Consider the following 487,587-nt stretch of genomic DNA (forward strand, 5'->3'; position numbering starts at 1 on the left):
GTTGGCAAGTTGGCAGTTCAGCAAGTCGGTGAGTCAGGATTTCGGAGAGTCAGGAGTTCGGCGAGTCAAGAGGTCGGCGAGTCTGTGAGTCAGGAGGTCGGCGAGTCGGGTGTTCGGCAAGTCTGTGAGTTGGGAGTTCGGCGAGTCGGGAGTTCGGCAATGCTGTGAGTCAGGAGGTCGGTGAGTCGGGAGATCGGCGAGCCGGTGAGTCCAGAGGTTGGCGAGTCGGGACTTCAGCGATTCGGCGAGTCGGTGAGTCCAGAGGTTGGCGAGTCGGGACTTCAGTGAGTTGGTGATTCGGGAGGTCGGCGAGTCAGGAGTTCGGTGAGTCGGCGAGTCGGGAGTTCGGCGAGTTGGGAGTTCAGCGAGTCAGGAGTTCAGCAATGCTGTGAGTCAGGAGGGTGGTGAATCGGGAGTTCGGCGAGTCTGTGAGTCGGGAGATCAGCGAGTCGGGAGTTCGGCAAGTCTGTGAGTTGGGAGGTTGACGAGTCAGGAGTTCGGCGAATCTGTGAGTCGGGAGGTCGGCGAGTCGGGAGTTTGGCGAGTCGGCGAGTCGGGAGTTTGGCGAGTTGCGAGGTTGGCGAGTCAGCAAGTCGGGAGGTTGGCGAGTCGGGAGTTCGGCGAGTCGGTGAGTCAGGAAGTTGGCGAGTTGGGAGTTCGGCGACTCGGTGAGTCGGGAGGTCGGTGAGTCGGTAGGTCGGCGAGTCGGGAGGTTGGCGAGTCGCCGAGTCGGGAGGTTGGCAAGTCGGTGAGTCGGGAGGTTGGCAAGTCGGCGAGTTGGGAGTTCAGCAATGCTGTGAGTCGGGAGGGCGGTGAGTCAAGAGTTCGGCGAGTCTGTGAGTCGGGAGATCGGCGAGTCGGGAGTTCAGCGAGTCGGGAGTTCAGCAATGCTGTGAGTCAGGAGTTCGGCGAGTCTGTGAGTCGGGAGATCGGCGAGTCGGGAGTTCGGCGAGTCTGTGAGTCGGGAGATCGGCGAGTCGGGAGTTCAGCGAGTCGGGAGTTCAGCAATGCTGTGAGTCAGGAGGTCGGTGAGTCAGGAGTTCGGCGAGTCTGTGAGCCGGGAGGGCGGTGAGTCGGGAGATCGGCGAGTCGGTGAGTCGGGTGTTTGGCGAGTTGTGAGGTTGGCGAGTCAGCAAGTCGGGAGGTTGGCGAGTCGGGAGTTTGGCGAGTCGGTGAGTCGGGAGGTCGGTGAGTCGGGAGTTCGGCGAGTCGGTGAGTCGGGAGATCGGCGAGCCGGGAGTTCGGCAAGTCTGTGAGTTGGGAGGTTGGCGAGTCGGGAGTTCGGCGAATCTGTGAGTTGGGAGGTCGGCGAGTCGGGAGTTCGGCGAGTCGGTGAGTCGGGGTGTTGGCGAGTCGGGAGTTCGGCGAGTCGGTGAGTTGGGAGGTAGGCGAGTCGGGAGTTCGGCGAGTCGGTGAGTCGGTGAGTCATGAGTTTGGCAAGTTGTGAGGTTGGCGAGTCAGCAAGTCGGGAGATTGGCGAGTCGGGAGTTTGTCGAGTCGGTGAGTCGGGAAGTTGGCGAGTTGGGAGTTCGGCAAGTCGGTGAGTCAGGAGGTAGGCGAGTCGGGAGTTCGGCGAGTTGGTGAGTCGGGAGTTCAGCGATTCGGCGAGTCGGTAATTCGCCAATTCGGCAAGTCGAGAGTTAGGTGAGTCGGTGACTCAGGAGGTCGGCAAGTCAGGAGTTCGGTGAGTCGGCGAGTCGGGAGTTCAGCGAGTCGGAGAGTCGGGAGTTCGGCGAGTTGGGAGTTCAGCGAGTCGGCAAGTTGGGAGTTCAGCGAGTCTGGAGGTCGGTAAGTTGGCAAGTTGGCAGTTCAGCAAGTCGGTGAGTCAGGATTTCGGAGAGTCAGGAGTTCGGCGAGTCAAGAGGTCGGCGAGTCTGTGAGTCGGGAGGTCGGCGAGTCGGGTGTTCGGCAAGTCTGTGAGTTGGGAGTTCGGCGAGTCGGGAGTTCGGCAATGCTGTGAGTCAGGAGGTCGGTGAGTCGGGAGATCGGCGAGTCGGTGAGTCCAGAGGTTGGCGAGTCGGGACTTCAGCAATTCGGCGAGTCGGTAGTTCAGCGATTCGGCAAGACGAGAGTTCAGTGAGTTGGTGACTCGGGAGGTCGGCGAGTCAGGAGTTCGGTGAGTCGGCGAGTCGGGAGTTCGGCGAGTTTGGAGTTCAGCGAGTCAGGAGTTCAGCAATGCTGTGAGTCAGGTGGTCGGTGAGTTGGAAGTTCGGCGAGTCTGTGAGTCTGGAGGGCGGTGAGTCGGGAGTTCGGCAAGTCTGTGAGTCGGGAGATCAGCGAGTCGGGAGTTCGGCAAGTCTGTGAGTCAGGAGGGCGGTGAGTCGGGAGTTCGGCGAGTCTGTGAGTCAGGAGGGCGGTGAGTCGGGAGTTCGGCGAATCTGTGAGTTGGGAGATCAGCGAGTCGGGAGTTCGGCAAGTCTGTGAGTTGGGAGGTCGGCAAGTCGGGAGTTTGGCGTGTCGGTGAGTCGGGAGTTTGGCGAGTCGGGAGTTCGGCGAGTCGGTGAGTCGGGAAGTTGGCGAATTGGGAGTTCGGCGAGTCGGTGAGTCGGGAGGTAGGCGAGTCGGTAGTTCGGCGAGTCGGTGAGTCGGTGCGACGTGAGTTTGGCAAGTTGGGAGTTCGGTGAGTCGGTGAGTTGGTGACTTGGGAGGTCGGCGAGTCGGGAGTTCGTAGAGTCGGGAGGTTGGTGAGTTGCGACATCAGCGTGTCGGGAGGTTGGCGAATCGGTGAGTCTGCAGGTCGGTGAGTCAGGATGTCGGTGAGTCGGGAGGTCGGCAAGTCGGGAGGTTGGTGAGTCGCCGAGTCGGGAGGTTGGCAAGTCAGTGAGTCGGGAGGTTGGCGAGTCGGCGAGTTGGGAGTTCAGCGAGTCGGCAAGTCAGTAGTTCGGCAAGTGGTGAATTCAGCAAGTCTGGAGTTCGGCAAGTCGGTGAGTCGGGAGGTTGGCGAGTCGGGAGGTTGGCAAGTCAGTAGTTCGGCGATTCGGCGAGTCAGGAGGTTGGCGAGTCAGGAGTTCGGCGAGTCGCGAGTTCGGCGAGTCAGTGAGTCAGGATGTTGGCGAGTCGGTGGTTCAGCGAGTCGGTGAGTCGAGAAGTTGGCGAGTCCGGAGTTCAGCGAATCTGTGAGTCGGGAGGTCGGCAAATCAGGAGTTCTGCGAGTCGGTGAGTCGGGAGATCGGCGAGTCGGTGAGTCGGGAGGTTGGCAAGACGGGAGTTCGGCGAGTCAGTGAGTCGGGAGATCGGTGAGTCGGTGAGTCAGGATGTCAGCGAGTTGGGAGTTCAGCGAGTCGGTGAGACGGGAGTTCATCGAGTCAGTGAGTCGGGAGGTCGGCGAGTCGGGATGTCAGGGAGTTAGGAGTTCGGCTACTTGGTGAGTCGGGAGTTCGGTGAGTCAGGAGGTCGGCGAGCCGGTGAGTCGGGAGTTCAGTGAGTCGGGAGTTCGGTAAGTCGGGATGTCGGTGAGTCAGGAGGTCAGCGAGTCAGGGGTTCAGCGAGTTGGTGAGTCGGGAGGTCGGCGAGTCGGGAAGTTGGCGAGTCGGGAGTTCGGCAAGTCGGGAGTTCGGCGAGTCGGTGAGTCCGGAGGTTGGCGGGACGGGAGTTCGGCGAGTCGGTAGTTCGGCGATTTGGCCAGTCGGGACTTCAGCGATTCGGCGAGTCGTTAATTCGCCAATTCGGCAAGTCGAGAGTTAGGTGAGTCGGTGACTCGGGAGGCCGGCAAGTCAGGAGTTCGGTGGCTCGGCGAGTCGGGAGTTCGGCGAGTCGGAGAGTCGGGAGGTCGGCGAGACAGGAGTTCGGTGAGTCGGCGAGTCGGGAGTTCGGCGAGTTGGGAGTTCAGTGAATCGGCAAGTTGGGAGTTCAGCGAGTCTGGAGGTCGGTAAGTTGGCAAGTTGGCAGTTCAGCAAGTCGGTGAGTCAGGAGTTCGGAGAGTCGGGAGTTCGGCGAGTCAAGAGGTCGGCGAGTCTGTGAGTCGGGAGGTCGGCGAGTCGGGAGTTCGGCATGTTTGTGAGTTGGGAGGTCGGCGAGTCGGGAGTTCGGCAATGCTGTGAGTCAGGAGGTCGGTGAGTCGGGAGTTCGGCGAGTCGGTGAGTCCAGAGGTTGGCGAGTCGGGACTTCAGCGATTCGGCGAGTCGGTAGTTCCGCGATTCGGCAATTCGAGAGTTCGGTGAGTTGGTGACTCGGGAGGTCGGCGAGTCAGGAGTTCGGTGAGTCGGCGAGTCGGGAGTTCGTAGAGTCGGGATGTCGGTGAGTCGCGACGTCGGCGTGTCGGGAGGTTGGCGAATCGGTGAGTCTGGAGGTTGGTGAGTCAGGAGGTCGGTGAGTCGGGAGGTCGGCGAGTCGGCGAGTTGGGAGTTCAACGAGTCGGCGAGTCAGTAGTTCGACAAGTGGGGAATTCAGCGAGTCTGGAGTTCGGCAAGTCGGTGAGTCGGGAGGTTGGCGAGTCGGGAGTTCGGCAAGTCAGGAGTTCGGCGATTCGGCGAGTCAGGAGGTTGGCAAGTCAGGAGTTCGGCGAGTCGCGAGTTCAGCGAGTCGGTGAGTCAGGATGTTGGCGAGTCGGTGGTTCAGCGAGTCGGTGAGTCGAGATGTTGGCGAGTCAGGAGTTCAGCGAATCTGTGAGTCGGGAGGTCGGCAAATCAGGAGTTCGGCAAGTCGGTGAGTCGGGAGATCGGCGAGTCAGTGAGTCGGGAGGTTGGCAAGACGGGAGTGCGGCGAGTCAGTGAGTCTGGAGATCGTCGAGTCGGTGAGTCAGGATGTCAGCGAGTTGGGAGTTCAGCAAGTCGGTGAGACGGGAGTTCATCGAGTCAGTGAGTCGGGAAGTCGGCGAGTCGGGATGTCCGGGAGTTAGGAGTTCAGCGACTTGGTGAGTCGGGAGTTCGGTGAGTCAGGAGGTCGGCGAGCCGGTGAGTCGGGAGTTCAGTGAGTCGGGAGTTCGGTAAGTCGGGATGTCGGTGAGTCAGGAGGTCAGCGAGTCAGGGGTTCAGCGAGTTGGTGAGTCGGGAGGTCGGTGAGTCGGGAGGTCACCGCGTCGGGGGTTCGGCGAATCGGTGAGTCGAGAGGTCAGTGAGTCGGGAGGTCGGCGAGTCGAGAGTTCAGCAAGTCAAGAGTTCGGCGAGTCGGGAGTTCGGCGAGTCTGTGAGTCGGGAACTCAGCGAGTCGGGATATCGGCGAGTCAGCGAGTTGGGAAGTCGTCGAGTTGGTGAGTCAGGAGTCCGGCGAGTTGGCGACTCAGGGTTTCGGCAATTCGGCGAGTCGGGAGTCCGTCGAGTCAGGAGTCGGGAGATCGGCAAGTCGGGAGTTCGGCGAGTTCGGAGTTTGGCGAGTCGGGAGTTCGGCGAGTCGGGAGGTTGGCGAGTCGGGAGTTCGGCAATTCGGGAGTTTGGCGAGTCGGCGAGTCGGGAAGTTGGCGAGTCGAGTCGGTGAGTCGGGAAGTCGGCGGGTTGGGAGGTTGACGAGTCGGGAGTTCGTCGAGTCAGTGAGTTGGGAGGTCGGTGAGTCGGGAGGTTGGCAAGTCGGGAGTTTGGCGAGTCGGTGAGTCGGGAGGTCGATAAGTCGGGAGTTCGGCGAGTCGGGAGTTCGGCGAGTTGGCAGTTCAGCGAGGCGGGAGGTTGGCGAGTCGGGAGTTCGGCAAGTCAGTGAGTCGGGAGGTTGGCTAGTCAGGAGCTCGGTGAGTTGGTAGTTCGGCAAGTCTGTGAGTCGGGACTTCAGCAATTCTGTGAGTCGGGAGGTTGGCGAGTGTGAGTCGGGAGGTCGGCGAGTTGGTGAGTGGGGAGTCTGGCGAGTCGGCGAGTCGGCAGTTCGGCAATTCAGCGAGTCAGGAGGTCGGTGAGTCAGGAGTTCGGCGAGTCGGTGAGTGGGGAGGTCAGTGAGTCGGGAGTTCGGCGAGTCGGTAGTTCGGCGATTTGGCGAGTCGGGACTTCAGCGATTCGGCGAGTCGGTAATTCGCCAATTCGGCAAGTCGAGAGTTAGGTGAGTCGGTGACTCGGGAGGTCGGCAAGTCAGGAGTTCGGTGACTCGGCGAGTCGGGAGTTCGGCGAGTCGGAGAGTCGGGAGGTCGGCGAGTCGGGAGTTCGGTGAGTCGGCGACTCGGGAGTTCGGCGAGTTGGGAGTTCAGCGAATCGGCAAGTTGGGAGTTCAGTGAGTCTGGAGGTCGGTAAGTTGGCAAGTTGGCAGTTCAGCAAGTCGGTGAGTCGGGAGGTCGGCGAGTCGGGAGTTGGGCAAGTCTGTGAGCTGGGAGGTCGGCGAGTCGGGAGTTCGGAAATGCTGTGAGTCAGGAGGTCGGTGAGTTGGGAGTTCGGCTAGTCGGTGAGTCCAGAGGTTGGCAAGTCGGGACTTCAGCGATTCGGCGAGTCGGTAGTTCCGCGATTCGGCAAGTCGAGAGTTCGTTGAGTTGGTGACTCGGGAGGTCGGCGAGTCAGGAGTTCGGTGAGTCAACGAGTCGGGAGTTCGGCGAGTCGGGAGTTCGGCGAGTCAGAGAGTCGGGAGTTCGGTGAGTTGGGAGTTCAGCGAGTCGGGAGTTCAGCAATGCTGTGAGTCAGGAGGTCGGTGAGTCGGGAGTTCGGCGAGTCTGTGAGTCGGGAGGGCGGTGAGTCGGGAGTTCGGCGAGTCTGTGAGTTGGGAGGGCAGTGAGTCGGGAGCTCAGGGAGTTAGGAGTTTGACGACTTGGTGAGTCGGGATTTCGGTGAGTCAGGAGGTCGGCGAGCCAGTGAGTCGGGAGTTCAGTGAGTCGGGAGTTCGGTAAGTCGGGATGTCGGTGAGTCAGGAGGTCAGCGAGTCGGGGGTTCAGTGAGTTGGTGAGTCGGGAGGTCGGCGAGTCGGGAAGTTGGCGAGTCGGGAGTTTGGCAAGTCAGGAGTTCGGCGAGTCGGTGAGTCCGGAGGTTGGGGAGTCGGGAGTTCAGCGAGTCGGTAGTTCGGCGATTTGGCGAGTCGGGACTTCAGCGATTCGGCGAGTCGGTAATTCGCCAATTCGGCAAGTCGAGAGTTAGGTGAGTCGGTGACTCAGGAGGTTGGCAAGTCAGGAGTTCGGTGAGTCGGCGAGTCGGGAGTTCGGCGATTCGGAGAGTCGGGAGGTCGGCGAGTCGGGAGTTCGGTGAGTTGGCGAGTCGGGAGTTCGGCGAGTTGGGAGTTCAGCAAATCGGCAAGTTGGGAGTTCAGCGAGTCTGGAGGTCGGTAAGTTGGCAAATTGGCAATTCAGCAAGTCGGTGAGTCAGGAGTTCGGAGAGTCGGGAGTTCGGCGAGTCAAGAGGTCGGCGAGTCTGTGAGTCGGGAGTTCGGCAAGTCTGTGAGTTGGGAGGTCGGCGAGTCGGGAGTTTAGCAATGCTGTGAGTCAGGAGGTTGGTGAGTCGGGACTTCAGCAATTTGGCGAGTCGGTAGTTCCGCGATTCGGCAAGTCGAGAGTTCGGTGAGTCGCCGAGTCGGGAGTTCGGCGAGTCAGGAGTTCGGCGAGTCCGAGAGTCGTTAGGTCAGTGAGTCAAAAGTTCAGTGTATCGGTGAGTCGCGAGTTCGGTGAGTTGGGAGTTCAGCGAGTCGGGAGTTCAGCAATGCTGTGAGTCAGGAGGTTGGTGAGTCAGGAGTTCGGCGAGTCTGTGAGTCGGGAGGGCGGTGAGTCAGGAGTTCGGCGAGTCTGTGAGTTGGGAGATCGGCGAGTCGGGAGTTCGGCAAGTCTGTGAGTTGTGAGGTTGGTGAGTCAGGGGTTTGGCGAGTCGGTGAGTCGGGAGTTTGGCGATTTGTGAGGTTGGCGAGTCAGCACGTCGGGAGGTTGGCGAGTTGGGAGTTCGGCGAGTCAGGAGTTCGGCGAGTCGGTGTGTCAGGAGGTCGGTGAGTCAGGAGATCAGTGAGTCAGGAGGTCGGTGAGTCGTGATGTGGGTGAGTCGGGAGTTCGGTGCGTCGGGAGGTCGGCGAGTCGCGATGTCAGCTTGTCGGCAGGTTGGCGAATCGGTGAATCGGGAGGTCGGTGAGTCGGGAGGTCGGCGAGTCGGGAGGTTAGCGAGTCGGGATTTCGGCGAATCGGGAGTTCGGTGAGACGGGAGGTCGGTGAGTCGGGAGTTCGGTGAGTTGGGAGTTCAGTGAGTCATGAGTTCAGCAATGCTGTGAGTCGGGAGGGCGGTGAGTCAGGAGTTCGGCGAGTCTGTGAGTCGGGAGATCGGCGAGTCGGGAGTTCGGCAAGTCTGTGAGTTGGGAGGTTAGCGAGTCGGTAGTTCGGCGAATCTGTGAGTAGGGAGGTCGGCGAGTCGGGAGTTTGGCGAGTCGGTGAGTCGGGAGTTTGGCGAGTTGCGAGGTTGGCGAGTCAGCACGTCGGGAGGTTGGCGAGTCGGGAGTTTGGCGAGTCGGCGAGTCGGGAGTTCGCGAGTTCGGTGAGTCGGCGAGTCGGGAGTTCAGTAAGTCGGGAGGTTGGTGAGTCGGGAGGTCACCGCGTCGGGGGTTCAGCGAATTGGTGAGTCGAGAGGTTGTCGAGTCGGGAATTCAGCGAGTCGGTGAGTCGGGAGTTTGGCGAGTCGGTGAGTCGGGAGTTTGGCGAGTCGGTGAGTCGGGAAGTTGGCGAGTCCGGAGTTCAGCGAGTCGGCGAGTTGGGAGTTTGGCGAGTCGGTGAGTCGGGAGGTCGGCGAGTCAGGAATTCGGCGAGTCGGGATTTCGGCAAGTCGGCGAGTCGGGCGTTCGGGATTTCGGTGAGTCGGCGAGTCGGGAGTTCGGTAAGTCGGGAGGTCGGTGAGTCGGGAAGTTGGCGAGTCGGGAGTTCAGCGAGTCGGCGAGTTGGGAGTTTGGCGAGTCGGTGAGTCGGGAGGTCGATAAGTCGGGAGTTCGGTGAGTCGGGAGTTCAGCGAGTTGGGAGTTCGGCGAGGCGGGAGGTTGGCTAGTCGGGAGTTCGGCGAGTCGGTGAGTCGGGAGCTCGGTAAGTCGGGAGGTCGGTGAGTCGGGAGGTCACCGCGTCGGGGGTTCGGCGAATCGGTGAGTCGAGAGGTCAGTGAGTCGGGAGGTCGGCGAGTCGAGAGTTCAGCAAGTCAAGTGTTCGGCAAGTTGGGAGTTCGGCGAGTCTGTGAGTCGGGAGCTCAGCGAGTCGGGATATCGGCGAGTCAGCGAGTCGGGAAGTCGTCGAGTTGGTGAGTCAGGAGTCCGGCGAGTTGGCGACTCAGGGTTTCGGCAATTCGGCGAGTCGGGAGAACGTCGAGTCAGGAGTCGGGAGATCGGCAAGTCGGGAGTTCGGCGAGTTCGGAGTTTGGCGAGTCTGGAGTTCGGCGAGTCGGTAGGTTGGCGAGTCGGGAGTTCGGCAATTCGGGAGTTTGGCGAGTCGGCGAGTCGGGAAGTTGGCGAGTCGAGTCGGTGAGTCGGGAAGTCGGCGGGTTGGGAGGTTGACGAGTCGGGAGTTCGTCGAGTCAGTGAGTTGGGAGGTCGGTGAGTCGGGAGGTTGGCAAGTCGGGAGTTTGGCGAGTCGGTGAGTCGGGAGGTCGATAAGTCGGGAGTTCGGCGAGTCGGGAGTTCGGCGAGTTGGCAGTTCAGCGAGGCGGGAGGTTGGCGAGTCGGGAGTTCGGCAAGTCGGTGAGTCGGGAGGTTGGCGAGTCAGGAGCTCGGTGAGTTGGTAGTTCGGCAAGTCTGTGAGTCGGGACTTCAGCAATTCTGTGAGTCGGGAGGTTGGCGAGTGTGTGAGTCGGGAGGTCGGCGAGTTGGTGAGTGGGGAGTCTGTCGAGTCGGCGAGTCGGCAGTTCGGCAATTCAGCGAGTCAGGAGGTCGGTGAGTCAGGAGTTCGGCGAGTCGGTGAGTGGGGAGGTCAGTGAGTCGGGAGTTCGGCGAGTTGGGAGTTCGGCGAGTCAGGAGTTCGGCGAGTCAGTGTGTCAGGAGGTCGGTGAGTCAGGAGATCAGTGAGTCAGGAGGTCGGTGAGTCGTGATGTGGGTGAGTCGGGAGTTCGGTGCGTCGGGAGGTCGGCGAGTCGCGATGTCAGCATGTCGGCAGGTTGGCGAATCGGTGAATCGGGAGGTCGGTGAGTCGGCAGGTCGGCGAGTCGAGAGGTTAGCGAGTCGGGAGTTCGGCGAGTCGGGAGTTCGGTGAGACGGGAGGTCGGTGAGTCGGGAGTTCGGCGAGTCCGGAGGTTAGCGAGTTGGCGAGTCGGGAGGTCAGTGAGTCGGGAGGTCGGCGAGTCGGGAGGTTGGCAAGTCGGTGAGTAGGGAGGTCGGCGAGCTGGTGAGTAGGGAGGTCGGCGAGTTGGGAGTTCGGTAAGTCGGGAGGTCATTGAGTCAGGAGGTCAGCGTGTCAGGGGTTCGACAAGTCGGTGAGTCGGGAGTTTGGCGTGTCGGGAGTTCGGCGAGTTGGTGAGTCGGGAAGTTGGCGAGTCAGTAGTTCAACGAGTCGGTGAGTCGGGAGTTTGGCGAGTCGGTGAGTCAGGAGTTTGGCGAGTCGGGAATTCGGCGAGTCGGGATTTCAGCGAGTCGGGATTTCGGCAAGTCGGCGAGTCGGGAGTTCGGCGAGTCTGTGAGTCGGGAGGGCGGTGAGTCAAGAGTTCGGCGAGTCTGTGAGTCGGGAGATCGGCGAATCGGAAGTTCGGCGAATCTGTGAGGCGGGAGGTCGGTGAGTCAGGTGTTTGGCGAGGCGGTGAGTCAGGAGTTTGGCGAGTTGGGAGATTGGCGAGTCAGCAAGTCGGGAGGTTGGCGAGTCGGTGAGTCGGGAAGTTGGCGAGTCGCGAGTTCAGCGAGTCGGTGAGTCGGGAATTTGGCGAGTCGGTGAGTCGGGAGTTTGGCGAGTCGGGAGTTCGGCGAGTCGGGATTTCAGCGAGTCGGGATTTCGGCAAGTCGGCGAGTCGGGAGTTCGGCGAGTCTGTGAGTCGGGAGGGCGGTGAGTCAGGAGTTCGGCGAATCTGTGAGTCGGGAGATCGGCGAGTTGGGAGTTCGGCGAATCTGTGAGGCGGGAGGTCGGTGAGTCAGGTGTTTGGCGAGGCGGTGAGTCAGGAGTTTGGCGAGTTGGGAGATTGGCGAGTCAGCAAGTCGGGAGGTTGGCGAGTCGGTGAGTCGGGAAGTTGGCGAGTCGCGAGTTCAGCGAGTCGGTGAGTCGGGAGTTTGGCGAGTCGGTGAGTCGGGAGTTTGACGAGTCGGGAGTTCGGCGAGTCGGTGAGTCGGGAGGTCGGCGAGTCGGGAGTTCAGCGAGTCGGGATTTAGGCGAATCGGCGAGTCGGGAGTTCGGGAGGTCGTTGAGTCGGCGAGTCGGGAGTTCGGTAAGTCGGGAGGTCGGTGAGTCGGGAGGTCAGCGCGTCGGGGGTTCGGCGAATTGGTGAGTCGAGAGGTCGGTGAGTCGGGAGGTCACCGAGTCGGGAGTTCAGCGAGTCAGGAGTTCGGCGAGTCGGGAGTACGGCGAGTCTGTGAGTCAGGAGGTCAGCGAGTCGGGATATCGGCGAGTCAGTGAGTCAGGAAGTCGGCGACTTGGTGAGTCAGGAGTCTGGCGAGTCGGTGACTCAGGGTTTCGGCAATTCAGAGAGTCGGGAGTCCGTCGAGTCAGGAGTTCGGCGAGTCGACGAGTCGGGAGATCGGCAAGTCGGGAGTTCGGCGAGTTCGGAGTTTGGCGAGTCGGGAGTTTGGTGAGTCGGGAGGTTGGTGACTCGGGAGTTCAGCGAGTCGGGAGGTTGGTGAGTCGGGAGTTCGGCAATTCGGGATTTTGGCGAGTCAGCGAGTCGGGAGGTTGGCGAGTCGGTGAGTAGGGAAGTCGGCGAGTTGGGAGGTTGACGAGTCAGGAGTTTGGCGAGTCGGCGAGTCGGGAGTTTGGCGAGTGGGGAGTTCATCGAGTCTGTGAGTTGGGAGGTCGGTGAGTCGGGAGGTTGGCAAGTCGGGAGTTCGGCGAGTCGGTGAGTCAGGTGGTCGATAAGTTGGGAGTTCGGCGAGTTGGGAGTTCGGCGTGACGGGAGGTTGGCGAGTCGGGAGTTCGGCGAGTCGGTGAGTCGGGAGGTTGGTGAGTCAGGAGGTCGGTGAGTTGGTAGTTCGGCAAGTCTGTGAGTCGGGTCTTCAGCGAGTCTGTGAGTCGGGAGGTTGGCGAGTTAGTGAGTGGAGAGTCTGGCGAGTCGGCGAGTCGGCAGTTCGGCAATTCAGCGAGTCAGGAGATCGGTGAGTCAGGAGTTCGGCGAGTCGGTGAGTCAGGAGGCCAGTGAGTCGGGAGTTCGGCGAGTCGGGAGTTCGGCGAGTCGGGAGTTCGGTGAGTCGGTGCGATAGGAGGTCGGTGAGTCAGGAGGTCGGTGAGTCGGGATGTCGGTGAGTCGGGAGTTCGGCGAGTCGGTGCGTCAGGAGGTCGGTGAGTCAGGAGGTCGGTGAGTCAGGAGGTCGGTGAGTCGGGATGTCGGCGAGTCGGGAGTTCGGCGAGTCGGTGTGTCAGGAGGTCGGTGAGTCATGATGTCGGCGAGTCGGGAGTTCGTCCGAGTCGGTGCGTCAGCAGGTCGGTGCGTCAGGAGGTCGGTGAGTCAGGAGGTCGGTGAGTCGGGATGTCGTCGAGTCGGGAGTTCGGCGAGTCGGTGTGTCAGGAGGTCGGTGCGTCAGGAGGTCGGTGAGTCGGGATGTCGGTGAGTCGGGAGTTCGGTGCGTCGTGAGGTCAGTGAGTCACGATGTCAGCGCGTCGGCAGGTTGGCGAATTGGTGAATCGGGAGGTTGGTGAGTCGGGAGGTTGGTGAGTCGAGAGTTCAGCAAGTCAAGAGTTCGGCGAGTCGGGAGTTCGGCGAGTCTGTGAGTCGGGAGCTCAGCGAGTCGGGATATCGGCGAGTCAGTGTCAGGAAGTCGGCGACTTGGTGAGTCAGGAGTCCGGCGAGTTGGCGACTCAGGGTTTCGGCAATTCGGCGAGTCGGGAGTCCGTCGAGAGAGGAGTTCGGCGAGTCGACGAGTCGGGAGATCGGCAAGTCGGGAGTTCGGCGAGTTCGGAGTTTGGCGAGTCGGGAGTTCGGCGAGTCGGGAGGTTGGCGAGTCGGGAGTTCGGCAATTCGGGAGTTTGGCGAGTCGGGAGGTTGGCGAGTCGAGTCGGTGAGTCGGGAAGTCGGCGGGTCGGGAGGTTGACGAGTCGGGAGTTTGGCGAGTCGGTGAGTCGGGAGGTCGATAAGTCGGGAGTTCGGCGAGTCGGGAGTTCGGCGAGTTGGCAGTTCAGCGAGGGGGGAGGTTGGCGAGTCGGGAGTTCGGCAAGTCGGTGAGTCGGGAGGTTGGCGAGTCAGGAGCTCGGTGAGTTGGTAGTTCGGCAAGTCTGTGAGTCGGGACTTCAGCAATTCTGTGAGTCGGGAGGTTGGCGAGTGTGTGAGTCGGGAGGTCGGAGAGTTGGTGAGTGGGGAGTCTGGCGAGTCGGCGAGTCGGCAGTTCGGCAATTCAGCGAGTCAGGAGGTCGGTGAGTCAGGAGTTCGGCGAGTCGGTGAGTGGGGAGGTCAGTGAGTCTGGAGTTCGGCGAGTTGGGAGTTCGGCGAGTCAGGAGTTCGGCGAGTCGGTGTGTCAGGAGGTCGGTGAGTCAGGAGATCAGTGAGTCAGGAGGTCGGTGAGTCGTGATGTGGGTGAGTCGGGAGTTCGGTGCGTCGGGAGGTCGGCAAGTCGCGATGTCAGCATGTCGGCAGGTTGGCGAATCAGTGAATCGGGAGGTCGGTGAGTAGGGAGGTCGGCGAGTCGAGAGGTTAGCGAGTCGGGAGTTCGGCGAGTCGGGAGTTCGGTGAGACGGGAGGTCGGTGAGTCGGGAGTTCGGCGAGTCCGGAGGTTAGCGAGTTGGCGAGTCGGGAGGTCAGTGAGTCGGGAGGTCGGCGAGTCGGGAGGTTGGCAAGTCGGTGAGTAGGGAGGTCGGCGAGCTGGTGAGTCGGGAGGTCGGCGAGTTGGGAGTTCGGTAAGTCGGGAGGTCAGTGAGTCAGGAAGTCAGCGTGTCAGGGGTTCGACAAGTCAGTGAGTCGGGAGTTTGACGTGTCGGGAGTTCGGCGAGTTGGTGAGTCGGGAGTTTGGCGAGTCGGTGAGTCAGGAGTTTGGCGAGTCGGGAGTTCGGTGAGTCGGGATTTCAGCGAGTCGGGATTTTGGCAAGTCGGCGAGTCGGGAGTTCGGCGAGTCAGGTGTTTGGCGAGTCTGTGAGTCGGGAGATCGGCAAGTCGGGAGTTCGGCGAATCTGTGAGTCGGGAGGTCGGCGAGTCTGGTGTTTGGCGAGTCGGTGAGTCAGGAGTTTGGCGAGTTGGGAGATTGGTGAGTCAGCAAGTCGGGAGGTTGGCGAGTCGGGAGTTCGGCGAGTCGGTGAGTCGGGAAGTTGGCGAGACGAGAGTTCAGCGAGTCGGGATTTCGGCGAATCGGCGAGTCGGGAGTTTGGCGAGTCGGTGAGTCGGGAGTTTGACGAGTCGGGAGTTCGGCGAGTCGGTGAGTCGGGAGGTCGGCGAGTCAGGAGTTCAGCGAGTCGGGATTTAGGCGAATCGGCGAGTCGGGAGTTCGGGAGGTCGTTGAGTCGGCGAGTCGGGAGTTCGGTAAGTCGGGAGGTCGGTGAGTCGGGAGGTCAGCGCGTCGGGGGTTCGGCGAATTGGTGAGTCGAGAGGTCGGTGAGTCGGGAGGTCACCGAGTCGGGAGTTCAGCGAGTCAGGAGTTCGGCGAGTCGGGAGTACGGCGAGTCTGTGAGTCAGGAGGTCAGCGAGTCGGGATATCGGCGAGTCAGTGAGTCAGGAAGTCGGCGACTTGGTGAGTCAGGAGTCCGGCGAGTCGGTGACTCAGGGTTTCGGCAATTCAGAGAGTCGGGAGTCCGTCGAGTCAGGAGTTCGGCGAGTCGACGAGTCGGGAGATCGGCAAGTCGGGAGTTCGGCGAGTTCGGAGTTTGGCGAGTCGGGAGTTTGGTGAGTCGGGAGGTTGGTGACTCGGGAGTTTGGCGAGTCGGTGAGTAGGGAAGTCGGCGAGTTGGGAGGTTGACGAGTCAGGAGTTTGGCGAGTCGGCGAGTCGGGAGTTTGGCGAGTGGGGAGTTCATCGAGTCTGTGAGTTGGGAGGTCGGTGAGTCGGGAGGTTGGCAAGTCGGGAGTTCGGCGAGTCGGTGAGTCAGGTGGTCGATAAGTTGGGAGTTCGGCGAGTTGGGAGTTCGGCGTGACGGGAGGTTGGCGAGTCGGGAGTTCGGCGAGTTGGGAGTTCGGCGTGACGGGAGGTTGGCGAGTCGGGAGTTCGGCGAGTTGGTGAGTCGGGAGGTTGGTGAGTCAGGAGGTCGGTGAGTTGGTAGTTCGGCAAGTCTGTGAGTCGGGACTTCAGCGAGTCTGTGAGTCGGGAGGTTGGCGAGTTAGTGAGTGGGGAGTCTGGCGAGTCGGCGAGTCGGCAGTTCGGCAATTCAGCGAGTCAGGAGATCGGTGAGTCAGGAGTTCGGCGAGTCGGTGAGTCAGGTGGTCAGTGAGTCGGGAGTTCGGCGAGTCGGGAGTTCGGCGATTCGGGAGTTCGGCGAGTCGGTGCGTCAGGAGGTCGGTGAGTCAGGAGGTCGGTGAGTCAGGAGGTCGGTGAGTCGGGATGTCGGCGAGTCAGGAGTTCGGCGAGTCGGTGTGTCAGGAGGTCGGTGAGTCAGGAGGTCGGTGAGTCGGGATGTCGGTGAGTCGGGATGTCGGCGAGTCGGGAGTTCGGCGAGTCGGTGTGTCAGCAGGTCGGTGCGTCAGGAGGTCGGTGAGTCAGGAGGTCGGTGAGTCGGGATGTCGGTGAGTCGGGAGTTCAGTGCGTCGGGAGGTCGGTGAGTCACGATGTCAGCGCGTCGGCAGGTTGGCGAATTGGTGAATCGGGAGGTTGGTGAGTCGGGAGGTTGGTGAGTCGGGAGGTCGGCGAGTCAGGAGTTCGGTGAGACGGGAGGTCGGTGAGTCGGGAGTTCGGTGAGTCCGGAGGTTAGCGAGTCGACGAGTCAGGAGGTCAGTGAGTCGGGAGGTCGGTGAGTCGGGAGGTCGGCGAGCCGGTGAGTCGGGAGGCCGGCGAGTCGGGAGTTCGGTAAATCGGGATGTCGGTGAGTCGGGAGGTCAGCGTGTCAGGGGTTCGGCGAGTCGGTGAGTCGGGAGGTTGGCAATTCGGGAGTTTGGCGAGTCAGTGAGTCAGGAAGTCGGTGAGTCGGGAGGTCGACGAGTCGGGAGGTCAGCGAGTCGGCGAGTCAGGAGTTCGGCGAGACGGTGAGTCGGCAGTTCAGCAATTCTGCGAGTCAGCAAGTCTGTGAGTTGGGAAGTCGGCAAGTTGGTGAGTGGGGAGTCTGGCGAGTCGACGAGTTGGCAGTTCGGCAATTCAGCGAGTCAGGAGGTCGGTGAGTCAGGAGTTCGGCGAGTCAGTAAGTCGGGTGGTCAGTGAGTCGGGAGTTCGGCGAGTTGGGACTTCGGCAAGTCGGGAGTTCGGCGAGTCGGTGAGTCAGGAGGTCGATAAGTCGGGAGTTCGGCGAGTCGGGAGTTCGGCGAGTCGGTGAGTCAGGAGGTCGATAAGTCGGGAGTTCGGCGAGTCGGGAGTTCGGCGAGTCGGGGGGTCGGTGAGTCGGGAGGTCGGTGAGTTGGGAGTTCGGTGAGTCGGGAGGTCGGTGAGTTGGGAGTTCGGTGAGCCGTGAGATTGGTGAGTCGCGACGACATCGTGTCAGGAGGTTGGCTAATCGGTGACTCTGGAGGTCGGTGAGTCGGGAGGGCGGTGAGTCGGGAGGTTGGCAAGTCGGCAGTTGGACGAGTCAGTGAGTCGGGAGGTCGATAAGTCGGGAGAATGGCGAGTCGGGAGTTCGGCGAGTCGGGAGTTCGGCAAGACGGGAGGTTGGTGAGTCGGGAGTTCGGCGAGTCGGTGAGTCGGGAGTTCAGCGAGTCGGGATTTCGGCGAATCGGCGAGTCGGGAGTTCGGGAGGTCGGTGAGTCAGCGAGTCGGTAGTTCGGTAAGTCGGGAGGTCGGTGAGTCGGGAGGTCAGCGCGTCGGGGGTTCGGCGAGTCATTGAGTCGGGAAGTCGCCGACTTGGTGAGTCAGGAGTCCGGCGAGTCGGTGACTCAGGGTTTCGGTAATTCAGAGAGTCGGGAGTCCGTGGAGTCAGGAGTTCGGCGAGTCGACGAGTCGGGAGATCGGCAAGTCGGGAGTTCGGCGAGTTCGGAGTTTGGCGAGTCGGGAGGTTGGTGACTCGGGAGTTCGGCGAGTCGGGAGGTTGGTGAGTCGGGAGTTCGGCAATTCGGGAGTTTGGCGAGTCGGTGAGTCGGGAAGTCGGCGAGTCGAGAGGTTGACGAGTCAGGAGTTCGGCGAGTCAGCGAGTTGGGAGGTTGGCGAGTGGGGAGTTCATCGAGTCGGTGAGTTGGGAGGTCGGTGAGTCGGCAGGTTGGCAAGTCGGGAGTTCGGCGAGTCAGTGAGTCAGGTGGTCGATAAGTTGGGAGTTCGGCGAGTCGGGAGGTCAGCGAGTTGGTGAGTCGGGAGTTCGGCGACTTGGTGAGTCGGGAGTTCGGCGACTCGGTGAGTCGGGAGTTCGGCGAGTCGGGAGTTCGGCGAGTCGGGAGTTCAGCGAGTCGGCAAATCGGGAGTTCGGCGGGTCGCTGAATCGGGAGGTCAGCGAGTTGAGAGTTCAGCGAGTCTGGAGGTCGGCGAGTCGGCGAGTTGGCAGTTCGGCGAGGCGAGAGGTCGGCGAGTCTGTGAGACAGGAGGTCGGCGAGTCGGGAGTTCAGCAAGTCTGTGAGTCAGGAGGTTTGGCGAGTCAGGAGTTCAGCGAATCTGTGAGTCGGGAGTTCGGCGAGTCGGGAGTTCAGCGAGTCAGTGAGTCGTGAGATCGGCGATTCGGGAGTTCGGCGAGTTGGTGAGTCGGGAGGTCGGCGAGCCGGGAGTCGGCAAGTCGGGAGTTCAGCGAGTCGGCAAGTCGGGAGTTCAGCGAGTCGGTGAGTCAGGAGGTTGGCGAGGTGGAAGTTCAGCGAGTCTTGAGGACGGCGATTCGGCGAGTTGGCAGTTCGGCGTGTCGGTGAGTCGGGAGGTTGGCAAATCTGGAGTTCGGCCAGTCTGTGAGTCGGGAGGTCGGTGAGTCATGAGTTTGGCGAGTTGGGAGTTCGGCAAGTCAGGAGTTCGGCGAGTCGCTGAGTCCGGAGGTCGGTGTGTCACGAGGTTGGCAAGTCTGGAGTTCGGCAAGTCTGTGAGTCGGGAGGTCGGTGAGTCATGAGTTTGGCGAGTTGGGAGTTCGGCAAGTCAGGAGCTCAGCGAGTCGCTGAGTCCGGAGGTCAGTGAGTCACGAGGTTGGCAAGTCTGGAGTTCGGCAAGTCTGTGAGTCGGGAGGTCGGTGAGTCATGAGTTTTGCGAGTTGGGAGTTCGGCAAGTCAGTGAGTCGGGAGGTCGGCGAGTCGGGAGTTCGGCGAGTCGGTGAGTCGGGCGTTCGGCGAGTCGGTGAGTCGGGAGGTCGGCCAGTTGGGAGTTTGGCGAGTCGGTGAGTCGGCAGTTCATCGAGTCTGTGAGTCGGGAGGTCGGCGAGTCGATAGGTCAGCGAGTTGGGAGTTCTGCGACTCGGTGAGTCAGGAGTTTGGCGACTCGATGAGTCGGGAGTTCGGCGACTCGGTGAGTCGGGAGTTCAGTGAGTCGGAGAGTTACGAGATCGGCGAGTCGGGAGTTCGGCAAGTCAGGAGTTTGGCGAGTCGCTGAGTCCGGAGGTCGGTGAGTCGGGAGGTCGGCGAGTTGGGAGTTCGGCAAGTCGGTGAGTCGGGAGGTCGTCGAGTCTGGAGTTCGGCGAGTCGGTGAGTCGGGAGTTCTGCGAATTGGGAGTTCGCCGAGTCGGCAAGTCGGGAGGTCGGTGAGTCTGGAGGTCGGCAAGTCGGGAGTTCGGCGAGTCGGTGAGTCGGGATTTCGGCGAGTCGGTGAGTCGGAAGGTCGGCCAGTTGGGAGTTCGGCGAGTCGGTGAGACGGGAGTTCATCGAGTCTGTGAGTCTGGAGGTCGGCGAGTCGAGAGGTCAGCGAGTTGGGAGTTCTGCGATTCGGTGAGTCGGGAGTTCGGCGACTTGGTGAGTCGGGAGTTCGGCGACTTGGTGAGTCGGGAGTTCGGCGAGTTGGAGAGTTACGAGATCGGCGAGTCGGGAGTTTGGCGAATCGGGAGTTCGGCGAGTCAGGAGTTCAGCGAGTCGGCAAGTCGGAAGTTCGGCGGGTCGCTGAGTCGGGAGGTCGGTGAGTTGGGAGTTCAGCGAGTCTGGAAGTCGGCGAGTCGGCGAGTTGGCAGTTCGGCAAGGCGAGAGGTCGGCGAGTCTGTGAGACAGGAGGTCAGCGAGTCGGGAGTTCGGCAAGTCTGTGAGTCAGGAGGTTTGGCGAGTCAGGAGTTCAGCGAATCTGTGAGTCGGGAGGTCGGTGAGTCGGGAGGTCAGTGAGTCAGGAAGTCGGTGAGTCGGGAGTTCGGCAAGACTGTGAGTTGGGAGGTTGGCGAGTCGGGAGTTCAGCGAATCTGTGAATTGGGAGGTCGGTGAGTCGGGAGTTCGGCGAGTCGGTGAGTCGGGAGTTTGGCGAGTCGGGAGGTCAGTGAGTCAGGACGTCAACGAGTTGGGAGTTCGGCGAGTCGGTGAGTCGGGAGATTAGTGAGTCGGGAGGTCGGCGAGTCGGAAGTTCGGTGAGTCAGTGGCTCGGTGATTCAGCGAGTCGGGACTTCGGCGATTCGGTAGTTCGGCGAGTCGGCAAGTCGGGAGTTCGGCGAGTTGGGAGGTTGGCGAGTCTGTGAGTCGGGACATCGGTGTGTCAGTGAGTCGGGAGGTCGGCGAGCTGGTGAGTCGGGCGTCCAGCAAGTCGGCGAGTCAGGAGTTCGGCAATACGGTGAGTCGGGAGGTTGGTGAGTCGGGAGTTTGGCGAGTCGGTGAGTCAGGAGGTCAGTGAGTCGGGAGTTCGGCGAGTCGGTGAGTCGGGAGGCCGGTGCGTCGGGAGGTCGGCGAGTCGGTGAGTCGGCAGGTCGGCGAGTCAGTGAATCGGGAAGTCGGCGACTCGGGAGTTCGGCGACTCAGTGAATCAGGAGGTCTGTGAGTCGGGAGGTCGGCGAGTCGGTGAATAGAGAGGTCGGTGAGTCGGTGAGTCGGGAGTTCGGCGAGTCGGCGAGTCAAGAGTTCGGCAATTCGGCGAGGGGAGTTCAGCGAGTCGTGAGTTCGGCAAGTCGGCGAGTCGGGAGATGGGCGAGTCGGCAGTTCAGCGAGTCGGTGAGTTGGGAGTTTAGTGAGTCGGGAGTTCGGCGTGTCAGTAGGCCCTGTGAGGTCGGCAAGTCGAGAGTTCAGAGGCCACAGAGATCGGGAGTTCGGAGGTCGGGAGTTTGGAGGCCTCAAAGATCGAAAGTTCGGAGGCCACAAGTTCAGAGGCCACAAAGGTTGGGAGTTTGGAGGTTGGGAGTTCGGAGGCCACAGAGATCGGGAGTTCGGAGATCGGGAGTTCGGAGTCCGAGCGGTCAGGAGGCCACAGAGGTCGGTGAGTTCGGGAGGCCACAGAGGTCGGTGAGGTGAGTTGGTAAATATCTCTCTTTTTTTCTATTTCTTTTTAATTATATTTTGAACTAGATAAGTCTAACTAGAGGGATGGCAGTGCAGCTCAGTCATATGGAGTGCACATCCTGCGGCATGTGGGAAGTCCTGGATGCTTCGCAGAGGGCAGAGCAGTGGCAAAGCAGAGAAGTGTGAGGTGATGCACTTTGGGAGGGCTAATAAGGAAAGGGTGTACACATTAAGCGGTGGACCACTTAATAGTGTAGATGAACAAAGGGACCTTGGAGTGCTTGTAACCTTTAGGGCTGCTGACCAAGGGCCTTTCGGCTCTTTGTCAGCCGGCGCGGACACAATGAGCCGAAATGGCCTCCTTTTGTGCTTTAAATTTCTATGTTTCTATGTTTCTATAATAGGGCGGGCCTTAGACTCAAAGCCAGGCTGACTGGCTAAAAATGGGTCGGTGGAGCCGTCCGCCGCTGTCAATCAATGTGGTGACATCACAGCGTGTGTGCGTCACCACGCTCTCTCCCCTCTGTTAAAGGGGAGCGACTCGATCATTTTTTAACATTGGCCACTGGGTGACCAGCGAGGGTTTCGGCCAGGCCATGGCCTGGCATCCAAGAGGGCGTACCAGGCTGTTCATTGGCGGCCTGGCCAAACCCGGGAGCAGTATTTTGCCGGCCAATCGGCAAGTCCGCTGGCAAAACTTTTTGCTTTGCGGTCGCTGCAGTGGGTTCTCCCCTTTAAGGGTGGCCGCACTGCCGGTCGCACACAGTCTTCAGAGGATGCAACGGCAGAAAAACCTGCCGGGGGCACCACGCGGTGGGGGATCGATGGATGGAGCTGAAAAAGGATAGGTAAGTATTTATTTCATTTTAATTTGGCGATGGATCTACTTGGGCGGGCTGATGTCCAGGCCAAAAAATCTCCAACTTGAATTTAGATCGGGTCGGCCTGTTGACCCCAGAGCAGCGGCCATTCGATTTTTAAGAATGGCCGCAGCTAACGGGCATTAACGGGTCTCTTTGAATTTCGGCCCTGACATGTGGTAAATGGAGCGTGCTTGGGAGGAAAAAGGAAACTTTGGACCTATGTTTCCCAAAGCCCGCCACCATTAGGGTTGTATCATCTCTGGGTCTGTTGTAGACTAATTGATAGAGATTGTTTGCAATGATTAGTCAACAATTCCATTATCATTGTATCATACTTCTACCAGGCTGGTAGAAGGCAAACTAGATGGGCCTTGGTCGTTCTTCATCTAGCAATTCCTATGTTCCTATCTACACATAAATAGATTTGTATTTGCAACAAGGTTCTCTAATATATAAACAGTTTTTGATCAAATCGCTGGTGTAGCAGTTTCTGAAGGGAACTGAATTCTGATCATCAGATTTATTGATCTATTTGAGGTCATAGACCTGTATAGTGTTTAAGGATTTATAAATACTTAAAGCTTAGCAAATTCAAGTTCCTGTTGTGTTGTGTAGGTCAATAACCTTTAGATAACATATGTGTGCTTTCTGTAAGAATTTTGCCTGAGAACAAATAATATTGCTGTGTTATATTGCTCAGATTCTCAACAGGACAAATTCTAGGCCCAGATGAGTGTGATGGCTACTTATTGCTTTTATATCTGTTCGCTTAGTTTTCACACTGCTTGGCTTGATATAAATCACACTGTAAAACTTTGCGTTTTCAAGATATCTGAGCCCATGGAGAAAGATAAAGGGTTGTATGGCATTAAGATTCCCAAGAAGGACCAATGGGGTTTCAGTTTCAAAATGAGGTGAGATGAGATATCAGTATCAAACAGAGAAGTACAATGTGATTTAACTTGCAATCAGGAAGACATGATGGGCCTCCAGGAGAAGCACTGCTTTCCATCGGTTTTAAGTGAGAATAGAAATTGAGCATAGATGACAACTACTGGTGATAACGTCATTTTGCAGGATAATTGTAAACTACTTGCGCTTTGCTGATGTGGTTTGTGATGTTATTAAAATCCTCAATAAGATTAATGGCCAGTATTTTTTCCCAAATATCGATTATTCTCTACTTACACAAAAAATGTTAAATTACTTTCCTGCCAATAAAACTGCTCATTCCATTGACAATTACCATCAGTTGAAAACTGTCAGTCTTTCACTATTTAAAATATAATTATAACATTGGCAAATATTGTATCCCCGGTTTAATATATTTATGCAATGTCTATACTGTGCCTTGTTATAAGAAAGTATGAAATGAGAAAAGTTGATTGCACTCAATCAGCTTGCTACTGCTAACATACACTTTGCAATTTATGTTGTTTTGGGTGCTCCGCAATTTATATAATATGAGAGAGATGAATATGTGTTTCATGAATCTAATAACACACAAGGCAGGTGGCTTTATTATTCATCAAGTTTTGATTACCTTTCTATAACTATTTACTGTTTGGGGAAAAATATAGTGATATCACAAAAAGCAATAAATAACACAGGTTAAGCCGAGCAAAGAGATCCGATCGGTTGTTGCCCAATCATCCTCCAATGGCACTAAACACTGAAGTATTGTGTATCCTAGTAAAGGCTACTTTGTTCAGTAATTAGGCAATAAAACCTCAAATATTGTGCTAATCCAAGCCTCTGGCACATCACGGACTGTTTTGGCATGACATGAAGTCATACTAAAATGGATCCTATTGTTCTAAAGTGTACCCAAATAGAGTACACACCTGCAAGTTTATCATTCCTACAACATTACCACTAAATTATGGGCATTTATCGTGTTGCCATTAGGATTCTCTTGCTTCTAATGCAGAACAATGAAAAGTTTCTAAAGTGGAAACTATGTTTATTATGGGTGCTACAATGCCTCTTACCCAATTCAAAGCCTTCTTTAGCCCTACCCCAAATCTGCTGTCCACATGCCTTCTGTATCAACATAAATACACTAAGTTAAGAGTCAAGCAATTTATAGAAACTGTGACCTTGACTTGGAATAAGGGAATCACAAACAATAGCTCTTGTCCATTTAACTTCAATCGTGTAACTTGTTCTGGTTTCAACAGAATCTGTTTTGATCAAACATGGACAATGACAAAAGTTTATTGACTAAATAGCAGGTAAATGGTCTGACTTTTCCATCGTGATGAACAATGTTTAGGTAAGCCAAGGTTAGTTGGCTCTGCATTAGGTTGACTAAAAATATTTTCATGCAACAGACTTCAGCATGTAATAATGAATAAAAAGTAACATTTACTGACCAATGTGATGTAAGAAAATGTTTTAGCTCAGGTGTACAAATGAAAGCTGTGTTGATTAAGAAACAGCATGTAGGCTGTAAAAACAGAAATATGAAACAGTTAGTAAGATAATCACTATTTGAGAAGTACTTTAGCAAGAGATGAGTTTAGAACATAAGAAATAGGAGCAGGAGTAGGCCATACAGCCCCTCGAGCCATCTCTGCTATTTAATACGATCATGCCTGATCTGATCATGGATTCAGCTCCACTTCCCCGCCCGCTCCCCATAACTCCTTATTCCCTTATAGGTTAAGAAACTGTCTATCTCAGTCTTAAATTATTCAATGACCCAGCTTCCACAGCTCTCTGAGGCAACGAATTCCACAGATTTACAACCCTCTGAGAGAAGAAATTCCTCCTCATCTCAGTTTTAAATGGGCGGCCCCTTATTCTAAGATTATGCCCCCTAGTTCTAGTCTCCCCTATCAATGGAAACATCCTCTGTGCATCCATCTTGTCAAGCCCCCTCATAATCTTATACGTTTCAATAAGATCACCTCTCATTCTTCTGAATTTCAATGAGTAGAGGCCCAACCTACTCAACCTTTCCTCATAAGTCAACCCCCTCATCACTGGAATCAACCGAGTGAACCTTCTCTGAACTGCCTCCAAAGCAAGTATATCCTTTCTTAAATATGGAAACCAAAACTGTACGCAGTATTCCAGGTGTGACTTCACCAATACCCTGTATAACTGTAGCAGGACTTCCCTGCTTTTATACTCCATCCCCTTTGCAATAAAGGTCAAGGTTCCATTGGCCTTCCTGATCACTTGCTGTACTTGCATACTAACCGTTTGTGTTTCATGCACCAAGACCTCCAGGTCCCGTTGTACTGCAGCACTTTGCAATTTTTCTCCATTTAAATAAGTTTAATTAAACTTGCCTATTTGTAAAAGTCCAACAAAAGACACAGACACCTGTATTCGGTACCTGTGTGCCAGCCATTACAGATGGGATGCTGCAAATAAATGGTGGCCACCTCGTTTCCGCCCGCCTCCAGCACAGGATACAGTGGCCACCATTTTGGTATGGCCCAGTGTGCTGCCGTTGATAGTGCTGGCCCCTAAAATATAAATGAACAGAGTGTGACGTCAATCAGCATGCATCGTCGACTTGATGCCACGTCTGCAAACTTCGACCTTTTACTCTGTTTAATGCCAGGTCCAAAGCACCATTAGAAAAGCGGGCATGAAGCAGCCCTGCAGAGATGTTGTCAATGCTTCTTAAAGAGACACACATCTTTCAAGTAAGTTAGAATTTAAGCTTTTGGACTGTTTTTTAAATATTTTATTGAAGTAGTGACTTGGTGCAATAGATGTTAACAGTTTTAAAATTGTTTAGGGAATACTGCTGGATGATTGCAAGGCTTCGGATGGTAAAGGAAGGGCACTGAGAAGACAAAAAATGCTGCAAATGCTCAGAAGGTCAGGCAGCATCCATGGAGAGAGAAACAAGTTCACATCTCAATCAAGATGCTGCCTGACCTGCCAAATATTTCCAGCTTTTATTTCAGATTTCCAGCTTCTGCTCGCCAAAGGAAGAGGAAGACGCAGAAGAGGAGGAAGCAATCCAAAAAGCCCCTTTTTGGCTGAGATAACTGGGATGGAATCATCTGCCTGCAGTGCCCATGACTACAACCCCAATTCCACTTACAACATTTTTTAAATGTATTTGTTCATGGGATGTGGGCATCGCCGGCAAGGCCAGCATTTATTGCACATCCCTAATTGCGCTTGAGAAGAATCGTTGTTAATTTTATAGTGGTTTGGTACAACTGAGTGGCTTGTGTTAGCGTTAGTGTTTTCTTAAAAGAATCACTCAACACTCAGAGTCGGTTCCAATGCCTGGCGGCATTTAATAACGCTCAGCGGGGAGGAAACACACAGGACCGTATCCAGGTTTCTCTCCACAGAACAAAGAGTTACATGTACCTTTATATGTTTCACAACAGTTACAAAACAGTTTACTACAGTTACACAGCCCATCACGGCTGGACACAAGCCAATCACAACGATTATAGATTACATATAGGTTCTTTTAACCCAATAGAATTCTCCTAGTATCCAGGGAACCATATGTTCGGTTATTGTCAGCTTGGGCTGATCGATGGCTTTATAGGTTCTCTCCCTAGTTCTTTCATCTGGGAGAAATAATTGGTATATAGCCTTGTTTACAGCAAATGGTTTCCCTCTTATCTTTCTTCCTGGGGAATTAATTGGTTTATGGCCTTGTTCACAGGAGATGGTTTCCTTCTTATCTCTGTCTTCCCAGGCATTCCTACAGTGGGCCTCACAGGGTTATTGCTCGGTCAGTGAACGTTCAACAGTTCACAGTTTGACTACCTGATTTCCCATAATGCCTGGGCAGCCATTTTATGTGTGTGTCCATTTAAGCTTATGTGAGTTTTAAATATCCAGCAGGTGCCTAATGCCTAAGTCTATATATATATTTCTACTCTCTACAACAGCTTGCTAGGCCATTTCAGAGGGCAGTTAAGAGTCAACCACATTGCTGTCGGTATGGAATCACATATAGGCTACACCATGTAAGGACAGCAGATTTCCTTCCCTAAAGGACATTAGTGAACCAGATGGGTTTTTGTGACAATCCTGTTGTTTCATGGTCCCCATTACTGATATTAGCTTTTTATTCCAGATTTATTTAATTAACTGAATTTAAATTCCCCAGCTGCCATGGTGGGATTTGGACTCATGTCTCTGGATCATTAGTACAGACCTCAGGATTACTAGGCCACTAACATAACCACTATGCGACCATTCCCTGCACCCACACCTTACCTTCCCTCTGTTACTGACCATCACAGCATCTTCTTGGCCACATTGCTGAAATAAAAGCCACTAGAAAGCAAACTTTCCAATCCAACTTCATACATCTATCCATCCAATATGACATCAAGAAATCAACTAATCACCCTTGTGCATTCCCTTGGTGACTCTCTTGTGTGTGCCTTTCCTTATCTTAATGATGTAACACAGTGCTATCCCAGTGGCTGCTGCATAGCTTGTGGAAGGCTGCTGACTTTCAATGGGGGACATTGAAGATGGCCTTGCAGGATGACCTCGAGGAGCTGGTGGCTGGGAGTGCCAAATCGAGTGATGGTGTTTCTTCTTCTTCTTCACCCTTCTCTCCCTGTTCTTGGTCAGCTACCAGCCGAGCAGGCTGGATTTCCTGAATGTGTGAAATGAGGAAGGCACAAGGGTAGAGTTGTGGTGAGGGGTGGGTGGAAAAGCAAGAGCTGCATGCTTACACCTTGTAAATCAGAAGATATTGTGGGATGAGGGGGAAGTGGCATGTCAGAAGCAGGATAACATATGAGGATACCAGAATCTTGTATCCTTTAAGCCCCACCACTGGCCAGGGGCTCAGCTATGCCCCTACCAAGAATGGAGAATGGTCAGCACCACCCTCCAAGGGGGTAAGGTGAAGCTAGGAATGGAAGTGTGTCTCGTGTTTGGTACAGATTGTTTGTAGGTGACTGCTCCGGGGGTGGACTATGGTCATGCATTGAGAAGTGTGTGAGGCTAATGGTACAGTTGGTAGGAGATGGTTTTTGAGATGCATTCACTGACCTTTACCACTGGTCTGAGGTCATGAGGCTTCTTTGGGCAGATGGTGGGGTTAACACTGCTGTCAGTGATGGCTTACATGATGTGGTCCCACATCTTTCTTTCTGGAGTGTCTCCTGGTCCCTGTGGGTAGAGGAACTTCCTTGCAGTGTTGACCCCATGCACAAAGATAGAGTGCTACGTGCGTTCTTGATAGCTACCGTCGATATATCCCTCCTTAACTAGAGAGACCAAAACTGTACGCAATACTCTAGGTGTGGCCTCACTAATACCCTGTACAGTTCTAGCAGGACTTCCCTGCTTTTATACTCCATCCCCCTTGCAATAAATGCCAACATTCCATTTGCCATCCTAATTACAAGCAGCTTTGAAAGTAGATAAGTCCCCAGGCTCGTGAACGAAATAAAAGAGGAAATAGCAGAGGCCTTGACCATGATTTTCCAGTCCTCTTTGGATTTGGGCATGGTGCCGGAGGACTGGAGGATTGCTAATGTGGTACCCTTATTTAAGAAGGGAGAAAGCGATAGGCCGAGTAATTACAGGCCTGTCAGCCTAACCTCAGAGGTGGGAAAATTATTGGAAAAATCCTGAAAGACAGGTTAAATCTATATTTGGAAAGGCAAGGCTTAATTAGGGACAGTCAACATGGATTTGTTAAGGGAAGATCGTGTTTGACTAAACGTATTGAATTTTTTCAGGAGGTAACCAGGCGGCTCGATGAGGGTAATGCATACAATGTAGTGTATATCGACTTCAGCAAAGCTTTTCATAAGGTCCCACATGGTAGACTGTCATGAAGGTTAAAGCCCATGGGATACAGGGCAAGGTAGATAGTTGGATCCAAAATTGGCTTGGAGGTAGGAAACAAAGTGTAATGGTTGATCGATGTTTTTGTGACTGGAATGATGTTTCCAGTGGGGTTCGCAGGGCTCAGTACTGGGTCCCTTGCTTTTCATGGTATATATCAATGATCTAAATTTGAATATAGGGAGTATGATTAAGAAGTTTGCAGATGACACTAAAATTGGCTGTGTGGTTGATAATGAAGAGGAAAGTCATGGATTACAGGAGGATATCAATCTACTAGTCAGGTGGGCAGGGCAGTGGCAAATGGTATTTAATTTGGAGAAGAGTGAGGTAATGCACTTTCAAAGAAACATAGAAACATAGAAAATAGGTGCAGGAGTAGGCCATTCGGCTCTTCGATCTTCCACCACCATTCAATAAGATCATGGCTGATCATTCATCTCAGTACCCCTTTCCTGCTTTCTCTCCATACCCCTTGATCCCTTTAGCCATAAGGGCCATATCTAACTCCCTCTTGAATATATCCAATGAACTGGCCTCAACAACTCTCTGCGGCAGGGAATTCCACAGGTTAACAACTCTCTGAGTGAAGAAGTTTCTCCTCAGCTCAGTCCTAAATGGCTTATCCCGTATCCTTAGACTGTGCCCTCTGGTTCTGGACTTCCCCAACATCGGGAACATTCTTCCTGCATCTAACCTGTCCAGTCCCGTCAGAATTTTATATGTTTCTATGAGAACACCTCTCATTCTTCTAAACTCCAGTGAATACAGGCACAGTCGATCCAATCTCTCCTCATATGTCAGTCCAGCCATCCGGGAATCAGTCTGGTGAACCTTCACTGCACTCCTTCAATAGCAAGAACGTCCTTCCTCAGATTAGGAGACCAAAACTGAACACAATATTCCAGATGAGGCCTCACCAAGGCCCTGTACAACTGCAGTAAGATCTCCCTGCTACTATACTCAAATCCCCTAGCAATGAAGGCCAATATACCATTTGCCTTCTTCACCGCCTGCTATACCTGGATGCCAACTTTCAATGACTGATGAACCATGACACCCAGGTCTCGTTGCACCTCCCCTTTTCCTAATCTGCCACCATTCAGATAATATTCTGCCTTGGTGTTTTGGCCACCAAAGTGGATAACCTCACATTTATCCACATTATACTATATCTGCCATGCATTTGCCCACTCACCTAACCTGTCCAAGTCACCCTGCAGCCTCTTAGCATCATCCTCACTGCTCACACCGCCACCCAGTTTAGTGTCATCTGCAAATTTGGAGATATTACACTCAATTCCTTCATCTGAATCATTAATGTATATTGTGAATAGCTGGGATCCCAGCATTGAGCCCTGCGGCACTCCACTAGTTACTGCCTGACATTCTGAAAAGGACCCGTTTATCACGACTCTCTGCTTCCTGTCTGCCAACCAGTTCTCTATCCACGTCAGTACATTACCCCCAATACCATGTGCTTTAATTTTGCACACCAATCTCTTGTGTGGGATCTTGTCAAAAGCCTTTTGAAAGTCCAAATACACCACATCCACTGGTTCTCCCTTGTCCACTCTACTAGTTACATCCTCAAAAAATTATGGAAGATTTGTCAAGCATAATTTCCCTTTCATAAATCCATGCTGAATTGGACCGATCCTGTCACTGCTTTTCAAATGCGCTGCTATTTCATCTTTAATAATTGATTCCAACATTTTCCCCACTACTGATGTCAGGCTTACTGGTCTATAATTACCCGTTTTCTCTCTCTCTCCCTTTTTTAAAAGTGGGGTTACATTAGCTACCCTCCAGTCCATAGGAACTGATCCAGAGTCGATAGACTGTTGGAAAATGATTACCAATGCATCCACTATTTCTAGGGCCACTTCCTTAAGTACTCTGGGATGCAGACTATCAGGCCCTGGGGATTTATTGGCTTTCAATCCCATCAATTTTCCTAACACAATTTCCCGCCTAAAAAGGATATCCTTCAGTTCCTCCTTCTCACTAGACCCTCGGTCCCCTAGTACTTCCGGAAGGTTATTTGTGTCTTCCTTCTTGAAGACAGAACCAAAGTATTTGTTCAACTGGTCTGCCATTTCTTTATTCCCCATTATAAATTCACCTGAATCTGACTGCAAGGGACCTATGTTTGTCTTCACTAATCTTTTTCTCTTCACATATCTATAGAAGCTTTTGCAGTCGTTTTTTATGTTTCTGGCAAGCTTCCTCTCATGCTCTATTTTCCCCCTCCTAATTAAACACTTTGTCCTCCTCTACTGAATTCTAAATTTCTCCCAGTCCTCAGGTTTGCTGCTTTTTCTGGCCAATTTATATGCCTCTTTCTTGGATTTAACACTATCCTTAATTTCCCTTGTTAGCCACGGTTGAGCCACCTTCCCCATTTTATTTTTACTCCAGAAAGGGATGTACAATTGTTGAAGTTCATCCATGTGATCTTTAAATGTTTGCCATTGCCTATCCACCATCAACCCTTTAAGTATCATTTGCCAGTCTATTCTAGCCAATTCACGTCTCATACCATTGAAGTTACCTTTCCTTAAGTTCAGGACCCTAGTCTCTGCATTAACTGTGTTGCTCTCCATCTTACTAAGAATTCTACCATATTATGGTCACTTTTCCCCAAGGGGCCTCACACAACAAGATTGCTAATTAGTCCTTTCTCATCACACATCACCCAGTCTAGGATGGCCAGCCCTCTCGTTGGTTCCTCGACATATTGGTCGAGAAAACCATCCCTAATACACTCCAGGAAATTCTCCTCCACCGTATTGCTACCAGTTTGGTTCGCCCAATCTATATGTAGGTTAAAGTCGCCCATGATAACTGCTGTACCTTTATTGCATGCATCCCTAATTTCATGTTTGTTGCTGTCCCCAACCTCACTACTACTGTTTGGTGGTCTGTACACAACTCCCACTCACATTTTCTGCCCTTTTGTATTCCGCAGCTCCACCCGTACAGATTCCACATCATCCAAGCTAACGTCCTTCCTTACTATTGCATTAATTTCCTCTTTCCCCACCTCCTTTTCCTTTCTGTCTATCCTTTCTGAATGTTGAATACCCATGGATGTTGAGTTCCCAGCCTTGGTCACCCTGGAGCCATGTCTCCGTGATGCCAATTATATCATATTCATTAATTGCTGCCTGTGCAGTTAATTTGTCCACCTTATTACGAATACTCCTCGCATTGACGCACAGAGTCGTCAGGCTTGTCTTTGGAACACACTTTGCCCTGTTAGGATTTTGCTGTAATATTGCCCTTTTTGATTTTTGCCTTGGGTTTCTCTGCCCTCCACTTTTACTTTTCTTCGTTCTATCTTTTGCTTCTGACCCCATTTCACTTGCCTCTGTCTCCCTGCATAGGTTCCCACCCCCCTGCCATATTAGTTTAACCCCTCCCCAACAGTACCAGCAAATACTCCCCCTAGGACATTAGTTCCAGTCCTGCCCAGCTCCAGTTTGTACTGGTCCCACCTCCCCCAGAACCGATTCCAATGTCTCAGGAATTTGAATCCCTCCCTATTGCACCACTCCTCAAGCCACGTATTCATCTGAGCTATCCTGCGATTCCTACTCTGACTAGCACATGGCACTGGTAGCAATCCTGAGATTATTACCTTTGAGGTCCTACTTTTTAATTTAGCTTCTAGCTCCCTAAATTCAGCTTGTAAGACCTCATCTGTTTTTTACCGATATCGTTGGTACCAATATGCACGACAACTAGCTGTTCACCCTCCCCCTCCACAATGTCCTGCAACCGCTCCGAGACACCCTTGACCCTTGCACCAGGGAGGCAACATACCATCCTGGAGTCTCGATTGTGGCTGCAGAAATGTCTATCTATTCCCCTTACAATAGAATCCCCTACCACTATAGCTCTTCCACTCTTTTTCCTGTCCTCCTGTGCAGCAGAGCCACCCACGGTGCCATGGACTTGGCTGCTGCTGCCCTCCCCTGATGAGTCATTCCCCCCAACGGTGTATCTGTTTTGGAGGGGGATGATCGCAGGGGGCCTCTGCACTACCCCAAAGGGCTAATAAGGAAAGGGTATACACATTAGGTGGTAGGCCACTTAAAAGTGTAGATGAACAAAGGGACCTTTGAGTGCTTGTCCACAGATCCCTGAAAGTAGCAGGCCACGTAGATAAGGTGGTTAAGAAGGCATACGGAATGCTGCCTTTATTGGCCGAGGCATAGAATATAAGAGCATAAGAGCAGGGAGGTTATGCTTAAATTATATAATACTTTGGCTCGGCCACAGCTGGAGTACTGCGTATTGGTCACCATATTATAGGAAGGACATGATTGCACTAGAGAGGGTGCAGAGGAGATTTACTCGGGTGTTGCCTGGAATGGAGAATTTTAACTATGAGGACAGATTGGATAGGCTGCGTTTGTTCTCATTGGAACAGAGGAGGTTGAGAGGAGACCTCATTGAGGTGTAGAAAATTTTGAGGGGCCTGGATATAGTGGATAGCAAGGGCCTATTTCCCTTTGTGGAGGGGTCAATTACAAGGGGGCATAGTTTTAAGGTGGTTGGTGGAAGGTTCAGAGGGGATTTGAGGAGAGGCGTCTTGAAGCAGAGGGTTGTGGGTGTCTGGAACTCATTGCCTGGAAGGGTGATGGATGCAGAAACCCTCAACACATTTAAAAGGTGCTTGGATAGTTACCTGCAGGGTTACGGCCCAAGAGCTGGTAAGTGGGATTAGACTGGATAACCTCTTGTTGGCTGGCACAGATATAATGGTAAATATTGTAGGGAATCGAATATGGCCAAGGTGATCTCCTGGACTAGTTTCAAATGCCTGGATGAATTGGAGAGGAATTTTCCCAGATTTTCTTTTCCCCAATTGGCCTGCGTTTTTGTCTGATTTTTGCCTCTCCCAGGAGATCACATGGGGTGGAGTGTAGGATGTTTCGGTGAAAGGGGTGTCGCAGTTGTGTGAGGCAGACTGGTTGGGCTGGGTGCTCTTTACCTTTCTGCCATTGCTCATTGTTCATAGGTTTATATTTAACCTTCAGGGCTGCTGACCGAGGGCCATGTGACTCTTTGTCAGCTGGCGCGGACACAATGGGCCGAAATGGCCTCCTTCTGCACTGTAGGTTTCTGTGTTTCTGTGTTTCTATGACAGATGTTAGGCTAACTGGTCTATAGTTTCTTGCTTTTTGTCTGCCTCCTTTTTTAAATAGGGGAGTTACATTTGCGGTCAAGATGAACTGAAGACACAGCTGCAAAACCTGCCCTTTAAGAAGGCCAGGGAGCAGCTGCATTGTAAGCATGATGGTTTTGCATCAAATGGATAAGAGGAGAATTTCTCAGTGCAAACATCACACCACTGAAAACAGCCAGTACAACCAGGAATTAAGACTCCATTTATGACAAAAAAAAGGGCAATTTCGATCTTATTACCACTGCAATCATATCGGTGGTAACGGACGGCTAACAGTGGTGCAACCACACCGTTGCGGCAGAGGGCAACTTCGGCCCCGTTATCTTTAAGAAAATTCTACTCTTGCTCCAGGGACACTACGGCCACACTACATTGGGCCACCTGTTGAGACTACTGCCGGAAAACCAGTCTTGCACTCCAGGTTTTGCGCTGCGCAAATGTCAATCAGCAGGCTGTACCAAAATACTGATGCTGCCTGTGCTGGTATTTCAGGCAGCCATTAACTTCGGCCCGTCATGACACCGATAGGTTTCCGGCCTACTCCAATTTCTAGGCCACAGTCTTTCCATTATTTATGTTTTGTTTAGAATGGCTAGATTATTATCGGAAAGCTAGATAATCTGTAAAGCCGGCAGAAATTAATCGTGTTGCATAATTGGTGTGTTTACCATAAAAAGCTATACATTTTCAGGTGAGCTCATATTTGCTCTTTTCAAATAAAAGATGAATTTCTGTCCACAACAATATATAAGCTGAAATTCATGTCTTTGTGCTGCAGCACATTAATCCTTTGCCACTCAGAGCATACAGAACATGAATACAGGGGGTTGGGGCGGGTGTGGATGGCGGGGAGAGTATCACTGTCTGCGTCAGGTGGAAATGGGTGGTAGCGCCTTAAAAACTGCGGGGGAAAAATTACTGCCCCATTCCTGCTCCCAATCCAACCAGCAACACCCTGAGAGGGGCCTATCGTTGGGTGGATAGGGGCCTGCCTGGTTCAGGTAGGAGGCCTTTTTAATGTGCAAATAGGGGTACTATGATGTACATAGGACCTTCATCACCATTTGGGGAGAAACCTGGACCACCCATGCGCCGTGCACCCTCTGATCAGTTTTACCCAGCAGGACAGTTGAAGAGGCCAAAAATGATAAGTTAAAATGATTCTTTGTGGGGCCAGGAGGAACAGGAGTGCTCCTCTGGGCTCCACGAGAATAATGCGAATCCCCCCCACTTCAGACGACTGAAGCCGGTGAAAATCTCCCCCACTGTTTGTTCAACACATTAATTTCTCTTTTTTTCTAGACTGATTCACAGCAGCTTCAGTTAGGTACAATAACAATTTAGAAGCATTTGTTTACCTGATATGGAAAATGATTTGAGATTGCACTGAGGTAAGACACTTGCTAGGTTAAGGGAAACCATGCTGGAAATTCTATTAGTGAATGCGATTTAGGAGCTAAGCAAGTGGCAAGTTGAATCCAAAATTGGCTTACAGGTAGGAAGCAAAGGGTAATGGTTGTTAGGTGTTTTTGTGACTAGAAGGAGATTTTCAGTGGGGTTACGCAGGGCTCAGTACTGGGTCCCTTGCTTTTTGTGGTATACATCAATGATCGAGATTTGAATATAGGCGGTGTGATTAAGAAGTTTGCAGATGATACTAAAATTGGCTATGTGGTTAATAATGAATAAGAAAGTCATGGACTGCAGGAGGATATCAATCTGTTGGATAGGTGGGCAGAACAGTGGCAAATGGAATTTAATTCAGAGATGTGTGAGGGCTAATAAGGAAAGGGTATACACATTAAGCAGTAGGCCACTTAGAAGTGTAGATGAACAAAGGGACCTTAGAGTGCTTGCACACAGATCCCTGAAAGTACAGGCCAGGTGGATAAGGTGGTTAAGAAGGCATACAGAATGTTTGCCTTTATTGGCCGAGGCATAGAATACAAGAGCAGGGAGGTTATGTTTAAATTGTATAATACACAGGTTAGGCCACAGCTGGAATACTGCGTGCAGTTCTGATCGCCATATTATAGGAAGGACGTAATTGCACTAGAGAGGGTGTAGAGGAGATTTACGAGGATGCTGCGTGGAATGGAGAAACTTAGCTATTAGGACAGATTGGATAGGCTGGGTTTGTTCTCATTGGAACAGAGGGGAGACCTCATTGAGGTGTATAAAACTTTGTGGGGCCTGGATATAGTGGATAGCAAGGATCTATTTCCCTTAGTGGGGAGGTCAATTATGAGGGGGCATAGGTTGAATGTGGTTGGTGGAAGGTTTCGAGAGAATTTGAGGGGAAGCTTCTTCACACAGAGGGCTGTGGGGGTCTGGAACTTGCTGCCTGGAAGGGTGGTGGATGCAGAAACCCTCACCCCATTTAAAAGGTGTTTGGATGGGCAATTGAAATGCCGTAACCTGCAGGGTTACGGACCTTGAGCTGGTAAGTGGGATTAGACTGGATAGCCTCTTGTTGGCTGGCGGAGACACGATGGTAAGTAAATCATGGAATCTAATATGGCCAGAGTGATCTCCTGGACTAGTTTCGATTGCCTGGATGAGTCAGAGAGGAATTTTCCCAGATTTCTATCCTCAATTGGCCTGGGTTTCTACCTGTTTTTTTGCCTCTGCTAGGAGATCGCATATCTCTGGGCGGGGTGGAGTGTAAAATGTTACGATACATGGGGTATCGCAATTGTGTGGGGCGGCCTGTTTGGGCCGGATGCTCTTTACTTGTCCACCATTGTTCATTGTTCATAAGTTTATATATAACCTACAGGACCAAGGACCATGTGGCTCTTTGTCGGCCTTTGCGGACACGATGGGCCAAAATGGCTTCCTTCTGCACTGTAAATTTCTATGTTTCTATGTTTCCATAGGTACTAATTTACTTTAATCTAACTATTTTATTATGAGGATTAATTTTTCTCCTATTTGGTGTGAATATCACATTTGTATTGATTTTCGCAAGATTGAGTAAACGACAGAACAATATGATGATAGAAAAGACTCAAACATTTCCAACACTCACACTGCGTCAACAGCTAAGACCTAGGCATATCAGTTTCTTACAAAAAACCCTCCATCTAATCACTTTGCCCTATGCTTACAAGCTGATTCTTTAGGGTCTGGGCTGTGGGGGTTAGGTGTATTGTGATGTCCACTTTACTGGAATTTCATGCAACTCACTGAGTATACAATGGCACCCCAGAGAAAACCGAGTGTGTTCCTCTGTTTGATTCCTCTGTAGGCCAGATGTTCTAGTAAATAGATATCTATCATATGAAGCCATTACCTGGATAAGACTTATGTATTTCCAACACAAATGTTGCATCAGCAATATAATTGGCTGAGACCAAGAAGCGTTAAATCAGTTTCTTACAAAAAACAGAAACAGTCAGTAGTTTATCAACCAAAAACATAAAGGCTTGAGTACTGGAGTGGCAGGAAAATGTACTTCGGAATGATTTTGATTCATGGTTATGTGATGTCAAAATATAATACGTGGAATGATTGTGTGACATTTAGTTATATGGCCTCTGATTCCATTCACTGCAAAATGGTTTCCACTTTCCAATGGCACAAAACTAACAACATAACTCTTCATTGAAGTCTTGCTCTGACTCTGAAATGGAGCATGATGAAACCTGTGGATTTATCAGTCTCACACCACTTTGGTTTGACACCACCTGGAGTACACTTTAGAAAGTGCTCAAAAGACTCCCAGAGTTGTGCTAAGTGTCTTTAGGAATGTGTAACCTGCTACCCGCGATCTAAAAACATTATTGGCCAGGAGCAAAGCTCTGTGCATGCATTTAAAGATGCAGGGCCCTTTGCTGGCTGTGAGAATTCAATTTGAAGCCAAGCAATATCAACAAGATTTTGCCTGCCTGGAATCTCATTCTGTAGTTACCGGTCTCTAACTCTAATGTGATTACATCACCACATAATATGAAGCAATTTGTGTCTATTTTGGAACCAAGCTAAAGTTTCCAATTTCAAGATGAGAATGTCGTACTATTCTTCTGCAAATGTGAATATAACGGACAATAAGTTCCCATTTTATTTTTGGTTAAAGTCTATTAAAATAAAATGTCAGTATTGCCAAAATCAACCAATTGGAAACAGCAAAATTGTTTGAGAAAAACAATCAAATTGCAAACCCATTTTTTTCCAACAAAAGAAAAAATAACATTTCTCAATAATAATGAAAGAAAATTAGAGGGCAAGCCAGCACAGGTCACTTTTACCCATCTCCCAGTGGCCAGCTATAGCGAGACATTGGCAGAGGTTGGGAATAGATGAGGCAAGGGAATAGTGCATGCCACAAAAAAACAAACTAGGGATAAAGAAGCTATGATACTAATAGCTTTACGTTCGGGTTGTAATCTATGGAAATCCAGACTAAAGAGAGAAATGGAAAGATTTCCTACAGTTTTCAAGCTAACATCCACTCACAGTAGATGTTCTGGTCATGGGTATCAGTGGTAATCAATGCAAAAATATTCTGAAATGACTACACTCACAAATGTGCACTTAAAGAATGTCTTGATTGAATTACCTTGATAATAAAGTGAAAACTCAGCATAACAGAAAAGGTGCATCTGCTCACTATTCAACTCTCCCAGGTCAGTTAAGTGACATAGGTGGTCCAGGTCTCTACATTGAAATGTAGGTTGGCTCTGGAACTGGAAAGCCAGTTGATCATGCTTGAATGTGCTGTGTCATTTTGAATGCTGTGCATGTCTTAAATATTAACACTGTTTTGTCCATAAAGTCTTTCATTATCTTTGGGTGGAGGCAGAAGATGTTGGTAGGTTTCTTAACGAATACTTTGCATCTGTTTTCACAAAGCAAAGGGGCAATGTAGATACTGCTATCGAGGAGGAGTGTGATATTCTGGATGAAATAAATATAGTGAGAGAGGAAGTATTAAGGGGTTTAGCAGCTTTGAAAGTAGATAAGTCCCCAAGCCTGGATGAAATGCATCCCAGGCTGTTGAGCGAAGTAAAAGAGGAAATAGCAGAGGCCTTGACCATCATTTTCCAGTGCCTTTTGGATCTGCCGGAGGAGTGGAGGACTGCTAATGTAGTGCCCTTTTTTAAGAAGGGAGAAAGGGATAGGCCGAGTAATTACAGGCCTGTCAGCCTAACTTCAGTAGTGGGAAAATCATTGGAAAAAATCCTGAAAGACAGGATAAATCTACATTTGGAAAGGCAAGGATTAATTAAGGACAGTCAGCACATTTGTTAAGGGAAGATTGTGTTTGACTAACCTGATTGAATTTTTTGAGGAGGTAACCAAGAGGGTCGATGAGGGTAGTGCATACGATGTAGTTTATATAGACTTTAGCAAGGCTTTTGATAAGGTCCCACATGATAGATTGGTCATGAAGGTTAAAGCCCATGGGATCCAGGGCAAAGTGGCAAGTTGGATCTAAAATTGGCTTGGAGGTAGGAAGCAAAGGGTAATGATTGATGGATGTTTTTGTGACTGGAAGGATGTTTCCAGTAGGGTTCTGCAGGGCTCAGTACTGGGTCCCTTGCTTTTTGTGGTATATATCAACGATTTAGATTTAGATAGGGAGTATGATTAAGGAGTTTGCAGACGACCCTAAAATTGGCTGTGTGGTTGATAATGAAGAGGAAAGTCATGGGCTGCAGGAGGATATCAATCTACTGATCAGGTGGGCAGAGCAGTGGCAAATGGGATTTAATTCAAAGAAGTGTGAGGTGATGCACTTTAGGAGGGCTAATATGGAAAGAGTAAACACATTAGGTGGTAGGCCACTTAATAGTGTAGATGAACAAAAGGCACCTTGGAGTGCTTATCCACAGATCCCTGAAAGTAGCAGGCCAGGTAGATAAGGTGGTTAAGAAGGCATACGGAATGCTTGCCTTTATTGGCCGAGGCATAGAATATAAGAGCAGGGACGGTATGCTTAAATTGCATAATACTTTGGTTAGGCCACAGCTGGAGTACTGGAGTGCAGTTATGGTCGCCGTATTATAGGAAGGACGTGATTGCACTAGAGAGGATGCAGAGGAGATTTAGTAGGATGCTGCCTGGAATGGAGAATCTTAGTTATGAGGACAGGTTGGATAGGCTGGGTTTGTTCTCATTGGAACAGAGGAGGTTGAGAGGAGACCTCATTTAGGTGTACAAAATATTGAGGGGCCTGGGCATAGTGGATAGTTTCCATTAGTGGATGGGGTCTATAACAAGGGGGTATAGTTTTAAGGTGGTTGGTAGAGGGATTTGAGGGGGGGCTTCTTTACGCAGAGGGTTGTGGGGATCTGGAACTCATTGCCTGGAAGACTGGTGGATGCAGAAACCCTCACCACTTTTAACAGATGGTTGGTGGGCATTTAAAGTGCAGTAACCTGCAGTTGGTAATTGGGATTAGACTGGATGACCTTTTGTTGGACGGCGTAGATAGAATGGTAAGTACTGCAGGGAATGAAATACGGCCAGCGTAATCTCCTGGACTAGTTTCGATCACCTGGATGGGTCGGAGAGGAATTTTCCCATTTTTTTTCTCCCTAAATTGGCCAGGGTTTTTATCTGGTTTTTGCCTCTCCAAGGAGATCACATGGCTCCGGTTGGGGTGGAGTGTAGAATGTTTCAGTATAAGGGGTGTTGCAGTTATGTGAGGCGGACTGGTTGGGCTCGGTGCTCTTTGCCTTTCCGTAATTGTTCATAGGTTTATATGTAACCTTTAGGGTTGCTGACCAAGGGTCGTGCGGCACTTTGTCAGCCGGCGCGGACACGGTGGGCCAAAATGGCCTTCTTCTGCACTGTAAATTTCTATGTTTCTATGTTTCTATTATGATATCAGCCTGGAGACATTTTAAATTCAACTTGACATGTTTACAGGTCAGGTTCCACCAAAGTTCTATCAAGAAACACAACAAAACCTGTCTTTCTGCTGTCATTGGATCTTCAGACATTTTCTTCAAAAGAACCAAGTGAAAAGAAACAATGCTACCAACTTAATGTGACCAATGTCTTGAGAATTAGCAGTACTTCCACAGTGTAAGAGTGCCTGCCAATCTCTCAAGGCATATTTACACAGTTGTGATACATGGGCACTATGAGACTAATACAGTGTGTCAGTTTTTGGGTGACCCTTTCCATAGGGTGATGCTACGCTTATAGATGCTTTGCCAGTTTGGGGAAATACAGTGTGTCATTCAAGAACCTGCACCAGAATTAAGGAGGGAAGGCACTCGAGGGGGGGAGGGGCGCACGGGTTGTTGTGTGGGGACCAGGCCCACAAAAACCTTGGGCTGTTTAGGACTGCTGTTTAGGCCCATCAACACCTAGCACCAATGGACAGAGTATGCTGTATGATTGCTTTGCTCATTGGTACATGAAATTGGCATTGGAGTCCTGCAACTACCATAGGACCTTGACTTATAATTTGTTGTCAAAATAATGGTGAGACTAATTGTAAAGTCCTAATTCTACAGCATGAAACCACACGAGGCACATTCTGGGGACAAGGTCACTCTGTGACCTTAAATCTTTATTCACAGGACTCCAAAAACGATGACCCTGCGTGGGACCTCCCTTTCTATATCTGTGTGATCAGGTAAGGAGTGTCTCCCACAAGTTCACTCCTTGTGGTCAAGGTGTGCATCTAGTTTGAGAGTATACAGTAATACAGTGGTGTTACATTGTGGTTACATACATGACATCACCTCCCCCCTCCCAAAGTCTTATTGGGATCATTGGTTTAGTCTTTCAGGTGGTCTATGCTCCCTCATGGAGCGCCGCAGTTGGGGCTCTGTTTGTTGGAGACTGACGTGAGTGTCTGTCACCTGTGGTGATTCCGGCCTGTCCGGGCTGACCGCAGGGACTGTGCATTCTTCTGATTGCTCTTGTTGCTCGTTCACTGGTGGTGTTGTGAGCTCCATCTGATGGTCTTCTTCAGGTTCCTCCGTGTCGATGCTGAACCTTTTTTTTACTTGGTCCAGATGCTTATGGCATATCTGACCATTGTTGAGTTTTACCACGATGACCCTATTCCCCTCTTTGTCAATTACAGTGCCCTCAAGCCATTTGGGCCCCATGGCGTGATTGAGGATGAATGCAGGATCATTTATTTTTATACATCTCCCCCTCGACTTACGGTCATGGTACTCATTTTGTGACTTGCGCTTGCCCTCAACTATGTTGGTCAGGACTGGGTGAATGAGAGACAACCGAGTTTTGAGTGTCCATTTCATTGGTAGCTCTGCGGGCGGGACCCTCGTGAGCGAGTGCGGTTGGGATCTTTCGGCCAGAAGGAGACACAATACGTGGCATTTTAGGGAGGGTCCTTGAATCCTGAGCATACCTTGCTTAATGATTTGGACCGCACGTTCCGCCTGGCCATTGGAGGCCGGCTTGAACGGTGCAGTCCTGACGTGGTTAACGCCATTGCCCGACATAAACTCTCGGAATTCGTAGCTTGTGAAACATGGGCCATTATCAATAACCAGGATGTCCGGCAAGCCATGGATTGCAAAGATTGCACGTAGGCTTTCCACGGTGGTGGATGACGTGCATGAATTCAGAATGATGCACTCGATCCATTTCGAGTACGCATCTACCACAATAAGGAACATCTTACCCATGAACGGGCCCGTGTAGTCAACATGAATGCATGACCATGGCCTGGTGGGCCAGGGCCACGAGCTGAGCGAGGCCTCCCTAGGGGCATGCTCCGTGTGCGGGTGCCCAATCCCCAGTCAGGACACATTTCTTAATCAGGGATAGGAGGGATCTCTGTTTGTCCAGATCTGGCGGGCAGTGATGGGGGAACCTGCGCTGTCAAAGGCATCAACAGCCATGACCATCTCGGCGCTTTGCTCCGCTATCCCCTCAGTGGTGGCCAGTGGAAGCCTGCTGAGCATGTCAGTGCAATTTTCAGTGCCGGGCCGGTGCCGGATGGAGTAGTCATAAGCAGCCAGCGTGAGAGCCCATCGCTGTATGCGAGCTGATGCGTTGGCATTGATAGCCTTGCTGTCTGACAACAGGGATGTTAATGGCTTGTGGTCCGTCTCTAATTCAAACTTCCTACCAAAGAGGTACTGATGCATTTTATTTACACCATAGACACATGCGAGCGCTTCTTTCTCGACATTCCCATATCCCCGTTCTGCTTGAGAGAATGACTTGAGAGAAGCATAAGCCACAGGTTGTAGTTGACCCTCAGCATTGCCCTGCTGCAACACGCACCCAACCCCATAGGACGATGCATCACATGTCAGAACCAACTTTTTACAGAAGTCATACAGGGTCAACAACTTGTTTGAACAAAGTAGGCTTTGCGCCAGATCAAAAGCCCGTTCCTGACAGTCCCCCCAAAACCAATCGCAACCCTTACGCAGGAGCATGTGTAGCGGCTCCAACAACGTGCTCAAGTTTGGCAGAAAGTTCCCGAAATAGTTCAACAGTCCCAGGAATGAACGCAGCTCCGATGTGTTGCAGGGCCTGGGTGCTCGTCGAATCGCCTCTGTTTTGGATTCGGTGGGCCGAATCTCATCTGCAGCAACCCTCCTGTCCAGAAATTCAACCTCAGGAGCTACGAACACACATTTAGACTTCTTGAATCGCAGGCCTACCTGTTCCAGTCAGCGTAGCACCTCCTCCAGGTTGTGGAGGTGTTCCTCGGTGTCTCGACCCATGATGAGGATGTCGTCCTGGAATACAATCGTTCCAGGAATGGATTTAAGCAGGCTTTCCATGTTGCGTTGAAAAATCGTGGCCGCTGATCGAATGCCAAACGGGCACCTGTTATAAACGAACAGTCCCTTGTGCGTGGTGATGGTGGTCAGTAGTTTAGATTCGTCGGCCAGTTCCTGGGTCATATAGGTTGACATGAGGTCCAATTTGGTGGACAGCTTGCTGACTGCCAGCGTGGCGAAGAGGTCCTCCGCTCTCGGGAGCGGGTATTGATCTTGTACGGACACCCGATTGATGGTGGCCTTGTAGTCACCACAGATCCTGACAGAGCCATCCGCTTTTAGGACAGGAACGATGGGGCTTGCCCAGTCGCTGAATTCAACAGGCGATAGGATGCCCTCTCACAACAGCCGGTCCAATTCGCTCTCGAGCTTTTCCCGCATCACATACGGCACCGCTCTGGCTTTGTGGTGTACTGGCCTGGCGTCCGGGGTGATGTGTATCACTACTTTAGTGTCTTTGAAAGTCCCGACGCCAGGTTGGAATAGTGAATCGAATTGTTGTAGGACTTGTGAGCATGAACTTCGCTCCACAGATGACATTGCGTGAACATCCCCCCATTTCCAGTTCATCTCGGCTAACCAGCTCCTCCCCAACAGTGCTGGACCATTGCCCGGGACAATCCAGAGCGGCAGCCAATTCACTAACCCATTGTGTGTGACAGCCAACATTACACTGCCTAGCACCGGAATGATTTCTTTAGTGTCAGTCCGTAATTGTGTCTCAATACATGCTAATTTGGGTCTACTGGCTGTAAATGGCCATAGCTTCTCAAATTGCTGAACGCCCATGAGTGACTGGCTGGCCCCAGTGTCCAGCTCCATGCGTACAGGGATACCGTTTAATAAAACCCTCATCATTGGTGGTGTTCTGGTGTATGAACTGTGAATATTCACCACATGGACCCGCTGAACCTCGGCGTCCATCAATTTGCCCCAAAAGCCATCCTGCCTCAAAGAACCCTCTTCTGGTCCATCTGCCTCATATATTAGTCTGGTAGCAGACTTCCTGCACATTCGAGCTAAGTGGCCACTGAGATTGCAGACAAACTGTTGAAATCTGCAAGATCGAGCTGAGTGTTTTCCCCCACACCTCCAGCATGAGTTAAAGTTTCCATTGTTGGGAACAAAGGGACTATGGCCAGGCATTGCGTGCTGACTGTCCCTTTGACTGCTCTTAAGTACCCTATTAGTGGGTGTCAATGGCCCCATCCCGGGCCGCATTGTCCACTGTGATGGCGTGAATGTCCGTTCAGCCTGCCATTGCCTCTATTGAAGTCCTACTCTGGGGTCTATTGCTGCCTGGGGAATGTCGGACTGCCCCTGCCTGCCTGTGGGGCTCTGAGTCGCAGTGATGATGTTGACTCCCTGATCCATCGCCGCGTTAGAGGCAGAATTGCGCACGTATATTATTTTTGTCTCTTCCTCCCCCGCCAAGAAAGTTTGAGCCATCAATGCCGCCGCTTCCAAGGTCAAATCCTTGGTCTCAATTAATTTGCAGAAAATTCCTGCATGACCGATGCCTTCGATAAAGAAGTCCCTTAGCATCTCCCCCCTGCAGGCGTCTGTGAACTTACAGAGGCTGGCCAAATGCCAGAGGTCCGCTACGAAGTCCGGGATGCTCTGTCCTTCACGACGTCAGTGGGTGTTGTATCTGTATCTGGCCATATGTATGCTACTTGCCGGTTTGAGGTGCTCCCCGATCAATTTGCTAAGTTCTTCAAAGGTTTTGTCCGCCGGCTTTTCGGGTGCTAGTAAGTCCTTCATGAACGCGTAAGTTTCAGGTCCACATCTGGTGAAAAGATGAGCCCTTCGCTTGTCGTCTGCTGCATCCCCCAGCTATTCTTTCATAACGAAGCTTTGCTGAAGCCTCTCGACAAAATGGTCCCAGTCTTCCCCAACACAGTACTGTTCCTCTGTGTTACCGGTGGCCATTCTCATGGGCCGTGAATTCCCATTTCTCGTCGCCAATGTAAAGTCCTTACTCTACAGCATGAAACCACATGAGGCACATTCTGGGGACAAGGTCATTCTTTATTCGCAGGACTCCAAAAACGATGACCCTGCGTGGGACCTCCCTTTTTATACCTGTGTGATCAGGTAAGGAGTGTCTCCCACAGGTTCACCCCTTGTGGTCAAGGTGTGCATCTAGCTTGAGAGTATACAGTAATACAGTGGTGTTACATTGTGGTTACATACATGACACTAATGATGCCACGATTATTTACGGGTACGGTACCATAGTGGTTATGTTACATAAGAACATAAGAAACAGGAACAGGAGAAGGCCATACTACCCCTCAAGCCTGCTCCTCCTTTTAATACAATCATGGCTGATCCAATCATGGACTCAGGTCCACTTCCCTGCCCGCTCTCCATAACCCCTTATGCCTTATCATTTAAGAAACTGTCTATTTCTGTCTTATATTTATTTCATGTCCCATCTTCCACAGCTCTCTGAGGCAGCGAATTCCACAGATCCACAACACTCTGAGTGAAGAAATTTCTCCTCATCTCAGTTTTAAATGGGCGGCCCCTTATTCTAAGAATATGCCCTCTAGTTCTAGTCTTCCCTATCAGTGGAAACATCCTCTCTGCATCCACCTTGTCAAGCCCCCTCATAATCTTATACGTTTCGATAAAATCACCTCTCATTCTTTTGAATTCCAATGTGTAGAGGCCCAACCTACTCAACCTTTCCTCATAAGTCAACCCCCTCATCTCTGGAATCAACCTTGTGAACCTTCTCTGAACTGCCTCCAAAGCAAGTATATCCTTTCGTAAATATGGAAACCAAAACTTCACGCAGTATTCCAGGTGTGACCTCACCAATACTCTGTACAACTATCGCAAGACTTCCCTGCTTTTATGCTCCATCCCCTTTACAATAAAGGCCAAGATTCCATTGGCCTTCCTGATCACTTGCTGTACCTGCATACTAACCTTTTGTGTTTCATGCACAAGTATCCCCCAGGTCCCGTTGTACTGCAGCACTTTGCAATCTTTCTCCATTTAAATAATAACTTGCTCTTTGATTTTTTCTGCCAAAGTGCATGACCTCACACTTTCCAACATTATACTCCATCTGCCAAATTTTTGCCCATTCACTTAGCCTGTCTATGTCCTTTTGCAAATTTTGTGCATCCTCCTCACATTTCTTTTCCTCCCATCTTTGTATCGTTGTCAAACTTGGCTACGTTACACTGAGTTCCTTCCTCCAAGTCATTAATATAGATTGTAAATAGTTGGGGTCCCAGCACTGATCCCTGCGACACCCCACTGGTTACTGATTGCCAACCCAAAAATGAACCATTTATCCCTACTCTCTGTTTTCTGTTCGTTAGCCAATCCTCTATCCATGCTAATATATCACCCCGAATCCCGTGAACTTTTATCTTGTGCAGTAACCTTTTATGTGGCACCTTGTCAAATGCCTTCTGGAAGTCCAAATACACCACATCCACTGATTCCCCTTTATCCACCCTGTTCATTACATCCTCAAAGAATTCTTGCAAATTTGTCAAACATGACTTCCCCTTCATAAATCCATGCTGACTCTGTCTGACCGAATTTTGCTTTTCCAAATGTCCTGCTACTGCTTCTTTAATAATGGACTCCAACATCTTCCCAACCACAGATGTTAGGCTAACTAGTTTCCTGCTTTTTGTCTGCCTCCTTTTTTAAATAGGGGCGTTACATTTGCAGTTTTCCAATCTGCTGGGACCTCCCCAGAATTTGGGGAACTTTGGTAAATTACAACCAATGCATCCATCCACTATCCCTGCCGCTACTTTTCTTAAGATGCTAGGATGCAAGCCATCAGGTCCAGGGGATTTATCCGCCTTTAGTCCCATTATCTTACTGAATACCTCCTTTAGTGATTGTGATTGTGTTAAGTTCCTCCCCCTCTCTAGCCCCTTGACTATCCACTGTTGGAATATTATTAGTTTCCTCTACCGTAAAGACTGATACAAAATATTTGTTCAGAGTTTCTGCCATCTCCATGTTCCCCATTACTAATTCCCTGGTCTCGTCCTCTAAAGGACCAGCATTTACTCTAGCCACTCTTTTCCTTTTTATATACCGATAGAAACTCTTGCTATCTGTTTTGATATTTTGTGCTAGTTTACTTTCATAGTCTATTTTCCCTTTCTTAATCATTTTTTTTAGTCATTCTTTGTTGGCTTTTAAACACTTCCCAATCTTCTGTCCTCCCATTAGTCTTGGCCACATTGTATGCCCTTGTTTTTAATTGGATACCGTCCTTTATTTCTTTAGTTAGTCACGGATGGCTATATTTTCTCTTATGCTCTTTCCTCCTCACTGGAATATATTTTTCTTGAGAGTTCTGAAATATCTCCTTAAACGTACATCACTGTTCATCAACCGTTCTACACTTTAATCTATTTTCCCAGTTCACTTTAGCCAACTCAGCCCTCATACCTTCAAAGTCTCCTTTATTTAAGCTTAGTACGCTGATTAGAGATCCAACTTTCTCACCCTCCATCTGAATTTGAAATTCGATCATGCTATGATCACTCATTCCGAGGGGATCCTTTATTTGGAGAATGTTTATTAATCCTGTCTGATTACACAGACTAGATCTGATAGCCTGCCCCCTGGTTGGTTCCGTAACATACTGTTCAAGGAACCCATCCCTTATGCACTCTATGAACTGGGCTATTAATCCAGAGGCCTGGAATAATGATCCGGAGGCATGAGTTCAAACCTCAGCACAGTAACTAGGGAACTTTAATTCAGTTAATTAAATAAATCGGGAATTAAAAGCTATTGTCAGTAATGTTGACCGTGAAACTATCGGATTGTCGTTAAAACCCATCTGGTTCACTAATGTCCTTTAGGGAAGGAAATCTGCCGTCCTTACCTGGTCTGGCCTATATGTGACTCCAGACCCACAGCAATGTGGTTGACTCTTAACTGCCCTCTGAAATAGCTAGCAAGCCACTAAGTTGTACCAAATCGCTACAAAAAAGTATACACGGCCTGCAACGGCTCAGGAAGGCGGCTCACCAGCACCTTCTCATGGGCAATTAGGGATGGACAATAAACTGTGCAAATAGATGTTAATAGATATGATGTGATTGGGATTACAGAGACGTGGCTCGAGAATGATCAGGGCTGGGAACTCAACATCCATGGGTATTCAACATTCAGGAAGGATAGAATAAAAGGAAAAGGAGGTGGGGTAGTATTGCTGGTTAAAGAGGAGATTAATGCAATAGTTAGGAAGGACATTAGCTTGGATGATGTGGAATCTATATGGGTCGAGCTGCAGAACACCAAAGGGCAAAAAATGTTAGTAGGAGTTGTGTACAGACCTCCAAACAGTAGTCGTGATGTTGGGGAGGGCATCAAACAGGAACTTAGGGGTGCATGCAATAAAGGTGCAGCAGTTATCATGGGTGACTTTAATATGCATATAGATTGGGCTAACCAAACTGGAAGCAATACATTGGAGGAGGATTTCCTGGAGTGCATAAGGGATGGTTTTCTAGACCAATATGTCGACGAACCAACTAGGGGGGAGGCCATCTTAGACTGGGTGTTGTGTAATGAGAGAGGATTAATTAGCAATCTGGTTGTGCGAGGTCCCTTGGGGAAGAGTGACCATAATATGGTGGAATTCTACATTAGGATGAAGAATGAAACAGTTAATTCAGAGACCATGGTCCAGAACTTAAAGAAGGGTAACTTTGAACGTATGAGGTGTGAATTGGCTAGGATAGATTGGTGAATGATACTGTGGATGGGCAATGGCAGACATTTAGAGACCGCATGGATTAGGAAAAGGGGAGGTGCAACAAGACCTGGGTGTCATGGTACATCAGTCATTGAAGGTTGGCATGCAGGTACAGCAGTCGGTTAAGAAAGCAAATGGCAATTTGGCCTTCATAGCGAGGGGATTTGAGTACAGGGGCAGGGAGGTGTTCCTACAGTTTTACAGGTGAGACCACACCTGGAGTATTGTGTACAGTTTTGGTCTCCTAACTTGAGGAAGGACATTCTTGCTATTGAGGGAGTGCAGCAAAGGTTCACCAGACTGATTCCCGGGATGGCGGGACTGACATATCAAGAAAGACTGGATCAACTGGGCTTGTATTCACTGGAGTTCAGAAGAATGAGAGGGGATCTCATAGAAACATTTAAAATTCTGACGGGTTTAGACAGGTTAGATGCAGGAAGAATGTTCCCAATGTTAGTGAAGTCCAGAACCAGGGGTCACAGTCTAAGGATAAGGGGTAAGCCATTTAGGACCGAGATGAGAAGAAACTTCTTCACCCAGAGAGTGGTGAACCTGTGGAATTCTCTACCACAGAAAGTTGTTGAGGCCAATTCACTAAATATATTCAAAAAGGAGTTAGATGTAGTCCTTACTACTAGGGGGATCAAGGGGTATGGCGAGAAAGCAGGAATAGGGTACTGAAGTTGCATGTTCAGCCATGAACTCATTGAATGGTGGTGCAGGCTCGAAGGGCCGAATGACCTACTTCTGCATCTATTTTCTATGTTTCTATATGCTGGTCATGCCAGCAATGCCCACATCCCATGAACAAATAAATATATATATACTACAGCAACTTTAGATAAGGAGCAAATGCACAGTTAAATGCAAAAAAGTTGTTGTCCCAGTTGCACTGCTCTGTTGTTAGCTTCACAGAAACAGCATCTCGCTGTCTGCCTCACCATTAACATGCATTGAAAGCCATGAAGTTGCTGCATATGCACGGTAGTTAAAAACTAAGCTGCAGATACTAAGGACTAGTAATTAGTAGTGCAGGTACACTTTTAACGACCTGATAATTGTTAGTGACTAACAATCTCTGGCACTGACAATTAACTTTTATTTTTCAGGGAGATTTTAAAAATGTCAAATTTAACATTTTAAAATGCCGAAATTGCCCCCCCCCCCCCCGACCAGAAAGTAAGCTCATTTACCGATGTTGAAGTTCTTTCTCCGCCCCAATCCATGGGGCGGATCTTGTGCTGATATTCAGCTCTTTGTTGTGCATTTCCGGTCGGGGCGGTGTTGAGGGGCAGAAGTGCCCTTTGGTCGGGTCGGCCGCCCCAAAGAGTCATCAGTGCCGTGCTGCCACGTCGCAATGTCCCTCCCCTTCAGTTAAAGGGGAGAGACGCTGCAAGCTCTACATTAAGTTTAGTTAGGCCCACTGGGCCACCAGTGAGGGTTTCGGCCGGGCCAGTGGTCTGGCACTAAAGAGGGGGTGCCGGGCTGCCTGTTGGCGGCCCGGCCGAACCCGTGGCCACCATTGTCAGGCCAACCTCCGAGTCGGCCCGACAATTAAAATAAAATGGAGATGCCGGCAGTGCGCCCCACACCCCCCGTTAAGAGCGGACGCGTCACCCAGACACACACAGCTTCCTGCAGGGAAAAAGTTGTCAGTAACACTGACCGGCAGCGGTGCCGCTCCCGCAGGGTAATTTCCCACTGGGGTCGATAAGGGGGTCGCCGTTGGTCAGTGTGGGGTTGGCGCGTGCCCAACGGGGCGGCAGCACATGGTAACCCGTTCCCACCGCTCCTGACCCGGGGGCAATTCCGGATGGGTCGGCCCATCTGCCTGCCTCCGGTCGATGAGGCCTCTCCGCTCCATTGCCGTAATGGAGCTTAAGGATGGGGACAATTTCAGCCTCAAAATCTTTATTTCTTACTTTTCCTTTCTGTCTCTTTTTTCGCTCTCTCTGGCTTAATCCAATCTTTCTTTCCCTCACTTTATTTATTTTTCTGTACCTGATTTGACATTGAATTCACTCACTCTAACTGACACTTCTTCCTCGGCCCTTCTGCTGTTTATTTCCTAATCCTTATATCTCATTGGTTAAGGAGATACCCTGTTGGTTGCCCTGTTTTCCTCGCTGCGCCATTATCAGCTTTGCAGACAAAATCATTTTGAGCTGAAGGATGCAGGGGCAAGTCTGACTAACAGCAGATGCCATTAAATGTCCTGCTTTGGCAAATTCTGGCCCAATGAAATAAGGCTCCTGCCTGTTTTGGTGGAAGCACAGGCTGCCCGTTTTGATGCGCACTCAACAATCAAGCCGAGTGGGCCTCAGACAGTGAATGAACACGGGATTTTTTAAAAGAAACTTCATCTGCCCAATGCCCCGATTTTCAGCATGATCAGGGAGGTAGGTAGAGCAAAATCTCCGCCATGTACCAACACGCTGTGCCTTAAGGCACTGCTTGTTACATTTTATTCTTCATGCCCCTGTAAATAAACTTGCTCATGGGTGCCGCTTCCTCTGTTTCAGCGCCAACAGAGCACCAAATAAATATTGCTCATCAACTTTGATTTTCAGTGTGTTTTCACATCAGGGGGCATTGAAATACCAGAGAAGTGTGTAAGATGAATTGACCTTGCCTGGTAAAACACAAATGCTGAAGTTACATTCTCTCCCAAGTCACATATTAAAAGCAAAGAAGGAGATTAGAGAAGAAAAGAAAAAGCAATTTACTAGCAGAATGGCCCTGTGCACTGCAGCAACAATATAACATGCGATGGAGTGGTGGGACTCAGCGCTGAATCCACAGTCGGCTGTGCTCCCAATCACAGCCAACAAGCACAGGCCAAGCATCTCACCACAGGGGCACAGGACACTCATCGCCGGTCTTCTCTCGGGTATTCCTCGTAGCCAGATAAAAGCAACTCTGTGCAGTTTGGGAGCAGAAAACCACCAGCCCTCTTGGCCCAATTGGTGCATGACTTGGCAAGACCAGAACAAGGGGAACATTTTTAATAAATAAGTAGATACATGCATTCTCTTACCAAAATAAGATGGGAAGAATGATGGTTCAGGTTTGAATATCTGACTCAATGGGGATATTGTCACATACTTTTATAATATGTTATGTAAATACATTATGTAGATACATTAGAAAGTACAGAGCATAAAAGGTCCATTCACTGTCCCCCAAGTGTTCTACTTTGAGGTTGCCTACTTGTCCCAGTTCATGACTAAGAACCAAGTCTAGGGCTGCATCTTTCTTGAGTCAGCTGTGGCTCAGTGGGTAGCACTTTCATCTCTGAGTCAGAAGGTTGTGGGTTCAAGTCCCACTCCAGGGATTTGAGCACAAAAAGATTAGGCTGACACTCCAGTGCAGTGCTGAGGGAGTGCTGCACAGTTGGAGGTGCCGCCTTTCAGATGAGACGTTAAATCGAGGCCCCGTCTGCTTTCTCAAGTGTACGTAAAAGATCCCATGGCACCATTTCAAAGAAGAGCAGGGGAGTTATCCCCAGTGTCCTGACCAATATTTATTTTGTAATTAACATAACATAAACAGATTATCTGTTCATTATCACATTGCTATTTGTGGGATCCTCATGGACATCCCCAACATCCATAGTTGCCCGGGAACTTAGACGCGTTGATATCGATATCGTCGCCCTAAGTGAGACCCAGTGGGCAGAGGACGGCCAGCTCAGGGAACAAGGCGGAGGAGATGAATAGGTAGGGGGTCAAAGCCAAGAAAATGCCTTTGAGAAAGCTAGGAAACTGTTATGTTCAAACAAATTGCTTGTGTTGTACGATCCATGTAAACGTTTGGTACTAGCATGTGATGCATCGTCATACGGGGTCGGATGTGTATTGCAACAAGCTAATGAATTTGGGAAATGGCAACCGGTTGCTTATGCATCCAGAAGTCTGTCTAAGGCTGAGAGACCTTACAGTATGATTGAAAAAGAAGCGTTAGCGTGTGTTTACTGGGTAAAGAAAATGCATCAATATCTGTTCGGGCTCAAATTTGAATTGGAAACCGACCATAAGCCACTTATATCCCTCTTTTCTGAAAATAAGGGGATAAATACGAATGCATCAGCCCACATCCAGAGATGGGCACTCACATTGTCCGCATACAACTACGCCATCCGCCAAAGGTCAGGCACAGAAAACTGTGCCGAAGCTCTCAGTAGGCTACCATTGCCCACCACCAGGGATGAGATGAAACAGTCTGCAGATTTAGTTATGGTAACGGAAGCATTCAAGAGTGAGCAATCACCTGTTCCCGCCCGACAAATTAGAACCTGGACGAGCCAGTACCCTTTACTGTCCGTAGCAAAAAATTGTGTGCTCCATGGTAGTTGGTCTAGTGACCCATTAGAGAAGCAGGTAGAAATAAAGCCGTACCAGCGGCGCAAAGATGAAATATCTATACAGGCAGACTGCCTCCTATGAGATAATTGGGTAGTTGTGCCAAAAAAGGTTAGAGACATTTTCATTAGTGATCTCCACAGTACCCACCCAGGCATTGTAATGGTGAAAGCAATAGCCAGATCCCACGTGTGGTGGCCCGGTATCGATGCAGACTTAGAGTCCTGTGTGCACAAATGTAATACATGTTCCCAGTTAAGCAATGCACCCAGGGAGGCATCACTAAGTTTATGGTCTTGGCCCTCCAAACTGTAGTCTATGGTTCATGTCGACTATGCAGGTCCATTCTTGGGAAAAATGTTTTTAGTGGTTGTAGATGCGTACTCCAAGTGGATTGAATGTGTGATAATGTCGACCAGCATGTTCGCTGCAACCATTGAAAGCCTATGGGCCATGTTTGCCACGCACGGCCTGCCTGATGTCCTTGTAAGTGACAATGGGCCATGCTTTACCAGTGCCGAATTCAAAGAATTCATGACCCGCCATGGGGTCAAACATGTCACGTCTGCCCCGTTAAGCCAACGTCCAACGGTCAGGCAGAACGAGCAGTTCAAACAATCAAGCAGAGCTTGAAAAGGGTAACTGAAGGCTCATTGCAGACTCGCTTATCCTGAGTCTTGCTTAGTTACCGCACAAGACCCCACTCGCTCACCGGGGTCCCTCCCGCTGAACTGCTCATGTAAAGGGCACTTGAGACAACGCTCTCATTAGTCCACCCTGATTACACAAACAGGTAGAGACCAGGTGGCTTCAGCAGAATACGTATCATGATCATGCAAATGTGTCACGTGAAATTGAAGTAAATGATCCTGTATTTGTGTTAAACTGTGGACAAGATCCCAAGTGGATTGCTGGCACTGTTTTGGCCAAAGAGGGGAGTAGGGTGTTCATGGTCAAACTTGCAAATGGACTCATCTGCAGAAAACACTTGGACCAAACCAAACTCAGATTTACGGACTATCCAGAACAACCCACAATAGACGCTACCTTTTTCGACCCTCCAACACACACACAAGTGGCAACTGACCCAGTGGTTGAGCACGTAGCAGAACCCATCACCCGCAGCAGCCCAGCAAGATTGACCACCTCCAGCAGTCCAGCAAGGCCAGCTGCGCAGCGAAGGCCCAACAATCGACTCACCAACACCAGCATTTGCACCGAGAGATCAGCCAGGGAAAGGAAGGCCCCAGATCAACTCACATTGTAAATAGTTACACTATTGTCTTTGGTGGGGAGTGTTGTTATGTATGTAAACCTGTAATTACCATGTCTAACCACCAGAGGGCTTATCCCCTGGAGTCCCAAGGGATCCCACAATCCCTTGGGAGCACCTGTATATAAGGAGGCCTCACATGCTGGAGAGGCACTCTGAGATCTGTAATAAAGAACTACGGTCACACTTACTTTGAGCTTGCAGTATCTAGTCTGACTCTTTATCCAAGACATAACAGCCTCCACCCCCACTCTGCTGGAAAATCAGTGGGAGTAGATGTAAAATCCAGCTTGCATTATCTGTAAACTTGATGGAAGAAAGTAAAAATCAGTGACACACATTGCATGCAAGAGCCTCATTAAAGGCACTGAATTTATTTAAAAGATTGAAATCAGTAATTGTTGTTATTTCCCAACTTTTTCAGCAGGAGTATTATGTTTGCCTTCTAAACCAATTCAGAATGGCCTTAAGGGAGTTCCATGTGTGATGGAGCTCTCAAGGCTGCACAGGATTTATGATTTTCCTCAATGTTTACATTACCATTTTAGTACAGTGATTTTTTTAAAGTTTTTTTCAATTATTTGGACTTATTTTAAATAAGTATTTGAGGAATATTTGATTTCTGAGAATTTTGATTTATTCATAATAGCAATTTTCAGGCAATTATTGTCCCCTAAGTCACTGCAAAGTAATAGAAGCAGTTACAGGAACAAGAACAGGTGAAAAACGAGGACACATGAAAAAGGAGCTCTTCCAATACCAACTTTTATATGAGCTAAGCAAGCCACAAAGCATTTCAGAGCAAGGTACAGATTGGTTGGTAAGTTATGATAACCATTGGTTTTGATGTGCCCTACTGTATTTCATCGTTGAAGTGATGCCAGGATGATCAATAGGAACTGCCTGCATTTGTCAGCCTAGCTATCAATGGCTGAGGACAAATGCATCCAGTAAACTATAATTTTGGTTTAATTCAATCTGTTGCCAGTTGTCAATAATGAAGCAAAATTGGTCTCCAGCTTTCTTTTTGTTTTTATTGGGATACAAGCACAAGTTACAGTTAAGAACTCCACCTTCCCCTATTTTAATATTTCAGTACAATTGTACTTGAAATTATAGATCTTGCTCATATTTGCAGAATATACCCTCTGCTTCTATCCAAATTTTCTGATTTAGGTATTTAACATGAGGATTTTAAAAATGCAATTTCTACTCCTTACAACATATCATGTGCTACATAACATCATCATCATCATCATCATAAGTAGTCCCTCGGAATCGAGGAAGACTTGCTTCCACTCTTAAAATGGAAAACTTCACTTTCCACTAGTCTGGTCGTGCAGGAAAGCCGCAGGGGCTACCACACTCAGACCACTGGTTAAATAGCAGTTGGGCCCCGATGACGTTATTGGAGCCCAATCTTCAAATTGAAAGAAGGACCCCACCAGTTTCCGCCGAGTGACCTTCTCGCCTGCTCAGGAGAGTAGGTTAAAATCGGAACCTGCGGGTAGAGAGCGGGACCTTGGCAGGTATGACCCACGATATTTTTAACTGCCCGCCTACATGGTTTTTGCCAGGTGGACAGAGTTAAAATCACCCCCATAGTGAGTCAATGCTTACAGCTTGAAAACAATTATAATGACACAGATGTAAAGCAGCCTTTCTAGAAAATCAGACACTTTGCAGGAGATTCTCAAACACAAAATGTTGTTAAAGCAAAGGATGTTTTAAAGATAAGATTGGTATGTGGTTTCTTTGTTAGATAAGTAACTAAATGCAATAAATCTCACATCCATGTTTATGATACAAAAGATATAAGTGATGAGTGGTGACTGTTTATGTTCATAAAGTGACATGGAATTTCAAAGTAGCCCGATGTAGTCCACTAGGAAAGTGTTGACTCATTAAATGAAAACATCTTTGCCGTTTACATTCTCTTGCAAAATGGCATTCACACATGAGGCTTTTTCTCTTGTTTTCTTTTCCATTATCATTAGTGACATGTAATCTCCTCTCCTCCTTTCACCACCACCTGATCTGTCATCGGCATGCTGTTTTCTCTCTCTCCAATGAGAAAGAAATGGTCTCTCCAGATCCTTCAGAGCTGAAAAAGGGAAAAAAAGATCAAAAGGCACACGTGCAGCAGATGTCAAGAGACCCCTGTAGAGCCTTTTTTACCCCTTGCTGAGACTGTGCTGGACTCCAATAAGCAGCCAATTGGTGAGGGAAGAATGTATATATTGCCTATTGTGTTTCAACACAACCCAGCAGAGGCAGTCAATTAGGTCATAATGATACTGAGCAAAACCCAAATAAACATGTCGATGAATGTAAGAAAATATCCATTAGTCTGGAGTGTTCAGAGTTTGTATGCGATATTCACCAAGCTTCACATTTCCTTCAGGAGCTAATGACTTATCATCAGGGGCGACATTAGGACCGTACAGTTGCATGGGGCCCTGAGCTAGTGAAGGACCCCAAGCTGATCCACTATGCAATTTCATTTTCTCAACTATTTTGATATCACTTATTGCAAACATGCCTTTTCACCATTGTACCGGTGCAGATTTGACATCAGATTAAGTAGGCAGTATTATGTATGGTTGTCAAGTAAAATGTAGGCGCCCCAAACAAAGCCTTTACTTTGACCTGCATCAGACAGGAGTAAGATGGGCTGAATGGAAACGAGGTTTGAGAAGGCTTATCTGCACTCATTGCCGCAAGCTTTAATAGAGACAGAAACTCAATTGTGACAATTCCAAAATCTAATGAGGGCAGATTGGCAAAATTCATCATCCTGGATGCCACAACCCGAGTAGTTCAGCCAGTTTTGACTTAATAAAAATGGAACTTCAAATTTTATAATTTTTTCATGCAGAAATTAACACATTTATTTTGTTAAATTACCATCTGAGTTTATCCCACAATACTTGTGCAAGAGGTCATTGGTACACTGGGATTTCTGGCATTGTTAAACAGTAAATTGTCCTGAAATAATGAATGTGGAACTTTTGTCTTGGTCAATAATCCATTGCCTTGGACTGTGTTTTACGTTTTACTTGGCAACATAGGTACTGGCGGTGAAAATATTATGCTTATAGATCAAAAATGTTGGTTCCTAAAAAAATACATTTAAGCAACTTAGAATTGTGGCTCCTGGAATTATTGAACAATTGATGTTGAGCAAATTGAATTTAGAAATGAATCTGAGCAACATTATCAAAATAAACAGATTAATGCTTCCGTTAAAATAGTGGAAAGGGGAAATTGATATGAACCCATTAAACATTGGTACAGTAATATCACACAGCGTACCATCCAGGCTTCAATTACTAATGGCAACAGGCTGAGCTACTCCAAGTCATTTCACTATTGTAAACCCAATCCCATGTCTCGGAGCAGCCATTATTTTCTTTATAACAGTTCACTGCTGTTACACTAAACAACGCTTCACATTTTGTGAACTCTGATTATAACACCCGAAAAGCAATAATCATAGATCTAAGTTAATAAAATCTTTAAAAAAAATGTGGGTTATTTTTTCTTTGGGTGTCAATTCTTGTGGAGAAAGCAGATAAGAATAAATATGTGAGCAAGACCAGTAGAAAGTGAGAATCAACTTTTCAACTGTTGTTTCTACTGCTCTGAGTTTTGCACATAGCCAAAAATATGTGTAACAAAATTAGTAGAGGGGGAAAAAAACACAACTAATTCTTGTGAAAGCCTTGACAGGGAAATCGAAACACAAATTGAATTATGAACTTCCACTCAGAACAGAGATTAATCATGCAAAGGAAGATTAAGATTTGTAAGTACACTATCAGCACATCTAGCACTTAATGTTTAAAAATAATCAATAGTGAATTTGAGGAAATGGAAACCTATCAGTCTTCCTAACACAAATCCAGGCAGCCAGAACGAACTCCTTTTTGTCTGACATTTTTTAACAGTTATTTTCCTGATATTCATCTCCATTTGAAGACAGGAGAATATTTTGCCATTCCGGGAAATACATTTATTTTAAATTCTCACTGTGAGTATTTTTCAAGAATATAACAGTTAACCCTTAAATGCTATCCATATATGTCCTTTGTTTCCACATATGTTCTTCAGTAGTAAATGTTAAAACACTAGAGCATCCAGTACTCATATATGATACATTTAGGTAAGTGCCTGCACTGCTCATTATAGGAAGTCTTCTGTCCAAATGTGCACAATAATATGGCCCAAAACATCTTAGCAACACTGTCATCTGGACTTTTATAGCTACCAGTAATGCATGTCCTTTTCAGTGCTGATACTTTATTGTATTGCACCGGTCACCACACGTTAAAAAAAATCCATACACAGTCATCTTCCACCCCCTCAATTGGAGTTCAGGACTGGAATATCGAGTCCTTCATTGAAACATCTGTGAACCCATGTGGAAGCAAGTCATCCTGGTTCCAGGGACCACCTATGATGATGATGATGATGATGATGATGATGACCTTATTGTACAGATTCATTCAAAAAAATCTATTGGCCTAGTTCAAATGCAGTGCAACCAACTTGCTACACTATTTTGTATGATGGGTGAGTGATGATGTTATTTTTTCACATGGTTCTTTCCCTTAGTGTTAGTGTATTGTGAGCTCTGTTTAATTCTTAAACTATGACTTTTTTTACAGAGTTTCCTTGGCTACTGATTGGGATTCAAATGATTCTGTATCTCCTTGTGCAGGTTCCTTCGAATACACTGCAGCTGATAGTCATGTCTGCTATTGCTGATAACTGGTTGGTCTGAACAATTTTATGGCACATCTACAGTCACTTTTACAGGGATGATGGATGGGACCAATGTGGCATCATCCTGACATACAGCAACCTCACTCGTACCTATTCCAGCCATGCCCCAGTCGAGGGTAATTAGGAATGGGCAATAAATGCTGGCCTTGCCAGTGACACCCACATCGCAGGAACAATTTGTTTTTAAAGTGCACCCAATCAGCTTAACTGGTGATGTGTGGGAGCAGACCTGTGGGTGGAAGAGAAGCCTTGTGTCGTGGCTGTGGATATCTGATCTGCCAGCATGTTAAAGTAGGACAAGAAAATGTATTGCAGGTTGGACTCCAAGGCCTTACAGCATCAGTCTGAACAGCCATGAGACATGCTCCTATTATGCGTAGGGCCTCTACATACAGTGACTCCTGTAATTGATCCTATTCAGAAAGCAAACCCTTTCTATATGCAGGCGCTATGTGATCTGAATCCCTAGACACTGCAGCAGAGACACAAATTGTATTGGTCCTGTGGGCAGCAGGTATCTGCTTTTTATCTACCATCGTCATTTGATCCTCCTCACTTATCAACTGTGATTCAAATGATGCAACCTCCTCAAGCTCACTGCCTCAATTCTTCAAGGTATGTGAAGCTATGCTGCTACTTGCGAAGATGGTGAGAGTGACACAAGATGTGTGATGTTGGTTTGTGTGAGGACACTGACCTACATTTTGCAAGACCTTGCTGCACACAGAATGGCTGCAGCATTTACCTATGTACAGTGACTCCACTTCAAAATAATTGATTATGTGAAGCACTTTGCAACACTGCAGAGAGATGATAAGGCACTATATAAATGCAAAATCTTTCTTTACAAAGAAGCACATTCAAGCAGCCCTTGCATTGCAGTACAAGGCATGTAATTATATTTGAGATTCTGTTTATGCCTATATGTCAGTACTTAAGTAGGAGTACAAGGCCTCAGGCACACCACAATAGTATGAGTCCTGATTTGGGGAAGGCCTCTGGCTTTACGCTCCTCTGACTCCCTCAATTGTATCATGATCGATGATGTCCAAGGTGACCTCCTCAATTGATGTCAAGGACTTGTAATGCTTGGACCATCCATTCCCTTTTGTTATGTCATCTTCTTGTGCAAATGGATAAGTAGTCTTGAGTGGTCACTAGTTTAGGTAGCGCTGAGTATGACACATAGTGACCATCTTAAAGTTCAGCTGCTCTGATACCAAATGAACAAGCTCCACGCAGCTTGGTTGTCTTTCAAGGATTTCCTGTTCTGAGCCTCTTTACAATTTTGCTTAACTACAGCTGCTGAATGTATTTGTCCCAGGTAGCTCAGCCATTGAGCAGGTTGTTCGCTGATGACATCCAGCTCTAGCTCTCCACTACCTATCTCGGCCCTTCCACTACTTCTGTGTTGTCAGACTGCGTGTCTGAGATTCAGTCTTAAATGAGTCTCAATTTTTTCCAGCTAAACATTGGGAAGACCTAAGCCATCACCTTTAGCCCCTACCACAAACTTCATACCCTCACCACCAATTGCAATCTCCTCCCCAACCTTTGTCTCAGGTTGCTCAGACTGTTTGCAACCTTAGTATCCTATTCAACCCCAAGTAAAGCTTCTGATCCCATATCCTCTCCATCGCAAAACCCATCTGTTGCTGAAATCCTCATCCATGCCAGACTCAACTATTCCAATTGTTTCCTGGCCAACTTCCCATTCCCCCATGCTCTGTACCATCCAAAACTCTACTGGGCATATCCTATTCCACACTAAGTCCCGTTCACCCATCACCATGTTCTCTTTAAGCTGCATGGCCGTGCAGCTGTCCCACGCAGCCTGTGAGCCGGCTTCACAACACAAAAAAACGCATGCATGGAAGTTTGAATGGGGATTAAAGGGGCTGCATGGCCCCCCCAAAAAATTAGGCAGAACATTGCCCATCACTTCTTTGCTCCCAGCCTCCCAATCCTTTCAATTTAAAATTCTCATCCTTGTGTTTAAACCACTTAATAGCTTTATTCTTCCCTATTTCTGTTACCTCCTGCAGTCCTACAATTCCACAACCTCCCCCTACAACTGTCCATTCCTCCAACTTTGGCTTTCTGTGTATCACCCTTCACTCCAGCATTGTCGACCATGCATTCAGCTGTTTAGGCCTTATACTCTGCAATTCCCTCCTTAAACTGCTTCACTTCTCCTGCTTCAAGATCTTCTTTAAAACCTCTCTCTTTGAACAAGCTTTTGGTCACGCCTCCTAATATCTTCTTTGGCTTGGTGTCTGATTTTGTGTGAAGTATCTTTTGATTTTTTTACATTAAAGGTGTTATATAAATACTGTTGTTGTTTCCCTCCTAGCAGGATAAACTGTTATAATGCTGCAAAACGAGTTACAGGTTATTAGGGTGCATTTTATGGCAAGCATATTTGGGGCAGGTACTTGGCATAGAAAGTTGTATTGGAACCTTACCGTAACCGGCCATCAATCATTTTAGTGAACCTGCACCAAAGAGCATTGAGTCCGACACGTATCATTGATCATCAGCAATCTGCTCACGCTTACTGAACCAGCCTCTTTTAAGAGGATTACCCTCCCTCCCCACATTTCATAGATGAGGACCTCTAGTCCTCCTGTCGAATCTAGCTTCTCTCCATTTTATACAAATGTAGAAGTGCTAACATCTGCTCTCCCCTACACAAATACAGGCATCTGCATGCCTGTTTAATCCATTTCTCTTCTGCACAAGAGCAAAACTGATTCTATTGTTCCATTGGTCAGCCCACTAGGTGGGAGATCACACAATTTGTGCATGGTGCTAAAAATAGCATTAGTCAGGATTAAGGTGATAATTCACCCAAAAACTCTCAGTTACCCACAGTTAATCCCTGAATAGCAAACAAATAGCAATTTCCAGTCTTATCTATCTTTCTTTGGCTTCCGCGGTTTCCATATTTATATTGAGTTGCTTAGCATTCAGTACAGCATGAAAATTACACCTTATTATGGGATGCCAAGAATTGGATCTCACGATTGCAAAATGTTTTGAGGGGCAGTACTCTACAACTTCTTCATTGCTTATGCTGTAACAGTGCATTGGAATGCAGTAGCTGATTTTTTTAGTGGCTAAAATATGTAGAACTAGTAGGTTTTGTTGATAGAAAGATGAAGTTTGCTGAATGTGTAACAGTATTTCTATGCCCCATGTCGAGCCTGGTTTAAGAAAGCAAAATAATTTGCATTTATATCTAACAAAAGTCAATGCTGCACAGCTGTGTATTTTGGCTTAGAAAAACTATACTACATTTTAAACCAATTTAGTCTGAAGAAAGTAACAGCTGTTACAGGGTGTAACTGCTATTTGTATTTTTATGTCTGTTAAAATTACTTTGTTACAATCAAACTGTGCTTCTGTCTACAAATGCAGGGAGATGACTAGTGTAGCTGCCCAGTTGCTAAAGCACAAAGGTGTTGAATTCCTTACACCTGCTATTCTGTGATGTCCATGCACAAATGTCTGTATTATTCCATTGAGCAGACAAATCCTGCTCTGATTAAGCTACTCTACATGCATCAATACATACCAAAAAGTTAGCTGAGTGATGCAGTGAATGTGCACAGTAGGAACTGGCAATACCCCAGAGTACAATTCAGGTCATAAATGTCACATTTTGCGTAATCTGCTGTATGTAATTATCGGTCTGGGTCTCTCGCATTCACCCCTCCCCCCACCCACCTCCACCCCACATGCCAGTGTATTTAACTTAAGTGAAACAGGGCACACACACTGGGCATCTGGTTTCCACTCACTGGAACACACCTGGTACATTGGTATAATATATGATCGCACACATTTCATGTAAAGCTTCAGAGAAAACTAGAACAGTGCTTTATACATTGATTGTAATTTGACAGGTCGGAGTAACAGCTTTAAGACATCTCACTTATGTTAGCCAAACAGTAGCTTTGCCAATTGAGTCAGATGACCTGGTAGAGCAGAATGTTCAAGCATATTCCTTCAAACATCTCAAACACTGGAATTAATGATATCTATGTAGTTACCCCGGACTGGATCATCCCTACAGCCCAAATTGTATGGATATCAGCATCAATTTACAAGGAAAAAAATAGTCCAGCAGTACATTTAAAAAAAATATTATATATCAAATTTGGTATGTGGGGTGTGTATTTCTTTGAAAATTAATTACAAGTACCTGCAGTTCCTCGTAGTTCTTTTAAATGTTAGTGTCACACTGTGTGACACACAATAGCTGCTATTTTATGATGATAGTATATCACCATGTGATTGCACAACCTGGTTTCCACAAATCACTCAAAATTCTTTCAGAATTTATTTTCATTTTTTTTTTCTCATTCAGTGAAATTTTTTAGTGTCCAAAATAAGGGTCTAAACAAAATGAAATGTGAAGAATATATATTCCATGACACATGAGTAAATTTATCAATGGAATTGCCTTTGGTGTCTTTTCATGCCTTCGGTAAAGTTTTCCCAGAATGCATCAGTACCATTCAGTCAACACTGATGATGGTATATTTTTCTTCAGTTTCTAGCATTTTCTACTCAGTAGCGTTCTTTCAAATAGTTATGAAAAAAGGACAAAAGCTTATATTGGACTTGTGTGTGTGCGTGTGTGTGCGTGAGAGAGAGAGAGAGAGAATGATAAAAACATTCTAATTATACACCTGTTGTAGCTTTTGTTTTGCTATGTTTCCCAACTTTATAACAGTAGCTACACTTCAAAAGAGCTTCATTGGTTGTGAAGCGCCTTGGGACATTCTGAAGTGAAAGGCACAATATAAATGCAAGTTCTACTGCATCCAGTTCTGGTCACCAAGACACAAGGAAGACATTCAGCACTGATCAATACATGGAATAGACTCCTGGATAGAATAGTGGAGGTGAAAACCCTGGAATAATTTAACAAACAATTGGGTACTGCAGTAGAGGAACTTCCGATTTCTCTGGATGGATGAACCAAGATGGTTTGATTCCCCCTCATCCAGAATTATCTTGTGAAGTTTTGGAAGCCATAAGCCAAGGTTGCTGTTACCATTTCAGTGCTAATAATATATTTCTAGGGAAGAGCACATATGCCAATTTACAGATCTCATATTCTTGTTTAGGTTTAGGAGATGCTGACTTGATATTGTTGGGAAAATAGACAATGCAATCATTTTCAGTTGAGTGTTTTATAAACAAAACACAAACGATGACAAAACATGAGTTTATATTGTATACACAATTACACGTGTGGATGATTCTAGTGCAATTCTGATAATACCAGAGTCGACCTATTTTTGCTCCTGCCTCTAATATATTTTTTTCTAACATCTGGTATGCAGTCACTCAATCTATGACTGTTTCTGTCAACTGCATTGAAGTCCTTTTCAACTAGGGAACAAAGCTGCTCACAAAGAGCTGATTGAAATCATAGTGAAGGTAAACAACAAACAGACAACTCAAAATGGTGGGCATAACCCTGTGCATCTCCAACTTACAAGTGTTTTTAACTTGTTACATCACCGACATTTCAGTGAACTGTTTATGCTTCATCAGTAAGGTGCAGCAAAAGATTACCAGAAAAAGTTACCATACGGTTTGTGCATGAGCATATCATTGTAGTAATAGTGGAGAATGAAGAGAAACTGAAATAATCCCAATGTTATCAAAAATGTCAGGAGAGAATTTAGCACAGACTGATCATTTGTTTATTATGGATACTTCTTATCTATTTAGGTCTTATATTTAAACAGTTAGTATAATTGTTTGATTATTTTTTCCAGTAGAAAAGATTGTTATGTGACACGCTCAAATTACAACTTCCAGACTGATATCTCAAAAAGATAAAGGGAGGAAAATTCTGTTGCACCCCGTTTGGTGTCGGTAACATCCGCGAGGTGGGACATTTTGCACCAGGTACAGAAGTCCTGCCCGTTCTCAAAATTTGGGTTACCGCCCCGAGAGGAAGTGGAGCACAAAATAACATGCTCCACTTCCTCTCTGAGGCACTAACGAGGGGGAAGCAGAGGGAACAGGGCACAAGGCTATGCACTGGGCCAAGTAGCGCTGACCCGTAGATGGGGCACTCCCCTTCATTAAAGGGGAGGAACAAACCTGCCAAATCTGCAGGTTCTTACCTGGACCACCGGGGAATGGGGTGCCGTGCCAATGGCTTGGACATTGTAAGGATGTTTTATGGTGTTGGTGTGGGGTGGTGCCAACCTGGCGAATCATGTGGCAGCCAGGGGGGTACAGCGTCAAGTGAAATAAATCTGGCCCCTGGCCTCCCGGGCAGCAATGTGCTTGGGTGCTGATGCACTCTGTCCTGAGCAGCATCAGGTGATTGCGGAGAAGGTTGGTGTTGTTGTTGGTGCTGCTGGTGTGCCTGGTGCTGCTGGTGTTGGGGTTGATCGTGGTCAGATTGTGAGGACCAAGTTGAAACAGTATAAATGGTACCTATGCTGATGGAACAGATAACAGGTGAAGTTGAGATGACAGAAGCAATCTGACAATGGTGAGGAAGTTTGTTCCAATGGGGAGACTGGATGGAGAGTTTGCTTCAAATACTTGCAGCTTGCATAAAGCTCAATCTGTTTTCCAAATGCAATAAGCAACTGCTTCTGCACTTGGAAAATGAACAGCTATAGGTGATCGCTTTTATAGTATATTTTAAGCTGTCAACTAATCAGCTGATTCAATGGCCATTCAACTCCCGCCTCAGGTTAACAGACCTGGTCCCCAAGCAATGAGGACCCTGTGGGAAAGCAGTTAAGTCTAAAATGTAAGGTTAAAACCATTATTAAAGGTCTGTCAATAAGCCAATAAATGCTTTAAATGGGTCGCCCGCCTTTCCGGGTTGCGTCCAATCCCAGATCACAGATATGTTATTGGGAAAGGCGAGTTGCAGCAGGATGACAACGGGTTCCTGACAACGGGTTCCCGACTCGCTATCAAAAAAATCAAATTTCCCACCTAACCCGCAACTGATCCCACCCGCTGACACCCCGAAAAATTATTTCCGAATGACGAAGGTAAAGTGTATTTTAGCTCTGTGACACTACTCCTTTTAAATAGTGTACTTTTAAAAGGAAAGGAAAGGACTTGCATTTATATAGTGCCATTCATGACATCCCAAAGCATTTTACAGCAAATGATGTACTTTTGTACTGCTGTAACGTAGGTAACACAGCAGACAAATTGCATACAGCAAGGTCCCACAAACAGCAGTGAGGTAATGACCAGAAAATCTGCTTTAGTGATGTTGTTTGAGGGATAAATATTGGCTAGGGCACCAGGGAGAACTCTCCTGCTTGTCATTGAAATAGTGCTATGGGATCTATTACATTCACCTGAGAGGGCAGACAGGGCCTCAATTTAACTCCCTCAGTACTGCACTGGAGTGTCAGCCTAGATTTTGTGGTCAAGTCTCTGGGGTGGGGCTTGAACTCACAACCTCCTGCCTCAGAGGCAAGAGAGCTACCAACTGAGCCACAGCTGACACCTAAAAATAAACATTATTCACAGCTAGAGTTGATACCATAAAATGGAAAGTATATGCTACTAAATTATAGTCTCTACATTTTATGAAGGAATATACATATTATAGACTTGGTCCAAACATGGACAAAAGAGCTGAATTCCAGAGGTGAGATGAGAGTGACTGCCCTTGACATCAAGGCAGCATTTAACCGAGTGTGGCATCAAGGGGCCCCAGTAAAATTGAAGTCAATGGAAATCAGGATGAAAACAGGATGAAAACTGGCTGGAATCATACCTAACACAAAGGAAGATGGTTCTGGTGGTTGGATCATCACAATCATCCCAGCCTCAGGACATCGCTGCAGGAGTTCCTTATGGTACTATCCTAGGCCCAGCCACCTTCAGCTGCTTCATCAATGTCCTTCCCTCCATCATAAGGTCAGAAATGGGGATGTTCATTGATGATTGAATAGTGTTCAGCTCTAGTCGCAACTCCTCAGAAAATGGGGCAGTCCATGCCCGCATGCAGTAAGACCTGGACGACATTCAGGCTTGGGCTGATAAGTGGCAAGTAACATTCACACCACACAAGTGCCAGGCAATGACTATCTCCAACAAGCGAGAAGTACTGATTCATCAGCTGAGGGAGGGCGGTAGGTGGTAATCAGCAAGAGGTTTCCTTTTCCATGCTTGACCTGAAGCTATGAGACTTCATGGGGTCCAGAGTCAAAGTTGAGGACTCCCAGGGCCACTCTCTCCCGACTGTATACCACTGTGTCGCCACCTCTTGTGGGTCTGGCCTGCCGGTGGGACATTGGCTGAAAGATATGATTCTGTGAGTATGACTATGTCAGGCTGTTGCTTGACTAGTCTGTGGGACAGCTCTCCCAATTTTGACACAAGTCCCCAAATGTTAGGGAGGAGGACTTTGCTAGGTATGCCATTGTTGTTTCTGTTGTAGCTGGTGCCGAGGTCGATGTCAGGTGGTCCATTGTTTTTTTACAACTGAGTGGCTTACTCGGCCATTTAAGACTCAACCACATTGCTGTGAGTCTGGAGTCACATATAGGCCGGACCAGGTAATGACAGTAGAATTTCCTTCCCTAAAAGACATTAGTGAGCCAGAGGGGTTTTTACAACAATTTGATCATTTCATGGTCACCAGTACTGATATTAACTTTTTATTCCAGATTTATTTAATTAACTGAATTTAAATTCCCCAGCTGCCATGGCAGGATTTGAACTCACGTCTCCTAGATCATTATTCAAGGCCTCTGGATTACTAGTCCAGTAACATAACCAATATGCTACCGTTCCTAATGCTTCAGGCATTACAGTGGCAAATGACAAACCAATAAATTATTGCTTTGATTTAATGCTAAAATGAGAAGAGAAGATTGGGTAAAAATAGTTGTTTTTATTTGTCTGAGTCTTAGAAATGAAAAGTTTAAAAAGCAATTTTAATATATTGGCTCAGTTTCAAGTTTCACTTGGTCTGTTTTTTTTTAACAAAATAGAAATATCTTTACAATGTGTTATTAAACTTGAGGCATTAAGTGAATAATCATGTGGATCATTAGTAGAAAATTTGCTATTTTCAAAGTAGGCATATAACAATGAAACATTTAGCTATTTGAATATATTGAAACTCCCTAAACAGCTAACAGCACTCGCATATTGCATAATACTCAACCTGCTGGTGGCATTTGTATTGTGTGGGGAAAGGGGTGGGGGCTGTTTTCCTGTTATTAACAATTGTAGTCACTGCACACTAATTGTATAATTTGTCAATTATTAGACTTTAAGTTGCCAAATTAACAGGCTTCTGGCCTGCATGAACTGCTCTGAATAGACAATTTAATTTGTGGCTGGCTTTTTTCAGTCTCTTGTGGGTATTCAAGTCAGCAGCTATTGCTCGATTCCTTTGGCTCTATTTGTCTTGTTTCCTGAGTTTCCTTGACAGGAGCAACAGAAGAGAAATTTGCTGGGCTACAGGAAGGGGGAATCAAGATCATGATATACAAAATGGCAATTTTCCTGTTACAAGAATATAAGAACATAAGAATGAGGAGCAGGAGTAGGCCATACGGCCCCTCGAGCCTGCTCCACCATTCACTATCATGGCTGATCATCGTCCTCAGATCCACTTTCCCACCCAAACTCCATGTCACTTGATTCCCCTAGAGTCCAAAATTCTATCGTTCTCAGCCTTGAATATACTCAAGGACTCAGCATCCACAGCCCTCTCAGGCAGAGAATTCCAAAGATTCACAACCCTCTGGGTGAAGAAATTCCTCTTCATCTCAGTCTCAAATGACCTACCCCTTATCCTGAGACTGTGCCCTTGAGTTCTAAACTCACCATCCAGGGGAAACAGCATCCCAACATCTACCCTGTCAATCCTAGTCAGAATCTGATATGTTTCAATGAGATCATCTCTCATTCGTCTAAACTCCAGAGAGTATAGGCCCATTTTACACAATCTATCATAGGACAGCCCTCTCATCCCAGGAATCAATCTAGTGAACCTTTGTTGCGCCGCCTCCAAGGCAAGTATATCCTTCCTTAGATAAGGAAACCAAAACTGTGCACAGTACTCCAGATGTGGTCTCACCAAGGCCCTGTACAATTGTAGTAGGACTTTTTTACACTTATACTCCAGCCTCCTTGCAATGAAGGCCAACATGCCATTTGCCTTCCTCATTATTTGCTGTACCTGCATGCTAGCTTTCTGTGGTTCTTGCACAACGACACCCAAATCTCTCTGAACACCAACATTTAAATGTTTCTCACCGTTTAAAAAATATTCTGATTTTCTATTCTTCCTACCAAAGGTTATAGGTTGACAGGTTGATGTTTATCTGCTGTTTAAATGTCTATATGCTATGTTTAATAAATCTCAAACTTAATTGATCTACTAATGACATTTGTACCATAAAGGAAGGTGCAGTTTTCAGATCATACTTAAACAGTCTGATGTTTTAAATTAAAATAATTTGGTACATTTTTTTTAAAATGCTGTTACTAATCTAATCTTTTCATAAAATTACCAGTTTTTAATTAATTTACTTAAATAAGATGCAAATCAGATAATGGACGCCATTGACTTAGCAGTCAACTTTGGAAAAGAAGTTCCCTTTTTCTCCCCTCAAAGAGTATGAGGCCAAAATTCGATCCCCGTTTAGTGTATTCCCACCATAACTCTGGTAAAAATGCCCCAAAGATTAGGCTGGGACTCAGGTACACCAGATCCTGGCTTAATTTCAAAATTCCTGCTGCCCTTATAAAGGTCAGAGATGCCGACCAACCTTTGCAAGACCAGGAGGGTTAGAGGGATTTGAGACAATTATCTCTGGCCCTTTGAAGGACTTGGTGTTGAATTGACATTGGTGAGGCCAGGCTGCCAAATGGCAGAAATTGTCCCTAGTTTAAAGAGCAGGCCACGGTCATGGCATGAGACTAAAGAAAAAGCAGGAGACTTTTTTAATTATCATTTAAATTTGGCCTCCTTGCAAAGAGGGCCACTCGGGTTGGATTCGTCAGAGATCTTTCCAGGGAACAATCACATGCCCATTCCCCAACCAAGCACAAGACATCACATACGGTGACCTCCAGGAGCAGTGGGGTGCCCAAGATGTGCCCATAGAGATGGGGGCACTCGCCACTGATTATGTATATGAGGGAACCTCACCGCTATAAAGTCCACCAGAGCCAGCTATGGATGTACCCGTTTAATGTGATTCTGGCATAAGTCTATTTTATCTCCAGACAGAAGGGATCAATTACCTTCATTTGGATAAACTTTAAGGTTGTTGAGAGTTCAGCAGGACTCATTCCAGCTTTCAACTGACAGGAATCCAATTAGGACCTTCTTAGGATGGAATGGGTGGAACTCCCAGGATAGTTTAGAACAAGCTGATGTAGGATTTATATTCAAAAAAGGGATAAATATAATCTGCACAACTACTGACCCATTAGTCTAACAATATTATTGGGTAAAATAGTGGTATCAAATGCAAACTTGATGAGTATCTGTATGAGAATAATTTAGTAACTAGCAACCAACATGACTTTAGAACTACTGATGGTCTCAGACAATTATTGAGGAAGTGAACAGTGGGAAACCATTAGACTTAGTGTACTTAGATTTATAAATAGCCTTCTAAAGTCCCATATCAAGCACTACTGCTGAAACTGGAAGCAATGATGAAGTGGGTGTGGATAAAATATTGGCCCGTAATTTGAGACATAATAAGCGCATGCTCGAAAATCCAAAACTTGCAATCGGTCAAGAATCTTCTTGACAGATTTAACGCATCCCGGCGGAGAGTTGGGCTATTTGCACATACGGAATCATAAGAACATAAGAACATAAGAATTAGGAACCGGAGTAGGCCATCTAGACCTTCAAGCCTGCTCCGCCATTCAACAAGATCATGGCTGATCTGGCCGTGGACTCAGCTCCACTTATCCGCCCGCTCCCCGTAACCCTTAATTCCCTGATTGGTTAAAAATCTATCTATCTGTGACTTGAATACATTCAATGAGCTCGCCTCAACTGCTTCCTTGGGCAGAGAATTCCACAGATTCACAACCCTCTGGGAGAAGAAATTCCTTCTCAACTCGGTTTTAAATTGGCTCCCCCGTATTTTGAGGCTGTGCCCCCTAGTTCTAGTCTCCCCGACCAATAGAAACAACCTCTCTGCCTCTATCTTGTCGATCCCTTTCATTATTTTAACTGTTTCTATAAGATCACCCCTCATCCTTCTGAACTCCAACGAATAAAGACCCAGTCTACTCAATCTAGCATCATAAGGTAACCCCCTCATCTCCAGAATCAGCCTAGTGAATCGTCTCTGTACCCTCTCCAAAGCTAGTATATCCTTCCTTAAGTAAGGTGACCAAAACTGCACGCAGTACTCCAGGTGCGGCCTCACCAATACCCTATACAGTTGCAGAAGGACCTCCCTGCTTTTGTACTCCATCCCTCTCGCAATGAAGGCCAACATTCCATTCACCTTCCTGATTACCTGCTGCACCTGCAAACTAACTTTTTGGGATTCATGCACAAGGACCACCAGGTCCCTCTGCACCGCAGCATGTTGTAATTTCTCCCCATTCAAATAATATTCGCTTTTACTGTTTTTTTTCCCAAGGTGGATGACCTCACACTTTCCAACATTGTATTCCATCTGCCAAACCTTAGCACATTCGCTTAACCTATCTAAAAATCTTTGCAGCCTCTCTGTGTCCTCTACACAACCTGCTTTCCCACTAATCTTTGTGTCATCTGCAAATTTTGTTACACTACACTCTGTCCCCTCTTCCAGGTCATCTATGTATATTGTAAACAGTTGTGGTCCCAGCACCGATCCCTGTGGCACACCACTAACCATCGATTTCCAACCCGAAAAAGACCCATTTATCCCGACTCTCTGCTTTCTGTTAGCCAGCCAATTCTCTATCCATGCTAATACATTTCCTCTGACTCCGCGTACCTTTATCTTCTGCAGTAACCTTTTGTGTGGCACCTTATCGAATGCCTTTTGAAAATCTAAATACACCACATCCATCGGTACACCTCTATCCACCATGCTCATTATATCCTCAAAGAATTCCAGTAAATTAGTTAAACATGATTTCCCCTTCATGAATCCATGCTGCATCTGCTTGATTACACTATTCCTATCTAGATGTCCCACTATTTCTTCCTTAATGATAGCTTCAAGCATTTTCCCCACTACAGATGTTAAACTAACCGGCCTATAGTTAACTGCCTTTTGTCTGCCCCCTTTTTTAAACAGAGGCGTTACATTAGCTGCTTTCCAATCCGCTGGTACCTCCCCAGAGTCCAGAGAATTTTGGTAGATTATAACGAATGCATCTGCTATAACTTCCGCCATTTCTTTTAATATCCTGGGATGCATTTCATCAGGACCAGGGGACTTGTCTACCTTGAGTCCCATTAGCCTGTCCAGCACTACCCCCCTAGTGATAGTGATTGTCTTAAGGTCCTCCCTTCCCACATTCCTGTGACCAGCAATTTTTGGCATGGTTTTTGTGTCTTCCACTGTGAAGACCGAAGCAAAATAATTGTTTAAGGTCTCAGCCATTTCAACATTTCCCATTATTAAATCCCTCTTCTCGTTTTCTAAGGGACCAACATTTACTTTAGTCACTCTTTTCCGTTTTATATATCTGTAAAAGCTTTTACTATCCGTTTTTATGTTTTGCGCAAGTTTACCTTCGTAATCTATCTTTCCTTTTTTTATTGCTTTTTTAGTCATTCTTTGCTGTTGTTTAAAATTTTCCCAATCTTCTAGTTTCCCACTAACCTTGGCCACCTTATACGCATTGGTTTTTAATTTGATACTCTCCTTTATTTCCTTGGTTATCCACGGCTGGTTATCCCTTCTCTTACCGCCCTTCTTTTTCACTGCCATAAGCATGAATGGGGATTCCTTTCTTTCATTCATTGGACCAGTCCATGTGATCCCAGGAGTGCTTCCAAACCGCCTGCGCCCCTGGTATACGTGGGCCTCTACCCGCAGGCACCCGGAGAAGCCCAGGACCACGAGTATCCATACATCCTGGACCCCCAGGTACGAGGGCATTTTATTTGCGAATCAGTTGCATTTGCCCGTGGGAAGCCTCCAACCGCAAATTCAGGTTCATTATCTGAAGAAAAGAAAGTATTTGTTTGAGGTTTGATGACGAACTAGTGATGCTAGTTGTGAACTGCAAGAAGTCAGAAAACTGGTTACGCTAATGAAAGAAAAAACTTTTTCGAAAGAATCTTGAAAGAAAAATGAATGAACTCTGCCAAAACTATCAGTTCAATTGAAAAGGAATCTTGAGAAAGACTAACAAGGAAGAGGGAATTGATCACCTGTGAATGTCAGAGTTGAGTTGAGTCCCTTTGTTGAAACCGTGACAATTAGGCTGCCAAAACTTTGTAGTAAAGAAATAGGACATAAATAGAGCTGACTGTAAGGAAATGATTCATATCCATTCCCTAACACTAACTACCCAAGTGCCGAGCAGCTAAGCTCCAGACACTCTGAAGGAAGAAACATCCAAGGAGCGTGCCCTAACTTTAGGGAAGACACCACCACAAAAAGAAGACTTCACTTCTAATTTAAAGTGCCGAAGGACCGAATGGCCTACTCCTGCACCTATCATGAGATTCGCTGTTTATTAACTTGTGTAACAAATGTACCTAACAAATAGTTTGTAATCAAGTAAGCATACATATTTTAAGGAAAAGTAAAAGTAAATGCCTCTATGTTTCTGCCTCCTGTTCTCAGCATCCTTTCTGCTAAATTTTTATGGATAGCTGGTGTAAACCGGGTTAATATTTATTATTGGGAAGACCAAAGCCATTGTTTAGGGCCCCCGCCACGAACTCCATTCCCTAGCCACTGACTCCACCCCCCTCCCCAACATCTTCCTGAGGCTGAACCACACTGTTCGCAACATTGGTTTCATTTTTAACCCTGAAATGAGCTTTCAACCACATATCCACGGCATAACTAAGGCCACCTATTTCCACCTCCATAACATCGCCCATTTCTGTCCTTGCCACAGCTCATACTGAAACCATCATCCATGCCTTTGTTACCTCTAGACTTGACTATTCCAACACACTCCTGGCTGGCCTCCCACGTTCTACCTTACATAAACTTGAGCTCATCCAAGACTTGGCTGCCTGTGAACTAACTTGCACCAAGTCCCGCTCACCCATTACCTCTGTGCTCGTTGACCTACATTGGCTCTCGGTTAAGAAATGCCTCGATTTCAAAATTCTCATCCTTCTTTTCAAATCCCTCCATGGCCTCGCCTCTTCCTATCATATGTAATCTCCTCCAGCCCCACAATGGCCATCCTGAGATATCTGCACTCCTCCAATTCTGCCGTCGAGCATCTCTGACTATAATCGCTCAACCATTGGTGGCCGTGGCTTCTAAGCTCTGGAATTCCCTCTCTGAACCTCTCCACCTCTTTTCTCCTTTAAGACATTCCTTAAAACCTACCTCTTTGACCAATCATCTGCCTTAATTTCTCCTTATGTGGCTCGGTCTCAATTTTTTTGTCTTATAATACTCCTGTGAAGCACCTTGAGACATTTTACTATGTTAAAAGCGCTATATAAGTACAAGTTGTTGTTGTTATTAAGTAACCTCCTACTATCATAACAGATCAAAATAGATTTAGAGATAGTACATGGTCCCACTATTGACAAATTTAGAGATAGTATGCAATACAAGAGCGTGCCCAAGAATGCTTCTGGTATTCATCTCTTCATTATAATGAGCCCCGATAAGAAGATCAGGCACTGCAGCTGTCAATATAGTGGAGCACACTTCCACTGCACTCTGCACTAGTGCTCGACGAGCACCAGGGCCATATTTCTACAAAGCCTAAATTCACCCAGTGATGGAATATTGTCAGCTTGTTTGGTATGTCACTGATAAAGCATACCTCTTACTTTTGGATTAAGTACTGTTCAAAATAATGCAAACCATTGGACTTAACAAAAATTGTACAATCTATTAGAATCTAGTCCCCTGCAATAGTGAAAAGAGATGGCCTGACTGTGTCAGTTTTCTACAAGATTATAATTGGAGCAGCACCGCAGCAGTTGCCAGAACTCCACTGATGCCAAGTACACAAAAGCTGCTACAGCTGCACCTCTACATTCTCTTTCAATCCCAAAAGTCCCCACATAATTCTAGAAGCAAGAGCTCACACACCACTTCCCCCCCCAAATCTCTCCCCGCCGGTGTCATTGCCTGTAACACAGGCTTCTGTACACAGAGTGAACCAGAACTTGCCGAACTGGTGTTACTAAATATGTGTTAGGATATGAGAAAACTGTGACTTCCTGGTTGGTACCCCAGGCCAATTTCTCGAAGTCTTTCTCTGTTCTCAGCAATCACAGGGATCAATTTTGTGTAACATATATCATGATTGCAGTTGTCTCTGGCTGTACTTTTTTATTTATTGAGAAAGTCTCCAGAGAACTAAGCAATACCATTATGTTTATGGTATAGAACTGCAATAATATATTTTTAATTATTTAAAAAGTTATATTATTGCTAGGAAAATGTCAAAGAAAACATTTCAATGTTTCCATTTGTTGGCCTAGATTTTCTAACGATTTGAAATTTCAGTGAGCAGAATAAGGCCTTAGTCCACGTTTATGGAATTTAGGCCCTGATATTAATTTGAAGATGGCTTCTGTGGGGGTGGAATTGTGTGGGCAAAACCTGGAATTCAGCTGAGCGGGTCAGTATCTGCGATAGAACAAGGGCAGCACCCAGATATAATGATGCCTTGCTGGAATTACTGCTGGGTGCAGTCAGGAGGAGGAGGGACATATTTTTCTCCATCAATGGGAGGAAGAAACATGCTTCTCTCACCAAGAAGGAGTGGTTGAAGGTAGCATGGGCACTGAGCCCAGATCATGGACACAATGTAGAAAGCAGTTTAATGATCTAATCAGGCCAGAAAAAGTGAGTACATTTGCTGATTCAACTACATCCTGTGTTTTAAGCCCACCCACCCCCTTTTCACTCTCTCGTGCTATGTGTTCTCCATCACATTACTCCTCACCCCTATTCAACTTTCAGCAGCATCCAGCATTCACTGTCTATGCACTTTATCACCTCCGCATTTATCCATCGACCATTGACGTTCATCCCATCCCTTATGCAATGTGATGGAAGTGTCTCATAGTCAACATCACTGAATGCATTGCATTCAGCAGGTAAATATCTGATCTTCACTCACTCACAGGTCTGATTTTTTGGTCCTTGTAGGAAACGAGAGCGCAAAACGCAAGGGAGAGAGAGACGACTCGAGGAGGGCCACCACATTTGTTATGTTTTACACTAGATGAACCTTTGCGATATTAGGGCTTCCCTAGCAGCAATGTAAGTAGCTGGTCTGACAACAGGTGCTCCAACTTCCTCCTCCACCTCCTCCTCCTCCTCCTCCTTCGCTATGTTCACCAGATCCAAAGGTGTGTGGTGAGCCCTTCCTCCACCTGCAAACCTCCTGTGCAGCTCTCTCCTGTGCACGTGCTGATCCCAACACAACAAGATATTGCTGGTGTGGATGGTAATGGTCTTCCTCTTCCGATGTGCTGTCAAATACATCCAAGGAGCCGCCAACCCTGAACTTGTCAATTTGAAATCCTCCAAGGATGAAAAAAGCTGCATCCACATAAGTACCCTCTGCCTGACATTTGCCAGAGGGAACTGAGACAGCAGTGGCAATAAGTGAGCTTTTATTCAGATGAGACAATGACAAGTTTAAATATCAGTTATTTACGTAAACCTGTAAATACCATGTCTAACCACCAGAGGGCTTATCCCCTGGAGTCCCAAGGAATCCCACAGTCCCTTGGGAGCACCTGTATATAAGGAGGCCTCACAGGAGAGGCACTCTGAGATTTGTGATAAAGGACTACAGTCACACCTTACTTTGAGCTTGCAGTATCTAGTCTGACTCTTTATTCAAGACATAACAACTGGCAACGAGATACAGATGACGAACCCCACCGCAACAATGCAAAGAACAGTGGGCACCCTGGGAAAATTTTTGGAGGGAGATGATTGGGAAACCTTCGTGGACTGATTCGACCCATACTTCGTGGCCAACGAGCTGGAAGGAGAAGCGAACGCTGCCAAACGAAGGGCGATCCTCTGCAGCGTTTGTGGGGCACCAACATATGGCCTCATGAAAAATCTGCTCGCTCCAGCGAAACCCACAGACAAGTCATATGATGAGTTGTGCAGATTGGTCCGGGAGCATCGAAACCCGAAGGAAAGCATTCTGATGGCGGGGTATTGGTTCTACACGTACAAGAGGTCTAAAGGCTAGGAAGTGGCGAGCTACGTCGCCAAGCTAAGGCGCCTTGCAGGATATTGCGAATTTGAAGGACACTTGGAGCACATGCTCAGGGACTCCTTTATTCTTGGCATTGGCCATGAAGTAATACTTCGCAAACTTTTGACTGTAGAGACCCTTGAGTAAAGCCATAGCGATAGCCCAGGTGTTTATCTCCATCAGTGACAATACCAAAAGAAATTTCTCAGCACACAAATGCTGCTTCAAGTACTGTGAAAAAAGTACCGTTGTTTTCGAATCAAAATGTACAGAGCAGGACTTACACGTCTGCAGCTGCACGACTGCAGATGACTCAGAGTCCACCGTCAAGGGTGGTGAATACAAGGCCATTAACACATTGTTGACGCTGCGGGTGTGATCAGTGTTTCCATTTATACCGCTTCAAAGGATACATTTGCAAGGGCTGTGGAACAATGGGACAGCTCCAATGCATGTGCAGGCGAGCTGCAAGCCCTGCTAATCCTGCAAACCACCATATTGCAGAGGAGGACGTGGAAACATAGACATAGAAATTAGGTGCAGGAGTAGGCCATTCGGCCCTTTGAGCCTGCACCGCCATTCAATAAGATCATGGTTGATCATGCAACCTTAGTACCCCTTTCCTGCTTTCTCTCCATACCCCTTGATCCCTTTGGTCATAAGGGCCATATCTAACTCCCTTTTGAATCTAATGATCTGGCCTCAACAACTCTCTGCGGTAGAGAATTCCACAGGTTAACTACTCTCTGAGTGAAGAAGTTTCTCCTCATCTCGGTCCTAAATGGCTTACCCCTTATTCTTAGACTGTGAGCCCTGGTTCTGGAATACCTCAGCAACTGGAACATTCTTCCTGCCTCTAACCTGTCCAATCCCGTCAGAATTTTATATGTTTCTATGAGATCTCCTCTCATTCTTCTAAACTCCAATGGATACAGGACCAGTCTCTCCTCATATGTCAGTCCTGCCATCCCGGGTATCAATCTGGTGAACCTTCGCTGTACTCCCTCAATAGCAAAAACACCCTTCCTCAGATTAGGAGACCAAAACTGAACACAATATTCCAGGTGTGGCCTCACCAAGCCGCTGTACAACTGCTGTAAGACCTCCCTGCTCCTATACTCAAATCCTCTAGCTATGAAGGCCAACATGCCATTTGCCTTCTTCACCATCTGCTGTAGCTGCATGCCAAACTTCAAATACAGATGTACCATAACACCCAGGTCTCGTTGCAACTGCTCTTTTCTTAATCTGTCACCATTCAGATAATATTCTGCCTTCCTGTTTTTGCCACCAAAGTGGATAAACTCACATTTATCCACATTATACTGCATCTGCCATGCGTTTGCCCACTCACCTAACCTGTCCAAGTCACCCTGCAGCCTTTTAGCGTCCTCCTCACAGCTCACACCGCCACCCAGCTTAGTGTCATCTGCAAACTTGGAGATATTACACTCAATTCCCTCATCCAAATCATTAATGTATATTGTAAAGAGCTGGGGTCCCAGCACTGAGCCCTGCAGCACTCCACTAGTCACTACCTGCCATTCTGAAAAGGACCCGTTTATCCCGACTCTCTGCTTCCTGTCTGCCAACCAGTTCTCTATCCACGTCAGTACATTACCCCCAATACCATGTGCTTTAATTTTGCACACCAATCTCTTGTGTGAGACCTTGTCAAAAGCCTTTTGAAAGCCCAATACACCAGTCGGGATAAACGGGTCCTTTTCAGAATAGCAGGCAGTGACTAGTGGGGTGCCGCAGGGCTCAGTGGTGGGTCCCCAGCTAGTGGACTGGTTCTCCCTTGTCCATTCTACCAGTTACATCCTCAAAAAATTCCAGAAGATTTGTCAAGCAGGATATCCCTTTCATAAATCCATACTGACTTGGACCAATCCCGTCACTGCTTTCCAAATGTGCTGCTATTTCATCTTTAATAATTGATTCCAACATTTTCCCCACTACTGATGTCAGACTAACTGGTCTATAATTACCCATTTTCTCTCTCCCTTCTTTCTTAAAAAGTGGTGTTACATTAGCTACCCTCTAGTCCATAGGAACCGATCCAGAGTCGATAGACTGTTGGAAAATTATCACCAATGCATCTACTACTTCTAAGGCCACTTCCTTAAGTACTCTGGGATGCAGACGATCAGGCCCCGGGGATTTATCGGTCTTCAATCCCATCAATTTCCTGAGCACAATTTCCCACCTAATAAGGATTTCCTTCAGTTCCTCCTTCTCACTAGAGCCTTGGTCCCCTAGTATTTCCGGAAGGTTATTTGTGTCTTCCTTCGTGAAGACAGAACCAAATTATTTGTTTAACTGGTCCGCCATTTCTTTGTTCCCCATTATAAATTCACCTGAAACTGACTGCAAGGGACCTACGTTTGTTTTCACTAATCTTTTTCTCCTCACATATCTATATAAGCTTTTACAGTCAGTTTTTATGTTCCCAGCAAGCTTCCTCTCATACTCTATTTTGCCCCTCCTAATTAAACCCTTTGTCCTCTTCTGCTATATTATAAAATTCTCCCATTCCTCAGGTTTGCTGCTTTTTCTGGCCAATTTATATGCCTCTTCCTTGGATTTAATACTATCCTTAATTTACCTTGTTAGCCACGGTTGAGCCACCTTCTCTGTTTCATTTTTACTCCAGACAGGGATGTACAATTGTTGAAGTGTTTAAATGTTTGCCATTGCCTATCTACCGTCAACCCTTTAAGTATCACTTGCCAGTCTATTCTAGCCAATTCACGTCTCATACCATCGAAGTACAGATTCATTTGATTCCGGTGGCATGACCCATCCATCATAAGGCGAGAGCGGTACCTTATATGATGAGAGAGGGTGGAGATCGAGCTGGACAGGCTGCAACGAGAGGGCATAATTTCGTCGATCGAATACAATGAGTGGGCCAGTCCAATTGTTCCAGTCCTCAAGGAAGATGGCACCATCAGAATCTGTGGTGATTACAAAGTAACTATAAATTGTGTAGAATTTACCAATATCTCGCAAAGATTCCAGGTACCTTTCCCCTACAGAGGAGAAGAATCTCTTTCTGGACTTTTAAAATGAGTTTAAAGGGGCAGACGAAGCCTACGGGGGATAAAAGGGGATGCATTCATGGAGACCCCTCCCAGTGTTTGGACTCATAGGAAAGGGAATTCAAAATGGACCTAAATTACAGAAGCTTGAGATCCCCTAAACATCTATGGGAAGGAGCATATCAATTTTAAGATTCTACAACATTTTGGCTGCAAAAAAAAAGAGTTACCAAATACAGGAGGTGGGGCCAAATTCGTGTATTAGAGATCCCAGACTGTCTGGGGGAACTATTCACCCTCTAAGAGAAAATCGAATTACCCAATCAAGCACAATGGAAATCATGGTCAAGAAACTGGACAATTCGAAAACAATGCAAAGCCACTGATAGCACATTATCACACCCTAATCGAGTTACTGCTGACAAAGGAGACATTTGAAAATCAGTGGACAGAACAGTTCAAACAGAGCCCAAGAGATTTGGTGGGAGATAATGGAGCCTTTTTTTTGGAATATATCTATCCCCCAGTTTTTTACAAGGAAAAACCAGCAAGGAGCAGCACGCAGACTAGCAGAACACAGAAACTAGCAGAAGACAGGAGAGAAGCAGAGCACAGACTGGAACACAGACACAGACACAAGCAGCCAGAGCTGGGGAGTGAAGAAATGGAGCAGTGAAGGAAACTACTAGAACTCATCAAGAACTGACCGAGCACGAGGCCTACGAAACGGAAGGTTGTCAGCAACCAAATTGACAACCCGGGCCACCACAACCAGCGAAACGACCAACCAAAACCAACTCAGCAAAAACCGAAGAATCGACATTTATTTCCACTCTACAATCTACTTCGGAACGACCAACGGGTGAGAAATTACCAAAAGAGACTAACTAAACTATTCCTAACCAAAGAAAGTGGGTACTTACCCCATACATCCAAAACGCAACTTAGCGCATCAACGGACGCACCCCAACCGAAGACTACGCAGTCCGAAGTCCTCTCCTCCGACCGGGGTACGGCTCGCCTAGAAGGCCAAGTGCAGCGAACCCCGAAACCATGATTCACCGGCAACTGTCAAAAGGGATTGGTGAGCATAGCCCCTGAACCCCCCAGAGCTATAACTTCGTTAGTTAGGGGAATTGGGGGTGGGGGGGAGGCTGGGATAACTTGTGTAAATGTATCTGTATTCGCCTTTTTACCCCATTTAGAGTTTAAGCTGTATTCTTTTCCCCACAGACTGTAATTGGACAATTTATTCAATGTGTTGTACCCCTCAGTGTGTATTGGTCTGTGTGTGTTATTAAAGGTGTGCCTTTTACTTCTTTTTAAACACAATAAAGCCATACCTGCTTCTTACCTTGAAACCGATTGTCTGTCCAAGTCTGTCACAGTCCCTTCATAATTCCAGTGTCTAGAACCAAGGGTGTGGGAGCGATTCGGAACTGCTCATATAAGGTCAGAAGGGAAAGCTGACCCCCTGCAAACCACCCCTTACATAATGGCACCCCAGATGGGACACTGGTACAAGGGACGTGATAAGAGAGAGACTGGTTTCAGGAAACGAAGCAAAATGGAAGAGGGGATTTCCTCGATGTGTTTAAGAAGGTAAATGTGGCTAAGGAGTGGGTACTCGATCTATTGTATGCTGAGCGTCCAGAAGATGCTGCAGCTCAATGGACCGAGAGCAAGGACCATAAAAAGTCGATAGAGAAGGCCATTTGGCTAATTTTCCTTCAGCAACAGATCCGGCTTCTAGATGAGGAGAATGAGAAATTAAAGGGAGTATTGAGACAGGCAGAAGAGAGGTCCAGCGCAAGGGCCACAGTCGGGGAAAGGCTGTGGACAGAGGTGGGACAGTTAAAGGAAAGTAGAGAGCTCACTAAAGAAAGGTACAAAACCCAACTGGACCTTTTACAGTGTCAGATTATTGAAGCCAAGAATAGCGAACGGGCATTGCGGGAAGAGAATTTCTGCCTCGCCAAGCAAGTTAAAGAGTATGGGGAGAGGGTGAGAGACATTCAGGTAGCTTATAAGGTAGCCAGTGCCAGGGAATTTGAGGCAGGAGACCACGGCCCCTGCCAGCAGCAGATCCAAAGCTTGAACCTTGCTCTATCCCGGGCTAAAGGCATGGTGTGCCTGATAAACCTGAGTTTAACCCAGGAACACCTGGTTGGGCAAGGAGAAACCCCTCAGTCACCGCCTGCAGCTCCCGAGAACAGCCCAGAGCAGCAGGGGTGTCAGCCAGAGTGCGGGGCAGGCAAGGATTGCAATCTACCAACACCTGCAGCCCCGAGTTTTAACTCGGCTTGGCAGCAGGGGGAAGAGGGCGAGCCAATACAAGAAGGGCCAGAACCAGGGCCAATGCACCCGTTCCGGCAGCAGAAGTTTGGCCCGCCTGATGCCAATGGGGCAGCAGGACCCCTAGAAAGCAACTTCGTAGTCCCCCACGACACCCAAAAACTGAGGGCTATGATAGGCCACCTAAGTAAGCTCACCCAACAGGGGGATCCCTCGGTACACTTCCTGGAAGTGGAACACACAGGGGATATTAACGGGTGCGATGATTCAGAGCAGGCTAAGCTGTTGCTCTTCTCACTAGACACCAAGCTGTGCCATTCCCTCTCTGCAGACAGCAGAAAGGGGCGAAACATGTATGCTACGGTTAAGGAGGAGGTTCTAGAGGCCATGGGTATGAACGACGGGAGTCCTTTCTGCCGAGTGGAGAAGACAGTGCAGCTCTATGGGGAGACTCCACAGGCTTTCGCTGACAGGCTGTGGCCGGTCTACGAAAGGGCCTGTAGTGGGGTTCTTGACCGGGCCCACCTGAACCCTAACGAGCTGGCTCACTGGCTTTGCAGCCTGGTGGCAAACAGCTTACCTGGAGTAAAGGCAAAAGCCGAGGTCTGGTTCGATCCAAGAGATCCCAGAACCACCGAGGAGACAGTGGTCAGGCAGTTGATACTGGCTTACCGGAACAGTAGAGGGACAGCCCTCCTCTAAAGGGAGGGTCCATGAGATTAAACCCAGCCAAGACAAGAGAGAGTGGCATCAGGAAGGTGGGAACCCTCCCCACAAAGGCAGCGAGTGTTTTGGGTGTGGGAAAAGTGGGCACTGGAGGAAGGATTGTAGGAACCTCTGGAAAGAGACTAAGGGAAAGGCCACTCCAGCTCCAGCCCGTAAGGCCGGGGCAGGAACACCCGACTCATATGAGACACTCGTAGCCGCCCTACAGACACTCATAAACGGACAGGGAGCAGTAGCTATCGCAACTGGTGCAGTAGCCGGTACGGTAAAACCCTCTGTTCCAACCCACCCAGATGCATGACTAGAGCCAGCGCAGCCTGTGTACCTGTGTTCCCTAGAGTACGATGCCTGGAAGAGACCGTTCGTTACGATGGAGGTGGAGAAAGTGAAAGGGACCTACCTGCTAGATACCGGTGCTTCCAGCACCCTTGTATATGCAGATAACCCAGCTACCTCACCTCTATCGAACGGGGTCCCATACAGTCTAGTGGGGTTCACAGGCAATGAGCAAACTGGTTCATTTTCCATCCCGCTCACTATTCAGTTAGGGACACTCAAAACCAAATGGAAGTGTGTCCTGATGAAATGGGAGCAGAAGGGAAAAGGGATCCTGGGAGGTGATTTTATCATTGGCCACCAGATCCTAATGGATCTCAGGAACCACTGTCTATGGGGAGCCATAGTGACTGACAGGGAAGGTGAGGTGGCGGTGATCCCAGAAAAAGGGGCCAAGGGAACATTGTGTACCGTGAAGACAAAGGAGGGTTATGACTTGGAATTACTGGTCAGTAACACCCCAGTGGAGTACCAGGCATATGTACGGACACACCTTGCAGCATTTGCCACCCACAAACATGACTGTGGTAGGGTAACGGGGTTGGAAGTTAGTATAGTAGGGGATCCCATGACCCGACCACAAAAGCAATATAACTTCCCCAGGGAGGCAGAGGCAGACCTGACAACGGCGCTGGGATCACTGGTAGAGCAAGGGGTGTTAAGACCAATAGCAACCCATGTGAACTCTCCACTGTGGCCGGTTAAGAAACCGGACAACTCATAGAGGGCCACCGTGGACTATCGAGTACTAAATAAGAATATCCCTGCCTGTGCACCAACTGTAGCAGCCGTAGCGGATCTCACAGGGAGTATTCCAGCATCTGCGACCACTTTCACGGTGCTGGATATTTCAAATGGGTTCTGGTCCATTCCTTTAAAACGGGAGGACCAGTACAAGTTCGCCTTTACCTTTAAGGACCAACAATACACGTGGAACTGTCTTCCCCAAGGCTTCCACAATAGTCCCAGCATTTTTCACCAATGCATGGCGAATTGTTTAAAGGGCTTTAGCAGACCCCAGCAGTTGGTGCAGTATGTGAATGACCTGCTTCTGTTCACCGATCAGGGGGAGGAGCATGGCCCACTCCTGGCCGAGCTGCTGGAGCTGCTAAAAGAAGAAGGGTTTAAAGTAAACCCCAAGAAGGCACAGATCGGCCAGAAGGAAGTCAAATTCCTGGGGCTGACTATGCGCGCTGGGGAAAGGGCCATAGACAAGGCCAGAAGGGAGGCAGTACAGGAGTTACCAGCCCCCAACACAGTGACAGGGGTAAGGTCCTTGCTAGGACTCACCGGGTACTGTGGAGACTTCATTGAGGATTATGCAGCCACCGCAGCCCCTCTGCTCAGGCTCCTACACAAGGGGGTAAAGTGGGACTGGGATGAGGGTTGCGAGGCAGCATTTAATCAGCTCAAGAAGGACTTGCAGACCGCGCCAGCCTTAGGAGCAATAGATGTAGGAAAAGAGTTTTTCCTGGAGGTGGCAGCCAGCGGGGACAGTTTGAGCTCAGTGCTGCTTCAAGAGGTTTACTCCTCCAGGATCCTCACAGATGTGGAGAAAGGGTACTCCAACTGTGAGAGACACCTCCTAGCCACACATTGGGCAGTGAAAAGATCCTTGATCTTCACGGGAGGGTCTCCTCTAACACTGCTAACCCACCACACACCTACTCAGATGCTCCTAGATGGGAGGATTAAGGACAGGACGGTGAGCAGTGCCCGCATTGCTCGCTGGACCCTGCTCCTCTCCCAGATGGACCTCAGAGTAGAAGGCCCCCGCGAGCCAAGGCTCGCAGCCAACCTAATCTATCCAGGGAAAGCCCACAGGTGCTCCATAGAAGGGGTATGGGAGGTAAACATTGGCCTTCGGGCGGGGTTACACCCTACAGGCCGGGACATCTACGTGGACGGGTCCAGCACGGTATCTGCTGGCGAGCGACTCACTGGGTGCGGAGTCTACGACCCAAGGGCAGGTATTGCCCTGGCAATCATGCTCCCCAGCACCATGAGTGCCCAGCATGCTGAACTGTCCGCCGTAATGTACGTGGTGACCCACCCCGAGGAATTCCCTACCCCGTACACGATTTGCTCGGACAATATGTTCACCTGTAATTCATGTACGGAGTACCTGGCTATCTGGTCCCGTCGCGGATACACGTCCGCTGACGGGAGACCCCTGGCAATCAAGCCCCTGCTGGAGAAAATCATCACAGTGGTGGGGGAAGAAGGAAAGGTCTACATACATAAGGTGAAGGCCCATTCAAAAACTGAACCCCATGCAGAGGGAAACCAACAGGCTGACAAACTGGCCAAAGAAGGTGCCCGCATGGGAAAGTTCTGGGACCCCTATGACACCGGCCGCATAACAGCGGTCAAGAATAAGAACAGGGCAGCAGAGAGTACAGGGACAGCTTTGGCCCCGGACTTAAACACAGTTCAGCTACAGGACCCAGTCCTGAAAGCTGTCCTGAACGCGCTAGCTAGAGGAGAGAGAGTAGAAGGTCCGTACGGCACAGCAGCTATTACCGTTAAGGAAGGCCTGCTGTTTAAAGAGGGACAATGGGTCGTGCCACAGCAGCACCAGAGGGAATTCCTAAAACTGGCCCATGAGGGTCAGGAGCAGGACACCCCAGGCCTGAGACCACCTGGCAACGGGTGGAACAGGCAGGATGGTGGCCGGGACTCAGGGAGGACGTCCGCGAGTTCTGTGCGAACTGCCTGGTGTGTGCTGCGAACAACCCTGACCCCCAGAAAAGGAAGGTGTCCCTAGGACACGTCAGGAGGGTAGAGGGACCATGGCAGTCAATCCAAATTGACTACATCGGGCCCCTATCCACCGCCCAGGGAGGCTACAAATACTGCCTAGTCCTGGTGGACGTGTTCTCAAAATGGGTTGAAGCCTTCCCCTGCCGAACAGCCACCGCACTAGGGACAGCTAAGATTCTAGTGAGGGAAGTGTTCTCCCGGTGGGGACTCCCACAGTATGTGGAGTCGGACCAGGGGAGCCATTTCACCGGGCAGGTAATGCAGGCAACCCTTAAGGTGCTCGGCATTGAGGGAAATGGCACGTTGCCCACAATCCACAGTCATCGGGTATTGTGGAGCGTTTAAACTGCACCATTAAAGAAAGGCTGCGGAAGGAAACGGGAGACTCACCCCAAAAGTGGGTGGAGGTCTTACCATTGGTCCTAATGGGGATCCGAGCTAGCCAGTCAAAAAGCACCGGGTATTCCCCATATGAGCTCATGACTGGCCGGATCATGCGGACCCCCACCCATGTCCTAGCCCCGGTGCTCACAGAAGGTCAGCTCAGAGAGGTGAACCGGGACCGGTTTGCCAGGAACCTGTTTGAACACCTCAAACAGATTCACTGGCAGGCTGCTAGTAACATGGGCAGACAGCATCAGAGTAACCGATTGCTGCTAGAACCCAGCAAACACCACGAATGGGAGATAGGGGACCAGGTCATGGTGAGGAACTATGCTCGGGTCGGGGTTTTTGAAGCATTATATATGGGGCCATACAGCATTGTGGACAAGGCAAGCGCGATGGTCTATGCCATAAAGCTGCCCCGCCGTACTAAGTGGTTCCACATCAACCAGTGCAAGCTGTACAACCCAGGGTCAGCCAACCACAGAGGGCAGCCGGGAGGGGTGAACCGTCCTCAGGACAGGGACCCTCCGTTGGCCGCCCCCGACGGTGGGGGGCCCACAGGGAATGTGGCAGGCTCAGAAACCGTGCCTATAGGGGCGGTGAATTGCAGTACTGGAGGGGCTATCTCACCCATCGTTTGGGATTCGGACGCACCCCCAGTAACCCAAGCCCTGAGAAGGACCCTCCGTACACCACGGCCAAAGATACCGTGGTCACCGGCATCTGAACCTCAGCGATTCTACCCTAGGAGAAGGGCAGCCCGACAGGAAAGGCCGAAGGTCAGAAGTACAGAGGCCGCTCAGAGTAGGGACCACCAGCCAGCCGCCTCCAGCGGTGAGGGACTCACAGGAGCAGTAGCCACGAGCTGTCCCAGAGACAAGGGTCTCCAGCTCACCAGCTGCGGGGAAACCCTAGCATCCAGGCGGCTATCAGGCCGCACAAGGCATGGGCCTGACAGGGACTAACCAGGCCACCCGGAGACGGGTGGCGGTTGTACATAGCTCTCATTTTAGTTTAAGGCAGCTGATTGCACCATTTTACATTTTAAGGTTTAGTTTAGAATTGAGGGTAATGTTGCAGTAATGTTTAGGTGATTAGTTTGAGGTTGTCTTGTGTGTCAGCCAGCCTGAGAGCAGTTCTCAAGGGCATTACCGTTTGATGGACAAACCTCAGGAGACCAATTGATGTTGTTTAATTTTAATCTCGGTTTTTTTTCCTTCTGTAATGTGGTTGTACGTTGCCTATATGCTGGTGAATATAATGTAACTGAAATGAAATGTAACTGTGCTGAAATGCAATTGTAGTGATTGAACCCCCTCCAAGCTGGGAGGGTATAAATGTAAAAAGTTTGTACCTGTAAAGGGAAAAGTGTGCATCTATGGTGATGTTGCATAAGTGTAATGCATTTTGGGTATTAGTTTAGCTAATTTATGGGGAAGGTTATCTCTTGGGAGTCAGGAACTTTGCTCACCTCGAAGAATGATACCATAAGTGATATGGTATCACAGGGGGGAATGTAGAATTTACCAATATCTCGCAAAGATTCCAGGTACCTTTCCCCTACAGAGGAGAAGAATCCCTTTCTGGGCTTTTAAAATGAGTTTAAAGGGGCAGACGAAGCCTACGGGGGATAAAAGGGGATATATTCATGGAGACCCCCCCCAGTGTTTGGACTCATAGGAAAGGGAATTCAAAATGGACCTAAATTACAAAGCTTGAGATCCCCTAAACATCTATGGGAAGGAGCATATCAATTTTAAGATTCTACAACATTTTGGCTGCAAAAAAAAAGAGTTACCAAATACAGGAGGTGGGGCCAAATTCGTGTATTAAAGACCCCAGACTGTCTGGGGGAACTATTCACCCTCTAAGAGATAATCGAATTATCCAATCAAGCACAATGGAAATCATGGTCAAGAAACTGGACAATTCTAAAACAATGCAAAACCACTGATAGCACATTCTCACACCCTAATCGAGTTACTGCTGACAAAGGAGACATTTGAAAATCAGTGGACAGCACAGCTCAAACAGAGCCCAAGAGATTTGGTGGGAGATAACGGAGCCTTTTTTTTGGAATATATCTATCCCCCAGTTTTTTACAAGGAAAGACCAGCAAGGAGCAGCACGCAGACTAGCAGAACACAGAAACTAGCAGAAGACAGGAGAGAAGCAGAGCACAGACTGGAACACAAACACAGAAACAAGCAGCCGGAGCTGGGGAGTGAAGAAATGGAGCAGTGAAGGAAACTACTAGAACTCATCAAGAACTGACCGAGCACGAGGCCTACGAAACGGAAGGTTGTCAGCAACCAAATTGACAACCCGGGCCACCACAACCAGCGAAACGACCAACCAAAACCAACTCAGCAAAAACCGAAGAATCGACATTTATTTCCACTCTACAATCTACTTCGGAACGACCAACGGGTGAGAAATTACCAAAAGAGACTAACTAAACTATTCCTAACCAAAGAAAGTGGGTACTTACCCCATACATCCAAAACGCAACTTAGCGCATCAACGGACGCACCCCAACCGAAGACTACGCAGTCCGAAGTCCTCTCCTCCAACCGGGGTACGGCTCGCCTAGAAGACCAAGTGCAGCGAACCCCGAAAACACGATTCACTGGCAACTGTCAAAAGGGATTGGTGAGCATAGCCCCTGAACCCCCCAGAGCTATAACTTCGTTAGTTAGGGGAATTGGGGGGGGTGGGGGGGGGAGGCTGGGATAACTTGTGTAAATGTATCTGCATTCGCCTTTTTACCTCATTTAGAGTTTAAGCTGTATTCTTTTCCCCACAGACTGTAATTGGACAATTTATTCAATGTGTTGTACCCCTCAGTGTTTATTAGTCTGTGTGTGTTATTAAAGGTGTGCCTTTTACTTCTTTTTAAACACAATAAAGCCATACCTGCTTCCTACCTTGAAACCGATTGTCTGTCCAAGTCTGTCACAGTCCCTTCATAATTCTAGTGTCTAAAACCAAGGGTGTGGGAGCGATTCGGAACTGCTCATATAAGGTCAGAAGGGAAAGCTGACCCCCTGCAAACCACCCCTTACAATTGTTTCTCACTGCAGGATCAATACCCGCTACCAAAGGCAGACGATCTATTTGCGACGCTGGCGAGAGGGAAAACGTTCACAAAGTTGAACTTGACCTCGGCCAACTTGACGCAGGAGCTGGAGGAATCATCAAAAGGCCTCACCTGCATCAAAACGCACAAAGGTCTTTTCATTTACAACAGATGCCCATTTGGGATTCGATTGGCCGCGGTGATATTCCAGAGGAACATGGAAAGCTTGTTGATGTCGGTCCCGCGCACTGTGGTCTTCCAGGACGACATCTCGGTTACAGGTCGGGACAACGTCGAGCACCTGCAGAGCCTGGAGGAGGTTCTTAGTCGGCTTAATCGTGTGGGGCTCAGGCTAAAACGCTCGAAGTGCATTTTCCTGGTGCCTGAAGTGGAGTACCTGGGGAGAAGAATCACGGCAGATGGCATCAGGCTCAACGATTCGAAGACAGAGGCAATCAAGAACGCACCGAGACCACAGAACATGACGGAGCTGCGGTCGTTTCTAGGACTCCTGAACTATTTTGGTAACATCTTACCGGGTCTTAGCACATTGTTCGAACCCCTGCACTCTTTATTGCATAAAGGAGATGAATGGGTAGGGGGTAAAAGCCAAGAAAATGCCTTTGAGAAAGCTAGGAAGCTGTTATGTTCAAACAAATTGCTTGTGTTGTATGATCCACGTAAGCGTTGGTACTAGCATGTGCTGCGTCGTTGTACGGGGTCGGGTGTGTATTGCAACAAGCTAATGAATTTGGGAAATTGCAACCGGTTGCTTATGCATCCAGAAGTCTAAGGCTGAGAGGGCCTACAGCATGATCGAAAAAGAAGCGTTAGCGTGTGTTTACCGGGCAAAGAAAATGCATCAATATCTGTTCGGGCTCAAATTTGAATTGGAAACCGACCATAAGCCGCTTATATACATCTTTTCTGAAAGCAAGAGGATAAATACGAATGTATCGGCCCGCATCCAGAGATGGGCGCTCACATTGTCCGCATACAACTACGCCATCCGCCACAGGCCAGGCACAGAAAACTGTGTCGATGCTCTCAGTAGGCTGCTATTGCCCACCACAGGGGTGGAGATGGCACAGCCTGCAAATTTAGTTATGGTAATGGAAGCATTCGAGAGTGAGCAATCACCTGTTACCGCCCGACAGATTAGAACCTGGACGAGTCAGGACCCCTTACTGTCCTTTGTAAAAAAAACTATGTGCTCTACGGGAGTTGGTCTAGTGTCCTGTTAGAGATGCAGGAAGAAATAAAGCCATATCAGCGGCGCAATGATAAAATGTCTATACATGCAGACTGTCTCCTATGGGGTAATCGGGTCGTGGTGCCAAAGAAAGGCAGGGACACTTCATTAGTGATCTCCACAGCACCCACCTAGGCCTCGTAATAATGAAAGCGATAGGCAGACACGACGTGTGGTGGCCCGGTATCGATGCAGACTTAGAGTCCTGCATACACAAATGTAATACATGCTCCCAGTTAAGCAATGCACCCAGGGAGGCGCCACTAAGTTTGTGGTCCTGGGACTCCAAACCATGGTCCAGGATCCATGTCGACTATGCAGGCCCATTCTTGGGAAAAATGTTCTTAGTGGTTTTAGATGCGTACTCCAAATGGATTGAATATGTGATAATGTCGGCAAGCACGTCCGCTGCCACCATTGAAAGCCTGCAGGCCATGTTTGCCATGCACGGCCTGCTTGTAAGTGACAATGGGCCGTGCTTTACCCGTGCCGAGTTCAAGGAGTTCATGACCCGCAATGGAATCAAACATGTCATATCTGCCCCGTTTAAACCAGCGTCCAACGGTCAGGCAGAACAAGCTGTTCAAACAATCAAGCAGAGCTTGAAAATGGTAACTGAAGGCTCACTGCAGACTCGCTTATCCCGAGTCTGCGCAAGACCCCACTCGCTCACTGGGGTCCCTCCCGCTGAACTGCTCATGAAAAGGGCACTTAAGACAAGGCTCTCATTAGTCCACCCTGATCTACATGAATAGGTAGAGAGCAGGCGGCTTCAACAGAATACATATCATGATCGCGCAAATGTGTCACGCGAAATTGAAGTAAATGATCCTGTATTTGTGTTGAACTGTGGACAAGGTCCCAAGTGGCTTCCTGGCACTGTTTTGGTCAATGAGGGGAATAGGGTGTTTGTGGTCAAACTCGCAAATGGACTCACCTGCAGAAAACACTTGGACCAAACCAAACTCAGATTTACGGACTATCCAGAACAACCCACAATAGACTCTACCTTTTCCAACCCTCCATCACACACACAAGTGGCAACTAACCCAACAGTTGACCACGAAGCAGAACCCATCACCCGCAGCCCAGCAAGACTCACCACCCCCAGCATTCCAGCAAGGCCAGCTGTGCAGCAGCCCAGCGAAGGCCCAACAAACGACTCACCAAAACCAGCATTTGGGGGTGAGGGCTGTTGTTATGTATGTAAACCTGTAAATACTATGTCTAACCACCAGAGGGCTAATCCCCTGGAGTCCCACGGGATCCCACAATCCCTTGGGGGCACCTGTATATTAGGAGGCCTCACAGGCTGGAGAGGCAATCTGAGATCTGTAATAAAGGACTACAGTCACACCTTATTTTGAGCTTGCAGTATCTAATCTGACTCTTTATTCAAGACATTATAATACCCACCTGAACTGCTGCTCAAAATCGCCTCTGTTTCCCTGGTCAGTTTGCCGAGCCTTGGGAAACCCATACTTCTCAAGTGAAATTTGCAGCCATGCTAAAAACAATTTAAAAATACCTCATTAATGCCTCTTAAGAAGACCAATTCTTTTAAAACAATTTAGTTTAAGTTTATTAAACACATACACATGCACGTAGCCTATCGAACACAACATCCTATTAGTATCCTACGGACTCTACTTAATTACAACAGGTAAGGTAAAGAGTTACAGATTTACACAGACGTATACTTCCCTCTGAGTCAAGCAAAGCATGCGGCTTTCTTCCTTGCTTCTTGGTCTGGTCTTGTGGAGAGGGAGTTTTCCTGCTTTGCCGCATGGTCATCCGAAAAGAGAGAAAAGGGAATGAACAGGCTACGGGCTTGCCTTTTTACGGGCTAGAGTTTCCATTATTTTTGCATGCTTAATGCCGACAATGTCCATTTTACCACTGAAATTACATATAACACCCATATAAAAACATAAGAACATAGGAAATAGGAGCAGGTGTAGGCCATACGGCCTCTCGAGCCTGCTCCGCCATTTAATAAGATCATGGATGATCTGATCATGAACTCAGCTCCACTTCCCCGCCCGCTCCCCATAACCTCTTATCCCCTTATTGTTTAAGAAACTGTCTATTTCTGTCTTAAATTTATTCAATGTCCCAGCTTCCACAGCTCTCTGAGGCAGTGAATTCCATAGATTAACAACCCTCTCAGAGAAGAAATTTCTCCTCATCTGTGTTTTAAATGGGCAGCCCCTTATTCTAAGATCATGCCCTCTAGTTCTAGTCTCCCCCATCAGTGGAAACATCCTCTCTGCATCCACTTTGTCAAGCCCCCTCATAATCTTATACATTTTGATAAGATAACCTCTCATTCTTCTGAATTCCAATGAGTCGAGGCCCAACCTATTCAATCTTTCCTCATAAGTCAACCTCCTCATCCCCGGAATCAACCTAGTGACCCTTCTCTGAACTGCCTCAAAAGCAAGTATATCCTTTCGTAAATATGGAAACCAAAACTGCACGCAGTATTCCAGGTGTGGTCTCACCAATACCTTATATAGTTGTAGCAAGACTTCCCTGCTTTTATACTCCATCCCCTTTGCAATAAAGGCCAAGATACTATTAGCCTTCCTGATCACTTGCTGTACCTGCATACTATGCTTTTGTGTTTCATGCACAAGTACCCCCAGGTCCCGCTGTACTGCGGCACTTTGCAATCTTTCTCCATTTAAATAATAACTTGCTCTTTGATTTTTTTCTGCCAAAGTGCATGACCTCACACTTTCCAACATTATACTCCATCTGCCAAATTGTTGCCCACTCACTTAGCCTGTCTATGTCCTTTTGCAGATTTTTTGTGTCCTCCTCACACATTGCTTTTCTTCCCATCTTTGTGTCATCAGCAAACTTGCTATGTTACACTCAGTCCCTTCTTCCAAGTCCTTTATATAGATTGTAAATAATTGGGGTCCCAGCACTGATCCCTGCGGCACCCCACGCAGGGGGATGGGAACCAATGCAGGGAGACAAAGGGAAACAAAATGGAGACAGAAGCAAAAGACAGAAAAGAGATGAGTAAATGTGTAGGGCAGAGAAACCCAAGGCAAAAATCAAAAAGGGCCACTGTACAGCAAAATACTAAAGGGTCAAAGTGTAATAAAAAGGCAAGCCTGAAAGCTCTGTGCCTCAATGCGAGGAGTATTCGGAATCCAGGAGAGGGCTCTGAGCTAGTTAGAATGGGTGAGAGCTCAGATGAACAGGACCCCAAGAAAGAATGCAAAAAGCAGGAGGCAACAGAGCAGAGTAGCACTGGGGTAAGTGTAAACCACAAGGTGATAGGAAGGGACAATATGTATGAATATAAAGGGGCTGCAGGAGGGGTCAAAACTAAAAATCATGGTTTAAAAACTAGTATTAAAACGCTCTACCTAAACGCACGCAGCATTCGAAATAAAGTCAATGAATTGACGACACAAATCATTACAAATGGGTATGATTTGGTGGCCATTACAGAAACGTGGTTGCAGGGTGGCCAAGACTGGGAATTAAGCATACAGGGGTATCTGACAATTAGGAAAGATGGACAAGAAGGGAAAGGAGATGCGGTAGCCCTGTTAATAAAGGATGATATCAGGTCAGTTGTGAGAGACGATATTGGCTCTAATGAACAAAATGTTGAATCATTGTGGGTGGAGATTAGAGATAGTAAGGGGAAAAAGTCACTGGTGGGTGTAGTTTATAGGGATCGGTGCTGGGACCACAACTGTTTACAATATACATAGATGACCTGGAAGAGGGGACAGAGTGTAGTGTAACAAAATTTGCAGATGACACAAAGATTAGTGGGAAAGCGGGTTGTGTAGAGGACACAGAAAGGCTGCAAAGAGATTTAGATAGGTTAAGCAAATGGGCTAAGGTTTGGCAGATGGAATACAATGTCGGAAAGTGTGAGGTCATCCACCTTGGGAAAAAAAACAGTAAAAGGGAATATTATTTGAATGGGGAGAAATTACAACATGCTGCGGTGCAGAGGGACATGGGGGTCCTTGTGCATGAATCCCAAAAGTTAGTTTGCAGGTGCAGCAGGTAATCAGGAAGGCGAATGGAATGTTGGCCTTCATTGCGAGAGAGATGGAGTACAAAAGCAGGGAGGTCCTTCTGCAACTGTACAGGGTATTGGTGAGGCCGCACCTGGAGTACTGCGTGCAGTTTTGGTCACCTTACTTAAGGAAGGATATACTAGGTTTGGAGGGGGCACAGAGATCATTCACAAGGCTGTTTCTGGAGATGAGGGGGTTACCTTATGATGTTAGATTGAGTAGACTGGGTTTTTACTTGTTGGAGTTCAGAAGGATGAGGGGTGATCTTATAGAAACATTTAAAATAATGAAAGGGATAGACAAGATAGAGGCAGAGAGGTTGTTTCCACTGGTCGGGGAGACTAGAACTAGGGGGCACAAACTCAAAATACGGGGGAGCCAATTTAAAACCGAGTTGAGAAGGAATTTCTTCTCCCAGAGGGTTGTGAATCTGTGGAATTCTCTGCCCAAGGAAGTAGTTGAGGCTAGCTCATTGAATGTATTCAAGTCACAGATAGCTAGATTTTTAACCAATAAGGGAATTAAGGGTTACGGGGAGAGGGCGGGTAAGTGGAGCTGAGTCCATGGCCAGATCAGCCATGATCTTGTTGAATGGCGGAGCAGGCTCGAGGGGCTAGATGGCCTACTCCTGTTCCTAATTCTTATGTACTTATGTTATGTACTTATTATTAAGCGGTAGGCCACTTCATCGTGTAGATGAACAAAGGGACCTTGGAGTGCTTGTCCACAGATCTCTAAAAGTAGCAGACCAAGTGGATAAGGTGGTTAAGAAGACATACGGAATGCTTGCCTTTATTGGCCGAGGCATAGAATATAAGAGCAGTGAGGTTATGCTTAAATTGTATAATACTTTGGTTAGGCCACAGCTGGAGTACTGCGTGCAGTTCTGGTCGCCATATTATAGGAAGGATGTGACTGCACTAGAGAGGGTGCAGACGAGATTTACTAGGTTGCTGCCTGGAATGGTGAATCTTAGTTATAAGGACAGATTGGATAGGCTGAGTTTGTTCTCATTGGAACAGAGGAGGTTGAGAGGAGACCTCATTGAGGTGTACAAAATATTGAGGGGCCTGGACATAGTGGATAGTAAGGGTCTATTTCCATTGGTGGAGGGGTCTATTATGAGGGGGCATAGTTTTAAGGTGGTTGGTGGAAGGTTTAGAGGTGATTTGAGGGGGGGGCTTCTTTATGCAGAGGGTTGTAGGGATCTGGAACTCGCTGCCTGGAAGAGTGGTGGATGCAGAAACCCTCACCATGTTTAAGCGATGGTTGGGTGGGCACTTAAAGTGCAGTAACCTGCAGGGTTACGGACCTAGAGCTGGTAATTGGGATTAGACTGAATGACCTTTTGTTGGACAGCGCAGATATAATGGTAAGTACTGCAGGGAATAGAATACGGTCAGGGTGATCTCCTGGACTAGTTTCGATCGCCTGGATGGGTCGAAGAGAAATGTTCCCAGATTTTTTCGCCCTAAATTGGCCTGGGTTTTTATCTGATTTTTGCCTCTTCCAGAAGATCACATGGCTCCGGTTGGGGTGGAGTGTAGAATGTTACAGTATAAGGGGTGTTGCAGTTGTGTGAGGCGGACTGGTTGGTCTGGGTGCTCTTTGTTTTTCCGTCATTGTTCATAGGTTTATATGTAACCTTTAGGGCTGCTGACCAAGGGCCATGCAGCTCTTTGTCGGCTGGCGCGAACTCGATGGGCCAGAATGGCCTCCTTCTGCGCTGTAAATTTCTATATTTCTATGTTTCTATGTAAGCTTGAGGAACAGCACCTCATTTTTCGATTCGCCACTTTACAGCCTTCTTGGCTCAACATTGAGTTCAACAATTTCAGACCATATTTTTTTCTCTCACATGTCATTTGGTAATTATTCTGTCATTCCCATATATACCTATCATTGAATCATAGAAGCATAGAATGGTTTTCGCATAGAAGGAGGCCATTCGGCCTGTTGATCCTGTGACGGCTCTCTGCAAGCGCACCTCAGCTAGTACCACTTCCTCGCCCTTTCACCGTAGCCCTGCAATTTTTTTTCTTTCAGGTACCTATCCAACTTCCTTTTGAAAGCCACAATTGATTTTAATCACCTCTGTCAAATCTCTCAATCTTCTCTGCTCCCAAGGAGAACAACCCCAGCTTCTCCAGTCTATCCACGTAACTGAAGTCCCTCATCCCTGGAATCATTCTTGTAAATCTTTTCTGCACCCTCTCGAAGGCCTTCACAACCTTCCTAAAGTGTGGTGCCCAGAATTGGAGACAATGCTCCAGTTGAGGCCGAATCAGTGTTTTATACATGTTCATCATAATTTGCACGCTTTGTAACTCTATACATGTATTCATGAAGCCCAGGATCCCGTTGGCTTTTTTAACTGCTTTTTCAACCTGCCCTGCCACCTTCAATGATTTGTGCACATGTACCCCTAGGTCTTTCTGTTCATGCACCCCCTTTAGGATTGTACCCCTTAGTTTATATTTCCTCTCCTCACTCTTTCTACCAAAATGTATCACTTCACATTTTCTGCGTTAAATCTCATCTGCCACGTGCGCGCATTCCACCCGCGTTTCTATGTCCTCTTGAAGTTTTGTGTCATCTGCAAATGTTTTAATTGTGCCCTGTACGCCCACATCCAAGTCATTAATAATATCAAGAAAAGCAGTGATCCTAGAACCGACTCCTGGGGAACACCACTGTATACTTTCTTCCAGTCCAAAGACAACTACTGCTTTATTAGGGCCCAAAGTGATTACATTACAAGATGGCTGGTCTTTTATACCTGGGCCGCACACATGTGCACAGCCCAATGAGCTCCAACAGTGGCGCCACCTGGTGGCTAGTAAACCCTAGCATACATACATGACTATATACCCCTTTAAGATATTAATAATGGTCTTTTTACAAATTGAGACGGTCCGCGGGTTTCTGCTCCCAAGTTGAACGTCTCAGTTCAACTCCAGCCTTGGACAAGCATTCTGAGTCAGTTAAGACTGGGGGCTGGGTAGCCGATCTGATGGGAGTGGCAATGACCACATCAGGGATTGAAAGTCCAGATTCATTGATGACAGCAGAGTCCTCTGATGACTGAGGGTAGGTTGATTGGTGACTGATTGTGTCTTCCTCAGACTGTTCTGGTTCATCCGTGTGCCACAGCTTTATCTGATCGACATGTTTCCTGCATGTCTGCCCATTCTTGAGCTTAACGATAAACATTCTGTTAACCTCCTTGGCCGTAACAGTACCAGCGATCCATTTGGGATCTTGACGATAATTCAGTACATACACAAGATCATTGATAGAAATGTCGCATGACACAGCAGCGCGATCATGATACCCTTGCCAACTTTGATATCTGTATTCGACACGATTACTCAAGTCAGGGTGGACAAGAGAGAGCCTGGTCTTGAGACCTCTCTTCATCAATAATTCAGCAGGAGAGACCCCGGTAAACGTATGGGGTCTTGTCCTGTAACTAAGCAATATGCATGACAAGCGAGTTTGCAGTGAACCTTGAGTTACATGTTTCATACTCTGCTTGATGGTTTGGACCGCACGCTCTGCTTGTCCATTGGATGCGGGTTTGAATGGTGCTGACCTCACTTGTTTGATACCATTGAGTTTCATGAACTCTTGAAATTTCATACTGGTGAAGCAAGATCCGTTGTCGCTTACAACAATGTGGGGCAGACCATGCGTAGCAAACATGACACGAGGGCTCGCAATGGTAATTGTGTATGTGCTAGATGACATGATTGTACACTCTATCCACTTGGAATAAGCATCCACCACAACTAAGAACATCTTTCCCAGGAAGGGACCTGCAAAGTCGATGTGGATCCTGGACCATGATTTAGATGGCCACGACCACAGACTCAGCGGCAATTCCGCTGGTGCTTTACTAAGCTGCATGAAAGTGTTGCACTGATGCACACATGATTCCAGATCAGAATCAATTCCAGGCCACCATACATGAGACCTGGCAATGGCTTTCATTATGACAATACTGGGATGCGTGCTATGTAGTTCATGCACAAATTTTTCTTTGCCTTTCTTGGGCATAACAACACGATTACCCACAGTATACAATCTGATTGAATGGATAGTTCGTCTTTGCGACGGATATAAGGTTTGGTCTCCTCACATATTTGCTTGGGTATAGCAGACCAATCACCACTAAGGTTACAATGTTTCACAACCGATAATATCGGGTCCTGGCTGATCCAGGTCTTAACTTGTTGGGCCGTGACAGGGGCTCCTTCACTTTCAAAAGTATCCATGACCAACAGTAGGTCTGCCGGTTGTGGCGTTTCCACCTCCGGTGTGGGCAACGGCAGATGGCTCAATGCATCGGCACAATTCTCAGTGCCAGGTCTATGGCGAATGACATAACCGTTGGCAGATAATGTCAGATAATGTCAGCACCCACCTCTGGATGCAGGACGATGCATTGGTATTGATACCTTTGTTTTCCGAAAGCAATGAAATGAGTGGCTTGTGATCTGTTTCCAGTTCAAACCGAAGACCACACAGGTACTGATGCATCTTTTTAACACCATACATACAGGTTAGTGCTTCTTTCTCTACCATGCTGTAAGCTCTTTCTGCCTTTGACAAACCTTTTGAAGCATATGCAACAGGTTGTAATTTGCCCGACTAATTAGCTTGTTGGAGCACGCAACCAACACCATATGACGAAGCATCACAGACCATTACTAGACGTTTACGCGGATCATATAATGTACCAGCAGCTTTTTAGAGCAAAGCAGATTAGTAGCTTTCTCAAAAGCTCTATCTTGAGACGCACCCCAAACCCAGTTGTAGCCTTTTCTTAGCAGCATATGCAGTGGCTCTAATAAGGTGCTCAATCTAGGTAAGGAATTACCGAAGTAGTTGAGTAGACCAAGGAACGAATGCAGCTCCATCACATTCTGAGGCTTGGGTGCATTTTTGATGGCCTTGGTTTTTGAGTCCGTAGGCCTGATACCATCAGCAGCAATTTTCCTTCCCAGGAATTCGACTTCCAGTGCCATGAAGACGCACTTTGAGCGATTCAGTCTGAGTCCCACTTTGTCCAGATGATGTAAAACCTCTTCCAGGTCGTTCAGATGTTTGGCGATGTCATGACCTGTGACAGTATGTCATCTTGGAACACGACTGTTCTGGGAACGCCTTCAGTAGACTCTCCATGTTCCTCTGAAATATGGCTGCAGCCGAGCGAATTCCAAAAGGGCACCTGTTGTAGATAAACAGTCCTTTATGAGTGTTGATGCACGTAAGTTTCTTTGCCGTGTCGACCAGCTCTTGTGTCATGTAGGCCGACGTCAGATCCAGTTTTTTGAACGACTTCCCCCCGGCTAGCATTGCAAACAGGTCATCAGCCTTCGGTAATGGGTATGAAACTCGGTTGATCGTAACCTTGTATTCCCCAAAAATCCTGACAGTGCCATCACTTTTCAACATGGGAACAATGCGGCTGGCCCATTCGTTAAATTCGACCAGTGATTTGATCCCCTCATGCTGGAATCTGTCCAGTTCGATTTCAACCTTCTCCCTCATCATGTACGGAACTGCCCAAGCTTTATAATGGACAGGCCTTGCATCCGAATCCACGTGGATCTGTACCTCAGCTCCCATAAAATTGCCGATGCCTGGTTCAAACAGCGAAGGGAACTTGCTCAGCACTTGAGCACGTGGAGTATCCTCCTCCGACGACAATGCTTTGATCTCGTTCCAGTTCCATTTGATTTTTTCTAACCAGTTCCTGCCAAACAGCATTAGACCATTGCCTGGAACAATCCATAATGGTAAATCGTGAACCACACCATCATACGACACCTTGATTACTGCACTGCCAATCACCGTTATGAGTTCTTTAGTGTACAAACGCAACTTGGTATTGACTGGGCTCAGGTTAGGCCTCACAGCCTTAGTATCCCACAGTCTGTCGAATGTCCTCTGGCTCATTATTGATTGACTCGCACCCGTGTCCAATTCCATCGATACCGGCACACCATTAAGTTTTACATTATCAGTTGGCTCTTTGTTAGGAATGAATACAGTCCAAACACTTCCTCCTCTGGTATCTTGGATTGCTTATCCGTGGTGTGTCGCAGCACACTTGCTCAGTTGCGGACAAATGCGCTGGAAATGTCCCACTCTCGAACAGCCGATGATTTCCCCCACAATGTCAACACGGTGATATCGGATTCATTCCCATTGGCGGACTTTGAGCAGCCACAGGTTTCGCGTACGCAGTCGGGTAGGCCCTGCCATATGCAGCTCTGCCAAACGATGATACTATTTTGTTTACAGTACTTGCCAAGTTCCGATTTTTCAATGATATCCGCTTTAAGCTTTTGTCCGTCGTCATGCACAATTGGGCAATCGTGATGACCTTGCTCAAATCCAGCATCTCCGCCGCCAGTAGCTTACGCAGGATCACCTCGTGGTTGATGCCGATTATAAAGAAGTCCCGCAGCGTGTCTGCCAACGCAATTTCGAACTTACATGGCCCAGCTAGACGTCTTAGGTCGGCAATGAATTCCGATACATCCTGGCCCTCAGAACGAACGTGCGTATAGAATCGATATCTTGAGATGACGATGCCTTCATCTGGTTTGAGATGGTCATGTACCAGTGCACACAATGTTTCATAGTCCTTGTCCAATGGACTTAAGGGCGAGAGGAGATTCTTTATGAGTCCACAGACTTTCGGACCACAAACCGTGAGGAGGACCGCCCAGTGCCGAACTGAGTCTGCCTCTTTCTCCATTTTGTTGGCCACGAAGTACTGGTTCAAGTGGGCTACAAAGTCTGCCCAATCTTCTCCCTCCACGAATCGCTCCAGAATTCCAATTGTGCTCATTTTTGCATGCGAAGGTTCTTGTTACCTCATGGCCAAATGTTGTGTATGAAATGACTCAATAGACTGAATACTGTAAACTACTTTATTAGGTCCTAAAGTGATTACATTACAAGATGGCTGGCCTTTTATACCTAGGCCGCATACACGTGCACACAGCCCAATGACCTCCGACAGTGGCACCACCTGGTGGCTAGTAAACCCAAGCATACATACATGACAATATGAATGATTTAGACCTGAATATAGGGGGTATGATTATGAAGTTTGCAGAGAACACAAAAATAGGCTGCGTGATTAATAATGAAGGAGAAAGCTGCGACTGCAGGAAGATATCAATCAACTGGTCAGAACAGTGGGAAATGAAATAAATCCAGCGAAGTGTGAAGTAATGCATTTGTGGAGGGCTAACAAGGAAAGGGAATACACATTAAATGGCAGGACATTGAGAAGTGTAGAGGAACAAAGGGACCTTGAAGTGCATGTCCACAGAACCCTGAAGGTAGCAAGTCAGGTGGATAAGGTAGTTAAGAAGGCATACGGAATGTTGTGTATGCAATAACTCAATAGACTGAATACTGTAAACTCTGAACAGGTACAAACCCGGCTCTACTTTATGAGGGCCCAAAGTGATTACATTACAAGATGGCTGGCCTTTTCTACCTGGGCCGCATACACGTGCGCACAGCCCAATGACCTCCGACAGTGGCGTCACCTAGTGGCTAGTAAACCCAAGCATACATATATGACTATATCCCCCTTTAAGATGTTAGTAACGGTCTTTTTACAAATTAAGAAAACTTAGCCGAGGCATAGACTATAAGAGCAGGTGGGCTATGCTTGAACTGTATAAAACACTAGTTAGGCCGCAGCTAGAGTACTGCGTGCAGTTCTGGTCACCACATTACAGGAAGGATGTGATTGCACTAGAGAGGGGTACAGAGGATATTGTGTTCCTAACACAGATGAGACTGCACACAGGGAGGTTAAGTAACAGTGACCTCAGTCTTTATTAAGACACTCCAGAGTGAAGAACATGCCTTAGGGACCGGCTTATATACAGTGCTCCAAAGGGATGCTGGGATCCCTTGGGACTTCAGGAGATGCGCTCCCTGGTGGTGGAACATGGGAGTACATGCTTTACAGATACACAACAGAGGAGATTTATGAGGATGTTGCCAGGAGTGGAGAATCTTAGCTATGAGGACAGATTGGATAGGCTGGGTTTGTTTTCCTTGGCACAGAGGAAGCTGAGGGGAGACTTCATTGAGGTGTATAAAATTATGAGGGGCCTAGATATAGTGGCTAGAAATGGCCTAGTTCCCTTAGCAGAGGGGTCAACAACCAGGGGGCATAAATTTAAAGTAATAGATAGAAGGTTTAGAGGGGATTTGAGGGGAAATTTCTTCATGCAGAGGGTAGTGGGGATCTGGAACGCACTGCCTGAAAGGGTGGTAGAGGCAGAAACCTTCACCACATTTAAAAAGTACTTGGATGTGCACTTGAAGTGCCGTAACCTGCAGGGTTACGGACCTAAAGCTGGAAAGTGGGATTAGGCTGGGTAACCTCTTGTTGGCTGGCACGGACACAAAGGGCCGAAATGGCCTCCTTCCGTGCTGTAAATTTCTATGATTCCATATAAGTCCTCCTCATCTCAGTTCTAAATGGGCGACCCCTTATTCTTGAACTATGTCCCCTAGTTCTAGATTCCCTCACGAGTGGAAACATCCTCTCTGCATCTACTGTGTCGAGCCCCCTCAGTACCTTATATGTTTCAACAAGGTTACCTCTCATTCTTCTAAACTCCAATGAGTATAGGCCCAACCTGCTCAACCTTTCTTCATAAATCAACCCCTTCATCTCAGGAATCAACTGAGTGAATCTTCTCTGAACTGCCTCCAATCAAGTATATCCCTCCTTAAATAAGGAGACCAAAACTATACGCAGTACTCTAGGGATGGTCTCACCAATATGCTGTACGATTGTAGCAGGACTTCCCTACTTTTATACTCTATCCCCCTTGCAATAGAGGCCAACATTCTATTTGCCTTCCTGATCACTTGCTGTACCTGCATACTAACGTTTTGTGTTTCATGCACGAGGCCCCCTCAGGTCCCTCTGGAATGCAGCATTTTGTAATCTCTCTCCATTTAATTAATTGTTTTCTTTTTTATTTTTACTGCCAAAGTGGATAACCTCACACCTTCCCACATTATACTCCATGTGCTAAATGTTTGCCCACTCACTTAGCCTGTCTATATCCCTTTGCAGATTCTTTGTGTTCTCCTCACAATTTGCTTTCCCACCCATCTTTGTATCATCAGTAAATTTGGCCAAATTACACTCGGCCTCTTCATCCAAGTTATTAATATAGATTGTATATAGTTGAGGCCCCAGCACCCATCCCTGTGGCACTCCACTAGTTACCGTTTGCCAACCAGAAAATGACCCATTTATCCCGACTCTCTGTTTTCTATTCATTAGCCAATCCTCTGTCTTCTTTAATTAGCACTTCCCAAGCAGCCAGCCGACTTAACAACGCCTCCTCATCCTGCCGTTGTTGACGCCCAGTGATACAGCAAGGGGCGGGAGACAATTTCACATCCGGGACAGTACGGGGTGCTGCGCACTTTATGACATCATAATCTGCACTCGAGGCCCGGGTGGTAAGTGTTAGCGCCAGCGCTAAACCAGCACTGAAATTTGCAGTCATCGCTGAATTTGCCGCCCGGTCACTAACCCCTTAGCACCCTGTTCGCACCACCCCTGACACTAACGGGAGGCGCTAAGCAACCAAATTTCTCCCCCAATATCTCTCCTGCCTTCCACAGACCTTTACTTTTGTTCTTTCCTCACCTCACTGCTTTCCCTGCCCCTACACTTGCTTAAAAATCTGTTACATCTCTCACTTTTTCCAGTTCTGACGAGCTGAAACGTTAACTCTGTTTCTCTCTCCACAGATGCTGCCTGACCAGGTGAGTATTTCCAGAACTTTCTGTTTTTATTTTAGTACATAGATGCAGGTTTATTCATTCTTTCTTAATTGTGTTCTTACTGTGTTTAATGCACAGTAAGCTGACAAAATTTCAATCCTGGCAAGTGTCCTTCATTAAAAATCGCAGCTATTCCTTTGATTTTTTTAAAAATGTGATCTATTTTGAAACACTTTTTAACATAAACACAGCTGTAGATTTAATTGGGTTTCCAACTGTGTTATTTTCACTGATCATGAATGTTATTCCCAATGGTCCGTGCCTGTTGGTCGCTCTGCATTTACATGACACAGTTATTATAACACAGAATGTATAGTGACTGTCACTCATAACGTCTGTTCTGGGGGTGAAATGGGCGGATTGACTTTCCTATGAGGACCTGTCACTTTCTCTCATGGACAGGTAGATTGTGTGCCAAGCAGCAAAACATCCTGCTTTGGTGGTGTCTTCCTCACAGCATGTTGGCTCGATTTATAATTGCTGGGATATCGGTTCTGTTGTATATTTGAACTCATTGCTTTACTTCTTCACAGAGTGCTAATCAGAAACTATGAAGGCTTCTTTAGATAAATCTGCAAAGAAATGAATAAAATAAATTTAGAATTTCGACATTTTTTTTTAATAAAGGCTATTACATTAGACATTGGACTCTCTGTTCTTTGCAAATTTATGGGCTGCAAATATAAGAAAGAAATAATCCTTCCAAGACCAATTTCCCCCCCTTATGTGCTCAGAGAGCTTTCAGCTTCCAGGTGCAAGGCAGAGGAAGAAAGTGTGGAGACTTGTGACAGAAAATGTCCCCCTCTAGGTTGCCCAAGGATTTGCTAAGGTGCCCTGAAGGGAGGGAGCTCAGTGATGATGCTAGAAGGTGCAGGCATGCTGATGAGAAGGAACGGGCGTAACCAGTCCTCCCACTTCATGCTCCTCCTCCACTGCTAGAGGGGTGCCCCCAAAGAAGTGGGCCTTAGTTGTGCCAGCACATCTCAGAAGGGAGGAGACCAGGGACAGGTAATAAGAAAATGGAAAAGCAAAATACTATGGATGCTGGAATCTGGAATAGCAACAGAAAATGCTGGAAATCTCAGCAGGTCAGGCAGCATCTCTGGAGAGGAAGCAGAGTTAATGTTTCGGGTCGATGACCCTTCATCAGGATAAGAAAATGGAGCCTGGAAAAAGATAAATACCACTAGGAACTGGACATCATCATCAGGTCTGGCTGTATTTGGACCTCAGTCAGAAGACCCCTGCAACCAGCAGCTGTATTTACCAAGAGACCTGCAACAGCAGTTGGATGTTTGTCTCTATTTCTTGGTGCAAGGCCATACACCGAGAGAGCTATTCACCTGTACCTAGAAATCCAGACAGGCCCACATCATAACAAGTGGAGTACACTTATGGTGAGCGCTGCCTGGATAGCACCCAAGAGAAGGGGAGAGAGCAAAATCAGCCCTTACAAGTATTAACAGAAATGCTGTAAAAAGTATTGTGTCCATAGTATCACCATATCTGGTTAACTCACATATGTTTAATATCTATACAGCAAAATACTTCATATGTTTATTGTAAATAAACTTACCAGAAACAAAGGATTCAGTTGCTTGGATCTCTTCCTCCCTTTTAGCAAGTTGTTTGGGGCTTTTGGGACCCACTGCTCCACCCTTTCCAGCTGTTCTTTCCACTGTTGATTGTGTGCCAGCGTCAACTGATCCACCTTTTTGAAGTTAATAAACCATTTCTTACATTCTTTCACGCCAAATGAGACATAGGATATTTTGTTGACTTTCTCTTGTCACTGTTACTCAAGCTTTGTAATATTCTACAGGGGTGAATGCTTTTGTAGGAGACCAATAATGGTCTACCGGAGTTTTAAATAGTCTTTGACTAAAACGTTCCATTTAGTTTCTGGAAAATGTGGCTTCCTTGCCTGTTTTATTATGTATGTTATTTTTTCTCCTTTAATTCCAACAGAGTCTAAGTCAGACTTTTAAACAATTGTTAACTAGATCATTTATAGTGAACAAGGTGGTAAATTACAGTACTATAAATTTATCTAATTTACCACAGAATGTTTACTTTAGCAACACCTACAAATTACTATGCAAAATCATCAACAATATCATACTTGCATAGTAATTTGTAGGTGTTGCTAAAGTAAACATTCTGTGGTAAATTAGATAAATTTATAGTACTGTAATTTACCACCTTGTTCACTATAAATGATCTAGTTAACAATTGTTTAAAAATTGCATATCATAAGTATATATCAACTATTCCTATAAAGTTACAAGCAGAAGTGCCTTCTTACGGATTCACCTTCTCTTCACTTCATTTTAAATTCCACAGTATTGTACGATTCACATTGGATCCATGTTATAATTACAATTTTCTTTAATTACCACTTAGTTCCCCTATTTCCTGCAAGCTAACAACTAACTATCTTTGTCATGTATGTATTGGCAGACAAAGTCATCTGATATAAGCTCCATATTTTCAGGGCAAAATAATGCTAGGCATGAACCGGCTCATTAAACTGGGCTATCTGTAGTGAACTTTATTCTCAGTGCACTACAGTTGCTGGAATTATTAAGGCTAGTAACTAGCGCAAACTCAGACATACATAAGAACATAAGAACATAAGAAATAGGAGCAGAAGTAGGCCATTTGGCCCCTCAAGCCTGCTCCGCCATTCAATAAGATCATGACTGATCTGATCATGGACTCAGTTTCACTTCCCTGCCCATTCCCCATAACCCTTTACTCCCTTATCGCTCAAAAAGCTGTCTATCTCTGCCTTAAATATATTCAATGACCCAGCTCTCTGGGGCAGAGAATTCCATAGATTTACAAGCCTCTGAGAGAAGAAATTTCTCCTCATCTCAGTTTTAAATGGGCGGCCCCTTATTCTGAGACAATGGGCTCAATTTTCCCCAAAGCTTTTTTTGGCGTACTTGAAGAGTTACACCCATTTTTTAGGGGACCAAGTACACGAAAAAAAAAGTTCTAAATTTCCCCGTTCAATATCTTAATTTTGGCATGGCCTAACCTGCCTTTTAGTTTTGGGAGTGGGGCCTTGATCTGCACCAAAAAGATCGGGTTGCCACGGTAACCAGGGACCAGGGACACAATGCGAGCTGAGGCTGCAAAGTGAAACATACAGCCAGCTCGCAACACATTAAAATATATTGCATCCATTTAAAAACACATTAAAACTCATTGCATCAACTGAAAAAAACACATTAAAATATATTGCAGCAACTTACCTGCAATTATTAAAGCCGGGCCCGCTCCCCGCTCCTAGCTCTGGCAGAAGGACTTGCCGGTCTGCTTGCCTACCCGCTCCGAGCTCCTTGCCTGTGCCGGTCCAGCTCCAGCTCCTCCACCCCCCACCCTCTCCCAGGGCCCCAAGTGCCTTGCCGGTCCCACTCCCTGCTCCTAGCCCTGGCCAAAGGGCTTGCCGGTCCTGGTCCTCCAGGTCCCCCCCCACCGCCCCGAGTGCCTTACCAGTCCGATTCTCCCCCGCAGCCCCGAGTGCCTTACCAATCCCGCTCCCCGTCTTAGCCCTGGCCGAGTGCTTTGCCGGTCCGGCTCCCCGCTCCTAGCCCAGGCTGAATGGCCTCGTCCCTCGCAGTCCCCGCACCTAACTACACCCGAAAGGCTTCCCCCCCAACCCCTCACCCCTTTCCCCCCCCCCCGCCCCCCCCCCCCACACCCCCTTCAATCCTCCACCTCTCTCTCTCCCCCTCTCTCTTACCTTTCCTGCTGCTGCTGTCTGGGTATCTGCTGCACTTACCTGCGCCGATTTCCTTATCTGCGTCGATTTCTTTAACTCTACGGAAGGTTTTTCTGCAGAGGCCACATACGCTGACCTAAGCAGAACTGGAGTAACTAACTCTCAGCTGGCCAAACTTGCCTAAATGACCAGAATTGCCGCAGGTGGCAGGTTACGCCCCTTCGGCTGAAAAAAAACTTTCCTAAAAAAATTGTAACTAACTGAGTTACGCTGGTGCATATTGATTGGGGAAACTGTGGATTTTTAACTTAGGCCAAAAAAAGCAGCCTGCTCAAAAGAAATGGCGCAAATCACTGGGGAAAATTGAGCCCTATGACCCTAGAGTGGAAATATCCACTCTGCATCCACCTTGTCGAGCCGCCTCATTATCTTGTATATTTCGATAAGATCACCTCTCATTCTTCTGAACTCCAATGAATATAGGCCCAAACTACTCAACCTATCTTCAAAAGTCAACCCCCTCATCTCCGAAATAAACCTAGTGAACCTTCCCTGAACTGCCTCCAATGCAAGTATATCCTTCCTTAAATACGGAGACCAAAACTGTACGCAGAACTCCAGGTGTGGCCTCACCAATATCCTGTATAGTTGTAGCAGGACTTCTCTGCTTTTATACTCTATCCCCCTTGCAATAAAGGCCAACATCCCAGTTGCCTTCCTGATTACTTGCTCCACCTGCATACTAACTTTTTGCGTTTCATGCACAAGGGCCCCCAGGTCCCTCTGTACTGCAGCACTTTGCAATTTTTCTCCATTTAAATTATAAATTGCTTTTCTATTATTTCTGCCAAAGTGGATAACCTCACATTTTCCCACATTATATTCCATCCGCCAAATTTTTGTCCACTCACTTAGCCTGTCTATATCCCTTTGTAGATTTGTTGTGTCCGCCTCACAATTTGCTTTCCCACCCTTCTTTGTATCATCAGCAAACTTGGCTACATTACATTCGATCCCTTCATCCAAGTCATTAATATAGATTGTAAAGAGTTGAGGACCCAGCCCCGATCCCTGCAGCACCCCACTAGTCACAGTTTGCCAACTGGAAAATGAATCATTTATTCCAACTCTCTGTTTTCTGTTAGTTAGCCAATCCTCTATCCATGCTAATATATTACCCCCAATCCCGTGAACTTTTATCTTGTGCAGTAACCTTTTATGTGGCACCTTATCGAATGCCTTATGGAAATCCAAATACATCACATCCACTGGTTCCCCTTTATCCATCCTGCTCATTACATCCTCAAAGAACCCCAGCAAATTTGTCAAACATGATTTCCCTTTCATAAAACCATGCTGACTCTGCTTGATTGAATCATGCTTTTCCAAATGTCCTGCTACTGCTTCCTTAATAATGGACTCCAGCATTTTCCCAACGACAGGCTAACTGGCCTATAGTTCCCTGCTTTTTGACTGCTTCCTTTTTTAAATAGGGGCGTTACATTTGCGGCTTTCCAATCCGCTGGGACTGCCCCAGAATCCAGGGAATTTTGGTAGATTACAACCCATGCATCCACTATCTCTGCAGCCACTTCCTTTAAATGTAATCTAAATGAATCACAAACTATGGGCTCAATTTTCCCCAGTTATCTGCGCCGTTTTTTTGCCGTGCGACGTTTTTTTTGGCATAAATGTAAAAATCCAAGTCTCCCCAAAGTTTCTGCACCAGCTTAACTCAGTTAGTTACGATTTTTTTCGGTTAGTATTTTTTTGCATCATGGGGGAGTAACCTGATGTCTGCGCCAGTTTTTCACATTTAAGCAAGTTTGGCAACTTACATTTTTCCTAGGACAGCGTATGTGACCATTCCCAAAAAACCTTCTGGGCACTTAAGAAAATCCAGCGCACATTAAAAAATCGGCGCAGAAAGACGCCGTTGTTTTTAGGCGAAATTTTGGAGGGAGTCAAGAAGGCAGAGAATATGCGGCATGAAGCTTCATTTTTTTCAAAGTAAAAAGGGAGAAAATGGAAATCTAATGCAATTCTTTAATTTTTGATTTTTTTTAAGGTACCACGTCACCACCGAATGTCTCTTCACTGGGCTCAAGGGTTGGAGTGTCGACCGGCAGAATTGCTCCATCGCCCAGACACAGGGGTGGTGGGGTAGGGTGGAAGCTGAACTGAAGGGATAGGAACCCTTAGGCTAAACAGCAGCTTCAAAAGAAGCCCGGTGGGAGGGTTGGGTGGGGTGGATGGGGAGCCCCTGTGTCGGGGCGAGGGAGTGATTGTGCTGGCCGACCTTCGAGCTCGGTGAGGAGACGTTCGGTGGTGGGATGGTACTTTGAAAAAAATCAAAAATTAACGAATTGCATTAGACTTTGTTTCTTTATTGAATGCCTAGCTTTCCATTCTAAGCAAGCCTATTGTGCATGTACAGACCAGGGTGTGGTCCATACTAGGGCGTCAACCTTGGGGAGAGAGAGAGGAAAGAAGGTGTGCTGTTTTGAGCTTCTTGTAAAGTTACAATTAAATTATGGGGGCATATTGACAATGCCATATCTCGTGCAATGCTTCTGCATGATTGTGCTGCGGAGGAGAAGATTGATTCGACATCATCACATGAGGAACCTCAGAGCACGTAGGATGATGGGCAAGAGGGCTTACCCACATCGGGTATATCGAGACAGCCATTCATACCTGCACCTGAATGATGCAAACTGTGAGAGAAGGATGTGTTTCCGCAAATAAGTTGTAACCGAGATCTGTGAGTTAATAAAAGCAGACCTGCACCCTAGAAGCATCAGGAGGACTGCTTTGTCAGTTGAAGTAAACATTACAGCTACACTTTCATTTTATGCATCTGGATCATTCCAGGCCACAAATGGGGATTTGTGCACCATTTCCCAACATGCAACACATATCTGCATTCGGCAGGTGACTGCTGCACTATATGCCCGCAGGAATGACTACATAAAGCTCCCCATGACCACCCAGGCAATGCGTGACAGGGCTGTGGGCTTCTCCAGGATTGCTGGCTTACCAAAGGTTCAGGGCTGCATTGATTGTACCCACATCGCCTTGCAAGCACCTTTGGAGGATTCTGAGATGTACAGGAACAGAAAAGGCTTCCACTCTGTGAATGTGTAGCTTGTCTGTGATGACATGCATCGTATCATGGCAGTTGATGCAAGATACCCTGGGAACACCCATGATGCATTCATCCTACGCGAGAGCGCTATATCTGCCATGCTTCAGCAGCAGCCAGAAGGGCAGAGCTGGCTACTGGGAGACAAAGGGTATGGTCTCGCCACCTGGCTCATGACACCCCTATGCGTAACCCGGATGGAAGCTGAGAGAGAATACAACATGTCACAGATTGCGACGCACAGCATAATAGAGAGAACCATTGGCATCTTGAAGCAGCATTTCCGATGCCTGGACCATTCCGGAGGCTACTTACAATACTCCCCTGAGATTATCGGTCAGTTCACTGATGTCTGCTGCATGCTGCACAACTTAGCCATCATGAGGCAGCAGCAGCTAGTAGCAGAAGACCCACCTGAAGTGAGAGTGGCTGATGATGAGGCGGAAGATGCAGATGATGGGGAGGTGGAGGAGAACGAGGAAACCATGCAACTACCTCAATCCTGAGCACGATGGCAGAGGAGGGCAGGCAGTCGTGCCTCTTTAACTATTCCCCGAGTCTTGCACCAGCAGCTCATCCGTGAATGCTTTGCTGCCTGAAGACTCAGTGGCAACTATTCCAAATAGACCATATTTACTGTTTGGACTTGTTCCGTAATGTTGTGTTGTGTTAATGGAACAAATAATGGAAATTATTCTTCTTTAGTTCAAAAGGTTGTGTTAATAATGGAACAAATAATATCAATGATTCAGTTATAATTTAATATATATTTTATTCAAAAGTTTAACACTTGTTTGTACTTAACTGAACTTTAATAAAAATATTCTTGTATCAAACTTTAAAGTTAAGATTACTTACAAACTTTAAGATCACTTACAAACATTCGATCACTTACCGACTTTTAAACTTGTAAATTTACATCACTTACAAAAAACTTTTAATTTGAGAACAGTTACAACAGTAACAACAACAATAATAATAATAACAATAACAGCAGCAAAGAACGGCTGCACCCATCTCTCCTCCACCTTATTCTAAGACCGCCCACTGCATTTAATCTTGGTGACTCCACCCTTGCAAGCAGCAGTAGTGCAGTGTTTCCCAGTGTACCAAGCTTATTCTTTGGAGCATCTCGGGTAATGCGTGCTTCTTGATGGGGGGCGTGGGCAAGCAGTAATGTGGAAGGTCTGGCTTGGGCCTCTTCAGAGACTGGTCTAGGGATTGGAGTGGGAGTGGCAGTTGATTCCGTCAATGGCCGCGGGGTCTGGGCCTATTCCATTATTGCAGCAGCTAACTCCGACATTCCCTCCCTCATGTGCCCCCTCATGTGCCCCGACAGTGCCTCAAATACCTGCAACATTCCCTCCCTCATGTTCACCAACAGTATATCAGCTACCTGTGACATTCCCTCCCTCATGTGCCCGGACAGTGTTCCCATTTCTCGTGAGAGCGCTGTTACTTCTCCCGATAGTCCCGATATCTCATCACCGACTCCACTGATGGTGTCCAGGAGTGATAGCATAAGGTTAATGTTCTCCGCACTCATTGCCATCATCTGAACCACATCTGTTACATCCTGCACCTCAGGAGAGCGCTGTCGAGCTCTCCTTCCCCTCCGCATCCCACAGGGACCCACAGCCTCGGACGGTGGGGCCCTGCATGTGCCTTGCTACACCCCACTGGGGCCTGCAGCCTCGGACTGTGTGAAACCATGCAATGTTCCAACATTCGTACCCCTCAGGAAAGGGGCTGGCACCTTAATGGGCAGCATCAGCACCTCCTCCAGAGTGAGTACAACATTGGGGGTGTCAATCCTCCCTCTTCCCTTCACCTTGTCCTTCCTCCTCCCCATCATCCCCTTGTTCTTGGTCTGGAAGGTGGGTTTGGAAGATGTTCTCCTCTTCAGGTTCGTCCACGTCTGAATCTTCTTCTGCATCAGCTTGAGCCTCGTCAGGGTTGGCCTCAAATTCTGCAAAATATAGCAGAACTGACCAATGGTGAACAGCAGAGGAGGGGGCAGGATGGCATGAGTAGGCTCACACAGCGCAGGCCAGGCAGCAGGCTCATTTGAAGGAGCACAATGAATGATAGCACATTGCATCAACCGAAGCGTAGCTGATGGAAACATTCCTATGAACCGAAGCATGGCTAGCCCGCACAGTACTTAACTTTTATTAAAACCAGAATGTGGAATTTTCAAGACTTACCCTCTCCCTTGAGTGTGGGCCCAGCTTGTGCAGTAGTGGTAGCTTTTCTCCAGGCAGGGCCCATCAAAGCAGCGACCCTGTCTTACAAGATGTCAGTGGATGCAGATTTGCCAGGCCTCCTCCTGTTCGAGTTCTCTCTCTTTTGTTGTGTGCCATCTTCCTCTGCAAAGATTAAAATATAACTTTTTAGAGCAGGTGGCATTTTGCTGGGTGGGAAATACAGATGGTCACATTTACAATTGCAATTCCAGTGAATAAATGAAAATATTACTTACACTAACTACTTGACCAAGGTCCTGCCACTTCTTTTTGCACTAGCCTCCAGACCTTGGGGTGGTCACCATTGCACAGTAATCTTTTGCAAGTTGGTTCCAGCGTTTCTTCATTTCTTTTCGTGAAACTTTTATGTGACCTCTGCTGGTGTCCAGCTCGTGCCATCTGGCCTCAATTACAGTAACTAGTGCCTCTACTTCATCCTGTGAGAAATTCTTGGTCCTTGAGCCACGTTGCAAATTGCAGCTCCGATTTTTCCTCTGAGAATTGAAGTTCTCACACAGTTCTCACACACAACTGGCTCTTTAAAAATGGTCGAAAGCAGACCGGGAGCTGTACTGGGCATGCGCGCCCATCGCAGGCACGTAAAAAACTTCTTTTTGGGGGCGCATGCGCAGAAAGGGGGGCATCCTTTTTTTGGCGCAGACATTAGGCTCCACCCCCCGAAGCTAAAGGACGGGCTGCGTGGTGCCAATTTAAAAAATTAGAATGGGAAAACTTTCAAGTTATTTTTTTTGGAGTAGTCAGGGCCAAAATAAACGGGTGCAACTCTTGAAATATGCCAAAAAACGGCATTGGGGAAAATTGAGCCCAATGTGTTTAGTCTTTCTTGCTTAAAAAGTGAAAATCCCATTTAATTTTGGGTTGAAAAGTTAGATTTTTTTGCTTATTATATAGTGGTTAATGCATCCACTTCACAAAAAGGAGGCTACCACACAGGTATGTCAACTCCAGGGGGCCAGATGCCAACTTGCAGACACCTTGTACCATGTGAACGGCTCTTCCTGTGAGCATGAAGATCCATACAGAATTAAATCTTTATGTTACTGGATCTTTCCAAGCCACCACTGGTGACATATGCCAAATCAGTTAGTCAGATATCCATAGATGCATCAGTCAAGTGACAGAGGCCATGTTTGTAAGGTCAAGACACTTATCACTTTCTTTCTGGAAAGAAGATATGGGTTCAACACAATTTTTCTTGTATGACTCCTGCATGAGTACCAGGATTCATAGATGGCACCCATGTATTATAAAGACCATTAAGCTGGCCACCACCTCCTGACTGTTGTTATATGTCAAGGGCGGCCTGGAGTGTCATATGAACAATCGTTCTCATGCTCACCATGCTGCATCACTTCCACTTTGCCAGCCTCCAAGTTGAGTGATCCAATGCCATTCTGTGCCATCACTTTCCCACAGAATCTGTTTTATGCCGCTGTATTGATTTTTCTTTCACTTCACTTTTGCCTGGCACTCCTTCTCCACTATCCCTGCCCCCCCCCCCACACTACAATCTTGGAAAGGGCAGAAAAATACTGAAAATCCTTTGTAATATGTGCAGGCCCTTGCCTTTAAGTAGGAACATGCCTTTAAATTCAATCATCAACCAAATTTACCACATGCCCCATGTAAGTTAGCTGCTAAGAACCTATGCTCGTTACTCAAATTACCTGACATTACAAAAGTGCACTCCACCAGTTCAACGTGCAGTGGGACGTTACATGGACTTTGAAGCTGGAGTCCACATACCAGATAAAATCCAAGATTTAGGTGCTTACGGCCCTCGCAAAGATGTTGGAAGTTACAGGAGCATGAGGGATTCAGTCAAAAGCATTTTGTAAATGAATTGAAACAATATAAGTGAGCTTTTCTGAAGCTTTATGATACGAAGCATGATACTATGATAATAAAGCCACAAACTCTTCTATGCATTCTTCCCATGGATGAAATCCAGCCTTCTCCTTTCTAATGACCCCATAGGCCACCAGAGCATCTGATACACCTATATCATACCTACAATCCATGATATGAGTGGCACTTAAAAGCTCTCTCCAGCTCGTGAGAGTTTCATTCAATGCCAGACAGCATAAATCAGGTACTGATCAGATCGTCATTCAGTATTATTGGTCTCAGAGCAGTAGCTAAAGTTTGAACACTTCGGGCCTGAAATTGCTCAGCGTCCCCGGCATGCAATAGGGCTTTGCGCCCATCAAACAAAGCAAAGCGCTATTTCAGGTGTTCCACCATGTTGGAGGGACGCTCCCGGTGCATCTCAGTGCCACGCTGAGGAGGTCTGCACTATGCAGAAACTCAGCGTAGCACTAATGCACTATCGAATCATAGAATCATCAAAGTTTACAGCATGGAAGGAGGTCATTTCGGCCCATCGTGTCCATGCCGGCCAACAAGAGGCTATCCAGCCTAATCCCACTTTCCAGCTCTAGTGTGGTGACCAGAACTGCACGGAGTACTCCAGCTGTAGCCGAACAAGTGTTTTATACAGTTCAAGCATAACCCCCCTGCTCTTGTACTCTATGCCTCGGCTAATAAAGGCAAGCATTCCGTATGCCTTCTTAACCACCTTATCTACCTGGCCTGCTACTTTCAGGGACCTGTGGACCTGCACTCCCAGGTCCCTTTGTTCCTCTACACTTCTCAGTGTCCTACCATTTAATGTGTATTCCCTTTCCTTGTTAGCCCTCCCCAAATGCATTACCTCACACTTCTCTGGATTAAATTCCATTTGCCACTGTTCTGCCCACCTGACCAGTTGATTGATATCTTCCAGCTTTCTTCTTCATTATCAACCACACAGCCGATTTTAGTATCATTTGCAAACTTCTTAATCATACACCCTATATTCAAGTCTAGATCATTGATATATACCACAAAAACCAAGGGACCCAGCACTGAGCCCTCCTGAACCCCACTGGAAACATCCTTCTGGTCGCAAAAACATCTACCAACCATTACCCTTTGCTTCCTGCCTCTGAGCCAATTTTGGATCCAACTTGTCACTTTGCCCTGGATCCCATGGGCTTTTACTTTTGTGACCAGTCTGCTATGTGGGACCTTATCAAAAGCTTTGCTAAAATCCATATACATAACATCATATGCTTTCCCTTCATTGACCCTCCTGGTTACCTCCTTGAAAAATTCAATCAAGTTAGTCAGACACGACCTTCCCTTAAAATTGCTGACTGACATTGATTAATCCATGTCTTTCTAAGTGAAGATTTATCTTGTCCTTCAGGATTTTTTCCAATAATTTTCCCACCACTGAGTTAGGCTGACTGGCCTGTAATTACTCGGTCTATACCTTTCTCCCTTCTTAAACAAACTTTCTACAATGCCCATCTCCTTAATTTTAAGGGGAGGGCCACTGCACACCCTGCAAGCCCTTTGGTGACTGCCACTGGGCCACCAGGGACGCGCTCGACCGGGCCAGTGACCCGGCACCCAAAAGGGAGTGCAGGGCTGCATGATGGCGGCCTGGTCGCAGCCAGGGCCGCCATTGTCGGGCCAACTGAAGAGTCGGCCGACAAAATAAAATAGCGGCCCAGGGCACACACGGCCTCCCCTTTATTGGGCGTCCCGGACGGATGTCAGTGCCCTGCGAAGCTGCCACTGACATCAGCCCATGCCAGCCTCGTGGCACGCAGGGCAATTTCCCCCATGGGGCACAAAGGGGTTGACGTGCATGGCAATGACCTCATTGTTTGGCATGCGCCGGCCCGGGGCGCAAATCGTGGGGCACGGCACTACCAGCAAATCGCCCCCAAAATCTCAGGGGCAATTTCGCCAAAGGGTTCACTGCCGCCTGCGCCTGAGTGAGAAGGCCATTGCGCCTGTTAGCGCTTTCCGGAGGAGCTAACGGCGTGCAAAAAAGGGATAACTTCGGCCCCTCATTCTCTATATAGGTCATTATTTTTTTTAATACAAATTAATTCTAAGCGCTGCTTTCTAGATATGTGAAATCAGTATGAAAAGTGAAATAACTTTTGTCTCTCTGTCATTCTATACTTATATAGTTCCTCACCCTTTATCTGCAAATGTGCATTGTCATTATCCTGCTATGCACTGAATGGGAATTGCAAGTCTTAAGTACAATCGAATCACCAGCACAGACACCTACACAATTAAGTCAATCACTGGCAGATCTTGAAGACTGACTTCAATGGCTCAGTAAGTTTATCCTGTGCCTAGTTGAGACACACAAACAAGGAAAGTTCTATGTTTAATTCCTGTTGACTCTTTTAAATGTTGGCAATTGCCAATTAACAGTCAAGCATGTGCCCCCTTTTTAAAGGGGCACAACCAATAAAACCTGTAAATTAACAAGAACAATGTAAAGGGACCATAACAAATTAAATTAAAATGTTGTTCCCAGTTGTGAAAATGCCCTCCAGTCCCATCGGTGCGCACCGGTCGCGGAAGGCCTCGAGCGTGCTGGTGGACATAGTATGTTCTACCTTCAGGGACACCGGACATGATTTATTCCTGTTGTGTGCTGGACTAACTCCTTTTAACTAGGGTAACACTAGGAGTTTGACAACTAGCTGCAGCAGCCCTGTGTTAAGCAGGATAAATTCAGCCTGAATTCCCACTCCTGGTTGCTAACTAGTAGCTCGTGCGAATAAAGGATGCTGAAAGGGAGTGTGAAGCTCACGTGTAAGTTTGGAAATTGCTGTTTCGAAGTTACTAAACATTTGTTGGAGAATTCTTTCCTGCTGGTTCACAAACATCCTGCTGTTTTCAGTCTGTGGACTAAAATGTGGGAACTCCCTCCCACACATCATTGAGAAGGGAACAACATTAAAACTTTAAATCAGTTGTGCACTGCAATTAGAAAGAAAGACTTGCATTTATATAGCACCTTTCATGACCACCAGACGTCTCAAAGCACTTTACAGCCAATGGAGTACTTTTGGAGTGTAGTCACATAGAAGGTAGTTAAGCATTGGAAGTAGCATTAGGGACGCAAAGCTAGTGCACCAAACTAATGCAGATCAGGTGGTAGTGAGTGAGAAATGCCTGTTTGAGCTGAAAAGTCCTCTACAAGGACTCGGGGAGAGAAGGCACATACCCTGAAGGCTTGATTTATCAACAATTCAGCCCAGGGTACCAAATCTAATTATAGCACCTTTTCTGTTGTCCTGGCTTAGATCATGCAGCAGTTCTCTAATAGAGTGGAAGCTGCTCCTTGTACTTTATTAAAATTTGGTCAGGTCAGACTTCAGCATCTGGTTGGTTTGGCTTTGAAAAGGGTTGTTGTCATAATTAGGGATAGATTTTTAAGCTGTCAAGCAAATGTGTAACCACCACAATCTTTTTCTCCTCTCTTCAATCTCTCACTTAAAACTTTAAAAATACACCTGAGACCTGATTTATATTCGGAAAATTGAAATAATAGTATTTTAACAGACTTGCAGTTTGTGTGATGTTAAAATAGTGTTATAAAGTTGTATTATTTCAATTAAAATGGGAATGGAGTTTGATGGAATTTGGTTGCAACAAAACTACTATAGCTTTGTTTATATATTCAACACCATACAAGACAAAGCAATCCGCTTGATCAGAAAACCCCATCCAACTTAAACATCCACTCCCTTTACCGCTGGTGTACCCCACCATGGATGCAGTGCGTACTATCTACAGGATGCACTGCAGCAAGTGACCAAGGTAGAATATTATCTGAATGGCGGCAGATTAGGAAAAGGGGAGGTGCAGCGAGACCTGGGTGTCATGGTACATCAGTCATTGAAAGTTTGCATGCAGGTACGGCAGACGATGAAGAAGGCAAATGGCATGTTGGCCTTCATAGCTAGGGGATTTGAGTATAGGAGCAGGGAGATCTTAATGCAATTGTACAGGGCCTTAGTGAGGCCTCACCTGGAATATTGTGTTCAGTTTTGGTCTCCTAATCTGAGGAAGGACATACTTACTATTGAGGGAGTGCAGCGAAGGTTCACCAGACTGATTCCCGGGATGGCTGGACTGACATATGAGGAGAGACTGGATCAACTGGGCCTTTATACATTGGAGTTTAGAAGGATGAGAGGGGATCTCATAGAAACATATAAAATTCTGACGGGACTGGACAGGTTAGATGCAGGAAGAATGTTCCCGATGTTGGAGAAGTCCAGAACCAGGGATCACAGTCTAAGGATAAGGGGTAAGCCATTTCGGACTGAGATGAGGAAAAACTTCTTCACTCAGAGAGTTGTTAACCTGTGGAATTCTCTACCACAGAGAATTGTTGATTCCAGTTCATTAGATATATTCAAGGGGGAGTTAGATATGGCCCTGATGGCTAAAGGGATCAAGGGGTATGGAGAGAAAGCAGGAAAAGGGTATTGAGGTGAATGATCAGCCATGATCATATTGAATGGTGGTGCAGGCTCGAAGGGCCGAATGGCCTACTCCTGCACCTATTTTCTATGTTTCTATGTTTCAATGGCAGCGCCTCCCAAACCAATGATCACCACCTCTTAGTTAGAACTCCATCAACTCCAAGTTCTGCTCCAAGTCACACAACATCCCGACTTGGACATATATCGCCATTCTTTTCATCGTTGTTGGGTCAAACTCCTGGAATTCCTGGGAGTACCTTCACCATATGTACTGCAGAGATTAAAGCCTTTGGTCACCTGTCCTAATATCTCTTTATGTGACCCAGTGTCAAATTTTGTTTGATAACGCTTCTGTGAAGTGCCTTGGGACATTTTACTACATTAAAGGCGCTATATAAATGCAAGGTGTTATTGTTGTTGTTGAAGGCTCACCACCACCTTCTCAAGGGTAATTAGGGATGGGCAATAAAATACCAGTTTTGCAAGCGACCCCCATGTCCCAGGAATAAAAAAACATATGTGACATTGTCATAAAGTGCAACCCTTCCTGACATTTCAGAAATCTCCCTTTAAATAAAGAAGCTTCCAAAGTCAGTTCATTGACTTATTTCAGAAAACAATGACGTGGATCACAAATCCATTTAAATGAATTGTGGCACGTATGGAAAGAGGTTATATTTCTTCACATAAAAACAGCACTGATTGTCATTGGAAATGTGAGAATTGACAAGTATGAAGTTGGCAGTGTCAGAGAAACAAATTCTGCCTTTTAAGAGCATCTATCAGAAATTTCTGCTTGACTGCAGTATTAAGCTGGAACCCTGATTAAGTTACAAGCACAGTGATGGACATTACAATTAATCCCTATGGCATATTTTTCAGTTATTTCCATTTAGTAAATCTGTTTGCAGAAAAGCCAAGGCTCTCATGCAGATTAAAAGAGAAATAGAAGTGTATTCTTGTTGCCTACCAATGGGAATCATTAAAGACCTCTCACTTAGACAGACATAGCAGCTAAACTGTGCTTGTGCCCATTCATAGTGAGGTCTTTTGATAAGATGACGATCTCATCATAGAGAAGCTAACGATGCCACAAAAGCTGTTTTTTTTTAAAGCGCTCAACCATTATAGGAAAACCGAGTAAATTGAAGATAAAATATTTTCACTGTTCCGTGCAAAAAAAATGTAAACAATTTTTCAGCTTTTGCCCTTTTTCTCCTGAAAGCATTGACTCTTGCTGGATAAGGTTCCATGAGCACTGGCAGCTCCCCAGCACCTCATCAAAGTGGCTACACTTCATGTAAGCATAAGGCTTGAATTTTCCTCCAGGGTGGGTTTGATGCCAGTGGGAGATCAGGCCAGGACTTCCACCCATTGCTCCGTCCTTTTCCCTAGGTCAGGGCTCATTTTGTGTGCAGCGTGGGCTCCTGGCAAGATCTCCATCACCAAGTGCGAAGCTGCTGCTGCAAGATAGCAAAAGGTTGGGAGTGCTACATTGGCGCACCCACTGGAGCCAGAAAATGAGGAGGAGATGCCATTAAAGGGGTAGAAGAACGCACAAAGTTTCTTTAAACTTTAGCAGAGTTTTCCATGAGACATGATACTTGTAAAAGTGGGTAAATAGGACCTTAAGAAAAGGAGAAGAGCCCTATACTAGGCCCTCTCCTGCAATTATTCTTCAGAGCAGCTGCTGCCCCAGGACCTAGAGATCCCTGGGGTCAGCACCAATAAAGACAGGGAAATCAGCTGGTTTCCCAGCCGCCCCATCGCAGTCATTTACAGGTAACAAAGTAGTGAAGGGATGGCTGGCCAACTTCCCTGTGGCAGGGATGGGAGGGAAATTTACAGCAGTTTTAGAAGTGGGGATGCATGATAGGCCTCCCACCCGATTTCCCTTCATGTTCCACTAAATGATATAGCTGAGAAAAATCCAGCTCTGTGTTGGCAGGAGCTTTCAACCATAAGAGACGTTAGAGCTGACCCTGATCTCACCATTATCCAACATCCACACATTGCACTTTCCAACAGGGATCAATAGAAATCAATCAGGATTCAGACTCTGGTTCATCCTTACTTTCTGTCACTCCAAAGTATGCTTAACTCAACATTTAGTCTCTGATTATCTGGATTTCACTGAATTTTATGCAATTGAGATAGTACAGGTACTGCCTCTCCTACTGAACAGGCCTGAACAGGAGCATTGTAGTGATGAATAATTTTACATCCCATACAAAAATCCACTGGAAAGTCTAACAAAACTTTTAGCATCTCTAATACTTGGCAGAAGGTTTCCCATTAAAAAAAAACATGAAGCCAATAATATAGACTATTCTAATCATCTGCAGTGAGATCCATTCAGATTTCAGTGGGGTCAAAGTTTGGTGGTTGTACAAGACTTGAGAAGTACTGCAGTCTAACTTCTGCTAAACAATGCAAATTTCATGCACTTCCCAATCTGTGCTTCTAATTTCATTTCTAGACCAGGCTTCGGAACTTTGAAGCTACCAAAAGTTAAAGACATGTTTTGCTAGGGTGTACACCAATGCTGTGGTGCAAAATGATTGGAAATAGTTTTTGACTCTTTATTCCCTCCCAATCTCAGCTGGGTCATGGGAAGGATGCTGAAAGGCCTTCCATGCAGAAAAGTTGGGGTTGGTGAAATAAAAATGAGAAAATTAGGCACAATATGATCACTTTCACATCTCTCTAGATTACAGAACAACTAAGAACAAGTGGCCCGTGAGTATGCTGCTTGCATGCCCTCTCAATCAAGGAATAGTACATAGTGCAGGAGTCCTACAGGCAATGGGGGTGAATTTTTCTTTTTTTAAAAAAGAACAGCTGTTAAGAACAGAAACATTTGTAACAGCTGTTCTCCATGGATATTTAGGCTGTACTGCCCTGACTGAGAGAGATGGTGTTTTTCTTATTACATCTCATTTGTCATTGTGAAGTGTAACTGTATTTGAACTCTAACACTACACTACTTCCAAATCATTTTTTTAGATGACATTCAAAAATACTATATATTTCAATGGTTTCTGTGCTAAATACATGTTTGAATAATTTTTTGCAAAAGCGGTGGCATGTCAGCACAGGAACAATATCGTTCCTGGAATTATTTCCTGCATTTCTAATGGCTTTGCACTCACCAAGTTCCTTTAGCTTCCATTTTACATTCAAATATAATATGAATGTTTTGAATGGTGAGGACAAATAAGGCAAACTGAAAGGAAAGAGGGATTCTGAAATGAAATTCTATGTTAGATACATTTGATAAAACATGTGGGGTTTGCAGCTATGATTTACACTTTATTATTGGAGGAGCTACCATTTGCCCTAAGCACCGCTAGGCTTAAATCAGCTTGAGGTCGTGCTTTTGTGCACTATGCGATGAACCCAGCTGGAAAGTGCAGTGGCATGATACCTCAGCAGTCAAATAGCCTACTGACACTCAATGGGAGAAATTTGGGTTCTTTGCACCTCCTGTTAGTACCTCCGGGGGTGCTAATAGGGCGCAAACAACTTCTCGCCCAGGGAGCGGGGCTGCTACCGACTCCCATGAAATTCCGTGGAGTTAGCGGCAGCGCTAACTGGTAGTGTCCTGCTCCTGCCAGAATGCTCCAGGCCACTGCGCCAGCATTGACAAAGTCATCACCGTGCGTAGTGGCCTGTTTTCGTCCCGGAGCAAAGATTCTGTAGCATCCCATGAGGCTGCCGCGGGAAATGTCCGCACCAGCTTCACAGGTCACAAACCAGGCTTCAGTCAGCTCGTGGGGTGAAATTAAAGGGGAGGTGTGGCGTGACATTTTTTTAAATGGCCGGCTTACCAGTCACAGCCTTGCCCTCTTGAAATCGCAGAGTCCGTGCCACTCTGCTTCCGTGTCGGGCTGCTGCCACGGCACCCCGCTCCCCAGTGATGTAATGGTGGCCCCTTCATCTCTGATGCAGAGTCCGCAGTTTGCCTTCCCTTTTAACGGAAAGGGAGAGCCCTGTGCCCCCGCCAACGCTACATGTCTCTCCGCATAGCGCTGGAAAATTCCCGCTGTTAGTACCCCAGACCAGCCCCCGAGGGGTAGTGGCATGCGCGACATTGGGCTCCATTTCCTCTCGGGGGCGGTAACCCCAATGTAACTGCCAGAGTGGGACTTCTGCGCTTGCTGGAAGAAGTCCTGCCTCGCAGCGTTTACCGCCCCCAAACTTGCGGTGCCAAATTTCACAGCCAATGAATTACTTCTGAATTATAGTCACTTGTTATGTAGGCAAATATGACAGCCAATTTGCATGAGAATTTATTAAAATATATTTAAAAACAAATCTGGACCAAGGCCCCCTCGCTGTCTAAACTCAATCATGAAAAATGGCTATTTGGGTAAGGTACCAAAAAACTACTGGTGCCTGATGGCTAAGGGTTAGGTTAGACTTTCATTTTTTAAGTTTAAAGGCATGTCCTCTATAATGAACTCCTTTGTGTCATTTACATTTGCACATTTTCATCTACTATTAACAAAACTTCTGACATACATTCTTGCACCCTGTTGACTCAATTACTGAAATAATTTGCAACTCAGTGTTTTTATGCAATAGTTTGAGATTTTTGTCAATGAACTGAACCATACATTAGTTAATGGCCACAAATTCCTGCTTATGTGTCACCGTCAATAGCTTGGGCCTGGTAAATGATGCTTTTAAATTGAACTCATTGTTCAGCCCATGAAATAACAGCATTCAGAAAATATTTTTACTTTCCTCACCTGAGCACCTGGGCACTTTTTAAGGTGAAAACAGTCGTTGCTTCTTTTCAATGCCACTGAAAATCACACTAAACAAAAGGCATTCCTTTGGCAATTGCACCGCTGTTGATGAATCCATGCAATACAGCACATCTAATTAATCAACAGATACATTTCTTTCAATCACAGGCAGGACATCAACCACAAAACGAATAAAAATGTTGAAACCAGTCTTCGTCCAGATTTGTTTTTAAACATATTTTAATAAATTCTCATGCAAATTGGCTGTCACATTTGCCTACATAACAACAGTGACTATAATTCAGAAGTAATTCATTGGCTGTGAAGCATTTTTAGATTGTCCCAAGATTGTGGAAGTTCCTATATTAATGCACGTTCTTTCTTTCTTCTGACATTATGCTACTGTGATGTCACAAAGCATAACATTACCTGAATCTTTGGTAAAACGGCCTTCAATTTTATTAATGTTATAAAACCTCTTATTTTAATTATCATAAAGTTAATAATTTCTGTTGATACCCATGGCTATAAGTTAACTGCATCTTCTATAAATATAATGGATCACGAGGCATTCAAATCTGACTTCTCACAATACATTTTCCCGCTATTCAATATACTTCTCCTTCATTCAATACACTCTGGGAAGGATGGCATTCTTATGGGCAGCTTGTGATCTCTTGTGTACCCATGGATATAAAAATGTCCAAAGATCTGTGACTTGTAAAAAAAAACACTCTTATTTATGGTCTAAATCAGGGTTGTCCAATCAGTTGTCTTCATGGGCAAATTCTTCAATATTGTCAACAAGGGCTATGGGTTGTGCATGGGATTCAAATCCAGTTAATACTGATGTCATTAAAATCTCCATTCTCTTTTGACTATAAAGGCCTTTTGAATTTAGGTATTCTCAATCAGGTTCTTAAGGGGAATGGACACACAGCAAAAAACTGACATTAATTTGACAATCTCACTGAATGAGATCAAAAGAGATGGCTGGTATGGAAAGTGGAAAATTTTATATATTCTCTTGTTCTAGCGGGTAGTCTACTAGCGTTGGTATTAAGGCACAATTTTGAGTGCAGTACTCTGCATCCACCTGTACTTTGACTGACCTGACTGGATAAGCTTAGTGTTAGCACTAAGTGCCAATACTGAAAAGAACATTCTACAGCATTGGTATCCTTCATTTTGACGACGACAAAACATAATCTACACGGCACCTTTATCATTGCTTTTAAATAAATTCTATAATTGTGCCCAAAAACATGCACAATACTTCAACTGTAGCCTAAATAAGGTCTTGCACAAGTTCCATATTACCTCATTGGTTTTTGTTTTCTATGTACAAAATATTGAGGGGCCTGGACATAATAAGGGTCTATTTCCATTGGTGGAGAAGTCTACTACAAGGGGGCATAGTTTTAAGGTGGTTGGTGGAAGGTTTAGAAGGGATTTGGAGGGGAGGGCTTCTTTACGCAGAAGGTTGTGGGGATCTGGAACTCGCTGCCTGGAAGAGTGGTGGATGCAGAAACCCTCACCACTTTTAAGAGATGGTTGGTTGGGCACTTAAAGTGCAGTCCCAAATGATAGACTGGTCATGAAGATTAAAGCCCATGGGATACAGGGCCAGGTGGCAAGTTGGATCCAAAATTGGCTTGGAGGTAGGAAGCAAAGGGTAATGATTGATGGATGTTTTTGTGACTAGAAGGATATTTCCAGTAGGGTTCTGCAGGGCTCAGTACTGGGACCCTTGCTTTTTGCGGTATATAAAAACGATTTAGATTTGAATATAGGGAGTATGATTAAGAAGTTTGCAGACGACACTAAAATTGGCTGTGTGGTTGATAATGAAGAGGAAAGTCATGAGCTTCAGGAGGATATCAATCTACTGGTCAGGTGGGCAGAGCAGTGGCAAATGGAATTTAATTCAGAGAAGTGTGTGGTGATGCACTTTGGAAGGGCTAATAAGGAAAGGGTATACACATTAAGTGGTAGGCCACTTAATCGTGTAGATGAACTGTGGAGTGCTTGTCCACAGATCCCTGAAATTAGCAGGCCAGGTGGATAAGGTGGTTAAGAAGGCATACGGAATGCTTGCCTTTATTGGCCAAGGCATAGAATATAAGAGCAGGGAGGTTATGCTTAAATTGTATAATACATTGGTTAGGCCACAGCTGGAGTACTGCGTGCAGTTCTGGTCGTTGTATTATAGGAAGGACGTGATTTCACTCGAGAGGGTGCAGAGGAGATTTACTAGGATGCTGCCTGGAATGGAGAATCTTAGTTATGTGGACAGATTGGACAGGCTGGGAAGACCAAAGTGCGTCTTTCACCGAGTTGATGGCTCTCCAGCAGCAGATGATGTCTGTCTCAGTGTGCGTCCCTGGGAACAGTCCGCAGAGCACAGAGTCCTGTGTTACAGAACTGCTTGGGATGAACCTCAACAGCAACCACTGCATCTCCTTCCAGACCTGCCTTGGAAAGGGGCAATCCCGAAGGAGATGAATGAAAATCTCGTCCGCACCACAGCCAACTCGGGGGCAGAGTGCTGTGTCTCTGAAACCCCGGCTGTGCATGAAGAATCTGACGGGTAGGGCCCTTCTCACCGCCAACCAAGCTATGTCTTGGTGCTTGTGTGAAAGCTCTGGTGATGAGACATTCTGCCAAACGAGTTCGATAGTCTGCTCCGGGAATCGCCCGACAGGATCCATCATCTCCTTCTTCTGTAGGGTGTCCAGGACCTTGCATGCTGACCACTGCTTTATGGCCTTGTGGTCAAAGGTGTTTTTCTTGAAAAACTTTTCCATGAAGGACAGGTGGTCAGGCATGGTCCAACTGGTTGGAGCGTTCCACGGCAGCCTGGCCAGACCCATCCTTCGCAACACCGGGGCAGATAGAATCTTAGCATGTACTGACACTTGGTGTTTGCATTCGAAGGATTTATGCGCAGCCTGGTGCAACCGCACACAAAAGTGGCCATCAGGATGAGGACCACGTTCAGAACGTCCTTTCCTCCCTTGTCCAGAGATTTGTACATCATGTCTCTGCAGACACGGTCCATTTTCGACCTCCAGACGAAATGGAAGACGGCTTGGGTGACTGCCATGGCACAGGAGTGGGGTATGGGCCAGACTTCGCCACGTACAATACCACTGAGAGCACCTCACTCCTGATGACCAGGTTCTTTCCTGCAATGGAGAGGGAGCGCAGCTTCCACCATCCCAGTTTATGTTTGGCTTTAGCGATACGCTCCTTCCAGTTTTTAGTGCACGCCCCATCCACTCCAAACCATATTCCCAACACCTTCAGGTAATCTGACATCACGATGAAGGGAATAAAGGATCAGTCGGCCCAGCTTCCAAAGAACATGGCCTTGCTTTTGCTGCAATTAACCTTCGCCCCCGAGGCCAGTTCAAATTGGTCGCAGATTGAGAGCCACCCACGGACTGACTGCGGATCTGAGCAAAAGACGGCAACGTCGTCCATGTATAGGGAGGTCTTGACCTGAGCGCCTCCGCTACCTGGGATTGTCACCCCCCGCAATGCCCACATCCTTCCTGATGGACTTGGCAAAGGGCTCGATACAGCACACAAACAAGACAGAGGAGAGAGGACAGCCCTGCCTGACTCCAGACCTGATCGGAAAGCTTTCAGTTTCCCATCTGTTGATTAGAACTGTGCTACTGTGTAGAGCAGTTGGATCCAATTGCAGATACCCTCCCCAAACCCCTTCATGGGCAGCATGTCCATCAGGTACTTGTGCGATATCCTGTCTAAGGCCTTCTCCTGATCCAAGTTTCCCGAAACTTGTTGGTCTTCCAGAACAAGAAGATGTCCACGGCCGAGTGTCGCAGACTGGCGCAATCCAAGGTCCAGGAGTACATGCTGAGGGAAGCACTAAAAGTTGGTGCAGTCACCGCAAAGGCACGATGGGGAAGAGTCACAGTTTAAGGCCTTTCCGCATTGGTAAACTCAGGGGATGGAATCAGACCCCCATCGGGTTGTACTTGTTAATCTGCTTGTATGCATAGAGCACCATGTACTGAAAAACACCTGTGTTGTGCCATGTATAATGAAAGCCTCTGCACTGTTTAGTAACTTGTAAAGAAATGTAAATGTATTCCCATCCGTTCCGTGTACTGCTTTCATCTGCATAGTGCTACATGTAACGTGATTCGTTATCGGTATTGAAATGTATCCTGGAATGCAATGTAAACCTGTTCTCATCTGCTCTATGTAATTATGGAGCAGATGAGAACAGGGAGGTTGAGAGGAGAACTCATTGAGGTATACAACATATTGAGGGGCCTGAACATAGAGGATAGTAAGGGTCTATTTCCATTGGTGGAGAGGTCTATTAATTTTGATCACCTGGATGGGTCGGAGAGGAATTTTCCCAGATTTTTTTCTCCCTAAATTGGCCTGGGTTTTTAATCTGGTTTTCCCTCTCTCAGGAGATCACATGGCTCTGGTTGGGGTGCAGTGTAGAAAGTTTCAGTATAAGGGGTGTCGCAGTTGTGGTGAGGCGGATTGGTTGGGCTGGGTGCTCTTTGCCTTTCTGTCATTGTTCATAGGTTTATATGTAACTTTTAGGGCTGCTGACCAAGGGCCATGTGGCACTTTGTCGGCCAGCGTGGACACAATGGGCCAGAATGGCCTCCTGCTGCGCTGTAAATTTCTATGTTTCTATGTTTCTATACCCCAAGATATAAATACAAGTAACCTATTTGCCTTTTTATGGTCCGTACTATTTGCACTACCACCTGAAATGGCTTGCATACCTGCACACCAAGTTCTCTCTGCTCATTTAACATCTTACCATTTAAGGTATTACACATTATCATTCTGCCCCCATTAAAAGTTTTTGTATTTAACCCACTTTACATATCTTTATCCATGTTACTGTCCTTTTGTGCCACATATCTCAGTTCAAAAATGAGGGTTGATATTTTCCCATATGTCTGTCTGTACTGCACAGTGTTAGAACAAGGAAGTGTGCAATTGATTGTATTACTTACAATTGATTTGCCCTCTCTCCCTACATAGGCCTCTTTACTCAATGCCTCACTATTAAAGAATGGTAAACATGAATGCTGTATGTCTTCTGATGAAAGGTCACAGACATTAACTGTTTTCCCTCCACAGATGCTGCCTGACCTGCTGAGTATTTCTGGGATTTTCTGTTTATATTTCAGATTTCCAGCATCTACGATATTACTTTATGTCTAATGCTGCCCTAGGGGTGTGATTCTATGGACTGGGATCAGTCCTGACAATTCCCCTACCCACTTCCGCCTGCCTAAAATGAACCACTCCCCTGCAGTGCAGTACTCTATTTAACAGCCGAGCTCAGTGCAACCACCTTTATTAACTCAGCTACTGCTCCTGTGACAAGCGGCTGCTCAAAGCTACCTAGAATTATTCATGGGCCTGGAATTTGCGGTCGCCGCTGGCCCCAAAGAAAGCTGCCACAGATATCTTGCAATCTCTGTGCCAAGAAGTGTGCTTTTTTTCAGTGCTCTATAGCAGGAATTCCCTCGTGCGAGCTGCTGTGATGGCAACAAGCTGTCTAAGCAGCCAATCACATTGCAGTATTCTCACAGACCAGGAAATGAGAAGCTGTTTTTATCTGGACTTTTTAAGAATGTTACACAGAACAAAACAAAAATTAGGTTTTCACGTGGAGATAAGGTAGAACCTGAAATATCATGAACAAACGTTTTTAAAGTATATATATATTTTTAAGTTTCTTAAAAATTGTAATTTATCAAAATGGAGAAATGTGACACTCCCCAAAGTTTTTCAGGGCTGTAACTTTGTTTAGCAGTCAATACACTGTTAAAACTCCAGTTACCCCTAATCCAACATGGCCTAACATTTAATGGGGTATTTAACAACAATATTACTGCCGAAAAGCCCACGTTTTCACCAGTTTTACTGATTTCTCTGATTACACTGATTACACATATTGTCGGCTATGCGGGGCGAGCACAGTGTCAGTGTCGGAGCAGTGAATGACTGACCGCAACTTCAGGATTTCCGTGTTTAGATGTGTATGCGCTTCAAACTAAAGTTGTGGCTAGTTTCAAAAGCATGTTGTTAGTTTGCCATTATTATCCACTGTAAATTCTGGTCCATAAATTATCAGGCACAATTTTGGGTATGCTTCAATATGTGTCAAAATCAGCAAACATCAAACTGATGCAAAGAGTTTCTCCGCACAATTGTACTCTTGAAGCTCTGAGTTAACCTCAGCATCTCCATCGCCTTGTCATGCTCCCATTTTTCATGGAAAATCACAAGACCTCCCTGGGACTTGTGAAGCTCCACTCCCAGTAACAGTTAAGTCTGTGATGCACTTCAGCGCACCGCACCTCTGACTTTTGCAGTCAGTGTACTGCTTTGAAAAATTGTTCCAATTCGTTCAAAAAAGTATTGTATAGATTATATCGCAAATTCTTGTGAGAGAGCTTGCCGAAACCAGCAAACGGGGCATAAAATCTGAAAAAAGTCTTTCCTCTGACAGAAAGAATTATTGCTGGTATTTAGCAAAGTTCTGGCGTAATGCAATCAGACTTCTTATGACAAAAAAACAATTTTCACTCTTCCCCCTCTTGAATAGGGTTACTTTAATGGCGCTCAGCCACCAACTTTCACCCTATTCTCTGTAGAAATGGAGTGAATAGATATGCAGTGTTGAAGTCACAGTCTCTCTGAGCTGACGAGCTGTTTTTTCCAAGCTCGCCAATCTCACAGCTCTATTGCCCGTGACAAAGGACTTCTGGGTAAACAGTTGGCTTTGTATCGAAAGATTTTTAAGAATTAAGTGATTATTGTTCCATCTACTGAAATGACCTCTTTGCACATTCTTCTATCAAGCTGTTTTTTTGAAAATCAGCTATCCTAGACATTTGAAAGTCAACCTTACGTGTGTGTACATAAGGATTTGCTCGATGTTTTATAAGAGAAACATTTTCTTTTGTATTTCGCCTTTCTCAAACATCGCAACGTGATTTCGGCTGCAGCCTCATTCCTACTCTCCCCTCACAACATGAATAAGAGAAATGTCTACAATTAATTGCTTTTATAAAGTGATTCCTGAAGTGGGAAAGTGCGGTATTGGTTTTATCTAGCATATTGGGTGATTTAACCTAATTGTGAGTTCTCGCATCATTTTCACGCGTTAGAAAAAGTGCCATCTCCTTCCCTGTGCAGAACACCTTATTTATCATAATATTTCACTCCCATTTATACTGCGGCACGCACAGAGCTTAAATAGAACAAACTTTAGAATGATCTGAACTGAATGCCATCTTCCACACACTGTATGAGGACGTCCTGACTCAATTCACATAAGGAAGAGGTGGTGGGATAAAAATGTTAAATTACTTAACGATAATGATTAAAGAAACTATTACAGCTGTGAGGAGGGATGATATTTTAGAGGGATCATCAAACGAGGCTGCATGGGTCGAACTGAAAAACAAAAAAGGGCGATCACACTGATGGGCATGTACTATAGACCCCCCAAAAGTGAGAGGGTGATAGAAGAGCAAATATTTAAACAAATTTCTGAGAAGTGCAAAAACTATGGGGCAGTTAGGGGATTTCAACTACCCTAATATTAACTGGGACAAAATTAGTGTGACGGGTATAGAGAGTGCGGAATTCCTAAAATGCATTCAAGAGAACTTTTTTAGCCAGTAGGTAGCAAGCCCAACACGGGAGGGGACGGTTCTGGACTTAGTTTTAGGGAATGAAGCTGAGCAGGTGGAAGGGGTATCAGTGGGAGAGCATTTAGGTGCTAGTGACCATAATTCAGTTAGATTTCAGGTAGTTATGGAAAGTTCTAAATTGGGGAAAAGCCAACTTAGCTAAGTCGAGATGTGATTTAGCCATAGTGGATGGGAAACAGCTATTTGAAGGTAAATCAGTGTCAGAGCAGTGGGAGGTATTCAAGGAGGATATCCGTAAGGTTCAAAGAAAAAGAGTGGGAGTAACACATCTAGAGCCCTCTGGATGTCTAGGGACATACAGGATATCACAAAGAAAAAAAGGGAAGGTTATGACAGATACCGAGAGCGAAATACTGCAGAATCTCTAGAGGAGTATAGAAAGTCCAGGGGTGAAATTAAAAGGGATATTAGGAAAGCAAAGAGAGAGCTTGAAAAATTATTGGCAAATAAAATCAAGGAAAATTCAAAGATGTTTTATAAATATATTAAGCGCAAGAGGATAACTAAAGAAAGTGTAGGGCCTATTAGAGACCATGAGGGTAATGTCTGTGTGGAGGCGGAAGATGTGGGTATTGTTTTTAATGAATACTTTGCGTCTGTTTTCACAAAAGAGAGGGGCGATGTAGACACTGCTATCGAGGAGCAGGAGTGTGAAATATTAGATGAAATAAACATAGTGAGAAAGGAGGTATTAAGGGGTTTGCAGCTTTGAAAGTGGTTAAGTCCCTGGGCCCAGATGAAATGTATCCCAGGCTGTTAAGTGAAGCAAAAGAGGAAATAGCGGAGGCTTTATCCATCGTTTTCCAGTCCTCTCTGGCTTCAGGTGTAGTGCCAGAGGACTGGAGGACTGCTAACGTGGTACCTTTGTTTAAGATAGACCAAGTAATTACAGGCCAGTCAGCCTAACCTCAGTGGTGGGAAAATTATTGGAAAAAATCCTGAAGGACAGGAAAATTTACATTAAGAAAGACACGGATTAATCAGGGAGAGTCAGCATGGATTTGTTAAGGGAAGGTCATGTCTGACTAACGGAAGTAACCAGGAGGGTTGATGAGGGCAGTGCATATGATGTAGTGTATATGGATTTTAGCAAAGCTTTTGATAAGATCCCACATGGCAGACTGGTCACAAAAGTAAAAGCCCATGGAATCAAGGGCAAAGTGGCAAGTTGGATTCAAAATTGGCTCAGAGGCAGGAAGCAAGGTTGATGGGTGTTTTGTGACCAGAAGGATGTTTCCAGTGGGGTTCCGCAGGACTCAGTAATAGGTCCCTTGCTTTTTGTGGTATATATCAATGATCTAGACTTGAATATAGGGGATGTGATTAAGAAGTTTGCAGATGATACTAAAATCGGCTGTGTGGTTGATAATGAAGAAGAAAGCTGTGGACTGCAGGAAGATATCAATCAACTGGTCAGGTGGGCAGAACAGTAGCAAATAGAATTTAATCCAGAGAAGTGTGAGGTAATGCATTTCAGGAGGGCTAGCAAGGAAAGGGAATACACACTAAATGGTAGGACACTGAGAAGTGTAGAGGGACAAAGGAACCTTGCAGTGCATATTTACAGATCCCTGAAGATAGGAGGCCAGGTAGATAAGTGGTTAAGAAGGCAAACGGAAATATTGCCTTTATTAGCCAAGGCATAGAATATAAGAGCAGTGGGGTTATGCTTAAACTGTATAAAACACTGGTTAGGCCACAGCTGGAGTATTGCATTCAGTTCTGGTCACCACATTACAGGACAGATGTGATTGCACTGGACAGGGTTCAGAGGAGATTTACGAGGATGTTGCCGGGATTGCAGAATCTTAGCTATGAGGACAGATTGGATAGGCTGGGTTTGTTTTCCTTGGAACAGAGGAGGCTGAGGGGAACCTCACTGAGGAGTATAAAATTATAAGGGGCCTAGATATAGTGGATAGAAAGGGCTTATTTCCCTTAGCAGAGGGGTCAAGAACCAGGGGGCATAAATTTAAAGTAATTGGCAGACGGTTTAGATGGGATTTGAGGGGAAATTTCTTCACGCAGATGGTTGTAGGGGTCTGGAATTCACTGCCTGAAAGTGTGGTAGAGGCAGAAATCCTCACCACATTTAAAACGTACTTAGCTGTGCACTTGAAGTGTCGTAGCCTGCAGGGTTACGGACTTAGAGCTGGAACGTGGCATTAAACTAGATAGCCTCTTGTTGGCCGGCATGGACACGATGGGCCAAAATGGCTTCCTTCCGTGCTGTAAACTTCTATGATTCTATGATTGACCATTGCAAGTACCAAGTGGCCATTTCAAGCACAAAAATACCACCAGCCTTAATTCAACTTTCAGAATTCACAGTACAGATCCACTCTAAAGTCAAGAATTTGGTTTTTAAATTGCTTTTTAAGTCTGGTAGTAAAGACTCAGCAGAATTTATGCATGATCACAGCAACAAGTGGAAATGTGGTGTTCAGGTACAGGCTGTGATGTGGTTGGTTGTATGCTGCTCTTAAAAAAGGTGGTACACACTGAAAATAAATATAATTTTGGAAAAGTCAACCCAGAGTCTTGAGGAAGAAGGTTATTGTTTTCTTTGAACTGAACTGCCATTTTCAAAATTATAATCTCAAGAAACATTTCAATGGCGAATAAACAATTATATTTGATATTAAAATGTTGTTTCGTTGAATTTTCTTTGATGCAGATTTACAATGTATTCTGATGGTTCCCTGCATGCTGTAACGGTATTGATACTACATTTTCCCATTCTAGAGGATGGGCAGTAGTGTCAAGGAAAGGCATGCTGTCGGTACAGGTAGGGGTCCATAAGGAGCTGCCAGCCCGAGATTGTATTGACTGGGCAGGTGTCACGCCCTGCCCAAGGACATTAAAACGTTGCTTATCGGCATCCAAGTGTTAAATGTTAGTGTCAAAAGAACTGATATGACAGTTGGCTCTCAGTTAACATTAGAAGTCTTTGTCAGAGCACTTTTTAAATATAGCTTTGCACCACAGAAGCAGAGGGAGACAATTCTTAAGTGGCCTCGTACCTCTTAAATCATCGCATCAAAATTGTTTAACACCCAAATTGACGTCGTTGCTTTGATTTGAAGCCAATCCCGTTTCGCATCTTCACAGACCGTAAGGATCACTAAATACACATCTCCCAAAGTAATTCCATTTATTTGATGTTGAAAGTTCTAGGGTTGTGAAATGACACCGCCGGACATTAGTTCCTATCTCATCTCTTTTAACAGAGACTTTAACCCATTTAAAATCATCTTCGAAAGAAGTTGCTGATCACCAAGACACAATTTGAAGGCCTTGGTATTTTTACCTCATACTTTCATGTTCATGTTCCCTGAAGTGATAAGGTCAAAGTTGATATCGGCTTCCCTGTATCAATTCTGAAAGCAGATCATTAAACTCTTCCATTTACAGTTCACCGGGAAACACTTATTATTTAAAACGTATTATTAGTCATGGTGTCAGATTTGGAATTGTGTAAAAACATTTGATTAAAGATCTCATTTAATTTTAAATTGTCAAAAATGTACCATAGTGTAAAAATTGCAACGAAATCCTGTTTATAGCTATTTTAAAAATCGCAAATATTGGAAATTTAAAATTACAACAGAAAATACTGGACACTCACAGCGGGTGAATCAATGTCTTAAAAATAAAGGTTAACGTTTCAGGTGGGAATTCTCCTTACGTTTTCCAATGAAGGGTCGCGCCCCAAATATTAACCGTTCTCTTTCAGATTCTGGTTGACCTCCCAACATTTTTTGCTTTATTCCCATTTTCTGATGACTGCTTTCATACCACTGGCTGCTTTTTCAGCGGCACCATCAATGATCGGATGATGCCAGAAACAGCTCAAAATTTCAAGGTACACATTCACCTACTGTGAAATTCCCCCAGTTACTGGGTAAATGAGCATCAAATCATTAGTGAGCGCAGATGGCATTTTTCTATTGTCAAATTCTAGGTTCCAGGACAATTTCAGATCGCTAAAAGACTTCTCGCAAGAAAATGGAAATGTGTTTTTTAAATGGTTTGCAGGGTGGAGTCGGACCGCGATATTCCAGCCTGATGTGCTGTGATGTGGAAGGTTTGGAATTACAACACCACGATTCATCTGAGCAATGGAGGGGAAATAGAAAGCGGAATCCAATTGCACACTCAAGGTGAAGGGACAGGAAGAGAAATACTGTTAAAAATAATCATTTACAAGTCGCCCTTGAACCATCTGTGCCTCTTCGTGATTCGCTGAAGATCACTGCTGGCAAGGTCCTGACAGTGAGAATGAATCAGCTACCTTGCTGTTTGTTCTGTGATAGATGCAGACATGCATCGGTTACTTGTATTCGGCAAGAAGAAAAGGCGACTGTTTCATTCTGAAATGTCTCTTTATTTTAGCTATACATCTGCTTTTCAGTGCAGAAAACACTTGCTATTTCGCAGTTGTCCAAATAACCTCAAGATGTCTTTAAATATACTCTCGCAAGAAACAAAATACACGAACCATGCTAATGTCTGTACAAAACAATGCCCAAAACATATACATCACAAACACATTTATACAAAAGGCAGCTTTGGTCTCATGATTTTGAACTGAAAGCAACATTACTTCTAAGGGGTACAAATTGGAATAAGATATTACATGTTTACTGATAAGTACGACTTAGAGAAGGTGAAGGCCTTTTAAGGATTGATTCAACAGAAAATGAGAGTGATTCGGGAGCCGAGATTTTTGGCCCAGCTTGCTTAGAAACAATCAAATGGTTCATGTATCTATCGGTAGAATTTTTGTAGACCTGGTTTTCTTTGATAGCGTAGTCTCTGTATTTCCTGGCCGCCTCTTCGATGATGTCTTTGCTGATGAAAGTTTTTTGCTCAGTGGCAGACTTCTCATATGGTGCTGGCTGGCCGTTGCCCTGCGGGAGGAACATGTCGTTAAATGGTTGGGCAGTGTTGAATGTCACTGCAAGTGGCGGCTGTGAGTTCTCTTTGCTGAACTGATTGTTCGGCGGCCGCACTGAAGGCGATGAATCGCCCTCGGAAAGCTGGGAGGAGCCTTTCTTTGGTGGAGAAAATGCCGACCGTTCACAGGGCATCTCCAGCGCTTGTTGGTGGGCGGTTGTCAGCTCTCGCACTTCGGTTGGCACATGCTGCATTTCCCGCGCTTGCTTTTTGGGAGACTCCTGGCTGTCATTGGGCAAATGACTTTCCGGCACCGAAGTCCCTTTCGGGTCCCAAACAGCCCCTGGTTTGAGACTTTGAATGGCACTACTGGCATTCAGCAGGTACTGTTGGTACAGAAGAGCATCGCTGATGGCACCACACTTTGGCCAGACCATCAACCTGGGGTTCAGCGGGTACTGCCGATAGGTGGTGGCCACGCTGACATTAGAAGAGATAAGTTCCACTGCTCTGTCCGACCCAGAGTACTGCATGGTGAGATCGAGGCAGGAGGGGAGAAAGTTGCAGCGCTGGGGAATTTCTTTGGTCGGCCTGTCAATCTGTGGCTGGGTGTAGTTGGATTTGCAGGAATTGTATTCGGCTGCGTGCACCATGCCGTTGGGGAGGAAAAAGGCGGCAGCAGCTTGAGCAGCCTCGATCATCTCCCTCTCCTTACACTCTCTCTCCATCATGATGCTCTCCAACTCCTTGTCCGCAAAAGCACGCCTCTTTCTCATCCGGTCACTAACAGGAGGGGGCAAGGGTGGGCTTCCTCTCAAGTATGGCTCAGTCTGGGCTGGTCGATAGCCTACAACACAGGAGTAGTCAGAAAAGGTGAGTATTGTAGGGATAGCTGATATAGGAACAAAAATCAATCTACACAAAATAGAGCAATAATTGTGTGTAGTGCAACTGATAGGAGCTAGACCAGTTGAAAGTTCCAGACTGTATTTCGTTAACATATACATCAATTAAAAATTATAAAATAGTATTAACCCAAAACCAATAGCTGTTGTGATGCGCGCCCCAACTTTAAAGCATCTGCATTTTAGTGGTGTGCTTATTGAACTAAGGGATGTTAGTGCTGGGAATAATGCATTTACTTCGGCAAGCACTGCAGTATATACACCCAAATGAGGTCATCTGCATGAATAGCAACCGAACTAATGAGACAATTTTCCCATTTCCCACATCAGCTAGACTTTAAGTGTTTTGAGTGAAACCGTCAATGTTGTACTACACTATGGAACAGTATCCGCTAAAAAAAAGTATGTTCCTTTGACACAAGGCTAAGACGTAAAATACACTTCCAGACACTAGTCTGTGCTGAATGCAACTCGGGTGTCAGAAGTGAGGGAACATTGTGCCAAGCCACCTCACCACCCACAGGCAGTCTGAAGTCAGAATGCACGTTGAATCAAGCACCTATGAATCTTTTAGAGATTCAGAAACATACTGATGAAGGAAGTCAGGTGCATTTGACAGCTGGACCAATACATTCAAAACAAGTGCTGTCGAACTAGGTTTTGCGTTGTATACATCTGTAGTATTTGCCACCGTACTCAAACTATTAACACAAGACCGAAACATTCACAGGTACTAACTCGTCTGTGAAGCATGGAACTATGTCCGTGCAAGGTGTATGATAGCATGTTACTTTTAAGTTAGTTATACATCTCAGAAGAACAGTTGTACTGCTCTAGTTTTATTAGACCAGAAACAATCAGTGATAAAATAGAGCTCATGAATTTGAAAGTGTGTTGTTACTATTCCCCACCTTATTCAACTCAACCATCCTTGGTGCCTTCCTTATATCTTATATCCACGCTCATTAAAAGACTTTCAGTGTGTACAGTATCTCCACTGTACCCATTTGGATACCATGTCCCAGATTTTTATTTAATGTTGAATTTGATGTTCTGCTCTGTACTGTTTGCCAGCAATTCGTGTTATTTCGTGCAGCTGATTGCTCAGGTTAGATTAGGGCAGACTGCGTCTGTAATATTGGAGTTTCTCCCTGCTCTAGGATGTGTTCACGTTTTTGAAAAGAGTTACAATAATAGTGAGTAAGACGTGTACATAGTCATGACCATGTGTAAATATGCTCATGTACTACAACGCATAGAACATCTATGACTTACTGCTCAAATCCTGTGATTCAGATAAGTGAGGCACTTCATGGGTCGGCTACTGGAAAACGCCTTTTAAAAATGCTCTCTAAAAAATTGCAGCTATTCCACACTGATGCTCTCCATTCTGTTGCCGAATCCTGTTTCTATTTTTTTTAACAATCAAGGTTATTTTTTTCAATTTAACAAGCTATGCACCAACTACAAAATGAAATGTCGCTTTTAGGATTAAAATTATTAAAATAGCTTTCTGAATGGGTGCAACACAAATGGTCCTCCTGAAAGACCCCAACAAATTATTCTGAGTTTCTAAGTGTTAACCAGGTGACATGGGAATGGTTGGAACTTTAAGTATTCGAAAGTGTCATTTGTGCATATTCGTTATTATATTCTTTTATTGGCCCGCTATTCAATATGGTCTCCAGTTGCACAACTAAAAAGGTTTCATCGTTGTTTTACAGTGTACTAACAGCCCTGCTTCTCCTGTTCATTGACAACCACAGAGCAATGTATCCGTCCTTGTTGCACGCCTATTTGTTTATGTCAGGTCTGAGCTACTACCCTGGTGTTTCAAGCTCCAGTTCTGTTAATTGTAACTCATTCGGTGTGAAGACATCGTAGATACAAATGAAAATTCGGCCGATCATTGAGATAAACTGCGCGCTTTATGAAACTGTCCAATTTTAAACAGGAATTTGAGATTAGATTGCAAAGGAATCCAAACTGCTTTCTCTTTTAATAATGACATTGCATATTTATACATGCAATAATTGTAGATTTGTACGAGATTACACTTTAAATGGAGATCAGAATTAAATCCGTCCGCTCTTTGATCATTTCCCACCCATCTCCGTTTGATCAAATTGATGTTACTGATCGGCTCTCTCAGTGTTTACCTGTTTATTTTTCCGCAACTTGTCCGACAGGACTGCTAGCCCTGTCCTCCCTTCTGATTTTGACTAAGTAACAAGCTGTGACTCACTATTTCCAATTGTTACCCCGTGAAAGGGTGGCAAGTTACGAATGTACCACCGTTTCTGCTGGGTTTTTTTTTGGGGGGGGGGGCGGCGAGGGGATGTAATTACATAATTACTGAATTACAGGCATGGGCTGGTAGGCTGTCGGTGCTACCCTTCAGTGTTGTGCATTGTCAACCCAGATTCCGTTTGCATTAACGGGACATCATGCTGCAGATAGAGTGCTTCATTAGAATATATTCAGGGTGAGAAATAGGGCTGTTCCTGGATTGAAACAATATTGTAAATACATTCAATTTCGACCCGATTGAAATAGTTGCGTCAGGGCATGCTTAAGATTTGATATTTTTTCCCGGTTCGAATTTTAGTTTAGAATACCTTATCCGACGGAAGTTGCAATTACCAGAGTTGCCAGAGACAGAAATAAGTCAATTTTAAAAAGATCCCGTTAGCTCCTTTAATTATTCTTCCAGTCTCCATTTAGACATTTTAAAACAGTATCCAAGCAACATACAGAAATGTTGCTGCGCATTATACTGGCTTGCTTTACAACAAATATAAAGCTCAAAGTGAAAATCCAGCCCAAAGTTCTTTTGCTAACAGCCGCTCTTCTCGCAACATCTGTTTAACCCAATTCATTCTATCTGCCCATCTCTTTCGCTTGCCACGCCCGCCATTCTATGAATGTAACTATCACCCTGTCCTGCTGGATTTGAACCCCCGTCAAACACAAGCAACACTTTGGCTGCAAATTCTTACATTTTAAAGGGTTTGGTCGAAATATTCTGCTCACCTTCTAAAATGCTCTTAGCCAGCAGACTCGGTGTCCTCAGGTGCCTCTGGTACACCGCCCTGCGTTCGGCCAGATTGTGCTTGCTCGATAAACCTTTCTTATCCTACGAAATAAACATGGCGATAAAATAATAAGCAAAACTTTCAAACTTGATCATAATCGCATCTTCCAGATATGTCTGCGTGTGTTTTAAGTGGCGTGCCGACTGTTTCTGAAAAATTACATAACTATAAACAAATATAAATGTGAACAAAACAGCTAACACCTCTCCTCTCCCTCCCCCAACCCCGCACACATCCCTGTTAAGCGGAAACCTTACAGGGGAAATGGACTGAGAAGGGAGGATGGTTTCTGGTTAATGAGACCGCTGGAGGGAGGAATTGGAATCGGTGATACTGGTACTGAAGCGTTCCACAGGATCAAGCAGTAACCAGGGAGTGAATTGAAGTTATTTGAAATGTTTTTGGAGCCGCCAGTTTAATTCGGCTACGAAGTAAGATTCTGTTACATAGAAGAAACGCCGATGCTGTGACAACGGAACACACTAAAGTGTAAACGCCAATGTTTACACAAACCAACTATATAGTTCAACATGAAGAGAATTTTAACTGCAATTATTAGTCAATTAAAATCTTCCAACAAAATTAGTTGAACCAGTGGAGAGGTGTGATGAGTGCATTCCATGGCTGAACATATCCGAAGATACTTTTTAAATCTACTATGCAATTTTTAAACCCGTCTCCACACAACCATCTTCAGTCTGGCGCAATCCGTCTTATATCGCCGATTGCTTTCAACCGCATTATACACACACATACATGCATACACACGGCACTATATATACACATACATACAGGCACCCAGAAATTATAGTCCAAAGGAAATCTTCCACGAAAGATATACAGGGACAAGATAGATCGTGTATATTATGCAAACATAATCTGAATGCAGAATGAAAATGAAAATATCGGAGTGGAAATACACGCTCTATGTGTTCCGGGGAAGTATGATCTTCCGTCCATGTAACACAACGATTTGGCGGGTCACCTGCTCACCTCAGTTGCCTGCTGCCTCCTGAGCGCCACCTGAGCTGCCATCACCCTCTGCCTCTCCACCACCAGCAGGCAGTTGGCACACTGACAGTCCCTCCACCGACAGAACCGCTTGTGGCCCTTCAGGCACGACACCACGCCATGATTTCTGCACCGGGCACATTTCGGGGTTCGGCTCAATTTCCTCTGATCTCCGTTGGAGTCCTGAGGTTTCTTGCCGGCCTCGGCCGCTCCATCTTCCCCCTGGCCTGACACAGCCTCGGGAGATTCGGTCAGTTCTTCGTCTTCCGCTTCCAAACTCTCCACGTCTATTTCCAGCTCTATCCCGCACTGATCACTACTTTGCATCCCGATCTCTGGCTAAACTGGACTTTTAAAGCACACTGACACCGCTGCCGATTGTTACCCCTCTCTCTCCTTTGCAGGGGAACACGCAGTTACATGGATCAGTATAGAACTCCTGCAATTCACAATCTGAGATCGCTGCGCTGCTGTAAAACATAAGCAAGGTACAGTATCAATAGAAAAGAGATCGACTGGGCAGATTCCATTCCGGCATCATTAGTACAAAGATTGTCCAATTGTCAGTGCTTGATGTCGTTATCTGAGCTGCCATCAAAACAATCTACACGGATATCGAAGCAATTTTTAAATACTTTTGCATTTGAATTTAACATAAAAAAGAGCTGAAATCCACCTCTTCCGATTTTTTTACCTGATTACTAAGGTAATTTTACCGGCAAGGAAGAAGTGCGAATGCTGGATGCACATTTGGGGTGAATTTACACTGTAAGACTGATTCAAGTGCAGAATAATTACAGCGCGTCAGATCGTATTACTGATGTACAGTATCCATTGTCAAAATTCAAATATATTATTTTACAGATTACATCGATTCATGAAATCATTTTCCAACTATTCTAAACTTACTTCAGCGGAGTTACACTGTTTAAGTCCAGTCTTTTTAAATAAAGTTTTAGCAATTATTGCAGATCATTTGCATATCCGTATTGCACATATCGTATCAACAGATTTATTTTATTTATATTGTCTTGTTAAAATCAAAGAACACATTCACCTGCAAGTTGTTTCTACTGACCTTGTGTCGGAAGTTTAGCGCAGGGGCAAGTTTGCCTGACTGCTGTGTCTAGGAGAGATTTGTTCCGATCTTGTCAATGAGCTCTGGTGCTTTAAGGGGAACCCGGGCGGATCGTCAATTACCTGCTTGTTAATATCAGCACGGGGTCAAAGGCGACGCGCTTGCCGATTGGACGGCTCGAAGGTTCAGTCGGTGCTGATTGGCTGGAGGCCGTTTCCGGGAGCTGGGGGGAAAGTCAATCACATGGTTCTGGTTTCCACTGAAGGTCCATTCAAATATGCAGAAAAAAACACGCAGTACAGGTCATCAAATGAAATGAGGCGATTATTTGGCTATGAGGTTTTAACCAGTGATAAAAAAACGAGGTGCGTTAGGAAGAGTCCAAATGAAATAGAAGCCGTTTTGTAAAAAGTAAAAACATGTAGTTCAGTAAAAAAATACGATACACAAAGATGGAGGTGTCCAAATAATTTTCATAAATTATATATTCAGCGTTTTAAAAATATATATAAATACTTGCAATTTTTTTGATTTTTTAAATAAATGATAGTTCAGCAATGATTAACTCGGTCATAACTGATGAAGTTCCATTTACAAGGGCTTCTACTACCCAATCAATCACAAGGGAAGCTTTTGATTACCGATAGTGATACATTTAAGGCTGGAGTTCATTGTTTAAGATTGAGTAAGGATTAGGCTGAGTGTTTAATTCCAAGAGTAGCGAATTAGGATAATGGAAAATTTGAGGATAACATACTGTTCGAGATTAAGCCAGGATTGCTTTTTTTCTGTGACCTATCTAAAAATAAAATGTCAGTCTCAAAATAACACAGAGAAGACTGCCAGGTTATCTAACGCTAAACATGAATTTATTTTGAAGTTTCTCACCTATCGCGTGACGGAAAGTACAGTATATATATAAAGTACAGTTTATGTTCAAGTAGTCACTTGGTAATTGCAATCGTCTAGGATTGGACATGTTACCATTGGGAACTATATCCTGAAGGGCTGTCTTGTGTGTGAAACGCGTGTTTGGAGCCCAGATTTTAGGTCCCCTTAAATATATGATATAGCTGGAGGTGGATTTTGGAAGCAATCAACTCATATACTCACATATCCCATTATATGACACCGTTTATTAATAAATTAATGAAGTTGTTAAAACAAGCAGTGAAGTAAAAGTGATAATACGATTAAGGTTGAATTATGTAAAAGTTCAGGGCTTCATATTTTATGATCGTGATAATCTCTTTAAATGTGCATCACAACAGAAAGGGGACGTTTGTTTTTTTTTTAAAGCAGGAACATATATGAGTGTCCATTGTATTGCAGTATTCGCAAAAGAGTATGGGGAGAGATTGGATTTTATTTTACTTAGCTTTCAAAACCAAATCCCAGATTCCAAAAGCCAGGCTCATCGAGTCATAGGACAGTAAGGAGAAGTGGTCAAATCCGAACACATTGAGTGTATTCAAATACAAAGGAAAAAAGACGAGCCAGATGCAAATTAAGAATGGGCTGGCAGTAAATGCATTGGATTTTTTAAAGGTACAGATCAATTGTTAAAATCACAAGTACGCTAAAAGATCTTCAGATCTGGGAACAAGTAGGTTAGTTGATGACATGCTGTTTAATTATTTTCAAAATCATTTTTTTTAAAGACGTAGCATCAGGAAATAATGGCTGACTTATTTTGTTAGTTGACCAGACTGAATGGGGTTGTGGACAGCCCTTTCACGAAAAAGAAATGCAGGATTTTCATCTTGAGGAAACGATTAAGGAACTTATTATAAAGGCTCATCAAAAACCAACACATGAATCGGTTTGACCCGTTCTTTTATCAGCAGACACAAAGTTTGCAACTCACAATTTGATTGGCTTTATAATTGATTTTTTTTACAATGGCCTGGATTAAAACTGTAACCAGGATTTTTTTCTAGAGAGCCAGTCATAAATTATAAATAAATCGCACGAACATCCGCCTTAGTATGCAGCATTCTAATAAAAAATCGCGAGGATTAATTTCGACGTTGAATAAGCTTTTAATATATAGGCACACAGGTGCATGTGCGCGGACAAATTCCAAAAGAAAAGCTAATACTCATTTTGAACATATTATGGAGATATTGACAAAGTAAAGAGAAGTCTATCACACCGCACAATACGCCGTTAAACAATTACGTGATTTTAGTTACATTTACTTTTCTTCCATATGCTCCAGAGGACTTCCAAGACAATAAAAGAAACTCCGCTGCTTTATTTGATTTAAACCCGCCCTGTCTCGGGTACCTGCCCAGAGCTGCCCAGTTCTAGGATGAACCACCTTGAGACTATTAAGCAGGAATTTACCAAACAACGACTCCCTCTGGCTTATCCTACATTTTAAAAAAACTAGATAGTAAAATTACTGTTTGCGTGTATTGATTGGAGAGTGGAAATCGTCAACTAATTTAATGATAAATTCTATTAAGCACTTTCTCAAATATAATAGAAAATACGAAGCTATAACGTTAGGCTACCAAAATAGTGTATGCTTTAGAGAATCGCTAAGAACTTTATACTGTTAGACTATGAGAAATTGATGATAACTAATAATATGACTCGTTTTTATTGGCGCATTGGGAAAAGATAGAGGTGCACCACATTAAAATTGCTCTCGATAATTTTAAATTTCTCACAATTTAACAGTACGATTGCGGGAACAAGCTCCAAAGCAGCAAAAGTCACCCAAAAAACAACACGACCTGGCAAATATTTAATATATTTAATATTTAACCAGCGATGGCCCGATTCAAATGTGGCCCGTCTTCAGGTGAACCCCTACAAAGATACTTAGGTGCATTTCGAGAGAAACAACGAGGAAAAATCACTAAGGGGATTGAAATTTACATTGCTGGATATTTGAGTTTTCTAGTTTTTTCAATAAGGATACTGGCTGACGGATCCCACCGTGTGTCAGAAAATTCTATTAAATGCAAGTTGGCTTTACTTCACTTTTATAAAGAATATAAAAGGGTCTCCATGATGAATTCTACCAATAATACACTCGTGTTCAGAGTTATAATGTTAACAGGCAGAAGGGCACCGCCTAATATTAAAGCAGTTGCGGTCCTGGGTGATAGAGCGGTATGTGTTAACCCATTTTGCGTGCACTTCATAATCCTCCGAATTTGATGCAGCGTAAATAACAAGCAGCATTGTAAAAATATAGAATGAAGACAACATAAAGCAGACCTTCAGAATTTCTACAGCTCACGGAAAACATTCCCCTGCTAAAAACATATCTGTTCTGAATGGTTTTAGTCCAACAACGATCTAACGACGCATAACGTTCAGCATCTTGAAAGACTTTCCCCCCTTCTTTTTGCTACTGTTTGACTCACAAGCATGACGAAAATGTAAATACCGAAGGAATTCGCCTTTTTACCCCCGGGATTCGACTTAAAAGCCAGAAGCATGACTGACGACTTGTTACGTTGAGAAACAGAAGTCCTTTCTTGTAAACCGATCCCAAATAACGAAGCTGAACGTTTTGTGCCACAATGTGATCATACAAAGCACACATCGTTTACAGTATCCAGGTGAAAGAGTGCCCAAGATAAAGATCAGCACACTTGCCTTTGAATAATAAAATACCTCCAGAAATAACAAATCACGGATTAAAACTATACTTTTGAAATTTAAGGTCAAATTTGTTTCAAATTGATGTATTAATTAACAGAATGAACATAAAATTGGTTTCGAAACTCTTTCATGGTTTTATGCCACCTGCAATATATTTCGTTTTCCTATAATCTTTCACTTTTTGAATGCTGATGTTTCCTTCACACTATTATTTCCAGTTCACTTTATCACTTTTCAGCTTTTGTCGTTCTTTTATATACTTCTTTATTGTCTATCATCTTTATATTTTCCTTTTGCATTATTGTGTGCTTTCTGCATTTCTGGTATATTTGGGAGTTCATTCCACCCATGAGCCCTAATTTCTGACCGGTTGTATTACGACATTTGCATTTGCAGCCAAGGAAGGTTGTTGCCTTTAGACTTCTCTTAGGCCTGACTATGACTGGGATGGGTTGTGAAGTTACCACAATGGCTAGAATGGGTTGTAAAGTGGTGACAATGGCTGGAATGGGTTGTGACATTGCAACAGTGGGTTGTAAAGTTGCGGCAATGGCTGGGATGAGTTGTGAAGTTACTACAATGGGTGGTGAAGTTGCGATAATGGTCGGTGAAGTTACTACAATGGGTGGTGAAGTTACTACAATGTGCGGTGAAGTTACTACAATGGATGGTGAAGTTACTACAATGGGCGGTGAAGTTACTACAATGGGTGGTGAAGTTACTACAATGGACGGTGAAGTTACAGCAATGGACTGTGAAGTTATACAATGGGTGGTGAAGTTACTACAATGGGTGGTGAAGTTACAACAATGAATGGTGAAGTTACAACAATGGACGGTGAAGTTACTACAATGGGTGTTGAAGTTACTACAATGGGTGGTGAAGTTGCGATAATGGTCGGTGAAGTTACTACAATGGGTGGTGAAGTTACTACAATGTGCGGTGAAGTTACTACAATGGATGGTGAAGTTACTACAATGGGCGGTGAAGTTACTACAATGGGTGGTGAAGTTACTACAATGGACGGTGAAGTTACAGCAATGGACGGTGAAGTTATACAATGGGTGGTGAAGTTACTACAATGGGTGGTGAAGTTACAACAATGAACGGTGAAGTTACAACAATGGACGGTGAAGTTACTACAATGGGTGTTGAAGTTACTACAATGGGTGGTGAAGTTACTACACTGTTACTACAATGGGTGGTGAAGTTACTACAATGGGTGGTGAAGTTACTACACTGTTACTACAATGGGCGGTGAAGTTACTACAATGGGTGATGAAGTTACTACAATGGGTGGTGAAGTTACAACAATGGACGGTGAAGTTACTACAATGGATGGTGAAGTTATACAATGGGTGGTGAAGTTACTACAATGGGTGGTGAAGTTATACAATGGGTGGTGAAGTTACTACAATGGGTGGTGAAGTTACTACACTGTTACTACAATGGGTGGTGAAGTTACTACAATGGGTGGTGAAGTTACTACACTATTACTACAATGGGTGGTGAAGTTACTACAATGGGTGGTGAAGTTACTACACTATTACTACAATGGGTGGTGAAGTTACTACAATGGGTGGTGAAGTTACTTCACTCTTACTACAATGGGTGGTGAAGTTACTACAATGGGTGGTGAAGTTACTACACTGTTACTACAATGGGCGGTGAAGTTACTACAATGGATGGTGAAGTTACTACAATGGGTGGTGAAGTTACAACACTGTTACTACAGTGGGCGGTGAAGTTACTACAATGGGTGGTGAAGTTACTACAATGGGCGGTGAAGTTACTGCAATGGGTGAAGTTGCGACAATGGATGGTGAAATTGCGAAAATGGATGGTGAAGTTACTACAATGGGTGATGAAGTTGTGACAATGGGCGGAATGAACGAGTGCTGTTGATCTGCAGGTGCAAGGCTGAGCCTCTCAATCTAGCTCCAATGTATTAGTGCGGTTACGCCGAGCTCACAAAACTGCTACCCTGGGTGCAATTTGCAAATCAAGAATGCCTTGATCCTTCTCTGCTCCGCACTTTTCGGTGCAGATTACATTGCCTGCAGCATTTTTGTGCTAGAGTTTACGAGCTAATCTGAAACAAATTGTTCAACAACAGTCTTGCAGGTAAACGGGCAGATCCAGGAACGTTACCATTTGCACTTACTCGGAACAATAGATATATTTGAAGCAAACTCTTCAAATCTTAGAGTTAGACACGCATACGATATTTAGTGGAGTTTACCTTTAAATTTATTAAAATAAATAATTGAATTACGTTTCTAGAAAGAGATTTTTTGTAACGTTATTTCCGATATTTTGAATATAATGTTATGGTTCAGTAATGGACGGCATGAATTACATTGATACGGTTTTGTTGGAATAGAATTACAATCTATATTTAAATGAATTGTTATTGCTAATTCTACGACAGTTTAAATTGCAATGTATTTTGCTATGCCTAATTGACCACAATATTGTGACATGCCGTATACAATGAAACCGTATGAATCGCAGTACTGGGATTGCGTTTGCCAATATCTTTGATGACATTTAAACAAAGTCCATGTAGTTACGAAGTAAAAATCAAACGTAATTTGAATATTTTCTACGAGATAGAATGATTAAAATAATTTGAATTTAAGTCATCTTGTTTAAAAAATACACGACTTTCACCAAGCATAATTACTACACTGTTCCAAATTTGTAAACGCATTTTCCCTTTTAATTTGCAACCCTGATAACCGCTGTCATGCCTGTGAAAAACCTTTACTTCATTGCTGTTGGACAGCTGGATCAAGCGAAAATGTAAAGCCTGGGACCAAATTATATAATACAGAACTGCAAAGTTTACTTTTAATAAAATCGCAGTAACACTTCAAATATAATTTCCTTGTGGTACGAATTTTTTTATTCCATGTTATGGAAGGAATTGTTTTATTCCCTGTAAACTCGTTGAGTCTCGACTTTTTGATGAGCTTAAATGTACTTCACCTTAGAATTAAACACTGTTCTCAGTTACCGTTTCCCCTGTTTGTTTTTACTTTTAAAATAAAGCTCACAAAGAGTATAAACTTCTGATAACAAAATTCACAGAAAATAGAATAGGAGGTTAACAAATAAATAAAGCACAGGCCTTTGCATTCCAATCTGTTTTTATTCCAGATTCCAGCATCCGCAGTATTTTGCTATTGTAGCTATATCTTTTTTATAGATGGTAATTTTTTCATTTAAGTATTCTTGTCTGTATCAAGTATACAGGGTGAAGTCATCAGTTTCCACCTTAACTCTTTCGGGCCGGATCTACAGCTCCCAACGGTTCCCTTGATGTTGCAGATGTTTTCTCGTTCTCGGAATTAAAGCCCACGACCAATAGCGACCCAGAAGAGTTGATGTTCAGTTGCAGGGGTGCTCCGTCAGGGGGCGCTCTACTCAAAGCAATGGTGAGACAAAGCAGATGTGATTGACAGTTTAAGCAGCACTAAAACACACAGACTATGAAGAGACTGTAACTGCATATATACAGTGTAGGTGTTACAGTAAGTGTTATCTAGAATTATTTAATATTCATTTACATGTTTTTACAGATGTGAATTGAATTTGGGGAAATAATATCGGTTAATGAATGATTATCAGTACCATAAAATATTTGTTTTAATTATTCACAATAAACTTCTATTATTCGGCACTATATATTATATTATTGTAAAGTATGCTTATATGTTTATGGTTGTGTTTCTGTTCTTTCCGGAAATGACTCAGATATGTGAATTTAGAAACATAGAAACATAGAAAATAGGTGCAGGAGTAGGCCATTCGGCCCTTCGAGCCTGCACCGTCATTCAATAAGATCATGGCTGATCATTCCCTCAGTACCCCTTTTCTGCTATAGAAACATTTGCTGCGAAGAACGAAAATACAGTTAAACAGAACAGTAAAACGCATTGACACAGCAAAACCCATGTATCAACAATAGGGAACTTCGAATAGGACTAAATGAAAATAAAGTCAGCTGCCTTTAAAATCTTTTCATCATAGAATCATAGAATCATAGAAATTTACAGCACGGAAGGAGGCCATTTTGGCCCATCGTGTCTGTGCCAGCCAACAAGTGGCTATCCAGCCTAATCCCACTTTCCAGCTCTAGGTCCGTAACCCTGCAGGTATGGCATTTCAAGTGCACATCCAAGTATTTTTTAAATGTGGTGAGGGGTTCTGCCTCTACCACCCTTTCAAGCAGTGAGTTCCAGATCCCCACAACCCTCTGCATCAGGAAATTTCCTCTCAAATCCCCTCTAAACCTTCTACCAATTACTTTAACTTTATGCCCCCTGGTTGTTGACCCCTCTGCTAAGGGTAATAAGCCCCTTCTATCCACTATATCTAGGCCCCTCATAATTTTATTCACCTCAATGAGGTCTCCCCTCAGCCTCCTCTGTTCCAAGGAAAACAAACCCAGCCTATCTAATCTGTCCTCATAGCTAAGATTCTCCACTCCTGGCAACATCCTCGTAAATCTCCTCTGTACCCTCTCCAGTGCAATCACGTCTTTCCTGTAATGCGGTGACCAGAACTGCATGCAGTACTCCAGCTGTGGCCTAACCAATGTTTTATACAGTTCAAGCATAATCCACCTGCTCTTATATTCTCATCATCATCATAGGCAGTCCCTCGGAATCAAGGAAGACTTGCTTCCACTCTTAAAAATTAGTCCTTAGGTGGCTGAACAGTCCAATACGAGAATCACAGTCCCTGTCACAGGTGGGACAGATAGTTGTTAAGGGTAAATTCTATGCCTCGGCTAATAAAGGCAAGTTTTCTTAACCACCTTAGCCACCTGGCCTGCTACCTTCAAGGATTTGTGAACATCCACTCCCAGGTCCTTTTGTTCCTCTACACTTTTCAATGTCCTACCATTTAATGTTTATTCCCATTCCTTGTTAGTCCTCCCAAAATGCATTACCTCACACTTCTCTGGATTAAATTCCATTTGTCACTGTTCTTCCCACCTGACCAGTTGATTGACATCTTCCTGCAGTCCGCAGCTTTCTTCCTTATTATCAACCACACAGCCGATTTTTGTATTATCTGCAAACTTCTTAATCGTACCCCCTATATTCAAGTCTAGAACATTGATGTATCCCACAAAAAGTAAGGGACCTAGCACTGAGCCCTGCGGAAACCTACTGGAAACATCCTCCCAGTCACAAAAACAGCCATCAACCATTATAGGTATATAAAAAGGAAAAGAGTGGCTAAAATAAATGTTGGTCCCTTTGCTTCCTGCCTCTGAGCCAATTTTGGATCCAACTTGCCACTTTGCCCTGGATCCCATGGGCTTTTACTTTCATGACCAGTCTACCACGTGGGACCTTATCGAAAGCTTTGCTAAAACAATATACACTACCTTTTGTCGATTTCCACTGATAAATCGGTTAAAAAAAGATTTGCTCCTGAATTTGATTTAAAAAATCTCCATATTTTCCATTGTTTTCTTACCAAAACATCAAGCTGGGAGCTGCTGCCCATTCTATCCCTAATGTCACGATAAATGTTGAAAAGCTATGCTAATGTCGACATCTATGTCAGGAACGATAATTGGTGCACTGCATACAATGGTTCGGTATATTCTTTTCAGCGCATACTTAAAAGTTGCTTTTTAGCATCAAGTATTTAATATTTCAGTCAGACTTAAAATATTTATGCTTCACGATAGTGGTGGTGTGTTATTTCAAATATTGATTGTAACAGTCAACACTTGGCATTTCACAGTCAGCTCACGAATACTGTAAATGTCTTATGTAGATTAAATAGATTTGACAGTATTTTGTGATGACAGAAACGTGCAAGGCGTTTTGAATTGCAATTGATGCCAATTAAAGTGGCGACTGAACTGCCATGATGTAAATGTGCCCGGTTCGTCTCTTGCTTATTTTCTTGAAATTTAGCGATGTTCAAAATTGTAAAAATGATTTTTACTGGATTTCCTCAATTTACCCTTTTGGGAGGGCTCTAATCCACTCCTGCATTTTTTCGTGTTTTTTTGTTGCTCAAAATGCAACTGAAAAATATCCCAAAATGGATTTTTAAATTGGCATTAAAATTATTGTAATAGCCTTCAAAAAAGTGAAAGACAACTTTATGTGCCAAAATAGAGTAACTTGAGTCCTGTTTCTTAACCAGCTTCACTTTCGGGTTGCAAGTTAGGGAAATAAATACAGCCAGGTCGCGAGGGCCTAGATCCAGAGCAGAGAATAATGAGCGCAGCAGCAGTCCAAAATCTGATCGCCCAACTTCATCACGAAAATTGTTAGGTTTTCAATCGACGCATTAACTAACAGCCCATTAGCCTTTCATTGTCGGCGGCGGATCGCCACTGGGTGCAGTGCAAGGTAACTCGAGCTGGGGAATCTGCAGCGATCTCCGGCTCGCTGTTATCTTGATTAACATTAGATACATGATGGATTGAGAACACGTGCAATGCTGAGTGTTAAACCAGTGTCAGGGCTGTCAGACCATTAGTTACACAGCCCATGTTGTTAAACGATGTTTATTCTAAGTAACTGATCAATAGGCCAACGCTTTGGGTTGTTCAAATTGAATCGAGATGATTAATTCATATGAAGTACCACTTTGGCGAGGAACTCTTGTATAAATGCTGGGAAACTAGGATGAAATGTGAATTTAATTTGGGAAAATCAAATCGGTTAATGGACGATTATCAGTATTATAAAAGATTTTCTGCAAAATAATTCACGAGAACATTCCAACATTCGTTTTTCAATGAGCTGGTGGTGGAGAGGAATCACCATAAAGTGAGGGTTGTTTGTATAGCTTTACCCTTGCAGTATCCGGATTCCTAGGGCGACTGCTGCTGGTTTAAAGCGTCTCCGATTCGATGCACGGATTCCAGCCCTACTTTAAACACATCCCCCACCCACCCCCGCACTTGGTAACTGTTGCGGTAATGGTCTATATGTGTGTTTGTTATCGGAGCGAGGAAGCCTTGCTCTACTCTGTATACCTACATACCTGCACTTTATCATACCTAATGTTCTGAAGCAACGTGTGCATACGTGCGAATGCGGACGAAACTCGAATACAGGGAGTCGAACCGAATTATGAACAGCAGAAACTGAAATGCCAATGCCTGGATATGTTGACATTATCATCGCGTCTTTATTCACTGATGCTGACAGACCTGTGTATTTCATAGAAAGAGGCCATTCAGCCCATCGTGCCCACGCCGGCTCTTTAAGATAATTATCCAATCACCCCGCCTTTTGCCCAAATCTTGACCCTTCAAGTATTTATCCAATTTCCTTTTGAATATTATTGAATCTGTTTCCAGCACCCTTCCAGATCAGAATTCGCTGTGCAAAACAAATTCTCCTCGTCTCCCCTATGGTGCTTTGGCCATCATTTATTTTAAATCGTTTGTTACTGTTCAGATAGTTCGGTTTCATCGATATATGTGAGTACATGATTGGTCCAGAGGCGAATGAACCATGTTCAGTTGTACATAGAAACATACACGGCCGTTACCTGTTTATGATAACACCTCAGTTATTACACTGTGCTTTTTGTTTTGTTGCCTGCAAACATTGCACGGGATTTATTTTACCTTAGACATTTGGGTGGAAAGTATAGATTTGAGCGATCGTTTATCAGCGGCATTTATGAAAAGGTGCAACAACTAATTCGAGTTTAGTGATTAATGGTGGGTTTAGTGCATCCAGCCCACACTATGATGTATGCCGACCACGCAGTGGTTCACGAGCCGTATAACACACACAACTGAACGTGTGTAATGGTGCAATAGCATAAATGTTGAGTTTTCACAAGCGCTGGAAGCCCAGGGAGAAAGTGTGGTTTGATCCTGTGCTCTCTAACTTGTGTAACCACCCCTTTACAAGATCGAGGATTTACCAGAAATATTAACAGCTGTAAGCCAAAGACTTATCTCCTCAAGCTGATCTCACATCATTTTCTAAAATAGAAAGCACCGTCAGTTTGATGATTTTTACATTGAGTTATATTACATATTCTGCATCAACACAAGTTGCCGGTCATCTAAGTCTGCCATTTTCTGGTAAATTTGAAATGGTTTTGGCGGCGGCCCAGCATCATATTCCTGTCAGATCTGGACCTGTCTCCGCAGTACACTAAAGCCAAGTAATATTAGGCTCGCTCAGGGAATTTATTCATGTCAGGTTGGCACAGTACCATGTGGAGTATAATTCCAATTCATGGTGTAGCAGGATTTAAAGAGTGTTGTTCAAAGAAACAAAGAACTTCCATTTATATAGCACCTTTCAGGACCTCAGGATGTATCGTAGTGCTTCACAGCCAATGAAGTACTTTTTGAAGTGTCATCACTGTTGTAATGTAGGAAATGTGGCAGCTTAATTGCGCACAGCGAGTCCCACAAATAGCAATGAGGTAAAGAAAGACTTGAATTTATATAGCGCCTTTCACGACCTTAGGACATCCCAAAGTGCTTTACAGCCAATGAAGTACTTTTGAAGTGAAATCACTGTTATAATGTAGGAAATGCGGCAGTCAATTTGCACACAGCAAGCTCCCACAAACAGCAATGTGATAATGAGCAGATAATCTATTTTAGAGATATTGGTTGAGAACACTGTGGAGAACTCCCCTATTCATCTTCAAAATAGTACCATGGGATCTTTTATATCCACTTGAGAAGGCAGACAGGGCCTCGCTTTAACATTTCATCCAAAATACAGCACCTCTGACTGCAGCACTCACTCAGTAATGCACTAACCTGTCAGCCAATGTTCCCATTATTTTCTTTTGAATGCACGGTCACTTTAAGGTGCTATGCAGTCCATTCAAAATACTGTGCATGCGCAGTTTTTCCCATTTAAAAGCCAGTGAGCCGACTGTGCGGGAGCTCCAGAGAAGGGAACATTGGTGTCAGCCTAGATTTTATGCTCAGGTCTCTGCAGTGGGACTTGAATCCACAAGCTTCTGACTCACATATGAGAATGCTACCACTGAGCCATGGCTGACATCTCACTGGGGGAGCAGATGGAGTATTTCAGTGGGCTTCTCTCAATCTCCTGCCATAACTTCAGCAGAAACCCTGGTGAAACAATGCAAATGGCCAAGGTTTAGCCGATCTTTAGGCAAAGTTCTGGCAGTAGATCGTGAAAACGCCTGCGGAAATTCCTGGCGCCATCTCAGGGGTATTTTATAAACACATTACAGAATCTTTTTAATATTAAGGAACTCCGCTCTCATTGTTTAAACATCCAAAAGTTATGAACAGACCTTTGCACAGGTCTAGCTCTTTTTGCACAAATGTCCATTTATGCCCTTTTCTAAAAAAGAAAAGATTTACAGATATATGTTCCTGAAATTTCAGGGCATGGGAGATCAGCAGAACAACCAGAGAGAGAGAGAGTGAATAAATAAAAGCTGCCATTTATGCCATTTCTTCAGAAGAGGATGAGGACCAGGCTATCCAAAAATTCCAGGTGCTTTATCCTTATATTTCTGGGCCATAAATATAAGATAGTCACCAATAAATCCAATGGGGAATTCAGGAGGAATGTCTTTCCCCAGAGAGTGATTAGAATGTGGAACTCACTACCACAGGGCATTGAGGCGAATAGCACAGAGACGTTAAAGGGGAGGCCAGATAAACACATGAGGGAATAAAAACAGAAAATGCCAGAAATCTCAGCGGGTCAGGCAGCATCTGTGGAGAGGAAACAGAATTAACGGTTTCGGGTTGATGACCCTTCATCAGAACATGAGGGAGAAAGGAATAGAAAATTATGCTGACAGATTAGATGAAGAGGGGTGAGAGCAGGTTTGTGTTAAGCATAAACACCGACATGGAGCAGATGGGCCGAATCATCTGTTTCTATGCTGTAAATTCTATGTAATCGTTGTCTGTGTTCCTCTGCCCAAATCTACTGCAATCACCATCTGCAGCATTTACTCACTCACTGCCAGGCACCAGCTCAGAGATTTTCAGGGGAGGGGAGGAATTATATAGCATTAGTGAGATGTGATACCAGCTGATTCACAGAGAGCAAGAGACCTGTAAAAGTGGGGAGTGGGTGAGAAATGGCAGCTTGCCAGGGGAGGCTGAGGAGAATGATATGTCCTTACTATACAGTATAAATGCACACGAGGCCCATGCTTGAGAGAAGTCAGTCTGTGACCTGTCCTTTATTCCTTAGCACTCAAGTGATGAAGGTGGGTGGAGCTTCCCCTTTTATACCTGAAGGTCCAGGTTAGGAGTGTCTCCCACCTAGTGGTCATTGTTCTCACAGTGTACAACTTAGGTCAGATTATACATGGGTTACAATGCTGGTTGAATACATGACATCACCTCCCCCTCAAAGTCTTATTGGGATCACAGGTTGAGTCTCTCTGGTGGTTTACGCTCTCTTGTAGAGCGCCTGAGTTGGGGCTCCGGTTGTTGGGCGCTGGCCTGAATGTCTGCTGTTTGCAGTGCCTCAGGCCTATCCAGACTGCCCACAGTGATTGGGCTTTCCTCCCTTTGCTTCCAGTGTTTGGTCACCTGTGGTGGAGTGAACTCTACATTGTGTTCTTCCTCTGCTTCTTCTATGGGGTTGCTGAACCTCCTTTTTGTTTGATCCACGTGTTTGCGGCAGATTTGTCCATTGGTATGTTTTAACTACCAGAATCCTATTTCCCTCTTTGGCAATCACAGTGCCTGCGAGCCATTTGGGTTCTGCAGCGTAGTTGAGGACAAAAACAGGATCATTTACATCAATTCACCGCGCCCTCATATTCCTGTCATGGTAGTCATATTGTGGCTGGCACCTGCTCTCGACAATTTCTTTCATGGTGGGGTGTATAAGAGATAGCCGGGTTTTGAGCGTCCTTTTCATTAGCAGCTCTGCGGGTGGAACCCCTGTGAGCGAGTGTGGTCGGGATCTATTGGCTAACAGGAGGCATGATAAGCGGCTTTGTAGGGAACCCCCTTGGATTCTGAGCATCCCCTGTTTGATTATCTGCACTGCTCGTTCTACCTGGCCGTTTGAGGTCGACTTGAACGGTGCTGTTCTGACATGGTTAATTCCATTGCCTGCCATGAAGTTCTGGAATTCAGTGCTTGTGAAGCACGGGCCATTGTCGCTGACCAAGACGTCCGGTAGACCGTGGGCTGCGAACATTGCCAATAGACTTTCTACCATGGCAAAGGCTGTGCTTGAATTTAAAATGACACACTCGATCCATTTGGAGTAAGCATCTACTACAACCAAAAACATTTTTCCCATGAAAGGACCTGCGTAGTCCACATGGATGCATGACCAAGGCTTGGCGGGCCATGTCCAGGGGCTAAGGGGGGCTTCCCTGGGCGCATTGCCCAGCTGGGCACACGTGTTGCACCTGCGAACACAAAGTTCCAGATCTGCGTCTATCCCTGGCCACCAAGCGTGTGACCTGGCAATTGCCTTCATCATGACAATGACGGGTGCTCATTGTGGAGTTCTCTGAATAACACCTCTCTGCCCATCTGGGGCATGACTATGCGGTTTCCTCCCAGTAGGCAATCAGCCTGAATCGAGAGTTCATCCCTGCGCCTGTGAAATGGTTTAAATTCCTCAGGGCATGCCCTGTAAGTGGCTGCCCAGTCCCCATTCAGAACACATTTCTTGACTAGAGACAATAGCGGGTCTCTATTTGTCCAGACTTTAATCTCACGGGCTGTCACGGGTGAGTCTTCGCCTCCGAAAACTTCAACAGCCATGACCATCTTAGCAGCATGCTCGGTAGCCCCCTCAGTGGTGGCTAGTGGGAGCCTGCTGAGTGCATCGGCGCAGTTTTCGGTGCCCAGTCTGTGCCGAATTGTATAGTCATAGGCGGCTAACGTGAGTGCCCACCTCTGTATGCGGGCTGATGCGTTTGCATTTATGGCCTTGTTGTCGGCCAAAAGGGACGTTAGGGGTTTGTGATCTGTCTCCAGCTCAAATTTCCTGCCAAACAGGTACTGGTGCATTTTTTTTACAGCATAGACACATGCGAGCACCTCCTTTTCTACCATCCCGTAACCCCTTTCTGCCTGGGACAGACTCCTGGAGCTATTGGCTGTAACTGACCCTTGACATTGACATGCTGCAACACATACCCGACACCATAGGACGACGCATCGCACGTTAACACAAGTTTCTTACATGGGTCGTATAGTGTTAACAGAGTGTTGGAACATAACAAATTGCATGCTCTATCAAAAGCCCTTTCCTAGCTGTCCCCCCAGACCCATTCGCGACCTTTGCGTAGGAGCACGTGTAGCGGCTCTAGCAGCGTGCTCAATTTGGGAAGAAAGTTACCAAAATAGTTCAGGAGCCCCAGGAACGAACGCAGCTCCATCATGTTACAGGGTCTGGGTGCTCTCTGGATCGCTTCCGTCTTGGACGCAGCAGGGCTGTTCCCCTCTGCTGCTACCCTCATCCCCAGGAATTCTACCTCTGGAGCTAGGAAGACGCACTTCGCCTTTTTCAGTCGCAGCCCTACCCGGTCCAGTCTGCGTAGCACCTCCTCCAGGTTGTGGAGGTGTTCCTCGGTATCGTAACCCGTGATGAGGATGTCGTCCTGAAAAACCACCGTCCCTGGAATCGACTTGAGGAGACTTTCCATATTTCGTTGGAAGATCGCGGCGGCCAAGCGAATCCCGAACGGACATCTGTTGTACTCAAACAACCCTTGTGTGTCGTGACGGTGGTCAGCTTCTTCGACTCACTCGCCAGCTCCTGGGTCATGTAAGCTGAGGTCAGGTCCAATTTTGACCCCCGTGTCTAGCTCCATTGATACTGGGATGCCATTGAGGAGCACTTTCATCATTATCGGTGGCGTCCTGGTATATGAACTGTATACGTGCTCCACATGAACTCGCTGAACTTCAGCTTCCAGCGATTTCCCCCAGCGTTCACTTCTGAAATTTCTGCAGGTATTTTGCTCATCTCTGCAAACTCCGGTTGAGTGTGTGCCTCCACGCCTCCAACATGAGCTGTTGTTTGAAACAAAAGGTCCCTTACCAGTCGATCATCCCTGACTGCCCCTGTGACTGTCCTTGAATGTGCCATTAACAGGTGTTGATGGCCCCATTACTGGCCACATTGTCCGTTGCAATGGCATGAATCGCCGTTCAGTTTGCCATTGTCTCTGTCGAACTCCCCCTCTGGGTTTGACTACATGTTGGGGCATGCCCGATTGCCCTTGTCTGCCTGGAGAACTGTGTGCTGCTTTAACAATGTTGAATCTCTGTCCCAACCATTCCTTAACATAGTACCTCTCGTCTGTTCTGCTAGTGGCCATGCTCGCGTGGTTTAAATCCCAGTTTTTCGTCGCCATTGATACGTCCTTACTGTACAGTATAAATGCACACGAGGCCCATGCTTGAGAGAAGGTCAGTCTGTGACTTGTCCTTTATTCCTTAGCACTCAAGTGATGAAGGTGGGTGAAGCTTCCCCTTTTATACCTGAAGGTCTAGGTTAGGAGTGTCTCCCACCTACTGGTCATTGTTCTCACAGTGTACAACTTAGGTCAGATTATACATGGGTTACAATGCTGGTTGAATACATGACAGAGAAGGCCACCAAGAAGGCCACCAAAAACTTAGGACCCAGAACCCATGGGTACCCACCTGAAAAGAAAGATGTTTGAGGAACATCGTACCTATGTGCAGGCTCTGAGGTCAATCCCTGAGAACATGCAGCAACTGACAGGTGTGACTCTTGGGTCCATGGCCATCCTTTGCTACTGCAATCCGGAGGCTTTCTCTTTCTTGTAGGTACCAATGCAATGAGTGGCAGCTTCACTGAAACCTGCAGCAGATCCCGAAATAAGAAATGGTCGGTGCTTCTATTGCTACAGAAACACAGACTGAAGCTCTGGAGGCAATAAGGGGCAGAATAGAGCACAGCATAAATTGCAATTCCCGGACCATCCCTTTAGAATGTAAGGCTATATCCTTCTTAAATGGTGCCTGACTCGTCTTTGCCCTCTTCCTCCCCCATTTCCTACATTACAACAATGACTATCCTTCATTGGCTGTAAAGCACTTTGAGACGTCCGGCGGTCATGAAAGGCGCTATATAAATATAAGACTTTCTTTATTTATTTTCCTGATAATGGCATAGGGTGGTATGCCCATAAGGAAAGCCATACCTACTCCTGAGATAACCTGACTGTAGGTGGGAAGGGGTTCCAAAAATCCTCCAATGGCCTGACCCTGTGAGACACCGTCACAAGGACAGGTATTTGTACAGATAAATCCAAAAAGAAAAGATTTAGAAGGTGTCTTCAAGCTGCTGAAATCAGCATTTCAGCTCTCCAGTTGAGCATTGTAATTTCAGGAGGGTTCATCAGTTCAAACTATTATGTTCTTTGCAATATTCCACAAGCCAGCTTGTAAGCAGTGCATGTAGCTAAATACTGCTGAACTGAATGACCTCACCTGTCGTACTGGAAGAATTGGGGAAGTCTCATGCGTTATGGAATGCTGCACAGGTTTGATGCTCTTCATTGTTTTTTCTCGCAGTCTTAGCTGCACTCCCGAGGAGATGCTGAATAGAGACCTGGGCCTCTCCACAAAGAAAGATAAAATATATGGAGAGTTGGCACTGCTCTGTTCTACTACAATTCATGGTGACAATTCATGTCTAATAAGTGTATTGGTGAAGGCAAAAGAGAAGTTTACTTACTTTCTCAGTTATTGCAGGTAAATAATATGTGAGGACAAGAGAGAAAGGAGAACTCAGGGAATTAGAGGGTGATGCCCCAACATTTCTGGGGTGGGGAAGGGCATAAATTGGAACTTGCGCCTCTGTTGGGACAGGAATTTCTGACAGGGACAGTTAATGCCAGGGGCCCAATGGCGAAGCATCTCATCAGAATTCTCGTACAGTTTCAGGCAGACTGAAGAAGCATCCACCCTCACAGTGGCAGCTGCGTGAAAATGATACAGTTTGGACGGGATGATGTCACCTGTCCTAAATTCTGGCATGTCCACCTGCCATCCGCCATTGAGAATGTGTGTCACTGTTTAAAAGGTGCTGCTTACCAGGACCCATTCATCAAGGCAGAAGTATTTTGTTAAGGGTACTTTACTCACTGAGATTGCTTGTGGAGACTTTTGGCCATATCTTGAGAGCCACTGCAGGTATTACAAAAAAATCAATCTTGTACTCGGGGAGCATTCCCTTTCATTCTGCATTATGCTTGTAAAGTATTCTAATTCAACAGAATTACTGAGCTAGGATCTGAGGGCTGCACTATGGGCTTCCCAATGGGAATCCCCTTTACAGGTTCCGTATGCTGGAAGAAGAGAAGGCTCTTAAGGGAAGCTAGATTAATTAGCTAGCATCAAAGGTAATCCAGATCATCCCAGCATTAAAAAAGTAAGATTTGAATTTATATAGCACCTCATGACATCCCAAAGTGCTTTTACAGCCAATTAAGTACTTTTAAATTGTAGTCACTGTTGTGATATGGGAAACATGGCAGCCAATGTGCACACAGCAAACTCCAAACAACAGCAATGTGATAATGACCAGATCTTCTGTTTTAGTGATGGTGATTGAGGGATAAATATTGGCCAGAACACCAGGGATACCTCCCATGCTCTTCTTCAAAATAGTGCCACGGGATCTTTTACGTCCACCTGAGAGGACAAAGGTTCCTTGGTTTAACATCTCATCAGAAAGACGGCACCTCCGACAGTGTTGCACTCCCTCAGTACTGCACTGGGGTGCAGCCTGGATTTTTGAGCTCAAGTCTCTGGACTGGGACTGAAACCCATGATCTTCTAACTTAGAGGCAAGAGTGCTACCTATTGAACCAGGGATGACATCAATCGAGTAGGATCTATAGATCCAGCTGCCCATTCTGAGACCATTCCCAGGTGCCCTGTCTCAGGAGCCGGCACTTTAAACATGAAGATTTGAAGAAGCTCAGTTTGTTGCTATAGTCAGAGGTCTAGAGCAGGGATAGCCCTCACTGTAACACAGAAAATGACTACAGCTCTCAATTTTATGCTACAAGCTTATTTCAGAGAGCCACAGGGAGCTCTCAGCAAGTCAGCCAATTTGTTGTGCACCTCTATAAGGCAATCGCTAATGCCACCATTGCCAGGGCAGCTCAACTTATACAATTCGACAGTGCTTCTGGACAGATGACTAAAAGGGCCATTACATTTTCCAGAATTTCCCTGATTCCCCAGGTTTGTTGGGACTATTGATTGCATCCATATGGCATTGTATGTCCCAAGTGTAAACCTTCATGTTTATAATGAAATGCAAAGGCTTCCATTCCCTAAATGTGCAGCTTATTTCCAATGACATGCATAGCTTTTCACTTGTGAATTCACTATATGCTGGGAGCCATCACAATGCTTTTATGCTTTGTCAGTTCAATGTCTCAGCTGCATTTCTTCTTCTTCTTAGGTGGTTCCTCGAATCGAGGATGATTTGCTTCCACGCCAAAAAGGGATGAGTTAAGAACATAAGAACATAAGAACATAAGAATTAGGAACAGGAGTAGGCCATCTAGCCCCTCGAGCCTGCTCCGCCATTCAACAAGATCATGGCTGATCTGGCCGTGGACTCAGCTCCAGTTACCCGCCCGCTCCCCATAACCCTTAATTCCCTTATTAGTTAAAAATCTTTCTATCTGTGAGTTCAATGAGTTCACACGTGTTTCAATGAAGGACCTAATATTCCAGGTCCCGAATTGTATATTGAAGGGTGGAAGATGCCTGTACATGGATTTTTTTTAACGTGTGATGGCCGTTGCACATCAGCCACCACATGGGCTTGACAGAGCTTGGTCTTGGTCCAGTGGCAAGGGTTAACCAAGACGACTGGAGACCAGCTCTGGGGCACGGACCTGGTGCGCATACATATTGCAGTGTGGGCTGGCTCGGCTGCCCCTGGGCCCCGAACTCATGCCTCTCCTGGGCTCCGATCACACCGCTCTGCAATCTCTTGCCGCTCCTTTGCCCTGACCTCGCCGCTCCTGCTGTACCTGCCCATGCTCCAATCACCGACCTAGGTTATGGTGATGTCCAATCCAGTCGCCCTCTTCGCTCTCCTGCACCAGCTCATGCTGCGCCCTGAAGTGGTATGCCGCCACACTGGTTGCAAGGCCCGCAACTCTGCTCCTTTTAAGGCCCCGACCTGCTGCAGATGTTCGCTCACAGGTCGAGGACACCACACTGCTCCAGGGCCTGCAGCTCTGCTCCTTTTGAGGCCTTGACCTGCCACAGATGCCAGAGTAGTACAGCATGGTGGCCCCGACCTGCGAGGGAACATCTGTGGCAGGTCGGGGCCTTAAAAGGAACGGAGCTGCGGGCCCTGGAACCAACGTGGCGGTCCCAACCTACGAGGCTGTATTTCTACAGCAAACACATTGACCAGGATGGCTGGTGGGTGACAAGGGATGCCTGCTATTCCAATAGTTCATGATACCTTTTTGTAGGACCATCAGTACTGCATGGAGCATGAAAAGAAGATCACAAAAAGAAGAAGTGAGCATACCACTGGGATATTCAAAGAAACGTTCTGGTGTCTGGATAGGTCCAGGGATGTCTTGTAGAATCCGCCTAGTGCCATCTTGAGAATTGTGGAAGCATGTTGTGGGCTTCACAATTGTTGCATCAGGAAGAAACTGATGGTTCTCGAAGATGCCAGAGATGGGGACACTGCTGGTACTGTAGACCCAGCATATGAAGAACTGGAAATGGCCATGGCTGCCAGTTAGCCGAGAGTCAAACTTATTCATCACACCTTCACATCCTAGTATTGGAAAGTCTCAACCCATCAAAAATCTACCTCCTCTCACCAATCTCTCTGTGATTAATGTCAAATCCTTGCTCTTCATAGCTGGCCGTCACATACGAATCCTGAGCCTCAACATCAGCACATTATTTGTTCCTTCGTGTCATACAAGAAAAATAAATTCTAAGCAGTGCTCATATCAAATATTCTAATGATTTAGCACAACTATTTACAAAAGCATCATTTTGTTCTGAAAACTATGCACATTTCTTGTGAGCACCTGATCTTTTCTCCACCTTATTCTAACACTTCTATGTGCCACCTGAGGGTCTGGGGTCTGAGATATAGTTGGCTGCTGAAAAATATTATAAGCCTCTTGGGATGGAAGTGGCCCTTCTCTCAGGGCCCCCAAATCCTGGGATGGACATGGTGCAGGCTGATTCTGGAAATAAAACATGAGGAGAGATGCAACACGGGCTGCCAATTCGCTAGCAGCCATTCTGCATTATCGTAACAAAGTCAAAATCTACCCCAATGTCATTTCACCCAAAAGGCGTAGATATCCTGAAACCATCATGGAGGTTGGTAAAATACAACAACTTTTGTTTCCTATTCTTTTTATCTTTTGAAATAAAATTAGAAGTTACATCAAAATGCACTGTTTTTTATTTAACCCTAATCAAAATGTACAATACATTCACACAGATGTATGAAGAAGGCATTGGGAATTCAACTCACAGTAACAGCTGAAAAGGCGGCAGCAATGAAATTCAGAAATCCTTAAAAATGTTACAAGAGGAAGAAATTTGAGAAGCATTTAAAAAAAATGAATTTACCATATTTCCTTGAATCAAATGAGGTATTATTTTCAGCACTTTTTTGAACTTTATACTTTCATTTTGGTTTCAGTTTTTATAACATACCAGCCACCTGTTGCCCTTGATCTTTGGGTATGTATCTAAATATCTGGTTTATAAGAACAAATAAAAAACTCTCTGTTTAAGGTTTCCTTTAATTCTGGCTAATGGGATTGTACGAGAAAGATTTCAATGCTATACCACCAAGAACTGGAGACTGGTTCAATATAGATCTGAATACTGCATTTTCAATGGATACTATATGCAGGTCAGGATTACTAATAAACATTCATTGGTTCTATTTCCTATTTAGGAGTGTCAGCGTAACACATTTGGTAACACTCTCACCTCAGAATCAGAAGCTTGTGGATTCAACCCCCACTCCAGTACTTCAGTATGTGGACTGACACGCCAGTGGGAATGCTGCATTGTTGGAGGCACTATCCTTCAAGTGAAACATTAAAAATCTGCCTGTTCAGAAGGACATTTAGATCCAATCGCATTACTTGAAAGACAGCAAGATGTTTTCCTGCAAAATATTCTTCCCACAACCAACGCAAAAAATGAATTTTGTTACTGTTTACATAAGAACAAAAGAACATAAGAACATAAGAATTAGGAACAGGAGTAGGCCATTTAGCCCCTCAAGCCTGCTCCGCCATTCAACAAGATCATGGCTGATCTGGCCCTGGACTCAGCTCCACTTACCCGCCCGCTCCCCGTAACCCTTAATTCCCTTATTGGTTAAAAATCTATCTATCTGTGACTTGAATACATTCAATGAGCTAGCCTCAACTGCTTCCTTGGGCAGAAAATTCCACAGATTCACAACCCTCTGGGAGAAGAAATTCCTTCTCAACTCGGTTTTAAATTGGCTCCCCCTTATTTTGAGGCTGTGCCCCCTAGTTCTAGTCTCCTCGACCAGTGGAAACAACCTCTCTGCCTCTATCTTGTCTATCCCTTTCATTATTTTAAATGTTTCTATAAGATCACCCCTCATCCTTCTGAATTCCAACAAGTAAAGACCCAGTCTACTCAATCTATCATCATAAGGTAACCCCCTCATCTCAGGAATCAGCCTAGTGAGTCATCTCTGTACCCCCTCCAAAGCTAGTATATCCTTCCTTAAGTAAGGTGACCAAAACTGCACGCAGTACTCCAGGTGCGGCCTCACCAATGCCCTATACAGAAGGACCTCCCTGCTTTTGTACTCCATCCCTCTCGCAATGAAGGCCAACATTCCATTCGCCTTCCTGATTACCTGCTGCACCTGCAAACTAACTTTTTGGGATTCATGCACAAGGACCCCCAGGTCCCTCTGCACTGCAGCATGTTGTAATTTCTCCCCATTCAAATAATATTCCCTTTTACTGTTTTTTTTCCCCAAGGTGGATGACCTCACATTTTCCGACATTGTATTCCATTGTGTGACCTCGTTGTGCCTGCACTGCAACAGTGACAGCACTTCAGAATAATTTGTCATGCGTGAAGTGCTTTAAGGAATTTCTGAGCCATCATAGGTGCTATATAAATGCAAGAATTTCCATTACAATTTAATGGACTCAGCTCCACTTCCCTGCCCACTCCCCATATCACCTTATCGTTTAAGAAACTGTCTATTTCTGTCTTAAATTTATTCACTGTCCCGGCTTCCACAGTTCTCTGAGGCAGCGAATTTCACAGATTTACAACCCTCTGAAAGAAGAAATTTCTCCTCATCTCAGTTTTAAATGGGCGGCCCCTTAGTCTAAGATCATGGCCTCTAGTTCTAGTCTCCCCCATCAGTGGAAAGATCCTCTCTGCATCCACCTTGTCAAGCCCTCTCATAATCTTATACATTTCGATAAGATCACCTCTCATTCTTCTGAATTCCAATGTGTAGAGGCCCAACCTACTCAACCTTTCCTCATGTCAACCCCCTCATCTCCGGAATCAACCTAGTGAACCTTCTCTGAACTGCCTCCAAAGCAAGTATATACTTTTGTAAATATGGAAACCAAAACTGCATGCAGTATTCCAGGTGTGCATCAGTTCAGACTTCAAATGGTAATAATATTGCATTGGCCTGTTTTCTGCAGGTTAAGTGCCTGCTAACCCTGTGTACACATAATATTGGATAATTTCAGAATTGGATATTAACTCCCTATTTAATTAACTTGTTTCAGGCATAGAGCTTATTTTCTTACTATAATTCTGTTACCTAGCTGCTTGGTATATAAATGAGAAAACCAATTGCAAATTGCTCTTTTGATTACCAGGCCATTCTAGGTTAAAAAAATCTTTAATGCTTTTAGATATAGAATCCCTTTAATAGATCTGACAAAGAGCACATTAAGAACAGAACCTCAGACTTGTCTGTTTTGTCTTTGAGTTTTGTGTTTTTAAGCAGGTAAATTCCTACCAATAAAATAGATTAATTTGGTTCGTGGGATGGCCTACTATCTGTAATGATAGAGTTCCAGGCTCCTGTAAAAATAGATTGAATTTGAATTCTGGTGTTAAATTGCACTTGGACTGAATTTATTAACCTCAGTGTTTGAGTGCAGAAAGCTCATGATTGAGCCACTAGATGGAGCACTTTGTAGTACTGTTGCAGAATATTTATCAGAGAAAGGCCTGCAGTATATTTTTGAAAACAACTCTACACATTACTCTATCAGTTCTTACAAGTTTTCCCATTTAGTTTCCAATCTCAATGACTTGTCCATATGAAAACTCATCATGAACTCGCTATTCGAATGTTTGTAGATGTGCTTTGCAAGCTCTTACACTATGGTTCAATACGTCAGCGACAAAGAAAAGGTCTTGCTAAAAATTAGAGTGACCTTTTCTTTACTCATTGGCATAGTAAACCACAGACTAAGACAAACAACCTAACAACTACATATTTTTAATTGTTTTATCCACAGAGCATGGTGGGGGTTAGAGGGGAGCACACACAGTCAGGAGACAGGTTTATAGTTAACTGACCAGTTCACTAGGCCCAAAATCAGTGAGCTGAGCAACCTGTCACTCTTCAATTTCTGTTGCTTTTTCAAATTCAAATAATAATACAATTTTTTTATAGGATAACAGAGTCTCCATCACATCAAAATAAAATAAATAGGTGCTTACTACTGATTTATATTTTATAGTTGTTTTGAACTTCTAGCAACTCACCAAAGAAAAACGAAAATAAATGAGTCTAGAAATTCGGCCATACAGCGACTGTTTTTCGGGCACTAAATGGCCTCCTAACCTTCCAATATGGCGGGCAGGAAGTGGACGCTCATTACAAGCCGAATGTGTGCTGCTCACAAAACCGAATATCTGCTGCTCACCGTATCGATGTCCGTAGATGCATTGGTGTCAGGAGCGCACGTCCAAGTTATGCTAACAGCAGAATATTTTATTTAAATCAGACTCCTGTGCTTCTTGCATGGCCCATTTTTGATATTGGTATGTCCCAGTGCATTACTTGCCACTTTCTGACCTCATGTGGCACAATGTGGCACTAACCTGCAGGAAGACCCATGAACTTCCATGAATGTGGAGCCCCACATTAAAATAATATGGGTTGCTACCCCCCATGCCCCAGTCATCTCTCTGGCAACCATTACCTTGTCTCCAGCCACCGTTAACTCACCCCAGGCCATCGCTACTGCCCTCCTGGTTGCTGATGCCCTATCTCTCATTCCTACACCAAGGCCTGATCGCCCACTTACTTACTTCCTCACTTACTTGAGGGCCACTGTAATGTGTGGTTACAATTTGCCAAGAGCTCTTTGCAGCTCTGTTGAGGCCTGAGGCTCAATATCCGAGGCACCACAGGCTTCATCATTTAGGAGCAGGGATCATAGCCTCTGCCCCTTACGTACCCAAAAATAGGTGCATCCAAACCTCTAGGCCATGGGCTTGAATTGTTCATAGGTAGTCATGTTACAGCTCTGTTTCTGTTTATTATAAAATTCCTTTTGGTACAGTGAATGTAGGTTTATTGTTATTACTAAGAAAAAGCATAATGGAGTAAGAACACTGGGATCAACATCCTGACAAGAATATTCATCAAGGCCATCAGATGAATCCGTAGCCCCTTCAATTTAACTCCCTGTCAAGGAACCGACTGGGAGTTAATGATCTCTAAATTTGGCGCGCATCGCTGTCTTACATCAATCAGTTCGGATTACATTAGGATTTACACTATCTGTTTCCCATCAGGATCTGCACAAGCTTCTGAATGAATTAATTAACCCATTCTGACCAATTATCAAAGAAGAAGTCGGACAACAAAGTCATGAACTAACAATTGTTTTTTTAACCTTAGAATCATACATAGCAGCACTTAAACATTGAGTGTGCAAATAATTAGTAGATCGGGTTAGCTGACAAACTAAATAACAAATATTACAAAGGCAGTTTAGTTATGTCATAGTAATTCGGTATTATCTGCTTACTGATTATAAATTTACAATTGAGATTAGTGTCTGAGATTAATAATTAGGATTAGACTCTTTAGATAACTGACAAATTAACAGCATTAGATAACTTTTCAATAAATTCAAGTCTAAGGGGGTGAAATTGAATTAAGCTGAAAAACAGGCGGGGGGTGCATGATGCACGATGTGCCTGTTCAAAATGGTGCAGGCAGCACGCAAAATTTGTGCTGCCTGCTCATTATGGGCCCAAGTTTGCCCAGGAGTTGCTCCATTTTTTTTGGAGCAACTAGATTTTTTTGAAGTATCATAAAAATTGCAATTCTGCCCATTTAATTTGCTCCAGTGTATGTGAGTTAGTTAGTTTTTTTTTTAAGTTTAGTTTTTTTTTCAAAAGGGGGCGTTACCAGCCACTTACCCTGTTTTGGCCATTTAAGCCAGTTTAGACAGCTAAAAGTTACTCCAAACTAACTTAGGCCAGCGTATGTGGCCACTTGTGGCCGCACAGAAAACCTGGCGGTGAGTTAAGAAATCAGCGCAGGTAGCCAGAGATGGGGGTGGGGGGGGGAAAGGGAAGTGAGAGGATCTTGCAACAACATTAAAGAAGCATAAAAGCCATCATCAATAATAAATGAAAAATAAATAAATTACTAAAAAATAAAAAGTCCTACCTCACCGACTGTAGCATGCACAAGAAGCAGCGGGAGAGCCCTTTCGGGGCATGACACGCCGCACCGGCAAACCCTTTGGCCAGGGCTAGGGGCGGGAGGCACGCAAGAAGCAGCAGGCTGGGCTGCAGGAAGGAATTTAAAGGGGGACTGGGAACACACAGGCTGCAGGAGGGAAGCAGGCTGCAACAGGCTGGGGGTAGGGGGGAGGCGGCGGCTGGTGATGAGGAGGGAGAGAGAAGTCACATGACTGAAGGTGGGAGGGGGAGAGAACAAAAGAATTTTGGGTTTGGTCCATATACAGACCTTGTGGAGAGGGAGAATTGCTGTGCTGCCAACTGTTCCACATGGACATGTTTATTTTTGCAGTGTTCCTAAATGTTGTGTTAATGGAACATGAGTCAGTTTTAATGTAAAATATATTTTATTGAAAAGTTTACAATGTACTTCACTTTAAGTGTAATAAAATAATTCTTGAATCAAACTTTACTTTAATATAACTCTTTAAGATCACTTATAAACTTGTAAAGTTACAAAACTTACAAAACAATTTCAATTTGAAAAAAGTTTCACTCTAAGATCACTTAAAAACTTTAAGATCACTTTTTAGTTGTAAATTTAAATAACGTACAAAATGTGAGAACATTTATATTCTAAGATCACTTAAAAACTCTAAGATCACTTCTAAAGTTGTAAAGTTACTGTCATATATTCTACATGGATATTGTTGGTATTATCTCAAGGTGTGCCACCAGAGGGCACAGCAGTAGGAGACTCGTAGGTTACCTGTCCAGGTGTGCCTGGCTTAGTATAAAAGGCAGGCCAACAGATGTGATCCTCACTCTGGAGTTGATCCTCACTCTGGAGTTAACTAATAAAGGACTAAGGTCACTACAGTCCAAGTACAACACACTGTCTCGTGGAGTCATTGTTAGAGCATCAAAGGACACAACAGTTACAAAACAATTTCAATTTGAAAACAGTTACAACAGTAACATCATCAACAACAACAACAACAGCAGTAAAGAAAGGCTGCACCCACCTCTCATCCACATCTCGGTGAATGTGCACTTCTTCATGAGGTGGTGGGATGGGGTGGGGGGTGACCGCCTTGGGTCTCTACAGAGTCTGCTGTGGGGATTGCAGTGGGAGTGGCATTTGTTTGGCTGGGCTGTGTCCCCTTATTGCAGCAGCTACCTCAGACATGCCCTTCCTGATGGCCTGTGCCGTCTCACACATGCCCCTACTGACGGCTTGTGCCGTCGTTTGCGCTGCCTCTGACATTCCCTCCCTGATGGCCTGTGCCATCGTTCCCACTGCCTTTGAAATTACCTCCTTCAGTTCCCGTGTCATTACTATTTCTCCGGACAGTCCCGTTATCTCACCACCCATCCCACTGACGATGTCCACGAGTGATCGGGTAAGGTCATTGGTCTACACACCCAATGCCATAACCTGAACCACATCTGTTGCACCCTGCATCTCAGGAGAGCGTGGTCGGATTCTCCTTCCCCTCACCCTGGGTCTGCCTTGTGGCACCTCTCCAGTGGGAGGCGCAGGCTGGGATGGTGGGGCCCTGGGTGATCCAAACTGCATCCCACCAGCACTGGGACCCGCAACATCTGAACTTGGGAAACCATGGAATGTCGCACCAGAACTTAAAGCATTATACAAGGACGGGAATGTGCTGAAACCATGGAATGTCGCACCAGAACTCATGGAAGTGCTTGGCAAGGTGAAGTCCTGTACCATGGCCTCAACTATATTAAGTTCAACATTCTCCCCTTCACACATTTCCATGCTCCCACCCCCAAAGTTGGTCTGGCTTGTTCACGTCTGAATCTTCTTCAGGATCTTCAGGATTGGCATCATGTTCTGCAAAATATAACAGAACAGTCAAATGGTTAGCAGCACAGGAGAGGGCAGGATGGGTGGCATGAGTAGTCTCACACATAGCAGGCTAGGCAGCAGGTTGATTTGAAGGGCCACAATGAATTTTCAGGACTTACCCTCTCCCTCGCGTGTGGGCCCGGCTTGTGCAGTGGTGGTTGCTTTTCTCCAGGTAGGAACCATCAAAGCAGCGACCCTCTCTTCCAAGGGTGTCAGTTGGTGCAGATTTGACAAATCTCCTCCTGTTCGAGTTCTTTCCCCTTTGTTGTGGGCCAATTTCTTCTGCAAAGATGAAAATCTAACTTTTTAGAGAGGGTGTCTTTCTGCTGGGTGGGACATATACAAATGGTCACATTCACAATTGCAATTCCATTGAAAAATGAAAATATCACACACTAACTACTTGACCAAGGTCCTGCCATTTCTTTTTACACTGGCTTCCAGATCTCATGGTATTCACCACTGCGCAGTAATCTTCTGCAACTTGGTTCCAGCGTTTCTTCATTTCTTTGGGTGTCACTTTTGTGCGACCTCTGTTGCTGGTATCCAGCTCTTGTTATCTGTTCTCAATGACATTAACTAGTATGTCTACTTCGTCATGCAAGAAATTCTTCATTCTTGGTGCACGTTGTTCCACTGCTGTATTGAATTGACACTCAGTGATTTTTCAAAACACACAGTCCTTACTTTGCATGCACCTATGCAGCATTTGTTCTGGAAGTTTAAAAGCAACATAGAGCACTCACTGATTCCAGCAGCTGATTTCTTCCACAGTACTGCTCACAGCACTCCTTCAGGCACCCAAAAATCATTGAGAAGGCTTTATCTTTAAAAATGGCCGATTGCCAATGTTATTCACCCATTGCGCATGTGCGCACGCTCCAACGTGCATACGCAATGCTGCCCGGCATTCACACACATGCAGGGCCCTAGCCCCGCACCCCTGCCAGCTCTGTTTATCCAGCACAGCCCTAACTCCACCCCCCACTGCTTGTGCTGTGCCATGCCAAGGCCTGTGACGTTCCAAGGAGCGGGGAGAATACCGAGGTAAGTTTTCAGCGCCGTTTTTCGTCTACAAAGTCGGCGCACCTCACAGAGGTGTGCATTTTAACCGGAGCGGCAAACTTGGACCCCATAATTGGAGCACTGATCTCAGTGCTAAATGCTCTGCTGGTTGGCTTAGTGCTCAACAGGAGGTCCAATATGAGGTGCAGTCTATTGGCCAATTATGTTTTGCCTAGGTTGTCTGCACTACTTAAAGGGGAGGTACTTTGTTGCAGAAGCACCGCATTGTCACTCTGAAGCCTTGGGTCAACAGGAAAGCGAGAGGGCAAGGAGGTTCTCAGATGCAGCACTGGAGACCTTGGTCCCGTGAGTGCACAGAAGACATCAGGTCCTCTATCTTCAGGGGGGCAGAAAGCCTTCCAGGCAGCGCATCAGAAGGCAGTGGGAGGAGATAGTACAAGTCGTCAATGTCACGTGTGTTGCCCCCAGGAACTGGATCCAGTGCTACAAGAAGTTTAATGACCTCACACGAGCGGTCAAGGTGAGTGAATGCATCGTCAAATGACATATCCCACTAACTGCATCACTAGTCTCACACACGGCTCAATGCACCATACCACCATCAGTCACCTACCAACAATCTCTAGTGATCACCACTCATACCTCTGCAGCTCACCCTCACACACTTATCACTGCTGCAAGACTCACACCCACATCTCACACCTTGTGCACACTGCCAGCTATTCAACCATGGCTGGCACATCACCCAAACATATTGCACCATACTCACTGAAAAACTTCCTTTTCTCTTACAGGCAAAGGTGGCACATAACAGATGTGAACAGCAGCAGATGGGCGGAGGGCAAGTCCAATGTCAGAACCTTACTGAGCTGGAGGAGGCAGTACTGGAGTTCATTGGAGAGGCCATCGCTGAGGTCGTGGTGAGCAGTGAGGTTCAAAGCATTGTTGATGACAGAATGCTCATACCTAATCCTTCTTCTCACATCCCACTTACCCCTCAACCCACAATTTCTTCTCACTTTCAAGCTGCTGATGGTCTATGCATGCACATCTTGTTTCCCCCTGCCCCCTCCCCCCGCATCCACTTCTCTTCACCACATAAATCTTGTGTCTTTCTCCTTTCAGATACCTGAGAACTGCCACCAGCCCATCCTGTCCCCAATGATGTGGAGGTGGAGAGTAAAGGAAAAAAGAGGCACCGTCACTCGATCTGACACTCCCAGGCACGAGCTCAGAAAATGGCACTGCATGAACTTTAGAGGGTAGTATCGAGGCAGGATCTGCTATTGGTAAGTCACCGGGCATGGGTGGCCTGCAGACAGGCCAGGGGGAAAGGGTAGCTCAGGTGCCAGCTCCCTGGAGGGCGAGTTCACGTGCGGTTTCTGCTGCACAGGACTCAGATCATGACTTCAATGGGGTGGCCTGTAGAAGAAGGGTGAAGGGCATGCACATAGAAATGCTTGGTGCAATGGCAAGCCTGCCAGAGAGCCTCTCATCAGTGTCAAGGGGTATGGAGGAGTCTGACTCCAACATTGCACGGGGCTTTGTGCAGAGCTTGGAGCCCATGATTTCCCTGATGGAATTGATGGGCAACTCCATTAGCGCACTTGCGGACTCAACCATGATGCAGGGTCTGATGTCTGATGTCTCAGTTTCCATTGCAGCACAAGCAGAAACGACCCAACGTCTGAGTGCTGCAGTGGAAGCTCAGACTTCTGCCATGCAAGTTCAGACTGCTGCCATCGTGGCTGCATTTATCAGTGTTGAAAGGACCTTGCTGGGTGTCACAGCAGTGCAGCAATCTGTCCTCCAGCAGATTACTAGGATTGCTGAGGCACCGCCCCGTCGTAATGGCAGTGGCTCCGTGGAACAAGAACCTGTTGTCCTCTCTCAGGATGTTAGCATTCGCCCTCCCACCGCTGCCACTCTGCCAGTGCCCTTGCCTGTCAGCCAGCTAGCCCAGACTGCTGCTGCCAATGCCGAGGAAGGTCCGCTGCTGGTCTTCTCGGCTCAGAACTGTTCAAGGTTGTCCTGCAAGGCTAACTGCAGTCTCATCCACTAAAAATCAGCATCATTCCACCAGCCATCAAAATCCACGGCGCAGCCTTGGACAATGTGGACCATTTTCCATACCTCGAGAGCCTACTATCAGCAAGGGCAAACATTGACAACGAGATCCAAAACCGCCTCCAGTGCACCAGCGCAGCCTTCGGTCGCCTGAGGAAGAGAGTGTTCGAAGACCAGGACCTCAAATCTGGCACCAAGCTTATGGTCTACAGGGCTGTAGTGATACCCGGCCTCCTATATGGCTGAGACGTGGACCATATACAACAGGCACCTCAAAGCGCTGGAAAAATACTGCCAATGTTGCCGCCGCAAGATCCAGAAAATCCACTGGGAGGATAGACACACCAACGTCAGTGTTCTCGATCAAGCCAGCATGTTCCCAGCATCGAAACACTGACCACACTCAACCAGCTCCGTTGGGCAGGCCACATCGTCCGCATGCCCGACACGAGACTCCCAAAGCAAGCGCTCTAATCGGAACTCCTACACGGCAAGCGAGCCCCAGGTGAGCAGAGGAAACATTTCAAGGACACCCTCAAAGCCTCCTTGATAAAGTCCAACATCCCCACCAGCATCTGGGAATCCCTGGCCCAAGACTGCCCTAAGTGGAGGAAGAACATCCGGGAGGGCGCTGAGCACCTCGAGTCTCGTTGTCAAGATCATGCAGAAAACAAGCGCAGACAGCGGAAGGAGCATTCGGCAAACCACCCATCCTTTCCTTCAACGACTGTCTGTCCCACCTGTGACAGAGACTGTAATTCCTATATTGGACTATACAGTCACCTGAGAATTTATTTTTAGAGTGGAAGCAAGTCTTCCTCGATTTCAAGGGACTGCCTATCATGATGATGATGAAGACTTCATAGGTGTACTAGGACAGACATGGCTCATCACCCGTGCCATGACAGGAGCTGATGACTGCTGGACAGACCGTTGCCGAATCCGATCCATCATCGACATCAACATAGCCCCAAAGCGGAGGGGACAGCAGAAGCAGTGCCGCAAAAATGTCAATGCCGGGGCACTTAAAGACCCTGCTAAGAAAGCCCTATACAGCCAGCGCCTCACAGTTAACCTGGCGTGCCTTGATGACGCTGAGACGCAGAATGCCCACAGCGTAGATGTCTGCCATCTAGGCCTCCATAACCAGTGCCTGCGAAGAGACGCTTGGTCACTCAATCAGAAAACACCAGGACTGGTTTGATGAGAATGATCAGGAGATCCAAGGATTAATAGATCCCAAGCGCACAGCATTTCTAAGCCTTAAGCAACAACCCAACTCGGGAGCAGCAAAGCAACATTACAGACGGCTCAAGGCTGAGGTCGAACAAAAAACTCGAGACCTAAAGAACAGGTGGTGGATGGAGAAAGCACAGGAGATACAACAACTGGCCGACAGCCATGATGTGCGAGGATTCTTCATCGCAGTCAAGGCCACCTACGGACCAAACTCCCAAGGCCCCACCCCACTGCTGGCCAAGAACGGGGAAACACACATAAAGAACAACGAGGCAGTCAGGGCCCGCTGGAAGGAGCACTTCGAAGATCTCCTCAATCGAGACTCTGCCTTTGACCCGAGTGTTCTCGACTCCATCCCGCAGCATGCGACCCACCACCACCTCAGTGAAATCCCAACACTGCACGAGGTAGGCAAAGCCATAATACAGCTCAAGAATAACAAGGCTACGGGAGCGGATGGAATCCCTGCTGAGGCACTAAAGTATGGCTGAGAGGCGCTGTTGACGCAGATACATGACCTCATCTCTCTCATGTGGAGGGAGGAGAGCATGCTGGTGGATCTCAGAGATGCAGTGAATGTGACCATCTTTAAAAAAGGGGACAAGTCCGACTGCGGCAACCACAGAGGAATCTCCCTGCTATCAGCCACTTGGAAAATTGTCGCGCGAGTCCTCCTCAACTGTCTTCTCCCTGTGGCCGAGGAGCTCCCACGGAGTCACAGTGCGGATTTCGTCCCCTACGGGGCACAACGCACATGATCTTTGCAGCGCAACAGCTGCAGGAAAAATGCAGGCAGCAGCACCAGCCCTTATACATGGCCTTCTTCGATCTTAAAAAGGCCTTTGACACTGTCAACTGCGAGGGTCTATGCAGCGTCCTCCTCCGTTTCGGATGCCCCCAAAAGTTTGTCAACATCCTTCGCCTGCTCCACGACGATATGCAGGTCGTGACCCTTAACAACGGATCCATTACAGGCCCAATCCACGTCCAAACCGGGGTCAAACAGGACTGCGTCATCGCCCCAACCCTCTTCTCAATCTTCCTCGCTCCCATGCTCCACCTCACAGTTGATAAATTCCTCGCTGGAGTGGAACTAAACTACAGAACCAGTGGGAAGCTGTTCAACCTTCGCCGTCTCCAGGCCAGGTCCAAGACCACCCCAAACCCTGTCATCGAGCTACAGTACGCAGACGATGCCTTCGTCTGCGCACATTCAGAGACTGAACTCCAGGACATAGTCGACATATTTACTGAGACATATGAAAGCATGGGTCTTACGCTAAACATCCATAAGACAAAGGTCTTCCACCAGCCTGTCCTCGCCGCACAGCACTGCCCCCCAAACATCAAGATCCACGGCGCGGTCCTGGACAACGTGGACCATTTCCCATACCTCGGGAGCCTTTTATCAACAAAAGCAGACATTGATGAGGAGATTTAACACTGCCTCCAGTGCGCCATCGCAGCCTTCGGCCGCCTGAGGAAAAGAGTGTTCGAAGACCAGGCCCTCAAATCTACCACCAAGCTCATGGTCTACAGGGCTGTAGTAATACCCGCCCTCCTGTATGGCTCAGAGGCATGGACCATGTACAGTAGACACCTCAAGTCGCTGCAGAAATACCACCAACGATGTCTCCGCAAGATCCTACAAATCCCCATGGAGGACAGACGCACCAAAATTAGCGTCCTCGTCCAGGCCAACATCCCCGGCATTGAAGTACTGACCACAGTTGATCAGCTCCGCTGGGCAGGCCACATCGTCCTCATGCCAGACACAAGATTCCCAAAGCAAGCGCTCTACTCGGAACCCCTTCATGGCCAACAAGCCAAAGATGGACAGAGGAAACGTTACAACCTCCCTGATAAAGTGCAACATCCCCACCGACACCTGGGAGTCCCTGGCCAAAGACCGCCCTAAGTGGAGGAAGTGCATCCGGGAGGGTGCTGAGTGCCTCGAGTCTCATCGCCGAAAGCATGCAGAAATCAAGCGCAGGCAGCGGAAAGAGCGTGCGGCAAACCAATCCCACCCTCCCTTACCCTCAATGACTGTATGTTCCATCTGTGGCAGGGTCTGTGGCTCTCGTATTGGACTGTTCAGCCACCTAAGGACTCATTCTAAGAGTGGAAGCGTCTTCCTCGATTCCGAGGGACTGCCTATGATGATGAGGTGTACTAGGACAGACAAAGGCACACAGAAGAGGCACTAAGGAAATGCACAAAGGTGATTAGTTGACTTTGTCATCTAATATTGGATTGATTGATTTATAAATTTGGTTTTGAATGTTTGTTTTGTGGTGACTTTCATTTCAGTATTGTGGTCAAGAGGGCGCTCTGTGTTCCGTGACAGTGGGATGGTAAGGTGGGGAAGTGTTAAGAAACGGGGATCTGGGCTTTCATTCAGGGGATCTGGATTCTGATGATGCGCGCACGGACAGCCTGTCCAGAACGTAGATGTGCTGACTACCTTCTCCCTTCCTCCTCCTCTTCTTCCTCTTGATCCTCCTCCTATTCCTCTTCCTCTTCCTCCTCTCCTCCCTCCTGACGGGGTTGTGGAAACCGTGGTGGCAAGGGCTGTGCAGCAGACCATCAGACTTGGGATACCCGCTACAGCGAGTACTGGAGGGCTCCACCCAAGCAGTCAAGGCAGTGGAAGCGTTGCCTCAGCACCCCGTTGGTCTGCTTGATGACGTTCCTCATGGCAGCATGGCTCTCCTTATATGAGTGCTGGTGACGAGTGGCTATGAATCAGTATCAAATATGACAGAAATAAATCTATCCACATTTACCTGGCACTAGGCAATACTCCTTTTATGTCTGTACATTAAGAAAATAAGGACCAAGAGTGCAATGCCATGAAAATACAGGCACTGTGCCACCTTGCAAAATTGCATCCACAAATCCTTTTTCGGACCAAGTTAAAGAGAAGATTATAGTTTGGGGGAAAAAGAGGGATCATTCCTCACTGTCATTTATGAGTGTGTTTTGTCACTGGGGTCTAAAGAGTGGCTCTTGGAAATCTTCATTAGTTCAGTTGCTACTACTTCTTTTAGAGAGTATGCATGAATTGGGGATGATTTTAACCCTACCCTCCTGGTGGAAACTGTGAATCATCTACATTGTGGTTATCTATAATGATCAAATAATATACTTACTTCTTGACTTTTGTTTCATTCAGTGCTTATAAAGGAATGAACATAGGAACAGGAGTAGGCCATTCAGCCCCTCGAGCCTGCTCCACCATTCAGGGCCACCTAGCAGAGCAGGTTGAGAAAGTGGTTAAAAAACCTACAGGATCCTGGGCTTCGTAAATAGAGGCATAGAGTACAAAAGCAAGGAAGTTATGATGAACCTTTATAAAACACTGGTTCGGCCTCAACTAGAGTATTGTGTCCAATTCTGGACACTGCACTTTAGGAAGGATATGAAGGCCTTAGAGAGGCAAAAAAGATTTACAAGAATGGTTCCAGGAATGAGGGACTTCAGTTACGTGGATAGACTGGAAAAGCTGGGTTGTTCTCCTTAAAGCAGAAAAGGTTGAGAGGAGATTTGATAGAAGTGTTCAAAGTTATGTGAGGTATAGACAGAGTAGATCGAGAGAATCTGTTCCCATTGGCGGAAGGGTCGAGAACCAGAGGACACAGATTTAAGGTGATTGGAAAAAGAACAAAGGCGACATGAGGATAAACTTTCTTATGCAGCGAGTGGTTAAGATCTGGAATGCACTGCCTGAAAGGCTGGAGGAGGTAGGGTCAATCGTGGCTTTCAAAAGGGAATTGGATAAGTATATGAAGGGAAAAGAAATTGCAGGGTTATAGTGAAAGGGGGAGGGAATGGGACTAGCTGAAGTGCTCTTGCAGAGAGCCGGCACGGCTTCAACAGGCTGGATGGCCTCCTTCTGTGCTGTAACCATTCTATAATTCTATGATTCTGTGATTCAATGAGATCATGGCTGACCTGCGACTTTCCTCCTAATACCCGCCTTTCGCCCATATCCCTTAATACAAATTTAAAAATAACAATTGCTCTAGCATCAATTGCTGTTTGCGGAAGTTCCAAACTTCAACCACCCTTTGTGTGTAGAAATGTTCCTAATTTCACTCTTGAAAGGTCTGGCTCTAATTTTTAAACTATGCCCTCAGTCTAAGAAGCTCCAACCAGTGGAAATAGCTTGGGCCTGAAATTCAGTACCGCTGCAAAGCTGGTGCCCCCCCCACCTTTTTGTGGCCATTAGTGCCGAAAATATTTCGAGGCTGGGCCACCCCATATTCAGTTCCAAAAGTGAACAAATGGGTTCCAGCGCTAATTAACTCTTCCAAAGTGGATTTTTCAGCGGTGTGGCTGTCTTAATTTGAGCGTTATCACCACTGAGAAATTCAGCATGCAGGTAAGGGTTTCTAATGAGCCAGCTGCTCCTTGGCCTTTGCAGCAAGGCCCTGAGGGGGGAAGGAGTTTGGAAGGATGGCTGGTGTAAGACGTGCAAGGAGAGTCAACAGGTTCACTGATATGAAGTTGGAGACATTGAAGGACAGTGTGGAGGACAGAAGAAGAATACTTTTTCCTGACGTGGGGAGACCTGGCAGACAGGCAGTACATAATACATGGAGGGAGGTTGCAGGGGAGGTGTCAAGCACCTCCATATATGTGTGGACGCACCCTCCCAGGAGGGTCTTGGCCAGTCTGCACCCAGACCTTCCAGGGAGGCGATGGGTCGACGCCTCCTAGCTCTGGGGCGACAGGGATCCACCTCCTCATCCTGTGACTCCTCCTCCTTCTCAGGGGGTACTGCTGGCTCGACCTCCAGCGGCTGTCCCCTCATGATGGCCAGGTTGTGCAGCATGCAACAGACCACGATGATTATGGACAGCCGTTGAGGAGAGTACTGCAAGATGCCACCAGAGCGGTCTAGGCACCGGAATCTCTGCTTAAGGATGCCTATCACTGCTCAATGGCGCACCTGGTGGCACAATGAGCATCATTGTATGCATGCTTTGGCGCTGTCCTGGGGTTGCTCAGAGGAGTGAGCAGCCAAATGGACAGGCGATACCCCTTGTCACCAAGCAGCCAACCACAATCCTGATTCGGGCCGGTGAAGACGGCGGGCACACTGGTCTGGCACAGAATGAACGAATCATGGCTGCTGCCTCCCCTGCCCGCTGCCTGTCTGCACGTTGCTGATGGTGACGCCTTCTCCTTCGTGCTGCCCTGCTTCTGACTAGGTGTACCAGGCGTCACCCTCCCAACACTCCTCTCATCTTCAAAGTGAATCCTGCCACGCAGTTCTCTGCAGCCCACAGGACTCCGCTAAAGAGTTAGACCTGAAAGTTGTATAAAAGTACAGGGGAGGTATGTGCAAACCTTTGAGCAGCACTCAACAGGTTTAATGGAGCCAAAACAATTAATAAAATTATATGAAAAGATAAATACTGAGGATGCTGGAAAATGAATTAAATGTACTAATAATTAATAAAACTATATGAAAAGATAAATACTGCAGATGCACACTGGAAAATGAAATAAAAACACTAATAAGTAATAAAACTATCTACCAAAGGGCACCACATCGAAAAACTCGCGGGGGCACTGGCAGGAAAAGTCCTACCTTTTCCTCGGTGAATTTCGCTGTGGTAGTCCCTTTCCAATGGCCCGCACACTGCAGAGCTCACTGCTGGAAACTTTCCTTTACAGCAGCTTCACCGCGCCGTTTCCAGCAGAAGTGAACACCGCTGAAATCCTCCCCGAGCTGAATATGGCTCTGTGAGGGAAAAGTACCCGACCACGGCGGCCGATTGATTTTTTTTCAATCGATCGCCCAAACTCCATGGTAGCCGTCCTTTCGGGGATGGTGAACTTTAAGCCCATTATCTCTATCTACCCTATCTGTTCCCCTTAATATCTTGAAAACATTGATCAGATCACCCCTTAGCCTTCTATATTCTAGGGAATACAATCCTAATCTGTATAATTTCTCCTTGTAACGTGACCCTTGAAGTGCGAGTATCATTCTGGTAAACCTACACTGAACTTCCTCCAAGGCCAATATATCCTGCCTAAGGTGTGGTGCCCAGAACTGCTCACAGTACTCCAGGTGTGGTCTAACCAGGGTTCTGTATAGCTGCAGCATAACTTCTACCCCTTGTATTCTAGTCCTCTAGATATAAAGGCCAGCATCCCATTAGCCTTTTTGATTATTTTCTGTACCTGTTCATGGCATTTTAATGGTCTATGTGCCTAGACCCCCAAGTCTCTTTGGATCTCCACTGTGTTTAGCCTTTCATTATTTAGAAAGTATCCTGTTTTATCCTTTTCAGGTTGTCAGCTGTGGGTCAGTGGATAGCACACTTGCCTCTGAGTCAGAAAGTTGTGGGTTCAAGTCCCACTCCAGGGAGTTGTGTATATAAATCAAGGCTGACAGTGCATTGCTGAGGAAGCGCTGCACTGTCAGATGAGAAATTAAACCGAGGCCCCATCTGCTCTCTCAGGTGGACGTAAAAGATCCCATGACACTATTTCGAAGAAGAGCAGGGGAGTTATCCCTCGTGTCCTGGCCAATATTTATTCCTCAATCAACATAACAAAAACAGATTATCTGGTCATTATCACATTGCTGTTTGTAGAAGTTGCCGTGTGAAACTTGGCTGCCGCATTTCCCACATTATAGCAGTGACTACACTCCAAAAGTACTTCATTAGCTGTAAAGCACTTTGAGACATCCAGTGATCATGAAAGGCACTATATAAATGCAAGTTTGTCTTTCTTTTTAGGTCCAAAGTGGTGACCTCACATTTGCCTACATTGCAATCCATTTGCCATAATTTTGCCCATTCACTTAATCTGTCGATATCCCTTTGTAATGTTATGCTTCCATCTACACTACCTATAATACCACCTCTCTTTGTGTCATTAGCCAATTTGGTTGTATGAATTTCCATGTCTTCATCTAAGTCGTTAAGCAATACTGTGAATAGTTGAGGCCCTAACATAGATCCCTGCGGGACACCGCTAGTCACCTCCTGCCAATTTGAGTATCTATACATTATTACTCTTCTGCCTGTCTCCTAATTTTCAATTTCCTAACCAAGTCAATAAGTTGCCCTCAATTCCGTGGGCTTCTACCTTAGGTAACAGTCTCTTATGTGGGACTTCTGGAAGTCCATATAAATAACATCCATGGACATTCCGCTGTCCACTACTTTAGTCACCTCCTCAAAAAATTCAATCAGGTTTGTCAGGCATGACCTACCTTTCACAAATCCATGCTGGCTCTCTCTGATCAACTGAAAATTTTCGAGGTGTTCTGGCACCATATCCTTAATTATAGCCTCTAGCAATTTCCCGACAACAGATATTAGTCTAACTATAATTCCTTGGTTTCCCTCTCTCGCCATTTTTAAATAGCGGAGTGACATGCACAATTTTCCAATCTAAATCAACAGTTCCTGAATCGAGAGAACTTTGGAAGATTATAGTTAGGGCATCTGCAATGTACTCACCTACTTTCTTTAAAACCCTGGGATGCAAACCATCTGATCCTGGGGATTTGTCACTCTTTAGTGTTATTTTACTTACATTCATTTTATTGAGTCCCTCTCCCTGATTCAGTATTAGTTTCCTTGGGATTTCTGGAATTCTATCCTCTTCCTCTACTGTAAATACTAACGCAAAGTAATTATTCAACATGTTCACCATTTCCTTATTATCATTGGTAATATCACCGCTTTCAGTTTTAAGGGGCCAACATTGCTCCTGACTACCCTCTTTTTCTTAATATAACTGTAAAAAAAATGTTGTGTTGATTTTGATATCCCTTGCAAGTTTCTTTTCAGACTTCCTTTTTGTAGCTCTTACTTTCTGTTCTCTGAACCTTTGCTTTTCTTTGTATCTTTCTAATTTGCCAGGATCTGTGCTATTTTTGGCATTTTTATATGCTTTTTATTTTAGTTTTATGCTATCCCTTACCTCTTTACTCATCCATGGCTGTTTTTTCTGGCAAGTAGAAATCTTGCCCCTCAGGGATATAAACTGGTTCTGTATCATCTTAAATCCTTGAGCGCCTGGTGATGCTGGTGTGCTTGGTGATGTTGGTGTTAGGGCTGATTGTGGTGGGATTCTGAGGACCAAGGTGAGTTTTTTTCAAGGTCAGCAATGCTGTTGGAATAGATGGCAGCTGAAGTTGAGATGACAGAAGCGATCTGTGAATGGTGAGAGGGGTTGCTCCAAGGAGATGACAGTGGATGGAGAGATTACTCCAAACATTTCCAACCTTCCAAAGCTTAAAAGTGTCCACCAAATCCTGAAGGCTCCAGCTTCTAACATTGGAAAGTGGACAACTGTGAAATAGTAGCTTTTAGAAACATAGAAACATAGAAAATAGGTGCAGGAGCAGACCATTCGGCCCTTCGAGCCTGCACCGCCATTCAATAAAATCATGGCTGATCATTCAACCTCAGTACCCCTTTCCTGCTTTCTCTCCATATCCCTTGATACCACTTTTGCAGCTGTCACATATTCAAAGCAATGGATAGTTGTTGAAAACCTGACCAACTCACCTGAGCGACGTGAACCTCGTGAAAAAATTGGAAAAATGGTTACTAGATGGCAAAATGCTGTTCAAATACCTTTAAACACCCTCTTGACTATTTCACTTGGCTCACCCGCTTCTTAGTGCCAGGTCTGTAAAGTGCAGACAGACCCAGCACTTGAGAAACTGACACGGAGGCGGGTTCAGAGCGGGATACCACCCCGCTGTCAATCTTTTAGATTTTGACAGTGGCCGCACCTCCAAACCTGCCCTCTGAGTGCCGACAAAATCCAGCCCCACTGTTAAATTGTGTTTGTATTGTAGTTGTATCTCTGAACTACAATCCATTCAAGCACAGTTCAACATTGGGACCATGGGAATCCTGAATTTACTTTTCCACCGTTGACGATAACAGATCCTGAGTTTATCCCCATACACCTTGTCCCAAACCATTGAGACAAGAATGAGAGGAGTGAGAAAGAGATTTGGCTACAAGTTAAATTTCAAAAGAACCTTTAATGAATTAAAGTACATAACATCCCACATCTGTTTTACAGGAGATCATTTTTACAAGGTGTAACAGAAATGTAATATTATTGTCTCTTTTAGTATATCCATCCTAACCAAACTACACTTGCTACTGTAAGCTATGTCATCAGCATTACTTAAGATTTACTGCTGCAACATTCACTCGCTATCATTACTGAGAGAAATAAATTCTAATTTGTTTCATGTGGTTGCCAAGTTATTTTCTGTTTGCATCTTATCACAATTACTACCTATTATAAAACTCATTCTATCACCTAAGAACCTGTTACAAACAAATAGTTCCAGACCTGGGTAAGCTTAGGCCATAATAAGAGGATTTCTGTGTTCCTATATTCAAGAAAGAGTTGGTTGATGAAAAATTTGATAGAGAGATATGAGGCATCACTGTAACCTTCTCCAGCCCTACGGCCTTCCGAGATCTCTGCACTCCTACAATTCTGGTCTCTTGCGCATCCTTGGTTTTCATTGCTCCACTTTTGGCAGTCGTGCCTTCAGCTGTTTTACAGAATTCCTTCCCCAAATTTTTCCAACTCTCTACCCTTTTCTCTTCCTTTAAGACACTCCTTAAAACCTACCTTTTTGACCAAACTTTTGGTCACCTGACCTAATATCTCCTTATATGGCTCAGTGTCAAAGTTTATTTGATAATATTCCTGTGAAGTGCCTTGAGACGTTTCACTATGTTAAAGGTGTTATATAAATGCAAGTTGTTGTTGTTGTGGGGTATTTCCGAGATACTGGGAACAGTTAGATGCATCACAGTGGTCTTTTCTGGTCCTGTATGTTACTATGGGCTCAATTTTCCACAGTGATTTGTGCCGTTTTTTTGGCGCAAGCTGCTCTTTTTGGCCCAAGTTGAAAAACCACATTTTCCCCAATCAATTTGCATCAGCGTAACTCAGTTAGTTACGATTTTTTTAGGTCAGTTTTTTTTTCAGCTAAAGGAGGCACAACCAGCCACCGACGTCAATTATGGCCATTTAGGCAACTTTGGCCAGCTGAGAGTTACTCCAGTTGTGCTTAGGCCAGCGTATGTGGCCTCTGCAGAAAAACCTTCCGGAGAGTTAAGGAAATCGGCGCAGGTAAGGAAATCGGCACAGCAGATGCCCATACACACTAAAAGAATTGAAAAACACATAGCAGCAACATACCTCCAACCCTGCCCGAAGGCTGTCCGGTCCCATTCTCAGTCCCCGGTTCACACACACACAGGCTGTCCGGTCCCATTCTCGGTCCCCGGTTCACACAGAGAGGGAAGAGAAAGAGAGAGAGAGAGCGAGCGAGACATGCAAGCCCTTCAGGCAGGGTTGAAGCTAAGTTGCATTTCAATTCTTTTAATGTGTTGGGAGCTGGCTGTATACTTCGCTTTGCAGCCTCAGCTCGCATTGTGTCCCTCGTTACCATGGCACCCGATCTATTTGGCACAGATCAAGGCTCCACCCCCAAAACTAAAGGTCAGGTTACACCACGCCAAAATGAAGAAATCCAACGGGGAAACTTAGAATTTTATTTTTGGCTTACTTAGGTCCCCAAAAATCAGGCATAACTCTTCAAGTATGCCAAAAAATTCTTTGGGGAAAATTGAACTCTATGTTCCTAAGGAATGGTATTGAAAATAAGGAACCTTGCAACTTTGATTTGGCTGCAATCAAAATGTGAACAATAAAATATAAGTCAGACCTTAATCTGTATTAGATTTAACATTTTGGTTGATGTAAGAACAAAAGCTAGTGAATTTCAAATGAGCTTTCAATTGTACAAGTGATTCCACTATGAAGTTAAAAAAAATATTGAACAGAAGTTTGAATTAAATATAAAGCTTACAAACAGTATCAAAGGTTAGAGGTGAAATGCATCCTTTTAAGAGTTCAGAGGGTACATGCAAGGCCTCAAGATGTTCCCTTGAATAAAGATAACAATTATCATCCCAGGATCTTCAAGCCAGGCCCTATCTACCGCTGAGAAGATGTGCAACTAACCTTCTTCCCATCAATGCCACTTTAGCTGCTAAGGGATGTGTGATGATTCTTTTTATAATTTCCCACTCTTCCCTTAGGGAAGCGTCAGGTCTCCAATCTGCATTTTGCCACACCAAATTGGCTAAGATAAAGAGCTGAGCCATATGGGGAAATTGAACCTGCTTCACCTCCACAATCCTGGTTCAGCCTCCCCTCCCCCATTGTGACACCACGTGTTGATGCTCCAAATCATTGCTTCAGCAAACATCAGTCCAACGTGCTTAATAAAGGTGTAAATTTGCATTTAGCAACATTTCAAATGTATGCAACAGTTGTAAAATCCGTGATACTAAGAATTCAAGAAAAATCTGGTTGGGACTGGGATTGAAAGATGTAAGAACAAATATAAGCAGAGATGATCAAATACTCCATGAGACACTCGGTTCATGAATTACTGGGACTAAAGGCCTAGATCTATGCAGATGCAAGTAGCCCACAATTAAACAGTGGAGTTGTGAGGTTGGAGGAATATTCTGGAGATTTGATTGATAATCTTAGGGATCGTTCTCTCAGCAGAAAGGTTGGCTACATTCCATAAAAAGGAGGTAGCCTGTGGCAGCATAATCCATCTTTCTTTGCCCATGCTTTCTTATGTAAATTGATGCTCTGGGCTCTTTCCTATATCCTGTTGTACCAACATTTGATATAATCAACTTCATGCTGCAAACTCTTCGTATATAAATGTCAAACAAATTTGTGGATTTCCTCAGAAATGTCATGGGGAGGTTTTGACAATGGACCATAATCACAACATAAGGAAGCCTGATCAAAATAGAATCCAGCAACTGGATGAAAGGAATTTGTGTCAAATATCAGGCAGTAGGTGAACAGTGAAGATTTGCAAGATCATATTCACTGATGTAGTTCAATTTTATTGAGATGTCAATAGTATCTATTGGGCCGATAGTATCCCTTACAGCCTAGCGGAAATCAGGCAGACGGGCCGTTAAAATAGTCACAGGGACTTAGCCTCTTCAATCCCTTTGTCTGATTGTAATTTTAAACCGCTGATTTGAGCAGGAGAGAGGGACACCCGCTGAAACCTGAAGCCTGCCAGGCTACCCTGGCAGCAAGAGGAGCCAGGGCAAGAAAAGGCCCACAAAGGTGAATTATCTTTTCTTTTTATTTCTTTATGGGCCAGGAGGAGCAGGAGTACTCCTTTGGGCCCCTCAGAAAAACCTTGCAGCTCCCCTGCCTCTATGGTGCCCCATCAACCGACCTCCCAACCATTTACCTGAGTATCATTTACCATTCCTTTGTATTCCCGGTTGCGTCCTCCTCTGTCCAAAATTCTGGTCCAGCACGCCGATCAGCTAGAGCTTCCTGCAGATTTGAGCAAGAGACTATGCAGATAAAATGCAGGAGTTAAAATTTTCCAGGGCCCAAGCTACAGAGGGTCAGATGGTTTGCCGTCCACCTCAGCCCCCACCCACACAACTCCTGCCAAGAATTAAAATCGGCCCCCATGTGTCTGTTTTCAGGGACATACCGCGAAAGTTGTGTGTACAGAATGGACTATCAAAATGCCCCACTACTTTTAAACTCAGTGAGAAGTTCAGCAATTATTTTGATGGCACTGTTAAAACTTGTAATTTGATTCTCAAAGCAAATGTCAGTAATGAGTTTAAAGATTACCAGATCAGATAGTGGGGATACAGAGCTTCAAGTGAAACTGCCATATCCTGGCACAGTCAACTGAGAAATCCAATGACAGAATTACAATGGAATCACTGTGCAAGGTTATGAAGTGCTTGATTGTCCTTCCCCGTAGCAGTTTAAATGTGTCAAAAATGCATCGAGTTCTGCAGTCGTTTGTCAAGTAGTTCTAAGAATCACCTGGCATTAAAATCAAATCTGTTCAATGAAAGTCAAAGCAACAATGCGATCTCTGCCAAGAGGTTCTACAATAACAAAAATGTTCCACATTGATTATTGGACTGCAAGTGGTTTCAGTGTAGACAAGCAAGATCTAATCCTACAAATAGTTCTCTGGGGAAAATAAATTTACAAGTATATAGTATGTGGAATAGAATACAAGTCGCAGGAGGTGGTAGTGAACCCATACAGGGTATTGGTTCATCCCCATTTGAAGTACGTGTGCAGTACAGCCGTAATACCATAGGAAAGATAGCAAGGTGACCAAGGCTGGGAACTAAATATTCAGGGGTATTTGACAATTCGGAAGGACAGACAGAAAGGAAAAGGAGATGGGGTAGCACTGTTAATAAAGGATGAGATCAGTGCGATAGTGAGAAACAATATTGGCTCAGAAGATCAAGATATTGAATCTGTTTGGGTGGAGACAAGGAATAATAAGGGGAAAAAGTCATTGGTGGGCATAGTCTCATCATCATAGGCGGTCCCTCGTATCGAGGATGACTTGCTTCCACGTCAAAAAGGGATGAGTTCACAGGTGTTTCAAAGAAGGACCTAATATTCCAGGTCCAGAACTACAAGTTGAAGGGTGGAAGATGCCTGTGCGTGGATTTTCTTAATGGGCGGTGGCCGTTGCACACCAGCCACCACACGGGCTTGACAGAGCTAGGTCTTGGTCCAGTGGCAAGGATTAACCAAGATGACTGGAGGCGAGCTCTGCTGCATGGACCCAGTGTGCACAGGCCCATGCTGCCCCTGGGCCCTCGCCTCTTCTGGCCCCAAACTCTCGCCTCTCCTGGGCCCCGATCGCGTCACCGCATGATCACTTGCCACTCCTGCACCCTAATCTCACCGCTCCTGCTGTATTTGCCCACGCTCCAATCACCGACCTGGACCTTGATGACATCAAATCCAGTTGCCCTCTTCGCAGCCATCACCCTCATGCATCAGCTCGCGCTGTACCTTGCAGTGGTATGCCGCACGCTGCTACAGGCCACTGCCCGCTGCTCCCCCCAAGGTCCCAACCCGCCGCCGATGCGTGGCAGCTCCGACCTGCGAGAGACCATCAGCGGCAGGTCGGGGCCGTAAAAGGAGCGGCGAGCAGCGGCCTGAAGCAGCGTGGCGGCATATATATATATATATATACACACAACAATCACTATAGAAACTTCAGCACAGCTTGTTTAACATAAACTTTAAAGTCTATAAGTCACCTAACAGTAGCTACACAGTAGGATGGAGTATAAATCAAGAAATAATGGAGGCTTGTAAAAAAGGAACAGCAATAATCATGGCCGATTTTAAACTTCATATTGATTAGACAAAGGAAATTGACCAGGGTAGCCTTGAGGAAGAGTTCATAGAATGTATCCGGGATAGTTTCCTTGAACAGTACGTTGCGGAACCAACCAGGGAGCCGGCTATCTTAGATCTGGTACTGTGTAATGAGACAGGATTAATAAATGATCTCCTAGTAAAGGATTCTCTAGGAATGAGTGAACATAACATTTCAAATTCAGTTGGAGGGTGAGAAAGTTGGATCTCAAACCAGTGTCCTAAGCTTAATAAAGGAGACTACAAAGGTACGAGGGCAGAGTTGGCTAATGTGGACCGGGAAATAGATTAAAATATGGGATGGTTGATGAGCAGTGGTAGATATTTAAGGAGATATTTCATAACTCGCAACAAAAATATATCCCAATGAGACTGTAAGAGAAGGGAGAACCATCCGTGGCTAACAAAGGAAATAAGGGATGGTATCAAATTGAAAACAAGGGCATACAATGTGGCCAAGACTAGAGGGAGGCCAGAGGATTGGGACAATTTTAAAAGCCAGCAAAGAACAACTAAAAAAAATGATAGAGAGAGGGAAGATAGATTATGAAAGTAAACTCGCACGAAATATAAAACCAGATAGTAAAAGTTTCTACAGGTACATAAAAAGGAAAAGAGCGACGAAAGTAAATGTTGGTCCCCTAGAGGATAGACTGGGGAATTAATAATGGGAAACAGGGAAATGGCAGAGACGTTGAACAAATATTTTGTATCGGTCTTCATGGTAGAGGACACTAAAAACATCCCAATAGTTGATAATCAAAGGGCTATAGGGAGGGAGGAGCTTAATACAATCACTATCACTAAAGAAGTAGTACTCGGTAAAGTAATGGGACTGAAGGCAGACAAGTCCCCTGGATCTGATGGCTTGCATCCTATGGTCTTAAAAGAAGTGCTGCAGAGATAGAGGATGCATTGGTTGTAGTCTACCAACATTCCTAGGATTCTGGGGAGCTCCCAGTGGATTGGAAAACCGCAATTATAACTCCCCTATTTAAAAAAGGAGGCAAACAGAGAGCAGGAAACTATGGACCAGTTAGCCTAACATCTGTCATTGGGAAAAAGCTGGAGTCCATTATTAAGGAAGCAGTAGCAGGACATTTGGAAAAGCATGATTCAATCAAGCAGAGTCAGCATGATTTTATGAAAGGGAAATCATATTTGACAAATTTGCTGAAGCTTTTTGAGGATGTAGCGATGCAGGGTGGATAAGGGGGAACCAGTGGGTGTGGTGTATTTAGATTTCAAGAAGTAATTTGCTATGGTGCCACATAAAAGGTTACTGCACAAGATAAAGGCTCATGGGGTTGAGGGTAATATATTAATTAGCATGGATAGCGGATTGGCTAACTAACAGAAAACAGAGAGTCGGGTTAAATGGGTCATTTTCCGGTTGGCAAATGGTAACTAATGGGGTGCCGCAGGGATTGGTGTTGGGGCCTCAACTATTTACAATCTTTATTAATGACTTGGATGAAGGGACCGAGTGTAATGTAGCCAAGTTTGCTGATGATACAAAGATGGGTGGGAAAGCAAATTGTGAGGACACAAAAAAATCTGTAAAGCGGTATAGACAGGCTAAGTGAGTGAGCAGAAATTTGGCAGATGGAGATGGACGAAAATGTGAGGTTAACCACTTTGGCAGAAAAAATAGAAAAGCAAATTATAATTTAAAAGGAGAAAAATTGCAAAGTGCTGCAGTACAGAAGGACCTGGGGGTCCTTGTGCATAAAACACAAAAAGTTAGTATGCAGGTACAGCAAGTAATCAGGAAGGCAAATGGAATGTTGGCCTTTATTGCAAGGGATGGAGCATAAAAGCAGAGAAGTCCTGCTACAACTGTACAGGGTATTGGTGAGGCCATACCTAGAGTACTGCGTACAGTTTTGGTCTCCGTATTTAAGAAAGGATTGGAGGCTGTTCAGAGAAGGTTCACTCGATTCAATCTGGAGATGAGGGGGTTGACTTATGAAGATAGGTTGAGTAGGTTGGGCCTGTACTCATTGGAGTTCAGAAGAATGAGAGGTGATCTTATCGAAACATAAAAGATAATGAGGGGGCTCGACAAGGTGGATGCAGAGAGGATATTTCCACATAGGGAAAACAAAAACTAGGAGACATAGGCCCCGAACTTGGTGGAAGCTAAGTTCCGCTGAGATACCTGATGGTACTTTGGGCGGGAGTTTCATTGAAAAGTCCTGGAAAGACCGCCCAGTGGCAAAAAAGCGACTTACGCCCTGAATCTGGGCGGCAGTGGGCGGGAGCTCCCAATCTCGGCAGCAAATGCAATCCTTGGCAAAGTACTGCCGAGGATTGAGTCGGGCCCAATGAGGGGGGAACATATAAAAATAAAAATGTTCAAAAAAATGTTTTTAAACACTGGAAAACCTTCAAGGGACGCCAACCACGTGAATCGCTGGAAAAAAAATAAAGAAAAGAAGTTTACTAATCTTTTTTTGCAGGTCTTCTTACTTATTGTTGAGGTTAGACCTCCCTCCATGTGGTGGTCCTTCCCCCTGCTGCAGCGGACTCCTGCCTGGACCAAACTGGCAGCTCGGTGGGCGGAGGGACACTTACACATGTTGTGCGCCAGCGGACATCAGCAGGCAGTTCCCAGCGGCCTTCCCTCCCCGTCGGCGGGAGGCCGCCACTAAACTCGCTCGGAGGGGAGACCACCCAGAAAACTCGGCGGCAGACAGCGGCAGGCAGCTGCGAGCGGTGAGTCTACCAAGTTCGGGCCCATAGTCTCAGATTAAGGGGCCACCCATTTAAAACTGAGATGAGGAGGAATTTCTTCTATCAGAGGGTTGTAAATCTGTGGAATTCTCTGCCCCAGAGAGCTGTGGAGGCTGGGCCATTGAATATATTTGAGGTTGAGATAGACAGACTTTTGAACGATATGGGAATAAAGGATTATAGGGAGTGGGCAGCGAAGTGGAACTGAGTCCATGATCAGATCAGCCATGATCTTATTAATAGCGGAGCAGGCTCGAGGGGCCAAATGGCCTATTTCTTATGCTCTTATTGTTATGTATGCAACCCTATGTAACCACTATCATACCGCCACCAGAGGGTGTACCTATTGGAGTCCCAAGGGATCCCAGCATCCCTTGGGAGCACTGTATATAAGCAGGTCTACCATGCTGTACCAACACTCTGGAGTTAGAATAAAGGAGCTAAGGTCACACTTGCTCATGTCTACAGTACTCAGTTACATTACTTTATTATGAATATAACAACTGGCGACGAGATAACGAACCATCACACGAAAATGCAGAGAACTGTTGGTATCCTGGAGAAATTCTCAGAAGGGGACAATTAGGAGGCCTTCGTGGAGTGACTCAACCAATACTTCGTGGCCAATGAGTTGGAAGGGGATGAGAACGCTGCCAAACGAAGGGTGATCCTCCTCACCGTCTGTGGGGCAACAACGTATGGCCTCATGAAGAATCTTCTAGATCCAGTGAAACCAACAACCATATCATATGAAGAACTGTGTACGCTGGTCCGGGAGCACCTAAATCCGAAGGCAAGCATTCTGATGGCAAGATATCGATTTTACACATGTCAAAGGTCTGAAGGCCAGGAAGTGGCGAACTACGTCACCAAACTAAGACGCCTTGCAGGACATTGTGAATTCGATGGATTCCTTGAGCAAATGCTCAGAGACTTCTTTGTGCTTGGCCATGAGGTTATCCTTCACAAACTATTTACTGTTGAAACACAGAACCTGAGCAAAGCCATAATGATAGCACAGGCATTTATGTCCACCAGCGATAACACCAAACAAATTTTGCAGCATAAAGCGGTTTCGGCAAGTACTGTACACAAAGTAACGTCGTTTTCGGGCAGGAATGCATATGGCAGAACATACACGCCTGCAGCTGCATGACCTCAGATGACCCAGAGTCCGCCATCAAACGTTAATGCCACGCAGTTAACACCTTGTTGGCACTGCGGAGGTGATCATCGAGCCCATCAATGCTGCTTCAAACACTATGTATTCAAAGGCTGTGGAACAATGGGACACCTCCAGCGAATGTGCAGACGAGCTGCAAACCCTGCAAACCATCACATTGCAGAGGAAGATTGATCCATGGCGGATCAGGCTGAACTAGAGACTCGAAACGAGGAGGCAGAAGTGTATGGGGTACACACCTTCACCACGAAATGTCCACTGATCATGCTAAAACTCGAACTGGACGGAATTCCAGTATCCATGGAATTGGACACGGGTGCGAGTCAGTCTATCATGAGCAAAAAGGCCTTCGACAGGCTGTGGTGCAACAAGGCACACAGGCCCAAGCTTAGCCCCATTAATACCAAGCTGAGAACTTACACTAAAGAGCTGATCCCTGTAATTGGCAGCGCAACAGTAAAAGTCTCCTATGATGGAGTGGGTCACGAACTACCACAATGGATTGTACCAGGAGATGGCCCCACACTGTTCGGCAGAAACTGGCTGGGAAAAATCCGCTAGAACTGGGACGACATCCAAGTGCTCTCGTCCATCGATGACGCATCATGTGCCCAGGTTCTGAGTAAGTTTCCGTCATTGTTTGAGCCAGGCATCAGACGTTTTTTGGGGGTGAAGGTGCAGATCCACTTAGTTCCCGGTACATGACCCATCCACCACAAGGCACGGGCGGTGCCATATATGATGTGAGAGAAAGTGGAAATTGAGCTGGACAGGCTGCAGCGAGAAGGCACCATCACACCGGTGGAATTCAACGAGTGAGCTGGTCTGATTGTTCTGGTCCTCAAAGGCGATGGTACAGTCAGAATTTCTGGGGACTATAAAGTAACCATTAACCGTTTTTCGCTACAGGACCAGTACCCGCTACCCAAGGCAGACGACCTATTTGTGACCCTGGCTGGAGGAAAGCCGTTCACCAAGTTGGACCTGACCTCGGCCTACATGATGCAGGAGCTGGCGGAATCTTCGAAAGGCCCCACCTGCAACAACACGCACAAAGGTCTGTTCATCTACAATAGATGCCCGTTTGTGATTCGATCGGCTGCGGTTATTTTTCAAAGGAACATGGAGAGCTTGCTAAAGTCAGTTCCGCGCACCGTGGTTTTCCAGGACGACATATTGGTCACAGGTCGGGACACCATCGAGCACTTGAAGAACCTGGAAGAGATTCTAAGTCGGCTAGATCATGTGGGACTCAGGTTGAAATGCTCGAAGTGTGTTTTCCTGGCACCAGAGGTCGAGTTCTTAAGGAGAAGAATCGCGGCAGACAGCATCAGACCCACCAACGCCAAGACGGAGGCCATCAAGAACGCACCTAGACCACAGAACATGACGGAGCTGCGGTCGTTCCTGGGACTCCTCAACTATTTTGGTAAGTTCCTACCCGGGTTAAGCACCTTGCTAGAACACCTACATGTGCTAGATGACTGGATATGGGGGAAATCACAAGAGGCTGCTTTTGAGAAAGACAGAAATCTGTAATGTTCCAACAAACTGCTTGTTCTGTATAACCCATGTAAACGCTTAGCTTTCGATGCGTCTTCGTACAGGGTCGGATGTGTGTTACAACAAGCAAACGAACATCGCAACCGGTCGCCTATGTGTCCAGAAGTTTGTCCAAGGCTGAACGGGCTTACAGCATGATTGAAAAAGAAGCTCTGGCATGCATTTACAGGGTGAAAAAAATGCACCAGTATTTGTTTGGTCTTAAGTTTGAGTTAGAAACTGACCATAAGCCGCTCATATCACTATTCTCAGAGAGCAAAGGTATTAATGCCAATGCCTCTGCCCGCATCCAAAGATGGGCGCTTACACTGTCTGCATATAACTATGTAATCCGCCACAGACCAGGCACAGAGAACTGTGCTGATGCGTTCAGTCGGCTACTATTACCTACCACCGGGGTGCAAATTCCACAGCCTGCAGACTTGCTCTTGGTGATGGATGCATTTGAAAACGAAAAGTCACCCGTTACGGCCCACCAGATCAGGACCTGGACCAGCTAGGATCCTTTACTGTCCCTTGTAAAAAACTGTGTCCTCCATGGGAGCTGGTCCACTGTCCCAGTGGAGATGCATGAAGAAATCAAGCCGTTCCAGCGGCGCAAAGACGAAATGTCTATACAGGTGGACTGTCTTTTGTGGGGCAATCACGTGGTTTTGCCTAAGAAAGGCAGGGAAATGTTCATACGCGACCGACACAGTACCCACCCAGGCATAGTAATGATGAAAGCTATAGCCAGATCCCATGTGTGGTGACCCGGCATCGACTCAGATTTGGAGTCATGCATGCGCCAATGTAACACTTGCTCTCAACTGAGCAATGCACCCAGGGAGGCACAGCTAAGTTTGTGGTCATGGCCCTCCAAACCATGGTCTAGGATCCACGTTGAGTTTGCTGGCCCGTTTCGAGGCAAAATGTTTTTGGTTGTTGTAGATGCTTATCAAAATGGATTGAGTGTGTAATAATGTTTGTAAGCATGTCCACTGCCACCATCGAAAGCCTATGAGCCATGTTCGCCACGCACGGCCTGCCTGATGTCCTTATCAGCGACAATGGGCCGTGCTTCACCAGTGCTGAATTCAAGGAATTCATTACCCGTAATAGGATCAAGCACGTCACATCTGACCCGTTCAAGCCCGCATCCAATGGCCAGGCAGAACAGGCAGTCCAAACCATCAAGCAAAGCTTGAAACGCATGTCGGAAGGCTCTCTGCAGACCTGCCTGTCCTGAGTCCTGCTCAGCTGCCGCACCAGACTCCACTCGTTCACCGGGGTTCCCCCAGCCGAGCTGCTCATGAAAAGGGCGCTCAAATCAAGGCTCTCTCGTCCACCCTGATCTCCATGATCACATCAAGGACAGGTGGCATCAACAAAGCATGTACCATGATCGCGCAAACTTGTCACGCGATATTGAAGTCAATGACCCAGTATTTGTACTCAACTATGGACATGGTCCCAAATGGCTTGCTGGCACTGTCATAGCCAAAGAAGGGAGTAGGGTGTTTCAGGTCAAACTTACTAATGGACTAACTTGCAGAAAGCATTTGGACCAAACCAAACTGCGATTCACAGACAGCCACGAGCAACCCGAAGAGGACACACACAAGTGGCAACTGACATTATTACGATTGACCACAAAGCTGAACTCACCATCCTCAGCAGCCCAGCAAGGCCAGCTGCCCAGCAGCCCAGCAAAGAACGAAACAACTCACATACACCTGCATTTGTACCGAGATGATCGACAAAGGAGTGAAAAGCCCCAGTTCTTCTCACCCTGTAAATAAGTGTACTATTTACTTTGGGAGGGAGTGATGTTATGTATGCAACCCTATGTAACCAGTATCATACCGCCATCAGAGGGCGTACCTTTTGGAGCCCCAAGGGATCCCAGCATCCCTTGGGAGCATTGTATATAAGCAGGCGTCCCATGCTGTACCAACTCTCTGGAGTTAGAATAAAGGAGCTAAGGTCACACTTACTCATGTCTACAGAACTCAGTTACGTTACTTTATTATGAACATAACACTTATGTTCTTATGTTCTTATACACTGGAAAAGGTGCAGCAAAGGACTGCTCATTGGTACCTGGTATCAGATATCCGAACAACAAGTATGACACTAGGAGAAGAAATCATATTGAGATATTCAAGATCCTTAAGTGCATCAACACGTTATTAGGCCTCGCCTCAAGAAGAAGAACATAAGAAATAGGAGCAGGAGTAGGCCATACGGTCCCTCGAGCCTGCTCTGCCATTTAATAAGATCATGGCTGATCTTGGCCTCAACTCCACTTTCCTGCTTGTTTCCCATAACCCTTGACTCCCCTATAGTTAAAAATCTGTCCATCTCAGCCTTGAATATATTCAATGACTCAGCTTCCACAGCTCTCTGGGGTAGAGAATTCCAAAGATTCACAACCCTCTGAGAGATGAAATTCCTCCTCATCTCCATCTTAAATGGGTAACCCCTTATTCTGAAACTATGCCCCTAGTTCTAAATTCCCCCATGAGGGGAAACATCCTGTCAAGCCCCCTCAGAAACTTATATATTTCAATAAGATCACCTCTCATTCTTCTAAATTCCAATGAGTACAGGCCCAACCTGCTCAACCTTTCCTCATCAGACAACTACTTCATCCCAGGAATCAACCTTGTGAACCTTCTCTGAACTTCCTCCAATGCAAGTATATCCCTCCTTAAATAAGGAGACCAAAGCTGTATTCACTACTCCAGGTGTGGTTTCACCAAGGCCCTGTACAGTTGTAATAAGACGTCCCTACTTTTATACTTGATCCCTCTTGCAATAAAGGCCATCATTCCATTTGCCTTCCTAATTACTTGCTGTACCTGCATGCTAACTTTTTGTATTTCATGTACGAGGACACCCAGATCCCTCTGTACCGCAGCATTCTGTAGTCTCTCTCCATTTAAATAATATTTTGCTTTTCTATTCTTTCTCACATTTTCCCATTTTATATTCCATTTGAGAAATTTTTTCCCACTCACTTAACCTATCTATATCCCGTTGCAGACTCTTTGGGGCCGAAATTCACTGTCCCCGAAGGGACAGCAACCGCGGAGTTTGGGCGGTCGACCGAAAAAATCGATCGGCCGCTGCAGTCGGGTACTTATCCCTCCCCGAGCTATATTCAGCTTGGGGAGGATTTCAGTGGTGTTCACTTACATCGTGAAGCCGCTGTAAAGGAAGGTTTCCAGTGGTGAGCTCTGCAGCATGCGGGCCATTGAAAAGGGACTACCACAGCGAAATTCACCAAGGAAAAGGTAGGACTTTTCCCGGCAGTGCCCCCACGACATTGTCGAACGTGACACCGCTGTGATTCTTTGGTAGGTAAATAGTTTTATTACTTATTAGTGTTTTTATTTCATTTTCCAGCATGCATCCATAGTATTTATCTTTTGATATAGTTTTATTAATTATTAGTGTTTTTATTTCATTTTCCATGGTCCGCAGTTTTTATCTCTTGATATAGTTTTATTAATTGTTTTGGCTCCATTAAACCTGTTGAGTGCTGCTCAGAGATTTGCAGATATCCCTGTACTTTTGTACAACTTTCAGGTCTGACTCTTTAGTGGGTTGCAGAGATTTGCTTGGCAGGGTTCACCCTGGGGATGGGAGGAGTGTTGGGAGGGTGACACCTGGTACACCTGGTCAGAAGCAGGGCGGCATGCAAGAGACGGTGTCGCCGTCAGCACCCTGCAGACAGGCAGCAGGCAAGGGAGGCAGCAGCCATGATTCGTTCATTCTGTGCCAGACCAGTGTACCTGCCGTCTTCACTGGCGCAAATCAGGATTGCGGTTGGCTGCTTGGGGACAAGGGGTATCGCCTGTGGCTGCTCACTGCTCTGTGGAATCCCTGAACATGCATACAATGATGTTCATTGTGCCACCAGGTGCATCATCGAGCAAGAGATTCCTGTGCCTGGACTGCTCCTCAACAGGTCTCCATAATCGTCGTGGTTTGCTGTATGCTGCACAACTTGGCCATCATGAGGGGACAGCCATTGAAGGTCGAGCCAGCAGTACCACCTGAGGAGGAGGAGGAGGATCCCCATCACCCCATAGCTAGGAGGCATTAACCCATCGCCACCCTGAGAGGGTGCATCCTCACATATATGGAGGTGCCTGATACCTCCCCTGCAATCTCCCTCCATGCATTATGTACTGCCTGTCTGCCAGATCTCCCTATGTCAGGAAACAGTATTCTTCTCCTGTCCTCCACACCGTCCATCAGTCTCCAGCTCCATGTCAGTGAACCTGTTGGCTCTCCTTGCACCTCTTATACCAGCCATCCTTCCAACCTCCTTTCCCCCCCCTCAGGGCCTTGCTACAAACACTGACCTTTAAAAAGGACAGGGAACAGCTGGCTCATTAGAAACCCTTACCTACATGCTGAATTTCTCAGTGGTGAGAACGCTCAAATTAAGACAGCCACACCACTGAAAAATCCACTTTGGAAGGGTTCATTAGTGCTGGAACCCATTTGTGCACTTTTGGAGCTGAATATGGGGTGGCCCAGCCACGAAAAATGTTTGCACTAATAGCCACAAAAAGGTGGGGGGGAGCACCAGCTTTCCAGTGGTACTGAATTTCAGGCCCTTTGTGTCCTCACAACTTGCTTTCCCACCTATCTTTGCATCGTCAGCAAATTTGGCTACAATACACTTGGTCCCTTCATCTAAGTCATTAATATAGATTGTAAATAGTTGAGGCCCCAGCACTGATCCCTGTGGCACTCCACTAGTTACAGTTTGCCAACCTGAAAATGACCCATTTATCCCAACTCTCTGTTTAATGTTAGTCAGCCAATCCTCTATCCATGCTAATATTTAGACAGGTTAAACAAGTGGGCAAAAATTTGGCAGATGGAGTATAATGTTGGAAAGTGTGAGGTCATGCACTTTGGCAGAAAAAAATCAGAGAGCAAGTTATTATTTAAATGGAGAAAGATTGCAAAGTGCCACAGTACAGTGGGACCTGGGGATACTTGTGCATGAAATGCAACAGGATAGTATGTGGTACAGCAAGTAATCAGGAAGGCCAATGGTATCTTGGCCTTTATTGCAAAGGGGATGGAGTATAAAAGCAGGGAAGTCTTGCTACAGCTATACAAGGTATTGTTGAGGCCACACCTGGAATACTGTGTGCCGTTTTGGTTTCCATAATTATGAAAGGATATACTTGCTTTAGAGGCAGTTCAGAGAAGGTTCACTAGGTTGATTCCGGGGATGAGGGGGTTGACTTACGAGGAAAGGTTGGGCCTCTACTCATTGGAATTCAGAAGAATGAGAGATGATCTTATCAAAACGTATAAGATTATGAGGGGGCTTGACAAGGTGAATGCAGAGAGGATGTTTCCACTGATGGGGGAGACTAGAACTAGAGGCCATGATCTTAGAAATTTCTTCTCTCAGAGGGAATTTGCTGCCTCAGAGAGCTGTGGAAGTTGGGACATGGAATACATTTAAGACAGAAATAGACAATTTCTTAAATGATAAGGGGATAAGGGGTTATGGGGAGCGTGCGGTGAAGTGGAGCTGAGTCTATGATCAGATCAGCCATGATCTTATTGAATGGCGGAGCAGGCTCGAGGGGCCATATGGTCTACTCCTGTTCCTATTTCTTATGTTCTTATGTTCTTATGTTCTTATTACCCTCAACACCATGAGCTCTTATCTTGTGTAGTAACCTTTTATGTGGCATCTTATTGAATGCCTTTTGGCAATCCAAATACACTATATCTACTGGTTCCCCTCTATCCACTCTGCTCATTATTACCTGAGAGAACTCTAATAAATTTGTCAAACGTGATTTCCTTTTCATAAAACCATGTTGACTCTGCTTGATTGTATTATGATTTTCTAAATGTCCTGCTATCACTGCCTTGATAATGGATTCCAGCATTTTCCCAATGACAGATGTTAGGCTAACTGGCCTATATTTCCTGCTTTCTGTCTCCCTCCTTTCTTGAATAAGGGTATTACATTTACAGTTTTCCAATCCGCTGGGACCTTTCCAGAATCTAGGGAATTTTAGAAGATGACAACCAATGCCTCCACTATCTCTGCAGTCACTTGTTTTAAGACCTTAGGATGCAGGTCATCAGGTCCAGGGCACTTGTCAGCCTTTAGTCCTATTAGGTTGCCTAGTACTTTTTCTCCAGTGATAATGATTGTTTTAATTTCCTCCCTCCCTTTTGCCCTCTGATTTTCTTTTATTTTTGTATGACAACAATGGGGTGCTCGGAAGAGAGAAATTGAATGGACAGATCAGATACAACTAGTTTGCACAGAAGGTGGTGAATGTTTGGTATGGACTTACCAGGGAGGACATCAAGGCTGATAAAATCAGTAATTTTTAGAGTGGTTGGACAGGCATTTGGCGATATTATGAAACACGAATACTGCTTTGAGTAAAACAGCCCTGAGTAACACCTAGAAATTATCAGAAACATTCTCCTGATCAAATCACCACATACTAAGTAACAGACCATGTCAATTACAGAGTGCTTTTGTATTTTCTTAACTAAAAGTCTGCATAGAAATAAAGCTGGACAGTTTCCATATAAAAATGACGTACTTAAGCTGAGGACTTTGAAGGGATCCATTCCAACAAGCAGAGATCAACCACTTGACCTTAAGTGAACGTAGCTTGCAATAGTGGTGATGCCGAAAGATGTAAAATGCTACAAAAAAAAAGTTTCAATTGATAGCATGTTCTAAAGAAGCTGATCCGTTCGTAGTACTGAAACAGTGGGGTCCATTTTAACTCCCCCGCCTGACAAATACAGGTGGCAGAGGCATCAGGCCATTCAGTAGGTATGGGGAGGAAGCTCTGCAACTCCTGGGCAGACACATTGGTGAGGCTATGGAAGAAGGAGAACTTGGAGCGTGTTCTCAACTTCAGTTTGGTAGGGAGATGGATCGCTTACAGTATTGTGAGTTTTGTTGACTGCAGACATTCTAATGACTTGAAAGGCCTCCTGTTATTACTCAGTCACATCTGATTTACAAGTTAGAGAGCACTTTACAAAAAGAAATGTCATTTGTGTCCCTCACCGGTGCTGAATGCTTACAGAAAGAACCATCTGGCAAACAGCCTTCCACCTTATGTATTTAAGCACCAGCCCAGATACACCCATTTGGAATGAAGGCATTACTCAGATAGAGAGGCAATCGCTGAGTAAATTACAGAGCACCAGTGACCAGAAAGCGCTGGAAGAAAATGAAAAAACAGCCTGGAGCATGAAGAAGTTGCTGCCCTTGGCTAAGGAGGCCAAGGACCAAGATCTCAAGTGCCCAGTTTTTTTCAAAGATCTATAATACGGGAGCATTAATGTCATGTGCAGGCAGTGGAGACGGTCTCGTCTTGTGTGGTGTAGATGGTGACAAAGTTGGAGAAGTCCATAACCCACATCTGCAACAAAATGCAGGAGGTATGGCGTGATGTGAGGAGCACCTTGCTGACTGGCTAATCAGGAGATCAGGAAGAAACTCTTAAGGGCAGTCATTGCATCTGGAGTGGCAGCAATAGCTGCTTCCATATATGGCCTGAGGAGTACCCTAGCTGAGGGATTTCAATATATAATTAGGCCTATTCGACCTGTTTTCACATATACCATTAGCTCAACTGAGTTCATGCCCACCAGTACTGGGCTATAAGGAGTGGGAGCAGATGTTGCCATTTCGCATGGCATGGATAATCCACCTGCACCGATGCAGCCCCCTCCAATGTTAGCACAGGAGCGAGTTTCTGGGTTGGGCCCAGTAAACATTGGACATGCAAGAAACATGACACTGGAAGCAAGTCCTTCATGGACATTGGCTTCACTGAGATGAGTGCCATTTCAGCCCTTTAGGGTTCCAAACCTTACAACCTGCTGAAACTGAGATAGAACGACATAGGAGTTAAAATGTACCCCGCTGTTTCAGTACTACAAACGGATCACAAATGAAAAGAGTTTTGGGCACAAGGGGAAGTCATGGCAATAAGAGGTAGCAGTAGAGGTAGGACAGAATGAAGCAAACATGTACATAGCTGACAATTTGGTATGTTTGTGTATTTTTCCTCGTTAAATCTCCTATATCAGCTATGGTAGCACTCTCACCTCTGAGTCAATATGTTGTGGGTTCAAGTCTCACTTCAGAGACTTAAGCATAAAATCTAGGCTGACACTCCCCTGCAGTACTAAGGAATGCTGGACTGTCAGAGGTGACGTCTTTCAGATGAGATATTAAATCAAGACCCCCATCTGCCTTCTCAGGTGGACCTATAAGATCCCAGGGCACCATTGTGAAGAAGAGCAGAGGAGCTATCTGTGGTGTCTTTTATTCCCCAATCAACACCACTACAAAACAGATCATCTGGTCATTATTACATTGGTGTTTGTGGGACCTTGCTGTGCGCAAATTGGCTGCCGCATTTCCTACAATACAACAATGACTACACTTCAAAAAAGGACTGCGGCAGGTGGTGGGAAAACCAACACGAGGGAAAAAACTACTTGACCTCGTCCTCACCGACCTACCTGTCACAGATGCATCTGTTCATGACAGCATTGGTAGCAGCGAACGGCGCACAGCCCTTGTGGAGATGAAATCCTGTCTTCACACTGAGGACACTATCCATAGGGTTGTGCCGCACTACCACCGTGCTAAATGAGTGAGATTTAGAACAGATCTAGCAGCTCAAAACTGGGTGTCCATGAGGCACTGTGGGCCATCAGTAACAGCAGAATTGTATTTCACCACAATCTGTAACCTCATCGCCTGGCATATCCCTCACTTTACTATTACCACCAAGCTAGGGGACCAACTTTGGTTCAATGAGGAGTGTAGAAGGGCATGTCAGGAGCAGCACTAGGCATACCTAAAAATGAGGTGCCACACAGGACTATATGCATGCTAAACAGGGGAAGCAGCATGCTATAGACAGAGTTAAGCGATCCCGCAATCAATGGATCAGATCAAAGCTCTGCAGTCCCACCACATCCAATTGTGAATGATGGTGGACAATTAAACAACTAACGGGAGGAGGAGGCTCCATGAATATCCCCATCCTCAATGATGACGGAGCTCAGCATGCGAGTGCAAAAGACAAGGCTGAAGCGTTTGGAACCCTCTTTAGCCAGAAGTACTCCATATTGGTCTCCTTCTGAGGTCCCCACCATCACAGTAGCCAGTCTTCAGCCAATTGGATTCACTCCACGTGATATCAAGAAACGGCTGAGCGCACTGGATACAGCAAAGGCTATGGGCCCTGATAACATCCCAGATGTCGTGCTGAAGACCTGTGCTCCAGAACTAGCCTTGCCTCAAGCCGAGCTGTTCCAGTACAGCTACAACACAGGCATCTACCCGACAATGTGGAAACTGCGCAGGTATGTCCTGTCCACAAAAAGGACAAACCCAATCCGGCCAATTACTGCCCCATCAATCTACTCTCAATCATCAGCAAAGTGATGGAAGTGCTATCAAGCGGCACTCACTCACCAATAACCTGCTCACCGATGCTCAGTTTGGGTTCCGCCAGGACCACTCAGCTCCAGACCTCATTACAGCCTTGGTCCAAACATAGACAAAAGAGGTGAATGCCAGAGATGAGGTGAGGGTGACTGCCTTTGACATCAAGGCAGCATTTGACCAAGTGTGGCATCAAGGAGCGCTAGTAAAACTGAAGTCAATGGGAATCAGAGGGAAAATTCTCCACTGGTTGGAGTCATACCTAGCACAAAGGAAGATGGTTGCAGTTGTTGGAGGACAATGATCTCAGCCCCAGGACATCTCTGCAGGAGTTCCTCAGGGCAGTGTCCTTAGCCCAACCATCTTCAGCTGCTTCATCAATGCCCTTCCCTCCATCATAAGGTCAGAAGTGGGGATGTTTGCTGATGATTGCACAGTATTCAGTTCCATTCGCAACTCCTCAGATAATGAAGCAGTCCATGCCTGCATGCAGCAAGACCTGGAGGACATTCAGACTTGGGCTGTTAAGTGGCAATTAACATTCGCCACACACAAATGCCAGGCAATGACTATCTCCAATAAGCGAGAGTCTAACCACCGTCCCTTTACCATCGCCGAATCCCCCACCATCAACATCCTGGGGGTCACCATTGACCAGAAACTTAACTGGACTAGCCACATAAATACTGTGGCAACAAGGGCAGGTCAGGGGCTGGGTATTCTGCGACAGGTATCGCACCTCCTCACTCCCCAAAACCTTTCCACCATCTACAAGACACAAGTCAGGAATATGATGGAATACTCTCCACTTACCTGTTTGAGTACATCTCCAACAACACTCAAGAAGCTTGATACCATCCAGAACAAAGCAGTCGGCTTGATTGGCACCCCATCCACCACCTTAAACATTCACTCCCTGCACCAGTGACATACAGTGGCTGCAGTGTGTACCATCTACAAGATGCACTGCAGCAACTCACCAAGGCTTCTTCGGCAGCACCTCCCAAACCCATGATCTCTACCACCTAGAAAGACAAGGGCAACAGGCGCATGGGAACAAGCTGCAAGTTCCCCTCCAAGTCACACACCATCCTGACTTGGAAGTATATCGCCGTTCCTTCATTGTCGCTGGGTCAAAATCCTGGAACTCTCTCCCTAACATCACTGTGGGAGTACCTTCACCACATGGACTGCAGCGGTTCAAGAAGGCGGCTCACCACCACCTTCTCAAGGGCAATTAGGGATGGGTAATAAATGCTGGACTTGCCAGTGATGCCCACATTGCAGGAAGAAATAAAGAAAAAGATGCACATAAGTTAAGTGCTGTTGTCACCTTTACAGCCACAGATAAGGCAATGCCTATATGGAAGAGGCTGCAAGTCAGGTTCCAACACCTGGCATATCTTGTCACACTATCGGGGGAGACCACAGCTTTCTCAGTCACTGCCTATAGGAATACTCCAGGTATATCCTTCATGGTCTATAAACCCTTTGGGTGGATACCTGCAGTTCGGATATTGGCTCTGCTTATGATGTTGCACTCTTTTGGCTTCCATCCTTACCTCCTCCATGGCTTCATTATCCTCCTCCTCAAAGAACAAGAACAATGAAATCCTCTGGGGGAAATCCATCCTTTCACTATGCACAGATTCCTTTAAATTCTCAGCAAGTTTCACAAAGTAACTTTAAGTGTTCAGAAACTGCAGCTTCAAAGTAGTGGAAGTGATTCTCAGCCAAAACAATGGGGTTGGTTTTAACCTTATCAGCCTGGCGGAAACCAGGTACATGGGCAGTTAAAAATAAGCAGGTCATCGTGACCATTTCCGACTGTCTGCGATGTTAACCTGCAGGGTTTTGCAGGCAGACGAGGTGCCCACCCAACGCAGACAGAAGCCTCATATTATGCGAATCGGGCCCTATTACAATTTTAAGCAGTGCACGAACAAGGAAGCCACCATGATGCTCCCACAAGGCAGAAGCAGTCCTGCAGCTGGTCTGAAGACAGAGGAAGCCCTTTTGGTAAGTCTAAAACTTTCCTTTGTGGAGCCAGGAGGAGCACACCTCACAAGGAAAGTCATGCCCTCCTCTGCACATGACTCTTCCCATTTCCCTCCCATGAGACCTTCTCAAAGAACCCTCTCTGCTACTTACCTGTATGCAGGTGGGTGGCCACCACGCGTTAAAAAAATCCAAGCACAGGCATCTTTCACCCTCCAAGATGTAGTTTGGGATCTGGAATATTAGGTCCTCATTGAAGCACCTGTGAACTCATCCCTTTTTGCCATGGAAGCAAGTCATCCTCGCTTCGAGGGACTGCCTATGATGATGGTGGTGGCCTTTCTGCACCTGTTTCACTCCTGTTCCAGGCGGGATGTGAACATGCGGCATTTAAATGAAGCCTGGCGGTTAAAATCAGTTTGGCCTCCTGCTGCCTCTGCGGGACGGGAAATCCTGCCGAAAACATGCTCTGAATTAAAAATCCACCCCACAACTGCACTGCTGTGTGACCTACAGCTTTCCAATCTCTTCCCACCTCTGGGGCACCATATAGATTTAACACCACCACCTTTAAACTGGCGGTGATTTTCAGGGGTGGTGAGTGAGCAGAAATGAATAGAAATCTTGGAGGGCATTTGGGCCACATCCCCCATGCTTCATTTAAATGGAGCAGGGTGCAATTTCAACAGGCAGATCGAGGTCACAACGGGGTTATGGGATGGAAATTGTGGTGGCCAATTTTAGGAGGCGGAGATTTGGCAGAGGGCCTCTGCGTTCTGTTTTCAGTTTCCGTTCCCAAGCCCATCCAAAAGCAGGCAGTTTTCTTAAGGAAATAGAACAGCTTTAAGCAGCATCTACCATAAAGTAACCTTAGGATCCCATCTTTACATATTCGTAAAGTGCTAATGGCTTAATTTTAAAGAATGCGGAGAGAACAGAGTTTTATGATTAGTAGACTGATTGCAATAATTTATGCTGCTGGAAACATGAAGTTGCACAGTTCTGCCACCTGTTGGTGTTCCAACATGCTCTGCTTCAGTTACAATATCCTACACTTTGAGAGCCCAATACCACCCTACGCATAGAACAGTAAATGCACAGACCTGGGCCTACAAATGGTAAAACAGCCAGAAAATGGGCAGCTAAGTGTCCAATATGGCAGGTAGCATGGGAGCACTCATTCTGCACCAAATGTGCACTGCCCACCATACTGGTAAAGGGTGTTCAGGGCCAGCGACAGAAAGAGCCATTAGGCGCCTTGCATATGGATATAGAGGGCCTAATGTCTGTTTCAGGGTCCTTCGCAAAATTCATTTTCATACGCCGTGCATACTGCGGTCAGTAATCCCAGGCACTTGGCAGCCAAAAGAGGCTGCCTCTGGATAGGTAAGCTTTTTTTATTTTACTTCCGTTATTGCCGGGGTGTTTCCCCAGCTCCACATTAAATTTGCATCTGCTGCTGCCCATCACGTGGCCCCTATCCTCACTGCCTCCCCTCCTCTCCCCACCCCTCGGACTCTACTTATGCCTTCTGAGCTGGCTGACATTGTTACCTCCTGGGACTGGCGAGCAGCCTCTGGGGCCGCGACTGACATCTGCAGCTCAACAGTGGCTGACTGACCAATTTCCTGTGGTCCTGCCACCCACCTCATTAGACGCAGGCAGCATGCACAGCACTGGGATCGTGCCCCGATTCTACTCCTTGTATCACATCTCTTGCTGTTTTTCAGCCAGGGTTACCACATGCAATGACTGATCTTGGTGAGCAGAGGGGACTAAAACCATGTCTTACATATGAAAATGTTCTTTTTTAATTTAAGAAATATAGTAGTAGCATTGGGCTGTATTTTAATGTGTTGAATGTGTGCGCGGGATTAAAACCTCTAAATTTGACAGCGTGTCGTGAAATCGATTCCAACCATTTCACTGCAGCGCGTTAAACTGTGTGCAAGCAATGCCCTGGGGAGAGGCAGATTGCCACTTAACATATGTTAATTGCTCAGTGAAAGCAAGGCGAGTACATGGCGGCAATTGAGGGGGCTGAAACAATCTCAGGGAAATATGCCACTAGTCAATGACTGGAAATGTTAACTCAGTTTCTCTCTCCACAGATGCTACCTGACCTGCTGAGTATTTCCAGTATTTTTTGTTTTTATGCCAATAAGTACTCAGTACTGACAGCTACTTTCTTACCTGCTTGTGGGAAATGTTTTTTTTTATTCATTCCAGGTTGTGAGCATCACTGGCAATGCCAGCATTTATTGCCCATCCCTAATTGCCCTTGAGAAGGTGCTGGTGAGCCGCCTTATTGAACCGTGCAGTCCTTGTGGTGAAGGTACTATTGTTTCTAGTTGCGGTTTGTTACGACTGAGTGGCTTGCTAGGCCATTTCAGAGGGTAGTTAAAAGTCAACCACATTGTTCATAGCACTTGTGCTGAGAGGTTACTTCACACATTTTGGAGGTTTCTACAACACTTTGGCGGTGTCATCAACACTTTGGAGATTTGGAGGTGTATCTGCAATTTGGAGCTCTGATCTATCGGATCAGCATGGGTGCCAATTATGCTGCCTTAGATTGGACAGCATGGACCATGTACAGTAAACACCTCAAGTCGCTGGAGAAATACCACTAACGATGTCTCCGCAAGATCCTACAAATCTCCTGAGAGGACAGACGCACCAACATCAGCGTCCTCAACCAGGCCAACGTCCCCAGCATCGAAGCACTGACCACACTTGATCAGCTCCGCTGGGCAGGCCACATCGTTTGCATGCCAGATACGAGGCTCCCAAAGCAAGCGCTCTACTCGGAACTCCTTCACAGCAAGCAAGCCAAAGGTGGGCAGATGAAACATTACAAGGGCACCCTCAAAGCTGCCCTGATAAAGTGCAACATCCCCACTGACACCTGGGAGTCCCTGGCCAAAGACCACCCTAAGTGGAGGAAGTGCATCCTGGAGGGCGCTGAGCACCTCGAGTCTCATCGCCGAAAGCATGCAGAAATCAAACGCAGGCAGTGGAAAGAGCGTGCGGCAAACCTGTCCCACCCACTCTTTCCCTCAACGACTATCTGTCCCACCTGTGGTTCTGTGGTTCTCGTATTGGACTGTTCAGCCACCTAAGGACTCATTTTTAGAGTGGAAGCAAGTCTTCCTCGATTCCGAATGGCTGCCTATGATGAAGATTACCAGGGAACAATATCTCCCTCCAGGTCTTCACAGCCCCCAGCAGCACATCCAGGGAGGTGTCGCTGAAGCGGGGTGCAGCCTTTGCCTGTCTAGACTGCATTCCAATACTTCTTTCTCTCTCCATGCCAACTGCAACTGCTTCAACTTGCATGTGTGGAGTGTCCCTTTCAATACTGGTGTTCAGATAGTGTCACATGGGTCATCATCAAGCCCACTGGCGCTATTTGGATATGAAACCCGAGATCAGATGTTAATGAAATGGCTGCATTAAAAAGCCACTGACTGACACACTCCACATATTTCCAGGTTTCCCATGTGTTATCGGTGCCCCCCAATCACCACCACCCCCCCACCCACCCCCCGCCCCAGCGTGTCTGCACATTAAAATCCACCCAATGAGGATTCTGGTGCATGCCAAAGACTTGTTCAAATGTCCTTGTCAATAATTGTTGGGCATTCCTCTGCTTATAAAAAGAACACAGTGTATATCTACAATCGTAAACCTTAATAAGTCAACCCTAACAGGCAAATAACCTGGTTAGCAAAACAGCTTATGCTTGGATTATGTTTAATCTGCATTTTATAGAAATTATGAGGGAGAAATTCGGCTGCTTTGCACCTCTCGTTAGCGCTTGCGGGGGACAGTAACGGGCCACTGAGTGGTTTCTGACTGGGCGGGCGAAATCACCGACGCCCACGAGCTTTCCTGGCGGTTTTGCGCTGGCGCTAACATTTACCGACCGCTTCGCTCTCTTGCGCAGCAGCTCGTTTCCACCCCAGATGTGATATTCGGCCCCACCCCCCGCTGCATCGCCGGCGTCAACAACGGCAGGAAGAGAAGGCGTTGTCACCTTGGCTGGCTGCTTGGGGAGTGATACTTAAAGGCAGTGGTGGTCAGGTAGGGCAAACTTTATTATTGTCCCCAGTCTGGTGCCTTCTGATTACGTTTGACCGCTGATTTCTGTGCGATCCCTCAGCCCTCCACTCTCTCAGTGTACTTGGGGCTGTAATGCAGGTTGCTCAGGTCCCGTGGCCCCACAGAGAGAGCAATAAGAATGTTTCAGCCCATCATTGGCCCTTATCTTTAAGAGAGGGAAGGAGCCTCTAATGCCAGCAGCACTGCACTGAACATTGTTCAGCGCTCTGCCACTACCACCCCTCTCTCACACTTTAGCGCTCTAAGGGAAGTGGTAGCGCTTGATTTAGCACTTCATTTCCCTCTTGGAGCGCTAAAGCTGATGTTCCCGGGAGCAGAAAATCATTTTTGCCTACCAATACTTCTGCGATAATTCAAAAGTTATCACCCCAAACGGGCGAGATGCAATTTCTAGCCCTATGAGCCAAAGTTGCCAACTTGTGCATCATTGTATGACAGACCATTTAATCATTCAACAACTCAAAGTAGACAATACCAGCAGAAGACAGTGGACAACAAACTGGGGTGGACATCGGTTGTGGCTTGTTTTTGGGTTCATAATCGGTGGTAAGCCGACAGCGCATGCCCCAAGGAGGCCCAAGGCCGTCCAAAATTGAGCTTCATTAACATATTTTGCACAAGCTGCCAGCAGCTGTCATGCCCCCACAGAGAGCGACTTGAAGGGAAGGCCCGGGAGGAGGAGCTGAAGCAGCAACAGGGAGGTGGCATGGGGGCTGGCCGATTACAAGGACTGTGGAGGCAAAGGAGAACTCCTGATCCACATCAACAATTTCTGATTTTTTTTTATATGCTCCAATCATTGGCATGCTACACAGCCTGCCAAAGAATTTCAAGTGGACCAGGCTTGGCTTCTGCTCTGCTTATCACCAACCAATTTTGACAAAGGACCTAAAACAAGCATTAGGCCTCTCATTAAGAGGCCCAATATCTGTCTGCCTGAAAAATAAGCTCGACATATTCAGCAGTGGGCCAAATGAACGCGTAGATTAGGCATGGGCCATACCACTGATAAATTGGGCATTTTTGCGCCTATTTTTAGCCGGAAAAACAGGCATACCGATGTTGAATTTAGGCCCCATTGTGTTTTATACAACGCTGATTCTACTGCTGTCCTAGGTGAAACTTGGCAGTGGATCGACTCCAAACTAAACAACTAGGTCATAGAATCTCCTTACAATGAACTGCCAATTCTTTCTTTGTAAGATTGCAGTAATGATCTCACAGTTGCTAATCCTTCAGTGAGACACATCACAGGCAAGAAGCACAGTGGCTGCTGCCATCAGCGCAAAACCAGTCCAAAACTGAACAAAAACCATCCCATGGATTAACAGTATGTTAAACTGTTCATAAGATTAATAGTGTGTGATTACACAGCAGTATCTAATTTTACTATTCAGATTATCATTATAAACCACTCAGACTTTGCTCTTGTAGTTTATGATGTCGCCTGAACTCTTTGACTGGATTGTTCTACGCTTAACGAGCAGACCATTCAATATTGGTTAATGAGGGAACATTAAAGTGTGGATTTTAATTCCTAGTCGGAAAGCTGGAGTGGGGAGGGAGGTGGGGGGTGGTGCCGCTGAGCTTCCTGCCTGCAAGGGAGGCCCGACCTATGTTCATGGCCAGGCCTAATTAATGTCCTGTCGACCAGCTGCCCACTCAAAATGAGCATAAAGAGGCAGTTGGCCAGCTGCCAGCAGGCGAAGATTGGGGTGCTCGGAGCCTGCCCGCCAGCACTCAGGTTAGTCATATGGCGGGGAGGGAGGGGGGAGTTAATTCGGCAGGGTCTTGCAGGTGGGAAGGGAGAGAGTTGCCTGTCTCATGACCTTACTCAAGATGACAATGGCTGGAGCGCCAGTATAATCGGGGCTGTAAATGACTAGATGCCATTTTCAGATGGAGGCACTAACGATCAACCCACATGTGTGTGGTGCAGTGCAGTAAAAAACTAAAACTAATCAATGAAGGGAAGATACTTCTTATAATTACAATTTAAACATTTAATAAACAAATTAATGAAAGCAGTCTGCAATAATTTGTGAGGACTTTAAAATATATGTAATTAATGTTACTGGTATGGAATGTAACAATCTTAAAGGGGCTGTGTCATACCAACATGTCAGACTCTTATCTCTGAAATGCAGATGTGATAGTGCTATCACATCGCTGAAGATAAGCCTTTAAAGTTGAGCAATATCAAAGATGATGGTGTAAAATGTGCAATCAGTTTTAGGAGCTGAATCAGTTTTAGGAGGAACCTCCTACTTTTGAAGTGGTCAAAATTATCTTTATTATTAAAAAGTGTATAAAATTGAAACTCTCCATCGCCATATTCAATATTAGCAACTATTGATCTGTAGCTTTGATGATGTATTGACCCTGTCGATTACATGACATAGTTGCTACCAAGAGAATGACTTTGATATTCTAATCCTATTTTACCTGACACCTTGTCTAAGAGGACATTTGGCCCATTGAGTATACCTTTCTCCTATCTCACCATTTCCAGAAGTAAGCACACCCAGAAAAAAGTAAATCTGTTTAATTCACTGCATTATATACCTCATTGATCCTCCACTGATCTCCTGACCCCAAATGTTCTCTCTAAAGAGCTGACTCCACTGCTGTTATCCCAAGGATGCCACTGTGCTGTTCCTGGTTTTGTGGCCTCAGCTTCCCTGATTAAATTGTCACTTGATAGGTACTTCAGTGTAATGGTTATGGTACTGGATTAGAAAGTGCATTCAAATCCCACAATGGTAAGTTGTGAAATCGAATGCTATAAATCTGGTAAATTATGGGCTAGCACCATCAATGCTGCCAGACTGTTGTATACGTTGAACTGCTTCATTAATGTTCTTCAGGAAGGGAGTCTTGCTCGGCCTGCCCTACACATTTCAGTCCCATATGTGGTTGATACTTAATACCCTCTGAAGGGCCTGGCAAGATACTCCATTGTAAAGTAACTGCTGAAGGACAGAATCATAAGAAAAATATTGGATGGACCTGTAGACAATGATCCAGGCACCAAAACATACAAGACTTAGGCAATCCCAGCCTAGTTAATACTGCAAAATCCTCCTCACCAACATCTGAGGACTGATATCCAAGGTAGTAGAGTTATTCCACAGATTAGTCAAGCAACAAACTGACATAGTTGTACTCACAGGGTCATATCTTTCTGCCAACAACCCAGAATCTGCCATTACCATTCCTGGGTACATCCTGTCCCATCAGCAAGACATAACCCCCAGAGGTGGGGTTACAGTCGTAGACAGTCGGTCCTCAGCACTGACTCCAGACCCCATGAAATTTTATGGCTTCAGTTCAAAAAAGGCCAAGGAAACCCCTGCTGATCATTACCTACTGCCCCCTCAATTTATAATAAATAACATAAAGATTTGGGTTCATTAAAATATCCAGCATAGATTTAGAAAAGACACGTCCTGTACGACAAATGTAATTGTTTTCTTCCAGTGGGGTTCTGCAGGGTTCAGTAATAGGTCTCTTGTTTTTTGTGGTAAATATCAAGGACATGACTGCTGCCAACAAACCGGAAGTAGTTGTGCATGCGCAGTTCCAGTGTTATTTTTTGTTAGTTGCTGCCGGACTTCCCAAAATGAGGAAAAAAGAAACAGATTTAGAGAAGTGTCTATCTTCTAGAAGAATGAGTGATGGATATTTTCCACTCCATTTTATAAATTGCCTGATTGCCATTATGCGCCCTGATAATGCACATTCCCAGTTGCTAGGAGCCGTCGCGCAGCGTTCAATATCAACCTGAAATTAACCAGCAGCTCATTGTAACTCACTGGAGTCTGAAGCTGACCTGGGCTGATCATTCAATGGAGGTGAAACAATTTCAAGGAGCTCCTTTTGGAACTCAGAAAACCAGGTGAATCAGAGGAAAAAAACAATTGCCCAATCACTTAGTATTTACTTTTTAACCGCATGATTATAAATCAAATTGCTAATGGAAAAATTTAATTTGCATTTCTTTATAATAAAATTATTTCCAACAAGGGAAAAAAACTTGCTATCTTTTACGCAGACCTCCCTCTGTTATGAACATTATTTTTAAAATTTGTGATCTGACAGTTATGCACAGAATGCTTCTGCGCAGCTTCTGGTAGCTTCTGGTTCTTTGGCAGGAGTCATTCCAATCTATTAAATGATTTAGACTTTAATGTAGGAAACAGTATTAAGAAGTTTGCAGATGATACTAAAATAGGCTGAGTGGTTGATAGTGAGTAAGAAAGCTGTAAACTGCAGGAAGATATCAATGGACTGGTTAGGTGGGCAGAACAGTGGCAAATGAAATTCAATCTGGAGAAATGTGAGGTAATGCATTTGGGGAGGGCAAACAAAGTAAGGGAATACACATTAAATGGTAGGACACTGAGAAGTGTAGAGGAACAGAGGGACCTTGGAATGCATGTCCACAGAATCCTGAAGGTAGCAAGACAGATAGATAATGTAGTTAAGAAGGCATATTAGCCGAGTCATAGAGCCAGGGAGGTTATGCTAGAACTGTATAAAATACCAGGTTGGCCACAGATGGAGTACTGCATACAGTTCTGGTCACCACATTACAGGAAAGATGTGATTGCACGAGAATCATAGAATCATAGAATGGTTACAGCACAGAAGGAGGCCATTCAGCTCATCGAGCCCATGCCAGCTCTCTGCAAGAGCTCTTCAGCTAGTCCCACACTCCTGCCTTACCCAATTCATCTTTTGAAAGCCACAATTAAATCTGCCTTCATCATCCTTTCAGTCAGTACATTCCAGATCCTAACCACACGTTGCATAAAAAAGTTTATCCTTATGTTGTGTTTGATTCTTCTGTCAACCCCTTAAATCAGTGTCCTCTCGTTCTTAACCCTTCCACCAATGGGAACAGTCTCTCTCTATCTACTCTGTCTAGACCCCTCAGGATTTTGAACACCTCTATCAAATCTTCTCTCAACTTTCACTGCTCTAAGGAGAACAACCCCAGCTTATCAAGTCTATCAATGTAACTGAAGTCCCTCATCCCTGGAACCATTGTTGTAAATTTTTCTGCACCCTCTCTAATGCCTTCATATCCTTCCTAAAGTGCATGCTCAGAATTGGATACAATACTCCAATTGAGGTCAACCAGTATTTTATAAAGGTTCATCGTAACTTCTTTGCTTATGTACACTATGAGCTAGAAATTCAGTTTTTGGCGATATCATTTTTTTCCCGTTATTTTATGGCAAAAATACCATTAAAAACGTTGCCATTTTTTAAGGGGGTAAAATTAGCAAAGAAATGCGTCCAATAGTAAAAATTAGCATTGCACGAGGATTCACGGTAGAAACCGCAGTCCTCACCAACTTCAGCCCGAGGCCTATCACCATCAAAAATGCAGGCCCTGGGAGGGGAGAAAACACACAAAACAAATTGCAAAAATCAAAAAATAAACAATCAGAAAACATTCACTATACACTTAACTAATGAATCGCTGAAAAAGAATTAAAGAATAAAAACTTCAACTTACCTTTTTGTAGGTTTTCATACCTACCGCTGTTTCTGGAGCTTCTACGCAGGCTTTTCTTGGGCATTTTCTTTTCACCCTGAGTACAGGTGCACCAATTGGCCAATTTTAAGTGGTGTGATTTTTTTTGGCGTTGTACATCGTCGATCCGCTTTTCGGCGATATTTCAAAACCGCCATTCGTTAACTTTGACCAATTTAGTTCAGTAACTTTTATCAGCAAAAAAGGCGAAATATCGGCGAGAAAACGTGCGCAACGCTGGCCAAATTCTCCCCCTATGCCTCTATTTATGAAGTCCAGGATCCCGTATGCTTTTTTAACTGCTTTCCCAACTGCCCTGCTACCTTCAACGATATGTGCACATATACCCCCAGGTCTCTTTGTTCATACACCGCCTTTAGAATTGTACCCTTTAGTATATATTGCCTCTCCTCATACTTCCAACTAAAATGTAGCACCACACATTTCTGTGTTAAATTTCATCTGCCACATGTTCGCCCATTCCACCAGCCTGTCTATGTCCTCTTGCAGTCTATCACTATCCTCCTCACTGTCCACTATACTTCCAAGTTTTGTGTCATCTGCAAATTTTGAAATCGTGCCCTGTACACCCAAGTCCAAGTCATTAATATATATCAAGAAAAGCAGTAATCCTAGTACCGATCTCTGGGGAACACCACTGTATACCTTCCTCCAGTCCGTAAAACAACCATTCACAAGCAAACTCTGTTTCCTGTCACTTAGCCAATTTCATATCAAAGCTGCCACTGTCCCTTTTATTCCATGGGCTTCAACTTTTCTGACAAGCCTATTATGTGGCACTTTATCAAACGCCTTTTGGAAGTCCATATATGCCGCATCAACCGCATTGCCTTCATCAATGCTCTCTGTTACTTCATCAAAAAACTCGATCAAGTTAGTTAAACACGATTTGCCTTTAACAAATCTAAGCTGGCTTTCCTTAAATTAATCCATACTTGTCCAAGTGACTGTTAATTTTGTCCTGGATAATCGTTTGTAAAAGCTTCCCCACTGCTGAGGTTCAATTGACTGGCCTATAGTTGCTGCGTTTCTACTTGCAGCCTTTTTTGAACAAGACTGTAACATTTGAAGTTCTCCAGGCCTCTGGCACCAGCCCCGTATCCAAGGAGGATTGGAAGATTGTGGCCAGTACCTCCGCAATTTTCACCTTTACTTCCCTCAGCATCCTAGGATGCATTCCATTCAGTCCTGGTGACTTAGCTACTTTAAGTCTTTCCAGTATCTCCTCCTTATCAATTTTTATCCCATCCAGTATCTCCACTATTTCCTCTTTCACTATGACTTTGGCAGCATCTTCTTCCTTGGTAATGACAGATGTAATGTACTCATTTAGCACCTCAGCCTCCATGCGTAGGTCTCCATTTTGGTCCCTAATCTGCCCTACCCCTCCTCTTATTATCCATTTACTATTTATATGCCTATAGAAGACTTTTGGGTTCCCTTTTATGTTAGCTGTTAATATATTCTCATACTCTCTCTTTGCTCCCCTTAATTCCTTTTCCACTTCCCCTCTGAACTTTCTATATTCAGTCTGATTCTCACTTGTAGGCCAGAATTTTACTGCCGCTGCAGTTGCGAGTTTGGAGGCGGGTCAGCTGTCAAAATGGCAGTGATTAACAACGAGACGGAAGTCTGCTTTCAACTCGCTTCCATGTCAGTTTCCCAAGTGCCAGGTCTGCCTGCGGTTCATAAACCCAACACCGAGCGGCAGGGGAGCCAATTGAAGTAATTAACAGCTTTATTTATAGATATTTTTAAAGCATTTTATCAGATACTTACCATTTTCCCAGCATTTTTTACGAGGTTCCTGGCACTCAGAGATCACATCAGGTTCTCAATGACGCTCCATTGTTGTGAATAGTTGACAGCTGCAAAAGTGGTATAAAAGCTACACATAAAAGCTGAAGCCTTCAGGATTTGGAAGACACTTTCAGTTTTGTGGAGGTTTGAAGTGTTTGGAGTGAGATCTCTATCCAGTGTCACCTCCTTAGAGCAACCTCTCTCACCATTGACAGATCACTTCTGTCATCTCAACTTCAGCTGCCATCTATTCCAGCAGCATCAGTGACCTAGAAAAAAATCTTACCTTGGTCCTCAGAATCCACTACGATCAGCCCCAACACCACATCACCAGGCACGCCAGTATCACCAGGCAAACCAGCAACACCAACAACAATACCATTCTTCTTCGCGATCACCTAATGCTGCACAGGGTATCATCACCTGACTACTTGCTGCCCGGGAGGCCAGGGATGGCCTCACCATGGCCACATTGATCTGGCTGTCACATGATGCGGCAGGTTGGCACCTCCCCACACCAACACTATAAAGCATCCCTACAATGCCCAAGCCGTTCCTTTCATGCTCATCACCATGGGGGGGGTGGGGGGCAGGGCGTACTGTTATGTCCCACCATTCACTGTAACTCACTCAGCCACTTCCAAATGTGCACACAAATCTGTCAATGAAGGCAAAGTGTTAAAAATAAGGATTTCAATGTTTGCCAACACATCAACATAAACTTTACATGAACATTGGCTAAAATACCCAAGTGCATATCCTTGTGTGTTGTTAGTTGGTATGATTGGACAAGGATGAGGGTGAGTGTGAGGGGTGGCAAGTGAGATGGGGATGTGATAATGTAGATAGAAAGCGAGGATGGGTGGAGGTGCAAGGTAGGTTGGTGTGACTAAGGATGTGCAGGAGTAGGGTAGGGAAGGGTCAGTGATGGAGCTGTGATGAGTGGCACAGCAGGATGAGGTTGAGTGTGGCTTTGCAGTAACGTTTCGGGATCCACTGAGATCATTGAAAGGTTTGCGCCACTGGAGCCTGGTCCTCCTAACAACATCCTTGCTTGTGCCCTCCTGTACAATGTGCAACCAGAATGCACTAGTGTCCTGGAGAGGTTTCTTCTGCCCATGGGAAGGGAAGAGAAACTTCCTGCATGCTATGACTCCCTCCATAAGCATATGGAGGGAGTCAAGGGAGAGCCTGGGTGCAGCCGTACACCTTTTTGCAGTGTTTGCCAGTATAGGCAGCTCCTCAATGTTGCTGATCATCATCATTATCATAGACAGTCCCTCAGGGCCGAGGATGACTTGCTTCCACACTATATATGAGTTCTCAGGTGACTGAAGAGTCTAATGCGGGACCTACAATCTCTGTCACAGGTAGGGCAGACGGTGGTTGAAGGAACAGGTGGGTGGGGTGTCTGGGTTGCCGCATGCTACTTCCGCTGTCGACACTTGGCTTCAGCTTGCTCTCAGCAAAGAGACTCGAGGTGTTCAGCGTTTTCCAGCTGCTTTTCCTCCACTTTGGGCGGTCTTGGGCCAGGGATTCCCAGGTGCCGGTGGGGATGTTGCAATTTATCAAGGAGGCTTTGAGGGTGTCCATTAAGCGTTTCCTCTGCCCACCTGGGGTTCGCTTGCCATGTCGGAGCTCTGAGTAGAGCGCTTGTTTTGGGAGTCTCGTGTCACGCATGCAGATGATGTGGCCCATCCAGCAGAGCTGATCGAATATGGTCAATGCCTCGATGCTGGGGATGTTGGCCTGAGCAAGAACACTGATGTTTGTGCGCCTATCCTGCCAGTGAATTTGCAGGATCTTGCGGAGGCAGCATTGGCGGTACTTTCCCGGTGTTTTGAGGTGATTGCTGTACACAGTCCATGTTGCTGAGCCATATAGGAAGGCGAGTATCACTACTGCTCTGTAGACCATGAGCTTGGTGCCGGGTTTGAGGCCCTGGTCTTCAAACACTCTCTTCCTCAGGCAACCGAAGGCTGTGCTGGCACACTGAAGGCGGTGTTGGACCTCATCCTCAATATCTGCCCTTGTTGACAGTAGGCTCCCGAGGTATGGAAAATGGTCCATGTTGTCCAAGGCCTCGTCGAGGATTTTGATAACAGGGGGGCAGTGCTGTGTGACGGGGGCAGGTTGGTAGTGGACCTTTGTCATATGGATGTTTAGTGTACGGCCCATGCTCTCAGAAGCCTCGGTGAAGGGTTGACGATAGCTTGGAGTTCAGACTCCAAGTTTGCGCAGACACAAGCGTCGTCTGCGTACTGTAATACGATGATGGAGGATGGGACGACTTTGGATCTGGCCTGGAGGTGGCATAGGTTGAACAGATTCCCGTTGTCCTGTATTTTAGCTCGACTCCAGTGGGGAGTTTGCTGAGGGTGAAATGGAGCATTGCAGCAAGGAAGATTGAGAAGAGTGTTGGTGCGATGACATAGCCTTGCTTGACCGCAGTCCGAATGTGGAATGGGTCTGTGATGGATTTGTTGGTCAGGATTACGGTTTGCTTGTCATCGTGGAGCAGGCGGAGGATGGTGACGAATTTTTGAGGGCAGTTTAATCTGAGGAGGACGCTCCATAATCCCTCACGGTTGACAATGTCGAAGATTTTTGTGAGGTCAAAGAAGGCTTTGTATAAGGGTTGGTGCTGTTCCCTGCATTTCTCTTGTATCTGCCACACGGTGAAGATCCTATCCATTGTGCTCCTTAATGGGTGGAATCCGCATTGCGATCTGCGAGGAGCTCTTCAGCCAAGGGGAGAAAGCGATTGAGGAGGATTCTTGCAACTTTCCCAGTGGTCGACAGCAGGGAGATTGCTCTGTAGTTACCACAGTCGGACTTGTCACCTTTCTTGAAGATGGTCATGATTACAGCATCTCTGAGATCTGGCATGATCTCCTCCTTCCAGATAAGAGAGATGAGGTCATGAATCTGCACCAGTAGTGCTTCTCCGCCATGTTTTAGTGCTTCGGCGGGGACTCCAGCTGCTCCTGATGACGTTGTTTTTCAGTTGTCAGATGGCCTTTTCAACCTCGTGCCAGGCTGGGTTTGTGCTGAGATGGTGGCAGGTGGCATACTGTGGGATGGAATCGAGGACAGTCACATCGAAGACACAGTCTCGGTTAAGGAGATCTTTGAAGTGCTCCTTCCAGCTGGCACTGACTGCCTCTCTGTCCTTGATGAGCACCTCTTCATTCTTGGCCAGCAGTGGGGTAGGGCCAAGGGTGCTTGGGCCGTAGGTCATCTTGACTGTGCTGAAGAATCCTCACACATCAGGGTTATTGGCTAGCTGCTGGATTTCTTGAGCTTTCTCCACCCACCATCTGTTCTTTAGGTCATGGTTTTTCTGTTGTATCTCGGCCTTCTCGTCGAGCCAGTCTTGGTGTTTCCTGGTCAAGTGACCGAGCGTCTCTTCACAGGTGCTAATTATGGAAGCCTTGAGGGCAGACCAGGCACTGTGGACACTCTGCGTCTCTGGGAGTCATCAGGTTGGTAGCGAGGCGCTGACTGAATAGGCTTTCTCAGCGGGATCTTTGAGTGCTTCGGCATGAATTTTCCTTCGGCACTGTTTCTGTTGTCGTCGCTGTTTTGGGGAAATGTTGATGGTGATGACAGAATGAATTAGGCAGTGGTCTGTCCAGCAGTCACCAGCTTCTGTCATGGCGTGGGTGATGCGTACATCTTTGCGGTCCCTCGTTCAGATGATGACGTAGCCTCGCAGATGCCAGTGCTTGGAGCGAGGGTGTTGCCATGAGGCTTTATATTTGTCCTTCTGACGGAACAGGGTATTGGTTATGATGAGGCCATGTTCTAAGCATTTCGTCAGGAGGGTACCACTGGAGTTGGCTATCCCGACCCCCTCTCTGTCAATCACACCTCCCCAGAGGTCAGTGTCCTTTCCAGCTCTGGCTTTGAAGTCGCCAAGGAGGATCAGCTTGTCACCTGTTGGGACTCGGGACAGGGATTGTTCGAGGCTGGAGGAGAATTCCTCTTTGGTCTCATCTGTAGCTTCCAGTGTTAGGGCGTATGTGCTGAAGACCGTGGCACACTGGTTCCGAGCTAGGATGAGCCGAAGAGTCATGAGACGTTCATTTATCCTGGAGACTCTGAAATGGCCCACTAGCTCGTTTTTTACAGTGAAGCCTACCCCATGGAGGCGGCGTTCTGCTTCTGGTTTGCCTTTCCAGAAGGTGTAGCCATTACCTTGCTCTTTGAGCTGACCTTCCCCTGCCTGCCGGGTCTCGCTTAGGGCAGCGATGTCTATGTCAAAGCACTTGAGTTCCCGAGCAACGATAGCAGTGCAACGTTCCGGTTTGTTGCTATTCGGGTTGTTCATGAGGGTCCTGACGTTCCAGGTCCCGAACTTCATCTTAAAGTGTGGAAGATGCCTGTGCATGAATTCTTTTAATGTGGGGTGGCCGTTGCACACCAGCTACCACACAGGCTTGACCGCTTGGTCCAGTGGCGAGGGGATCCAAGATGACTGGAGACCAGGCTCTGCTGTTTGGGCCCAGTTCATACACACACGCATACCCCTTCTGGTCGGGCTGCAGATCACTGACAGCACAACTGTCAAAATGAATGTGGGCATGGTCCCTTTAAGGAAACTGGCTGATGACGCATCATTAAATTACGTCATCAAACCCGCTTCCTTTTAATTGGCCAAGAACCTCACAGGGCAGGCTTAGCAAGCCCAATCAGGGGAAAGTCATGGGGGGAAGCTGACATGAGGCCAGGAGCGGGGTCGCAGCCCGCCCTGGACGTCGCCCACCTCTCTCCCAACCAGGCAGGAAAAATCGAGTCCATATTCTCAACTTGATATCTGTCATACATCCCCTTTTTCTGCTTCATCTTAGTCTCTTATCTCTTTCGTCATCCAGGACGCTCTGGCTTTGGTTGCCTTACCTTTCCCCCTCCTGAGAATATACCTCGACTGTGCCCAAACCATCTCCTCTCTGGGGGTTCATAAAGAGATTGGTAGCAGAGATGGGGAGTCGGTGATTGTGGCGCGGTGATCATGGGCTGGCTCCAATTGCGGGGAGGGATGCAGGTTAGCTGGATTGGTCGGGGAAAGCATTTCTGCTCCTCCTGGTCCACAAGCAGTACTGGAAAAACACTTACCTCTTCCATGCTGCAGTCCTCACCTCCCTTTACCTGCCGGGTTTCCCGAGGCCCAGGGATCCCAGCCGGCCAGTGTTAAAGCTGGAAAAGAAGTAAAATCTGAGGCCTGCAGCCTTATTAAAATATTTAAATGAGCAACTCGCCTTCTGGGAGCGGGTTGATCGCCTGCCACCCACCCCTCCCCCACCCCACCTCCATTAAAACTAGAAGTGGCCGGTTCGAGGTGGGTTGGGTTTCAGTTAGAGATTTTTTTAAATTTTAACATCCCACCCGACACAAACCCACCGATTTTTGGGGGTTAAAATTACCTCCATTAACTCTGTTTATCTCTCCACAGGTGTTGCCTGATCCGCTGAGTGTTTCTAGCATTTTGTATTTTCATTCCAGGTGTTTCATGTTATCCCTCTTTTTCACCTTGTGAATCTGACATTGAACTGATGATGGCTACCTTGCTCTGTCTATAAATGTGCCTTATTCCCTGCTATACCACTCTATATAATACTACCGTTTATATATTTTTTTTGCCTATGTTTATGTGTTTTTTTGTGAGGTTTTGGTATAATATACAATCCTAATTAAAAAATATATACATAAAGAAGAAAATAACCTTACAAATACAAGATCAGTAAATATTTATTTAATAAATGATTCCCACTGAGTAAATGCAGTCGGTGTTGGCCTTTCTGCACAGAGGAACATCAACTGCTGCTAATCTAGAACTTAGTTAGTAAATAGTTTAATTCTGCAAGTTAGTTGTATGAAGCTATTCCACTTTTGCAGAAATACAATGTTTTCCATTGTTTTAAGCTCTCCAAAAAATTATAGATATTTGTTAAACTATAATCACCAAACCAATTTAGAGTTACATCCTGAAACAAATTGCATTTTTCTTCAGGGAGTAGAACGGTAAAATTACAGAATATTTGTAGAGCAAAACTAGATATATCTTAATACCCAATATTATCCAAAGTATCTTTTCATCTGCACCTTTATCCTCATTATTTATATTCTATTGGGTGTGGTTAGGATGTTCAAGGCATGTATATTAATTAAGTATAGTGTTTTGCTCATTTACCTCCTTAATAGTAAAACATATCTTGAATGTGCCCTTCTTATTCTAAATTAGGGTTATGTGACAGCTATTTCATTGCTTAAAATGTGTATCAGATTTGTGCTAAATGTAATGAATTAATCCATCAGTCAGTGTGAATGACATTTTGTCAACTGAATATGAATATCATTTTCATTTATTTGCACTTCAAATTTTGGGCGTGCTACAGGTACCTGTTCAAGTGCCTAGTATTTTTTTTGTTTGCAGTCATGATCACAGCATATTACATGCATTAGAAAGTATAGCTACCAGTTATACATATTCTTAAACTAACACATCTAATCATGACAATATAAACTGGATAACTATATTATAATCCTTTGGTTATGCCCGGTTAGGGATATTAAGTAGTGGATGGAATATCTACTTGGAGTCCTTGTTACTACATTCAAGTATTTTCCTTTTTATATTCTATTTGGTAAGCAACAAATACATGTCATTTAAGAGGATGAGTTCAATGTTCTAGAGTCTGCAGAATCAGATCTTTCATCATAGTCCTCCTCCGTATAAATGGGTTGTTTGGTCACCATTGAACAGCCCTCATCAGCAATTGAAAGCCTGGGATCACTGGTAGGATGAGATGGAAGAACTGGGGAACTGCGAAAGATGCCAGCTGAGGTGTTTTGGAAAGGGGTGAGATACTGGGATCTGAGCTGGTACTGCTGCTGGAGTGTCATGGTGTTCCATAGAGCAACATCGTTTGATATAAATGGGCTTGCCTGATTTCTGCTCAAGGTGTTCCTCAAGACCAGTGGGTAACGAGGAGGTTGAGGAAATGGGTGCTGCAATGGCATGGCCAGCGGGCTTGGCATGACACAGCCAGGATCATTGGAGAACCTCAAGGAATCTGGGACCCTGAAGGCTGACCCAACAGACCACTTGGAGGAGGCAACAGGGTAGGAGCCAAAAGCATGCTCAAAAAACGTCTGTCCATTGGAAGATACAGAGAGGACATCAGGGGCTTCTGCAGATCTATCCGAAGCCAATGCAGAGCGACTTGACAGAAGAATTTCAATGGCGCCAACAAGATCACCTCCACAACCTTTCAAAATCAGCTCAAGGACTGTAGGTTTGTGATTTGGGAAGATCTTCTTCAACACTTCAATGGGAGGTCTATTACCTTTTAAAGAAAAAGGAACTGGCACAGTTCCAGATAGACCCTCCAGCAGTAGTTGGTTTTGATCCAGATTAAATTTGGTGCTTTCTGGTACTGTTTCCAAGGTGTTGCCACTCTTCTCAATTGGAAACTGTTCTTCATCAACCACTGGCATTTCAGGGCTTTCAGCTGTGTAGCAATTCTTGCCTTTGGGCAGATCTGGGGAATTTGTTTGTCCTGACTCTTTGTCACTGTACGTTTCCGCAGTCTCATTTCCAATCTGGTCATCTAAACGTTCCCCACTTAGGTCTGAGAAGAAAAAGAGAGAAAGATGGACCTGATCATCAACAACTTAAGGACTGTATCAGAATTCTAAGCTTAATAATGAACGTTGTTGTTTTTCCAGCACTAAATTGCCTAGAAGCGACAAGCTTAAAATAGTCATAACGCACTGAAAAATTCTGATTGGTTTAGAATAGACTAACCAAGTTAAATAGATTAAATGTGTAGTTGTTTTTGCTCCTCTGGGCAGTTTTTAACTAGGAGATGTGTTTTTGCAAGGATGTGACATTCTGGGTCTTAATTGATGAGGCTATGGGATTGATGAAAATATTTTGGTGATTTCAAGGAAAGAACAGAGGAAATTATCCCCCATGGTGTGTTATTGATTTCACCTGTGCCCTAAATGGAGACCAGGCAGTTCAGGGAAGGAGGAAGACAAATGTGAGGAATTGATGTCTTCCCTCGACCCCATGTGGTTGTTCTCTTCCCATTTTAATTTATTATGCTTTCTACATTCTCAGCTTTCTACCAAGAGGAGCTATTTTGTTTAGAATTATTGTACAAAATTAACATTGGTTGTGCGTGTGTCTACATATATTATTTAACAGAAGACCAAAAAAACAAAGATATGTAGTAAAACTACTGTGAAGTAAAGCTGTACAGGACCGTAAGCAGTTTACTGCTACTCACACCCTGAGTTTTGCAAGGAAGCAAATACTTTACTTCATAGCTTCTCTGCGGTATCAAATTTTAAAAGTGGATTCATGCTCAGCATGATCCAGATCCCCGTGGCTCTCTGTTTTTTCTCCATTAAAAATATGACCTGCCATTTAGAACTGGCAAAGCAAATGCACCACTTTTAACATTGCTATACGAACACATGGTCATACGAAATCAATGGGCAGGAAAAGACCAGCTGGTCCATCGTGCCTGCCCCACACAACCACTGCACTTGTAGCATCAAAATTAGGCACCCATACCCACCAGATCACATGCCCACCTGCCCACCATCAGTCATGTGATCTCCTGGAAGAGGCAAAAAATAGAATAAACCAAGGGCCGAGGGTAGATGCAGCCTAAGTTAAGAGATCCTGCTTCCTGGTCCTCTGTTGGGACCCAGCTTAGCATCAGTCAGGTTTCATCAGCCATATCTGGTCAAAACCAGAGGAAATGGGGCCCACTTAAAGGTGAGTGGAGGCTGATTGTTTAAAACAATTAAAGCATCTCCTGCTCCATCCCGTCAACTTCTGCCTCCATTTCCACAGTCTTCGGGCGGAGGGGGTGGGGGGGGGGGATAATTGTAAGTAGCCCCCGAACAGCACAAAGGCCCCTGCTCCTTCCCCTGACAATGTTAATTTTGATGGGGTCAGCAATGGAATTCCATGGCAGCTGAAAATCTTATGTAACTGCCTTGATCACATCTTTGTGTTTTTTCTGGGCCCCAATGGTTATTGGATAAATCTATGAACCCTGCGAGACAGTGCTTAGCTTTGAAGCGACAGAGTAAAACTCTGAAGAGCTTGTATCTTTTAAGTACAAGTCTCCCATCTAGTGTACTTTAATTAGTTCTGATCCAACAATCATAGGAAGGGTAATATTTGTCTTGAAAGGATACAGAAGCAAACAAAGATGATTGTTGAACCTTAAGTTATGAGGAAAGGTTAAGGAATTTGTGCTTATTTTGTTTGGAAAAAGTGGAAACTTATTGAGCTTTCACAATTTTGAAATGAATTGATAAAATTGATCCAGTAAAGCTCCCCTTCTCTGCCCCAAGAATCTTAGCATCGACCTCAAATGAGCATTTACTTTCTAACATTTTCCATTTCCCGCACCTGCCACCCAGTGGCTTCTCTAAAAATTCCAATTTAATACAAAGTTAGGGTAGTTTACGCTGTGGGTACATGCCCACTAAGAACTAGACTGAGACTGCCCAAATTCACGTCATATTTAGTATCTAGCAGGCAGAGGAGGCTTTTGTTCTATCAGTCTGGGTGAGATCAACTGTGATCATCAAGAAATTCCACCACCCCCACACCCACTTACCTTGCCAGGAACAACTTCAGACTGCAAAGCCCAGTTCCCAATCCCAGCCATCAGTCTCCACATCATCCCCACTGGATTAGAAAGCAAGTCAGCGATCCTGCATTTAACTGATGCCCAGGAATAAAAATTACCCCATCCTCACACTGATGTCAGTGTGGTTACTTCCCTCCCGCTCCAGTTAAGTTACAAGGAAAGATTATGGAATTTGTGCTTATTTCCATGGTGCACTCCCACCCCAGGTTAAAATTGGTACTTAAATATATACTACAAGTTTAATATAGGTGCAAAGCAAAAATTGTTTCAAACCAACTCTACGTGTAGTATAAATGTACCCTTAAACAACTAGAGACCTTCTACTCCAATAGGCAAATTTCCTGTTCCCACGCTGGAGTTACTACAAGTATTCATTATAGTGTGTAAAGTCATTTCCAATTTGGTCTAAGAGCTTGGCTGAATAAAAGTGTCAGGGGCTGCACTTACACTGCAGCTACTCCTTTGAGACCAACAGCTACAGTTCAGGCTCCAGCAGCCAGAAGGTTGTTTACATTGTTGATTGGGGTGTTAACTGCCCTGTTTGTGAGAAATCAAGCGCAGGCAGCGGAAAGAGCGTGCGGCAAACCAGTCCCATCCACCCCTTCCCTCGGTGAATGTCTGTCCCACCTGTGACAGAGTCTGTGGCTCTCGCATTGGACTGTTCAGCCACCAAAAAACTCACTTCAGGAGTGGAAGCAAGTCTTCCTTGATTCCGAGGGACTGCCTATGATGATGATTGTAAGATATACCTGCACATGCCTGGACGCAGAGCTGTCTCCCAAAAACTAGAATTTTAAATGTTTGGAGAATGGGGATGAGAGAATCCCTGTTCTCTAAACGTTTCAATCAAGGTTAGATCGGTTTATAAAGTGTCCACGTTATCCAACGATATCCCTTTGATATTAATACAAACCTACATAACAATTGCAGACAAGATGGCTGTAGATCCACATTTAAGAAAGGAGGGAAGAGAGAAAACGGGGGACTACAGACCAGTTAGCCTGACATCAGTAGTTGGGAAAATGCTAGAATGTATTATTAAGGACATGGTTACAGGGCTTTTAGAAAATAATAACAGGATTGGGCAGAGTCAACACGGATTTATGAAAAGGAAATTGTGTTTGACGAATCTGTTAAAGTTTTCTGAGTTTGTAATTAGCGGAATAGATAAGGGGGAACCAGTGGATGTGGTGTATTTAGATTTTCAGAAGGCATTCGACAAGATTATTAAACAAAATTAGGACTCACGGAATTGGAGGTAATATATTACCATGAATTGAGGATTGGTTAATGAATAGAAAACAGAGAATAGGAATAAACGGGTCACTTTTGGGAAGGCAGACTGTAACTAGTGGGGTATTGCAAGGATCAGTGCTTGGGCCTCAGCTATTCAGAATCTATGGCCCAGGAATTGCAGTCGGAGGCTTCCTGCAGAGGCTGCCTCTGACCGAAATGTTTTTTACGAATGCACCTGGTGGTGCCGGAGGAAGGTAGACTTGCGCTCCGAGGCCTCCATGTGCAGCCCAGTGTAGGGGCCCTCGTATTCCAGGAGCATATGTGCAGCCTGGGATCACATGGGCCAGACCAACCAATGAAATTGATGTATCCCCATTCACAGTAATAATGATCCCCAACAACACATAAAATTTTAAATAAATAAGAAAAATTCACATATTTAAAATTAATTTAAATTGAATTTAATTAAATGTTTTAGACGACAAATTTTTTTTTGAAATGTTTTTTATATATTTTAATCGAGGTAGAAATAAACTCATCTTAATGGACAGGGTTTTTAATATAAAAATGATTGATAAAATGTTATTTTTATATCTTTTAAAGGACATGCACTGGGCAAGAGTTGGGCAAATAGCCCGGGGATGCGTTGGAGCTGTCAACATTTTGACAGTTCACAAGTGCCGGTTTCCGGCGCATACACGTCGCACGTCGAGAACAGGTACTTGCGGGGCCTCTATGGGTGCGTGCACACATCGTACACGCCTGTAGAGATGGTGATTGTTGGCCCTATATCAATGATTTGGATGAGGGGACAAAATGTAATATATCCAAGTTTGCTGATGATAAAAAGCCAGGTGGGAATATAAGTTGTGAGGAGAAAGCAAAGAGGCTTCAAGGGGATATAGACAGGCTAAGTGAGTGGGCAAGAACACGGCAAATGAAATATAATGTGAAGCAATGTGAAGTTATCCACTTTAGTAGGAAAATAGAAAAGCAGAGTATTTTTTAAATGGTGAGAGATTGGGAAATGTTGATGTTCAGAGGGACCTGGGTGTCCTTGTATATGAGTCACTGAAAGTTAATATGCTGGTACAGCAAGCAATTAAGAAAGCAAATAGTATGTTGGCCTTTATTACAAGAGGATTTGAGTATAAGAATAAAGACCTCTTACTGCAATTATATAGGGCCCTGGTGAGACTGCACCTGGAGTATTGTGTACAGTTTTGGTCTCCTTACCCAAGGAAGGATATACTTGCCATAGAGGGAATGCAACAAAGGTTCACCAGACTGATTCCTGGGATGGGGGGATTGTCCTATGAGGAGAGATTGCCTAGACCCGACATATTCTCTAGAGTTTAAAAGAATGAGATGTGATCTAATTGAAACATACAAGATTCTTACAGGGCTTGACAGGGTAGATGCAGGGAGGTTGTTTCACCTAGCTGGGGAGTGTAGAACCATGGGTCACAGTCTCAGCATAAGGAGTTGGCCATTTAGGACTGAGATGAGGAGAAATATCTCCTCAGAGGGCCGTGGAGGCTCAGTCGTTGAGTATATTCAAGACAGAGATCGATAGATTTTTGGATATTAAGGGAATCAAGGGATATGGGGATAGTTCAGGAAATGGATTTGAAGTAGAAGATCAGCCATGATCTTATTGCAGGCGCGAATGGCCAAATGGCCTAATCCTGCTCCTATTTCTTATGCTCTTATGTTCTTATTTCCATCTTCAGTGCCTGGGTGGTAATCTGGCAGAGCAGATCGCATGCCTGTTGTAGAACTTACCTGACTTTCATTCTATTGAAATTTATAGAATGAAAATCGGTTGAGTTCTACATTGGGTGAGAGATCTGCTCTGCCAGATTATCCCCCAGGGCAGTGAAGACAAAAATCAGCTCCATGCTGTTGAAATTAATGACACAACATGTCAGATGTTACTTAGAACTGCCTGTTAAAGCCAGTGTTATCAAACTAAGCGCTAGAACAAAAAAAGACTTGTATTGACATAGTGCCTTTCATGATCAAAGTGCTTTACAGCTAATGAAAAACTTTTTGAAGTGTAGTCACTGTTACAATGTAGGAAATTACTATATACCACATAGTATTTTGTAGCACATGTTGACAACATTTGTAAACCAGGTTTGGCACTGCACCAGATATATACTCTAGCAGGTCCTGATTCCTTGTTTATGCAGTCAGGTTAGCTTTGGTGCAAAGTGCACTTAATCTACAGGTCAAGCAGGAAATTGTTCGATGTCCGATGCCTCCAGTTCAGATCCAAGGTTGTTCCAACCTCTGTCACTGAATTACAATATGCACATGACGCTTGCATTTGTGCACACGCGGGAGCCCAAACTCCAAACCATCTTTGACACCTTCACTGAAGCATTCGAGAGTCTGAGACTTACATTAAACATCAGTAAGATAAAGGTTCTTTACCAACCTGCCCCAGCCACACAGTACTGCTCCCCGATTATCAAGATCCATGATGAGACCTTGGACAATGTGGACCACTTCCCATAACTTGGGAGCTTACTATCAGCAAGGACAGACATTGATAACGAAGTCCAACACCGCCTTCAGTATACCAGTGCAGCCTTCGGCCACCTGAGGAAAAGAGTGTTCGAAGGCCAGGATCTCAAACCCGGCACCAAGCTCATGGTCTACAGAGCAGTAGTGATACCCGCCCTCCTATATGCTTCAGAGACATGGACTATGTACAGTAGGCATCTCAAAGCACTGGAGAAGTACCACCAATCCTGAAAATTCAATGGCAGGATAGGCACATCAACGTCAGCGTTCTCGCTCAGGCCAATATCCCCGGCATTGAGGCATTGATCACACTTCATCAGCTCCAATGGACGGGTCACATTGTCTGCATGCCCGATACGTGACTCCCGAAACAAGCGCTCTACTTGGAGCTATGTCACAGCAGGCGAGTCCCTGCATTTATCTCATCAGTCACCTTAGAACTCATGTTAGTGTGGAAGCAAGTCATCCTCAACTCCGGGGGACCGCCTAAGAAGAAGGAGGAGGTGTAAACTGAAAATCACATCACACAAAGTGCAATGTCAATACATTCTGAAACAATTATTTAGGAGAAAAAAAACTTGATGCAATATTGCATACCTTGGTAGGACAATTGGAATTGTTAATGTAACATTTATTTAATTATGTCAACATGCCAAAAAAAGGTTACGCACAATCAATCTTTACTTTTAAAGCAGCTCACGAGGGGAAATGTGTCTTTCCGGTGACAAGTGCAAACTGTTTGCAGAGAACTTTTGGGTGGATATAAGGAATAAGAAGAAGAAAAGGTCATTGGTGGGCGTAGTCTACAGGCCCCCTAACAGTAGCTACACTGCTGGATGGAGTATAAATCAAGAAATAATGGAGGCTTGTAAAAAAGGAACTGCAGTAATTTTGGGCAACTGTAACCTTCATATGGATTGGACAAAGCAAATTGGCCAAGGTAGCCTTGAGGAAGAGTTCAGACTGTATCCGGGATAGTTTCCTTGAACAGTACATTGTGGAACCAACCAGGGGGCAGGCTATCTTAGATCTGGTACTGTGTAATGAGACAGGACTAATAAACAATCTCCTAGTAAAGGAGGGATCCTCTAGGAATGAATGACCATAACATGGTTGAATTTCAAATTCAGTTGGAAGGTGAGAAAGTTGGATCTCAAACCAGTGTCCTAAGCTTAAATAAAGGAGACTACAAAGATATGAGGGTAGAGTTGGCTAAAGTGGACCGGGAAATAGATTAAAATGTGGGACAGTTGTTGAGCAGTGGTAGACATTTAAGGAGATATTTCATAGCTCTCAACAAAAATATATCCCAATGTGAAGGAAAGACTATAAGAGAAGGGATAACCATCCGTGGCTAACTAAGGAAATAAGGGATGGTATCAAATTTAAAACAAGGGCATACAAAGTGGCCAAGACTAGTGGGAGACCAGAGGATTGGGAAACTTTTAAAAGCCAGCAAAGAACGGCTAAAAAAATAATAAAGAGAGGGAAAATAGATTATGAAAGTAAACTAGCACAAAATATAAAAACAGATAGTAAGGGTTTCTACAGATAGATAAAAAGGAAAAGAGTGGTTAAAGTAAATGTTGGTCCCTTAGAGGATGAGACTGGGGAATTAATAATGGGGAACAGGGAAATGGCATAGACTTTGAACAAATATCTTGTATCGATCTTCACGTTAGAAGACACTAAAACATCCCAATAGTGGATAATCAAGGGGCTAGAAGGAGGGAGGAACTTAATACAATCACTATTACTAAAGAAGTAGTACTCGGTACAATAATGGGACTAAAGGCGGACAAGTTCCCTGGACCCGATGGCTTGCATCCTAGGGTCCTGAAAGAAGTGGCTGCAGAGATAGTGGATGCATTGGTTGTAATCTACCAAAATTCCCTGGATTCTGGGAGGTCCCAGCAGATTGAAAAACCTCAAATGTAACACCCCTGTTTAAAAAAGGAGACAGACAGAAAGCAGGAAACTATAGACCAGTTAGCCAAACATCTGTCGTTGGGAAAAGGACGCGTTTATTTGGACTGTAAAAATGGCCGCCCCTCGTCTCTGATTGGTCCCCTTGGAGGATAAGCCACACCCTGAAGTTTCTCTGGAATGTATAACTGGAACCGCCCAGCCCAAATTCTCACTGACTTTACAAATTGTAACTCGATTCACTTTGACTTCCAGAAGCCACAGAGGATAGATCTCCCCAGAAGCCACCAAGTGCCAGGCAAAGTCCCTTGCCCCAGCGCAAGTGCTGCCTCCCCAGCTGAAGTCCTTTGCCCCAGCGCAAGTGCATGACCCCCCTCCCCCTGCCATAGATGGGACACTATGTGCGGATTGTTAACAGGTTTATTGGATATGAAGTGAATAGTGACAGTATCGTGACTTCTGGATTGGAAGAACCACTCTCCCCTCCGATCTCCCACCCCGTCTCTCTCTTACCCCCCACCCCAGACTCTCTCTCTCACCCACCCCCCCAAGCTCTCTCCCTCCCCCCCCCACCACCAAGCTCTCATGCCCCCCAAGCTCTCACTCCCCTCCAGACTCCCCGCCGCAGCTTGTGGCTCAGCTCTCTCTCTCCCCGGCCGGCAACTTCTCTCCCCACCCGGCAACTTCTCTCCCCCCCACTCAGCCATTTCTTTCCCCGGCCGGCAGCTTCTCTCCTCCCCAGGATCTCGCTCTGTCCCCACGCAGAACGTGGTCGGACTGATTGCAGGGGTTACTTCCGGTCCGGAGCCACACTTCTGGTTCCGGCACTTCCGGTCTGGGCAGGAGGCATCAGGGGCGGGGATTCGACCAGGTGGGAGGATTGGGGATGGGGACAACACAGCAAAAGTACAGTACAAATAGTCACTTCGTTGGAAAAATGCTGGAGTCCATTATTAATGAAACAGTAGCGGGACATTTGGAAAAGCATAACACAATCAAGCAGAGTCAGCATGGATTAATGAAAGGCAAATCATGTTTCACAAATTTGCTGGAGTTCTTTGAGGATGTAACGAGCAGGGTGGATAAGGGGGAAACCAGTGGATGTGGTGTATTTGGATTTCCAGAAGGCATTCGATAAGTTGCCACATAAAAGGTTACTGCACAAGATAAAAGTTCATGGAGATTGGGGTAATATATTAGCATGAATAGAGGATTGGCTAACTAACAGAAAACAGTAACTAGTGGAGTGCCACAGGGATCGGTGCTGGAGCCTCAACTATTTACAATCTATATTAATGACTTGAATGAAGGGACCGAGTGTAATGTAGCCATTTTGCTGATGATACAAAGATGAGTGGAAAAGCAAATTTTGAGGAGGACACAAAAATAATGTGGGAAAATATGAGGTTATCTACTTTGGCAGAAAAAATAGAAAAGCAAATTATAAATTAAATGGAGAAAAATTGCAAAGTGCTGCAGGACAGAGGGGCCTGGGAGTCCTTGTGTATGAAACACAAAAAGCTAGTATGCAGGTACAGCAAGTAATCAAGAAGGCAAATGGAACGTTGACTGTTATTGCAAGTGGGATAGAGTATAAAAGCAGAGATGTCCTGCTATAACTGTACAGGGTATTGGTGAGGCTACACCTAGAATACTGCGTAAAGTTTTGGTCTCCGTATTTAAGGAAGGATATACTTTCATTGGAGGCTGTTCAGAGAAGGTTCACGAGGTTGATTCCAGAGATGAGGAGGTTGACTTATGAAAATAGGTTGAAAAGGTTGGGCCTATACACATTGGAGTTCAGAAGAATGAGAGGTGATCTTATCGAAACATATAAGATAATGAGGGACTCGACAAGGTGGTTGCAGAGAGGATATTTCCACTCATAGGGGAAACTAAACCTAGTGGACATAGTCTCAGAATAAGGGGCCGCCCATTTAAAACTGAGATGAGGAGAAATTTCTTCTCTCAGAGGGTTGTAAATCTGTGGAATTCTCTGCCCCAGAGAGCTGTGGAGCCTGGGTCATTGAATATATTTAAGGCGGAGATTGACAGATTTTTGAGCAATAAGGGAGTAAAAGGTTATGTTCAGATCAACCATGATCTTATTGAATGGTGGAGCAGGCTCGAGGGGCCAAATGGCCGACTTCTGCTCCTATTTTTTATGTTCTTATGACTCTCATTTACTTCTCAGGAATATTATACCTAATTAGCAGCTAGGTAGACTGGAGCCCACTGAATTTTTTACTTAAGGTTGCTGGTCCAGGAACTTTTTGACTATGATGAAATTCAAAATCAAGCAGCCTCTGGTTGAAAGCTTAAAACCCAACCACGGTACCACACAAATCCTTGTCAACATGTGGTAGTTACCACTCAATTTGACAACATTGGCTATAACAGCCTGTCCTAAGTAACATCTGACATGTTATATCATCAATTTCAGCATTAACTCCTCTACAATCTTTTTTGTAGTTTTTTTTATTAATATCAAAGAAATACAACTTATTTACATTAAAAAGTCAAGGACAAGTAGTCTATCAAAACACATTTCCTTAATATCCTAACTCTCCCACTATAGCATCCAGTTTCATTTTGGAAATCTCTAATATTTCTGCCTACACGTCAGAAGATTAGCAACTGGTAGATTGTTCCAAATATTTATCACTCTTTAAGCAATGAATTTTTTTCTTTAAAATTAATTCTCAGTAATTTAGATTTATGTGCCAGCTATACTTTCTTGATTTAATTTGAAGTAATTTTCTTCGTTTAACCTAGCTATTCCACTTAATATTTTGTATACTTCAAGAAAGTTCCCTCATAACCATCTTCTTTCTGGACATTATAGCTTAAGTTTCAATAACATGATCTCACTGGTCATTTCCTTTGTATTTGAGATTAGATTTGTTTCTCCACTGCATCCTCTTCGATACTCAAATCAGAGTGGTGATTAGAATTGAACGCAATACTCCAAGTGTGATCAGACCAGTGGATTGCACAGCCCCAGATTAACCTCCAGAGAGTGGTACTGTTCTGGCTATAAATCCCTGTATTCTATTTGCTTTTTAATTTGTTTCACCTTGATCAGATATTGAAAGTGCTATCATTCCCAAGTCCTTTTTCCAAGAATACTCGTCCAATTCAACCCCATTCATTGTGTTTTTTCTGAAAGATGTTTTTGATCAATGTGCAAAATCTTATTGGACTGAATTTCTGATTGGTTCTCCTGATTTCTCACCATAGATTCCTCAGAAGATTGGCAGAACCCCTGGAGCAATGGCCATTTTTAGCCATTTATGCCATTTCTATGGGGACTCCGCCAATCCTCTGCTGGAGTTACAGTGGAATGTCAGGAGAACTCAAGGGAATGTCAGGGAAATTCCAAGCATACATTGGCATTTATCTGCTCAGTTGCATTGCCAACCTAAATCTTTTGTGAATACTATACACCCTATGTCGGTGCCATTAACAATGAAACAAGTTTACATTTACTTTTAATATCCTGTTCATTACTGCAGAATAGAAACAACATCCTGGGGCTGGAAATTCAGTATCGCCCCAGTTGGGGCGTTAACGTTTAAGAAGTTGGAAGTTTAGTGCCAGGTGCTAATCAATCTTGCTGCCCGCTAAATTCAATCTCAGTGCTCAAAGAATGCAGGGAGCGCTAAATCAGGCATTAATGGTGTAGGTGAGTGGCATTAGGCTCCAAACTATAACAAATATGAGGTGTTGTATAATCAGAAGTGAGCATTGGCGAAGGCACCTTCCAACCGTTAAAAGGGAGGGTTACTGGAGTCTGCACACCAGCCCCCAATGATTCTTGGAGTACAGAACGGTGATATGCTGTGGGATGAAATGCAAAGTCCTTTGACGGCCCACAACACTCCAGGGACTAAGCAGCCTTAATTTGGCTTCAGATACATCCTGTGCTCTCTGCCACTCATAACTGACCTTTGGAACTGAAGTTCCTTTACAGCTGTGGTGCATCCCTTTAAGTAGTGCCCCACCAGCTGGCTGGTTCATGCCTCTGCTCCCTGGCGCTGTCGGCATGAGGCGGTAAGGCGAGGACGCTACTGAAGTTTGCAGATTGGGCACCCAGCGTGTATTGGATGCTCATTGACCTCACAATCTGCATGTGAGGTAATGAGACAGGAAAAATAAATGATCTCCTATTTAAAAGATCCTCTTGGAATGAGTGATCACAGTATGGTTGAATTTGTAATACAGATTGAGGATGAGGAAGTTGTGTCAAAAATGAGCGTACTATGCTTAAAAAAAGGGAACTACAGTGGGATGAGGGCAGAGTTAGCTAAAGTAGACTGGAAACACAGACTAAATGGTGGCACAATTGAGGAACAGTGGAGGACTTTTAAGGAGCTCTTTCATAGTGCGCAACAAAAATATATTCCAGTGAAAAAGAAGGGCGGTAAGAGAAGGGATAACCAGCCGTGGATAACCAAGGAAATAAAGGAGAGTATCAAATTAAAGACCAATGCGTATAAGGTGGCCAAGGTTAGTGGGAAACTAGAAGATTGGGAAAATTTTAAACAACAGCAAAGAATGACTAAAAAAGCAATAAAGAAAGGAAAGATAGATTACGAAGGTAAACTTGCGCAAAACATAAAAACAGATAGTAAAAGCTTTTACAGATATATAAAACGGAAAAGAGTGACTAAAGTAAATGTTGGTCCCTTAGAAGATGAGAAGGGGGATTTAATAATGGGAAATGTGGAAATGGCTGAGACCTTAAACAATTATTTTGCTTCCGTCTTCACAGTGGAAGACACAAAAACCATGCCAAAAATTGCTGGTCACAGAAATGTGGGAAGGGAGGACCTTGAGACAATCACTATCACTAGGAGGGTAGTGCTGGACAGGCTAATGGGACTCAAGGTAGACAAGTCCCCTGGTCCTGATGAAATGCATCCCAGAGTATTAAAAGAGATGGCAGAAGTTATAGCAGATGCATTCGTTATAATCTACCAAAATTCTCTGGACTCTGGGGAGGTACCAGCGGATTGGAAAGCAGCTAATGTAATGCCTCTGTTTAAAAAAGGGGGCAGGCAAAAGGCAGGTAACTATAGGCCGGTTAGTTTAACATCTGTAGTGGGGAAAATGCTTGAAACTATCATTAAGGAAGAAATAGCGGGACATCTAGATAGGAATAGTGCAATCAAGCAGACGGAACATGGATTCATGAAGGGGAAATCATGTTTAACTAATTTACTGGAATTCTTTGAGGATATAACAAGCATGGTGGATAGAGGTGTACCGATGGATGTGGTGTATTTAGATTTCCAAAAGGCATTCGATAAGGTGCCACACAAAAGGTTACTGCAAAAGATAGAGGTATGCAGAGTCAGAGAAAATGTATTAGCATGGATAGAGAATTGGCTGGCTAACAGAAAACAGAGAGTCGGGATAAATGGGTCCTTTTCGGGTTGGAAATCGGTGGTTAGTGGTGTGCCACAGGGATCGGTGCTGGGACCACAACTGTTTACAATATACATAGATGACCTGGAAGAGGGGACAGAGTGTAGTGTAACAAAATTTGCAGATGACACAAAGATTAGTGGGAAAGCGGGTTGTGTAGAGTATACAGAAAGGCTGCAAAGAGATTTGGATAGGTTAAGCGAATGGGCTAAGGTTTGGCAGATGGAATACAATGTCGGAAAGTGTGAGGTCATCCACCTTGGGGGAAAAAACAGTAAAAGGGAATACTATTTGAATGGGGAGAAATTACAACATGCTGAGGTGCAGAGGGACCTAGAGGTCCTTGTGCATGAATCCCAAAAAGTTAGTTTGCAGGTGCAGCAGTTAATCAGGAAGGCGAATGGAATGTTGGCCTTCATTGCGAGAGGGATGGAGTACAAAAGCAGGGAGGTCCTGCTGCAACTGTACAGGGTATTGGTGAGGCCACACCTGGAGTACTGCGTGCAGTTTTGGTCACCTTACTTAAGGAAGGATATACTGGCTTTGGAGGGGGTACAGAGACGATTCACTAGGCTGATTCCGGAGATGAGGGGGTTACCTTATGATGATAGATTGAGTAGACTGGGTCTTCACTCGTTGGAGTTCAGAATGATGAGGGGTGATCTTATAGAAACATTTAAAATAATGAAAGGGATAGACAAGATAGAGGGAGAGAGGTTGTTTCCACTGGTAGGGGAGACTAGAACTAGGGGACACAGCCTCAAAATACAGGGGAGCCAATTTAAAACCGAGTTGAGAAGGAATTTCTTCTCCCAGAGGGTTGTGAATCTGTGGAATTCTCTGCCCAAGGAAGCAGTTGAGGCTAGCTCATTGAATGTATTCAAGTCACAGATAGATAGATTTTTAACCAATAAGGGAATTATGGGTTACGGGGAGCGGGCAGGTAAGTGGAGCTGAGTCCACGGCCAGATCAGCCATGATCTTGTTGAATGGTGGAGCAGGCTCGAGGGGCTAGATGGCCTACTCCTGTTCCTAATTCTTATGTTCTTATGTTGAAAGGTGCCGATGTGTTAATGGTTATCCCCGGGGCAACGGGACTGGAAAATTTGCCGTGCGGTGCAGGATTCGCCCCACCTTGTTAACATTTAAGAAGTTGGAAGTTTAGTGCCAGGTGCTAATCAATCTCGCTGCCCACTAAATTCAATCTCAGCACTCAAAGAATGTAGGGGAGCGCTAAATCAGGCGCTAATGGCATAGGTGAGTGGCGTTAGGCTCCAAACGATTACAAATATGAGGAGTTGGATATGGCCCTTATGGCTAAAGGGATGAAGGGGTATGGAGAGAAAGCAGGAAAGGGGTACTGAGGTGAATGATCAGCCATGATCTTATTGAATGGTGGTGCAGGCTTGAAGGGCCGAATAGCCTACTCCTGCACCTATTTTCTATGTTTCTATGTTTCTATGTGTTGACGCCCCCACCAAACTGCTGAGCACCCCATTAGCGACTCACCAGGCGCTAACAGGGAGCGCTAACATGCCGAATTTTTCTGCCCAGGTGTCCAAGCAATGACCAGGATCCCAGTCAACACCCAATTCCAGACTATCATTACCCCTCTCACTAGTATTCCTATTTTGAACTAATTTTTTTATCCAGTTCCATATTTTACCTACCATGGATTTCTGTGGTTTTAGCTTACTGTGAAAAGTTTTATAATGGAACTTTGAGAAAAGCTTTCTGAAAGTCTGGATAAACTATATGTTACACTTGCCTATATTCTGCTAGTATAAAAAATGGGAATAAACATGGCAGCAGTAATGTCCAACATCATTCTTGTGCGTGTTACACTCTACCTACATCGTTGACAAACTCCATTTCACAACAGGAAAAGACCAATGCTATTAAAAAAAAGCAAATCAAACAAGCTTCATTAATAACATCGAAACAATAAATATTACTGTTGTATCATGTGACCACCTGGATGGTAGAAGGCAAACTAGATGGGCCTTGGTCTTTTTTCGTCTAACAATTCCTATGTTCTTAATAAAATTGCTTGCATTTGTCATGAGCCTGATATAGGCATCAAATGTGTTACTTACATTATGAATGTCATGTCATTGGTAAATTTTCTTATCCTCCTTTCGTAACAGTATTGTAATTATTGACAATACAGTGCCTCACTTTTTCCACTCTACATCCCTAAAAGTAAAGTTATCAAGTAACATATTTTTTTAAATCAGAAATTAACCTATTAACTTGTCTCCAAGAACTCCCCTTCCCTTAAACAGCATGAAGCTTCCCGTCAGGCCTCTAAATATCCTGGTTTCCGGTTGCACATTCCCCTCATATTTCATGTTTCCTACTCAGCCAGCTGATTCTGCATATTCAGTAATGTAATATAAGTTTTCATGTAAAAAAACAAATGTGCATGCACAGGACTCAGTCTCTAATGTAAATGACTGAAATTCTCAGTAGCCACAGCATGACATTCACTACCACCCTCTGGGATCATTGTTCAGGGACCCTTCTCTTCCTATCTATCTAAATACAGCCAGTGCATCTCAGCGATCGCTTCTATTCCCTTCCCTGTATCATCATCTCTGGATTCCCCCAAGGATCTATTCTTGGCTCCTTCTTCCACCTCATATCCATGCTGCCCCTTGGCAACAACATCCACTGGCATGGAGCCAGCTTTCATGTGTGCTGATGATACCCAGTTCCACTTTACTTAACCAACTGACTACCTCCATATTGTCAGACTGCTTGTCTGATAATAAGTCTTGGTTGAGTCACAAATGTATCCAGCTCAATATCAGGAAGACTGAAGTCAATCTCTTCACCCCATCACAAACTCTATTCGAATGTCATTAACTCCACCTCTCTCTCCAGCCACTTTCTAAGGTTGAACCAAATCATTTGCAGCCTTGGCATCCTGTTCAACCCTGAATTGTGCTTTAAACCCTACTTTTTGTCTATTGCAAAGCCAGCTTACTTCCACCTCCGCTGACCTACACTTGTTCCCCATTACCCAACATCTTCAGCTTCTGGCATAAGCTCTTTTCCATTCTTACTGATCTCTCTCCTTGGCCACTCTCCCAAGCTGATCCAGACTGTTATCAATATTAGTATTCTGTTCACCCTGACTTGCACTTTAAATGCCACATTATGCCCATTACCAAGATTACTTACTTCTGCCTCTACAATATTGAGCTGAAAGAACTTATGACTCATTCAAGACTAGATAGAAGATAACTTAACATTGGCCTGAATTTTGCGGTCAGTGGCGAAGGGACAGCACTCGCTGCTGACCTTGAAGAAAGCTGCCCACAAAGATTTAGTGGGCTCTGTGGCATCAATTTCCCCTATTCCAACGTCAGTTTCAATCTGGTGCCATCTATAGGGAATCTCTGGTGTGCAGGAACAGTGAAGTCATCAAGCAGGCTGAGCAGACAAGCAGATTAAAGAATTCTCAGACAGCAAACCAGGAAGTAAAAAGCACTGATTATCTTTCACTTTTTTAACAGAGTGAAATAAAGATTGGGACATACACATGGGATTAAGACAGAAAATGAAATATCATTTTTTTTAAATATTTTTTATTATTTTAAAAATCTATGCAATGGAGTAAATGACACTCCACACTTATAAAGTTAGTTTTTCAAGGCCAGAGAGGTTGTTCAGCAGTAATTATGACATAGTACACCGTTAACAACTCAGTTACACTTCATTCAACTAGGCTTGACTTTTTCAATGTTTTTTACAACGAGAATAATATGTAAAAAGTTGAAGTTCAAGTCAAATCACTGATTTTGTGTTGATTGCATTTGCAAAGACTGCAACAGTACAGTCTGTGGAGGAGCAGGGTATCACTGACAGCAACTTCAGGATTTCCACGTTTAACTGCGCATGTGTGGATGCCAGAAGTTGCTGTCAGTTTTACACAGTAATGACAGTAAGTGCTACAGTTTCACCGTCATTACAACTGCAAATTCTGGGTATTTTGTGAAAGAATCATGTATTGAAGAAAATTTTAGGTTTGTTTTTCCTCTGCCTTTAATACATTGAACACTGTAGTGAAAGTTGCCTCGGAAATGCAAGACTATCCAGTCATTTCCCAGCTGATTGAGAGACTTCTTGGGTTTTTGGTTAAATGGTTCTCCTGTCCATTCAATGCCACCATAATGAATTATAATCATCTGCTTTATGTGTCTAACTAGGATATAAATTTAAAATCCTCATCCTCGGCTATAAATCTCATCGTGGCCTAGCAACACCCTATCTCCACAGTCTCCTCCAACCCTCCATCCCTTACCAAATGCTCCATTCCTGACTCTATCCTTCTGTGCATCTAACCTAATTTTCCTCATCACTACTTTTAGGCAAGTTGAAATGCAATATACTAGACAATTATTGGGGTGAATTTTAATGGCCTTTGGACTACCAAGTCCTTCAGAAAGTCTAGCAACACTGATTTCATCAATGTTTAGGCTGGAGAACAGAAAGAGATGGACAATCAGATGCTGTTGGACGAGGGGGAGTAGAGAGAGATAGATCTTCTGGGGTATCTGACTCAGGGGAGTTGGAGATAAAGAGGTATCCTGTTAGGGTGAGAGAAATAATAGTGAGACCTTATCAGGGACATAGAGAAAAATAAAGAATTTATTGAGCAGGGGACATGTAGGAAGTGGAGAGAAAGAACCTGTTCAAGTATAAATGCTATTGAAGAAGGGGGAGAGAGTCTGTTGGGTGAGAAGAAAGAAATACATCTTGTTGGTAACTCTACTGGATGTGGATGGTGTAGTTGCATGTAGGGCTTAGCAAACTTAGTAAACAGTGCGGCTTTAAATAATGGTGAGCAATGCCATGGAAGATTCACCAGTATATTGCAATCAAGGCCAATGGTTTGTGCTATATAAGTTATATGTTACATTTGATACATAGGATTTTGAGGTTTTTAGGGATTACACTGTACAATTCTGTTCATTTTTCTGTGAAAACTACAAACCCAAGGTTCTGATTATAGAAAATAACGGCCACCAACACAATGCAGTTATTGAGTCATGAGCATTGAGAGGATGCACGTTTGTGTAAATGAGGAGTGGTGTAAAAATATCATCATCATAAGTAGTCCCTCGAAATCGAGAAAGACTTGCTTCCACTCCAAAAGTGAGTTCTCAGGTGACTGAACATTCCAATACAGGAATTGCAGTCTCTATCACAGGTGGGACAGACGGTGGTTGAAGGAAGGAGTGGGTGGAGAGTCTGGTTGGCCGTATGCTCCTTCCACTGTCTGTGCTTGATTTCTGCATGCTCTCAGTGACGAGACTCAAGGTGCTCAATGTCCTCCCGGATGCTCTTCCTCCAATTAGGGCGGTCTTGGGCCAGGGATTCCCAGGTGCCGGTGAGGATGTTGTATTTTATCAAAGAGGCCTTGAGGGTGTCCTTGAAGCGTTTCCTCTGCCCACTTGGGGCTCACTTGCCGTGTAGGAGTTCCGAGTAGAGCGCTTGCTTTGGGAATCTCGTGTCAGGCATGTGGACAATGTGGCCCACCCAACAGAGCTGGTCAAGTGTGGTCAGTGCTTCGATGCTGGAGATGTTGGCCTCATTGAGAACACTGACGTTGATGTGTCTATCTTCCCAATGGAGTTGCAGGATCTTGCAGAGGCAGCATTGGTGGTACTTCTCCAGTGCTTTGAGGTATCTACTGTATATGGTCCATGTCTCTGAGCCTCCAGGCTAGATCCAAGGTTGTCCCATCCTCTGTCATCGAACTATAGTATGCGGATGACACATGCGTTTGCGCACATTCAGAGGTCGAACTCCAAGCCATCGTCAACATCTTCACCAAGGTATACAAAAGCATGGGCCTTACGCTAAACATCTGTAAGACAAAGGTCCTCCACCAACCTGACCCCGCCATATAGCACTTTCCCCGGTCATCAAAATCCATGACGTGGCCTTGGACAATGTGGACCATTTTCCATACCTCGGGAACCTACTATCAACAAGGGCAGACATCGCTGATGAGGTCCAACACCGCCTCCAATGTGTCTGCGCAGCCTTCAGTCTCCTGAGAAAGAGAGTGTTTGAAGGACTTGGATAGGTTAGGTTAGTGGGCAAATGCATGGCAGATGAAGTATAATGTGGATAAATGTGAGGTTATCCACTTTGGTTGTAAAAACAGAGAGACAGACTATTACATAAGAACATAAGAATTAGGAACAGGAGTCGGCCATCTAGCCCCTCAAGCCTGCTCCGCCATTCAATAAGATCATGGCTGATCTGGTCGTGGACTCAGCTCCACTTACCCGCCCTCTCCCCGTAACCCTTAATTCCCTTATTGCTTAAAAATCTATCTATCTTTGACTTGAAAACATTCAATGAGCCAGCCTCAACTGCTTCCATGGGCAGAGAATTCCACAGATTCACAACCCTCTGGGAGAAGAAATTCTTTCTCAACTCGGTTTTAAATTGGCTCCTCCGTATTTTTAGGCTGTGCCCCCTAGTTCTAGTCTCCCCCACCAATGGAAACAACCTCTCTGCCTCTATCTTGTCTATCCCTTTCATGATTTTAAATGTTTCTATAAGATCACCCCTCATCCTTCTGAACTCCAAGGAGTAAAGACCCAATCTACTCAATCTATCATCATAAGGTAACCCCCTTATTTCTCGAATCAGCCTAGTGAATCGTCTCTGTACCCCTTCCAAAGCTAGTATATCCTTCCTTAAGTAAGGTGACCAAAACTGCACGCAGTACTCCAGGTGCGGCCTTACCAATACCTTATACAGTTGCAGCAACACCTCCCTGCTTTTGTACTCCATCCCTTTCGCAATGAAGGCCAACATTCCATTTGCCTTCCTGATTACCTGCTGCAACTGCAAACTAACCTATTGGGATTCATGCACAAGGACCCCCAGGTCCCTCTGCACCACAGCATGTTGTAATTTCTCCCCATTCAAATAATATTCCCTTTTACTGTTTTTTTTCCCCAAGGTGGATGACCTCACACTTTCCGACATTGTATTCCATCTGCCAAACCTTAACCCATTCGCTTAACCTATCCAAATCTCGTTGCAGCCTCTCTGAGTCCTCTACACAACCCGCTTTCCCACTAATCTTAGTGTCATCTGCAAATTTTGTTGCACTACACTATGTCCCTTCCTCTAGGTCATCTATGTATATTGTAAACAGTTGTGGTCCCAGCACTGATCCCTGTGGCACACCACTAACCACTGATTTCCAACCGGAAAAGGACCCATTTATCCCGACTCTCTGCTTTCTGTTCGCCAGCCAATTCTCTATCCATGCTAATACATTTCCTCTGACTCCGCGTACCTTTATCTTCTGCAGTAACCTTTTGTGTGGCACCTTATCGAATGCCTTTTGGAAATCTAAATACACCACATCCATCGGTACACCTCTATCCACCATGCTCATTATATCCTCAAAGAATTCCAGTAAGTTAGTTAAACATGATTTCCCTTTCATGAATCCATGCTGCGTCTGCTTGATTGCACTATTCCTATCCAGATGTCCCGCTATTTCTTCCTTAATGATAGTTTCAAGCATTTTCCCACTACAGATGTTAAACTAACCGGCCTATAGTTACCTGCCTTTTGCCTGCCCCCTTTTTTAAACAGAGGCGTTACATTAGCTGCTCTCCAATCCGCTGGTACCTCCCCAGAGTCCAGAATATTTTGGTAGATTAGAGCAAATGCATCTGCTATAACTTCCGCCATCTCTTTTAATACCCTGGGATGCATTTCATCAGGACCAGGGGACTATTCTACCTTCAGTCCCATTAGTCTGTCCAGCACTACCTCCCTAGTGATAGTGATCATCTCAAGGTCCTCCCTTCCCACATTCCTATGACCAACAATTTTTGGCATGGTTTTTGTGTCTTCCACTGTGAAATCGGAAGCAAAATAATTGTTTAAGGTCTCAGCCATTTCCACATTTCCCATTATTAAATCCCCCTTTTCATCTTCTAAGGGACCAACATTTACTTTAGTCACTCTTTTCCGTTTTATATATCTGTAAAAGCTTTTACTATCTGTTTTTATGTTTTGCGCAAGTTTACCTTCGTAATCTATCTTCCCTTTCTTTATTGCTTTTTTAGTCATTCTTTGCTGTTGCTTAAAATCTTCCCAATCCTCCAGTTTCCCACTAACCTTGGCCACCTTATACGCATTGGTCTTTGATTTGATACTTTCCTTTATTTCCTTGGTTATCCACGGCTGGTTATCTCTTCTCTTGCCGCCCTTCTTTTTCACTGGAATATATTTTTGTTGCGCACTATGAAAGAGCTCCTTAAAAGTCCTCCACTGTTCCTCAATTGTGCCACCGTTTAGGCCTTGTTTCCAGTCTACTTTAACCAACTCATCCCACTGTAGTCCCCTTTGTTTAAGCATAGTATGCTCGTTTCTGACACAACTGCCTCATCTTCAATCTGTATTACAAATTCAAACATATTGTGATCACTCATTCCAAGAGGATCTTTTACGAGGAGATCGTTTATTTTTCCTGTCTCGTTACACAGGACCAGATCCAAAATGGCTTTCTCCCTTGTAGGCTCTGTTACATACTGTTCTAAGAAACAATCCCGTATGCATTCTATGAATTCCTCCTCCAGGCTACCCCCTGCAATTTGATTTGACCAATCGATATGTAGGTTAAAATCCCCCATAACTACTGCCGTTCCTTTTTCACATGCCTCCATTATTCCCTTGATTATTGCCCGCCCCACCATGAAGTTATTATTTGGGAGCCTATAAGCTACGCTGACCAGTGACTTTTTCCCCTTACTATCTCTAATCTCCACCCACAATGATTCAACATTTTGTTCATTGGAGCCAATATCATCCCTCACAACTGCCCTGATATCATCCCTTATTAACAGAGCTACCTCACCTCCCTTCCCTTCCTGCCTATCTTTCCGAATCGTCAGATACCCCTGTATGTTTAATTCCCAGTCCTGGCCACCTTGCAACCATGTCTCTGTAATGGCCACCAACTCATACCCATTTGTAATGATTTGTGCCGTCAACTCATTTACTTTATTTCTAATGCTGCGTGCATTTAGGTAGAGTGTTTTCATCCTAGTTTTTAAACCATGATTTTTAGTTTTTACCCCTCCTGCAGCCCTTTTATATTAAGTGGCCCTTTTTGTTTCTTGCCTTTGGTTTCTCTGCCCTCCACTTTTACTCATCTCTTTTCTGTCTTTTGTTTTTGTCTCCTTTTTGTTTCTCTCCTGTATTGGTTCCCATCCCCCTGCCATATTAGTTTAACTCCTCACCAACAGCATTAGCAAACACTCCCCCTAGGACATTGGTTCCGTTCCTTCCCAAGTGCAGACCGTCCGGTTATCTGAATGGTGATAGATTAGGAAAAGGGGAGGTGCAACGAGACCTGGGTGTCATGGTACATCAGTCATTGAAGGTTGGCATGCAGGTACAGCAGGCGGTTAAGAAGGCAAATGGCATGTTGGCCTTCATAGCGAGGGAATTTGAGTACAGGGGCAGGGATGTGTTACTACAGTTGTACAGGGCCTTGATGAGGCCACACCTGGAGTATTGTGTACAGTTTTGGTCTCCTAACTTGAGGAAGGACATTCTTGCTATTGAGGGAGTGCAGCGAAGGTTCACCAGACTGATTCCCGGGATGGCGGGACTGACATATCAAGAAAGATTGGATCAACTGGGCTTGTATTCACTGGAGTTCAGAAGAATGAGAGGGGATCTCATAGAAACATTTAAAATTCTGACGGGTTTAGACAGGTTAGATGCAGGAAGAATGTTCCCAATGTTGGTGAAGTTCAGAAGCAGGGATCACAGTCTAAGGATAAGGGGTAAGCCATTTAGGACCGAGATGAGGAGAAACTTCTTCACCCAGAGAGTGGTGAACCTGTGGAATTAGACATAGAAACATAGAAAATAGGTGCAGGAGTAGGCCATTCAGCCCTTCTAGCCTGCACCACCATTCAATGAGTTCATGGCTGAACATGCAACTTCAGTACCCCATTCCTGCTTTCTCACCATACCCCTCTACCACAGAAAGTTGTTGAGGCCAATTCACTAAATATATTCAAAAAGGAGTAGTCTTTACTACTAGTGGGATCAAGGGGTATGGCGCGAAAGCAGGAATGGGGTACTGAAGTTGCATGTTCAGCCATGAACTCATTGAATGGCGGTGCAGGCTCGAGGGGCCGAATGGCCTACTCCTGCACCTATTTTCTGTGTTTCTATGTTTCTAAGACCAGGACCTCAAATCTGGCACTAAACTTTTGGTCTACAGGGCAGTAGTGATGTAGCATTTGTTAATAACTAATAGCACCAAACCTAGAATCTAAATTTAGTATCTAACATTAGAACAAGAAATTTTACCTGAAGTTAGTATTTGTTGACCAATGAATCAGATTACCAGATTTTAATAAACTATCTCCGAATATAAATTAATGTTGGTTCATGGAGATATCTCTGTCCTAAAACCTTCTTGAGCCTTCTTCTCAAAGTCTACAATAGAATAACAAGTTGTTAACTGAGTAGTCCCATTGCGCAAGATGGAGTCACGGAAGGTACTTTTAATCAGAAAGCTAAGTGCCCCGATGCACCATTCTAACATTTAGATAAATTAACATTATTTTATTTTTAACTTAAACAGTGAGAGTCGCCATGGGAATGCAACATTCTGGGTCGGATCATATGATCCAGTCATTTCTTAGTCAGCCGAGAGGCTCCTCTGGTTCTAGTTAATGGATACTCCTGAGAAATTATAATAATCAGTTTTATGTGCTTAACTAGGATTTCAACGTAGCTATGTGTGATAAATATTTTAAAATATAGAATGAAAATGCTTGAGTGTCATTGCTTGAATTCAGGAAATAATCTATTTTCAAACAGATGGCGGCCCTTCCTTTAGAAAATCACAAAATAAAACATTTTTTTGAAGTAGAAAAAAGAGTTTTCTCAAGTGTATATTCAATGCACTGATGAAAATTGTATAGGAATGTACAAGTTCTGTGCTATGATCAAAGCAGTGGGACCAGGAGCCCACATATTCATTTCATATTCATATTTCTAGCTGTGATTTTATACCGTGGAGGAACATTCTGATTGCGTCTGTGGGAATTGTGACTGAAACTGAGACCGCTCACAAATTTCTTCTTTATAACTCATTTTGTTTCCTTGAATTTATTTCCTTATATAACACCATTTTCCACTGGGATATTTGATATTACATGCTTCACGCTGCCTGTTTTAATCGTTATTCTTGGTTTTCATTTTGGGAATTATTTTCATAATCTGTTGTTTGTTTTAGCTTTATCCTGACTGTAGCCCATTTTTCTCTTTCAGACACTGATCGGTTTATTGTGCGTTTCCATCATTTTCTACTGGTGTCATGAGCTCGAATACGAGTGAAACGGCAATTGTGTTCAATGTGATAAGCTCGTTGCATGTAGAGCAGTATTTAGATATGTTTTAAATTGCAACTTTACACAGACCGTATTTTAAATGTATTTGGAAATATGTCTGATATAGTTATACCGTTTGAAAAAAATCGTGCATGTTACTATTTTGTTTTTAAAATCAATTCGCGCAGAGAAATCTCCGACTGAGTTTTGCTCCCGAATCTATTTACCGTGTCCAAGGGAGATAATTTTAGCTCCTTCTATAATATGTGCCGCTTTTCAAAATGTAAATGCAAGAAAAAAATCATTTAAAACAAACCAAAAGTGAAATAGGTCATGTTTCAGAGGAAGGCTGGCGGATAAAACCAGAGGGTGGAGCCGGGGTGGGGGAGCTCAGTAATTTTTGGGAGTGGGAGATGTGGAAAAATATGGGGTTATTGTGGCAATATTTAACAAAAAGAGATACTGCCTTTAAATCTGGATATAAGTGCACTGGGAACAATCCCTGTGACCTTGAATTTCTATGGAGAAACGCAACATTAACGAATCAGTGTCGAAAACGCCAGAGTCGTTGTGATTGATGAAGATTTACTCCTCTCTCTCTGGATAGCTGTTAACAAAAATGCTGACTGGCTGGCAAGGCGCACTACATCAATGCAGATGTGACTGTATTTCTAAAGAACTCGCCTGTTGCTTGGTAACATTTCAGTGTTCTTTGACCTTTTTGGAAGAAGTTATTGTTGTCCCATTTCGATTGAATCAGCTCTCGTCTGATTGCTGTAAGTTGTTAAGAGGCTTGCATTAAAGCGCGATTATTAATCATCTGTTAAATCCAATGCTGTGCAATCCGTCTCATCTATTCTCACATTGAGGTGTTAAAGTCTGCCAGCTGTAATCGCGGCAGTGTTTCTTTTTTTTTAATAAAGTGCTTATTGGAACCATCAATAAATCCCCCCCCCCCCTCCCCCCGCAACCCAAACAGATGGCGCCATACCATAATCAATCTACACATCTTTATTTATGTACCTATAAATCAACATTTTAAACTTCTAAAAAAATAGCTCTGCATAATGGCAATGCAACATTCCGCAGCGGGCTCAAAGAGCGTTTTCGGTAACGAATTAAATGGTGTTACAAATCCCTCACCCCGCCCGGTCATTGGAACATAATTTGCTGAAGAATAATCGTTTTCTGTTTTATTCACGGTACTGGCTGCTTTACAATTGCATTAATATTATCAGAACAAGACTGGACGGCAGTGCCTTATGGAAACAACGTGCTTCATAGTTTAGAAACATACTTGTCCTGGCCACAAATATTGCACCTTATTACATTCTTGACTATTGGACCAGTTAGGAACCTTTCCGCAGTTATTAATAAACAGATGGTAGAAGGCGTTTGAATTTGAAAATTCGCTGGTTACGATGCAAATTTAAATATATTTTTTGCAAAACATCCTGCAGACTGAGTATCGGCTGTTAATTAAATGCCGTGTGTGACTTTAAAATAGTGCAGTTTAAAACAAGACTTGTTCGTTCCTAAATGTCAGAGAATATATCATTTAACATAATGAAATTATTTGTATTACATTTCCTCCGTTGTGGCAGATCTGGGTAGAAAGATTTCAGGCATTAGTAAATCCCGCAACCAGTCGGTTTTCTACAACCTTCCGATCGCCATCCTGTGCAGCCGAGAAAGAATCCGCATTGCTGCAAAACTCCTTGCCTTGTGGCGAGGGTCTGTTTAATATTTCTTAAATATAACAAAATAGGGGGCGGTATGAACACAGGTTTATTTTATTATTGCTTGGTTAAATAAAACATTGTGGTCTATTAGCTAATAGACCACAATGAACTCTGTCAGCTCTATTCATTCTCCATTTACACGTAACAAAATATAATTTATTTCAAACGAATCTGAGATTTAGATATTTAAAACGTGTATCGTGCCTTGCAAATTAATATCATAAGTGATATTATATAAATAATGATCGATACGAGATGAAGTCTGATCTATAGAATTCTTCAATAACCGACTCTTTACTCTTTTACTATTTTCTTCACATCTTATCACCTTGACTAATACTAAAACGGCCCAGTCCAGCTCCCGAATGGGTTACAGCAGATCGAATTGTATATGTAGCACAGATAAAGACATTACAGCAAAATTATATATGAAATAGTTAAGAAAATGGACACAACATTATAGCAAGTGCCTAATAATTAAATTAGTTAAACGAATGCAGCTTGGGGAAAGGCGGATTAATTTAACACAAAATCAAACCATTAAATAAACACAACCTACACCTAGTGAACTATTCTAACTTTAGAACAATCCTTACATTTTCTCGAGTGTAAACGAAATGTATTAGTAAACTAAAATATTTGGATGAATTTGTTCGTTTAAATATGTTTTAGTAGCTACAACAAAATTAAACACGAAAAGATCTAACATTACCCGTGATAGGCACAGCGCAACAACAGAGCTGGGATAGTATTGAAGCTGTTGTTTTATTCACTCAGTTATTCGTTTTGTGATTAATATATATTTAACATGTGTATATAAAATATGTTTCCGTAACAAAACAGCGCTGGAACTGAATGACAAAAAGAACAGTTTACCGCCAGCAGCAACTGTGACATCGATGTCTCGGTGTGCAGTGTATTTACTGGAAATATAATGACGTCTCTGCTAAGAAGCCAAGCCCGATGCACGGATAAACGAATATGGTTAAGGAATATTCTACTTAGCTTAATAAACATGTTTAAAGAGGAAGTCTGACTGTGAAGAATTATTAAAACTCGTTTAAAAAGAATTATGATTCATTAGAACACTAATTTTTCTGCAGAGGTTTCTTTAATGTGTTCAATTAAACAGTGAGTGTTGATGACATATAGGGTAACTGGCCTAATAAGCTGGACCCATTGAAATGAATAATTAGTTGAAGTAAAATTTTAACAGCAAATCTTTGATGTGTAATTGCAGTTGTAATGTAGGAAACGCGGTGGCAAATTTGCATACAGCAAGGTCCGACAAACAGCAATGAGATAATGATCCGATATTCTGTTTTAGTGAGGATAACTATTTACCACGACACCTGAGTTAACTCTCCTGCTCTTCTTCCAATAGTGTCCGCCTAAAAGAGGCAGATGGGGCTACCATTTAATGTCTCATTGGAAAGGGGCAGCTCTGACAGTGTAGGGCTCTCTCAGTACTGAAGTGTCAGCGAGGGAGTGGGATATAGACCCACAAACTTCTCACTCAGAGGCTAGAGTGCTAACACTGAGCCTCAACTGACGCAGAGTAACCTGGGTTAACTCGCCCATTTTAATTCCGTTTTCTTTATCCGTCACTACTTATAGTTTCGGCATAATGCTTTCAAAACCAAGAAAGAAAAGGCTATTTAATGTTAATTATAATTAAACTATTTGATTTAAATCGATATTCGTAGCCAGATTTCCTCTTTAAACGGGAGTACTATTCGTACAATCACACTTTAAACATTACCTTTACGAATAATTTAGTATTAAATATAATAATTTGAGATGAAACTAGTGCAGTATTGTTCAGTGTACCCTCCCCGTTAGGTTAGATTTCCACTTGAATGATACAGCCGTGATATCATTTACATGAAGGCTGGTTTCAAGGTCCTTCCACAGTTCTGTAAGCTTTGCATAGAGGTTACTACTAGTATTAACATCATGATCATATCCAGTACAAATGCACAGCATTTGGCTATTCGTGTGTACTGCACACCGGATCCTAGCTTGTGAGACTATTTTAAAAGGTATCAGCCATTACAAGTCTCTCAATTATAAATCAGCTCTGATGGTTACGTCATGCTATGACCTGCTCTAGTATAACATCGGTGATGTAATTATAGACGATTTTCAAATGACATTAAAGAGTTTATTTTAATTTCAGTGCTGTGGGAGATGTTTGGAATAGTTGGGCGTTTCAGCACGTTAGGCTGAGTGTCCGGTTCTCGCTCCAGCTTGCACAGCCTCGCCTTGTCTATAGGAGCGCGGTCATCGAAACCAAGTTCAAATTCGACCGACTGCAAAGCTGCTTGACTCTGCTGGATCCTGGCAATGCTCGGTGTTTGCACTGTACACACGGCTCTTCCGATAGCAAACAGAACACCTGAGTCTTGGGCATTTTCCTATACATGTGGTTCATTTACAGGAAACCCCTGTTTACGTGAAATCGTCAAATTACTCATCCGTTAAACGTATTTGTTTTGTAAGTAACCAATACCGTAGGAGTTTTAAAAACGGCTACTCGGTAAAACAATCTAACCTAATAAAATGTCGATCGTTTCGCAGAATCAGAATTTTTTGAACTTTCCGTGTCGCTGAGTTATTTATCAGGTTCCAGGGGAAAAGGTCACGATCCTTTGTTTTCACCCTCCATTCTGACTGTGTTAAACCTGTCTGGACAGGTTATTGTCAGAAAGACTACTGTAGAGGTGCAGCCAAACTTTAACACCGGCTTCAAAACATCTCTTACTTTATTGTCCCAGGATCAGCTGAGAGAGCAGCATGTGGATAAAGTCTCCTGCCCTTCTCCAATTAAATAGAATGACCAACATGAATTAAAGTAACTCACTGTATTTACATCCAAACTCGAACTTCTACTCTGCCAGCGAACCATGCCGGTGGATTCTTTCTTGTTGTTTCCTTCCTTAATCTCTATTGTGTATGAAATAGTTCCCTGATAAGCTGGTTTATACGAATATTCCACCTTCAACACATGCTAATATTAAAGATAATTTGGCGGGTTTCCAATCGCACCTTTCCCCATTCCACTGATCCCTTTCGAATGGGTCCCGCAGGCTGTTTCTTTTTAGCCTGCTGAACATTACGGGCCATTCAAATTGTACAGCAGAAAGTAAAGCACCGTCAGCACCAGAGAGCTTATTTGTAAGTAAAGATTGCTTTCAGTAGAACGGGTGATTTAAAAAATCACAAACGGAATAGAAAATGAACTCGGATGAAATCTACAGCTGTGCATTAAAGCGACAGCTGAAGAAGTGACCGTTATACTTCTGCCTTAGTTATTCCCTAACAAGCGTACCAATGTCATTTTAGAAATTTCCTCTAACTAAATCCTCCAGCGATGACTGCTGGAATACACGAGTTCTTAGAAAAACGATTACGTCTGCAGGCTGGAAGCTGACTGAGAATGGGGACGGTATATATGTAGGTGCCGGCATAACAGCGCTACAATCAGAGAAATCTTTCTTCCTTTAATTGTCTCTGAATGGAACAGGATGAAAGTTTGCAGTAAAGCACTGAATTTAAAAAAAATCCACCTGATCCTCTGCAGTTTGAAGTAATATCTACTTTTCATATCTTTGCCACTAGGAGGTTCAGGTCGGTATTTGTAAAACTTCGGCCTGAATCCCTGTTTCCATGCTGTCATTAAACGATAATTATACCTCAAGGGGGGTGAGTGCAGGAGTTGTAACCAAATGCACCTACTGTTGAGCAAGAAGATTAATCTGTTCAGGGCATAGCAAGCCCGTTCGTTGTTAGATGTCATAAATGTCCGTAACATGTATAAGTTTTGAACATAGAATGAATTCGCTTGGTAAATTATTCGTAATAAGTAACTGTTTTAAATATATATATATATATAAATGCAAGGCGTTTACGAGAAAAGAGTTCGCAACCACATCAATCTAAAAATGTAGGCAAATAGACGGCAAAACAACCACAATAAAAACGTGTATTTATATAGCGCCTTTAACGTAGTGAAACGTCCCAAGGCGCTTCATAGGAGTGTTATGAGATAAAACATTTGACATAAGGAGAAATTAGGGCAGGTGAGGTAGGTTTCAGGAAGCGTCCTGAAGGAGGTAAGAGAGGAAAGCTCTGTTTTCCGTCCAATTATAGTCAGATTTTCACTTATTTTGTCTCCTAATTAAGTCACAGTATTTCAGTTCTCTGAGCCCTGACTCTCATCATTTTAGGATTTAAAAAAAAGAAGTATGTCAATCAGAACTAATAAAAACATGTTGTATTGGTTAGACAGATAAATGTATCCGTCCTTTCAGTAACGGTGCTTGCTGTGAGCCGGTTACAAATCCCACATGGAACCCCACTACGCCCAGCAGAGCTTCACTCGCCACTGCATCCATTCTATTTCTACGATTCTTTCTGCGGTGGAATTGAGTCCATGTCAAAATGTGACAAAGGTGAAAGAGAGAGAGAAAAAACACCCAATCCGGATTTAAAATCCTACCGGTTTGAATTGGTGCCTGGGTGGAGATGATTGAGGTGTGATCGCTTACCAGCCCTGGGCTCCGGGAGGCTGTCGGACTGCTCGGGCTCCCAGCGCAGCGCCGCCTCCCCTCCTTTGGGTTGAGAGTGGCGGGGCTCGGCGGTGGCAGGAGCGACTGCCATGCCCTGCACGGCTCGGATGCTGTCCGGGATCAGGCTGCCGATGCACTCGTTGGCCTGCTGCCGCCGGAGGGCCACCTGGGCCGCCATCACCCGCTGCCTCTCGATGATCAGGATGCACTTCTCGCAGGTACAGTCCTTGAAGCGGCAGTAGCGCTTGTGCCCCTTGAGCCAGGACAGCACGCCGTGGTTCCGGCAGCGGGCGCACTTGGGGGTCCTTTGCAGAGGGGGTCGGGGCTGGGACACCGGGCCGGCCATGTACATGTAGGGAGATCCGTACGCGTTCATCTCTCACATGGACAAGCGATGCTGCAGGTGGGCTTCTGAAGGAACGGCGCTTTGTTGCATTGATCGGAAGGTCCAGCCAAGGAACGGGAGGGGAATCAGCCTTTCAGCCACCTCGCAACTGCGTCGGGAGCAGCGAATTGGCTACAACTATCTTTTTCAGCTAAGTTGGAGGAGAGACCGCGATCAGGGCTGGATCGATGCTGTTCCGGCGACATCCGACCTCCAGGAGGTTACATCAGCAAGCAGGATCTCGCACACTGACTCAATCGATGCAAGTGCGAGCGGAGAGCCGCATGCGCTTGCACCAGAGGGACACAGCCAAGGGAACGCCGAGATTTACACCCGACCCACCTTGCACACAACTTCAATTACATCAGAGCGAGACCGAGACAAGAGACTTCAATTTGCAACCCACTTCCATGGCCACTGTAGCCAACTTGTGTCACACCCCAGTCATCGCCAGTTCTCGGGCAGATGCTTTCCTTTGACAGGGTCAGCAGTTAAAAACCGGAGGAGGGGGCGAGGGTAGGATGCTGCTCCTTACTCCCTCTCAAGTAAACGCTCACGATACAGCATCCATCACTGAGGTGCGCCCCAGACCCAGCCCTGCCTCCCACGCCACATCACACTGCAATGAATTCACTCAGACATGCTGCACTTCTCGCCGCTTCCAATGCTTCCCAGCTCACACGGCCTTTTTTTCACCTGATTTGACGCTCGCGATGTCAAATCCTGCTAATCCATTTATGGACACAATGATTTCACACACTCTAACCACTTCCAGTTATCTCAAAGACAACTTTTGCTTGTCTGTGAATGCAAGGGTGGCGTTTGCTGTCTTTGCCATCGGCCGCTATTAATTAGTTTGACACTTAGAATAATCCTAATTTTAATCGAATTGAACAGTATAGCCGATCCATCAGCCTGTGCCAGGTATTCTGATCAGTTTGCAGCGTTCAATGGATCGCATGTACACGCTTGTCTTTTGCTTTGGTGCAGATTAAACACAAATGTATAGAAGTAATGCTCCGTTTAAAATGTAAATGTAAGTTCCTAATTATCTGCACACTCGCAGTGACAATCCCTGTAAAGATTGCTGTGGTGTTATTTCTTTTCTTGATGAAAACTGCATCCTCTCTGAATTGTAACTGTATCAATCTGTACTAACTATATTATCACCATCGCTCCGTTTTGTAATTTTAAATCATCATCATAAGCAGTCCCTCGGAATCGAGGAAGACTTGCTTCCATTCTTAGCATGAGGTCTTAGGTGGCTGAACAGTCCAATACGAGAACTAGTCTCTGTCACAGGTGGGACAGACAGTGGTTGAAGGAAAGGGTGGGCGTGGAGTCTGGTTTGCCGCACGCTCCTTCCGCTGCCTGCGCTTGATTTCTGCATGTTCTTGGCGAGGAGACTCGAGGAGTTCAGTGCCCTCCAGGATGCACTTCCTCCACTTGAGGCGGTCTTTGGCCAGGGACTCCCAGTTGTCAGTGGAGATGTCACACTTTATCAGGGAGGCTTTGAGGGTGATCTTGTAACAGTTCCGCTGCCCACCTTTGGCTCATTTGCCGTGGATGAGTTCCGAGTAGAGCGCTTGCTTTGGGAGTCTCATGTCCGGCATGCGAACTATGTGGCCTGCCCTGCGGAGTTGATCAAGTGTGGTCAGTGCTTCAATGCTGGGGATGTTGGCCTAGACGAGGACGCTAATGCTGGTGCTTCTGTCCTCCCAGGGAATTTGTAGGACCTTGCGGAGACATCGTTGGTGGTATTTCTCCAGCGACTTTAAGTGTCTACTGTACATGTCAACATCTCTGAGCCATACAAGAGGGCGGGTATTACTATAGTCCTGTAGACCATGAGCTTGGTGACAGTTTTGAGGTGTTCAAACACCCTTATCCTCAGGTGGCCAACGGTTGCACTGGCACAATGGAGGCGGTGTTGGATCACTTCGTCAATGCCTGCTCTTGTTGATAGAAAGCTCCCGAGATAAGGGAAGTGGTCCACGTTTTCCAGGGCTGCGCCGTGGATCTTGATGTCTGGGGGGCAGTGTTGTGCGGCGGAGACAGGCTGGTGGAGGACCTTTGTCTTACGGATGTTTAGCATAAGGCCCATGCTTTCATACGCCTCAGTAAATACGTCGACTATGTCCTGGAGTTCAGCCTTTGTGTGTGCATGGACGCAGGCGTCATCCGCATACTGTAGCTCGCGACAGAGGTTGGGGTGGTCTTGGACGTGGCCTGGAGATGGCGAAGGTTGAACAGCTTCCCACTGGTTCTGTAGTTTAGTTCCACCCCAGCTGGGAATTTGTCAACTGTGAGGTGGAGCTTGGCAGCGAGGAAGATTGAGAAGAGGGTTGGGGCAATGACGCAACCCTGCTTGACCCCGGTCCGGACATGGATTGGGTCTGTGATGGATCTGTTGGTAAGGATCACGGCCTGCATCCTGCATGTCGTCATGGAGTAGGTAGAGGATGGTGACGTACTTTTGGGGGCATCTGAAACGGAGGAGGGCACTCCATAGACCCTCGCGGTTGACAATGTCAAAGGCCTTTGTAAGGTTGAAGAAGGCCATGTATAAGGGCTGGCGCTGTTCCCTGCATTTTTCCTGCAGCTGTCGCACTGCAAAAATCATGTCTGTTGTGTCCCGGAGGGGACGAAATCCGCACTGCGACTCCGGGAGAAGCTCCTCGGCTATGGGGAGAAGACGGTTGAGGAAGACTAGCGACGACTTTCCCAGTGGCTGATAGCAGGGAGATTCCGCTGTAGCTGCTGCAGTCGGACTTGTCCTCTTTTTTAAAGATGCTCACGATCACTGCATCTCTTAAGATCTCCCGGCATGCTCTCTTCCCTCCAGATGAGAGAGATGAGGTCATGTATTCACGCCAGCAGTGTCTCTCCACCATACTTCAGTGCCTTAGCAGGGATTCCATCCGCTCCCGTAGCCTTGTTGTTTTTTAGTTTTCTTATGGTTTTTTCTACCTCGTGCAGTCTCACTGAGGTGGTGGCAGGTAGCATGCTGCAGAATGGAATTGAGAACACTCGAGTCAAAGGCAGAGTCTCGATTGAGGAGATCTTCGAAGTGCTCCTTCCAGTGGGCCCTGACTGCCTCAGTGTCCTTGATTAGTGTTTCCCCGTTCTTGGCCAGCAGCGGGGCGGGGCCTTGGGAGTTTGGGCCGTAGGTGGCCTTGACTGCGATGAAGAATCCTCGCACATCATGGTTGTCGACCAGCTGCTGTATCTCCTGTGCTTTCTCCATCCACCACCTGTTTTTTAGGTCCCAGGTTTTTTGTTGGACCTTAGCCTGAGCCGTCTGTAATGCTGCTTTGCTGCTCCCGAGTTGGGTTGTTGTTTAAGGCTCAGAAATGCCCTGCGCTTGTAATCTATTAGCTCTTGAATCTCCTGATCATTCTCATCAAACCAGTCCTGGTGTTTACTGGTTGAGTGACCAAGTGTGTCTTTGCAGGCACTGGTTATGGAGGCCTGGAGGGCAGACCAAGCACTGTGGGCATTCTGTGTCTCGGGGTTATCAAGGCACGCAAGGTTAGCTGTGAGGCCATGACTGTAAAGGGCTCTCTTAGCTGGGTCCTTAAGTGCACCGGCATTGACTTTTTTGCGACACTGCTTGTGCTGCCCCCTTCGCTTTGGGGCTATGTTGATGTCAATAATGGATCGGATTAGGCGGTGGTCCATCCAGCAGTCATCAGTTCGTCATGGCACCGGTGATACGTACATCCTTGCGATCCCTGGCTCAGACGATGACATAGTCGAGCAAGAGCCAGTGGTTGGAGCGAGGGTGTTGCCACAAGGCCTTGTATTTGTCCTTCTGTCGGAACAAGGTGTTGGTGATGACAAGTTCATGCTCTCCACATTTTGTCAGGAGTAGGGTACCGCTGGAATTGGCTTTCCCTAATCCCTCTCTGCCAATCACGCCTCCCCAGAGGCCTGTGTCCTTGCCGACCCTGGCGTTGAAATCGCCGAGGAAGATCAGTTTGTCGTCCGCGGGGACGCAGGTCAGGGATTTTTCAAGGTTGGAGAAAAACCCTCTTTGTCCTCATCTGTTGCATCGAGTGTTGGGGCGTATGCACTGATGACTGTGGCACACTGGTTCCAGGATAGGGTGAGTCGAAGAGTTGTGAAGCGTTCGTTAGCCCCACCCTGGGGGGGTCTTTGAGGTGGTCGACCAGCTCATTTTTGATGGCGAAGCCGACTCCGTGGAAGCGGCGTTCTGCCTCCGGTTTCCCTTTCCAGAAGAAGGTGTAACCACCACCTTGTTCCTTGAGCTGGCCTTTCCCTGCCCACCGGGTCTTGCTTAGGGCGGCGATGTCGATATCAAAGCGACTAAGTTCCCGGGCAACTATGGCGTGCAGTGTCGCTGTTGGGGTTGCCCATGAGGGTCCTGATTGCTGGACCTCCTGCGGTGACTGGACGACTCGGCGCGACCTGGGCCTCCCGGCTGGACCTCCTGCGGCGACTCGACACAACTTGGACCTCCCGGCTGGACTTCCAGTAGTGACTGGGTGACTCAGCGTGACCTGGGCCTCCTGGCTGGACCTCCTGCGGCAACTGGGCGGCTGGACCTGGCTATCGGGCTCCATCCCCACCCCCGCCATCTGGACCTCTCCTTCCCCACTGATGACCTGGCCTCCTCTCCTCCTCCAGCACGTGGTGCGTACAATGGCTGTGACCCCCCTGCCCTCCCACTCTGAACCCCAGTGGACCACTGGCCTCCCCCAATGCCTGTTCCCAACCAAGCCTTGGACCACCTACCATCAAGGGCGCTACCCAGTGGCGAGCCTGCAGCCAACGTCTCGCCATAGGCAACTAGGCCCATACAGCAGTGCCTGGTCTCCAGTCATCTTGGACCCCCTTGCCACTAGACCAAGACCTTTGCTCAGCTAAGCGCGTGTGGTAGCCGGTGTGCAATGGCCATCCTATGCTAAAAGAGATCACGCACAAGCATCTTCCATTCCTCATTTTAAGTATGTCAAGTATGAAGTCACATTGAAAGGACTTGTCATACAGTATCCTCACATATTGTTGATTAAAAGTATTCAATCGTAATACCATATCGAATACTGAAGTCTGATTGCTGGATATCTTTCCATGAAGCCACAATGTACGCTGGGAGTAAAGGGTGATCTGGCCAAAGAAAGGAAGACGGAAAGATGACATTACAGGGAGACACTTCCAATCAAGCTGCCTGTCTGAGGTATCGAATCTGGGGGTCCCAATTTTACTATTTCATCACGAGAATTATATTTAATGGAATCATAGAATGATACAACACAGAAGGAGGCTATTCGGCCCATTGTACCTGTGCCTGCTCTTTGGTAGGGCTATCCAATTAGTCCCAGTCCCCTGCTCATTCCCCATAGCTCTGTAATTTTTTTCCCCTTCAAATATTTATCCAATTTCTTTTTGAAAGTTACTATTGCATCTGCTTCCACCACCATTTCAAGCAGTGCATTCCAGATCACAACAACTCATTTTGTAAAAAAAATGATTCATCATGCCCCCTCTGGTTCTTTTGCCAATCACCTTAAATCTGTGTCTTCTGGCTAACGACCCTCCTGGAAACAATTTCTGTTTCGTTACTCCTCTATCAAAGCTCCCCATAACCTTCTCTGCTCTAAGGAGAACTATCCCAGCTTCTTCTGTCTCATAACAGAAGTCCCTCATCTCTGGTACCATTCTGGGAAATCTCTTCCACACCATCTATATGGCCTGAACATCCTTCCAAAACTGTAGTGCCCAGAATTGAACACAATACTCTTGCTGAAGCCTAACCAGTGTTTGATAAAGGTAACATAACTTCCTTGCTTTTGTATTCTATGCCTCTCTTAATAAACTCAAGGATTCCATTTGCTTTGTTAACAGCCATGTCAACTTGTCCTGCCATCTTCAAAGATTTGTGTACATACAGTCCCAGGACTCTCTGTTCCTGCACCCCCTTTGAAATTGTATCATTTTGTTTCTATTGCCTCTCCTCATTCTTCCGACCAAAATGTATCACTTCACAATGCTCTGTGTTAAATTGTATCTGCCACGTGTCTGCCCATTTTACCAGTCTGTCTATGACCTACTGTAGTCTGTTACTATCATCCTCACTGTTTACTACATTTGCGAGTTATGTATCATCTACAAACTTTGAAATTATGCACTGTATACCTAAATCCATGTCATTAAAATATATTTAAAAGAGCAGTGGGCCTAATACTGACCCCTGGGGAACACCACTGTATACTTCCCTCCAGTCTGAAAAACATCTGTTCACCTCTACTCTCTGCTTTCTGTCCCTTAGCCAACTTCATATCCACACTGCCACTGTCTCTTTAATCCCATGGCTTTAATTTTGCTAACATGTCTATTACATGGTACTTTGTCAAACACTTTTTGAAAGTCCATATGCTTAATATCAACCGCACTACCCTCATAAACCCTCTCTGTTACTTCATCAAGGAACTCAATCAAGTTAGGCAAACACGATTTGCCTTTAACAAATTCATGCTGGCTTTCATTTATTAGCTGATAATTTTCCAAATGCCAATTAATTTTTCACAGGTTATTGTCTCCAAAAGTTTCCCCACTACTGACATTAGGCTGCTATGTTTACTCTTCTCCCCTTTTTTAAACAGAGGTTTAACATTTGAAATCCTCCAGTGCTCTAGCACCAACTCCATATCCAAAAGGATTGGAAGATTGTGGCCAGAGCCTCCGTAATTTCCACCCTTACTTCGCTCAGTAACCCAGGATGCATCCCACCCAGACTGGTGGAGTTTCTACTTTAAGGACTGCCAACGTTTTAAGTACCTGCTCTTTATCTATTTTTATCCTATGCAATATCGCTACTTCCTCCTCCTTTACTGTTACATTGGCAACATCCTTTATATAGGATTACATAGGAGATACGGCACACAAACCGGTCATTCTGCTCAACCAGTCCAGGCTGGCATTTATGCTCCACTTGAGCCTCCTCCCATCTTTCCTCATCTAAATCAATCAGCATAACCCTCTATTCCCTTCTCCCTCATATGCTTGTCCAGTCTCCCCTTAAATGCACCTATACAATTTGCTTCAACCACTCCCTTTGGCAGCGAGATCCACATTCTCACCACTCTTTGGGTAAAGAATTTTCTACTGATTTTCCTATTGGATTTCTTGGTGACTATCTTATATCGATGGCCTGTAGGTATACTCTTCCCCACAAGTGGAAATATTCTCTCTGTATCCACGCTATCAAATCCTTTCATAATTTTAAAGACCTCTATTAGGTCACCCCTCAGCCTTTTTTCAAAAGAAAACAGACCCAGCCTGTTCATCCTTTCCTGATATATATACTCTTGCATTTCTGGTATCATCCTTGTAAATTTTCTCTGCACCCTCTGCAGTGCCTCTATATCCTTTTTATAATATGGTGACCAGAACTGTATGCAGCACTCTAAGTGTGATCTAACCAAGGTTCAATACAGGTTTAACTTCCCTACTTTTCAAATCTATACCTCTAGAAATAAACCCGAGGGCTTGGATGCTTTTTTTATTGCCTTGCTAACCTGTGTTGCAACTTTTAGCGATTTGTATATTTGTACTCTGAGATCCCATTGTTCCTCTTCTCTAGTGCTGTTCAATGCTGTTTATATACGCTACCCCACCACTACCCATGGAAGTATCCAGTATTACATCACAAGATCTTTATGAAATAACTATTCATTCTCATCTCTATTATTCATTTAACAAATTGAAACCTGAAAAAATGTCTTGCAAGACATTTCAGATTTCTTAGCAGAGGTATAAAATGGGGATGTCTGCACTCTACATATGTTCACTGAAAGAAAGATAGACTTGCATTAAATAGGGATGCATCTATTTGTACTAACTGAAATGCAGCCGTTTCTCTGATTGGCTCTGCAGACCTATTGCTGATTGGTCCCCTTGGAGGATAAGCCATAACCTGGAGTTCCTCTGGAATGCGTAACTGGATCCGCCCAGCCCAAGTTCTGAGTGAATTTCCAATTTGTAATTCGATCCATTTTGACTTCAGAAGCCACAGAGAATAGATCTCCCCAGAAGCCACCAAGTTCCAGCCGAAGTCCATTATCCAGTGTAAGCGCATCCCTCCGTCAGCTGAAGACCCTTACCCCAGCAATCCCTCCGCCAGCTGAAAACCCTTACCCAAGCGCAAGACCTTACCCCTCCCCCCACCACCCCCCAAACCCATATATGGGGCATTGTGTGCAGATTGTTATTGGGTATGAAGTGAATAGTTACAGTGTCATGACTTCTGGATTTCATCCACCCCAACGTTGTTCCTTGTAACACACGCACCAAGCTTGCACGAACCAGGGGTAGGAAGAACGTGGTCCGCCTTCTTTGAGTTTCCTCTCTCCCCTCCGATTCCCCCGTCCCCCTCCCCAGGCTTTCTCTCTCCCCCTGCCCAAACTCGTTGGCTCTCTTCCCCCCCCCCCCCAGCTCTCTCTCCCCCCCAAGCTCTCTCTCTCTCCACCACCCCCCGCAAGCTCTCTCTTTCCCCGCTTCTTGCTCTCTCCGCCTGTCTCTTGCTCTCCCCGGTGCTGCGGGAGACTTGGGGCCCTTGGCCCGCTCGGGGCTCAGCATTGTGAGAGGCTCGGCGGATGCGTTCGACGTTCGACTGCTCAGTGAAGGCAACGTACATGCGTAAAAAAGGGTAAGTGGGAATTGTGCTGCGGGGGAGGGGGCGGAGTAGGTGATATTTATCCTAACTCTCGCTTTTGAGCATGCGTAGGGAGATGCATGCGCAGAAAGGAGACTTAGTACAAATAGTTACTCTGTTTATATAGTGCTTTTCATGACCTCAGGACATCCCAAAGTGCATTACAGCCAATGAAGTATTTTTGAAGTGTAGTCACTGTTGTAATGTAAATCAATTCGCACACAGTAAGGTCTGACAAACAGCAATCTAACAATGACCAGTTAATCTGTTTTAGTGATGTTAGTTAAGGGATAGAAACACAGGAACAGGAGTAGGTCATTTAGCCCCTCGAGCTTATTCTGCCATTCAATGAGATCATGGCTGATCTGTGAGCTCATATACCTGCCTTGGCCCCATATCCCTCAATACCTTTGATTTAAAAAAATCTATCAAGCGCAGGTGTAAAATTAACAATTGTCCAAGCACCAGTTGCCTTTTGCAGATGAGAGTTTCAAACTTCTAACACCCTTTTTGTGTAGTTGACATCTGCAATATTCTCATCTACTTCCTTTAAAACCCTGAGATGCAAACCATCTAGTCCTGGGGATTTGCCATTTTTTGTCATTTTTAATGCCATTATTTTCTTCATTACTGTTATTTTGCTTACGTTAATTTTGGTGAGTCCCCCATCCCTGATTCAATATTAGTTTCCTTGGGATGTCCACAATCCTGCCTTCCTCTTCCTCTACTGTAAATACTGACACAAAGTAATTATTCTATATGTCTGCCATTTCCTTATTTTCAATTACAATATCACCACTAGCAGTATTCAAGGGCTCCTAACCACCATTTTATTCCTAATATAATTGTAAAAAAAAAAATTGTGATGATTTTGATATCCCTTGCAAGTTTATTTTCATACTCTACTTTTGTAGCTTTTACTGTCTGTTTTTTCACCTTTTGTTTTTCTTGTATCTCTCCCAGTTACCTGGATCTGTGCTAGTTTTTGCATGCCTTTTCTTTTAGTTTTATGTTGTCCTTTATTTCTTTAGTTGTCCGTGGCTGTTTTTTTTTGCCCTTAGGAGTATAAACTAGTTCTGTATCACGTTAAATTATTTTTTGAACATCTGCCACTGACCTTCTTTCATTTTACCCATTAACAGATTTAACCAGTTTACTGTGGACAGTCTTTGTCTCATTCTAGAATCTTAGTAGTTGTTTTGCATTTCTTCCTTTCAAACACTACATGGAACTCAATCGTATTATGATTGCTATTAGATAAATGTTCACGCACCATTAGCCTGTTAACTAAATCTGGCTCATTACTCATTATTAAATCTAATACAGCTAGCCCCTTTGTTGATTCTAGACATATTGTTGCAGAAAACTATCCTGAACACACTCAGGAAATTCACTACCTTTCTGAAATGAGCTAATCTGCTTATCCCAATGTATATCTGAATTAAAATTCCCCATAAAACCACAATGTTGTTGCTGCATGCTTGTCTCATCTTTGCAATTATACATTCTAACACTTCACAGCTGCTACCAGGGGTCTATACACAACTCCCATTACAGTCTTAAATCTTTTTCTATTTCTTAATTCTACTCATAAAGTTTCTATTTTCTGCTTAACTCTCATTATATCCTCTCTTATCATTAAAGTGATTTTATCCTTAATCACTAAAGCTACTCCTTACCCTTTACCATTTTCCCTATCTTTCCTGTAGACCTTATAATCTGGTATATTTAGTTCCCAGTCCTGACCATCTTGCAGCCATGTCTCAGTAATGGTTACCATGTCATGGCCTCCAAGTTGAATTTGCAGTTCATTCAGTTGGTTCCTTATACTCCTTGTGTTTGTATAAATAACGTTTATTTGGGCCACACACCTGAGTCTGACCTTCTGCTCTATGTTTTACTCAAACATTTTTTATTACTCTCTCCTGATTTAATTAGTTTAGTTTTCCCTTTACCTGTAGTGCCTAAAGCACAATTTCTGATTATTACTCAACTTTCTTCCCTTTTGTTTGTTTTAGAACTATTATTTATACTACTTTTTCCACCAAAGCCCTCCCCTCCATTTACTAGTTTAAAGTCCTCGTGACCGGCCTCTTTATCCTTTCTGCTTGAACCCTGGTTCAGGTGGAGCCCATCCAATAGTACAGTTCTTTGCTGTCCTAGTACTAGTGCCAGTGTCCCATGAAATGGAAACCCTCCTTCCTACACCACTCCTTTAGCCACATATTCACCTCCATAATTTGCTTATCTCTTTGCCAATTTGGATAAATATTGAACACCTTTGCTGTTCTTCAAAAAGTGCCATGGGATCTTTTACGCCCACTTGAGGGAACAGGCGGGACCTTGGTTTAAGGTCTCATTTGAAAAAGGCAGCTCCAACAGTGCTGTCCTCCCTCAGTACTGCACTGGAGCGTCAGCCTTGGTTTTGTGCTCAAGTCCGTGGAGTATGATACTATAGCCATGGTTGACACTATAGCTGACTTTGGTCTAACAAATGTTTAATCTTCATTGTCAAATGTGTCCTAGTGAGCAATTTGAGCAATTTTCTGTGGAAATTCCAGAGCTGGCTATTCTTGGCCATTCCAGAAAGTAAACCTGCCCCAAAATATCAGATTTTCAATTTACGTAAGTTCTTGTAACAATGCCCCATTATAAAAATGATGTCTGATGATTCAGTAAGTAAATGCTTTGTATTGTGTGGTGTTGAGTTATACAAACTGGGAAGGTCTCAGGTTTGGCTAGGGTTTGCACTCCTGATTGTGATCCAGTGCCTCCTGTTAGAAATTCATATGTCTGAACAGTCTCAGCTGTGATGTCCTCTCACAGTCGAATAGCCTGCCAACATTCCCTGTGATGTGCTGACACATGATAAACAGCTGTATGGGCAAGTTATTGGATGGCCATCACTTTTCATAGAACCCTATGAATCACTGCCTTCAGGAGAAGAGGGGTTAAAGGAGAAAATTGGATAGAAACGCTGCAAGAAAGGAAAATGCAATAAAACACAGGCACCTGGGAGTACAACACTTTTAACTGAGAATGAACTGATGGAATATTCCAGGCTAAATATTTAGGTCCAATTATACTTCACTGAGAAGCAGTTTCAGATATGCATTGACTCAATTGCAACAAATAAATCCTAAATTCACTCCAATTGCAATAAAGCCCTCCGCCTCCCCCCCGCCACTACTCTACCCCCAAGGAGTTTCTCACACCAGTTTGAATTCACATATAACTCAAGTCTGGCGTGAAGCCTCATTTTAAATGTTTCCAGGTGGTCTGTTTGACTTCTTGGGAACTTCATAAGCTTACTTTTCAATGCTTTTAATTTTAGTAAAGGGCTAGTATTGTGTCTGTGTCCTCTTAATATTAAAAATCAGCCTTCTAGGAACAGAGCTCTGTGTAGGCACCCAAAAATGTATGTTGATTGTTTCTTTCTGGCTTGCCTCTTTACAAACTGAAGCAATTCACACCTTGCAGTATAACTCAAGTCTTTATGCTGCACATTATACTCTGGGGCTATTGGTCTTAGATTGGTAATACTGGTATAACTTTAGCCTTTCCATCAACTTGCTTTTTCCAATTATATCCTTCTCTAATCCTGCTTTTCGATTATCTCAACAGCTTTGAATACTGAAATAAATTGAAGGCAGTGCAGCTGGATTTAGGATAGATGGTGGATGAAATTCATCATAGTGCATAGATAATTCAGTATATAGCATTTAAATTATTTGCCTATTTTTTAAATGCACTGTCCTGAATAGATAGCTTTACTCTGTATGTTTCCTGTGGAATCTCACATATATTAAGGTATGCTATTCTAAGACACAATAGCGTGGCCAATATAAATCATCTGAAAGAATCTTGCTTACCGAACTAAACAGCCAATTAATTGATGTAATTAAGAACATAATAACATAAAAAATAAGGGCAGGAATAGGCCATTCGGCCCCTCAAGTCTGCTCCACAATTCAATAAGATCATTGCTGAACTTCTACCACAACTCCACCTTCCCACACTATCCCCATTTCCTTTGAGTCCCTTAGTATCCAAAAATCTATCAATCTCTATCTTGAATATACTCAATGACTGAGCAGCCGCAGCTCTCTGGGGTAGAGAACTCCAAAGATTCACAGCCCTTTGAGTGAAGAAATTTCTCCTCATCTCAACCCGAAATGATCAACCCCTTATTCTGAGACTGTGACCCCCTAGTTCTAGTCTCCCCAGCCAGGGGAAACATCCTCCCAGCATTTACCCTGTCAAGCCCCTTAAGAATTTTATAGGTTTCCATTAGATCACTTCTCATTCTTCTAAACTTTAGCGAATATAGCTCCAGTCTATTCAATCTCACCTGATAGAACAATCCCCTCATCCCAGGAATGAATCTAGTGAGCCTTCATTGCACTCCCTCTAGGGCAAGTATATCCTTCCTTAGGTAAGGAGACCAAAACTGTACACAGTACTCCAGGTGTGGTCTCACCAGGGCCCTATATAATTGCAGTAAGACTTCCCTACTCTTCTAGTCCAATCCCTTTCATTTTCTTTTCGAATTGCTTGCTGTACCTCCACGTTAACTTTCTGTGATTCATGTACAAGGACACCCAGGTCCCTCCAAATACTGACATTTCCCAGTCTCTCACCATTCAAAAAAAAATGCTGATTTTCTATTTTCCTACCAAAGTGGATAACTTCACACTTCTCCACATCATATTCCATCTGCCATGTTCTTGGCCACTCACTTAACCTCTCTATATCCCTTTGCAGGCTCTTTGTGTCCTCCTCACAGCATACTTTCCCACCTAGCTTTGTATTGCCAGCAAACTTGGATGCATTGCACTCAATCCCTTCATCGAAGTCATTAATATAGATTGTAAATAGCTGAGGCCCAAGCACTGGTCCTTGCAGATGCTGAAGCCATTCCGGTTGTAAAGTGTGCAATTTCTGGGTGAAATGGAGGAACGAGGAAGATGTTTGTGGTTGTTGGGGCCAATCATCTCAGTTCCAGGACATTGCTGCAGGAGTTCCTCATGGCAGTATCCTCGGCCCAACTATCTTCAGCCGCTTCAGCAATGATCTTCCCTCTGTGAAAAAGGAGCGGTGCTAGAATGAGGCTCTGGGGCAGCCCAATCAGTAACCCAGCCCCATTGTAATCAATTTCCCCTTACGAGTACCTTCTTCTTCCTTTCCTTCAGCTCGTTATAAATCCACATCATAGAACTGACCTTAGTTTGTAAAGGAGTCTCCAATGAAATATTTTATCAAAGGCTTTTGGAAATGTAGGTGTACTACTTCTTAATGTTTTCCTTTACACTCCCTTAAAAAGTATAAAAGGTTAATCATACATTGTCTGCCATAAGAACATAAGAATTAGGAACAGGAGTAGGCCACCTAGCCCCTCGAACCTGCTCTGCCATTCAACAAGATCATGGCTGATCTGGCCGTGGACTCAGCTCCACTTACCTGCCCGCTCCCCATTACCCTTAATTCCCTTATTGGTTAAAAATCTATCTATCTGTGATTTGAATACATTCAATGAGCTAGCCTCAACTGTTTCCTTGGGCAGAGAATTCCACAGATTCACAACCCTCTGGGAGAAGAAATTCCTTCTCAACTCGGTTTTAAATTGGCTCCCCCGTATTTTGAGGCTGTGCCCCCTAGTTCTAGTCTCCCTGACCAATGGAAACAACCTCTCTGCCTCTATCTTGTCTATCCCTTTCATTATTTAAACTGTTTCTATAAGATCACCCCTCATCCTTCTGAACTCTAATGAGTAACGACCCAGTCTACTCAATCTATCATCATAAGGTAACCCCCTCATCTCCGGAATCAGCCTAGTGATCGTCTCTGTACCGGCTCCAAAGCTAGTATATCCTTCCTTAAGTAAGGTGACCAAAACTGCACGCAGTACTCCAGGTGCGGCCTCACCAATACACTGTACAGTTGCAGCAGGACCTCCCTGCTTTTGTACTCCATCCCTCTCGCAATGAAGGCCAACATTCCATTCGCCTTCATGATTACTTGCTGCACCTGCAAGCTAACTTTTTGGGATTCATGCACAAGGACCCCCAGGTCCCTCTGCACCGCAGTATGTTGTAATTTCTCCCCATTTAAATAATATTGCCTTTTACTGTTTTTTTTCAAAGGTGAATGACCTCACATTTTCCGACATTGTATTCCATCTGCCAAACCTTAGCCCATTCGCTTAACCTATCTAAATCTCTTTGCAGCCTCTCTGTGTCCTCTACACAACCCACTTTCCCACTAATCTTTGTGTCATCTGCAAATATTGTTACACTACACTCTGTCCCCTCTTCCAGGTCATCTATGTATATTGTAAACAGTTGTGGTCCCAGCACCGATCCCTGTGGCACACCACTAACCACCGATTTCCAACCTGAAAAGGACCCATTTATCCCGACTCTCTGCTTTCTGTTAGTTAGCCAATTCTCTATCCATGCTAATACATTTCCTCTGACTCCGCATACCTTTATCTTCTGCAGTAACCTTTTGTGTGGCACCTTATCGAATGTCTTTTGGAAATCTAAATACACCACATCCATCGGTACACCTCTATCCACCATGCTCCTTATATCCTCAAAGAATTCCAGTAAATTAGTTAAACATGATTTCCCCTTCATGAATCCATGTTGCAGCTGCTTGATTGCATTATTCCTATCTAGATGTCCCGCTATTTCTTCCTTAATGATAGCTTCAAGCATTTTCCCCACTACAGATGTTAAACTAACCGGCCTATAGTTACCTGCCTTTTGTCTGCCCCCTTTTTTAAACAGAGGTGTTACATTAGCTGCTTTCCAATCTGCTGGTACCTCCCCAGAGTCCAGAGAATTTTGGTAGATTATAACGAATGCATCTGCTATAACTTCCGCCATCTCTTTTAATACCCTGGGATGCATTTCATCAGGACCAGGGGACTTGTCTACCTTGAGTCCCATTAGCATGTCCAGCACTACCTCCCTAGTGATAGTGATTGTCTCAAGGTCCTCCCTTCCCACATTCCCGTGATCAGCAATTTTTGACATGGTTTTTGTGTCTTTCACTGTGAAGACCAAAGCAAAATAATTGTTTATACATATAGCAAACTGGTTATGCCAATCAAAGTCATTAATTTACCGTAAATTGATCCAGTAACCTGTGTACAATGGGAAAGAACAAAGACTGATAAGAACTATTGAAACAGGGGGGGGGGAACCCAGAAAGGTACTGGTGAGAAAGTTTGATGGCTGATATTATTCACATATGCAGCAAAATATCCTTGCCACATCTCAAGCCATTGCTTAAAGGGCTTGTGTTCCAACCAAAACTACTGAACTCGGAACTGTTGCCACTTCTGCCACTACTTGCAGTGCAGAGCTGATATTGCCCCTTGGCTGCAGCTGTGGTTCCATGAGAAGGTACAATTTACCAATAGATTCCTCGGTGAGGCATAGCCTCCTCATGCAGTACTCCTCAATAAGGTTGATGTAGTCCTGTTGCTTGTAGTAGACATACTTCCTGGTGAAATATTGAGTCCAAGTGGTCCTTATTCCTTGCCTGGTTCCACTGCTCCTTCTGGTTCCCTTCTCCCCATCTTCAAAAACATGTACAGCATAGTGAGTCTTGATGATATGTGCATGCTGTAGTATGGACTGAAACAGCTGAGTGATTGCTTATAACATTTCTTGTTCTGCTGTATCTTGGCTATTGCCACCTTTATAGCAGTTGTTGTAAAACTGGAGAGATTTTAGGAACACAAAAGCAAAATACTGCAGATGCTGGAATCTGGAATGGAAACAGAAAATGCTGGAAATCTCAGCGGGTCAGGCAGCTTCTGTGGAGAGGAAGTAAAGTTAACGTTTCAGGTCGATGACCCTTCGTCAGAACTGGAGAGTGTTTGGAAAGAGCAGATTCTTAACAAGCACTGAAAGGGGGAGGGGAAGAAAGAACAAAAGGGAAGGTCTGTGATAGATTGGAAGACAGGAGAGATTAGAGAGACAAAAGGGATGCTGGCCCAAATTCAAATGGTAATGCCAGGAGTTAGAAAAACATTAGTCAAGATAGGGTGTGAATAGCGGGATAATGACCAACTGCCATTAGAGACATGGAGAAAAAATAGAAAAAAAGAAACAGACTCTGAGGCGGGGGGAAGGAGGGTAATATATAACATTACTGCACATTAATGCACATTCAGCACATGCATGAGTTTCAACAGACAAATTTCATCCCCTTAATGTTACGGTGCAATGTAGGTTGAAAAGTAGCAAGGATGCAGAGGTGTATAAACAACAAGGTGTAATACAAAGTAAAATAAATAAGAGGTGTGTCATAGAAATTCATCAGCTTTATGATAGGATTAAATACAAATAGTTGGCATTTGGTCTAGCATTGAATTATAACTGAGGAATTAATCTATGGTCTGATCTTTCCATCAATCTGTCCATTTGCATTTTCAGTTTACCGTAAACAGTAGAGCTCTAAATACAGAATTAATTGAGAAAAGGAGCAACTGAATACAGGTTATCTTTTATAAAAAGTGAATATATTTTCAAAAGTTAAACTGTGGACTGACTTCCACGGGCAGCGGTTAAACTATTTTTGGTGAAAAACTGTAACAATACCAGACCACTTCCACCTATAATCTATGTTCAATTGGTACAACAGCACCTCCAGAAGTGCAGTATAATCACAGTCGACTTTAGGTGGCATTAAGATTGTCACCTAATGTCTTCTCCCTTTAAGATTATTGGGTCTGTCATTACCCCTCACCTAATTCTACAACCAAAACTATTGAACTATTAACTGTTGAAATATATGGGAAATTATATCTCATTCTCAATATTAATTTTAAATGTTTGCTTTGAATTCACCAGAACAAAAGCTCAATCATTGAAAAGAATGAAATGATCCAAACCATTGATACCGTCAATGGAAAATTATTCATATATTAGTTTAATAAACATGATTTTGCCTATTTTTTAAAAATCTTCTCCGAATGTGGACGATGCTGGCAACACTGCATTTATTGTCCACCCTTGTTGTCCTGAGAAGGTAATGGGGCTATTCCTTGAATTAGGTGATTATCTGCACAAACATCTTTGCAGCCTTCTGCGCGTGCAAGAGGTAGCCTGGTGCCACGCATCTGCACCCGATCCCCTTCTGTTTGTGCGCGCTGTCTAGCAAAGCAGTGCATGTGCAGAATAAGAGGGGAGGAGAGAGGAGGTCAGGAACTCAGTGCATGGAGAGCAGAGTGGGGATGGGAGTAGAATGTGATCCAGGTCTAAAGGGGAGGATGAGAGAAAGAACGTGATCCAGATGGAAAGATAATCACGTTCTTTAAACCCAACCCCCACCCCTTTACACCCACACCACATTCTCCCTCTCCCCCCCCTAGACCTGGTTGATTTCTCAGAAAGCTCGGTGCGTGTGTGGCATGTGATATCATTGGACTGGACGAAATCCAGAAGTCATGATACTGCCATTATTCACTTCATACCCATTAAACCTGTTAACAATCCATGACGCACATACAATGCCTCATCTATGGTGTGGGAAGATGTCAGGAACTTGTTAGGGGGAGAACATCAGAAACCAGGAAGAGGGAGGAACTTGGGGAGGGGTGGGGAAGGGGCATTTGGGCAGGTGGCGAAGGTCAGGAACTTGGGGGGAGGGGAAAGATTAGGGTCAGGAACTTGTTGGGGAGGGAATAGGTCAGAAACTTGGGGCTGGAAGTTTAGGAACTTGTTAGGGGCGAGCAGAAACTTGTTTGGGGGTGGGAGAAGGTCTTAGCCCATGAGGGTGAGCCCTATCTGTTCTATGTGAGCTCTGTTCTGTCTGGAGCCTGAATTTGCAAAGTCATTGATTACTTAGTCAGCATGATCTAATTACACATTCCAGAGAAACTGCTGGGTAGGTCTTGTCCTCTAAGGGAACCAATCAGAAATCAGGTCTTATCCTTCAAGATGTCCAAGCAGAAGTATGGTGTTGGAAATAAACATGACCCTCCTTGAACCATTGCAGTCTTAAGCTGATGGTGTTAGGTCAGAAATTCCAGGATTTTGTCCCAGCGACAATGAAGGAACATGATATATGTACATGTCAGGATGGTATTTGACTTGGAGGTGATGGCATTTTCATAATATTAATGCTCATATCCTTATTGATGGTGGAGGTCACAGGGCTGGGAGTTGCAGTCAAAGTAAGTTTTGTGAGATGTTGCAATATAGGCCGTACCTATATACCAGCTTCCTAGTCATGTAGGGAGTGGATATTGATTGCATTGGCAGGGTCTCTGACCAAGTGAATTGCTCTGTTGTTACAAAAGCATCTATCCAGGTGAGTGGTGAGGGAGTGCTGCATTGTCAGAAGTGCCATATTTCAGGTGACACATTAAACTGAGGCCCCGTCTACCCTCTCAGGTGGGTATAAAAGATCCCATGACACTTTTAGAAGAAGAGCAAGGGAGCACTCCCAGTGTTCTGGCCAACATTTATCCCTCACCCAATATCACTAAAACAATTTACCTGGTCATCATAGCATTGCTATTTGTGAGACCTTGATGTGTGTAAATTGGCTGCTGCATTTCCTGCATTACAACAGTGACTATACTTCAATAGTACTTCATTGGCTATATAGTGCTTTGGGATGGCTTGAGATTGTTAAAGGATCTTTCTTTTATGCTGCTGACTTGAGCTTCGTAAATGGTGGAAAGATTTTCAGGGTCAGGATGTGAGCTACTTTTCACAGAATACCAAACTGCTGCCCTTTTCTTGTTGCCATGTTGTTGATATGTCTGGTTCAGTAAAGCTTCTGCTCAATAGTGTCCCCCACGGTGTTGACAATAGGAGACTTGACAATGGTGGTGTCATTCAAGGTCGGGAGGGGCAATAGTTGGGCTTTCTCTTTTTGAATATGGTCATTACCTGACGCTTACATGGCACAAATGTTACCTGCCATGTGTCAAGTTTGGTTTTGTCCATGTTCTGTTGTAGGCTGGCATGGGCTACATCAGCGCAGTACTGAAGGGGTGCTGTACTGTCAGTGGTGCTGTGTTTCAGACAAAATGTTATACTGAGGTCTCATCTGTCTGCTCAGATGGACTTAAAATATCCCAAAGCACTATTCAAAGAAGAGCTGAGGAGTTCTCTTGATGTCCTGACCAGCGTTTATCCTTCAACCAAGACCACTAAAACAGATTGGGGGTAATATTCAGTTTGAATACGGGCGGAAAACTGGCTGTTGAGGATTGGCCGCCCATTATACATTCCGTTCAATCTTTCTTTCCATTATGTGGTCATTGCTGTTTGTGGAATCTTTCTGTGCATAAATTGTCTGTGTATTTGCCTACATTACAATAGTGATTATGCTTCAAAAGTATTTAATTGGCTGTGATGCTTTTTGATATGTCTTGAGGACATGAAAGGTCCTATATAAATACAAATTCCTTCTTTCATTCTTTCCTTCATTATGAGGAGTTGTGCATGAAGCTGAATACTGCAGAATAATTTGGGAACAGGCCCTTTCCGCACTAGATGATGGAAGGGAGGTCATTGATGAAGCAGCTGAAGATGGTTGGGCCAAGGACACTCCAGCAGTGTCCTGGAGAGTCAATGACTGGTCCAACAACCATGACTATCTTCCTTTCTGTCAGGTAAAATTCCAGACATTGGAGAGTTTCCTCCTGAATGCCTCTGACCTCAATTTTTTGGGAGCTCCTCGATGCCATACTTAGTTGACTGCTGCCTTGATATTGAGTGGACAAAGGTGGACAAGTCCCCTGGACCTGATGGCATGCATCCTTGGGTCTTAAAAGAAGTGGCTGCAGAGATAGTGGATGCATTGGTTGTAATCTACCAAAATTCCCTGAATTCTGCAGAGGTCCCAGCGGACTGGAAAACCTCAAATGTAACACCCCTATTTAAGAAAGGAGGGAAACAGAAAGCAGGAAACTATAGACCAGTTAACCTAACATCTATCATTGGGAAAATGTTGGAGTCCATCATTAAGAAAGTAGTAGCAGGACGTTTAGAAAATCATAATGCAGTCAAGCAGAGTCAGCATGATTTCATGAAAGGGAAATCATGTTTGACAAATTTACTGGAGTTCTTTGAGGATGTAACGAGCAGAGTGGATAAAGGAGAACCAGTTGATGTCGTATATTTGGATTTCCAGAAAGCATTCGATAAGGTGCCACACAAAAGGTTACTGCACAAGATGAGAGCTCACGGGGCTGGGGGGTAATATATTAGCATGGATAGAGGATTGGCTAACTAACAGAAAACAGAGAGTCGGGATAAATGGGTCATTTTCAGGTTGGCAAATTGTAACTAGTGGGGTGCCACAGGGATCCGTGCTGCGGCCCCAACTATTTACAATTTATATGAATGACTTGGATGAAGGGACCGAGTGTAACATAACCAAACTTGCTGATGATACAAAAATAGGTAGGAAAGCCAATTGGGAGGAGGATGCAAAGGGATATAGATAGGCTCAGTGAGTGGCCAAAAATTTGGCAGATGGCCTATAATGTGGGATAATGTGAGGTTATCCACTTTGGTAGGAGAAATAAAAAAGCAAGTTATTATTTAAATGGGGAGCGATTACAAAATGCTGTAGTACAGAGGGATCTGGGGTGTTCTTGTATATGAAACACAAAAAGTTAGCATGCAGGTACAGCATGTAATCAGGAAGACAAATGGAATGCTGGCCTTTATTGCAAGGGGAATGAAGTATAAAAGTAGGGCAGTCCTGCTCCAACTGTACAGGGCATTGGTAAGACCACACCTAGAGTACTGTGTGTACAGTTTTGGTCTCCTTATTTAAGGAAGGATATACTTGCATTGGAGACAGTTCAGAGAAGGTTCACAAGGTTGATTACTGAGATGAAGGGGTTTTCATATGAAGAAAGGTTGAGCAGGTGGGGCCTATACTCCTTGAAGTTTAGAAGAATGAGAGGTGATCTTATTGAACCATCTAAGATTCAGAGGGGACTTGACAGGGTAGATACAGAGAGGATGTTTCCCCTTGTGGGGGAATCTAGAACTAAGGGCCATAGTTTCAGAATAAGGGGTCACCCATTTAAAACAGAAATGAGGTGGAATTTCTTCTCTCAGACAGTTGTGAATCATTGGAATTCTCTGCCTCAGAGAGCTGTGGAGGCTGGGTCATTGAATATATTTAAGGTGGAGATAGACAGAGTTTTGTATGATAAGGGAGTCAAGGGTTATGGGGAGTTGGCGGGGAAATGGAGTTGAGATCAGGATCAGATCAGCCATGATCTTATTGAATGGCAGAGCAGGCTCGAGGGGCCGAATGGCCTACTTCAGCTCTTATTTCCTATGTTCTTATGAGTGGAACAATTTTCACCTCACCTCTCATATTCAGCTCTTGAAGTCCATGCCTGGAACAAGGCTGCGAGAAGGCGAGGAGCTAGATCGTTCTGTCAGAACCCAAACTGAGCATTAGTGAGAAGGTTATGAGTGAATAGGTGTTGCTCAATGACACTATTGATGATTCCTTTCATCATTTTGATGATGATTGGAGGAGGCCAGTAGTTGGCCAGATTAGATGTGTCCAGATTATTTGTACATTACGCATGACTGGGCAATATTTTACATTGTCGGGTTGATGCCAGTGTCATGGTTGAGAAATATACAGCAGGTCAGTCAGCATCGGAAAAGAGAAACAATACTAACAGATCTGTTTTGTATTTTCAGAACGTGTTTTATGTCAGTATTTGCAGTGTTCCTTTTTGTAGAAAAAATTGTGAAGCGAATTTTATATTTAGATGCAAAAATGGAACCAATGTGTGTATATATTGTTTAGGCAAATAGGTGAAACAGTCTTGGACTTTAAGATAGCACTGTGGGAACAGTAACGTATGAACACTTAACGTATTGATAAGCAATTCCGCTATTTTAATGCAGGTGTTAACGAATTTATTCTGCAGTTGTACTGAAAATGTCAGTCTTGAATGACTGTGGTGCTTAGCAGGCAGACCCCAAGTTATATTGCTGATGCGCAGTATATTGCATTTAGTGGCAACGAACTCAACTAATGTCTGTTTGATGCATGTGCAGAGGTTCATTTCCTCGAGTAGTTAATTATGATAGAGTAGGTGGGAATTGCCAGATTTGCCGAGCATTCAAATCATTGAGTAGTACGTTTATAAAGTCCCAGAGAGGTTCCGTGGACTGCTTCACACCAACCTGGAGTTCTACTGTTCCTGGTGCAAACTCAAACCACGTGTAACGGTCGGTATCTCATAACTCTTGATCGGACTCCTGTGTTGAAGCACACCCTGAAAATGCTTCACAACGCAAAAGTGGCAGTATAATGACACGTTTAACAGTACTGAATAAACATGTTTTTTTTAAATGAGTTTCAATAATGAAAAAATGTTCGGAGTGATATTTATGATCAGTGAGTGACACAGACTGCAAATCCATTTAAACTTATGGGATTGTGTTTAAATCTTTAGAGTCAGGCCCAAGTGTATCATATGTGTCACCTTCGCTCAGTTGCTGACATTTTTGTCTCTGGTCCAGAAGGTCGTGATATGCACTTGAGTTTAAACTCCAGACTGACAATTCAGTGCAGTTCTGAGGGAATGCTGCATTGCGAGATATGCCCTCCTTTGATGAGATGTTAAACAGTGGGGCCTGTTCAAATGGATGTTAAAATACTGCCATTATTGCATACCGCTGCAGTAAAATCAAACTTTGCAGTTGACACTATCAAAATGTTACTATATGCTGCCGATGGCTGTAAATCTAAATTCCTGCTCGGTGAGATGTTAGACGTACAAGTTATGTTCCCAGCTGGGAAATTTTTAATGTTTTAGAAGCCTGACAAGAGTGGGGACAATCTCAAAACAATAAAAAAGCACAGGCCCTGTTTTTTAAGCACAGCTTCACAGTGCCCTGAAGTTATACTTCATGCAGCGTCAAGCTCAATGGATGTGAGATTGCAAAATGGAAATGGCTAGCGCTTATTGAGAGAATCAAGCAGTTCTACTGGTGTCCTAGTCAACATTCTTCTCACAGCTAATACTCATTTCTGCCGTTACTGGCCAGACTACCTGCTACTTTTACTTACATAACGACAATGGCTGCGCTTTAAAACCAATTTATATATTTTATATCGTTTTAAAGCTCCTTGCGACGATTTACTACGTTAACGGCGATATATAAATGCAAGTTGTTGTTTGAGACGTCCGTACATTATAAAGAGTTGTATCAATGCGAGTATTATTATCGAATTGTTCATTTAGTATTTAAACAAGTTTTAAAAAGAGGAACGTGCGTGGTTACCGAGATTTTAAATGCTGTCAAAGTTGGCGCTACCTCGGCGATTTGTTCGAGTTGATATTAGAAACAATACAGAAATATGAAAAGCTTCAACATAGGAACGGTTGTTTGCATTATTGCCGTGGATCACTCCGTTTACTGGAGGCCCACACGTCCAGCCCAGACCCGCCAGCACAGAGGCAACTGAAGCCATTCATTTCCAGAAGTGTGGTGTAGATTAATAGGTAGTCTTAAAGGTGATCGACGCGTGTTTTTGCTAAAGGAATAATTATCGCTAGTACACGCCGATCTTCTGAAACAGGTCGTGAAACCGAGTAGCTTTTAAAGTCTTATTTAAATATATTTAGCAAAAGCGTCTCCTCGCACATACTACTCTCGTATACTGCGAATTCCAATGAATTTTTCATTGAAATAAATCTGGGTGTATTCTGGTTCCACACACTCTCTAAATCAATGGTTTTGTTTTAATTGTCTGTTACTTCACAATTATAACAATTTAAAGTAATTAATTGTATTTTATGTGCATGAGGCACACAAATAATTCTAAATAAAGGCTGATACAGAATGTGCTTCTCGAACTCTATAATATTGTATTATATACCTTGATACATTAAACCAGTGCACGCTACTTTTAAACTGGCGGAATAAAATGGTCTGTACAACTAAAGATTGGCAGCTTTGTGCACCGCGATCCTTTCACAGTTGAAGACTTCCCTCTGGAGATCACCTCCGTGTTAAAATCTACCACAACATGAGTACAGGGCATGTACCGGAATGTTGTGGTTACTCCATATCACCGTAGGTTTTTATTATCATTGCCATGTACGGTTTTCGATTGCACATCAGCCTGACCGCACAACTGTAGGCTGATTTTAAAATTGGGGATACAAATGCCGGAAAAAGGGTGCAGCAAGTATCGAATTGTTGTGATAAACCGCAGATATTGAAAGGTAACGAGGTCAAGTTATGTTCACAGTCTGTCGAGGAGAAATACAAGGGACAGTATAAGGCAAGGGACTGGACGATGTCTGAACGACCTTGTCCCACACAGAAAGCTGGCAGACCATTATAAAACCAACGGCGCCGTCTTTCCAAACCTCTCACATCCTCTGCTAAAAACACCGCGCCAACCGCTTGGGTTTGGTTTCGATTGACCATTTTTTTCCCTCATTTGTAATTTGACAAGCTCTCCCCCTCTCCCCAAACACCGAGAGGCTGTCAGCAATTCCATTCCACTTGACTGCGTGAGATGTTGGAGATTTAAGCAGCAGCGATTTTACAAACTCTAATCCCTAAACTGGTTTTAGGGGAGCTAAATGAATAAGTGATAGGATTTATTAATTATTTTTTTTCTTGTGTGTGCGGTAAATATCTGAGTAGTTTGGCCGGATTGGCTGTGGGTGTAGTTTTGGGATGGTAAAATGTCCCCTGCGTGAGTCAGTATTGTGAAAGAACACCTGACACCCCGACTCTTATTTCTGCTTTTCAAAAGGGTTTATTCAAGCAAATAATGGGATCGCGGCACAAAACGTTTCAGAGCAGGAGGCAATGTTAAACTTCACCACATGAACTCCGTTTCCAGGGCTATTAAGCTTTTAATTGGAAAATAGCGGACGGGAGTTTCAAGGTGACTATAATGGGCTAGGTGCAAATTCAGATGTGAATTGTGCACATCCATCGCCAGTGACGCGAGAGGGGGGAATAAACAGTGCAATGCTGTTCAATGAGGAGATGCTGTAGTTATTTTGATAGTATGTGATGCGAAAATAGAACAGTATGCTGCACTCTGAGTGGATATTTCGATAGCTTGCAATCTGCAACAAAATACTAATGAGCGAATCCGATTTTCTGAAACGGTGCAAAGATTTGGACAATTTGAAAGATCATTTCAACGGTTGCATAAGGATGCTGTGTGATGTTCCGCATCTCACTCGTGTATTCTAGAGTGACAGTGTGCAGTTAGATGTCTTCTATGACACACATTGAAAAACAGTCTATTAGTATGTCAACAATAAATTGCATGCATTAAACAACCCAGTGGTGTAATAAACAGATCTGGCCTGTGCAAATGCTGCAGAATTTGAAATATGTGAATTAACACAAGCGACACATTATTCAATAAGGTAATTAAGTGCAGTCTCTGGAGCATTGGGCCGCTGCAATATGGGTTACAATCTGTGCATGTCCCTATTAATTATAATAGTTCTGAGAAATTGATGTACTTTTTACACGACCAAAACCAGTGGCACGAGGAGTGGACGAATTGTACAGTGAAATTAGACATTGTCCCGACAACACAGATCCTATTTTGTCATTTGTTAGATGATAACATTCAATGAAAAGTTGAGATCGTGAGTTATTCAGGGTCGAGTGATTGATCCCCTATTCCCGTTTTTAATTGTCTGAATTATGTTGTGTCAAGAGTTAAGGTGCAGTTAATTTGTCATTTAGCTGAACGATTACGTCTTGTGCAGTTAAAAACACAATAACGTCACTTTAAAAACTCGCTTTCAAACTCATCATTCAGTAAAAGGTAATCGTTTCAGCCCTTTTGAATCTCGCAAGTTTTATTAAATGATACGATGTACTAAAGACAAGAGTAGATTCCATACTATTTATTTTAAAGTTTTACACTGAATTGTATAGGATTATACTGGCTGTACACATAATCTGCTTTTGATGAAAATGTATTATCTGACATTTGGAAACGAGTGTTCGGAGCGTGTTTTTATCCCTGCAAGGTAGATTAAGACGTTAGGAAACAAGTTTTGAAACAGTTTGAAGCGTCAGCTTGGTCGGGTAATCTGGCGATAAAACACATTTACCAGCGCTTATTGCCTGGGGAAATGAGGCTCCGGGAGACGCGTCAAAATTAGATGTAATTAAAAATAAAAAGTGCTCATTAATTGCTTGTTCTTAGTTCCCCAGGCCACGTACCAAAATGTGTAAAAGTGCGGTGCGCTGAACATGCAGCGTTAGTTTTTATAACTTAATGCGCGCAAGATTGAAAAGTGAGCAGAGAATGTTTTAAAATGAAGAGGTGAGACATTGAATGAAATAAACTCACTGTCCTTCATAGACAATCTAAATCAGTTACACGCAGAGCAAAATCCCTGCAAATGTGTTAACTGGGTGCTCATAATAGTCACTGCCCTTTAATCATCGTGTGAAATGTCTTGATACTTCAGCGTGATAAGGCACTAATCAAGTATTATTATGTAAGACACTATGGATTTCTATTATAAAGTACAAGAGATAAAATCAAGCCAATTGTTAAATTATTCAGAACCGAAATCTTGAACATACTCCATTGTTATTCATAATATTCATTATTCTGCCATTTTTTTCTATTCTAGTTTACCATTGACATTCAGCTCGTCCTTCAGTGCGCTCACCCACCTTTGTGAGCCACACCAGTCAGGAAAATCTTTCCTTGATTTGGGGTCTTCTATCAAGTGCATTTCTGGATTATAACGCCCTCGCATGTGTATTAATTAAATACATTTAACTGATGCAGAATTTGCTGAATCTGACACTTATTTTCTACTAACATGGCTGGAGTCCGTTGTTTGGTTCTTGAGATAAAGTTGGATTTTTTAAATGTCTTCAAAAAGTATTTGTCAAAGACTGTGATGTGACCATGTAGAGAAAATGTTGCTTCAACACTTGTGTTTCACAGTAAAACTGAGGTATATTATTTCCCTCCTTGTGACAAAAGCAATGTTTATTTAAATCATGGCACAAGTAAGTATAACACCAGAGTGGGAAACCTCATTTATTATCTTAATCCTGATTGTAGAAAATCCCATATCCATGAGGCGAATCTGCCAGAGAACGCATTATTTGTGTAAGTCTTTGCTTTGGTTGTGTCAGCAACAGATAGCTAGAGAAAAATTATAATACTTTTAACAATATGGATTTATGTCACTTTTATACTGGCTGCAGCCTCGGCCCTACTTACACAACAGTGTGAGCAGGGGTAAAAACAGAAAATGCTGGAAATCTCAGCAGGGTTAGGCAGCATCTGTGGAGAGAAACAGAGTTAACGTTTCCGGTCTGTGAACAGAACGGGAAAAGTTCGAGATGTAACAGATTCTTCAGGAAGTGCAGGAGCAGTGAAAGGGGGAGGGGAGGAAAGAATAAAAGGGACCGTCCGAGAGAGGGTGGAAGGCAAAAGAGATTTAAGAGATAAAAGGGATGATGGGCAAAAATGAGATTGTAAATGTTGTGTAAAGCATGCACTCCCATGTTCCGCCACCAGGGAATGTATCCCCTGAAATCCCAAGGGATCCCAGCATCCCTTGGGAGCACTGTATAAGCCAGCCCCTAAGGCCTGTTACTCACTCTGGAGTGTCTTAATAAAGACTGAGGTCACTGTTACTTTAACCTCCCTGTGTGCAGTCTCATCTGTGTTAGGAACACAACAACTGGCGACGAGTACACGAATCCAACACAAAAATGCAGCAAACTGTGGGCATCCTGGAGAAGTTCTCGGAGGGTGAGGACTGGGAAGCCTATGTTGAACGGTTAGACCAGTACTTTGTAGCCAATGAGCTGGATGGAGAAGGAAGTGCTGCAAAAAGGAGAGCGGTCCTCCTCACGGTCTGCGGAGCACCGACCAACAGCCTCATGAAGAATCTTTTGGCTCCAGTGAAACCCACAGATAAGTCGTATGAGGAGCTGTGTGCACTGGTTCAGGAGAATCTTAACCCGAGGGAGAGCGTGCTGATGGCGATGTATCGGTTCTCTACGTACCAGGCTGTGTCGCCGAGTTAAGGCGACTTGCAGGAGAATGTGAGTTTGATGGCTACCTGGAGCAAATGCTCAGAGACTTTTTTGTACTGGGCATTGGCCACGAGACCATCCTACAAAAACTTTTGACTGTATAGATACCAATCCTCAGCAAGGCCATTGCGATAGCACAGGCATTTATGTCCACCAGTGATAACACCAAACAAATCTCTCAGCACACAAGTGCTAGCAATGTTCATAAATTAACTGGAACTGTGTTTGCGAGCCAAAATGTACAGGGCAGAAACCACGAGTCTGCAACTGCCAGCAGGCCTCAGGTAACCCAGATGAGTCCGCAACAAAGGATGAATGCAAGGCAATTCACACCTTGTTGGCGTTGTGGAGGCTTCCATTCAGCCTATTCATGCCGCTTCAAAGGGTATGTTTGCAAGAGCTGTGGAGCAATGGGACACCTCCAACAAGCTTGCAGACGAGCTGTAAGCTCTCAAAACCTGCTAATCACCACGTGGCAGAGGAAGATGGGTCCATGGTGGATCAAAGCAATTTCGAGCCTCAGAGAGAGGAGGCAGATGCTGAAGTACACGGGGTGCACATATTTTCAACGAAATGTCCACCTATAATGCTAAACCGTAAAACTGAATGGCTTACCCGTAGCCATGGAACCGGACACTGGCCAATCCATCATGAGTAAAAAGATGTTTGAGAGACTGTGGTGCAACAAGGCACTCAGACCAGCCCTGAGCCCCATCCACACGAAACTGAGAACGTACACCAAAGAGCTTATCGCTGTCCTGGGCAGCGCCATGGTCAAGGTCACCTACGAGGGAACGGTGCATGAACTGCCACTTTGGATTGTCCCGGACGATGGCCCCACACTGCTTGGAAGGAGCTGGCTGGGCAAAATCCGCTGGAACTGGGATGACATCCGAGCGCTATCACATGTCGATGAGACCTCATGTACCCAGGTTCTTAACAAATTTCCTTCTCTTTATGAGCCAGGCATTGGAAAGTTTTCTGGGGTGAAGGTGCGGATCCACTTGGTCCCAGAGGCACGACCCATTCACCACAAGGCGCGAGCGGTGCCTCACATGATGAGGGAGAGAGTGGAAATCGAGCTGGACAGGCTGCAACATTTCCCCAGTGGAATTCAGCGAGTGGGCCAGCCCGATTGTTCCAGTACTCAAAAGTGATGGCACGGTCAGGACTTGCGGCGATTATAAAGTAACTATTAATCGTTTTTCGCTACAGGACCAACATCCGCTACCTAAGGCAGTCGACCTATTTGCGACGCTAGCAGGAGGCAAGATGTTCACCAAGCTCGACCTGACTTCGGCCTACATGATGCAGGAGCTGGAGGAGTCTTCGAAGGACCTCACCTGCATCAACACGTTTTTCAGGATGACATATTGGTCGGGACACCATCGAGCACCTACAAAACCTGGAGGAGATCCTCCAGCAACTGGATCGCATAGGGCTGCGGCTGAAGAGGTCGAAATGCATCTTCATGGCAACAGAAGTGGAGTTTTTGGGGAGAAAGATCGTGGCGGATGACATTCGGCCCACAGACGCCAAGACAGAGGCTATCAGGAACGCGCCCAGGCCACAGAACGTCATGGAGCTGCGGTCGTTCCTGGGACTCCTCAACTATTTTGGTAACTTCCTACTGGGTTTAAGCACCCTCTTAGAGCCCCTACATGTGTTATTGCGTAAAGGTGAGAACTGGGTATGGGAAAAAAAACAAGTAATTGCTTTTGAGAAAGCCAGAAACATTTTATGCTCCAACAAACTGCTTGTATTGTATAACCCGTGTAAAAGACTCGTGCTAGCATGTGATGCATCGTCGTACGGAGTCGGGTGTGTATTACAACAAGCTAACGTTGCGGGGAAGTTGCAACCTGTCGCCTATGCTTTCAGGAGCTTGTCTAAGGCCGAGAGGGCCTACAGCATGATTGAGAAAGAGGCATTAGCGTGTGTGTTCGGGGTAAAGAAAATGCATCAGTACCTGTTTGGCCTCAAATTTGAGCTGGAAACCGATCACAAGTCCCTCATATCCCTGTTCACTGAAAACAAGGGGATAAATACTAATGCCTCAGCCCGCATACAAAGGTGGGCACTCGCGCTATTAGCTTATAACTATACCATCTGCCACAGGCCAGGCACCGAGAACTGTGCGGATGCTCTCAGTTGGCTACTATTGCCCACCACGGGGGTGGAAATGGCACAGCCTGCAAACTTGTTGATGGTGGCGCAGCCCGTAGACTTGTTGATGGTCATGGAAGTGTTTGAAAATGATAAATCACCTGTCACGGCCCGCCAGATTAGGACTTAGACCAGCCAAGATCCTCTGCTGTCCCTAGTAAAAAACTGTGTACTGCATGGGAGCTGGGCCTGCATCCCCGTTGAAATGCAAGAGCTAATCAAGCCGGTCCAGCGGCGAAAGGATGAGCTGTCCATTCAGGCAAACTGCCTGTTGTGGGGTAACCGCGTAGTACAACCCAAAAAGGGCAGGGAGTCGTTCATCTCGGATCTCCACAGCACACACCCGGGTATAGTAATGATGAAAGCGATAGCCAGATCCCACGTGTGGTGGCCCGGTATCGACTCTGACTTAGACTCCTGTGTACGGCAATGCAGCGTGTGTGCTCAGTTGAGCAATGCGCCCAGAGAGGCACCACTAAGTTTGTGGTCCTGACCCTCCAGACCATGGTCGAGAATCCATGTCGACTATGCGGGCCCGTTTCTCGGTGAAATGTTCCTGGTGATGGTGGATGCTTTTTCAAAATGGATTGAATGTGAAATAATGTCGGGAAGCACCACCACCGCCACTATTGAAAGCCTGAAGGCCATGTTTGCCACCCACGGCCTGCCTGATATTCTGCTCAATGATAACGGGCCATGTTTCACCAGTGCCGAATTTAAAGAATTCATGACCTGCAATGGGATCAAACATGTCACCTCGGCCCCGTTTAAACCAGCCTCCAATGGGCAGGCAGAGCGGGCAGTACAAACAATCAAAGAGCCTCAAACGAGTCACAGAAGGCTCACTCCAAGCTCGCCTGTCCCGTGTACTGCTCAGCTACCACACGAGACCCCACTCACTTACAGGGGTGCCCCCGGCTGAGCTACTCATGAAAAGGACACGCTGGTTCACCCCAACCTGCATGATCAGGTAGAGAGCAGGCGGCAGCAACAAAATGTAAACGATGGTCGCGCCCCTGTGTCACGGGAAATTGACCTGAATGACCCTGTGTATGTGCTAAACTATGGACATGGTCCCAAGTGGATCGCAGGTATGGTGATAGCTAAAGAAGGGAGTAGGTGTTTGTAGTCAAACTAGACAATGGAAAAATTTGCAGAAAGCACCTGGACCAAATGAGGCTGCGGTTCATAGACTGCCCTGAACAAACCACAGCAGACGCCACCTTTTTCGAGCCCACAACACACATCCAAAGGATCAACGACACCACGCCGGACCAGGAAATCGAACCCATCACGCCCAGCAGCCCAGCAAGGTCAGGCTCACCTAGCAGCCCTGCAGGGTCAACAACACGCCAGCCCAGCGAGGGCACAGCCAACACACCAGAACAGACATTTGTACCGAGGTGGTCCACCAGGGAAAGAAAGGCTCCCGACCGCCTCACCTTGTAAATAGTTTAGACTTTGACTTTGTGGGGGGGCAGCGGAGTGATGTTATGAATCTGTAAAGCATGCACTCCCATGTTCTGCCACCAGGGAGCGCATCCCCTGAAGTCCCAAGGGATCCAAGCATCCCTTGGGAGCACTGTATATAAGCCAGCCCCTAAGGTCTGTTGCTCACTCTGGAGTGTCTTAATAAGACTTAGGTCACTGTTACTTTAACCTCCCTGTGTGCAGTCTCATCTGTGTTAGGAACACAACAGTAATGGCCCAAGATAAGAAACAAAGATGAGTCTCAATGGGGTGTGAATGGCGGAATCATCACCAGTTGCCATGGGAAAGAGAAAAAAGGGGTGAGTTTGTAAAAAAAGAGTAAAAAATATGGGCTGAGGTTATGGTCTGTAATTGTTGAACTCGATGTTGAGTCCAGAAGGCTGTTAAGTGCCTAAACAAAAGATGAGGTGCAGTTCCTCGAGCTTGCGTTGAGCTTGATTGGAACAGTGTAGGAGGCCGAGGATGGAGAGTGGGACTGGGGCGGAGAATTAAAGTGACAGGTGACCGGAAGCCCGGAGGTGTTCTGCAAAGCGGTCAGTCAATCTGTGTTTGGTCTCCCCAATGTAGAGGAGACCATTTCGTGAGCAGCGAATACAGTATATTAAATTGAAAGAACAAGTAAATCGCTTAAATCGCCACTCACTCATAAGTCCACTGACTCCCACAGCTACTTGGACTACACTTCCTCCCACCCCACATTCTGTAAAGACTCCATTCCATTCTCCCAGTTTCTCCATCTCCATCACATCTATTCTGACGAAGCCACCTTTCGCACTAGTGCCTCTCACGTCTTCCTTTTTCCTCAACCGATTCCCCTCGACCGTGATTAACATGGCCCTCGACCGTGTCAGTTCTATTCCCCTCCCTCCCAGAACCACAACAGGGTTCCCCTTGTCTTCACCCCACCAGACTCCACGTTCAACGGATCATCCTCCGCTATTTCCGTCACTTCCAGTCTTATTTCACCACCAATCACATCTTCCCCTCCCCTCTCAGCATTCCAAAGGGAGCGCTTCCTCAGCGACACCCTGGTCCACTCCGCAATCACCCCCAGCCCCCCCCTCCCCACGGCAACCTGCCCTTTTACCTCCTCCCTTCCCACTATCCAGGGCCCCAAATACTCCTTCCAGATGAAACAGCGATTTACTTGTACTTCTTTCAATTTAGCATACTGTATTCGCTGCTCACGATGCGATCTCTACATTGGGGAGACCAAGCGCAGATTGGGTGACCGCTTTGCAGAATACCTTGGTTCAGTCTGTAAGCCTGACCCCGAGCTTCCGGTCGCCTGTCACTTTAATTCTCTGCTTCGCTCCCACTCTGACCTCTCTGTCCTCAGCCTCCTACACTGTTCCAATGAAGCTCAATGCAAGCTCGAGGAACATCTTTCGTTTAGGCACTTTACAGCCTTCTGGACTCAACATCGAGTTCAACAATTTCAGACCATATTTTTTGCCCATATTTTCTCCTTTCCCCCCTTTAACTTTTACAACCTTTTTGATTTCTCTTTCCCATGGCAGCTGGTGATGATGCTGCCATTCACACCCCATCTAGACTCATCTTTTGTTTCATAACTTGTGCCATTACCATCTCATTTTTGACCAATCCTTTTCTCTTAAATCTCTTTTGCCTTCCGCCCTATCAGACCGTCCCTTTTGTTCTTTCCTCCCCTCCCCCTTTCACTGCCTCTGCACTTCCTTAAGAATCTGTTACATCGCAAACTTTTCCAGTTCTGATGGTCACCCGAAACGTTAACCGTTTCTCTCCACAGATGCTGCCTGACCTGCTGAGATTTCCAACATTTTCTGTTTTTATTTCAGATTCCAGCATCCGCAGTATTTTGCTTGTGTATTAGTGTGAGCAGGGGATCGTGTTTTCACTGTGGCAGATCTTCCGCTGTGTGGATGGGGCATAACTTACCATCCTGATTGCTGAAGTGACCTTTAGTTGCCGCAGTATGCTTTTAACTTTCAAACAGATTTTGGTGGGGTTTCATACTGTAACTGATGCTCGATATCTTTTCCATTATATATATTTGCCTATTTTATACAGCACACTGGGTAGTGGGTTGGTGGTCAAGAAGACACCGCACCAATGGTAAAAACCTAAAATAAAAGTAGAACTAGGCTATTTGATATAAGCGATTAATGCTATGTCAAACTACAAGAATATGGTTTAGTTATTTTTGTCACTATTAGTGCTGCAGGTCATTATTTGCCATAAACAGTGAATATATTGTCGTGGTATGCAATGCATGTTCAACCTGAAAATTCAGGAATCGTTGAGTATTTGGTAAAGAGAAATTAAGCATGTATTCTAATTGGTGTACATGTATCAAGCATTTACCAGATGTTCAGTTCCATTTTATTTTTGGAATGAAGGAAAGATTACTCGCCAAAACTGCATAGGCCTCAATCTATCAATTCAGTTCGCCACAATGGGTCATGATCCAAAATCAACAGTTCCCATAGTGAAACATTTTCAGCACACTTGTCCTATTGATGAGGCATTGTAATGTAACTCCAAGTAGGCTGAAAAAGTGCCCAGGTGATTTCTTTGATACAAGACTACCTTTTCACCTAGGTCTCAACACATCCCTCCAGATCTACACTACAACATTAGCATCATTAAACAGTATCCGCACCTTAGAGCTTATTGACCTGGAATTTGTGGTCCTGATGACGGCGAGACGGCGGCGTTCACCAACATTTCGCCTTTGAAACTGGATTTAGTGCATGCGGAGCCTAATGCGGAAATCCAGAAGTTGCAGCCTGTCATTCACTGCTCCTCCACAGGCCTCAGAGCCGACAAGAAGTGAAACCTCTCAGATCAGGAAAATTGATGAAAACTTTGGCTCTTCCACAGTAATACCGCTGTTAAATTCCCCCCAAAGGGATTAGGTTTAACTGGGGGGTTAACAGCATATTGACTGCTAAACAAAGGTTATGGCCCTAGTTTTAATTTTGTAGTGTCAAATTTATCCATTTTAATAAAATTACTTTTTAAGAAACTTTAAAAACGTTTTAAAGTTTGTCCATCTTTATTTCAGCTTTGCCTTTTCCTCATGTGAGAGCTCCAATCTTTGTTTTGCTCTTTAACGTTTTAAAAGTTAGAATTTTATGAGCTTACCCATTTCCTGCTTCACTGTCTGTGAGAATTCTGCATTTTGATTAGCTGCTTAGACAGCTTGTTGATATCACAGCAGCTCTTCACTGGGAATCCCCATTAACTTCCGTTGATTTCAATTACTCGTTGGAAAACCAAAAATTCTCGTCAGAGATCGTGAGAACTTTGTGCAAAGCTTACTTTGAGGCCAGCTGACCACAAATTATAGCAGCTCAGCGGCTGACATCTACATCTTGTACCTGCCTACAGTCTGCCTTTGCACTGGGCACTGCCTTTGTTATCTACCACTAGTTATTTTGAGAGGTGGTGGATCGATTTTTTTTAACAACTGAGCAGTTTGCAAGACTATATCTGAGGGCATTTAAGCGTCAGCCATATAAGCCCTGATTTTAAGTCGGTGGGAATCGTGCGGGTGGGTACTAAGGCAGATCATCCTGACCTTGGTAGCATGATGCCTGGGCTGGGAGCACAATGTCAAGCAGCTGGGGCCGAAGGAATGGTCCCTGGCACTCAGGTCATTTGTGGGAAGTCTTGTGTCAGGCATGCGAACAATGTGGCCTGTCCAATGGAGCTGGTCGAGTGTGGTCAGTGCATCGATGCTGGGGATGTTGGCCTGATTGAGGACGCTAATGTTGGTGCGTCTGTCCTCCCAGGAGATTTGTAGGATCTTGCGGAGACATCGTTGGTGGTATTTCTCCAGCAATTTGAGGTGTCTACTATATATGGTCCATGTCTCTGAGTCATACAAGAGGGTGGGTATCACTACAGCCCTGTAGACCATGAGCTTAGTGGCAGATTTGAGGGCCTAATCTTCGAACACTCTCTTCCTCAAGTGGCCAAAGGCTGCGCTGGCGCACTGGAGGCGGTGTTGAACCTCGTCGTCGATAGCTGCCCTCGCTGATAATAGGCTTCCGAGGTATGGAAAGTGGTCGATGTTGTCCAGGACCGCGCCATGGATCTTGATGACTGGGGGGCAGTGCAACACTCCTACACGGCAAGCAAGCCGAAGGTGGGCAGAGGAAATGTTTCAAGGACACCCTCAAAGCCTCCTTGATAAAATGCAACATCCCCACCGACAACTGGAAGTCCCTGGCCAAAGACCGCCCTAAGTGGAGGAAGTGCATCCGGGAGGGCGCTGAGCACCTCGAGTCTCGTTGCTGAGAGCATGCAGAAAACAGGCGCAGGCAGCGAAAGGAGCGTGTGGCAAACCATACTCCCCACCCACCCTTTCCTTCAACGACTGTCTGTCCCACCTGTGACAGACTGTGTTTCTTGTATTGGACTGCTCAGTCAGCTAAGAACTCACTTTTAGAGTGGAAGCAAGTCTTCCTCGATTTCGAGGGACTGCCCATGATGATGATGGTGAATTTATGGGGAGGAGGTGTTGGGTTGGGTGCGCGATGGGGAATTCTGGGCAGAAGTGGTTAGAACTTTCCTTAGGGGGCTTTGTGCAGCACTTCTACTTCGCCTGGCCTGAGGAAAATAAAAGTTCAAAAGACTTGCCTCCGTTAGGATGACCTAGCGGGAAAGCCACAACCACTGCCCTGCTCAAGCCCATGGTTAAAATAGCAGTTGGAACCTCAATTATATTATTGCAGCCTGATCTGCACTCCTCTACCCACAGGGGGCCAGGATGCCCTCCAGAAAGAAAGATGTAGGACTAGATCACTGAGGTCACCCCAGGACCTAGCTCCATGACTTCAGATGAATGGTCAAAGTCATTGAATGCATCTTCAAAAGCTGTCTCCTAGCAACTGCACCACAAGCCTCACACACTACTCAATGCATGACATCCTGTCCCCTCCCCATCATTCACCTACCAACAATCTACCAAACACGAGCCACACCTCACATTCCTAGCTTTATCTCACCCCCTTGGAGGAGACAGTGCCTGCCATTCTTGGCAGGGGCATGACTGAAAGAATATAAGGTGTCAGTATCTTTATACATCATCCTCTTTCTCACATCCCATTTCCCTCTCATCCCACAATCTCTTCTGATTTACAAGCTGCACATGGTGTAAGCATGTACCTCTTGCTTTCGCACCCTCCCCTCACGGGAACCTTATGTGCCTTCCTCATTGCAGACAGCCAAGAAATCCAGCCTGCCAAGCCAGTAGGTCAACAAGAGGGAGTGGAGAGTAGACTGTCACTCAATTTCACACTCCCAGCCACCAGCTCCTCGAGGTCATCCTGCAAAGCCATCTGCAGTGTCCCGCACTGAAATGCTGCAGCCACTGGGTAGAACTGCATAGGAGCACGAGGATAGGCAAAGGCAAGACAGTCAGTAAGGGAATGCACAAGAGTGATTTGTTGATTTAATATTGGATACATATCTAGATAAAAGTTGGATTGGAAAGTTTGCTTTGTGATGGCTTTTATTTCAGCATTGTGGCCAAGAGGACGCTGCGATGGTCAGTAACAGAGGGAAGGAGAGGGACAAATGTTGAAAGAGGAATTAGGGTCATGTTCACTGGTATCACATGCGGATGATTCGATCCCAGATATCTTGCCCAGAAAGGGACTGTTTGGGTTGCCTCCTTCCTATTGCTTCCTTCCTCTGTGAGCAGCTTGTCCTCTTTGCTGTCTCGGCTCCATCTCGAAGTCATGCTGCAGCCCAAGGGGAGCTGCAACTAGTGCCCCCAGGACTATGGTCTTCTCAGAGAACTACCTTTAAGAGCAAAAGCCTTGCAAACGTCCAGCAGCACTCCCTGCATGCTTTAACAACTTTTTAAACGTTACACCAAACCACTGCTCAAATAAACCGCACAGGAACCAGCACAAAAGCAAAACTTACTGGAAAGTTGCCAGCGTCCCTTTAAGTAGCGCTGGTGGGGTGTCCGTCGTGCAGCTCAGCTGTGCGTACATTCGAGTGCCAATGTCCAAAACGGCAGGTCGTGTGTCAAATCACGCTGAATTACTTCACAATCGGATTCATTACCATCTTTGAGGTGAACGCAGGCAATGGGCGCGCTGCCGACCTGCCTAAAATGGCAGCTGCTACGGTCTGGCAGAAGCAAGTCGGCCGTAATTTTTCCCCCCCGAGCAGCCTGCGCTAAGATGCGAATTTCATGGCTATAGTTTCCGAATGTCAGTTATACTGAAGCATTTTTAATCTTAATGGCCCGGAATTTGCAGTCAGCGGCGAAATAAGCTTCGCACAAAGTTCACGCGATCTGTGTCGAGACGCTTGGGATTTCCAATGAGTAATTCAAATCAACAGAGTATAGTGGGGATCCCCTAGTGCAAGCTGCTCTGATGTCAAGAAGCTGTCCAAATCACCAACTGAATCAGAAAGTAGGTAAGCTCCTAAATTTTAATTTTTATAAAGTGTGAGAGAGCAAAACAAAGATTGGGGCTCTGACATGGGGAAAAGACAAACCTGAAATAAAGATGAACACATTTTTTTAAAGTTTCTTTAAAATGGATAAATTTGACACTACAAAATTTAAACTATTTTTTCAAGGCCATAACCTTTGTTTAGCAGTCATTACTCTGTTAAAACCCCAGTTACATCTAATCCGTCTGGGTCTAACATTTGGGGGGAATTTACCTGCGGTATTACTGTGGAAGAGCCGAAGTTTTCATCAGTTTTCCTGATTTGAGAGATTTCACTGCTTGTCGGCTCTATGGGGGCGGGGTGGAGTGCGCAGCCTGTGGAGGAGCAGTGAATGACAGGCTGCAACTTCTGGATTTCCGCATTCACTAAATCCTGAAATTGTGGTCAGTTTCAAAGGCGAAATGATAGCGAACGCTGCCAGCTCGCTCTCATCAGGACTGCAAATTCCAGGTCAATATGCTCTAAGGTGCAGATACAGCATGTTTAACGATGCTAATGTTGCAGTGTAGCTAATTAGCTAATGTTGCAGTGTAGATCTGGAGGCAGCCTCCATCCCAAATCAGAGGGATGTGTTGTTGAGACCTAGGTGAAAAGGTAGTCTTGTATCAAAGAAATCACCTGGGTACTTTTTCAGCCTACCTGGAGTTACATTACAATGCCCCGTCAAAAGGACAAGTGCGTTGAAAATGTTTCACCATGGGAACTGTTGGTTTTGGCCAATATTTATCCCTCAATCAAAATAAAAACAGATGACCTGGTCATTATCACATTACTGTTTGTGGGAGTTTGCTGTGCGCAAATTGGCTGCTGTATTCCCTACATTAGAACAATGAATACATTTCAAAAGCACTTCATTGGCTGTAAAGCACTTTGGGACGTCCGGTGGTCATGAAAGGCACTGTATAAAGTCTTTCTTTTTTTCTTTTGGATCATGACCTATCATAACGAACGGAATTGATTGATTGAGGCCTACTGCAGTTTTGGGGAGCAGTATTTCCTTCATTCCAAAAATGAAATGGAAATGAACATCTGGTAAATACCTGATACATGTACACCAATTAAAAAATGTGCTTAATTTCTCTTTACCAAATACTGAACGATCCCTGAATTTAAACCCCATGGGAACAAATGTTTATCCATTGTTGAACGTGCATTGCAAACCGAGGGTGACTCAAGCAATTGCTCCACCACCTGAAAAAGTTTTTGTATTCACTGATATGACAGATAACTAGCAGCATTTAATACAGTGCAAAACCTTCAGCCGGCTAATGATTTATGTGACTGAGTATGCCATTGTCGTAACAGCATAGATCGTGTTCCAACATGGTCCTAGGGATGAGGGATTGCAGTTACTTGGATAGACTGGAGAAGCTGGGGTTGTTCTCCTTCGAGCGGAGAAGGCTAAGAGGAGATCTGATGGAGGTGTTTCAAATCTTGACGTGTTTACATATATAAAGAGAGAGTTTCCAATGGCTGATGGGTCAATAACCAGAGAACACAGATTTAAGGTGATTGGCAAAAGAACCAGAGGCGACACAAGGGAAAAACAACATTTACCCAACGGGTGGTTCGGAAGTGGAATGCACTGCCTGATAGGGTGGTGAATAGATTCAATAGTAGCTTCAAAAGGGAATTGGATAAATACTTGATGGTGAAAAAACTGCAGAGATATGGGGGAAAGAGCAGGGGTAGTGGGACTGACTGGATCGCTCTTTGAAAGAGCCGGCGCAGACTCGATGGGCCGAATGGCCTCCTTCTGTGCTGGACTAGTTTATGATTCTATCTTAAAGGGATTTTGTTGAAATGACTCTTCCCATTTACCTCCTGAGCTAACTCTGTTGATGGTGGAGGATGATGAATAAAGTATTATTTCCCAGTTATCAACTGCAAGTTATTTCAGAATAAACATGCGGTGATGATGTCAATTGTTAATCCTCTTCCTGAGACGATCATCAGGGATCAAATACATGGATCAACCCAACAGTTGGCATCATATTGCTGGTACAAAACAGATCCAAAGCGAATAAAGCTCCACACATAATTAAAAATGCACAAATACCAATGTATGCAGGAGTCATTTCAAAGCTACAGTATAACGTTGAGTTCAGATGTCAGCAACAAACTGCAAAAGCAATATTTTTTGAGTTTACATTGTTGCCCGAGTTCCTTTATCAGGTTACCATTGTGTTATCAGTTTGAGGTAATCACTTCACTTGATTTTCTTTTCATATTGTTTTTGTACTTCTTTTGCTTATACAGGCAACGACTGCAGAAGAATGGAACAATTCTCCACCTTTGTAAATTATCACAATACCAAGTAGTGGAAATATTATTTTATCCCATATTTGTATTTTGAAATTTCATGAGTGCATTTCTCCCAAGTTAAAACCAGATTCCATTGCTGATAATCTTTTGTTCCTTTTGTACATGCATAAAACTCCACTATTTTTTCTTTTATTTCAACCATTTTCTTTTTGCAGCTGAATAAAAATATGACACCTCAATAATAGTGGTATCTCTGCACAGTAAATCATTATTTAATAATAGTATCACATTTCCCAAAAATGAGTCAGAGAATCATAATGACAATAAATTATAAGCGTGATACCTGCTAAAGGTTTATTCCCATTACATAATAATTCCCAATAATTAATACTGGTTAACCAGGTTTTATGATTTCTTAACCCAGTTACTGGAGATTTAATTTTACTATGAATTATTCACAATAATTAGCACTATCTTGTTGACTTCTTTTTGCTTCAGCAGGAATGTATTATTTCTTTACAATGTTTGAAACATAAAATAAAAGCACAACAAAATACTGGCCACCCCGATTGTTCAGAATGTGTTTTATTGATTTTAATAAGATACTTCAACAGACAGGTATGGAACGAACACCCACCAACGGCTCCTATCTTGGCTTCTCTACCACTGAGGCTTGTTACACAGGGCCAGGGCACACTCTTGCTGCAGCCTGACAAGTGTGATGAAATGGTCTTTCTTAACTAAACTCGTAAACCACAGGGTAATAAAACTCAATCTTCTGTGAAATCCAATTAAGTCATTATCTGACTGATTGTATCTTTAATTGAAAACAGAAGTGACAGTAAATTTCTGTGATATATCAGGATCAATCGATACTACCATACAATTTGGTCTCAAGAAGTGATTTATAATGTCAGACCCATATAGGTAACTCAACATTATTCTCCCTAAAACCACTGGTGGATGAAATTAAGAGTAAGTGCATTTAATAAAAAAACAAGATGGCCAAGTTATTGATTACAATGGATGTGGTGAAATCAAAGAGACATTTTTAATGCACAAAGCAAAGAAAATACAAGTAATTTCTTTTTTTTTCTATTCAGCATCAAATATATATCTGCCAAGAAATTCAATTCAATTCAAAAATTTCATCTGGCATTAAGTCAGTGGCTACTGTATATGTCTTCGATGCTTACAATCATGTTATCAAAGATTTATTCTATGAAAGGACCAAAAACTTACAACACAGAACCAAATTGTTCAAAAACACTTGGTAAATTGCATTAATGTAAACAACGTCAGCAAAAATGATTACTGTTTCGTAACAGTAAGCAAGGCATGATTTCTTCAAGGTTTATTTGAGAAAGTCAGGGAATCATTTTTTGTGAAATCTGTATAAAAAGCTAAAATTGGGTGAAAATATTAAGTAATCAAAAATACCTAGTTTGAAATTCTCGAGACATTCGCTGGAACTTTCAACTTCAGCAGGGTTGTAAAAGGGACAATATCGGATCAGCTGCCCAATAGATACCCCGCCTTATTTTTCTTTCCGAGACAATGGAAATGAAAATTGGCGGGGTTTCTAACAAGCAGCTGGTCTGATATAACCCCTTTTATACGCCTGCCAACATTGAAAGTTCCGCCCATTGTGGCACTGAGTTTGGGTGAAATGACTCCTTTAATTACACTTCTTTAATTAAAGACTCATGAAAAGGAAATCAGAATCACAGCATCTGCTTTTTTGTCAGATCATCATCGGAACAAACTTCAGGAAGTGGGGAAGACCTCCTCTGAGTGCTATGTGTTAAGAGATGTTGTAAACCCAACAGGAAGATTTAGTCTGATCGATACTTCCAGCAAAATCATAAATATGCTTCCACATGAAATAGTGAATACAGAAGATCTTCCCGCTGTGTTTACAACGTCACTGACACAGTGAACAGAAGAAATTTTCGCCAGATTTCAACAGTTAAAAGTGATTCACCATTTTGAGTGCATGGTTTTAAGACTTGGCAACTATGTGCAATGTTTTCAGCCATTTCAAAGAGGGACTGAAGAATAATAATGTCTGGTTTTATCAGGTTTAACCCTAAAAATTCATGCCTTAACAGTAACACTTTCACAAATAAGCAATTTTTAAAAAGTTTTTCTGCTTATAACAAGATTTTCCACCCCCTATATAAAAAATAAACCAGTTCATACCCCATATAGTGAGTTATTTTAATGAGCTAAAAATTAAGAGCCAAAGGAACACTTTAGGAGTACTCACATTACAAGTTTAGCATCAGCATGCAATGCCTGGTTCCAGCTTCATGTAAGTGCTAAACTTGTGACATGTAAATCGGGTGTTAATGCTCGAAGTGACTCTGAAGTCAAGTGGAATGAGATGCCCTCCTCCAGGGTGTCTCACTTTCCTTCAGTGTCACTGCGTGTACTCTATAACTGCAGTATGGGCCAAATGAAACCTCTTCACACTGACACTACAGTTGTAGTGTAAATGCATCCTTTGACAGGTTCAAAGAAACAGTATACTTTAGACAGGTCTTGTTAGTTGTAGAATGGTTCATACTGTAACTCCATAGATAATAATCTGCAACTTCAGCCTATAATTAAGTAAGAAAACCAAATTGCCACCAGTAATGCAAACTAAGAATGACAAACGGAGGAGCAATGATCTTCCACTCTGCTAAGGCTGCCATTTTGTGGGACCTAGGACACCGTAGATCGTATTTCTTTCCCCTTCCACTTCTCCTTTTATAGCTAACAATTTCCATGGAAGTGAGTTGCACGTGGACAGATCTATAAGAGAGGCTATTGTATCTGTCATTAACAATACTTGACCCAAAGAGAATGCAAGGGGCTTGTGGTACTGGCCGGTATGAAGGGCTTACTGTCCTAAAGAAAAAGAACTTAAAAAAAATCCTTAGCATGATGAAAGAGAAAAATAAATGAACACAAAGGGGAGGGGGGGGGGGGGGCGGGGTGAGAAAACACAAAACATCACTGGAGTGAATTTCCACGGGGATTCTCGCAATCCTTTGCTGTAACGTTGCCTGGAAGAGCCTTACCCACCCTGGTGAAATGTTGTTAATCTGGGTTTCACAGCCCTTCTGCCAAAGTTAAACCAGGCGGGTTGGAGAACATCTGCGGAAAGTCATCCAACCCCGTGTAACCCTTTTAACGTCAGTACTGATAACACGCAACACGCAGAGGTTGTGCTCTTCCACTCACTGAGTTGTTTTTATTTAGTACAAGCACCTATCTTAAACTTAAGACACAAAAATAATTGACTTCCCATGCCAATTTGTTCTGAATCTACTGTGGTGTAACCGAACAGTTATATCTTTTCTACATTCTGGTGCAAAAATTTCATACACACACATATACACAAATAAATAAAAATAAAATTAGCAATAAGGGCCCAATGTATCAAACCAAGTGCAGATAACACCTTGCATACACTAAAGTTGGAAGTTACTTACAGACAAAAATCCATTATTAAAATGACCCACTATATGGCAACGCTGCAAAATATTCTTCATTTTCACTTGCCACCCTAAACTAATGTGTGACAAAAGCCTGATGAAGACAAAGTATCAATGCCTTCAGCATTTGCTTTTGACTGTGTCACAGTTATTATATGAAATACAATACTATACATATGCAACTTATTATACAAACATTTTAGGTTGCATACAAAGTTTTTAAGTACTGTTCTGACATTTTGAACTCTGCAGCTCTGTTTAATGATTACTCTGGGTACAGAGCAAAAAAAACCTGTGGTAAGACAAATTCTGGGTCTGATTTTCAGAAAGTACATGATGTAAGAGCAATTATTGCTTGTGATTTTCTGTTTTGTAAAAAATTCACATCTATATCTTCAGCACTTAATGGAATTACAAAATGTAAATGAATGCTTATTGACAAGATCATCGTCCACTACCATTGGGGGAGGTGAGGAGGCAGCGGAGAAAATTATTCATGGGGCACAAGCCTTAAATTTCAAGTTTTTAATTTTTTTTAAACTAAATTAAATCGGGAACCAATACAAGCAACCTGGGACATGAATATAGATGTTCGCTATTTTTATCTGTAGTTTGAAAGATTCTGCTAGATTGTGTTATTAATTAAGACAGAAATACCCACCGCTCCCCAAGTATCAAGGCTAGGACTGTATATTTTTCACAATTTTTTTTGCCGGGAAGTGGGGGGGGCAAATGAAATGTAGATAGAATTTGCGTTGTTTGTTTAGTAGTGAATATGTTCACATGTTTGTACCAAACTCGTTTGCCTATTTTAACAAAAGTAGTCATCTGTTTTAGTAGAAAGGGCTAGTAAAGCTATTAACTCATTTACAATAAAACAGTAGAACAGAGGAATTTCACGTGTATATGGTACTAATATTGCACAGTGGAATTCCAACCCCATGGTCTTTCTAGGGCGAAAAATAGCAAATTTCATGGGTTATACATGGACTTAATAAAAAATCTATCAAATCTCAATATCCAACTTCAATTTTGGCATGAAAAAAATCTGGAAGGAAACCTAAGTGACATGTAATATAGATCTATGGATGTACATATATACTTGGGTTTCAGTTGACTTCTGTTTACCAAAGTCCCCTGACAAATCCTGATACAAAGTCAGTGACTTTAGTGAAAGGTTCTTGCTAATTTTACAGTAATTTTTTTTTTTTAAAAACAAGATTAATTTTGCATGACCTTTGATTACAAAAAAATGTGCAATCTATGAGTCTGTGAAAAGCTTTCAGTCCTAGTCGAGAGAATGTTCAAAAAAGACCACAAAATCTCTTACGATAATAAACGGGGACAATGGCCCAGAGTTATCAGACTTTTGAAAATCAGCCCATTGTTAAACTAATTAGACTGTCCATGTGTACATATGATGCATAAAAATTTGAATCTGATAATTCAGAGACAAAGCACAGTGTATGCAGCCTGGCAAAAAATACACTATAGTACATTTTATGTTTAATCCATCAAGTAATGCTTTCAGTCAGGGTGGCAAAGGGTTAGTAATTAATTGCTGTGGCATTATTTATTGAACTGTAGTTTTTGAAACTATCCAACAACAGTGTAAGAAATACAACAAAAACATTTTTTCCATTTTAGCAGAGGCCTGGTTTCAGATTCATGCTTTGTACGATCCAGCAGTTTAAACATCACTGTCATTACTCACTCTGCACTCTCAATAATGGAATCGACAGAGAAGGTGCCAGACTCGGTGACAGATTCGCACTCTTGTTTAATGCTTCCAGTGCTGACAGGGGAACTGCTGGACAGAGAGATCAAACCTGAGTCCTGACTACTGGAAGGTGAAAATACTGCAATGAAACAAATGGTGAAAACCTGGTTTAATATTTTTCATGTCTCTGATACTTTGTGAAAACCCACATAGCTTTAACCCACATATAATTCAGATGCATACATCATCCAACAAGTTACATGTTAAAGAAAAAACTATAAATCAAGAAATTCTTGGAGAAGCAGTGGGTTAGCAAATTCTGTCCTTTTACATCTGGGAATTAGACTGGAATCTAACCCAGACAAATGGGTTGAAAGTTTCCTCTAACTGCTAGCTATAAAGGTCCTCTGTGAAATGGCTTTGGGCAATCTCAGTCTGCTTCATGGACTGGACATGGGCCAGCTGTATAAACTGGCACTAATTAACAACCTCACTCAGAGACCACAGGATCATTGGCCGTGGGAAACTGCCGTTTAAGGAATACTCTTCTGTGATTGGGATATTGTTAGAGAAGAAACTTTCTCTACAGCCGATTGTACAAATCTGCTCCAATGCAACCTGCTCTTTAATAGGCCTCTATGACATATTGTACCTCTTGACTTTCTCTCCTTACTGCTTGAGAATATCCAAGCTGTTATGGGTTTCTTCATAATGCCATGGCCAACTGAACAAGTGACACAGTGATATAATGCCACAGACCAACAATAAGAGACACATTGGTAACCCCCCCCACCCCCAAGCCATTTTTTTGCCCATTTCCAAGCTATCTACCATTCTCTGGTCTCATTTCCACATCTCCACCTGCCCTCTACTCTTTCCATCACCATTGTCCTTCTGCCCTGCTCCCCAGTGACAGCTAGTCCCTGCTTGTTGGTAGTTGGTGCAAGTTAGCAGCACAGGAGGGCAATGGCAGGAATGGAAAAGGTCAGAGATGAGCCTAGGGTGAGTTGGGAGGTCAGAATGGGGAGGCAAAGAGGCAGTTAGCTCTTTAAAAAAAATCTTAATAATTTTCTGTTCACTTTATTGTCTGTTATTTCTGAACCTTTTTTTAAACTAGAGTAGCGATATTGACACTTTTCTAATGTTAGCAAACTGAAAGACAGAGAACAATATAGAAATATTATGACAAATCTATTAATCTTGTGGAGCCCCTGTATCTCTTCACAGACTCCACAGGATCCAGGGACACTGGATTGAAAACCTATGAGTTATAAGATACAGCAACCTCCACTGACAACGACCAGCACTAGGGCACTTCAGTTAACTCTATTATCTGGCATTTCCAAAGTCAAAATGCACAATAGAGAGCACCATAAGCAATACTTCTGATCATAGGAAGATTTCATTTGCTAAATGTCATTACATATCATTGCTTATAAAACATTGGGTTTAGGTCAACATATGGGGCTAGACTTTCCTTAAGTGTCCAAATCGCCCAAAGGTGAGCGATATTTACAGCGTTAGCGTTTATATTGGTTTTTGAGATCGCCGGAATATCGCCCATTTTCAAACCCGCTAGTTTCCATTTTATAATGTGAGCATTAGCGGGAGCGATGTGAAATGGGCATTAACGGTCTTTTCAGTTTTTTTCTGTCGTAAAAGGCCAGCGTCCATAGCAACGCCGTTAACTTGATGCTGAAACTAATGCTGGCAATAAATGGGCGTTAAGTTTCCATTTTTTGGTGAAATGGGCGATAAATGGGCGTTATAACTCATCCCAGCATTTAAATGGGCAGTAAGTGGGCGGTACCGGGTAGAAACTAATGGAAAGTCTAGCCCATGGAAAAATGTAACGTGAGCAGCACAAACCATCTGATGTATGGGAACTATAGCTCAGGCATGTTTGGGTACTCGTCTATTTGTTAAACTGGTCCTTTTATGGGACAAAATCTTGTCCGTCTATTGGTGATAATGGTCCTTTGTGAAGTAAGTTTGGCTATTTTTAACCAGCCCACAGCAGAAAATTGCTCCTAATTGTGCACTAAATTAGCAATCTCACTCAGAGGTCATGAAGAAGGCTGGGAGTGAGAAATGGAAACTGTCATACTGCTGTGCTAGGTTGGGGTGATGATGTTTTGTTGGGCAGAGTAGTAACTGTACTCTATGTCTAACAGTGGATATAACCTAGCTGTCTGAAACTGTAAAGCATTTCACTCCAAAATACTAATGTCCCTCACACTAATGAGTAGAAAACTTACCTGAACAAAAAGTTCACTCACATTTGTGCTACCCATCAGTTCTTGGGCCTCAATGCCATTTGGGAATGTATCATTCTCTGACTTGTGCCTAATGTATACCCAGGAAGCTTCCTCAGCCCTTTTTTGGTGAAAGCAATGATAAAGGCATGACAATTTAGAACAATCAAAATGAGGCTAGTGAGCCCTGCATTAAGTATCTGATCCAGATGAAAATGTGTAAAGTGTATATTTCTTTGTTTTGGTGGTTAGGAATCTTCCTATTTTCTCCCCAGATCATGGAACAACTGTTGCAACAGCTTGGGCTGATGGCCTGCCATAAGGATTCTACTAAAGTAACTCTTAGTCTATTGCTGTGTGTGCAAGAGCGATCCTGGGATAACACCTTCTTCTCCTTCCTGGTGGGCAATGGGTGTCTCCACTCAACATCTCCCTAATGAAGTATGTCTCAAATCAGGATCTGCTTTCTATCACTCTGAGGCACAGCAAATCCCCCCCCAGCCTAGTAATGTAATTTTCATGTTTTAAAAATGTACAAGACCAGAAAATTATTGATCTGAAGAATTTTCATTTTAATGGATTATCAGCAGTATATATAAAATTCCCTCTGCAGTATTCTCAAGAATTGAACCTAGAGATTTTAATTAAGAGCGTCATCAGTAGGATTCCACGGATAGTTCAGTAGGATAAGTAGTGTAGCCAAGTCTTACGGAGCAAGAAGGTCCCAGGTTTAACTCCTAGTCTATGCTGAGTTAATTGATCCCAGCTTGGATGGAAATAGATGTCTCAAAATTGGGCTCAGTGTCTCTGGTTTTGAAAGAAGAAAATTGGCCATATTTTCCTCACTTAAATAGTATCCTGAAATTCCTTCTGGATTTGTATATACATGTGCATTGGATGAGAGTCTCGAGTGCAATGCCTGTGTATATCCCGTCAATCCATACTATCTAGCCGAACACACGAAGAATGGGCACTTGGATGAGAGAGAAACTGACACTTGTGTAATAGTTTGCCAGCAGTCAATGGGGAGAACTTCAACATTGGGCCAAAATTTACAGTGTCTTCAATGGTGTACACTCAGCATACACCATCCTAATCCTTCTGTTAGGGCCCCGCAAGTTCTGGATTTCCGCAGGTGCTGTGCATGTGCAAAAACCCAGAACTTGTGATCTGTCAGGGCTATTTACCCACCTACTGCCCAGCAATTGCCCACAAAACTCTTATGGCTGGTAAAAGCAGGCGTAGAGCCTGCTTTCACCAGTGTAAGGATTAATATAAATCTTAAATTAAAAATTTAAAGATAAAAAATGATGCATGCAAATTTTGGCCTGGTTTAAAATGATTTATTTTTAAAATTAAATTATTATATTTGCTGTATTGAAAGACTTTTAATTAAATTTGAAAATTAAAACATTTATTTTTATTGCAGTTGTCTTTTATTTTTATTGCAGTTGTCTAAATTGTTTAATTATTTTAGGATTCGATTAGGGTTTATGGGGATTCCGTTCGTAAATGGAATCCTCCTTTCTCATTAGAAGACCTGGCCCAAGTGATCCAAGGGATGCTTCCAAACCATTTTTGTCCCTGGGATCTGTGGGACTTTACGCAGGCATACGCCTGGAGGCCCGAGACCCGAACTCTCCATAGCTGTGGAGCCAGGAGATAAGTTCAGAAATATTTTGTGGGTTGGAGGAGTTATCATGGGCGACTTTAATCTACATATTAATTGGGCTAACCATGCGATGGAGGAGAATTTCCTGGAGTGTATTAGGGATGGTTTTCTCGACCAATATGTCGAGGAACCAACTAGAGAGCTGGCCATCCTAGACTGGGTGATGCGTAATGAGAAGGGACTAATTAGCAATCTTGTTGTGCGAGGCCCCTTGGGGAAGAGTGACCATAATATGGTAGAATTCTTTATTAAGATGGAGAGTGACACAGTTAATTCGGAAACTAGGGTCCTGAACTTAAGGAAAGGTAACTTCGATGGTATGAGGCGTGAATTGGCAAGAATAGACTGGCAAAGGATACTTAAAGGGTTGACGGTGGATAAGCAATGGCAAACATTTAAAGATCACATGGATGAACTTCAGCAATTGTACATCCCTGTCTGGAGTAAAAATAAAACAGGGAAGGTGGCTCAACCGTGGCTAACAAGGGAAATTAAGTATAGTGTTAAAACCAAGGAAGAGGCATATAAATTGGCTAGAAAAAGTAACAAACCAGAGGACTGGGAGAAATTTAGAATTAAATAGAGGAGGACTAAGGGTTTAATTAAGAGGGGGAAAATAGAGTATGAGAGGAAGCTTGCTTGGAACATAAAAACTGATTGCAAAAGCTTCTATAAATATGTGAAGAGAAAAAGATTAGTGAAGACAAATGTGGGTCCCTTGCAGTCGGATTCAGGTGAATTTATAATGGGGAACAAAGAAATGGCAGACCAATTGAACAAATACTTTGGTTCTGTCTTCACGAAGGAAGATACGAATAAACTTCCAAATGTACTAGGGGACAGTGGGTCTAGTGAGAAGGAGGAACTGAAGGATATCCTTATTAGGCAGGAAATTGTGTTAGGGAAATTGATGGGATTGAACATAAGAACATAAGAATTAGGAACAGGAGTAGGCCATCTAGCCCCTCGAGCCTGCTCCGCCATTCAACAAGATCATGGCGGATCTGGCCGTGGACTCAGCTCCACTTACCCGCCCGCTTCCCGTAACCCTTAATTCCATTATTGGTTAAAAATCTATCTATCTGTGATTTAAAGGCTGATAAATCCCCGGGGCCTGACAGTCTGCATCCCAGAGTACTTAAGGAAGTGACCCTAGAAACAGTGGATGCATTGGTGATCATTTTCCAACAGTCTATCGACTCTGGATCAGTTCCTATGGACTGGAAGGTAGCTAATGTAACACCACTTTTTAAAAAAGGAGGGAAGAGAGAAAACGGGTAATTATAGACCGGTTAGCCTGACATCAGTAGTGGGGAAAATGTTGGAATCAATCATTAAGGATGAAATAGCAGTGCATTTAGAAAGCAGTGACAGGATGGATTTATGAAAGGGAAATCATGCTCGACGAATCTTCTGGAATTTTTTGAGGATGTAACTAGCAGAGTGGACAAGGAAAACCAGTGGATGTGGTGTATTTGGACTTGCAAAAAGCTTTTGACAAGGTCCCGCACAAGAGATTGGTGTGCAAAGTCAAAGCGCATGGTCTTGGGGTAATGTATTGACATGGATAGAGAACTGGTTGGCAGACAGGAAGCAGAGAGTCGGGATAAACGGATCCCTTTCAGAACGGCAGGCAGTGACTAGTGGAGTGCCGCAGGGCTCAGTGCTGGGACCCCAGCTCTTTACAATATACATTAATGATTTGTATGAAGGAATTGAGTGTAATATTTCCAAGTTTGCAGATGACACTAAACTGGGTGGCGGTGTGAGCTGTGAGGGGGACGCTAAGAGGCTGCAGGGTGACTTGGACAGGTTAGGTGAGTGGGCAAATGCATGGTAGATGCAGTATAAAGTGGATAAATGTGAGGTTATCCATTTTGGGGGCAAGAACACGAAGGCAGAATATTATCTGAATGGCGGCAGATTAGGAAAAGGGGAGGTGCAATGAGACCTGGGTGTCATGGTGCATCAGTCATTGAAGGTTGGCATGCAGGTACAACAGGCGATGAAGAAGGCAAATGGTTGGTATGTTGGCCTTCATAGCTACGGGATTTGAGTATAGGAGCAGGGAGTTGTACAGGCCTTAGTGAGGCCTCACCTGGAATATTGCGTTCAGTTTTGGTCTCCTAATCTGAGGAAAGGCGTTCTTGCTATTGAGGGAGTGCAGCGAAGGTTCACCAGGCTAATTCCAAGGATGGTTGGACTGACATATGAGGAGAGACTGGATCAACTGGGCCTTTATTCGCTAGAGTTTAGAAGGATGAGAGGGGATCTCATAGAAATGTATAAGATTCTGATGGAACTGGACAGGTTAGATGCGGGAAGAATGTTGGGGAAGTCCAGAACCAGGGGACATAATCTTAGGATAAGGGGTAGGCCATTTAGGACTGAGATGAGGAGAAACTTCTTCACTCAGAGAGTTGTTAACCTGTGGAATTCCCTGCCGCAAAGAGTTGTTGATGTCAGTTCATTGGATATATTCAAGAGGGAGTTAGATTATGGCCCTTACGGCTAAGGGGATCAAGGGGTATGGAGAGAAAGCAGGAAACAGGTACTGAGGGAATGATCAACCATGATCTTATTGAATGGTGGTGCAGGCTCGAAGGGCTGAATGGCCTACTCCTGCACCTATTTTCTATGTTTCTATATTACTCTGACCACAAATTCAGGGCCAATGTTTTGACTGTTTTTTTGGGTGTAAAACAAAGTACTGGGTGATGAATTTTGGTTAATATCTCCCTGGAACTATTCCAGCTGTCAAATTGGAAGCTGGCTACTCTTATTTGTGCAAGGGGGCCTGCCTGAAATAGGTGTCAGGTACATGGCATATGCAAAGGAGGATCCTAACACTGGTTGTATGAACCCAATTGAAATTGGTGTACAAGTGGGTGGAGTTTGGACCGCGTGCATGCTCTGTCCTGTTGTTCTGGGCCTTGAGCACCCTAACCAGCAATCCTTAAAGGGACAGTTAGAGGCCGCTAAAATACAGTCAACATTTTTGTGAAGCTCGGAGGATCAGGAGTGGGCTGCTGCCAGCCTGATCTTGGCCCTGTACGCAGCGCCTACCCCCCCCCCCCCCCAAAGGACCTGTCTGCGGGTTGCGTCAGCCCGGGCATGGACCCACCTCTGCCCTTATCTGTGGGCTGACACGGCATTGGAACTAGCTGCAAAGCCCAAGTCCCTGACTGGCGAGCCCGATTGGCATCCACACCTCGCAATTGAGGTCCAATGCTGAAATTAGCTCAGGCCTCTCGACAACGTCTTCAATGTGCTGCCTATTTGGTACCATAAACCTCCCCCGATGTCTTTAAGAGTGGGGGGAAACTGACAGACATTAAAGTAGTGAAACTTAATCTTTCTTAATGCAAATAGTCACATTCCTAAAATTTTTCACCACAGCAGGTAAATCAGAAGTCAATTTTCCCTATGAAAGGTAACAACTGGGGTTCTTCTGCTTTCTTTTATAATATGATTCCATTAAACACAAGAGCATTTTATTGGAGATAGCTAATAAATTAAACCACAATAATTTGACCCAGTAACTTGAAATTTTGTCACAACAAAGAGATACTTGTGTGTGACATATAACTGGAAAAATACAACAATAAAAGGAAGAAAAATTGAGAGTAGCCAGGCCACAATATTGCTGCACCGTAATAACCTATCAGATTACCAGCCACGGAAGATACATGAACCAATTGAAGGGTTCTTGACCCACCTGACCTTTACAAATAACAGCTGAGTTCAAATCCACCCACACCTCTTTTTCTTGCCTGGCGTGAATGTAATTATGGAGCAGCCACGGTGGTAATTTTTCTCCTCATTAACTTCCTGATTGGTTTCATCCTCGGGCTCCCATAAGGCTGCAGTCTGTCAACAATTGCAAGTGGCCAATCATTTAACACTAATGTTTGTGTAACTAAACGCAAGAGGTTCTGATTGTGTTGCCCGGACAAATTATAATAGCACACAGGTACATTAACACCCCGGTGTTAATTTGCCTTGTGTTCATCAAAAGGAAATCTATGATGCAATTAGCAAAGTGCAGTGGTAGTAGGGTAGGTTGTACTGAGCTAAATCACCACAGGCACTTTGGTGTACGTGTCAGTTTATTATGTTTGATTATCTGCATTCTACCATGCAATGTAAATTAGTGTCAAGGGACTGTCCAACAGAACTGAACAGTTTAGAGGACTGCTCCACTATGTAAAAGATAAAAGAGACATCGGGTCCATGCATTTTTTTGTGCTTGTAAAGGCAAAATGACCTTTGTTGCTTAGTTTCAGCAGCAATGTGCTCATAGATAGAATGACAGCAATAGAAATATACCAAGAAGTTGTAGCCTGCTCATTCAGTAAAAGATGATTATGCATCATTTTAGAAAGATAAGGTAGCACAAACAACACACAGATATTTTACTACTTAAATCAAGTATAATTCTTTGGCTGAAGCCAAGATCAGGTTCCAATGCAATGGCTCTCTTGGTCAAATAGCCTGGTGAGGCACATTCTGTAGGCCTACACTTGAAGCATTCCCATTTGGCTGAAGACTGGAGGCTCTCAACCATACAGCTTTACCCCAACATGAGCTACCATCTTTTGGAAGCATTACACTGTGGCAATGAGCCTTGCCTCATTGGAAGCACTCTTGCCTCTGGGTTAGAAGGTTGTGGGTTCAAGACCCACACCAGACACTTGAGCGCATAATCTAGGCTGACACTTCTGTGCAATATTGACCCGCTGCACTGTCAGAGATGCAGTATTTCAGATAAGACGTTAAAACCTCTCAGGTAAAAAATCTCATGGCACTATTCGAAGACGAACAGGGGAAAAAAAACAGGTTAAAAACTAGTGTCCTGGTCAATATTTGTCCCACAACCAACATCACTAAAATAGATTATCTGGTCATTATCGCATTGTGGTTTATGGGATCTTGCTGTGCGCAAATTGGCTGCCACGTTTCCCATAACATTGACACTAATGCCTGCACTTCAAAAGTACTTAATTGCCTGGAAAGCATTTTGAGATGACCTGAGGTTGTGAACGGTACTATTAAAATGCAGGTGTACCACTTTGGAGAAGTCTGAAATGAAGATCTGATACTTCTCCAAGGTCGGGAGGGAAAGTGGAGAAAATGATCAGAGAAGAAGTCTTCACCATGGTGGTCTTCCATAAACATTCCTGGTAGTAACTCAGCATCAACACTGGCAGTGGCCTGGAAGTAGATGGTCAACCTAAACCAAGGTTCTACTGTCTCCACTTACAATAATTACATCTCCAGGTTTTTATACTAGGTGAACAGCTTAGAAATGAATTGAACAAAGCTTGGAACCAAAGACAAAAGACATTGGGCTAGATTTTCCATTATTTTTGCATGCATACCGCCCACTTTAACGCTGAAATGAGGTGTAACGCCCATATGGCGCCCATTTAGCCACAACTTGGAAAGTACCGGCCATTTCTCGGTCACTTATCGGCGAGCATTACTTTCGGTATGTACGTAACGCCGATAAAAAATAAGACCGCCCGCCCACTTTTTTGGGGCAGAAAGATCAGAATGGGCGAAACCAACGGCCATAATATCGGCCAGCGTTACTTTCGGCACGTAATTAACGCCGAGATTCAATAATACCGACCACACACTGTTTTTTGTCGTAAAGATCGCTTTTGCTGAAACTAACGCCCAGAAAATCGCCCAATGTTACTTTCGACACCTCGCACACATCTCGCCGACAAAATTGCTCGCCGAAAAAACCGCGGTGAAAAAGTTGAACTGACCTGACCTAATCACAATGGTATGGACGCCATTTTGTAAATCGCAGGCCGCATCCTTTAAAAGGCTGCTCTGCTTCAACTTCGGGGGAGTTTGCATGTACTCTGGAGATCTTTTAAGGTGATGTGAACATCTGAACAAACATCTTTTCATCCTGTGGACGATTGGAATTTACTTTAGGTGCCTTAGTGGGGACATTTATTGTTTGTGAATAATCGGTGTAATACTGATAGTTATTGGAATAGGGCCTGTCATTTCTCAGCCTGTCTTGAGGACCACGCACATGCTGCAGACTCGAAATGGTAGAAAGTACATTCGACAGCATTATCTGCCCAATGTAAGACGTGCCAGACTGATGAGGAGGATCAGACGTTACACCCCCTGCACTTACAGGGAGAAGCGGTCTTACCTCAACTTGTCTGACACCACCTACCTTCGGAGACTGCGCTTCCACAAGGAGGTTATCAGTGAGATATGCCAGCCCCTCATGGGAGATCTGCAGCCTGCCAGCACCATCAGGGCCGCACTGTCTGTCGAGGTCAAGATCACCGCAGCACTTTCGTTCTACACGTCGGGTTCCTTTCAGGCCTCAGTTGGCGACATTTGCGCTATATCTCAGCATGCCACACATTGCCGCATTAGACAGGTCACTGAAGCCCTTTACGTATGCAGGATGGACTTTATCAGCTTCCCTATGACCAGGGAGGCTCAGAGTGAGAGGGCTTTAGGATTCTACCAAATTGCTAACTTCCCCAAGGTGCAGGGAGCAATAGACTGTACGCACATTGCGATGCGGGCACCTTTTCAGGATGCAGAGGTTTTTAGGAACCGCAAGGGATTCCACTCCCTGAATGTGCAACTTGTTGTCAACCACCACCAAATAATTATGGCAGTGAATGCTAAATTTCCGGGCAGCATCCATGATGTTCACATCCTGCGTGAGAGCACTGTATTTGACATGATTACCAATCAGCCACAAGGTCAATGCTGGATGCTTGGTGACAAAAGATATGGCCTCGCCACCTGGCTGATGACCCCGCTGTGTGACACCCACACCGAAGCCGAGAAGCGATACAACAAGAGCCACAGAGCCACTCGCAATATCGTCGAGAAAAGCATTGGAGTGCTTAAGCAGCGCTTTAGATGCCTGGACCACTCAGGAAGTGAGCTCCAATACCACCCTGAGCAGGTAGCTCAATTCGTGGTGGTGTGCTACATGCTGCACAACTTGGCTATCAGGAGGGGACAAGAATTGCCAGAAGGGACTGACAGCACACCTCAGGAGAGGAAGAGGAGGATGAGGAGGTGGACGCTCACCTCGGGCCAGACAATCAGGCTGACGCTGAAACCATTCCCCCACCCACCTCTAGACCGCAGGAAAGGGCCCGTGGTGGCTATATAGCTGCAAGACTCTCACGTCAGCAGCTCATAAATGAGCGTTTGCTTGAAAGAATGTTGTTGTTATTTACAAAGCTGCAACACTGCTGGGTGTGCAGGTCATACATCAATGGTGTGCATCACCTTGGTGACAGTTAAAGTTTAAGTTGATTCAAGTTAAGTGTAATTATACCCTTTCATGTAAAGGAATCACTCGTGTGTAATGGTGCAGCTATCTGAGACAATGCGCAACAAGGTAATGTTAAATAAAAAACATTTAATCTGACCATTTGTCTGAAATCATAAGAATAACTGTACCACTCTCGCCCCACCCCACAACAAATTTATTATATGTACCTCATTACAATGGTCCCCATTTCCAGCAAAACAGAACAGAAATGCAAACCAAAAAGGTAGGCCACTCGCACGGACCCTCCCACCAAAACAGCAGCAGCAACCTAAAAATATGCCCAGACAACACCTGCGGCCATGCACCTCACTTTCCTCCTCCCCACCTCTACCCCTTCCCCTCCTGACTCCAAGCTCTGCTTCATTAGGGGGGGGGGGTGATGACAGCAGAACCGCTGCTTGGACGGATACAGGAGAGGATGGTCCCAAGGTGAGAACATGCTCCAAGCCAGAAGCTAGATCTTCATCCTGGCTCTCATGTGTCTTTGGCAATGGGGGTGCGGCACCTTGGGATGCAGTGCCGCACTATGGGACCACTGGGAGCCCTCTGCCACCAGTGTTCCTGGCTAACAGCTCCAGGGCCTCCTCCATCCCTTCCATGTTATATATTATTTGTTGGACAAAAACTCGGTGCCAACTACCTTCTTGGTGTTTAGTAGGCTTTTTGCTGCTGGTGAATCTCCCTCCTGCCTCCCACAACAGCCAAACAAGCACACAGCACACCCATACATACTTTCAGTCCCTCTCTGCTCCCTTTCCCTCGGTCTCCTCTTCTGTGCATGTAATGATGACCCCTGACCTCCTGAAATGCAGGAAACGAGCATTGCTATGGTTGGCGACACTTTACGGCAGGTCAAACATTTTTAACGCCCATTTCAGATCGCTCGTGGTGACGCCCATTTTTAAAAATGGAAAGATAGGATTTTGGAAATGGGCGATAATCCGGCGATCTCAAAACCCATACTTACCACCCACGCTGGAAATAACACCCATTTTTGGCCAATTTGCACAAAAGTGGAAAGTCTAGCCCATTAAGTCAGTTTGATCAACCATGGATTAAATCCATTGGATTCTAGACCTGAACTTCATTGAATAATTGAAACAGGTTTACAATTATGGACACCTTTTCTCTGAACAAGCATCATATATGCATTACACCACAGTACAAAACTCAAAGCCATGCACTCGTTTCCTGTGTTTGAGAAAATACAAGATTCCAACATTACATATAGAGTCACACTGCACAGTATAAGTTCTGAGGGCCCGAAATTGGTGAAAGCTAAGGTCTACCCAAAGGACCGCTGAGATCCTGAAGGCTGCCATGCTCCACCTCACAGTCAACAAGCTCCACGCTGAAGTGGAACTAAACTACAGAACCAGTGGGAAGCTGTTTAACCTACGCCGCCTCCAGGCCAGGTCCAAGATCACCCCGACCTCTGTCGTTGAGCTACAGTACGCAGACGATGCCTGCGTCTGCACACATTCTGAGGTTGAATTCCAGGATATAGTCGATGTATTTATTGAGGCATATGAAAGCATAGGCCTTACGCTTAACATCCGTAAGACAAAGGTTCTCCACCAGCCTGTCCTCGCTGCACAGCACTGCCCTCCAGTCATCAAGATCCATGGCGCGTGGACCATTTCCCATACCTCGGGAGCCTCTTGTCAACAAAAGCAGATATTGATGCGGAGGTTCAACACCGCCTTCTGTGCGCCAGCGCAGCCTTCGGCCGCCTGAGAAAAAGAGTGTTTGAAGACCAGGCCCTCAAATCTACCACCAAGCTCATGGTCTTCAGGGCTATAGTGATACCCGCCCTCCTGTATGGCTCAGAGGTATGGACGATATACAGAAGACACCTCAAGTCGCTGGAGATATACCACCAACGATGTCTCCGCAAGATCCTGCAAATCCCCTGGGAGGACAGTCGCACCGACGTCAGTGTCCTCATCCAGGCTAACATCCCCAGTGTTGAAGCGTTGACCGCACTCGATCAGCTTCGCTGAGCAGGCCACATAGTTTGCATGCCAGACACAAGGCTCCCAAAGCAAGTGCCCTATGCGGAGCTCCTTCACGGCAAATGAGCCAAAGGTGGGCAGCGGAAACGTTACAAGGACACCCTCAAAGCCTCCCTGATAAAGTGCGACATCACAACTGACACCTGGGAGTCCCTGGCCAAAGATCGCCCTAAGTGCAGAAAGTGCATCCGAGAGCGTGCAGAGGTCAAGCGCAGGCAGCAGAAGGAGCGAGCGGCAAATCAGTCCCACCCACCACTTCCCTCGGCGACTGTCTGCCCCACCTGTGACTCTCGTATTAGACTGTTCAGCCACCAAAGAATTCACTTCAGGAGTGGAAGCAAGTCTTCCTCGATTCCGAGGGACTGCCTACGATGACGACTTTGGGCGGAAGTTTCACGAAAAAAATCACGAAAAAATCTGGGAAAGACCACCTGGCGGCAAAAATGGGACTTACGCACCAAATCTGGGCTGCAGCAGGTGGTAGCTCCCATTCTCGGCGGCAAATGCAATCCTCGGCAAAGTACAGGGAGTGGGGTACGGATAAAATTAAAAATTTTCAAAAAATGTTTAAAAACCCACTAGAAATCCTTCAGGGGACCCTAAATCCCTGTTTAAAAAAAAGAGAAGTGGACGAAGCTTTTTTTGCAGGTCTTCATACTTAGCGTTGAGGTCAGACCTGCCTCCACGTGGCAGTCTTTTCCCCTGCTGGAGCGGAGGACCGCCTGGACCAAACTAGCAACGCAGCGGGCGGGATGACTCTTCTGGGCGTTGCAGGCCGGCAGACAGTACCCAACGGTCTTCTCGCCCCGCCGACAGGAGGACTCCACCAAACTCGCTCGGAGGGGAGACCGCCCGGAAACCAAGGAGACAGCAGCGGATGGTAAGTCCACCAATTTCGGGCCCTGAGTTTCTTAATTGAGGCGAAGAGAAAATCCCATAATGCAGCTGACAAGATATGGATATCAAGAAATAATAAATAGGTGACACCAAGCTTAGGTTTTTAAAATCCTGTAGATTGTAATTCAAGGGTTAAGACTAAGAAAGATTCAGGAAAGAATGACTTGGAGTAAGATATGATGTAATGAGTCTTCTGAGTGCATGCTGTGGGGGCAGGGGGGTGCCATTGTAGCAGTGCTATCACGAAGCACGGATTGTCTGCCACAGAGGAAGTGGCAATGCCTGTGGCATCTTCAGTAGAAACTTCAGTTATGCAGCCTCAAGGCTCAGTAGCTGCATTTCTTATGAATGCTCCCACTGCTGTTCTGGAGCCTTCGGAGTTCAAACGTCACAATGAAATTGTGGGCAGCTTCAACTTGCTAAGAGAATGGTTACAGACAACCATGAGTGATGGAATCTGAGGCTTCATAGATGCCCACTGTGTGACCTGGAGTAAAATACTCCCTTTTTGATGTCGATTTGCAGCTCTAGAATGCTGCAAGCATTCAGCATTAATAACCTTTAACATGGCATTAACAAGGTTAATTAGATTTTTCTCACTTTTCATCAGGCCCCTTTATTTCTAGTTTTCAGAGGTAGGAATGCTCAGTGCAATGCTAAGCATGGATAAATCGTTCATTCCACTGCCACTTTCTCCTGACATTCCGCCACTCCTCTATTTTCCATTAAGATTAGCAACCACAGGAACTGTAACAAGTTAGTGTGACAACATTTTCTGCAGCCACAACATATTCCACATCTGACTGCATGGTATACAGATAGGCTAAGGAATACTGTGGTCCTGATTTTAATTTTGTGATGTGCTGGGAATCCGACAAAATGCTGGAAACCAGGAAGTTAAGTGTAGCGCATCTGTCGGAGGCTGTTTAACTCAGCCACCTCATTATAATTTTACTTCCAGGTTTCCCATCCAATCAATAGCAGTAGGCGTGCTTGTGGGCCCACATAAACTCCAGTATTTAAAGGGACACTCCAAATATGCAAGTTGAAAGAGTTTGGAATTGTGAAGAAAAGAAAAGCAAATGGCATGGAGTGCACATGAGGTGTTCTGATAGGGGCTGTGAGGAGTCCACCTAATGCATGAAGGAGGTAATGTCACAGGCCACTGAGATAATGGCCCAGAAATTCTGGTCTCCCTGGGTCCGTGTGGAGTGTGTACGGACCCGGGAAGGCATCGCAAAAGCCAGTTTTCGGCGCACAATGTGCACGCGCTGAAAACCGGCTTTTCCGACCTGTCAAACTCCAGCTACAGATCCTCCGCCTATCGGGAGCGAGGACATTTGCAAGGGAAGATTGTGGTATTTGCCCAGCAAATGTCCTAAAAACTCTTGCGCCTGATAAAATCAGTCGCATAGCCTACTTTTACAGGCGTAAGAGTCATAAAATACTTAAAATATAAAAAATAAAATTAATACACATTTTATTTCTAAAAACCCTGCCCACTAAGTTAAATTTATTTTAAACCATAATTTTAAAAAACTTTTTAAAAACTCAGAAAAAATTTTCTGTGACATTTATTAATTTTAATTTCAATTAATTTTAATGTGAGGTTTTTTATTTTGTCTTATTGTGTTTATTTTTTTTCTCAATTAATAGCAATGAGAACTCGTAGATACGGAGTTCCCATTGCAATTAATTGAGAATACTTTACCTGATTGGTTGAGCAGTCACACGTGACTGCACCTTCTGCTTGGAAACCTGGAGGACAGGAATGTGCTTCGCAGCACGGGAAGAGAAGAGCTCCCTAACGGAATTCCACGATCCTCCGGGACCACCAGGTATTTTCGGAAAAATTCTCCGGTCGGAGGCGTTCGTCCGAAAGAAGCCTTCCACCGGAATTTCAGGGCCGATGTCTTCTTCCATGATAGAGCGACGACGCCATGGACCATCATACACTCCAATCAAATGAGTCCATGCAAGCCTTAAAAACCACGGCGCAGACTCTGGATGCAAACATATCTGCTATCTTAAATAGATTGACAGATACCTTAGCCTTACAGGGCTGCACTGATCGGCACCAAAATGTTCTCCAGCACAGTGGTTGCAGTGAAATGCAACTGGACCATGAGAGGGAGGATGGTGAAAAGTGTCATGGAAGTGGGGATTCCATTCAAAGCGTGTCCATTTCTTAGCCAAAGTCCACCTCTTAGTCAGTAGCCCACATGCTGCCGTGTTTCCCGATGGCCAAGTCTGTCCCTATACAGGTGTAGGTGGAGCCCTCACAAGCTCCAAAACGCAGAGGATGTCAGCCAAGAGCATCTCAGCAGGGATCTGAGCAGCCTGCCTCTACCTCTGCTGAAGCCACACAGGTTGCGCCACGTAGGAGTAGCAGAAAAAGAGCAAGGCTACACAGTTGCACAAGGGTATGCACATGGGTGTCTGAGACAATTTTGTTGCGATAAGTTTTTGTTCTTTATTTAGCTCACAGAAATGTTATTGTTTTTCACAACGTCTAACATGTTTGATGAATTGATGGGGTTGTTGAAGGGGTGGTTGCAGGACTGCTTTGTGTCAGTGACATGGCGGGGGCGGGGGGGACAGTTGAGGGGGAAGAATGGCTATTGTATTTTCTGGTAACATGGGTGCACCTACATGAACCTTACATTAATAAGGTAATCCCTGGCAGCAATCTGAGCAGCTGAGGGTGCATTGCTCTCATCACCTTCCCCCTCCTGCCCCTCCGAATTGTCCGAGGAGGATCTGAGCTCTTCGCCTTGTTCCTTCTGCAGGTCCAAGCTTCACTGTTGCGCAATGTTGTGCAGTGCACAGCAAACATCGACCATTCTGGAGAACCAGGCTGATGTGTACTGAAGGGTGCTTCCAGATCTGTTGAGGCACTTGAAGCACATCTCCAGCATGAGGGGTTTAGACAAAGTAGATTGAAAGAAACTGCTTCCAGTGGCGGAAGGGTCGAGAACCAGAGATCATAGATTTAAGGTGCTTGGCAGAAGAACTGAAGGCTACATGAGGAAAACAATTTTACGCAGCGAGTGGTTAGGATCTGCAATGCACTGCCTGAAAAGGTGGTGGAGGCAGATTCAATCATGGCTCTCAAAAGGAAATTGGATAAGTGCCTAAAGGAAAAAAAAATTGCAGGGCTACAGGGAAAGGCGGGGGACTGGGACTCGCTGAAGTGCTCTTGCAAAGAACATAAGAACATAAGAAATAGGAGCAGGAGTAGGCCATACGGCTCCCCCCCCCGAGCCTGCTCTGCCATTTAATATGATCATCGCTGATCCGATCATGAACCCAGGTCCACTTCCCTGCCTACTCCCCAAAGATGGAGTGGAAGCCCTTACGGTTAATGAGTATTCCTGGTTGTTCTGGGGGTGCCGAGATGCCACACATGTGCAGTCAATGGCGCCATGCACTTGTGAGAAGCCAGCCAGAGCTTCAAAGCTGAGCGGCCGCTCATTCTGACTGGCATCAGCGGTGGCAAAGTTGACATAATTGCCAGCCCCAGCAAACAAGCCAACAGTCACCCATCTTATGAATTTGTGTGTGGCCGGTTGTGAGATCCCTGATATGTGCGCGGCACAGCCCTGGAAGGATCCAGAGGCAAAAAAGTTGAGGGCAATGGTGACTTGATAGCCACTTGTAACGTGTGGCCACCAGGTCCAGCAGGGAGCAGGTTTTCTTCTAGGAGACTGCAGATGCCTGACACCACCTGACGTGACATCCTGAGCCTCCTGAGATACTGGTGTTCAGACATGTCAAGGAAACTGATCTTCTGCCTGTAAAACCCCGTTTTGTGGGTTGTGCCTCCTGCGCGCTGCTCCCGTCTCTGCTGCTCCTCTCTGCTGTATAGCTACAGGTCTGTGAGCAACAGGCTGCTGTGGGTGCTGTTGCTGTTCACCATGGTCCTCATCTGAGATCCAGTCTAAGGCAGCATAGGTGCCCATCCTGATGTTATAGAGCAAACCTCCCAAGTGTAGAAAGTAATCTCTTGGCAGAAGTACAATAGCAGATATGAAAGCAGCTGTGAGTACTGAGTATTTACTGGCATCGTTGCCTGAGATTGCTTCAGCTCCCTCAATTGCCACTGAGCACTCGCCTTGGTTTCACTGGCGGGTTTCCGGATGACCGGGAAACCCGTGGACCCGATGTTAAAGTGAAAATAGTGTCAATATCGCTCTAATTGAGCGATCGGCCTATGGAAATTGCCAACTCGCCTGTCCCGAGGCGGTTGCGAGAAGGCAGCCGAAGGCGCTGGGGTCAAATGCGGAAGTAAACAAATTGAAGCCAGCTTCCCGACACACTGTCATTTAACTTCCACCTGTACCCAAACTCTCACACTCTTCCACACTAAAATTCAGCCCCATGTGTCTGGTATCTCGCTCTGCGATTTGTGCTGCAGTTTTTTTCAGCTAATAGCCATTTCTTGTGACATGTTACTTTGATACTCAGTTAAACAGCAGCAGGAAAACAGATTAATTCAATAACGGTGAGGTGTCATCCCACACTGGTGGGTAATACAAACATTCATCTGAAAAGCCCCAGTAACTCTTATGATTGTTGTCATAAAACTGTTTGCATCAGTCAAAGTGAAAGAAAAATCTAATTCCTCTCCCTTTGACGCCCACTAAGAATAACTGGGAGGGCAGAATTCTACATTATAATGAAATGTTACTGCAGGAATGAATCAGGGGAACATGACAGCATAAAGTAAAAAAAAGATTAGGATAAAAATTAATACAAGGACACAGCCTATGGTACAATGGCACAGACAGACTGACGTTAGTATATCTAATCCACTTCGAGGCAGTTTTCACTGCTGCCCCCCACCTCCCCCAACCATGCACATGTACACACTTGGTTAAATAAAGCAAAATACTCAGTTTGTTCCACACAGTGCTTGTCCACCTACAGGTCAACACAGCCCCTTAAATACAGTATTTTAATACATTTTATTTTTGGTATGGTATAATACACTGAACTGACTTCAGTTAATCTCTTAATAGCAGTCTCCCAGCGATTTTGTCTAAAACAATTACATTGATCCAAATACATATAAACGCCAACAACTCAGATTCATTTAATGGGGATTGGATGCTAAAGGGAATAATCATGTAGAGGGCAAAGGGTAATTAATGGCTGGTGACCTCCACCTGCTCCATTTTCTCCACAAGAGACTACTTACATTTAGAAATATAGACCTTAAAAAATATTGAGCAAACAGTGCACTTCAAATAAAGCTTAAAGCCTGCCATGTCTGGAAAGTGCCTCCAGCTATACAGCTAATAGAGATCCTGTATATGGTGTTACAAGATCGCTGACAATTACTCTAGTATTTAGTACATCTATTGCTCATCAGTGCAGCAGTCAAAGTGGCCTGGTGACATGGAAACAAGCCGCATTACACTTGCCTCCAGCTGTTTCACGTGTGGGAGTAGTGACATAATTGTAACAGAATGCAGTGATTTAATTTACTTAAACTCACCAAACTTTTCGCAAAGGACAATGCGCCAAACACACAGTTGTTTTGTCTTTATTTTTCCACCTTAATGATTTAGACGAGGGGATTAAATGCAGTATCTCCAAATTTGCGGATGACACTAAGTTGGGTGGCAGTGTGAGCTGCAAGGAGGATGCTATTAGGCTGCAGAGTGACTTGGATAGGTTAGGTGAGTGGGCAAATGCATGGCAGATGAAGTATAATGTGGATAAATGTGAGGTTATCCTCTTTGGTGGTAAAAACAGAGAGACAGACTATTATCTGAATGGTGACAGATTAGGAAAAGGGAAGGTGCAACGAGACCTGGGTGTCATGGTACATCAGTCATTGAAGGTTAGCATGCAGGTACAGCAGGCGGTTAAGAAAGCAAATGGCATGTTGGCCTTCATAGCGAGGGGATTTGAATACAGGGGCAGGGAGGTGTTGCTACAGTTGTACAGGGCCTTGGTGAGGCCACACTTGGAGTATTGTGTACAGTTTTGGTCTCCTAACTTGAGGAAGGACATTCTTGCTATTGAGGGAGTGCAGCGAAGATTCACCAGACTGATTCCCGGGATGGCGGGACTGACCTATCAAGAAAGACTGGATCAACTGGGCTTGTATTCACTGGAGTTCAGAAGAATGAGAGGGGACCTCATAGAAACGTTTAAAATTCTGACGGGTTTAGACAGGTTAGATGCAGGAAGAATGTTCCCAATGTTGGGGAAGTCCAGAACCAGGGGTCACAGTCTGAGGATAAGGGGTAAGCCATTTAGGACCGAGATGAGGAGAAACTTCTTCACCCAGAGAGTGGTGAACCTGTGGAATTCTCTACCACAGAAAGTAGTTGAGGCCAATTCACTAAATATATTCAAAAGGGAGTTAGATGAAGTCCTTACTACTCGGGGGATCAAGGGTTATGGCGAGAAAGCAGGAAGGGGGTACTGAAGTTTCATGTTCAGCCATGAACTCATTGAATGGCAGTGCAGGCTAGAAGGGCTGAATGGCCTACTCCTGCACCTATTTTCTATGTTTCTATCACTCAACCTTGCCACTTTTTAGGACAAAATAATTACAAGTAAAATTAATCTTTTACTTAAGTGGAAGATTTTCTTAAGTGGAAGATTTTCCCCAACAAAAGTCCTTGGGGCTAGACTTTCCATGAGGTGGCCATTGCCCCCCAAAATGGGCCTTGTTCCGGCGATGTAGGATGTCTCAGCTTTACTGATCGCTGTTGCATGGCCCGTTTTTGGGGGGGCGATTTCCCACTCGGCGATCTGGTTTTCGGCGCCATCACGTTTGCCCACCGAATGAGGAAGTCAAAAGCTTCCCTAGCAACAGCTTTCTGCGCATGTGTGAGATTTTTTTTTCCGGCCGACTGGTTTTACTGCATTGGGAGGTCAGGGGTCATCACACATGCTCAGAAGATAGAGGGAGGGGTAGAGAGAGAGAGAGAGAGAGAGAGAATATTGATAGAGGAGGATGCAGGAAGGTTAGACTTGATATATTTGCAGTGATTCCAATAGAAAAATCAAATTTAAATCTAAATAATTGTATAATAGTATATCCATTTTGAAAATTACTTCGGAGACTAAATCAGAGAGGAAAAGGGCTAAACCCTTTAGTGATGAGGCAATCGAGGCCCTGGTCGACAAGGTGCATGCCAGGTCGGCCAATTTGACACGGGGTGTGCATGGGAAACTGCCATCCCATGTCAACCGAAAAATTTGGACGGATATTGCAGCTGTGGTTTCATCTGCATCCCATGTGGTGAGGGGGGCTGACCAGTGCAGAAAACGCTGGAATAGCTTGGTGGTTGCAGTAAGAGTAAGTTGCATTTTATATTTTACTGATGCATGCAAATTTTTATTAGAACAATTAATCTCCTCCATTGAATCTAATTCTTGAATGTATTAGTTAAACCATGTTAACAGTAATTTGCACTTAATATTTTATAATTTATATGTAATGTTTTACTTTTGCATGGAAATTTTTATTAGAAACATAGAAATTTACAGCACAGAAGGAGGCCATTCCGGCCCATCGTGTCCACGCCAGCCGACAAAGAGCTGCACGGCCCTTGATCAGCAGCTTTAAAGGATACAAATAAACCTATGAACAATGACGGAAAGGCAAAAAGCACCCAGCCCCACCATAACTGCGACACCCGTTATACTGTAACATTCTACACTCCACCCCAACCGGAGCCATGTGATCTCCTGGGCGATGCAAAAAACAGATAAAAACCCAGGCCAATTTAGGGAGAAAAAATCTGGGAAAATTCCTCTCCGACCCATCCAGGTGATCGAAACTAGTCCAGATCATCACGCTGGCCGTATTTTATTCCTTGCAGTACTTACCATTATATCTGCTCCATCCAACAAAAAGTCATCCAATCTAATCCCAATTACCAGCTCTAGGTCCGTAACCCTTCAGGTTACTGCACTTCAAGTGCCCATCCAACCATCTCTTAAAAGTGGTGAGGGTTTTTGCATCCACCACTCTTCCAGGCAACGAGTTCCAGATCCCCACAACCCTCTGCGTTAAGAAGCCCCCCTCAAATCCCCTCTAAACCTTCCACCAACCACTTTAAAACTATGCCCCCTCGTAATAGACCCCCCCACCAATGGAAATAGACCCTTACTGTCCACTATGTCCAGGCCCCTCAATATTTTGTACACCTCAATGAGATCTCCTCTCAACCTCCTCTGTTCCAATGAGAACAAATCCAGCATATCCAATCTGTCCTCATAACTAAGATTCTCCATTCCAGGCAGCGTCCTAGTAAATCTCCTCTGCACCCTCTCTAGTGCAATCACGTCCTTCCTATAATACGGCGACCAAAACTGCATGCAATACTCCAGCTGTGGCCTAACCAAAGTATTATACAATTTAAGCATAACCTCCCTGCTCTTATATTCTATGCATCGGCCAATAAAGGCAAGCATTCCGTATGCCTTCTTAACCACTTTATCCACCTGGCCTGCTCTTTCAGGGATCTGTGGACAAGCACTCCAAGGTCCCTTTGTTCATCTACACTATTAAGTGGCCGAGCGCTTAATGTGTATACCCTTTCCTTATTAGTCCTCCCAAAGTGCATTACCTCACACTTCGCACTTTTCCGAATTAAATTCCATTTGCCACTGCTCTGCCCACCTGACCAGTAGATTGCTATCCTCCTGCAGTTCATGACTTTCCTCTTCATTATCAATCACACAGCACATCTGCAAACTTCTTAATCATACTCCCTATATTCAAATCTAGATCATTGATGTATATCACAAAAAGCAAGGGACCCAGTACTGGGCTCTGCAGAACCCCACTGGAAACATCCTTCCAGTCACAAAAACATTCATCAATTATTACCCTTTGCTTCCTACCTCCAAGCCAATTTTGGATCCAATTTTAGAGCAATGAATGTCCTGCATTTAATTCAAGTTGGACATCCTTTATTGTATTAATGAAACCATGTTAACACTAAGTTGCATTTTCTATTTCAAATTTTATATTTAATATTTTACTGATGCATGCATGCAAATTTTTATTATAACAATGTATCTCCTGCATTGAATTTAAGTTTCTCATTCTTAAATATGTTACGTAAACCATGTTAAGATCTGGAGAGTGATCTGAACCAGCACCATTTAACATTTTAAATATTTTAAACTGTTGTGACCTCAAGATACTACCTAGTCCATTAGCTTATGTCATGCCATGCTCTTTTCTCGTTTGCAGAAGATATCTATCAACCATGCCGAGCAACGGCGGACGGCATTGCTCAGCTGCAGCCATTATCCGAAATCGAAGAGCGTGCGGTCGCACTGGTTGGCTGTGATAACCATTTGGCCACCACCGTGGTCTGGCCGAACCCAGCCATGCGTCTTGTGAGTAATTTGTAATTAGTCGAACTGTATTAAAAACAGTATTAAAAACTTAAGTATGTAACTGATCTAATTTCCTGTAATTATAATGCAAAATGCAATATACTTGTAATGTGCTTATGATATGCTAATGATGTCGTGTCATTTCATGCATGCATAAGAAGCAGGGATTGCAGCAGCTACAGCTTTCTGGGGTAGTGAAAAGTATTGATATGTAACGTCTCTTGGTAATATTCACCGTTATGATCTAATAAGCTGTAAATATGTCATCACATGTGTTTTTAAGGTAAACCTGATACACTGGTAAGCTTATAAAGTCCATCCTGCGAGCGTAAAGAGCTTCAATCACCTGCTGAATGTAGCAGTGTGTGGCGTGCTGACAGTTATGACAGATGTCGCCAGCTGAAGCCTGAAAAGATCCCGAAGCGTAGAAGGCTAGGGCTGCAGTAACCTTCAACTCAACGGACAGTGCGGTTCTGATGGTGCTGGAAGGCTGCAGCTCCCCCTTGAAGAGCTGGCAAATCTCATCGATGACCTCCTTCCGGAAGCACAGCCTCCTAAGTCACGCATTTTCAGACAAATTGAGGTAAGATTGCGTTTCTTTGTACCTTCGTTGGCTGTACACTCGTCTCCTCTGTCTCTGTCTATGCATTACTTTGCCACCTCTTCGATTGATCCTTTCAGAAAGCAGCTTGTGAGCAGTTACGAGTAATGGCGTAGAAAGCATAGGCCCCATCACTATCAATAATTATTTTCAATTGCTATAAATGCACTTTTCACTAAAGAATGTCAATTGATGAAACTACTCTCTCTATACAAGCTGCAGTCTGTATACCAATCTCAGTCTAATACTCTCTCTATTCCAGCCCCAGTCTAACACTAGGCCCTATAACTTTCAATAATTATTTTCACTTGGTATAAATGCACTTTTCATGAAAAAATGACTAATCCAGTAGACTACTATTATTAAAATTAAATATAATTAATTATCTGAGTAGATCTATCTACACAGCTCCCTTAAATAACTCACAACTATCTAAGCACGATTTTTTAGCTGCCTCCATCCTTCCTCCGATCTTCAAAATGGCGTCCGTAGTGCCCATTTCCTTCTGTAAAGCCTGGGAAAAGCAACTATTACCCAGCCTTGTTCTTGGCGAGCTATCAGCCCGGCGAAGTGCGCCGAAACTTGGGGGCTTATTTTTCCGACAATCCTTCTGGCCTAGTTTCCACTTTTCCCTCAAAATGGGCGATAGAGGTCTGTTTTGGGCGCTATATGGGCCATAGATGGGCGATGTGAAGTGGAAAGTCTAGCCCATTAATTTTGGCTTAAGGGCAGGTAATTTTGACTTTGGGTGATAATGTAAAATCGGCGATATTGGATCAGCCGCCTGTTATGTATTTATCCTGTTCGGGAAAGATATATAATGGGCGGCTGAATCGATATAGTCCATTTTATGCCATCACCCAAAGTTAAAATAACCCCCAAGGTTTTTGCTTGGCCTGACAAGGTGAAAAGGTTTTTTCAGAAGTGTGAATTTGCTGCTGGTTAATCTAAGTTTTAATTGACTACTACATTCATTCAAGTTTGATGCTAAATATGTAATTTATATTCATATAGCATTTTTCATTACACAAAAGATCCCAAGATGCTTTACTGGAGGAGCAGTGGCTACTGAGCAGGAAACAGAGGTAAAGTTCGTGATGATAACCGAATTGCATGGTCAAAGAAGTGAGTTTTGAGGAGGCCTTTGAAGGTAGAAACATAGAAACATAGAAAATAGGTGCAGGAGTAGGCCATTCGGCCCTTCTAGCCTGCACCGCCATTCAATGAGTTCATGGCTGAACATGCAACTTCAGTACCCCATTCCTGCTTTCTCACCATACCCCTTGATTCCCCTAGTAGTAAGGTAAGGAGGTTAAGGGAAAGAGTTCCAGAATGCAAGGACATGAGAGTTCTACCATCGATGGTGGAGCAGACACGGGGATGCACAGCTGACTAGAATAGCAGGAGGAGAGGTGCACGCGGGAACAGGTTAGAGAAGGTTACAGGGATGGAGTAGTGAGTGGCCATGGAAAAATGTGAACATTTTGTCATCCTCTGACCAGTGACTAGAAGCTAATTCAGAGTGATATCGCAAAATACCTGGACTACGGTTGCAACCTGTACAGTTTCGGATCAGACAGTTTAGTTTTTGTATAAAGTTTCATTTTAAGAAGTTAATTTTTTTCCAATTAATTTGATATGAACAGCAAGCATTAAAGAAAGAAAGACTTGCATTTATATAGCATCTTTCATGACCACTTGATGTCTTAAAGCGCTTTACAGCCAATGAAGTACTTTTTGGAATATAGTCACTGTTGTAATGCAGACAATGTGGCAGCCAATTTGCACACAAGCAAGCTCCCAGTGATAATGGCCAGATAATCTGTTTTTTTGTTTATGTTAATTGAGGGATAACTCCCATCCTCTTCATGGGATCTTTTATGTCCACCGGGGAGAACAGACAGGGCCTCAGTTTAACATCTCATCCAAAAGACTCCCACAGTATCAACCTAGATTTTTGCACTCAATTCCCTGGAGTGGGACTTGAACACACAATCCTTCCACCTCAGAGGCGAGTGTGCTAACTGAGCCACAGCTGACACTCACAATGAGTCACAATTAAGTTTAACAAGTTATTAGGTGATCCAGCTGCTCCAATCAAAACTTTTTAAAAGTCTCTTTGCCCCAGCTGCATTTATGCCACGGTTGATGTGAAACTGAAATGATGTGAGACTATTTACCAGAATTAAATATGGTCAAGTTCACACTTTGCATCAACAGAAACCTGGAGAGCAACACCTTTGTTACTCTTAAGATAAACCTCAGCATTGTAATGTGACACACCCAAGAGCCTCTATTTCTTCCCTTATCAGCCCTATTTTCAGAACAATTATTTATTTACAGTGTTGAATTCATAATATCGGTCAATAAGAGACATAAACATGGAAAAATATCTGAACACGAGGGTGACAATGGAACAAGAGTGATGGAGCAGGGATATCCATGGAATGGTAAATTAGAGGTTAAAGTCCGTGGAGTAGTAAAGCAAATGTTAATGTCTATGGAAAGGAGGTTAAAGTTCATAGAGTGAAGTGGACATTAATGTCCATAGAGTGGTGGAGTGGGCGTTAATGTCGATGGAGAGGAGATTAAAGTCTATAGATTGGTGGAGCAGAGGTTAAAATTCAACGAGTGGTACAGCACAGTTAATGTCCATCGATATCTATACAATAAGTGTCTGATTTCAGCTAGGATTTTCTAGGAGCTGCAAAGCACAGATCAGGCACCTCCTACATGGAGGGATTGAGGAAGAAAATATTCCAAGATGTTCAGAAACATATCATAGCAGCCAACTAGATACTGTGGAATTTCAAACAGAATTCTGGCAAGTGATGTGAGACCAACGCGAGACAGTTTCACACCACTTTGGCTTCACACTGACTGCTGCATAAATGCAATAATACAAACCGAACTTAAAAAAATCCTCAGGCAATGGACTAAACTACCCAATACCATTTTTAGTCTTCATTTTAACCTTTTTTTAAACCAGAGACATGGGTGCAGGTCAGCAGCTTTTCTCTTGGTTGAAGAGGGTGTGTGACCTAGGCAGATTCTGCAAAGGGTAAATTTTTTTAAATTTAAACTCACTACATAGTATGTCATGAGGGGCGTAGTGGACAGTGGATATATACTTAACTACCTCTCACTGGGAGAATACTAAACAAGTAGCACGCTCTTAGCCAAAGAGGTAGTGAGTGACTTCTAATAACTGCATATAGATTTTTTAAACTAATTATGGAGCAGCTCAAACTCAATAAGGTAACGTTTTGCTAGGAACTGATTCCAGTGCGGAGTCTTGCTGTGTAAGAGATCGTAGAATCAGGAGCGGAGATCGGCAGCACTTCCAATGATCACTAATTTCCCCAATGTTCTGAAAGCGTAGCTTTGTCGCTCTTTTTTAAAATAAAACACTTGAGGAGTTCTACTTACTTCATGTTGTCAAATCACGTGGGGCTGCTCTAAGCCCACTGCTTATTCTGGGAACAAAGGAGAGCCATATTTGAAGATTACAGTGGGAAGGATAAACAAGAAAACAAATAACGTTCCTGTATGCCATTAACTTTGATCCCTTGTACAAACTGTGGTAGATCCTCTGCTTAAAAATATAATTTGCTAATGGATTTTCTAATTATTAGCTACTTCTAATACTGAGCCACAATGCTAGTTCGAAATCCTAAAAGCCTCGTTTATAATTTTAGATACACATTCAACAACAATGGAGTGGCAGTGGATTATGCTGATCCTTGCTCAAATCCATGTTATTGAAAGGGATAACCGAATTGAATTCAACTTTTCTATCACTACAGCCTCTAGCGGAGCAAATTAAGCTGTAAATTACTCTGTTCAAAAAGTGTAATTCATGCAATATGGCCCTTTGCATTCTAGCAGATGTAGCATGCTAAAGTAGCATTGCAAAGTTTTATTTATTATTTGGCAACTTTTGGGATGCATGTGTGAGGTCCCCCAACCTCCCTACTCTCCACATGCCAGCATGATCTGAACCCCAAAACAGCCATACCACCGTTGTCGGCCTCTTTGTCAATGGTGCTTTGAGATAACTACCTGGAGATATGCAACAGTGATCTGTGACCCAACTCTCCCAACTGTATGGCGAGGTATCCCGTAGCAGTATAACTGAGACCAGGATCACACCACCAGTGAGAATTGAAGCTGTACTTAAATGCGCTGCTCATCAAGGGAGGGGGGTGTGTGGCAGGGAGAGTAATAGGGTCAAATTTCAGGAATTGTTTGTTGTTAATATTCACTTTAGATCTGACTTAGGTTCCACATTCAAATAGGCTAACACCTTGTTAAAAGTGACCAACTTATACTGCTGAACTGATTTTATTGTTTATAGCTGTGATAAAAAATAAAATTAACTAGACATTTTATGGCACAATATCTATGGAAGGTTGACAGCAATTTACCTAAAAAAAATATGGAATTTAATATCCAACATGAATAATGTTTACAAAAATGGACAAGGCATTAAGATTTAGTTTCCAAGCCTGAATAACATGAGAAATGCAAAGAGTTATTTGAACTCTTAAGCAGGCAGGTGTTCTGAATACGCGAAACAGCTGTTCTTTGTTTTTGACATACAAAAATGGTAGCACATGGGTTCATGCCCAATTATCAGTCAGCTTGCTATCACGACAAAGGGAAAAGAGAATAAATGGAGATTAGGGGCTAGATTCTAAACCTTCATTACCAGACAGAAAACTGGCGGTAGTGGATTGACTTTGATTGAAAACAAAATCGGATGCGGAGGGAAACAGGCTGCTGATTCGCTATGAGCCTCTTCCTCATTATTGGCGTAACTCAATTTCATCCCCGAGGAGCTTCCCCTCACGGAAAGGTAAGTGTGATGATACTGCAATCTTGACTGCACAGGTGCCCCACGTGCTTGTCCAAAAATTAGGTGACTCTGTCCAATCGTGCAAAGTCAGCTCATTGTAACATTCAAGTTTTGCTCCCAGGATATTGTTAAAGACCTGCTGGTGACTTCTGAGCTTGTGTGTCGCTGCCATATTAGAAGACTACGTTGGCCCCCGTCACCCCGTACAATCAGATAGAATGCTAACACCTTGAGGGTGAATTGTTGCAGGGGTTCGCCCGCTCGTCTGCTGTAACTTCAGCGGCAGAGCTGCAGAAACCGCAGATAAAACGGTGTCAATGGCAAGATGTTGGCTGCCTGTCTACCAAAATTACATCAAACGAGCGGAGGTGTCCAGTTCACTCAACTGAAGATATTTTGCTCCCGACAGATATCAAAAATGCACCTTTTAATTTTATAAGTAAATAGAAAACAAAATCGGGCACGGAGGAAAACGGGCTGCCGATTCGCTGTGAGCTCGCTTCCCGCTACTGGCGTAGACCAATTTCACCCCCGAGGAGTTCTCTTCCTTGTCCCGCTTTCTCCACTACCTTTTCGAGCTGTCTTTGACAACAAGCATCATTACAACGGAACTGATTACTTTGCTCTACAAAATGCTTGCAGAAGTGAAAAAGGAAAGCAACAGACAACAACTCTATTTGGCAATAAAGAAGGCCGACCAAGGCACTAAACAGGCACCTAAGCATCCAATATGGCGGGCATGCCAGAAGTGTACCGCCCGCCATATTGGTAAAAGCATAAAAAGAGGCATTATGGGACAATGCCTAAAATAGGCGTTAGACCCTTTACATATGCAAATAGGGTACAGGTTGAACCTCCCTTATCCGGAACGACCTTATCCGGAACCATTCCCAGCCACCGGGCGGCACATGCGCAGAATTCCGACATGAACAAATTGAAGGCATTCCTTGCTGTTAATTCCCGCAATCGCTGATCTGACCCTGCGATCCACCCCCACCTATGATCTCTCTGCTGCACTCCCAGCCCCAAGCCAACCAGCCCCGCTATCCCCTTGCTCAGTACCTGTACCATGCAATTTAATGTGACCACCCCTCATCTGGAAAAATGTCTTATCTGGAACAGGCCAGGTCCCGAGGGTTCCGGATAAGGGTGGTTCAACCTGTACTCGCCTCCTGTCTGAGAGTTTCGATGCAAAATTCGGCTGCTTTGAACAAAGCAGGCATCGGTCTACAAGTGACCTTAAAGGGCTTCTGCAGGCCCCACTAAATAATTATATATTCAAAAAATACTTAGCCGACTGTGGAGCCAGGAGGTGCTAGGCTGCTCCTCCTGGCTTCACTGCAGTGCTTGATCAGCCACCTTCCTTCCTCCAGATCGCTTCCCTGCTTCCCCCAAGATCTACCCAAGGGCCACTGCCGGCATCAAAGCGGCCCAAAATTGAATTCCTCGTCCAACAGCAAAAAATCTGCCAATGCCCAGCAGGCGCCTGCAACTTGCTAGCCTCTTGTAAATTAGGCCCAATATTGGGTGTGCATCGGGCCTGCCCGTTTTGGAACGTTCACGCTGGCAGACCGGCTTAAACCAATTTCTAGGCCAGTGTTCCTGTAACAACTTGCATTCATATAGCGCCTTTAAAGTAGCAAAATGTCCCAAGGCACTTCACAGGAGCGATTATCAAACAAAATTTGGCATCGAGCCACACAAGTAGATGTTCGGAAAGATGACCAAAAGGTTGGAGAGGTAGGTTTTAAGGGGCATCTTAGAGGTGAGCGAGGTAGAGAGGCGGCTAGGTTCAGGGAGGGAATTCCAGAGCATAGGGCCTAGGCAGCTGAAGGTACGGCCGGTAATGGTGGAGCAAAGAAAATCGGCGATGAAAAGGAGGCCAGAATTGGAGGAGCGCAGAGAACTCGAAGGGTTGTAGGACTGGAGGGAGTTACAGCGATAGGGAATGGCAAAGCTATTGAGGGATTTGAAAACAAGGATGAGAATTTTTAAACCGAGGCGTTGTCAGATCGAGAGCCAATGTAGGTCAGCGAGCACAGGGGTGGTGGGTAAATGCAACTTGGTGCGAGTTAGGATACGAGCAGCAGAGTTTTGGGTGAGCTCAAGTTTATGGAGGGTGCAAGGTGGGAGGCTGGCCAGGAGAGTATTGGAATAGTCCAGTCTAGAGGTAACAAGGCTTGGATGAGGTTTCAGCAGCAGATGATCTGAGGCGGGAGCAATGACAGGCCATATTACCGAGGTGGAGGCTAGCAGTCTTGGTAATGGGAGAGGATTATGGGGTCGGCAGCTCAGCTCAGGGTCAAAAAGGGTAATATACTAAGCTGCTGTTTTTTTAAATGAATGTAGATTTTACACATGCATTATCCTGTAACATTATATCATTGCACTTATTCAAAGTATGCATTTAATGAATAGGTGCATTCAAAGAATATATGCTGAAATCTAACCATGCAATTCATTTTAAAATTTGCGAAAATTGTGTGTTAATTCTGAGTTATTCTACGGTCGAAAAGAACACAAGTGCCCCAAGTAACACCGAGAAGGTGATAACGACTTCACCCTAACGCAGCTCTGAGCAGTTCAGCGTTATGTCAACTGCACTCATGCACAGATTCAAGCCCTGCATTCCTTAATGATATACTGTAATGTCAGGTGGCAATGCGGATTTACAGTAAAGACTGCCAAGGAGTTTTAGAGCAGTATACACTCCAGTGAGGCGTATTTCACACTGGGCTGGTTTTATGAAGAACACTTCACTGCCCTGCCACTGTGCCCAGATGATGTATTGTGAAAGAAGCATGACAAGCTCCATCATTGTTTGTAAATCTTAACTGTTCCTGCTCACTAATTCTGGATGCAATTTTCAAAGACAACAGCCAACAGAAGGACAGAGCTTCAGCTCTGAAGGTTATTCAACTTAACGGTAAGCCTAGTAAATGGAGCAACGGTCACACTTTACTTACTACAGAAATTATACGCAATAGTAATCATCCCTCAGATTACATCCTGTTTAATAATAGTTTCAAATATCAAAAATATCAATGTCTCGATGCTTTAGCTTCCTTGCAGGTCCTGAAAGTCAAATTATATTGGATTTAACTTTAAAATATCAATGGAAAAGCTTAATGTATCGAAACACATCTTTTGGCTGCATTGCCTTTTCCTTGCATTACTGATGCACCATAGTAAGGCCAAGCTAAGGGTCAAAAGAATAGTCGGTAGTAAACTGCATTCTGAGCCATGTTCATTTTTTGTCTGGATACTATGGCAATCCTCATCAATTGCAACTAAATTACAACGTATTATGCACGAGACGTCATACAGTTTGCTGCATCACTGCAACCAGCCCAAGAGACGGGAGGGAAATGGTGAAGCAAAAACCATGTGAAAATTTCAGCTGCCATTGATGAGGTTTGCAGCAGTACCTGGCTAAAAATAGAAGTTGCCCAAAAATATGGTGTGCTGCCAAGTGCACTGACAACATGGCGGATGAGTTAGGTAAAATTCCAGCAGGATGCAGAGTCAATGGGAAACTAAAACAGGCAAATACAGAAGTCAAATTCTGCGACTAGACGTACCAGCGATAAAGTGATTTACTTTACAGGGTACATGCCAAAATTAATGAAGATTATCACATTGTTAGATGGTTACCATCCAGAAGACGTTTTCAATGCTGATCAGTTTGACCCATTTTACTAATTCTTGTCAACTAAGTCTTTTGCATTCAAACAGAAAGATCATGCAGAGGAGGTAAACACCAAACACCACCTTATGTTCTTCCCAGGATGAATGGCATGAAAAAAACCTTTAATATACATTGACAAATCGGTAAAATTGTAATGTGACATGAATGTTGACATGTGACCAAAAGCAAGAACAAGGGTGTCAGGACATTGGAACATTTCGTAGCATAGGTCTTGGAATTCAACAGAGATATGGCAAGCTGGAAGGGATAAGTTACCCTAATTTCCCACCTGAGAGAAATAAAGATTATCTATCTGCTTCTAAATACCATGAGCCACGTTCCACGGAGTAAAACACTACATGAAATTCCAAGGGTGTCTACCAATGCCACTTGTTGATCGATGCAATTACATGTGGGGAAGCACGACACAAAATCCATACCCTGCAGATCACGTAGATTAGTCATTGTGCATGGAACAAGATGATTGAACAGATTGCCAGAAACTGTTACAGCTGCTGCTGGCGATGTAAATGAACTGGCAGATAAAGATATAAATGGGGATGCGAGGTCTAACTGCAGACCAGAGTTTCACATATATGTAAACATCAGAAAAAGCAACAACCCTGAGGACTGGGAGAAATTTAGAATTCAGCAGAGGAGCACTAAGGGTTTAATTAAGAGGGGGAAAATAGAGTACGAGAAGAAGCTTGCCCGGAACATAAAAACTAACTGTAAAAGCTTCTATAGATATGTGAAGAGAAAAAGATTAGTGAAGACAAACGTAGCTCCCTTGCAGTCGGATTCAGGTGAATTTATAATGGGGAACAAAGAAATGGCAGACCAATTGAACAAATACTTTGGTTTTGTCTTCACGAAGGAAGACACAAATGACCTTCCGGATGTACTAGGGGACCGAGGGGCTAGTGAGGAGGAACTGAAGGATATCCTTATTAGGCGGGAAATTGTGTTAGGGAAATTGATGGGATTGAAGGCCAATACATCACCGGGGCCTGATAGTCTGCATCCCAGAGTACTTAAGGAACTGGCCCTAGAAATAGTGGATGCAAAGGGAGGGAGAGAGAAAGTGGGTAATTATAGACCGGTTAGCCTGACATCAGTAGTGGGGAAAATGTTGGAATCAATCATTAAGGATGAAATAGCAGCGCATTTGGAAAGCAGTGACAGGATCGGTCCAAGTCAGCATGGATTTATGAAAGGGAAATCATGCTTGACAAATCTTCTGGAATTTTTTGAGGATGTAACTAGTCGAATGGACAAGGGAGAACCAGTGGTGTATTTGGACTTGCAAAAGGATTTTGACAAGGTCCCACACAAGAGATTGGTGTGCAAAATCAAAACACATGGTATTGGGGGTAATATACTGACGTGGATAGAGAACTGGTTGGCAGACAGAAAGCAGAGAGTCGGGATAAACGGGTCCTTTTCAGAATGGCAGGCAGTGACTAGTGGAGTGCCGCAGGGCTCAGTGCTGGGACCCCAGCTCTTTACAATATATATTAATGATTTGAATGAAGGAATTGAGTGTAATATCTCCAAGTTTGCAGATGACACTAAACTGGGTGGCGGTGTGAGCTATGAGGGGGACGCTAGGAGGCTGCAGGGTGACTTGGACAGGTTAGGTGAGTGGGCAAATGCATGGCAGATGCAGTATAATGTGGATAAATGTGAGGTTATCCACTTTGGGGGCAAAAACGCGAAGACAGAATATTATCTGAATGGCGGCAGATTAGGAAAAGGGGAGGTGCAATGAGACCTGGGTGTCATGGTTCATCAGTCATTGAAAGTTGGCATACAGGTACAGCAGGCGGTGAAGGAGGCAAATGGTATGTTGGCCTTCATAACTAGGGGATTTGAGTATAGGAGCAGGGAGGTCTTACTGCAGTTGTACAGGGTCTTGGTGAGGCCTCACCTGGAGTATTGTGTTCAGTCTTGGTCTCCTAATCTGAGGAAGGACATTCTTGCTGTTGAGGAGTGCAGCGAAGGATCACCAGAGTGATTCCCGGGATGGCAGGACTGACATATGAGAAGAGACTGGATCAACTGGGCCTTTATACATTGGAGTTTAGAAGAATGAGAGGGGATCTCATAGAAACATATAAGATTCTGACAGGACGGGACAGGTTAGATTAGGGTAGAATGTTCCCGATGTTGGGGAAGTCCAGAATCAGGGGACACAGTCTTAGGATAAGGGGTTGGCCATTTAGGACTGAGATGAGGAGAAACTTCTTCACTGAGAGAGTTGTTAACCTGTGGAATTCACTGCCGCAGAGAGTTGTTGATGCCAGTTCATTGGATATATTCAAGAGGGAGTTAGATATGGCCCTTATGGCTAAGGGGATCAAGGGGTATGGAGAGAAAGCAGGAAAGGGATACTGAGGGAATGATCAGCCATGATCTTATTGAATGGTGGTGCAGGCTCGAAGGGTCAAATGGCCTACTCCTGCACCTATTTTCTATGTTTCATCATCATAGGCAGTCCCTTGAACGAGAATGACTTGCTTCCACATGAGTTCACAGATTGAAGGACCCGATGTTCCAGTCTTAAACTTCAATTGAGGGGGTGGAAGATGCCTGCACATGGATTTTTTTAACGTGTGGTGACCGTTGCACATCAGCCACCACATGGGCTTGACAAGAGCTAGGCCTTTGTACAGTGGCAAGGACAACTGGAGACCTGCTCTGCTGCACGGACCTAGTGCGCACACATATCGCAGTGTGGGCAGGCCCGTGCTGCCCATGGGCCCTCGGCTCTTCTGGGCCCCGTACCCTCATTCACTGCCCCTCCACCACAAAAACATGCGCCGCACCTCCGCCATGATCTCCTGCCACACCAAACATTCGCAGAACCTACGCCACGATCCAAATCTCAGCCATTATCCCTCATCGCTTCTCCGCCCCGATCACTCATTGCAAGTCCGCCATGACCTTCCCACTCCTCTGCTGTACCAGAGACCAACTGATGTTCCTGCCCACTCTCCAAATGGCGACCTGGGTCCTGATGACATCACCCAGTCGCCTACCTGGGTGATGTCATATGTAAACATAGTAGAGCAATGTCAAAACTTGAACTGAGCTGATATGAGGAAATCCTTTCTGTTGTCACCGTAGAAAGAGTTAAAAATGAAGCGGAAGTGGACAATGACCCCAATATGCATGAACCAGTCATCTGCTCAAACAAGGCAATGGCAACAGTAAACAAACTTTCCATGATTTTCTGGTGTTAAATGATGACGATAATGTGAAAATGTGTCCCAGTTCATTACAGACTTACAAAAAATAATGGAGCAAGGACATTTACCAGAAGGTAAGAAAAGATGTGATTTTTTTCTGAATATAATCTTGACTTGACTACTACAGAAGTGGAAATACTGTTTTTAAACCTATTTAGCTTGTTACTGCAGTGTACTGTACAGTATTGCACAAAACTAAAGAAAAAGGCATACACTAAGTACATAGACAACAAAGGAGTGGATGACAAAAGGGAATATGAAACGGTCATAAAAGAAGTAAAATAAACTAATCAAAAGGCAAAGAGAAAGTACAAAATTAAATGATCAAGAAATATAAAAAGAAATAGTTAACTATTCTACAGACATATAAATAACAACAACAAAAATCAGGATAGGGATAGGGGCACTAAGGGATACACACGATAAACTCATGGATAATAACAGCGAAATGGCAGACATATTAAGTAATTACTTTGCCTCAGTATTTACTGGGAGACTAACATAGTGGACATAAGAACATAAGAAATAGGAGCAGGAGTAGGCCATTTGGCCCCTCGAGCTTGCTCCGCCATTCAATAAAATCATGGCTGATCCGATCATGGACTCAGCTCCACTTCCCTGCCCGCTCCCCATAACCCTTTACTCCCTTATCGCTCAAAAATCTGCTCCAAGTCTGCCTGAAACGTATTCAATGACCCAGCCTCCACAGCTCTCTGGGCAGAGAATTCCATAGATTTACAACCCTCAGAGAAGAAATTCCTCCTCATCTCAGTTTTAAATGGGCGGCCCCTTACTCTAAGACTATACCTCTAGTTTTAGTTTCCCCTATGAGTGGAAATATCCTCTCTGCATCCACCTTATCGAGCCTCCTCATTATGTTATAAGTTTCAATACGATCACCTCTCATTCTTCTGAACTCCAATGTCCATAGGCCCAAACTACTCAACCTATCTTCATAAGTCAACCCCCTCATCTCATGAATCAACCTAGTGAACCTACGCTGAACAGCCTCCAATGCAAGTATATCCTTCCTTAAATACGGAGACCAAAACTGTACGCAGTACTCCAGGTGTGGCCTCACCAATACCCTGTACAGTTGTAGCAGGACTTCTCTGCTTTTATACTCTATCCCCCTTGCAATAAAGGCCAACATTCCATTTGCCTTCCTGATTACTTGCTGTACCTGCATACTAACACAAGGACCCGCAGGTCCCTCTGTACTGCAGCCCTTTGAAATTTTTCGCCATTTAAATTATAATTTGATTTTCTATTTTTTCTGCCAAAATGGATAACCTCACATTTTCCCACATTATACTCCATCTGCCAATTTTTTTCCCACTCACTTAGACTGTCTATATCCCTTTGCAGATTTTTTGTGTCCTCCTCACAATTTGTTTTCCCACCCATCTTTGTATCATCAGCAAACTTGGCTACATGACACTCGGTCTCTTCATCCAAGTCATTAATATAGATTGTAAATAGTTGAGGAACCAGCACTGATCCCTGCGGCACCCCACTAGTTACTGTTTGCCAACCGGAAAATTACCCATTTATCCCGACTCTCTGTTTTCTGTTAGTTAGCCAATCCTCTATCCATGCTAATATATTACCCCCAACCCCGTGAGCTTTTACCTTGTGCAGTAACCTCTTACGTGGCACCTTATCGAATGCCTTCTGGAAATCCAAATACACCACATCCACTGGTTCCCCCTTATCCACACTGCTCGTTACATCCTCAAAGAACTCCAGCAAATTTGTGAAACATGATTTCCCTTTCTTAAAACCATGCTGACTCTGCTTGATTGAATCATGCTTTCCCAAATGTCCTGCTACTGCTTCCTTAATAATGGACTCCAGCATTTTTCCTACGACAGATGTTAGGCTAACTGTTCTATAATTTCCTGCTTTTTGTCTGCCTCCTTTTTTAAATAGTGGCGAAACATGTGTGATTTTCCAATCCGCTGGGACCGCCCCAGAATCGAAGGAATTTTGGTATTTGCAACCAATGTATCCACTGTCTCTGCAGCCACTTACAAGAGATGATATTAGAAGAGATCAAAAAAGATATAAAGATATTTAAGATAGAAAGAGAGGAGGGGGGAGATAATTGCTAAACTATTTAAACTTAGAGAGGATAAAACCCCTGGTCCAGATTGATTGCATCAGCGCACATTAAAAGTTAGGGAAGAGATAGTAGAGGCACTTTTACATATATATAATATATACTAAAAAATCATTACAAAAGGGAATACTGCCAGAGGACTGGAGGTCAGCTAATGTGTTTCCTATACTAAAAAGGAGATAGAACAAGCCCAGGGAACAATAGACCAATTAGCTTAACATCAGTGGTAGGAAAGATAATGGAATCCTTACTCAAAGATGTAATAGAAAAACATCAAGGGCGAGATTTTCCACTTTTGTGCATATCACCCAAAAATGGGCGTTATTTCCAGCGTGGGCGGTAAAAATGGGTTTTCAGATAGCCGGCTTCTCGGCCAGTCTCAAAGCACCAACTCTCCATTTTTGAAATTGGCCATTACCACGAGCGATATGAAATGGGCGGTAGCTGTAAATCTCGCTGATCTTCTGCCGAAAAGTGTCGCCGTCCTTAGCAACGGCATGGCAATGCTCGATTCCTGGGATTTAGGAGGTCAAGAGTCATCATGACATGCGCAGAAGAGGAGACAGAGAGAGAGGGATTGAAAGCGTGTGTGGGTGTGATGTGTGCTTGTTTGGCTGTTGTGGGAGGCAGGAGGGAGATTCACCAGCAGCAAAAAGCCTACTAAGCACCAAGAATATAGTTGGCACCGAGTTTTTGTCCAACAAATAATATATAACATGGAAGGGATGGTGGAGGCCCTAAAGCTGGTAGCCAGGAACACTCCCAGTGGTCCCAGAGCACGGCACTGCACCCCAAGGTGCCGCACTCCCATGGCAAACTACACGAGAGCCAGCAGCAACATCTTGCTTCTGGCTCGGAGCATATTCCCACCCGGGACCGTCCTCTCCTGTATCCATCCAAGCAGCGGTTTGGCCGTCAACCCCCCCCCGCCAATGAAGCATCTCCTGAGGAGCCCCTCGGCCAGGCGGCTTGGAGTCAGGAGGGGAAGGGGTGGGGAGGAGAAGCGGGGGGGGGCAGGGTTGGTTTTTACAGAAATACTGATGATTTCAGACAACTGTTTGGTTTAAATATTTTTTATTTAACAAAACCTTGTTGCACATTGGCTCGGATAGCTGCACCATTACACGCTGGCGATTCCTTATCAAAGGGTATAATTACATTTACCTTCAATCAACTTAAACTTTAACTCACCAAGGTGATGCCCACCATTGATGTATCACCTGCACACCCAGCAATATGTCAGCCTTGTAAATAACACCAACGTTCTTTCAGGCAAAACGCTCATTGATAAGCTCCTGATGTAAGGCTCTTGCAGCTATGATGCCACCACAGGCCCTTTCATGCGGTCTACAGGGGGGGTGGGGGCATGGCTTCAGCGCCAGCCTGATTGTCTGGGCCGATGTCCGCATCCGCCTCCTCATCCTCCTCTTCCTCTTTCTGGTGAGGTGGACTGTAGACTCATCAGGCAATTATTGCCCCCTCCTGATAGCCAAGTTGTGCAGCATGGAGCACACCACCACAAATTGAACTATCTGCTCAGGGTGGTATTGGAGCTCGCCTCCTGAGTGGTCCAGGCATCTAAAGTGCTGCTTAAGCACGCCAATAGTTTTCTCCACGATATTGCGAGTGGCTCTGTGGTTCTTGTATCTTCTCTCGGCTTCGGTGTGGGTGTCACGCTGGGGGGTCATCAGCCAGGTTGCGAGGCCATATCCTTTGTCACCAAGCATCCAGCATTGACCTTGTGGCTGATTGTTAAACAAGTTAGATACAGTTCTCTCACGCAGGATGTGAGCTGGGATACCTCACTGATAACCTCTTTGTGGAAGTGCAGTCTCTGAAGGCAGGTGGTGTCGGGCAAGTCGAGGTAAGACCGCTTCTCCCTGTACTTGCAGGGGGGTGTAACGTCTGGTCCTCCACATCAGTCTGGCACGTCTTACGTTGGGCACATAATGCTGTGGAGTGTACCTTCGGCCATCTCGAGTCTGCAGCATGTAATTGGTCATCAAGAGAGGGTGAGAAAGGACAGGCCCTATTGCAGTCGCTCTCTGTTTTCCACCGATTGGTCACAAACAATGAATGTCCCGACAAAGACACCTATTCAATTCGAATCGGTCACCGTCTGATCAAGATGTTTGTAGAGATGTTCACATCAACTCCAACAACCTCCAGAATAAATCCGAACTCCCCCAACGTTGAAGCACAGCAGCCTTTTAAAGGATGCGACATGTGATGTAGAACATGGCGTCCATAATGCTGTGATTAGTTCCGAACAGTTCCACTTTTTCTGGGTGTTTTTTTGGGCGAGCGATATTGTGGGAGATATGTGTGCGAGGTGGTGAAAGTGACACTGGCCGATCTCATGGCCGCTAATGTGATCTTTACGACAAAAAAAAGTGGGTGGGCGGTATTATTTTTCCCCGGCGTTATGCACAAGGGGACAGTAACGCTCGGCGATAAGTTTTCGAGAAATGCCCGTCAGTTTCCATTTTGTGGCTAAATGGGCGAAATATGGGCATTATACGTCATTTCAGTGGTAAAATGGATGTTAAGTGGGCGTTAAGCATGCAAAAACAGTGGAAAATCTAGCCCCAAGAAACTGACAGCATAATAAAGAGTTCAGATTTCAAAAGGGAAGGTCAAGCTTGACCAACCTTCTTGAATTCTTTGAAGTAACAGAAAAGGTAGATAAAGGTAATGCAGATGTAATATATTTGGATTTCCAAAAAGCCTTCAATAAGGTACCACTAATGACCAAGGTCCAAATACATGGGGGCCAAGATTCCCCTGTTCTGCACCTCCTGTTAGTACCTCCTGGAGGGGGGGGGGGGGGCGGGAAACTGTTTTCGTCTGGCGGGGGGGGGGGGGGGGGGGGGGGGGGGAGAGGCAGTTACCAGCTCCCGCATAATTACACGGCGGCGGAAGACAAAATGCATTAGTTTAAACCTGTTCCAATTTATTTTGTTAATCATAATATACTGAGTTTTTAATTAGAAAATGTATACTCTCTGGTTATTTTTCAGTAATGTGAATTCAATAATATATATCACAATTCTTCCTATCAAAGCACTAATATTTAGATAGTTCAATGCATTAAGGTGTCTGATAATTGACAGATTAAATATATTGATGTTTTCACTTCAAACCTTGCAGGGGAGAAATTCTGTTGCTGCTCTGTTGCGGTGTTGTCCCGGGCGGAGCTGTACATTTTGCACCAGCAAATGGATTGCATCTGCAGCCTCAAAATTCATCAGCTGGGCCCGGAGTTTGGAGCGGAGCGCTAAGGGAGGCGTTGCACATCTCTTTTAGGGCGCTCGGCCGGCTGAGCAAGTGAAAAGCCAAAGCTAAACAGCCGGCCTCAGAACGCTGTGAGAGAGGTCGCAGGGCGGGGGGCGAATAAAACCTGAGGAACAAATAACACCAAAAACGTTCCAAATACATTAACTCTGGCCACCACAACATAAATCGCAAAAAAAATCCAAAAAAACAATCACACTTATCAGAGGTTGGCATTATTTACCTTACTGCGGCCGCTACAGCTTGGAACATGAGCTTCTACAGCCGTTCCCAGCAGGTTGCTCTATGGAGCTCTACAGTTCACGGGACAGTCAAAAATCGAGCCAATGTCGCAATCAGGGACGTTGCACACCGGCTTGCCGCTTCTGGGCGGTAATGCTTTGCGTCCCCTCGAAACCAGATAGTTGGCACCGAATGTCCCGGCGGGGTGCTGGAAGCCCGCCCAGAAGCGCTTATCGCTATCATTGCCGCCCCTCTGGGGCGCTAACAGTGGCAACAGAAGACTGAAAATCCAACCCTGTAACTTAGATAAATGAAGACTTCACTCTTTTCTGTATAGCCTGGTGGTGAACGTGTCAAGCCTGTTTTGTAAGTCTGCCACAGGGCTATGTAGTCTGCCACGCAGAACTGTATCATGCATACCATACTATATAGAAACAAATAACTTGCATTTGTACAGTGCCACTATTAATATCGAAAAATGTCCCAAAGTACCTCAGAGCTGCAATCAAAATATAAAAGCAGCTCAAATTTCACAATTTATTCAAACTGGGTCCTATCAGGGATGGGGTAATATGCCTATGGCACATGGGATCTGTCTAGTGCCTGCTGAAAATATAGGATACAAAATGGGATTCACTGGGACCAGTCAAAAGGACCAACAATGGTCTTTTCTGGTCCTATGCATTCTTATGTTCCTTGTTTAGTCCACTAATCAGGAAAATTGCATAATTAATTCGGCATTGTACAGCTAGAAACATAGGAACAGTCCCTCGACCCTATTCGACGACTAAATTACATCATGGATGATTTGTACGTCAACTTTATTTACCTGCTTTTGATCCATATCCTTACCAACAAAAATCAATCTCTGTCTTGAAAGCTCCAATTAAGCTAGCATCCACAACCTTTTTGTAGAGGGGAGGGAGGTGGGGAAGAGAGTTCTAGATTTCCACTACCCCTTGTGTGGAAAAAGTGCTTCCTGATTTCACTCCAAAATGTACTAGCTCTGATTTTAAGTTTGTGCCCACTTGTTCTAGATTGCCACAGAGGAAAAGAAATTGGTAAGACCGAAGCCATTGGGCTAGACTTTCCACTTTGCTGGCTATCACCCAAAAAATGGGCAATGTTCCAGCGATGGTCGACATGTCAGCTTTACCGATCGCTGGAACATCGCCCATTTTTTGGATCACGATTTTCCACTTGGCGCTAGGCCAGTGATGTGAAATGAGCGATGCAAAAGGTCAGCGATGTAACGTGGGCCCAGCGAATGGCCAGCGATACGGAAGGCAAAAGCTTCCCTAGCAACGGTCTTCTGCGCATGCGATTTTTTTTTTGGGTGACAGGTTTTCCCACGTTTCGAGAGGTCAGGGGTCATCCACACAAGCGCAGAAGGCAAAGGGAGGGGCAGAGAGAGAGAGAGGATACCGAGAGAGGAGGAAGGCAGTGAAAGAGAGGAGAGAGAAAAGAGTGAGAAAAGAGATTTATACAGATCAGAGAAAAGAGATTTATACAGATTATTACCAGAAAATAAAGATATAGGAAAAGAAAGATATATTTTTACCGGAAAAGGAAGATCCAAAGAGATGTCCGAATCTGAGCATGATGTGGAGGGGGGATTGGGGTGGGGGAGGAAGAGGGCCAAATCTTTCTCCGATGAAGCGAATAAGGCCCTTGTCGCTGAGGTGCAGTCCCGGTGGGGCCTATTAACCCGGGGTGCTCATGGAAACCTCCACCACGTGTGTATCGCAAGATTTGGGCCGAGATCGCAGACGTGGTGTCTTTGGTCCTCGCCACAAAAGACATTCCCTACCCACTAGCTCAATCTCTCTCCCTGGCATCTGCCTTGAACAATTTTGGTGTTGTATATGACTCCGAGATGAGCTTCCGACCCCATATGTACTCCATCACCAAACCACCGACTTGCTCCTCTGTAATATCGCCCAACTTCGTCCCTGCCTCAGCTCATCTGCTGCTGACACCCTCATCTACGCCTTTATTACCTCTAGACTTGACTGTTCCAATATTCTCCTGGCTGGCCTCCCATCTTCTACCCTACATAAACTTGATCTCATTGAAAAAACTGCCCATATCCTAACTTGCACCAAGTCCTGTTGAACCACCCATATTGCTCGCTCCATTGGCTCCCTGGTCTGGCAACGCCTCCATTTAAAAATTCTCATCCTTGTCTTCAAATTCCTCCACAGCCTCACCCCTTCCTATCTCTAACCTTCTCCAGCCCTGTAACAAATGTTCTCTGCACCAATCACGCAGCCGCCTCGCAGCTTTTCAGTGAGAAAGACCGCGCCTGCACGGTGTTTTGACTGGGCCATGCACAAAAAAAATTAACCGGAAAATTGCCTACTCATTAAATGGTACGACACTGAAAAGTGTAGAGGAACAAAGAGACCTTGGAGGGAAGGCCCACAGATCCCTGAAGGCAGCAGGCCAGGTAGATAAGGTGGTTAAGAAGGCATATGGAATACTTACCTTTATTAGTTGAGGCATGGAATACAAGAGCAAGGAGGTTATGCTTGAACTATATAAAACATTGGTTAGGCCGCAGCTGGAGTACTGTGTGCAGTTCTGGTCACCACATTACAAGAAAGATGTGATTGCACTGGAAAGGGTGCAGAGGAGATTTACAAAAATGTTGTCCAGACTGAAGAATTTTGGCTATGAGGAAAGATTGGAGATGCTGGGTCTGTTTTCTTTGGAGCAGAGGAGGCTAAGTGAAGACCTGATTGAGGTGTATAAAATTATGAGAGATCTGGATAGAGTGGATAAAAAGGAGCAGTTTCCCTTGGCAGAGGGGTCAACAAACAGGGGGCATAGATTTTAAGTAATTGGGGGGAGGTTTAGAAGAGATATGAGGGGAAATTTTTTCACCCAGAGGGTGATGGGGATCTGGAACTCACTGCGTGAAAGGGTGGTAGAGGCAGGAATGCTAACCACATTTAAAAGATACTTGGATGTGCACTTAAAAGTGCCGTAATCTACAGGGCTACAAACCAAGAGCTGGAAAGTGGGATTAGACTGGATAGCTCTTGGTCGGCCAGCGTGGACACAATGGGCCAAAATGGACTCTTTCTGTGTTGTAAATTTCTATGATTCTATGAACCCTTTGAGATCTCTGCGCTCCTACAATTCTGGCCTCTTGCGCATCCCCAATTTTAATCACTCCACCATTGGCGGTCACGCCTTCAGCTGCCTAGGCCCCAAGCGCTGGAATTCCCTAAAACTCACCGCTCTACATATATCTCCTCATTTAAGATGCTCCTCAAAACCTACCTCTTTGACCAAGCTTTTGGTCACCTGTCCTAATATTTTATGTGGTTTGGTGTCAAATTTTGTTTTTTTTAACGCTCCTGTGAAGTGCCATGGACATTTTACTATATTAATAGCAAGTTGTTGCTGTTGAAATAGCTTATCTGTATATACCTTAGGGAACAGGCTATTTTAGATCTAGTATTGTGCAATGAAAAAGGCTTAATTAATTACCTTGTAGTAAAGGGGCCTTTAGGGAAGAGTGGCCATAACATGATAGAATGTTATATTACATTTGAAAGTGATCTCCATAAGAACATAAGAAATAGGAACAGGAATAGGCCATACAGCCCCTCGAGCCTGCTCCGCCATTCAATAAGATCATGGCTGATCTGATCATGGACTCAGCTCCACTTCTCTGCCCGCTCCCCATAACCCCTTATCCCCTTATCGTTTAAGAAACTGTCTATTTCCGTCTTAAATTTTTTAATTGTCCCAGTTTCCACAGCTCTCTGAGGCAGCGAATTCCACAGATTTACAACTCTCCGAGAGAAGAAATGTCTCCTCATCTGTTTTAAATGGGCGACCCCTTATTCTAAGATCATGCCCTCTAGTTCTAGTCTCCCCTATCAGTGGAAATATCCTCTCTGCATCCACCTTGTCAAGCACCCTCATAGTCTTATATGTTTCAATAAGATCATCTCTCATTCTTCTGAATTCCAATGAGTAGAGGCCCAACCTACTCAACCTTTCCTCATAAGTCAACCCCCTCATCCCCGGAATCAATCTACTGAACCTTCTCTGAACTGCCTCCAAAGCAAGTATATCCTTTCGTAAATATGGAAAGCAAAACTGCACGCAGTATTCCAGGTGTGGCCTCACCAATACCTTATATAGCTGTAGCAAGACCTCCCTGCTTTTATACTCCATTCCCTTTGCAAAAAAGGCCAAGATACCATTGGCCTTCCTGATCACTTGCTGTACCTGCATACTATCCTTTTGTGTTTCATGCACAAGTACACTCAAGTCCCGCTGTGCTGCGGCACTTTGCAAACTTTCTCCATTTAAATAATAACTTGCTCTTTGATTTTTTCTGCCAAGGTGCATAACCTCACATTTTCCAACATTATACTCCATCTGCCAAATTTTTGCCCACTCACTTAGCCTGTCTATGTCCTTTTGCAGATTTTTTGAGTCCTCCTCACACATTGCGTTTCCTCCCATCTTTGTATCGTCAGCAAACATTACACTTGGTCCCTTCTTCCAAGTCGTTAATACAGATTGTAAATAGTTGGGGTCCCATCACCGATCCCTGTGACGCCCCACTAGTTGCTGGTTGCCAATCAGAGAATGAACCATTTATCCTGACTCTCTGTAAAATTAAATGTTGGTCCCTTAGAGGACAAGACCAGGGAATTAAAGTAATGGGGAACATGGAGATGGCAGAAACTCTGAACAAATATTTTGTATCAGTCTTTATGATAGAGGACACTAAAAATATCCCAACAGTGGATAGTCAAAGGGCTATAGGGGGGGAGCAACTTAACACAATCACAATTACTAAGGAGGTGGTACTCAGTAAGATAATGAGACTAAAGGCAGATAAATCCCCTGGACCTGATGGCTTGCATCCTAGGCTCTTAAGAGAAGTAGCGGCAGGGATAGTGGATGCATTGGTTGTAATTTACCAAAATTCCTGGATTCTGGGGAGGTCCCAGCAGATTGGAAAACTCAAATGTAACACCCCTATTTAAAAAAGGAGGCAGACAAAAAGCAGGAAACTATAGACCAGTTAGCCTAACACCTGCGGTTGGGAAAATGTTGGAGTCCATTATTAAAGAAGCAGTAGCAGGACATTTGGAAAAACATAATTCAGTTAGGCAGAGTTCAGCATGGATCTATGAAAGGAAAGTCATGTTTGACAAATTTGCTGGAATTCTTTGAGGATGTAACGAACAGGGAGGATGAAGGGCAACCAGTGGATGTGGTGTATTTGGACTTCCAGAAGGCATTTGATAACATGCCACATAAAAGGTTACTGCACAAGATAACATTTCACAGGGCTGGGGGTAATATATTAGCATGGATAGAGGATTGGCTCACTAACAGAAAACAGAGAGTCGGGATAAATGGTTCATTCTCAGGTTGGCAATCAGTAACTAGTGGGGTGCCGCAGGGATCAGTGCTGAGATCTCAACTATTTACAATCTATATTAATGACTTGGAAGAAAGGACCGAGTGTAACGTAGCCAAGTTTGCTGACGATACAAAGATGGGAGGAAACGCAATATGTGAGGAGGACACAAAAAATCTTCTAAGGACATAGACAGTCTAAGTGAGTGGGCAACAATTTGGCAGATGGAATATAATGTTGGAAAGTGTGAGGTTATGCACTTTGGCAGAAAGAATCAAAGAATCAAAAATGTATTATTTAAATGGAGAAAAATTATAAAGTGCTGCAGTACAGCGGGGCCTGGGGGTACTTGTGCATGAAACACAAAAGGTGAGTATGCAGGTACAGCAAGTCATCAGGAAGGCAAATGGAGTATAAAAGCAGGGAAGCCTTGCTACAGTTATACAGGGTATTGGTGAGGCACACCTGGAATACTGTGTGTAGTTTTGGTTCCCATATTTATGAAAGGATATAGTTGCTTTGGAGGCAGTTCAGAGAAGGTTCACAAGGTTGATTCCGGAGATAAGGAGCTGACTTATGAGGAAAGGTTGAGTAGGTTGGGCCTCTACTCATTGGAATTCAGAAGAATGAGAGGTGATCTTATCGAAACATCTAAGATTATGAAGGGGCTTGACAAGGTGGATACAGAGAAGATGTTTCCACTGATGGGGGAGACTAGAACTAGGGGCATAATTTTAGAATAAGGGGCCACCCTTAAAACTGAGATGAGGAGAAATTTCTTCTCTCAGAGGGTTGTAAATCTGTGGAATTAGCTGCCCCAGGGAGCTGCGGAAGCTGGGTCATTGAATAAATTTAAGACAGAGATAGACAGTTTCTTAACCGATAAGGGAATAAGGGGTTATGGGGAGTGGGCAGGGAAGTCCATGATCGGATCAGCCATGATCGTATTAAATGGCGGAGCAGGCAACTCCTGCTCCTATTTATGTTCTTATGACCACGGATTTGGCTGGGCCGCCAACAGGCAGCCCAGCATCCAGCCTGGCCCAGCCAAAGCCCTCCCTGGTAGCCACAAAAGGGGAGGGCGGCTGCGAGCTTTGGGGCAGAGGGCAATTTCGGCCCCTTTGAGTCTGTCTTCATGGAAGACTCAAAAGACCTCCCGGTAATAGTAGAGAACTAAGGGTCTAGCGGGAATGAGGAACTGAAAGAAATTAGTATTAGTTAAAAAAAAGTGTACTCGAGAAATTAATGGGACTGAAAGCCGACAGATCCCTTGGACCTGATGGCCTACATCCTAGGGTTTTGAAAGAGGTGGCTATAGAAGTGGATGCATTGGTGGTCAGCTTCCAAAATCCCATAGATTCTAGAATGGTTCCCACAGATTGGAAGGAAGCAAAATTAACCTGCTACTTAGGAAAGGAGGGAGAGAAAACTGGGAACTACAGACCAGTTAGCCTGACATCAGTAATAGCAAAAATACTAGAATCTATTATTAAGGACGTTGTAACAGGATTGGGCAGAGTCAACATGGATTTATGAAAAGGAAATGGTGTTTGACAAATCTGTTAGTTGTAACTAGCAGAATAGATTAAGGGGGAACCAGTGGATGTGGTGTATTTGGATTTTCAAAAGGCATTCAATAAAGTGCCATACAAGAGGTTATTAAACAAAATTAGGGCTCATGGGATTGAGGATAATATATCAACATAGATTGAGGATTGGTTAACGGACAGGATACAGAGAGTAGGAATAAATGGGTCAATTTCTGGTTGGCACGCTGTACCTAGTGGGATATCGCAAGGATCGGTGCTTGGGCCCCAGCTATTCACAATCTATATCAATGATTTGGATGAGGGGACCAAATGTAATATATCCAAGTTTGCTGATGATACAAAGCTAGGTGGGAATCTGAGTTGTGAAGAGGATGCAAAGAGGCTTCGAGGGGATATAGATGGGTTAAGAGAGTGGACAAGAACATGGAAAATACAATACAATGTGGAGAAATGTGAAGTTATCCACTTTGGTAGGAAAATTAGAAAAGCAGAGTATTTTTCTAAATTGTGAGAGATTTATTACAAGAGGATTTGAGTACAAGTGTAAGTTGGGTTGGATTTTTGGCTTTGATGTTTTTGGGGTGATAATGGCGGTGGGGCGGGAAAGTTAGTGCCCGGGAATAATTTGATAAGTTTGGGCAGATGGGCCGAGTCAGGGGCGCAGCGCCAAGGGAGGTGTCGTACACCTCTCTTAGTGTTAGGATGGGAAACGCCTGAGCTAAAGAGCCGGGCCGGGAGCGCTCCAAGAGACGCCTGGGTACGGGGGTGCAGGGGGACTTAAAAAAAATACCACAAAAACATTCCCAAAACATTGCCCACGCCACCACAAAACAAATTGCAAAAAAATTAAAAGAAAAAACAATCACACTTATCTTAGCTGTCCATTGTTTATCTCTTCGCAGTCGGGATCGTTGGACCACCTGATTTCCCAGGCGTTTTCTGCGAGGCTTTGCATCGTACAGGTTGATCAAGAATCAAAACTCGCACCAGTATCGCAACCAGGGGCGTTGCACACTGAGCGCAGCTCTTCCGGGCGGTGATGCTCAGTGCTGCCGCTATACCGGACGTGAGGATCGGTGCGGGGCGCTGGAGGCTGTCCGCCCAGCCAAAACACCTCACCACCGCCATTGGCGCCACTCCAGGGTGAAAAAATGGAGTGGAGATGATCCAAATATCCAGCCCAGGAGATCTTACTGCAATTATATAGGGCCTTGGTGAGACCACACCTGGAGTATTGTGTACAGTTTTGGTCTCTTTACCTAAGGAAGGATATACTTGTCATAGAGGGAGTGCAACGAAGGTTCACCAGACCAATTCCTGGGATGGGAGGATTGTACTACGAGGAGAGATTGAGTAAACTAGGTCTATATTCTCTAGAGTTTACAAGAGAGGTGATGTCATTGAAACATACAAAATTCTTACAGGGCTTGACAGGGTAGATGAAGGGAGGACGTTTCTCCTTACTGGAGTGTTTAGAATCAGAGGTCACAGTCTCAGAATAAGGGGTCGGCCATTTAGGACTCAGATGAGGAGAAATGTATTCGCTTGGAGGGTGGTGAATCTTTGGAATTCTCTACCCCAGAGGGCTGTGGAAGCCCAGTCATTGAGTATATTTAAGACAGAGATCAATAAGATTTTTGGATATTAAGGGAATCAAGGGATATGGAGATAGTGCAGGAAAGTGAAGTTGAAGTAGAAGATCAGCCATGATTTTAATGAATGGTAGAGCAGGATTGAGGGGCCGAATGGCCTACTCCTGCTCCTATTTCTTATATTCTTAAACTCAAGGGAGTACAAGGTAAATTTTACGCAATTTGTCTTCATAATTTAACCCTTTAAGCCCTGGTATCATTCTGGTGAATCGAAGACCAATACATTTTTCCTGAGGTTCGGTGCCCAACACTGAATGCAGTACCCCAGATGGGGTCGGACTAAGGCTCTGTACGGTTGTCCTTTGTATTCCAGCCCGCTTGAGATGAAGGCCAACATTCCATTAGCCTTTTTGATTATTTTTTGTACCCATGCACTAGATTTTAGTGATGTACATGGACACCTGAATCCCTTTGTTGCTCCACAGCTCCTAGTATCTTATCATTAAGAAGATATTCTGATTTGTCTTTCTCAGATCCAAAGTGGATGACCTCACACATCCCCACAGTGAACTCTATCTGTGACTTCCGTCCACTCACTTAGTATGTCCCAGGCCCTTTGCAATTTGTTGTTCCCATCTACACAATTTACTGTGTTGGGGTCATTAACATTTTTCCATAATTTAGATGAACTGAGTATTTTTCTGTATCTATTGTTTATTTTCTATTTGAAGCAAAGAGACAACAGACTTGATTCATTCCTTTGTGTGCTATTTAAATGTGAAAATTTAAAAAAAGTAAAGAACTAGTAGCCCCCATATAAAATAATTGAATATTTATTAGTAAAATTAAAGTACTGCATTATCCACTACTGTAGTTGCAGACAGTAGACAGAACATGTATGTGATGACTCCAGCATCTGTGGCTCACTGCAATATACTTATCAATTCTAACCAGAATATTAAGTTTGCAGGATAAGATTTTTAAGTTGCTGACTGGTTTCACCAAGATTCTTTTATTTTAACCAAGGAGTATATATTTTTTAAAACGTTTAATTGTTTTAAGTTTCAGCATCATCATAGGCAGTCCCTCTAAGTGAGGATGACTTGCTTCCACGCCAAAAAGGGATGAGTTCACAGGTATTTCAATGAAGGATCTAATACTCCAGATCACGAACTACATCGTGAAGGGTGGAAGATGCCTGTGTGTGGATTTTTTTAACGTGTGGTGGCCGTTGCAGGTTTGACAGAGCTAGGTCTTGGTCCAGTGGCAAGGATTACCCAAGATGACTGGAGACCAGCTCTGCTGCATGGACCTAGCGCGCACACATATCGCAGTGTGGGCTGGCCCGTGTTGCCCCTGGGCCCTCGCCTCTTCTGGGCCCCAAACTCACTTCCATCTACAGACTCTTGCCGCTCCTTCGCCCCTCCTGCTGTGCCCGCCCGCACTGCAATCAGTGACTGACACTAAGTACCACTACCAGCAAGCACAAGGTCACAGCAATTAAATAATTTTACACTAAGAAGCCACTTTAACTACCTTTCCATGATGTGTGATTATCAATGCCCATTTTATCCATGTGAAACATCATACAGTTCAAAATGCCTGCATTTCATCTCTAATATTTAACAGTGCAGTGCATTTCTTTCATTTTAATAATTATACAAAAACAGCATCTATAACAATTGTCGCTGACAAGCTCAGGCATAATATAATTGCACAGGGGTCAAGGTTTAAGACATTTTCTGAAACTTTGTTCTGCAAAGATATGTGAGCCTTCATAAGTTGAAGGCGTTTGATAATGCTTTAATTTTGGCACCAACTCTCCTCTGCCCACCCCAGAAAGTGGCATCAACTAAATCTGCCTTTGGTCAATGCCACGAGGTTATGGGGGAAGATTACTGGACTGATTTCCCTTCCCTGACCATGGAGTTTAAAAGGACATTCTCTCCTAGTCAATGCTGTCATCATTATGGAAGTTCAATCCCAGGTGTTCCAACAGTATAAACACGTTAAGATATATATCTTGAGATACTGACACTGTCTAAGCATCAGGGCAAGGAGAGATCAAAATAGTCTGATTTGAGTAGGTCTTGGAACAGTACAGTAACCTGGATTGGTAGTTTTCCTTTTCCTATATTCTCATGAGAAAACAGAAAAGTGAACTCTAAAAGCGGCCCAGGCCATCTTGAGTAGCTAATGGGCGATGTCTTCAGGTAAGCAACAGCATCTCTACTAAGATACTTTTAGACTTCTGGTACAATCTGCTTGTCTGTCTTTAAACTAAAGGTAGTTCCTATTTACTGGCACTGAATGAGCGAGGAAGCTGGAAATCTGATGGCAATGCCTTTTTCATTCTGGTCTGACACAAAGTACAATGGCAATGAATGAAAAAACACCGACTATGTTTCAAAGTAAATTCAATTGCGAACAGTCACCCCAAGTATTCTAATTTCCTGAAATAACAATGCAAAATAGCTGTCCTACTTACCTGCAAAAATTCTGTAGATATTGGACCCCAGATGCATTTTTGTCCGGTTGAATATAGACATTCATTACAGTCACCTCTTCATTCATATATTGTACATATGTATCACTTGTTCCCATAAAGGAACAAACAACTGTTCTACTCACACAGATTATTAGCTGCTTGTACAACTATCTGAGTTGGGAAAACCTGTAGTTGCCAAACAAACTCAAGGCCAGAATCAAGTAAACTACCTCTCAATCTCATTTATAAAAGTCACGCAGCTGTAACATTAACCACTGGAATAGGGCTATTGGGCTTTTGTTTCCAGCTCTTTAATCTTCCAATCTATGCTATACGATGCAACATTTACTCTAGCACACACCTTTTTGAAATACTAAAATAACTGTTACAATGTTACAACGAGGATCAAATTAATTCAACCAATTTGGGTCCAATCCATTTACTGCTTAGTTCTAAAGCACTTCCTTATAGCTAGCCTCTTCTTTCATTGTAATAAACACGAGTTAAGAATTTGACTGGTACACAGATTAGTTACTGGTTAGTTTTTATATCACTACTTGGCTGAATGAGAAGGCAAGGGGGAGTTACAGGAAGGAAGCCGGCATAAACTTGATAAATGCCTTCCGCTGCAGTTGCTCTCGGTATGTTGCTACTTTACCAAATTGGAGAGAAGTAACCACAACTTTCTCTTCCAGATCTGGAAGATGTTGAAATGTTAGATGAAGGTAGGTAGTTGTCTCCATTGATCTGGTTTTCCCATCTTCCCAAACTATGTGCAAAAGTCATGCATACAGTTATCTTTCCGAGAAATGCATCTGGTATTTTGAACACGTTTTAGATTTAAAAAAAAGAAAGACTTGCATTTATATAGCGCCTTTCACGACAACCAGGCATCGCAAAGCACTTTACAGCCAATGAAGTGCTTTTGGAATGTAGTCACTGTTATAATGTGGGAAATGCAGCAGCCAACTTGTCCCACAAACAGCAATGTGATAATGACCAATAATCTGCTTTTGTTATGTTGATTGAGGGATAAATATTGGCCAGGACACCGGGGATAACTCCCCTGCTCTTCTTCCAAAAAGTGCCATGGGATCTTTTATGTCCACCTAAGAGAAAGCAGACGAGGCCTCAGTTTAACATCTCATCCGAAAGACGGCACCTCTGACAGCACAGCAATCCCTCAACACTGCACTGGAGTGTCAGCCTAGATTTATAGGCTCAAATTCCTGGAGTGGGACTTGAACCCACAACCTCCTGATTCAGAGGAGAGTGTGCTACCCACTGGGCCACATAAGCCCATAGGCTAGGTTTGTTTAAAAAAGCAACAAATGAAGCGATGAACAAAAACGTTGACTACACAAAACAGGTACAAGAAGCTTTTATTTGTTATGTAGTCCCTGACATTACCTCTGGTGATGAAACCGTTTCAGGCTGAGAAGTCCTCACACTCGTATTCCTTTGGCGAATCTGGTAAGCAAACTAAACAGTGTTTGTACTGCTCATATAGTACTGCCAACATAATGTTTCCATTCCTTTACTAAAGTACTGGAACATTATATTTCTAGCAACAGTGATAACTGAGTGCTTTTAGAAGAGAAAATGTGACAAGAACACTTTGCTGATCACGATCAAGAAGCTTTACCTGCAGGGACTCAGAGATTCCTGTCCCCAGAGACACTCAGCAGCTTGCATTGAGTGGCATTCCTGAAGGGAGGTCAGTGCTTCTGAATGTTGTCAATAGTCTGCTCTTGGTGCATTGATGTGAACAACTGTTTTAATCACTGCAGATTATTTTTTTCTGATGAATTTTAGTCCTCATCGAGAAATGTTAATGCTGAGGGAATGGAAAACTTTCCCTTTTCAGTTACCCAATGTCAGCGTAAAGAACTCCCAGGTCAGGCACAGCAACAAGCAGCTGCACAGTAAAGCTCCCTTTACTCTGCTCCAATAAAGCGCCTTAATGCTACCCTTAGGAGAGCACTCCCTACAGCTCCAGTGCAAAATTTCCATTTCCCATACATTAGCCTCTCTGAGTAAGATTGCCAATTAGTGTCAAATTAGGAGCAGTTTTGATCTGTGGGTTCATGCCCACGAGGAATTGAGTTGCGACTGTCCAGATTCATTTCACATAGGATCCTTACAGCCAGCAGAGAGAGGAGACCTTCATCCCATCAGCCTGGGCTGATAAAAAAAAACAGGTACCAGAAGTGAAACAATAGTGTGCAACGTTGCTGTACTCCCACCTCCCAGTGCAAGACAGGAGACTCTCAGTTCTAACAGTAAAGCTCTTTTTATATGTGTGCATCCTCAATTAAATGAATGAAATCAAACTAGAAACATTGTTAAAGGGCATCTTAGCAGCAGTATTAAAGTCCTCCCTTCTGTCACACAAATCGTCTTTCCCATAATTAGATTTTGTGATTGTTTATTTTAAGCTGTTTTGCATTCCTCTGATATCTGTATCAAGTGCTGGCTGATCTCGCCCATGACATTTTTTCTCCTGAATAATATAATTGATGTAACATCTAGAGGGCTGCATTTCAGTGGGAGCCATCCTGGGGGCTGAACGCCTGCCCCTTGCCTGTGCCCTGACTTTGAACCATTTCCTGGAGGGTCAGGAGCATTTTAAGTATCTGAGGTAGGGGGCTGCACCTTTTCGCACAGCTGGGACATCTGCCCTGGCTGAGTGGGGAGACAAATTGGAGCAGTGTCATGACATGGTCAGCGCCCAGCCATGAAGGGTTTTTTTTCTGAAGTGTCCCAAAATGTTGAATGCCAGTTTTGTTAATTCAATCACTCTACAAATGACTGCACTGTCAAAACGGACTATCTAAAATTTACATCCTCACCCCAGGCCCTTAGCAATGCTGGATGCCAGAGACACACCAGAGGGTTGCCAGTGACCGTGCTGTTTCCGATGAAGTAGTTTGGCATGGGGAAAACTATACTTCAGGGTATTTGTGGTAGCAACAATAGCGCTCTTTAAAAATTGACGGAATTATTTTAAAAGGGAAAAAGGGAGTACTCCGAAGAAAAAGTAAGTTTTTTTTCCCACTTAACCATTAATTATATTCCTTCTCAGCTTTTTTCCTCCCTTCCTGAAAGCACTGACACTTTAGATCCAGTGACACGGGCATCTGTGCGGTACCTTGCCCAAAAGTCTATTCCTCCAACATGAGCGGAGACAATACTGTCAGGCTATTTGACTGTGAATAGCATTATAAATCCAATCCAGTCCTCGCCTACATATATATATATCTGCACCTTCCAGCAGAAGTTACTGGATAGCAATGAGGAGTGGAAACCAGGCTAATTTTTCCCATCCCTGGCCCAAGAACTCTGAACCAAGCAGGGGAAAATTGTCGCACCTAACGGTTGCTGCAGCTGAGATTAGCAAACTCAGCACAGATTGGGAATTAAGCCTTGGAATTTCTGGTCCATATGACTTAGTGCTTCACTCAGCCTTCATCCATTCAGTCATTTGGAAGGTATCTAAGTTGTATCTTTAGGTTGAACAGTGCTGATTCCTTTGCTAACAGTGTAGAGCATACCAACTGCAGGCTAAGTGTATCACGCATGGCAGAGAAAATAAATTCTACACTTGAGGAGCACACAGTTCAAAACCAATTGACATACAGATAAAGTAAGCTTGCTGTACGCACATTTTCAAATGCTTTATTCAAAACTGAGAATCATAACAAGCCGTGGCAAATTCTTTAATGACTGGAGAATTGTTCCATCTGATAGGATAAACACATTCTTCAAGGTGCTACTCCATTAATATCTTGGAGCACAAAATTACTGCACTGAATTGATGTGGAGAAAAATAATTACAGCACTTTTGCAGAATGACATTGTTGGAGTTGGAGGTCTACTGAAACTGTGGTCAAATAGTCTTTCCCAAGATGGAACAAAAATTTTCCTCTCTGCTGGCTATAAAAATTCTGACAAATTTTGGGCAGACTCAAGCCCAATATTTTGCCATAATTTAGTTCATTTGGCAATCGCTCAGAGAGACCGTCAGGATGGCTGGTGTGGAGAGGACATCCACTTATCATGGAGATTTGCATCAGAATCTGTCCAGCAGGGAAGAAAAGCTAATCTTTAAACATTGCTGCTGAGTAAACCAAGATAAAATACTTATTACCTTCCTTCAGTTTCTCAGTCCCCTTACAGCACCTCTCTCTCTCACTCACTACACAGACTTGCTTTCAGTTGTGTGCACTCACTCTATGTATATTGGAAGCCAATTTTGTTTTCTCCCTCATTTCTAAAGTCAGTAAATATTCCTCTCACAGCAGTGAACAGACACCAATCTCAGCCTGCAAGTTGCCTACTGAGTGAATCCCAAATCTTCTCAAGGAATCGGTGACAAAGGAATCCTAGTTGGAGCACTCGTGTCCCTCATACTAGAATTGCCGCGGCTCAGTAGAATTCAGCACCAAAACCCTTAACTTCAGATTTATAAAAAGGGCACTGTTGCTAACGTGCAGAATGAGTGCACACTAATGAATTGACAATAATATGGGTGCAAATTCTGGAGTGAGAGGGGGGCAAAGGACAGAACAAGGTACAATGGGAGAGGGAAGCATTTAAAAAAAATCCTAGCAGCTATTTTTAATAATGTTGGCCCTAAAATGACACTGCGAAATAACTATGTCCAAACACGTTGGTCTGAAACTTCTCTCTTCGCTTTTTTAGTGGAGACACTAATTACTTATTTTAACAAGTTGATGCCTGTCTTACTCTAGATGTTTGCACCAAAAGAGTACCAATCACAAAATATACTCCACTGTCTATTAAACATTTTAGAACGAGCTGCGAGAGATCATTTGCATTAAAAAAAGACGTTGAACATTCAGTTCTGACTAAAATTCTGGTAAATCACGCTTCACTTTCAGATGCTGACTGACCTATTCTGTATTTACAGAATTCTCTTTTTAATAGAAAGGGCTTTAAACTAAATAGTGGGAGGGAGGGTTCAGGTGAGCAGATATTAAAAAAGTCAAAGAGCAAGGAGAAGGCAATAGAGCAGGGTAGCACTGGGGGAACTGATAACCAGAGTGTGACAAGAAGGAACAGAATATATAAACATAAGAGTGCATTAGAAGGTGGGGTCAAAGCAGGGAAAAATGGTTAAAAAAAACAAAATTAAAAGCTCTTTATTTGAACGTACGCAGCATTCGTAACAAAATAGATGAGGTCACGGCACAAACAGAAATAAATGGGTATGATCTGATAGCCATTACAGAGACATGATTGCCAGGTGACCAAGGCTGGGAACTGAATATTCAGGGGTATTTGACAATTTGGAAGGATAGACAGAAAGGAAAAGGAGGTGGGGTAGCTCTGTTAATAAAGGATGAGATCAGTGCAGTAGTGTGAAATGATATTGGCTCAGAAAATCAAGATGTAGAATCAGTTTGGGTGGAGATAAGAAATAATAATGGAAAGAAGTCACAGGTGGGCATAGTCCATCGGCCCCCTAACAGTAGCTACACTGTTGGACGGAGTATAAATCAAGAAATAATGGAGGTTTGTAAAAAAGAAATGCCAATAATCATGGGCGACTTTAATTTTCATATTGATTGGCCAAATCAAATTGGCCAAGGTAGCCTTGAGGAAGAGTTCATAGAGTGTATCCATAGAGTGTGCAATGAGACAGGATTAATAAATTATCTCCTAGTAAAGGATTCTCTCGGAGTGATCATAGCATGGTTGAATTTCAAATCCAGTTGGAGGGTGAAAAAGCTGGATCTCAAACCAGTGTCCTAAGCTTAAATAAAGCAGACTACAAAGGTATGAATGCAGAGTTGGCTAAAGTGGACTGGGAAAATAGATTAAAGTGTAAGACGGTTGATGAGCAGTGGCGGACATTTAAGGAGCTATTTCATAACTCTCAACAAAAACATATTCCAGTGAGAAGGAAAGACTTTAAGCGAAAGGAGAACCATCCGTGGGTAACTAAGGAAATAAAGGATGGTATCAAATTGAAAACAATGGCATGCAAAGTGGCCAAGATAAGTGTGAGGTCAGAGAATTGGGAAACTTTTAAAAAACAGCAACGGATGACTAAAAAATAAGAAGCTAGATTATGAGAGTAAACTAGCAAAAAATATAAAATCAGATAGTAAGAATTTCTACAGGGTATATAAAAAGGAAGAGTGGCTAAAGCAAACGTTGGTCCCTTAGAGGATGAGATTGGGGAATTAATAATGGGGAATGGGGAAATGGCAGAGACTTTGAACAAATATTTTGCATCGGTCTTCACGGTAGAAGACACTAAAGACATCCCAATACCCAATAATGGATAATCAAGGGGCTATTGACAATTTGGAAGGATAGACAGAAAGGAAAAGGAGGTGGGGTAGCTCTGTTAATAAAGGATGAGATCAGTGCAGTAGTGTGAAATGATATTGGCTCAGAACATCAAGATCTAGAATCAGTTTGGGTGGAGATAAGAAATAATAAGGGAGGGAGGAACTTAAAACAATCACTATCACTAACGAAAAAGTACTCGGTAAAATAATGGGACTAAAGCTGGACATGTCCCCTGGACCTGATGACATGCATCCTAGGGTTTTAAAAGAATTGGCTGCAGAGATGGTGGATGCATTGGCTGCAATCTACCAAAATTCCCTGGATTCTGGGGAGGTCCCAGCAGATTGGAAAACTGCAAAAAAGAGGGAGACAGAAAGCAGGAAACTATGGACCAGTTAGCCTAACATCTGTCATTGGGAAAAAGCTGGAGTCCATTATTAAGGAAGCAGTAGCAGGACATTTGGAAAAGCATGATTCAATCAAGCAGAGTCAGCATGATTTTATGAAAGGGAAATCATGTTTGACAAATTTGCTGAAGCTTTTTGAGGATGTAGCGATGCAGGGTGGATAAGGGGGAACCAGTGGGTGTGGTGTATTTAGATTTCAAGAAGTCATTTGATATGGTGTCACATAAAAGGTTACTGCACAAGATAAAGGCTCACAGGGTTGAGGGTAATATATTAATTAGCATGGATAGCGGATTGGCTAACTAACAGAAAACAGAGAGTCGGGATAAATGGGTCATTTTCCAGTTGGCAAATGGTAACTAGTGGGGTGCCACAGGGATCGGTGCTGGGGCCTCAACTATTTACAATTTATATCAATGACTTGGATGAAGGGACCGAATGTAATGTAGCCAAATTTGCTGATGATACAAAGATCGGTGGGAAAGCAATTTGTGAGGACACAAAAAATCATCAAAGGGATATAGACAGGCTAAGTGGAGTATAATGTGGGAAAGTGTGAGGTTATCCACGTTGGCAGGAAAAATAAAACAGCAAATTATAATTTAAATGGAGAGAAATTACAAAATGCTGCAGTGCAGAGGGACCTGGGGGTCCTTTTGCATGAAACACAAAAAGTTAGTATGCAGGTACAGCAAGTAATCAGGAAGGCAATGGAATGTTGGCCTTTATTGCAAGGGGGATAGAGTATAAAAGCAGAGAAGTCCTGCTACAACTGTGCAGGGTATTGGTGAGGCCACACCTAGAGCACGGCATAGTTTTGGTCTCCTTATTTAAGGAGGGATATACTTGCACTGGAGGCAGTTCAGAGAAGGTTCACTCGGTTGATTCCTGAGATGAAGGGTTTGACTTATGAGGATAGGTTGAGTAGATTGGGTCTATACTCATTGGAGTTTAGAAGAATGAGATGTGATCTTATTGAAACATATAAGATAATGAGGGGACTTGACAAGGTGGGGGAATCTAGAACTAGGGGGCATAGTTTCAGAATAAGGGACTGCCCATTTAAAATTGAGATGAGAAGGAATTTCTTCTCTCAGAGGGTTGTAAATCTGTGGAATTCTCTGCCCCAAAGAGCTGTGGGGGCTGGGTCATTGAATATATTTAAGGTGGAGATAAGACAGATTTTTGAGTGATTTTAAGGGAGTGAAAGGTTATGGGGAGCGGGCAGGGAAGTGGAGCTGAGCCCAAGATCAGATCAGCCATGATTTTATTAAATGCGGAGCAGGCTTGAGGGGCCAGATGGCCTACTCCTGCTCCTATTTCTTATGTTATATTCTTATTTGTAGCATTCACATTGTCTTTATATACTAAAACTTAGTTTCAGATATGAGAAGGGTAAGCTGGTACGTATTTAATCATTTCTATTTTTATTTTGTCATGGATGTTCTTCCTTAGCTAACTATGTTCTAATGTCATGTTTTGTGATGTAAACGAACTGAATAATAAACTATTTCTGGAACAATTAACAGGCATCATAATTGCAATGTTTTGTTATTTTCTGTCCTTTCATTTTTCTACAGTACAAAGGAAAAGAACATGCAAAAATGTTCAAACCTACAAAGGAAGATAGGTAAAAGAATTCCGCAAGGAGATGTGGGAAATGGAAAAAAGTCACACTGTGCAGTAGGAAGTACACTTTTGAGGCTGTAGTTAATGCACATTTTTTGGGCAGAGTAGAGGGAAATTTGCCTTGTATCTGACCTCTGCTATATATGATGTCGGGAGCGCTTGATGCTGACATTCAATGAAGAAAGTAAAAATGTTTTATTGCCCAGTTCTATTCACCTTGATGAACACGTAATTCATCCACTCCAAAAAAAGGCTTCATGTGCATTGCACATAACTTGACTTTGAATGGAATGTATGCTGAACAGAGTCAGTAAAACATGCCTTGCGTAACATACTGATACTTAAAAAAAGTTGAACAGGAAAAAAACTTTAACCTACCATTGGATTTTACATCTGAGAAAGAGGAACCATCTTCCAGAGTAAACAGCTGAGGAACACAAGCAGCTGTGCTTAGGCCCTGGCCCAGGTATGACGCAGCTGAGTAGTATGAATGCATCCTGTACTGAGGTGTCACATTGTGACCTGAAAACCGGCTCTCTGGAGTTTTCATTTGCTGTAATAAAAAACAAACACATTTTCCATTTATAAATCCTTTGTGCAGAACAACAGGCAGATGTTGTTTGGTACTTTGTTCATTTATGGCATATTACAAAAGTATGAGCCAATCTGCAGGGACAAAAGGAGAGTTTTTAGACAGAGAATGGGGCTATATTTTGCTCTGTATGCTAATTTTAGCAAAAAAAAAAAGAAATTCCGAGTACAGTGGGAAAAACTGTTTTATACTCACATCTACTTTTACACTATAATTAGTGAATGGAGAAAAATGTAGCTCATAGTGGATACACATCAGCACGTGAAGGTTTACAGAAAACAAATGATTGAGGAGCTCCCCCTGTGGATCAGTATGTAAAAATATAGTTAGTAGGACATCTACTTTTGAGGCCGGAGTTAACACACGTTATTTCAGCAGAGTAGAAGGAGGTTTAACCTGTCGGTGGCCTATGCTATCTATGAGCCTGCAAAGAACAAAAAGAGTCCAGGTTTCACTGGCGGTCATTGTTGAATTAGCTAATTTCAGGTGGGCAACAGTACACGCGTTAAAATTTGCCTCAGCACTGCTGGGAGAGAAATCAGTTAATTTTCAATGATTCCCATTAGAAAGCCTGTGTGTGTGGATGTCAAGTGAGAACAGGACCGGGTTGGCTCTGATCCCCTCATTCGTTGATGAAAACTCATTGACTCTCCACATGTTTGAAGAATGGGCACTTGGTTGTGCTGCTGGAGGGATACTGATATCCAAGGATCCATACCACAAAAAGCAGAAACATTTGTGGAGTAAAGATGGTGAAAGTAAATAATCATCGATGGGAAACTACAATTCAAATGCGACACAAGTGAGTGAATTATGTCACAAGTTTATATTTAAAAATGTACATTGAAGTCAATTCCTGAATGATTTAATAACCGAAAACTGTTTAATCCAGCTCCTTTTATCGCCTTGGAGGTCAATAGGCTCTCAGCTTAATACACTTAACTGTGCAATCCTTCGCAGTTTGGAAAAACATTGTTTCTTAGAACACTTATGCATAGCCATACTCTCATCAGGGATCTCTGTTTAATAAAATATAGGCAGTGAGTCAGAAGGAGAGAACAGGCAGATTAAATAATAGAAAATCAGAATGAGAAATGAAGGGAAAGAAGTTGGGTGAGTAGTATGAAAATTAGAAATGAACCAAGAGAGTGAGAAACAAGAGTAAGAGCTTTGAAGGATCGATGGACAACTATGTCAAGGAAGCAGCTGGACTTGAGCGGTAAAATGGTAGCAAAACAGTTTACCTAAATAAATAAATAAAATGGGAAATGTCCTGAAACAGAAAAGAAGTCTTCTTAAATGCACTTCCTGGTGTGGTAGTGATCAGAAGGTCCCATGTTTGATCCCTGGTCTGTGCGAAGTTAGTTGGTCTCAGCCATGGTTCTGCAGGGGACACTCCAAATGGCTTTCGCATCCTTGGGGCAGGAAGGTGAAAAAGTAAATTTAAGGGTTTACACGTTCCTGATCCTTATCCGTTATTTATTAAACTGGGTTTCTCGGGTGCTGATCTTCGCAAGTCCAGAATTTTACTTTGATCTTGCTGCCAGCTGCATGGAAACTGCCCATCGGAGGTTGGAGACACTGACGTTATGCATGGTGCAGTGTAAAAACAAGCTAGCATTTCATTGCAAGTGAGACTAGCCATTCAGATCAATCTCAGGCAAGCAGGTGTAAAAGGTTTCAAAAAGTAGAACAAATAGATATCACTCCAGTTCCAAATTTTCTAGTTATTAGAAAATAAGCTTTAAAGCATCACAAGTTGACCAAGCATTATAGGGTCTGAGTAGTAGAGATACTAATATATATTTAATAAGTATTGAGAAATATATAAGCAATATATTTCACAATTTATAAACTTAAAATATATTTGTATTTAATCCAGTGAATAATTGAACATGATGCTTCACCTATTACCAAAAATAATAGTCAATAGTTAAACCTACAAATTACCGTTTCTCACTGGGTTTGTATTATAAGGTTTCTGATGCCACGTTAATCAGATCAGCGCGAGTGCACATTAATAAACTTTATTACACAAGGCAAGTATCTTAAGAATGGGGGGAGGGAATATAATCAGCTTCCATTTAAATCAATAACATAAGAAAAAGTCCCAAAACACTTCAGAGGAAGAAAAACATGGACATTGAGTTTGGAAAGGTAATCAAAAGCCAGAGATAGTTATTGAGAAGGGTTTTAAAGACAGAAAAAGAGGGAGAGATGGAGTTTAGGGAGGGAATTGCAGAGTAGGGTCAAAATCGCTGAAAGTTCTGCTGACAGTGGTAGAGCAAAAGGTATGAGATTACAAAGGTGGCCAGGTGTAGATAAACCAACAGGCAAAGGAGGAGAAGCCAGCACAAGCACAAAGGTCTCTTTCTGTGCTGTAAAGTTCAATGATTTTATGATTTATAATGATGCTATGAGGATTTCTATCCCCCCAAAGGCCAGTAGCTACTTTTATTGCCCTCAACTTTTATACCAGAGATCTTTCCAAGTACTCATGGGAGGCAACACGAGTCAAACATTTCATTTGGCCTTTTGATATCTGATCTTTTTTTCTGTGCAATGGAAAAAAATAAGACAGTGAGATATATTAAAAGTGAATTATTCTTTGGCAGGTTAGGGATGTAGGCAGATATGTAGAAAATGCAAATTAAACATGTGCAGTAGCAACTGACTTGGCTTCAGTAGCCACGAGGCAAAGCAAGAGAACAGAAATATGCAGTGGAGGAATAGGGATCTCGGGCTACAGATACACAGATCTTTAAAGTCGGATTCCAAGTGGAAAAAGCCATCAAAAGGTCAAATGGGATTTAGGTTTTACAGAGAGGCATTGAATACAAAAGCAAGGAAGTAATGACGAACCTGTACAAGGCATTCGTTTACAGTCTTGTGCACAGTTCTGGGCATCTTGTGGAGAGATGTGAGTCTGGGGTCAGCGAGAGGCCTACAAAAGGCCGCGAGAGGCGTCGGGAGGTGCGTGGAGAGACGTGAGTCCGGGGTCGGCGAGAGGCCTACAAAAGGCTAGACGGTGCAGCAACAGTGAGAGGGCAAAAAAGAAGTAGAAAGAAACAGAAAGGTGACGTACAGCCAAGGGGGTAAGTGATTGGCTGGTGATTGGTGAGTAGTTTTTCTTTTTCTTTTTTATATCAGTCATTAACTTTTAACATTGTCGTTGCCAATTTAAGGGTATCTAAGGGTTAAGTCATGGCAGGAGAGCTCGATCACTTGATATGCTCCTCCTGTACCATGTGGGAACTCAGGGACGATACCAGTGTTCCTGACGACTACGTGTGCAGGAAGTGTATCCGCCTCCAGCTCCTGACTGACCGTGTTGCGGAATTGGAGCTGAGGGTGGATTCACTCTGGAGCATCCACGATGCTGAGAACGACGTGAGTAGCACGTGTAGCGAGTTGGTCTTACCGCAGGAGAAGGATCCATAGCCAGCTAGGGAATGGAAGACCAGCAGGAAGAGTAGGTAGTGCAGGGGTCCCCTGTGGTCATCCCCCTGCAAAACAGATACACTGCTTTGAGTGCTGTTGAGGGGGATGACTCATCAGGGGAGCAGCAGCCAAGTTCATGGCACCGTGGCTGGCTCTGTTGCACAGGAGGACAGGAAAAAGAGTGGGAGAGCAATAGTGATAGGGGATTCAATTGTGAGGGGAATAGATAGGCGTTTCTGCGGCTGCAACCAAGACTCCAGGATGGTATGTTGCCTCCCTGGTGTAAGGGTCAAGGATGTCTCGGAGCGGGTGCAGGACATTCTAAAAAGGGAGGGAGAACAGCCAGTTGTCGTGGTGCACATTGGTACCAACGACATAGGTAAAAAAAGGGATGAGTTCCTACGAAACAAATTTAAGGAGCTAGGAGCTAAATTAAAAAGTAGGACCTCAAAAGTAGTAATCTCGGGATTGCTACCAGTGCCACGTGCTAGTCAGAGTAGAAATCGCAGGATAGCGCAGATGAATACGTGGCTTGAGCACTGGTGCAGCAGAGAGGGATTCAAATTCCTGGGGCATTGGAACTGGTTCTGGGGGAGGTGGGACCAGTACAAACCGGACGGTCTGCACCTGGGCAGGACCGGAACCAATGTCCATGGGGAAGTGTTTGCTAGTGATGTTGGGGAAGAGTTAAACTAATATGGCAGGGGGATGGGAACCAATGCAGGGAGACAGAGGGAAACAAAAAGGAGACAAAAGCAAAAGACAGAAAGGAGATGAGGAAAAGTGGAGGGCAGAGAAACCCAAGAAAAAGAACAAAAAGGGCCACTGTACAGCAAAATTCTAAAAGGACAAAGGGTGTTAAAAAAAACAAGCCTGAAGGCTTTGTGTCTTAATGTAAGGAGTATCCGTAATAAGGTGGATGAATTAACTGTGCAAATAGATGTTAACAAATATGATGTGATTGGGATTACGGAGACGTGGCTCCAGGATGATCAGGGCTGAGAACTTAACATCCAGGGGTATTCAACATTCAGGAAGGATAGAATAAAAGGAAAAGGAGGTGGGGTAGCATTGCTGGTTAAAGAGGAGATTAATGCAATAGTTAGGAAAGACATTAGCTTGGATGATGTGGAATCTATATGGGTAGAGCTGCAGAACACCAAAGGGCAAAAAACGTTAGTGGGAGTTGTGTACAGACCTCCAAACAGTAATAGTGATGTTGGGGAGGACATCAAACAGGAAATTAGGGGTGCATGTAATAAAGGTGCAGCAGTTATAATGGGTGACTTTAATATGCACATAGATTGGGCTAACCAAACTGGAAGCAATATGGTGGAGGAGGATTTCCTGGAGTGCATAAGGGATGGTTTTCTCGACCAATATGTCGAGGAACCAACTAGGGGGGAGGCCATCTTAGACTGGGTGTTGTGTAATGAGAGAGGATTAATTAGCAATCTCGTTGTGCGAGGCCCCTTGGGGAAGAGTGACCATAATATGGTGGAATTCTGCATTAGGATGGAGAATGAAACAGTTAATTCAGAGACCATGGTCCAGAACTTAAAGAAGGGTAACTTTGAAGGTATGAGGCGTGAATTGGCTGGGATAGATTGGCGAATGATACTTAAGGGGTTGACTGTGGATGGGCAATGGCAGGCATGGATGAACTACAACAATTGTACATTCCTGTCTGGCGTAAAATAAAAAAGGGAAGGTGGCTCAACCGTGGCTATCAAGGGAAATCAGGGATAGTATTAAAGCCAAGGAAGTGGCATACAAATTGGCCTGAAATAGCAGGGAACCCGGGGACTGGGAGAAATTTAGAACTCAGCAGAGGAGAACAAAGGGTTTGATTAGGGCAGGGAAAATGGAGTACGAGAAGAAGCTTGCAGGGAACATTAAGACGGATTGCAAAAGTTTCTGTAGATATGTAAAGATAAAAAGGTTAGTAAAGACAAACATAGGTCCCCTGCAGTCAGAATCAGGGGAAGTCATAATGGGGAACAAAGAAATGGCAGACCAATTGAACAAGTACTTTGGTTCGGTGTTCACTAAGGAGGACACAAACAACCTTCCGGATATAAAAGGGGTCAGAGGGTCTAGTAAGGAGGAGGAACTGAGGGAAATCTTTATTAGTCGGGAAATTGTGTTGGGGAAATTGATGGGATTGAAGGCCGATAAATCCCCAGGGCCTGATGGACTGCATCCCAGAGTACTTAAGGAGGTGGCCTTGGAAATAGCGGATGCATTGACAGTCATTTTCCAACATTCCACTGACTCTGGATCAGTTCCTATCGAGTGGAGAGTATCCAATGTAAGCCCACTTTTTAAAAAAGGAGAGAAAAAACAGGAAATTATAGACCGGTCAGCCTGACCTCAGTAGTGGGTAAAATGATGGAATCAATTATTAAGGATGTCATAGCAGCGCATTTGGAAAGAGGTGACATGATAGGTCCAAGTCAGCATGGATTTGTGAAAGGGAAATCATGCTTGACAAATCTTCTGGAATTTTTTGAGGATGTTTCCAGTAGAGTGGACAAAGGAGAACCAGTTGATGTGGTATATTTGGACTTTCAGAAGGCTTTCGACAAGGTCCCACACAAGAGATTAATGTGCAAAGTTAAAGCACATGGGATTGGGGGTAGTGTGCTGACGTGGATTGAGAACTGGTTGTCAGACAGGAAGCAAAGAGTAGGAGTAAATGGGTACTTTTCAGAATGGCAGGCAGTGACTAGTGGGGTACCGCAAGGTTCTGTGCTGGGGCCCCAGCTGTTTACACTGTACATTAATGATTTAGACGAGGGGATTAAATGTAGTATCTCCAAATTTGCGGATGACACTAAGTTGGGTGGCAGTGTGAGCTGCGAGGAGGATGCTATGAGGCTGCAGAGTGACTTGGATAGGTTAAGCGAGTGAGCAAATGCATGGCAGATGAAGTATAATGTGGATAAATGTGAGGTTATCCACTTTGGTGGTAAAAACAGAGAGACAGACTATTATCTGAATGGTGACAGATTAGGAAAAGGGAAGGTGCAACGAGACCTGGGTGTCATGGTACATCAGTCATTGAAGGTTGGCATGCAGGTACAGCAGGCGGTTAAGAAAGCAAATGGCATGTTGGCCTTCATAGCGAGGGGATTTGAGTACAGGGGCAGGGAGGTGTTGCTACAGTTGTACAGGGCCTTGGTGAGGCCATACCTGGAGTATTGTGTACAGTTTTGGTCTCCTAACTTGAGGAAGGATATTCTTGCTATTGAGGGAGTGCAGCGAAGGTTCACCAGACTGATTCCTGGGATGGTGGGACTGACCTATCAAGAAAGACTGGATCAACTGGGCTTGTATTCACTGGAGTTCAGAAGAATGAGAGGGGACCTCATAGAAACGTTTAAAATTCTGATGGGTTTAGACAGGTTAGATGCAGGAAGAATGTTCCCAATGTTGGGGAAGTCCAGAACCAGGGGTCACAGTCTAAGGATAAGGGGTAAGCCATTTAGGACCGAGATGAGGAGAGACTTCTTCACCCAGAGAGTGGTGAACCTGTGGAATTCTCTACCACAGAAAGTAGTTGAGGCCAATTCACTAAATATATTCAAAAGGAAGCTAGATGAAGTCCTTACTACTTGGGGGATCAAGGGGTATGGTGAGAAAGCGGGAAGGGGGTACTGAGGTTGCATGTTCAGCCATGAACTCATTGAATGGCGGTGCAGGCTAGAAGGGCCGAATGGCCTACTCCTCCACCTATTTTCTATGTTTCTAGACTGGATACTAACACCATGGAAAAAAGTATAATATAGATTTTGTAGAATGGCATCAGAGATGAGAGTTATGATTAGACATATGAGGGATATAAAAAGATTGACTGGAGAGAGAAGGTTAAAGGGATGTAAAATAACTGTTCAAAAATATAAAAAGGTTTATAAAAAGGTTTGAGAGGGTAAATTGTAAAAGATTATTTCCACCAGTTAGTGAATTGATAACAAGTTTAGAATTGATACCAGAAGCATAAAGGGAGAGTTCAGAAGGCATTTTCTTTCAGGTAAAGGGTTATTAGAATATTCAATTACCTCAAGTGGCTACTGAAGCCAAGTCAATTGTGGTAATTTAAAGGGAAATTAGACAAACACTCGAAGATAATAAAGTGTTTCGGCAGGAAAATCAGATTACAGTACATAGGTGCTAACACGGGCAATGGCACATGCACAAGCACAATGGGTTGAATTGCCTCATCTTGTGCTGCAATTTGTGTAGTGTCTGTGTGTGTGTGTGGGAATGATGTTTGTTATGTGTGAACTTTTCAATGTTGGTCATGTATGTACTTGAGAGCAGCATTGGTTGGTCATCATCATAGGCGGTCTGTCAAAACGAGGATGACTTGCTTCCACGCCAAAAAAGGATGAGTTCGCAGGTGTTTCGAATGAAGGACCTGAACTACATCCTCAAGGGTGGAAGGTGCCTGTGCGTGGATTTCTTTAAATTGTGGTGGCCGTTGCACACCAGCCACTACGCGGTCTTGACAGAGCTAGGTCTTAGTCCAGTGGCAAGGATTACCCAAGACTGGAGACCAGCTCTGCTGCACGGACCTAGTGCACACACATATCACAGTGTGGGCTGGCCTGTGCTGCCCCTGGGCCCATGAAGGGTAGTTAGTTGAAGCTGGTCATAACCAATGTTCCTGCGAAGATGCACAGCAATCTCAAAGGTCCTGCACAGGCCGCTCACCGGCCTTTACACTGTAAATACCGCGCATGCGCAGAAATTTAACAGTACCGTGCATTAAAACAGGCCGCGCAGAACAAAGCTCAGCTTAGCGGGAACACTGGTCATAACTGCATCTTGTTTTGAATTTGGAGTTTTAGTCCAAAGCCACCACAGCAGGAATATGAGGATTCGATAAATGGCCTTATGTAACCAAGGTCCCCACAGTGGATGCCACGCATGTTGCCATGTGCTCAATGGCAAACTACACTGCAGAAAATCCATGACATCGATGATGTGGGAGACAGCAGTGTGTATCTACTGCATTACCCAGACCATATTGTACTTTTGTGTACAAGGAGACAAGTGATGTATCATTACAGTCCTGCTATTGTATCAAAACCCATCTGAATGTAGGCCCATTAAAGGTCTGTATCACCATACAACTCAGAGGGTCACTCAGCAGGCTGGACCTCTGCCTTCCATTGGTTCACTGATCCTGTGCCTCTTTGCGCTGGGTCATCAGATGGCCCTGTAACTGGTGCCATCATATCTGATATTTCAGTGGCTATTTAGTCCAGCTTGCTTTCTGGCAGATCTTCTGTCATTTGTGCAGGAAGGGTGGGTGGAGCTGGATGGCTTTGTACTGAGAGGCAGCAGCCACGTCATATCTGCTCCAACCACATCCCTGTTGCTGGGCACTTCCTCAGCAAGTCCATTGATTTGCATGGGAGCAGATCTCAGGGCAGCTGTGAAGGCAGTGTAGTGAGGTATTGTGCCATGGTTCTCTCCATCCATCCCCAGCAAGTTAAAGCCAAAAAAGACCGTCTATTGTAGATTGGAGCCTTAGAGCTTGTGACAGTTGGTGTGAGTGATGCAGGGTCCTGAGAGGTGCTGGCCTTGTCTTCGGTACTGGCAGCTGCAGCTGATTCTTGTGTGATGCCTATAGGAAAAGTCAGGAACATAGGTTAGAATGCTGGCCTTCAAATGTAGCATGGTCCTTCGATGTTCAATGTTAAGTGCCTGGGGATGAGATTGGGCTTCAGCAAAAACACAAAATGGGCAATAGTGAATCAGCAACTCACTTTACACCCCACCCAATTTCTTTTCTTAAACTAGATCTGCATGTGTCCAAGATTTTTACTTATATACCACTCTGATAAGTAACAATTTAATTAAAATTGAAACTTTTCAATAAATCAATCTAAGAATTAGCTGTGAAAGGAAAGTTGTGTTAAAGTGAGGGAATCAGTGTTGTACAGTATGCATGTGAAGGACACCTGAGGAAATGAAATAGCTATAAGGGTGTACATTGCAAAGAACACAATTAAGTAGAGTTCGACAATTACAATTATTTATTTCATATTATTTCTCACACTCATCTATTACATTATAAAATTATATATTAACAGAAACCAATGAGAGGCACAGATATATAAGTATTTACGTAACTGCAATGTTGCATAATTCAGGCTCTCAATAAGCAAAAGCAAATAAATAAAGACGAGAGATGGCAAGGCAGGCTATGTGTCGGGACTGTAGTATGTGGGAGCTTGTGGACAGCAAGAATGTCCTCGATTCCCATGTCTGCAGGAAATGTTTCTGTCTTCAGTCACTCCGCTCAGTCATTGAGCTGGAATGCGCGTTGGAGACGCTCCAAAACATGGTGGGGGGTGGGGGGAAGGAATTTCTGGATAGTTTTATCCAGAATACAGACACATCCCAGAGGAAAGTACAGGTTCAGGAAAGGGAGGGTGTGACTGTTAAGGAGCCGGGCAGTGGGGATTTAGGAGAGGTTAAGAAGGAGGTCCTGCAGACACTGGTCCTGTAACAGGTACGATGAACTCGCTGCCTGTGAGGACAAGGAAAAAGACTGCGGGAGGACAGCCACAATGCAGACCAAGGCACCATGTCTCAGAAGGCTGTTTAAGGGGGGGGGGGGGGGGCGGGGAGCAGAATAGAAACGTGGTAGTGAGAGGGGATTCTATAATTTGGGGATCAATAGCCTCCTCTGCAACCACGATTGAGAATCCCGAAGGGTGTGTTGTCTAACCGGTGCCAGTGTAAGGGATCTCTCGTGGTGGCTGGAGTGGAATTTGAAAAGGAGAGGAAAAATCTAGTTGTCGTGCTCCTTGTCGGAACAAACGTCATAGGTAGGAACAGGGACAAGGTCTGCTGAGGGAGTATTAGGAGATAAGAGCAAAATTAAATAGCAGAACCTCGAATGTAATAATCTCTGGATTATTGCCCATGTGCAAATTGGCATAGAGACTACCAGATCAGGAGAATTAACACCTGGCTAAATGGATGGTGTTGGAAAGAGGGGGTTCCTTTTTATGAGACACTGACACCAGCTGTACTGATGATATGGGTTCCACCTGAACCAGAATGGGAACTGTATCCGAATGGAAAGGGTAACTAAGAAGGTGGCATAGGCTTTCAAAGAGTAAGACGGGGGAAGAGATCTACAAGAAATGAAACCAGCATAAATATAAATAAAACAGGGAAGGAGACCAGAGGAAAGAATAAAGTAAGGGAGGACATTGATGGCCAGGGAACAGAGGGACCTGGGGGTCCTTGTGCATGAAACACAAAGTTAGTATGCAGGTACAGCAAGTAATCAGGAAGGCAAATGGAATGTTGGCCTTTATTGCAAGGGGGAGAGTATAAAAGCAGAGAAGTCCTGCTACAACTGTACAGGGTAGTGGTGAGGCCACACCTAGAGTACTGCGTGCAGTTTTGGTCTCCGTATTTAAGGAAGGATATACTTGCATTGGAGGCTGTTCAGAGAAGGTTCACTAGGTTGCTTCATGAGATGAGGGAGTTGACTTATGAAGATAGGTTGAGTAGGTTGGGACTATACTCATTGGAGTTCAGAAGAATGAGGTAATCTTATCAAAACATAGAAGATAATGAGAGGGCTCGACAAGTTGGATGCAGAGAGGATATTTCCACTCATAGGAGAAACTAAAACTAGGGGACATTGTCTCAGAATAAGGGGCCGCCCATTTAAAACTGAGTTGAGGAGGAATTTCTTTTCAGAAGGTTGTAAATCTGTGTTATTCTCTGCCCCAGAGAGCTGTGGAGGCTGGGTCATTGAATATATTTAAGACGGAGATATAGATAGATTTTTGAACGATAAGGGAATAAAAGGTTATGGGGAACAGACAGGGAAGTGGAACTGAGTCCATGATCAGATCAGCCATGATCTTATTAAATGGCGGAGCAGGCTCGAAGAGTCGTATGGCTTATTCCTGCTCCTATTTCTTGTGTTCTTGTGTTCTTTTGAATTATGGAACATGAGTGCAAAAATATGATTAAAAATAAAGTAAGAGGAACTGCTATCAAAAATGAGTTGAACTGTCTGTTGATTCCGGAGATGAGGGGGCTGACTTATGAAGATAGGTTGAGTAGGTTGGGCCTATACTCAGTGGAGTTCAGAAGAATGAGGTAATCTTATCGAAACATACAAGATAATGAGAGAGCTCGACAAGTTGGATGCAAAGAGGATATTTCCACTCACAGGAGAAACTAAAACTAGGGGGCATAGTTGATAATAAAACAGGGGAACTGGAGGCAGTAATACATTTCGAGGAACCAGTCATGGTAGGGATTACTGAGACATGGCTACAGAAAAATCAAGATTGTGAATTAAACATTGCAGGGTATAACATATTTAGAAAAGATAGAGGGGGAAAATGGGGAGGTGGAGTAGCTGTACTTATTAACGATAAAATAATGGCAGTAGAAAAAAGTGACGCAACTATCAGCAAGACAAAAATGGAATCCATTTGGAAAGAGATAAAAGATAATAAAGGATCAATTACACTAATAAGGGTAGTTGATAGACACCTAACTGTGGAAGGGAGGTGGAGGCAGAAATATGCAAATTAGGGAAATGAGTAAAAACATAGAATCATCATCATGGGGGATTTCAACTACCCCAATATTGATTGGCCAGAAGAGGTAGGTAAAGGTGACAAGGGAATGGAGTTCCGACAATGTGTACAGGACTCCTTGCCAACCTAATATGCAAGAAGCCCAACAAGGTAGGATTCGCTATTGGATATAATAATGGGGAATGAACCAGAGCAGATAAAAGTAAAAGTAGGGAGACATCTAAGCAGCAGTGATCATACAGTTTGTTCGAGGCTGGAGTAAAATCTCTCTTTGGCCTCATCTGTTGCGTCGAGTGTTGGAGCATACGCACTGATTGTTATGTATGTATGTAAACCTTACCAAAATTTAATATTTGCCACTAGGAGGCACATCTGTGGGAGACCCAAGGGCCACCTGTGCAACCTCGGGCAAGCAGGTACAAAAGGTTATTGACCATGCTGCTTCCCCACTCTGGAATCTGCATAAAGAGACCAAGGTCACAACAGTTTGAGCTTGCAATACAGTCCTGTGGATTTATTCTGAACATAACAAATTGGCGACGAGTAACGGATCACGAACTTTCACGCGATAATGGCTGCCGTTGGTATTCTTGAGATATTTGTTGAGGGTGATGATTGGGAAGCATTCGTTGAGCGCCTCGACCAGTACTTTGTGGCTAACGGATTGAACAAGGCTGAGACGGCGACCAAGCGCAGGGCTTACCGTATGTGGGTCTTCGATATATGGCCTCCTCAAAGATTTGCTGGCACCGGTCAAACCAACGGACAAGTCTAACACAGTGTACACTGGTTAGGGAACACCTCAAGCCAAAGGAGAGCATTCTGATGGCTAGGTATTGCTTTTACACGCACCATCGCGCCAAAGGCCAGAACTTGGCAAATTTTGTTGTCGACCTAAGACGCCTTGAGGGACAGTGCGAATTTGCAGAATCCTTGAGGGAAATGTTGCGGAACTTTTTCGTGCTTGAAATTGGCCACGAGGCCATTCTTCGCAAACTGCTGTCTGTCGAATCCCTCGATCTGAGCAAGGCCATCACGATAGCCCAAGCCTTTATATCCACGAGCGATAACACGAAACAGATATCTTCACAGAATCGAAGCTCACCGGCAAGTACTGTGCATAAAATAATGTTTTCAGCAGGCAGAATGGCACAAGGCAGGGCCCACACGACTGCAGAGGCCAGACCTAGGCCTAGAGTGACTCAGAGTCTGCCATGGGGCGTGAATGCATATCCATTAGCACCATGTTAGCGCTGCAGGGGCAGCCATGGAGCTCATCAATGTCGATTCAAGCCCTATTTGTGCAAGGGCTGTGGAACAATGGAGCACCTCCAGCGAATAGGTAAAAAAAGGGATGAGGTCCTACGAAACGAATTGAAGAAGCTAGGAGCTAAATTAAAAAGTAGGACCTCAAAAGTAGTAATCTCGGGATTGCTACCAGTGCCACGTGCTAGTCAGAGTAGGAATCGCAGGATAGCGCAGATGAATACGTGGCTTGAGCAGTGGTGCAGCAGGGAGGGATTCAAATTCCTGGGGCATTGGGACCGGTTCTGGGGGAGGTGGGACCAGTACAAACCGGACGGTCTGCACCTGGGCAGGACCGGAACCAATGTCCTAGGGGGAGTGTTTGCTAGTGCTGTTGGGGAGGAGTTAAACTAATATGGCAGGGGGATGGGAACCAATGCAGGGAGACAGAGGGAGACAAAAGGGAGGCAGAGGCAGGAGACGGAGGGGAGAAGGGGGGGGGGGGGAGGTGGGGGGGGCGGAGAGGCCTGGGGCGGGGAACAGGAAGGGCCACTGTGCGGCAGAATTCTAAAAGGACAAAGGGTGTTAAAAAAACAAGCCTGAAGGCTTTGTGTCTTAATGCAAGGAGTATCCGCAATCAGGTGGATGAATTAACTGTGCAAATAGATGTTAACAAATATGATGTGATTGGGATTACGGAGACGTGGCTCCAGGATGATCAGGGCTGGGAACTCAACATCCAGGGGTATTCAACATTCAGGAAGGATAGAATAAAAGGAAAAGGAGGTGGGGTAGCATTGCTGGTTAAAGAGGAGATTAATGCAATAGTTAGGAAAGACATTAGCTTGGATGATGTGGAATCTATATGGGTAGAGCTGCAGAACACCAAAGGGCAAAAAACGTTAGTGGGAGTTGTGTACAGACCTCCAAACAGTAATAGTGATGTTGGGGAGGACATCAAACAGGAAATTAGGGGTGCATGTAATAAAGGTGCAGCAGTTATAATGGGTGACTTTAATATGCACATAGATTGGGCTAACCAAACTGGAAGCAATATGGTGGAGGAGGATTTCCTGGAGTGCATAAGGGATGGTTTTCTCGACCAATATGTCGAGGAACCAACTAGGGGGGAGGCCATCTTAGACTGGGTGTTGTGTAATGAGAGAGGATTAATTAGCAATCTCGTTGTGCGAGGCCCCTTGGGGAAGAGTGACCATAATATGGTGGAATTCTGCATTAGGATGGAGAATGAAACAGTTAATTCAGAGACCATGGTCCAGAACTTAAAGAAGGGTAACTTTGAAGGTATGAGGCGTGAATTGGCTGGGATAGATTGGCGAATGATACTTAAGGGGTTGACTGTGGATGGGCAATGGCAGACATTTAGAGACCGCATGGATGAATTACAACAATTGTACATTCCTGTCTGGCGTAAAAATAAAAAAGGGAAGGTGGCTCAACCGTGGCTATCTAGGGAAATCAGGGATAGTATTAAAGCCAAGGAAGTGGCATACAAATTGGCCAGAAATAGCAGCGAACCTGGGGACTGGGAGAAATTTAGAACTCAGCAGAGGAGGACAAAGGGTTTGATTAGGGCAGGGAAAAAGGAGTACGAGAAGAAGCTTGCAGGGAACATTAAGGCGGATTGCAAAAGTTTCTATAGATATGTAAAGAGGAAAAGGTTAGTAAAGACAAACGTAGGTCCCCTGCAGTCAGAATCAGGGGAAGTCATAACGGGGAACAAAGAAATGGCAGACCAATTGAACAAGTACTTTGGTTCAGTATTCACTAAGGAGGACACAAACAACCTTCCGGATATAAAAGGGGTCAGAGGGTCTAGTAGGGAGGAGGAACTGAGGGAAATCTTTATTAGTCGGGAAATTGTGTTGGGGAAATTGATGGGATTGAAGGCCGATAAATCCCCAGGGCCTGATGGACTGCATCCCAGAGTACTTAAGGAGGTGGCCTTGGAAATAGCGGATGCATTGACAGTCATTTTCCAACATTCCATTGACTCTGGATCAGTTCCTATGGAGTGGAGGGTAGCCAATGTAACCCCACTTTTTAAAAAAGGAGAGAGAGAGAAAACAGGAAATTATAGACTGGTCAGCCTGACCTCAGTAGTGGGTAAAATGATGGAATCAATTATTAAGGATGTCATAGCAGCGCATTTGGAAAATGGTGACATGATAGGTCCAAGTCAGCATGGATTTGTGAAGGGGAAATCATGTTTGACAAATCTTCTGGAATTTTTTGAGGATGTTTCCAGTAAAGTGGACAAAGGAGAACCAGTTGATGTGGTATATTTGGACTTTCAGAAGGCTTTCGACAAGGTCCCACACAAGAGATTAATGTGCAAAGTTAAAGCACATGGGATAGGGGGTAGTGTGCTGACATGGATTGAGAACTGGTTGTCAGACAGGAAGCAAAGAGTGGGAGTAAATGGGTACTTTTCAGAGTGGCGGGCAGTGACTAGTGGGGTACCGCAGGGTTCTGTGCTGGGACCCCAGCTGTTTACATTGTACATTAATGATTTAGACGAAGGGATTAAATGTAGTATCTCCAAATTTGCGGATGACACTAAGTTGGGTGGCAGTGTGAGCTGCGAGGAGGATGCTATGAGGCTGCAGAGTGACTTGGATAGGTTAGGTGAGTGGGCAAATGCATGGCAGATGAAGTATAATATGGATAAATGTGAGGTTATCCACTTTGGTGGTAAAAACAGAGAGACAGACTATTATCTGAATGGTGACAGATTAGGAAAAGGGAAGGTGCAACGAGACCTGGGTGTCATGGTACATCAGTCATTGGCATGCAGGTACAACAGGCGGTTAAGAAAGCAAATGGCATGTTGGCCTTCATAGCAAGGGGATTTGAGTACAGGGGCAGGGAGGTGTTGCTACAGTTGTACAGGGCATTGGTGAGGCCACACCTGGAGTATTGTGTACAGTTTTGGTCTCCTAACTTGAGGAAGGACATTCTTGCTATTGAGGGAGTGCAGCGAAGATTCACCAGACTGATTCCCGGGATGGTGGGACTGACCTATCAAGAAAGACTGGATCAACTGGGCTTGTATTCACTGGAGTTCAGAAGAATGAGAGGGGACCTCATAGAAACGTTTAAAATTCTGATGGGTTTAGACAGGTTAGATGCAGGAAGAATGTTCCCAATGTTGGGGAAGTCCAGAAGCAGGGGTCACAGTCTAAGGATAAGGGGTAAGCAATTTAGGACCGAGATGAGGAGAGACTTCTTCACCCAGAGAGTGGTGAACCTGTGGAATTCTCTGCCGCAGAAAGTGGTTGGGGCCAATTCACTAAATATATTCAAAAGGGAGTTAGATGAAGTCCTTACTGCTCGGGGGATCAAGGGGTATGGCGAGAAAGCAGGAAAGGGGTACTGAAGTTTCATGTTCAGCCATGAACTCATTGAATGGCGGTGCAGGCTAGAAGGGCTGAATGGCCTGCTCCTGCACCTATTTTCTATGTTTCTATGAATGTGCAAACGATCTCTGACTGACCACGTGGCAGAGTCAGCAGAGGACGACCGATCCAGTGAGAATCATGATGAACGAGCAGGAGAAGCAACTGAACCTGAGGATGAAGAGGAAATATATGGGATCCGTACCTTCACCACCAAAAGCCCTCCGATAATGTTAAAAGTTGAACTTAACGGCTCTCCAGTCTCCATGTAACTCGACACGGGGGCGAGTCAATCAGTTATGAGCCAGAAGGCATTCAAGAGGCTGTGGGGTGACGAAGCACAGTGACCCAAGCTGATCCCGATTCAGGCAAAGCCGCACACCTACACCAAGGTACTGATACCAGTTATTGGCAGTGCGGACACAAGAGTATCCCATGAGGGAGCAGAGCAAGATTTACCACTGTGGATTGTTTCAGGTGATGGGCCAACACTGCTTGGTAGGAGGTGGATGGGGAAGATTCGATGGAAGGGGGAAGACCTCTGCGTACCTTCTCCAGCGAACGACATCTCCCCTTCTCAAAGGCTGAGCAAACCCACACCTTCAGCTGAATCAGGCATCGAAGTGCAGATTCATTTGCAGATCCCCAAGGCACAGGCAGGTCACCACGACCACGAGGAGGTGAAGATCAACCGAGCAGCGGTACAGGCGCGATGCCCACCAGCCGAAGCCGACGATCTCTTCGCGACGATGGAAGAGGCTCCTGGTCGACCATGCAGATTGGGACTCTGGTCGAAACGATCCGAATTCATCTTCCCGACGCCGGAGGCAAAATCCTGGGAAGATCGCGGCAGTCGGCATCACAGACTCGAACGAGAGGGCGTCCAGACCACGGAACGGAAGAGCATCCAGACCACGGGACGAAGGTGCGTCCAGACCACGGGACGAAGGTGCGCCCAGACCACGGGACGAAGTGCGCCCAGACCACGGGACGAAGGTGCGTCCAGACCACGGGACGAAGGTGCGCCCAGACCACGGGACGAAGGTGCGCCCAGACCACGGGACGAAGTGCGCCCAGACCACGGGACGAAGGTGCGCCCAGACCACGGGACGAAGTGCGCCCAGACCACGGGACGAGAAAGCGCCCAGACCACGGGATGAGAGCGTGCCCAGACAACGGGACGAGAGCATGCCCAGACCTCGGGACGAGAGCATGCCCAGACCTCGGGACGAGAGAGCATCCAGACCACGGGAGGTCGTCGCAACGGAACGGAGGAATGTGTCGCCCAGCAAGGAAACGACTGGGTTTGGGGCAAAGGTAAAGGGGCGGCCACTGGAAAGGCCAGGAAGCCATCACGTTCCAATAAATTGTTTGCACTATGTAACCCATGGGAGTGGTCTTTCGCGGCCAATGATGTACCATTATATGGGATCGGGGGGAGCTTGCAACAAGCCAAAGTAACGGGCGAACACCAACCAGTTGTGTTTGTATCTAACAAAGTGATATGTTACCGTACGGGGTCGGGAGCGTTGTGCAGCAAGCAAAAGTAGCAGACGAGCTCCATACGACTGAACATGTATCCAATAAGTTAACCAAGGCAGCAGCCTGTATTCACGGGACTAAAGAGGCAGAACAAAGAGTGTCTCAATGTGTGCTCGAGTCAGACAAGCGGTCCATCCCACAAGTTTGGGAGAGCAGAGGCACCAGTATTGATGCATTGTTTCGAGAATGTCTAACACTGTCTGTGCACTGTAACATGATCCACCACGGGCCAGGCACTGAGAACGGCCCTAATGCCTTCAGTTGGCTACCGTTGCCCACCACCGGGGTGGAAACGGCGCAGCCTGAAGACCCACTCGCAATCGTGGAAGTGCTAGAAAGCGAGGGGTCAACCGTAACGGTCACCCAGTGTAGGACCTGGACCAGCCAGGATCCCACGTTACCGCCTGCCAAAGGTGAACTGCTAGACGGGATGTTGCAACCTACACGCAGCAAAGACAATAGGCCCATCCCAACACTGCAAAGTAAGGCAGGGCCCTACACACAGTCAGTGGTCCGGAGCTCCCATACTACAGCCCAGTATCCACGGGGACCACTAGGCCTCCCACCACTGCCGAAAGATTCAAGTCCACTGCGGCCATCCTGGGCTTGCTAGACCTCAGGGTCAGTGACAATAGCCCGGAGCAGGCAGCACACATCACTAAAGAAAAGCACCACATGTGTCACGGTAGACTCCCTACAGACCCGGCTATCCTGGGTGCTACGCAGTCACCAGACAAAATCACTCAGAACCGAGCCTTCCGTAGGCCATCAGCAGAGAACGCATCATGATCACATGGCACATGACATCAGAATAAGTGAGCCATGTTCAGGGCCCCAGCTAGCACCGCATTAGCCAAGGGGGGGAATGGGGTGTATGTGATGAAAACGGAGCATTTGATTGTAAAACCGTGTACTGGGCTAACGCGTAAAGCATTTGGACTGGACCAAACTGCGAACTACAGATAACCAAGAACCAATGTGAAAGGACCTGGCCCCCAGCGACCCACTAACACGATCGACTTAGCCATCAACCACGAGGATGAACCCACCACGTCAGGACTTCAACCCAGGCGAATGACCCGGGGCGCCAGATCGCCTCAACTTACAAATAACTTGCACATAAGACTTTGGGGGGAGTGATGTTATTATGTATATATATAAACCTTACCAAAATGTAAGACTTGCCACTAGTGGACACACCTGTGGGAGTCCTAAGGGTCACCTGTGCACCCTGGGGCAAGCAGGTATAAAAGGTGATACACCATGCTGCTTCCCCATTCAGGAGTCTGAATAAAGAGACCAAGGTCACAACAGTTTGAGCTTGCAATACAGTCCTGTGGGTTTATTCTGAACATAGAATATAACACTGATAACTGTGGTGCACTGGTTCCGGGATAGGGTGAGTCGGAGAGTCATGAGACGTTCGCTAATCCCGCAGGGGGAAGTCTCTGAGACGGTCGACCAGCTTGTTCTTGATGGCGAAACCGACTCTGTGGAGGCGGCGTTCTTACTCTGGTTTGCCTTTCCAGAAGAAGGTGTAACGTCCACCTTGTTCTTTGAGCTGGCCTTGCCCTGCTCGCCGGTCTCGCTTCGGGCGACGATGTTGACATCGAAGCGTCGAAGTTCCCGGGCGACAATGGCGGTGCGGTGCGGTGTTCTGGTCTGTCGCTGTTCATGAGGGTCCTGATGTTCCAGGTATCGAACTTCATTTTGAGGAGTGGAAGATGTCTGTGCGTGAGTTCTTTTAACATGGGGTAACCGTTGCACACCGGTTACCACATAGGTAAGTGGAGGAACAGCATCCGGAGGGCGCTGAGCACCTCGAGTCTCGTCGCTGAGAGCATGCAGAAATCAAAAGCAGGCAGCGGAAAGAGAGTGCGGAAAACCAGACTCCCCAACCACCCTTTCCTCCAACGACTGTCTGTCCCACCTGTGACAGAGGCTGTAATTCCTGTATTGGACTGTTCAGTCACCTGAGAACTCACTTTTGGAGTGGAAGCAAGTCTTCCTCGATTTTGAGGGACTGCCTATGATGATGAGTGATCATATGTAATACGCATTAAGATACTAATTGAGAAAGACAAAAGTATGATGAAGACCAGGGTAATATATTGGAGAAACGCCAATTTTGAGAGGCTGAGAATAGAACTTGGGAAGCTAAAATGGACAACAATATTGACAAACAATAATGTAGAACAGCAGTAGGAAACATTTAAAAGTGTTCAACAGAGTCCAGGAAAAATATCTTCCACTGAAAACAAGAACAAGCTAAACATTAATGAGACACCATGGATGAATAAAGACACAAGGGAAAAATTTAGGGCAAGGAAAGAGGCGTACACTAAGTACATGGACAGCAGAGGAAAATATGACAAGAGGGAATACAAAGAGATTACAAGAGTCGTCAAAATACAATTAGGAAGGCAAAAAGGAACTATGAAATTAAATTATCAAAGAACATAAAAAATCATAAAATATTTTACAGGCACCTAAATTTAAAAAAAGGAAAGTCGGGATGGGAATACGGCCACTAAGGGATGGAGAGGACAGCGACAGAGATGACAGAAATATTAAATAATTATTTTGCTTCAGCATTTACCAGGGAGACAGAACAGGTGGACATGACATTGGATGATTGAGATTAGAAATGAGATATCTTCATTTTCAATCAAAAGAGAAGTATTAAAACCAGACACCAAAAGGATAAAACCCCTGGTCAGGACAGATTACATCTACACGTTTTAAAATAATCTAGGGAAGAGATAGCAGTGGCATTACTACACATATTTAATAATACGATACAAAGATGGGAGAAAAAGCAATGTGTGAGGAGGACACAAAAAATCTGCATAAGGACATAGACAGGCTAAGTGAGTGGGCAAAAATTTGACAGATGGAGTATAATGTTGGAAAGTGTGAGGTCATGCACTTTGGCAGAAAAAAAATCAAAGAGCAAGTTATTATATAAATGGAGAAAGATTGCAAAGTGCTGCAGTACAGCGGGACCTGGGGGTACTTGTGCATGAAACACAAAAGGTTAGTATGCAGGTATAGCAAGTGATCAGGAAGGCCAATGGAATCTTGGCCTTTATTGCAAAAGGGATGGAGTATAAAAGCAGGGAAGTCTTGCTACAGTTATACAGGGTATTGGTGTGGCCACACCTGGAATACTGCGTACAGTTTTGGTTTCCATATTTATGAAAGGATATAATTGCTTTGGAGGCAGTTCAGAGAAGGTTGACGAGGTTGATTCCAGAGATGAGGGGGTTGACTTATGAGGAAAAGTTGAGTATGTTGGGCCTCTACTCATTGAAATTCAGAAGAATGAGGGGTAATCTTATCGAAATGTGTAAGATTATGAGGGGGCTTGACAAGGTGGATGCAGAGCGGATGTTTTCACTGATGGGGGAGACTAGAATTAGAGGGCATAATCTTAGAATAAAGGGCCGCCAATTCAAAACTGAGATGAGGAGGAATTTCTTTTCTCAGAGGGTTGTAAATCTGTGGAATTCGCTGCCTCAGAGAGCTGTGGAAGCTGTGACATTGAATAAATTTAAGACAGAGATAGACAGTTTCTTAAACGATAAGGGAATAAGGGGTTATGGGGAGCGGGCAGGGAAGTGAACCTGAGTCCATGATCGTATCAGCCATGATCGTATTAAATGGCGGAGCAGGCTCGAGGGGCCGTATGGCCTACTCCTGCTCCTATTTCTTATGTTTTTTCTAATTTGTTAGAAAAAGGGATATTGCCAGAGGACTGGGGGACAGCTAACGTAATAGCTGCATTTTAATAAGGGAGATAGGTCATGTCCAGGGAAATATACACCAGTCAGCTTAACATCAGTGGTAGAAAAAACAATGGAATCCTTACTAAAGGAGAAAATACACAAACATCAAGAAACCAAAAATATAATAATGACTAGTCAGCATGGATTTCAAAAAGGAAAGTCTTGCTTGATCAACCTCATTGAACTTTTTGAAGAGGTAACAGAGAGAGTAGACAAGGGTAATACAGTAGATATAATTTATCTAGATAACAACTTGCATTTATATAGAATCTTTAACGCAGTGAAAGGTCTCAAAGCGCTTCACAGGGGATTATGAGATTTTAAAAATTGACACCAAGCTGCATGAGTAAAAATTAGCGCAGGTGATCAAAAGCTTGGTCAAAGAGGTATGTTTTAAGGAGCGTCTTGAAGGAGGAAAGCTAAGAAAGGTGGAGAAGTTTAAGCAGGAAGTTCCAGAGCTTGGGGCCTGGGCAACAGAAGGCAGGGCCAGCAATTGTAATCGGGGATGCTCAAGAGGGCAGAATTAGAGGAGCACAGACATCTCGGGGGTTATGGGGCTGGAGGAGATTACAGAGATAGAAGGGCGGGGCCATGGAAGGATTTGAAAATTAGAATGAGATCTTTGAAATCGAGATGTTGCTTAACCGGAAGCCAATGGGCTTCGAACTCAGGGGTGATGGATGAGCGGGACTTGGTGCGAGTTAGGACAAGGGCAGCCAGGTTTTGGATCACCTCTAGTTTACGTCGGGTAGAATGTGGGAGGTCAGTCAGGAGTGCGTTGGAATAGTCAAGTCTAGAGGTTACAAGTGCATGGATGAGGATTTCAGCAGCGGATGAGCTGAGGCAAGGGAGGAGACGGGCGATGTTACGGAGGTGGAAATAGGCGGTCTTAGTTATCCTGCGATATGTGGTCGAAAGCTCACTTTAGAGTCAAATGAGACACCAAGGTTGCGAACAGTTCAGCTTCAGACAGAAGTTGGTGAGAGGGATGGAGTCAGTGGTTAGGGAATGGAGTTTGTGGCGGTGACCGAAAACAATGGCTTTGGCCTTCGAGCCTGCACCACCATTCAATACGATCGTGGCTGATCATGCAACTTCAGTACTACATTGCTGCTTTCTCTACATACCCCTTGATCCCTTTAGCCGTAAGAGCCATATCTAACTCCCTTTTGAATATATTTAACGAACCGGCCTCAACAACTATCTGTGGTAGAGAATTCCACAGGTTCACAATTATCTGAGTGAAGAAGTTTCTCCTTATCTCGGTCCTAAATGGACCCCTTATCCTTAGACTGTGATCCCTGGTTCTGGACTTTCCCAACATCGGGAACATTCTTCCTGCATCTAACCTGTCCAATCCCATCAGAATTTTATATGTTTCTATGAGATCCCCTCTCATTCTTCTAAATTCCAGTGAATATAAGCCTAGTCGATCCAGTCTTTCTTCATATGTCAGTCCTGCCATCCCAGGAATCAGTCTGGTGAACCTTCGCTGCACTCCCTCAATAGCAAGAATGTCCTTCCTCAGATTAGGAGACCAAAACTGAACACAATATTCAAGGTGAAGCCTCACCAAGGCCCAATACAACTGCAGTAAGACCTCCCTGCTGCTATACTCAAATCCTCTCACTATGAAGGCCAACATGCCATTTGCCTTCTTCACCGCCTGCTGTACCTGCATGCCAACTTTCAATGACTGATGTACCATGACACCCAGGTCTCATTGCACCTCCCCTTTTCCTAATCTGTCACCTTTCAGATAATATTCTACCTTCCTGTTTTTGCCACCAAAGTGGATAACCTCACATTTATCCACATTATACTGCATCTGCCATGCATTTGCCCACTCACCTAATCTGTCCAAGTCACCCTGCAGCCTCTTAGCATCCTCCTCACAACTCTTACTGTCACTCAGCTTAGTATCATCTGCAAACTTGGAGATATTACATTCAATTCCTTCATCCAAATCATTAATGTATATTGTAAATAGCTGGTGTCCCAGCACTGAACCTTGCGGTATCCGACTAGTCACTGCCTGCCATTTTGAAAAGGACCCGTTTATTCCTACTCTTTGCTTCCTATCTGCCAATCAGTTCTCTATCCACGTCAATACATTACTCCCAATACGATGTGCTTTAATATTGCACACCAATCTCTTGTATGGGACCTTGTCAAAAGCCTTTTGAAAGTCCAAATACACGACATCCACTGGTTCTCTCTTGTTCACTATACGAGTTACATCCTCAAAAAATTCTAGATTCGTCAAGCATGATTTCCCTTTCATAAATCCATGTTGACTTGGACCGATCCTGTCACTGCTTTCCAAATGCGCTGCTATTTCATCTTTAATAATTGATTCCAACATTTTCCCCACTACCGACGTCAGGCTAACCGGTCTATAATTCTGTTTTCTCTCTCCATCCTTTTTTAAAAAGTGAGGTTACATTAGCTACCCTCCAATCCATATAAACTGATCCAGAGTCTATAGATTGTTGGAAAATGACCACCAATAGCATCCACTATTTCTAGGGCCACTTCCTTAAGTACTCTGGGATGGAGACTATCAGCCCCTGGGGATTTATCGGTCTTCAATCCCATCAATTTCCCGAACACCATTTCCTGATTAATAAGGATTTCCTTTAGTTCCTCCTTCTCGCTAGACCCTTGGTCCCCTAGTATTTCCGGAAGGTTATTTGTGTCTTCCTTTGTGAAGACAGAACCAAAGTATTTATTCAATTGGTCTGCCATTTCTTTGTTCCCCGTTATAAATTCACCTGATTCTGACTGCAAGGGACCTACATTTGTCTTCACTAATCTTTTTCTTTTCACATATCTATAGAAGCTTTTGCCGCCAGTTTTTATGTTCCAAGCAAGCTTCCTCTCATACTCTATTTTCCCCCTCCTAATTAAACGGTTTGTCCTCCTCTGCTGAATTCTAAATTTCTCCCAGTCCTCAGGTTTGCTGCTTTTTCTGACCAATTTATATGCCTCTTCCTTGGATTTAACACTATCTCTAATTTCCCTTATTAGCCACGGTTGAGCCACCTTCCCCGTTTTATTTTTACTCCAGACAGGGATGTACAGCTGTTGAAGTTCATCCATGTGATCTTTAAATGTCCATCATTGCCTATCCACCGTCAACCCTTTAAATATCATTCGCCAGTCTATTCTAGCCAATTCACATCTCATACCATCGAAGTTACCTTTCCTTAAGTTCAGGACCCTAGTCTCTGAATTAACTGTGTCACTCTCCATCTTAATAAAGAATTCTACCATATTATGGTCACTCTTCCCCAAGGGGCTTCGCACAACAAGATTTCTAATTAGTCCTTTCTCATTACACATGACCCAGTCTCGGAGGACCAGCCCTCTAGTAGGTTCTTCGACATATTGGTCTAGAAAACTGTTTTTATGTAAACTTGTATTTACTCTGTACAGCCACCAGAGGGCTCATCTCCTGAAGTCCCAAGGGATCCCATAATCCCTTGGGAGCATAGGTATTTAAGGAGGCTTCACAGGTTGGAGAGGTACTCTGGAGACCTGCTATAAAAGACTACGGTCACACTTTACTTTGAGCTCACAGTGTTCAGTCTGACTCTTTCTCCATACACAACAACTGGTGACGAGATACTGATAGCGAACCCAAAATGCAGAGAACAGTGGGCATTCTGGAGAAATTCTCGGAGGGAGATGATTGAAAACTTTTGTGGAGCAACGCGACCAATATTCGTGGCCAACGAGCTGCCAAACGAAGGGCGATCCTCCTCACCGTCTGTGGGACACCAACGTATGGCATCATGAAGAATCTGCTCACTCCAGTGAAACCACGGAGAAATCGTACGATGATTTGTGCACACTGGTCCGAGAGCATTTGAACCCGAAGGAAAGTGTTCTGATGGTGAGGTACCAGTTCTACACCTACAAAAGGTCTGAAGGCCAGGAAGTGGCGAATTATGTCGCCGAGCTAAGACGCCTTGTAGGACATTGCAAATTTGAAGGACATTTGGAGCACATGCTCAGAGACTTTTTCGTACTTGGCATTGGACACAAAACCATACTTCGCAAACTTTTGACTGTAAAGACCCCAACCTTGAGTAAGGCCATAGCGATAGCCCAGGCGTTCATTGCCACCAGTGACAATACGAAGCAAATCTCTCAGCACACAAATGCTGCTACAAGTACTGTGAACAAAGCGATGTTGTTTTCGAATCATAACATACAGGGCAGGTCACACATACCTGCAGCTACACGTCCGCAGATGTCAGAGTCCACCATCGAGGGTGATGAATGCAAGGCCATTAACACCTTGTTGGAGCTGCGGGGGTGATCATCGTTTCCATTCATGCCGATTCAAAGAGTACATTTGCAAGGGCTGTGGAACAATGGGACACCTCCAACGAGTGTGCAGGCGAGCTGTAAAGCCTGTTAAACCTGCAAACCACCATGGAGGAGGAGGACAGATCCACGGAGGATCATGATGAACTAGAGCCTCAGATTGAGGAGGCAGAGGTACTTGGGGTGCACACATTCACCACGAATTGTCCCTCGATAATGCTGAATGTTGAACTAAATAGACTCCCAGTGTCAATGGAGCTGGACACGGGCGCGAACGAGTCCATCATGGGCAAAAAGACTTTTGAAAGGTTGTGGTTCAACAAGGCCTCAAGGCCATTCTTAACTAAGAACTTACACAAAAGAAGTGATACCTGTAATCGGCAGTGCTACCATAAAGGTCTCCTTCGATGGAGTGGTGCCCAAGCTACCACTCTGGGTGGGACCGGGTGATGGTCCCACGCTGCTCAGCAGGAGCTGGCTGGGAAAGATACGCTGGAACTGGGACGAGGTCCGAGCGCTATCACCTGCTGACGACACTTCGTGTGCCCACGTCTTAAGCATATTTCCTTCGCTGTTCGAACCAGGCATCGGGAAATTCCAAGAAACAAAAGTGCAGATCCAGCCTACAGGATGCAGGAACTGGAGGAATCATCGAAGGCCCTCACCTGCATCAACACGCACAAAGGTCTTTTTGTTTACAACAGTTTGGAATCCGATCGGCGGCGGCGATATTCCAGAGAAACATAGAAAGTTTACTGAAGTCGGTCCCGCACACCGTGGTCTTCCAAGACGAAATCTTGGTCATAGGTCGGAACACAGTCGAGCATCTGCAGAACCTGGAGGAGGTTCTTAGTCGACTCAACCGCATGGGGCTCAGGTTAAAACACTCGAAGTGCGTTTTCCTGGCGCCTGAAGTGGAGTTCCTGGGAAGGAGGATTGCGGCGGACGGCATCAGGCCCACCAACGCGAAGATGGAGGCAATCGAGAATGCACTGAGGCCACAGAACGTGACGGAACTGCGGTCGTTTCTGGGACTCCTGAACTACTTTGGTAACTTCTTATCGGGTCTCAGCCCACTGTTCGAACCACTGCTTATCTTAATGCGAAAAGGGGACGAATGGGTTTGGGGCAAAAGCCAAGAAAATGCCTTTGTAAAAGCGAGAACATTGTTATGCTCAAACAAATTGCTTGTGTTGTATGATCCATGTAAGCGTTGGAATCAATTATTAAAGATGAAATAGCAGCGCATTTGGAAAGCAATGACAGGATCGGTCCAAGTGAGCATGGATTTATGAAAGGGAAATCATGCTCGACAAATCTTCTAGAATTTTTTGAGGATGTAACTAGTAGAGTGGACAAGGGAGAACCAGTGGATGTAGTGTATTTGGACTTTCAAAAGGCTTTTGACAAGGTCCCACACAAGACATTGGTGTTCAAAATTAAAGCACATGGTATTGGGGGTAATGTATTGACGTAGATAGAGAACTGGTTGGCAGACAGGAAGCAGAGAGTCGGGATAAACGGGACCTTTTCAGAATAGCAGGCACTAGTGGGGTGCCGTAGGGCTCAGTGCTGGGACCCCAGCTATTTACAATATACATTAATGATTTGGATGAAGGAATTGAGTGTAATATCTCTAAGTCTGCAGATGACACTAAGCTAGGTGGCGGTGTGAGCTGTTAGGAGAACGCTAAGAGGCTGAAGGGTGACTTGGACAGGTTAGGTAAGTGGGTAAATGCACGGCAGATGCAGTACAATGTGGATAAATGTGAGGTTATCCACTTTGGTGGCAAAAACATGAAGGCAGATTATTATCTGAATGGTGACAGATTAGAAAAAGGGGAGGTGCAACGAGACCTGGGTGTCATGGTACATCAGTCATTGAAAGTTGGCATTCAGGTACAGCAGGCAATGAAGGCGGCAAATGGCATGTTGGCCTTCACAGTGAGAGGATTTGAGTATAGGAGCAGGGAGGTCTTACTGAAGTTGTACAGGGCCTTGGTGAGGCCTCACCTGGAATATTGTGTTCAGTTTTGGTCTCCTAATCTGAGGATGGATATTCTTGCTATTGAGGGAGCGCAGCAAAGGTTCATCAGACTGATTCCCGGGATGGTAGGACTGACATATGAGGAGAGACTGGATCGACTGGGCCTGTATTCACTGGAGTTTAGAAGAGTGAGAGGGGATCTCATAGAAACGTATAACATTTTGACGGAACTGGACAGGTTAGATGCAGGAAGAATGTTCCCGATGTTGGGGATGTCCAAAATCAAGAGTCACAGTCTAAGGATAAGGGGTAAGCCATTTAGGGCCGAGTTGAGGAGAAACTTCTTCACTCAGAGTTGTTCACCTGTGGAATTCTCTACCGCAGAGAGTTGTTGATGCCAGTTCGTTAGATATATTCAAGAGGGAGTTAGATATGGCCCTTACAGCTAAAGGGATCAAGGAGTATGAAGAGAAAGCAGGAACGGGATACTGAGGTGAATGATCAGCCATGATCATATTGAATGGTGGTGCAGGCTCAAAGGGCGAATGGCCTACTCCTGAACCTATTTTCTATATTTCTATGTTTCCTTTCTGTCTATCATCCTGAATATTGAAAACCCCTGGATGTTGAGTACCCAGCCTTGGTCACCCTGGAGCCATGTCTCCGTAATCCCAATGACATCATATCCGTTAACAGCCATCTGTGCAGTTAATTCATCCACCTTATTACGAATGCTCCTCACATTGAGACACAGAGCCTTCAGGCTTGTTTTTTTAACACTCTTTGTCCTTTTAGAATTATGTTGTACTGTGGCCCTTTTTGATTTTTGCCTTTGACCACTGGTGTTCACAATTTATAAAAACAATTTAGACTTTGGAATCTAAAACACAATTTCTCAATTTGCGGATGACACCAAATTGGGGGTAGTCAATACTGAGGAGGATTGCAACAAATTACAGGAAGTCATTAATAAACTTGCAGAATGGGCATATAATTGGCAAATGAAATTCAACACAGATAAATGTGAGGTATTACATTTTGGTAGGAAAATAGGGAGGTCACATATTACTTGGAAAATACGAATCTAAATAGGGTAGAAGAGCAACGGTAATCTCGGATTTCAAATACATAAATCACTAAAAGTAGCAACACAGGTTAACAAGGCCATAAAAAAAAGCAAAGCTACCACTCGGGTTTATTTGTAGAGGGATTGAATTGAAAAGTAGTGAAGTTATGCTAAACTTGTATCGAACGTTGGTTAGATCACACTTGGAGTACTGCGTACAATTCTGGTCGTCATATTATAAAAAGAATCGAGAGACACTGGAGATGTTGCAAAAAAGATTTGCAAAGATCATACCAAAAATGTGAGGGTATAGCTTTCAGGATAGGATGAACAGGCTGGTCTCGTTTCTCTTGAAAAGAGAAGGCGAAGGGGTGACCTAATAGACGTCTTTAAAATTATGAAAGGTTTTGATAGAGTAGATACAGAGAAAGTATTTTCACTTGTTTGGAAGAGCAAAACTAGAAGCCATCAATATAAGATATTCACCAAAAAATCAAATAGGGAACTCAGAAGAAACTTCTTTACTCAATAAGTGGTGAGAATGTGGAACTCGCTACCACAGGGAGTGGTTGAAGCAAAGAGTATAGAGGCATGTAAGGGGAGACTGGATAAGCATATTAGAGAGAAGAGAGTTAGATGAGGAAAGATGGGAGGAGGCTCAAGTAGAGTATAAACGCCAGCATGGGCAGAATGGCTGTTTTTTGTGCTCTATATCCTATGTAATCCTATGATGTGTGAGTGACATGCCTTTATTTGATACGCCTTTATTTACATACTTACAGCAAGTTATGTATACAAATTGATGTCATTGTGATACGTGAGCGATATAAATGCAATTCTCTATTATCTAACTGCAGTGAGTGAAGAACACACTGTTTACTTGGTATTCAGTTTTTTGTTTAATTTTTTATGTATAGGTCATAGGAGATCCACAGAAATAAAACTGAAAGCACAAGGCAGTCAAAAACTGATTTGAAGAGTAAAACAGAAATGTTCCAATTTTCTTTAACGAATAGATAAACAATGAAGGCAAGGAGGAAATCAGAAGCTTTATATCTAGTATGGGGTTCTGATGAAGGGCTATACCTAAAATGTTAACCTTTCTCTTTCAGAGGCTGACTAGCTTGCTGTCTGTCCATTTCTAGCATATTCTGATTTTATGGTATATGTCCATTTGCAGACATTATGGGCTCAATTTTCCCAGGTCATTTGCATCGTTTTTTTGGCCCGCGCCGATTTTTTCTGCTGTAATTATTTTATTCAAAGTTTCCCCCTGGAATCTGTGCCGGCGTAACTGCTTTAGTTACAATTTTTCTACTTTCGTTTTTTTTTACGTCATTTGACGTCCCCTCATGTCTGCGCCAGTTTTCAGCATTTTTCACACTTTGGCCAAAAGTTTTTGATCCTAGGTCGGCCTATCTGGCCACTCCCGAAAAACCTTCTGGTGAGCCAACAGAAAGCAGCGCACATTGAAAAATTGGCGCTGAAAGACACCGTTGTTTGTCATCAAAGTATTTGGAGAGAGTCTCCAACACTTGAAATATCCCTAATAAAGTTCAACTTTTTTTTTAACTTTTCAACGGAGTACATGGAACTTTCTTGGATTTCTGAAGTTTTCATTTTTTTTGTACTCACAGGCCACCACCGAACGTCTTCAAACGGGGCTGGAGGGGGGTCGTAACAGCAGCCGTCAGAATCAGCCCTGCGCCCAGACACAGGAGCTCGGCTGGAAAACAAGCCCGGGGGTGGCGGGGGTGTGGGTGGAGATCGGAAGGCTTCTGCACTGAGCCCAGGGAGGGAGGGAGGTGCTGATCAGAAGGCTGCTACACTAGGCAAAAGACTGCAATAAGTTTGGGGGGGGGGGGGGGGGGGGCGGGGCGGGGGGCAAGAGAAATCACATGACCTGGGTGTGGCCCATCCATACAGATCTTGGGGAGAGGGAACAAAGAACCTATCCTGCCCGCTGTGTTAATAATGGAACAAATAATGAAAATGATTCAGGTTTAATGTAAAATATATTTTATTCGAAAGTTTAACAAACGGTTCTTTGTACTTAACTTTCGTAAAATTATTCTTGCATCAAACTTTAAAGTGTTCAGTTACAATCACTTACAAACTAAGATCACTTACTAACTTTTAAACTTGTAAATTTACATTAACAACAAAAATATTTTAAATTTGAGAACAGTTACAACAGTAACAATAATAACAGCAGCAAAGAAAGGCTGCACCCATCTCTCCTCCACCTTATTCTAAGACCGCCCGCCACGCTTGTTCTTGGTGACTCCACCACCCCTACCCGCAGGCGGTGGCAGTGTTTTTGGGCTTTGTCCCAAGCTTATTCTTTCTAAGATCTCGGGTAGGGCGCACCTGTTGGGGTTGGGGGGGCAAGCGGCAATGTGGAAGGCCCAGGCGGCAATGGGGAGGGCCCGGCTTGGGGCTCTTCAGAGGCTAGTGTGAGGATTGGAGTGGGAGTTGATTCTGTCAATGGGCGCAGGGACTGGGCATGTTCCCTTATTGCAGCAGCTAACTCCAACGTGCCATCCCTCATGCGCCCTGACAGTGTCTCAGCAACCTGCAACATTCCCTCCCTCACGTTGAGCAAAACTGTCTCAACTACGTGTGACATTCCCTCCCTCATGGTCACCGGCATCGTTCCCATTTCTCGTGAGATTGCTGTTACTTCTCCCGACAGTCCCGCTACCTCATCTCCTACCAGGAGTGATCGCGTACGGTCAATGCTCTCCCCACTCATCGCCATCATCTGAACCACATCTGTTAGATCCTGCACCTCAGGAGAGCGCGGTCGAGCTCGCCTTCTCCTCCTCCCCACAGGTGTGACTCGCACCCCACCACTGGAACCCGCAGCCTCGGAAGATAGGGCCCTGGGTGTGCCTCGCTGCACCACACCACTGGAGCCTACAGCCTCGACAAGGTGGGGCCTTGGGTGTGCCTCGCTGCACCACACCACTAGAACCCGCAGCCTCGGAAGGTGGGGCCTTGGGTGTGCCTCGCTGCACCCCATCGCAGCGTCGGACGTTAGGAAACCATGGAATGTCCCACCAACACTCAAACCACGAGTTATGGAAGGGGCGGCACCTCAATAAGTGGCACCTGCACCTCCACCAAAGTCAGTAAAACAATGGGGGCTTCATCCATCTCCATCCCCTCCCCCTCACCCCCATGCTTTTGGTCTGGATGGTGGAATTGGAAGATGTTCTCTTCATGCTTGTCCTCGTCTGAATCTTCTGCAGTCAGGGTCGGCCTCAAGTTCTGCAAAATATAACAGAACACAGACAAATGGTTAGCAGCAGAGGAGGGGGCAGGGTGGCATGAGTAGGCTCACACAGGCCAGGCAGCGGGCTGATTTGAAGGACCACGATGAATGATAGCACACTGCATCAACCGAAGCGTAGCTGACGAAGACATCCCCATGAACCGAAGCATGGCTAGCCCGCGCAGTACTTAACATTTAGCAAAGCCAGACTGTGGAATTTGCAGAACTTACTCTCTCCTTCGCGTGTAAGCCCAGCTTGTGCAGTGATGGTTACTTTTTTCCAGGCAGGACCCATCAAAGCAGTGACCCTTTCTTCCAAGGCTGCAGATTTGCCAGGCCTCCTCCTGTTCGAGTTCTTTCCCTTTTATTATGTGCCACCTTCCTCTGCAAAGATGAAAATGCAACTTTTTAGAGAGGGTAGGACATATACAGCTGGTCACATTTACAATTGCAATTCCATTGAATAAATGAAAATATTACTTACACTAACTACTTGATGAAGGTCCTTCCACTTCTTTTTACACTGGTCTCCAGATCTCACGGTGGTCACCAGTGCACAATAATCTTCTGCAACTTGGTTCCAGCATTTCTTCATTTCTTTGGGTGGGACTTTTATGTGACCTCTGCTGGTGTCCAGCTCCTGCCATCTGTTCTCAATCACAGTAACTACTGCCTCCACTTCATCCTGTATGAAATTCTTGGTCCTTGCACCGCGTTGCATCTTGTACTGCTCCAGATCCGATTTTTCCAATGCTCTCACACAGCACTCCTTGTCACACAACTGGCTCTTTAAAAATGGCCGATTGCCAACCTGGAGCTGTACTGTGCATGCGCGTCCATTGAAATAACGTCAAAAATGCCACTTTTTTTTGTTACACATGCGCAGAAGGTGCGGCATCATTTTTTTGGCACAGACAACAGGCTCCACCCCCCAAGAGGCGACTGGATACGTTACACAGTGCCAAATTTGAAAAATACATCGGGGAAACTTTGGCACATTTCTGACCGCGAAAAACGGGCGTAACTCTGGCAATACGCCAGAAAACGGGCTTGGGCAAAATTGAGTCCTATATCCCCTGCAGTCTTAGCACACACTGCAATTTTTCTTTAAACTCATCATTCCAGTATTTAATTTCTTTGGCATCAAATCAGCATATGCTATAGTGATGTTAATCTCATTGTTTTTGTTAATCTATCAGTCTGAATAATGTAAAAACATTCTATTTCATCAATAATCTTATGCATTCAAGATTACTCATTTAATTACAAGGCTAGTGGCTTTCCTGTCAAAACATCAGAATGCATAAAAGGGAAAACAAAGATGATAAAAAACATAAAACAATTTAAAATGCAGGCGGTAAGACAGTATCACAAATTAAAATGCTATACACTCATGGCTGCACTCAAGTTGTAAAAATGATTTAAAGGTTTTCTTAAAACCTACATCATTCAGAGATCATTTTATTGGTTGGAATTGAATCCTGGAACTGAACAGCAAAATTGTGAAGATTTACTGAAATTTATTTAAAGAGGAGTCTACAATCTAAATTAGAAAATTATCTTTATTGCAGTAAGCTGATGCAAACAACAATCTGGATAACCTAGTAGACAAACAAGGAGCAGCATTGTTACACACTGAAATTCTGTTTCCTGTTGGTCCAATCTATTTTCATATTTCTAAGAAGAATTACAAGAATTTTACAACAATCAAAAGTAAAGTGCTTAAACATTAGTTAATGGAATGCAACATTATTTACAATAGAGCTAGAAACTCCTGGAAATTAGCTACAAATCACATAGCCTCTGAAAGAGAGATAGGTTACCAGGAGAAATGGTTGTGATGAGGGATCCCATCCAAAGCTTTAACCTATCTTCTTTCAGATGCTGACTCTCTCCTGTGTTTTGAGTCACAAAGTCAACCAACACAAACAGATTTTCTTATCCACATGATTGCCTTAGCTATCTCCCCCATTATAGTCTTTTCACATCATATTCTTCGAATGCTGTTTTCTCATTTATACTTTTTTTCTCTATCCCTTTCTACTTCTTTAGATCCTTTCTGTTAAATCTTGACCACAAAACAAATATCACAAAAAAAAATCTACATCTGGAGCACGACTATGAAGTGCAAACTGGATCTCGTTGCACCCGTTATATAAGTGTAAAACAGACACGAGGGGCAATTTCAGGGATCAACATGACGCTTCCAATGGTCGCCTGAAAGATGTTCAACCTGATACTGGGTTGGGCCACTTTTCAGGCATCCGAGCGACTACCTAAAACAGGTATTGGGCCCCTTACATATATAAATAAGAAGTCAAAGTGCAATACAAGCAAAAGTGGGGCAGTGCAAAAGGACTACCTTTTCAATGTTAACCCTGCAAATAATTCTGGAATCAATATAATTTGTGTAATGGGGGCAAGCTTCCAGTGTGAAAAAGGCCCATCATTGGGAAGTCACCAGTTAGAAGTGGGACGTCAGGTATTACTGCAGGATTTAAATGCCTGCAGTAACATTTGTTCCTTTACCCTACATCAGGAAGCTTTGCAAACTCTGCAAGAGAGGGGGTTGGATGTGGTAAATTCACCCAAATGCCCAGCCTTAACCCAATGCATGAGAGTTACAAGCACGCATCATGCAGCTACACTGTGTTGCAAGGGTGTTTGGTGTGGGTGCTGCTTAAGTAGCAAGTGTGACAAGTGTGAACGTGCTAATTTGTAGCTTGACAGTGTGCCCTGCTTTTTTATGCCCATACATTATATGCACTGTTTTTTTCTCAATGCTTTGAATGGGGCAGCAGTACAGGATTAAAAAGTTGAGAAGGAACAATGTGTAGCATACAAATTTGGCTCAGCTAATTGGCATAGGACATATTTGGGTCACCTTACCTTTGCAACTCTCTTCAAGTCTTATACCTTCTTCCTCATTTGGATCCAGGTTCTGTGGTTACTGGAGACTGCACTAAACTATTGCAGAAACCTCCTCCCAGGCGTTGTGAACAGCTCTACTCTGAAAAGGGTGCCCTGGAGTCTCAAAGAGCAACTCTCCTTGATGCATATCATGCAACAGGACATCAACTGCTACATTACAGAATTTGGCAGTTCTTCAACTCTAATGCTGCATTTGGTTCAAGTGTGCTGCAATATGAATCTTTTCAAGGTAATGATGTGCCTACTCCTGCCTCTGATTAGCCTAAAAAGGCTGCTGCAGGCATTTAAATACTTGCAGGAGTGCTTCCAAATTCCAGTGATGAGCTTGCAAGCTACCAGGCCCCCGCAAGACAAACACAGAAACTCAGCATAAATATATAGCTGGGGGACAAATCTAAAGTTCAAGGGAAACCACACACAAGAGTAGTCAAATGGAAATCTCACCATGCTCTGTTTCCATCCCACTCATGCCACAATCATGACCTTTTACTCTTCTGTCTTGTAGTGCTAAGCCGATTCTCAGTTCATCTAGACAATGTCATCTATTCTGCGTGGGCTTTAACTTTCCCTATTGTCTCAAATGATGAACTTTGTTTTACCACCAATTGCATGATAAGGTGCCACATAAAAGGTTACTGCACAAGATAAAAGTTTACGGGGTTGGGGGTAATATATTAGCGTGGATAGAGGATTGGCTAACTAACAGAAAACAGAGAGTCGGGATAAATGGTTCATTCTCGGGCTGGCAATCAGTAGCTAGTGGGGTGCCGCAGGGATCAGTGCTGGGACCCCAACTATTTACAATCTATATTAATGACTTGGATGAAGGGACCGAGTGTCATGTAGTCAAGTTTGCTGATGATACAAAGATGGGTGGGAAAGCAAATTGTGAGGAGGACACAAAAAATCTGCAAAGGGATATAGACAGGCTAAGTGGGCAAAAATTTGGCGGATGGAATATAATGTGGGAAAATGTGAGGTTATCCACTTTGGCAGAAAAAATAGAAAAGCAATTTATAATTTAAATGGAGAAAAATTGCAAAGTGCTGCAGTACAGAGGGACCTGGGGGTCCTTGTACATGAAATACAAAAAGTTAATATGCAGGTGCAGCAAGTAATCAGGAAGGTAAATGGAATGTTGGCCTTTATTGCAAGGGGGATAGAGTATAAAAGCAGAGAAGTCCTGCTACAACTGTATTGGTGAGGAGTACTGTGTACAATTTTGGTCTCCGTATTTAAGGAAAGATATACTTGCATTGGAGGCTGTTCAGAGAAGGTTCACTAGGTTGATTCCGGAGATGAGGAAGTTGACTTATGAAGATAGGTTGAGTAGGTTGGGCCTATTCTCATTGGAATTCAGAAGAATGAGAGGTGATCTTATCGAAACATACAAGATAATGAGGGAGCTCAACAAGGTGGATGCAGAGAGGATATTTCTACTCACTGGGGAAACTAAAATTAGGGGACATAGTCTCAGAATAAGGGGTCGCCCATTTAAAACTGAGATGAGGAGGAATTTCTTCTCAGAGGGTTGTAAATCTATGGAATTCCCTGCTCCAGAGAGCTGTGGAGGCTGAATCATTGAATATATTTAAAGCGAGATAGACAGATTTTTGAGCGATATGGGAATAAAGGGTTATGGGGGCCGGGCAGGGAAGTGGAGCTGAGTCCATGATCAGATCAGCCATGACATTAAATGGCGGAGCAGGCTCAAGGGGCCAGGTTTCCTACTCCTGTTCCTATTTCTATGTTCTTATGATTGGCAATTTAGTCTCATAGTGTAAAATTAAGGGCATATTTTATCTGAATTTCATTACTTTAACAGTCATGACACAGAGACAAAGGGTGGGATTTGCCACTTGCCCCCACCAATATTTCAGTAGAACTAGGGTAAACGGGTTGGAAAATTACTCAGATCCACCTAATTTATCACTCCCCCCCTCCATTTTCTGCTGCCAAGACCCAGCAGCATACAATGCATCTACATATAAACAGGCATATTGAAAGCAGATGCAAATAAAGGAAATACATCCTTCGATATATTTCCTGTCATTTTCACCTTGGGATTGCTAGACACCATGGATGTTTGTTAGACCCTGGCATCCAGTGTTGCTATGGGGGCCTCCCAATTGTTTTAACTGGCAAAACACCCAAGGCCAGTCACAGCAAAATACTGTTCTCATTCCAGCCAGACACCAACATGGAAACAACCCCAAAGGCTGGTAGACCAGCTGAGGTGAGGGGCACATCTTTAGGGTGGACAAAAGTTCCAGCATGCTGGAGATACACCAACCATGGAAAATTTAGGCCACTGTTAAAACTTCAGCAAAATTCTTGTTCAAAGTTTCCACCTGAACCTTATGATCCTAGTCTGCTTCACAAATATCTCACAATCAAACATAAACAAAATTGAAGAGGGACACGGCCTGGCAAAAAATGGGTAATGCACAAACTTTCAACACAGCGGCAACCTTAAAAGGAATGTTTGAAAGGCTGCAAGGCATGTATCAATTTACCAAAAAACAGAACGTACTGGTGGTTGATTTTGATCTTCCCGGGTAGAAATGGCAGGTGAAGAGTAGGGTAAATAAACCGGCCGCCCATGGAGCCAGTGGGGGACCTGTCCGTTTCCCCTCAGGTGCACGTGGTAGACGAGATGTCGGCGTGAAACACGCTTACCATAGCTTATCGATTGGGGGCTGGGAATCCACTGCTGCAGGTTTTTAAATTGCCTGCTGCAATTTAAAAGGGAGGCGTCATTTTTGTGGCTAAAGCAGGGAAAAAACATTGTAGATCTGCAGGAAGATGATTGGGGGCAAGAAGTGTTCCAGCAGGGCCTTGAGGCTTTCAGATACAGCTCTGGAGAGGTTGGTGGGCAAGTTATTGAAATGTCTTCTTCCTCTCGGATATTCGGCAGGTTACAAGGTGAATTAGTGAATGGACATGGTGAGAAGTGGCACAGCATGAGAATGTGAGCAGCATTTACACCGGATCTGGCTGCAGTGCAGAAAGAATTTTAATGACCTGACCAGAGGTACCAAGGTAAGACATCCTGTTACCTCGCTCATTCTTTCTGCTCAGCCCCAAATCATAACTGGGGTAGAATTTCCATGGGGGTTCTCTCAATCTCCTGTGGAAATTCTGCTTGATTTTAATATTCAATGCAGACCATAGCTGAACATTAGCCGATTGATTCTCATCCTATTATACCATACATAAACATGGAAATAAAAGTGAGCAGGGATTAAATTTGGAAGCATCCACTATTTCCCACCCCCACCACCCCCACATGATACCGGATATTGGACCTCGGATGCCGGATGTCGGCGCTGCGGGAGGAAATAAGTACTCCAAGTTTGTAACAGGTAAGTACTTATTCTGTGCATCTAGGGTCCAGACCATTGGGAACCACGGAGGAACAATCGCATGTTCGGAAGGGAGGGATCAATGGTCCGGGAGCGGTAGTGATTGTGGTGAGTACTTACTTTAAAAAAAAAACTTACGCTGTGTTTAGAGTTGGTTTTCCCGAAGGCTGGCACTGGCTGCCTCAGGGCAAACCAAAGTTATAGCAGAGAAATGAAGCAGCGGTTAGGCCCTGTATTTGTCAACTGTGGTTGTTGGTAGCACCCTCGCCTCTAAGTCAGAAGGTTGTGGGTTCAAGTTCCGAGAGAGAGAGAGAGAGAGAGAGAGACTTGAGCACAAAAATCTAGGTTGATACTCCAGTGCAGTGCTGAGGGAGTGCTGTACTGTCAGAGATGCCGTCTTTCAGATGAGACGTTAAATGTCTGCTCTTTCAGGTAGATGTAAAAGATCCTAAGGCACTATTTTGAAGAAGAGCAAGGGAGTTATCCCCGGTATCCTCGCCAATATTTATTACTCAATCAACATCACTAAAACAGATTATCTGATCATTATCACATTGCTGTTTGTGGGAGCTTACTGTGCACAAATTGGCTGTCGCACCTCTTACATTACAACAGTGACTATTCTTCAAAAGTACTTCATTGGCTATAAAGCACTTTGGGACATCTGGTGGTCATGAAAGGTGCTATATAAATGCGTGTCTTTTTTTTATTTGCAAAGAACGACTCTTGTTTGTTCTTTCCCAATATGGCAGGTAATGCACTTCCGATCGGAAGTGTGCGCACACATCCTGCCCAATATTTTGGTGCCTTAGGAAGCCGCGTAGTGCTTGAAAAACAGGAGCTAATTGGTGCAATTTAACACCCGTTAGTTCCACTGTATTGGTATTTGGGACACTCCAGGCATCAATATGGAGGACAAGCCCACTTTCCATTGTAGACAGCTCCCTCTCCACATTAATAATGTAATATTGTCAGTATTCTCATGAGAAAACGTCAGAAACAATTCTAATTCCGCCACAGGAAGTGAAGGTCCACCATGGTGAAGGGGCCAACCTTCACATGAACTGGGTTTGACAGACTGGAACGGGAAATGAGGCTACCAAAGCCCTGAAAATAATAAATAGAGGCACTAAATTAACGACCCGTCTTCACTGCCAAATCAACAGCACAGCGCAACCATTGTGATGAACAGCTGGACCAGGGAGCTCCGTCTATTGTGCCCAGCCCAACTGCATAATGTCACACAGTTCATGTATTTGCATGGACACTGTACATGGAATGCTTCAGCAGGCTCATATTCTCCAATGCGAGGTTCTAGGTTTCTGCGGGCAGTGCAATAAAACCGGTATCTGCCTCTATGGATAATGGACCTCACATAAGAATTAGGAGCAGGAGTAGGCCATGCAGCCCCTTGAACCTGCTCCACAATTCCATAAGATCATGGAACTTTGTGAAATTTTGAGAAATTTCCGGTAAACCCTATAGAGAATCTCTGATTCTGGAATACCCTCCCTGAATGGAAATATTTCCTTGTCTGCAGCCAGCAACTCTTGCTCATCATTGAATTCCAGGGAGGAGAACTTCTGTGGGGTTCTCCTGATCTATCGCCGCAATTCTGGCAGAGGCCCTGTAGAAATGAACGGCACATCCACAGTGCTCTCCAAAATAGTCATGGCCTTTTATAACAGAAGGACTGGAACTAGTTGATTATGACTCATCTGAAACACAAAAAAGGGGGCAATAAACAAACTGTTAGTTTTATGTACTTACACTGAGGAGCAAGGTACACTTGCAAAATTACTAAAGAGGACAATTTACATATATTTAGAAGTTTTGATAGTTGTAAAGCACAAAAATCATACTATGTGCATTGCTTTTTCAACTTTTTGTGTAGTACTGAAAGTTATAGTCAAAGGAAATGTAATTAGAACTTACTTGACATCTGCGACTTCAGATGTTTTGACATCAGGTACAATTGTGAAGAGTTTTCCTTAGTGTTCCTCTGGTCAAGTTAGACTTCTTCAGTGGCCTATCAGCACAACCATGTCTTTTTCCTTGAGCAGTGCACCAGACTTTGCTTTTCACCAATTGCCTCAGCCCATTAATTCTTTTCCAACAATCCTGTACAATTTGACAAAGCTTGAATATTTTGTTTGCATTACTTTTGTTACAATTTTCCCAATGTGCGCTCGTCCTTTTGAGGGTGGAAGCATCCTGACTGTTCTAAAAAGCTATTTGGGATGCAGTATTAGCATAAAAGTCTATGCGTATGACATTTTTCTGGCTGCTATTTTAACGAAGGCAGTAACAGCAGGACTGTCTCTGAAGGACCTTAATGCCGAGAATTCAGATTACCAGCCAGTTCCACCAACCACCTAATCCAATTCAATAAGACATAAACTTTTCCTGAAACTCATAATAAAATTAATTTTATGATATACAGCACTGGATATATAGGACAACATTTTCCAGATGCAATGCCTCTGATTTTTGTGAGGCCCAGTCAGAAATTTCACCCATAATGTATACAGGGCCTGCTGTTCCCTATAATATTTACATGGCCTATGTTCCTGCAATATATACGGTATAGACTTTGGCAAAGTTTTTGCCCTCAAATACATGAATGCCATTATCTTGCAGCTAATGCAATAGGAACCATGATGTTGAAAGTCATGTAGAGTACGCCTCTGCTGCAAGAAAATGTTACCCAGGCGAACCCTTGTAAGAGACGAGATTAAAACAAGCACAAAATGAGGGGAAACATAAAATTAGTACATGCAGCTGAAGCACAGACAAAAAAACTCAAAGACTGAAAGGTATTAGATCTGAAGGCACTTTAAAACATTGAGGGGGAAAAAAACTGCGGTGCGGAGACTAATAAATTGGGGAAAAAACTGAGTACTTACCTTGTCATCACTTTCATTTCTCTGAAAATTAAAACATATGCAATATAAATGAATCCTTTGTTCCTGATATACAATGCAAGATCTGATGAACTCAACCTGTTTTTAAACAGACACACTTGTCTGGGTCCACAAGTTCAAAGCAAGTAATAGGAATGTTAAACGGTGTCAAATTTTAACAGTGTTTTAGTTTGTAACTCCCAATCATTACACTGATAACAGGTCATCAGTATTCAGGTACAGCTAGTCTGCATGGGTTCGATGCTGAATTGTTGATTAGTGTAGAAGTAATTTGAAGTCAAACATTCACTAGTAAAACACGAAGGAAACAGTGACACAGTTGGTTGCTGCTCAAACACAACGGCCTGATATTTTTTCCAACAGATTCCCCACCCGGAAGCCAATCCATTGACATGCTTGTATGGCGGGTAATGCTCCGGAGGAGGCTGCAGGAACAGGTAAGGAACCTGCTGCTGAGTGAGTAGGATCATTGGGGGGGGGGGGGGGAGGGGTGGCATACAGACGGTGGGGGGCGGGTTCGATGGCAGTGAGTAAGGTAGCTTGGCGGGCTGGGGGAGCATTCCTGCTCCTCCTGGCTCACAAGCAGAGTTGTAAAGGCATTTACCTTTTCCTCTGAAGCTATCCTTACCTCCCTTGAATTGCCGGGTTTCCAGAGGCCTGGGAAAACTGGCTAGCCAAGTTTAAACCCAAATGCCTAACTAGGCCACTCACAGCCGAATTTGGTGTGCTGTGCCATTAATATATGTTTGTGCACATCTCCCCCCTCCCTAGCGCAGGAAAACTGGGGAAGAAATAGAAATAGTGGCCTTCTGGATACTACTGGAGCAGGCCTGAAGATATGGTGGTCAGTGCTTACCTTGAGAATTATCAATAAGGGGTTCTGGCACAAGCCCACTGCTAGCTTCTAGGAATGCCTTACAACTGTTGCCCTATTTCAGAAAATAGCAGGTCCAGAAACACCTCCAGTCACCTCATTTACATCTGAACGATGCGGCTGTGTCCATTACAGGCCCCAGGCCCACCCTGCAGGGGAAGCCCCAGATAGCCGAAGAAATATAAAAGGCCTCAGACACAACAGGCTCCATCCCCTTTTTCCGGCAAAGGTCATGAAAAAAGTCCTAAACTTTCCTTGTACAAACCTATCGAAAAACATGTTTGCTTTTCACACAATCAATTATTTCAGAGTTGTATTATTGCTGCAATTATCAGCTTATTACTAAAAGTTTTAGTAATTGTACACATTAGCAAAATGACAATAATAATATTTTGGCACTGGGGAATCAGTGTTCGTCCTACCTGCCACTGGTTTCCTGTCTGACCAGACACTAATGATGCAGAGAGGCCCCGAAGGCTGTTTTTCACAGTTGTCCCTCCCAGTGTTGAGCCTACGTCAGAAGCAGGTGAATCTCCTGCCACTGCCACCTGGTACTGGGGATAGTTGTAAAGATTGTTGTAGTAAGCTGGATAGAGAGATGGCTGATAAAAGTTGCTGTAGTAGGAAGAGTCCACTACCAGGTCTGGGGTGGCCTCCAGGTGCCCTCTGCTGGTTATGGAAGGGATATCCTGGAGATGCAAACGCCCCTCTGAAAAGGAGAAAATAAGGGATGAATGGACTTGTGTTACAAATATGCATTTTTACCTGTTTTAAGCAACATTGAAGTCTAAATAAGATGTCAAACTCACATATAACTGCCCAAAAAGCTTTCAATGTGTGCTCAGAATATATTAGATCAGAAATGTCTTTTCGTAATATGAGCAGACAAATGATTAATGCATTTAAAATAAATAGATCAATGCCTCTATAAAACAGCAGGCAGAATAATATTAAGCAGTATCCATTAACATTACTGACAGGAATTTTTGGTCTGTTAATTCTTTTCACCAGAATTTTTTGTATGTACAAAAACAACTTGCATTTATATAGCACCTTAAACATCCCAGACGCTAGCTACACAGGAACATTATCAAACAAAATGCGACACCAAGGCACATAAAGAGATATTAGAACAGGAGCTTGGCCAAAGAGGTAGGTTTTAAGGAGCGTCTTAAAGGAAGAAAAGCGGAAAGGTTTATGGAGGGAATTCCAGAGCTAAGGGCCTCGGCAACTGAAGGCACGGCCGCCAATGGTGGAGTGATTAAAATCGGAGGTGCGGCAGAGACCAGAATCGGTGGAGCGCAGAGATCTCGGAAGGACGTGGGGCTGGAGAAGATTACAGAGATAGGGAGAGACGAGGCCGTGGAGCGATTTGAAAACAAGGATGAGAATTTTAAAATCGAGGCATTGCCAGCAATGTTCCCCCTTATTTTTACGGATGCGCAGCCCCTTTAAAAGGTTGCACAGCCCATTCACAATTCTGTGCGTGCGCAACAGTTACCATCGGAAAAGTTGGTCCCAGGCTGCGTGGAACCAGCAGAGAGCTGCGCAGCTTCGAGGGAACGTTGGTTGCCAGACCGGGTGCCAATTTAGGTCAGCGAGCACAGGAGGTGACGGGTGAACAGGACTTGGTGTAAGTGAGGAAATGGACAGCAGAGCTTTGGATGAGATCAAGGTCATGGAGGGTGTTAGATGGGAAGCCAGCTCGGAGAGCATTGAAATGGTTGAGTCTAGAGGCAACAAACCTCTGGGTGAGGGTTTAAGCAGCAGATAAGCTGAGCCAGGTGTGGAGACTAGTGATGTTATGGAGGTGGAAATAGACGGTATTGGTGATGGCATGGATTTGGGGTCAGAAGCTCATTTCAGGATCAAATAGGACATCAAGATTGCAAACGGTCTGGTTCAGCCTCAGACAGTGGCCAGGGAAAGTGATGGAATCAGTGGCTAGGGAACGGATTTGTGGTGGGGACCGAACACAATGGGCTGGAAATTCGGTATCCACCGTGATGGCGCTAGGGCGCTACCTTTAGCATCGGGCGATGTCTACCCTTATGGCTAAAGGGGATCAAGGGGTATGGAGAGAAAGCAGGAAAGGGGTACTGAGGTGAATGATCAGCCATGATCTTATTGAATGGTGGTGCAGGCTCAAAGGGCTGAATGGCCCACTCCTGCACCTATTTTCTATGTTTCTATGCTTCTATGTTACCGCCTCAAAGTGCGATATTCAGTTGTATCGCCCAAAGAGGAGAGCGGAGCGCTAAGAGAAGTGTCCCACACTCATCTTAGGGTGCTAACGGAGCGATAGTGCAAGAGGCCTACTCAATTTTTTGACACAAGGATGCCGGCATCCTAGCGCCAAAAGCTGGGAAAAAAACATCCTTGTGAAAATTTCAATAAATGTCACCCACACTTCCTAGAAGTTGAAAAACTGAAATCTCAGCACTTACCTTGCACGCTGGACGATATCGCCCCGGGATCAATGCTGTACCGACTGCTTCCCCGTGCCGCTGTCAGTGCCAGGCGCTACCGCAGGCAGAGTACTAAATTTTGCAAACGCACGACTACGGAGGCGTTGCACACTCGATGACGTCACTGAGTGGGCAGCGCTAGCGAGTGCAGCGCAATCTGTCAGCTAAACCTTCACTGAAGTTCGCGGCAGGAGCGGAGAGCGCGGCGCTCGGGCAGTCGGTGTTTAGCGCCCCTCTCTGGCACTAAACAACCGAATTTCTAGCCCAATGGCTTCGGTCTTCCCAATATTTAGTTGGAAATTTCTGCTCATCCAGTACTGGATGACGAGCAGTCTGACAAATCAGAGACAGTGGAGGGGTCGAGAGGAGTGGTGGTGAGGAAGAGCTGAGTGAGTCGGCATACATGTGGAAACTGATGCCGTGTCTCCGGGTGATGTGATCGAGGGGCAGCGTGTAGATGAGAAATAGGAGAGAGCCAAGGATAGATCCTTGGAGGACTCCAGACAACGGTGCAGGAGTAGGAAGAGAAGACTAGTTGAATTTACATCAGAGCTACATAGAAGTGTACTTTGCCAAAAGGATAAGTGCAGCATTGAGGAATGTCAGTTTCAGAATATGAAGAGCACAAAAAAGGTCTAATCGTACAATAAACCTTCACCAAAATATCCTCAACTTTCAGAAAACTTTGCCCGAAGGAGAAAAATTAAGAGTCCGGATTAAATCAGTTGAGCCTCAAGTTCTGGAGTTTGCTAAATTAAGGAAGGAAGGAAGGAAGGAAGGAGAGAAGGAAGGAAGGAACGAAAAGCAATACCTTAGCACTGGAATAAAATCAAGTATAGGACAAATAAAAGCATTACACACTTTTATTCACCAAGAAAAGATGATGAAATACAAATAAAACAAAAAACAATTAAGCAGTTTCAACATCTTGAGCAAGGTTTCCATGGATAATTAGGATACTGGATAATTTGAGTAAAGAAAATGGAGGTTCCATTGTGTGTTATTTATTTACTTGCCTGATCTGACTGCCGCAACACTGAAATTGTAACAGCTGCTTTAAACACTTGCTTGTTGCTGAAAGATGTTTCTGAATAATTTATCAAAAAAGTTACATCTACAATTTAACTGACAGGTGTATTGTATTTGTTACTGCAAATTTATTGGCACTTTGTGGTTAATATGTCCTTACCATACAGTATAAATGCACACGAGGCCCATACTTGAGAGAAGATCACTCTGTGACCTGTTACCTTTATTACCAAAACCTCAAGAGAGCGACGGTGGGTGGAGCTTCCCCTTTTATACCAGAAAGTCCAGGTTAGTAGTGTCTCCCACAAGTTCGCCCCCTGTGGTCAGTGTTCTCAAGGTGGACAACTTAGGTCAGCTTATACATGGGTTACAGTGACAGTTGAATACAAGACATCACCTCCCTCCCAAAGTCTTATTGGGATCACAGGTTAAGTCTCTCTGGTGGTTTACGCTTCCATGTAGAGCGCCTGAGTTGGGGCTCCGATTGTTGGGCGCTGGCCTGAGTGTCTGCTGTTTGCGTTGCCTCAGGCCTGTCCGGCCTGCCCACAGTGATTGGGCTCTCCTCCACTTGGTTCCGGTGTTCGGTCACCTGTGGTGAAGTAAACTCTACGTCGTGTTCTTCCTCTGCTTCTTCAAAGGGGTTGCTGAACCTCCTTTTAGCTTGATCCACGTGTTTGCGGCATTGGTAAGTTTAACTACCAAAATCCTATTCCCCTCTTTGGCAATCACAGTGTCTGCAAGCCATTTTGGCCCTGCAGCGTAATTAAGGACAAAAACAGGTCATTGACATCAATACATCGCACCCTCGCATTCCTGTCATGGTAGTCACATTGTGACTGACGCCTGCTCTCAACAATTTCTTTCGTAGTAGGGTGTATAAGGGATAACCTGGTTTTGAGTGTCCTTTTCATTAGCAGCTCTGCGGGTGGAACCCCTGTGAGCGAGTGTGGTTGGGATCGATTGGCCAACAGGAAGCGTGATAAGCGGCTTTGTAGGGAATCCCCTTGGATTGTGAGCATCCCCTGTTTGATTATCTGCACTGCTCGTTCCGCCTGGTCGTTTGAGGCCGGCTTGAACGGTGCCGTTCTGACATGGTTGATTCCATTGCCTGCCATGAAATCCAGTGCTTGTGAAGCACGGGCCATTGTCGCTGACCAAGACATCCAGTAGACCATGGGCGGCGAACAGTGCCCGTAGACTTTCTACCGTGGCAGAGGATATGCTTGAATTTAAAATGGCACACTCAATCCATTTGGAGTAGGCGTCTATTACAACCAAAAACATTTTTCCTATGAAAGGGCCTGCGTAGTCCACATGGAAGCGTGACCATGGCTTGGCGGGCCAGGACCAGGGGCTAAGGGGGGCTTCCCTGGGTGCGTTGCTTAGCTGAGCACACGTGTTGCACCTGCGAACACAAAGTTTCAGGTCTGCATCTATCCCTGGCCACCAAACGTGTGACCTGGCAATTGCCTTCATCATGACAATGCCCGGGTGCTCATTGTGAAGTTCTCTGATAAACACCTCTCTGCCCATCTGGGGCATGACTACTCGGTTTCCCCACAGTAGGCAATCGACCTGAATCGACAGTTCATCCTTGCGCCTATGAAACGGTTTAAACTCCTCAGAGCATGCCCTGTACGTGGCTGCCCAGTCCCCATTCAGGACACATTTCTTAACTAAAGACAGTAGCTGGTCTTTATTTGTCCAGATTTTAATCTGAAGGGTTGTCACAGGTGAGCCTTCGCTTTCGAAAGCTTCAACAGCCAAGACCATCTCAGCAGCGTGCTCAGCTTTCCCCTCAGTGGTGGCTAGTGGGAGCCTGCTGAGTGCATCGGCACAGTTTTCAGTGCCCGGTCTGTGCCAAATTGTGTAGTCATAGGCGGCTAACGTAAGTGCCCACCTGTGTATGCGGGCCGATGCATTCGCATTTATGGCTTTGTTGTCGGCCAAAAGGGACGTTAGGGGTTTGTGATCTATCTCCAGCTCAAATTTCCTGCCAAACAGGTACTGGTGCATTTTCTTTACTGCATATATACATGCTAGCGCTTCCTTTTCTACCATCCCGTAGCCCCTTTCTGCCCGGGACAGACTTCTGGAGGCATAAGCTACCAGCTGTAACTGACCATTGGCATTCACTTGCTGCAACACACACCCAACCCCATAGGACGACGCTGCGCATGTTAAAACTAGTTTCTTACACGGGTCATAACGTTAACAGTTTGTTGGAGCATAACAAATTGCATGCTCTATCAAAAGCCCTTTCCTGACTGTCCCCCCAGACCCAATCGCGACCTTTGCATAGGAGCACATGTAGCAGCTCTAACAGCGTGCTCAATTTGGGAAGAAAGTTGCCAAAATAGTTCAGGAGCCCCAGGAACGAACACAGCTCCGTCGTGTTACGGGGTCTGGGTGCTCTCTGGATCGCTTCCGTTTTGGACGCAGTAGTTCTGATCCCATCTGCTGCTATCCTCCTCCCCAGGAATTCTATCTCTGGAGCTAAGAAGACGCACTTCGCCTTTTTCAGTCGCAGCCCTACCCGGTCCAGTCTGTGTAGCACCTCTTCCAGGTTGTGGAGGTGTTCTTCAGTATCACGACCCGTGATGAGGATGTTGTCTTGAAAAACCACCGACCTTGGAATCAACTTGAGGAGGCTTTCCAAATTTCGCTGATAGATCGCGGTGGCCGAACGGATCCCGAATGGACATCTGTTATACTCAAGCAACCCCTTGTGTGTCGTGATAATGATCAGCTTCTTCCGACTCACTCGCCAGCTCCTGGGTCATGTAAGCTGAGGTCAGGTCCAATTTTGAAAAAGGTTTGCCACCGGATAGCGTCGCAAAGAGGTCCTCCACTCTGGGTAGCGGGTACTGGTCTTGGAGTGACACCCGATTGATGGTGGCCTTGTAATCACCACATATCCTGACCGACCCATCCACCTTGAGCACCGGCACAATCGGGCTCGCCCAGTCACTGAATTCGACTGGTGAGATAATGCCTTCCCTCAGCAGGCGGTTCAATTCGCATTCTATCTTTTCCCGCATCACGTACGGCACCGCTCTGGCCTTGTGGTGTACTGGCCTGGCGTCCAGGTTTATGTGAATCACTACCTTGGTCCCCATGAAAATGCCGATGCCGGGTTGAAATTATGAGTCAAATTTGTCCAGGACCTATTAGCATGATACTCGCTCCACAGAAGAAATTGCATTGACTTCACCCCATTTCCAATTCATAACTCCTCCCCAGTATTGCGGGAGCCCACGGGACAATCCAGAGTGGCAACCTGTTCTCTGAATCTTTGTGGGTCACGACTACCGTGGCGCTGCCTAGCACCGGAATGATCTCCTTTGTATAGGTCTGTAGCAGTGCGTCAATCGGCAATAATTTTGGCCTCCTGGCCTTGGACACCCACAACCTTTCGAACTGTTTGATACTCATCAGGAACTGGCTGGCCCCCATGTCCAGCTCCATTAGTACTGGGATGCCGTTAAGGAGCACTTTCATCATTATCGATGGCGCCCTGGTATATGAACTGTATATGTGCTCCACATGAACTCGCTGAACTTCAGCTTCCAGCGATTTCCCGCAGTATTCATTTGGCCTCGGAGGGCTTACATCAGGCCCGTCCTCCTCGTACACCAACATGGCTGCAGGCTTCCTGCACATATGCGCCAAGTGACCGCTGACGTTGCAGTTTCTGCAGGTATATTGTTGGGTGTTTGCCTCCACACATCCAGCATGAGTTGGAGGCCCCACTGTCGGAAACAAAAGGTCCATTACCAGTCGATCGTCTCTGACTGTCTCTGTAACTGTCCTTAAACGAACCATTAACAGGTGTTGATGGCCCCGTTACTGGCCACATTGTCCATTGCGATGGCATGAATCGCCGTTCAGCTAGCCATTGTCTCTGTTGAATTCCCCCTTTGGGTGCGACTGCATGCTAGGCATGTCCGATTGCCCTTGTCTGCCTAGAGAACTGTGTGCCGCGTTAACAATGTTGACTCTCTGGTCGTTTGCTGCATTTGAGCCAAGATTTTTGCCATAAATCATTCTGGTCTCTTCCTCCCCTGAGATAATTGTCTGGGCTATCATAGCCGCCGCTTCCAAGGTCAAGTCTTTGGTCTCAATCAGTTTCCTGAAAACCCTAGCGTGCCCGATGCCCTCAATAAAAAAGTCTTGCAGCATCTCCGCTCTGCATGAACCTGGAAACTTACAAAGGTTCGCCAGTCGCCGGAGATCTGCCACAAAGTCTGGAACGCTTTGCCCTTCTCGCCGCCGGTGCGTGTAAAACCGGTGTCTTGCCATGTGCATGCTGCTCGCCGGTTTAAGGTGTTCCCCGATCAACTTACTGAGCTCTTCAAACGTCTTGTCTGCCGGTTTCTCTGACGCTAGAAGGTCCTTCATCAGGGAGTACGTTCTGGATCCACAAACCGTCAGGAGACGAGCCCCGCGCTTGTCGGCCGAATCCTGTCCCAACCATTCCTTAGTGACAAAACTTTGTTGTAGTCTCTCAATAAAGTCAACCCAATCATCACCAACACAGTACCTCTCTTCTGTGCTGCTAGTGGCCATGCTCGCGTGGTTTAAATCTCAGTTTCTCGTCGCCAATACTATGTCCTTACCATACAGTATAAATGCACACGAGGCCCATACTTGAGAGAAGATCACTGTGACCTGTTACCTTTATTACCAAAACCTCAAGAGAGCGACGATGGGTGGAGTTTCCCCTTTTATACCGGAAATTCCAGGTGAGTAGTGTCTCCCACAAGTTCGCCCCCTGTGGTCAGCGTTCTCAAGGTGTATAACTTAGGTCAGCTTATACATGGGTTACAATGACAGTTGAATACATGACAGCGGTTGCCTCTGCATTATATACCAATAACCCTGCAAGAGTACAGTTCCACTGGATATTTGTGCAATGTTTTGTTTTCAAGTACTTTCATTCATATACATGCTATTTTGATTACACAATGCTTGCAGGGAGAGTACACAAATACACTGAAGTTTCTGGATGTGTTTTGCTTGTACTAGATACAATGAAGCTTTAAGGGTAGAAGCAATTTGTTTGTTCTTGGTACCGGAGGTTAATTTGGGTTGTGGAACACGGAGTTCTGGCCTACTAATAGGCATCTTAGCCTGTCTGAGGGTGAATTATTAAAGCTGGTCTATTTCTTCTCTGATGTTGGTCTGCTATCTCTTCCAGGCAGGTGGTTTAGCACTGGGGAGAGAGGGCCAAGTGGTGTACAGTTATAGGCGGAGAATTTCCACACGGTGAGTTGTGGCTCTTTTATGGCATTTTTTTTGGCGCCCACAAGTGGTCAGGAGATAAAAACAGATAATGCTGGAAATCTCAGCGGGTCAGGCAGCATCTGTGGAGGGAAAAGCAGAGTTAACGTTTCGGGTCGACAACGTTTCGTTTTCGGTGAAAGGGCTCAGGCCTGTGCATATTTCAATCACATTTCCACAATCAACCATTCTCGTCGGCAGTCTCCGGGACCACAACATCCATGGCTGGCCTCATAATTCCATAAGACCCAAACAAATACTTCTCGAGTCTACTTACTATAGGACAAGGGCTCTTGTGACATGCAAGGTAGAAAAGAAATTTGAAAAATCTTCAAAGCTACCAAACTCTGTAACTTTAGAACAAACTAATGGAGGTCCGATGGCCTTGCTCACCTTAAGTCAGGTGATATACTGTTTTACAATGATGTGGGTGGATATACCATGCACTGCTCCTAGCCACTACTCCAGTGAAAAAGTGAAAACAAAACGGTCTTTCTCTTTTGCAACTATCGCTTGTTCTTTCCCACTGTAATTCTCTGTGCGCCAATCTGTCTTCCTGTCTCATTTCTCTCTCTCTGTATGGCTCTGGCACTTCTCATTGTGGTGGCGATTGGTTCACTGGTTGCTGAATCTTTTCCTGTCACTATTTAAATCCCTCTTTTGTTGCATATGCTCTCTCTTTTGTTTCTGATTGAATCTGCTGTTATGTTCACATGTTCCTTTACCTACACACTCAATCTTTATTTCATCTTCTTAAAGCCCAGGATGCACGGCACGGTGGCGGGCAATAGGTACCAGGTTTCAGATAGGTACGGAATCAGAGAGCGAGCTGGTGGAACACATATAAATGAGACAGAAAGTGGAGAACTGAGGAGTGATGAGACTCGCTCCGGGTGGGGTTCGTGTGGGGAAGGCCGCACGGGCTCAGAAGATGGGATCCGACCTAGGAAAGAGTTGAAGGGTCACCATCTAGAAATACTCATGGGGTCCGGGGCTTCAAAGCAGTCAGGGCCTGGGCCTTGTGTACACTGGATGGCGGTGCAGCAGGCTGGACTATAGAGGCTACTAAAGTCAGTTCTAATAGTTCCGAACCACTGCTAATCCCTCTGAAAGGTCAGGTACAAATGGCACTCAATTCTCTAGTTTGATCAAATTTGCATAATTATTCACAACTCTAGGTGCAGACCCCAACAATCTAGAAATTAAACGAGTGGTGGAAAAGAAAAATTGTGCCGAAGTAAAATTTAAGCAGTCAGGGACAATTAAAAATGAGTGTCACAGTAAGGGGGACAAAAAAGTCTGCTTAAAAGGCATTTCAATCTATTTAGCAGCTTTTAGCAAAGCTTAAGTGCAGAGGATTAAGAAGTCCTGGGTGAAAATGAAAAGGGAACCCCAGATTCAAGTTTGAGTCTGCAGACAAGTGACAGAGCAGTGCACAACCTGGCCCACTGTTTAAGGGCTGCTGAAGTTGAAGTGCTTTATTCATTCTCAGAATGTGGGTGTTGCTACAAGGCCAGCATTTATTGCATATCCCGAGTTGTCCTGGAGAAGGTAATGATGAGCCTTCTTCTTGAACCGCTGCAGTAAACAGTTTTGACCGAGTGATGATGAAGGAACGGTGATATATGGCACTTGCATAAGGTGCCTGCGAATTGGGCTGCCTTCTATGTCATTCCACAATGCCATCCCCAAAGGTCAGCATTGTCTGCAAGGAAGTGCAACCAAATTAGACTCTTACTGTATCTGCATGTGCCAGCTCTTTGCTGCAAGGTCGCAACAGATGACATAGCTCTGCCTGTCTGCTGACCTCGACCCCCATGGTCAACAGTAGATGTGTTAGGCCTGCAGAAATGGTGCAGCTATTCATGCAACGCTCTTCATGCTGAAAAACCATCCAGCATAATCATCAGTCAGGCATGTACATATGTAAGGACCCCTACCAAGATTTAGGTGTAGCTTAATTATTGTTTTGCATACACTGAAATGTTAGTCTTCCACAAACAATAAAGTTCTAAGGGTGACCGTAATGGCCGTTTACCAATTTATAAATAGGGTCATAAAGACAAGATCAAAGTAGTTATGCTAATTTTGTACATGGCACTGGTTAGGCCACAATGTTCTGTACGTAGTTTTTGGCACACCATTATAGAAAGGACATTAAATCCAAGAGTGTGTATGGCCTGGATTCCCCAAGGTGATGCCAGAGGTGACGAACTGTAGTTTATGGGGAGAGATTTAAGATCCTGGAACTATTTTCACTGGAGCAGAGATGGCTAAAAGATTGAATAAAGGTTTTGCAAATTACAAACTTCTTTGCTGAGATGAACAGGGAGAAACTATTTTGTCTGGCTGGACTGGCAGTGACAAGGGGTTAATTTAAAATTGTCACTAGCAGAGCGAGGGGAAGATTAGGAAAACGTTATTGAGCATGGAATTCGTTGTCATATGGAGTCGTTGAGGCAGAGACTATATTGTATCTTTTAAGAAAAGGGTAGATAAATATTTGAAGCAAAGGAAGATACCGAGCTCTGGGTAGAGACCAGGACAGTGAGATTATTTTTCGATTGCTCGAACAAAGAGTCGGTTCAAGCACGCTGGGCCTGTACTGCACTGTAAACTTCTATGGCCCTGATATTCAGTGGGAGGATCGGAGTTGAACGGGAGTGGCCAGGAAACCCAGAAATACGGGAAAGGTGGTGGTGCTGCCGAATTTAAGAGCAGAACCTCATGAGTATTTTTGGACTCAGTGTCCCACACAGCAGCCATTCGGATTCAGAGGCTGCCTGCTGCTGGGAGAGAAAGCCTGTGCTACAAGGCCGCAGCGGGGGAGGGAAGAGGAGGGAGGAAGAGATTGTGGGGTGGACAGATCCAGGACGGGGGTGTCAGGGGGGGTCGCAGGGGGCTCTGGAGATCTCGGGGAGGGGGTCGATCGATCGTGAGGAGGCAGACTGCAAGAGGTTAGCTTGGGAGACCAGGGCGGGGGTCGGGGGACACACTCCAGGTCCACAAGCAGTGCCGGTAAAGCACTTGGTTGCTGGATCCAGCAGTTCTCACCTCCCTTCTGCTGCTGGGTTTCCCCAAGCCATTAGTAGCCATTAAATCCAAATGGCTGCTAAAATCTGAAGCATGCAGCCTCATTAACATATTATAATGACCAACCCGTCTCTCGCAATTGGGTTACTCGCCTGACCCTGACGGGTTTGCGGCGGGTTTGAGTCGAGTTTCCCATTTTAATGCCCCCCCCGCCCCCCTCTCGCATCACTGTCCCGCCCTGTGGGCTTAAAATTCCCCTCATGTCGCTATGGTTTAAACACCATTTGTAAATATATAAGCTAGTCTCTGTAAACTCACTTCTTTCTTCAAGTCAACATCCAGCAACCCAGGATACCAGTTTTCTATTGTTGTGATTATGATTCAGTACAAATTAGGTAGAAATGACCGAAACATAGAAACATAGAAAACAGGTGCAGGAGTAGGCCATTCGGCCCTTAGAGCCTGCACCACCATTCAATATGATCATGGCTGATCATTCACCTCAGTACCCCTTTCCCGCTTTCTCTCCATATCCCTTGATCCCTTTAGCCGTAAGGGCCATATCTAACTCCCTCTTGAATATATCCAATGAACTGGAATCATCGACTCTCTGCGGCAGAGAATTCCACAGGTTAACAACTCTCTGAGTGAAGAAGTTTCTCCTCATCGCAATCCTAAATGGCCTATCCCTTATCCTAAGACTGTGTCCCCTGGTTCTGGACTTCTCCAACATCGGGAACGTTCTTCCCGCATCTAACCTGTCCAGTCCTGTCAGAATCTTATATTTTTCTATGAGATACCCTCTCATCCTTCCAGTGTATAAAGGCCTCGTTGATCCAGTCTCTCCTCATATGTCAGTCCAGCCATCCCTGGAATCAGCCTGGTGAACCTTCGCTGCACTCCCTCAATAGCGAGAATGTCCTTCCTCAGATTAGGAGATCAAAACAACACAATATTCCAGGTGAGACCTCACCAAGGCCCTGTACAATTGCAGTAAGACCTCCCTGCTCCTATACTCAAATCCCCTAGCTATGAAGGCCAACATGCCATTTGCCTTCTTCACTGCCTGCTGTACCTGCATGCCAACTTTCAATGACTGATGAAACATGACACCCAGGTCTCGTTGCACCTCCCCTTTTCCTAATCTGCCGCCATTCAGATAATATTCTGCCTTTGTGTTTTTGCCACCAAAGGGGATAACCTCACATTTATCCACATTATACTGCATCTGCCATGCATTTGCCCACTTACCTAACCTGTCCAAATCACCCTGCAGCCTCTTAGCATCCTCCTCACAGCTCACACCACCACCCAGTTTAGTGTCATCTGCAAACTTGGAGATATTACACTCAATTCCTTCATCCAAATCATGAATGTATATTGTAAAGAGCTGGGGTCCCAGCACTGAGCCCTGCGGCACTCTACTAGTCACTACCTCCCATTCCGAAAAGGAGCCGTTTATCCCGACTCTCTGCTTCCTGTCTGCCAACCAATTCTCTATCCACACCAGTACATTACCCCCAATACCATGTGCTTTGATTTTGCACACCAATCTCTTATGTGGGACCTTGTCAAAGGCCTTTTGAAAGTCCAAATACGCCATATCCACTGGTTCTCCCTTGTCCACCCTACTAGTTACATCCTCAAAAAATTCCACAAGATTTGTCAAGCATGATTTCCCTTTCATAAATCCATGCTGACTTGGACCGATCCTGTCACTGCTTTCCAAATGTGCTGCTATTTCATCCTTAATAATTGATTCCAACATTTTCCCCACTACTGATGTCAGGCTAACTGGTCTATAGTTTCCTGTTTTCTCTCTCCCTTTTTAAAAAAGTGGTGTTACATTAGCTACCCTCCAATCCATAAGAACTGATCCAGAGTTGATAGACTGTTGGAAAATGATCACCGATGCATCCACTATTTCTAGGGCCACCTCCTTAAGTACTCTGGGATGTAGACAATCAGGCCCCGGGGATTTGTTGGCCTTCAATCCCATCAATTTCCCCAACACAATTTCCCGCTTAATAAGGATATCCTTCAGTTCCCCCTTCTCACTGGACCCTCAGTCCCCTAGTACATCCGGAAGGTCATTTGTGTCTTCCTTCGTGAAGACAGAACCAAAGTATTTGTTCAATTGGTTTGCCATTTCTTTGTTCCCCATTATTAATTCATCTGAGTCCAACTGCAAGGGACCTACGTTTGTCTTCACTAATCTTTTTCTCTTCACATAGCTATAGAAGCTTTTGCAGTCAGTTTTTATGTTCCCGGCAAGCTTCCTCTCGTACTCTATTTTCCCCCTCCTAATTAAACCCTTTGTCCTCCTCTGCTGAATTCTAAATTTTCCCAGTCCTCAGGTTTGCTGCTTTTTCTGGCCAATTTATATGCCTCTTCTTTGGATCGAACACTATCCTTAATTTTCCTTGTTAGCCATGGTTGAGCCACCTTCCCTGTTTTATTTTTACTCCAGATAGGGATGTACAACTGTTGAAGTTTATCCATGTGATCTATAAATGTTTGCCATTGACTATCCACCATCAACCCTTTAAGTATCATTTGCCAGTCTATTCTAGCCAATTCACGCCCCATGCCATCGAAGTTAGCTTTCCTTAAGTTCAGGACCCGTTTCTGAATTAACTGCGTCACTCTCCATCTTAATAAAGAATTCTACCATATTATGGTCACTCTTCCCCAAGGGGCCTCGCACAACAAGATTGCTAATTAGTCCTTTCTCATTACACATCACCCAGTCTAGGATGGCCAGCTCTCTAGTTAGTTCCTCGACATATTGGTCAAGAAAACAATCCCTAATACACTCCAGGAAATCCTCCTCTATCGCACTGCTACCAGTTTGGTTAGCCCAATCTATATGTAAATTAAAGTTGCCCATGATAACTGCTGAACCTTTATTGCACGCATCTCTTATTTCTTGTTTGGTGGCCTGTACACAACTCCCACCAGCGTTTTCTGCCTTTGGTATTCCGCAGCTCCACCCAGGATGTGTTACATCACTACTGCATTTTTAAGTGCCCATTCAAAAATGGGCAGACTTTTCCAGTAGAAATGACAGTAGAAGAAAGGGGAAGGAACAAAAGCGGTCAGGATTCAGATGAAATGGTTCTTCACCCCACTTCCCAGCACCCACCAATCCACCGAATTAGCAGCACAAAATCAGACAGATGCCAGTGGGAACCCCAGGCTAGAGTGTAACTCGTACATCTTTATCAGCATATCTCCTATATACATATATATCAAGCATGATCCTCATTCATGCTCGATTCCCATCATTTCCTCCAGCTAAACATTGGGAAGACCAAAGCTCTGCACAATTGTAACCAATTCAATTCCCTCCCCAGCCACTCACAGGTTAAACCAGACTGTTTGCAACCTCAGCATCTAATTCAAGCCCGAGCTCAGCTTCCAACCCCATAAGAACATAAGAAATAGGAGCAGGAGTAGGCCATTCGGCCCCTCGAGCCTGCTCCACCAAACAATAAGATCATGGCCAATCTGATCTTGGCCTCAACTCCACTTTCCTGCCTGCTCCCCATAACCCTCGACTCCCTTAGCATTCAAAAATCTGTCTATCTCCACCTTAAATATATTCCCAGCCACCACAGCTCTCTGGGGCAGAGAATTCCAAAGATTCACGACCCTCTGAGAGAAGAAATTCCTCCTCATTTCTGTTTTAAATGGGCGACCCCTTATTCTGAAATTATGCCCCCTAGTTCTAGATACCCCCACGAGTGGAAATATCCTCTCTGCATCTACCCTGTCAAGCCCCTTCAGAATCTTATGTTTCAATAAGATCCCCTCTCATTCTTCTAAACTCCAATGAGTATAGGCCCAATCTTTCTTCATAAGACAACCCCTTCATCTCAGTCATCTTCATCTCATCCGATATCCGCTACATCAGAAAGACCGTCTGCTTCCACCTCCGTAACCACCCACCTTCTGCTGAAACCCTCACCCGCACCTTTGCCACCTCCAGACTCATCTATTCCAATGCTCTCCTGGCCAGCCTTCCATCCTCCGCCTTCCATAAACTTCAGCTCATCCAAAACTCCGCTACCTGTGTTCCGCTTGCCCATCACCCGTCTCTGCTGACCTACATGGGGAAACCGTCCCCCAAATGCCTTAAATTTAAAATTCTCATCATGATTACATTTCTCCATTCCCTATCTCTAATCTCCTCCTTATAACCTCCCCCCAACCCTCACTAACTCTGTTCCTCTGACTCTGACCTGTTCTGTATATCTCCTTCCTTCATCCCACACTCTGGAATTCCCTCCCGAAACCCCTCCACCTCTCCACCGTACTCTCATTGTTTACGACCCAACTTAAAACCCATTTCTTTGATCAGGCCTCCCAATATCTCCTTTGGCTAGCATCCATTTTTTTTGATGAAACCTCCCTGAAGCGCTTTGGGACGTTTTTCTACGTTAAAGGTGCTATATTAATACAAGTTGTTGCTGGTGTTGTTGATGATTTGATGGAACAAAAAGAAACTACAATAGAACAGTAGTCCTTGTCTCGAATATGCCAAGTTTCATGTTGTGAACCTGAACACACCACTCTTTCTCTTGTGGGATTCAAAGAAATACATCAGATTCTGGCTCCAGCACAAATTGGTAATTAACACAAGGTCAAGGCACTGTAGGCAGCCATATTCTAATAAAGATTGTAAGAGTCCGTGACCGACACTGTTATGAACAACTATTGTTATACTATATTATAATTTTGAGATTAAAGCCGAGTGATTAATTTTGAGACCAAAGCCTAGAAATTCCTGTTGGTGATAGTAACCAACAAGTATTTAACATGTTTGTATCGCAGTCCTTTGTCCATCATTTTGAATCAATTTAAATAAATGTGTTGACTTCTGCTACTTGAACCCAACAGCTCCAGACCCAACACAAATCTCTGCCCAATAGTACCCACAGGATAGGTGAGAATAACGAAGATTAAGCTTCTCCCAAAGGATGCTGCCCAGGAGAACGATTATGGAACAGTTAATTGCTCCTAATTCCAGACCTAATGCCAGGCAGTGACAAGTGGGGTACCGCAAGGTTCAGTGCTGGGACCCCAGCTATTTACAATATACATTAATGATTTAGTCGAAGGAATTGAATGTAATATCTCCAAGTTTGCAGATGACACTAAGCTAGGTGGCAGTGTGAACTGTGAGGAGGATGTTAAGAGGCTGCAGGGTGACTTGGACAGGTTAGGTGAGTGGGCAAATGCATGGCAGATACAGTATTATGTAGATAAATGTGAGGTTATCCACTTTGGTGGCAAAAACAGGAAGGCAGAGTATTATCTGAATGGTGACAGATTAGGAAAAGGGGAGGTGCAACGAGACCTGGGTGTCATGGTACATCAGTCATTGAAAGTTGGCATGCAGGTACAGCAAGCGATGAAGAAGGCAAATGGCATGTTGGCCTTCATAGCGAGAGGATTTGAGTATAGGAGCAAGGAGGTCTTGCTGCAGTTGTACAGGACCTTGGTGAGGCACACTTTGGATATTGTGTGCAGTTTTGGTCTCCTACTCTGAGGAAGGACATTCTTGCTACTGAGGGAGTACAGCGAAGGTTCACCAGACTGATTCCCGGGATGGCAGGACTGACATATGAAGAAAGACTGGATCGACTAGGCTTATAGTCACTGGAATTCAGAAGAATGAGAGGGTATCTCATAGAAACATATAATATTCTGACAGGATTGGACAGGTTAGGTGCAGGAAGAATGTTCCCAATGTTGGGGAAGTCCAGAATCAGGGGTCACAGTCTAAGGATAAGGGATAAGTCATTTAGGACCGAGATGAGGAGAAACTTCTTCACCCAGAGAGTGGTGAACCTGTGGAATTCTCTACCACAGAAAGCTGTTGAGCTCAGTTCGTTAAATATATTCAAAAGGGAGTTAGATGTGGCCCTTACGGCTAAAGGGATCAAGGGGCATGGAGAGAAAGCAGGAATGGGGTAATAAAGTTGCATGATCAGCCATGATCTTATTGAATGGTGGTGCAGGCTCGAAGGGCCGAATGGCCTACTCCTGCACCCATTTTCTATGTTTCTATTTTCTACCTCGAACCTGAGCAGGCCATTCCCCATCCGTGCCTCAGTGCCTGATACATTCTTCCAACATTCTCCCAGCACTCACACTTGATTCTAAGGATCCCAGTCGTATGTCCTGGAAAGCTTCTGAAAGTCTCCGCATCCATCGCTTCTTGTAAGCCCACAGGATCAGTGACTGCTCCAACAGTTGATCTGCCAGTCTGTCACACTTCAGTCTGACTACCTGAATCATTTAAAGAGCTCACAGCAGCATCAACAGCAACACTCACTGGCCCAGCATTGTTACTCTTGCCTCTGAGCCAGAAGGGTGTGGGTTCAAGCCTCACTCCAGGATCTAAACACACTTCAGTGCAGCACTGAGGGACTGCTGCATTGGCAGAAATGTTGTCTTTTCGATGAGCCATTACACTGAAGCCCCATCTGCCTATTCTATGAATGTAAAAGTACTTTGGAAAAAGAGCAGAGGAGTTCTTCCAGTGTCTTGTCCAACATTTATCTCTCAACCAACACCATCATAAAAATACAAATGAACTCGTCATTAGGTGTCAGCTGTGCCTCAGTGGTGGAGCTCTTGCCTCGGAGTCAGAAGGTCATGGATTCAAGCCCTGCTCCTAAAACATGACCACAATAATCTAGGCTAACACTCCAGTGCAGTACTTTTGGAGATGATGTTTTTTAGAAGAGAAGTTAATCCAAGGCTCCGTCCACCCTCTCAGGTGATGTAAAAGATTCTATTCGAAGAACAGCAGGGTAGGTCTCCCAGTGCTCTGAACAACTTTTATCCCTCAACTAACATCACTAATAAACAAGATCATCTGCTCAGTTATCTTATTATTATTTGTCGGACCTTGCTGTGCACAAATTGGCTGCCGCGTCTCGCAAAATAACAGCAGCGACTGCATTTCAAAAGTACTTCATTGGCTGTTGTGTCTTGGGACGTCCTGAGGTCGTGAAAGCAAGTTATATAAAAAAGCAAGTTATTTCATTCTTTCAATTTATTTAATTGTTACTTGTGGGATCTTGCTATGCACAAATTAGTGCTGCGTTTGCTTACAGTGATTGCACTTCAAAAAGTAGTTAATTGTGAAGTGCTTTGGAACGTCCTGAGGATGTGAAAGGTGCTGTGTAAATGCAATTCTTTCTTTAACTAAAGCACTAATCCTGCTTGCCAACACGTCTGCTACAGCCAGTCCTGATGTTCCCAATTTGGCTCAGGAGATCTTCAGCTAGAGGTGGGCACCTGTGCTGAATTGTGTTGAACAGCTCCAGCAACTCTTTCCCCAATGGAGCTGCTAACCTTCCCTCCCACGAGTCCACCAGGAACCTTGGTACTTGAATTGGTGAGCATGCACTGCCCCTCATCCAGGGAACACTTCAAAAGAATAGATTTTCACAACTGCAGCCCCAAGGAAGGACAGAGAGAGATAGAGCACAAGACCACTCAACAAAAGGTAACCCCCCTCCATCCCCAAAAGCCCCCCACACTGTACACCAGGACTGCAGCGCCCATCCACTGCAACCGACACCCACAGCACCCAGATGCTCAGACCATCACTCACAGCAGTGTGAATCCTAACACAACTCAGAGGACCAGCCTACAACCTCCAAGGAACGCTCACCTCGAAACAGTTAGCAGAACCAGTTCAGCCTGCTCTCCAGCCACAGAAGATAACCCAGGTTAGGAACAGAGGAATAGGAATAGACCATTCAAACCCTTGAGCCTGTTCCGCCATTCAGTGAGATTAAGGCTGATCATTGACCTAACTCCACAGATCAAAGCATGACACCCATAATGGACCACCTAGAGTCAAGCATAGAAGAGAAAGATTCCACAAACATTTTTAGTCCACCATCCGTGCCAGGCACACGGAGCTCTGAATAGAAACTCCCAGACAGAGCACCAGATAAAGGAACTAGAGACCCAGGCACTGGAAGAAGACAACAAGTTAGCAACATTGCAATCCCAAATGGCCCATCTGCTAGGGACAGACTTGGAAACAGTCACAAAAGTAGAAGACTTCAACAACTGGGGCCATGCAATAATATCCAGATGGCCTGGAGAAAAATAGATCAATCCCCTTCCCTCCTCGAACTACATAGTAGGATGTACTAACACCAGAACATTCCCACGGAACTTTCGCTCCAATGGCCACGGACCCAAAATGCCATTTGCCTTTGTAGGACTCTTTAACTTTCTGACAAAGGAAATGAAAATGCCTTGGGTGAGGCCAAGGATGCACTAAACTTTCAAAATCTTTGCAGACCTGTCTCTCTGATACCTACAGAAACACAAGACATCCAGGAGTATCAAACTTGACCCCTACAACCAAGGATGATTTACCATTCAAAGCGGCAAATTCGGAGTGAAGATTCCTCACCCCACTTTAACACTCCGAGATGGCACAAAGCAGTAGCATAAAACTCGCTCCATACTGGAAATACCCATCCTGCAACCTCACAGCAACGAGATCCTCTGCAAAGGAGGATGTGCACACAGTATTGCTCATGGAGTGACAAATGTACTGCAGAGACCCCAGCTCCTGCATACGCGCCGAACCGCAAATAACAGGTCAGCACACAAAGGAACCCTCAAGCCCAGAAGGGGAGGAGGAAGGGGACAATGTCACAACTGAAAGGGACAGTTCCTCTATTTGTAGGCAGTACCCAAAGTAAGTCAGAATGCTGGACAGATCCAGTCTCCTCCCCCACCCCCCAATCCGTACATAACAGAACAGTTCAAAGTCTGTCAGAGCTAAAATCAGTCATCTGCCTAAATGTTAAGGGTCAAAATCACCAAATCAAATGGATGAAAATCCTGACCTACCTCAAGAAGAAGCAGGCAGATGTGGCTTTTCTGCAGGGAACCCACCTCAACCACTCAGTGCATGTCAAATTCATAATGCACTGAGTGGACTAAACAGTGGCCTCTTCTTCCAAGTGCAGAGGCTGAGCCATTTTCAGTAACAAGCCTCTCCGCATCATCTTGGAGATGACCATCCTGAGAGAGGATGGTTACCCTATTCTAATGAGGGGTTAAATAGCGGGAGAGCTGATCCCAATGACCAACTGCTATGCATGAATGAATAATTTCCCAACATTCCCTATTTCAGCAACCCTCTCACTTTCCTCCCACATCAAAGCTAGGTGCAGAATGATCATTGGGGTTGACATCAACCATGTCTCCTCCCCCGACCTCACCCCCATACCCACCTCCGCAGACCCAACTAGACTGGCTCCCAGCAGACACAGGGTGACCAGGACATACTGCCCGAATAACGCATGAATGATGTAATGATCTACAACAACAACTTGTATTTATATAGCGCCTTTAATGTAGTGAAACTTCCCAAGGTGCTTCACAGGAGTATTATGAGATAAAAATTTTACACCGGGCCACATAAGTAGAAAATAGCGCAGGTGACAAAAAGTGTTATGTATGTTATCTGAGTTTTACCTGTCACCGGAGGGCGCGACTGTCGGGGTCCTAATGGTCACTGACAGACACATGCAAGCCGTGTATATAATGTTGGCAGCCAAGTTGAATCCTCACTTTGAGAATAAACTGGAGTAAGGTCATGCCTGAACTAGCTCACCGTACTTAGCCTCGTGGAGTTATTCGATACTTAACAATTGGCGACGAGTTAAAAATACGAATTTTCACGCATGCGTGTCGGTTGGGATTTTGGAGAGATTCGTGGAAGGGGAAGTCTGGGAGGATTTCACTGATCGCCTCGACCAGTACTTTGTAGCCAACAGATTGGAAGGAACCGATAACGCAATTAAGCGCAGGGCGATTCTCCTCACCATCATGGGTCAAAAATTTATGGCTTTATCAAGAATTTACTCTCACCGACTCGACCAACGGATAAGGCTTACGATGAATTGTGTACGCTGGTTTGGAACCACTTTAAACTGAAGGAAAGCATCATCATGGTGAGGTATCGTTTCTATACGTCCAATTGCTCCGAAGGCCAGGACGTGGCGGAATTTGTCGCCGACCTGAGACGTCTTGCTGGGCCATGCAACTTCAGAGCTGCGTTGGAGGAAATTCTGCAGGACTTTTTCGTGCTTGGCATTGACCACGAGGTCATTCTTCGAAAGCTGCTGGCTGCTGAATCTCTAGACCTGAGCAGGGCCATCACGATCGCCCAGGCATGCATGTCCACGGACGAAAACTCGAAACAGATATCTTCCCAGCATTGAAACTCACTGGTAAGTACTGTGCATAAAATAATATTGCCGGCAGGCAGAGCTGCACATGGCAGGGCCTACACGTCCGCGTTCGTACGACCTGTAACTGCTCAAAGTCCACCAGCGAGGGTGAATCAAATCTCGCCTTGCTGGCGTTGCGGGGGCTTATCATCGGGCCCATCAATGCCGATTCAAGCAATACGTGTGCAACGGCTGTACAACAATTGGGCACCTTCAGTGAATGTGTCTGCAACCGAGCAAGCGTGCTGCGACACACCACGTGGCTGAGGATGATCGACCCAGCGTGGATCAAGCGGCACAGGCAACTCAATCCGAGGTACAGGACGAGGAAGTATATGGGGTACATTCTTTTACCAAAAGTCCTCCGATAATGCCGGAAGTTAAATTAAATGGGGTTCCAGTATCCTTGGAATTGGACAGGGTGCGAGTCAGTCAATAATGAGCCAGAGGGCTTTCAAAAAGCTGTAGGACATCAAGGCAAAAAGCCCTAAACTGAGCCCAATCAATGCGAAGCTGAGTACCTACTCCAAAGAGCTCATACCAGTCATTGGCAGTGTGGCTGTAAGGTATCGTATGATGGAGCTGTGCATGATTTATCATTGTGCATCATTCCAGGCAATGGCCCAACACTGTTCGACAGGAGTTGGCTTGAGAAAATTAAATGGAACTGGAACGATATTAAAGCCTTATCATCAGTGGATGAAGCTTCGTGTGCTCAAATGCTGAGCAAGTTACCCTCGTTGTTCGAACCAGGCATCAGCAACTTCACGGGAGCCAAGGTGCAGATCCACCTCGGCCCAGATGAAAGACCCATCCATCACAAGGCTCGGGCGGTTCCATATATGATGAGGGAGAAGGTCGAGATCGAACTGGATAGACTTCAATGGGAAGGAATCATATCACCAGTCGAGTTCAGCGAATGGGTCAGTCCAATTGTGCTGGTGTTGAAAAGTGATGGCACGGCAAGGATCTGCGGCAACTACAAGGTAATGATCAATCGAGTCTCAATACTGGATCAATACCCGTTACCCAAGGCTGACGACCTGTTTGCAACACTAGCGGGGGGAAGTCATTCACCGAATTGGCCCTGACCCCCGCTTACATGACACAGGAGCTGGTCGAATCATTGAAAACACTGACGTGCATCAACACACACAAAGGTCTGATGCTCTTTCGGAATTCACTCGGTGGCAGCCATATTTCAGAGAAACATGGAGAGTTTGCTGAAGTCCGTCCCGAGAACCGTCATGTTCCAAGATGGCATCCTGATCGCAACGTAACCGAACACCTGCACAACCTGGAAGAGGTTCTACGTCGTCTGGACAGAGTGGGACTCAGGCTAAAATGCTCCAAATGCGTTTTCATTGCATCAGAAGTCAAATTCCTGGGGAGAAAGATTGCAGCAAACGGCATCAGGCCTACGGACTCGAAGACAGAGGCCATCAAGAATGCACCCAGACCCCAAAGTGTGACGGAGCTGCGTTTGTTCCTGGGTCTTCTCAACTATTTCACTAACTTTCTACCTAGTTTGAGCACATTGCTAAAGCTCTTGCACATGTTGCTGAGAAAAGGTAACGACTGGGTTTGGGGCAACTCTCAAGACAGAGCCTTTGAGAAGGCCAGGAGCCTGCTATGTTCCAATAAATTACTGGTATACTATGACCCATGTAAGCTATTAGTGCTGGCCTGCGACGCCTCATCATATGGGGTCAGTTGTGTGCTCCAGCAAGCCAATGTATCAGGCAAACTCCAACCAGTTGCATCCACGTCCAGAAGTCTGTCTAACGCTGAAAGAGCCTATAGTATAGTAGAGAAAGAGGCTTTATCATACGTATATGGGGTTAGGAAAATGCACCAATACCTGTTTGGGCTTCGGTTTGAGCTTGAAACAGACCACAAGCCGCTCATTTCATTGTTTTCTGAGAGCAAAGGTATAAGCACCAATGCCTCGTCCCGCATCCAAAGATGGGCACTGACATTATCCACTTATGATTATGTCATCTGCCACAGTCCAGGCACTGAAAACTGTGCTGATACGCTTAGCCGGCTATCATTGCCCACAACCGGGGTGGAAACCGTCACCCGTCACGGCTTGCCAAATTAGGACCTGTACCAGCCAGGATCCTGTACTGTCAAGCGTAAAAAGTGTGTCCTAAATGGAAATTGGTCTGCCATTTTCAGGGAAATGCAGGATGAAATTATACCTTATAGCTGCTGCAAAGATGAATTGTCAATTCAGTCTGACTGTCTGTATGGGGTAATCGTGTTGTTATGCTAATAAAAGGCAGGAAGCTTTTGTGCAAGATTTACACAGTACCCAGCCAGGCATCGTCATGATGAAGGCCATAGACAGGTCTCACGTTTGATGGCCCGGCATTGACTCGGACTTGGAGTCATGCGTGCATCAGTGCAACACTTGCATGCAACTGAGGAACGCACCTGTGGAGACTCCGCTGAGTCTGTGGTCCTGGCCATCCAAACCGTGGTCAAGGATCCACATAGACTTTGCCGGCCCCTTTCTCAGCAAAATGTTTTTAGTGGTAGTGGACGCTTACTCCAAATGGATTGAATGCGTAATCATGTCATCCAGCACGTCTACAGCCACTATTGAAAGCCTCCGGGCCATGTTCAACACCCATGGCCTGCCCGACATCCTTGTCAGCGACAACGGACCGTATTTCACCAGTTCGGAGTTCCACAAGTTTATGACCTGTAACGGCATCAAGCATGTCAGGTCTGCCCCTTTCAAACCCGCGTCTAACGGTCAAGCGGAGCGGGCTGTCCAAACCATTAAGCAGAGCCTAAAACGCGTGACTCACGGCTTCCTACAGACCCGCTTGTCCGCATTCTGCTCAGTTACTGCGTCAGATTACGCGAGACCCCACTCGCTCACCGGGGTCCCTCCTGCCGAGCTGTTAATGAAGAGAGGCCTCAAAACCAGGCTCTCCCTTGTACACCCGGATCTCAATGATCATGTCGAAGCCAGAAGGCAATGGCAGCAATGGTACCACGATCGCGTGGCCGTATTACGTGACATTGCTGTTCATGACCGTGTTTGTCCTGAATTATGGTCATGGTCCAAAGTGGGTTGCTGGCACGGTTTTGGCCAAGGAGGGGAACAGGGTGTTGTGTTTGTAGTCAAACTGTTAAATGGCCAAACGTACAAAAGGCACATCGACCAAACCAAACTGCGATTCACAGACAACACAGAACAAATTGAAGATGACATCATCATCGACCAACCAATGCACATCCAACCACCAGTTGACTCTTGTGTCATTCACGAAGACGAACCTACCATCCCCGACAGTCCTGTCAGACCGACTGCTCCGCAATGCAGCAATGGTCCTACTAACTCACCAAAGCTTGGGTTCGAACTGAGATCAACCAGGGAGCGGAAGGCTCCGGACCGTCTCAACTTGTAAATACAATCTGTACCAAGGACTTTGGGGGGGAATGATGTTATGTATGTTAACTGGGTTTTACCTGCCACCAGAGGGCATGACTGTCAGAGTCCTAATGGTCACTGGCAGACACGTGCAATCCGTGTATAAAATGTTGGCAGCCATGCTGAATCCTCACTTTGAGAATAAACAAACTGGGGTAAGGTCATGCCTGAACTAGCTCACCGTACTTAGTCTCGTGTAGTTATTCAATACTTAACAAAAAGCTTTGTCAAAGAGGTATGTTTTAAAGAGCATCTTGAAGGAGGAAAGAGAGGTAGAGAGGCGGAGAGGTTAAGGCAGGGAGTTCCAGAGCTTAGGGCCTTGGCAACAGAAGGCACGGCCACCAATGGTTGAGCGATTATAATCAGAGATGCTGAAGAGGGCAGAATTAGAGGAGCGCAGACATCTCGGGGGGTTTGGGGCTGGAGGAGATTACAGAGATAGGGAGGGACGAGGCCATGGAGAGATTTGAAAATAAGGATGAGAATTTTGAAATCAAGGTGTTGCTCAACCAGAAACCAATGTAGCGAGCACAGGGGTGATGAACGAGCAGGACATGGTCCGAGTTAGGGCACGGGCAGCCGAGTTTTGGATCACCTCTAGTGTACGGAGGGTAGAATGTGGGATGCCAGCCAGGAGTGTGTAGGAATAGTCAAGTCTAGAGGTAACAAAGGCATGGATGAGAACTTCAGCAGCGGATGAGCTGAGGCAAGGGCGGAAACGGGCGATGTTACGGAGGTGGAAACAGGCCGTCTTATTTATGCTGCGGATATGTGGTTGAAAGCTCATTTCAGAGTCAAATATGACACCAAGGTTGCGAACAGTCTGGTTTAGCCGCAGAAAGGAGTTGGGGAGAGGGCTAGAGCCAGTGGCTAGGGAACGGAATTTGTGGCAGCGACCAAAAACAATGACGCCGACCTAGGCTTGGTAGATATACCACGATGCACAGGGAAGGGATTCATCTTTTGCTGAAACCCACACTAAACATACCCCAGATGATTTACTTTTTTCTGAAGCAGACACAGCTGCCTTTAGTCAAAAGCTGCCAGATCAGGCCGATAGCCATCTTTGACCATGCATCAGTGTACTCAGCAATCTATCACCTCACCCTCGACACTGATGCCTAAATCCAGCACTGCTTGGTGGCCCAGAGAGCATGGCCTCCTTGTGGGCACAACTCAGTCGCTGCGGATAGGAGAATAGATATGCTGCTTATTTCCCAGAGGAGTGTATGAGAAGTATCAAGGCAGTCCTAAGGTGGCCATATCATTGCCTTTTCCACCAGTAGTTACAAAGGACTGCAGACCCAGAGAGAACTGGAACAAAGTAGTGGAGCAAAAAAAGCAGGCACAAAAGACACAAATCAAAGAGAAAGGGGCAGGCTCTCCTCCAGACCAGAGGTGAATTCAACAACCCATTAACAGCAGGGCCAGAAAACTCATCCAGCACACCACATAGGCCAAATACAACAAGTGCGACAAACCGAGAAAAGTCAACACTTACACGCTAAGATCAGACAGAACAGTCAAATATGTAAGCAGAGGGCAAAATGATCTCGAATTCTTCACCCCTTACAGCAACAAAGAATTTGCAGAGTTTGTGTTTCACTATACATCTGAGAATCCCAGACCACCCCACAAGAAATATTTTGACACTTTGCCAATCCCAGCCAAGGCGATCCAAGCAGAAGTGGAACGTTTCTGATCTGGGACCCAATGGCGATCAAGACAAATCCGACAAGACCCTAGTCCTAAACAGACACCATTTCTATTGAAACTTTTCCATCATGTGAAGAAAGCAAGCACTTTTCCAGACACTTTTGAAAGAGCCGGCGCAGACTCGATGGGCCGAATGGCCTCCTTCTGTGCTATACTATTCTATGATATCCTCAAACACACCAGTATACAAAAAAAATGCAGAGACCCCACCTTGAGGCCCCTATCCCTACTCAACACTGACTACAAAACACTAGCCAAGATCCTGGCCCGACTGATAGCGTTTGAGTTGCTCTACCCCATGGTAACCAAACGGGCTTTGCACGGAGGTTATCTTGTTACGTATTTACAAACGGGGCAAATACTTTCCCGACAAATTTACTGGGACAATGACATGCCTTGATAGATTGTAAATATCACGGTTTATGATCTTTTCAGACTGAAAATAAGTACACAGTATAATTAAGAAAAGTATACAAGTGCTTTTGTTCCTAATGAAACATTTAAATAAATTATTTTATTTGCATAAATGGTGCAAGAAACATAACATTAAATATTCCTTATCTAAATAAACTGCACGAGTCATAATCAATCTATAACTTTGCACGTAAACTCCTCTGGAGATATTTGACCTGCTCTTTGTCTCTTCCAATAAGAAAGGACAATAAACGTTTTAGTACCACTGTATTATATTAAAATTAAATCTGCATTTGTCACATTGTCTTAATTCTTTGTTAGCCAAAAACCTGTCACTCCCTGTTCCACTCTATCGCTGCTCTGATAGCATTGTTAGTTAGGTTTGTTCATGATTCCCCAGAAGGTTGCAAATAGCCTTGAATCACGCTGGTGTCATGTCATCCCCTGAACACACAATCAGAACTGAAGGAACAATTTGTTTCTCCCACAAAACTACAAGGGTGAAAAGACTGCAGGAAAAGACCATCTTGGCACTTGGCTGGCTGCTTCAGTCTTGTATGGATACTGCTATATTTTATTATGTCTTCACTCTTCTTGAGTCTGTAAGATATTCAGCCAATTTGAGGCCTGTTCAATGACATCATCAACTTCATGTTACCTACACTAATTAATGTAATTAAATGTTGTGTATTTTAGATGCAGATATGACAAATAAAAGGAGCACCTCAAATAAAGTTTTAAGATCTCAGAAGAAAAACGAAGTAACAACAGAAGTTATTTCTTAGCACCTTTACCAATAGCAGCCCTAACACCATTGCCAAGTCAGCAAATTAAAGGCAGAGGCCCCTCGCTCCATCACAATAGGCGATTCCCTCAGGCGTCTCTGGAGGCAACACTGCTCCCAACAGGAACGTAAATGGAAGCCAAGCTCGTAAACGGTATCGGGCCTGAAATCCTGGTTCTGGACTTCCCGCGGGCGCGCGCCTGGAAATAGGAAAAAAGATCCGCACCTACCTTTTGCTCCTGCGCCCTCCAGTGATTCCGGTCGGAGGCCCCCCTCTTCCTGCGCATCGGAGCGCGTTCACGTCTTGGAGATGCGGAGGGAGAAGCTGGAGCCACTGGACAACCAATGAAGGTACAGTATTCTCATTGATAACAATGGGAACTCTGTAAGTACAAGTTCTCGTTATGAATGAGAACATCCCCCCCATCCCCAAACACAAATAAAAAATACGCCTCATATATTTATATTAAGTTAAATTAAAGTTAATTAAATGTGTTAGAAAGAAATATATATTTTTGGGATTTTTTTTTAAGTGTTGTAATTAGGGTTTAAAATAATCTTAGCTTAGTGGACAGGGTTTTTAACATAAAAATGTGTTTTTAATTTTAATTTTTGTATGTTATAAAACTCTTACACTGGTAAAAGTAGGCTATGCGCCTGCTTTTACCAGGCGCAAGACTTTTAAGGACATTCGCTGGGCAAGAGATGGGTAAATAGCCCAATCTCGTCCATGCGAATGTCCTGGCTGCGGGCATCTGTCAAGCCAGAACTTGACAGATCGGAAAAGTTGGTTTTCAGCGCATGCATATCTGGCGCCAAAAACCGGCTTTCGAGGGGCCTCGCTGGATCCGATTCCGTACAGACCCAGCGAGGCCGGAATTTCAGGCCCATCGTGTTTTCTGGATGCTGGAAGCTGAGCATTCTCCTTCTGCCCATACAGGCTGGCGACGCGGTTTTGCACACAGTCATTGGAGAAGGCGCGGCAACGAGATACATCGCCATAAACCACAACTTAAAAACTGCACGTATGGAAGCTTCTGTATGAAAACCTGTTTTATGCTGTGAAATCTATAAACAAGGCAGCTTCTAGAGAAGGTCATCGACCTGAAACGTTAACTGTTTCTCTCTCCACAGATTCTGTCTGACCTGAGTGTACCCAGCATTTTCTGTTTTTACTTCACGGCAACCAAGCCAGCGCAGCAGAATGACATGCAAAAAGCAGTTCCAGAATGTGTTGTTTAATTATATATTAAATTTTGATAACTCATCTGATATTTGAAAAGGATTTTGTAGTACAGGTGGATTTCTGGTGTTTAGTTAAAAATCAACTATGATTTTTCTGCATAATTACAAAAAACAAATTATCTTAAATTTACAAAATATAATTGGACCCGAGTCATTCAAAACATGTTTAACTTTAACTATCAGAGATATGAAAAATATGAATGTATTATCTGCCCTGATGGAAGGGCCCCTATTGATGTATAATGGAAATTGGTTGATAATTGGGAGGCCCAAAATTTGATCGTGTACATATGGTTCATCAATACCCTAAGCATGGGAGTACAATCCCACTAACAAAAGGAACATTCGCCGGGAATTCCCTCCAGGGTTCTCCTGATCCATTGCCGTAACTTTAACACAAACCTCGTTTACCTGGGGTTTCCGTTAAAAGTTATTCCAGCTAATTTGGGGGAATCCCGCGAACAAGAGGGTATAGTCTTAAAATTAAAACTGGGCCATGCAGGAATGAAATCAGGAAGCACTTTTTCCACAAAGGGTAGTGGAAATCTGGAACTCGCTCCAGTCAGAGGATATAGAGCAACGGCGGGTAAATGGAGTTGAGATACAGATGAACCGCAATCTAACTGAATGGTGGAACAATGTTCGAGGGGCTGGATGGACTATTTCTATTTCTATGTTTCTATAAATTTCTGGTAGTTATGTCGTTTTAGTCACCAAAAATCGTGAAATACAAGTAACAAAAGAAACATCAGTAGTCTGTACAATGAGGCAGCATCTTGGGCAAGTCTATGTTCGGAGAAGATTTCTGGCAGATAATCGGGAATATGGATAATTGAAGGTTCTGCTGTATGCCTCGTTGTTTATTAATATAAATATTTGGTATTTTTACCTGCCAACCTGGATGTTCATACTCCAATCCATTTCTCTACGTATCACTTCAATTGGCCTATGGTGTAATTTGATTTCATAGACTCATAACCAGAAGTAAACTCAAATGGATTCCTTATGACATCACAACCGCAATAACCACATTAGGCCAGATGTTTCTGTCTTTCTTCAGACTGTGAACAAGTACAGCTCGTTTCAAGGACCTGTGCACTTCAATTTGGCAAGGTTGGTGAAAGAGTCACTGGCATTACTGTTTTACTGTCAACAATCTGATAAATAAAAAGCACAAAGTAAAATATTAAATCGCGAGTAAATTAACATTCCTCCTACCCTGTCGGAGCTGCTGTTTTGCATGTATTTAACTTAAGCAGGTTGCAATTGTACAGTTGCACCAGCTGCAGTTGGGAACCAATTTCCCCAGGAGTTGCACAGCCAGAGACAGATGAATCACATTCCTCAAATTATCTGTTTAACTTTAAACACAATCCATAGAACAACTTCTGATGAAAAGAGTGGAGCGTGCAGTTTAAGAATAAAATCTAAATTCAGATTTAGGATTCCAAACTTTTGAAAACTAGGCTTTAATACAAGTTTCTTTAGCTGTTAAAATTTTAAAACAATAATTAAATTTGAGGTTTGCATTTACTTTATATACCATGAAAAAAAAACTAGTCAACAGGATAGCACATTTCAAAATAAGACAAGTACAAACATAATTACATTTTTCATTCTTTTTAGGTTTCCCACTTTATGCACAATTCCTCGGTCAAAAGAACAGAAAGACATCTTCAGGGTAACTCCTGATTCCATGACTCAGCAGGGAAGATAGGTTAGATAGGGCTACAGCACTGTAGCCCCGATTCGCCGACCCGCGTTCCCCGAGTGCATGGCTCCCAGCTGAGATCGTAGAATTCTCTCCAGGACAGAAACCGCATTGTAAGGTAACTTGTTGTGCCACAATGCTGCCCAAAGGCATGCAATTTCCAAATATCAAGGGCCAAATTTGCCAGGACCCTGCAAAACCCGAGAGTCGTTACACACACTGAGAGACTGATCCGAAAACTGCAGGCTGTGTATCGGTGATTTTCCAATAAGCCCTGCCAGTGATAGGGAGTCTTACAACATTTATCCCTAAACGTTTGTCCTGTTTTGGTATCCACAACATATTTTGCAATGATCTGTTTCAAATGCTGCTTCTTTAATTGACATAGTCGTACATGGAGATATGGTGTGGTGCGTCTTCCATCTACCCATGGTAAACAGTAACTTACATTTATAGAATACCATTAATGTAGAAAAACGTCCTTTGGTGTTTTACAGAGAAAAAAATGGACATCGGCCAAAGACGGAGTGGATGACTTCAAAGAGGCTGTTTTTAATGGGGGGGGGGGGGGAGGGGGCGGTCTTAAAAGTAGAGAGAGGTGGAGAGTCTGAAAGGTTCAGAGAGCAGCCTAGGCAGCTGAAAACAGGACTGATGATGCCGGGACAAAGAGAGGGGATAAAGAGGTCAGAGACTGAGAGACAGATAGGGGGCAATTTCCACATGAAGAAACGGGTGGGTTGGAGGCGGGGGAGTGAAAGTTGTAAAAATCTAAAAACCCGGTTTTACTGCGGCTGGCCGGGGATCCCAGGGCTCGGGATTCCTGGTAGCTGTAGCGAGGCAGGCACAGCCTTGGGGAGCAACCCTTGTGGGCCGAGAGGAGCAGGACGGGCATGGAATTTGTGCTAGGGGGAGCCAAAGATAATGGCTTCAACTGGAACTTTCCAATGTTCAACTGGAGGAAATTAACAGTTCATCCAAGCCTGGGTGTTGGACAAGCAGAAAGGTAGTGGAGAAGTAGAGCTGGGATTTTGCAGAGAAACTCAGGGCAGAAAACAAGGGCCTAGAAATTGCATTATTTACCGTCATCCATTTGTGCCTCAATCCTGGTGAAAAATGCCGGTCGCCAATCCAGTGCCCTTCTTTGGCGCGGGACACAAAGCCACCATTTTGGTGAGGGATTTAGCGTTGCCAATAGCAAAGTTGGTCCTGGAGATGTAAATGAAGAGAGGGTGATGCCACATCTGCAAATTTCAACATTAGCGTTGAGTTTAGCGCTGGGTCCCACGTTCGCTTTGAAAAGCGAGCGTGCAGCAGACTGACAGAGATGTTGTCAGCACTTCTTAAAGGGACACACATCTTTCAGGTTTGCATTTAAGCTTTTGGAATGGATATTTTTTATTTTATTGAAGTAGTGACCTGATGCAATACATGTTAAAAGTTTTTAAGTGTGCAGGGAGTGCTGCCAGACACTTTCAAGGCCTCGGATGGTAAAGGAAGGCCCCTGAGAAGACAGAAAATGCTGGAAATACTCAGGTCAGGTAGAAAAAAGGTGATTGAAGGAGAAAGTGCTCGTGGAGTCGGGGAAAGAAGGCGAAGCATAACTTGGTGATAAGGGTGCCATGCTACTGTGAGGTTTGGGGAAGGTAAGTAGTGGGAAGACAAGGCGGCTTCAGTAATGGACAAGATTATTCACCACCCTTGAGCCAAATTTCAGACAAAGACAGGATTGTCAGTAAGTAATAGACTGCAAGGACCTTGCTTGCAAGTGCGTAGATATTCTGGAGGGAATTGCAGAGGGGCAGCGATTGTTGCTCAGGGGAAGGGTGGTGAGACAGGTAGGAGGTTGATGAGATCAACAGCCAATGGGTGCACAAGGCAGGAAGGTTGGCGAGTGAGAAGCATGAGGTAATTGGGACTTCTATTCTTAAAGAGGCACTGACAGGTGCCATGATAGCACTGAACCCAGCAGATTTGCCAAATTGGATCAATTGGTTAAAATTTCGAGGATGTCACTTGCCCTGGGAGCCCACCGCCGTGGGAGAGGGAAAAGGGCCCTCTGCAGGAGTCTGGGGGCCTGCAGCGCCTTAAAAAGGCCAGTCTGTCTAAGAGAAGATAAATCAGTTGAAGCTTCCAAGGAATGCGGCAAAACCTGCTGCTATAGGAGACCACAGCAATCGTTTCTCAAAGTGATTACATTGGTCCTTTAAAGTGTAAAATCTGTTCTACAGGCCATCGGTACACTGGACACCTGTACAATGGAGTGATGACTGGTGTCTAACGTTGTTGAAGCTATACGGATAGAAAGCAACACATCACTCTGTCATTACTGCCTTATTTGAACATGTCCACTGTCAATTCCAGTGGAAAAAATCCCAGAAGCAGCTGGAATTGGCAAGGAGTTGGATGTAACAACTCTTAGCCTAATGTTCCCTCCTCACCTGCAATTGGGCAGTGCGGAGCGGAGCAGGCACTGGGCCCGAGGATTCTTCAGCGCCCACTGTGACCTAAGCAATAGTTGCCACCAAAAATGTCAGTTTCCTGTGGAGCCAGGAGGAACAGGAATGCACCCTTCAACCCAACAAGTAGCTGTGCTTCCAAAAAACTATTTTTACTCTGATATTTGCAATTGTTATGAATAGAAACAAAGGGCCCAAATTTCCACATGATTTGCGCCTGATTTTTAGGAGCAACTGGTGGAGAACGGACTATCTTAGAAATCGCAATTCTCCACATTTTTTTTTCTACAGTTCTAGTCAGTTAGAATAGTTTCACTTTGGAACAGAACTTTTTCTTCAAAAGGGGGCGTGTCCGGCCACTGACGCCTGATTTCAAAGTTTCCACAGTGAAAACGTACTCCAAACTAACTTAGAATGGAGCAAGTGAAGATTTTTGTAGAACTGAAAAAACCTTGTCTACACATTAAAAAATCAGGCGCAGGTTACAAATTAGGCGTCGGGAACGAGGTGGGGGGGAAGGGAAGTCATTAAATTCTATAATAAATCCTTATTTATACTTATACAAATGAACCCAACCTGAATAAAAATTTATAAGCAAAGAAAAGATTAAATAAACCATCTTCCTACCTGTGTGAAAGTGCTTCAGCCAGGGAGAATGCTGCAGGAAGCCTCACAAGTTGAGGCAGCCGTTCGTTCCCGCGGGGGGGGGGACGATGACGGCTGCCTCAACTTTCTGAGGCTTCCTGCACCCTTCTCACTGCTGCAAGAAGCCTCAGTGCTGATGTGCTGATGGCAATGTGCTTTTATTAAAAAATGTTCAAAAATTAAACAGCTAAAAAGAACTACAAAAATGGCCGAGTGCCAATGTTTCCTTCACACTGCGCGTGCGCGAACGCTCCAACGCACACGCGCAGCATTGCCGGCAGGAAAAAAACTAATTTAAATGGTACCCGCCCCCTCCCACTTACAAAATCGGCGCGAGTGTAGGCTCCGCCCTCCTGGGCGCCGCACCAAGCAGACATGGAGCTGCAGGGCGCTCCAGAATCGCGCGTTTTTTTTCCGGCGCCGTTTTCGCCGTGAAAAACGGGCGCCCAGCCCGGAGGGGCGCCCGTTGTTTATCGTGTGGAAACTTGGGCCCATAGAAAGTAGGTGCAGGAGCTGGCCATTCGGCCCTTCGAGCCGGCACCACCATTCAATATGATCATGGCTGATCATGCAACTTCAATACCCCATTCCTGCTTTCTCTCCATACCCCTTGATCCCTTTAGCTGTAAGGGCCACATCTAACTCCCTTTTGAATATATCTAACGAACTGGCCTCAACAACTTTCTGTGATAGAGAATTCCACAGGTTCACAATTCTGAGTGAAGAAGATTCTCCTCATCTCGGTCCTAAATGACTTACCCCTTATCCTTAGACTGTGACCCCTGGTTCTGGACTTCCCCAACATCGGGAACATTCTTCCTGCATCTAACCTGTCCAGTCCCGTCAGAATGTTATATGTTTCTATGAGATCCTATGAATTTCTATGAATACATTTTGTTTAGCTCCTGTGCAGCTCTTAAGCTTTATTTTCAACCCTTCAGCGCAGTTAGAGCAGCCCAGACACTCATGCTGGCATCATGGATGGCCAATTACACAGAAACACCTAATTAGAACAATTTAAATATTCTCCCGACATGTCTTCCCATACACAGGGAGTGTCCCGGCACCTGAGGGCCGGCAGAATACGATCTCGTGAAGACTGCTGCATTCCTCAAGGGTGCTAACATGTTTTTCTTTGGAGGCTGACTTTGGACAGCATGATTGGAGGAGCCTTGTGGTTTCATTGCAGGAAAGGGCCCTGAGGAAATCGGTATTTTTGTTTCAGCAGAGGGAAATCTTCCAAATAGAGCCAGTGTTCAGCAAGTTCAACCAATCGTGTGAATGTTGTCTTCTCAGTGCATCACTTATGAAAGTAAATGAGAAACAAGTTCTCTGGACTGAGGAAGAATGGCAAGATAGGGAATGCTAATGGGTACTCATTAAAAGCAAGGAGATGACTGTGCTATGCATGCACCAAGCACACAGTATGTTGCCACATCTGCTATATAGCCTGCAACGCACTGGCCTCAGCTTTCACTAACTTAAATATCTGAAACTGCATCTCCAACTTGGCTTCCTTTCACTGGCTCCTAAATACATTTGCATGATCCCTCTTCATCTTTTCACACCAGGTGGGATGTTGGCTGCTCACTGAGGTGCCCTTTCTGTTGCTTCCTCATGTTATCTTTTTAAAGGAACAATGCTGCTCAGGACCATCAGCAGAAAATCTGCACTAGTGACGGATCAGCCAAATTGCAACACTTCAAGCCACTCTACGAGAAGCGGGTCCTTCGAATAATTGGGGTGGAGACTATCAAGCAAGTGACAAGGGAGAGATTGGTGACCTCTTGCCAACCCTCAAGCCTCCTTGATAAAGTGCAACATCCCCACTGACACCTGGAAATCCCTGGCCAAAGACCGCCCTAAGTGGAGGAAGGGCATCCGGGAGGGCGTTGAGCACCTCGAGTCTCGTCGCTGAGAGCATGCAGAAACCAAGCGCAGGCAGCGGAAGGAGCGTGCGGCAAACCAGACTCCCCACCCTTTCCTTCAACCACTGTCTGTCCCACCTGTGACAGAGACTGTAATTCCCATGTTGGACTGTTCAGTCACCTGAGAAATCACTTTTAGAGGGGAAGCAAGTCTTCCTTGACTTCGAGGACTGCCTATGATGATGATGATGCCAGCCCAACAAGGTAACAATTCGCTTTAACTTAGCTCTGATTTTAACTCTGGGCACAATCGGGGCGGGGAGGAAAATTCTGGGGCAGGAGGGAAACCCCATGTTGGCATCTGAAATACATTATTGTATCTCAACATTTCAGTATTTCCCAGGCCCCTACACGCCTGAGCAACCTCCACACGCCCCAAAACATTGGAGTTAAAATCACATATGGTGGGTGATAGTTGGGGGGGTTGGGGGTGGCAGGATTGCTGGAGGAATGGCTGCCATTATAATCCCCTACCCGCACTGTTCCCGCTGGGCAGGCAGGGTTAAAATCGGGGCTTCTGTCTTCTGACTGGCACCCAACATAGGTCACAGTACAGAAGGAGGCCATTTGGCCCATGAGGTCTGTGCTGGGTCTTTTCGACAGCAATCCAAAACTCATCCCACTGCCCCGCTCTCTCCCCTTGGTCGTGTATCCCTTCCTACATCAAATATTTATTCAATTCTCACTTAAAGATGTCATGGTCTCTGTCTCAATCACAACTTTGGGGCATTCCGCACTCCAGCAACCTTGTGTGCAAAGAAATGTATCCAAACCGCTTCCTCGCTCGCTTAAGTCATCATCTTAAATCCTCATCACCGATTCCTCACCCATTGGGAAAATTACAACATGGTACCCTAGCTCCAGTGACAGGTGTACGGAAACTGACTTAGACGACAAATAGAAAGAAGAACTTTATTTATATTGCGTCTTTCACAACCTCAGGACATCCCAAAGCATGTTGTAGTCAATGAAGTACTTTTGAAGTGCAGTCACTGTTGTAATGTAGGAAACAGAAATTAAAATTTTTGTTTTAGTGATATATTTGGCCAGGACACTGGGAGAGCTCCCCTGTTCTTCTTTGAAATAGTGCCATGGGATCTTTTACCTTGACCAGAGGGTAGACAGGGACTTGGTTCAACTTCTCATCCGAAAGACGGCACCTGCTGGTATTGGGCTCAAGTCTCAGGAATGGGGATTGAACCCACAACCTTCTGACTCAGAGGCACGAGTGCTATCACTGAGCCACAGCTGACAACTGAAATACCACCAATAAGTAGCATCAAATGAGCCGTGGCATAAAAGTTCATTAAGATGATGGCTTTTATCCCAACAAGCAGGGTGGTCCCTGTACTGCATGCAGTCTGTAGTAGACAGTGCAAGTCAATGACTGCCTCCCTGCTGATCCGCTGACTGTAAAGAGATCTCTTCTCACATGCCCAGATAGTCATGCCTCGGTCGCATGATGTAATTGCTGTGCCGCATGCCGTGCCAGTGCACCTGCCTCTCCCTACTCCTCAGGAATGCCTCTTCCTCCTCCAAATCCAGGAAGGACGGATATTGGCAGGCCCAGGGCAATGCCTACAGTCAGTGCAGATTGCAGCTGGAAGGGAGACCTGAATGCTGCTGTGGGAGGTATGCATCAAAGGAGTGCTGATAGCAAGGAAAGCAGCAGCGAGCAGAGAGTGGAAAAGAAACAAATGCAATGGATTCATGATCAAAGTTCAACAAAACGGGCAGTTGCAATGCAAGCCTCATTAATATCTCAACCTAGCTTTATTTGGTGGAGTTCATCAACAAACAGCCAACAGGCTCGTGAGTACCTGTTATATACAGGTGAAGGAAGAGCTGCGCTGCAAAGCGGTACGGGAATCCAGAGTGAGACCACCTTGCAGCAATTTACATCGTTGTTAAAGGAGCCATTGAGGAAAGCAGGTGCAAAAAGTGCCATTTCAAAAGCGTTGAAGACTTTCACACCTGCAGAATCAGTTCGATGCCTACTTGCCCGATTCCACAGGCCACGGCGTGCTAACGAGGGCGGTTGTGTCCGACTAACTTGATTGAATTTTTTGAGGAGATAACAAGGAGGGCCAATGAGGGTAGTGCGTTTGATGCAGTGTATATGGATTTTAGCAAAGCTTTTGTCAAGGTCCCACAGGGCAGGCTGGTCACGAAAGTAAAAGCCCTTGGGATCCAGGGCAAATTGGCAAGTTGGATCCAAAATTGGCTCAGAGGCAGGAAACAAAGGGTAATGGCTGATGAATGTTTTTGTGACTGGAAGGCTGTTTCCAGTGGGGTTCCACAGGGCTCAGTACTAGGTCCTTTGCTTTTTGTGGTATATATCAATAATTTGGACTTGAATGTAGGGGGTACGATTAAGAAGTTTGCAGATGATGCAAAAATTGGCTGTGTGTTTGATAATGAAGAAGAAAACTGTAGGCTGCAGGAAGATATCAATGGACTAGTCAGGTGGGGAGAACAGTAGCAAATGGAATTCAATCCAGAGAAGTGTGAGGTAATGCATTTGGGGAGGACTAACAAGGTAAGGGAATACACACTAAATGGTAGGACACTGAGAAGTGTAGAGGAACAGAGGCACCTTGGAGTGCATGTCTACAGATCCCTGATGGTAGCAGGATAGGTAGATAAGGTGGTTAAGAAGACATACGGGATACTTGCCTTTATTAGCCGAGGCAAAGAATATAAGAACAGGGAGGTTATGCTTAAACTGTATAAAACATTAATTAGGCTACAGCTAGGTTACTGCGTGCAGTTCTGGTCACCACATTACAGGAAAGATGTGACTGCACTAGAGAAGGTACAGAGGGGATTTACGAGGATGTTGCATGAACGGGAGAATTTTAGCTATGAGGAAAGATTGGATAGGCTGGGGTTGTTTTCTTTGGAAGAGAGGTAGCTAAGAAGAGACCTGATTGAGGTGTATTAAATTATGAGAGGCCTAGATGGAGTTGATAGGAAGGACCTATTCCCCTTAGCAGAGGTGTCAACAATCAGGGGACATAGATTTAAAGTGATAGGAGGCTTAATGGGGATTTGAGGAGTAATGTAGTTTAATGTAGTAAAACATCTCAAGGCGCACTAACAGTAATGTGCGTCTGCTGCAATCATTAAGTTGATTTTTTAAAGTTTAAAACGGGATCAACAATTATCCTAAACCACCTTTTAATTCCTTGTGACATTAAAGAGCTTGAGACCAGCAAGCAGAGCTCTATGTATGTATTTAAGTACATGTGACAGTCTGTGTTCACCGACTCAAGAGTGGTGCCAGCAGCCCTGATGATCACTCTCACACCACTCACAGAAACTGTCAGGATACTGTACTGCTTGGGGCAATAATCAACAAATTTGGCCATAATCAAAGAAATGATTACACAAGGAGGGTAATTTTGACTCGTTGACGCCAATGGAAACAAAAATTGCAGGTGGCTGTGCCGTTATCACATGTTTTACACTGTCGCCAAGAGTCAAAATTACCCTAAGGAGTCTTGATCATAAAAAGGCCAATGTTGTAATTTTGGTCGATGCGTATCTGGGAGCACACGATGTGAGCTTCCGCATATGTTGGCAAATACGTGGGGAGCTGGGCTCACCAGATAATTGCGAGCTCAACTCATGTGTATAACATACATGAGCCTCTGCACTACGGGCGCCTTGCACAGAAGCATGGTTAGTTGGTTGCAAGGAGCAGAAATACCATCTTTACACTTTGATTATCGTGCACTGGAGCTTGTGTCAGTAAATCATATTACTGATAGTGTTGCCGCTGCAATGCTGTAAAACTAGTAACATTTTGCCCAAAATGTTAACACATGATCAACACTACAGTATAAAAGCATTTCTGGAATTGCTGCATTATAAGTAGAGAGTGCAAACCTTAAATTATAAGCTACAAAAGTCTAAATGAAAATACACCACATACATACTACTTTATTTTTGTTATTCATTCAGGGGATGTGGGCGTCGCTGGCAAAGCCAGCATTTATTGCCCATCCCTAATTGCATTAGAGAAGGTGATGGTGGTGAACCGCCTTCTTGAACCGCTGCAATCCTTGTGGTGAAAGTGCTCCCAAAGTGCTGTTCGGGAGGGAGTTCCAGGATTTTTACCTAGGACGATGAAAGAATGGCGATATATCTCCGTCAGGATGGTGGGGAACTTGGAGGTGGTGGTGTTCCCATGCACCTTGCTGCCCTTGTCCTTCTAGGTGGTAGAGGTCAATGTTTTGGGGGGTGCTGTCGTTTGCTCCTGTTAATCTTAATCCATTACAAAGATACAATTATACTGATTGGCACCAGTAGCGAGGAGAATCCAAAACACGTAAATTATGGACAACTTTTTAAAACATTTCAGTGTTACTGTGCAAAAGCACAATGGGGTAGATTTGGTATGGTGGTTCTCTGACATCGCCGTAATTTTGGGAGCAAATAGTTGGAAACTCGGAGAAACAGCGTAAACGGCTCTTTGTGGCCGAAGTGGCAGATGAACGAAATTCCAGGCAAGTATCAATATCTTGCATGCTGGTACAGCTTCGAACACCTAAAAGGATCTCATAATTAGTTCTCCTTTTATTTTTCGAATGAATGGGGATGGAGTGAATATTGTAAATAGATTTTTTTAAATAAACCCTTAACAGCAAATTGTGAGTAAAAACAATGAGGGATAATAAAGTAAGCATTAAACCAACTCCCAGTGGTCAAGTCATCCAAAACAGTCATGCAGCAGTTTTTGTGGGTGAGGAGCACCAAAGGTGGTATCTCGAAATGCATCAAATTCAGCATGGGACCATTTACATTGCGCTTGCATCGGACTTAATGATGCTCGCACTGGATAGCAACGCAGCCTTGTTTTTTAAATCGCACCAAACCTTGAGCACAAATAATCAGATACGCAGACCTCTGTATCTGATTTCACAACCTGCGCTCTCAACCATCAAAGCTGTGTCAGGACTGAAATAGTGCAGAGTTTACCCTCATGACTCTTTGCATAAGAAATGCTGCCATATATTGTGTTTCTGTAACATTAACTAAAATAAAATCATGAACCTACAACTGCAGCTGGCAATTTCCATTTTCCATTGGTACCAAAGTCAGTCACGAAAATTAATTACTTTTAACATTTTATATATTTTTGACTGACTTGATTTAATAAAAACCTACAATGTTGCTGTTACAACTAACACTGCCAAAAAAAAAAGATTAATTGATCACTCCCTCATAGTAGTCTAGTAGTTAGGATGCTAGGCTAGCAAGCCAGAGATCATGAGTTCAAATCCCACCAGCGCAAGCTGTGAAAATGAATCTGATATCCAAGAACATTTAAAATACATCCTGTTTGTGGGACTTTGCGCTGAATAAATCGGCTTCTGCCATTTGTCTACAAAAAGGACGGTGACTACATCTCAAAAGTGACCCACTAGTTATAAAATGTTTTGGACATCCTGAGTATGTGATAAGGTGTCATATAAACCCCAAGTTCTTTTTCTTCTTATATGCAGGTTCAAAATCAACCAGCCACATTGCCAGTCTGTTTAAACTGACTTTTCTTTCTTGGAATGTAAAATCTGGAGTTCACTGAAATCACAATAAAATTGCAGCTCTATATTTGGAGGATATAAAAACTACGCAAAGGCAACATTTATTTTTATATTTTAAAATAGCTTATAGTACAACTGGGGAAAAACTGAAATTGTCCATTATTTCATTTTGATTTTTGAGAAACTGGCATTTAAATTTAATTTTCAAATCAAGTGTTGAAATTTGAATGGCACAGAAAAGACACCTTTACAGGAAAGCTTGAACAGAACACGCAAGTGACTATTTAATCGAAAATGTTCCTAATGAACAGGACATGCCTGCTTTAAAAACTGGAAACGAAATTCAGCTAAGGTTTCATTCCGCATATAATTTACATGTTGCTGAAATGTGGTGTGCAGCTTTCAATGCAACTCCTTTTTTTCAAAATTGTGCTGTAACAACTTGCATTTGTACAGTGCCTTTAACGTAGAACGTCTGAAGGTGCTTAGTCACAGCAAATATTGACCCTGCACCAAAGGAGATACTAGGAGGCTGACCAAAAGTTTGGTCAAAGAGGTAGATTTTAAGGAGAGTCTTAAAGGAAGAAAGGGAAATGGAGAAAAGGAGTTCAAGGAGGGAATTCCAGAGAATGGGGGCTAGGCGGCTGAAGGCAATGCTGGGGCAAAGAAGGCTGGGCCGCAGAATGGGCAGGGGGGTTTATCGGTTGGAGAAAGTTATTGAGAAAGGGAAGGGCGAGGTCATGAAGGGATTTGAACACGAGGATGAGGACAACTTGCATTTATATAGCGCCTTTAATGTTGCCAAAACTTCCCAAGGCACTTCACAGTAGCGTTAACAGATAAAATTCCACACCAAGCTACATAAAGAGATATTAAGATGGTGCTTGGTCAAAGAGGTAGGTTTGAAGGAGCGACAAAGGAGGAGAGCGAGGCGGAGAGGTTTAGGGAGAGAATTCCAGCCTCGGCAGCTGACGACAAGGCCACCAATGGTGGAGCAGTGAAAATCAGGGATGTGCAAGGGGCCAGAATTGGAAGAGCGCAGAAATCTTGGAGGATTATAGGGCTGGTGGAGGTCACAGAGATCAGGAGGCCATGGAGGCATTGGAACACAAGGATGAGAATTTAAATAAAAATCTATGTGTTGTCAGACAATGTAGATCAGCAACAACAGGGATGATGGGTGAGCAGGTCTTGGTGCGGGATAGGATATGGGTAGTAGTGTTTTGGATGAGCTGAGATTTCCGGGAATTGGAGGATGGAAGATGGTAGAAGAGCATTGAAATAGTTATGTCTGGAGGAAACGAAGGAGTGGAATATGGTTTCATTAGCAGCTGGGCTGAGGTAGGGGCAGAGGAGGGCAAAAGTACGGAAGTGAAAGTAAACGATATTTGTGATAGAGCAATTGGGTCTAAGTTCAGAATAGAGTTGCATAGGACGCGAGGTTGAAAACAGTCCGGTTCAGCATGAGACTGTGGCCAAAGAAGGGGATGGGATTGTTGGAATGGGTACAGAGTTGGTAGCGGTGATGAAAACCAATGGCTCCACTTTATGCCCTATGAGTCCCCAATAAGTTTGAGCTGTGATGAACACATTTCATAATTTATTGTAAGCTCTGGAACCTTCCTCCTAACTGACTTTGATTACCACGACAAGTACCGTCCCTTGTACATTGGGTACAGTGAACCCGTCAAGAACATTACATTAGGGAACATCCCGTGCTGTCTCTCTTGCAGGGAAGTGCCTCAGACTGTGCTGTACTGAATTTTACCGATGTACCAAAAATAAATTATAATTCTTCAAAGTTTTAAATGTTTTTAATCATTAATATACTCATCAAATTTATAATGGAACAGTAATCACTGGTTAATGCAAGAGTCAAAGGGGGAGAAATTATCCTGGTTTTCGCCTCCCGTTAGTGCCTGCGGGAGAAGGTAACAGGGCACTAAGGGTTTACCGACGGGATGCGGAAAAATTACTGAGGGCTGCGAACTTCCCTGGTAGGTTTTGTGTTGGCGCTAATATTTACCGCCTCGCTCTCTTGCGCCCCGTAGATCATGGCGTCATCCAGTGAGATGCACTCCATTAACGCCTTGGATGTAATATTCGTTCCGGCCCCCCTGCAGCATCGCCGGGAGTCAACAACGGCGGCTGCAGGAGGCATTGTCACTCCCGCTTGGGGAGTGATATTTAAAGACAGTGGTGGTCGGGTAGGGCAAAATTTATTTATCTCCACATTCTGGTGTCTCCTGATTTCTTTTGCCCCTGTGATTCCTCAGCCCTGCAATCTCAGAGTGCATCGGGCTGCTATGCACGTAGTGCAGGTGCCGTGGCCCAACACAGACAGCAAGAAGATTTATTTAACCTATCATTGGCACTTCCCTTTAAGCGAGGGAAGGAACCTGAATTTCATTTCCAGTTTTTCAAGCAGGCATGTCCTGTTCATTAGGAACAGCAAGTGTTCCTGTTCCTTACATTTTCGATTAAATAGTCACTTGTGTGTTCTGTTCAAGCTTTCTTGTAAAGGTGTCTTTTCTGTGCCATTCAAATTTCAACACTTGATTTGAAAATTACATTTAAATGCCAGTTTTTCAAAAATCAAAGTGAAATAATGGTCAATTTCAGTTTTTCTTCAGTTGCATTAACTTTTTTTTAGCTATTTTAAAATATAAAAATAAATGTTGCCTTTGTGCAGTTTTTATATCCTCCAAACATAGAGCTGCAACGTTATTGTGATTTTAGTGAACAGCAACTGAACAGCAGCAGAAAAAAGGCCATTATTTCAATAAGAACAGGCGGTGAAGAATGCAAATGGTATGTTGGCCTTCATAGCTAGGGGATTTGAGTATAGGAGCAGGGAGGTCTTACTGCAGTTGTACAGGGCATTAGTGGGGCCACACCTGGAATACTGTGTTCAGTTTTGGTCTCCTAATCTAATGAAGGATGTTCTTGCTATTGAGGGAGTGCAGCGAAGGTTCGCCAGACTGATTCCCGGGATGGCAGGACTGACATATGAAGAAAGACTGGATTGACTGGGCCTGTATTCACTGGAGTTTAGAAGAATGAGAGGGGATCTCATAGAAACATATAAAATTCTGACGGGACTGGACAGGTTAGATGCAGGAAGAATGTTCCCGATGTTGGGGAAGTCCAGAACCAGGGGTCACAGTCTAAGGATAAGGGATAAGCCTTAAGCCCGAGATGAGGAGGAACTTCTTCACTCAGAGAATTGTTAGCTTGTGGAATTCTCTACCACAGAGAGTTGTTGATGACAGTTTGTTAGATATATTCAAGAGGGAGTTGGATATGGCCCGTATGGCTAAAGGGATCAAGGAGTACGGAGAGAAAGCAGGAAAGGGGTACTGAGGTGAATGATCAGCCATGATCTTATTGAATGGTGGTGCAGGCTCGAAGGGCCGAATGAACTACTCCTGCACCTATTTTCTATGCTTCTATGCAAAGACGGCAGCGCTGCACAGAACATTGTGCCCCGCTCACTCACTTTACCGCTCCAAGGGAAGTGCTGAACCGGAAGTTTTTCACCCACCGATACTTTTGCATTCCCTGAAAAGTTAGCGCTCCAAACGGGATGTTACGCAATTTCTAACCCTATATAATTAAGATAATGCAAGTGTTTTTTTGTTAATTTGTTCTTGGATTATTGAAATAATAGCCTTTTTTCTGCTGACAATTATCCGTTCTTGAAAGTCGTCCATAAATTGTCTTCTCCACAAGAGTGCAGCAGGTTAATTTTACTTTCCTCCCAATGTAAAGCATTTTGTCAAAAATATATATTTTTTAAATCAACTTTATTATATAAAAGCACACAAGCGGACAGCCCCCTCTCCCATTACATATTCAGAAAATATAAGCCAAAATAGCAATTGCTTTAATTTCCCCAAGAAACTTTCTGAAAATGCTGTAAAGAAAGCAAGTCCATAGGGTTTACATCGGTTTTCTTTGGTCAATCAGATTGTCTGACATACAGAGAAACCAACTACCATATTACACAATCAAACTACTGAAAAATTCACGCAAGTAGAATTTCAGTTTCCCCAATATGGATTGTACCCGGTAAGGATACACCTTATTTTCTAAGCCTTGACTTTTTAAGTGTACGTTAGCAAGAGCCATGGTTTACGGAGTCCAAGTGTGCAGAGTACAGCATAAATTTAACCAACTAGTTTATCAGCATACAGCACCATTAAGCTTCCCCACTACTTGTCTAGCTACAACCAAACGGTTCCTCAATTGATTCATAGAGTTTCATGGATCTGAGGGGGAACAATTTCAGCCCTCAGTGACAAGTCTGCCTCTCCAGATTCCATCAATTAGTCAGGCTAGTTGGTCACTCATTAGCAGCATTCCCTGTCATACCACTGCTAAAAGGGATCACACTAGGTCCAATTTCCCATCACCAGGCCTGTCATCTTGGAACTCAACCCTCAAAGACACCCGTTTACTCCCTGTTCTAGGGAGTATAGTCAGTAGTTGGGTGTTAGGCAAATGACACACACGAAACCGAGCCTTTTCTGGGGGAACAGCAGATATTCGGAACTAATACTGAGTGCCATGGTGAGCATCTCATCAGAAAATCTGAGTGTGCATTGCCACCAACCTGATGAAGTAAATCTGGAGCAAATCTTCCCCTGTTGCTCTTGGGTGAAGCAGAGAAAAATTGTGTAAGGAGGACCGCATATCCATAACAGAGCCCGTCTGATTTCACAGGAAAATCAAGCAGCCCCATTGCAGGCATACAATCCTCCCGACCCGGCTTTTCTCTGCGCACTCTGTCCGGATGACCAGTTACATCCAAGTGGAACAGAGGAAAATCCGCCCCTTTGAGCTTGTGGCACAACTGCTGTTTCCTGCCAACATGTGCTCATGTACCCACAGTTCAGTGTCTGCCCTAACTGGGCAGCAGAAAGCTAAATAATTGCTGTTGCAACTCGGAAGCTCCAACTCTCAGAACCACTTTTGGATGGGAGTGTGGTGTATGGCGACGCTGTGGTTTAACACAGCCGGGACTTCTGTTACACTAAAGAATAGTGAAAATCATAGTGTGCAGAAAAGCAACAAGAATTATATCAACTGTAAAAGAGGACAAGGTATGGAGGGTAAATTAGAGAAGCTTGAATAGAAGGCCCAGGGGAAACCTCACTGAGACCTATAAAATATTAAATGGTGATCCCAAAATATTACTTCGAAGTAGGTCAGGCCAAATGGACCTGGAGATGTAAATTCAAACGAGTAAAAAGCAAATTTAAAATATTTTTTTTTACTCAAAGGGTACTAGAAGTTTGGAATAATCCGTGAAACAAAACAATGTAGTTAAAGACATTAAGGGAAATTCAAATTCAGTTAAATGGTAGGCTGGGCAAGTTAAAATATTAGCTTAATTCCAATGTACTAAATTGCCTTTTCTCAGCTTTAATTTTTTATATTTATATAAAAATACTGAATTATCAAAGACATTCATGTGATAGTATATGTTATAAAATGATGTGGGTTTTTAGTGATTTTCTTATTTTATGAAATTTTAAAAATCTGCCGTAAAGCTTCAGAAGCTATAGTTATGCGACAATACCAGTTTCTGGGCTGAATGGCCGAGTTATACAGTGACACCTTTCACTGAGCTCAATGATAATGGGGCTCCGTATGTGTGTACGGGAAGGTACGCACCAAGCTGTACTCCCTGGTGGTTAATTTGTAATGCTGCAAGAGAGCTGGTGGTAGAATTGTTTCTCTCGGAACATTAAAGTCAACAGTTAGTTTGTAAATTTCCTAGACATTGCAATAGTCCACCTGGGCACTTTCTGAATATGGCTTTGCCCTGAGCTGGAGTTACATTACACCTGGTGCAAAGCCCAACTGGTGCGCGAGAACACTGACCTCAATCTCGAATTAAACCGCCACTTCCGTGTCAACGCAACTCAAAACCTCTTTGAAAATAAAAGTGATAAGATAAACGCAGCCTTGGTCATTAATAGTTGTTCGGTAAGAAATTTGTTTTCATATTAAAGTCTTATTTGGTTGCAGCTTGGCTCAGGATGAATTGTATGGTATTGCCGACTGTATAAATATCCATTCAATAAAGTAAACATCACCAATAATAGGCGATTTGGCCCATCTATCTCTTTCTGTCATTCAGGTTGTTTCAAGCCAATTTAAGAAATTGTTTAAAATTTTCCAAAGTGAAACGCTCATTCTTTTGCTCTTTGCTGACTCATTCATCGATCCATATCCCTTATGAGTCCTTCAACTTGAGTCAGTATCACTGTACTAGTCTATTCCATATGCCAATGAGCTGAGGCATGAAAAGTTAGTCCTCAAATTAAATTTGGTTTCTGTCTCTTTACCTTATAATTATATTCTCCGCACCTTCTATCCTGGTGTTGCAAAAAATATCTTTGGATATCCAGAGTTATATCATTTTAAGTCTTGGATTTAACTGATTGCAGCTCAGGCAGAAGCTACAATGGCACCCCGGGTTTCCTGCTCTTAATTACTATCAAGTGACTCCTGCTGGGAAGTGGGCATGAGTGAAGATAAGATTGGGCCCGGCTGTGATGCCCCACATAGTTGAATCGTCTACAATGATACATTATCTGTGCTCACACATGACGAATGGCCATTAGGATGCAGCGTGCTGTTGTCTGGGGAATACTGAGCACCCTCAAGGAAGGAGAATGTGAAAGAGGCTAAATTAAACCTTGAAGTAGGGTATTCCCTCATTTCTTTCCCGCAAGATACCAAGGTTCAGTGTCTAACCTACTATGCTAACTTTAGCGAAGTGGATAATGTAATCGGTTAGACACCAATCTTCATTTCTGGGACTTAACTTCATATACAGCTAACAGCAATGAGATGAATTTTCTCTATATGCTGGCTGCAATGTTTTTGGACAGTCTGAATCCACTTCCCAATGGGCATGAACCCAGAGTACAAAACCAGCCTAAATTCAGCACTAATTTACCAATCTCTCTCAGAGACCACAGGATGGCTGGTGTGGCAAATGAAAAATTGTCAAAAATTGCAGTAGAGGGTGCTCTTCTGAGATTGGGGCCAAAGTACATTGTTGGAGCAAAGCAAAGGGAGATTGAGCCTGCATCTATGATTCTATACCTAACCTGGACTGTGTGCTGCTGGATGCCCAAAATGGAGTGTGTTCCCAGACACCAATATCCCGCACCTCAATGATCAAAATAATATTTGCTGTACTAATGCAAAGAAATCATATAAAGCTTTACAAAAGTGCTATTCACTAAACTTCTTGTGTGGTATCACAGACAGTTTGAGGGACAAGACTCATCTTCCCACACCAATGAATTTACAATCTCATTCACGTGGCTATGACCTGCCGATCTGAGCTCAGACTATGTAGCACAGGTTAAGGGAAAGAAATTATGAGGTAGAACCATTCCTGGACTATTCTCGTGTGCCTTCTGGCAACTGTAGGCGGTCCTTTCCCTGGGGAGCATAGATACCAAAATTTGAAGATAAATCCTTTCGAAATGCAGTAAACAATCTTTTTGTGTGCACATATAAGTCTCTCCCCATCTCTTGATTTCTTTACAACAGTCAGCCCCTTTATATGTACTAATACAGAAAATGCTGGAAACACTCAGCAGATCAAGCAGCACCTGTGGAGAGAGAAACAAAGTTTCAGCAACCTTTTTCTCTCTCCACAGATGCTGCTGTGTTACCACTGCATTTTCTGTTTTTATTTCAGATTTCCAGCATCCACAGTATTTCCCTGTCGATGTATGTCCAGTTACAGGTGTCCTTTTGTACTGCCTCAGTACATTGCAAGTACTTAATTAACGAAACGCTACAGGTACCAACTATCCATAACATTTGTAACTGGATAAATATGCATGTATAACTGGCTTCAGTCAAAAGTTAACTGTTCATCTGCAGCGCTGTTGGGTTAAAAACAATCTATTGCACAACACAAAGGCCAAAGGAATTACAAGGCAAAGGTTCTTGGAGTTGGGCACAAAGGAGATAAACCACAAGAAAGGAAAGCAACAGACCACTAGCCAACTGCTCATGGTGTGGGAACATTCAGTACTCCTTTTATTCTTCTAGTTCCAGTGAGCAAATCTACATCTGAAACATTTGAATGGAACAGTGCAATTGTTTTTTGTATTATAGAAATTCCAATCAAATGAGCAAATTGATGTTTCTCTGCACAAAACTAAATGGGATTATTTCCCAACTTCACTGCCTGGGCAGTAACCTGGTAGAGCAAATCGCCTGCCTTTCATAGAACCCGCGCTCTCTTCATTCCATTGAAATCAATGGGACGAACAGCGAGCGAGTTCGATCCGTTCCTCAGATTACTGGCCAGGCACAAAGTTGGAAACTACGCCCATAAGTCCAGTATTATTTTACTTTGCATATAGCAGCTAGATATTTGTGTGTGCGCTGAAAATAAGCCAGTTAAAAACCATGCGTAGTTTTACACGTGAAAAAAAATCAAACTAGTCTGCGCTGTGAACCAGTTTGACTATCCGGATTTTTCAAGTTCATTTTTTACACAAGCTCAGTAAACCAGCCTGTATTGTTTCTTGTTAGATTAAGATTTGACAGCTGACAATTTTTTTTGGATACATTACTTCTACTTCAATCTCAGAAGAACATGCATTGTCAGCATCATACATGGGCTCGAGTTGGTTACAAGACAGAAATCCAACTGAGGGGTCAGATAGTTTGTTAGCTTTCAATTCCATGCTCTCAGCCAGTACTTTTTTTAATGTACATTCATCCGTGCGTTAAATTTATCCAAGAAGTAAAGCCATAACAGGCACAAGGTTCCCTTAAGATAAAGGTTATCCTCAGAGGACTTTCTGGACAACAGGAGCTTTTTAAACCTCCGCTGGTGCCGCTGCTGCTTTTTGTCTGCTGCCATTGAGTGACGACAAAAAACACAGCTTCAGCTTTTCTCAGTGATGAAACAGGAAAGGATTTAACATCCTCTATATAGGGTTGCATAGTTTCGTAAAATCCACTCTGTCTGCTGATTGTTACAGCGTTGGACTAGCAACCTTAGAGCTTGACAGCTTTCCGTCACGTAACAGGAAGATGAAATGCTATATCCTGGTGGCCTCAATGGTGGTAATAGAATCAGAAGATACAATAAAATCTGAAAATGGCCTGTTTGGATCTGGAAAATGTAGAATTATGTATATTATTAAAATTAATTACAAAAAAACACACAGCTTGAACTTCTTTTACCAAGTGTGCAACATACTCAAGGGTTCTGGATGACACTGACAAGCTGTGCAGGTGCTATTATGTTAATGAGCCCCTCAAATGTACTGCAGCACTAAAACATGCTCCTAGCCATCTGTAACTCTGTTTTGCAATTTACAACTAGTTGATATCTACAAAACAAACCACAGATTGTATTTAGAACCAAACCACACCTAGCACTGACCATCCAGATTTACAGATGAATCTGGACAGTTACATAAAGTAGCCTGCATTTTTGTAAAAAAAAAGACAGCTGCCAATTTTACATACTGTAAAATCATCAACGTCATCATAGGCAGTCCCTCAAAATCAAGGAAGGCTTGCTTCCACTCTTAAAATGAGTTCTTAGGTGGCTGAACTGTCCAATACGAGAGCCACAGACTCTGTCACAGGTGAGACAGATAGTCGTTGAGGGAAGGGGAGGGTGGGACAGGTTTGCCGCACGCTCTTTCCGCTGTCTGCACTTGATTTCTGCATGCTCTTGAGGTGCTCAATGCCCTCCCGGATGCACTTCCTCCAATTAGGGCGGTCTTTGGCCAGGGACTCCCAGGTATCAGTGGGGATGTCGCACTTTATCAGGGGGGTCCGTTGCCCACCTTTGGCTCGTTTGCCGTGAAGAGGTTCCATTACTGTAAAATACATAGATACTGAATGGTTGGGAATAGATTATAAAGCAAAGATCAAATTGAAGGATTAGGGTTGCTTGTTATCATATAATCCTTGTTCAAGTGTATAAAGTAAAAAGGGAGTTACTAGATTCTGAAAATATGAACGTCTGCCTGTTATTAGAAAACAAGTTACTGTTATAATGATAGCATCAAAACACTGACATTTAGCTATTAAGCCACTGTTAAACCAACAGTAAGCAAAGTTTTAGACGTCTATAAAAGCTCATTCTATTATCCTGATGTACCACTTTGGACATTTTTTTAATTTAAATGTCCACAGGAACAGCAAAACTCTTAAAACTTGGCGACGTTCATGTATATTTTGACTTACAGCACCGAGTGTATTACAACTTTTCAGCCGCAAAAATGTATCTGGGAAAATAAATTGGGGTTCCCCATTTCGTGGCAACTGTGTGCAAGAATCTGCAGGGGGAAAAAACATGCTTGCCACATAAAACCTGCCAGAACTGAGTACAATTAAGTTACTGTTCAAACAGTTCCTGAATTAAGGAACAGGTCACATGGTCCTGGTATTAGACTGACTTTACATTGGTGATATGGATCAACAAAAGAGATTTGCACCAAATCTTGAGTGTTGCACCAAGAGAAAACCATCAGCATTTGGCAATGGCGTAGGGAAGCAAAGGATGGAGCTGTTTGTTCACCATATACCAGAAATGAAAATACTCCTGAAATGTTTCTAAACCTAAGTGGCCTGCCTTGCAACATTGAGGGAACACTTGCCAAATCAGAAGGCGCTGTAAATCTCTGGTTAGAAACACTGTGTTCTGCAGCAGTGATCGGGGGCTGCGACACGATTACCCTTGAAGACGTCAAATGCTGATTCCCAACTTTTCTCAAGGATTGCATTGTCACACTATTTACTGTACTCTTGATGCAGGAAACAATAACTGCTGATTTATATAAACAAGGAAAGTGCAAGCATTCTCCGGACACAGTACACTGTTCTCTACATTGGTGATGATCACTGACTAAAGACCAGCAAAGATTACTGTACAAGTGATTCCTTAACCAAACCATTGGGAAATATGGTCCTCATTTTACATGATCCTGAATGTGTATTATCTTTAACACTGCATTTTCCATTTAATGTGAAAGATTTGTGGTTGCTTTGATTGAGCCTTTTTACAGTCCTGATTTAAAATCAACATTACGTATGCAAATGTCATCCCACTAACTCGACCACTCTGATATGCAACATCAGTCACTTTTTTGGGTCCCAAGCTACAAATCTAAGCCTTTTTGATCCCTTTAAAAGTTTTTTATGTCTTGGCTCTATGCAGTTTGTGTCTTGAGAAAAAAAATCAAAATGACCGTATCGCGATGGTCGCATATTTTTAGATTTGAACTCTCCCTTGATCTCCCGAAACAACAGGGTTAACTGGAGAGATTGCTACCAGAGCACATCTGGAAATCCACAAGAAGTGGGTGCCCACTGCTGCTGGAACAAGGAGGGTAATTTACACTGAGGACTGCAGCATCAAGACAGTCTCAGCAGCTGTACCATCTCCCTTCCTAAAGAGGTAGAATGTCACTGTAGCTGCAAAACTATTTTAATTTATTGAGGTTTTACTCCAAAAATAAAGTAAAGATATATCAAAGTAAATTTCAATACTATTTAATGATTGGACTCTGGGCCAAGATATAGTGGAGCATGGAAATTATTAGATGTTTTGAAAGTACATTTTAATAGGCAATAACTTTTTGTAGCAGATGAGGAGAATCAGCAATTTATGTTAGCTGCCAAAATATAATGTTTACAGTAGAGACAGATATTTACAGAAGCCTCATTCAGTAATTGATATTTATTAAAAGTCTTGATCTTCCAAAACTAAACAGGATTTAGAAAAACTAAAGCGTGTTTATAAAACAATCTTTCAGTTTCTAAAACATTTACAAAGCATTTAATGTTTAGAGTTTATTCTGTGTAATTTGATATCTGAATCCCCGCTGTGTTTAATTTCGTATTTGTTTCTTTTCATGAAAAAAAACATAGCTCATTTCTCCGATCGTAACAGCAACTAATCTATGAATAATTAGACTATAACTTGTTGCAACATTCTGAAATTAATAACATTGAACTCTTCGGCTATATGTTCTCTTCAACCAGTATCCACTAAATTTACACAAAATGTAAAATTCATAAAATAAGCCATGTTGCCTTAAAAAAAATGTTACCAACATATTGACAACATTTTATCTTTTAGATAAGAATTCCACAATAACAACAGAACTAAACATTTTTGAATAAATTCCTTCCACACATCGGCTCTTCCTGACTGGTTGATATCTACTGCTTTTTCTGTGCTAATATTAGCACAGTATCTGTACAGGTTCTAATCTGTAATTACAGAAGGCTCTTACTACTTAAAAAAAATGAGCAAACAATAGACCCCTGCTGCAATACCCTCACACATCACAGCCGTTGATTTAAAGGAACATTGTTTCTAACTCCCTTATTAATAGAGAAACTTTCTAAAACACCCGTCTAAACCACATTTTACCGTGAGGTTTACAAATACTTTCTTGTAGAAAGGAAAGGCAACACTGAATGGCACTGAACAAGAAGAAATTTACTTGCATCAGTTCAAGCTACATCAATTAACATGTGTTAAACTCCTTAAATACAAATAAAAAGACTTGGATTTATATAGCGCCTTTGACGACCATCAGACATCTCAAAAGCGTTTTACAGCCAATGAAATACTTTTGGAGTGTAGTCATTGCTGTAATGTAGGAAACGCAGCAGCCAATTTGCGCACAAGCAAGCTCCCACAAACAGCAATGTGATAATGACCAGATAATCTGTTTTTTTTGTTGTGTTGATTGAGGGATAAATTTTGGCCAGGACACGGGGATAACTCCCCTGCTCTTCTTCGAAATAAGTGCCACGGGATCTTTTACGTCCACTTGAGAGAGCAGACATCTTGGTTTAACATCTCATCAGAAAGACAGCACCTCCAACAGTGCAGTGTTCCCTCCGCATTGCACTGGAGTGTCAGCCTAGATTTTTTTTTGTGCTCAAGTCCCTGAAGTGGGAACCTTCTGAAGCCAAGGCAAGTGTGCTACCCACTGAGTCACAGCTGACAACAAGATAATACAAGATAAGAAAAAGGGAAGAAAAAGGCTATTGACACCATCTGGCAAATCATATTCCTTTCTCTTGCCTGCTAGTATGCCGACACTTACTCTTCTGTTAAATCACAAAAATAAATCTATTGATGTAAACACTTCAACTGAGTCCACATTCACTGCTCTAGATGGCAGTCTATACCAAAAGTTAACAACTGGTGTCAAGCAGTATCTCAACATCATGCTAATTGTGGACGAGGAAGGCCATTCAACCCATCATCCATCTATAAAGGCCTGAAAGTCTCCCCGTTACAGCATGCAATTGTTTCTTAAATAATTCCAGAGTTTGCACCTCCACTATTGCATTCAATGGAAAGGAAATTTGGGCAGGGTATATAATGGGAAGCCAATCTGTTACCGTCTGTTTTGTACCCCCACTGAAGTTGAATTCAACTCCCTCACCCCACCCCAAGTTTCTCAAGTCTTTCCTCAAAAGTCAGACTTCTAATGTTAGAGATTAGCCTCGTTGCTCTACATTGTACTACCTCCAGAGCATGAATATTGCCCGTGTGTCTCAGTGACCAGTTGTGGAGATAGTGCTCACAATATGGTCTGACCAGAGCGATGTAGAGTTTGGTAACAACTTCCTTTGGCTTAAATTCTACTATGTTTTACCATGTAGCTCATTATGCTATTGACTTTGTTGATAGCTGCTCTGCACTGGTAAAACATGATGAGTGTTGAGTCAACTAAGATTCTTCGGTCTGTGTCAACTTAATTCTTAGCTATTTCAACACCATTCGTGTAATGCATGCGATGCCCATATTTCCTTCCTATGTCCAATACTTTGCTCATCTGCCATTTTTCTGCTCACTTACATATTTTGTCCAACTTCTGTAATTTTTGAGCTTCCTTCTTCAGATTTGCTGTCCCTTCTAGTTTTATATAATCTGTTAATGTTACTAATTTGCATGAATCCAAGTCCTTTATGAAAATTAGAAACAGTAGTGGTCTCAACACCACCGATCCTTTAGGCAACCTATTTCGCAATTCTCCTCCCTCAACCCAACATAACTCCTGTAACAAGTTTCTATTGTTTTCTAGCCAATTTCATATCCATTCCCAAGATTTACCCAAATCCTCACAGCTTTGAGCTTAACGTGGTCCTTTTCATGGAACTCTGTCAAATGGCAGGTTTTTCCACATCTGCTTCGGATGTCACTGCCTCAAAAAATTCATGGTCATGTGACTGCTGTTTACCGGGTTATTATTGCACAATTCTCAAGTTTACCACTAATGATCAATTCCATTAGTTTACAGTTTTGAAATAAGACCACTGAGTCTGCAGTTGCCTGTTTCTGATTTGTCACCTTTTCTAAAAATGAACACCAAGCACATTGGGCTCAAGTTTCGTATGGAGTTACTCCTATTTTTTTGAAGCAACTAGTTTAGTATGGAGTATCTTAGAAATCGCAATTCTCGGCTTGCTCCAGTTCTAGTTGGTTAGAATAGTTTTGTTTCAATACAGTTTTTTTTCCAAATCGGGCGTTACCAGCCACTTACACCTGTTTTACAAGCTTAGGCAGTGAAAAGTTACTCCAAACTAACTTAGAACTGAATAAGTGTCGATTTCTGTATGCTCAAAAAAACCTTGCCTACACTTTAGAAATTAGGCGCAGGTAGCAAGAGATGGGCGGGGGGGGGGGGGGGGGAAGAGTTAGGGAATTTTTACAAAGCATGAAACACTTCACTTTTACCAATAAAGAATCATCAATAATAAATGATAAATCAATAAATCAATCCAAAAAAAATTAAAATTTAAAAATTAAATAAAAATTAAATCAATAAATAAAAAATTAAGTTTCTACTCACCTACTGCAGCACCGGGAGCTCTCCAACGGCCTGCGGAGTAGTTCGGGCGGGCCCCACCGCCGAAGAGATGCAGCTTGGGTGGGCCCCACCGCCGAAGAGGTGCTGGTCGGGCGGGCCCTGCTGCCAAGGAGGAGTTCGGGCGGGGCCCGCCACTGAAGAGCTGCTGGTCGGGCGGGCCCCACCATCGAGGAGGTAAGGCGAACAGCGCGGCGTCCCTTCAGCCACAGATAGGGTCGCCCGGAGACAGGACGCGCTGGGAGAGCCAGGAGCTACTGCACACGAACGCAGCTGCCGGCACTCTTTTTGGCCCAAGCTGTAGCTCCGCCCTCAGCTGCTTGTGTTGCGCTGTATTGGCTGTGAAACAGGCCTGCTGGACTCGGAGAATCGCGAGGTAAGTTTTAGGCGCTTTTTTTATTCTAAAAAAATAGGCGGGCCTCTCGGAGTGCGCCGTTCTGGGAGGACATACGAAACTTGGGCCCAATAGCCAGTTTCCAATATATTTATACCTCCCCAATGTCCAGTGACTCCCCAATAATGACCACCAGTCCTTCACAAATCTCTTTCTTGGTCTCTCATACTCAAAAATACATCTAATCCTGGGCATTTACTTGTTTTGAACCCTTTCAGCCTATCTCTGACTCTCATCTCATTTATATCAAAGCTGTTAATTCTGCTTAGGTGACCTCTGCCTGGGGAGGACATGTTGTTTCTGTTTACCTTTGTGGATACTTGGAGTAAACATTCAAAATATTACTTATTCTCTTTCAAGCCTGTTTGCATATTTTATGGTTCCCATTCTCGTTAAATTATGTTTAAGTTAATTCATATCATCAGTTCTCTTCTCTTGGTTCCATACAAAAAAGTACAATTCTTGCTATTTTATTGAGGATCTAAATTGCCTTTCAGGATATTAGAATTAATATATGGCCCAAAATTTTTAGAACCAATATATAACTAGGGCAAATGGTAGCAGTATGGGTTATGGGTACGGTAGCATACTGGTTGTGTCACTGGACTAGAAATCCAGAGGCCTGGATTAATGATCCAGCGATTTGAGTTCAGATCCCACCACGGCAGTTTACGAATTTGAAATCATCATGGCTCGAGTCAGGAGTGTGATGGATTATTCTCCACTTGCCTGGATGAATGCAGCTCCAACAACACTGAAGAAGCTCGACACCATCCAGGACAAAGCAGCCAGCATCCCATCGACCCACCACCTTAAACATTCACTCCCTCCACCAGCATGCACTGTGGCTGCAGTGTGTACCATCTTATTGTAGTTGTCTTACTGCAGTTGTACAGTGCCTTCGTGAGGCCACACTTTGAATATTGTGTACAGTTTTGATCTCCTAATCTGAGGAAGGACATTCTTGCTATTGAGGGATTGCAGCGAAGGTTCACCAGACTGATTCCCGGAATGGCAGGACTGACATATGAAGAAAAACTGGATCAATTAGGCTTATATTCACTGGAATTTAGAAGAATTTGAGGGGATCTCATAGAAACATATAAAATTCTGATGGGATTGGACAGGTTAGATGCAGGAAGAATGTTCCCGATGTTGGGAAGTCAAGAACCTGGGGTCACAGTCTAAGGATAAGGGGTAAGCCATTTAGGGCCGAGATGAGGAGAAACTTTTTCACTCAGAGAATTGTGAACCTGTGGAATTCTCTCTACCACAGAAAGTTGTTGAGGCCAGTTCGTTAGATATATTCAAAAGGGAGTTAGATGTGGCCCTTGCGACTAAAGGAATCAAGGGGTATGGAGAGAAAGCAAGAATGGGGTACTAAAGTTGTAAAAATGATCAGCAATTGAATGGTGGTGCAGGCTCGAATGGCCGAATGGTCTACTCCTGCACCTATTTTCTATGTTTCTATGTTATCTACAAGAAACAGCAGCAACTCGCCAAGGCTTCTTCAACAGCACCTGCCAAACCCACAATCTCCACTACCAAGAAGGATAGGGAAGCAGGCGCCACCACCTCCAAGTTCCTTGCCAAGTCACACACCATCCTGACTTGGAAATATATTGTGTTCCTTCATCGTCGCTGGGTCAAAATGCTGGAAGTCCCTCCCCAACACCACTGTAGGAGGATCTTCACCATGCGGTTCAAGGCAACTCACCACCACCTTCTCAAGGGCAATTAGGGATGGGCAATAAATGTTGGCCTTGTCAGCAATGCCCACATCCCATGAATGAATAAATTTAAAGAAAAAGCTTTCATACCATCAGAAACTGGCTGATTTACTAGCTTTCAGAATTGCAGTACGCAGGCAGCATACGATCATATGAAATTGACGGGCAAAAGACCAGCTGGTCCATCAAGCCTGCCCCGTACAACTGCAATGCCTGGAGTATTACGATTAGGCACCCATGCCCACCAGCTCACATACCCACCTCACACTATCAGTTGTGCAATCTCCTGGGAGAGGCAATGTAAATGAAGGCCAATCCAGGAAAAAATATCTGGGAAATTCCTCTTCGCCCCCCCAGGCGATCGTAATTAGTCAAGGACACCACATAGACCATGCATATAGCACCTACCTTTTATAAGACGTCATCTTCTTCCCAATCAGGAACTAGTCCAGCTCTCTCTTGAAGGCACGCAGAAAGACTGCACTCACCATGTATGCTGGTAACCTGTTACTATCCTGAGAATAGAAGAACCGTCTAACATCTAACCTAGCACTTCCCTTATGTAGCTTATTTGCATAACCTGTGGTCTTTCCCAACCTGTCTATTTGAAATCACCTCCCAAGAGGAATGCAATCAAACCCTTTAACAATTTATATACCTATCAAATCACCTCAAAGTCTAAATTTCTAAAGGGAAGCCTTTCTGAAAAACTGCAACCTTTTAAGCTAGTGGTCATCCTCATAATACTCTTGAACTTTTCCCACCAAGTGAGGGGACCAAAACTGGATTCAATATTTCAAATGCAGTCTAACTAGGGTCTTGTACAAGGACTTTGTTTTATATTGAATTATTCTATTTAAGCAACTAAATACCCTTGGCGAGGGTGCAGAGAAGATTTCCGACAATGGTTGAGGGACAAGGGACGAGGGTCTTCTGTTATGTGGAGAGACTAGAGAATATGGGATTATTCTCTTTAGAGCAAAATTAAGGGAGTTTTAATAGAGCTATTCAAAATGATGAAAGATTTTAACAGAGTAGATAGGGAGAAACTGTTTCCACTGGCAGGAAGACACAGACTTACAATAATTGGCAAACCAACTAGAGGTCAGATGAAGAGATTTTTTTTTTTACGCAGCGAGTTATGATTTGGAATTCACTGCCTGAAAGGGTGGTGGAAGCTGATACAATCGTAAATTTCAAAGGAAATGGGATATATACTTGTAAAGGAAACATTGGCAGGGTTATAGGGAAAGAGCTCAGGAGTGAAACTAATTGGATAGCTTTCAAAGAGCCGGTTCAGGCACAGTGGGCCAAATGGCCTCCTTCTGTGCTATATGATTCTATAATACTGTTGCTTTGGCGATGGCTTCTCAGCATGTCACATGAACCTTTAGAAAGTTATGAACAATCAGGCCAAGATCCCTTTCTCTCTCAACTAATTTTAATCCGGTATCATGTAATGAAAATGTATATTTGGTATTGGCCCTGCCCAAGTCATCATCATCATCGGTAGTCCCTTGAAATCGAGAAAGACTTGCTTCCACTCTAAAAATGCGTTCTTAGGTGACCGAACAGTTCAATACAGGAATTACAGTCTCTGTCACAGGTGGGACAGACAGTCGTTGAAGGAAAGGGTGGGTGGGACTGGTTTGCCGCACGCTCTTTCCACTGCCTGCGCTTGGTTTCTGCATGCTCTTGGCGATGAGACTCAAGGTGTTCAGCGCCCTCCCGAATGCACTTCTTCCACTTAGGACGGTCTTTGGCCAGGGACTCCCAGGTGTCGGTGGTGATGTTGCATTTTATCAAGGAGGGTGTCCTTGAAACATTTCCTCTGCCCACCTTGCCGCGTAGGAGTTCCGAGTAGAGCGCTTGCTTTGGGAGTCTTGTGTCAGGCATGCAAACAATGTGGCCTGTCCAGCGGAGCTGGTCAAGTGTGGTCAGTGCTTCAATGCTGGGGATGTTGGCCTGATTGAGGACGCTAACTTTGGTGCGCCTGTCCTCCCAGGGGATTTGCAGGATCTTGCGGAGACATTGTTGGTGGTATTTCTCCAGCGATTCGAGGTGTCTACTGTATATGGTCCACGTCTCTGAGCCATACAGGAGGGCGGGTATCACTACAGCCCTGTCGACCATGAGCCTGGTGGCAGATTTGTGGGCCTGATCTTCGAATACTCTTCTTCAGGCGGCCGAAGGCAGGCTGGTGCACTGGAGACGGTGTTGAATCTCGTCGTCGATGTCTGCCCTTGTTGATAAGAGGCTCTCGAGGTATGGGAAATGGTCCACGTTGTCCAGGGCCACGCCATGGATCTTGATGACTGGGGGGCAGTGCTGTGTGGCGGGGTCAAACTGGTGGAGGACCTCTGTCTTACGGATGTTTAGTGTAAGGCGTATGCTTTCGTACGTCTCAGTGAAGATGTTGACTATGACTTGGAGTTCAGTCTCTGAATATGCGCAGACGCATGCGTTGTCCACGTACTGTAGTTCAATGACAGAGGTTGGGACGGTCTTGGATCTGGTCTGGAGACGACGAAGGTTGAACAGTTTCCCACTGATTCGGTAGTTTAGTCCCACTCCAGCGGGGAGCTTGTTGAGTGAGGTGGAGCATTGCAGCGAGGAAGATTGAGAAGAGGGTTGGCAAGATGATGCAGCCCTGCTTGACCCCAGTCCGGACATGGATTGGGTCTGTAATGGATCCATTGGTCAGGATCACGGCTTGCATGTCGTCGTGGAGCAGGCGGAGGATGGTGACGAATTTTGGGGGCATCCGAAATGGAGGAGGACGCCCCATAGTTCATCGCGGTTGACAGTATCAAAGGCGTTTATAAGGTCAAAGAAGGCCATGTACATGGGTTCCCTGCATTTCTCTTGCAGCTGTCACGCTGTAAAAATCATGTCCGTTGTGCCCCGTAGAGGACGAGATGGTCGACCGCCTCAGAGACTTCTCCTGTGGGATTAACGAATGTCTCAGGACTCTCCGACTCACCCTATCCGGGAACCAATGCGCCACAGTCATCAGTGCGTATGCCCCAACACTCGATGCAACAGATGAGACTAAAGAGGGTTTTTACTCCAGCCTCGAAAAATCCCTGTCCCGCATCTCTACGGACAACAAACTGATCCTCCTCGGCTACTTCAACGCCAGGATCGGCAAGGACACAGCCCTCTGGGGACGCGTGATCGGCAGAGAGGGGGTAGGGAAAACCAACTCCAGCGGTACCCTGCTCCTGACAAAATGTCTAGAGCACGACCTTGTCATCACCAACACCTTGTTCCGCCAGAGGGACAAGTACAAGGCAGCGTGGCAACACCCTCGCTCCAAGTGCATTGCACTGGACTTATGCAAGATAAAGGCCATGCTCATTTAGATCTACTTGCAGAAATGTCTTCACCTGCACAGTCCTGATACTCATACAAATGTAATTTGCTAACTTGTGGACCATTCCCCCAACACCTACATTTAGGTTATTTATGAAAATAGTAAAAAGCAACTGCCCCAAGACTTATCCCTGCGGTACACCACTAGTGTTATATATGTACACTGGTATTTACTCTGTAAAGCCACCAGAGGGCTCATCCCCTGGAGCTCCAAGGGATCCCAAAATCCCTTGGGAGCATAGGTATTTAGGGAGGCTTCACAGGTTGGAGAGGCACTCTGGAGACCTGCAGTAAAAGACTACGGTCATACTTTACTTTGAGCTCAGTGTTCAGTCTGACTCTTTCTCCATACACAACAACTAGCGAACCCAAAGATGCAGAGAACAGTGGGCATCCTGGAGAAATTCTCGGAGGAAGATGATTGGGAAACTTGTGGACAGATTCGACCAATACTTCGTGGCCAACGAGCTATATGGGGAACAGAGCGCTGCCAAACGAAGGGCGATCCTCCTCACTGTCTATGGGACACCAGCATATGGCCTCATGAAGAATCTGCTCACTCCAGCGAAACCCACAGAGAAATCATACGTCGATTTGTGCACACTGGTCCGAGAGCATTTGAACCCGAAGGAAAGCGTTCTGATGGCGAGATACCAGTTCTACACCTACAAAAGGTCTGAAGGTCAGGAAGTGGCGAGTTATGTCACCGAGCTAAGACACCTTGCAGGACATTGAGAATTTGAAGGACATTTGGAGCACACGCTCAGAGACTTTTTCGTACTTGGCATTGGCCACGAAATCATACTTCACAAACTTTTGACTGTAGAGACCCCAACCTTGAGTAAGGCCATAGCGATAGCCCAGGCGTTCATTGCCAATAGGAAGAAAATCTCTCAGCACACAAGTGCTGCTACAAGTACTGTGAACAAAGTGATGTTGTTTTCGAATCGTAACGTACAGGGCAGGTCATACATACTTGCAACTGCACGTCCGCAGATGACTGAGAGTCCACCATCAAGGGTGATGAATGCAAGGCCACTAACACTTGTGTCAAAAAGAGTACATTTGCAAGGGCTGTGGAACAATGGGACACCTCCAACGAGTGTGCAGGCAAGCTGCAAAGCCTGTTAAACCTGCAAACCACCATGTTGCAGAGGAGGACAGATCCATGGAGGATCATGACGAACTAGAGCCTCAGATAGAGGAGGCAGAGGCACATGGGGTGCACACTATCACCACGAATTGTCCCCCGATAATGCTGAATGCTGAATGTTGAACTAAATAGACTCCCGGTGTCAATGGCGCAGAACACGGGCATGAGCCAGTCCATCATGGGCAAAAAGACTTTCGAAAGGTTGTAGTGCAACAAGGCCTTTAGGCCAGTCTTAACTCCAGTTCGCACGAAACTAAGAACTTACACGAAAGAACTGATTCCTGTAATCGGCAGTGCTATCGTAAAGATCTCCTACGATGGAGCGATGCACAAGCTACTACTCTGGGTGGTACCAGGCGATGGTCCCATGCTGCTCAGCAGGAGCTGGCTGGGAAAGATACGCTGGAATTGGGATGACGTCCAAACGCTATCGCCCGCTGACGACACTTCGTGTGCCCAGGTCTTAAACAAATTTCCTTCGCTGTTCGAACCAGGCATCGGGAAATTTCAAGGAGCAAAAGTGCAGATCCAGGGGCGCAACGCATCCATCACAAGGTGAGAGCAGTACCGTACATGATGAGAGAAAGGGTAGAGATCTGCAAAGAGAGGGCATCATTTCACAGATCGAGTTAAGCGAGTGGGCCAGTCCGATTGTCCCAGTCCTCAAGGGAGACAGCACCGTCAGAATCTGTGGCGATTACAAAGTAACTATCAATCGTTTCTCCCTGCAGGACCAATACCCACTACCAAAGCTCGACAACCTCTTTGCAACGCTGGCGGGAGGAAAGACGCTCACGAAGCTGGATCTGACTTCAGCCTACATGACGCAGGAACTGGAAGTATCATCGAAGGCCCTCACCTGCATCAACACACACAAAGGTCTTTTTGTTTATAACAGATGCCCGTTTGGAATCCGATCAGCGGCGGCGATATTCCAGAGAAACATGGAAAACTTACTGAAGTCAGTCCCACACACCGTGGTCTTCCAGGACGACATCTTGGTCACAGGTCGGAACACAGTCGAGCATCTGCGGAACCTGGAGGAGGTTCTTAGTCGACTCAACCGCGTGGGGCTCAGGTTAAAACACTCGAAGTGCGTTTTCCTGGCGCCTGAAGTGAAGTTCCTGGGAAGGTGGATTGCGGTGGACGGCATCAGGCCCACCAACGCGAAGCCGGAGGCAATTGAGAATGCAACGAGGCCACAGAACATGACGGAGCTGCGGTCGCTTCTGGGACTCCTGAACTACATTGGTAACTTCTTACCGGGTCTCAGCACACTGCTAGAACCACTACATGACTTACTACGAAAAGGAGGTGAATGGGTTTGGGGAAAAAGCCAAGAAAATGCCTCTGTAAAAGCGAGAAAATTGTTATGCTCAAACAAATTGCGTGTGTTGTATGATCCATGTAAGCGTTTGGTACTAGCATGTGATGCATCGTCATATGGCGCGGGTGTGTATTGCAACAAGCTAATGATTTCGGGAAACTGCAACCGGTTGCTTATGCATCCAGGAGTCTGTCTAAGGCTGAGAGAGCCTGCAGCATGATTGAAAAAGAAGCGTTAGCGTGTGTCTATGGGGTAAAGAAAATGCATCAATACTTGTTTGGCTAAAACTCGAATTGAAAACTGACCATAAGCCACTTATATCCCTGTTTTCCGAGAGTAAAGGGATAAATACCAACGCATCGGCCCACATCCAGAGATGGGCGCTCAGGTTGTCCGCATACAACTACGTCATCTATCACAGGCCAGGCACAGAAAACTGCGCCGATACTCTCAGTAGGCTGCCATTGCCCACCACGGGGGTGGAAATGGTGCAGCCTGCAGATCTAGCCATAGTTATGGAAGCATTTGAGAGTGAGCAATCACCCGTCACTGCCCAGCAGACCAAAACCTGGACAAGCCAGGGTCCCTTATTATCTCTAGTCAAAAGCTGGATGCTTCACGGGAGCTGGTCCAGTATCCCAGTGGAAATGCAGGAAGAGATAAAGCCGTTCCAGCGGCCCAAAGATGAAATGTCTATACAGGCAGACTGCCTTCTGAGGGGCAATGGAGTAGTGGTCCCCAAGGGCAGGGACACCTTCATCAATGACCTCCACAGTACTCACCCAGGCATCATAATGATGAAAGCGATAGCCAGATCCCACGTGTGGTGGCCCTGTATTGATGCGGACTTAAGAGTCTTACATTCACAGATGTAATACATGCTCACAGTTAAGCAATGCACCCAGGGAGGCCCCGCTAAGTTTATGGTCTTGGCCCTCCAAACCGTGGTCTAGGGTACACGTCGACTATGCAGGCCCTTTCTTGGGTAAAATGTTCCTTATGGTTGTAGACGCGTACTCCGAGTGGATTGAATGTGAGATAATGTCGGCTAACACGTCCGCTGCCATTACTGAAAGCCTGCGGGCCATGTTTGCCACTCACAGCTTACCCGAACAACGGGCCATGTTTTACCAGTGCTGAGTTCAAAGAATTCATGACTCGTAACGGGATCAAACATGTCACATCTGCCCCGTTTAAACAAGCGTCCAATGGTCAGGCAGAGAGAGCAGTGCAAACCATCAAGCAAGGCTTGAAGAAGGTAACTGAAGGCTCACTGCAGACTCGCCTACCCCGAGTCCTGCTTAGCTACCACATGAGACCCCACTCACTCACTCGGATCCCACCTCCTGAACTGCTCATGAAAAGAGCGCAAGACAAGGCTCTCGTTAGTTCACCCTGATCTACATGAACAGGTAGCGAGCAGGCAGCTTCAACAAATTGCATACCATGATAGCGCAAATGTGTCATGCGAGATTGAAATCAATGATCCTGTATTTGTATTAAATTATGGACAAGGTCCCAAGTGGCTTCCCGGCACTGTCGTGGCCAAAGAGGGGAGCAGGGTGTTTCGGGTCAAACTTTCAAATGAACTAATTCACCGGAAACACTTGGACCAAATCAAACTCAGATTCAAGGACTGTCCTGAGCAACCCACCTTGGACCCTATCTTTTTTGATTCCCCAACATACACAACAGTGGCAACCAGCACCACGGTTGACCACGAAGCAGAACCCATTATCCACAGCTGCCCTGCAGGGCCCAACACACCAGGCAGCCCAGCAAGGCCAGCTGCACAGCAGCCCAGCGAGGGCCCAACAAATGATTCAACAACACCAGCTTTCACACCGAGAAAGGGAAGAAAGGCCCCAGATCGACTCACCTTGTAAATAGTTACACTGTTGACTTTGGGGGAAGAGTGTTGTTATGTATGTGGACTTGTATTTACTCTGTACAGCCACCAGAGGGCTCATCCCCTGGAGTCCCAAGGGATCCCATAATCCCTTGGGAGCACAGGTATTTCAGGAGGCTTCACAGGTTGGAGAGGCACTCTGGAGTCCTGCACTAAAAGACTACAGTCACACTTTACTTTGAGCTCACAGTGTTTAATCTGACTCTTTCTCCATACACAACTAGTAACCGGCCATTAACCACAACCAAGCAGATCCATAACTATTAACCACACGCAAATCACACTATAAGGAGCGAGAGAACAATTTTGCAGGATTGACCAAGGGTTATTATGCTGCACCAAACCACTTACCCTAATTATAACCAAGTTTAACTAAAATCCATTTTCCTGTGTGTGTCTCTCCACTGCACTTTATTTCTCCGGTTCCAATGTTAAATAATTATTCCAAAACTATAACTAGTGTTTGGTTAAATATGCATACAGTAATTTAAAAAAAGATTTTTGAAACCTTTGGGAATTTCACTGGTAATATCACAGACCTTCTTGCTCAAAGTTCCTGCTCCCAACTTAGTTACTTAGGTGGCTTTTTCTGACATAGAACAATAAGGGCTGAAATAGTATGGATGTATTTAACCACAGGAACAGTTGAGGCTTTTAGCTCTAGAAAAGAGAACGCTGAAGAGGTTTTTAAAATTATTAAGGAGTTTGATAGAGTAAATGTCGAGATGTTTCCACTTGTGGACCAAAATTAGCGGTCATAAATATAAGATAGTCACTAATAAAGCCAGTAAGAAATTCAGGAAAAATGTATTTACCCAGAGAGTGGTTTTAAGGGGAAGGTAGATAAGTACATGAGGAAGAAAGGAATAGAAGGATATGCTGATATGGTTTGATGAAGTAGAGTGGGAGGAGGCTCGTGAGGAGCATAACCCCGGCCTGAACCAGTTGGGCCGAATGGCCTGTTTTTGTGCTGTAAATTTTATGTAAATTTAAGAAGATGCTTCAGCAACTGTGTATTGAATGTCATAAGATGTTGGTTAAACAGCTTCGGAAACATCCCTGTCAAATAAGTGAATAACTTAAGACAATCGATTACGCATTTAAATTAAGGAAGGAAAAAGTTATGAGCCTACCCCACGTGTATGCATTTTTTGGAAAATTGTACAAAATGAGTTATGTTACAAAATCCAATCTCAGTGTTTAAATTCAAACTGTAAAATATCAAAAGAAACTGGGAAAGGAAAGGCTAAAAGGATCACAAATAAGTAGGTTCAACTGTAAGATACTGATTGAAAGTTTGTAACAGCCCCTTTTTCCAGTTAAGATAATAAGGCTGATTTTACAAATGAGCACGTGGGCGCATCGATCAGGAAATCACAGGCATGCTCCTCAGGATTTTCCATCCCAGGACTGAAAATTGTGATGGTCACACTTGTGACTTCAGGATATGAGCTCCCAGCAGCTGGAGTGCATATTCGTAGAATCAGTCCTAATATGTTGGCTTTGGTAATGGGTTCTAAGATGCTGACACATTTTAAATTAAAAATGATATAGTGTTTATAAAAATAAATCTATGAGTCCTTACATAATCATTAAATCACTTTGTTGCAGTTTACATTTTAGCCTGTTGTTAATGCCACTACTGCATCGATGAAAAGAAGTTTCCACTCTGCGCTGACCCAAAATCATCAAGTTTAACTCAGAAGTCACACTACTGATGTGACTCCCTCACGTATTTTGGCTCGAGTAGTAAAACAAGCTGTCGGAGGTGGTTTCACACTTCATTGACTTTGTTGGTAGTCTGGTCACTATTTAAAAACTTAAATAGAATCTTTTTACAGTTATGAGTGTAGACATTCCCACTTGCACTCAAATTTACCAGTAGGTGTAATTGTACAATCAGCCAAGGGCAATCTTTCAATCCAGCAGTCAGGACCAGATTTCATATTGATTGAAAAAGAACCAGTGTATTAATAATCCAATATGCTCTGCCGCAGATGCACGTTTACAAATTCTCATGCACTGCATTTCTAATCTTGAAAGTGCCATCAAACTAAGAGGGAACGTGATGCCCATATATTTCCCACAAAGACAATAATTGGCGGCAAAGTCACCCTGGGCCATTCTCAAACACAGCTTGTTGCTCGAATCACGTCGTACCGACCAGTTCACACACCCACCCTCTCCGCAGGGGAATGATGTGTGAGCTGAAGAGACTTTAACACAAACAAGAAAAATCATATTAAAATTTTAAATGTTTTTACTATATTAGGTGTCAAAGTTCTATATTTTTTTCCCCAAATGTATTTTCGGTCTTCTTTCTGATTTAATCTTTATTGTGTACTTTATTTTTCTTTCTGCTCCCTCTTTTTATTGTTCTTCCATTTCTGTTTCCTGTTGCTATCCTTATCTTATATCTTCTACCTTTGTCTGCAGCTTTCTACATCTGCTAATCTATGTATTTTACCTGTTGTATAATGTTGGATCTGTATGACTGTCCTATTGCTGGAAAGAGAGCTGCCCACGCTAGGCAAACTTGTACAAGCTGCTCCTGACCTTGTGCACTGTTGTTAAGGAGGACAATAGACTCGAACATGAGGTATTGCATTATGAAACCTTGAGTCCATGTTTCTCCCGATGGAAAAGGCTGATCATCATATTTCACGCAGTACAGACACAGTGGGACTTACTCCCGTTCACATTTCAAAAAGTACAACAGATTTTTTTCATTGAAATTGGTCATTTCCATTCTGTAAAATGGTATGCAGCATAAAAAAAGTGGCCAGCATTTCACGGGGCTATGTGGGAGAACCAAATGTTTACCAAGATAGATTAAAAAAGAAATTAACTCAACATTATCACTGCTCCATCAGATACCAAATGCTAGAGAAAATTAAAGCATAAATTATCTTTGAATGTCTAAACAGCATTTCAAAAAAAGTTTGGCTGCCTCCATTTTCAGAAAATGTACTGACATCTTCTTTCAGCCAGTCAGAACTGCCCAACATACTGCAGGTAAAGTACAGCATTTTCAAAATGGTCTGAGATAAAACTTTCAGCACTCATAGCTTACTGTTCAGCAGATAGAGTTGGTCAATTAGTGTAAATGTTATTTTTTTAAATTATACTATTTAGCTCAACATGTAACTGACCACTTTCAGTCCACTCTCAGGTGATTTCTGCACTCAAAATTATCACTCAAATAGCAGGAAAAATTTTAATTGTGTAAGAGACCATTCATTGGCTGCTCGTAAAAGTAATCCTATAACAAGTTAAAAATAACATTTTCACTTCCTTTTGCCACTGTCAGATCAAGCTCGATAAACAAAGCAATTCTTGCACTGACTGGAATTACACCCAGACTCTTCATTGTGACCGCACGACCACAATTCTACATCTTTTACATACCAACTTCCCCTCTTTAAAAAAAACATCTTGATAAAGAAAATTCAGGAGAAGAAGGCAAAGAAAATTGATTCAATTATACAGAGAATAATGAATACCTGGGAGTGACTGCCAGGAAATAATCTCACTAAGGGGTTCAAATATCATAAATTCTAGGAACAAACCTTGAATGATTTATAAATCAACTTCAGAATGTAAAACTGAAATTACTGCTGGGCAATAATCCCTGTGTTATTTTCTGTGTGTATTGTGCAGTTTTAGTTTGTGTGTTCTCCTTTTTCTCTCTATTGTTAGGTTTAACTGTAGACTGAACAATTAATACATAAACTACGAGATAATGTCTTTACTGAAATATTTAAATATTGTAACAAAATCAAGAATTTATCTGAAGTTGGTTAGATGAGAATAACAGCCAGCACATATGAGACAATATTGGGATATCTGGAATTGATGACAAAGCTGATATCCAAGTATGGGGTTTAAGAACATAAGAATTAGGAACAGGAGTAGGCCATCTAGCCCCTCAAGCCTGCTCCGCCATTCAAAAAGGTCATGGCTGATGCCACAAGAAAACAAAGTTTCAACAGTTTACAGTTATCTTGATCCTCAAATTAGATTACAGTCTTAAAATCCTGATAATTCTTAAAATTACATATACTGCTTATGTTTCATATGGGAGGCAGGTTTTAATTCATTTCTGCAGCAATTTTGTGTCAGCATTTTCTGTCAGTATGCAAGTTAGCTGTGAGCATGCGCCCAATCAGACATTCAAAATTAACATAGAGGGAGTAGTGAGTATAGCTTCAATCTTACACACGCAACGAGAAATAATCTGCAGTTGATAAATAGTAAATTCTATCTCCTCTATAATATGATGTTTAAGTACATTTATTTTATGTCGCTAATTATATTGATAGAGTAACTAAGATCCATTTTCAAAACTCATAAGTAAACATTCCCAGTCATTATTTTAAATTGTCGAATGCTCCACATCATTTCAATTAATACAATGTATTTTTCAATCATACATATGCAATGTAATTTTAATAATTTTATAAAGTTCTAATGTTATAAAGTAGGTTAACCTCAGATTTTTTCCTAGCATTTTAATTATATGCCAAATGCTCCAACTAATATAGTAATAATTCATAAATGAACAAACTGTATTATGCATTCTTGCTGGATTCTTTGAGTAATATCAAAAGTACCTCCACAAAATATAGTTTTGTTCTGTAAATTGCCCAGACCATTTACACTGTCGATGTTATGGTTCTACCCCTTTCGGTAATAAGAACTATATTTCCATTTACAAAACTTCACAATGAACACAAGATTAAGATCGAATTTGCAACGGGGTGCATCACGCATCTGTATGTAGCCCCAATGTTCAGTCTGCTATTCTAACGAGTTCCCAACTTCACCATGCTGTTGTGGGAAAAAACTGAGCCTAGACCAACTCCGTCCGCACAAGGATGTGGGCAAAATCAGAGGAGCTGAATGTAATCCACTGCGCACACCAGGATCAGAATAACTAGGGTGGAAACCTTGGTGTAGGGTTACTGCCTACCCTCTTAGCTGCAGGATGTGCATGGTCCAAGAAAACCAGGGCATTAGGAGAGGAAAAATATTTTAAATTACTTAGGGTTTCAACTTATTTTTTTCAGAACTAAAAAAATCCAGAATGCCTAAAAACTGAAAAAAAGAATGCAAGAACGCCACATGGTTATAAAGGACTTAAGGGTGCATTTATACTACAGCTATAGCATTGGTGCAAAAGAGTTTCCACTTTGCAGTGACACTACAGTTGCAGTATAACTCCAGAGTCGGAAAAGCAGTGTGCAACCTTCTAGAAGTCATTCTCACAATGCTTCGCCAACACCAGTATTGTGCCAACCCAAGTTTAAACGTGTTGTTTGCATCCCTGAATGCTCTTTAAAAGACTCATTCACAAAACTTCTACATTTTAAAGAAGCTAAATGCCTGGGCATGTGCAGGAAATTAGAATAAACGAGGTACTGCCTATCTGGAACCCATTCCGTTCCGTAAGTTTCAGTTATGAACAGTGTTTGTTTCTAGCAGGATTTTATTTATTTAAACAGCAACAACCATCATCTTAACTCCTTGATATAATGAATATCAAAAATTTGAAATTGTGTACAATAATACCAATCATTGCTCCAGTCTAATAACAAAGTGTTGTAACATATGTTTCAGAATATATTCCTTAAATTACTGGTTAGACAAATTGGCTATTAGGAACAAAAATACTGCTGTAGCAACATATACTTGAACATGTTTAAATGTTGCCATAAGCTATTTAACAAATTGTTTTCAAAAGATCTCTAAATAAGACCACTTACCTCAGAAAGACTCAGAAAGGATGGATATGCAGCATTCTCCCAAAGAACACTGGTGGTTCCAACATTCTCCCAACAGAATATTGGTAATTCCAACATTCTCCCAACAGAACACCGGTAATTCCAACATTCTCCCAACAGAACACCGGTAGTTGCAATATTCTCCCAAAAGAACATCGGTAGTTCCAACATTCTCCCAACAGAACATCGGTAGTTCCAACATTCTCCCAACAGAACATCGGTAGTTCCAATATTCTCCCAACAGAACATTAGTCCCAAAGTTCCATGAATAAAAGTAATTCTCCAAAATACGGGAAATGCGTGGAAATTAGCAAAAAAATACCTGTAAAACGCTTTGGGATGTCGTGAGGTCGTGACAGGCGCTATATAAATGCAAGTCTTTTTACCGGGACCGGTTCGCGATGGGCTCCATGAAACCGCGCTATCAACAGTTCCGTTCGATTCCTTTATTAAACGGCTGCCTTGGTTGCAATATTTTAATCGGATTTTCAAATCAAATAGGATCTTAAACCTTTTTTTCCAATTTATACAATTTTGCCTTTATTATAAACAGCTGAAATTCGACGCTAGATCTTAACCGATTTGAAATGAGTTGGTTTGACTTTTGCAACCTGCAATTAAACGGTTTCCCCCCCCGGGAGAATTCTTTTTTGCATTTTGACACAAACTGGCTGTAGAACCGTGCAGAGAAACTTGTAAACATCACAGGCTCGAAAATGTGTCCGTTACATCCATTTTTTGCAGTGCGAAAGTGATGCAAGTTGGTGCAGTGTAACCAATTTATTGCAAAACACTGAAAACTCTTGCTCCCGCGCGGCCCCAGCCTGCTTTGAATTTACCTGACGAAGTGACCGGTGTGTTGGGGTTAGACGACAACGCGGATCCTCCGGTCCCCAGCGCGCACGAGCTGTTGGGTGTTGCGTTCTCTCTCTTGATGAGCAGCTCTGCGGCTCCAGGCAGGGGAATGGGTCGGCTAATTCCCAGCTCTTCCTCCTGAGCCTGCTGTCTCCTGAGGGCCACCTGCAAACACAAACAGCCAATTCACATTTGGCGGCTGTCTGAACGTGGACTTGGAACAAGTGCCACTGTCTGATCTGAGTCTCAGTTTTGGCCCATGGGTGAAAATGCAGTCTGGCTTATCGAGCAGTTAAATTTATACAAAAGCAAAATACTGCGGATGCTGGAATCTGAAATAAAAACAAGAGAATGCTGGAAATCTCAGCAGTTCAGGCAGCAGCTTTGGAGAGAAAAACGTTAACTCTCTCCAGATGCTGCCTGACCTGCTGAGATTTCCAACATTCTCTATTTTTAGTTAAATTTGTAAATCGTTGTTATGACTTTGTAATTTCCATTGTAAATAGATTTCTTTCAACGAAGAAATCCGCATTCAAGGTTAAATTCAAAATCGGTAAACGACGATTTTAGATAAAGTCTAAAAAAAAGTATTTGATTTAATTTAAAAACTTGGGTGAAAATGATTTGGTTCGCAATGGCCAAACAATAATCTCACTGCAACAAATATTTGAAATTCAGTAACCCTTCAGACCCGGTCATTAAACTCAAGATAGTACATATCGGAAACTATTTCATGATGAATATACCATATTGCATCAGTATATATATATATAACCAAACGGGGATAAACAGCAAATTAGACAAAACGGGTATAATTTGGCGACTGCTGCAAACTCTTGAAAACGGAGCTAACTGCGGCTCAATCTTTTATCGGATGTTTGATTCGCAATAATTCAATTTCACATTCACCTTAAACGGAGTTTAACAAATCGTGACGTTTCAGTAAACTCTTTTAAACACCAATTAACTAAATTCAGAATGTGTAGTATTTCAAATTTTAGTAAAATTCATGTTGCATTCGAATTCCAATATAATTTTAAATCCGAGAAAAATTCAGTGGCCATTTCGCGCTGATTTTTCTCCGGGACCGGGTAGAAAAATAACAGATTTTCATAAACAGCATTAAATTCAAATAGTCGAATCGACGTTTTTGTATGCAACCCCACTGTATGAAACCCCCAATTATATGTGTTAATTGCAGATTTATGAGCTGTACACAACCTTTGAATGTCCCAACCTTCTTAAAAGTGTTGCATAGTTTGATTCCAGTGTAGTTATATTAGAGATTTTGAAGCACGGTATTTTCTGAGCGTATGAATTGCTAAAACCCGATCGCCGCAACTGTATTTAAGTGGCAGTGACGAACATAAATCACAGAAAATCCAGACTTTAAAACCATCGCAATTAACATTATGCCATAGCGCGATGTCATTGGAATCGTCCTTTAACAATCAAGTTCATTTGAAGCGCGGATTATTTTAGATGCACTATTTATTTTAGATTTATTCATAATCGAGATTTATGAAACTCTGTATTTTTTCCGATGCAATAGTTAGTTTAGATTTATTTGAACTGATGTTTAAATATATCTGCATTCCAGTAATCGTGCTGTCAGGAGGCTCACGCCGCAACCAGGGTTTGTTTCTAACACTGACACTTTGCACACACAGAACAGAAATCAGAAGAATTTCATATTTCCGCATGTCGCAGTTCTTCCTCGAGAGATGAAGTCGCCTATTCACCCGACCAATGTTAATACTGCAGTTACCTGTGCTGCCATGACTCTCTGCCTCTCTGCGATCAGGTTGCATTTCTTACACTGGCACTCTCTCCACATGCAGAATCTCTTGTGTCCCTTCAGAGCCGACACGTACCCGTGATTCCTGCACCGAGCACACTTGGGCAAGCGAGGCGATTTCTTCGAAGCAGGCGACACGGCGCCGGAGTTTAAAGCCTTGGAAAAATTCCCGTTCACACTGTTGCTGTTGGTGTTGAGAACAGACTCGCCGTCGCCCACCCCGGCTGCAGCCGATGCTGAAGACTTGGACCCAGCTCCGTTTGGCATCTTCCGATAAAAGTTATTTCTATTTTGTTTGGTTATTGTAATAACTGCTTCGTTTAATTTCGTGACTCGTTACTTCGCAATAGCGAGTTGTAACAAAGTTTTGGGGCTGCTGCTGGGAGCCGGGCTGCTGGTCGCCGACACAATCCCTGCCGCCGCTCTGAGGCGTCGAGCAGCAAATTGGCGGCTTTTTTGTTACCTTCCCAGACCCAGATAGTGGGCCACGCGGCTCCACCTCCTCGCCAGCCCATTGGCTCCCCGCATTGCCGGGCTCCCGCGCTCCAGCCCCGCCGAGGGCCCTGCATTGTTTCTCACTGCCATGCAGGAAACCGAAGCAACAGCAAGCATTCACAAGGCTTCTTGGAGAAAACTTAGCCTATTTTTTTTCTCCAGATGCTGCATCTCTTTAGCCCCTTCCGTTTGTAATAACAAACTGCTAGAAAATAACAGCCGATTGTAAGAGAATTGAATTAAGTCTTTGAAAAGAAAGAATATAAAAAGGGAATAGGCAAAGGAATGGATTGGACTTCCATTGAAGAACACAGATGGGCTGTAAATTATATGTGATTCTGCAAAATCTCTTCTCTCAACAAATTAGCCAGGACGATGAAGGTCGATAAATCATCAACAAAAGCAAAGACAGCATACACAATAAATGTATTTAGAATAATAAATGCATTTAAGGGGAAGCTAGATAAACACGAGGAAGAAAGGAATAAAAGGATATGCTGATAGGATTCGATGAAAGGGGTGGGTGCAGCCTTATGTGGGCCAGTTGGGCCGAATGGCCTGTTTCCGCACTGTACATTCTATGTAATTCTATGTATTGTATCCTGAATACCCATTTAATATTTGCAGATATTTCATACTATAATCCTGACCACCCTCTGCCAGTTCTGAACACAAACTAATCATCATCATCATAGGCAGTCCCTCGGAATCAAGGAAGGCTTGCTTCCACTCCTGAAGTGAGTTCTTTGGTGGCTGAACAGTCCAATATGAGAACCACAGACTCTGTCACAGGAGGGACAGATAGTCGTTGAGGGAAGGGGTGGGTGGGACTGGTTTGCCACACGCTCTTTCCGCTGTCTGCGCTTGATTTCTGCACACTCTCGGCATTGAGTCTCAAGGTGCTCAGCGCCCCCTCGGATGCACTTCCTCCACTTAGGGCGGTCTTGGGCCAGGGGCTCCCAGGTGTCAGTGGGGATATTGCACTTTATCAGGGAGGCTATGAGGGTATCCTTGTAGCGTTTCTACTGCCCACCTTTGGCTCATTTACCGTGAAGGAGCTCCGAGTAGAGCACTTGCTTTGGGAGTCTCGTGTCTGGCATGCGAACTATGTGGCCTGCCCAGCGGAGCTGATCGAGTGTGGTCAGTGCTTCAATGCTAGGGATGTTAACTTGGACGAGGAGGCTCATGTTGGTGCACCTGTACTCCCAGGGGATTTGTGGAATCTTGCGGAGACATCATTGGTAATATTTCTCCAGCAATTTGAGGTGTCTGCTGTACATGGTCCATGTCCCTGAGCCATACAGGATGGCAGGTATTATTACAGCCCTGGAGGCCATGAGCTTGGTGGCAGTTTTGAGGGCCTGATCTTCAAACACTCTTTTCCTCAGGTGGCCGAAGGCTGCACTGGCACACTGGAGGCGGTGTTGAATCTCGTCGTCGATGCCTGCTCCTGTTGATAGGAGGCTCCCGAGATATGGGAAGTAGTCCACAGTGTCCAGGGCCACGCCGTGGATCTTGATGACTGGGGGGGGGGGGGGAGTGCTGTGCGGTGAGGACAGGCTGGTGGAGGACCTTTGTCTTACGGATGTTTAGCGTAAGGCCTATGCTTTCGTATGCCTCAGTAAATACGTCGACTAGGTCCTGGAGTTCAGCCTCTGTATGTGCGCAGACGCAGGCGT

General features: G+C 44.8%; 3 protein-coding genes and 2 long non-coding RNA genes across 8 annotated transcripts; 1 reads left to right on the forward strand and 4 right to left on the reverse strand.

Moving 5' to 3' along the window:
* Positions 1-105,156: 105,156 nt before the first annotated feature.
* On the reverse strand, positions 105,157-109,181 carry LOC139226866 (uncharacterized). Of its 2 annotated transcripts, none has more exons than XR_011587341.1 (3): positions 109,082-109,181; positions 106,868-107,002; positions 105,157-105,863 (listed from the first exon to the last, which is right to left on the reverse strand). It is a non-coding gene; the product is annotated as an uncharacterized lncRNA (long non-coding RNA). The 2 variants fall into 2 exon arrangements; XR_011587340.1 differs by lacking the exon at positions 109,082-109,181 and adding an exon at positions 108,552-108,625.
* Positions 109,182-137,916: 28,735 nt separating this feature from the next.
* Positions 137,917-147,826, reverse strand: dmrt2a (doublesex and mab-3 related transcription factor 2a). The gene is made up of 4 exons (XM_070893318.1): positions 147,668-147,826; positions 143,166-143,522; positions 142,111-142,213; positions 137,917-139,019 (listed from the first exon to the last, which is right to left on the reverse strand). The coding sequence occupies exons 1-4, from the start codon at positions 147,824-147,826 to the stop codon at positions 137,917-137,919; spliced, it is 1,722 nt and encodes a 573-aa protein (XP_070749419.1).
* Positions 147,827-226,583: 78,757 nt separating this feature from the next.
* On the reverse strand, positions 226,584-259,644 carry dmrt3a (doublesex and mab-3 related transcription factor 3a). The gene is made up of 2 exons (XM_070858086.1): positions 259,073-259,644; positions 226,584-228,199 (listed from the first exon to the last, which is right to left on the reverse strand). The coding sequence occupies exons 1-2, from the start codon at positions 259,467-259,469 to the stop codon at positions 227,235-227,237; spliced, it is 1,362 nt and encodes a 453-aa protein (XP_070714187.1). The 5' UTR covers positions 259,470-259,644; the 3' UTR covers positions 226,584-227,234.
* On the forward strand, positions 259,114-287,156 carry LOC139227059 (uncharacterized). Its single transcript, XR_011587378.1, has 2 exons — positions 259,114-259,311; positions 286,814-287,156. It is a non-coding gene; the product is annotated as an uncharacterized lncRNA (long non-coding RNA).
* Positions 287,157-301,198: 14,042 nt separating this feature from the next.
* Positions 301,199-485,896, reverse strand: dmrt1 (doublesex and mab-3 related transcription factor 1). 3 transcript variants are annotated; one of them, XM_070881385.1, is made up of 7 exons: positions 485,384-485,896; positions 483,600-483,780; positions 410,614-410,900; positions 409,300-409,320; positions 367,193-367,367; positions 359,865-359,924; positions 305,886-305,973 (listed from the first exon to the last, which is right to left on the reverse strand). In XM_070881385.1, the coding sequence occupies exons 1-6, from the start codon at positions 485,678-485,680 to the stop codon at positions 359,884-359,886; spliced, it is 1,002 nt and encodes a 333-aa protein (XP_070737486.1). In that variant the 5' UTR covers positions 485,681-485,896; the 3' UTR covers positions 305,886-305,973; positions 359,865-359,883. The 3 variants fall into 3 exon arrangements, with proteins under 3 accessions (XP_070737470.1, XP_070737486.1, XP_070737477.1); XM_070881376.1 differs by having other exon boundaries at positions 359,865-359,936; XM_070881369.1 differs by lacking the exon at positions 359,865-359,924 and having other exon boundaries at positions 301,199-305,973.
* Between the last annotated feature and the right edge of the window lie 1,691 nt (positions 485,897-487,587).

This window comes from Pristiophorus japonicus, chromosome 1 (assembly GCF_044704955.1).
Source record: "Pristiophorus japonicus isolate sPriJap1 chromosome 1, sPriJap1.hap1, whole genome shotgun sequence".
NCBI classification, from domain to species: Eukaryota; Metazoa; Chordata; class Chondrichthyes; family Pristiophoridae; genus Pristiophorus; species Pristiophorus japonicus.

Coding starts and splice junctions, on each gene's coding strand:
- dmrt3a (XM_070858086.1), bottom strand. CDS start 259,469: ATGAACGCGTACGGATCTCCCTACATGTACATGGCCGGCCCGGTGTCC. Junction 228,200..259,072: donor CCTCCCGGAGCCCAGGGCTG/GTAAGCGATCAC, acceptor TTTTCTTCTCAG/ACCTAAGTGGGGAACGTTTA.
- dmrt1 (XM_070881369.1), bottom strand. CDS start 485,680: ATGCCAAACGGAGCTGGGTCCAAGTCTTCAGCATCGGCTGCAGCCGGG. Junction 410,901..483,599: donor CACACCGGTCACTTCGTCAG/GTAAATTCAAAG, acceptor TCTCCTTTTCAG/AGGGGCGTTTGCATCTCCAG. Junction 305,974..367,192: donor CTCAGATGTAAAATCCAATG/GTAGGTTAAAGT, acceptor GTTTCATTGCAG/TATTTTCACCTTCCAGTAGT.
- dmrt2a (XM_070893318.1), bottom strand. CDS start 147,826: ATGTGTGCTTTGTATGATCACATTGTGGCACAAAACGTTCAGCTTCGT. Junction 143,523..147,667: donor TAAAAAGGCGAATTCCTTCG/GTATTTACATTT, acceptor AGTCCAGTTTAG/CCAGAGATCGGGATGCAAAG. Junction 139,020..142,110: donor GGCTAAGAGCATTTTAGAAG/GTGAGCAGAATA, acceptor CCTGTGTTGTAG/GCTATCGACCAGCCCAGACT.